At 48.3% G+C, this 495,389-nt stretch overlaps 3 protein-coding genes across 3 annotated transcripts; 1 reads left to right on the top strand and 2 right to left on the bottom strand.

Moving 5' to 3' along the window:
• Positions 1–42,692: 42,692 nt before the first annotated feature.
• FOXI1 (forkhead box I1) lies at positions 42,693–45,486 on the bottom strand (the record flags this gene model as incomplete). The annotated part of the gene is made up of 2 exons (XM_079144699.1): positions 44,632–45,486; positions 42,693–43,249 (listed from the first exon to the last, which is right to left on the bottom strand). Exons 1-2 carry the CDS (start codon positions 45,206–45,208, stop codon positions 42,693–42,695), a joined length of 1,134 nt encoding a protein of 377 aa, XP_079000825.1. The 5' UTR covers positions 45,209–45,486.
• Positions 45,487–75,557: 30,071 nt separating this feature from the next.
• On the bottom strand, positions 75,558–483,017 carry DOCK2 (dedicator of cytokinesis 2). Its single transcript, XM_079145391.1, has 52 exons — positions 482,891–483,017; positions 466,652–466,735; positions 455,695–455,735; positions 454,563–454,618; positions 454,006–454,102; positions 450,923–451,071; positions 446,106–446,241; positions 443,936–444,090; positions 439,984–440,065; positions 434,402–434,537; positions 432,110–432,185; positions 431,163–431,239; positions 430,637–430,762; positions 429,381–429,505; positions 424,967–425,065; positions 422,058–422,130; positions 421,848–421,951; positions 419,228–419,411; positions 419,001–419,098; positions 417,375–417,464; positions 415,828–415,928; positions 414,930–415,064; positions 380,218–380,326; positions 368,642–368,712; positions 366,841–366,947; positions 332,326–332,474; positions 303,032–303,127; positions 178,227–178,325; positions 175,562–175,656; positions 165,864–165,942; positions 157,578–157,678; positions 157,430–157,488; positions 146,657–146,805; positions 138,271–138,356; positions 131,777–131,933; positions 129,813–129,853; positions 125,816–125,906; positions 124,914–125,033; positions 121,508–121,597; positions 119,925–120,029; positions 117,109–117,250; positions 112,726–112,807; positions 111,392–111,476; positions 110,557–110,643; positions 106,454–106,630; positions 105,232–105,315; positions 82,891–83,028; positions 80,626–80,753; positions 79,160–79,331; positions 78,241–78,361; positions 76,847–76,989; positions 75,558–76,095 (listed from the first exon to the last, which is right to left on the bottom strand). Exons 1-52 carry the CDS (start codon positions 482,931–482,933, stop codon positions 76,033–76,035), a joined length of 5,493 nt encoding a protein of 1,830 aa, XP_079001517.1. The 5' UTR covers positions 482,934–483,017; the 3' UTR covers positions 75,558–76,032.
• Positions 265,107–285,231, top strand: INSYN2B (inhibitory synaptic factor family member 2B). The gene is made up of 3 exons (XM_079145411.1): positions 265,107–269,316; positions 270,255–270,329; positions 284,397–285,231. Exons 1-3 carry the CDS (start codon positions 267,971–267,973, stop codon positions 284,581–284,583), a joined length of 1,608 nt encoding a protein of 535 aa, XP_079001537.1. The 5' UTR covers positions 265,107–267,970; the 3' UTR covers positions 284,584–285,231.
• Positions 483,018–495,389: the final 12,372 nt, after the last annotated feature.

A 495,389-nucleotide genomic window follows, 5' to 3' on the forward strand; every position in this document is an offset into this window, starting at 1 on the left:
GGGAGGGGTGGCTGGGCTCTGGCTGACTGCCGTTGGGCCCTGTGACCTTGAGCCCCTGGAGGGTCATGCCTCAGTCTCTCCATCAGAATCTGCCCTTCCGGATTGTAGAGACCAGCAAGCTTGTGGACTCAGAAGATTCTGGTTAAGCCCTACTGGGCCATGGTGGGACACAGACAGTCACATTAACATGTGTGTGTGGTTAAACACACTCCTAGTGAGGCTTCAAACTAAGACTTTGAAAACTGGTCATTGAAGTATAAGTTACTTTCACTGTAGTGTGTAAGTTATAAAGGTTCAGCTCAATGTATTTGCACACCCTGAGCATACCTGGGTCATTAGGAAAATTCTCTCCTTAGACTCTGCACCTTGAGGCAGGTCCAGGATGGACTGTCTCTATGCTCTATCATAGTGACAGGCATAGAATAGATCCCTGTAGATGAAGACTCAGTCAAGCAATTAATGAACAATTGTTTTACCTTATCTAGGTCCCCGAACTCTGAAATTCTAGTAATCAAGCATTAAGTATATTCTTCTTTTTTTTTTTTTTAACTTTTAGGAAAACTGGATTTTAATAATCCCTTGAACCAAAGTGTTTGACTACTTTATTTGCTGCCCTAAAAAAAGTGGCCCACTTTTCAAAGCAGTAAAAGCTGACATGTAAGCATATTCTTCGTAGTAAACAAAATTCAAATGCCCACCATCCCTGTAATTCAGATCCATTTTTTTCCCAAGAACATATTTTGGAGATGACCAGGGAGGTAATATCAGATTATAAAGAATGAGCAGTTGTCTCTAAAAAGTCAAGAAAACCTTGAGTTTTCTCCACCTTTCCCCCTGCTATTCTCCCCATGACTTTATAACCAGAAAACCTGACTTTCTTGCTAATTCAAGATGCTTCTGCTTTGGGAGGAAATTACCCCAGAAGTCGAAAAATCTGGGTCCTTGCTGCGTGACATTGGATGATCTTTTCCCCTCTCTGAGCTTCAGTTTCCCTGCCAGTGAAATAAGGAGGGCCGGGATCAAGATGTTTGCAGGATCATCTGCCCTAACATCCTGACTCTGCTTGTAGCTCATTTGGTTTATGGAGATGGTCCCTCTTCCTTACCTGAAGTTGGCTTTGTGTTTAACGCTTACAATAAAATGAATTTTGTCAGGCGAGTTTTCTGAGACTTTCATGGAAAACGTTCCAGGAACCCTGGAGATCTAACAGTAACAAGAACGCTGATGGAACAAAACAGCTACCATTAACTGAGCATCTGCTTAGTCTAAGAGTTCCCAAGGTTCAGTGCAGTGAATCTGGACGACACCTATGAAATGGGTTCTATGTGTTCCCTTTGACACGTTTGGATACTGAGGCCCAGAAAAGGGCAGTCAATCGGCAGAGCCGGTACTTCAAACCCGGCCTGCTGGATTCCAGGGCAGGGGGTCTTCATAACAAGACAGCCCCCACCTGGCCCTCCCTTGTGGAGGTACATTTCCGCTTTTCCAAGAGATCGTCAAACCCGGCTGCTCACTGACCCTTAGTCAGAAACAAGGAGGCCAGCCGAGGAAGTTACATAAGCTCCTCCCAGAGAAGGAAACTGAGGCCCGGGAGGCCAGCACCCTGTTCAGTATGGTGGTTCCCCACATTTCTCTGTTCATGGACCACACTGGAATATTGAGATTTGAGGGACGTGTGTGAAAGGGTCATGAAAGCAGACACCAAATTTTAAACAAGTAAGTTTGGGGGACGTTGAGGTTTTGGATGAGCATTTTTTTTTTTTTTTTTTTTTTGGGTGCTGGGGATCAAACCCAGGGCCTCATGCTTGCAAGGCAAGCTCTCTACCGACTGAGCTATCTCCCCAGCCCCATGGATGAGCGTTTCTTAAATACAGGAACAGAGATGGACTTTAAGCTCTGCATCCTCATCACCGACTCCAGAGAGGGCCAGTGTGTCGATCCCAGAGCAAGCTTCATCGGTGGGGACATGGAGGTGGGCACTAACGATCATATTGACATTCACTGTAGAGTTAGCTGCACTCCACACTAGGCTTGGAACCAAGGCTTTGAAAACTTGTCTCTGAAGTACAACATACTTTCACAAGGGTGTGCAAGTTATAAATATCCGGCTGGGTTTACTTTCACACACCAAGAAGGAACAACACAGGGAATTCGTCCTGAGTACTCAAAGCTTGCCGAATTCTGTCTGGAGGCCTGGGAGGCTGGGGTATGGTGTGGTCTCAGATTCAGGCCACCTCAGTGACTTAAGGCCTGAGAGTCCCACTCTGGCCAGAGAAGGGCATCAGAGACTCTGGGAGTATCAGACCCACAGAGGTTAAGATGTCTTTCTAGAGTTTAGCAAGGTTGCTGATAAGGTTCAAAAATCTAGAAGTGCCTTAAGCAATGAGGTCATTCCTTCTCTCATGTTAGAATAAGTCTAGAAAGTTCCGGAATGTTCCTCCAAGCTCTCTGATCCCTTACACATCCCTGTGGTTTGGGCTCATTCCCTGTGTTTGCAACATGGCAGCTGCAGTTCCCAGCCTTACAGATGCACAGCTCAACATTCAGCCAAAGAAGGGTGAGTCCTTCCAGGAGCGGATCACATGGCCAGGCAAGGATCCTGGGAAAGATGATCTCTCCACGTTCTCTGAGGGGAAATGGGCTCTGTCTATGAAGAAGTCCTGCAGGTGGCAGGGGAGTGGCTGTGGGTTGGGTCACCAACGTGGGACGTGTAGCCAATTGAAGAGCCTATTTGCTCAGCTCGGCAGCTGTTGTCACATGGCCAGTGTGGTCAAGGGAAGCTCCTGCTGCATCTGCTGCCCCAGCAGAGGCTGTTCTCCAGTGTCCTTATCCAAGATGGCTCGCTTTACGTCCTTTCGCTTCTCCCTGTGAGGGTGAAGGTCTGAAGCCCGGAGCATCTCTTACTACTAAAGCAGGTCACCTGCAAACTCGCCAGATCCCGTGCCACGCCCCCTGTCTGTTCTATCATTTGTTTTCACAATAATCCCAACTATGGGTCAGAAAGCTGAGACTTAGAGAGCGGAAGGGACTTGTGTGGGGTCACACAGTAAGGGAGGAAGAGAGGTTAGAACTTGGTCCTCCAGCTCTCCAGAGCCTGCCCTCTTTGAAGCCATCGTTCAGTTTTTATTCCATTCTGCCAGTTTCTCCGTGGCTCAAGGCCAAGCAGGTTCACTCCTTCTTGCCCACCTGGCCTGCCTCAGCTGGCCCCTAACCCAGGCTGTCTCCTGGCTGGCTCCTATGCTCTGGCCAGTGACTCTCCTGGTATGTGTACGTAGGTGGCGAGGGTGGGGAGTCCCGTCAGTTCACCCCCTTCTGAAGTGCCTCCCCCAGCCACCAGACCCAGCATTCCCCCGAGCCCCTGTTCTGCCCCTGGCAAGTCTCGGAGGTGCATGGGCAATCAGACCTGATCTTGGAATCGACGATGTGGAAAATCTAGGGGAACAAATCCTGTTGGCTCTGGGCAGGTGCAGCTGTCACTGTCCCCTGCCCCAAGTTCCAGCTGGCCCCTCCTTGGGGCTCAGCCCAGGCAGGGGAGGCTTGGTGCTCCGGGAGAGGAAGGGAGCTGGGTTCTGTGTGTGCTCCCACATGGGCACGACACACCGGTCCCAGCAGCCTCTGCTGGCACAAACCTGTTCCCCACCCTGAAAGAAAACCCCTGGACAGAGCGAGATTGCACCTGCCCAATAAACACAGTTACAATTGTTATGCGTTGTCCCCAAACAAAGGCCATCAAACACCCTCAATCTCCAGGGCCAGGAGATTTGGGAAGTAACCCCCTCCCATAACTCGACTCATTAGAAAATTCCGGCTCAGAAGTGAGCAGTCAGACACAGGCCAACGATCTGCTGGGTCTTGCCCACTCCTTACCTGCCTCTAGGAAAGGCGCTTGTCTTCCTCTTCCAGGGGAGAACCACTTGAGAGCAGGAAGCCAGGCAACCCACAAATTTTTCTAGAGCCCCTGCAGTGGCCTCAGACTCCTCCGAGATTAGAGTACTGCATGTGTCTGTACCCTCCCTCTGCCACTCCATCCACCCGCCCAGCCACCCATCCAACGAGGACTTGCCGAGTGCTGGCTGAGTGCATGGCCCTGTGTCCACACTGAGGCTCCATGTCCTCCTGTGGCCACAGGGCAGGGAGCCAGGAACCTGGACAGAGGTCCATCCAGGCCTCACCCAGAACCCTGGGTTCCTGGGCTTTGCTGTCACTTCCTTCAGGAGCAGAAGATGCTCTCAGGAATCACCCAAAGAGGGCAATGACCAGATTTGCATTTGGGGAAGTTCCCCCTGGACTTCAGAGTGGAATTGGAGGCAGAGGCTGTTGAGGAGGCTGATTCAGGAGATATGGGGTCTGAGCCGTGGCTGCTGAGGTGCGTGTGCAGAGGAAGGCCAGAAGGGAGTGGAGGGGTGGGACTACATTTAGGAGGGGTGCCAGAGTGACTGGATGAGGGATAACGTGGGGGGACCAGGAAGACAGAGGGGAAGGGCGGTGCCCACATTTCTGAGCTGGAACCTGAATGGAGGCCGAGGCCCCTCAGTGACGACAAAAGGATGCTGGGAAAGCTGATTGGCTCACCAGGTGGCGCCCAAGTCAGGGACTGTGCGGAGCTCACACTTCTGATCCCAGTCTTAGGAGACAGCGGGCTGGGGTGCTGACGGGAAGAGGGCCGCCGTGGGATTGGAGAAGGCAAGGGCGTCTCCCCTTAGAGCCATGGTTTCGACCGAGGGTGGAAGAATTCCACCTGCAGGAAGCTGACGGTGAAGTTCAAATCTGAGCTCTCCTACCTGGTGCCCTTCTGGTCACGGGCAAGTCACTTAGCAGCCAGTGCCTGCTCTGGTGCACGGGAGGCCAGCATTTAGGAAAGGGCAGCAGTCTCCAAGCTTGTCCCCCATCAGCTCTGAGGGCCACATCTGGGTGTGCGATGGAGCTGACCTTCACCACGCCCAGCTCCTCCAGGCTCGAAGGCCGGATGGGACACATGCTGTGCACTAGTTCTGGTTGCAGTTGTCATCACAGGGCTCTCAGGGTGTGAAGGAGCCACGCCGGGTTTAAATGCATTAGCTCGTGCTACCTTCACGAATCCTGCCTACTGGGTCCTTTAGTCCCATTTTACAGATGGGGAAATTGATGCCCAGAGAGTGCGAGGCACTAGGAACACCTAGAAGGATATGGCTCTTCTGTGCTCTCTAGGACCTTGGTCTAGTGAGGGAGACGGGGAGATAAGCCAACCCTGTAATATGACAGCAGAAAGCGTCCGCTCCACTGGGCCTCATCTCACAGGAACTTGACAAGTCAAAGGTGAGCATCTCCTATGGGTCATGCCCTGTCTGGCTCACTTGAGTTCCTGACCTCGTGTGGCTCAGAGTCTAGAGGGCACGACACCTGATATGGCAGATCCGGGCTTCACATCACTTTGCATTCCCAGGTGCAGGGACTTATAGGCTTTGGATCACTTAACGTCACATTTTGTCACGATGAAATATGACTGCTGTCTTCATTCTACAGTGAGGAGACTGAGGTGTTGAGGGAGTTGGTAAACTGCTTACTCTCTCCTGCCTCCTTCCTGGTGGAGCCAACCTCCGAGGCCTGGTGTCTCCAACTCTAAAACTCAAGGTCTTAACCCCTCAGACGGATCCCTGTTCTGATTCCTCCTGCTCACGGTACCATGGCGCCCAGTGACCCTAGCACCTCTGTCTCTTTACCCTAGACATGACTTTGGACCTCACCCTCTGGACGTTATCCGTGACCAGCTCTGGGCCTGCTCAACACAGGAGAGAGGAGATTTTGAGTGGTTCACCGAGGCGGGATGCTGGGTGGTGACAGTCCGAAGCTTGTTCCTGGGAGCCTGGATACAGGAAAGACGGAGCTGGGGAGCCCTAAGGCATCTTCTTGGACCTCAAAGGGGCTCCTCTGGTACTTCCTACCCATCTGCTGGCACCAGTGTGACCTTCAGTTAGAATGACATAGGTGATCCCGGCAGTGACCCAGGGAGGGACATCAGCCTTCCTTAATTGCCTTTCCAAGTGCCCTTCAGTAAGAACTGGTCAGATGGCTCCCGGGGACTCATTTTAACACAACGCAGGCTAGTGGATCACCTTGCTGGACGAGACGCCAGGGGAACCTGTGGGACATCGCGGGGTGCCAGTGCCGACTGAAGCCAGGTGCGGCCCACACGATGAGCAACCTGCTAATCTTGCACATTCATCTCCAATTGTTTTTTGGTTCCGTTTGTTCCATTAATGTTGATTGAGCATCTTTCAGAGGCCGGGCACTGTACAGTGAACTGCAGACAAGCAGAGGTGGCGCCTGGCCCCGGGCGGCACACCGGACCGGAGCTCCTTTTTGGACTGCTGTTGTGGCCTAACAGTAACAGATAAGGAGCCGAGGGTTGGGCACATCTGACATGACGGGAATGACCTGAGACCAGTGTCAGGCAGGCCTCCACAGTCAGCCAAGGTCCCCAGGAGGCTTCTCAGGTGTGGTAGCCACTGACCAGAAGGTATCTTCACTAGCGGAGTCAGAATCCTAAGGTGGAGAAAACTCATTCAGGCTGAATCACGAAGAAGAGTCGGAAAGGGTTTGCTGGGGTCTCCACGTGGGCTCAGGAGTCACAGGTGGACCACAGGGATTGGAACAGTGCTGGACGGAGTTGCCTCCTAAGCAGAATCTGGCAGGGCTTGCTGCCTCTGCTGTGTGTTAACCTCAGGCCACCCTCCTACCTTCTGGCGGCATCCAAGGCAGTTGAGGGGAAGCAGAAGTGGGAGGGAGGTCCAGTTCCCTGGAGAGTGTTCCTGGGGGTGTCTGCCCTGCACTGCAGTGTAGAAGGGCTGACCTTCCTTCAGTCAAGAGAGGAAGGACTCAGCCACTCCATTTCTCCTCTCTGTGCCTGGGCACTGCTGTGGAAATTAGCAAGGCAATAAATGTCTCAATGTAAGATCATAAAAATTTGGAAAAAAAATTTTTGAAATCCTGCCTAATTGTTAACATCCAAAAGGGACTACTGGTCTTCTTTGGAGCCAGGTTAACTGGTTTTAATGGAAATGCTGTGTCAGCCAAAGACCCAGCTCAACCAGAGAGGGTCCCTACCCACTTCCAACTCCGAGGTCCTCATGTCCCAATGTTAGGAAGGAGAGGACAGCAAGGACTTCCTAAAAATATCTCCCTGGATTCCTCTGAGCTAGAAGACGCAGAAACCAAGTTTCCAGGACAGAAATTATATGAGTAAAACAAAATGGAGACAGGAGGTGAAGGTGGGATTTTTGACCCATGTCACTTGTAGGTGGGGTGCTGGCTATTTTCATCATAAGCACCATCTCAAATCTGTACAGCCCCCTGCAGAGAGGAGAGTGTGACCGCATGTGAAATAAGCCTGGAACTTGCTAGCTCTGGGGCGATGGGGCTGGCCAGAAGATGAGGCCTGGTGGCCACCCAGGGCGAGGTATCTAAGGAGGCTCCATTCTCTGGTGGTCAAAGTGCAGGGTCAGCATCCCAGAGGGAGGGCCTCCTTGAACACTGTCCGGGAAGCCTCACGTCCTGCTCTGCACCTTAAGAGCGTTAGTTTCCCAGGCCTGGCTGTCCTCAGCTGTGAAATCCTGTCCAGTAGTACCCGCTCCTGGGTTCACCGCAAGGATGTATGGGTCATGTGAAGGGGCTCAGATCATTGTGCACATTTGCTAAAAGTGAATGATGTCATTTCCCAGCCATTTTACAGATGAGGAAACTGAGGTTTAGAGAGCTCTCTTGGCTATTAGGCAAAGTCAAATTTGAACCCAGGCTAGGGTGCTGGTTGAGATGAGGTTTGTGAATTGAGAACTGAAGATAAGGTAAAGAGACAGAATTGGTACCAGGGGAGTTGACTTGTCTGAAGCCATTCTCCATAAGGAAGAAGATCTTTGGGGGTTTTATTTGTTTTGTTTTGTTTGGTACCAGCAAGCGAACCCAGGGGCGCTTAACCACCAAGACACATCCCCAGCCCTTTTTATTTTTTATTTGAGACAGGGTCTCCCTAAGTTGCTTAGGCCCTTGCTAAATTGCTTAGGCTGGCCTTGAACTTGAGATCCTCCTGCCTCAGCCTCCCGAGCCGCTGGGATTACAGGGTGCACCTCGGTGCCCAGCTGGAAGATCTTGACTTTAGGACTTTACACTGCATGGGCGCAGCACAGCGAGGCACAAGCCGCCGTCTCTCTGCATCTGTGCTCACAGTGCAGGCCTGCTGCCCTCCCTTCCTGACTGCTCTTCTCTCCCCCTCGGGGACCTCTTGGATGTGCAGGCAGAGCCACTGGGGTTTCCTAGGTTTCACAGTTCCTACGCCGGGTCCCCTGTTTCAGGTGCTGCCTGAGTGGACCTGAGCGGCCCCGTTGGGATTCCCTGAGCCGCACACACCGTGGGGCCAGCTCAGGTTACAGAAGTAGAGGTGGGCGGTGCAGACGCTCTGGACAGACGCTAAGAGCCCGATCACAGTGTGCAGACCCCAGCTGCGTGCCATGGGCCAGAGGATAGAAGGTTCTGGTTATTGGTTTATGCTCTGAAGTTTCTCTATTAGATTGTAAGGTCTTTGAGGACAGAGGATAGCAAGCCTATTAATTTCATGTGAAAATAAAGATGTAAAAAGGAACAGAAGAGAGGAAAGTGCTGTGAACTTGGAAGCTTCTGGTGGCTCAACTGGAGCCTCTTCTTCAACAGGCTAAAGGGACTGAGAGGACCGGTGAGGGCAGTCTGGCCTCAGGGAATGCTTACCATACAGAGCAGCCTTGACCACACACTGGAGCACCTGAGTTCAGCCAGACCGGAAGGTCCTTCCTAGTTTTATGAGCCAATAAGATTCTTTTGTTGTTGTTGTCCTTTTATTGATTTATTTTTCCTAATGCTAGGTTGTCTAGCTTGCACAGAGTACCTGTCACCTGTCACTAAGAGTCCTGAAGAAGACAGAAGTCAAGTGAGCGGGGGGCAGGGAGGGACTGGGACAGGGTGCCTCCAAAGTGTAGGGAGGGCGCCAGGGCCTGTTCCAGTCCAGATACAACAGGCCCACTCTGAGCCTCTGCAGCGTCTTTTGATGCAGATCTGGGACGGAAATGCTGCCTCCTGGGTCAGTCAGAGAAGAGGGCCTTAGGGGCCTGCAGGTTGGGGGAGCTGGCAAGTTGGCCAGCAGAAGCCTCAGGAGGCAGGTGAGTGGGAGCCCGGGCAGCTCCTGGTGTTTACAGTAAACAGAAGGCCACTGGCCCAGCTCCCCCACCTCCAGGAGAGGGGAGGGAATGGTGAGGGAAGGGCCCTCCCTCTTGGCCCTCCTGGTTTACAAGGAGGTTTGGCAGACAGGCAAGAGGCGGTGGCCATAATCCCTAGGTTTCTATCTTTCCTCCTTGAGACTTTGGCCCCCTTCACCCTTCAGCACTTGGGTTCCCCCTGCCTTCCTTTCCTTTCCTGTGTTTCCCTCTCTTGTTATTGAGAGCGTGCTTCCTGGACCAATGGTGCCACCTAGAACTGCAGACTGTCAGGCATCATCCCTGCTAAATCAGAATCCATCTTAACAAGACCCAGTGCAAGCCTTCTGCACATCCAAGTGCACCCTGCACGGTTACCCTGCACCAGGTGGGATTCTCCAGCCTAGTGCGCGTGTTCAGATGAAGTGTGAAATATTGCTGTCAAATACATTTTTGCAAATCAGGTCTGCCTGGAAAGCCACCCAAGGATTTAGCTAGTTAAAGTAAAAACATTAGCACAACAGTGGCACAAAAGGATGTCACCTTTATAGTGCGAAGCGTCATGGCTTCCCTGAAGAAGCTCATGTATCTTTCCATTAAATTTAAACGGAAGCATGACGGAATCTAACATGCACACCTGCTCTGCAGCTTGCATGTGCTGCGTTGCTGGAGGCAGGAGGAGCTGTGCCGAGCTTTAACCAGCTTGGCCTGACAGAATCCCAGTCCGGCCTCAGGAGCTAGGTGTTCTCTGCAAGTGAGCAAAGTAAGGAACGTGCAGGGGATGTCACTCTGATGTGTGCATTTCATCATGCTTTTCATTTTTGTCTTAAAATCCTTTCCTTACCATCCACTCCCCAGTCCTCACCCTCATCACTGTCAGGCTTGATGCTCGACTTTGGGCTTCCGACACTGGTTGACTGCTGGTGGTTGCGCCAGGCTGATTGTCCAGTGCCTAGCATGTGCCTGGTGTCTGCTGGGATGAGGCCAGCATGCTCCCTGCGTTTGATGTGCTCTAAAGACCATGGTTGTCCTGGACTTGTACACAATGTGACATGTCCCTAGTAAATCTGGAGAATTGGGGTGCTAGGAGACAGCTCTCCACAGGTCTCTTGTATTTTTCTGCTTCTTGCAAGCTTGTTGATTTTATTCTAGATTATCTTTTCAAGATGTTTTTATAGAAATTGGCTTGGAAAGATAGGGTTTCTTCCTCCAGAGCAAAGAGCAAGTTTGTTCAGAGTCCAGAATAATAAAGATAACTTCTCTCTGGGGTAAAGGTCAGGTAGGTTTACTGTCCGTTATAACATATTTGTACTTTTAAGCTTGGAGTTCCTCTCTCTAGGCTTGGGAGACCCCTCTGCATGTACAAATGTTGCCTGGCCCTCTACACTTGAGCCTCTGGGATGGGCAGGGAAAGTGATATAAATATGAAGTTCATGCCACTTGCCATGCTGTGAATGATAGGCTGTTGTTTCTGACCCAGGAGTCTCGTGTCTTCTACCAGCATCAGTGAGTCTGCCGCAGGGTAAAATCTTAGATACTTCACAATCTGTTACATTGAGGTCTTTTTGTTCATGGAACTAAATGCACAAGCCCTACTTACCCTGGAAAATCAGACCCAATCCTCTCATTAAGAATGCTGGAGGAGGTGGGGGTTGCGGGGGTCACAATGTTATGAAGAACAGTAAGCCTGGAGTCAGATGACCTTAGCTTGAAGCCTGACTCCTGACCCAGGACAGATTTCAACCTCACTGAGCCCTCAGTATTCTTACCAGTAAAATGAGGCTAAAAAGTTCTTCCTGCTGTATTGAATTGCTGTGAAGATAAAATGAGATAAAGTGAAATGAATAAGTAAACTACAAACGTCAGTTCTTCTTGTTATTGCTATTGTTGCTGTCATTTTTACTCCAAACTTAAAAATGCTTGCATATAAGATATCAATAAATATTGACTTAGAAAGACAATTCAAATCCAGTATAGAGGATTCAAATCTAATATAAAGCAAAAGAGATGCTGTGTGCTTTTGAACTTTTTCAAAGGAAGAATATCAGCCAAATGGATGTAAAAAAGGAATAAGATTAATGGAGATAGTTCTTTGAGCCTTAATTTTTCATCCATAAAATGTGTACGATTTAATCCACTGCTTATCAAGGTTTTCTATCTCAGGATAATAGGAGCAAAGAAAATGTATGGGTATCTCCTGGGGAAGACAGAAGTAAACCGCATCCTACATACAGATTGTTTTTCTGAAAGCTCTCATCTTTTACTTTCCACAATTGGGAACCTTTTAACTCCAGTGCATAAAAAGTCAGTGTTTATCTTAATAGAAAGCAGTGTTTTAAATTACTTAGCAAGGGCAAATTTTGAAAGATCAATGCTTTACTCATCCAGATGCAGTGTAGAGTCGTAAAGGCTACAGTTCATGAATTTAAGTAAGAGTCCCAAGTGTTGACATCATCCTGCCTCTTCCTGTTTGCAAGGCCTTGAGTGAGTCACCTTCTTCTGAGTCTCAGTGGCCTCACTAAAGAAGAATCAGTTTAAACAAAGCACTTAAAAAAAGCTGGTCACAATCACAATTGTAAATTCATAGTTAGTTAAAAACAGTGCCACCAACTCTGTGGTGAGAATTCAAGACAGACACAGAAACAGCAATGTAACTCTGAGTTTATGCAGAAAATCTAAGTGTTATGAAGTTGACTCTGGTTTCCTGCCTGACCCCTTGGATCTTCAGAGCCCAAAACACTTAGGGATTTCCATGCTCTGCCCTGTTGCCCTGGTTTTTGTCAGAGGTAATTCAGAGCCTTGAGGAACTGTGTTAAAGAAAAAAATATTATTCTAGCACATTACTTTGTTCAGGACTATTGTGACAGATATAAGAGTGCCACAATAGGGGAGAGAGGTAAGCTCAACTTAAAGCACAATAGAGACAGCTGGAGATTTATAGCCAAGGATCAGAGTGAGATTATGAATGGATAAGACATTACTAAGGTAAGATACCAAGGGTAGGGAGATGCTTGCTAAATCCATTATATGAGTCCGTTTTTCATTACTATAACAACATACCTGAAGTTGCATACTTAGAAAGAAAGGTTTATTTAGCTCATAGTTTTAAGGCACAAAGTCCAAGATTAATGTGCCATCAGTTTAACCTTTGGTGAGGGCCATCTTGGCTGTACCACAGCATGGCAGATGGGATTATGGCAGGAGTATGTGCCAGAGAGCAGCCCCTAAAGGCTTAGACATCAGAGGTGGGGGATGAGGATTTCACCAGTTACCAAAGGAGGTCAAAGAGAAAAACGTGGAGATATTGTCCAAACTGATTTTGAAGGATGTTTGCTGCAATTGGATGAGGCAGGCCAAGGACAAGGCCTAAGGATGAGGCCTAGTCAAAAAGAAAGGTCAGGGAGCCTGTTGAAATCATGATCAAGGAAAGTCATTATTACCCGGGCTTGGAGTCCACATCTGCCCATGGGCCACCCACGTACACAAGAAAAATTATATCTATTTTAATTTGAATTCATAGTTCTTCAGGCTAAAAAAAAAAGTATTATCTAAATGAAGAGATATTCTGTGTTATGGATAGAAGACTCCATAACGTCAATATGCCTGTTCTTTCTAATTTGATCTACAGATTCAATGTAATCTCAATGAAAATTCCAGCAAGTGATTTTATAGATACCAGCAAACTGATTCTAAAGTTTCTATGGGGAAACAAAAGGCCAAGAATAGCTAACAAAATATTGAAGGAGAAGAACAAAGTTGGAGAACTTTATCTGACTTCAACACTTAAAATAAAATAGTCATGACATTGTAATTTCAGTGTAAGGATAGACAAATACATCATTGGAGAGAAACAGAGAGAAATAGGCCCACGCAAAATAGGTCTTTGACAAATAAGCACAGGCACGCAATAGAGAGAAAATAACCTTATGAACAAATGGTCTTTAAAAAGTGGATACCTATGTGTCAAACAAACTAAAAATGAATCTGGACAGAAACCTTACACCCTTCACAAAAATTAACTCAAAGTTTAACATAGACTCACATATGAAATTCAAAACTATAAAACTTGTAGAAGATCACATAGAAAATCTAGGTGAATTTGGGTGTGCTGGTGACATTTCAGATACAACACCAAAGGCACAACCCACTGAACAGGGTTTCAGAAAGTGCTGACCACTTTCACAGTGACGTTCTTGTGTGCACATGGACAAGGATGAAGGGGACTCTATTTGCAGTTGTGATGGACTTGCAGGCGAGCCTTTCTGGTATTGTTAGAGATCGACATTATATTAATGTTGCAAAAACAGGTGTTTGTAACCAAAATGGTTCTCCGAGCCTGGAGCTCAATCTGGAGGAGAGTGGAACCTGGCAGCTTTTCACCTTAGCTTTTCAAGTGTTCTTGTGAAGGAGGAAGAAGCAGGCCTGCGGCTTGAATCCAGGCCACCCAGGAGAGACAGGTGAAGTGCCTCTCCCTACACCAGAGTCACAGCGTCCCCACGGAAAGCTGTCCTGGATCCCTGGAGTGTTCCTGGTCTCAGGGCACTGCATTCAGGCCAGGGAGAGCAGGATGAGAGGTCCAGGGGGAGCCGCAGGAGGCTCATCATGGAAGTCTAGTGCTGTGCATCTTGGGCGTTCGGGTGGCCTCACGAGAGGAATCTAAGGCTCAGAGCATTTAGGTGACTTGTCCTTTGTCACATGGTGATCTAGACAGCAGACCTGGACAACACTACAGCAGGACCTGGAGGGGACCCTGGCTGTCTTCAGGGAGCAGCTGTTAATTAGCCGTTCAAAACGCAATCTTGTTCTTTCCAGATCTTCTGGCTCTTTCCAGATCTTTTTCAAGTGAAAGCAGAAAATCTGTGTTGTTAGGTGAAATCCCCGGGGTTTTAAATGATGGTGATTCATTCAATGTATTGCAGGGGCCATCTGGGTCACATGCGGTCTGGGGACCCCGTCAAGCCTTTGGGAGCTGCTTTCTGAGGAGAAGGGAAGGTTTTTGAATTATGTTGGAGAGAGATGGAAACTCTTGAAGATCATGACAGTCCCAATAGAAGAAGACTCTTTAGTCCTGGGGAGAAGCTGGCCTTTCCTTCCCCAAACTACTACTCAAAGTCTGGCTGAGACGAATGGAGCAGCTGGATACACTCGAGGGACAGACTCCGATATTTAGGCTACAAACAGGCTTCAGTCTAGGCAGGAACCAGAGCGCGTAGGAAAAGTCAAGGGCACTAAGAGGCCTGGCCCTGGTCAGGGTGGAGTAAAACGAGGCAGCATAGGCTGAGGACCTTCTGCTCAGGCCAAAGCAAGGGGGTGAGAAAGAGCCATCAGAAGCAAGCAAACTTCTGGAAAATGCAGTAATGAAGAGTTTTTAGAAACAAGCCTCCCAAAGAAACTCGGACATTAGAAAGAAAAGCCGGGTCAACATATTCCCTAATTTAGCCAAAGAAGCCAAGCAAAACTGGGGCCTGCCTCCTCTTGGCTCTCAGGGGAGCAGGGTCCAGACCCTGCTCCTCCACTTCCTGGCTGCTCTGACCTGTGGCAATAATCGATTCTCCCTGAGCGTAGGAGCGTTCACAGAGCTCGCTGTCACTGAAGACCCCTGTGTCAGGCAAGGGTCACTCCTTTAACTTCATCGCCTTGACTTTATCCGGGTCGTCACTGTGGTCAGGGTGTGAATGAATGGTGAGTCTGATTGGGCCGCTCGACACCACACTACCATTTTTATTTGGGGACATGTGCCTATTTCACGGTCCGGGATGGAGGGCAGGTCTCTGAATCAGGCTATCACCCACTTTAGGAAGCCTGCACCACAGGAGCCAGCCTCCATATACACAGGCATTCTTGACCTCTCTGTCTAGCCTTTAAAAAAGATTAAGGCGTTTGAAATGAAAATGGACCACCTTTGTAAACAGAGGTGAAGATCTTCTTTCTATCTATTACTTCTCATAGGATGCTCGTCCAAGGACTTACCTGATGTATCAATTGGTAACATTATGTTTCCCCATTACCAAAGCAACTCAAGCCTGTATAATAACTTGAAAGCAGAAGTAAGCTCTCAAGGGCAGAGGACAATGCTGAGTTGTGTGTTTGTCTTTGGAAAGCCGGAAGCAAACCTCTGTCAGGACACGATGGGTCTGAGAGTGGTTTCTCTCTTGAAAAAACCCTAGCAAGCTGTGACAAATGGCTTCCTGGGCTCTCAGAGATGTCTTGCTCCTCCCAGGGTGCCCTGGGCCTTGCACAGTGCCTGGAAGGAAGGAGGTGTCAGAAAAGGTCTGCACACTGTACTACCAATGTCCCTCACCTGGTGCAGGGAGTGCAGAAATGTCAGGGGCAGCACAGCTTTGGTGCCACGAGAGTCTAAATGGGACACTGGCAATTTAAGCAGGAGCCAGGTGGGTGAGGGACCATCCTGCATACCCAAATGCCAGGCACACTCCCCACGAGACCACGGAGGTGAGCCAGGGTGGCAGAGAGTGGAACCGCCTAGAAAGCCACATTCTAGTATCAGAACAGAAGTCTCTGTGCACAGATATGGGTGAGTCTGGGGGAATGTCCACCCGGGAAGTTCACATGGCCACCTTTGGACTGTGCAGATGTGGGTGCTTTAGAGTCCCTTATTCTTTTCTTATGCTTGACATTTGAAAGTTGGTTGTTTTCCCTGCAAAGAACTTATGTGACATATATGTGTGTCATGTGTCAGGCAACTGCATGCGCACATATATAAATAGCAGTATATGGATTTCCTTGCAGCTGTATTTCCTTAATGGCAGGGAAATGATTTGGAACCACAGTTAAATCTGTCCCGTCTTGAGGAACCAATGGATGTCCTTAACGGGTGTCCCATGAGTTAAAGGAATAGCAGAGTAACTGATGGACACTGTTCTCCGGGGTCCTGGTATCCTCAGCTAATTCTCGCTCTTGACTTCAGTGGGACCAGGTGGGACATAAAGAATCCTTTATCTTCCTCCAGGTCTCATGGAGTCTGCCTGGCAGGTGGCTTTTCAGTTACTGAGGGGCAGGTGAAACAGAGAAGGCTGCTTATCAGCAGGGACTGCTGCAGACCTGTCGCTGGGGCCTAGGCCCATACAGGGCTTCAGCCAGGCCGGTGTTTCTCTCCTGTCCCCTCTGAGATTCCCCGCAGCCATCTGATAAGGCGCATTGAGCTGTCTAGTTTGCATGGTCCTGACAATTTTCATTCAAAACATATGCAAATACTGAGGTCAGGTTGCTGGGCACAGAGGTTGTGGTGAAATGCTGGTAAACTTTTAACCAAATGATTCTATTAACCCTGAGAAGAGGTGCTTTTGATTTAGGCCTCTATTTGCATCAAAAGCACAGTTAGGCCCCTGCTTATTCCTCCTCCCATCTGGTGGCTGATCTCATCTCTGGGAAAGTGGAATTAGCCATGCGACCTGGTGATTTTCCCAAAGGTGCTGGGCTCTTGGCTCCCAGCAAGGGGGTCGCTGCAGTCCCTCTTACCCCACTGAACACTGTGCGGGATGGAACTTGGGTGGGTTCTGGGAGGTTCCCGTGCTGCAGGACAGTGCTGAGGGCCGACACTTACCAGAAGCAGGGTGGGGTGTCCCTGGAGGCTGGTGCCTGGGGTGTGTACAGAGTGGCTGGTCATTGGCAGCATGTAAGTGCACAGGAGAACAGTGTGCCCACGTCTTGCTGGTGAATGCGTGCTCTGGAAGCTGTGTACCCCAAGAGGTAAACCTGACACCAGGCAGGGGCTAGTCTCCAGGGAGGCCCAGAGCTTTGCAGTGGTGCAGGTTCCTCACCCTTGCTCTTCTCGGGGGCAGGTTCTCACCTCCTAATCCCAGACAGAACATCTGTTCAGACCAGTGGCCCTGGGCAGCTCCCACTTCACTGGCCTGTAGCCTGGGCAACCCCCAGCCCTGTGCTTGGAAGAATCCTGTCCTGGGCTGAATGCTCTGCTGTTGCTGTCTTCCAATTCTTCATAAGTGTTGAACATGGGGCTCCACATTCTCAGTCTGCACTGGGCCTATCCTATCCCAGCGTCACCCAGCACAGGGCTGACAGAGCCCCCATATCCTGGCTACCCGGCCCAGGCTTTGCTTGGCATTTGAGGCCCTTTTCGATTTAGTTTTCTGACTTCCTTGCCAATTATCCCCACATTCCACACTCCTGGAACCCGTAGGTTTGCCCAGATTCTGTCACACACCTTCCTGCCTTTGCATTTCTTGTTCCCGGTGCCTGGCATGACTTTCCCTCTCCTTAGACTCCCTGTAGCCTCCTATTCATCCTTCAAGACCCCAGAGAAGTTTTTTCCCTGAAGATGTCTTTGCGTCCTGTGGCAGAGTTAGGGACTCCATCCTCAGTGCTGTCAGAACCCTGTCACCTCTGCTGTAGCTCTTAGTGAATTGAGTGTGATGATGCATTTGACTCCAAACAGTCTTGCTAGGAATATTCTACGACTGCTCTGGCAGAGGCACCTCCCCGTTAGAGCTGGAAGGGACACAGCCCTAGAGCAAGGTCCCTGAAGGTACAGCCCTAGATCAGGCTGCTGGGGCATTGGCCCTCCGCTGGCTGAATTTTGGGAATGAGAGGGCCTTTGGGGTGCAGGGCAGTGCCTGTTTATCAATGTGGAGGAGGTATTTTAGCCTCTTCAAAGCAGGAATGGCCATCCTCTACATCCTAGCTGAGTAGCTGCCCCGACAGCTTTCTGTTCACCAGGGGCTGACCGTCATCAGGACCATAAAGGATCCATCTCTCTGTGCTTGGCAAGTCAGCCCTCAGAAAAAGAGGATGGAGGACGCGGGGAAAGGCAGGAGCATCTGCAGTAAGCAGGGTTTCTGGTGGCCTAGGGGACAGGGAACTAAGTGTCCGTCCTGGAGTCTGGACACATCCATTTTTCCAGCTTTCCTTAAGGGCTCCTCTTTAACCGTGTCCACCATTTTGCTAGGTGCTCTGCAGAGGCTGGGAGAAGACGAGAGAAAGGAGGCCATCCCTGCTCACATGCATCCACAGGACACATGGAAGTACCCGCAAGCATGCCCAGTACAGGTGCAAGGCCACACACACGCCACCCAATCATACCACCTGCGTGCACCCACTGTAACGTCCCCATTCCCTATGGCCAGGAAAGACTCAAAGAAGCCACTACATGTCCCAGGTGGGGACACGTCCCAGGAGGAGTCTGTGCTGGGCTAGGAGAATGACCAGAGAGTGGGGCTAGAAAGGATATCTTTTTTTTTTTTTTTTTTGGTGGGGGTGGGGGTACCAGGGATTGAACTCGGGGGCACTCGATCACTGAGTCACCTCCCCAGTCCTATTTTGTTTTTTATTTAGAGACAGGGTCTCACTGAGGTGCTTAGTGCCTCGCTTTTGCTGAGACTGGCTTTGCACTGGTGGTCTTCCTGCCTCAGCCTCCAGAGCCACTGGGATGACAGGTGTGCACCACCGTCCCCGGCCACAGGATATTCCCGAGGGAGAGACCTGGGGGCTGGGGGTTTGGAGAAACAGCCAGGAGGGAGACAGCGCATAGGGAAGAGGCTGGCTGCACGGGTGGGAGCCTCTGCCTGCGGGGTTGAGGATGGGACTCCGGAGGCTGTGGGGAAGGAGGCTGCAAGTGGCTGGTTGTGATGTGGGACACAGGAGAGGGAGGAGGCTCTGGCCAGGTGACTTCAGCTACCTTGCAGAGGGCATGGCTTCCAGTGATCACGCCTCCCCCACTGAGTGGGGAGTCCCTGTCCCACAGATCTGGCTCAGACCATGGGTAACAGGGAACGCGGCCCATGCGTGGATTCCAGACTCTGTGCCGTCTCCACCCTGCTGCCCGCTGGGTTTGGGTGAGAAGGTGTGAGTGGCCCTTAGCCCTCCACGCTGCACGGCTGGCCCCATGGTCCCCTCCCTATGGCAGGCACCTGATGCCAGCAACTCCTCTCCCCACCCCGGGTCCCGCCACAGCCACAGGGAGGGCGACTGCGCGGACCTGGGCTTCTCCGCTCGGCAGCCTTGACATTGGGGCTGACCCTTCCTGCTTGTGAGGGTCCATCCTGCATCTCATGAGATGAGCACCTGCCTTAGTCAGTTTGGCTGTCAGGACAAAATATCATGAGGCGAGTGGTTTATAAATAAGAGAATCTTATTTCTCCGGAGACCAGAGGTCCAAGATCAGGGGACTGCAGGGTGGGGTTCTGATGAGGGCCCTCCTGGGGGTTGCGGGCTGCCAGTATTGTATGCAAACATGGTGGGGAGAGCGCTCTGTGGCCCCTTCTGTGAGAGGCGGATGCCGTTGGTGGGGCGCCCTCCTCATGGTCTGTGCACCTCTCCAAGGCTCCACTTGATTCCTTCACGGTGGGGGTGAGGATTTCAGCTTGAGTATCGGGGGACACAAGCACCAGTCCCCGACAGGAGCATCCGCGGACTCCACTCAACGCCAGGAGAATCGTTCCTCACCCAAGCTCCAGCTGTGGCAGCCAAACAGGTGTCCAGACATTGTCAAATGGCCCCTCGGGGTAAAACTGCCCCCAGTAGAGAACCACCAGTGGAGAGATGGCTAGACGGGAGGACCTGAGGGGACTTTGCAAGTCCGAGTCACCTGCTACAGAGACTTTTCAGTACTTGGGTAGACATCTGTCTCTCTGGCCTGGGTCCTGATGAGGCAGGTGAGAGGCAGGGCTGGGCAGCGTGACCTCAGGGAGCCCTCTGGACGGGCCTACCTATCTGGCAAGGCGCGGGCCCCAACCTCCCCCATGGGCCACTGGGCTCCCATAGAGATTCTTTGTCCGCAGGCAGGGGCCCTCTGGCCACACCCCAGGACGTGCAGGCCTAATGGCCAATTATAAAAATGAAAAACCCAGGTCTTGGTCCCAAATGAGTATTTTCCTTTGGCACTTTGATTCTCTTGTAATAAGTGCCCAGTCACCAAGGAATCCTAGGAATGTGGCCTAATGAAACTAGGTACCTGGCCCGGAGGGCCCACCCACAGGCCTGTAGGCCTAAGAGGTGCCTCCAAATCTCCAGCAGCTCCTCCCGTGCTGGGCAGGGGCACCTGCTGACATTGACCATCCATACTTGGCCATGGTCCCGTTTCCACATCCCCATTTCCAGCTGCCTGGACGCAGCTGCCATTTCCTGAAGAACCCTTAGGAATATTTGGCTTCCTCTCAAGAAAACAAAACATGTGCCCAACTCCAACCTAACATTGCTTGTTTCCTTTCTCATTTAATGCCAAAACAATGATATTATTATTCCCATTTTAAAGATGAGGAAGTTGAGGTTCAGGGAGGTGCTGAACCCAGGCAACGGATGCCGGAGTTGACGCCTTAACAACTGTACTTTTACTGCAAAGGGGCCACGGGGACTCCCACAGCTGACAGCTTAATGTACCTGGATAAAACCAGGACTGTGGAGAAGGCCAGCGGGAGGAAGGGCTACTTGTCTGGGCTGGACAGGGAGGGAAGCCCACCTTCTTCGGGGCTCCTCCTGAGGTCTTGATTCCTTTGTTTTACTCCAAAGAGCGTGCTGCGTTCAGGATGCCCGTCTTTGTGCTCCCCAGGAATCTGTATAGCAGGGTGGCTCAGGGCACAGACTTGGATGCGGGGGCCTTGCTTCGCTGCTGCCTGGTAGGATGCTCTTAGCTCGGGAGGGAACCGCGCTTCCTCGTCTGAGCTGGAGACTGGTATCGACCTCACAGTGAGCTAGGAATTGGGGAACGCAGGGAGAGATGTGGAGTCTCAAAGGAAACAGCCACTGGAATGCAAAAAGTATCCAGAACAATTGCAACTCCTGAGCATACGCCCTTGACCATGACCTTGACCCATGACCTTTAACAGAGGACAGTGCTCAGGTGCAGAGAAAACAGGCTCAAAATCATGCAACTCCACCTGGCCTCCGCCTCTAGTCCAGCCCCCAGCAACTGGCCCTCTATAGACACTAACTCCTGCACCAAGGGGAGCTGTCTCTCCCTCTGTGATGGCCGCCCCATGCTCCCTGGCTTGACCCCAAGCCCCCCTTGCCTGTGTATCTACTTTCTGAACAAAGGCCTCTGACTGGGGTCTGCTGGGATTCTCTTCTCTCACAGGCCAAGAACCCCGCGCTGGTCCTTAGGCCAGTTCCCGCTTCTCTCAGGAACTCCTCCACCCTTCTTGGGAGACAGCTCTTCTCCCGTGACAACAGCTTCGTGGCGTTTGATGGGATGGTACTCAGGGGCTCTTCAGATGAGCAGGGCGTGGGTGTTGCCTAAGGCCCTGGAACAGGGCAGCCGCCGTGCCACCTGGAGCAGGTCCTCAGACCTCTCTGGATTCACCTGGTCCACCGAGGGCCATGGATGGGGGTAAAACCAGGTGGGGAGGCCACACACGTGGAGTTCAGAGGCAGGAAGGCGGTGGGTGGCTGGCGCAGGACCCCAGCGTTCAGGAGGCTGAGGCGGGAGCACCAGGGGCACTGTGGGTGTGGTGGGCAGGCTCCAGTTTTGAGGCTGAAATCCTCCCCTGGCTTGGAGCCCAGGAACTTTGGAGGGACAAACGGTCCAGACACAAACTGAAAGGTGGTTGGCTGTGCCCTTTCGTTCCCAGCACCCCTGGGGCTCAGAGTCTGGTTCCCAGAGGACTGAGGTGACTGGAGGGAAGGAACCAGCTTGGCTGGGCCGGGAAGGAAGAGAATTCCGGCGCTAAGCCCCAGGGCAGGCGCCTCCTCCTCCGCCCTGGTCCCTCCCTGCACACACACTGTCATGTGGCACTCACAGTGGGCCAATTGTGAGCACCAGGGACTGAGGACAGGACAAAATACTACTAATAGGAGCCCCTCTTCATGAAGGCTTGCTGAGTGCCAGGCACTGGGATAAGGACTTCCGAGGCATTATCTCATTTAACCCCGACTGGAGCTGTATGATCCAGCTGCTGCTCCCCCTTTTAAGAAGAAACTAAGGTTCAGAGAGGTTAAGTGCTCAGCTCAAGGTCACAGAGCTGGCAAGCAATGGAGTCAAGATGCAGCCAAAGGTGATCCAATCCCAAGACCTCACGGGCCCGGTCTCTGCAGCACTCCCAAAGGCCTATTTCTTTTTAAAAGGTGAAGCAGTAGGTGGGGGCCCTCCAACCTCCTCTTCCAGCTCCCTTCACAGTTTAAGGCATTGCCTTTAGAACCAAGTCCCTTGAGTGTCAGTGACTCTTATAGACTGTTTTCTACGGTCAAGACATCTCACATTATATCACGCACTTTAAGATGCACTGTTGGTTTAATGACAACTTGCAGAAAGGAAACCAATTGGCGGGCTCTTCATGCCACGGGAATGGGAGCATTTTGGGGTGAAGGAAATATGGAGCCCGGTTCTGCGTTACATGCTGGCAGTGAAGTATGAACCGGGCTCGGGCCGATCAGGTGCCACCTGTGCCTTCACATGTTCAATATATGTGCATTTTTAAAATTTAAGTGCAATTTCCATATAGTAAATGCATCCATATTAACCGAGTTCCCTCACACGCCTCACCCACATGACCTCTGCTCCTTCAGGGAATATTTCATACTACTTGTCAAAGGCCATGAACATCGTTGGCCAGTTCTCCTTTTCCAGAGGGGCAGCATGTCCTGTGGGCAGAAAGGTAATGATCAAGGGAACGGGCATACGTGTCCACACGATGAGTTGGCATTAGCTGAAGCAGAGGGCTGTGACGGAGAAGCCAGGGCCCGGCCTCTGTTTTAAATGGGTCGTGGGAGAACATCTGTGTCCTGCAGGCGACTGGAACTCCAAAATGAAAGTTGACTGTCCCAGGGGAGGACATCACAGGCAGAGAGAGGAGGACGTGTGAAGTCCCTGGGATCCGGGAGCTGGAGTTAGAGAAGACCACGTAACTGGTGATGCGGGTCGTGGCACAGCTAGTGGGGTGGGGGCCGAGCCACCCACATGCTGGAGGGCTTGGATTTGCTTCTCTGTGCGGATATATGGTGTCGCGGGGCTCTGGTGTGGGCTCGGAGGAAGGCTTCACCAGGTGGCGACTCTGCTGCCAGGTAGTACACAGAAGAAGCACAGTCCAGGCAAGGTGATGTGTGTCCAAAGCCACAGTGCTGGGAGGCGAGGGCTCTGTTCAAGGACCTCCCCAGACGCCGCCTGGCTGAAACCAAAGGGGAGCTGAGGGGTTGGGAGGGAACTGTGAGCAATGAAGCAGGAGAGGCACCCAGAGACCTGAGCCCGCTGGCACCAAAGGGGTGAGGACGTTATCCAGGAAATGATGCTTCAGAAAGATCCTGCACAGCTCAGAAAGAGAACAGGAGCCGTGGCCTGGGATCGATCCCCAGAGGCACCTGCGACCTCTGGAATCTGCAGTGGAGGGTCCCCTGGGGGCACCTGCAGGGCCGTCTGTAGAGCCGCTGCTCTCCAGGGCCTGCCCCATTTGAGGAGCGGCGTGTGTTGACTTGAGGTCCGCAGTGCTGGCTGCTGCAGGTGCTCAGGAAGGACCGACTGGACGGCTGGCTTCCCATCTGAGGCACCTCCCGCCATCCCTCCTTCCCATCCATCTCTGGACCAGCTTAGTACGCCGGATGCCATGGGGTTTAGGCAGGCTTCTGGTCAAATCCATCTACTTGCTTGGTGACCTTAGGCCAAGGAGTTAAGCTCTCTGAAACTCAATCTTCCCATTTTCTAAGTCCAGATTTTAATAGTACCAGTGCCCAAGGTTGTAGAGATGCAGTAAGGAAATGTACACTTCCTGGACCACCGGGAGCCCATTGGGAAAGGAAGATGCCAGGGAGCTGCCAACCTCTCCACCCACTCTTCATCCTCCCAAGACAGAGCTGAATTGACCAGAAAGCTAGAAGCATGGGCTCTGGAAACTGGCATGTGACCTCTCTCTCTCTCTCTCTCTCTCTCTCCGGTGTCTGGTACTACAGCCTGGCTCCTTTTCTAGAATAGTGTTGATCTGCAAAGCAATCCAAGAGTAGAATCCACACTCCTGGGACAGATCAAGCATAAACCAAGGTCTGACCTCCAGTGGGTGGTGGCTCATGGAGGGTCCCACCGCTGCCCCCTCCCCCACTCCTGCCAGTCTTAACTTGAGAAGTGTCCTTTGCACCTTCAGCACGGAGAGGGCTGCTTGTGCAATGGAGAGGGGTGTTTAATTTGAAAACACAGAGAGATAGAAAAAGGATGGTATGATCTAGATGGTGCCAGAAGCCAGGACTCCACCAAACACTTCAATTTTTGAAAGATGCCCTCTGAACAGGGGGTGAGCATCATTATGCCTGTTTTACAGATCAGAGCCCCGAGACCCACAGAAAGAAAGCACACTTACAGAGCTACCTAGTAGGAGAAAGAGCGGGAATTTGAGCCCAATTTTCTTCCCAGACTGGGGCCCTAACCACTGAACAGCCTTGCCATTCTTCTGTGAATGGGTGGGAAGCAGCCTTGTTGGGGCAGGGGACTCCAAGGCAAGGCTTTCCTTGGGAGATGAGTCTCAGGCGACAGGGCATCTAGCTAACCCTGTGCTCTGGCAGGATGCTTCCCACGCCCACCCCCCACGTGTGGCCCAGCTATGGGAGTCCCCAGCCAGCATCACCCAGGGAAGCCTGCAGTTTCTGGGCTGCCACAGGAGCTGGGTTACTTGGTGGGTCAGCAGTGTCCTCCAGTCACCAGCCACATGCTCCTGGGCACCCTGGTGCTGTGGTGGGGTTTGCCCGGGTCCTAGCCGGCCTGGTGAGGATCGGCTCTTGGCACTACCTTAGGGTGTGATGTTCCTCCTCAGCGGAGACCACTGGGTCCCTGCAGTGTGAAGGCTGTGGCTGGGGTTCCGGGTTGGCTGAGATACCCAGAAAGAACCGCAACCGCTCAAGGGCCTTCCACCTGGAGAAGCCAAGGAAGCCGAGCCAAGGCACTCTGCCAAGCCTGGTGCCAACTCTGCCCACAGGGATGGACTGGCAAAAACAGGGCTCCCTCCACCTTCTCCTAGACGTCTGGGGGCAGGTGCCACAGGTTCTCAGCCTGACTCCAGAGGTGCAGGCCCAGACTCCTCCAGGCTATGTCCTAGAACATTCTGGAAGGCCTTCAGCACGGTGGGTAGAGGCACTGTGGAGATCTCAAAAGAGCATTGCTTCTGAGAGAGCGGCCTTGGGCTCTTGTCCTGGTAGTGGTGCAGCCTGGCCAGGAAGAGGAGCTGGGGGTGGGATGGAGGCCTGGGGAGCACCAGGGGACTGGGAGCCCTGAGGCTGGAGCATCGGCTACAGTTCCATCCTCAGAAGTCCCCTCAGAGGGTTTGGACTTCTGTCCTAGGAGCACGGGCAACTAAAGGAGGACCTGAGAGAGCATGGGACAAATCCACTAGCATTCTAGACAATTCTCTGGGCTTTATCTGGTGTAAAGATAGACACCAAACTCTGCATCAAAAAGGATTCTTCAGAGAAACGGAACCAGAGAGGAGGGAGAACCAGAGCGAGAGAAATTTTAAGAAAATGGCTTACACGGTTATGTAGCCTGGCAGATCTAAAACCTCCACATCTCCACATCTCGAGAAGGCGGGAGCCTCAGGCCATCTCAGATGCTGTGTCTCGAGCAGGAGACATCCACATGCTAGGATGTGCACCCAGAGGCCCCTGGGGAATCTTGGTCAAGCCCCTGAGCTGTGAGACAACCTGGGTGGGCTTGTGCACTCCTCCTATGGCCCACCAGCTCTGGACATTGCTCTGTCCTAGCTGAACTGCAAACTCAAAGGCAGAGGCCATGTCTATGCGAGTCCACTGTGTTAGCAGTGCCTGAGCATGTTAGGCTCAAGGAGTGCTGAGAAAGCGACTCTCCCTCTGGGACTTACCCCTGTGTCACATCACCCCCACCCCGACTGATGGGACAATCAGCGGTCACCCATCCCTGCAGGACAGAGGGCTGCCTGGCTGTGCAGTTAGCTCCGAAGCAGGCCCAGGTGAAGGGTCTTACAAAGAAGTTAGGCTGGATTCATTCACCTTTGGTTCAGCAGCTAGGGTAGCTGTGCACATGGGTCTCTGCCCTCTGTCTGAGCTCACCAGCTGGAAACGAGAGCAATGCAGGGAGGAGAGAAGGACAGGGTATAAAAGGAGCGGGGCCCGGACACCTACCCCAAATTGGGGAGGGGTACCCTTCCCATAGGAGGTGACCACAGAGCCGAGCCTGGGCCACGTCCACGTACCATCCAGGGCTTCACATCTGGAAAGCAGAGTAGAGCCAGTGGGCAGCGCCAAGGAGACATGGGAAAGGGCTCTCTGGACACTGCCAGGCAGCCTGGAGCACGGATGGCCCACAGAGTGGTTCCCTGGTGCTCCTGCTGGGAACTGTGGCTTTCTGCCCTGGCTCTTCAGTCTCCAGGCCACCTGCCCGTCTGGTTCTTGCTGTGAAGCATCACTGCCTGCCAGGCTGAAGTGAGGCCTCCCTCCCCTCCGCCCAGCCTTCGCCTCACGGGGTTTGGCACCCACCTCCTGCAGAGAGCCAGAGTCCAGTGCAGAGGCACCTTCCGGAGGAGTCTGGGGAAGGCAGGGAGGACAGAGTGGCCGGCCACTGCAAGCCGGAGCATGCCAGCTCTCCTGGTCCACAGCAGCCCATGCCTGTCCCGTGCATGCTCAAGGGTTCTGCCTTGCTGTTCCCACCTGTGAAATGGGAGTGGAGACTCACATTTCAGTGAAATGCTACTTAATTCCTATTTACTGAGCCTTTGTACACACCAGTGGGCTGGCTTCTGGCGATTCACAGGGGAAGACACTGCCCTACTCAATTCATGCTGTCCCTCCCTGGCCCCTCACTCAACTGAACCTGTCACCTTCAGCTTCCTCAGAGGGGCTCCCAACCTCTAATCTGCAGTGGCTCCTTGGTGCTCCTCAGTGTCTCCCCTCTCCTGTCATAAAGTTTGCAGAGATTTCTTTGTTTGACTCTCTGTCCCATCCTGTCCAGTACAGCAGACAATCCCATGAGAGCTCATTGCATTGATGTTTTCCTCTTAAGCCTGACACAGAATTGACCCAGAGTAGCTGCTAAAACATGGTTGTGGATTAAATGAACAGATTGGGGGCGGCAGACGTTAAGCATGTGATTCTGAGTGGGAGGGACACCCCCACTACAGGCATACGTCCCTTGGGCTGTGTCCCTTCAGATTTCCAGGCTATATTCTTGCTGCTTTCTCTGGGGAGGAATCATGTCCTCTGGGTTCCAAGTTTGTGGGAGGCCCATGGGTATCCATGGGCTGCCCACCACGTGCCACGGGCTGCTCGTGGGCCCTTTCAGACCTGTTTTCTTAGCTGTCACGCTGGCGGTGGGGACATTAGGCTCTTCTGTGACTGTTACTCCATAAACATTTATAGTTACATTGAATCACTGGGTTTGATTTAGACGGGAGATGATAAAAGGTCTTTATATCCTGGGCCCTGATCTCTTTGCATGGGTCAGTTCATTTGAGCCTTCTGTTGGGAGAGATTCTGTGGCCACAGTGGACCGAACAGTGGCCCTTCACGAGGTGGGCCTGGTCCTCCCTCAGAGCATGTGGATGTGAGCTTATTTGGAAATTAAGGATCGGAAATTTTGGAAAACTGCATGTGCAGATGTGATGAGATTAAGGGCCTCGGGACGAGCTGGGTTACCTGGACGAGCTGGGCAGAGGTCCTTCTAGGAAGCAGAAGGGAAGCCATGGGAAGATGGAGGCAGAGCCTGGAGCTGCAGAGCCCTGAGTCTAGGCCTGCCTGGGCCACCAGACGCTGGAAGAGGCAGGGGAGGACCGCCCCAGAGCCTCAGAGGGAGCTTTAGTCCACACAGCTGCAAACCCAGGAGAAGAACACGGTGGTCTCCTCAGGCCTCGGTGGGAAGGAGCCCCACCATTGACCGGCTGCCTGCATGGTCGAGGGACACCCGGGGTCAAGGCACATGAGTATTGCTGACCGTGATTTAGACCAAGCCCTCTTCTGGCCGGGGCTTCCTCTGCTGAAGCAGGTCCCGGGCGACTCTGTCTCAAGGGGATTCCACACTAGATGGTGCATAAACCCATCGGGATTCACTTTCTGTGGCTGTGGGGGAGGGGGAGCACGCAGGAGCCACGGCCAGGTCACTGCATTCTGTCACCACTGGCTGAATGAGTGGGGCGGGTGACGATGGTGACTGATCTTCTTTCCTGCGCCTCTCGCTGAACCACAGTGAACCACCCACAGGAATGTCGGCAGGAGAGTCAGGAATTCTGCTTTTCCTGGAGTCACCCCTTCTAGAGTTCCACAGTCTTCCCCGTGGGGCTCCTCCGTCACCTTCGTGCCTTCTCCTAAGCCTGGCTTTCCTTCCCTGTTCCCAGGAAAATAACAGCCAACGCCCTCTTCCTCCGACCAGAGGGAGCCCAGCGTGGAGACAGTCATCAGGGCCCTGGCCCAAACCCAGACCTCCTTTCTTGCTCTGTGATCTTGGAGAACTTCCTGTCATGAACCCTCAGTTTTCTCATCTGCAAGATGGGAAGAAAATAGCGATACTTCTTTCAAGGGGTTTCTTGGAGGATTCAAGTGGATCACAGGCATAAATGTGGCCAGTGCCTACACTTGCCTGTGCAGAAGTGTTTGTCCGTTAACTGGAGACCGTGCAGACTGCACAGAAAACCAGAGACACAAGCACAGGTCAGCTATCACACTGACTCTCAGGCCCTCTTCCCTCTCCGCATGGCTTATCTTTCCTGGACCTTCGGCAACTACAATTTATTGAGCACTGACTGTATGCCAGGCACTGTGTCAAGCACTTTCCCTGTCTCCTCGCTCAGCCCTCACAGTGGCCCACTGCAGTAGAGGCTGTCCTATGCCTCGGTAACTTGGAGGAAGCTGAGGTCCCAGAGGAGTGACTTGCTCACCCAGCCAGGCAGTGAGTGAAGGTCACATGATGCAGCCTTAGCTGTCACGTGACCCAGCCTCTCCATGCAGGACTCTCCTCTGAGTGCTCCTGTGCTCTTTAGGATTGGAAAGTGCCCCCCTAGGTGTCCCCTAAGACCACAGGCTCTTCACAGAGAGGAGATGCTCTTGTGTCCTCCCAGCTCAACATGCCCCAGGGTCTGGCACAGGACAAATATCAGAAAAAGTGAAACAATGGAGAGCTTTTCGAAAGCAATTTCAGGTGAAGATGAAGGCCATCCGCACACTCACCCCATCAGCCACCTCTGCCCTGCTTCCTGCGTGACCCTGTGCCCGTCAGCTATGTCTTTTGTAAAACAGGGATAATAATATGCTGTCCGCCTTGACCCGGAGGCTGCGCAAAGGGATCCTTTAAGAGCCCTTTTGGCTTGAGCAGAGCCAGCTGCTGCTGCCTGCTTAATGCTCGGTCCCTGCCAGTGTCCAGTATAGCCGGCGCTGGTGGTCGGTGGTTATTTGCTGAGTGAGTCAATGGCTGCCCCCTTGGGTGTTCCTGCATCATCAAAGTGGCAAAACAAAGGCAGGCTGGCTGGCCAGGGCTGAATGGCCAGGTTTGGAGCAGCCCCCCACCTCCCGCAGGGAAGGAGGTCAGGGCTGGTCCTGCTGCTGGAAAGGGTCAAAGCCTGGGAGCCGCCTGGGCGTCTCCAGCCTGGCCGTGCCCACTGCCTCGCCTCCAGCTGAGATGGCCACGAGTTTGCTCATAAACAGGTGGCACAGTCCAGCCGAGCAGCTCCAGACAAGGGCCGTTGTCGCTGCAGGGACACGTGCTGCTCTCTGCACCCCGCCACCCCCTCTATCTCAGCCATGGGCGGAGCGGGGGGCTGTCCTTTACAGGAAGCTCTGCTCTGTCTTTGGAAACCCTGTTTTTTTTTTTTTTAAATTTTTTTATTTTTACAGACTGCATTTTCATTCATTGTATACAAATGGGGTACATCTTTTCGTTTCTATGGTTGTGCACGATGTAGATTCACACTATTCGTGTGATCATACGTGTACATAGGGCAATGATGTCTGTCTCATTCCACCCTTTTCATTTCCCCCTCTCATTTCCCTCTATGTAATCTAAAGTTCCTCCATTCTTCTCTCATCCCCCACCCCCTGACTCCCATTATATATCATTATCCACTTATCAGGGTAAACATTTGGCCTTTGGTTTTTTGGGATTGGCTTATTTCACTTAGCATGATATTCTCTAATTCCATCCATTTATCTGCAAATGCCATAATTTTATTCCTCTTTATGGCTGAGTAATATTCCGTTGTGTGTGTATGTATATATATATAGAAGAATTCCATCTTCTCATTAGTAGACCCATATTTCAAAACAAAATTGGCTTTTTTTATTATTATTATTATTACATTTTGACTTTTGTCCTTAAAAAAAATAGTGGATTTTTCTCTCTCCCTCTCTCTCCCTCTCTCCCTCCCTCCCTCTCTCTCCCTCTTTCTCCATCCCTCTCTCTCTCCCTCTCCCCCTCTCTCTCCCTCTCTCTCCCCCTCTCTCCTCTCTCTCTCTCCCCCCCTCTTTCTCTCTCCCTCCCTCTCTCTCTCCCTCTCTCCTCTCTCTCTCTCCCCCCCTTTCTCTCTCTCTCTCTCTCTCTCTCTCTCTCTCTCTCTCTCTCTCTCTCTCTCTCTCTCGTGCTTCCGTAGCATCCTAGATTTTGCTTCTTGGCTCACAAAGCTGAAGATGTTTCTGATCTGGACTTTTTACAGAAACTGCTTGTTGACCTTTGACCCAGAACATTGAACTGGACCAGCAATGTCGTTACCTGGATCTTCCGACATCATGTCCTAGCTTGTCTTACATCCACAGAGAAGCCAGAAATTCTACCTAGACCTCGGTCAAAATCTCAGCTGCCCTGCTGTCCTGGCGCTTAGGTCCCCGAAGTTCCGACAGCCTGTTCGCCGGCATCCTGTGTTCCAGCTCCTCCCCTCCCTCTTCCCTCTGCTGCGTATCCTGTTCTCCCCAGTCACACTGGCTGGGAAGCCTGTTGGCTGGTCAAAGGCTCATTGATCTTTCTTTCTTCTGCTCTGACTTCCTGTAGGAGGAATTGAACTAATCCTGGTTGCTTGATGGATCACCTGGTACCGAACCAATGGAGATTAGTCCCCTTATTCAAATATTGATTAAGCAGCTTGCCGGTGGCCAGATAGGTGGGAGGTCCCCCTTGGCACACACCCCAAGCCCCAGGAACAGCGTGGCTTGGGGCACTGGGTCTAGATTCCAGGCTGCGTGCTCTGTGGCTGCTCCCGGCTCAGACGTGGGCTCCGGTGCAGGGACTTCCTGGCTGGCTCTCGCAGGCGTCGCAAGCCGGGAAAGCTGGCACGGATGCTCGGGGAAGGAACCGTCGCCTGTGCGCTGGCTTCCTCCCTCCCCAGCAGCAAGCCCATCCTCTAGACGTTCCCTCCCCAGACAGGGACAAGGTGTCTTTTTAATTAAGCCCTTGCAGGGCCCTGGGCCCTCCTTCCTGCCCACTCTCTGCCTCAGGCCCCAAGGAATTCTGGAGCAGGACTGGCCTCCCACAGCCCGGGGCTCAGCCAAGCCCAATTTCTTCATCCAGGATCACTTATTATTTTTCCTTCTTACCTTAAAGAATAACAACGGTCACACTGCCAGGCCACAGTCCTCCTGTGACTCCCTGTCTGCCCTTGGATTTCCTCCTGGGTTGTGTAATCTGCCCTTTACAGTATCCTCTCCCTGAAGCCCTCGGGAGGGGACAGAGGGACTCTGGCTGTTAAGCTGGGAGCTGGTGGTGCTCTGGACTCCCCTGTCATGGCTCCGTCCCCAGACCCTGCGCGCTCAAGCCCGCCCCTCCTTCAGTTCCCGCAGCCACTGTTTGGTGGCACCAGCATGTCCCCGACTTTCCCAGGACTCCCGTCTCCTCCCCAACAGCAGCCCTGGCGTCTTTTCCAATGCAAGCTTCGTTGTCTGGCTCTCCTCTCCTGCCCCAAGCCTTCCGTGGCTCCCCATTACCCAAAAGATGAAGCCTAAGTTTCCCTACAGACAGGAGCTCACGGCTGAGTCCAGAAGAGTCAGGTCCAAGATTGAATTTGAACATTTCATGGAACATGTGGTCATCTGGTCCTGAAAGAATCTCAACCTGCGCTCTCACTAGGTTCTTACTCTGCTGACCTTTTGAACTAGACGGACTCACCCACCCTTCCTTCCTTCCTTCCTTCCCTCCCTCCTTCCTTCCTTCCTTCCTTCCTTCCTTCCTTCCCTCCCTCCCTCCCTCCCTCCTTCCTTCCTTCCTTCCTTCCTTCCCTCCCTCCTTCCTTCCTTCCTTCCTTCCTTCCTTCCTTCCTTCCTTCCCTCCCTCCCTCCCTCCCTCCTTCCTTCCTTCCTTCCCTCCTTCCCTCCTTCCTTCCTTCCTTCCTTCCTTCCTTCCTTCCTTCCCTCCCTCCCTCCCTCCCTCCCTCCTTCCCTCTCTCCTTCCTTCCCTCCTTCCCTCCTTCCTTCCTTCCTTCCTTCCTTCCTTCCTTCCTTCCTTCCTTCCTTCCTTCCCCCCTTCCCTCCCTCCCTCCCTCCTTCCCTCCTTCCCTCCTTCCTTCCTCCCTTCCTTCCTTCCCTCCTTCCTCCCTCCCTTCCTTCCTTCCTCCCTTCCTTCCCTCCTTCCTTCCCTCCCTCCTTCCTTCCCTCCTTCCTTCCTTCCCTCCCTCCCTCCCTTCCTTCCTTCCCTCCCTCCCTCCCTCCTTCCTTCCTTCCTTCCCTCCTTCCCTCCTTCCTTCCTTCCTTCCTTTCCTTCCGGAGACAAAAGGAAACGACCAAGGAGATGTCTTCATTTAAACCCCAAAATACTGCGGGGCCTCCTTCACGCTCACTCCCTCCCTTTCTGCCTTCTTTCTCTCCGGGAGGGACTGAGCTTCAGATCACATTTCTCTATGTGGATACTATTGTGAAACTTTTTTACAGAGAGGTAATCCTAGCTAAAGATTCAGAACACCTGAATTCTTGTGTTGACTCTGGCTGGCGACTTGCTGTGTGACTCTGGGGAGTCTCTTTCTCTCTCTGGTCCTCCGTTTTCTCCCCTGCATGGTGAGGGAGTTGGACATTCTTTAGAGCGCCTGTAGAAGACTAGATTCTAGGATTGGTGTTTTGGCCTCTACAGAGACTCTAGATCAGTTAAATCTTTTGAAACAGTGGGACAGGTGACCCTACCACCCTGGCCTTGTCTTTATACCTTCGTCTACAGTTCCACTTGTGCACTTTGCTGGGCTGGATAGAGCATGTGCGGGGAGGGGTGGGAGGGTTGCTGCCAGTCACCACAGGTTGTCCAAGTCCTGATCCTGGGGCGGGACCAGGAGGCCGAGGCCTTCTCTGCAGTGTCTTACTGGGGCAAGGGAAAGACCCTTGAGGGTGACAAGACACCAGGCTGGCCTGAGGACGGGGCCGGAGCAGCCTCAGTCAGCACATGTCCCGCAGCTGCCGGCCAGCCAGAGTGCAGACCTCAGGCTGCTCTGAAAGACAGGCACCCACAGGGCCTCACAGGAGGCAGCCCTGCCCAGCGGGCACAGGTGGCGGCTCCTGGGCAGCATCCAGGCCTGGCACTTACCTACAAACTCAGTCACTCTAGCGTTACTTCTGCTTTCTTATTGTTTTCCATATTCGTGTATTATCTGAGATAGCATTCACTTAACTATTACACCTTTAAATCGACACATTCACTTTCTACAATAGACTTATTTGAAAAGACAATTTTATGTCATTACTTTAAAAAGTCAGCCAGCCTGGTAGGGGGCTGTGGCGCATGTCTGTCATCCCAGTGACTCAGGAGGCTGAGGCGGGAGGATCACAAGTTCAAGGCCAACCTCAGCAACTTAGTGAGGCCCTGAGCAACTTAGCAAGACCCTGTCTCAAAATTAAAAATAAAAGGGGTGAGGACGTGGCTCAGTGGTTAAGCGCTGCTGGGTTCAATCCCTGGTACCAAACGCCACCCCCAAAAAAACACCCAGGCTCATTTGCAATGTAGAGTGTAATTGTAAAATTTAAAACAATGAAACAAATTGTTATTCAATGATCGTCCAGGACCATTTTCTGCAAAGGGCTTTAAGTCAGTACAAAAAAGGGAGAAGAGAATTATTAAGCAGATGCCAAAGACGAGCAAACACCACCAGGGAGCTGGAAGGGACCCCTTGCCCAGTCAGGCCTCGGCGCTGCACCATGCGTCACCTGGAGCCCTCTCGCTGTGAGCGCCCAGGCGCGCTGGGAAGGCTGGCTCAGCACCGGCAGGCTTCCCCATCTCTTGGCGCCTCGGCAGGGGCGTGGTTAGTACTGCCATTGAACAAGAGAGAAACCCGAGGCCTCAGTGACCTGCCCAGAGTGGGTGATGGGAGCCAGAATTTGGACTGGGAAAGTCATTCTCATAAATGGAAGCTCTTTTTATTGTCACCACCACCCAGAAGTGTGGACTCTGGGACCCAGAGTCATGGAGAGCAGGAGTCGGGAGCTGCCTCTGGGTCCTCTTGGCCCTAAATTAACCTGGTGTCTCTGCACCAGTGTGGCCGAAAGCTAGGCCCTTGTCCCCGGTGCCAATCCAATAACAAGGACACAGTTTTGAGCAAAAGGAAAAGAAGTTTTATTGCCTTTGCACAAAGGAGATGCACAGGGGACTCCGTCCCAGAAGCTGTGATTCTGCCCATCAGGGAAATTGGGGCTTTTAAGGAGGTGATTCAGAGGAGATCTGCTTCCTGAGACTAGGAAGGCAAGATCAGGAGGAAGGCCAAGGAGAGGGTCAGGGAGCGGGTGCTCAGGAAGGAGGAGCGGGGGTATGTTTCAGAGTGGCAAGGGATACCATCAGAGCATGAAGTGGCCCCTCTTGCAGGGTGCTTCCCGCCCGTGGCCTCTCCCCTGTTCAGGTGTACCCTCTAACCCTGGGACTGTGCTTGGAGGTGGGGCTTTTAGGAGGTAATTCTGGTTACCTGAGAAAGGTGAGATTCTCATCAATAAGACCCATGGCCTTAAAAGAAGAGGAAGACAGATCTGTCCCCCACCCCTCCCTCTGTCCTGCGAAACACGGAGGAGAAGCTGCCTGCCTACAAATCGGGAGCATCCCTCACCTGAACCCACTGGGCTGGTACTGCCATCTTGAACTTCAGACCCCAGAGCACTGAGAAAACCAATTTCTGTAGCTTAAGCCACCGGGTCTGTTGAGTTTGGTGATGGCTAGCTGAGCAGGCTAGCATGGCGTTTGGGCACCTACGTTATCATGCCCATGACCCTGGAGATGGCTCTGAATGGCGCCTGGCCCCTCATGTCAGCTCTGCCATCCATGAAAGACTTCTGCTCCACCTCTTCTGGGAAAAAGAGAGAGTGTGTGTCCTCACCCACCTCTTGGGGGTCTTTGTGGTCCCCCAAAGTGGGTCCGGGGCCCACTTCCGCTTTGAAAAGAGCCCTTGCTGCTCGGCCACTGCCACTTAAAATGACACGTTTCTTTCTCTTCCTCTCTCCCTGCCCGCCCTCATCTGCCCCACCTAATCTCAGGGACACAGGATGGCCTTTCCTCCCTATCCTAGGCAGTGTTATTGGGTCTTAGCGCATACCCACCACGGGAGGGAAGTCATCCGGACTTTGGGGATGGCACCAGAAGTTCTCAGAAATGACTATCTCCCGAATTAACAAGTGAATCACAACTCGGGCCAGAACACTGGAATGCAGGCTTTGGACCACCTCGCCCTTGATGGGAGACTCAGCCTCTGGGACAGGAGTGCCCTGTGCTCCTCCTTTGCTAGCAAAGCTCTAAACTTCTTTTTCCTAGCTGGGCGCGTGGCTCATGCCTGCAATTCTGTTGCTAAAAGCTCGGTCCTTGTCCCCATGCCAATCCAAGAACACGGTTTTGAGAAGAAGGAAACAGAGGATTTATTGCTTTGCTAGCAAAGGAGAAAAACAGGGGGCTCCTGTCCCAAAGGCTATGATTCTGCCCATCAGCAGGAGCAGGGGACTTTTAAAGAGGTGACTCAAAGGCTACATTCCAATTGTTCTCTGTTGGAGTTGTGATTCACTTGTTAATTTGGGAGATAGTCATTTCTGAGATCTTCTGGTGCCATCCCCAAAGTCTGGATGACTTCGTTTCTGTGGTGGGTGTGGCTCAGGGACAGATAACTCTGCCTAGGATGGGGAGGAAAGGTGACCCTGTTTCCCTGAGATTAGGGAGGGGGAGAGATTAGGGAGGAGCAGGGAGAGAGGAAGAGAAAGAAATGTGCCCATTTTAAAAAATAAATTGCAGTGGCAGAGCTGCAAAGATGTATTCAAAGCATAAAGTGGACCACTGTTACAGAAGGATCACAAGTTCAAAGCTAGCCCCAGCAATTTAGTGAGACCCTGTCTCCTAATACAATTTTAAAGGGCTGGCGATGTGGCTCAGTTGTTAAGTGCTTCTGGGTTCAATTCCTGGTACAAAAAAACATTGGATTGGTACTGGAGAGAAGGACCAAGCTTTCAGGATATCTAAGGAAGGATTCTTTCAGCACCCCATTTCTGTGTCCCCCCTGGTACATTTTGATGTTTATTCCTGTTGTGCCCAGATTGCGAATCCCCAAAGACCACCAGGGAGCCGTCTCCGATGCAAAAGCAAAAGGGTCTTTATTGCAAGCTCGAGCTCGGACTCACAGCGCTCACTGACGCAGCAGGTACTGGCTGAGAGTTCCGACTCTCGATTCAGTGGGATTTTTATGAGCTCCACAGTAGAGCGGGAAATTTGAACAAAGCAAAGTACACAGTCGGCTGATATTCCAACATGTGAGGTTTGGCATGTTTCCATTGGCTTAGGGTACCCAGGTCTTAACATATTGACATATATGGTTTGGAATGCTAGGCATTGGCATGTTAGCTCCTGATTGGTTGTTTGCCAAAGGCCAGTCCTAATCCAGTAGCCTTCCTGGAATTGGCTATCTAGGCCTGAAATCTTTCATGCCCTAAATGCAGCCTGTCATGGCCACGGTCTAGCTCCCTTTTAATTCCCTCACTGTCTTGTTTTAAACTTTAAAAAATTACACTAAAAATGCAGCCTCCATCACAATAGCTAAACTATGGAATCAGCCTAGGTGCCCTTTAACAGACAAATGGATAAAGAAAATGGGGTGCATTTACACAGTGAAATACTACTCAGCCATAAAGAGAAATGGGATGATGGCATTTGCCAGTAAATGGATGGAACTGGAGACTCTCATGCTAAGTGAAATAAACCAATTCCAAAGAACCAAAGGCCCAATGTTTTCTCTGATATGTGGATGCTAAATCACAATGGTGGGGGTTATGGAAGATTAGAAGTACTTTGGATTAGACAAAGAGGAATGAATGGAAGGGAGAAGTAATAGGAATAGGAAAGATAGTAGAATGAATCGGACATTACTTTTCTATGTCATATATAAATACACAACCAATGTAATTCCACATCATGTACAACCAGAAGAGTGGAAAGTTATATTCCTTATATGTATGATATGTGAAAATACATTCTATTGTCATGTATAACTAATAAGAGCAAATTAAAAAAAAAGAAACGAGAGAAAATTAAGTCAATGCAACCTGAAGCGGAATCTGCTAAGATGTATTATAATTGAGGGTGGCAAAAATATTTGTGAGCAGAAAGAAGAATCAATTGGATAAATTTTCAAAAGCCTGTGGAAATGTAAAGTATTTAAAGCTTACAGTTATTCACTGTTATTGTTCATCAGCATGTATTTTATGGAAAATGAATTTATTATACATTTGTCATGACTTTAGATATTAGCTTTTGTTCTTAATTAACTCAATCTCAAACTGTAGGGCAAAACTAGTTATATGCCAACTTCATACTGTGGTAAAGTCATTTCAATGAATACTAACATTGTTTGACTCAAAAGTAATGTCAAGTTATTTTATACATTTCCCATGTCACAAAGAGGAGTCAAGGAATGAGGTCATCATTTGTCCAGGTAATAATATTCTAGTTCTAACTCATCAGCTCATTGGGTTTTTGGAATTAATAAGTGAAATAAATTTTTACTATTTCTTGGGGCAATATTAAAAAAGAAAAAAAGAATGCAGCCTCCATGGAAAAATATCAGGAGACACAAATGCAGAGGACATCTCTTGAGGGGCCTGCCTGCCCACATTGATTCCCAAGGGCAGGTACAGGAGATTTGAAAACAGTGCAGCCTGATGTTAAGCCCATGGTTCTAAGAAGATGAAGACAGGGTGAGAACTTTGTGAGCCATGCAAATCAGCTAGGACCGCTAGGGAATAGGACCACGGAAGGCCTCGGAGGAGAACAGAGGCATGGCCAGCTTTATCCCTTAAAAAGTTCTGCAATGGGGAGGGAGAGGCTGGAGGCAGGGAGGCAAGCCTGGAGGCTGTCCCTGTCAGGAAAGAGGCTGACAGGCTACTGGTTCAAGGCTTTTCTCCTAGCATCTAGGCTAAGAGCATGGCTCTGGATCTGCCTCTGATACATACTAGATATGTGACCTTGGAAAAATGACTTAACTTCTCTGAGTACTGATTCACCTCCATACCAAACAAAAGTAATGATATCCCTGACCTCTGTGGCGGTTACGAAGGGTGTGGAGGGGGGTTTCCCTTCTGCTTGGGATCCCAAGTGGCTTGTGCAAAGCAGGATCGTGTCGGAGGGGCTCTTTGGGGGCCCTCGTGGAAGCAGGTTGCCAGTGGTGCCTGCCAAGCCGGGGTCTTTTTGCCCTACAGAACCTCAAAGGAAGCACTCAGAGCGAAGGGCAGAGACCACGGCCAGTTTCACAGTGCTTTTGGGACCAGCCCCGAAGAGAAACCAGCGGAGGAAGCGCTCAGGGCTCCCTCCTGGGTAGAAGGGAGGCAGGGGCAGAGGCTGAGCGAAGGCTTCCCCAGGGACAGAGCTCGGCCTCCAGTGGGGTGCTGGCCAGCGCGCCCCTCCTGATCTGCGGGCCGTGTTCCCAGGTGGGCTCTGGTGAGAAGATCCTTCCTGGCCTGTGTGACCTCGGGCCTCAGTGCCCATTTCTGGGGCAGTGAGAGAGCCTGAGACCTAGACCACGTGGACCCTGTCCTGAGCTCATAGTCTAACCCTTGGTACTTCCGTTCCTTTGTAAGAACAGAGTGCGAAGAACCCAGGGGTACTGTGTTACGAGACAGCTGCACACTTGCAGCCCCCGGCCCCGTGCACAGCGGGGCTGCGGAAACGCTGGCAAGTCTGTCCCTTTCCAGTCCCGTGCCCGGGTCCCTGGCCTGCACCCTCGGGGAGTATCAAGGAGAGCCTCCACCATCTTGAAACTCCCATCGAACTTTCTCTGCTTGGCTTAGGCTTTTCAGCACGCACAGCAGTTTTTTTTTTTTTGACTGCACACTTAGATAAGCTGTTGGCCTCACCTTGATTCCCTTCTTTTAATGTGGCTATCACGGTGCCATGCTGCGCTGCGCTCAGGGAACCCATTCTCCCAGCAGAAAGAGCTTAGCTAGGGTCAGGTGGGCGGGGCTGAAGATCTGGTCACAGCTCAAGGAGACAAGCACAGTGGCAGAAGAATAAAAGACAAAAAATTTTAAAAAGAAATCACCTCTTATTCCACCATCCACCGAAGAATGATTTTTTATACGTTTTTTAAAAATGTGTTCTAGCTATACGTGACAGTAGGGTGCATCCTGACACATCACATGGAGACAGAGAGAACCTCTCATTCTTCTGGAACGATCGTTAATGCTTTGTGTACAGCATTTTCTGACTTTTCCCTTTGCAAATTTACCATTAAAATAAATGAGATTATCCTCACGCCTGGTATGTTCTATCACAGGTATTGTGTATTCTGATACATAACACATGCTTCCCCAACCTCCTTGCAGCTTGAGAGTCCGGGCACTAATCCAGGGGTTGGGGAAGACTGGTGTGTGCTCAGTGTGCAAGCCAGTGCTTCGCCTGGTTCTCTTCTGCCACCTCCTGCTCCACCCTCGCCTCCTCCACGCAGCTTCCCGGCCTCCCCAGCACACAGCAAAGCCCTCTTCTCAGCTGCTTTACTGATGCTGGGGGCCGTGGCTTCAGTGCAGGGCCAGGGTGGGAGGCTCAAATCTGCACGTGCCTCCTCAGCACTGTGGAGAACTAAGCCCCATAAGTCACCAGTTCCCCTTCTCCCCTCTCCCAGCTGGCAGCCCAGGAAGCGGCCCAGGGAGACCTCCCTCTGGGCCTGGTTTTTACCTTCTGCTCTGCCCACCAGGGGGTTCAAGCACTGCTCTTCCCAGGAATCCTGGGGCTGCTACCAGGGCCTTCCCGTGTGCGCAGTCACGGTGAGAGCCTGCAGGGTCTTTGTGTCCTCTGAGCCCGGAAGATTTCCCCTCGACTGGGCCAAAGAGCGGAGACCTTGGTTCCCTTCCTTGCCGTGTCCCTTCCTGTGGGGTTGTGCTCTCCTGGGCCCCGTGCCCCTCTGCAGCCCTGCTGCTCAGGACACACCAGCCCCAAGAGGAGTTAAAGAGCTGGCAGTGACATTAGCGATGGAGACCCGAGTCTCAGGTCTGTTAGGGCAAATTTGGTGGCAGTGAGACCCAGTGTGACAAAAGTTCCTGGTCTGGGCTTCAGGGCTCTGCACTGTGACTCTGCCTCGGCCCCACCACCCCACGTGTGGAGTCCAGGTCCCTCCCGGCCTCGGGCCTCCTTTCTGTGCAGCGAGGTGTCAGCCTATTCTGAGATTTCTAAGGTTTTGCCTGGTCTGACACAAAGTGTCCCTTCCCTGTTCTCCCTCAGCCATCACCTGCCAGGAGCCTTCTGGCTGAGGAAAGGGATTCCTCAGGGAAGGATGGGGCGGGTTCCCAGGGTGCCCCCCACCCCGTTCTTGGTTTTCAGGATTTTGTTGTCCTGTGCTGGGTGCTGGGCTCTCCCTCTCTGGGGGCTGAGTAGGGTGGCAGCACGCCACGCTTGGATCTGGGTGAGTCCTGACTGCCTAGCTTTGATGAAGCTACCGGACCTCTCCAGGCCTCAGTGTCCCTCCTATAAAACGACTCAGGGCATTGAGTGCGTTGGATTTCGAGGATGAAATGCAGTGAAGCAGGCCAAGCCCAGGAAGCGCCTGGCACCTGGCAGCCCAACGTAGGGGCTTTCATATCATGCTCACTGTTGCTTTTGTTCCGTGCTACCACCCATCACCCCAGGGGAAGAGAGCTGCCCCAGCTGCCCTTGGCTTGTAGGGCTCAGCCTCTGCACGCTGAGGACTCCCATCTTGACCTCCAGCTTGCACTGTGTCAGGGACTCAGGGACTCGTGGGCTGCTAACCCCTGGCCTGGTGCCTGCGCATGGCCTCCTGCTGGCATTAGCCACACCCAAGGTTACAATGGAGCATGATGAAGGGCAAGGGCCAGATGAGAACCTCAGGCAAGTTGCTCAACCCCCCTGACCCTCAGTTTCCCCATCTGTATAACGGGACGAGTACCACCCTCTTCCCGAATGATCATAGCAAAGCTCTGAGGTTTGCGTGAGCTGTAAAAACCGGGATATGCCTGTGCTCAACACAGGAGGGGTCCTTCCGCACACCTACCCCGCCCCTGCAGACTCCTGCCTTTATGCCAGGGACCCTGAACCAGGGGAAAAGGGTCTCGATACCTCTGCCTCCTGCCCCAAACGCCTTCGGCCCCAGCCTCTCCCAGGTCCTGAGTTGAATCAGCCAGGCAGCAGACAGACGGGCAAACTCACAAGGAAGGCCACACGCTTCAGCACCCCATTTGTGTTTGTTTTTTAATTAAAAAGAAAATAAGAAAACCAAACAACACTTCGCAGGTTGTGCTGTGATAAAACATCACAGGCGCGAAATGTAGGAATAAAAGGGAGGCATGTCTTCAAAGACCCTGGTGAGGGAGAGGAAGGAAGAACCCGGCCTGAGGCCACTGGGCTATGAAGAGGAGATGCTTACTCGGCCAAGTTTCTCTGGAAGACTCAGCACCCAGCTCACTGGTCCCAGTGGGGGTGGGAGGTTTAGGGATGTATGTCCTCCTCTTCCTGCTGACCCCTGACTCTGCTCAAGGTCTCTGGGGAGCTGGGAGAGAGACACCCTGCACTGGAAATGCATCGTCCTGCAGGGACACCTGGGCTGGGCTTCCGGAAGCCCACTGGTGGGTCCCCTCAAGTGGTGACCAAAGAGTGTCTTGCAGGCAAATGGGACACAAGAGTAAGGACAGACCAGGATGAGTCATGCCGGGCCCGTGTTATATTTTGATGGCAACCAGAAAGCAGTGGGGAGATTTTGGTATAGTTGCCACAACCAGATTCTCACTGGACTTCCCTTAGCCGTTCAAGCGATTCCTCCGATTCCTCCATCCCTGCCTCCTTGGGCCCAATCTCTGGGGGTCACTCAGGTCCAGATTCCACTTCTTGCCCAGCCATTTTCTAGTTTGTATGACCTTGGATAGTAATTTCCTTGAGCCTCAGTTTCCTTATCTGCTGAATGGGAGAGGTTCATCTGACCCTCACACGGTGGCAGTAAATAGTGACTATGCCCTCCAAGATGCACCCAGCACAGAACCAGTGCCCAAGAAATGGCCACTGTCATTACTGTTACTCAGGCACCGGTAGCTCCATCGCAGAGTTGGTGAGTCTGTGTGATAAACAGAAGCTTTCAACAACGTTCTAGAAAGAACATTGCTTCCAGTTACGCCGGGCAGTTCGAGGTCTTGGGCCGAGGGGTGGCGGCGGCAGCTGGCCTGGAGGACTCTCTCTGCACGTCCCTAGACCTCTGTGCCCTCCCGGGGGTAGAGGGCGCCGCTGGAGTTGACGCTGTTGAAGAAGTGAGGCCCGAACTGGGCGAGGACGGAGCCTCCGTAGCCCAGGGCGCCGGCGGGCGCGGGGCTGGCCCACTCGCCCCCGCCTCCGTGGCCCCCGAGGCTGGTCAGCGGGGTATAGGAGCCGAAGCTCAGCGAGTTCTGCCCCATCTTGTCGGTGGGCTCCGGGCTCAGTGCTGCCGGGGCCCCGGGGCGGCCCGCGGGGCTGGGGCCGCTGGCACAGGCCGTCATGGTGGAGAGGAAGCTGCTGAGGCACGGGGGGCCGGAGGGCGGAGGGGAGGGCCGCGTCGGGGAGCCGGCCGGGCCCGGGGAGGCTCTGTCCAAGAGGTCCTGGGGCTCCGCCGCCCCGGGGCTGCCGGCCAGGAGCCGGGTCTCGGCTTTCTCCGAGGTCAGGGGGCCCGCGCCGGAGGAGACATCCGATTTTCTCTTCCTCTTCCTGCGGAAATTTCCGTTGTCGAACATCTTCTCACAGTTGGGGTCCAGGGTCCAGTAATTTCCTTTGCCTGAAACAGAAGTGAGAGAAAGTAGGCACGCAGACGTGGGCAGACCCCTTCCGGGCGCCGTTGGTCGTAAATAAACCCGGGGGGCGAAGGCAGAAGGAAGAGAAGCCTGGGCCTGGGAAGCAGGAAACCCCCAGGCCACCCATCCCATCTTGGTTCAAACGCCCGCCCCACAAGGAGGCTCTGGTGGCGGCTGGGGGACAGGCTACAGGGAAACAGAGGCACGAGGCACCAAGTTCTTCACAGGTAGGTCCTTTAAGAAGGGGCATGGGGCGCTGGGTGGGGTGAAGAGGGTCAAGAGCTTCTACTGCTGAAGCTGAAGAAAACTCAGGAAAGAATTCAAGACTCCCTGATGGTCTTGGGCATGAGGTCTGAAGACAGACTCGAGTCCTGGCTTTGCTCCTAACTGAAAAGGGACTTTGGGTGAACCTCAGTTTCCCAGTCTAAGAAATGGGCACGTTGGACCTGTCCCTCCTTCCTTAGGCTCACTGTGGGAAGGACAGGCAGTAGTTGTGTCAAAGGACTTTGTAATCGGGAAGTGCCATGGGGGGGGGGCGGAGCTCTTCCTGGCCTGGGTCTTTGCTGAAGGGTGGGGGTGGTGCCTGGATAGGACACTTGCCTCTTCTAGGGGACAAACAGACCTGGCCATTGCTAACTTCAGTGCTAACCTGGGTCCCTCTGAGCCCTACCCTGGCTTCCTGTGGAGGAACAAAATGCACAGTAATCCTGGGAAATGGAGTCATGAAGATTCAGTGCATCGCTCTGCAAGTTTCTGGACTTTGTCTTTAAAAAGCAAACTTCACAGCCTCTGCTGTTGGACCTGCTGTCAAGGTCATTCACCTCATTCGTTCTCTGTGGCTTCAGGAAGCACACTGACTCAGCTCGGAATGTTATTTTCCTTATCTGTAAAATGGGTTCAGTGAGAGCCACCGGCAGGGGTCTGTGGGTGGGGAGGGCAGGCTGCACCTCAGGGCCTCTCAGGTTGCTCAGCACAGGTCAGAGCTTCTGCCTGCAGGCTCGGCTCTCCTTCACCAAAGGTTCCCATGCCCGGGTGCTGGGGACACCATGCATCCTAGGCCTGCAGTTGGTTAAGTATTTGTTGACATCAAAGACTTTGCCTCAGTAACTGCAAGACGAGCCACAGAAGGAGACACAGTCACTATTCCTATTTTTCAGAAGAGGAGATTGAGGGTCAGAGAGTTAAGTTGCCCCAGGTCACTAACTGGTCCCCACTGAAACCTAAAGCTGTCCCCCTGGCCCACTTTCTCCTCCACTGTTAGGCTCCCTCCAGCCCTGTGACACAGCAGTCCTAGTCAGAACTTTCCAGAAAGGGGTTTGGCGACAGGAAGGCAGGAGCCCTCTTGGGGCCCTGGCCGCCCCCTCACCTGGGTCGTCCTCGTCGCGGGGCACCTTCTTGAAGCAGTCGTTGAGCGACAGGTTGTGGCGGATGGAGTTCTGCCAGCCGGCCTTGCTCTTGTTGTAGAAGGGGAAGTTGTCGGCCACGTACTGGTAGATCTGGCTGAGGGTGAGGCGCTTGTCCGGCGCCCCGTGGATGGCCATGGCGATGAGGGCCGAGTAGGAGTAGGGGGGCCGCACCAGCTTCATCAGCTCCTCCTGCGAGGGGATGGGCAGCCAGCCCAGGTCGCTGCCCCCGAGCCCGGGCATGCCGGGCAGCAGCTGCCGCTGCACGCCGTAGGCCTGGGGCAGGAAGGGGCCGGCGTTGGTGCCGGGCAGGTAGGGCGGCGGGGTCATGGCAGGCCCGTTGAGCCACAGGTAGGGGTTGGGGGTGGCCCCGTACTCGCCACCGCCCTCGAAGGAGGGGGGCCGCTGCGGGCTGGGCACGCCCTGCGCGTGGAAGAAGTTGTCATAGTAGAGGCTCATCTCGGGGGGCTCCTGGCCCAGGCTGGGGAACTGGGGGCTGCAGCGGGGCGGGGAGGGCGCCGGCAGGTCGAAGGAGCTCATGCTGGGGCCGGGCTGCGAGCCACCTGCCTGGCACCTGCGCGGAGCGGCCCGTGACAGGTGCGCCCGGCCGGCCTCCCGCTTATACCCCCGGGGCTCGGCCCCACCCAGGGGCGGCCACCTGCTGCGGCCGGAGGCCCGCCTCCCTGCTCTGGGCCTGGCCTCAGTCCGCACTGGGGACACGCCAGGGCGGCTCCTGAGAGTGACAGAGATGGACAGGCGCCCTGGCCTCACTCTTTCTCCTGCCTCCCACCGTCCCCATTTCCGCCTTCCTTCTTTGGGCCTCACTTTTCTTCCCCCCTCCTGAAGGTTTTCTTCCCTTCTCGCTCCCTTCTCTCCCTGCCTCCTGTCCTCTCTGCATCTGATTCTTTGTTTCTCTCTCTCTCTGTCCCCCTGCCCCTCCCCGCCTGGATTTCTTTCCTCTGCTGAAGCTACAGGCCACTCCCCCTCCTCCTCTCTTTCTGGTTTTTCTAGCTCCTTCCACTCCGTCCCACTCCTTGCTGCCTCTCTTCCCCCGCTTCACTGGGCTCTGATCAACAGCCCCTGCCCCTGACTGGGTGACCCTCCATGGGAAGCCCAGGTGTCTTGGTCTTCTGGAGGGAAGGCAGCCTGCTGGAGTTGCTGGGACAGGCTGCCTTGGAAAGTTGGAGGAGAACCTGGCTCCCGGAGGGGTCTCAAAGTTACTGCTCAGCACACACACACCCTGCAGGTGGGCACGGAAGGAGCTGCTCTGGACACGGCCTGGGGATTCACCCAGAGGAGCACAGAGCTCTTAAAAATAACATCAAAAGGGGAGCCTGCGAGCTGCACCAGGGAGAAAGGAGAGAACTTCCAAGCCCAGGCTTCTCTCCAGCTTCAGGGCAAAGCAGGCTCCCCGGCTCCGGTCTGATCCGCAGTCCTTTCAAGATGCTGCAGAGGCCCCTGGCCTGGAAGGAGCCAGGCTGGCCACGCCCTGCCCCGTCTCCCTGGGGCCCCAGAGGCAGGAGCCACAACCATGGGGGCTCGCCTGCTGCTCACCCAGGGCCTGCCCCTCTCCCCCGGGGCTCCATTCTCCATCTGCATCTTGTCCCAGCCTCCCTTTCCCTCCCCCAGCAGGCCCTGGGCGTGAAGGGTTGGTGGTGGGCTTCCTTCTCAGAAGGTAGGCAGCTGGGCCCTGACAGGTTCCGGTAACAGCTGAAACTTGGTTCTGTGATCAGCTGCCTCTCTGACTCCCACCTCCCTCCTGCCTCTGGACCTCTGCTTCCTCCTTCCCACCCACTTCCGTCCACTTCCTCCAGACTTCCTATTTCTTGGAGGTGTGGGGGCTGCTTCCCAGGGACTCTGCCCCTCTCTGCCTGCCCAGTGTGTCAGGACCCATGGCAGATGTGAGGTCCACTGAGTGAGTTTTGTTTGCAGTGCTTTCTACCCTCAGGTGGGTTCCAGGTAACTGGGTAGGGGTGTGTCCCCGCCCCATCGTGAATGGTGGAGGAAGGGCGTCCCTGGAAGGGTCCTAGTGCCCAGCCGAGGTTTAAGGCAAGCAAACTTGGCACTCTTACAGAAGAGTAAAGCAAGAAGCCCACTTTTTCTTTAGAGTCTCTCTGCCAGGAGGCCTGGCTTGCTAAGCATGGGTGCATGAATTGTCAAAGACCACTTCCGTTGGCACCCTCCAGTACACACCCAGAGCCTCTACCCAGCCATCCCGCCTCCCAAAGCTCATCTTAAAGACTTAGAGCAAAGAGTTAACTGAAGGGATGTGCATCGTGGCCTGTTCATCACCATACAAACTGTAAGTGACCTTAACGTCCAACAAGAGCAGATGGGTTACAGAAATGGTGCATTATCCAAGTGGTGTAATAGTATGCAGCTATGAAAAATAGATTGTAGAAGATAATTAGTGATATGGAAAGATGTTTGTGTTCTAATGATATTACTTGGAGGAACAGGCTGTAAAACACCATGAGGGGGTAAAGGTAAAGATATATGACTTCCAGAAATAGATATGGATCAAGCTACCAATGATTATTTCCCGGTGGAGAATTGGGTGCTATTTTCTTATCCTTCTGTGGTTTCTGATTTAAACATCAGAGCAGGCACGCACATGGCTGATCTGTCTCAGGATAAATGCTGACGGTCAGGCTGAGGCCCTCGAGCAGAGGCCGGCACAGCTCTGTGCTGGGGGACCCCGTGCAGATCCCAGTCTCGGTGCTGAGTCACCCCGGGGACCGTGACAAGTGGTTCAGCTTTCCCCGCCTCCAGCTTCTCAGTGGGGGCGGGAAGGAGGCCCGTGCTCACCTCTGGGGTTGCTGTGAGCCCTGAGCGGGAGCCGAGGACAGTCGTGTCCCGTGGTGAAAGGCTCAGGGCGGAGGTTGGTGGCCATGTGTTGTGGGGAGTGTGAATCTGATACGTACCTTCAAGCATACCGGGGTTCGCTACCTGGTAGCTGAGGCCAGGGGAGCTGTGACAGAGACACAGGGGAAGGGAGGCGGGGGAACAGGCAGCGTGGGTGACTCGGCCATGGGCGGCCGAGGCCAGAAGGGCTCGGGGACACCGAAGCCCACGGCTGAGCCCAGTTTCCAGACCCGCTCTTCCCTCTGCTTCTCACTGGGCGCTCTTCCCGGGGCATCTTCAGAGGATGCTCAGATGAGTGTCCCCAGCTGCACGTGGGACCCATCTTAGGAGGCTTGTCCACGTTGAGGCTCCAGAGTGCAGTAGGTGGAATCAGGGCATCTCCTGCGCTCCCTGACGGCACCGTGGAGTGAGGCCTTCCACCAGGTGTCCAAAGCCTCCTCAGAGATCCCCCCTTCCAGATGTTCTTGTTTTAGAATATTTTCTTAGTTGTGGAGGGACGCACTACCTTTGTTTTATGTATTCACCTTTATGTGGTGCGAGGCGGGAACCCAGCGCCTCACACGTGCGACGAGCGCTCACCACTGAGCCGCAGCCCCACCCCTCATTCCTGATTTTCAGGAGCACAGCCCGGGTGCTCATGGGGTGGCCCAGGAGCTGCGGTCACCGATGACACGTGAGGTCTGGGCGTTAGCCCTGAAGGCCCCCTGGCCAGTCCCAGGGCTCCTGGGAAGAGAACCAAGATCTCTGTCAACTAGGGTCACGCTGTGGAGGAAATGATCTTAGACTTCTTGAAGTTTCCCAAGAGTGAAAATCAAACCTGAGGAAAGACACGCTCTCTCCAGCTTCTGGGGAAAAAATAACAAAATAATGAAGGAATGAGGTTGGGGGCGGGGCCTGAGAGGCGGCCGTTTACATACTGTGTTCCAGAGGGAGGTCTTCCTGAAGGAGAAGGACCTTGTGTCCTGAGCCTGGGCTGGGATCCTGCGGTCCAGGCAACAGGACATAGAAAACAGCACTTCAGGCCAAGGGTGGTGGCATGCACCTGTAATCCCAGTGACACAGAGGCTGAGGCAGGAGGATTACAAAATTGAGGCTAGCCTCTGTGACTTAGAAAGGCCTGTCTCAAAATAAAAAATTAAAAGGGCTGGGGATATAGCTGGGTTCAGTCCCCAGCACCAAAACACAAAAACAAAAAACCCAACAACAAAGCCCCCAAAACCATGGGCTTTGGGACTGGGCAGAGCTGGGTTCAGATCCCTCCTTTGCCAGTTTGACTTTTGTGATCTTGGTCAGATTTCTTAATTGTGCAAGAAACTTGGTTGCTTATCTATAACAGGGGTACAAATAGTGTCTGTCCCATGGATTTCAAAGGAAAAGTGATGTACGAGGAGACCAGAGTCCAGGCTGTGGCAGAGTTGTGAGAGAGACTGATCATGATGGCCTGGGAAGGACAGGCCAGCCTTGGTGAGGCCCAGCATCCTGAGCCCTACACTCTCTCACCTTGGGAAATCTTCCATTTGGGAGTGACACCCCAGGACGGGGAGAGACCCGTCACTCTTTCTGACACTTGGCGTGTGTGTCCTGTAGTCACGTACAGGCCCCACCTAGACCAGCCAACCGGGACCATCACCGCTGGCCTTGACCTTGAGGATAGGGAATCCTGCTCTCTTCGAGGCCTGGGAGGCTGAATAGCCAGAGTCCCAGAAGCAGAAGCCACTGACCAGGCCGCTGGCATCTGCAGATCACACAGGAGGCAGCAGAGGCCAGGCCCTGACGCTCCTTATGCACTTTAGGAGGCAACCAGTGGCCTGGGTTTCCTCATCTGCAAAATGGGGGAAACCCAAGTACTCCTGAGCATTACCCGGAAGACTAAATGCCAGGCACGTAGTACGTGCTTAGTAAAAACAAGCTCGTGTGGGGACACAGCAGTCCCTGGGAAAGGGACATGCTGGTCATCCACCACCGGGGGCCACAATAGCCCCAAGCTCCTGGCGCTTGCTCACCTCCCTTCCAACTGACCTTTGATAAGGTCCACGGGCTCTTTCTCTTCTCTATACACAATACACAAATAGCTTCTAAGTTCCCAGGTTCCCGGGAGCCTGGCAGGGTAGAAAGAGGTTGGGATGGGGAATCAGAGGATTAGCGACTAAACCCTGTACCACAGTTTCCTCATCTGTAAAATGGGGACAAGAAATAGCAGTTCTACCCATGCCTACAGAGTTCTCTGCACAGCCAGGGGCTCCTGTCTGGTAGCATTCATAAGAGCCATGTCGTGGGATGCTTTGGTCTTGGCCTTGGGGTGGCATTTCTGTCCGAGGGTGGGCTTTGTGGACGTCTGGCTGACGTGTAGCTGGGTGGAAGGGCATCTGGGTGCTCCAGTTCTGCCTGTTGGCTTCTGGCGAGCTCTACTGAAGAAACATAGGTCAATACCGCCCTCTGGTGGGAGTCTCTTTAATAGCAGGAACCAGAGGGATGGGTGAAATTTCAGGCCCGACCAAAGGTTTGAGGGCAGGAGACAGAGCAAGAGATTTAAGTGTGAGGTGCCCACGGTCAAGGTCAAGAGTGCTTCAAAGAGGAAGCGAGGCCCTAGAGAGAAAGACCTTTTCTCTGCTGCAGCGGACATAGCGGAAGCCATTTGAAATGGGGGATGTCTAAGGCAGCCATGTCGCCGCAGGACGGGATGGAGCTGAACCCTGTTCCTGCAGCTGCATTTTCTGAGTGCCCGGATGTCATTGTTTTTCTCTGTACTAGGGATTGAATCCAGGGTTGCTTTGCCACTGAGCCACATCCCCAGCCCTTTTTATTTTTTGAGTCGTGGCCTCCCTAAGTTGCTGAGTCTGGCCTTGAACTTGATCCTCCCAAGTCACGGGGATGACAGGCGTGCGCCACTGCACCGGCTGAGGTCATCTGCTCTTGGAGCCTCTGCTTATTTGTCTGTGAAAGAGATGTCGTGAGGGCTGAATGAGCTACTATAGGAAATGCTTCTGAAACAGTGCTGGCTACGTCGCTCCTTTTTACTCAGCCAGGGCTAGGTCGTCTTTGCAGTGCCCGTCTGGGCTGGGGTCAGGACGATGCCACGTGGTCACACGGTGTTGAGGCTCACAGCCCTCCTGGTTTTTGCCGCCTTGATGCGGCGCCTGGAGTTTGCTTTACTTGTAACTTATTGGCTATCTCTAGTTTTAATGTAGTAAGCTTAATTTTCATTTTATTACATTTAACACATATTAGTTGTACCAATTAATGGGCTTTGCTATGATGTTTTCAGGCAGCATAGGGTATGGATCATGCCCCTCCACCTTTCCACCCTCACCTTCTCTCCCTCCAGTCAGCACCCTTCCCAGACCCCAGTCCACCCTCTTATACTCTCAGTCTTTAAAACTATTTTCTAGTTTCCACACATGAGTGGGAACATGTTGTACTTGTGTTTGTGAGTCTGGCTCTCCAGTTCCATCCCTTTTGCTGGGAATGAAAAGATCTCTTCCTTCTTCTTAGCTGAGTAATACTCCGGCATGTCTGTATGCCGTATTTATTTGTCTTTTATCGACACTGGGGCTGATTCCGTCTTAGTCATTGTGATTAGTGCTGCAGTAAACATGGCGTGCAGGTCTCTTTTGTATGCTGACTCCATTTCCTCAGGATACACCCTGGGAAGTCGGCTGACTGGATCACGTGACAGTTCTATTTTAATCGTTCGAGGGACCTCCACAATGTTTTCCATAGTGGCTTTGTTGACTTACTTTCCCACAGTTGTCTATGAGAGGCTTTCTCTACACATCTTGCTGGGATTTGTTTTTGTGTTTGTTCTTGTTTTTTTGGGGGGTGGGGAGAATTTTTTTTGTATTTGTTTTTTATTAACTTTTATTTTTTTCATTATATTTTTTGACAGTGATCAATATTTAAAAAATGTTCCATACATGTATATAGGGTAATAAAGTCTGTCTCAATCTACCACCCTTCCCACCCCCACCCACCCCACCTCTCCCCTCACTCTCCTCTGTGCAATCCAAAGTTCCTTCATTCTTCCCTACCCAACCCCCACTATGGATCATCATCCACTTCTCAGGAAAACATTCAGCCTTTGGTTTTTTGGAATTGGCTTATTTCACATAGGATGATACTCTCTGGTTCCATCCATTTACTTGCAAATGTCATAATTTCATTCTTCTTTAAGGCTGAGTAATATTCCATTGTGCATATATACCACATTTTCTTTATTCATCTGTTGAAGAGCATCTAGGTTGGTTCCATAGTTTCACTATTGTGAATTGAGCTGCTATAAACATTGCTGTGGCTGTGTCACTGTAGCATGCTGATTTAAAATCCTTGGGGTGTAAACCGAGGAGTGACATAGCTGGGTCAAATGGTGATTCCATTCCAAGTTTTCTGAGGAATCTTCATACTGCTTTCCATAATGGTTGCACCAGTCTGCAGTCCCAAGAACAATGTGTGAATGTATCTTAATCCCCACATCCTCGCCAACACTTATTATTGCTTGTATTCTTGATGATTGCCATTCTGACTGGAAATCTTGGAGCAGTTTTGATTTGCATTTCTCTAATTGCTAGAGATGATGAACATTTTTTCATATGTTTGTTGATCGATTGTATTTCTTCTGCGAAGTATCTGTTCAGTTTTTAGCCCATTGATTGGGTTATTTGCTTTTTTGAATTCTTTATATATCTTGGAGATTAGTGCTTTATCTGAGTTGCATTTAGTAAAGATTTTTTCCCATTCTGTAGGCTCTCTCTTCACATGATTGTTTCCTTTGCTGGGAAGAAGCTTTTTAGTTTTAATCCATCCCAGTTATGATTCTTAATTTTACTTCTTGTGCTTTAGGAGGCTTGTTAAGGAAGTCAGGTCCTAAGCCCACCCGATGAAGACTTGGGCCTACTTTTTCTTCTATTAAGCACAGGGTCTCTGTTTTAGTGCCCAAGTCTTTGATCCATTTTGAGTTGATTTTTGTGCAGGGTGAGAGATAGGGGTTTAATTTCATTTAGTTATTTATGGATTTCCAGTTTTCCCAGCACCATTTGCTGAATAGGCTATCTTTTATCCAATGTTTATTTTTGGTGCTTTGGTCTAGTATGAGATAACTATATTTTTGAGGGTTTGTCTCTGCATCTTCTATTCTGCACTATTGGTGTACATGTCTGTTTTGGTGCTAATACCATAGTGTTTTTGTTTTGTAATATAGTTTAAGGTCTGGTATTGTGATGCCTCCTGCTTCACTCTTCTTGCTAAGGATTGCTTTGGCTATCATTTTTCAAAATGAATGTCATGATTGCTTTTTCTATTTGTATGAAGAATGTCATTGGAATTTTAATAGGAATTGCATTAAATTTGTATAGCACTTTTGGTAGTATGGTCATTTTGACAATATCAATTCTGCCTATCCGAGAACATGGAAGATTTTTCCATCTTCTAAGGTCTTCTTCAATTTCTTTCTTTAGTGTTCTGTAGTTTTCATCATAGAGGTCTTTTACCTTTTTTGTTAGCTTGATCCCCAAGTATTTTATTTTTGTTGAGGCTATTGTGGATGGGATAGTTTTCCTAATTTCTCTTGCAGTGAATTTGTCACTTATGTATAGAAATGCACTAATAGAAAGAGAAATGCTCTTTCTCTTTGATTTATGGGCATTGATTTTATATCCTGCTGTTTTGCTGAATTCACTTATTAGTTCTAGAAGTTTTCTGGTGGAATTTTTTGGATTTTCTAAATATAGAATCATATCATAGGCAAATAGTGATGGTTTGAGTTCTTCTTTTCCTATTCGTATTCCTTTAATTTCTTTCATCTGTCTGATTGCTCTGGCTAGGGTTTCAAGGACAATGTTGAATAGAAGTAGTGAAAGAGGACATCCCTGTCTTGTTCCAGTTTTTAGAGGGAGTGCTTTCATTTTTTCTCCATTTAGGATGATGTTGGTCATGGGCTTAGCATAGATAGCTTTAACAATGTTGAGGTATGTTCCTGCTATCCCTAGTTTTTCTAGTGTTTTGAACATGAAGGGGTGCTGTATTTTGTCAAATGCTTTCTCTCTGTCTATTGAGATAATCATATGATTCTTGTCTTTAAGTCTATTGATGTGATAAATTGCATTTATTGATTTCTGTATGTTGAACCAACCTTGCATTCCAGGGATGCCATTTCTTAAAACATATTTTTGTATGCAATTTGCCAGAATTTTATTGAGAATTTTTGCATTTATGTTCATCAGGGATATTGGCCTGATGTTTTCTTTCCTTGATGTGTCTTTGTCTGGTTTTGGTATAAGGATGATACTAGTCTCATAGAATGAGTTTGGAAGGGTTCCCTCCTTTTCTATTTCTATTTCTATTTCTGTTCTATGAAATAATTTGAGGAGTATTGGTGTTAATTCTTCTTTGAAGGTCTTGTAGAACTTGGCTGAGAATCCCTTTGGTCCTGGCTTTCCTTGGTTGGTAGTCTTTTGATATCATCTTCTATTTCATTGCTTGAAATTGATCTATTTAAATTGTGTATGTCCTCCTGCATTAGTTTGGGTAGATCACAAGTCTTTAGAAATTTGTTGATATCTTCAAGTTTTTCTATTTTATTTGAGTATAAATTTTCAAAAGGGTTTCTAATTATCTTCTGTGTTTCAGTAGTATCTGTTTTGATATTTCCTTTTACATCATGGATTTTAGTAATTTGAGTTTTTGCTCTCTTTCTCTTTGTTAGTGTGGCTAAGACTTTATCAATTTTATTAATTTTTTCAAAAAACCAACTTTTTTGTCAATTTTTTTAATTGTTTCTTTTGTTTTCATTTAATTGATTTCAGCTCTGATTTTAATTATTTCCTTCTTCTGCTGCTTTTGGTGTTGATTTGTTCTTTTTCTATGGCTTTGAGATGTAATGATAGGTCATTTATTTGTTGACTTCTTATTCTTTTAATGTATGAGCTCAGTGCAACTTTCCTCTTAGCACTGCCTTCATAGAGTCCCAGAGATTTTGTTATGCTGTATCAGTGTTCTCTTTTACCTCTAAGTATTTTTTTATTTCCTCCTTGATTTCTTCTTTTATCCATTCATCATTCAATTGCATGCTATTTAGCCTGCAGGTGTTGGAGTAGCTTCTATTTTTTATTTTATCCTTGGTTTCTCACTTCATTCCACTATGATCTGATAGAATGCAGGGTAGTGTTTCTTTTTTTTTTTTTTTTTTTTTTTTGCTGAGAGTTGCTTTGTGGCATAACATATGGTCTATTTTAGAGAAGGATTCATGTGCTGCTGAGAAGAAAGTATATTTGCTAGATGACGGATGAAATATTCTATATAGGTTCATTAAGTCTAAATCATTGATTATATCATTTAAATCTATAGTTTTTTTTTTTAGTTTTTGTTTGGAAGATCTATCCAGTGGTGGCAGAGGTGTGTTAAAGTCACCCAGTATTATTATGTTGTGGTCTATTTGATTCTTGAAATTGAGAAGGGATTGTTTGATTGTATGTAGATGCTTCATTGTTTGGGGTATACATATTTATGATTGTTATGTCTTCTTGTTGTAGGATTCCCTTAAGTAGTATGAAATGTCTTTCTTTATCCCTTCTAACTTTGAAGTCCACTTTGTCTAATATGAGGATGGAAACCCCTGCTTGTTTATGCAGTCTATGTGAGTGATATGCTTTTTCCCAACCTTTCACCTTCAGTCTGTGGTTGTCTTTGCCTATAAGGTGAGTCTCTTGGAGACAGCATATTGTTGGGTCTTTTTTAAAAATTCCATCTGCCAGTTTGTGTCTTTTGATGAGTTTAGGCCGTGTTATTATTGAGATATAAATTGTATTCCTGGTCATTTTGGTTTATTTTTGGTTTTTAACTTGACTTAGTTTCTCCTTTGATTGACTTTTCCTTTAGTGTAGTTCCTCGCTTTGCTGGTTTCCATTGTTGTTTTTCATTTCCTCTTAATGGAATATTTTGCTGAGAATGTTCTGTAGTGCAGGTTTTCTAGCTGTGAATTCTTTTAACTTTCATTTATCATGGAAGATTTTTATTTCATCTTCAAATCTGAAGCTTAATTCTGCTGGATATAAATTCTTGGTTGGCATATATTTTCTTTCAGAGCTTGACACATGTTATTCTGGGACCTCCTGGCATTGAGGGTCTGGGTTGAGAAATCAGCTGAGATCTGAATTGATTTTCCTCTATATGTAATTTGATTTTTTTCTCTTGCAGCCTTTAAAATTCTATCCTTAGTCTATAGCTAGTTGTTCTCATTATAATGTGCCTTGGTGTGGGTCTGCTGTGATTTTGTACATTTGTGGTCCTGTGAGCCTCTTGTAGTTGGTTTTCCATTTCATTCTGGAAGGCTTGTTGGAGGTTCTAGCAGGGAAGTGCAGCTCTTCCTATGTCCTAGAGTGAAGAATAGTCCTCCTCTGTCGGGGAAGGTCACGCTCTTCAACTGAGCACGCAGCTTTGGGAGGCATGCACTTGGAAAGGTGAGGGAGGAAGGGGACACCTGCCTAGCCAGTTGGATCAGCCAAATCAACCCTGGCGATCAATGGGGTGACCGATGTTGTAGTCAGCTCACCCTTAGATCCCCCATTTCATTCTTTAGTTTGTGAAGTTTTCTGATATTATGTCATTGAAAAGATGATGCGTTCCTTTGGTTTGTATCTCCAAGCCTTTGTCTATTCTGATAAATCTTAAATTGGTCTTTTCATGTTGTCCCATAATTCTTGGAAGTTCTGTACATGGTTTCTTACCATCTTCTCTGTGCGGTCAACTTTATTTTCAAGAGTATATATTTTTGTCTTCATTGTCTGAGGTTCTGTCTTCCACGTGGTCTAGTCGGTTGGTGATACTTTCCATTGAATTTTTAATTTGGCTTGTTGTTTTCTTCATTTTGAGCATTTCTGCTTGATTCCTTTTTATAATCTCTGCCTCTTTATTGAAGTGATCTTTCACTTCCTGCATTTTCTCTCCTTTATTTTGAAGATCAATCCACCTATGTACTTTCTAAACCCCTTCTCTGACATTTCTTCTCCTGTGTTGTTTTTGGACTCTATTGTTGGAACATCTTGGTTTGTTTGAGGCACTTTGTTCCCTTGCTTTTTCATGTTGTTCGTGTGTCTTCTCATCTAGCGGTATGGAGCTGAGGCAGTACAGATTCTACCCTGTAGTCTTCTAGTGTCCCTGAAGGTTTCCAGCACCTCACCTTTAAGGGGGAGACCAATATGAACAGCACCCAATGCAAATGATATGCAGCCTTAAAACCAAATGGCTCCTATTAAGGCATCTACATTTTTGTCACAATAGACATAAATGAAGTGATCAGTTATTGTCTACAATATAAACAGTAAGTTTGCTAAAAGGGTTTACCATTTCAAATGATGGACAAAGAGGTAACAGAAGTATTATAAGATGTGATGTTTGTGAGGGAGAGGGAGAGAAGGTAGAGGTAAAAATTTATAGTAAGAGTGAAGGAGGAATTAATAGAGGTTGGCTGCTAGTATGAGAGAAGTGAGAAAGAGAATCCAGGGAGACAGGGAGGTGAGAGAAAAAATATATACAGATTGGTTTTTAAAGTAAAAATATAGGACTAAAAAAAAAAAAAAAACACAACAAAACTGTCATACACTATTCAGACATCCCATTACTCAATAAATTGATGCATGAAATATTTGGATTCAAGGATGGTAGAGGTGTGAGGCAGAGGGCTAAAAAAGAAAAATAAAAGGAGGAAAGTCTCGATGGAAAATTGAATGATTGCTTCCATTGGCTTTCAAAAATGTTCTCAGCTTCCCTTCTTCATCGATAGGTGAGGTTGTCTGAAATTTGATGTTAGCACCAGTCCAGTGGGTTGGGTGGATGATCCGATAGCAAGATGCCCTCACACCCTCACAGTCTTCCCACCCAATGTAGCTGGCTCCTTCCATCCCTGCACACTTTAGGACCCACGGAGCTGGAGGCAGCCCAGTGTTCTCCAGTTTCTTCAACCTGTGCTCTCCCCAGGGAACTGCCCCTAGTCTCTGGCTTTCCTCAGACCTGCCAGACCTAGACTGGCCCACGCAAACCCAGCTGTAGTCTGATGGTCCTCAGCTTCAGCTTCCTCGGGCCCTGTCTTGCTGCAGTTCCAAGATCTCAGTGCCCTTTCAGCTTGCAGAGAGACCACCAGGCATGCGTTCACACAAAGGAGCGACCCTGCAAGGAGGCAGCCAGATGGCAGCCACTACCACACAGGGCAGAAGGACCTCAGGTGCAACCAGACCTGCAGGTACCCCAATATATCTCCAGACCCTGACATGGGTTCCAAGACTGAGGTGGACATATGCTGAGATGGCAGCTGCCTCAGCAGCAAACTTGCAGGTCCTGGCTATTGTCCCCAAATGGTGGCAGTCATATGTAACCAAACCTTTGGGTGCTGTGACAGTGGACTTCCAGGCAACAGTGGGCAGCAGGTGATCCACTGGTGGTCTGAGGTGGTCTACAGGCTAAGGGTTGGCTGGTGGATGTTGGGCAGTGGGCGATGGGTAGGTGAAAGGTAGGTGATAGGCAGACAAGAGGTGGGAAAATGGGCAAATGACGAATGATAGACGGCACTCAGTGAGTGATCTGCACTCAAAAAGTAGGTGATATGCTGGCAGATGGCAGGTGATCGAGGTGGACGAATGGGGTAAATAGCAGGGGATCAGTGGGCAGCCACAACTACATCACAGAGAAACAGTATTACCTGTGCTTGAATCCTGAGTTACAGAGCAATGAGGAATGCAGCCTCCCTCTAATCCACCATCTTGGATTGAAGTGGGGTTAATTTTAGTGTTCTTGATGTGCACTGAGTGAGATGATATCTTGTAGTTTTGATTTGCAATTCCCTGATTGTTAATGTTGGGAGAAATCCTAGTTCTTGGCTCACAGCAGTTAAGTCTCAAGTGTGTAAACTTGCAGAAAGGAGCATTCTGCTCTGACCACCTAGGAATGTAAATAACTGCCCTAAGTAGACCTAGTGTTACCAAAGGAACCTGTATAGGAGCTGGTGGTCTGATCCCCTGTGGCACATTGTGATTGGGCAAGAAACTTAGAAAATTATACCTGTTCCTGCAATAAACGAGTTTGCAGACTGCTTGCTATAGGCCTGCTTCCACCCAACTCCCGGAGTCTGGGGTCTTGACTCCGTGGCCCTTACCTGTGCCTGAGCTAGCCTGTCACCCCTACAAATGACATCGAGCATTTTGTCATATGTTGGCCTTTTGCCTTTTGTATTTCTTCTTCAAAGAAACATCTATTCAGATCATTTGCCCTTTTGGGGGGTAGGAGTGCTGGGGTTGAACCCCGGGGCACTCTTCCACTGAGCTATATCCCCAGCCCTTTTCACTTTGAGACAGGGTCTGGCTAAGTTGCCAAGGCTGTTCTTGATCTTGTAATCCTCCTGCCTCAGCTTCTCCAGTTGCTGAGATCACAAATGTGCATCACCATGCCCGGACCACCCACTCATTTTTATTTATTTTTCTTTTTTATCCAATAATTTATTTTTTAGCTGTTGATGGACCCTTATTTTATTTCATTACATATGGTGCTGAGAATTGAACCCCGTACCTCACACATGGTAGGCAAGCACTCTACCACTGAGCTATGACCCCAGACCTCATTCACTCATATTTAATTGGATGATTATGGATTTTGTTGGTTGGTTTTTGGTTCTGTATGTGTTCTGGACGTCAGCCCCTGTCAGATGAATAGCTGGTGCACGTTTTCTCCCACTCTGCAGGTGCCTGCTTTACTCTGTTAATTGCTTCTCTTGCTGTGCAGAAGCCTTTGAGCTTTATGCCAACCCACTTGTCAGGTTTTACTTTTGCTTCCTGTGTTTTTGGAGTCTTACCCAGGAAATGGTTGCTGCAGTGTCAATCTGCTGTAGAGGCGTGGGTTTGCATCTGGGTTCTCTATTCTGTCCCGTTGGCCTCTGTGCATTTATGCTAATTCCATGCTGCCTTGGTTACTATGGCTCTGCAGTATGTCTTGAAATCAGGTATTGCGATGCTGCCAGCTTTGCTTTTTGCTCAAGATTGCTTTGGCTATTTGGGGTCTTTTGTGCTTCCATGTGGATTTTAGGATTGTTTTTTCTAGTTGTGTGAAATATGTCATTGGTATTTTGATGGGGACTGCACTGGAACTGTAGATCGCTTTGAGTAGTATGGCCATTCTTAAGAACCTGGGAACATCCATCTCCTAGTGTCCTCTTTGGTTTCTTCAGTATTAATTTTCATTGTAGAGGTCTTTCATCTCCTTAGTTTATTCTGTTTTGTTCAGTTTTGTTTTTTTCTATTCTGAATGCAACCACTTTCATGGTTTTTTTTTCTTAGTAAATTCAATACTACTATAGAGAAAAACTAGGGGTTTTATATTGAGTTCTCATCCTGCTATGTTTCTGAATTCATTTATAAGTTCTAATAGTCTTTTGTAGTCTAATAGTCTTTAGATCTTTCTATGTATAGAATCATGGCATTTGCAAACAGGAATAATTTGACTTCCTGCTTTCCTATTTATATTTCTTTTAATTCTTTCTCTTGCCTGATTGCTCTGGCTAAAATTTGTAGTGCTATATTGAATAACAATGGTAAGAGTGGACACCCTTGTCTTTTTTGTGATTTTCAAAAAATACATTCAGTTTTTCCCTATTCAGTATGATGCTGGCTATGGATTGTCATATATAGTCTTTACATGTTGTGATGTGATCTTCCTATACATCATTTTTTTAGGGTTTTATACTGAAGGGGTATGGAATTTTATCAAATGCTTTTTCTGCATCTATTGAGATGGAAAAGTGAATTTTTTATCCTTCATTCTAATGTGGTGCATTATGTTCATTAATTTATATATGTTGAACCATCCTTGCATCCCTGGAATTAATGCAACTTGATCATGGTCTGTGATCTTTTTGATGTGTTGTTGAATCTGATTTACAAGTATTTGTTGAAAAGCTTTATATTCATGACCATCAAGGATATTGGTCTATGATTTTTCTTCTTTTCTTGTGTATTTGTCGAGTTTTGGTAATGGAATAATTTTGACCTCATAGAGTGAGTTTGGAAGGGTTCCTTCCCTTTCATTGCTAATGAAATAGTTTGAGAAGCATTGGTGTTAGTTCTTCTTTAAACATTTGATAAAAGTCAGCAGTAAAGCTAGTAGTTCCTAGACTTTTTGCTAGGAAGTTTTTTTTTTTAATTACTGACTCAACTTCTTCACTTATTATTGGTCTATTCAGGTTTTTATACCTTTTTGGTTCAATTTTGGTAGATCATATGCATCTAGAAATTTGTCCATTTCTTCAAGATCTTCCAATGTGTTAGCATATAGTTTTTCAAAATAACTCCAAATGATCCTTTAAATTCTGTTAGTATGAGTTGTGATATCTCCTTCCTCATCTCTAATTTTATTTACTTGGATCTTTCTCTCTACCACCTCTTCTCTTTCTGTTCTTTAGTCTAGTTAAATGTTTGTCAGTTTTATTTACCTTTTCAAAGAATCAACTCAGTTTCGTTGATCCTTTCTATTGTGCTTTTACGCTGTTTCATTTATTTCTGCTCTGATCTTTATTATTTATTCCTACTAATTTTGGGTATGATTTGTTTATGCTTTTTTACAACCTAAAGATGTATCTTTAGTTTATTTAAAATCTTTCCTGTTTTTGTTGTATTCAGTTATTGGTATAAACTTCCCTCTTAGTACTGCTTTTTCTGTATCCCTTGGGTTTTTGTATTTGTATCTCTAATTTCATTTATTTTAAGGAATGTTTAAATTTTCCTTCTGACTTTCTCAATGAAGCATTGCTCACAAGTGTATTGCTGAGTCTCCGTGTTTTTGTATAATTTCAGAAATTTATCTTGCTCTTGAGTTTTAGTTTCATTCCATTATGATCAGAAAAAAAAGAGTATATTATTTCAATTTTTTTGAGTATGTTCAAACTTGTGGTCAAATATGTGCTCTGCTTAGAGAAAGTTCCATGTGCTGATGAAAATAATGTGTTTTTTGAAGATGTTGGATGGAGTATCCTATTAATATCTGTTAAAATATTTTATTTCTTTGTTGATTTTTTTGTTTGAATGATATATCTATGAGTGGGAGTAGGATATTAAAATACCCTGCTATTCGTACCAGGACATATCTCTCCCTTTATGTCCAGTAGTGTTTGTTTTATAAAATTGAAGGCTCTAATAATAGGGACATATAGACTTATAATCATAATGTCTTCTTGATCAGTTGATCCCTTGATCATTATGTAGTGAATTTCCTTGTCTCTTCTTAGGTTTTTGTTGTAAAGTCTATTTTGTCAGATGTAAGTATAGCTAATCCTGCTTGTTTTCAGATTCCATTTGCTGGGAATATCATTTTCCATCCTTTATCTTTGTCTCTGTGTGTCCTTACTAGCAAGGTGAGTTTCTTATAGGCAGCATATTGTTGGGTCTTCTTTTTAAGTCCCTTCAGTCAGTTTGTTTCTTTTTTAACTGGAGAATTAATCTTATTTACATTCAGTTATTAATATAATGCGGGGACTTGTACCTGTAATTTTAAATTTTCTTCTAGGCATTTTGAATATTCTGCTGCTTCTTCTCTTATTCGTCTTTATGGTCTGGTCTGATGATTTACTGTATTGATAGTGTTTGATTCTTGTGTGTGTGTGTGTGTGTGTGCATCTGCTCCTCTAGTAAGATTGGTACTTTCACATGATCATCTTTCTTCCATTTCTGGTGTAGGACTCCCTTAAATCCCTATTGTAAGGCTGGTCTGGTTGTCAAGAATCCCCTTAGTTTTTGCCTACCTTGAAAATATTTCATTTCATCTTTGATCACTACACTTACTGGGTGTGGTAATCTTAGGACAGTTATTTTCTTTCAGAACTTCAAATCCATCATGCCAGGCTCTCCTGGCTATATAGCATTTCTGCTGAGAATCATGGTAGTCTATGGGGTTGCCCTTAAATGTGAATTGATGCTTTTCTCTTGTGAATTTTAAAATTCTTTCTTTTCTGTTCCTATCTATTTGGAGTTCTACAGGTCTCTTATAATTGTGTCCATGTCTTTTCGAGATAATGGAAGTTTTCCATCATTATTTCTTTGAATAGGTATTCTGTGTCCTTAAAATATATTTTTCCCTTTTGCATATGCTGATGTTGTGGATATTTAGTCTTTTATTATATCTTAAAAATTTTGCATACCGTACTTTTTAAAAATTTCTGTCTGAATGTGATATTTTAAAAGACATCTTCAATCTCTGGTATTATTTCTTCTACATAATCTAGTCTGTTGTTAAGGCTTTCTGCTGAATTTTTAAACCTGACTTATTGAGCTATTTGTTGCCAAGATTTCTGATTGAGTCGTCTTCAAGATCTCTGGTGAATTTCTCATTCATGTCCTGCATTGTCCTCCTAATTTCATTTATCTGTGTTCTAATGAACCTTAATGAGCTTTTCAAAAACCATTCTTTCGAATTCTTTATTAGATTTCAAGAATCTGTTAACAGAGTTCACTCTTTAGAAGGTGTCATATTCTTTTTTTTTTTTTCTTCTTGTGTCCCTAGGTCGATCTGCACATTGGGTGGGATGAATACCTCTACTTTTATGGGATGACCTTCTTGGCAAACCACTTCATTCTGAAGATGTGTCTTGGCATATTGGTTTGTTATGCAATGTTGAGTTTATTTTCGGCTGGATAGCATAGCGTAATCTTCCTGTATCTTCTCTGTCTATGATTAGTGAGTTTGGCACAATGTGTACCATGTCAGAGTTTGAGAGACCCACTGTTTCTGCAGGTCACATGATGGCGAGAACATTCTAGCAGTTCAGGCAGATGTGGTATCTATCGCAGAGGGTGTGAACTGCATCCTGTGCGGCTACTTCTAGGATGGGAGTAGGGGCCCCTGTTGGATGATGGGGATATTGCTTTATTATTTGAACGTGTCTCTGGTACTAGCTGCTCTGGTACTAGTGGTGTTTCAGTCAGCTTTGCATTGCTGTGACCAAAAGAACTGATGACAACAATGTAGAGGAGGAAAAGTTGATTTGGGCTCATGGTTTTAGGGGTTCAGTCCATGATAAGCCAGCTCCTTAGCTCTGATCTGAGGTAAGGCAAAACATCATGGCACTAGGTGACAGAGAAAAGCAGCTCCTTAAGACATGGCAGCCAGCAAGCAGAGGGAGGGACCCTCTCACCAGGGACAGACAAAATATAAACTCCAAGGCATGCCCCCAGTGACTTGCTTCTTCCAGTCACAGCCCACCTGCCTACAGTGACCACCCAGTTAATCCATAGCAGTGAATGAATCCACCAGTTAGGTTACGACTCTTATAATCTAATCATTTCTTGCATTGTCTAGCACGTGAACTTTTGGGGGACACCTCATCTCTAAACCATAACAAGTGAGGACTTGCCTGGGATTCGACACTGGCACGTGTCCAGGGGCTTCCTGGAGGCAGCGGGGGCAGGAGTCACAGCGCCCCCTCTGTGGCATTCACATCTGGTCTCTTTGTAGTTGTCAGACAAGGTGACCCGTGCAGGGGACCCACATGGGTGCCATGGAATCAAGGGTTGTGCTTTTCCTCTTTGCTGCTGCTGCGGAGGTGCCCGCCCAAAGGGGGGCCTCAGCCTTTCCCCGCCTTGCATGCCTGGGGAAGCCAGGGCTTTCCTCCCTTGATTCTCGTGTCTGTAGTGCCCACCAGGGATCGAGCGAGGGTGAGTCCAGGCTGTCGCTGTGTAAGATTCCTCGCGGCTGAGGTGTTCCCAGGAGCGGGAGGGGAACCCAACTGGACGCACAGAGCTTCTCTCCAGAGCTTCTCAGCTCTGGATCCAGGGCAGGTGACCACGAGAGCCTGGTGCGTTGCTCACGGCTGTCCTCACACGCCTCTGGGGCAGGCGCGGTGGGGCCCTGGAGTCCTTCCTCCCCGATGTCAGCATCAGGCACCCACGTGTGGGGCTGGAGAGGAGTGGTGGGAATTGTGCGGGCAGCTGCCCGTAGACCTGGCCACGTGTGGGACCACCGCATCTCAGAGGCCAGGCCCCCGCCCTGGTTCCCGTGGACAGCCCCCTCTGCCTGCCTCTGGGGGCCGCTCCCCGTCACACGGCACGCTCAGCGGGTCTGTGTCAGTCACTCCACCAAGACAAGTCTGGCTCCCAGACAGCCACCTGCTGAGCCAGTGGAGGACCCAGGAGGTGCAGGGTTCCTGAGCCCTGGAGTGTCCAGATTCAGACAGCAGGTCCTTCCCAAGACGGCGCCCGACCACAGCAGCCTGGGGGTTCTCTGCCAGAGGAGAGGAGTCCCTTTTTCCAAACCTGGACTACTGCACAGATTTCAGGTCTGTTCTCTCTCAGGCTGTGAAGCAAGGGCTGTGCAACTTTCCCGGAGCTAGGCTTGCAGTATCTGCTCCACAGAATTTGCTGGGACTCTCTCACCCCCTGTCCTGCAGAGGGGAGATTCCCTCGCTGGCTGTGGGCCCTGGTGGCAGGCAGAGGGTGTTTTCTTTCTCTTGCTTTGCTCTCGTCCCGACCTCTGAATGTTTCAAGTTTCCCTTTCTCTGCTGTTTGCTACACAGCTGTGATCCTGTTGCTTATTGTAAATTTAAAGATAAATTCCATATAAGTTCTAGAAATGGACCATCACCAGGTGGTCAGTATCACTTGCTATCAATAAAATAATAAGAATCAGGGTTTATTTAGGTCTGACACTGTGGTGGGCTTGGCCTGAACTCCTCACCCAATTTCATAAGTAACTATGACATAACTATTAAGGACTCCAGTGAGAAAAATCCTCAAGTGTGGCATCTAAGAAAAACGATATGGTTTGTTAGTTGTGCTTATCATTATAAGGGTTTGCAATATTAATTCTTATAAGAATTGTGATTGTAAGACTTTAAGGAAATGCACTAATGTTTTATAAATTACTGTTAAAGTCTTCCACAGTGGCACCTCCTCCGTGGGCTAAGTGGACTCCAATGCTTGCCTTTGCTGTACCCTCTCCTGGCTCCAGTGGACTGGAGAAGCCCCTCTAAATCCCCTGCCCAGTCCCCCAGCAGGGACGATCTCCTTCACCACCGATCCCCCTCTTCTGCATCTAAGCCACACTCTTGCTTCTAAAGCCTACTTCTGGTAAGAATCCCCGTGTGGGGAGGAGTTTGGTTTGGAGGTGGTCCCTTCCCTCCCATACCCTGAAACGTCCTCTTCTCATCCTGGGGCTCATCTCCCAAATGTTTGACTTCCCAACCTATAGCTCGTGGCTGTCCAACCGTGAGTGTGTTCCTCATGCTAGGGACACTGCCCTTGGGAGCACAAATTGATTGCTTTGTACTGCATGGGGTCATGCCCCACGTGAGGATGTTTTGGTGACTGATGTGCCATCGGGGTGATGGTGGTCCATGAGATTACAATGGGTCTGAACAATCCTGATGTCGCCTAGTGACATCCTGCAACTGCAGTCACGTAGACAATGATGCCACCCGTGTTTGTAAACAGACCCACTGTGCTGCGGGTCACATGAAAGTATTGTGACTACAATTAGTTCCATACATAATGCTTGAAAATGCCAACGAGTGACTATGTTGCTGGTGTATGCTTACCGTGCTTTGCTTTTATCATTATTTAAGGGTGCTCTTCTACTTATAAAAGAAAAAAGTTCACTGTCAAGCAGTACGCAGTGAGACCCCAGCAGCCTCATGGGCCTGGTGTCCACCACCCCCCTCAGCTGCGGCGAGGGCCGTGTTGAGTGATCGCGAGGTGTCCTGTCCTGGTTGCTAAATGACACGTGTCTGTATCTGACACGTCAGGGTCAGAGCATGAGGCTTTCCATTCTTCAGCCTAAATCTCAGGACAATTCAGGATGGAGGCCAGCAGGGCCTCCGTGGTCTCTCCTGGATCAGCTTCCTGGGAGGAAAGTGGGAGTTATTGTTGCTTTGTTAGTGCTCCACTTTGCACCAACCAGTCAGCACTGTCCACAGGATGTTCTAGTTCTTTCCATTAATAAATGTCATCTCCTTAAGCAAGACGAAACAGCCGAGCCTGGGAAACTTGGGGTCCCTTTCCAGTGGGCGGGTCTCAGGACTGAATCCACAGTGGTCCTTGGGCCCTCATTTGAGATTCAAGTGTGAGAACCTGACTGCTCTGGCCGCTGCTGTAGCTCTAGCTCCTAGTACAGCAGCAGACCGTAGCAGGTGCTCCCCTGGAGTCTGGGTGGGGTGGCTAGCCCTGCCGTGTGCTGTGGGCAGAGGTGGGGCTGAGCTGCGCCGAGTCTGACACTCAGCAGCCTCTGCTTCCTGCTAGCTCAGGGCCAGAGACACGAGACATCTTTGTTCCCTGGTGAACACCTTGGCTGGGAGCCAGCACAGACGGGTCTAGGGCACAGGTCCATGTGTCTATCACTGTCACCAGCTATATGCACGTTGAGAATTCTCCTCAGTACCCGAGCAGGCACGGTCAGCCCTTGGTGTCCACGGTTCCTGGTCTGTGGGTTCAACCTCCCGCAGATCGGAAGAGCTCAGAATGAAATCCAGCATGTGCAGAGGCCTTTCCTTGCCGGGATTCCCTAAACCATATAGCACGAACCTGTTTGTCGGGTGTTTCCGTCGTGTTAGGTACTGTGAGCCACCTCGAGGTGAATGAGTATCCGGGAGGACGTGTGTGGGTTCCACATAGCATTTTTTCATTTTTTGTATTGACTTCTTTTAATTTTTAAATTTTATTTGTTCTAATTAGTTGTACATGACAGTAGAATGCAGTTATACATTTTGATAAATCATACATAAATGGAGTGTAATCTCTCATTTTTCTGATTATACATATTGAGGGATCACATCAGTCCCTATACCCCTTCCCCTCTCTGTACTCCCCTCTACCTAATGTAAAGTAACTGTATTCTTCCCTATCCCTTTGCCCTTATTGTGAATTAGCTTCTGCACATCAGAGAAAACATTTGGCCTTTGGTTGTTTGGGTTTGACTTATTTCATTTAACATGGTATTCTCTAATTCCATCCATTTACCAGCAAATGCCAGAATTTCATTTTTCTTTAAAGCTGAGTAATATTCCACCATAAGTATAGACCACATTTTCTTTATCCATTCATCTGCTGAAGGGCATCTAACTTGGTTCCATAGTTTAGCTATTGGTGTAGCACTTTTAAAAGGGACTTAATATATGAGCATCTGTGGATTTTGGCATCTGCAGGAGTCCTAGGAGCAGTCTTTGTGGGTCCCGAAGGATGACTCCACCTGCTTAGGATGGACGGAAGATCAGGGAGGACAGGCAATGGTGCCGCTCTGCTCTGCCTGTAACCATGAGCGAGTCTCTGCCTCTTGTTGAAAGAGCTCCGTGTGATCAGCCTGTGGGGCAGACTCAGGAGAACCTGGGAACGTCACTGTGCCTGTCCTTACTTCTTGTGGCTGCCTCGACGGCTGTCTAGCATTACCCCTTATCACAGATGAGGAAACGGGGCCTAGCCAGGTCAAGTCCTTTCCTTGAAGTTCCCAAGGTTACATTTTCTGACTCTTTCTCCAGGAACCAGGGATGCTTCTGGAAGGTATTTCTAGGGACTTCTCAGGAGAAGGGAAAGGGCTCCCTTTTTCCCACTTCCCCCTAACCCTGCAGGAAAGATTCTCCCTCACTTTGCAAAATGAACCATCAACCCAGCCAACAAAAATGGGGATGGTCCCCTTAGTCTGCCAGTCCTTGGCAAATGCTCTGAACACAGGCATGAATGAAACAGGAAGGGCAGATGAGGTCTGAATGGGGTCTTGCCTGGCTGGGATGATCCAATGTGTTCCCGTGGGACTGGGCTGAACCTTCTCCACTTGGGTCTGCCCAGCCCTCACTGGGGGCCAGTGAGTCCTTGGGACAGGAAGGCTGAACCCCTCCCCATAACTCCCTGGCGATTCTGCTGCACAGCCTGCTGACCAGCTGCACACCCTGAATCTCAGCTGATCCCAATTTGAGTAAATGCCAGGTGGTGGCCTTCCCAGGTGCTGCCAACTGGCCTGAAGGATTGCAGCTTGCAAGTGCAGGGGGTCACTTAATTCTTACACTGACCCAAGAGAAATACGAGATGGAACATTCTCTGTGTGGCATGTCCAGGGATGTCAAGAATGGATGAGCGGCACATGTGCTGAGCCACCAGCTGTCTCTTTACAGCTTGTCATGAGGTGGCCGGCAGAGTCATGCATCATCCTGAACTGTTCCCGTCTTTCTCCGCCTCTTCTTCCCTCACTGCTGCTGCCTGGTTGCACATTCCCCGCCCCCCAGAATTAGACTCTAGTTCTTGGTTGTGTTTTCCTGGCTGGTGCATCTCAAATCTTAATGCATGTATGAATCACCCAGGACTCCTGTGGACCTGGGGGGCTCAGAGCCCTGCATTGCTAACTAGCTCTCTGGTGATGCCTATCATGTTCTGAAGGCCACTCTTTGAGGCGTGAGATTCCAGGGGACTCGGGGTATACTAATTGCAGCAGAAGTGGGTTTAGATGGGATTTTGGAGTTGCATTTCCCATGTGTCTGATGGCAATAGGGTCCCCACTGTTAGCAGTCAGCAGGGTGGGAATAACTCCCAATATTCCCAGTGATGCCATAAATCTTGCTGTTCCACCTGCAAAATGAGGGGCAGGGGCAGGTGGAGCCCAGGAGTGGGGTATCAAGGTAGCCAGGTGCTTCAATGGCTAGGGATAATAGAATTACAGAGACCATGGCGTAGGGTGGCTACTTGGTCTCTTCAGAGATCTTCCAAATAGAAAATGATAGGGGCCACAAGAGGCAGCTCTCGGGTCACAGTTGACAGTTTTCCATTGCTGTCATGAGCCATCACCCACTGGATGGCCAGGTTACGCCACGCTGACAGTGTTGATTCTGTGGATCAGGATTTTGACTGGGTCTCACTCAGCTTAGGTGAAGGTGCTGGCACGGTTGTGCTGTTTTTCAGGGGCTGTGGAGCAACTGTTTCTTGTTTTTCCCAGCTTCTAGAGGGTTCCCACATCCCTTGACTCATGCCTTTCCTCTGTGGTCAAAGCCAGCAGTGGACAGTGAGACCACATTGCGTGGCATCCTCTGAGTCTCCTCGGCCACCTCTCTTTCTGCTGTCAAAGACCTTTGTGATCACATTGGACCCATCTGGACAATGATTAGCAACCTTAATTCTATTCACAGCCTTTATTTGCCTTTGCTGCATAACCCACATATTCACAGGTTCCAGGATTAGGGAGGGCATCTGGGGGAAGGGCACTATTCCACCGGCCTCAGATAAGTTTGAGCCTCCATCTCGCACAACTGCAGGACATCAGGATCTGGCAAAAAAGGCAGCAGAGTTGCAAGACACTAAGGCAAAGCCTCCACAAGATCCTAAAGTCAGGCCTTGATGGGAAAAAGAGTAGGTGGGAACCCAAGACCTGGGATGGGGACCTTTGGGTGTACGGACCTGAGTCCCTTGAACCTCCTGGCCTTCTCTCCTGCGGAGGCAAACAGCCTGTCCTCTCCTGGAGGTGTCCTTGGAGCACAGGCCTGTGTGTCGATTCTCACCCCCTTGGAGCTCAGACTCCACAATGGCCCTCGCTGCCCCACCTGGTGACCAGAGTCAGGTCTCAGGACAGCCCAAGAGGGCAGTGGAGTGTCCTGCTTTGTGGGTACAGCTGGCCCAGCATAGGAGTTGCAGGATCTGTGGAAAGTGTCGGGAAGGCACAGGATGGCAGAGGAGCTGAGCAGAGAAGGCTGCAGAAATGAGGCCGGATAGAGGAAAATTCACTGGTCCAATGTCAATGTCAACGACACCAGGAGCGGTCTTAATAGCTTTTTGAGATGTCTCCTGCCAGCTGGTGGCACACAAAGTATGGAGTGGAGATGCCAGAACGTGCTTGGTTTGCTTAATACTAGTCCTGAAGAGTCGGAGAGCTCAGGAAAGTGATGTTAGAATGCCTGAGAAGTGACATGTGATTCTGTCCCCTGGGAGGGCCCAGAGGACATTCTTTTCATTTAGGACAAGAGGAATACCTGTCAAAGGGCCCCTGTGTTACAGGAGGAGTTGCTTCTTCCCAGATAAATGCTGAGCTCTCAGCCCCGGTTCCTGCAAATACACTCTTATTTGGAAACAGTCTGCTACCAGCAGCCGGGAGAGGCCGCAAAGATTCTCTGGAGCCTTCAGAGGGAGCTGGTCATGCTGGCACCTCGACATTGGACTTCTGGACTTTAAAACTGCGAGAAGAAATTTCTGTTGTTTTAAACAGTGAGCTTTCTATGAGACACAAAATATGGTGGTCGTTGTCTCCTAGAGGCAGGTCAATGCCAATGGCAGGAGATGCCACCATGAGACCAGGCTTCCTAATGTCAATGGGGATGATGGGCTCCCAGTTTGGGAGGGGACCACACCTAGCTGTCAGATCTAGGTGGAAGTAATCACCACAGTGAGCCAGAAGGCAGAAGGGACAATCGGGGATGCCTTGACCCTGATCTATGACAGGGCCTATGACGTTGACTAATAGGTCATAGTCCTTCTGGGGTTAAATAGATGGGTAGCTACTTAGGTTGTTGCCTGATTTGCAGAATCAGAAAATTAGCTCCAGTAATGGGAAATTGTGACTCCTCATTCAGCTTCCAGATCTAAGTCAAAGCCCGTTGCCTAAAAGGGAGGCACGTTCCTCCAGAGAAAACTGCAAGGCACCCACAAGTGTCCTCAGTAAATAGTCCTCTAGTCTTTTTCCAAAGGGAATTCTGGCCATTTGTCAACCATCTGTGGACCAGGGACAAAGAAATGTTTCGATTTCTCAAAACTGCTAGCTATGGATCTGAGTTGACACCAATACCAGGGGACCAGAAACTCCATTATGGTCCTCAGGACAGAGTCATTCCATGGAGACCAAAAGATAGGGGCTTTGTCCTGTTCCGAGGTGCACGACAGGCACACTTCTGTGTCTGCTCATTGGCCTGAGCTCTGAGACCCGTTACATAAGAAGGTCTGAGAGGAACCTCCTGCCAAAGGAAGCCCAGAAGCTATCTTTTGGTCAAGAGCAGAAGGAATAATTCAGAAATACACACAGCTATCCCAGTAGGAGTGGCAGTTCCTATAGTATTCCTATTCAAGTCACCTATTTGTCTTCTCTGAATATGAACTGGATTTTGACAGACAATAGTGGACTACCATCAGTATTACCAGATGCTACACAGGCTTTGGTATCATCCTGGAACAGACTAACAGCCTCAGCCACTTGGCAGGTGGCTGTTCATTTGGAGAATGCTCTCTCCCCATCAATCCTATAAAAGGAAGATGAATAGCAGGTTGTTTTGATATAGCAGGCAACAGGACATCCGTACTGTGTAGACGAGGGCTGGGTCAGTTCTGCTTTCTCTGCCCTGGCATGGTCTAGAGGGACTTGGCTTAGACAGATTCTCCAGGAAACAAAACAGTATTCCACTATATTGATAACACCCTGTCCATCAACGTGGTGATCAGGGGGTCAGGTACCCTAGATTTTGTAGACCCAACGATTAATTACCAAGAGACTTAGGGAGTGGCCTCAGGGCTATGGAGGTCACTGGCTTCACTATGGATCCTATTGATCTGAAGCCGCCCTCAGGGTGCAAGAGTGGCACAGCATTTTGGAGGTTCAGACACGGCACCAGTGAGGAACAGTACCTTCCAGGGTGAAGGGACTGTCCTCCAGACTGTGGTAAATGCTGACAATGGGTGACATGAAATACTGTGTCTCCAGCAGCCCCCAAATCTGGGAGCCAAGTGGTGAGAGCAGGTGCGACTTTGTCTCTATTGCATTTTGGGACTCACATGTGGAGTCGATGCCTCCAAGCCCCGACATCTTGGATCTTGTGAGATGTGACGTCCTGGTGTGTATCAGTTTGGTAGGGCTGCTGTAACGACTACCGTGAATTGAGCAACAGATGGGTGTTGTCTTGCAGTTCTGGGGCCTGGAAGTCTGGGGTCACCATTTCAGCAGGGCTGGTTCCTTCTGAGGCCTCTGAAGAGAAGTGTGTTCCAGGCCCCTCTCCTCGCCTCTGTGGTTGGCTGGCCATTCGGTGGGCTCCTTGCTTGTAAACATATCACCCTGACCTCCATCATCATTTTCCCATGGCACTCTTGTATGTGTCTGTGCCCAAAGTTCCTCGTTTTTATAGGGACATCAGTCATGTTGGATGACCACCCACCACAAGGACTTCATTTTGAAATTTTTACCTCCAAGAAAGCTCATATCCTGAAGTCCTGGTTGTCGTGATTTTAACACATGAAATTTGAGAGACACATCAGCCTGTGACGTGGTTGCAAGTTGGGCAGAGGAAGCCTCTCTGCAGCCAGACACAGTACAGTCCCTGTTGGAATTACCGCGCCCCCCCCCCCCCCCCCCGGCCACTCTGGCCTCTCATGCTCATGGATCAGCAAAGGCGGGGGAGCCTGGCCCTGGTTATATGGGGGGGGGGGTCCCTCGGTGTTGCAAGACAGTAGGGGCAGGGAGGGCTCGCTGGTCCATTTCTTGGTAATTTCATGCCACCTTATAAGTTAGTAGGCAATTAAAGCAACCCAAACCCAACAGAGGCAGGGGACCTAAGGGCTCAGACCCTTTGGGGATGGGAGGTCTGGGTCACCCACCAGCAGGCAACCCAGACCAGATGAAGCGCCAGCCGGGGTCAGAGAAACTCAGATGGGGACGGGGGAAGGAGATGGCAAGTACCACTACGGTCCTGGTGCAGTCACGGCGGCCACTGGGCTTGTCCACGGGTCCTCTTGCTGTTGCATGGGCAGTCGTAACTGCCACCATCTTAGAAAGGACTCTCGGGCTGATTGGACTTAGGTGCCCAGCTTGGGAAAGGAGAAAGAGCATCTTACACACTCACACACACAGACACACACTCACATACTCACACGCACTCTGGAGGACCCTATGGAGGTGGAGAGACCCAAGCTAACAGACATGCCCACCAGGTGATGCCCTCTGCCATGTTATTTTTTGGTGCTGGGGACACTTAACCACTGAACTACATCCCCAGCTCTTTTTTTCTTTTTGAGACAGGGTCTCGCTAAGTTGCCGAGGCTGGCCTCAAACTTGCAATTCTCCTGCCTCAGCCTCCCAAGTTGCTGGGATCTCAGGTGTGCACCACTGCACCCAGCCTCTGCCACGTTAGGATGCAACAGGATGCCAAGCGGATACCATGCTCTTGGACTTCCTAGTCTCCAGAACTAAGAAGTGAATTTCTTTTCTTTTTAAATTTCCCTGTCTCGGGCATTGTTATAGAAAGAGGAAATGCACTAAGACTTTGGGTTTTGTTACCAATATGATTGGGATCCTAGTATCTGCCTCATAGGATTGGTGTGAGGGTTTAGGACAAGAATGCAGAGCGTCTGTCTGTCTGACAAAGGGTGCCATGCTGTTGATCACTGTCACTATTTGCAGTGTGTCGACAGTTCACGTAGTCAGGGGATCTGGAATTCTCTACCTGATCACAGTCCTAACTGAGATGGGATTCAACTCTCAGTCTGTTCAAGATCCCTGAGTTCACTTTTTTGCTCCGCTTGTATGTTCCAGTGCTACTGGAACCCTCAGTCCTTGTAAGAAAACCCAGATATTGATCATTTTCAGCAAACAACTCGGGAAGGTTATTATCAGGCTGCAGGTTGTTGGGCGAGGAGATTGCTCAGCACAGCACAAGGTTAGAGGATAAAAGCTGGCTGTCCCTGGTGACAGCAGGTCTCTGAATCTGGGCCCTTCATGAGCCTCCTTGGGAGAAAGAACCCCTGCAGGTCCAGGGCATAGGAATCTGTTTTTCTGCAGTTGTGGGAAGAGGAGGAACCATTTTCTTATCGAGGATTTTTCCCACTGTAACCGGGAGGGCTTACGTTTCACGGTTAAACCCTGGGATTTCATTAGTTCGTGCTGAGAGAAAAGACCGACCTGAGAATCTCAAACTTCACACATGGAGCGGGGAGAAGGATGGACAGCCAGGACCAAGGGCACGTGGGCCTCATGTCCACACAGGGAGACTGGGGGGCGCCCCGCTGCCATCTTTCAGCTTCCTGGCTCCTCTGCCCAGGTGCCCTCTCCTAGCACTGTCGCCACGGGGATTCAGTTGGGTTCTGATCGCCAGGAGCACTGACTCACCTCGGGAGCTGAGGTGTTTGCTGCAGTCAGACCCCAACCACCACCACAGGACTAGAATTGTTGGGAGAGGGGTGCTCACACCAGCCAACAGGCCTGGGGCTTGGAATGAGAGGCCACCGGGAAAGAATGGGGTAGATGCAGGCTACCAGGACTCAAGATGTCCTGTGCCCTGAAGGGGCCCAGAGTCAGGACAGGGTGTGAAGGTGCAGGCTTCCTGGGTTGAACCCCAGCCTTTGCATTTAGAGTATAATCTTGGTCACTTCATGCTCCTGTGCCTCAGTTTCTTTGCCTGGCTAATAACTGTCCCTCCTTCTTGAACTATTATGTCTATAACATGGTGCCAGGGACAGGCAGGGCTCAAGAAGTTTGAGCTACTATCATCTCAACACTTACTGGACCTCAGAGCTTCAGCCTCTCTGAAGTGAGCTTCCAGCCAAAGGCCTCTAGAAGGTTCTAGAGCTGAGCCCCTCATTGCATGCACTTGGCATCACCCATAGCAATTCCCTTCCCAGGTGGGGTCCTCAGCTCCTACCAGGCCCCTCCCCTGCATGGCTCCATCCTCACCTCCCTTGGGCCTTATCCAAGGACCCTGGGGATGGATCCCTTTGGTGGGGTGGGGGCCGGGACAAGATCCAAAGATGAGTCTACTGGCCCTCAGATTCTGCCCGACTCTTTTGACCTTGGTTGGGGTCTGTAGCAGAGTGACTAGGCGTGGCTTTGTCATCGTCCCAGAAGTAGAGGAAATTGGTGTCAATGTCTTCTTGGTTCAGAAAACACAAGATCTCGGTGGACTTGCTCAGCACCCCAGGGTTTGCCCCTAAGAACCCAGAGTCATGGCGAGGTCCCTGCGGGTAACAGAATGAGGTGGGGAGAGAGGCGTCAGGTCAGGCAGCCCCCCGCAGCTTCCCACCTGTGCTGGGCCTAACTGGGCAGAATTAGGCAACAAGGCTGATTTGTACCACAGAACATGTTTATTGTCAGTAAGAAAGAGCAACATTTTGGAGATGATCAGCTAAAAAAGAGGTTGGGTTGTTGTAGTAAAAAAATGTAAAGTATAAAACTATTAACTAAAAATAAAAAGGAATGTTTGAAGGCTGTTCTGTTACATGTGGGGATGGAGAAAATGAAGTAAAAACACAGCTCCTTGTATTGAGAAACGGCCTTAGGGACAGAGGCACCGAGAATGCGGAGAGTGTGTGTGGAAACCGCGGGTCCTCGTGGTCCAGGGCTCCAGGGTCTCCTGGTCTGTCCACCCCAGGCAGCTGCCCTGGGGAACACTGGGCTCTTGCCACTCAAGCTCAGTCGGCCCCTCTGAGTCTTCCAGTGGGGACAACTTACAGGGATGGTCTCCCCATTGCTGTGTGGCTTCAGGGTCACAACTGGGCTTCTCCTCTCTGGACATCTCCCTCCCTGGCAGCTCTGGTCAGCAGCATCTACATGTCGGTGGACGAGAAGTCTGGGATCTGCTTGCCTTCTTCACTGGATTTGCTGGTCAGCTTTGGGGAGAAGAGGTATGGAAGGGATTCTTATGCGCTTCGGCCTGCAGCCCCTGGGCCTCTACCCTGAGTGGTCATGACCCTGAGTTTGGCCAGGAAGGTGGTGCTGGGCTGTGGTCGCAGCACAGCTCTGCTGTTCCATGACCCCCCGCTGGCTCTGTGAACTCGGGTGCACAGCTCACCAAACTCTGAGCCTTAGAAAAATCCTCAGATCAAATGGGCGGCCTGGGGGCGCTCAGCGCGGGCCCTGACTCGCTGCGTGCTGGCAGCGGACTTGTGATTTTGACAGCGGCACTGCTCTGATTTAGTATCACCTTTAGGATCATAAGTTTTGTACCTTATTGATCCTGAGCAAAGAACAAGAAGCCACAGGAGCTGGGACTCCAAGGTCAGCTAACTTTAAATTTGAAGAATTTTATGAAACAAAGAGAATAGGAAACTGCTCCCCCACAGAAAATCCAGCTTCCAAAGGCAGCCAGCCGTTGGGGCTCAGCCAGGAAGACCAAAGCAGCAGCTGGGCATTTGTCCTGAGGCCCCTTGCAGGGGTCAGCCCTGTTCCCAGTAGCTATCTGGGGGCCCAGACCTGCACTCGGGCGGGGTTCCAGCCCTCGGCGCGCCCTGATCAGGCCTCCCTGGAAGTGACCCTGACTTCACACACGTGATGCACAAGCACACACACTCGCGTGCACAGTGCGCACATCCTGTTCTCCCCCGGCCGTGTCCTGTTCCTCCCACCCACCTGGGTCCTCACCATGGTCTTGAAGAACTGATTGACCTTCTTCCTCTTCAGCGTCTTCTTGTCGCCATCTGAGAGATGCAGGAAGGTCTGGCTGAGGCGGGGCGACGTGTTGGTGTCTTCCAATCCAGGCACGCCGGCCACTGAGAGCGTGAGGGCTAGAGCAGAGCGGAGACCGGGTGGGTGTGAGTGGGGAGAGGCGGGCAGAGGGCAGGAGGGGCGTCTTGGGGAGGCAGATGGACCACCCTGTGGGCCAGGCAGGAGGCGAGGCCCACTGCCAGCCAGGGACCACTGACACTGTGCTCTGGGTGAGGAACGCCAGCTCCTGCCCTCAGCCAAAGCCTTTCCAAAGCTCCAGGGCTGGGGAGACAGGGGACCGCCCGGCTGCCACAGGGCCTGACCTCAGGGAACTCAGGGCCTCCGCCCTCGGTGAGGGCCAGTGAGCATGTCCCTCCTTCATGCCAACACCAGACACCTGCATTTCTCCTTGCCACCCAAGGAGGGGCCGGCAGAGCATGCCTGCCTGGTGAAGCGACTGGATGGCCTGGTGGTCATAACCCTAGCTTGGAGTCCCAGAGGCCTGGGAAACCGGCCACCACGCTCTTGGCTTTGGTATCGGAAATAAGAGCGCAGGCTGCCAGGTCGTTGCTGGGTCCCTGTGAGGATGGGGTGAAGGGCTTTGTGTCGCCCACACAGCACAGCGGCCACAGTTCCAGGGCAGGGCCTGGGTCTGAGCTCAGTCTCCTCTACTTTCTAGCTGGCGACAGTCGGGCTTGATGCTCTCAGTGCCTCGGTTTCCATGTGCACACAGCGGGGACAGTGCGTTGCCTGCTCCACGGGGGAGGAGTGGCAGGTGGGTGGGGCCTGGCCCCAGGCACTTGGGAGCAGGTATCTCCGCTGCCCTCGCCTCTGCAGGCCACGAGGGCAGCTCTGTCTCGTCCTCTCTGTCCTTGTTCTTAGCAGGGGCCTACATGGCACAGAGACCACGAAGGACTGCTGCATGCCGTGTCCTCTGTTAGGGTCTTGGGTCCCTCCCTGACTGAGTCGCAGCCAGCCATGGGTGGCCACCCTCCTCCCCGGGCGTGCCACCTAGGCATCAAACACTCTGCAGCTGCAACGTGTCAGTGACAGTTTCTGCAAATCCAGAAATAGTTTTCCAGGACTAAAACAAAGCCACTGGTCTCAGGGACACAGGAAGGACAGACTTCTGGCCCTGGAGAGGCCTGGCTCATGAAGGCAGGGACGCGGGGTTCTCAGTGGGTTCTGAAGGACACAGGCTTCCAGGCAGCACCTGATGCACCACCTGCCCCGGAGGACTGGCTGTGAGCAGAGTCTCACCCCGGAAGCCTGGCACCCACTGCTGTGGGCAAGTCCCCACCCACCCGCCAGGCTAGCAGCAGTCTACGTACCTGGGATGGTGGGCATGGACTGGCTGGCAAAGCTCATCTGAGAGAGGATGGACACCCTGTGGGGGATGGTCCCGTGCTCCGACAGGTTGGTGTCGCTCATGAACTCGTGCTTCCTGGAAAGCTGGACAAATGTACCATCGGGGCTTAGAGTGAGGCAAATGTGAGCCGTGAAAGGTGATAGCTGAGGGTGTGCTATGGTTTTCATGGACTGGACTCCATGGAACGTTAACTTATTCTGTTTTATACCATTCCGTGCAGCCTACCATATACAGTTGCACAGTTGCACACTCTAAAATGTCAGGAGTGTTGGAGAGAGGACATTGATTTAGATTATCATGTGAATGTTCCCCTTAGAATGGAAACGGAAGCTGCTTCTGTCTTCTCCCCTCAGCAAGGGCAGACTCCTGTCCCAGGCAGGGTGTGGGAGGGGCTTCCTTCTCCAGAGGCATCTCTGCTATCCCTGCCTTTAATCTGACATTCTCCCCTCTTGCCAGAACAGTTAGCTCCTCTCTCCCTCCCAAGTCCTCACAACGATTAACCAAACCTCTTTTCCAGGGGGACCCTAAGACTGAACTCAGGGCTGTTTGATACCAAGTCTCATTATTAATTAGCTTATAAGACCCAAAGGTCGAAAGCCAGCACAGTGAGATTCTCACCTCCGCCTCCCCACCCAGACCACTGGTACCCAGAAGGTCCTGGTGGGTCAGAGATGCTCCCTAGCCTGGCCCAGGACACACACAAACTCTGGAACCTGAGGGCCTGGGTCCCCGGCCCCTGATGCATCCCAGCCTCCCGGCTGCATGGGCACAGGGCCTCACCTCCCTGCTTCCCAGAGGCACTGAGGAAGTGAGGCCCCGTCTCAAAGCCCTGGCGTTGTGCAGGGCACAGGCCTGGAGGGGGACCTGCCACCACCACTCACCCGCTTCAGCTCTGATTCGGCTGCTGCTTTCTCGTCGGCAAACACCACACTGCTCCGCTTCGACCTCTTCTTGGACCTCCGCAGCTTGACCTCGGGCAGAGTGCTCCCCGGGGAGATGGGCTCCTCCTGCTCCACTCTCGGAGTCTTGGGTGGGGCTAATTCCAGGTCAAAGCTGAAGGGCAAGTGGGACAGGAGTTAGAGCTTCGGTGGAACTGCCCTGCAGGGACCTGGGGGGCCAGGGCAGACCTTCATGTTGCCTGAGCTGTCACTACAGGGTCAGGGATAGATGAGCTAATCTTTCGGAGAATTTAGACACTTCATTTGAAAACATTCAAAATACAGGGTAAAGAGATTGAAGGTAGCAAGACCAATGGGAGAAGATAAAACTGGTTAAAAACATGGATCTGGATTAGAATCTAGACACTGCCACTTCTTGACCTTATGACCCAGGGAGAGTCTCCAAGCCACGTTTGCCTTAGTAAACAGGGGTATTTGCACAACCTTAGAGATGAGGGCTGAGCACCTGGCAGGTGGCAGTCACATTGGGCAGGGAAAAGCAAAGGTCTCCAGGATGGTGAAACGAGACAGCCAGGTCCCCTCTGAGAGGGGCACATGCACCCCTCGAGGCTTGCGGGCTGTGGAGAGCCAGACGGTGCCTTTCCCCTTTCCTACCCTCTCGCTCACTCCATTGTGTCAGCCTGGGAAACCAGGGCCTCGAGGCAGGACGGCCCGCCCGGCTCCCCCAGGACAAGCAACCTCGGGATGGAGCTGCCGAGTCACTGACAGGGGGTCCCCAGGCCCTAACTTGTTGCTGCATGATCTGCGCCCACTTCGTGTTCTCCCAACAGCCGCCGGGACGCATCCTTGTGACAAGGCAGATGTGACGCGGCTCCGCCCTCCCGGAGGTTGAAGTGCTTGCACCGAGCCTGCCAGGAAACCCCTGAGAACTTGGGCCAAAGCCGGTGGGCATTCCCGCCTCTGACCACTGGGCCGTCCTCACGCCCGGGCGTCGCTTGACACTGCTGGAGCCGTGCCTCCCACCTCTGGCTGTCCCCCTCCCCGACAGCAAATGCCGCCTCCTGACTCTCCTGAGAGGCACAGACCCTCCAGCAGGGAAAGCGGGTAGAGGAGGAGGACCCACGCGGGTGTGGACCGTGGGCAGCGGTGGTGGAGGTGACCCGCCTGGGGGGTGCGAGGGGCTTCCTGGGGGGCAGGACCCCATCAAAGGTGAGAGCATTCCGGAGGGATGCAGGCTCGGTGCGGAGCTGGACTGGGGACCTGAGACTGCGGAGAGGCCCTCTGGGGCCTCGGGGAAAGCTGCCTTGCTCCTCCGAGCGGACCTAACAAGGGCCAGAGCCATGGATCTGAGCACCTTGGAACTGAAAGGGGCGAGGCCGGGGAGGTGAGGCTGCTGGGAGCGGGAGGAGGGCGGCTCTCCCGGGGCGGGGCCGGGGGCGGGGACTGACCTCTCGCTGGCGGCCTTGCCGGGGGTGCTGCAGTCCGAGTTCATGGAGGCCAGAGAGATGATGGACATCTGCCTGTAGGAGCGCAGCATGGACCTGGGGCGGCCCACTCTCCGGTCGTCGAAGTCAGGCTGCGGGTAGGACAGAGCGATTAGCACGCAGGACTCGTGCCTCAGCCTTCGGGAGTGGTGGCGGAGGCTAGGGCACTGCTAAGAATGAAGAATTCGGCTGGCCTCCGTCCCTGCCTCCTGGGAGGTAACCTCTAAATCCTTAACATTTTCCATGACAGCAGCGCCTCTGCTATTCATGTGGCCTGGGACCACCCCTGATAAATATTTTTTGAGGAGGTGGGTGCAAGGGATTTGAACTCAGAGGCACTGGACCACTGAGCCACATCCCTAGCCCTTGTTTATATTTTATTTAGACAGGGTCTCACTGGTTGCTTAGCCCCTCACTGTTGCTGAGGCTGGCTTTGAGCTTGTGAGCCTCCTGCCTCAGCCTCTCTTGAGTTGCTGGGATTACAGGCGGGCACCACCCCCACCTCTGATTTTAATGGGAGTGCTCAGGGTGGGGGCTGGCCCTGCCAGAAAGACAACCCTGTTCTCCCGGGCTGAGACTCTGAGCCATGAACATCAGCCCAACCTCTGGGGGCGGGGGACAGGACCTAGAGATGGGTTTCAATCATGTGGCCAGTGCCTCACCCATCAGGACTCAGGAAACCTCAAGAGAAACTTTGGACACAAGCTCAGGAGAACTTCCCCCGTTGGAAATTGTACATCGAGGTGTCTGAAGTGGGGTGTGGCCTTAGGACCTGGAAACTTCCAGACTTCACCCTATGCATGTCTTTATTAATGCATTTGTGTTGATGGGCACTGGACCCAGGGGTGCCCTACCACTGAGCTTCATCCCTAGCTCTTCTTATTTTGAGATGGGGCCTCGTGAAGTTGCCAAGGCTGGTCTGGAACTGGCCATCTTCCCGCTCAGCCTCCTGGGTCGCTGAAGTTACAGGCGTGCATCACCACACCTGACTCGCCTGTCTCTCCATCTCACTCATCCTGATTTGATCCTAACCTGAAACAGTCAGTGCAGGAGCTTCTCACACGTGATGGGGTGACATCCTGATAAATCCATCGCAAGTTGAAAATGTCAGTTTAAAAGCACATCGAATCCACCTGGCCTGCTGAACACCCTGGCTTAGCAACACAGTGTGCCAGAGGAGGTCAGCTGGGAGCCCTTTGCCAAAGTCCAGCAGCTGGAAAGCAAATGTTCTGCATAGCACTAGCTCAGGAAAGATCAGAATGCAAACAGGATTTCCACTGACTGCATATTGCTTTCATATTATCATAAAGTCAAAAAACCACTAAGTGGAATCCTTTTAAACCGGGCACTGTCTGTGTAGTGTTTTCCTGAGTTCCATAGGTTGTTAGCAAATTATCAGACGTGGGGGGTCGTGGGACACCTCCCAGCGTGTAACCAGGTAGGCAACAGTGTGGACGGGCCAGGACCCTGGAGCTTATGGCTGGCCCCTGAAGGGAGAGGACTGCTTTCTTAACCTGGGAAAGTTGACTTGAATCCCAGTACTTAGCAGTGGAATCGCCTTGCAGGAGCTTCCCATGGAGTATTGGAGGCCACCTGTCTTGCAGAGAAGACCAGGTTCACCTGTTCCTCTAACTCACCTCCATTCTCAGGGTCTTTGAAAAGTGAGAGAGACTCTCACTCTCTAAGGACTGCACAACTTGACATTTTATGATTCCACTTTATGGGGAAGAAGATAAAGAAGATGTCCCTGTGAGCAACAGACCAACAGCCTCTTTAGGCCATGGAGCTCAATGGCCAAAGCAGTGGCTTTGGTGCCAACACAGCAGATGCAAATGCTGACCTTCACCCACTTGCAGTGTAGCCTTCGGCAGGTTGACACCTTGCATCTCAGAAAGATAGAGGGGTTGACAGCCACACCCCTGCCTGACTCCTGACAATCGTGGTCCATGGATGCCAAGTGCTTTCTTAGATCAGGCCTGGCACACAGTAGGCATGTCAGCCATGTGGTCATGCAGTCCCTTGAGTAATTGCTGTTGCACAGTATCGATTTGTGACTGGTGTCCATTCTAGGTGACTTAGGAGGGACCGAGTTTATAGGAGGGCCTCCCTGGGTCAGCTCCAGCAATCTGGCCCCTCGAGGGCAGGATGCCCCGCTGGGCCCCTGGGGTTGCAGTTCCCATGGTCCTTCCTGCTGCACCTCACTCCTTCCCAGACCTGGGGCCACCGTACCATCTCTCGCACGCCGTACTCCTTCTCCACCTTGACTTTCAGTTTCTTGAAGCACTCCTCCATCCGGTCATGGAAGGGACGCAGGTTTTCTGACACTCGCTTCTCATGGATCTTGATCCCAGCTCCCAGGAAGGGGATCTGGAAAGGAAGGCGGTAAATGACTATCTAGAGCCTGGGCAGTTGGGCCCCAGCCCACGAGGTCACGTCTGCCTGCTGAGAATTGGTCAAGGGTTCCAGGTCCTCAGACACCTGCAAACAGCCCCTGGCCATGGGAAACCAGGAGAGCTGCAACCTTGGGATTTCCTTTAAAGGGAAAGAGATCTCCATCTGCCTGACCTCACGGCGGATGGATCATCCTAGCCCACAGAGGCCATGTGGTCTGGAAGGCGATCTACGGAGGGAGAGACCAGAGAGGAGGGGTCTCTGTGCTCCGACCTAAAGTCGTTGAAAGTGCAGCAGTGAATGCATGCAGGCCAGCTGGGAGGGGCGAGCTGGGAGAGGGGCGTGGCCACGGCCTCACCTCGCAGCACTGCGCTGTGGTTGGGCCTCCTGTGGTGACTGAGGATGGATACAGGTGTGTTGATATCAAAGTGAACCAACCAACAGGGAATTTCAGAAAGGCGACATTAAAACCTTGGGAATATGACGGAGAACAGATGGGAGGGAGGTAAAGTCTTGTCCACCAAAGGGTTCAATGGATGTTGTCTAAACAGTAGTGATGTCAAAGGAGAGCTACTGGGTTACTGCCAGGAGGAGAGGCTGAGAATGGGTCCCGTAGCCTCAGGGGAACATCACAGGGTGCAAAGGATAAAGTGTCTACAAAGGTTTATTTGTGGGAAAAAATTTCACACTTCGGTGACGGTAAAGACATTTCTGCCTTCTGCTCTTGGAGTTCTTGCCAAAATGGCAAGGTGAAGAAGAAGCAGAAATCTGCGGTGAACTTGGACACATCTGAGAACCTGCCCGCGGTATGTGCAGGTGGGAGGTGGATGGAGGATGGTGACTGACCTTCCAGAGCAGAGGAGGGAGTTGGTGACGAGACCAATCTGCCTCTAGGAAGCAAGCGGGGGCTCAGGGGTTGCAGGCCACAGGTGCCACAGAAGAGCAGGAGTGGGTAGGCCAGAAGCAGGGGTGGGTTGAAACTCTGAACAAGAAGCCATTAGATCACCAGGTGTCCCCTGCTACACCTGTGATCAAGGAGAATAGCTTCTCATTTCTCCAAGAAGCAGCAGCTTATCCTCCGGAATAATTAGAATATGAAGCTTGGGGCTGAGGGATAACAGGCCCAGCAGAGAGCAGGGTGAGGAGCCAGACTGAAATTAAAGGTGCAAAGGGAAGTCTGTGTGTAGATTCTGAGACCTTCACTTCCCAAGTCCCAAACTGCCAGCAGTGTAGCAGCTGGGATTATCTTCCCGCACAGCAGCTTGAAGGATCTGTCTCTGGAGGAAGGAAGGGGTCCCCTGTGGATACAGACATCTGTGGATCACTCAGCCACAGAGTGATAGCTTCCAGTTGGCCAGGCCCTGCACAGGTACACGGATCCCATTCAGCTTCTTAATTATGAAGAGCTGGCCAGGGACCACCAGACACTGGAGGAAATTCTCCTACAGGAAAGACAAAGATCAGGACTAACAGACAAGAAAGAAAGTCAATGAGAAGGAACAAAGAAATGAATGAATAAAATTGGAAGAAATAGTGGAAAGGACCTAAGAAAATATTTTTAGATTTTTGAATTAATATGTAAACATAAAAGATCTTTCATCCACGAAGATAAAGATTTTATGTGAAATAATGATTGATGATGGAAGTACTACATATAAAATGCATTGATATACACTTAACATTGTTAATGGAGGTTGTTTATAGCTTTAGTATTATATATGAGAAAAGACAGAAGACTTGGGACTCGAGACTGCAGGCACAAAAAAACCTTCGCTTAACTCAAGCCTGTCCCTGGTTGTCAAAGAAAGGACCCATCCATATCCTTCATCCCAGGACTATGACTGCCAATACTACAACCTCGTCCATAGCAGAGCTTTCCCCCATGACTCGAGAGCCGTTCCTTTCAGACCCTGCAGTTCCAAAGCCACAAGTTCCAGTACCACCTGTGCTCAAGACCTAGGGAAGGTCTTCCCCAAGTTCTATACCTCCAGAAGGGTGGATACTAGCACCGCAAGCCCAAACATTATTTGCACATATCTTGGAACCCAGACACTTTGGGACCATAGTGCTGGTTGCAAAATCCCTGGAAGCCCTAGGATCTGGAGAAGGTATCATCTGGGTCTCATGGTTAAACAAAAGCATCTAATAGTACTATAGGCTCCAGAATCAACTGCAGTTGCCCCCCGCCCAAGACCTAGGGAAGGTTCTCTTTGTGTTCCAAAACCTTAAGTCCATGGTTATTGGTGCCACAAACCCCAACAAATACACGAAAGAGAGAAGAGAATCAAATTTTATAGCATGACAGAAAACCACAAAATCACAAAAATAATACAAAGATGGAAAGGAAAAAGAAATGATGTAAAATAAGCAGAATACACTTAACAACAGGAGGAAGTTTCTACCTATCAACAATAATTTTCAATGTCAATGGATTAATTTCACCAATCAAAATGCTTATACTGGCTACCTTGGTTTAATAATAATAATAAATAAAAAAGACCTGGGAAAATTCAAGATGGCAAAACAGAGGAAGGCTGCATCCCTAGCTTCTCCATGGCTTGAGATTCAAGGAGCTTAGGAGGAGCCATCAGGAAGCAGCTATGGGGCAAGGACCTACCATGTGGCAGAATGTGAATGTAACCGGAACACAGAAGATTGTGCTGGGGGATTCAAATTGGAAAAGCAAAGAGGAGCCCAACTAAATTCTCCTTTGAGTCTGGTGACTCCTTTGAGTCATGTGACAGACAGAAGCAGATCAGAAATCTGAACAGGCAGGTGTGAATACATCCAGGGACTAAGCCTGGGAAGGTGTGCTTGTGGGCAGAAGAGTGTGTTCAGGATGGGCTCCCCTGCCCTATAAGCAGAATTCTTGGGACACTCCTGAGATCCAGACTCCTGTTAGAGAAGATTCATCTAGTCTGTCCAAAGCACACACACACAACGAAGCCAACAAAGCTTAGGTGGACTGGAGCTCCACCCACCAGAAGGCCACTAGTGCACCTCGGCAGCAGCCCCACCCTGGGGGTGCAGCAGTCTGGTCTGTGCATGCAAAACTGACAGTTTTCCCAAGCCATCCAACCTCAGGCTGATGAAAAGTGAAGCTGGAACTTATTTCAAATAACTTCCATCTTAGGTCATTCCAACCAGAAGCTCAGAGAGCATCACCAAAGGAGGAAGGGGCTAACAACCCCCAGCCCTTGCTTGCTCATCCTCAGTACATAGCTCAAGAAAAAATGGAAAGAAAGAGGCACAGACAGTGATGGTCCACTCTGGTCAACTATTCTGATCACCCCAGGGGAGATGACACCTTCATTACTCATTAATTATTTTTCTTTCACTCTATATGTGTTTATTTGTGAACCCTGGCATTTGTTTTTGATTTGTATGAGAGAGGGAGAGGGGGAGAGAGAGAGAGAGAGAGGGGAATTGTTCTTATTATGATGATGGGTTCAGGGACATATATACATATTTCTTTTTTCTCATTGTCAGCATTTTATATGTAGTTATTTTTCCTTGTCTTTTGAGGGTTAGGATTTTTTGGTTTCTATATTTTGGCTTTGTTTTGTATGGTTTTCATTTGTTTCTTTCTTCTCCTTCCAATAGGCAAAATCTACTGTTCTTTCTTCCTCTCTCCCTTTACTTTGTTTCACCTCTTTCCTATAACCATCTCCAGCTACATCTCTTCTGCATTCTCTCTGCTCACTTTTTGAAATTGCAAACTCTTTTCTACCTTCATGTCACATTTTCTCTTAACTCTGTTTTTACAGTCTTTTAAAACTAATTGGTTTACAAAACTCCTGCCCTCCCTATTAATGCTGATTCAGTTATTACTGCTGTGGATGACGTAGTTGACACCTGCTATTTGCTTTAAAGTCAGATGTAGTTCATTTTATTGGTTTTACTATTCACAATTGCTGACCCCACCATTTTTGGTTTCTGTGTGTGTGTGTGTGTGTGTGTGTGTGTGTGTGTGTGTGTAAGTGTGTGGTAATTAGTGTTGTAGATGTCATAGTGAGAACTGGGTATTTATCTTAATGCTGTATGTTGTTTACATTGGTTGTTCCTATTGTTTGGCTCTATTGTGTGAGGTGCTGGGAACATATGGGGACACTACAAGTTCACAGGGTAGAGACTCTGCTACGACTGAATGAAATGCATCCAAAAGACAGAGCACTTCACTCCATACACAAATTAATGACACAATTTTCAGCTACACTTTAAAACAATTGAGAAAAAAAACCTCCAAATTAATGACCAGGCCCCAAGTAGAAATGGATAGGGGTGGCCCCCCAGGTCCCATCAACTGTTTTTGCTATAGCAAAAACAGAATCAACACAATGGCTGTGGATGCTACATCCACAAGAGGGCCTCAATCTAGATCACTGGGACAGTTTGACAAGTAAAGACTATGCCCTAAAAAGGTTCACCTCCTGATAGATGCATAAAACCCACACAGGAATACAGAAATATGAAGAAACAAGGTAATGTGACACCTTCTGAAGTTCACAATTTACCAGCAACTATCCTAAAGATATTGAAATGAATGGAATATTAGATAAAGAATTCAAAAGAATCATCATAAAAAAGATCAATGAATTCCAAGAGAACACAAAAAAACAACTAAATGAATTAGGGACATCAGTACAGGATATGAATGAGAAATTCAATAAGAAGATAGAAATACTGAAAAAGAACCAAACAGAAATCTCAGAAATGAAAGACATAATAATAATAATAAATCAAATAAATCAAATAATAAATCAAATAAAACATCCAACTGAAAGTCCCTATTATTAGAGTAGACTATGCTGAAAACAATCTCAGAGCTGGAAGGCAAAGTGGCAAGCATGAACATTCAGATAGCATTAAAAAACAAAACAAAACAAAACAAAAAAAACACCATGATCGGAATACACAAGAACTCTGGAACAACATTATAAGACAAGACTTAAGAATCACTGGAATCGATGAGGGTTGTGAGGTGCAGACTAATGGAATGGATAACCTCTTTAGGGAAATAATAACAGAAAATGTTCCAAACCTTCAGAATGAGGTGGACATCCAGATATAGGAGGCATACAGAACTGCAAATAGAAAAGATCTAAAAAGATCTTTTCCCCAACATGTTATAATTAAAATGCCAAACACACAGAAAGTATAGAATTTTAAAAGCCACAAGAGAAAAATGTCAGGTCATATTTAGAGGCAAGCCTATCAAAACCACTTCCAATTTCTTAGCACAAACTCTAAAAGCCAGAAGGCCTTGGAATGATGTGTTCCAAGTCCTGAAAGAAAATAACTGTTAAAAAAGACTGCTATTTCCAGCAAAGCTATCCTTCAAATTTGATGAAGAAATAAAAACTGTCCAAGATGAGCAGAAACTTAAAGAATTCATGACTACATAACTTTCTTAAAGAAATACTGCACATCAAACTAAAAAGCTCTTCACAGCATAGCAAATAATGAAGAACATGAAGAGAGAGCCTATGGAGTGGGAGAAAATCTTTACCATGTGCACCTCAGATAGATTAATCTCCAGGATATTAAAAGAGCTCAAAAAACTTAACACTAAAAAACCGAATAACCTACTCAATAAATGGGCAAATGAACTGAACAGGCACTTCATAGAAGAAATATGTATGGTCAACAAAATATATGAAAAAATGATCAACATCTCTAGCAATCCGATACATGCAAATTCAAACTACATTGAGACTCCATCTCACTCCAGTCAGAATGGCAATTATCAAGAATACAAGTAACAATAAATGTTGGTGAGGATGTGGGGAGAAAGGTTCATTCATATATTGCTAGAGGGACTGTACATTGGTGCAATAACTCTGGAAAGCAATAAGAACATTCCTAATAAAACTTGGAATGGAACTATCATCTGACTCAGTTATCCCACTCGTTGGTATATGTGTAAAGGACATAAAATCAGCACAGTGCAGTGACATATCCACATCAATGTTTATAGCAGCTCAATTCACAATAGCAAAGCTATGGAACCAATCTACGTGCCCTTCAACAGATGAATGGATAAAGAAAATGTGGTATATATACACAATGGAATATTACTCAGCCATAAAGAAGAATGAATATATGGCATTTGCCAATAAATGGATGGAACTGCAGATTACTATGCTAAGTGAAATAAACCAGTTCCCCAAAACTAAAGGCTGAATGTTCTCTCTGTTATGTGGATGCTAACACACAATAAGGGAAGGGGGAGGGAAGAATATAAATTCACTGAATTAAACAAAGAGGACTGAAGTTAAGGGAGGGGGATGGGATTAGGAAATACAGTAGAATAATCTGGACATAACTTTCCTATATTCACATATGAATACATGACCAGTGAAACTCCATATCATGTACAACCACAAGAATGGGATCCTAATTAGAATAAGTTACACTCCATGTATGTTGTCAAAATACACTCTATTGTCATGTATACCTTAAAAGAATATTTAAAAAAAATTCTGCACACAGAAGAAATTTAAAAAATCAACCAGATCCCACAAATAAACAAATCTCATTTGAAGTATAATTAAGTAGATGGGAAACAGAACCAAATTAAACTTTATAAATAAATAAAAATGAAGGTAAATGGTCTCAACTCTCTAATTAAAAGATAAACTGGCAGAATGAATTAAAAAACCAGACCCAAGAATACTGTGTTTGCAAGAGATGCTCCTTACAGACAAAGACAGTGACAGGCTGAGAGTGAAAGGATGGAAACTGATAGACCATGTGAATGGAAACCAAAAACAAGGAGGAGTAGTTACTTTAATATCTGTGAAGGCAGATTTCAAAAGAGATAAAGGTCATGTCATTCCTTTAAAGGGAGCAATCCAGTAAGAAGACATAGCAATAATAAATATTTATGCCCAAACATGGTATAACTAATTACATAAAAGAGACACTACTCAAATTGAAGCCTCAGATAGATCCTAGTACAATAATACTGGGTAATTTAAACACACCCCTTTCATCATTAGATAGTTCATCTAGATATAACTCAGTAGAGACTCTTTGGATCTGAAAAATATTATAAATCAATCAAATTGACTTAACAGACATCTATAGAATATTTCATTCAACAACAGTTGAATATATTTTCTTCTCAATGGCTCATGGAGCCTTCTCCAAAACAGATCATATTTTAGGCTACAAAGCCTAGGCTTAGCAAATGCAAAAAACATTGATATAATTCCTTGCATCTTATATCACAATGGAACGAATTTAGTAATTAACATGAAACAACCCTACAGAAACTATATAACACATGGAGATTGAACAATACACTTTTGAATGTGACGAGTGGGTGATAGAAGAAATCAAGGGAGAAATTAAAAATTCTTAGATTCAAATGAGAATAGTGATACAACACACCAGAACCTCTGAGACACCACAAAGGCAGTTCTAAGAGGCAAGTTTATAGCTATGAGTGCCAACACAAGAAAATCAGGAAGATTCCAAATAAGCAACCTAATGATGCATCTCAAGGCCCTTGGGAAAAAAATTCCAAAACCAGTAGAAGAAAGAAAATAATAAGATCAGAGCTGAAATTGATAATATTTAGAATAAAAATTATAAAGGATCAGTGAAACAGAGTTGTTTCTTTGAAAAAATAAACAAGATAGATAAGTCCTTAGCCAAACTAACCAAAAGAAAAAGAGAAGATCCAAGTTAATAAAATTAGAGATGAAAAAGAAAAAATCACCACAGATATCACAGAAATCTAGTAGATCATTTGGGACTAGTTTGAAAACTTATACTCCAATGAACTGGAAAAACCCAGAAGAAAAGGATACCTTTCTAGACAAATACAATGTGGCAAAACTGAATCAAGAGGAAATAGAAAATCTATACAGACCAATATCTAGCAATGAGATAGAAGCAGTAATAAAAAATCTGCCAACAAAGAAAAGCTCAGAACCAGATGGATTCTCAGCATAATTCTACCAGACCTTTAAAGAAGAACTAATGTAAGTACTCCTCAAATTATTCCATGAAAAGAAAAGGGATATAATTCTTCCAAATTTATTCTATGAAGCCAGTATCACATTCATACCCAAACCAGATGAGGACATGTCAAGGAAAGAAAACTATAGGCCAATATCCCTGATGAACTTAGATGCAGAAGTGCTTCATAAAATATTAGCAAATCATATTCAAAATATTAAGAAGATTGTATACCCCAACCAAATTGGTTTTATTCCAGAGATGCAAGGATGGTTTAACATATGCAAAACAATAACTGTAATTCATCACACAAATAGAATTAAGGACAAAAATCACTTAGTCATCTCAACAGATGCAGAGAAGGCCTTTGACAAAATTCAGCACCCACTCATGATAAAAGCACTGAAGAAATAGGGATATAAGAAACCTACCTCAACATTATTAAGCCTATATATAAAAAACTGAAAGTCAACTTCATACTAAATGGGGTAAAACTGAAAGCATGCCCTTTAAAATCTGGAACAAGAGAAGGATGTCTACTTTCACCACTCCTATTTAATATACTGCTAGAAATTCAAGCCAGAGCAATTAGGCAAGAGAAGGAAATAAGTGGACCAAAAAAAAAAAAAAAAAAAAAAAAAAAGGAAGAAGTCAAATTATCACTTTTTTGCAGAAGACATGATTCCTTACCTAAATGATCCAAAAACTCCACCAAAATACTGCTAGTACTAATAAACAAATTTGTAAAAGTAGCAGGTTACAAAATCAACATATAAATATCAATAGCTTTTCTGTATACTGACAATGAACCTGATGAGAAAGAAATCAAGAAAACAATTCCATTCGCAATAACAAACAAATAACATCAAAAACAGGAATAAATCCAACAAAGGGAGGTCAAAGACCTCTACAATGACAACTACAGAACATTAAAAAAAGAAACTGAAGAAGACCTCAGAAGATGGGAAGACCTCAGAAGATGGGAAGACGTCCCATATTCATGGATAGGCAGAAATAATATTGTTAAAATGACTGTAATAAATCTACATCATGTATAACCATAGAAATGAAAAGTTGTACCCCATTTGTGTAAAATGAATCAAAATGCAGTCTGTAAAAATTAAAAAATTGGCTGTCCTACCAAAATGATATACAGACCAATATAATCTTCAATGCCATTTTTCACAGAACCAGAAAAAATAGTCCCAAAATTCATTTGAAGAATAAAAGGCCCAGAATAGCAAAAGCAATTCTAAGTCAAAAAAGTAATGCTGAAGGTGTCACAATACCTGATTTCAAATTATACTATAGAGCTATATTAACAAAAACTGCATGGTACGCTCACATAAAAACAGACACATAACAAAAGTCACAGAATAGAAGACACGGAGAGAAGCCCACACATCTGTAGTCATCTGATCCTTGACAAAAGTGCCAAAGAAATGGAGAAAAGACAGCCTCCTTAACAAATGGGACTAGAGAAACTGATTATCTATATGTGGAAGAATGAAACTAGACCCTTATCTCTCACCTTGCACAAAAATCAACCCCAAATGGATTAGACCAGAAACTATGCAATTCCTAGAAGAAAACATGGGGTCAACACTGCAGCATATAAGCCCAGGCAATGACTCTCAACAGGATACCTAAAGTTCTGGAAATAATGCTAATAGTAAACAACTGGGATGACATGAAATTAAAAAGCTTCTGTACAGCAAGGAAATGGTTGGGAATGTGAAGAGAGAACCTACAGAATGGGAGAAAATCTTTGCTAATTACTCTTCTAACAGAGGATTAAAATATAAAGAACATAAAAAATTTACACCAAAAAATTAAATATCTTGACTAATAAATGGACAAATGGATTAAAGAAAAAAAGAAGTACTTCTCAAAAGAAGAAATACAAATGGCCAAAAAATATATGAAAAAAATGTTCAACATCTTTAGCAATTAGGGAAATGCAAATCAAAGCTCCAGAGATTTCATCTCACATTAGTCAGGACAGCATTCATCAAGAGTCCTTTATATAAAATGGCACAGCATGTACATATAGCCTAGGTAGCAAGTCCTCCAGTACACTTTAAATCATTGCCAGGTTACATATAATACATAATGCAGTACAAATGTTATGTAAATATTTGTTGTAATATGTATTGTTTAGGGAATAATGACAAGGAGAAAATCTGTACTTGTTTAGTTCAGTCACAGTTTTCTCCCCCCAAATATTTCCAACCCACGATTGGTTGAATCCACAGATGTGAAACCCACAGACCCAGGAGGTCTGACTGTATATTAATGAATTAAATTTGATTGTCATTTAGCTAGCTAAATGAAAAAAAGAATACAAAAAATAAATGCTGGAGAGGACGTGGAGAAAAAGGAATGCTTTTACACTATTGGTGAGATTGCTTAGTACAACCATTATAGAAATCAGTAAGGAGGTTCTTCAAAAGACTAGTCATAGAACATATGACCCAGCTATACCATTCCTTGGCATTTATCCCAAGGAATTAAAGTTATCATACTTCAGTGACACATGTGTACCTATTTATGAAGCAGCACATTCATAATAGCCAAACTATGAAACCAGTCTATGTGTCCATTAGTGGATGAATAAAGAAAGAAAATGTGGTATATATACACATGGAGTTTTATTTAGTCATAAAGAAAAATGAAATTATGGCATTTTAGAGACCATTATATTAAGTGAAATAAGTCAAACTTGGAAGGTCAAGGGACATGTTTTCTCTCCTATGTAGAAACTAGTAAAAGGAAAGGTGGGGCTGAATCTCATGGAAATCAAAGAGCCATCAGTAGAGGAAAAGGACCAAGGGGTGGGAGGTGGGTGGGGGAGTGCTGAGGAGTGATATTAGCCAAATTATATTGTTATGTGTGTACATCTATGAATATGTAACAAGATCCATCATTGTGTACAACTATAATGAACCAATAAAAACTTTTTAAAGAAAAAAAAAGGACCCAACTATATGCTATCTACAAGAAACTCAATTCACTAGTAAAGAAAAGCATTAACTAAAAATGAAGTGTTAGAAAAAGATATCACATAAATGGATATCAAAAGTCAACAGAAGGTATACTCATAAGAAATAAGGCTTTAAATTAAAAAAATTATAAAATGACATGCATAAGGTCATCACACATTAACAAAAGTATCAGTTTATCAGGAAGATATAAGAATTATAAACATGTATGAACCCAACACAGTACCCTGAAATATGTAAAACAAATATTAGATCTAAAGACCAATGGGTAACTTAAATTAAAAGAAAAAATTTAAAAATTTTCTAGAAACATACAAATGATAACATGACATACCCAAATCTGAGATAAAGCCAAGGCAGTCCTGAGGGGGAAGTTTATAGCAATGCATACATACATCGAAAAATAGAACTCAAGCAACCTATTGATGCATCACAAAAACTGAGAAAAACAAGAACAAATAAGACTCAGAAGGGTAGGAATAAAAATCAGAGTATACATAAAATTAAAACTAAAAGAGAGTACAGAAGATCAATGAAACAAAGAATTGTTTTTGAAAGAATAAATAAAATTGACAAATCTTTAGCTAGACTGATCAAGAAAAAAGACCAAAATGAAATCAAAGACGAAAAACAGGACATTACAACTGATAGAACAATAATGCAAATGATAAGAAACTACTGTGACTAATCGCATGCTAAAAAAACGGAAAACCTAGAAGGAATTGGATAACTTCATAAACACTTAAACCTACCAAATTTAAGAAGACATAGATAATTTTAATAGGCTAATATTGAGTAATCAGATTGAAATAGAAATTAAAAATCTCCCATCTAAGCTGACATGATGAAGATTTGGGCCTACTTTGTCTTCTATTAGGCATAAGGTCTCTAGTCTTATTCCTAGGTCCTTGTTCCATGTTGAGTTTTGTGCAGGGTGAGAGAGTGGGGTTTAATTTCCTTCTGCTACATATGGATTTCCAGTTTTCCCAGTACCATTTGTTAAAAAAGCTAACTTTTCTCCACTGTATGTTTTTGGTGCTTTGGTCTACTATGAGACAACTGGATTTATGTGGAATTGGCTCTGTGTCTTTTATTCTGTACCATTGGTCTACATGTCTATTTTGGTGCCAATATCATGCTGTTTTTGTTACTATAGCTCTGTAGTATAGTTTAAAGTCTGGTATTGCAATGCTTCCTGCTTCACTCTTCTTGCTAAGGATTGCTTTGGCTATTCTGGGTCTCTTATTTTTCCAAATGAATTTCATGATTGCTTTTTATATTCTATGTAGAATGACATTGGAATTTTAATAGGAATTTTATAAAATCTGTATAGCACTTTTGGTAGTATGGCCATTTTGACAATATTAATTCTGCCTATCCAAGAACATGGGAGGTCTTTCCATCTTCTAAGGTCTTTTTCAATTTCTTTCTTTAGTTTCTGTAGTTTTTATTGTAGAGGCCTTTCACCTCTTTCATTAGACTGATTCCCAAGTATTTTATTTTATTTTTTAAGGTTATTGTGAATGGGGTAGTTTTCTTAAGTAGGCCCAAATCTTCATCATGTTGGCTTAGGACCTGATTTCCTTAAGACTCCTAAAAAAACAAAAAATAAAATCAAGACTCAATCAATGGAATGAATTCCAACTAAAAAGCTTCTTCTCAGCAAAGGAAACAATAATGTGAAGAGAGAGCCTAGAGAATGGGAGAAATCTTTACCACCTGCACCTCAGAGAGAGCATTAATCCCCAGGATAAATAAAAAACCAAAAAACTTAATACCAAAAGTAATCCAATCAATAAATGAGCTAAGGAACATCACAGACACTTTGCAGAAGAAGATATACAATGGGTCAGAAAATATATGAAAAAACATTCAACATCTTTATTAATTAGAGAAATGCAAATTAAAACTACTCTAAGATTTCATCTCACTCCAGTCAGAATGGCTATTATCAAGAATACAAGCAATAATAAGTGTTGGCAAGGATGTGGGGGAAAAGGTACACTCATATATTATTGGTGGGACTGCAAATTGGTGCAACCATTCTGGAAAGCAGTGTGGAGAGTCCTCAGAAAACTTGGAATGGAACCACCATTTGACTCATCTATCCCACTCCTTGGTTTATACCCAAAGGTCTTAAAATCAGCATACTACAGTGATGTAGTCACATCAATGTTTATAGCAGCTCTATTCATAATAGCTAATACAGAACCAATCTAGGTGCCCTTCAACAGATGAATGAATAAAGAAAATGTGGTATATATACACTTGGAATATTACTCAGCCTTAAAGAATGAAATTATGGCATTTGCAGGTAAATGGATGGAGTTGGAGAATATCATGCTAAGCGAAATAAACCAATCCCCAAAAACCAAAGGCCAAATGTTTTCTCTGATAAATGGATGCCGATCCATAATAGGGGGGTGCTAGGGAAGAAAGGATGAACTTTGGATTGGGCACAGGGGGGTGAGGGGTTTGGATTGGGGTTGAAAGGATGGTGAAATGAGATGGACATTATCACCCTATGTACGTGTATGATTGCAAAAATGGTGTGCCTCTGTATTGTGTACAGCCAAAGAAATGAGAAGTTGTGCTCCATTTGTGTACAATGAGTTGGAATGCATTCTGCTCTCATGTATAACTAACTAGGACAAATAAAAACAAATCTCCCATCTAAAAAAAGTCGAGTATCTGATGGCTTTGCTACTGAAATCTATAAAACATTAAAAGAACTAATTCTAACTCATCATAAAGTCTTCCAAAAAAACTGAAATGGAAGAACCTTTTTCAAACCCTTTTTATGAGACCAACATTACCCTGATACCAAAACCAGACAAGGACACACAGACAAAAAGAAAACTACAGACTTATATCCTTGATAAACACAGATGCAAAAGTTCTTAGTAAAATACCAATCAATCAGCTCAACAGCATATCAAAAAGATCATACCCCACGATTGAGGGGGATCAATCCCAGGGATGCAGGATTTTTCCACAGATGCAAATGAATAAACAGGATGCAGTGTGTCAACAGGATGAGGGCCACAGGATCGTTTCAATAGATGCAGAAAAGGCCCTCAGTGAGCTCAATATAGTCAAGATAAAGTCTCCCGATCAACTGAGTACAGAGGGAACATGACTCAAAACACTAAAGTCTGGGTATTAATAACCCACAGCTAATGTCACACTGACTTGGGAAAAGCTGAAAGCGTTTCCTCTAAAGTCAGAACAAAAGCGCAGACTCTCACCATTCTTATTTACTATAGTGCTGGAAATGTTAGCAGGAGACATCAAGCAGGAGAAAGAAACAGAGGCTATCCAAATTGGAAAGAAGAAGTCAAATGATCCGCATTTGCAGGTGACATGATTTTATGCCCAGAAAAATCCAAATATGCCATCAAAAATTCATTTGAATTTATAAATTCAGTAAAATTCTTGGATACAAAACAGCAACCTACACAAAACAATAGCATTTTAATGCACCAATAATAAACTTGTTAAAAAAGTAATTAAGAAAGCCATCCCATTCATAATACCTACAAAAAATAAAGTGTGTAGGAATAAACTTAACCAAGGACGTGAAAGGTCTCTACAATGAAAATTATAAAACCCAACAAGAGACATTATAAAGGATACAAATAAAGGACAAATATCCTGTGTTCATGGGTCAAAGAATAAATATTGTCAAAATGACCAAAATCATCTATAGATTCAGTGCAATTCCCATGAAGACCAGTAATTTTATTTATGGATATGGAATTCCTAAAATTCAAACTAATGTGGAACCACAAAAGATCCTGAAGAGTTGAAGTGATCCTGAGGTGGGGGCAGGAAAGGATGCAGGAGTGTTAGGGTCTGGATGTGAGGTTTCCCCCAAAAACTCACATGTGAGACAGTGCAAGAAGGTTCAGAGGAGAAATGACTGGGGGTGGGTTCTGAGAGCCTCAACTCAATCAGTGAATTAATCCCCTGAGGGGATTAATTGAATGGTAATGAAGGCAGGTGGGGTGTGGCTGGAGGAGGTGGGGCTTTGGGTGTGGCTTTGGGGTATGTATTGGTATCTGGCGAATTGAGACCTCTCTCTCTGTTTCCTGGTTACCATGTGAGTGACTTCTCTCTACCACACTCTTCTGCCATGAGCCTCACCTTGAGCCCCAAGGAATGGAGCTGCTGTCTGTGGACTGAGACTTCTGAAACCGTGAGCCCCCACATGAACTTTTCCTCCTCTACAGCTGTTCTGGTTGGGTCTTTTAGTGACGGCAGTGAAAAAGCTAACCGAAACAAGGCGGCACTGCCCCGACTTCAAAACTTACTCAGAGCTCTAGTCCTGAAGCAGCATGGTACTGGCATAAGAACAGACAGACCAGAGGGTCACAGGAGAGACCCCAGACAGTGACCCACAGACTTACAACCAACAGGGTTTCTACAAGATTGCCAATTACATACACTGGAGGGAAAAAAACCCTAAAAACAGTATCTTCAGTAAATGGTGCTGGCAAAATTAGATCGTATATGCAGAAGCATGAAACTAGATCCCTTCCTTTCACTGTATACAAAAATAAATTCAAAATGGATCAATGACCTAAACGTTAAACCTGACACTATGGAATTACTAAAAGCAAACAGAGAAAATACTTTAAGTCAGAGAAAATACTTTATGCCAATAGGGAATGAGTTTTTAGATAAAACCCCCAAAGCACAGGAAGTGAAAGTAAAAACAGACAAAAGGATTATGTCAAACTAAATCAGCAGAGTGACAAGTCAGACTATCATCAAAAAGAAAAAAAATACAAGCTGGTAAGGATGTGGGGAAAAGGGAAGAGTGTTGGTGGCAAATTAGTACAGCCACTGTGGAAAACAGTGTGAAGATTCCTCAAAAAGTTAAAAGCAGACTGCCATATGTTCCAATAATTCCACTACTGGGCATCCAAAGGACGTGAAATTGTAACAAAAAGATACTTGAATTTCCACGTTTATAGCAGCACAACTCATAACAGCTAGAACATGGAATCAACCCAGATGCCTCTCAAATGGATGAAGAAGATGCAGTGCACACAGACGCAATGGAATGCTGCTCAGCCATAATGAAGAATAAAATCTGCCATTTGCTGCAACACGGATGGACTTAGAGGTCATTGTGTTAAGTGAAAGAAGCCAGACAGAGAAAGACAAGGACTCCATGTTCTCATGCCTCTGAAGAAACGGAGAAGTCAACCTTGCAGAAGAAGAGAACTAGTCACTAGAGACTGGAAAGGGACCCAGGGAGGGGACGGGAAGTTCAGCATGGGACACCGGAGCACAGACGGCAGGGACCACCTCTGGTTGTTCTTCAGCACAGTAGAATGACCTTAGATCAGAACGACCTGACAGATCTCAAAACGACTAGGGGAGTACAGAAACATCTGGAAATGTTTATTCCTCTGATTTACTGCACATTGTATACACATATTGAACTACCCTGATGTGCCCCATAAAGATGCACAAATATTATGATTTGATTTATAAACCATACTTACATGAAAAAAGACATTAATAACATTAAATCAAAAGAAATTTAAAGTCAGTTAAACATAAAAAGAGCAAAATAAAGGAAATAGATGAGAAGACATAATGCAAAATAAACTTATAACAAAGAATATCAGCCACGAAGGGTTAAAAGGTTGCGGGGAGAAAGAAGAAGCATATTATGGTTTAGGATTAGGGTTTGGACCTACCTAGGAGAAGGGTATAAAAGGAGACCTAATGGGGGACAATGTTTCATCTGGGACATGATTAGGAGGCACCCATAGAAACTAAAAGGAGTGAGAGGAACAAATTTAGACCGTTGTTCTAAAAAGTCAATGCTACTAGAGTTACTTGGCAATAAAATTTCCAAATTCCTCCTTCCTAAAAAAAAAAAAAAAAAAAAAAAAAAAAAAAGAGTCTCAGCCAAGTCAATGGTTGACTCTTTGAAAAGACATAATGATAATACATCCCTAAAAAGATGAGTCACAAAACATAGGGCACCAAAAACCACTATCAGGAGTGAAAAGGCACTATCGCCACAGGTTGAAAAAGCATTATAAATAATCATATTATAAAAAAGGTTGTTGATAGATTTAATAGTTAGATAAAATGAACAAATTGCTAGAAAACTGAAATTTACTAAATAGTACATAAAAAAGTAGAAAAATCTAAAAACTCAGAGATAAATTGAATATATATTTTTAAACATTTCTGGCCCATATGGCATTGCTGGTGAATTCTAGCAAACACTTAAGGGATAAATAAATGCCAACTCTGTACAAACTCTTCCAAAACATTGCATAGGGAAAAATCTTTCACTTTTTTGAGGCTAAGTTAGCTCTGTATAGAAACTGAACAAGGATATTATAAGAAAGGAAAATTATAGGCTAACATTTTTTGAGAATAGGTACAAAAATCCTAACAGCCACATTGAACAGAATGCAGCAAGATATAAAAATGATAATGTATTACGAAATAAGTGGGACTTATTTCATACATGCAGGACTGGCTTAATATTCCCAAATCGACTAATGAAATTCACTGCATTAACAAAATGCAGATAGGTCTCAACAGGTGCAGAAAAGGCATTTGACACACAAATTCAATTGAGATAAACAAGAAAACCAGGCCTAGAGTAGAATGTTTCTAAAATCATGTATACACTCTCTCTTCTATTCATCAGTATGGTAAGGCAAAATAAAAAAGAAAAATAAATAAACAGTAGAAGATTGGAAATGAAGTAAAACTTTTATATTAACAGATGATAATTGTGGTCAGCCCAGGGAAAGGTTAGAGGTGGCCACAGGAAACAGAGGAGGCCTGAGAGGGCCAGTGGCATTCTGCCTTACCCAGGGGTGGTCGCCCAGGCAAATGCTTTGTGTAAAAACAAAAACAAAAACAGAAAAACCCAGAGTTTTATGTTTTTGTGTGCACTTTTCTGTATATTTCACAACAAAAATTTCAACGAATATATTGTAAACATCTTTCCATGCCAATAAATACTCTATCTGAAAGACTCTATTGAGTGAATTAAAGTAAGGTTTCCAGGTACAAGACCAACATAAAAAAAAAAATTCCATTGTGTTCTACTGATAAACAGAAAAGTTTTAAAAAGCAATGTTATTGACAATAGAATCTTAAAACTTCAAATACCTAGAAATAAATCTAATAAAATAAAATATGTGAAAGATCTCTATGCTGGAAACTACAAAACATTGCTGAGAGAAATTAACTGGAGACATACACCACGTCACGTCATGGACTGGAAGACTCCACATTGTTAAGATTATCAATTCGCTCCCAAATTAACATGCAGAATTAACGTACTCCTAATCACATGTTCGATGTGTTCTTGAAGAGCATAGGAAATGAATGACCTTATTGTAAATGTATATTGATATAAAAGGGTCTTAGAAGTCCCAGGACAAACTTGAAGAGAGGCTACGATTTCACTACTGGATCTGGAGACCCTACTTTAAAGCTGCAGTTTTAACACAGTGGTTGATCAGTACAAGTCTGGACAAACAGACCGATAGGACGAAACAAAGTCCAGAAGGAGACCAACATGCACGTGATCATTTTACACCGAAGGCAGGAGGAAACAGTTGTTTCAAGAAGTAGTGTTAGATTGGTTGGAAATCTGTAATCTGTCCATTCATGTTAGTCAAAAATGGATCTTACACATAAATATGTAAGATAAAATAATTCAACTTCAGAAAAAACAGGAAAATGTACTTCATGATCTTGGGGGGTATATTTCTTAAAGCTTATGGACATAAAAGTACTAATCACTTAAAGATGACAAACTGGACCTCATCAGAATCATAAACTTCTCTTCATTGAGGACTTCATTAAGTAAATAGACTAGCCACAGACTTGAAGGTGTGTGCATGAACATAGTTGATAAAGTATTCACATTTGGAATATATATAAATACCTCCAAATCAATATAAAGACAATACATAAAGGATCTGAAAAAGCACTTTACAAAAGGGTTACCTAATCAACCAGTAAGCACATGCAGAGGGCCATTGCTCATGAAGGAAATGCACGTTCAATTCTAAATGAGATGCCACTGCCCAACTACCAGAAGAATTAACCTTAAAGGACTCTGAGTAGGTGTAAGAATGAAGAGCGAGTCAGACTCTGGCTCAGCCAAGGTCCTTACATCCAGTGAAGCTCAACACTCAGGACCCCACAATTCCACTGTTGTGTACGTACCAAGGGGATCAAGTGTCATGTCCGCAAAGGACACGGACAAGAATTCCATAGCAACTTTACCCATAGCATACAAAACCTGCAAGCTACCCCAAGGATGAACAGAGAGGATGAATCAATTGGCATATTGCCTGTGTGCTGTGTATTTATACACAGGATAACAGAAACAAGCCAAACCTCTAATATATGCAGTGACCTAGATAAATCTCATAGGCATTATGTTGCGCAAAAGAAGCCAGATACATAATAGTACATTCTGCACAATACTGTTTATATGAAGTCGAAGAACAGGCAAAATTAACCTATGCTGATAGAGGTCTGGCACAATCTGCTGAAGCAAAACATCCTCATACACTCTGACCACGCAATTCCAGGCTTAGGTGGACCCTCAGAGGAACTGTCAGTAGCTGTGACAGTCCCAAATTGAAATCAACTCAATTCTTCATCAGCAAATACATACATTTGGGATAGTTCTACCAGCCACCCGTGTAGACCAGGATACAGCCAGGAAAATTAACAACAGCTCTGTGCAACACAATGAGCGAATTCCACAAACATCACACTGTGATTCCATTGATACATGTCAGAAATAATCTAAACTACGGTGTTTAAAACTATTTTTAAAAAAAGCAAGGAAATGCTTCTTGTAAGACAGGAAAGCGGTCCATCCCGGGGAGGTCTGGGGGTGGCGACGGGGAGACCTAGGAGTCTTGGAGTGCAGGTGGCCTCTGTGCTCACCCGGGGGAGTCACGAGGGAGCTGCCTTGGTGTGAAATCAATGATCTATATTTTTTATGTGTACTTTTCTCGATGTGATATTTCTCAACAAAAAGTTTCAAAGGAAAAATACCGAGGACATCTTTCCCTGCCAATAAAGTCTTTACAAAGAAGAAACAGCTAAGAAACTGTCGATATCAAAATCTGTGAAACCTTGAACATAAAATGTACTTTGAAAACTTCAGCACTTTGGGTTTGCCAGTGGTGGAAATACATGCCCCTTTGAAATCTAAGGTTCTCACGTTCTGAGAAAATCCAAAGCATGTCTAGCTTTGCAAAATCAATGTGCACTTTAGAATTAGGCTCTAGCGGGTGGGAGCTGGCCCAGTTTTATCCATCACCGTATCTCTCTTGCTCAGCATCGTGCCTGGGACACATTAGGGGATCAATAAATAGGGGCTGTATGAATGCAGTGGCCGAGTAAGCGCTCACTCACTGTGCGTAATAATGGGAAAGGGCCGCCTTTGCCAGGCAGCATCCTGAGTGCAGGTGCTCATAGTTGGGTCGGGACACAGACTGGGACCATCTGCTTTGGGGGTTAAGTGGTGTCTGTCACCTGGTGGCCTGTGCTAGAAGGTGACCACTAGGGGCCACTGTCTGAAGGTGCCTAGATCACAGCTCTGAGGAGCAGTAACATCTAATGAACGTCTTTCGCCTCCCTTGTTGATCCAGAGCCCCTCGAATCAGCTCCAAGACTGGTAGAATTTTCTTGGAAGGCACAGTCTTATGTCAACTGTCCTGTAAGGCTGGTCCATCCTGCGAGTGCGGTGGACACGGCATGGAGAAGACGGACCAGAGGAGAATACAGGCCCATTGGAGAAGGCTAGGCAGTGGTGCAGACTCAACCATAAAGCCAACTTGTCAGTCTTCCTTGGGACACCCCAGAAATATCCGAGCAAGAGAACCACTCGTAGCTTGGTCTTCCCAATTCCCAAGTTGCAGGTGGCAGAGGCAGGGGAGAATGTCATTATTTAATTCTTAAAGGGTATAATGACCTCCAGGAGGATGGAGAGACCTCAGAGACCCTGGGTTTCACAAGTGGGGCAAAATAGAAAATGGAGAGAAAATTCCAGACACACGAATGCATTTAGGAAAAGTGCGTCTGAGCAGTGCTTGGTATTTCACTTGGAAAGTCCCACTTTGCATAAACTGGCAGAGGCAGAAAAAGACCTGAATTAGGAACCCTTATTTTAAGAAAAGAGGCTGCACCCAGTGCTTCTCATTACCTGATTTCCCTAGAGTAACAAAAGCTCTGCTTTCCTGTGCACAGTGTCTGTGAGAAGGGAAGGAGAGGACCCGCAGCTGCAGATGGCTGCTCTCTGCCTCTGGGCTCCTTGCTCCCCTGGTCCCAGCCAAGTTCACCCCTGTGCTCTGCAGTGATGCATGGTCTGCAAAGAACCCAGGCCTGACAGAGGTCTAGGAGCGGGTACCGCAGGCCTGGTCTCTTGAAAGCCCCTATGGGAGGCATCTAGCAGACTGTCTTCTGCAGAGAGAGGGAGAGAAATGAAAGGGGAAAGAGGAAATTGAGAGGAGTAAGCTATGAGTGGTGGGAGGCAGAGAGAGGGAGAGACAGAGGGGACGGGTAGGATCCAGGAGCTTCCAGCCCAGATGGGGAAGACAGAGACAAAGGAGAGGGATGCGAGGAGGGAAGGGACATCGCTGGACACAAGTGGCCACTCTTGAGGCTTGGATCTGCAGGCTGAGCTGCTGCTTGAGCAGGTGCAGAGCCCTTGACCAAGAACCGACCACACAAAGGCCTCCACTATTTGCAAAGCCTGATCTCCGTCTGAGCATCATCTGCAACACACTGGGTCAGCCTTCGAAGGTGAAGGGTGGGGATGGGGGCCCGAGTCTTCTATCATCTGATAGGTACATGGCGGGTGCATGGGGTGGGGGAGGTGGTGGTGGTGTGTGTGGGGGCTGGTTTTCATCTCAGTCCCACTTTCATCTCAGCCACCTCCTGAATTCAGCATCCAAGGAAGCAATCTTAGCAACGTCCAGTACAGCTTTGCTGCCTGGCACCTGTGCAGCAAGGTGTGAACTGCCCCAAATCTCTGGGATTAGCCTGCTCAGGTGTGATGCAGACCCAGAAGAGGGCCAAGGGCAAGGGGCAGGGGGACAGGGGAGATCAGCCATGCCATCAGGAGGCTTGCTGAGGACCAGGGGTCCCGGGAAAAGGCTGGATGCTCCCCCACCCAGCTCTACCCTACCTGCCACGCGATCAGGTCCTTGAGGCGGCTCAGCTTGTCCTGGTCCTCGGGGTGGTCTCTGGTGTATTCTTCAGTGAAGAAGGCCTGGGAGGACAGACAGGGTGTGGGGTTTCCCGTTCACTGGCATGGACCCTAGGACCAGTCTCTGGCCCTGGGAGAGGCTCATCTGAAAGGTGCAGGCGTGAATTCACAGGAACTTGGTGCACTGCTGGGAGGGACCTGTGGGGGCCGGGGTTGTCTTCTCTTCCTGGAGGCTCAGATCAGCACCCCCAGGAATGGGTGCAAACTCCTGGGAGGCTGTTCTCAGAGCGTGGCTCCTGTCCAGCAGCACCTGGGAATGTGTTAGGCACGTTCTCCAGATGCAACCCAGACCAGATGCATTAGGACCTCTGGGAGTGGGGCCCGGAGCCGCGGGGCCTCCGATGCGCCAGCACACTGCTTCGAGAACAGGGAGGCGGTGAGGAACTTCAGCTGGTGGGCATGCACGGCCTCGCTCATCACAGGTGACCCTGGCAGCTCCCTGGCTCTTCCTGGGGCACACACACACGCACGTCACTTGGTTTCCACCTCTGAGGACGGCATGGGGCATCTGAGGGTACCCAGAAGGACAGAAGGCTAGGTGTGGCATTCTCAGCTTTACATCAGTGAACGACCTAGGAACTCACTTCTGACATGCGTTAGAATGAAGAGTTCCTTCTTCCTTCAGCCTCGCTAGGTAAAAGCCAAGTAAGGCCTTTCCTGTTCTACCTCCTTGCCAGTAAAGCTCATCTCCCTATGAGAAATTGGTATTCCCCACATAACTTATATAACTGATGGTATTTCCCTTTTTGCCATGGATATCACGAGGTTCAAAAACGATCTGTCAAGACTGTGCGGCCTTCCGGAGGGACCTTGTAACTGGAATGTCTAGATCGCAACTCTCCCGTGGTCCCCAAGCTGTTTCCACAGCCCTGGGTTCCCTTTCTTCTCACTCGTGCCTGTTATCTCCCATCCTCTGCAGAAGTAAGAGGTTTACACGGTCATCCCAGAGCCTTCCCGGAACACAGCTGCCTGGACCTGCCTAGTGGGACGCGAGGCCCTGATGAGCCCGAGGCTCCTGCCCCAGCCCAGGGAGTGGGAACGAGGGTGGGGAGGAGACGGGAGCTCAGTGGAGCCAGGTGAGGTCCAACCACACCCAGTGTCCGGGGGAGAAGGGCAGGGCCTGGAAAACAGAAGCCCTTACCTTCTCGTACTTGGCAAAGCCGCCCATGACGGCAGGGTCCACGATGCCATTCAGGAGCATGGAGAGCGGGTTGATGGGCAGACTCTCATCACTCTGGTACTGGTTAATCACCATCAGGATCTTCTCGTTAGCCGCGGACATGGTTTCAATGGCATTCTCCAGGGGGCTAATTGTGGTCTGTTGAAAATAAGATCACCAAGCAGAAGGCCGGAGCGGGGTGCGTTAGAAACAGTTATTGGTACTGATTTCACATGGGGTGGAAATCCAAACGAACCCGCCATCCAAACTCCCTGAGGGGCTATGGCAGGATCTGCTGTCCTTAGCAGGCTCTGGGGCCGTCTGCCTTCTGGAAGAAACAGGCTCCCCTGGGGGGCAGAGGCTGCCTGTGTCCTGGAGGGGTTTCTACCTCCCCAGGTTGAACACACGCCAACTCAAGCCCCTGTGTTGGCTGAGAAGTCATGAGGGGGGCATCAGCTAGAAAGACTGAGAGCTCAGGATGGCACAGCTGGTCCTGAGATGCGGGAGTGTGCTGACCCAGGTAAAGCCAGGCTAGTTGGACGGTAATGAGAAACTTCTCCCCCACCTCTTACAGAGCAGTATAAACAGTGCCTTCCAGTGGCAACCGGCAAACAGAGGTTCTCCGGAGCCAGGGATTGCAAGTGGGAAACTAAGCTAGAGGTCCGCAAACATTTTCTGTACAAGGGCCAGATAGTAAATATTTTAGGATTTGCAAACCAGATGGTCTTTGTTGCAACCACTCTGCTATTGTAGGAGGAGAGCAGCTACCAGGAATATGTAAATGAGCGAGCAAGAGGGTTCCAGTACAGCTAGCTAGTCACAGAAGTCAGCGGCAGGTGGAAGGGGGCCCGCTGGCCGCAGTTTGTGGACCACTGAGATGATTAAATTAAAAGTACAAATCTTGGCTCCGTGGCTCTCCAGCTATGTGACCTTGGGCCAGGGTTCTAGACCTTCTAAGCCTCAATCAATTTGTTAGTAAAATGGGAATGAGCAAATCCATTGCAGAGTTCTAACGGAGCTATTGTTAATGCTCACCGGCATCCAAAGAGAGGATTGAGGGATTTGAGAAAATGTCATGGAGAAAGGGACCCTAAATACATAGTGCCGCCTCAGTGGCTTTGTAGTGAAGATGAGGTCATGCAGCACCTGGCAGAGCAGAGCTCCTTAAAAACACACCCAGCTGGCTCCTGAGCCTACTGCATGAGATGGGCAGATTGGCCTCTGTGGCCCTGTTTTTGGTCATCGTCTTAAACCACTGCCTTAAGTCCCTGTGAAAGCACAACCTTCTCACCCTCTTCCCTGCAGCCATGATTTTGAAGTTGGGAGTTCCCGCAGTGAGAGGTTCTGGACAAGAAGCAGGAAAGACACAAGAAAACTGCAGGCCAAACCAAGCCCACAGCTCTGTTCTCTAGCAGGCACACTGAATCTAATTTTTCCAGGTTAAATTGAGTTGGGGGAGTTGCCACTGAAGCTGGCCACAGACTTCACTAGTCCCTGTGGTCTTCATGTGACTCTTTCATTTATTTACCTTATCTTGCTGAACTCTAAAGATATTTGAATTTCTAGCTTTGGGACTTACTGACCCTGGCCTCCCTTTCAGTTCTGAAATTCCATACTTTTGCCATCCCTGTTTTACAGATGATGCAAACTAAGAAGAAAAGAAACAGATCACTCGTCCTATATGAGTCATGTAGCTCATTAATGACCAAGTGGAATTTGAGTGACCCCTAGACTTGGGCTCATTGTACAGACTACAGTTCTCAGGGCCAAGAACAAGTAAAAGCCCTCAATAAATAAGCAGAATGTACAACGTACACTGCAAGGCCAGCAGAACTCATGTCTCTATACAAATCGTACTGGAGTCATGGCAATTTATGAGAGAAAGACCAGGGAACAAGATACAAGTTCATATAATGAAAAATTGTGCTGGGAAATGAAGTCACTTAGCAAGCATTAAACTTCTGTGTCTGAGGCATCCTGAAGTCCTTGGTAACTCATCTCAGGCCCCTAAGAATGAATTTGTTCTAGTCAAGTTTTTGGGCATTTTCCCAACTCCTACCAGAAGATATGGGGATAAAAACAGCAAATAAAAATGGTGACTATTTCTTCCCTAAATTCATAATCCTGAAGTCACAAAGTACAATACAATTCAGATACGATGGGTGTCTGCATATTATTAAATTGACTGATTTGCTTAAATATTCTTGAGCATCTATGATGGGTTTAGGACTAACTACTCTTGGCATTTGGAATATGGCAGAGAATAAAATAGACAAAAATCTCCATCTTCCTGGAATTGATAGACTAAGGGAACTTGTCTAACATATTATATGTAATATTCTATTAATGTTAAAAATCGACACATAGGAAAATTACGTGATCAATCGGGAGGTGATGAATGCCTAGAGGAGAAATACAGTCACAGGAGCAGTCAATGTGCTCCCTGTTTGCCTCCAGAGCAGCGGGGGTCATGGAAGAAGAGGCACCTTGCTGAGCCCCGCCAGGCCACAGGGCTCCATGGAGCTAAGGGGCAGAGGCCACCAATCATTGGAAAGTGTCTGCTTCCTCACCTCACAAAAACAGGATTAATGATAGTGTCCCCTGGCTTCCCTGAAGGATGAATTCCACAACCTTCCAAGGACACTGGAGTTCATGGAGGCCCCAGTCCATTATACAAAAGTGCATAGTATCTGGTATATGCACATCCTCCCTCAAATCTCAGATGGTCTCTGCAAGACTTAGAATTCCTAATACAATGCCAATGCTATGTGAATATTGTTACTCTGCACTGTTTGGAAATTAATGACAAGAGAGAGGAATCCGCATGCATTCCATTCAGATGCCATGTTTACCAAGTAGTTTCCATTTGCGGTTGGTTGGGCGGTAGAGGGAGCCTGGTCCTGCTGAGGGCCGACAGTAGGCACCTCACAGGGTTTTGTGAGGATTACATGGATGAGGCCATCATTCAACCTTCAACTCAGTGCCTGGAACACTTGCTAAACCTTATCCAAAACAAGGGCATGCAGACACCCTTCCTTTCCAGGGTACTGTTTGCTGGGTGGGCCAGAGACACTCTGGAGAGAAGGAGAGAATGAGACCAGTCCAGGTGGCTGATACAGATTCACTTCATTTACTAACCTTGAACAACCCAGGAACTTACTCTGCACCTTAATCCCTCACCTGTACAATGTGGAGAATAACAACATCTGTCACGGGGGTTCAAGTGAGATCATCAATTGAGCAGCTGAGAACATGCTCAAGAAGATTTTGTTACTATCTTCATTTTTATTCAACTTACCCAAGGTCTAGGCCATGCCTATAAAAAGGATGCAGGGCTACCAAGTTGCTGGCTCACTGGAAAGAGGTGGGCATTATGGCCACAGGTGGAATGACCTCAGGCTTCAATACAGTAGCTCAAAAACATCAGTCAGCTGCTCACGATTCTGTTTTGCTTACAGAAAAGCCAAAGTCCTACTAATGGTCTACAATCAGAATACTATTATTCACCCCTCACTCATTCTGATCTGTATAAAAACCTGCTCTGGTCCCAGGGCCTTTACTCTTGCTGTCCCCCTGTTGCAATGTCCCTCTCTTCAATATCTGAATGGATCACTTCCTCACTTCCTCTAGGTCTTTGCTCAAAACCCTTTTGACAGAGAAGTTTATTCTATTTTAAATAGCCACCATTCCTCTGTCACTTTTCTGATTTATTTTTCTCCATCATGGTTATCACCAACCCATATTTATTTTGACTTTTCAGTCTGTCTTCCCCTTTAGAATGTAAGCACCATTGCAGAATCTTCAGGTCTTAGCACAGCACTTGACATGTGTTAGGGACTCATGAAATAGTTTTTGAATGATTCAATAAGTAAGACGTCCTGAATGTGTCCTCATTAATAAGGTGTCCTTACCACCACACTGGACCTTCCTCTGAAACAGCAAAATTCTTAGCGGCCAGAGAACATGGAGACCCTAAGGCTTGTGGAGAAGCAAAGTATATGCTCTCTGCAAAAGAGAGTTCAAGCCTTTGGATTCTGGCCAGAAATGTGGCTTTCTGTGTCTGCCACGATTGTGCCGAGACTCACCTGGGACATGTGAACCACCTCGAACCAGCGCAGAATGCCTGGCAGCTTGTAGGCAGTCACGAAGGAGGTCCTTTCGATCCACATCGACTGTTCGGGGCAGGGAGCAAGGCGGAAGAGCAACACACTTATCAAAACTGGGCACCAGAGCAGCTTGGCAGAGACCCGGTGGCCCCAGGACACCCCATGCATCCAAAAGCAGAGGAAATATTGCAAGACCCAGAAGCACCCTCCCCAACCCCTAACACTTCTTGGCCAGCGTGAAGCAGAAGTTCTCTCTGGACTTAGACCAAGTAGGTTCTAACTGGATTTATTAGCGTCTGAATTTTTAGGCAATATTGAATGTGTCCATGCACATTTTCTGATCGAGTGTCCATAACGTTCACTAGATTCTCAAAGGGAGGGGTGACTCCCCAAATATTAAGAATCACAGTGGCAGAGAGTGGAGAGAGACTCAGAGCCGCCTCTTCACTCCAGCCTTGGCCCTGGGGATGGAAGCCAGGTCCCAGCTGGAAACACACACACACACTAGTTGCACACAGGGCACAGAGGTGACTATGTCGCGGTGGCTTCTCATTGGTGTTTGCTGGAAGGTTTGACTTCATTGACACCCTTCTTTGCCTGGGCTTTACCTCCTGAAGTACCTGAATGCCCTGTGACTGATGAGGTCACCTGATGCGCTCAGGAGACTCGTGGGAAAGGGAAAGAGACGAGGCAGGGGAATGGATGCCATCAAACCCACGGACATTCAGTTCTTTTTCTGATTTTGGGTCAAGTTCCCTCCCATTCTGAGCTGGCAGATCCACACCCTGGTTGCCCATGATAAAGAAATACTCACAGCAAACTCATTCTCAGGGTCTACTGTGCCCTTGCGCACGGGCCGGGAGTAGTGGAATCTTTGCACGTAGTTGGATTTGTAAAAGCTGAAAGACAGGAAGGAAGTGAGACTCCTGGCGGCCAAGCCCAGCCACTAACATCCGGTCTGTGCCTGCACTGTCCACAGAAGTTCATTACAGTATCTTCAGGTCTGGCAGAGTCCTTGTGGCAGCATTTAAAATTGGTTTCTATGTTCTGGGCTCCCTAACAGTGACTCTTGCACAGGCTTTCCTGGTGGGGCGATTTAGGAAGGTAGACTGGTCTTATACCCTCATCAGAACATGGCACCCTGAAAGTAATGGGCAGTTGGACTTGGAATTCTGGCATTGGTGCAGATGGGGCAGGCTGGTCATTTCCTGTGGCCCCACAGAAAGATCTAGAGATGCCTAGGCGCCTCATGCCCCAGGAGTAGCCTCCAAGGATTTCTCCCAGAGTTGTAGTCATTCCCCAAATCATTTCCTGACTCTGGAGCAAGCAGGGCACTGTGCTAGCTGTGAGCTTGTCCCCTGCCCATGGGAGCCTACCAAGAAGGCGAGGGAGGCTGCAGTTCTACTTGGGCCACTGCTGCCCTACAGTGGCACGAGGTGAGGCTGCTCCAGGGACCGCCTCCCCTGCAGCACACAGCCCTGTCTCTCCCAAGGGAGCCCCTGCTGCTCACTGCTCCACCCAGAGGGGAGGTCTTAACCCAAGACACTCAGGTGCTCTTGGGTACCTGGCCTGGGGCACAGGCGGGGGACTGTCTGGGAAGCTATGGGGGTATAGCTTTGTGCCCCACAGACTGCCCCCTCCGTGGCCTCGTCAGTGACCTTGTAATCTGGTAGGGACTGATGGACACCTGCCATGCTGCTTCCTCTGTCCCAGTCTGAACATGTCCATTGTCAATGTCCAAATTTACCCAATGCTAAAAAGATGTCCCTTTGGCAGAACGTGCTCAGCATGCCCAAGCTGCCCTGTCCCTGTCCCCCACTCCCCAACCCTCCTGCCACCTGCCCTGCCCACACTCTGGCTACAGGTTCTTGGGGGCCACTCTGGGATCAGCCTGAAGAAGGCTCTCTATGTCCACTTCAGTGAATTCCATCAATGCCCACTAAGCATTTGCTGTGCTGTAAAGTCAGCCATCTCCAGTCTGGGCCTTGTTGGGGACAGAACCCTGTTAACTGGGGATGATTCTTCTCCCAAGAGGAAAATGGGAACAGATTGGCTGAGGAGAGAAGGGCGCTGGTGTGCCTGCCACGACCCCAGCATGCCACCTTGGGGGTCCCACCCGTTCCCCTCCCCGTGGGCTCTGGGTCTTACTTTATGATCTGGTCAGGCACAGGCTTGTTCTTGAACCGTGGGTGCTCGTCCAAGACAGGCTGGACGGTGAAACACTGAATATCTGGAGTCCCTGAAGTTAAGGACTTGAAACAGGTCTGCTGACCACAGGGACAGCTCCAAATGCAGCAGTTCCAGCTGCGAGCTTGCCGGCCATTCCTTCTAAGACCACTCATTATGGAAGGATCAGCCGCACATTGCTGGCCTCTAACAAGGCCCTGATGACCAGTTAGCCATCACCATGGTCCTCAGCAGAGATGCCTGTCACCTTGCCACCCTACCTCAGGGCTCTGGTCCTGATAACAGAGTGGGTTAGTGGTGGGTAATCATCGTTATCATTGCCATATTCTCACTAACAGTAACACCATCTAATGAATTTATAGCTCTCCATCAACTGCAGAGTACATCTCCCCGTGGTCTTATTTAGTGTCTCCAATTCCACTGGATGTCATTTAACCTAAATCATCCCTGTTGAGGTCCCAGGAATCAGGGAACTTGTTGGAGGTTACACAGCTTTTAAGAACAGAGTAGGGGTTTGTACTTGGGTCTTCTAATCCTGTGCTCAAAATTCTTTATTCTAGACCTGTCACTCAGAGGTGGTCCTCTGGCTGGCCCCAACAGCATCATCTGAGAGCTTGTTAGAAAGAGCAGATCACAGACCCTACCTCAGACATTGAGTCAGAATCTGACGTTAAAATATCCTTGAGCGAGTCGTGTCCATCATAAAGCTGGAGAAGTGTTACAAACATGCACTCCCACATCCGGCGCCAGGATAGTAAGGAGTCCTGTCCAGCCTTAGTGGGAATGAGTCCCAAGCTTGATTAGTGATGCCTGCCATGAGCACAGATACTGGAGAGGCACTGTGTGGGCCACTGTCATGCCTATTCTGGACCTGTCTTCATTCATTTTAAGCTGGTAATGCGGCAAACAAAATGAACAAAGTCAGTGGTCACTGGTCCCATCCTGACCCATTTGTCCTTCCCTACCTTCCATTTCTTCTTTATTCATCTCTTCTTTTAGGTATTCAAGTGCTTTCCTCCTCTTTTCTACCCAAAGACAACTATGACTTCAAAAGTCTTGCCTGGGCCTGATATGTCTGCCAACCAAAGAATTAAGAGCCCTTGCTAGCTCTCAAAGCTACGTCAGTACGGGCATAACCCAGGTTTCCACCATTATCTCTGGATATCCAACAGAGTCTACTATTCCCCTCCACTGCCTTGTGCCCCTGTGAACCCTTCAGGGGGATGTCAAATGCCACAGTCCACGAAGACTAACTTAACCCCAGTCGGGAACTCTTTTCCTTCCTTTGGCTTTGCAGGTGCTTGTCAGTACTTCCCATAGGATCAGTTCTAAGCTACCCTATCCCTCCCTCCCCGGCCACCCCGGCCCCCTGGAGGGCAAGCTTTCTGATGGAACAGGCTATGATTTTTTAGACACACAAGAAATGGCTAAAGCAGAATTCCAAATTCAATTGCTTCTCACTGATAAATTTACTGTATGCTACTTTATTGGGGATTTACTTGTTTTACCTCTAGAGAGTATTTCCACAAGGAAGGAAAGAGGGCAAAACACTGAACCTAAATGGATCGATCTTGATGGAAGCATTTCTGCAAACCTCAGGAAAATCATTTTCTTTCTAAAGCCCTAAGGCCTCCTCCTTAGGGAGGGAGTCACTCTGGATTAGCCAAGGAGAGCAACTAGCCAACTACAGTGATTCAGATCCAGCTCATCTCCTGTTTCTGTCTGGTCCACAAGCTAAGCATGGATTTTACCTTTTCAAATCACTGATGAAAAAAGAGCATTTTGTGACATGATTATAAAGTGTGAAAATGATACCAAGTGTGACATGGCCGTGCCCATAAAGAAGGTGTAATTGGAGCCTCTGACATGAGCACCTGGGGTGCCAGGGGAATGCAGGCTGGACTGTCCTTCACGTGAGATCCAGGCAAGGAATCGTGGCAACAGTTCTATACAGACCTTTGCTTTTGAATATCTCCTGCCACCTGGATGCCACAGCGAGAAGACAGGGAACCCATCCCAAATTGCTTGGCCACTTTTTAACAAGTGAGGGCAAGACAACTGAGTCCAAGATCCTGGTGGAAAGCAGGACTGGACCCTAGCTCCACTGCTTCCTCGCCGTGATGTTGTGCTGCTGAAGATCTTGGAGCCTCGAGTTTTTAGTAGCAAAGTGCAGAGAGCACTGCTGACCACTCACAGGATGGCCCGTGTCAAGGGGCTGGGGCGCGGCAGTCAGAGGTCAGCACATTCTGTTCATCAGCTTTTCCAAAACTGATGGTGCGACAGAACACGGGTTTTGAGACAAAGAGATCTCGTGATTCAAATGCCAACTTCATCTCTGACCAAATTGCTTTCTCTCTCTGCCTCACATATTCCTTCTCTTGGAAAATGAACCCCCGTCTTACAGCATTTTATGGGGTTTAAAGAAATAATGGTTATAAAGCACTCTGTCTCACCGAGAGGATGGTTAGCAAATGTCAGCCCTGGCCTTCCTACCTGGCTCCTGGCACCGAACCAGCCTCAGAGTCCCAGCTATGATGACGTGGCCAGGCACACGGGCCCCTCCCCCGCCCTGGTTCACACCAGCGCAGTTCACACCAGCACATCTGCCTCGCAGGCCTTAGCGCGCTCCCTGTCTTGCTGTCACTGTGCCCTCTTCTGCCACCAGCGGGCCCCACCACCAGTTGCATCTCTTCCTGCAAAAGCCCATGCAGAGCAGGCATGAAGGGCAGGCAAGCATAATAAAAAGGTTACAGATGAATATTTATCACCCCAGGGAAAAATATTTGGATTAAGGTTTGGCAGACTGAGCAGACCAGCCACGCAACCTGTCAACCCTGTTTTAAAGGCTGTAACTTAATCTTTGCTAAAGGGCGCAATGCAGGGAGCCAGGCTGGGTCATTGTGCTCCCTGGCTCAGCAGCCAGCCCTGCACCCTGCCTTCCTGCCCGGCGCAGTGCAGCTCCTGGCCCTGGGAACACCAGGTCTGCATTCTGCTCGCTCTCACTGCACCTCCTCAGCAACTCTGTCACCTCTGCCGTGCTCCAACACACCAGCCAGCCAGCCTCCCTGCTTCCTCTTGCTTCTCTGTCTTTCTCTTTTTCTCTTTCTCTCATTTTCTATTTCTTTCTATTAATCGACACACCTCTCCCGGGGTGGGCTGGGTGCCAGGTAGCATGGGCGAGGGCCACAGCACAGGAAGGAAGGCCTCTTGGTGCTACTTCGCTACCCTCAGCTCATGTGCCTTCAGAAAGCATGTGAGAAACAGATTGAGGTCAATTCTCCAAAGGAAAAAAAAACAGGGTGTGAGAAGACAGGGTCCTGTGGAGGCCAGAAAAGGCCACTTTACAGAAGGTGACTGAGGAAAGCCTCTTCCAGGAGGTGAAGCCAAGTTAGGATCTGACAAGTGAGCAGAAGCCAGTTGCCTAAGGAATGGGGGAAGGGCGTTTCATGCAGAGGGAACAGAGAAGGTGAAGGCCTGGAGGTGGGAGCAATTGGACCTGTTTCAGCAACAGAAAGGAGCTGGTATGGCCAGAGGGAAAAACAGGGGTCAGAGAGTGGACAGCCTTCAGCTCTGCTCAGGAGTCTGGTTTTATTGTAACAGCAATATGGGGTCATTTCAGTCCTTGAAATCAGCTGTGCTCCTTTCTATGGTGTCCTGCATGGATCATATCATATAAATAAATATTTAATAGCCCAATGTGTTGTCCAGTGTGTCTGTTTAACTTGCTGTCTCCTAAGCACCCTGAAGGCAGGACTCCTTTTGTAGATGTAGCTCTGTACGATGCTTGGCAAAGAGTCTGGACTTCGGAATATTCACTACAAGAAGGAATGAGTGAGAAGGGACGAATGACTCAGTGTGCTACCTTAGAGTGGACAGTCATCCTCAATACTCCTGGGGATTGGCTCCAGCTGATACTGAACTCCCAGGATGCTCAAATCCCTCACACAAATGGCTGAGTAGTCTCACATCCTCCTGTACATGTTAAATGACTTAGTAAATGACTTCTAACACTTTTAAGTCGTTATAGTACCTAATGCACTGTAAATCCTAGGTAAAAAGTTGTTACACCGTATAAGGGAATAATGTCAAGAAAAAAGTCTGTACGTGTTTGGCACAGACTCCATTCCCCCCCAGATGTTCGGTCTGTGGTTGGGTGAATCCAGGGGTGCAGCACCCATGGATATGGAGGGCTGACTGTACTGAGATGGGTTCTTTGGATCCCACACCGGACACTGAAACTGGCACACCACAGTGATTTGGGCAGCAGGTCTGAGCTCTGTGGGCTGAGGTCCCCACAGCACTGCTGATGCCCAGCGCTGTGGCTGGGCCCTTCTCCAAGGATACACTGGCCGGGAGCAGTCTTCACGTCGTCTCCAGGGGCGGAAGTGGTGTTCATCTTCTCTGCGTTGGGGAACTGGCTCATCAGCTGCAGCTGGAAGTCCTCTCTTCGCTCATACTCCTTCCCTCGGTAGATGAACACTTTGTTCTGCAAAGCAGTGATGCCCATCAGAGACCCCAGAGACTTCTGACGTGGAGCACGTGCCCGAGCACAGCGGGGCGGCTTATGAAATGAGCAGGGGGCTGTGGGGACCTGACAGCTCCCTCTGCCCTCAGCTTCCCACCAGCGGAGGGAGGAGCTCGGCTCCCTGGCCCAGCTGGGCACGCCGCTTCTTTAAAGAGCTCCTTCCACAGGGAGAGAGGAGTGTGCACGCAGGCGCTTCTTTAAAGCATCCCACATGCAGCTTCCAGAATAAGTTTTTTGCTCATGTTTCACCCCAAGGCACCCACTGTCCTGTTTATGTGGTCACGCCATTTCCCTGCTGCCTTCAATGTGACATGTGGGCTGGGCTCGTGGGGACCACTGTTCAAGGTCCTCTTCTCCTGACTCCAGGCCCTGAGCTCCCCAGGACATTCTCTTCACCCCTTCTCAATCAGGTCAGCCCCGCCTAGACCAGCAGTCCTCAACTGGGTGTGTTTGTTCCCGAGGGACACTGGCCATGTCTGGAAACATTTGTCGGATGTCACGCTGAGGGTGAGGGGTGCTACTGGGAGCTGGGGTAGAGGCCAGAGATGCCACTAAACATCCTGCAACACCTGGAACAGCCCCTACAACCAAGCAGGATGATCCAAGATGTCAACAGGACCAAGGTGGAGAAGCCTTGGTCTAGACAACATCTGGGCCATCTGTGCCGCCTTGAATGGTCCCAAAGTTCTTCTGTCCAACCAAGTCTCTCTGACCTCTGTCGCCTTCCAACCAGCATCATCGGAAGAGCCTAGGAGACCTTTCAAAATTCAGATTCCCAACCAGTGACCATGATGGCTGCAAGGATATGGGGAAAGGTATGTTTGCACATTGTTGGTGGAATTGCAAATTAGCACAACCACTTCAGAAAGCAGAATGGAGATTCCTCAAAAGACTAAGAATGGGACCATCATGTGACCCAGCTATCCAATATCCTATAGTGACGCACACATGCCAGCAGCACCATCCACAGTAGCTAAATTATGGAACCAGCCAGGAGCCCATCAACAGCAAATAAAGAAAATGTGGTCTCCACACACAATGGAGTTCTACTTAGCCATAAAGAAGAGTGAAATTATGCCATTTGCTGGTAAATGAATGGAACTGGAGAAATAAGCCAAACTCAGAAAGTCAAGGGTTGAATGTTTTCTCTCCTATGTGGAAACTAGAGAGAAAAGGGGAATTTAAAAAAGGGGGGATCTTGCCAAAATAGAAGGGAAAGCAGTCAAGTAGAAACAGGGAACCAAGAACGGGGGAGGAGAGGAGGGAAAGGGGAAGAACAGGGGATTGGAGTTGACCAGACTATCTAGGTGCAGGTACAGATATACGATGGTGTGCTCCGATTTTATGTCTAATAATAATGTATTGATTTACAATAAAGAGATATAGAAGGAAGACCAATAGAGCAAAGGAGGGGTCCTGGGGGAGGAAGGAGCGGAGGGAGAGAGGAAGGAAAAGAACGTCCAGATTCCCAGGCCGCTCTCCAGAGTCCTGAAACGGAGTCTGCAGGAGCTGGGCCCAGGAACACACGCTCTGAACAAGTTGCCCAGGGGACCCTGAGGGGCAGTCAGTGGGGAAGCCACCTCCACTCCACCCAGGAGAGCCTCCTTGTCTGCCCTGACGGCTGCTCATGGCCTCACTCCTCGGCCATGGCTTCCACTTCGTTGGTAACCATGGTGATTCACCTCCTTGACTGCGCTGGAGGTCAAGTGAGGTCAGGGGTCAGGTCTGCTCTTTCCTTTGCCTCTCCCTGTCCCCAGAACAGAACCATAAATTCACAGGCTGGAAGGAAGTTGACAGGTGACCTAATCCCTCTACTCCGCGGCTAAACAGGCCTCTAACACAGTGATTCGGAAACAATGCTCCAGGGCCCGGAGGGTCCCCAAGACCTTTCCGGGACCTCACAGAACCAGAACAATTTCACAATAGTTAAAAGCTGTGTTCGCCTTTTCTACCCTGGCTCTCTCACGGGTAGACGGTGGAGCTTTTCAGAGCCTACATGATGTGTGACCACAACGGATGAGAACCTAGCTCTTTTCTGAAGCCAGACATTGAGATTTGCAGAAATATAAAGCAATCTTGCTTTATTCCCTTATCTTTTAAAATTGGAAGATATAGCTACTTTGCCTAAAAAAATTACCATTTATGTTAACAGGTGTTGGGTTTATTATTGTTATTCTAAAATAAATTGCCAAATATTTTAATCTTTTCCTTCGTTTTCATTTTTCATATGGTACATGTACATAAAGAATCTAAAACACTGAGAGTCTCTGGAGTCCTCAGGAGCTTTTAAGAGCAAAGAGATCCTCGGACTAAAACTCGTGAGAGCCACTGCTGTGTGGTGACCCCGGTAGCAGTCATTCTCGGTCTCTCTTTGAATTCCTGGCTCTAGTAATGGGGAGCTCACTGCCTCCCCAGGCTGCTGTACAGAAACACAGCAGGCGACTGATGCTGGTGGCTCTGATGGGAACCGAGGCTGAGGACCCCCGGGGACAGTGGCAGTGCTCACTCCGGCGGGCAGAGGAAAGTTTGGCTTCTGAGCTGTGAGCTTCCGAGCACAACCAGATCCTCAAAGGACAGAGGGACCTCTGAAACACCAAGGCCTGGCCTCCCTCACCGGAGCCAGCTGCACACTCACCCGCAGAAACGAGGGGAATCCCTGGCCGTAGTATCCCACAGCAAAGTAGTCTGGCTTGGGCCTGAGGATTTTCATGATATTTTCATAGAACTTGGCTTGCTGGATCTGAAAGAAGAAAACACAGGTTGTAACAACTCAGATGTGCATCCAAGGTATCTTCAACCCAGAGGCCACCGTTAAGACCGACCTGCCGGGTGCACAGCATAGTGCACCTGTGACTGTCTGTAACGTGTTACCAGCAGCTCTGCTTACAGAGAGCCAGGTGCCATGCCAGTCACTCTACCTGTTCTCCTCTGTTTACCTGCATCCTCTCACAACTATCCCACAAGTGTCTCCAGTTTGCAACTCAAGCAATGGCATCTCAGTGTGGCCAGGAAGTACGGGACTGAGTCCAGGCAACGACTTCTAGGTGCACACTCTGCTCACGCTTGGTGTGTGTTTGTGAGGATACACAAATGGAGGAGTGTCTCTGGGTGCCGATGTCCTCCTGTGTCTGCGCACTTGACGTATTTCATCAATCCCAAGAGGTGTGTGCTTCTTATATATTGACATCTCCAAAAACATCTTACCTTATACTTCATGGCCTCTTACAATTGCTGTTGGCCCTATAGAAACCCTGATGTGGGCTGTGTGCCTGAACGTGCACACACACACACACACACACAAACGCACAGCTCACAGTCAATGGTAACTTCAACTTGATGTGGTCTGGAAGGTATGTGTGGATCTAGACAGGAGCGTGTGTGACACAGAGCCTGTGCTTTGTGCAGGGGTGTGTCTCAGGGGTGTGTGTGTGCTTGTGCATGAAGGCACGTGTGCTCCCATGTCCACAAAGGTCAATGCAGATGAGCCCTTGGGGCAGGTATCAAGTGCCTCCTGGTGCCAGCACCTGTGTGCGGATTTGCATCATACCTTACACATCTTAAAGCAGCTAACAGCTTATTTGTTGTAAGGAGCTCATCATACCTGCACCCTCCCCTCAAAAAAAAGCTAGCGCCCCTCTTCACATTCAGACTCTCATATTGTGCTCTCCTGGAAATGCCTAGATTGGCCTCTCTCAGTGATTGGGAAGGGGCCCCGAGGTCCTGGCATCCAGGCAATGTGTGGGGAGTGGACAGGGTGGGGAGCAGCCGAATGCTCTGCCTTGAGCCCACAGAGGCCAACTCCCCACCAGGTCCTGGGCCTGGAGATGCTCCTGGGAAAAGCCAGATGGGGAGCATTTTAATGTGATTTATCTGAGCATCAAAAAGCACAAATTTGTGTTTTTATTTAATTGGCTTAGTGATTTGTGGAAGTTTTTCCGTAAATGCAGCAGTGTTTAATGGATACGCAGCAGCAGCAGCAGCAGCAGCAGCAGCGAGCGCTGCCCTAGCGCCACGCAGGTACTTAATGCTCCATCCAACCTAGTGGAAGAGACCTCAGCTCAGCCTCACTCCAGCCTCAGGCTACCTCCATTCTTCTTCTATTTTCCTGCCCCACCTGGCCTCCTGCCTCCTTCTATGCAACCTCTGTGGGGAGAGGAGGCTGTGAGCAGCCACAGGCTATCAGCCTCCCCCGGGACCAGGAAGGACCAGAGGCCTTACCAGGTTCTGACTCAGCAGCTCGTAGTCGAAGATCTCCATCTCATACTGTTCCGCCAGCTCCTTGCACAGACTGATGGCCTCTTCCCACATCTACAGAAGGTCACAGGAGCAAAGGTTATGGGACCCCAACTTTCTGGAGCCGTTGCTGAGGAAGCCCCACTGTGTCCCTTAGACTGGGCTGTAAGCCTCACCCAGACCTCGCCCCACACAGAGGGAGCCAGGGGCTTCCTGGCAGAAACGACCTCTCCCTGGCCTCTCATCCTAGTTTCTCCATGAATAATGGAGCGGGCGGGAGACCTTATTTCCATGCTCTCTGCTTCTTCCTAACCACTGTGAGAGGAACTGACTGGATCCTCGCGGGCCGGGCGAGAATGGAGACTCAGGGAGGCACAGAGCCTGCCCAGGCCAAGGGCCTACCCAGGAGCAGGGCCGGCACCCCAGCCTGGGCTGTCGCTCGACTCCATTCCTGTCTCAGAGACGCTTAGGAAATTAAACCTGTGATGACTTCAGCAGGGGGCAGGCTGGGCAGGGGGATGGGGGCCCCACCTTCCAAAGAGAAGGGAGCAAGTGGCCTGAGCCAGAGAGCTTCTGGGGATGAAGTCTGGCCCAGACCCTGGCTGTGCTCATGTCCTGTCCTGGGATCTTTCACCTCTGGTTTCCTTGTGGGGGTCAGTATCGGGCAGAGGCAGAGGTGGAGGTGGAGTATAAAAAAAATTAAGGTTATATTGTAGGAGAGCTTCCCCATCTTTAAAAATACTTTCTCTTCTCTGTTTTAGGAGAAAAGCCAAGATCACCCACCATCTTAGACTGAAGTGGGTCACCAATCTCTGCACACAGAAGGGGAGGTGCAGGGTGGGCTGGAGACCTGGCCACCTCTAGGGATACCCATTCCATTTCACATTCAGTTTAAAATAGAAAATGCCCCTCAACGGAGAAGCTGGAGGAGGCCAGGGAGGAGAGAGGGCAGATCTGGAAACGCAGTATGAGCTTCCTATCAGAAGTGCTCTCTGCAGGAAATAAAATCAAGAGTCGCATGGAGGAGCCTGGCTGTAAACAGTGGACAGCTTAGTGAGCCCCATAAAATGCTTTCTGTGCCAGGAGCAAGCAAGTCTGTGGGCTTCACCTGAACAGGAAGGTTGAAGAAATGCCCCTGGCTGGACCAGGGGATAGTTTGGCTCAGGTGCAGGTCGTCACCAAACTTCCCACCTAATGCAAACCGGGAGGAGAAACTCTGCCCATGTGTTAAGATCACCAAGAGACCATGGCAGGGGTAGGGCAGGAAGTCAGATCCCTGCTATTCCTTCCTAGGTCTCCTGGGGCCTCTGATGGTCACCGATCTCTTTGAGCCTCAGACATTCATTCCTGAGTGCTGCTGGGTTCTGGGCATGGTTCATGGGCACAGCCATTGAGCAGAAGTGCAGATGGACAATACGTGGTCTCTACCCTTACGGGACATCAGTGAATGTAACAGTTGTATTTTGAGGGGTACAGAGTCTGACAGGGGATGGGAAGATGGACATACAGAGTTGAAAGCCATTGTGTGTGTCTGCAGCAATGGGTCTTCCCGAGGAAGTGTGGATGAAGAAAGCTCAATGGGGTGCTCAGGAGTTTGGGCTTCATTCTAGAAGCATCCACAGGAGTGGTCTTCAGGGTGAGCTGTCTCCATTGGCTGCCTCCTCTCTGCTCCCAAATGCTTTGGCACCACCTTGTCCTCTCCCTCATTTTTGCACAACCAAAGGGCACCATGCAAATGCTGTAATGACTGGCATGCCTCTTAGAGCTTGGCACACTCAGCACAGGGCAGACTGCTTTGAATGCTTTGAGGAGGACAAAGTCCTACAGGTCCTTTTGGGTCTTTCCCATTGTGACTGACTTAACCAGCAGTAAGCAAACCGGAAGCTCTGATTTGACACCCAGTGGGGCAGGAGGTTCAAGCGATGGCAGAGTCTCTGCCCTCAAGAGGCTTAGCGTTGTAAATCATGAGATGGTCTTCTCCAACTGCTCAGTCCTGGGGGATTTATAAGCCCTTCTGCAGACATTACCTCATCCTATCTTTCCAGGGATGGTAGGGAGATCAGACCAAGGCAGATGCAATGAACTGCAGCAGCAGGAAGATCAAAATTAAGTGTTACATGGTGTCCTGGTGAACTGGAGGAGGGCTTGCAACTCAGAGGAGAGGCAGGGCTGTGGGTAAGCAGGAGGCTTGAGATAAGCCTGGGAGAGGAAGTGGCAGAGCCAGGTAACAACGATGACATGAAAATGTACTGGGTATACCATGTACAGTTCCTAAACTAGACTCCCTGTGTGGATCTTACCCTACGGCTAGGGAGTTGGTCCTATTAGCATCTTACTATGATGGAAGCAGAACTAGAGTATTGCAGAGGCCAAGAAGACTGTAGGTGGTAGAGAAGCAAAGAATAAAGCTCCAGAGTCTACTCCAGAGCCTGAGTGCTCAGCTGCCAGACCACGTCCCCTGTGGGCTGATGGGAGCTTCTGGGCTGCTGCTGCCTGATGGGTCACTGGAGGTTGGAGCTGGGCAGTTGCTGGTTTGCCCATTTCCTGGCCAAACCCAACCAAGAACGCTTGCTGCTAAATATCAACAATGGTGCCACAAGGCCATTCGCCCATTCGGTCCACCCACTTGCCCTTGGGATAAAATCCTTGGTCCCTGTGTATCAGGTTCTGTTCTGGCCACTGGCCATTCATCAGTGGACATGGAGGGTCTTTGCTGTCATGGCCTTCTGAATTGGGGAGCCAGACAATAAACAAGAGAAACAAAATGAACGCGGTGATGCCTGAGAGCGACCAGTGCTTTGAAGAAGGAGGAATGGTGACCCAAGGCAGGGTGAGGCTGCTTTTCCTGAGGTGTTGGGAGAACCACTTGGAGACATGACACACAAGCAAAGCCCTGAGGAGCCAGTCTTCCAGCGGGGAGTGGGAGGAGGTGTGCTCCCCGCTGGGAAAAGCCAGGGCCAGGGCTCCGAGGCTGGAAGCAGCTTGGCACGGAGCAGGTGCCAAGAGAGCTCCCAGCGGGGAGGCAGTCGGGGCCTGGCTCACAGAGGCCCTGCCAATCCCGGGAAGGACTGTGTCATTCATTCTAAGTGGAACTGGGAAGCGATTGAGACTCCCCAATACGATGGGTGATCTGACCACCCTGTTTTCTGAATGGAGGCTGGCAGGGCAGGAGAGGAGGCAGGGACTCTGCTTAGTGGCCCAGTGAGTGATGTGGTACTTGAAGGGGAAGGTTTCCAATCAAGATGGAGAGAAGATGGAAAGAAGGGGTTGGATTTAGATTTGCAGGGATAGCTGCCATTCCTGAGGATGGTTATGGTGTAGGGTTTGGGAGAGAACTGTCCTTCCCAGTGGCCAGGGTCCCCACAGAGAGAGGGGGGCAGGAGCAGATTACCTTTCCCTTGTCGAAGTAGCCTATGATGGTCTCATAGAGTGTCTCCTTCAGCTGCCGGTGGGTCTGGGGGTGCTGCTGGCCTGTCTGCATGACCTGTGACGCACACTGCTCATCGGACCACTGTGGAGAGGGACACGGGGAGTTACCCAAGACCAAGGGACTGCCATGGCCAGTCGTCTCCCCAGGACTGAAGGACAGAAAACGCCCTCCCCACACTGTGTCCTTTCCTTCTCTCCTCAAAAACTCAGGGTCCCTCTGGGGAGGCTTCCCTCTTGGAACATGAGTACCAGATGCTTGGAGATTGCTCTTCAGCAGCACCCATGTCCCAGAACAGAGACTGACTAGGAGAGAGCTGAGGCCTGCAGACCCTGTCCTAGCTCCCTGTGGCTCTGGGTATCAATGGCCAACCAGGCAGACACTGGTCCCTTTGTAAAGCACTTCCTGATTTTTGCTGATGGTGCTTATTTGATCCCTTGGCTGTCTCTGTGTAGCTTGCAGGGACTCTCTCTAGACCCTGATGAGCCAGGGTCCCAGCTTTTCCAAAGCCAAGGGAGATCGTCTGACTTATCCAGCTATTGCAAAATGTTCAAGAGAAGGAAAGCAGTTCAGTGGGCACACTAATGGTTTATTGCTGGTTGCAGTTTGGATGCTATAACACTGCAAAATATATCTTGGGGGGTTATACTGCTAGATGTAAAGGTCACTAAAACCGTATGTGATCAGGGGAAGTAGGGCAGAAAAGTATCCTGCCAGGTCAATGTTTTGGGACCACTGATCAAACCAAAATTCATTTGACTTTTTTCCTTTTTTTTTTTTTTTTTTTTTTTTTTTAACTCTTTAACATGCTGTGAGGGCCCCACGGGGTTCCCTGCCTGGACCTCCTTCATCCAAAGGGACAGCACCTTGAGAAGCCAGGTGTGAAGAAGCAGTGTGTACGCAGCCTCTGTGTAATTGTCACAGTCCAGGTGAAGGTCACGGAGTTTGTACAGGTACCTGTTTGGGGAACAATATACCAAGTTACCAGGAGTAGTGAGAAGGAGGTGTTGGTAGGGACAGGAAGGAGAACAGAACAGCTGTTCCCCTGTAGGTCACAGGGGAACCTTCATAGTGACAGCAGCTAGCATTTGCTGAGCACCAGCCCCAAATGCCTTGGATCATTTGTTCCTCATGACAAGCCTGTGAGATGGGTTCCCTGGGGACTCCTGTTTTCAGTTGAGAAAGCCACAGTCTAGAGAATCAGGACCACCCCAGCCTGCATTCAGCTTGATATTGAAGGGTCCGGCCAATGCAATATGACAAGTCAGGGAAATAAAGGCAGAGAAATAAAGAGAGAGAACTTGCCAGAAGACCCAGCTGACAAACAGAAAAGGTGGGTGGTCACCTCCACTTAACCAGTGTCTGACCACAGGAGCAGGAACAGACCTCATTAACTAGAAAAGGCAGCTCAAACTACCACTTCCATGTTCTCTGAGTGTAAAGAAAGTGTAGAAGGAAGGAGACCAGGGGCTGGAGAGTGTACAGTAATGTGGAGGCCCTGAGTGTCGATGGGGAAACCCACTGGTTGATTGCATGGCATTCCTATGTCCTGTCCCTTTGCAAAGTAACATTCCAGTTTCTGAACCCTGGGATGACAGTTTATGAAGGGTATTGGAGACGGGAGCAAAGGAAGGGAGGTTTGGTAAATTCTTAGATCACTGATCCACAGTAGGCACCAATGAGCAGTGAATGAACTTCTCTGTGCCTCAGTTTGCCCATCTGCAAGATGGTGACACTCAGCAACTCCATAGAGTTGGTCAGCGTAAAGGGCCAAGCAGGTCGTGAGTAACATGAAAGGCTCCATAAGTGACAGCTAGCATCGCTGCTAATGCAGGCGAGTGCGCACTGAAAGTGATTAGCTTGTTGCTGGCAAAAAGCACTGACAGCTGCTATTATCACTGTGAACCACATTCTTCTAGAGAACATTCCACCTGCCACTGCTAGAAGCAGAAACCAGAGCCCAAGAACCACTGCTTTGGTGACTTGCATGACAGTGGAGCACTGAACAACTCTTAGTAATTAAGTGAAGGGAAAAGGCTCGATTCTCCCCCGAGGAGAGGTATTGGTGCCACGTGGCAGGATGTCACCGAGGCCCACCCCTCACTCTGGGGAAGACGGGCTTCCAGCATCTGCACTCGTGAAAGTCCCTGTGCTCAGGCTTGGGTTCCTAGTAGAAGAAAGGCCTTCTGCTCAGAGCTACTGACATTCAATGTCCCTGGCCACATAAAAGAAGGCTGAATGTCGACTGCCTGACCTCAGGTTAGGGACAGCCAAAGGTCTGGAGGAGAAGACCATCACCCCGTGGCTGTTTGATAGCTGCTGAACCAGGACACCCAGGGCCCTGCTGTCATTCACTTATTCACCCAGTACAGTGTACTGAGCACCCATGCTATACCAGGTGTCTGAAATAAGAGGTAGCAAAATGGAACCTGTTCTTATGTTTGGGATTCAGAGTCTAAAAGAGTTAGATATGAATCAAGTTATCAAATGAATAACTGGAAAAATACAGCTATGATAAATATTGTGAAGGAGAGATCTATGGACTGACAGTGAGATTTATCTAGCTGGGGAGAGAAAGGGGTTCTATAAAGGACTCTGGCCTGCTAGTTGAGCTGGGCTCTGAAGGAGAAGGGCATGAGATGGTGAATATCCCAGGCAGAACAATCTGCTCATCAAGAGAGTGCATTATTACCAAGAAGCCCATCCACCCATCCCAGCAATGCTGTTCAGGTGAGGAAACAGGGCTGTATTAGCACCCCAGAGCCAGAGACAGGCAGAAGCAGGTTCCAACCCAGATATTTCCACCTCATTTGTCCACACTCCTCCCCATAATGCTCTGCTGATCAGAGTCATCAGTGAAGCTGCTTGTGGCTCCAGGTGGAGCTGGGAATTTGGAAACACCTGTGTGCATACACATAATCCTGTCTTATCTCTTCCCATCCATTATGGATCCCTTAGACTCTTAGAAGTCCGTACCCAACACTGGAGGAGAGGGGCCCAAGGGAGAGTCTCCCTGCTATAGTCAACTCCTGCATTGGCCAAGGCACTCTCTCCTCTTGTTTATTAACCTTAGGGATTGGTCTTCTGTTAAGAGCCCAAGGGAGGACCTCAGTGAGCTAGCTCACTTAGAATATCAAAAGTCAAATACCTCCAGATGCTGGCGTGAGGTAGGCAGGGTATGGAACCATGGAGAGACACTCTCATGACCCTGGGGCTGGCTCCTGCCACGTCTAAAATGGCCATCACCACCCATGCAGGTGACAGCTGTCAGATAGGATGAGGGTCCAGTGTGGCCAAACCCTCTGAGTTTTTTTAGGAGAAGGAAATTTTGAATTTTATGTAAAATCTCTAGATTTTACAAATTTGGCAACTGATTAAAAATTGTTTTAAAATACTATGCCTGCCAAATGGAACAGGTTTTCAGACTATACCCTGTTTGCAATGTCTGGTTTGGGCAAATATGGCTTTCCTAGATAGGCTCCAAATCTCCAAAGCTTGCGGAGGTCTGGGATTTGCCATCTGTGCTTCTAAAATGGGAGGCAGAGGAAAGAGGATGGAGGGAGGGACCATATGCCAGCACGTCACCTATAGTATCTGTCTCATCCTCAAAACAGAAGGTGGAATGGAAACGCTGCAGATGGGGAAACCTCAACCAATTCCTGGGTTGATTCGTCCAATGTAACAGAAAAAACAGGGTGAAGACCCCGAGTCTTTCAGACCCCAAGCTTGGTGCTACCACAGTGTCATGTCAATGATGTTATAAATGACCCAAGCTCAGAACAACCTACAGAATTATTGTTTCTCCCAAATGAAAGTTTCTACTTCTGTAATAACATTAAACTAAGAACCTAAAAATATCTTCAGTAAGAGCAGACTTAGTTTAGACTTGAAGTCTCCGCCCTTTGACTGAATATGTCAAAGGTCTTAGAAATACCCGTCTCCTTAACCTTCTGGTTGATTCCACCTCAGGGGCTCCTGCCTTGTAAGCATATACAATCAAGGTATATGTCCAAGAATTCTGTTGTTGTGTTGTTTGTTACAGAAAAAGTCAGAAACAACCTAAATGTTCAACAATATAGAACCAGTTACATAAATTACAGTATGTTCTGGAAAGGAAGTTGAATGGTTTCATTAAAAATGATGCTAAAATACATCTGTTGACATGGAATTCTTGTCAAGTTAAAGAAAGAGCAAATAATAAATCATTAGTAATTCCAGTTTTGCAAAAAGTAATGTATGCCTAGAATTTGATATATGCACAAACACAGAAAGATCTGGAAGTATGTATGGGTTATGGGAACTTATTTCATTTTTTGTTTTGCTTATCTGTATTTTATGAGTTTATTCTGTTTCAGTAAAAAGTCTATATTATTTTTGTAATGAGCAAAAAATAACAATAAAAAACTTTGCAGAAAAATATGAGATTCTGAGAAAAATTGGCAAAGAAGTTCTTTTTGCTCCAGGCTAATGTCCCTAAAGCTCTTTGTGATATATTAAAACAAGTATCTCTTACAGGCCTAAAAGGAAGCAGGCATTGTGCAACTCTGTACTTCTCCCCTTCAGAACCCGGCTGACCTATGGCTATACCATGTTCCTGGACCAACCAGGGCTTCACATGCCAGAGCTCACCCAGGAGAGGGGAAGAGCAGGGCCACGTGGCAGGCGGGAGAGCTCCGGTGGTTTATGGGGCAGAGTGTAGAATGGTCAGGGTTGAGTCTGGGGAACTGATAGGCATCAGAACACGCAGGGTCGGAACGTCAAGAGGAAAAGGTTAAACTCTATCCTGAAGGCAGTGGGGAGCTGTCAATGGATGTCAGCAGGGGGCAGCGCAGCAGGTCTGAATTTAGAAAATAAAAATCTTACCTTATGTACATCTCCTCCCGGTTGTTATCTTTGTAGAAATTCTAGATGGGGAAGAAAAGCAACCATGAGTGTTTTGCTTTACAAGGCTCTGAGGGTAGAGGGTGTCGTGATGGAGATGAGAGAGGTTGCTGTTTGCTGCCGGGTATCCTGAGATGGGAATTTTACTCTGCTGAATGCATTCAACAGCCTCATTGGGAGAATCTGTTTTGAAACTCACTTCTCCGACTATAAAGGGACAAAGGAAATGTCTCAACCATCATATATAAGGGGATGCAGTTGAGCTGTCTTCTGGGCTGAGAGGTGGGTTTCCATGGTGGGGCCAGTCTGCTTTGATAAAGTCCACATTGAAGGGCAGCCCAGCTTAATCTTTCAGTGTCCAGGCCTGTGGTCACAAGGACCTGAGTTGGAAAGAGAGTGACAACATCCCAGCAATAGTAATCGATCATAACCCCTGACAGCACAGAACTCTCCAGAGCTATGATGGGATTCCACTGCCAAAAGCACTTGAACTTGGCAAGACTTGGGAAGCTGAGTCTCTATTCCAGCACAGAAGCCATTTAGACTGGTAGTTGTCCTGGGCTCCAACACCAGAGATCCTAATCCTGTGACATCTTTAAACAAGTCCTTATAGATTCTGAGCCAGGAGGTCCTGATCCAGCCTGAGAGCCCTGCAGGGTGGGGGTGGGGGTGGGGGAACTGACAAACTGCTTTAACCCTCAGCTCTCCCCACACTAGGCACCTCTCCCCCATCCTGCCCTGATTCTTGACACCACATTCAAGTCCCATGTCCAAACCTATCAGGGTCTGACTGCCAAAGAACTGCCTGCCCTAAGCTTTCCCCCAGGCCCTGTTCTGACAGCTAAAGGTCTATTTCTTCCACCAGCTTCTCTCTCCTTAGAAGCTTCTCTGTTCCTGGAAAGCCCCCCGCCACCTTCTGCTCTTTCTGTAAATGGGGCCTCATGGAGATATTAGCACTGACTCCTTTCTGCTGTTTAATTCCTTTAAATTCCCCTCAGCATTCTGGAACATCAATGGCAATATCTAAGCTGCTACAAGAGAGGCCGTGTTGACTAAGGGGAGGCCACACAACAGAACTGGGAGGATTGGACTTGTATTTCAGGAGCATTGGGAGTGACAGGGGGCTGATGTAATGGAGGCCACATAGGCTTCAGCCTACTTTGTTCATTTAAAACATTTTAAAGCTGGCCAATATGGCGGAAGGTAGTGCCTTGGCTGCTGCTACCCTTCCTGAGCCAATCACCCAGCACAGGAGGGAGGCTGTCAGGAGCAGGCCTGTGCCAGCTCCTGAAACAGAGGCAAGAGCTTGAGTTTGGCCTTAGCTGCTCTGCTAGGTTGGCCCTTGGGCCTTCTCTAAGTCCTAGTTATTCATGCTACTCCATCCTGCCGGAAGAAGGAAGCCAGCTCCCCAGCAGCAGGACCGATAAACTTGCTGCTGTTGTTTCCTCCACGTAGGAGATAAGCTAACCAAGACTGGAGAGCATCTCCACAATACCTATTCTTTTAATTATCAGGGTAAATGACAGCCCATGGGCTGTGTCCCTCTGAAACTCACATTGCTGACCAGTCTCCATTGCCATCTACCTTCTGTGGGATGTATGAAGGACTAAAGGGGTATTCGTTATTCCCATTTTCCATATAAGGAAAGCAAGGCATGTCCTTAAGACACAGAGCTGGCAGGCGGCAGAGCAGGGGTGCCAAACCACATTTGTCTGATTTCAGAAGCTGTTAGCACCACTTCCCTGTGAGGAGCAGGAATGAGACCCAAGCTAAGCCCACCCCCTGGACTCTGGTCTGCGTGGGCAGCGGGGAGACCCCCCAGACTCTGGACTGACATGAGCAGCGGGGAGATGCCCGTGGACTCTGGACTGACATGGGCAGCAGGGAGGCCCTCCCCCCTGAACTCTGGACTGCGTGGGCAGCAGGAAGACGCCCAGGCCACGCACCAGCAGGTTGACAGTGCAGCTCATGCGGTTGTCCTTGCTCTCGTCGGTCATCACACCCCGGTAATCCAGCAGCTTCTCCAGGAGCCCTTTGACCAGGTTCACAAAGTTCTCCACCGACCTGGCAATAGTCGGGTGCTCCGCGGCACACTCCATCAGGCTGCGGGCAGAGGCAGGGTGTGAGCTCAGGCCAGGGGAGAGACCGCGCGGGGACCCATGGCGGGTGGAAGGAGCCCCAGCCAAACAGTTCTGCCAATCCCAGCTGCCCTGGTTGTGAATGGTTCTTTCTCATTTGAATGTGTATTTACTCATTCAGTGCAGCAAAAGTCTACTTTTCTATATTAAAATGGGAAAAAAATAAAAGTCAGAAATTTTCCAATGTGTGCTGGCGGGGGTGGGGGTAATGGTCACTGACACATTCACATTGGGAGTACCACAGGACAGCTTGGTGAGTGGCAGTTTGCACACTGTCTCTCAACACTGAATGCATGTGTCCTGTGACCCAGCAACTCAACTTCAGGGAAGCTGCTCTGAGGACCATTCCCAGCATATGCCACGTGTATTTATAGCACTTATAAATTGCCGCTGATACTGAAATAGTTGGAACCGTCTTCAGGGTCCATCAATAGAAAACAGTTAAATAAATTAAGCTATATTCACAGAATGTGATGCTATGAAGCCATTAAAAGGAATTTGAGAGATCAATCTGTTTTGATATTAACAGCTCTATAAAATATATAGTTAAATGAGTCAAGTCGCTGAATGATTTCGTTTTTAACTTAACTGATGGTATAGCACTTACTAAGTCCCAAGTGTTATTCTTAACATCTCACAGATATCAGCTCAGCTGATCTCCCATCACAGTTTAATGAGAGGAGACTTACAGGCATTGAGAGGTCCACTAACTTGTCCAAGGTCACACTATGACTGGTAAATACCAGTCATCAGGTTCCAGGGTTCATGTCTCAACCACCAAACACTACGCATGGGCAAACCACATGGTGGCATGTGGCACATGGCCAGGAAGGACAAACACCAAGTGCTTAATCATAGCAGCTTCTCAGAGGGGGGTGAGGTTGAGGGACATAGGAGGAAAGCCTTTGTTTTCAATTTAAATATGGGTATATTATTCGAAAAAGATAACCTGCATTATAATATTAATATTATAAATTTTTAAAATTAAAATACAAAATGTGATGTCCCTAAACCTCTTCTAGCAGACACTGCTAGGCATTGTGGTGGGAAGAAGGATCAATCTGGGAAGCCTGTGCCTACCCCAGGTGGCCGGCAGGCTAGGGAGAGACGGATGGATTAGAACTCTGATGAATGACTGCTTCTTTTTAATCACTTTCTCTGTGCCAGAGGCTGCAAGAGTCCCTTTTCCATTAGAAATCTCACAGAAATTCTGACAAAGTAAAAATCCCCCCATTCTATAGAAGAGGAAATGGAGGCTCAAAAAGGCAGAAGGCCCTTCCCCCTACCACTCTGGAAGTGCATTTGAGTGGTGACCTTGGGAATCAAGCTGGGATTCAATTGCTGGGAGCGAGTGTCCCCCAGAGGGGCACAGCAGCCTGTCCCTGGGTGTCTCTGCTGGGAGAGCAGCACCTGGTTCTGTGACTGTTCCCAGCCAGGCTCCCCAGGCAGTGCAAGTCCCAAGAGCTCTCAGGAGGCAGAGGTGAGAGAAGCAAGGACTCTGCAGGTGACAGTTTCCCAGGCTGCAAGGAGGCAGCGTCTGAAACTGTGGCTGGACCCAGACAAATCCATCTCTGCCCTGTGAGAAGCACCTGCTCCCTGGCTCTGGATGAGAGGTGCAAATGGCCCTGTGATTTAGACCCGTCTGGCTCAGCCACAGCTGTGCCTGCCTCCTTAAGGAGCAACCACTTCCAGCCCAGTTCCCAACCCTAATGACAACACAACTACAAAGAAATTTCTTCCCAGAGTTTGGTGTGGGATTTCTCATGGACTCCCAGGCCAAAGGCACCTCCAGGCCTCAGCTGGCCAAACCAGGGCCCCAGGCGGCACTGTTTTGACTTTTAGTCTCCAGGGGATTTCAACCCGCAGGCAATGTTGAGAATCACAGGTGCTTTGCAAACTTCAGTGTGATGGGAAAATCACCTGAGCATCGTCCAAGAGCCTCTAATTCACCAGGTCTAGACTGTGACCTGAGAGCCTGCCTTGCTAACCAGCTCCCAGGTGACCCGATGCTGCTCTGCAGGGACCATCCTTTGAGAAGGATGATTTTAGAAGATTAAGGTTTTGGCTTTCTTACTTTCTCTATGTTCTTATGCATGAGACAAGAAGGCTGCTTATATAGTCTAGACCTTGCAATACAAGTCAAGATGGTGGGGAGACGGTTAGGGATCACCCATGTGTCACCCATCCTTATATTTCACATTTGCCATTCTGGGTGCCATGGATGGCTACGTCATTCAGTCAGTCCCTGCCCTTCAGGAGATATCAGTTCAGCGGGAGAAACACACACGGAGCCACGTTCACTGTGATATGTCACACTACCACTTACTGAGTGCTCCTGTGTTCTAGGTATGGTGCTAAGCCTGTTTCACTGATTACCCTGTTTAATGCCCACAAAAACTCCTTAGGGTTACCGTACCCTCCAAGTTATGTTGTTGGTCCTGCCGTGGTCACATAGCTGTGTCTTACTTCAAGTCCCACAGCAGAGTGTGAGAAAACTTCGGAATCCTGGGCCCAGATGGATGGAAGGAGGGGTGCAGGCTCGCCTTCCACCTCTGCTGCTGCCATGGGGGTGAGGCAGGAACCAGGTCAGGCCTCCCTGGAATTGACTTGCATTCAGCAGAGGGGCCATCAGAGAGAGGGGCCTAGGCCCTCACCTTCGGTCAGCGCTGGTGGGACTGGACTTTGATTCAGTCCTTTACAAATACGTGCAGCGCACCTCTTTTGTGGTGGCTGCTCCTCACTCTGGGCGGGATCTGGGCCCAGAACGCACGTCCGTCTCCTTCAGCCCTTACCACTTCCAAGAACATTGCCAGGCTTGCCATACAAGTAGTGGGAGCTGTGGTGTGGGTATGAGGAGCCCCTGAAAAGCTCTGGAATGTTCAGAGGGAAGAGGACCAGATCATGAGAAATGTAGCCTAATCAGTGGGTTCATCCTTTTGGTGGATTAATAAGGTGAATGGTCTACTGGGTGGCGACCAGAGGCAGGCAGGGCAGGGTTGGAGGAAGTAGGTCCCTGGGGGCATGCCTTGGATATCAGATTTTGTCTCTGCCCTGCCTCCTTGGTTTTCTGGCTGCCATGAGCTGAGAGCTTCCCTCTGCCATGACGTTCCCCCGTCATCTCAGGCCTACAGCAATGGAGTCTGTCGGCCATGAATTGAGCCTCTGAAACCATGAGCCCCAAATAAACTTCTCCTCCTCTAAGTTGTTCTTGTAGGTAATTTGATCACAAAGATGAAAAGCTAATACAGCAAGGGTGTGTCTTATTTCTCCATCCAATGTGGGACTCATGATTAAAGACAGCTGTGGATTAATGAGAGCAGGCTCTAGGAAATCTCTGCGGGTAGGAGCACTGTGTGCTGTGTGAGGTTGTACAGCTTGTGTACTGCACAAGGGCACAGGAGGGCTGAAATTCAACCACAGTCCACATCCAAGTCTTGCACCCTGGTGCAAGGCTGCAGCTACCACAGGGAGGGAAGCCCTGTTCTAGTCACAAAGACACCATCTAATTGCCACACGCTGTGCCTGCCCAGAGGGGGCCTTTTGTGCCTATGGAGTCCCTAAACGCGGGACTAGGAGCAAGGGCTGAGGAGCTGAGCGAGATAGACAGGCTGTGACTTCCAGGAGCCACAGTGCTACCCATCCGAACAGTCACAACAGCTAACACACGTGGACCACCTACCAGGAGTCAGGAACTATGCTGATAAACCAAAAGGAGAAGAAAGAAAAATAGCAACCATGCTAAACTCTTCAGACAACTCCTCATAAAACCCCAGCAGAAGCTTCCAGAGGCGGCTAATGTTTCTGACTCCAGTTTACAGTTAGGGAAACTGAGGCTCAGAGAGGTCAAAGGAAGGAGGCAGGACCCGGCCCCACTGGGTGTGCTGACAAGGCTGGGCTCCTGGGTTGGGCTTGATTAGTTTGGTGTAAAAATCATTCACACCTCTATCTCAGGAGGAAAATAATGAACTGTCTTTAATTTCCCCGACCTCTAAGGACTCCTTTTATAAATAAGCACTCAGGAAGGATTTGAGAACCCTGCTGACAGTCTGAAGACGGCCGCCGAGCCCATCCGCTTATAAAAATGGAAATTGCCTGCACATACATGGTTCCGCTCCTGGTCAATATTTAGATCTTCCTTTTTGGAACTTAAAGATAAACACTGACTCAGGCAAAGCACTGTTTCTGTCCCTGGATGATCACTCTCGATATTCGCTCAAGGGGCGGACGGTGGCTCCTCCTTCCAGTGGATGGGGTTTGTATTCTAGGTGTTCAGGAGGGCTGGCACAGTGACAGGAAGGGACAGGGGCCAGCTGAGACTCTGCTGCCTGGGGTTCCCTTCTGTCCACTGGGCTCTGATGGGCTGAGTAGGGTGGGAGGGTCATGGCCGGGCCCAGAGCAAAGCCTTTAGCTCGCTACTGTTTCTAAATCTTCAGAAAGAACTGGAGAAAGAATTCCAAACCAGAGCTTTCTCCGAGAATCCCTCAAACCAGAGAGTTCACAATTGGGGGAAATGGCTGCCTGGCCACATTCCTAAGCCTTGGGAGAAGGCCTTTCCAGGGCAGGGGGCAATTACCAAGCTGCCAAAGACAGAAACTGGGAGTCAGGCCGAGGGATTGAAGTACATTTATTAAGCATGTACCTGCTGGGTGCCAGATGCTTTATAATTACTCAGTCTTCAAAATAACTGCAGGACCTTATTATTCTCATTTTAGAAATGGGGATACTGAGGCCACAGAGGTTGTGTGATTTGCCCAAAGTCATGCAGCTGCAAAGTAGGGAGCCAGGATCCAAATCCAATGTCTTTCCCTAAAGACGTAAAAGTGGCCAATAAGCACATAGCAAGATGCTCCACATCATTAGATGTTAGGAAAAGCAAATCAAGGCCACAATGAAGTACTGCTTCACACTCACTAGCAAGGCCGTGACCAACAAGACAGGCAAGTGTCAACACAGTCGTGGGGAACGGAAGCCCTCCAGCGTTGCTGTTGGGGCTGTATGTGGGGCTGCCATTTTGGAAGTGTTGGTGGTATCTCGAAAAGTTAAATGTCTGTAGTATTATGTTGTCATAATACTGAGCAATTCCTCCCTATCTTACATCTAAAACCAGGAAAAATGGTTAGCATATGTTCACACTAAAACTTGCTCATGGACCAGACATGAAAGCACACACCTGCAATCCCAGCAACTTGGGAGGCTGAGGCAGGAGGATCATAAGTTCAAAGCCAGCCTCAGCAACTTTTTAAGACCCTGCCTCAAAACAGAAAAAAATAAAAGGGCTGGGGATGTGGCTCAGGGGTTAAGCAGCCCTGAGTCCAAAAAAAAAAAAAAAAAAAAAAAAAAAAAACCCAAAACCAAAACCCAAACTTTCACATGAATGCTCACAGCAGAGTCAGCCCTGATTAACAGTCAACAGTGGAAATGGCCTAAATATTCATCAACTGATTAGTGAGCAGACAAAATTAGTAAACAGTGAATTCTTATTTGACAGTAAAAATAAATTTAGCACCAATGCATGCTATGTGGATGAACTTGAAAAGCACTGTGCCACATGAAAGAAGTTGTCATGATGGGCAAAATACTGTCTGATTCTATTTATGTGGAATACACAGAATAGGTGAATCCACAGAGACAGGGAGCAGAGTGCTGGCTGACGGGGCCAAGGGAGATGGGGGAGCGTGTGTGTGTGTTTGTGTGTGTGTGTGTGTGTGTGTGTGTACAGGGTGTGGCTAAGTGTGTGTGCTCCTTTAAGTAATAAAAATTGTGATGGTGCACAGCTCTGTGAAAATATTAGAAATCAATGAGTCATATATTCTGAGTAGATTATATGGCTAATGAATTGTATTTCAATAAAACTGACTCCAAGGCCACTGGTCCTGGGCACGGCCCTGTCCACTGCCTGCCCTAGGCTTGAGCACTGAAGTCGGCAGAGTCAGGTTCAGGTCCCTGCTTGTCCCTTCCACTAACTGGTCCCAGCTTCTGTGGACCCTGCTTTTGCTCCCTGAGCCTCAGGGGCCACCTCGATATCTGTCACATGACTCAGAGGAAAAGAGCAACCATCATTCCACAGTTAAGACCTGGCGTGGACATTCTGGCATTGATGGACCATTTCTTTCTTTTCAACACAGCAAAGTTTCTATCTGGCCCATTACGTCAACGTCAGAGGAATGGCCACTTCAGGGAGAAAGGTGAGGTTCCTTCCCCAAAGGAGTCTCCCGGCCCCCCTGAGCCCCCGGCTGGTCCCCAGGACAGGTGGTCCCGGACCCCGATGCCCGCAGCCTCTGGCACGTGTGGCCAGCACTCACATGGACTCCAGCAGCTGCACGTACTGCTCGTCGCCTCGGCCCCCCTCCACCTCGTGGTCCAGCTTGAGGATGATCTCATTTTCAAACTGGAGGAGGAGAAAGCATCAGCAGTGACATTAGAGGGCTGAGCGCAGAAATGGGTCCATTCATTATCATAACCCAGCCACCGGGAGTGTCTCTTATCTCCAGGGTTAGTGCTGGGATCTGGGAAGCAAAGTCGAACAGGATGCAATGCCTGCCCTGGAGTGTCTGGAGGGTGGGGAACAAGGGCTGATGAGTGCTAGAGAGAGATGGAGTAGGTGTGCATGTGCATGTGTGCACATGCACACAGACCATGTCATTTGGGCTTGTTGGCCAAAGTTAGGTAGAAATTTTGCAGGAAGATGAAAAGCGACAGGAAATTCCAAGCACATGCAAAGGCCCAGAGGTATGTGATGGTTGCTTCATCAAGCACAGCAGCTATCATTTCTGCTGAGCTTCCTTTCTGTAGTTTGTGATCACCGTGGCCCTGATCCCAGTCTATGGACGGGGGATCAGGTGGGCTGATGATCCTTCCCTGGGGCAAGTGTGGATGCCCGACACAGGCCTGCTCCGAATCAGGGTATTCCACCACCCTGACCACAGGGCTGGGAAAGACTTAGGCCAACCCAGTGAGAATTAGTGTGAGGTTTTTTGGGAACTCTTAGCAAGAGACTCTGCTCAATTAGAAGGTGGAGCTGGCAAGCCTGAGGCTGCCAAAGATGACACTAATGAAGAGCCTGCCTGTGAATCACGCTGCTTCAGGGGAAAGCAGAGACGAGAAAGTGCTAAGACACAGGGGCCTGATACCACTTTTGAGCATCTGGATTTAGCCATACCTGAAGTTCCCCCATTTACACGAGCTGATGTATACATGCAGGTGTATAGACATTCTATATGTGTGTGGGAGGGTATTATCAGTCAGTCTAAATTAGAGTTTTGTTACCTGCAACAATAGTAAAAAATTCTGGAAAATGCAAGTAAGACATGGAGCAGATGCCAGGCTTCACTGAGTCGGGACTGGTGACAAGGGTAGTGGCCGGAGATCAGATGTAGGTGAATGAGCAGAAAGCAAGTGTTCTCCAGTTCCACCGAATTCTGCTGCATTGGAGCCAAAGGATGTTTTGTGTCTCTGGAGTCAACTTGAAGAAGCATTTCATCCAGTGGGGCTCATGGATTATTTAACATCATCTTGAAGGCTCAGGCTGTGCCTCTTCCATAGGAGTGTGAATCAAAGTGGTTTGTGCTGTTTCCATATCACATCCTGGAGGGTCCATCTGAATCACACCGTCCCCTCTCCCCGACTCACCATTAAAAAAGAAACCGGCAGCTGGAGAGGGGAAGGAGGCCCTTGGCAAAGTCACTGAGACCAAGGGAGACCCTGGGGACTCCTGGCTCCCAACTCAGCCTCTTTACACTCCGTCTTCATAACACCCCATGAGGCCTGAGGTCAAGGGTCACCTTTAAAGGCGATAATGCATGAAGAGCAGCCAGCCTTGGCTGGCACAGCCTTTGCTAAGTGTCAGTTGCGATTACAGATGCAGTAGAGGCTCTGAGTTTAAGTGACTTGTCTAAAGTCTCAGATGAATGGCAGGGACCTTTGGCAGCTCTTTCCAGTGCATAAAGGATGGAATCCATCAAGCTACAGTCTTTAGGTGATGAACAGGCAGGGACCAGATTCACCATCCCTCAAGTCCACATCTCACCGGGGAAGCTGCCGTTCCTTACTTCTGTGGGCGAAGGGTCCACAGAAGAGACCAGAAGGCTTACAGTGATACAGCACAAGTGTGAGGGCATTTTCTGTGAGCCGCCACATTTGGAGAAGACTTACTGAAACAGATACATCAGGCCTGGAAAGATGGGTGTGTTGTGGTAAGTGCTGAAGGAAGAATGTTCCAGCTGGGGAATGGCCTCGGCAAAGGCGGGGAGGAGACGAGGAGGGCGGCCCAGCTGCAGGAGACGCAGGAAGGTGAAGGGGAGGAGATGAGAACAAGGCCTGGGGCTGGGGGCCCATCTGGGAGGGTCTGGGCTGCTGCCTGCAGAGGAGTCATGCCTCTACAGGACGCCTGCCCAGCTCTGGGCTTGTGTGAGTTACTATCCAATGTCAGGCTTGTGGCTCTTTCCACCAGTTTTTTTCATTACTGACCAAAAGACCTGACAAGAACAATTTCAGAGGAAGGAAAGTTTATTTGGGACTCATGGTTTCAGGTCTCAGTCCATAGACAGCCAGCTCCATTGCCCTGGGCCCCAGGGAGGCAGAACATCATGGCAGAAGAGTGTGGAAGAGGAAAGTAGCTCAGGTCATGGACACCAGGAAGCAGAGAAAGGGACTGCCCCACTCACCAAGGACAAAATGTAAACCCCAAAGGCATCAACTGACCTCTCCAGCTACACCTGCCTTCCTGCCTACAGTTACCACTTGGTTAATCCATTCAAGGGGATTCATGCACTGATCAAGTTTGGGCTCCCATAACCCAGTCATTTCACCTCTAAACTTCCTTACAATGTCTAATGCATGAGCTTTTGGGGGACACATTGTATCTAAACCATAACAGGGGCTTTGGGTTCTGGGATGTCTTCTGTGCCATGCCTAGAGCAGAAACAAATTAGCAGAGGGACTTTAAGAACAGGCTTTGCAGTTAGGCTGAGCATTGAATGGCAGCGAATCCCTCCTCCATTCCCTCTGCCATCTTGGGAAAATTAGCAGATCTTCCCAGCCCTGTTTCCTGATTAATGTAACAAAATATTTTCTGAAAGGGCCAGAGAGTACGTATTTTAGGTTTTGTGTGCAAGATGTGTACTCTGTCACGACTACACTCTGCTACACAACAGCAGCCGCAGAGAAACACTGTGTATGGCTGTGATCCAAAAAAACTTTATTTATCAAACAGGCAGCCAGATGACTTGGGCCTGCAGGCTATTGCTTGTCGACCCCTTGTCAATAAGGTGGGGTAGCATGGAGAAGTTGAAGAATCAGGTGATCTGACATGAGAAGCCCCAGAGTGCCAAGCTCCAGCGTGCACTGTGCTAGCACAACTTGTCCCCACTGCTAATGCAACTGGTATTACTGCACGACACTGTTGGAAAGCAGCTCTGGGGGAGGACACAGAAATTGCTTCTTGTCTTCGAGGTTCACTGGGAAATGCTGGCGCAGTTCCTCCTGGGAGATCAACTTTTCTTTGGAGCAGAGAAGAGGATGTGGTAAATAAGCACTTGTGTCAGGGTCACAAAAGAGTCTGCTGGGAGGGAAATTGCAGGGTGCCAGGGAATGGGCAGAGCCAGATGATGCCAGCCAGGGTTGCACCCTGTGGGTGGGGTGGAGTCAAAGTCTGTCAGCCGCATCCCGGGACCGCTGCTGTGCTAGAGTGGCTATGGCCACAGGCTTTGGTATTAAGTTTTGCTTTGCCAATTTTTTCCCACATGTTAATGAATCTTTCTGAAGGTCAGTTTCCTCATCTATTAAATGAAGATTTAAAACAGCATCCACTTCATAGAGGAGCTCTAGTGAGGAGCAAAAGGGAAATCACGTGTAAAAGGTCCAGCGTGGGGTTTGGGGGCATGGTAGGTGCTCAATAAAAGTGAGCATGGATCATCTTGTCACATCTTGTCCTGATGTCACAGCATCATCACATCATAATCTCAGTTAATATTCACAATAGTCACAAGAGGTGGCATCCCCGTTTTATAAAGGAGGAAACTGAAGCCAAGGACTGGTCTTGGGTCTCAAAGGATGAGGACGGTTGAACTTGAGCTAGGGCAGACCCAGGCCCAACATGGGAAGCCTTTCTCACACACACTAGGCCATGTCACAGTGACAGGCCTTGCCCTGACACTGTCACTCTGCAGAGCCTCGGAGGCAGTTTGGTTCCTCCAAATTAATTCCATTTTCATCCACAGCCTCATGACTGCGTCACGCCACTGACTCCTCACGCCACCACTGACAGGTGATATTTGTTACCCGGAATCCATGGGTTGCTTTGACAGAAGTCGGATTCTACAGAGGCCCGTGGTGAATCTTAAGAAGCCGAATCAAGAACACGGAAGTGAACCCCAGGAGCCCAAGCTCCTGAAGATAAGGGCACATGAGAAGGAGGCCTGGGGCAGTCAGCAGCGTCCTAATTTTCTTTGATCTCTAATTGCTCTGATTCATCTCCCAAAAAGCTTGGGCTTGGGAACCTGTAAAGGTATTATGATTTTACATTTGAGGAAACTGAGGCTCAGAGATATTAAATAACTTATCAGAATTTATTCCATTTAAGCTGGGTGTGGCGCTACATGCCTGTAATCCCAGTAGCTTGGGAGGCTGAGACAAGAGGATCCCAAGTTCGAGGCCAGTCTCAGCAACTTAGCGAGGTCTGAAGCAACTTAGTGAGACCCTGTCTCTAAATAAAAATAAAAAGGGCTGGGAATGTGGCTCAGTGGTTAAGCAGCCCTGGGTTCAGTCCCTAGTGCCGATATAGATATATATATATATATTTTTTCAGTTTGTAAGCAGTAATTTTATTGTCTGACTCCAAAACAGAGTGTCTATACAGAGTATGTGCTGAGTACATATTTATTGAATTGATTTGGTCTTTTCTACATTAGGTTCTAAATCATTTCAATCACTAACCCACTCCACATCAGACTGATATCTCCATCTATTAGTTCCCTCAACAAGCAATTACGAGCTTCTATAGTTCCTGTATTATTCTGTGATGCTCTCTCGGATTCTGATTCTTTCTGGAAAATGTCCTGCTTGCTGAGGGTCCAGACCTGCAAAGTCCTGTTATGCAATCTTACTTTATAATTTGCATCACAACTAAACACACATGACCTCATTTCCCCAGGAACCCCACTCCTTCCCACCAAGGCCACCCAGAGAGCCTACATCCCTGCCTTCCTCAAAGAACTGACTGGAAAGACTGCTGGTCTCACTGGCCCCAGGGGATTACTCAGGTAGTGGCTGGCATCCCCAGGTTCTGATGCCACTTCCCGTGGGCCTCTTGCTCTCCCGCCTTCACATTGGGCTCTGTGCAAAAGGACACTGTATAAAACACACACTGGAACGCTCTTCCCTGTGCTGGAGCTCTTCCCCCGAGGTGTGCTGGGATGGGGGTCCAAGCACTTCATTCGCCCTGGGAACAGTGACACAGTGCCACCACGTGCCTGTCAGGCACTTGACAGGCACTAGAAGCTCAGGGCTGAGGTCCCATCATGGCACTTGTCCTGCATAGCATGATGGCACATCCTGGCCACATCGGCCACAGTGGTCATCCCAAGGCCCTCTTGTCCACACCTCCATCAAGGGACTCATAGAGAGCAGCAGGCACGGGACATCCAGAGACCTTGAGATGGCCTGAGGTGGAGGGCTGTACCATGGCGGATGAAGGTGTCATCGAACCCCTCAGCTGTCTTTGGAATTTAGCTCAGAGGAAGAGACAAGCCATCTGGCATTGGGGTGGCAAAAGAAACAGAGAAGAGAGAGAGATTGCCCCGGCGATTCTTTCTCTCCAGCCCCCAGTCCCCTGAGCCACTCAGCGCCTAGCCCCTTCTTGTCCCAGCTCCAGTCCGTTACGTCCCATTTGAGCAAGTCTTTGTCTTGCTTGCAGATGAAGCTCACATCCCAGGAGACAGGCTAGTTAGTCTTTCCCAAGGACTGAGGTCAGAGCTGGAGGGTGTCTAGTAACTCTTTAGGCAAAGCCACCCAAGGAAGGGACCACCCAAGGGCATGAGAGCCACAGCACTGCAGGAAGTTGGTCTAGGGCCTCGAGAGACTAGTGAGAACTGGGACAGAGGGCCTGCTAAGTTTTCCTCTTGAATCTGTTACTTCCGTTAAAAATCGTTTGAGTTTTCGAAGGAGAACTGTGTCATATTCAGGCACCCAGTTCTTAGATGACGTGCTAAGGCCAGTTTGCACATGAAGCCTGCTGCATTCCAGTTCCCAGATCTGGGGTCCACTCTGGTTCTGGTCATCAGGGCTATTGGGCAATCATCAGGGCCTTGCCCACCCCCTTTCCTGGGGACAGCTTTCAGGATGGCTTACTTTGAGCCTAAAGTCACATGGCAGGGCTCGCTCATCTCACAGCTGAGCACCCACCAGCACCCAGCTGCTTTTTACCTGGGCAACTGCCCCATTAATCAGTCTGACTGCTCTGTCTCTTTTGATAAGAGAGCAGGGAATTGAAGCACCTGGGGAATATGGTTATAATGAAAACATTCTGGAGTGAGGAGCCCAAGGATGACCTCACAAACAGAAGACAGGTGGGCAGTACATCCTGAGAAAGCCATGGCGCCGGAATCCTCCAGAGAAGGGAAGGCAGCCCAGAAGCAAGCCTCTGAAGACCCAAGACTGGCAAGCGTTGGCCAGGCCTCCCTGCAGGCAGGGAACAGGTCTCGTTTCAAACACTCAGTCCAGGCTGTTGCCTCCTACTCTGCAACCCAACTGGTAAATATGGCCTCTTCCTCCCTCTGAACTCCTCAGCCTGATTTCTTCTGGGGCTTCTTGAAGGGGCAGCTGGTCACTGGCCTCTCTGGGTCTAGAGAGCTCCTTCTAATCCCCAAGGGGAAGAGCTTTCTCACAGAGGAAGGGTTGCAGCAAACTAGTCACCTCCCTCTTAGAACAGCAGTCTCTAGAGTGGATTGGAAGAAGGGGGAGACAATAGAATATATCTTGCACATAAATTCGAGAATTAAACAGGTTCCTTTGCTACAGAGTGTCTCAGTTCCTGAGGGTGTGGGCATGCACTGGCAATCTCCAAGAGGGGTTAGGACGCTCAGTGGCACCCAGAGGTGTTTTCCCTGAACTCTCTTCCCTGGAGCACCTTGTTGGACTGAGCTCCATGGAGCACATTTGAGAAAGCACTGCCCCAGAGGATGGCACCTATTCCTTCGGCGACATTGTCTGTGACATACTGGAGGCTGGATGGTGCAGTGGCGGCAGCAGGATCTGGGCATCAGGTGATCTCTCTGTCAGCCTCCGCTCTGCCACTGTCTCAGTGTGTGACTTTCGGCAAATGATCTCACCTCTCCAAGCCTCATTGTGCTTCTCACCTTCAAGATGGAGTTGTAGTAACAAATGCTACAGGAGGTAAGCACAGGTGTGGAAAGCACTCATCGTGCCTGACACCTGCCAGTCAACGTTAGCCCCTGTTCTCACCCTCATCTTCTCAGGAGGTGAGGTCCAGGAAGGTACCAGTGCATGGTCAGGCAGTGTGCAATACGTGATCAACGCCAGATAAATGACTCGAATCCGGAGCAGAGCTCTCTTGAAGGACATGGCACTTGGGATGGGCTCTGCAGCCCTGGAGGTGTGGGCAGGCAGCCTTGCAAACATGTGGAGAAGTAACAGGAAGGAACTTGGGAAGAAGGACACACCCAGGCAGCGCCAAGCAGTCGGGGGAATAGGTGAGAAGCAGCAAGAGCACAGGAAAGAGCTGAAGGCTTCAGCACAGAAGCCAGAGCAAGGGGACCGCAGAAACTCTGGCCAGCGGGTTTGGACTCCCACCAGTAGGGATTAGAGAATCAAAAGAAAGCATCCTGGCGGGGTGGAGGGGGGCAGTGTGGAATCTGCTGCCTTAAAAGAATGTGGTATAAGGAGAATTATGTGGTGGCAGGATGTGGTAGGGAGAGGCAGAAACGCCAGTGGGAGGAGCGAGCTGGGGGTGAACGAGGTCAGAAGGTGGGCAGAGTGGGAGGGGCAGAGCCCCAGGGAAGCGCTGGGGTCTTCTTGCTGCGACCTAGGGGCCACCTTCCTACGTGGAGGGAAATGGACCAGGGCGCAGGCACCCACTGTGGAAACCAGGACTATCTTCCTTGACCAGAGACCCTGGAGTGAGCGGGCCCAGATGTAGTGGCCCCATTTCTTCAGGAGACCTGATTGCCAATGAAAACCACAGGCCTGGCGTTTTACAGAGGCTCTGACTCCTTCCTGTCCCTGTGCATGACAGGTGCCTTCCAAGGGACGTGACTTAACTCCGTTTGCTGTCCACTTTGATGAGGGGCTGAGTGTGACCCCTGGCTGGCAGGGTTGGTTACACTCAAATAATGTAGATCTTCAAAGTCATCTGGAAGATGAAGTGCCAGACAAGGGCGCAGGCGAGGGGGGGTGGGCGGGGCCAGAGGTGGGACAGCAGGGTTCTAATACCCTGGAGAAGGACCGAGAGATCGACAGGGAGAGAGCACATTTTCATCTTGGCCTCAGGCAGAACAGCGTGATGGAGCCCTGACCAAATCTGATATGTCGGCTCATTCCGGGCACATGAATGAGTGTCCCTGTCCTGCCGCGGAGCCTCTGAACGAAGCTTGGGCAGATGGAACCAGGGTATCATTATGAGGAAATGGGCTGGGGATAGGGACGCTGGCGAGAGTTTCCGGACTCATTTTTTACCTTTTTGAAATCCCCGCTCCTTTGATATTCACACAGCATCATGTCGAAGAAGATTGGTATGGTGGCTTTGCGGAGCTCAGGCTCGGGGATAAGTGTCATCTCTAATATCGGTCCTACCATGCCCGGGATGAAGCAGATTTTGTTCTGGCCTGAAAGAGAAGGGGGACATAGGCACATAAAACGTTTGCATGGTGCGCAGGTCCTCTGAAGCCCGGGGGCAGGAAGAAAGGAAGTCAAACATGTAAGCCAGAGTCATCGCCAACGCTGTCGCTTACCGGGAGCCTGGCACCACCTCAAGTGCTTTACATGTGTACGTGCTGAGAGAGGCGTGGGCACCGTCCAAAATGAGCCCATTAGGAAGGCTAACGACGCAGGTGTGTGGCAGGCCTCCCTGTTGGCCAGGCCTCTCGCCTGCATTACCTCCTCCATGAACACGACCCTCCCTGGTTGAAGTTCTAAGTGGCAGTGAGGCACAGGGATAATTGGAATTAGGTCTGTCTGCATCACAAGCCACGTTTCTGAGGTCTGGGAAAAACGTGCTTTTTACCAATGGCCTCGTGAAACAAGAAAATCAAAACTTGCTGCCAAGAACCTACTAGAACGGCCTGGTCAGTGGGGGCTAAAGCATCACCGTAGTCGGATGGACCACACTCCTGTTCCTCCTGCTCCTTTCAAGGTGTCCTTGGTGGCCCCTCACCCTGCTGCCCGCACTCTGCCACACTGGCCCCAGTGTCACAAAGTCACCTGCTTCCTCCCCACAGGCCCCTCTCTTGAGAAGGCTGTGCCCTGCCTGCTCCTGGTTCCCCCTTCTGCACTGCAGCTGCCCCCACGGGCATGTCCATCCTAGCTCAGATGCTCCGGCCTCTCACGCTGCAGCCACGGCTGGACCAGAGTCCTGCTCTGCCTCCTTGTTTTCTGCCTTCTCACCCAGCTCTGAAAGGACGCCTTGACGCTGGGAGTCTTTGGGCTGACCCCTGCCTCCCCGGTGGAGAGCTTCCTGAAGGGAGAAGCCCCGCCTTTCTCAGCACTGTATCAGCACCATGGAGCATGGGACATGACAGCAGCTCCATCGGCGTCTGTCCCGGGAGGAAGCGCATCGTCTAGCTCCTCCGCTCACCAGCTCTGTGGCTTGGATACGCATCTCCTAAAAAATGCAGAAGCAGTGCCCGCCGTCAAGGAGATCGTGTAGAGATACGCACCCAGCACTGAACCTGGGGACGTCAGCACCCAGTGGCAGGGGTGGTGTGGGCCAGTGATTAAGGACACAATTCTGGAGTGAGACTGCCTGAATCTGTAAATTAACCCACCATCAACTAGTTGAATAATGTTGGGCGAGTTTGGCTCACCTTTTGGGGCCTCAATGTCCTCATCTGTAACTTGGGATAATAATAATAATAATAATAATAATAATAATAATAATAGTTATAGGATTGTTTTCAAGAATAAGCAAATTGTTATCTACTGAGCAACCAGGTCAGTGCTTGGCATGTGACATACTGGGTATAGTGTTGGCAATTAGCATTGTGATGTTGGGTCAGAATGAACCACGAGGGGCAGCCTGGTTCAGCAGGACTGAGCAGACGCCCCAGCACACACGCCAGGAGTGGCAGCAATGAGGAAAAAGGAGGACCCGATGGGACCCATGGAGATTCCCCGGGGACAAGGGCAGGCGCATTCCAGCAATCCTGCCCCTGAAGTCGGCTCTGAACATTGCATCTGCAGTTGCCTTTCCTCCAGATTTCCACAGCCCAAGGAACCCACCCTGGTCTTCTCCACTGTCAGGATGAACACCTGCAGTCCTCGCCTCGGGCAGAGGGCTCCTGGGGTGCAGCAGCTCAGGTGGTAGGGTGCATAGCCTGGCATGGTTCCTCTGGATCAAAGCAGAGGAAAGAAGCCAGGAAGAAAGGCAGAAAGAAAGTGAATTTGCATTCAGCCTAAGTGAGGAATCACGCTGGAGTAGTTCCCCAGAATCCTAGTCACAAGGCATCGTTCTGTTGTGAGAACAAAATGGTGACGTCAGGCAGAGTTGAGTGAAATATAAAAGACATCTTTCTGGGATTTCAGCTTCATTATACGATGCGTTTAGATTACACTTGAGCCTTAAGTCTTCATTTTGGCCCAAATAGGAAAAAAAAAAAAAAAATCCTACTTTCTGGCAGGTTTCTAGTAATTGCTAATCTAGGTTTCTGATTCCATCCTTCCAGATTCTTTAAGTCTTTTTCAAACCGCACTGGGGTTTTGAAATTCAAAGTCGAGTGCAATAATAGGTAGAAGGTAAATGGGAAACTGTCAGATAAGTCACCACGGAATGGAGAAATTGCTTATGCAACAAAGGCCTTTAGAATACTGGTGGCGTTAGGTATGATAAGGATAAATTTAAGATGGTTTAAAATAAAGGGCAGACATGCTGTGGACAGGGAATTTCTGAGATCCTTTTGACCTGCATTCTTTATAGTCTATTGAGGCAATATTTGACAGAACAGGGAAAGAGGAGAAAGACAGTTGTGGATCCTTAAAAACAGTGTGATCTCAGTGGTCCTTACAATACCCCCTAAGAAATTTCATTCCTTTATATGTGTATATATATATAAGTTTCAGCACATTGAATTTTGTGTTCAAGTAAACTGAATGTGTGTACATGTGTGTATGCATGTTTTACATACACAGATGCATCCCCCGCACACAGATACACAGAACAATACATGACTAATTAAATACGAATTCATCTGGGGAAAAATTATTCTCATTCAAGAAACATACCTACTTTATATTCAAAAAAGAGCAAGAGGGGGAATTGACTTGAGGATCTTTTCCACATAATGGAAGCTGAATCTCACTTGGAACAGATATGAAATAGGAAATACTTGTAAAGAGTCATTAAGCCAGCAGATAAATCCAAATGCCAAGGCTCATGGGCTTCAGGAAAGATCTGGAGGGATGTGGGTGCAGAAGAGAGCCCCACCGTGTGGTTGGGAAACAGTTCCATCATTCCCTAGCCTTGTTTCTAATCTGTCCAATGACCTCTTGAAGTTAGGCAGGTCACTGACCCAGAGAGGCTGATGTGGGACAGAAGGGGCACTCTGGCTTAGACTACAAGGCCCTCTAAAGGCTGGCATGGACCCTGACATGAGCAAGGACAAGGAATGGGATATCTCCTGGATTTCAGAGTCCAGTAGGCCTCTAGAGGACTTGGAAATAAAGCTGGGCAGGTCAGGGAAAAAAGAATCACTCATTCAGTTCAAAGGGGCAGAGAGAACCTGGGTCTCTGTTCTCGGACTCAGGCCTGGAAAGCCCCCACCTGGAAGTGCTCTGAGGCAGGCGCTTCTTTTTCAGGACAGGCCTGGCCCCTGAAGAATCTCTGAGCTTGACACCTGGGTCAGGCCCACTGTGGTCTCTCGCCTTCCCCAAACCTCTATGATTTCATCTGTAATATGGAGAGAACAATCACATCTGCCTGTAGAATCACTGGGTAGGTTAAAAGAGCAGAAGGCTCCCAAGGGTGGCACATCAGGGGGCTCAGGAAGCCTTGCTGCTGTGGCTGTGGCTAAGGGGCACTTGGGGCTCAGCCCTATGCATCATTCTGGAGAAAATAATATAAAAAGACCCCATCCAACCTCATGAGCTCGTGGGCTTTCCATGGGACTTTGCAAGCAGATCAGTTTATTGGTCACCTTTAGAACAAAGGGTTGACCTGGGGAGAAGGTCAGGACGGATCTGCCTTCTCTACCATTTCTGACATTTATGGTCCTCTCCTGTCTTCTCTATCCCGTTAAAATGCTCTCTAGTCTGTCCTCAAAGCTCTTTTAAAAGGCTCAACTTGACCTTGTTGACCCACAGCTTAAAACCTTTCCTCAGCTCATGAGCTTGAGCCCTGCAGACCTGTGTTGTCCTACGCCCCCTCTCCATACCCTCCTGGCCTGCTTTCCCACCATCTCCTGCCTCCTGTGCCTCCAGTGCACCTGCTCCTGCCCCCGGTTCTTCACATATGCCGCCCCCCCCAAGCTCCAGTCTTCTGCCTTTGCCCCCTCCCACTCTGAACCATGCCCACCCCTGCCCCTGCAAGGGAACCCTATACATTCTCCAAAGTGGTGCTATTCAGTTGGAGGCTACTGGCCCTTGGGCTCTGAGTTCTTCAAATGCGGCTAAGCCAAATGAAATGTGATTCAGTGAAAAGAAAATCCACCGGATTTCAAAGACTGGACTTTTAAAATCTGAAGAATGTTCTGTATTGATGACATGTTGAAATGATAATACTTGGTGATACATGCTTAAGTAAAATACCAAGAGGATGGCTTGACTTAGGATTTTAGACTTCATGACAGTGCAAAAGTGAAACAGGAAACAACTGATGCTCTGCAGTGGGCTCTGTTGCTGAGCCAGGATGCTCAGTGGGTTAGGTGTGTGAAATGCACTTTCCACTTAACATATTTTTCAACTTGCCGTGACTTTACTGGGACATGATCTCATAGTAAGTCAAAGAGCATCAGTATTGTTAGCTAATTTCCACATTCCTTTTCAAAATTCTTTTAATGTGGACACTGAGAATTTAAAATTAGGCACATGGCTCCCATTCTGTTTCTATAGGACACCCCTGCTCAGAGCTCAGGGCCCCTGGCTTGTCTGTATGGATGGTCTGTGACTCACTCACTAGGCAAGAGTCCTTTACAGACTCTCGAGCACCCCAAGTTTCTGCTCTATGGTTATTTCATCTTTGTGACCAAAATTAAATAACTCTGCAAGTAGGATGCAAATTTTTCACTGCAATGGTCCCCAGTCCCCAAGACCAGGACTGGGTCACTAACTCATCTTCATTTCTGACTACAGTCACTGGCACTGAGGCCAGCAATTAGAAGGCACCTGTGCTGGTGTACAGTTGCTGGGGTCATAAGTCACTACGACTTAGTGACTTCAAGCAGAATGAAATAATTGTCTGATATTCCTGGGTAGCAGGTCTGAGTTCCAGATTCTTCTAAGAAAGAATCTGCTTCCCTCCGCTTCCAAGCTAGTAGAGGCTCCCGTCTGCTATGGCTCAGAGCCCCGCCATGCAGAACTGACTGGAGACTTCCTCAAACGTCTCTGATCCTTCCACCTCCTCTTGCAAGTATGAGGACCCCACTTGGATAGTCCTAGACCATCTCTCCATCTTCAAGGTCCTTAGCTCAATTGCACTGAAAAGTCTCCTTTGCCACATAAGGTAACATGGCCCACAGGTCCTTGGGGTAGGATGCAGACGTCTTTGGGGAGTTGTTATTCTATCTATAATACTGCTCAATACTTGCTGTTAAGTGAATAAATAAATGAACGGATGGGGGCTCTCTCTAATCCCATTTCCTATTTCTTCTCACAGCTTCTCCTGCAGCCCTAGGGCCTGCTTGCTGAGACTGGACTATCTGCCTTTCCCCATCGGTTCTAACATGGACCGCCTTTTGGTGCCTAATTCAGGAGCCACTTCCTTCAGTGGTCCCTGATCAGCAGAGTCTCCACTACACAACTCTCTATTAAAAGCATGTTCCCAGCTAGGTTCCCCCTGCAGGTCATGACCCATGTCTGATTCTTCACCCACCTGCACCATCCCCTGGAGCTCAGCACCAAGCTGGGCACTCCACAGATGCCTAAGAAGGAATAGCCCAGCTGCTCCACCAGGACTATCAGGGGTGGCCTCCCCACACAGGTGGCCACATGTGGCTGCTGGGATGTGTTTGTCTTTCCCATGACAACTATTAACACAGCAGACTGGTGTTAAACCAAGTGAATGTGGGAGGGCGAAGTGCAAAGTCATCGTAGCAAAATGTGTATTGCTTCATACTCAGCAGAAATCAAATGTCATGATGCATGATGCCACACTATTGGGAAAAGCACATGGCATTTGGCATTGTCTCAGGATCCAAAAACACAAATGGTGTTAACCCTTTAGTGGCTGAGTCCTGGACAGCATGGTGTCCCCCCACCACGATCTCCCTGCCCACACCCTCTCTCCCCAAATGGCAGTACATGCACCCACGTGCACACACACACACACACAAGTACGTCTAGACTATCCCTGGGAAAACGTTAAATAATCTTCAAGCCTGAGATTAGAGTCTTGCAATTAGCTATCTTACAATCACAGGCTTGCCCAAGTCTTTCCTGATGAGAAGAAGATGATGATGTTGATGATCACGATGCTGTTGCTCTGATTGCTTCTGGCATTAAAACAAAATTTAAAAAACCAACATGCATTATGGTTTACTCATTATCTGGAGTCTTCAGAAAACATAGTTAGTTGTGTATTTCATACCCTTTGAAAATAATTTGCATACTCCTTGGAAAAAAATTATTCTTAAGAACACTGGCCTTGAGCGTCAAGAGACAGGTTCTTTCAGAGTCTATCTAGGCACCGACTTGCTGTTGACCTTGGGTGTGTCCCTGTGCTGCTCTAGTCCTTGCTTGGCAGCTTTACTCATAAAATCAGGGGGCTGCATGGGAGGATGTGTCCACCAGGGGTGGAACAGAGACTGGACCTCCTTGGCTCAACTGAAGCTTCAATCTTCTTCCTCAACAAGAAGTTGGAGGGGGGTCAGTGCAGAGATGCTGCCTGTCCCTGGCAAGTCACGTTTGTCCTCATGCCTTCAAGATGCATGCTGCTTCCCCAGGCACCTTGTCATTTTCAGTAAGAAAGAGGAGGAAGGACTACAGGCGACAGAGGCGTTGGTGTTGTGGTTTGAATCTGGAACAAGGCTCATCCGGTGAAGGCCTGTTCCCAGGGCAGCGACCTCCGAGGTGAAGCTTTGGGAAGTGATTGTATCACGAGGGCTTTGACCTCACCAGCCACCTGATCCACTGATGATTCATGATTTGATGGCATTATTGAGACATGGTTGAAAATGTAGAAGTTGGGCCCAGGTGAAGGGTGTGGATCTTTGGGGGCAGGCCCTTGGGGACTATATTTTGTGCTCAGCCCCTCTCCATTTTCCTTTCTTCCCCCCTTCCCCTCCTCCTCTGCTTCCTGGCCACCATAGAGTAAGTACTTCCTCTGCTATGAATCAAAATGAATCTTTGCTCCATTGTTTTTCTCAGGAATTTTGTCACATCAATGACTTTCACAGCTAATGCAAAGAGAATCACTGAATCTGTCCCCTTCCCATCTCTCTCTTTTTTTAATTGATTAAAAAAAAAATAAAAAGTGCTCTGCTGAATTCTCAAAAAGTGTGTATCTGTTGATTCTCCTGGGACTGATCTGGGTCACATGACCACCCCCTATTACAAGACATTGTTAACTGAGCACATTGGAATCCTGGAAAAGATAATCAGGGTCCAGTTAGCCAGGAAGAAGAGAATAGCAACTGCACAGGCAATTGGCAGAGCCTAGTCACAGCCTGCTTCCCAGTGTCACTCTGTCTTGGACATTCCACGAACTGCATTTTAGAACCTATCATTACCCAACATAGTGGCCTCACCACGTCGGTCCCTAATGCACACAGTGCTCGGTGTTGGTGTGGATCTTCAAGTAAATCTCATTAGCATGAGTTTGTTCGCTCCAGTGTCCCATGGAGCATAGGGTGGGTTTGCAATTGGGGAGGCTGGGCAGCCCTGCCTCTGAGGTGCAGAAGGTTGGGGAGCCAGGGAAACCACCTGGAGCGGCTTCTTCCCCCGGAGCCTGGCCAAGAGCTGAGGGGGTAGCCCTTCCGTATAGCAGCCTTCATTTCTTGTTTTTTGCAGGGACATCTTTGTTTGGCTTCTGCCTGCAAGTCCTTCTTCCTGGGACATCATCCTGGATATTCCTCTGGGAAACTCGGCAAGCCTCCATGGATGTAGGCTTGGTGGGAACATCAAGAGGTCATCCAAGGAATGAAGCAGGAACAGAGCATCCCACAGGTGATGCCAGAGGCCATGCCACCTGCCCTGGCTCTCAGAGTGGCTCTGGCCAGGTCCTTCCAACCTGACTCTCCAGTGACCCCTTACCCTCCCCAAAACACCTCCCTGATTAGCAGCCACAATGAACACCTCTTTCTTGCATGCCCCCAATCCTGGCAGACATGTCTTTTGACTGCATTCATCATCCTGTGGGTATATGTGAGCAGTGGGGAGTTTGTGATGTTCCGGAGCAATCGCTCTGGCCAGTGTGCTTCTGCCTTGAATCCACAAAATGACCTTGGACAAACCCTTTCTCTTCTCTGGGCCTCAGTTTCTTCAGTGATAAAATGGTGGGTTGGACCAGACCATTAGTTTCTAGCCATTCTCTGCAATGCTTCAGGATTTCCCCAGAAAACCTCAGGGGTCCACATCAGGAGCTCAGAACAGCCCATTATAATAGCCTCTGAGCCCCCAGCTCACTTTAATTAGAATAGCTCTACTTCCATCCAATTTACTTATCAAGCATGAATTTTTTTTATTGGCCCTCAGCTAAGAATAAATGTTTGAAGAATGCCAGACAATATGATCTCTACAGAGCCCTGCTAGCTCTGGTGCTCTGTGATTCTAAGCAGGTATAATATTTGGTAACATCTTTTCATTCATCAGCATAATTGGTAGTGCAGGAATGTCTGCCAAAACATAATCTATAGCTAAATAAAATCTTCAATGTGCAAAACAATGCAGCGAAGGACATTCAGAAAAGAGCAGGTGTGCGGGACGACTGGAGACCCTGTGTCACAGTTTGGGCAAAGTCTGCGCGTGGAGCCAGGAAGAGGCCCGACGCAGCCCGAGCTGGCCTCTGTTGTAAGGCAAAGCTCATTGACGAACTGAATCTGGGCCCCCTCCTTTTGTTGGGCACGTGCAATGTTTTGAAAACTTTCAATTAGTCATCATTAATATTCATAAATTGCAAAATGCATGAAAAGATCCAGTTTTCTGGCTCATTTTGAAAAACTGGAAGATGTGACAATGACAGGCTAATGTTCCAGTAGGACAGCCATTGGCTGGAGAGTGAGAGTGACTGTCCCTTTCCACAGGAGCAGGTCTGCTCTCTGCCCCAGCCCCCTGCTCTTTCCCATGTGTAAGTCCACACTTACACTAGGCTTTACCCCCTTACTGCAAAGCAAAAGTAAATGAAGCTTAAGTGAGTTCTTATGCCTCTGTCCTATCTAAAATGGAGAAGCAAAAAAAAGAGTAAGATGCTTTTCTAGAAAAACAGGGCAGAGATGGTAACCCTCTCTGCAGGGGACATTTGTCAACGTCTGGAGATGTCGTTGGCCATCACGACTAGGGAGACTGCTGCTGGCGCCGTGGAGGGCAGAGGCCAGGCAGGCGGCTCACAGAGAATGACCCTGCTGCCAACCTGGACAGCACTTACTGGGCAGAATCCCTGAGGGTTCCACCTGGCCTGCCCCTTCACCACTGGTGGGCCCTGCTGGCCTTCGTGAAAGAGGCCAGCTTCATGATGAAGGAGCCAGAACAGCAAACCCTGCTCCTGTCCTGATGGGGGCAGGGTGAAAATAGGGACACCAACCAACGAGGGTGCGGTTGCCTCCAGGGCTTCGCTTGACCCAGGTTTTGCCTCTGTGTCCCTCATAAGCACCCCATGGGAAGGTGCTATTTCCCCTGGGGACGCTAAGTCCCACTGCTTGAGACCTCATAGCTTGCACACGACAGGGCAAGGCCCCAGGCAGAGATGTGGCAGTCTGTTCTAGGCCTGGGTCCTCAGCTCCACCTCAGACTTTGTGAACCAACCCACAGCCTTCCTGTCATTGCCTGGTCTTTGCTGGAGACTGAGGCTACCAGCAATCACAGGACATAGGTTGATGGTCTAGCTGCTGTGCTGCTCGTCCCTGCCTGCTCCCAGAAGATGTGCCTTGCTAGAAAGGGCAAGCAATGGCTGTCCAGAAGATCCAGTGGGGATTGGCAGTCACTAAGACTTGTGGGGAAGCAGGAAGTAAAGTATAGGGTGGTAATGAAGAAGTGGGCACAGCCCCTATAAATGCTTCCACTGAGAAGGGTCCACAGCCAAGTCCAGGACAGAGCAGTTAAGCATCCAAGAATCAAGGAGGAAGCCCCCAAAATAAGAGGTAGAAACCCTCATTCTCCATGCTGTTCATTCACCCACCCACCATCCAGAACATGTTTATGAAGCAGGATTCCTGCGACGGGCAAGGTTGATGGGGCCTGTCCTCACTGGAGAAAATCCATGCTCTGAGATGTCTGCTGTTGTGTCTCAAGCAAGTTAGCTCCCTCTCTCTGTTTCCTGACTGATGGAAGGAGGGGGAGAGTTTCTGTCTTGCAGGAGGTAATATGAAGATGGAATAAAATCTCCTTAGCATAGGCCTCACTTAGACTTTCAATAAATGTCTCCTTGGTTCCATTCTTCTTCCATGGGCTTTACTCAGGTAATCACACGTGATTTCTGCTCACTTGGGGAGTGGGGCAACTTCTGGGGTCACCCGTCAGCTCAGAAGACCCTCTCACCTTCCTGAGAACCAATTCTTCCCCATGAGGTTAGAGAGTATTTTGTGGACCACATCACAGAACAGGATGCAGGATGCAGACCAGTGCACCAACCAGCAACAAGCATTCTATGATGCACGAGGAGGTGAGTTCCCACAGTAGTCTTGGGCCTTCCTCCCTCTTATAATTTCCAGTTTGACTTCATGTCCCCTCAGGAGCATTGAGCAGAAGCAGATCCACATCTGCTTGGGTGGTGGGGTGGAGGATGGGCCCTCCCTCTTCTGAGTACAATTAGACATTAAGAACCGAGGGTATGCACGGTGTACATTGTGATGCCTGGCTCTTCCTGCTGAAGGCCCTGTGGCCAGCTAACAGATGGTCTCGGGAAGGAGTTGGACGTGTGTGCCTACTCACCAAGCTTATACCACATATCACGGATGGAGAAGCCAATGAGCCGTCTCATGTCCCCGTACCTAGGAGGAACAAAGATGTCTGCTTCAGGCCCCGTCTCAGAGTGTCTCGCAATCCCTCCCCCTCAAGGAGATCCAGTCATGCAACCTACTTATTCAGGATTTTGTTGTACTTGGCGTGTGAGAACTGCTCCAGCTGCAGAGAATCCTGAGTGATAAAAGCTACCGCCAGATGAAAATAGTTGTTCCACAGCTGTAAATGAAAAAGAGAAGAGTCAGGGAGAGGGTGTGAAGTGGGAAGGCATATTAAATGCTGGGTGATGTGAATAATTTATGAAGATGGCAGAAGACACAGGCAGAACCAGTTTAATTGTATGCGCTGCAATTTTCTAACTGGCACTGACTCTGAAATTAACATCCTGGCCAAAGCGAGGACAATGGATGGATTTCTCTAGGCACTGACCACGTCCCCTCTCTGACAACAGGATGTGGGCAAGGAGGAGGATGATAGGGTTGGTGCTTTTTTGTGGTGGTGCTTTTAGTTTAGTTTAGTTTAGTTTTTTTCAAAGACAAATAACTTGCCCCAACGGGGAGCCCTGGCGAGCTGCTTCCTGCCCTGAGGTTGGAGGCTGGTGGAGGACAATGCAGTCCAGGACTCACAGCTTCTCTGGAGGTCCCTGGGTCGCCTGGCAGCTCAGAGGACCAGCCCAAGGCCGTTCTGTCTCAAAACACACTTTACCTTTCCCTTCCCCCTTGCTCAGTGGTTTTAAAGTGTGGTTCACTGACCACCAACAGCACCATGGTGCAGGTTCCACGGGCCAATTCTGTGGCCCTTGCCCAGACCTGCTGAATCTCTTCCTCTGAGGTGGAGCCTAGAAATCTGCATGTCAACAAGCACGTGGGAGAGACTGGGTCATTCAGGTTGGAGCCCCTGAGGGCCCAGGTTATAGGTGGACTTGTCGTGGACCACGTGCACATGATCTACCAGTGAGGAATGAGAGGTGCCAACAGGATGAACTAGCACCTGGCAAGTGCCCAGAAAGCTGAGCTCACCCATAGCAATACTGACACAGGCCACAGACCAGAGAGATGCGGAGCCTACGCAAGATGCTGCTGGACCTCAGTCCACCCGCCTGGGGTGACTCTGATATTCACCCCGGGCTGCAGCACAGGTGGCCTGGGCTGGGTGTGTCTACGGGGCACGGATTCTGAGTACCTGTCGGCCTTATTGTTGGTGTTCTCTTCCTCCTTCCAGTGGATCCCTTGGTACCAAAGTCGACAGCTGAGCCTAACTGCCTGGTGCTCAAGGGAAACTGTCACCCTGCAAGGCGCCGGTGGGGACAGCCCTGCTGAATAAAACTGACCCACTTCCAGGCCCCTGTCAACCCTACATAGAAAGTGAGCAGGAAAGAGCAGCTAGAGAAATCACCCTGCCATGGAGACTTCCGTCTTGAACTCAGAGCAGTTCATTGCAGGTTGCAGATGGCCAGCAGTAGGAAGGTGGCAGGTCCCCCGTGGGAATGGTCACCTCTGCCCCCAGAAGATTATTTTCATGCCGGGATTTCAGCTTCAGAAACACACAAACCACAGGCCCCCTTTATACCATGGGTCACAACTCCCTTATTCCACAGCCATAAACACTAAGGACAAGATAAATTAAATGACCACCCAGTAGATACAATGAGAATTTGGTTATTTTTAATTAACTCTCAAAGAAGTCATGAAGCCATGTACACGGGGCTTAAAAATTAATGATAGAAAAATTTAAGTAAAAAAAAAAGTGATTTTCCAACCTACCCTGAACCCTAATTCCCTAGAAGAAAATATTAACAATATTGGGGGTCGTTTTCAGAAAAATTTTTATGCACGAACATACGTATGGAGATTTTTTTTATAACCTGCTACCCTTTGCTTTTCTCTTCCCAATATATCTTGCAAATGTTTCCCTATTAGCACACATAGATCTGCTTCACTCTCTTTTATTGCTGCATAGTATTCTGCTGTAAGGATGTAATTTAATTTAACAAATTCCCTATTTATAGATATTTAGCTTGGTTCCAACTGTTTTTCCTCTAGTAACACTGCTGTAATCAACACCCTTGTTTGAACATCTTTATTCATGAGAAATTATATTTGTAGTATACATTCCTAGAGGTGGAATTGCCAAGCAACCGGTGGAGGCAGGTTTTGTTGTTCGTTTGTTGTGTTTGTGGCTGATTTTCATAGATGTCAGGATGACTTCCCAGGCTCCACTCCAATTACCAGCACCATTATCACGGGCATCTTAGCCTAGCTCTCCAGTCTCTGTTTCTTCATCTGGAAAATGAGCATAATACTGCCTACAGGGTGCAGTTATGAGGACTTAATGAGGAAATCTTGCTAGTAAACTCCCACTCAGTCTTACAATATCCGTTCAAATGTTACTTCCTGAGAAAACCTCCCCAGTCACCTGGAATGGAGGAGAGCTGCCTGCTGTTCATCATTATAACACCCTGTTCACAGCATTTATGACATATTTTAAGCAAGCAAGTTTTTTTTTCTGTCTCCTCTACTGGACACAAGCACCCTGCAGGCAAGAACCTCATTTTTTAAAATTCACTGTCGTAAATAGAAGGCCTAGCTTCATATCTGACCCAGAATGTGCTCCAGAAATATCCATTGCATGAATTCATTAATGAACTAAGCACTCTGTATATGTGTGTTAAATCCTCAGATATTAAGAAATTTGTGTTTTCCTCACTTTAGATATCAGAGAATTGAGGCTCAGAGAGGTTAAATAATGTGCCCAAAATGGTGAAAGTGGCATTTGAATCCATGTTTATCTGACTCTGGGACTTTTTTGAAAAACTGTCTTAAATTTGATTGACACATAATGATTGCATGAATTCACGGGGTGCAGTGTCCACATGTGTGTATTCCTTGAGTGATGATAAAATCAGGACCATGAGCACACCTGTCATCTTGAACAGCTATCATTTCCAAATCCTCTTTACTAGATATTTTGAAATCTTGTTATTGATTATAGTCTCTGTACAGTGCAAGGTAGCAGAATTGACTCCTCCTACGTAACTATAGCTTTGTACCCATTGACCAGCCTCTTCCCGTCCAGGGCTCCCACCCCGCCCTGCCCAGCCTCCTAACGCTCTCTACTTCTATGAGATTGACGTTTTCAGATTCCACACAAAAGTGAGTTCTCCAAGGATTTGTCTTTCTGCATCTGGCTTATTTCACTTAACATAATGTCTTCTGGGTCTATCCACGTTGTCGCAAAGTTGGGGTTTCATCTTTTCATGGACGAATGTATTTGTGCGTGTGTGTGACATTTTTCTTTATCCACTGATACCACATCTGGGCTGTTGTGAGCAGTGCTGCAGTGAACATGGGCATGAACGTATCTCTTCTACCTACTGATTTTCCTTTTTTTGAATATCTCACCACTAGTGGGATTGCAGGGTCATACAGCAGTTCTACTTTTAAATTTTTATAGAACTTCTATACTGTTTTCTATAATGGCTGAACCAATTCTTATTCCCACCAACAGCACACACGAAAGTTTTCTTTTCTACACATACAGACTCCATTCTAACGGGAGTGAAGTAGTACGTCATTGTCGCTTACATTTGCATTTTCCGTACAATCAGTGTAATACTAGTTTTCTCATACTGTTGGCCATCTGCGTGTCTTCTTTGGGAAATGTCTATTTGTGTCTGTTGCCCATTTTTAAATTGGATCACTTTTTTTCCTTCTTTTTATTCTATTGGGTTGAGTTCCGCGTGTATTCTGGATGTTAACACCTTGTCAGGTGTGTGGTTTGCCAATGGTCCCTCTCCTTCTGTAGGTCGTCTCTGCGCTCTGTTGATTTGTTTCCTTTGCTGTGCAGAAGGTTTTCAGTTTGATGAAATACCATTTATTTTTGTTTTTCTTGCCTGGGCTTTTGGGGTCTTATCCAAAATATCCTTGCCCAGACCAATGTCATAAATCCTTTCCTCTGTTTTCTTCTAGCAGTCCCCAGTTTCAGGTCTTAAATTTCAGTTTTTAATAGGACTTGGATTCTTAAATATCCTGTTCTTCTGCTACAATTATTGTTGTTCTTCCTAGATTTCCCTTAGCTTTGGTTTTTGGGTCAGGTTATGACTGCTTCATTGGATAGTTTAGAGTCTTTACAGCAGACCGATTGAGGATTTTTGATCCTAAGATATTCCTTCTCAATGGACTTGAATTATTACTGACCCCAAGTTCCCATTTAAAGAACCTGGCCCACGGTGTTACAGAAAGGCACTCCATCTGTCCTCCTCTGTGGTAGGTGGGGGGCCCTGCTGCCCTGACCATGATGGGGTAGAAGGTCCAGGTATGGATTCAGCTTAGGAACATCAAACCAGAGTTTACCTGGGTCACAACAGCTGAAGTAGGCAGGGCTGGGGAAAGTGTCCCAGGCATGCACCCATCTTCCTGCCTTGTGGAACCGCCCACCACCAGTCTCCAAGGAGTCCTTGCAATGCAAGGGACTTTTTCAAGGCACAGATGACAGCTCCCTTGTTGTGTTTCTTCCTCGCCGTGTTTTTTACCATTATTGGTTACATTTCCATTATAAAGACCAAGGCAGCCTTCACTAATGACTGGGAATATTCTGGAAGTTTTTCATTTCACGGCATCTCTAATGCAGACTTGAAAAAGATCCCAAGTTAGGTTGGTGCCCAGAAGCGTATCCCAAAATGCTGCCAGGCCCACGCAGGAATGCCCACACCCAGAGCCAAGGACAGAAATGGAACCCAGTACCAATTAGAGAGCTGCCTGTGGCAGAAGCAGTTTTCTCAGATCCTAAGTGTAACCCCTGATTCCAGAGCCAAGAGCTGTCCCCACCACAGACAGCCTGGTCCTGCAGCCCATCAGAGTCTCTACCACGGAGTGCTGGTCCTGCAGTCAATCATTTTAGCACTTCCTGTTCCAGAGCCAGTGAGACCAGCAAGGGCAGAGTGTGCTCGTGAAGCTAAACCGAGCTGTTTTCTAGAATTCAAAGGCAGTCTGACCTAAGCACCTGTGTAAAAGAGTACAGGGAGCTTGGATTTGTAGACAGGCTGGGGCAGAATCCCAATGGGCCCACTTAGCAATTAGTGATACAGGTAGGCATATGCCAACCTGATAGGATCATGATGAGTATCGAAATACTCCAAGTCAATGCCCAATAAGGGTTAATTGCCTTCTCCAATAGCTTGGAGGCTGGAGGATAGATTTATATAGCCTTCTGTCAAGACGCCATTTTGGGTGGCTATAGCAGAATATTTGAGACTGGGTAATATATAAAGAACTGAAATCTACTTCCCACAGCTCTGGAGACTGGAAAGCACCATAGAGGGGCTTCCATCTGGGGAGGTCCTTCTAATTGCAAAACCCTCATGACTTAATCACCTCTTAAAAGTCCCACCTCCTGACCTGGTTGCATTGGGTATTAAGTTTCCAGCTTAAGAACTTTGGGGGCACATTCAAAATCTAGCAACCATGTTGTGTTCTGCTTTGCTTCTAAACTCCTCAAAGTAATAGCCTGGGCCCTCCACGAAAGCCCCCACTGAGATGAATTCTAAATCCTCTCCGTCTTCTCTGAGCATAACCATGCAAATGGATGTGCACACCAAGGCCCAGCGTCCAGAATGGAGCCCAGGAATGCAAAGGATCTTAGCTCCGAGCAGAAAACACCTTTTATTTTTATAATTCCCAGGTCTTGTCACCTACAGAGTGGCACCCACAGAGCTTCTTGCTTTCTGCCCTTTGAATCACAAAACCACAGTTCCGGAAGAGATATTAGGGATAATCTCATTGCACCTGCCCCTCCCCTGGATGGCGGCTGCCAAGGCTGGCTGTGCTGTGTGATGGATGCTGCCCCTGCTGATATTAAATGCATAATTAATGAAACGTAAGGAGGAGACAAGGCGTGTTCCAGGCAGGGTACAAAGAACAAATCCATTCTTCCATGGTGGGAGGAAGATGGAGGAGAACACAGATAAGGCTGAAAAATGACCTTGTTCTTGGGTGCTTCTCTCTGAATATCTATGGAAGCCTCATTAGGAAGGGAGACATCTTTTATTTTATAAGGCTGGTCACTGCCTTGCTTTACAGAATCTGTGGATGTGCCAGACCCAGGCCATGATGATCCCCAAGACACCTCCCTGCTGTCCTCTTTATCAAGGTCTGACATGAGTTCCCAGGCCAGTCCATCTGTAGTCATCATCATCATCATCAAAGTGATAATAATTATTACCGTCGTGAGCTAACATTTATTAGATGGCCACTATGTTCTGGGCACTGTTCTAAGTGTCTTACATGAATTAATTCACCTAAGTCTCAAAAGCATGCAATAAGACAGCCACTCTGAATATCTTGATTTTATGTTGAAGAAACCAAGGCACAAAGAAGTGAAGTAATCTGCCTAAAGTCACACAACTCAGAAGTTCAAACTTCCCTTGTAGGGAACCCCCATTCTCTGGGCATCTGTCATGCAGATTTCTTCTGGGAAAAAAAAAATGGATAAAAAAATTAAAAGAATGCATACAGGACTGAGCTGAGCTTCCCTTGGAACTTTCTAAAACCATGGAGAAGAGCTGCAGCCAGGAAAGCAGGTTCCAAGCTGGAAAGCTGGAGCTGCTCACACCCACAGTGAGGAAGAACAAACCAGCCTGCCTTTCTGTGACCCAAGCCCTGGCTCTCCTGTGCCCCAGGCATCTCGTTCCAAGTTGTCACCCCACAAAACAGTGGCTTTGTTTACTTCTCTGAACACGCACAAAACTAGAGCTCCCCTGACCAGGCACCTGGCATTTGGAAGGGAGTCAGCCATCTCTCCTGATTCCAAATGGCCCAAGTGACAGGTTTTGTTTCCCTGTCAAAGATGTTAATGTTGGCAGGACCTCTCACCTGGACTCTACCAGGCTGCCCCATGGGGTAGTGAGGCCCTGCACCTAACATGTGGCCCCCGCTAGCTGTTTGGGCACCTACAGCCACCATGGAGCTCTAGGCCGGCTAGATGTGCTGTGTGACAAGGCCATGTCCTCCTAACCTCTGAGTCTTATCCCTGCACCCTAAGAGCAAAAGCATCGTCAGTGGTGGCTGACTCGTAGGGTAGCTGTAAGGACTGAGAAAGAGAATGTCCTAAAAGTGTGTCTTCCTGGATCCAGTGTGTAGAAGCCATCAGAAAATGACAGCTCTTACTATCACGAGGATCATTAGTGTCCATGTCCTTGACTGAATGCAGGGTAGAGGGGCAGAGTCCTAAGACTAACATTCCCCCTTCCAGCCGACCAAGAGGACAGCCCTCAGGCTCAGCCTGGAATCATCTCCCCAGGCAGACCTACTCTGTGCTGGACCCAGAGGCTGAGGGTATGGGTCTCGGCTCTCATGAAGCTTCCATTTTACCAAAGAAAAGAGAGAGAACATCCACGTAGACAAATAGATGAGAAGAATTATTCCCAGGGCCAATGAGGGCTATGAAGAGACCCTGCAGGGCTGGTGGTGATGGCATCATGGCCGCGAGGTTGTGGGGATCCTCTGAGAGGAGTCAGGCAGGGGAGGCCTCTTTGAGAACGAAGCATTTGAAAGGAGACTGGTAGGATCTAACCAGTGAATTTTCTCAAGCCCCTTGTCACCTTCCAATGCTGAAAAAGTTTTATGAACAGGAAGCATAGCTGGTGGTTTTATAGCTACATCTCTGGGGCACAGATTAGAGTTCAGGCTTTGCCTGAAGTTGCTTAGCTGTTGAGAGGAGCCCTGAACATCTCAGAGGAGCCTGCGGAAACTACCATGGCCCCCATCCACTGGACGCAGTGGCTTCTGCTTCCTGAGTCCCCACTACGGGAAATCCTGGGGTCAGAGATTCCCCGGAATGGCCTGTCTTTCACATGTCCAGCCATAGGCAGCTTCTGGGCTCCCTGCCAGGCTTTGAAGGAGCAGTTCTTCTTGGGTCTGGACCTGGAGAGGTGCCTCACTCTGTCTGCCCCAGGGACCTACTGTTAGTCCCCCAAATGTCTCAGGGGCCTCAAGTTTTGGCTGATTACTAAAAGAACCAGGAAGCCATAGAGATGTAGTTGTGATCTTTACTGTAACTCATATGTCAGTGTCTGTGGCTAACTGCTTCGAGGCGCCAGGGAATAGAAAAGTGAATAAAATGTGATATATTTCTGAAAGGTGGTGCCTGCCTGCTCTGCTGACGATGAATGCAGATGTCACCCTGAACACCAGGTACGTCATGTGGTTGCATTTGCATATGTGGCCCAGTGGGTGACTAGTCAATCAAGCCTTGGTTGTGAAGCCTGAGAATTTGTCTCCCCACCTGCACCTTTCTGTGGACATCCCCAGAGGCACGGGCACAGTCCATGTGCTTTGGGATGTGTGTGACACAGCAATCATCTCCAAGGTGTCAGAGCTATCAGCCACTTGCAGTGCCTCACACTCACCTGGAACTCAAAGTTCGTGTGTTCCAGAAACTTCTGGTTCATGGTTTCTGCAAACTTGTTGATAGCTCTCAGGAAGACCCTGGAAGAGGAGAGAAGGTTACTAGATCATCTGAGCATGCTCCCTCAGACATCCCTCTCCTTTGCACAAAACCAAAATTCCCTCACCCTCCCTTAGGGAGAGGCTGAAAGACCCAATGCTGATTTGTACATGGTGACCAAGGCAGATGACACTTATCAGAGTCAAGACCTGGGGCCACGTTTGCCTTACTGGAACTGAAGAACTGACTATTTGAATTCCTTTTGAAAATCTGCAGGGCCTTATATCTCAGATATTAGAAATTTATGACAGAAAGTTCATGCCATCCAGAAAAGATGCAAAGTAAAACCAGCCCCTCCCTAAGCAAACCAATAGCATCCCACCATCGCCCACCATCTAGAGAAATCTGTCATCAACAGTTCGATGAACGTAATTTCAAAGGTCTCCTTAGACGTATACATATGCATGATATTTTAAGGATATCATTTTGATAAATGGCATTCCACAATAAATGCTGCTTCACAGTCTGTCTTTTTTATTCAGCTACAAATCGTGCTCTCCTTTCGTGCTAGTGAACGCAGATATACATCATCCTTTTTAATCGCTGAAGAGTGTTCTGCTATGTGATGTGTCACCATTTATTTAATCAGTTTCTTATTGATGGACCTTTGTGTGGTGCCTCAGCTTTTTTTTGCTACAAACAGTGTTCCAACGATCACTCTTGCATGCACTTCTTGAACCCCCGATAAACCCTTCTTTTCCGGTCTTCTCCTCCACGTCCTAAAGCTGGACAAACCCTGCCCACATTTAACACTTTGCTACCTGTTGTCAATTTGCATTAGTCTTGAAGAGTCCTCCTAGCCACCTCTTCCTCTTCTTGCTCCCTGCTGAGCCCAACTGACTAGTCTCACAGCCTCTCAGTCCTCAAGAGCGCTTTGTCCAAAGGGGCCATCACTGACTTCCATGGCCCCCACGCCCCCAGGACAAGTGGGAACTCTTTCTCTGGCTCCATGATTGGGTCCCCAGCGTCCTTCCTGGGCTCAGTCATCGCCATTGCCCAGTGCTTCAGGTTGCTTCCTGAGTACTTGGCTGAGTTCTTTCTGAACAATGCCCGCTCCTTCTCTGCCTGCCCGTCACACTCTAGATCAAAAGCCTCTCATCGGTCTCCTAAGACTAAGTGACCGCACCACCTCCCAAGCTGCGAGGTTACTTCCTACACCCCTCGTCACCACACTTCACAGTCTAGCCGACTCTGCAGCCCGATCTCCTCTCTTAGACTGGGAGCTGCTTCAGGGCAGGGTCTGCTGCGTCTTTGTCACTGGATTTCCTGGGTCATTATGGTGCAGATGGTCTGCTTGTCTGCTCAGTAAGGGGCATCGTCTCCCTCATTAGACTGCACTTTCCTGGGGTCCTGGGACTCCCTCAGGCACATGGACTCCCTAATCACATGCCCATGACTCCCAGGTTCACATCTCCATCCCTGGCCTCTCCCATGGGTGCCAGCTTGAATTCCAGCTCTGTGTCCCCCTTAGATGACTAATAGGCATCACAAATGTGCATGTCCTGAACTAAAGTCCTAACACCTGCCTGCCTCACCCCAAGCACTTCTGTCATCTTCTCATCTAAGGTAAAGACAACTTCTTTCTTCCAGTTGCTCAGAAGGGAAAAGAAAATCCCAGCAACTTGACTTTTGGATTTTTCCCAGATCCTACTCTTGGCCTGTCAGCACATCTTCCTAGCATTGCTTTCAGAATCTATCCAGAATTAGTTGGGTACTGTGGCACATGCCTGTTATCACAGCAACTTGGAGGCTGAAGCAAGAGGATCACAAGTTCAAGGCTGGCCTCAGCGACTTAGCAAGACTGTCTCAAAATAAGAAATAAAAAAGACTGGGGATGTAGCTTAGTGGTAAAACACCACTGGGTTCAGTCCCCATATCAAAAAATAAAATAAAATAAAGTAAAAAGAATATATCTAGAATTCACTATGCCATGTTCCCTCACTGCCACCCAACTGGACCAAGCCACTATTCTTTCTCTCCTGGATTTTTATAGTAGCCTCCCAACTGTTAGGGAACAGACAGGTGAGGATGGTGGGAACATGAGATTAAGAGAGTAATTCCATAAAAGGGGCCTACTGTGCTGACCCTCACATGCTTTCTTTTCCAAGAAGCAGCCCTGCCTGGCCTAAGTGGACAGATATGTCACATTCCTCAGCAAACTACCTGCTATCTGCAGAGGAAATGTAGGCCTGAGATAATGTCCATGGGAGGAACCCAGGAGACTGTGGAGACCAGATCCTGAAACTCAGGGAGATGAGGATAGTTCCTCCTTACCATAAAATCTGTAAGTATGCACGGTTAAAAATCTGATTAGAACTGGTCAGCACGGGCCCCAGTGGCCTAGAGTTGCCATGACAGTGGGGACTTGAAAATCTGAGGTTATCCTGCTGTCAATCAAAAGTCAAGAGGTGGACCTGGGTTTCTCTGGAAACTTCTCTGGGATCACCAATAAAACTGGGGTGTAGGAGAGGCACTCTCCTCTCTCTGAGAGGACCCTCTGTCTCCCTTGAGAGTGTCCCCTTCCTGTTTTCCTATCTCTTCAAGAAACTCATGCCTGTTACTCTGAGTGACATGTGTGTAATTTTTCTGACTTGATCACAAGAATTGGGGCTTGAAGGGAGAGGTCTTCACACTGCCTCGGTTTCCCCGGAGGCTCTGTAACACAGCTGCAGTGTGCCCGACTCTCCTCTGTGTATCTGTGTTTGTGAAATTGAGGGAGTGGGGAGCAATAACAGCAGCCAATGAAAATCGCCTGCTCAGTGAGTGATGGTTCAGAGCAAACACCTGCCTGGCCTACCTGAGACACCACGGGAAGCCAAGCAAGGGCTGCTGAGGAGGCCATCCTTGCTGTGGGCAACCACTGAGACTCCATTCTGCTTGGGAGCCTCTAGGAAATGCTATAGAACACATTTGCACATCAGAAGTTCCCCTCCCAGGGGACAGACATACTGGGCTATTCACACCACTAATACTGCTCCTCAGTGGCTAAAAGTTCTTCCAGGGCGTTGAATTCCTAGCTTGTCCTAAAGATGGGCTGAGCACTCTATAGCCAGAGATTCCTGGAGACAGAAGCAGGACTTTCTCCAGAGGCCAGGAAAATACCCACAGAGCCACTGGTATATTTTGGTAGGTGGGGAGTGTGGACAGGTGCCTCTAGCACACTGCCTGTCTAGGGTGCTGGGCCAGGTGCTCATGGAACACCTAGATGTTTGATGAACAGAAGAAGGTAGGGTGCCCTAGAGTCGGGATCACCGAATTTGGAGCGCGCGCGCGCACACACACACACACACACACACACACACACACACACACATGGATGTTATTTCTGCTTTTGCCACTTTCTGGCTGTGTGGATTTGGGACGTGTGATATCACCTCTAAAGTCCCAGTTTGCTCGCTGTGAAACAGCAGTGCTGTCACCTCTTTCACTGGGTCGCTGCAGGGTGTAGGGAGCGAGAGCATAGAAGCGGTGGCACAGTGCCTGTGACAGTGGCCCTGGTGGCAGCAGAGCCCCTTGGGTGCTTCATTCCGCTTCCAAAGGCAGGGCCAGCAGCACAGTACGGACAGGAGCAGAGAGCAGCCCGGTGGGAGGCAGGCGGGACCAGGCGGGGCAGAAAGAAGAACGCCCAAGTCCAGCCCCCGACCCCCGTAGGCCGTCAAAGTGAAACTTCTTCGGTTTTGCTGTTTTGTCATTTGTTAACATGCCTTTGAAACAACATCTATGTTTTCTCCTTAAAGATTAGTTATCTGATTCCCAGACGGAAACGTACTGAGTGGCTGTCATACCATGTATAAACATTGCAGAATCTGAAATACGATCCCCAAACGAGGGTTTTATACATTCTCAGTAGCAACAAAGCTCAGCGATTCCAGGGACTGTCAATACTCGGTTGTCAGCCCGAACCTGTCGCAGGCTCTCCCAGCCGGTCCAGTGACCAGGAACCCATCAACCCTATGCTGAGGGCGGGCGCTGGTCCTTCTCTCCCTCGGGTTCTTTCACAGTCAGAATGTCACTTAATGTTGGTGTCACGTGTGTGTTTGGAAAAGTAGGACCCTTCTCTCCTCGTTTTTCTTATTTTTAAATAATTTCTCTTAAAGCCTAAGCCCTAATAGGGTGAAGTGGGTTGGAATGAAAACACATCAACTCTGCTGTTCTCAATAATGAACTTGAATCACCGAAAACAAAGCTCCTTACCAGGTCTCAGCCCGGCAAGTCCCGCCCATGGCACTTGGCAGGTCGTGTCTGAGAAATACCACCAGAGCCGTGTTGTGGGCCAGGAGCCCGGCTCTGTGCTCTGCTGGGGCGCTCCCTCCTCTTTCCCCCTCCCCTCTGAGCTCGATATTGCTGCCTCCTTGGATCTGTCATTTGAGGTGAGTTTCCCAGGAACCCAGGCAGTACCTGTGGAGTCACCGCCTTCAGAAGGGAGGCCTTTAGCCACCGTGCAGTTTGGCCCACAAGGAAATCTCTGCACTTCTGTCCGACCCCTGAGCTCGCGGATTCACAGTGACAGTGATGAGGCATCAGTAGTCACCATGCGTCGCCCCCGTGCTAAGTGCTCTGCAGATGCTGCTTCATTTAATTCTACCCAGCCAGGCAGGTGCTATTGCTCCTCCCATTCTACAGCAGCAGAGTGGAGCTTGGAAGCATCGGCTCATCTCCCACGTTCACTGCAGCAGAACCGGCCACGCCCCCCAAGGCCTTGCAGTTCACACAAGGAACCACCGGCTCCCGTGAAGCACAGCCTGCCATGGACCACGTGCTTCTCCCCTTGCCTGCCAGGCCCCGGGGGGTCCTTAGGCTTTCTTACTGTCACTCCACTGTCCTGCCCACAGCCTGTTGGACACCGGGCCCACACCTGGGGTAAGATAGTCTTCCTTGGGCTGCCAGCACCTGAGGGTGGTCTTAGGGGTACTTCTGCCCAGTGGGAGTACCCAAGCCCACAATGGAGTAGATGGAATCCTTTCTAGTGGTCCGAAGCAGGAGAACCAGAGAGCATGCCGTGAACCTGGGCCCTTGGTGGAAGCCATGAATGGAGGATTCCATCCGTGGAAAAGAGCGAGGAGCAGAGAAGGCAGCTGTGAGCAGGCTGAAGCTGGCAGAAAGAGAAGGCAAACCAGTGCTGCTCTCCCCCAGAATGGCCCAGCACAGGGCGTTGACGCAGCTCCTGGGGGTTCCCGGCTTCCTGGTGCCTTCGAATAGAGAGCAAATCCTTGTTACCGAAGCAGCTGAACCCTGCGTCCTGCCCCCCAGGTCAGCCTCTGTGAAGTCTACACATCACTCCTTGGGACACAGGAATGGAAGGGGCACAGGGACTCCTGAAGGGGCTGGAGCAAGCCGCCTCCCAGCTGCCACTCTTCTGAGCTCTGACCTTGACCTCCATGAATCTCAGTTGCTCCTTCCGCCATGGGAGAGGGCCAAATGAGATGCAGTCTACGAAGCCAGTGGCCCAGAGCCTCAGCATGTAGAGGTCCTCGAGGAATGTCAGCTGCTGTTGCTATTCTTAACCTGCCACCGCCTTGTAGCTCTGGAGCAGGAAGATCTGAGGCAGACAACATCCTGATGTGACAACACAGCATCAACACACACAGGTGCATGATGTGATGAGAGAGGGAAGGGAGTAGGCCTGCCCCTTCTGTAGAGAATCGCCTCGCTGGGCGAGGGCCTTTCTGAATCCCGCTCCTTTCCCGCTGTGGGAAGCTCGGGGGATATGGTTGATTCTACAGATTAAGCTTGAAGACGGAAATGAAAGAGCCAGCGAGCAGGCAGGGTTCGTCCCTCTGAAGGAGGCATCGGGACACCCATTTCCCCAGAGCCTTTAAGCCGCTTCCCTCAACACAGAAACTCCGCCACTGAGGTTCCAGTCAATCAGCAGATTTCAGCTGGGTGCCCCGCATGGCTTGCCCCAAGTGCCTCTGACAAGTCCTGCATAATTTAGGGTTCCAGTTAGGGATGCAGAAAGCTCCCAGGCTCTGGAAGCCAGTGGCCATCTGGACCTCTGAATTAGGTGCGCATGCTGTCAGAAGGAACCGTGAAGAGGTCTCGCACCCTCTCTGGGTGATGTGAATCGGAGGAGGCAGGAACTCCAAGAAGGAGGAAGAGGGAAGGTGCTCCTCGCCCTCAGCACACTCAGGGACCACTGGATAACTGCTCTGTGCTGCCCCATGCGACTCCCTAAGTCAACTGCTGTGACCCTACCGTATGCCTGTTACGTGCTCAAGACAATATTAGACCTTAAAACACGCCATGGATAAATGCAGACAAGATCCAGGCCAGATCTGCCTCTTTAGTGAAGCATTTGTGAAATGCTGGCTGTCTGCGAGCGCTGTTCTTACCACTTCCTACATGCTACTTCACCTCAGTCCCCACAATGTTCCTCTGTGACAGGCTCATTGCTAGTCCTACTTTACAGGGAGGAAAACTGACCAGGGTGGTTAAGTATCTTGCCCGATTGAATGATGGAGAGAGGGTTTGAATTCAGGCAGACAGAAGCTTTGACTTCCCTGTGCTGCCTCTGGACACTTTCTGGGGGCCATACAGCCCTGGGCCATATTCCCACTGGTGCGCTTACTGTCTCCCCACTAGACTGGAAGCCCTCTGCCGCCTGGGACCACCGCTTGAACTGATCTGCCTATGCCCCAGAGGCTTGGACGATATTTGTTGGTTGACTGCACTGAGCAGGAGCTTCAGGCAGTGCGTAGATTCCCAGCACCCCCGAAATACTGGAATATCCAGTCACAGATGACAGAGGGGAAAAAAGAGGTTCCTAGGACCAGTTTTGTTAATTTACAGCGTTATAAAGAGCTTGATCATTTAAGAATTAAGCACGTCATGTAAATCAGATCCTACTGAATGCTGCATCTCACCAAAGAGAGAAAAAAGCCCTAACAGGAAGCATCTCTTGCAGTAGCCTGTCATTACGTCTGTACACACGAACGGTACGCAGCTGGGGAGACAGTTGGTGTTGGAAAACCCCGCTCCTTCCTCCAGCCAGCAGAAAAGTAAATAATAGATGACTAATACGTGTACATCCGTCACAAGTGATGAGAGAAAAATTATAGAAACAAGCAAATTATAAAAACACAGATAACAGGGAGAAAAGAGGAGGGGAAGGAGGGAGGAAGACAGGAAAGGAAGTGACAGTGTTCAGACTAACAAGCGAAGCTGGTCTGGCCACAGGAAGGAGCTGGGGTGCTGAAGAAGAGGAGAGGGCAGGGGGCGCCCGCGAGATCCTCCCACCCAGCAGCTCCTTGGCAAGCCCACCTGCTTCCTGGGGCCTCAGGGGCCTGTCTTGCCCTGCACTCGGGCCTGGGGCTCAGTTCCTTATCAGCAACGCTGTACCGAGTAACTACCTCTCTTCTGAGCTGCAGCTCCTCGCCTGTGAAACGCAGATTAGAACAGTTCTACCTCATTGCGAAGACGCTGGGGGGTTAAATGGCAAACGCTTGATAAGTGTCAGCTGTTACAAATGGCGCACAACCTGCGCAACGGTGAGAAGGTTTCAAGAGGCCTATCCCCATTGTATAGATGGGGAAACCGACGCTTCAAAGGAAGTTCAATGACATCCCCGTAGAGGCAAGAAAGGTGAGGTGGGGAAACTCAGGGGGCTGAAGCTCTGTTCCTCAGTCCAACTTAAAAAAATAAAACTCAAAGCAAGGACAGTACTAAGCTAGTCCTTAAGAGATGCAAACGTTTCTATTCGGGAGACACTTCCACTATCTCGGGTCCTTAGCCAGTTCCATTCTTATTTCCTAGGCAGCAAGAATCAAGGATCAGAGAATCATCTCTGGATGACTGACTCAAGTTCCTAGCAAGCAGGGATTCAGGAGGGGCCTTCCTCCGAGGCACTGGCCCACAGATCAGATGACCATGCAGGCTACTCGGATGGAGGCCTGTGGGCAAGACCCCAACACCTTACCAACCAGTGGGCAAAACCGCAAAGGGCCCCCCTGCAGTGCAGGAGCGGCTGCCCCGCAGCTCCAGGTGACTGACAGGTCATTGATGTAGGCCTGGCTACATAATTATGGGGGCTCAGTGCAAAATGAAAATACAAGTGTCCTTGTCCAGAAATTGTTAAGAAGTCCAAGATGACACCAGAGCATTAAACCAAGCACAGAACCCTCCAGAGCGTGAGGCTGTATACACCTGTCTGTCTCATGCCCACAGGGCTGGGGAGTGACCTGCCTCTGACCCAGCATGTGGCCGGGGCCCAGTTCCCACCAGCACATCAATCCTGCAGAACCTGGATTCTCCACATGCGTGGGCCACACTCTGACACCTGCTGCAGGGCTGAGCTTCCTCTTCCCAGGGGAAGCAGAGGGTCAGACAGAGAGCTCCTTCCGGACAAACTCCATCTCCGCTCCAGAAGCCCCGGATGTTGGCCCCAGAGCTCAGTGGGCAGGGATGTGCACAGTCACACGGTGGACCACACGGGCACAGGGAGGGCAAGAAGAGCTTCGTAGAGGGCTGAAAGGGCAGGGAGGGAGGCTGGCTGGACTGGAGTCTGCCGCAGGCATGTGAGAGAGAAGTCCTTGGGCTACACCAGTGGAAAACCATGGCTACATAAATGTTCATAGTCTTCTCTCTTTCCCTTCCACCAAAGAATACTCAGCTTCAGCATGTTCGACTTTCCTCTTCCTCTGCCCTTGGGGAATTTTCTCTGCCAGTCAGCACTTGATTTTTGTGACACAGGCAAAATGTAGAGGGCCATGAAACTGGAAGCCGGTGTGAGAGGCAGGGCCTGAGCAAACACAAGGACCTGAAGCAAACACAAGAGCCGAAGGAAGCGAGAGACAGGCGGGGGGGCCCGGAAGGCCCCGTTGAAAGTAATCACGGGCAGGATTGGAGAAAAGTTTCTGAGAGAGACCAGGGGAAACCGCGCCGTGGGAGAGAGATGGGAGCCAGAGGAACGGAGAAGAGGGATCTTGGAAAAGGCAGCTGTTAGGATCTGCATTCCACTGTGGCGACATGAGGGTCAACAGAGAAATCTTTGACAAGTATTTTTATCTCATGCTGGGGCAGGGCCACATGGGGCATGAGCTCTATTTGGGTTCCATCGATAGTCCATGAGATGTTGATAGCTATGACATGCACGCACAGAGACACGCCAGTCACACAGCCCACGGTTCCAGACACAGATTCACCTGTAAAATGCTGGGTCCTAAATCCTCCTCTTTAGAACATCACATGCGCGTATTAAAAGCGCTGACAAGTCCTGCTGCATGGAAACCTGGACGAAGCTGCTTAATCCAACGAAACTGCCCACACTTCTTTTACCTTATGTCGCAGGATACGTTTTATTATTTCTAATCAATTTTGAAATAATATAGTTAAAAATGCTTTCCTATGCTTGCCTGTCTAGAGAGTTTAGGGAAAGTTCCATAGACACAGTCTGGTGTTTTAACTGGGCTTTCAAGGACGGAGAAGGTGAGGGGGACTTCTGAGTAATTCGGGGTGGGTGCAAAGTTCCTGCCTGGGTTTGAAGGTAGAAAGGATCTGTCAGCACTTTGACTTCTCACCTGGGGGAACCGTCCCCACCTCAGGGCCACCAGTGACCACTACGCTGGGCCGTGGGAGGTGGCCTTCGGGAAGCAGGTCACCCACCTGTTCTGAACCATGCTCATGGCCATCCAATCCACGGGGTACACATTCTTCCCGATGAGGTCCTTGAACATGATGAAGGTCTCCATCAGGAAGTCCTGCCAGAGTGGACAGAGCATAACCGTCATCCCACTTTGCAGAGAGGAACTGGCTGCAAGTGTCCAGATCCTGTGCGCTCTTAAAATTTTCCCCTTATTTTTTACAGAGACAGAAAGGGAAGGGGACCAGTTCTTCATTAAGCTAATTCACTGAAATTCATTGTTGTGCATTGTAAATGGAAGTGTAAAAGTTGGCTTCCAAGAGGCTGTTTCACAAATAAGTGGAACATGAATATGGAATAAGAAGACAATCTCAAAATAAAGCACTATTAATTCTGTCTTTGAGAATAAAGAAGTAAATGTATTCATTGATGTGGCAATTTTATAAACATCTTCCCAAATATGTATTTGAGAAGTAAATAATCGACACCATATGAATACATCTCAGGTCATTTAGCAAATAAACTATTATTTAAATGAGCATCTAATTAGCAGTGCTGTAAATACAGCTAATTCATCTGTCACACACACATGAGCAGATTAGGGGGAACGCAGATACCAGGACTCTTCTCCTCTCCTTAGAAGAGCTTCAAAGCTACTTCACCACACTCTCATATTTGCAATGGGACAAACTGGGTCTCCATCTTTGCAGAAAACAAATTCAGTACAAATCCAGAGAGCAAAACCCAGAACCTGTGACCTTCTTCAGCGGGAAGTAATAAAACCACATCGCTTGAATGCTTTAGGTGAAGCCCCAAATCCAGAGGGAGCCCCTTCAGAATTCTTTCCATAAGCAGTAGTTTTCAAATCCCTCTTAACTGCAGAATTCTTTGTTCAAAGGAAATCTCACCTGGAACCTAATATTTGAAATAGATAAAAGTAGATGGGCTCTGTGTGTGTGCGTTTGTGTGTGCATGTGTGTGTGTCAGAGTGTCAGAGCAGAGTGAGGCTAGGAAGAATATAATTTGAAAATCACTGCTTTAAGATAAATTGCAAAATTCTGGAAATGACACTGGTTCTTTTCCAGTGTCATCTGCTTCTAGGAAAAATGACCTTAGTGCTCTAGTCCCAGCTTCCACATCAGCAGAAAGGGGCCAGGATTCACCTCCACAGGCTAGCACGATGATTAAGTACACCTGTCCATCAGAGGCTTCCCACAGAGCCTGGAGCTCTGAGAGCTCACTGATGCTGGTGATGATGATGGTGGGGATTATTATTCACCCTTGCTGTCACCTGGGCAAGAGTGACTCTTGTCACAGGCACATTCCCTTCCTATGGGACGGAGAAGGCTTCTGGCTCCCAGACATAACGAACGTGGCTTCTAACTGAGAAAATGCATGTGGTGTGAGGCCAGAGCTGAGGTTCCAAGTGGACCTCTGCTGTGTTGGTCCTGTACTGCGTCAAGTCTTCATCAAGCAGACTGTGGAACTGAAGAACGTGACTCCCAACACCTACGTCACACTGCTGGGAGGAGGAGATGAGCAAGTGCGTATGTTCAATACACAGGAATTCCCTTTCCCACTTCCTCTCTGGGAATTGTTCTTTCCATAAAGGATCAAAAATTAGGAATCTGTGTTTCCTATTTCTATGCCCCAAGACATAAAGAACTTGGTAGGGGGCAGTAGAGAAACTTGGGTTATTCCTTTTATTTGTTTTTTGAGTATCCATAAAAGGGTTCCATTTCTTGCCAACCCTACAATGAAGAAGAGAATGCTGGCTCACTTCTCCCCGGGGAAAGGGCAGGGCGGTGACCACCCAGTGATTCCCCGTAGAGGGGCCACTCTCTGAGGGTGGTCCAATCTCAGCACCCTCGGTCTTCCCAGGAGAATTCAGAGCTCCTAGCAGCAGGACTGCTGACCCTGGAAGTGGAGAGTGACCAAGGGCCACACTGTCAGGAAAGTGCTCTGCTCCATCCAGGGACAGGGCAGCGTGGGTGGGACTCTGTCAATGAAGGTATATGCTGCAGAGGCCAAGGCCGCAGGCTGCAGCGATGGTCCTCTAGCAGTGGAGTCCTGAGAGGCTAGAAGAGGCAAGTTCAGGGCTGGGGATGTAGCTTAGTGATAGGGCACTTAAATAGCATCCACCAGCCCCTGGGTTCCATCCTCAGCACAGAAAAATAAATAAATAAATAAGGGGATGCAGCTCAGGGCAGTTTCCTCTGTGCACTGTCATAACCTAATACTAGCTACCTCTTCTGGATACCCACTAAGTGAGCCATACAGTGCTCCCATCCAAGCGACCTAACCAAGTTATCCTCACTTTACAGATGAGGAAACTGAGGCTTATGAGAGGTTCTCTTGCCCCCGGTCACACAGCTAGCTGGTGACAAATCCAGGATTCAAATCCAAGACTGTGTGACTCCAACACTCATGCGCTTAACCTCCAAGTGTCTGAGATTCACCAGCGTGCATTTATGGAACTGTATCTAGATCATGTGGTAGATGTTGAGACTTGACTGAGACATAGACGGAAGACATGTTCCAGAGGTGAGAGATACAAGAGAAGGGGAATCACATACACATTTATAAACTTACACACATTCAAGACCTGCGGGGCCCGAACTCATGAGAACCAAGTGCTCAAGGTGTCACCCCGCCCACCCGCTTCCGTGTCCAGCATGTCAGACTCACCACAAGGTCCGAGCTGGTCTGGAAGGTCTCGATGTAGAAGGAATAGTGTTGGTCCCCCATCTGGTTCAGGATGGCCGTCATACACGCCACAAAGTGACTCTGCAAGAAATAAAGAACACCAGGAACTAGTGAGAAGGGACAATGAGATTCATCTTTTCTATTTCCTTGACTTTAAACTGGAAAACGCCCAACCTTCCCTAGTAAGTATAAAAGGGACGTCCAAGGACAGAGAATCTCTCCTCACCGGGTGAACAGGTGAAACTTCCCCATGGGTAAATGTCTCCCTAGAGCGCGTTCATTGAAACAGCATTCACTGAACACCTATTATGTCCCTGGGACTGCAGTGCTGCAGATATGAAAATAAGACCCTACATGTGACCTCTCCTGCTGCTTGTGCATTTGGGAAAAGAGCAGTACATGGGCGTTGGGAGATCCAGCCTATCTGGAGATCCTGGAGACAGAGTCATTTTCTGTTAAATAATTTTACATGGGAAAATCCCAGCTATCTCATCTGTAAAGTAGGAAATCATCCATCCATCCATCCATATCTCCCACCAGAGGAATTATCAAAAGGATCTGAGATCAAAGCAAGTGATTTATTTGCATTCACCAATATATCACAATGAAACCCATTCTTCTGTATAATTAAAATGCACTAATAAGCAAAAAAGGATCCATTGGGTCCAACAGCACAACAGCACCTTGGTATACATTAAAGCTCCCTGTAGAGGGACCAGTTACTGGATCATTATGAATTAGCCAGAGGGAGAAGCCAGTAGCTCCTGGGGTAGGATAAGAAATGAAGAGATGGGACCTGCTCTCCGTGAGCTAATGGTCTAGTTGGCAAAGCACAATTAAATTCAGGACAGAGGAAGTTCAAGACCTGGATCTGTGGAGCACAGCAAGGGCCAGAAGGATTCAGACATGAGAGAAACCAAGGTGGAGAGCTGGAGGGGTCTGGAAGGATCCCTGGGAGCAGAGGGGCAGGGAACACACCCTTCCACACACCAAAGACAGCAGCTTGGCCGTTCCTGCTTTCTTGCTCCGAACTGGGAGGGTCGGTTTTTGGGTGTGTCTTCTACTCATGTCCATATCTACAGGCAATAGGAGGGAGACCTGGTAAAGGAAGCGCTGGCCACTGATCCAGCAGCCTTGAGAAGCCACTCTCAGCTGCCCCTGCACGATCCCCTAGGGGCTGCCATTTTGACTGGAGGGGGGTCCCTCATGGCCCAGCCCAGTGCAGATAACTAGAGATGGACCAGGCTGTCATGCAGGTGTCTCTAGGGACCCCCACTCTAAGAGTCCCTAGAAGTTTTATGTTTGGAAGAGGTAGGTAGGCTTGGAAGTTTTATGTTTGAACCAAAAATCAGGGTTGGGATCACACACTGCTACCTTTGTGTAAGTTCTTTTGTTAAAAAATATAACAAACATTAATCCCCTGCCAGAGGGTTTACAATTTTGTTCCAGTGCTGGAGCAGCATCCTCGGTGACCCTGGGAGGCCCCTTTGCATTCCTTCTCAGGAACCCTTTTGGGTAACTGAATGTCTCTTAGGCTTCTATTCACCAAAGTAGCTTCCAAAGACACAGATTGCCATTTGCTTCCGGGTTCTTTTCAATTGAGATAGTCTGTTTCCCTGCCAGCAGGACTGGCTATGCAATTTGTGGGACCCAGAACCAAATAAAATATAGGGCTCCTGTTTAAAATGATGGAGAATTTCAAAATGCATGCAGCCTTTTAAAGCAAGGGACTCTGTATGATTAAGCAGGTCACTCACACAGGACGCTAGCCCAGCTGGCCGGTGACCCCCACACTCACCCACCATAAACATTTAGAAAACATGCGGATCTGGCAGAGAGCACGAACCGGGGACTCTCAGGAGTACAGACCAATGGCGCTCGGGGACGGGACTGGCAGCCTCTACATGGGCCACACCCCCTCTATGATCTGCAGTGAGATCCTCTCTCCTGCTCAGGCTCCAGCGAGTGGTGAGTTTTGAAATTATTCACCCCTTTCAAACCAGACCGAACATCCATCCCCATCTCTACTAACTTAACCAGGTCCCACTAAGTCAAGAAATGAACTTACTTCCTGTTTATACCTCTGAGCCAGCTGGAAGTGAGCAAGAAGGAATCCTAGGGCTTAAAGGGTGTAGAAGTGGGCGCGTGTGCGTGTGCATGTGTGTATCCGCACACAAGCCCCTGCTTCCTCTACTCCCTGTCTCCTCTCCCTTCCTGCAACAATTCCGCCTGTGGCCACTAGAGGGCTGTTCCACACAGTAGCTGCTGTGCAGTTTGTTCGGCTTCTTATTTATTCCTACGTGAGCAGACCCACTACACTTCTTGCATATAAACAGTGAAAATTACAACATAAAGGACTTATTTTTCCTTCTTTTGGAGTTATTCTGCTGCTGGTCAAAGCCTGGCTCGTTGGGCAGGGAAGAGGGACATCTCCTGCAGGTAATCCCACTGCTAAGGTAAGAGATGTGGGAAGGTTTTATTTGTGTGTGTGATGGATGATCTTCTTAGAGAAAACGCTGTCGCCTCTTAGTTTACTTCTAAAGCTTTGGTTTAAGCGAGCGCTGGGATTGTGAGCTTGCATGGGTGTGTGGGGGGGGGGCAGTGAAAAGCCCACCGTGTCACAAGTGCTAGCTGCCCAAGGCATAGGTCTGGAATGCTTGTTATTGCCAATGGCTTGATTTGAATTTGAAGGGGGGAAAATGCAAAACCCAGACCTGGGAGCTCACTTTGCTTGGCATTACCTTGAAAAGGCTCCCTTGTCTGAAGCCCTGTTTAAGGAAACTTCTCTGCTTCCTTGAAAAGGAAAAAAAAAAAAAAAAATCAAGGAGCAGGATTGCAGTTCCTATTACAGTGACCATTTCATGAAAGAAACCACTATTGTTTTATTAGGAGTTGGTTAGTATGCTAGAGTTTGTGGATCGATGAAAATTACTTTTACCAGCTTGTTAATTTCTTTGTTCCAACTGCCACGTAGAGAGACCCAGCTGGGTGCCTTTCCTTCCCGTAGGATTTGTAGTGTGATGTGACTGAAGTTTGCACAAGTTACCTGCATTTGGCTGTTAATGAAAACTGACAGTGTTTGACTTCCAGCTGGAAGCACCTCGTTTCCATACTGTAGCGTCTAGCCACTTGGTATCAGACCCCTCAGAAATCACACCAATATGACCGATCGAAACCTGAAATGGAGCAAGACACCGGTAGCAGGTTTCTGTTCAGAAAAGGCTCTTCTCTGCCATTTGAATTTTAAAAAACCACTTTGTCACAATGACAGAGTGATGGAATAACATTATGCTTCTCTGGCATGTGTCCCTTTTCCAGTAATATTTTCACAATGGCAATTCCATCTTGCCCCCTCCCCTTTTACAAGTTTGAGACCATGTTTCCACATCCACCATGACTTAAAATTTTAGAAGGAACTGGATCAGACTGCATCCGCCCTGGCAATTGAGACAGCCCTAACATTGACATTGCTCAAACTTTATAGCAAAGGAGCTCAAACTCCCAGCCCAAGAGCAACCTAGAAGAGCCTGAATAATACTGTGTGGGGACTGTGGGGGCGGGGACCCAGTAGTCCAGGCTAGCAAGAATCCCCACTTCTCATCCCTGGCAGAGATTCTGAGATCGGCATATATTTACTACCAAGGCATGAGGCAGTCACTCACCCATACCCAAGCAGCATGCCAGGTGCCTGGATAGGAAATTGCTTCCTAAAACGGAATACCAGTGGGACTTGCATATTAAATTCCAGAGAGAAATTGAATCCGAGACTCTGGTGCAAACCAAGCAGAGTCACCTCGCTCCGATCGGGGTTGGTTAAAATGTGGCTAATGAATCACAGCATGAAGAGACACGGTTTGAAACTAGGTCAAACGTGTAAAAATAAGTACAGTCATCACAGGCACTTGGCTGATGAGGGCTCCTTAACGCTGAGAGTGGCGGGGCTTATCTGCCATGCAGGACACTCTTCTGCAAGCGCAGGCGATCAATGCTTGTAATTAATTCAGCTCATCAGTCAGTACGTGGGGAGGTCATGCACACCTGGGAGAGCGCTGGAGCTCCGAGGGAAACAGTGGGGGTCTCTTCACTGCATGATGGCAAAAGAGAAGAGAACCCTAACACCGTGTGGCCACAGTTAATTAGCTCAGATGCTGGGCGATTTCGATGTGGATAGTAGCCCTCTCCAAACCCTGGCACTCACTTCTTTGCACTAAAAAATGGTCATTATCATCATATTAATAATGCCAACAGTTTTGGTACACAACATTCAACTTCAACATATCTACTTAACACCCTCTATTGCAAACACACACACACACACACACACCCAGGACTCCTGCAGTACCCAGTGCCGAGCGAAGCAAGGAAGAGTCTACAGGGTTTGCTCTGCCTGGGAGAACAAGCAAAGCGGAGGAGCGGGGCCCTGCGGTTGAGGAGGCACCCAGTCACCTGAGGTTAGTGGGAGTGAGGAGATCGCAGAGGGAGGGAAAGAGCAACTTTGGGAGCTTGCTACCTAAATGCCAACATTACTATGCGATGCCAGCTGGTGACACGTTGCTATAGTAACTTCAAATAATGTGCACGACCAAAATAAAATAAAATATAGGAAGCGCCAAGGAGAGGAGATGAAGGAAAGTTTGCAGGCAAGGGGAGGCTCCTAGGGAGATGGAAAGTTCTTCCCTGGAGTTATCCTTTGGAGACTAGAGGTGGCCAAATGTCACTCTCAGGTTGCTTCTCTGTTCACCCCCATGCCTGCCGTGTGGTTATGTAATGGGTTTTATTCTTGGATAAAGCTCGTGCTGTCTGTGTGGTGATCCGGGACTGGAGGTGGGAGGGACAGTGCCAGGAGAAACAAGGACTTAAAACCCATTCATCTCAGAACTTCGTCAGGCTGCTCGGAGTTGTAATTTGGAGTACTCTTTGGGACAGCCAAGGTGCACATTCTCTTGTGACATCCACCCAGTTCCAGACACCATGCGAGGTGTCAAGGGTACAGAGGTGAGCAGGACAAAGAGCTCACATCTGGTTCTACCAGGACGGAGAGTCTAGAGTGGGCCTGGGAAACAGCCTGAGTGCAGACCTCAGCTCAACCTCTCTCCCGTCTCGTGACCTTGAGCAGGGTCTCATCCATCAAGGAGGATCAAAACATTTCTTACTTCATACGGAATAAAGGATCAAAATTAGTTCTTATAAAGAACTTAGAAGGCAGAAAGCCCTCAATAAATATCAGCTATGATTACCATTGTCTTGTTGCTGACTGTGGTCCAGAGAAACTAGTCAGATTAGCTAATTAAAATTCCTGACCTGGATGGAGGAAATGATGATTCTGTCTCCCCACGTACCTGCGGACACATCAAGTGCTCCCAGGCGGAGCTAAAGGCCGTGCCCTTCGACTGGGAATAAGCTGCCAGTTAGCAATGTGCCTCAAGTCCAGCTGTTTAGTAAATCAAGTGTGTGCCTCTTGGAGCAGAGCATGCTGGGAGAGTTCTTTTATTTGGGGACAGTTGCTGGCAGGTAGGAAAAGTGACAACAGTGCCCAAATTGTTCAAAGGCAGGAAATACAACTGTCTTTATTGATAACTCAGTCCCCCAGCTGCTTGATGGTAGGACATGGCTGTCACTGTGCCATGACATTCTTTGGGGATCCTGCTGTGTGACACAGTAAACCAAGTCACCTTTCTGTTTGGGGAAGTCGGTTGGTGGGCACCGAGTTTGGGGTTTTGTGTGATCTGCTACGTGTCAAGCGGGGAAGATTGCAGCAAAATGGAAAGGTGCCTCCTGGATGCGGTGTCCTCTAGATGTCCCCTGACATGTCCATCTGTGCACACGGTGTCCCAGGAAGGTGGCGGTGAACACCCCTTCCTGACACAGTGGGCATTGGAGATGGGTCAGCTCTCGAGCACTCACCAGGGCCAGCTGCAGGCACGGTGTCTGCTCAGAGAGCCATCCTGGCTGGCCAGGGGCAGGAGGGAGTGTGGCGAGGCGGCTGGAACCAGGGCTAAGAGGAGCTGCGTTCCCACAATGCTTGCTTTGAAGCCCGCCTCTCTGATCCTGGCTGGAGTCCGGGCTGTGGCTCTGCGGTGTGAGATCACATTAGATCTTCCCAGGGACACAGTGGACGTTTAACCACAGGGGGAGGCGGAAGGAAAGCAAATCCCATCCATCCTTCCCACTGCCCAGGTGTCTCCCTGCATCCTCTCCTGCATCTCTTCCTGCTCCTCTTGGCAATCCCACAAGGTCAGCTCTGCACCCATTTTACAGAGGAAAAAAGTGAGATGCAAGGAGGCCAAGCAGACATTCGAATGTCATCCTAGATGGACATTAGGATGTGGTAGTGCAGGAACTGAGACCTGCATTATTGCATGTCCCATGTCAGCACAGTCTGTCCCGTTGGGAGGGACGTGGACATGATTCATTGCTGTCTCTCGAGGCTCTAGTGTGTAACTTGCATATCGCATGGGTTCAACAGACATTAGATGAGAAACTGAATTTACTGTAGTATCCACTATTTCTACAAGAATGTCCAGGGACCCCCTCCACAAACTCTGAAAAGCTGGGGTTATGCCTTGACCACCTTTACTCCAGCAAAGGCTGGAAATGCAAGATTTTGTTCTAATTCCGGACTTCTGGTTCCCTAACTATAGCTGGCTTCTTCAACTGGGTTCCTTCAAGCCAGAACGAGATCTCTCTTTCACACATTACTTAATTCAACGAGTATTCTTGAATACCTACTATGTGCAGGGCATGGTTCTGGTAGTGGATATGCATCAGTGAATGAGGTTCACGGTGGCTCTGCTCTTGAGGACCAAAGTGATTCGTTCTACTAGCGAAGTCTTACAGAAAGATGGAAGGGGACTAATTTCAACAGGGTAGACAGTGGCCTCTTTGCACACTGATGTTTGAGTTGAAAACTTGAATGACTGATGAGAATGGGTGATGCAAACATCTGGAACAGCATCCTGGTCTAGTGGAGAGTAGGTGCAGAGACCCTGGCATGTGGGCCCCCTGCAGAGCCAGGGAAGGCTGAGTGGGTGAAGAAAACGATGATGTCAGAGAGACAGGTAGGAGCTAGGCCCCATGGGTCCCTGAGGGGCAGGTGAGAGTCTGGATTTTGTTCTAAGTGCAAAGTGATGCCCTCCACCTGGGTTTTAGGAAACTCACTCTGGCGCTGCTTGATACCAGATTGACTCTAAAGAAGCGGTTTCCATGCCTTAGCCACAAGTCCATCTCCAAGGTACCACACTGGAGTTGTTCCCAGGGTCATGGGTCCATGAAATGTGCAAATTATATTCTCAGTGTTGACACTTCCTCATTCCTGGTGGTGGCCTCCCTCCTAGCAAGCACTTTTCACAGAATGATTACTTTGAAGGAGAACATGGCCCTCTTCCGGTGGAAGCGGACATGGACTCTCTTGCTTTGTGTAGATTCCATTTGTGTTCAGGTTCAGGGGCTCATTGCTCAGCCTGCTCCTGGCTGCTCCCAGCTAAAGCCATCTGAGTCTGGGGGAGTAATCTGAGAAGCCAGACACCCCTGTTTTTAACTTAACAGAAGATAATTTTTGTTTCTAACTCCATCTATGGAGGTGTGGGTGTAGAGGGTCACAAATTTGATTGCAAAAAGAACAGTCTCAGAAACAAGGATTTATTCTTGGTGCATACACCAGTGTGGGCTTCCAAGCTTCATACTGAGTGTTTTAGGAAAGATTATGCAGGAGAGTCTGTTTTGAGTCCTGGACCATATGGTATAGTCCTCAGCTCACACCTCCCTGGGAAAAATCAAAACCAGGAGCATCACCAGGGTGTGGGCCCAGGCTGCATGTCCTAAGCAGTTCCTCACCTTCTCCTGCAAGTATGTGCATCCAGGTGATGATGACTCCAAGGTTCCCCTTCCACAGGAAAAAGTGCCACAGAAGGGTAGTAAGTCTGGGTGGGAGGAATTGTGGGCTAAACAATAATAGTAACTTAAAGGGTGAACCAGGTGTCAGATACTGTGCTGGGTCCTCTATTTCTCCATCTGTAAGGACATTTATAGGGTGATAGCAAGGGAAGAGAAGAACTTTTCTAACTCCATCGATGGAGGTATGGGTGTGGAGGATCACAAATCTGATTGTAAAAAGAACAGTTTCAGAAAGAGCAGCTCTTATCAGTAAGGAAGTAATGTGCTAAACGCTGCTGAAAAGCACCCTGGCAGTCAGAGCAACTGAAGGTCAGTGTGTGCTTGCTACTGGCCAACTGCTGGACACGCCTGATCCTTTTCCTCTCAACACTTAGTAGATGTTGGTGATACCATCTGCATTTGACAGATGAGGAGACTGAGCATCAGAAAGATGATATGAGTGGCCTAGATCAACTTGATCCCAGACTTCTCTTGTTTTCTGTAGAAAGAAGAAAAAGTCTATTGCTTTGTAAACATGAAATAATCTTCTTGTAATTAAGATTAAGTAACACCTGGAAGCACAATGGAGTACAAGTGTCTAATATGTTCATTTCACCCCCACTCCTGCTGGCAAACAAACTTTGAATGTCAGGAAACATCACTCTGGGCATCTTTTGTGCCTATATAGTGACGGAGGAAGGGAGGGATGGACAGATGGATGGATGGACCAAGGGATGCCTGGATGAATGCATGGCTGGGTGGATCCTGCGTGGTGCCAGTCGATGATGCAGGCAGATAGAACAATTGATAAGGCTGGGCAGGGATAGAAGTGGCCTTCTGGGTGAATGTGCTCTGTGGCTATGAATCTCCCTTGACTTTAGGCTCAGCTAAGGACACCTTTCCAGGTTCTGCATTGCTTAGGGATCTAAATGACAGGAAGGATTCTGTATGGGACACTAATGTCCTATGCCAGGAAATGCATCTGATTTCCCGGGTAAGTAGCTGTGCTGGAAGGCTCTGGACACACCCTGGGTCCTGGGATGGAATCCCAGTTTGGTTTGGCGTTCTCTGGGACGTGGGACAAATTGCTTGACCTCCTTGAGCCTCAGCTCCCTCTTTGTGATCTGGGATAACAATTTCTGCCTCTGTTGGACCACTGGGAGGGAGAAGTCAGAAGATGTGTGCAGAAGGTCCCACGTAGGCCTGGCGCTCAGAGGTCTTCAAAGGGACACCTCACAGTCTCAGCCCCTCCCTCATTCTCCAGGAGCAGTTGTCCGTCATCCGGGACATGTGTGGGTGGACCCGGGGAGGATGCTTTCACCTTCTTCGGACCAGGGGAGTTGTAGGAGGGTACGGATCTGCGTGGTCTCTCCCTGCCTGTCCCCCCGGCCCAGCTGCCATGTTCGAAATGGTGGAGGCACAGCCAGCAAGCAGGTTCAGGCAGCTAGGTGGCCAGGCAAGGTGTTTCCAGGCGGGAAGACCCCTCTGCGGGTGAAAGGCTTTCTCAGGCGCTTCCTTCCTGAGGGATGAGGAAGGGCAGAGGAGGCCCCATTTTAACCTCAAGCCCAGCTTAGCCAGCCTCTCCAGCGCCTCCTTCTACCTCACCAAATAAGTTTAGCTGCCCTACCGCAAGGAATCTGCTGGTCGTAGCACACAGACCAGGTCTGGTGACAGATTGTTGGGTCTGGGTGTGGGCGTAGGGGTGTGCCCTTCCAACACAGCACCGCTCAACTGTGCCTGCAGACCTGAACCGTGGCACACCAGTGGTGGGATTCCCCCTGATGGTGGAAAGTCTGTCCCACTTCCCAGGCAACGCCCCACTCATTCCCAATTCATCAGCTAATTAGCAAATATTTATTTAGCACCTATCATGTCTACAAGGCTAGCCAGGGATGATCATGGTCTATACCCTGAAGGTCTGACTATCAGAGAGTGTCTATCTGTCTGCCTGCCTATAGCTGTCTGTCTATCTGTCTCACAGTGGTTCACAGTTAGGGACAGTTTGGCCTCTAAAGGGCATTTAACTGTCTGGAAACATTCTGGGTTGTCCTAAGGGGGTTGCTGCTGGCACGCATTGGGTAAAGGCCAGGATGCTAGGAAAACATCCTACAAAACAGGACCTTGTCCACAGCAAAGAGTGACTTGCCCAACTTGTCACTAGCACTCAAGTGGAGAAACTCTGGGCCTTGAAGAGAAAGATTCACTTCGATGCTGAGTGACAAGTATAAACTGGGTTTCACGGGTGATGTTTGCTCTAGGCTTTTGAGAAGCGGGGACAGCCTTTGTGGTTAGGAATGATCAGGGAAGATTTCACAGAGCATGAAGATTTGAGGAGTTACAAGGTTGAGAGAGAGATTAAGAATGGGAAAGGACATCTTAGATCTATAATAGAAACTGCATTTCATGTTATAATTTGATTAATTCAATTGATTGGTGGTGGCCGCCTAGAGAGCTGTGTCGGGAATGATTCTAAGGCCAAGTCTTAGCTCAGCAGGAAAGAGTGTGGTGATCGATTAGTGATGTCTGCCAGAGGAGCAGGAGGGAGAGTGATGGCACAGATGCTGAGAAGGCACTGTTCCACTTTCAGATGTTTGAGCAGGATGGGGACAGGGCACCCACAGAGTGCGCGGGAGCTTTGGTAGAGCAGAAGTTCACAGATGGAGATGGAGGGGGCGATATGTGGAGGGGCCAACTGTGGAAGGGCCTTGAACGCCAGGCAGGGGAACTTGATCTGTAGGTAACGGGAAGCCACACAGGCATGCCCAGTGTGCTTTCTTCAGGCCAGCCCTGCCAACAAAGTCTTGGGAACTAAAGAAAGCTACTCAAAGTCCTCACTGCTCATTTCTATAAAGGGAGTACTATTTCATCTGTTAATGGTAAAAACTGGCAGAATCATCACACTCTGGCTTTTATGAAGCTGATCCCAATGATGAAAAAAATCCTATGAAGCTGAACTCAGAGATAACTGTTTGAAAAGCCGACTCCAAGGGTTCACATTAATGAGCTCCCGTAAAGCCCTTTTGGACAGAGCATTCCTTCTGATGTTGCTCGGGTGGGGGGAGAAAAAGGCCCAAGGCAGAGAGGGGCGAAAGGGAGTGGAAGCCCATTCCTGGGCTCGTGTGGCACCTGACCCCCTGGCGAGGACACCGCTCTGCCAGCTGATCCTGTGCTTCCTGCGGCCCCAGCTCCAGGGCAGGGCAGGCTGACTCCTTCTCGGCTGCCTCCTCCCTCTCTGGAATGCTCCTTCATTGATTGATGGGTTTGCAATTTTCCAAATGACATCATGCTTGATTTCCCCCCCTTCCCTCTGCTCACCTCTTGCCTCTTAAATTCCCATTTGTCCCACTTCCCTGTCCTTTGGAATGGTAGCAACACCTTCCGATTATTGTCCTCTGCAGTCCGCAGTAGCTGCCTGCAGACTCCCTCTCCCCGTCATCATTAATAAAGGTGACACTGCAGCTTGGCGTGGATGCAGGTCCTCCCCCACCTGCCCCACCTCCATGTCTGGGAGCGGAAGCCTCCCTGGCCAGAGCCCTGCCTTGGAAGCTCTCCTGATGCACCCCGTTTCCGTCCTGTGCCTGTGCTCCGGTCCACACTCAATTAAAGAAAAATCAAGTGACACAATGAAAAATGCCATCGAGAGAGCTGGCCTGGTGGTGCCTAGATATCAGATCAACTTACTAAAGCCTCATATCTACTAATTCCATCTAGAAAAGAAAAAAGATGTCACAGTTGTCTGGACTGATTTGTTCCCTTAATCCCCCGCTGAGTCTTTCACCCTGGAAGGCCTGGAGAAATCCGGGCAAAAGTCTAATCAAAGTTAAAGCTCACACTTGGAGATCCGATGGGGAAGGTGCTCCCGGAAGCTGTCCTGCTAGCCTCCTGGCAGCACAGGTAGGAAGACCACAGCCCCGAGAGGTTGGGTGGCTTCCAAAGTCACACAGCCTCTACTACCCTCCAAACAGTGGTTCCCAGCCCTCCAAGTTCCCATGAGCAAAGGGACATTTTTCCCCACCTTATATCAGCCAAGCAATTGTTCTGGCACCTGGGATGAATGGAACTCCATTCATAACAAGGGCTGTCCTTCCAGAGACATGTTCTTTTTTTTATCCTCCTCAGCACATGGGCTTCCAGGACTGGGCAGAACCAGAAATTGAGCACTAATTTCATCTTTCAAAAAAAAATGAATAGGTGTCTCTATGACCCCTATTTATCCTGCTTTGATCTATTATATTCTATGCCCAGTATTCAAACCTGGTTGAGAACATCAAATTAAAAACCAAACCATTGATCACCCAAGTCACTCTGTGATGACAGTCATCTGAATACGCATTTAAGAGCCTCGGCAGGGCCCGGTGGGCGGAGAGGCTGTGCTCACTTGGCTTCACCTGGAGAGCTCCCACCCGGCACGCTTGGGCCTCCCCGGCCACGGCAACGCTTTGTTCAGCCGGCCCAGGGCGTGCCAAGCAATTGAATTTATAGTCAACATTTAAAACCCAGAAGAGATTGCCTGAGATCCTGGCTACTTGGCGTCTCCTGGACACTTAGGAGACAGGCAGTCCCGGGCTGCACTCTCACACTGTGCTGCCTCCAAGGGAACTGGGGGGCCATGCACCCTCCAGGTGACCAGGGCCCAACACATTCCATGGTGGCCCATCCATCACGGTTTGCTAGAGACTTTTCTAGCGTTAGTACCAAAAGTACTGTGTCCTGGGACACCCTCAGTCCAGGCAAACCAGGACAGTCAGTCACGTAGTTATCATTCTTGTTACTCACCTGGCCCTAGTGGGCCCTGCGTGGGTGACTTTGCCCCGCTCCCACATGCTCACATGCCTCCCAGGATGACGTTGAGGTGCCCACCCGAGTCCTGCCCTGCCTGACTCCTACAGACCTCTGGTCTCAGCTTCTCGTCACTGTCTCAGCTTTTGCACAGACAATGTGATATCCACCCAAGTGTGATGTCCTCCTCCAGAAGGCTTTCCCGACTCCACCTGATCCTCTTTGTCCCAGGCAGACCAGGGCACCCCTGCCCTGCACCCCAATCATACTCAATTATTTTCTTGCACACCTTGCCATCAACACAGCATCAAGTGAGTGGACCTTTCCGAATGACCTGGAAGAAGTCTGAATTGTGATAATACTGAAAATCCTGAACACTGTGCACTTGAAGTTGAAGATCGTTTCTATGCAGTTGTGAGATCTGCATGTGATTTGTTTTAGTCGGCTTTTTTGCTTGGGTGACTAAAAGACCTGAGCAGAACGATTGTAAAGGAGGAAGAGTTTATTTGGGGGTTCATGACTTCAGAGGTCTCAGTCTACAGACAGCTGGTTCCATTCCTTGGGGCTCGAGGTGAGGTAGAACATCATGGGGGAAGAGTGTGGCGGAGGGAACAGCTCACATGGTGATCAGAAGGCACAGAGAGAGACTCCACTCGCCAGATACCAAATATATACCCCAAAGGCACACCCCCGATGTTCCACCCGCTCCAGCCACACCCTGCTCGCCTCCAGTTACCACTCAGTGAATCCCATCGGGGGTCAATTCGCTGATTGGGTTAAGGCTCTCATAACCCAGTCACTTCCTCGCTAAACCTGCTCGCATTGCCTCACACATGAGCTCTTGGGGGACACCTCACACGCAAACCCTAACATGATTCATCCAAATGAAAAATGGGAGTTATCCGGCAAGTTACCTGCGCCTACTCCATGGCCATATTCAGCATCACAAAGTCTGCAGAGACCCGGGCCTTCTGAACACTGCCATCTATCCTCCTCCTGGCCATATGTGGTGGCATCTTAATCACAAGTCCAAGTGTCTCCCCAGCTCAGACCTGGAGATCCTGCAGGGCAGGGACCCTTTCCAGTCCGGTACCCTCCATGCCTGACTCGCAGCAAGTGCTCTGTGGAGGTTTCCCAGGTGGGTGGCTGAACTCTCATCAAAGAGGCAGAGATCGGCTGTGATTTTAAAGGGAAAGCGTCTTAGTTGTCCCCATGTCCCCAGGGCCTTGGGAGCCTAGCTGATTTCCCAGAGCTGTACTCTGAGCTGGAGCAACCAGTCTACCCTGGGGTCAACTGTCATTCTCCGGGCCAGTTCTCATAAGATCATAAGACTACACAGTATTGACAGTTTCAGGGTCCTTTCTGATAAATAGGGAGAACTCCAGGAAGATTTTCACTCTCTGAAGATCACACGTCTGACTTCCGCTTGGACGTCCCCTTTGGCCCCATAGGCAGCTCTCTGACAGGGAGACCTCTCCCCTCCCTCTCAGACCTCTCTCTCAGACCCGCCCACTCACCCCAGGCAGGAACTGGGCCACAGCTCCTGATTCCACTCTCTCGCTCCTCCCACGCTCCGCGCCTTGCCAAGCCCTGGAGATTTAGAGGTTCGTCTTGATTTGCTCATTCTCTCCCCCACAGGCACTGCAGAGATTGAGTCCACCACCAGCTCCACCCTTATTATTGCCATCACCTCCTCTGCCTCCTCTAATCGTCAGGGTATGATCTTTCTACCACATGAAGCCTCGCTTAAAACCTTCAGTGGATCCCATTTGCTAGAGTGAGAAGCCAACCTCCCGGCCCAGGTGTGATCCCTGGCATGACCTGGTCCCTCTTCCCTTTTCGGTCTGATTTCTTCCAGTCTTCCTGCTCTTTCCTTTAAATGCCACCTCCTGGCCACATTGCCCTAATTCTCCTCTGCCCATGCTTCCAGGTGGCACTCTGAGCACCCCTGTCCCCGTCCATACGCGTTACCTGCCGTCCTGTTCAGCAGCCTGTCCCCAGTCCCTCTCCCCCTCCTCAAGCTTCCAAACAATTTGACAGTTGTTGAAAACAGTCAGATATGAATTTCTGGTCTCATATTTGAAATCACTTCCTGCAGGGATTCCCCCATCCCCAGCGAGGCTGGAGGCCTCCTCTGAGCTCTCCTGTCCTTATGCTTACCCCTCTGGTGGCACTGATGACAATTTTCAGCAATTCTTCCTCCCTGTCTCTTTCTGCCCCAGAACAATGAAGGCAGAGGCTGGATCAGGGTCCTCCTCTCTGTTTACCTCTTCATGCCTGGTATCTAGTACAGTGCCTGGCCCACAGGAAGCTCCTGACAGTTATATGCTCAGTGAATGGCTCAGGGATCTTGCTTGGAAGTCATGGACAAGACTGGGAGCATAGACATTGGCATGTGTCAATCTGGGTCTGACCTGAAGAGACAGGGGGCCTGAAGTCTCTCTTCTAATTAGAAGATTACTCAAGGGAATTTCACCAAAGTCTAGTCTGTCACAGAAAGTGACTTTCTCACTGCATAATGGCTTGAACCCATGTGGGAAGAGGAATAGAGCTTGGATTCTGGTCTTCATTTTCTGTGCATGTGGCAGGATAAAACATCGGAACCAGATGTAGAAGAATTTTAACTCGGCTCCATTCCCAAAACTTGCTGCTGTGTATCCCAGGGCAGGTGGCTTTCCCTCTCTAGTCCTCATCTGTGAAATAAGGGTATGGAACCAGCTCCTTCTACTGAGTGTGGGGACTTGGAGTCACACACAGCTGAATGGGCATCCCCAATCTAGCCGTGTAGGCCTCTGTAAATAATCCCACGCCATGTGGGCGTCATGCAGAGGAAATGTGTTTACGCTTCTTAAATGTGCTGCTCACAGAGGAAGTTCTCAATAAATGCTTACGATTAGAATCCAGCCATGTCTTAGGTCATGAGTCCTATGATAAACCTACAGAGGCAGCTGAAATTTGGGGGTCTCCAATTCTAAGTCATGCCAATGTCCCATCCCTTTTAAAAAGACAAAAGGCCAGTTGTACACCTTTGGAACATACTATGTACCTTTGTAATGAAGCACCCAACCCAATTGACATCATGTATCATTAAGTCAGTAAATGCTTGTTGAGCTACATCAAGCCACCCATTATGGACCTGCCATAGGGGATCACAGGTTTCTTTGGGGGATTGTAAAGGCCTTCCAACTTTAAGGTGCGATCTGTTGCTTGCTGTCATTTCCAGTTTGGTTACACATTGGGAAGGAAGCCCCCTGTCTTTCTGAGGTCAGCTGTGGCATTCCCCGAGGCCTGCCAAGCCTCCTCCAAGGCCACATGCTCTTGGCTGGTGAAGGGCCCAAGGGACGCTCTCTGCTCCTGGAACTCTCTTCCAGCACAGGCACCATGGGGCCACCTTAACAGGTGGTTGTGGCAAGGGGCACACAGGACGTGGGATCCACGATGCCCGATTCTGGTCCTGACATTGTCGTTGACAAGTTGAAGGATCCTGGGCAAGCCTCCCATCTCTGAAGGCCTCAGTTTCCTCACCTATAAAATTATAAAAGGTCCTAGAGCTCCAAATTCTGAAAGCCTGTGATTGGTACCTGAAGTTTCGTAATTTCAAAGACTGACCCCTTTCTCTTCTTGTTCCTTGGTTCACTTTCCTCAGAAGCCATGGTTCCTGAACTTGGCCGCACATTACAATGACCTGACATAGGACTCTGCACACAGGAGGATTAATGCTCCTTGGGTGTTGCTAATGCAGTAAACTTTGACATGCACTATTCTTAAGGGTCAGGAAGCTCAACAGGCAAAAATGAGACAGACCAGCTGTGCAGTCTTCAGCAAACCATTTAGATCCTCCAAACCCACTTTTTCTCAGTGCATAAAGTTCAGGGAGCAGTAAGTGAGATAATGCTCCAGTCTAGTAACTTGCTACCCAAAGTGCGGCCCATAGACTAGCAGCATTAGCCACCTGGAAGCTTGTTAGATGCAGAATCTCAGCACCATCCCAGACCTGAAGAATCAGAATCTGAGTCTAAGATCTGCAGAGGGGCAGTAGGCTCATGAAAGATCAAACAGCACTGCTGCAGCACACAGTAGGTGTTCAAGAAAATGTGCCTTTTGTAAACCTTCTAATTCCCTTGCATCCATTAACTCTTAATCAATACTTGCATACCGTGTGCAGGATTGGGGGATGAGCCCCTAGCACAGTGACTGGCACATCATAGGACTTCAACAAATGTCTGAAGATTAAGTGAAGTGATACAAAAGGCAATGGTTCTTGGCTTTTTCTCTCGAGGAGTTCGTGGTCCCTGGAGAAAACTAAGACATGAGTCCCAATATCCAAAACAGAGTAGGAGAAATGCCTGATGAAGGTTTGTCTTTATTTGCACACTTGCCGGTATTGGGGAAGTAAATCTATTATTATCCACCTTTAATAAACAAGGAAACTTTGGCTCAGAGAGGTGAAGTAGTTGTCCAAAACACTCTTGGCTCATGCATGGTGCTGACAAGATTTGAAGGCCAGGCCACCCCTGCGTAATCACTCTGCAGGGCCGCCGCAGGGGAGAAAGCACGGGGGGCAATTGGGACTTAACTCTGACTATGGCCATTCCAAGAGCAGCCCTTTCTCTAGTTTGGGGGGAGAGGCGGCAGGAGGCCCCACGGGCAGGGATGCTGGGTTTCTATGCCAGCAGAAGAGCCGGCCAGAGGGCTGCCAGTTCCCGTGGGCCACTTGTCTGACACGGTTCACTGCATCGAGCTGCCCCTCCTAGGCCTCTTTCTGGCACTTAGACATTTTACTTGCAAATACGTTCTGCAGATGATGCCAGCCTTCTCAATGACAAGTCCAAGCAACAGAAAGAAACGATATTGTCTGAATTTGGGAACGGAAGCAGAGCAACTTTCTGAAAATTGCGTGATGTGGGCCAAGCCCTCAGCTCCAGGGTAAGGAGCACTTGTGAACCAGGACAGGTCTGAGGTCCCCGGAGATAAAAGATGCAATGTCATTCCCCTGGGTCTTCCTCACCCAGTGGATGTGTTTGCAAAAAGCTGCGTCTGAATCCTGCTTTGGTCAATGTCATTTCATCATTCAAGACGAGGTGGTAGATGGTGGGGTGATTGAAGGAAATACTTAGGATGGAAATGCATCCTTCCCGAAAGTTCCACTGCTCCTTCCACCCCTCCTTCCACCATTTCCATCGGGGCAGGACTCTTGCTCCCTCCCTGAGGAGCAGCGTTCTCAGCGTATCCCCCACAGCAGTGCCAGCACTGCCAGCACCTGGAGACTGATTGGAAGGGGTGTTCTCAGGCCCCGCCTCACACCTGCTGACTCAGAACCCCAGGAGCAGGCTGTGACCCCCACGATGGAAGGAAAAGGGACCGACGTTGCTGGTGGATGGAGGAGCCAGAAACTCGGCAAAGAGAGGGTGAAAAGAGACTCCCAGGACCAGGACGGTGTGTGGGTTGCGATTCTGAATAGCAAAGAGGGTAACTCCTGCCTTTGACATGACTTGGAGAGGAGGGCCCCACCACAGCTGGACCCCTGACCCAGCCCTACCAAGTCAGCAAACATGCAGGGCCACATCAACAAAGACCATGGTGGCTCAAGACGAGAAGATGATCCATGAATGTTCTACTTAACCGAAGTCCCAGGGACTTCTGTGTGACTCTCAGCATGGGGACACATGGAGGAAAGTCTCAGAAAGGCCAAGGCTGAATTCTGGACGATACCAGCTGCATCAGGTCAGGGCTGCTGTGGGTTACACTGAATTTGGTTTAAAAAGAAAATAGGATCTGTCATCTTCTACCTCAACATGGCATGGAAGTAAATTTATACCCTCTACACCTGGACCAGCTCAACAGGTATTTTGGCAAAGAACATTCTCAGGCCATCCAAGCTCTATTTAGGCAAACAGCAAAGGAATCAGGGCTCTGTTTCCTGATGCAGATATCCAGGGGCACCTAGTAGATGTCCCGGGTGGGAGCTGGGACTTGTGTTCCTCAGTACTCAGGGAGTGGAGCACTACTCCCTCCCGGCAGCCTAGACAGTGTTCCTCTGCTCACTCAGCTTCTTCATGGGGGACAGGTTCCCTGCAGACCCTGGTTTGAACCATCAGAAGGTCGGTTCTGGGCTTAGCTGGAGCTGGGAATCAGTAATCCTTTGTCTCCCATCCAAACCTGGCCAGGTGGCACTTTGCAGGACAGTCTGGGCAGGCCCAGGAGCTCCCTCCCCTCATCCTGGGCAGTGGGAATGGGCAACGCCTCATCCTCTTTCTGGCCTCCATGCCTGCCCTCCTTGCTCTGGATTTTACTTCAGCAAGAAGTGCTTTTCTCTTTCAACTCCTCTGGTCCTGTCTCACTCCCTCCACCTCGGCATTCTGGACTTTTAAAAACTCATTTCCTATTTTTGATTGCAATATTTTAAAATATATCATCTCAGCACCTCGAGCAATAGGCAACTGGTCCCTGAGGGTTGGGGATCTTGTCTACCTTGCATCTTTGTATCATACCCACTGCAGAGCCGCCTGACACATATTAGGTTGTCAGTAAATATTTGCAGAAAGCATCACATTCAAAACCATCTACTTGATAACTCCAGGTGGAAATGTCAGAGGCATCTCAAAAGGCAGACGCTCCACTGAAGTGCTTGATCTTCACCTCTTCATGCAACTCAAAGCCGATTCTCTTCCTTAACATACCCAATGGCACCTCCGCCATCCCTGCTTTCAATTGCCAATACGGAAGGCTTCAGGCCTCTTTGACACCTTCTGTATCTGGCCGCATACCCCTAGTGACCATGTTCTTTTCAATTCTGCCTCTAAGATATGACCTGACTCTGTTTCTCTCCATCTCAGGTCAGACTATTGTGTTGTCACGTTTGCTCCCTCTTCTCCAGGAAGCAACCAGAGTTGACCTGAGGAACACCTGGTCCTGCCACTCATGTCCCTGTTCAGCCATGGGAAAGCCCATGTCTAACTGGGTTTCATCTGCCCCAGACACACTATCTCCAAGTGGGACAAGTTAGTCATTGTAATAGGTTCTGCCTTTTGTTCTGGCAAAATCGTATATTCTTCCTTTTCAGCCTTGGCCACAGTCCTCACTTAGATATTTATCTCTGTGTGTGGGCTATTCCCTGCTAGTCTCCTTTCCTAGGCTGACCTCCTCGAGGGCAGGGAAAAACATCTGCTTGGCCCACCACTGGCTTCCCAGCACCAGCATAGTGCCTGAACTTCAAGAAGTTCATGGCAAGTACTTTTGGAATGAACATGTTTAAATTCTAAACATTATGCTCAGAATGCTTTGCTTATCTCGTGCTGTGGTTAGGGGTGATTAGCTAGTAAAGGCGAGACATTCCCCTGATGCAAGGAGAGACTAGGCAATTCAATTTAATTCTGTTCAGCGCAGTTCAAGTCACTTCAATTATATTCAATTCATCTTAATTTAATTCCAAAAACCTTCACAGGCACCAGAACACTGACAGCCTTTTTTCCTAGGTGTACAAAAGTCAGTGATGGACGTGATATGTTTCCCTGCCCTCAGGAGACACCTCATTTATTTCCTGTCATCGTGTGGCCAAAAACAACTGTAGGACATGTGGCTGATTTTAGCTATGTGAGTGAAGCCACAAACAGGCAACTGGTCAACCCATACTGGGTCTCAATGCCATTGCTCACTGGCAGTGTACTTGGGGCCTCCCAGGGCCATTTTAGAGGTTGCCATATAGCATACCACCAGTACAGGTGACTAAGGAGGTGATGACCAAGAATGCTGAGTGGGACAATGGCCCTCTATTACTCGTCATAACAGAAATTATGTGATACAAATCCTCCAGTCCTTCCTGAACCCCAATCTAAGGGTTTCATGTTGCTTTTTTTTTTCTAATTACTAATTTTCATTTTTATTTCATCTTGAGTATATGAGATTTGAGCCTACTCACTTTCCAAAAGATGCAAAATGAATGACAGACTAAAGTACAGGACATGCTATTGATGGCCCAGAGTGACTCCATCTACTTCAAGAAGCAGAAGTAACTTCCAGACACCGCAGACTGAGCAGATATAAATACCAGCTCAGATATAAAACTGAGCTGGGTCTCAGTTCTCTGGCAGCTAAGGCAACAATAGGAGAAAGAAAGAAAGAAAACATACCCATTTGCCCAGTTCTCATTTTCTGACATGGAAGTCCTGCAGTTTTCTATGGGGACCACATTATTTTCTCCTCTGTACCTATCCACTGGCAAGAATTTATCACAAGTCCTCAGAAAAGGATTTAGAGAGGCAGAGGAGACTTTGATTAGTTTCACAAAAGCAGCAAATGCTGCTCTACTTATCCATTCCCGTGGCTTTTGGGATTGATAGCTTGGGATCTGACCACAACCTATCTTCTGATGAGTTGACTCTACATAGGCTTCAATTAATTTAGCTGTATTGACTCTTCTTTGGACCTTAGTAGTAACTCAACAGATGTTTGTCCTCTTTCCACAATAATAGCAGGCTCAGCTCTTTTTTTACTTGTTTATTTTTTCCCGGAACTGAGATTGAACCCAGGAATGCTTTACCACTGAGCTTCATCCCCAGCCCTTTGAATTTTTTTAAAACTTTGAGACATGGCCTCACTAAGTTGTCCAGGCTGGACTTGAACTTGCAATCCTCCTGCCTTGCCCTCCTAAATCACTGGGATTATTAGGTGGGGTCACCACGCCCAGCATAGACTTGAGAATATTTGTTTCCTCTTTTCTTGGCTGAATCTCCTTTCCATCCTCTTGACATATTTTCTGTTTTAGCCTTTGAGTGTTCTACCTGGTCTCCACAGCACTCCTTCTAGATCTTTCTGGATCTATGATGACTCTTTTAGATGTGGGAGGATAACCAGAAGGGTTCTGTTAATCAAGTATCTGCCAGGAGAAATATCCAGTCAGAGAACCTCAGAACTGGGGGAACTTTCTTAGTCCAATACTTGCCTGTTGGCAGGATGCCCCGGGAGTATTCCCAGTGACAGGCCCAGAGGCCTCTGCTCAAATGATTCCCAGAAAAGAGACATCGTCACTAAACCAGGAATTCCTTCCTGCTGCAGACCATTAGATCTATTGGAAAGTTCTTCTTTACATTGAACCATAAACTTCTTTCTTATATTGAACCAGCTGAGTTTCTGAGGGGAGCTCTAGTTCCCCCACAGCCCTTTGGAAGTTTAGTTCAATTTATGCTTTTCATACATAATTTCTGCTCACTGAAAATATCGTGGTGCCACCTAAATTTTCCCTTGGGGTTGCCACCCAGTCCTAGGCTTCAACACTTTACAGCTCAGTGTTCTGTGTGGCACCTGTTTGATCTAGACTCTAGGGTCTCACATCGTCCTTTCCAAGCCGTGAACTGCTAATGACAGTAAAACACAATTGTCTGAGAGACACAAAGCATACTAGATCTTTTTCCCCACTGCCTCAAGTATTTTTCCCAGGGAAAATGCAGGGAAGCATGAAAAGGTGAGGGCCCTTTCCCCCAGGCAATTACGAGGGTGACTGGGCTGCTGACAGATGACAGCCCCTTCTGCCAGCGTGGCCTCTCTACCGCCAGTCACGGCTGCCACCCGAGCTTTCCCCTGGCCTTTGCACTTCTTCAGCAACCTTTAAGAGAGCTCCATGCCGAACACTGAATCTTAAAATGTGACAATTGTTCTTATAAAATCAATATTTAAACCACACGCTGCTCATTCATGCCAAGAAAAAAAAAAAAAAGCCGCAAATACCCACTTTGTCCTCTATTTTAGTCCTAAGGGTTCTGGGATGAAGTCAGCAGTCCTGTGCATATAGGGAAAGCTGTGATTTAAATATGCACACTGGGTTTTAAGGAAAAACGATCTAAGCCACCAACCCTGTTTCTCCAACAATGGGTGTTCTGGCTTCCGGCTTGCCCGCTGGCTTTGCCCATCTCTGGGGTTTTCACTGACAGAAGAACCCAACGCTTGCATGGCAAGGAAGCGAGCCATCTCCAAAGTGCCCCCCTGGGGTGAATGGGCAGGTCACTTTTCCTGTAGAGCAGTTTCAGGTTCTCTGCACTCTCTGCTTCCCAGGTCCCCTACCCAGCACAAAGACGGATGAGCAGTGGACTGAGACCACCTGGTCTATGTGCGTGTGGCCAGCGAGTTCCACGCGTGTGCATCTGTCGCTTTTCCACCCGGGAGAACCTCCTGGTGCATTTCTACAGGGTTGCGCTGCTTTCCTTCACAAGCATAGCACAGCGGTGTCGAGGCTGAGGCGGGCTGGGAACCTCTCCCCGCACAGTGCTCCCTCAAGATGGCCTTCCACAGGGCGCTTCCCGTGCTTCTCTGCAAAGTGCCACACTGAAGGAAACCACACATGCCTACGGGAGGCAGCGGGGAGCAGAGAGATCAGGGGGTCAGGAGGACGGCAGCATGAACTGGAACCCACCTGCCTTGGCTCTTATTCACAGGGCATGAACAGAGCAGCAGCCTAAGAAAGTCTAAGCACTTCATGCTGCAAAGCCAGGGCACTTCCAGGGCTGGAAAGCCCAGGACTGCCATCTATCCCTGGGCCCCCCAGCGCCTGGCCTTTGACTCTCCATTAGTAAACTGCATGAGCAGGAACATGGTTCTCTCCAGTGCCAGCAGCTTGAAGGGACAACCTCGCAGTTCCAGTGCCAGCTGGCATCTGGGGCAGCCACCTGACCCCTCTGAACCTCGCTTTTCTCACCTGTTCAGTGGGCATAGTTATGCTTACTCTCCTGGGGCTGTGAAAAGGGTCAAATAAGGGCCTGATGCAGAGGTAGTAATAACAAGAGCTAACACTGGCTGAGTGCTTATTATAGTCCAGGCAATGTGCTGAATGCTCTGCATATTTTGCTTTGTTTAATCCTCTAAGAGACTCTAACTCTCTCTGTGTTATGGGACCCAGAGCACACAACTAATATGCTGGTGCCTGTTTTCTCTCGTTTGTTCGCTCAGTGTATTTTCTTGGGTCCCTGCTCCAGGTCAGGCCCTGAGAAGCAGACCAGGCGTAGTCCCCATCCTTGCATGGTCTTGTTACAGAAACGTACAAGGTACAGGGTAAATGGAAGCAGAATCAGATTACAAATTCTACTGCACCCCATTTGGCTCCTGACGGAATCTTCCGGAACAATGATGCTATCCCTGTGGCCTTGCCTGGCACTGATGACAGTCACACTGCTGACTGTGTAGATTCTCCAGGGATGTTGGCCAGGGCGGAAACATGGTTAGCAATTTCTTCATATTTGATGCATTTCTAGACTTCCAGGTCTGAAGGAACCTTGAGCATGAATTGAATCTATTTTTCTGCCTCTGAGAAAGACTGTATTTGAACTCTTCTTTGCAGGAGAGACTCAGCCAGGAAAACTCGCTTTCAGAATTTTGTTAAACAAAGCCTATATTTACAAACAGGTGAATTTAAGGGCATCCCTTGCCTTTAAATAGCGAGCAGTCCAGTGCATCTTAAGTAGGATTGATTCAATGCACTTTCTTAGCACACAGCTTTTCAGGAATGCAAAATACACCTGCGCCCAGCATCTTAAGGCTTCTGAAAGGCAGATGATGTCTTTGCCTCTGTTCAGCTACATGCTTATACCTCTAAAAGCACCTATATGGAAGCCCTGACTTAAATCTAGCCTGAATCCTACCTGTGGCGCTTAAGGTCACTGCAAAGGTTGTTCTAGAGCAACCCAAGAAAGAGGGACTGGAAGGAAGAGTTAGAAACTCCCAAAGGGTTGGTAGCAGCCTGCTGGGTTAATGACATCACTGTGGCTGCATTTTAGCATCATTTTCTTGATTTTTTTCTAGCTTCCAGACACTCAGACTGTCTCTGAAAATCCTATTCTTAGCGATGCTTAAAGCAGGATCTGTAACTTGCAGTACACAGTGGGACGCTTGTTCAACTGGGATAAACTGGGACATCATCAGGTCCTGCCCTTGCAGGATGGAGGGAGCAGAGGGTCAGAGAGCTGAAGTGACTTGATCAATGGCATGCAGCAAATTCGTGGGAGAATTGGAACGACAATCCAGGCGCCACATCTGGTGCTTTTCTTTGACAAATCTGTCTCTCCTCCACATCAGGCATCTTGGTCTCTTGGGGGCTCGGAGCACACTTGGGTTGCTCTGACTTGAGAGCTACTGAGCTATGTCTCTGAGACCAGCCGGACCACTGTAGCAGTGAGAGGTGAAGGGGACTGAACCTGTGGAGCTTCTGGTGTGCACCAGGGACCTCACTCACTCTGCACTAGAGCTCCAGGAGGTGGGCTTTCTCAGCACCCGTTCCGCAGGTGAACACCCTGAATTTCAGAAGGTTAGGGCTGTCCCTGTCCCAGCCAGGTGGTGGCTAAGCTAGTACTGGAAACAGGTCTGCCCGCCTCCTTTTCCTGTGTGACTGCTTCAGGCTCAGTCCCAGAAATTTAATGACTAGAAGGAAAGAAAGGACAAGACAGGCCTGAATTGTGCTCTGGTGACAATGACCAAGGAAAAACCATTTCTTATGATTCTAAGGTGTAAAGACAGAAGACAGAGGCCACAACTGGGAGGTGAGAGGTGCTAATGGCTGACAGGACTGCTATTATGTCCCCACCTCCTCCATTCCTTTCTTCCCTCCTTTCTTGAGATAATTTTGAATATTTCCTGTACAAAGTAGGTGTTGAGTAAGTATTTGAGCCCAGAACCTTCCAACTGGAAAGAAAGGCTCTGAACATGCCTGGGCACTGTCCAGGTGACCTTCTGCCCCAGGGGTCCTGGGCAGCGGCAGTAGTCTTCTGAGACTACGCTGAACTCTAATTTGACCTCAGAAGCCGGGCATTGTCCTCACCCTCCAGGGGCACAGCTTCCTGTCATCCCCAAATCTCTCGAAGGTTACAGCAGGCTTCCTTGTCTGCTCAGCTCTGCCAGGGGTGCTCGCCACAGCTGCGGGCCCAGGACTGCTCCTGCCCTCCCCGGCCATGTCACAGGGGGCCAGGTCAGCAGCTGGTTCCTGAGGCCCCTGCTCAGTTTTAAGAGTTGGTGAAATACCTGCCCATGTTTCTCAGACACTGCCGACTGCTGGTTCTAGTCACTATTGATTTTGGCATCATGCACACAAGCCTGCAGTTCAGGTGGACCTGCCCGAAACTTCTGGCATGAGCTACCTCCAGATTGCTCCCCTAACCTGAGGGAGCCACTCCTTGAAGGTCATTTGGAAAGGAAGGAAGGAAAGAGGGAAGGAAGGAGGGAGGAAGGAAGGAAGGAAGGAAGGAAGGAAGGAAGGGAGGGAGGGAGGGAGGGAGGGAGGGAGGGAGGGAGGGAGGGGGAGGGAGGGAGGGAGGGAGGGAGGGAGAGGTAGTCTTGGAGAGCACAGGACTCTCATTTGGGGAATCAAACTATCCAGGCACATCCCCCTCCGGAACTCATTCAAAAATGAACCTCTGGGTTCCTTCTACATCCACCTCCTCTGGCTCTGCTAAGCCATGACTTTGGGAAGGGCAGCCTGAGGGGTCTTTCTGGTCCCTGGCTGCCTGCCTACATCTATCGCCTAAGGTCTTAATTTTTTTTCCTTCAAAATATAAAAAGAGAAAACTGCAAAATCAAAATGAATAAATGTTTAATTAAATCTCTACATAATGGAGTGTTATATAAACATCATTAATTGTTAAATTTGATAGCCATAAAAATTTCATTACATTTGAAAACAATTTGTTCCTTAGAATTGCTCACTTTGAAAGGATTTTCAAATATGTCCAATGATGACTGAGGGCTTGTAGCCATGCGTTACTCAGAGCCAAATGCTTTCAAAAGCCAAATTGTAAAAATCTCTTTTAAAAGTATCAGAGCGAAACAGGTTAGTGTGGAGTGTGTAACTTCCAATACACTCCATCACATACAAGATAAAGCCTCTAGGGTCTTTGACAGCCTTAAAATTACCCTGGAACCAGAATACGTCATAGTAAGAACTAAGCAGTTATTCTGTGCTGAGCTCTCTTCTAAGCCTTCTGCACTCATTACTTGGCTTAATCGCTGAGACAATCTTTGGGGTATGTACAATTCCATTTGACCTTCTGTACCTATGGGTTTCATAGCTGAAGGTTCAACCCATTGCAGATCAGAAAGGAAACATACTGGGTGTGCACTGAACATGGACAGCCTCCCCAACAATGCAGTACAACTGTTCATACAGCATTGACATTGCATTAGATATTACAAATAATCTGGAGATGATTTAAAGTATACAGGAGGATATGAATAGTTATATGCAAATACCATCCCGTTTTATATAAGGGACTTAAGCTTCCTTGGATTTGGGTGTCTACCAGGGGTCCTGGGGTCAGTCACCCAGGATACCAAGGGGCCATTGACAATTCCCATCTTACAGGCAAAAAGTTTTCCAAGGATGCATATCAGGGAGCCACAGTGGGGACAGGCAGCCAATGGCCCCAGGCTCTTACTTGTGGCCACTTCAGTCTGGCATCCCTGAATGATTCCAGAGGAGAAACCAGTGCCCGCGGGCTAAAAGGAAGAAACACGCATCTCCACAACACAGGAGTGCAATTTACAGCGCATGAAATACAGTCCAGCCCCTACTGGGTCTGCCACTTGCTGCCTCCTCTGTGTTCTCTCCAGCCAGGGAGGTCTCCTCTGCTGCTGGCTCTCAGCCCCACCTACACGCTATTAATAATGCAAAGAGTAATAAGAAGAAGCCGAGAGCAGCTGATCTCACTCCATCCCCCATCAGCACTTCCTTTAGTCCTGAATCTCACTTGATCCTCAAACTCCCACTTTATAAACAAGGGAGCAGAGGACTTAGAGGTTCGAATGAACTTGGCTGTGGTCACATAGTTCTAAGGAGCAGTGAAAGCTCAGACATGCACTTTCGTCTCAGTCTAAAGCCCCATCTGCCTTTTAATTAGAAAAATGTAAATATTATTTAAACATTTCAGTAAATAAGAAGTTTACAGAATGAAGAAGTGAAGGCCCTCGCTTTCCCATGAGTGATCTTCTGTTCCCCTAGGATCCACCGAGTGCTTTGGAGGGCACCCTCCCAGACTTTGGCCAGCACCTACATATCTGTCCACCTATCTATCTAGCCACTCCTTCCTCATTTATTCTGGTGGCTTCCCTCTACATCCAGGATGGAAAGGCATCCAGGAAAACTTGGAGAAATGCCAAGCTCCTACCTGAAATGTCAAGATTCCAAAGGCAAGGCTGACCACAGCCCAGTGGCCACAGGATCAGGACAAGCTGGTGGGGGGCTTCTGCCTCCCCTCCCCACACCCTGTGGCAGGGTCTCTGTGGCTAATGGGCAGTTTTGTCCGCTCTAGCGATGGAATGCATCAGCACACCACATGCTCAGCCTGGGGGACCTCGTGGTTCTGCTGGTTCTGATCCCACACCGGAAGTGTCGGTGAGACCCGTGGCAGAAAGTCTGACTCGGTGCTGTCTCTGTTTCTCCTTTGCTTAAAGGTAGAAGCACAATTAAAATCATCCAGGCGAGAGAAGCAGGCAGTAGACTGGGTTGCTTGGGGACAGGACCATGCTGCATTGATTTTTGCATATCAAGCGCCAGCAGGACACTGCACAGTAGGTACTCAATAAACTGTTGGTAGGAAAAGAACAGAGTCTCCTCCAGAACTGCACGCAGAAAAGCTCTGTTACAGCGAATTGTTATTAAGATGAGAGGGTTTGCGTCCTCTGATGGCTTCGCTCCTGCCAACCCCCTTCTGCTTTCAGTTACAGTTCAGGGGCAAAGAAAAGCTTCCATCTCTCTGAAATAGTAAGAGGAGCCTCGGGGCTTGATCACTTAAGCTACAATGCTCTCTTTCCCAGGCTACGGGGATGGGGACACTGAACAACTGGCACCTACAAGGTCCTCTGAATAAAAGAAGTGACTCCCCAGCTGAGAGGTGGTCAGGTGAGCGCACTGCCTAAGAGCGGAGGCGTGAAGCCCGTGAGCTCTGGGCTCGGGTGCTGGTGGCTGCTTCTTTCCTGTGTGCTCTTGAGCTAGTGCCTGACTTCCTCTGTTTCCCAGTTCATCACCTATAAAATGGGGAGGACGATTGTACCTACCCTCATGTTAGTACTCAGAGTGGTCGCATTTCTAGCACTGGTAGAGTATGCAGAAGATTGTACAGGATGGTATATGTAAATATGGAGAACGATGCTTGCTGTAGATGTACAAATATGTATGTATATAAAATAGGAGCTCAAGATCACATTGAAATTCTTTTTTAAAATTTTGATTCATTGTAAACAAATGGGGTACAACTGTTGTTTCTCAGGTTGTACATGAAGTAGAGTCACACCATTTGCTGAATCATACATGTATGTAGGGTAATGATGTTTGTCTCATTCTGTTATTTTTCCTTTCCCCCCACCCCCTCCCCACCCCTCATTTTCCTCTATACAATCCATCAAACCTCCATTCTTGCCTCCCTCCCACCCCCATTATATATCATCATCCACTTATCAGAGAAATCTACTGTGAAGTCTAGCCTCTCTTCACCCTGCTGTTTGAAGCATTTGGTTTCTATTGACGGCCTTGGTCGCGTGGATGGATGTGCTGGGTGATCAGGGAGAGTTGTGGAATCAGGGTCCCAAGCATCCATCTCTGAATCCCCTGATTTGGGCCCGGGGAGGCACAGTGGGCTCTAGGTGACTGAGCCCAAAGTTCCTCATTCCGAAGACTGGCTGGGCAAGGCCAAGAACTCTGGCTTCATACTGGACAACCTGAGTCCATGTCCTGACTCTGCCCTCTGTCATGTGGAAGATTCATCGTCCCTCTATCTGGGGCCACATCTGCAGCTTCAGAAGGAATGACCACAGAAAGATTAAGAAAACCAAAGGAAGTGGGCGCAGAGATTGTCCGCGTGAGCCCGGCTGGGGAGGAAGGAGATGGTGGGGCTGAGCCCTGAAGGCAGGCTGCCCTCATCAGCCTGCGCCCTGAGGTGGGGAAGGCAGGCCAGAGGTGTCAGCTGTGCTGACTTTGAGCAGCGGGAAATCTGGACATTTAGGTGAATCCTTCTGAATTTTATATACTCCTATCTAATTCAAAATTAATTTTATTATTTTGAGCGGGCCAACCGCATGAAGGACAAACAGAACACCGTGGGCTGTATTTGCTCTGTGGGCCACCAGCGGGTGACTCTAGTCCAGCCCAACAGGCTCAATCCATAAAGCAGGACCTGGCAGCCCAGATCACGGGAGCAGCAAGCCACCTGCCTGAGCGGGGGGCTGGTTGGAGGGCTGGGGAGGAGAGGAATCCAGTCCTGATACTGCAGCCAATCTTAAGAGATCCAACAATGCTGCCATGAAATGTGGCTATTATAAGGAATAATGACCAAATCCCTAGAAAAACACAACACTAGACAAAATACTTCATAGGTGAAGACAGCACACCTGAGGCCTCCTGTCACATAGAAAATCCATGGCAGGGGCCAGACGTGTCAGCCACGACCAAAATAGGAAGGGACCCAACCCACAGCAAATGCTCTTTGCTATAAGACAGGGCTTTGCTGTGGGCCCAAGCCCTGCCATCCTGCCGCAGGACGGGCTCCGTCCACTCTGTTTACCCAGATTTGCCTTCTAAAAAGCCACCGTTAACGCCCAGAATACTGATATTTATTGAGCTCTTGGTACGTGCCAGACACCGTCTAAGCCCTTTGCATTCATCAGTGCACTTAATCCTCAAACAATCCTTGGAGGAAGCTCTGCTAATTCCCTTATGAGAAAAATGGGGCCCAGAAAGGTTAATAAGTTCCCCAAGGGCACAGAGCCATAAAGGGCAGAGCTGAGGTTTGAACCCAGACAGTCTGGCTCCAGCCTTGAACTTCTTAAGCAGTGCCCACTGTGACCTTAGTCTCATCTCTTGATAGAAGACCAGAGGGCGATGGGAAGGGCCATCACCATGTCCTGAGCACAGCACAAGGTGGCTTGCGCACCACCCGTCAGTGTGAAGATGTGGGCCTGTCCTGTTCCACGGTGACTCTTTTTTCTCCTTGTAAAAGTGAATTCTGCCCAAGGATGCTCTAAACCAGTGTGCACCATAAAGAAAAAGAAATCAAGAGCCACTAACTGACAGAAGCATGTGCGCACGTTGAAGAGTCTATTTGCATCCCCCCACTTCAAAAATGAGAACTCCAGCTCTTCCATCAACAAGTCTCCAATGACAGGGCAGGAGCCTGCTCTGTTGGCTCCTTTAATTAAATGAACTCTGAAACATTATACCTCTATGTACACTCAGGCTCTCTGGCTTAGTTCCCTTTTGATCTCTGTAATTTATTTTAAAGATCACATTGAACATGTTATTTGCTCTATGAGCCATGGCCTGAAGAAATCAAATTCTAACCTGATCACAGCACTCTGTTCATGTCACCCCCACCATTAAGAAGCATGCATCTACCTCTGGTCCCCAGTGCCTGCAAATTGGATCTGAATTCAGACTGGAGTGCCAGGCTCCAGCTGACTCTTCATGTTATTTCTAACTTCTCATGGACGCATGCTTCCCTGCAAACAAGGGCTTGCTCTCTTCTTTAAGAAATCTTCCAACCCCCTCCCCCCAGGAGCTCGGGAGGCTGAGGCAGGAGGATTGCAAGTTCAAAGTCAGCCTCAGCAACTTAGGGAGGCCCTAAGCAGCTTAGCACGATGCTATCTCAAAAAAAAGAGAATAAAAAAGGTTCCATCCCCAGTACCAAAATAAATAAATAATAAATAAATAAGTAAACAAAGAAAGAAAAGAAAAGAAAGAAAAGAAATCTTCCAACCACTCTCCCTTCCAATTACCCCGAGGCACGTGGAATGGACTCCTCCTCCATAAGTCTACCCAGCACCTCTCCCAATAATTCTGCCCACCTCCTGGGAAGTATCAAACAGGAGGACAGCAGTCACCTCTCTAATGACGCACATCACATTTCGCACACAGAGGTATTTCTAAGTTTGAGATAATCATCGAGGAACCTATTGACAAGGGTGCTCACTTTCAAAACGATGCCGAGGAGACTTGAGCACAGAGGTGTGCGGTGGACCTCTCTGTCCACAGGTTCTGCCTCCCAGATTCAACCAACTGCAGCTTGATTGAAAGTATTTGAAAAAAAAATTGCATTATTACTGAACATCTGTAGACCCTTTTCCTTATCATTATTCCCTAAACATTTCAGTATAACAGTTATTTACATAGCATTTGCATTGTATCATAAATAACTTGGAAATGCCTAAGAGCACGCAGGAGGGCACACAGAGGTAATATGTCAATATGTCATCCTGTACCAGGGCCCCAGCAGCCTTGGATTCCGGTATCCATGGGGCATCGGAAACCATCTCCCTGGATACTGAGAGACAGCCACACTGCACGCTCTGCTCCTCACTTAATAACAATCCTGCATGATTGCAGACATGGTGGTTCTGACGTAGGGGGCACGAGGTGGCTTCTGTTATACCTTGGTAACTGGATGCCAGAGGAATAGTACGCAGCACTCTTAATTTGGTCACTTGATAATGCTTTTGGTAGCGCCTTGTGCTGAGCCGTTGGTTTAGTACCTCTCTATTTCAAATATCTCCCTGGGTCATTACCCTTTTTACTTTTTTCCTAGCATTTATCACTATTTAGAGTTGATTTATTTGCATTTGTTTACCCTTGTGAAAACTTCTGAATCCACCCCACCCCCGACTTAAAGAGCAAGCTCCACGAGAGCGGGCACTTCATCTGTGCCGCTCCCCACAGCACCCCCAGAGTCTAGGCCGTGGACAAAGGACCATTTGGTAAGCGAATGCATGAAAGCAGTGGCAGGTGGGATTTTTGTACCTAGAGTAAAATAAGAAGTAAGGAGGGCGTGTACTGCATGGTGGCCCGAATCCTGTTCCTCTCTTGGGAACTTGAATAAGGCTGGGTGTCTCCTGGTCGGGGGAAGCCCCACTGTGGCATGGAGTAGAGTGGGGGCTCCAGACCTTCTTGTGGTGGTTGCAAGAAACCCTGGGTGACGCTCTGCAGAACACAGGTCACCCCTGCGGCGCTTAGGTGTATCTGGGGACCGCCTCTGTGCTCCTGCTCACCCAGCAGGACGACCCAGGCCCCTCCACCCTGGGCGTAACAGGCAGTCTGCAGAGGATGCGTGACCCCGACAGCCGGCCTGTCCCTCCCCCAGCACCAGTGCACCCCTGGGTCAGGTTTTCCTCATCGCCGGGAGTTCTGCCTTCGTTTTCAGAGGGGAAGAATAAAAGACGGTGAAACAGCAGAGAAGCAGGACAGAGGCTGGGAAGCCTGGGTCCCGGGAAGGACAGATCTGAACCCAGGGCCTGGTCTGGCATTAGCTGAGAGGCCTGAGGCAGGGCATGCCACCTCTCTGAGCCTGTGTTTTGCCACCGGTAAGAAGGAGGTCTACCTGAGAGTGGGTTGGGGCGAGGAGAACGGACAGGATTGCTGAAAGCCAGGGCCTGGCACTGCCTTAGCCCCGTCAGTCAGCCAAGGCAGCTCCCTCCTCATTCCCCTTGGAAAATGTCGCCCCCCCCACCACCACCTGACTCCAAGATTCATCTCCTCTTCTCAGTTTGGGTTCAATTCATTAGCATGCTCAAGTGAGTTCACGGTGACCCTATCAAGTGCTGGTTAGGAATGGGTTCCGTGTTCGCAGGGTGCCACTGTGTGTGTGGCCTTGGAAGCGGGGTAGGGGATCTCTCTGAACTCTTCTGGTAACTGGAACTCTCAGCTTTGAAAGGGGACAAATGCATGCGGCTGGCAAGACACCTGGACTGGCGCCAGGCCCCTGAGATCCTGCTGCAGCAGAGAGCGCTCATGCTCTTCTGCACCAACCGCCCCCCTTTCTTCTTCCCCGCAACGTGGCGAGACTCCTTCGAGATCCCAGAGCCTTTGCCCAGACTGTGCCCTCTGCACCAACGCCAGGCCCTCACGTCCGTCCCCCGTACCTGGCTCCACCTCTGTTCGGGCCCAGGGTGAGGTTTCCCTGCCCAATCCCAACCAGCCCATCTGCAAGCCCTCCCCAGGACAAGCTCCTACTGTGTGATCTTCAGATTGCACATCGCTGTGGGGCGTTCTTTTTCCCGTGAGGCTTGTGGCGGTCTGTCTCCCTACCCACTAGAAAGCCACTCCAGACGGGCACCAGCCTGTCTTGCTGCCTGCAACAGGGTGGATGGGCAGTGAGTCCTCAGTGGGGGTCCGCTTCCTGTGACCTGCCATGGCTGGTGTGCTTGGCTCCTTGCAGCTTTTTGCTGGAAAGTTGCCCTCGGAGGCCCAACACAGGAGCTGTGAAAGGCCAGCGTCAAGCCCCTCCTGCTCCTCCCTCCCCATAGGAAGGCCAGCTAACGCTGCACTTGACAGACCAAACACAGGTCCTGGGAGAGCCCGAGGGACTTCCAGTGACGAACCCCCACAGTCCCCGGGAAGAGGAGCTCGAACTTCACAGCCTGCAGACTCCCGCCTCCCAATCACACAGGTGGTCACCTCCCCACCCCGCTTTTCCCACGGTGACCTTCCAGGATGATCCTGTGGGGCTGGGGCCTCGCCTTCCCTCCAAGTGACCAGAAGCTTGGGCGCCTCCTCCCTCGGGGCGGAGGCTGCTACCTTTTCCCTTTCTCACTTTTGCTGCTGCTGTTTGCCTGCGGGAATCAGAGGGGTCCTCTTGGGGATCAGCTTTGGCTCTTAGGAGCATCACTCAGCTGACAGTTTGCCAGGAGTTTGGGGCAGCAGGGATGAGGGATGGCTCCAGGGCCCCAGCCGGCCCTGCGACACTCTCGTGGTGTCCTGGGGTCTGCAGGGCCAGGGATGCTCACTTTTCTGGAACAGAACCACACAGGCATGCTGGGGGACTCACATGCACATAAGCACATGCTCGGGGCTCAAAGACAGGGGAAAATCAGCCTGCATAAACGACTAAGGCCAGGGGCGAATCAAAACGATAAGCAAAACCAAAGGTGCTGGGGGCAGAGAGACCCAGAGGGAAGCATTCTGGGTTGGCCAGAGGAATGGCTTCTGGGTGAGAGGAGCACCCCACGCCCCCTCCTGCATGTGCAGAGGGACTCCTGCTACCTGCAGACACCAATTGCCCAGCCAATTACCAGCTGCTGACCTGGGCATATCTATTTCATTTCCCTGAGCCTCGATTTTCTCACCTTTGAAATGGGATAACAGTATTTCCTTAATAAAAACACCTGGGAAGATTGAATGAGATATTAATGCAAAGTGTTTAAGGTCATGCTGGGCCCAGAGTAACGGCTCAGTTAATGGTATTTATTCTCATTTAGGTCAAGATAATTCCTATTTTCACTCTAAGACCCAAAGAGTTCATATTTTGTTCTACTCTGTGCTCCTGATTTTTCTGCACAAAATGATGTGTCATCCCCACTTGGAGGAGGGAAGGTAACTCCCAGTCATTATGCACTGGTTAAGGCATTAGGAAGATACCACCGATTCATTGTATGGGTGATCACAGTTCCAGAGGTTAAGTGACTTTCTTAAAGTCACACAGCAAGTAAAGGGCAGAGCCAGGGCTGTGTCCTTTTAAATCTGCACTCTTTAACCATGCCAAAGGATTCCTCCTGGACCAGAGGGAAAACAGGGGAGACACACTGGGTTCCCTGACCTGGGGCCTGGGGTTCCGTGAATGTGAGCGCTGTCTAATATAGTCCAGGCCAAGAAGACGACTCTGAGGCTGTGATCACGATCTAAATTTTCTGGAGTCATCTTCCAGCCATTCTCTGGGAGGATGGACCCAGAGAGAGTTTCTAAAAAGACAAAAGATGAGGATGCATGCAGCAAAGCCTGGGCAATGAGCGAGACGTCTGGGAAAGGAAGCAGTTGGGGCCAGTGGCTCCCAGGAGCTCACGGAGGAGAAAGGCTACCTCCTAAGCCAGAGACCTCCCAGCCTCTCCACCATCCCAGTCACCAGCAAGGGGCTTCTAGAGCAACCTGGAAAGGGAGAGGATCCAGTGCTGAGCACAGTGGCCACCGGTGGCAGATGCTCTTTATAAACCTGTTTGCTTTCTTGGTCTCAAGGCCGCCCTGGAGGGGGCGTTGTTCCCATTTTACAGATGTGAAAACTAAGTTGTGGTGGCAAAATTCTCCCAAGGTTACAGTGTAGGGGATGGAGGGAGCTGGACTCTGCAGAGAGCTGGGAGCCCAAAGCCTGGCTGGTGACCACCGTGCCATGCCGGATGCCCTCCTGCTCACCATTGGCCCACATGTCCTCCAGGCCTTAGGGCCCTGCCAAAGGGTCCCTACCTGCTTCTTGCGGAGGCAAGGAGAGGCCACTTCCGCCACATACTGTTTGGGCAGCGCTCCTTGCTTGGCAGAATCCACCTTGGCCTGCCTTGAGGGACCTGCTGGCCTTATTCTAAGGTGCCGGCCACACCCTATCACCCACTCTCAGACCCGACCACCGCGGGCAGGTCATAGGAAGCAGAATATCAGGCAGTAGAGACTCGCTGCTGTTGGGTTACACGAACCCAGGGCTCCCCTAGAAAGGAGCTTTGGGGGCCAACTCACTGCCCTGTGCCTTCTTGTCTCCCTGTGTATATGACGAGTCCTCAGAGGAAGCCACACCAGGGTCACAGTGAAATGACCGTGTCCAGGTAAAATGCTTACTGGATCCGGATCCGGATCCAGGCACAGGGTGAGTGCGGAGGTGCTAATGATGAGCCCACAGGCCTGAAGAACTGCAGAATCACACCTGCTGAGGACAGAGGGCCCTGGGAAACCAATTAGCCTGACTTTCTCACTTTACAGAGAAGGTAAACAAGGCCCCCCAATGTAAAATGACTTCTACGTTTTCACAGTGAGTTAAGTGGCAGACGTGACATGGGGACCCATTCTCCTCCTTGTTTCCCAGCACCTGTCTGTAACCCCAGGCAGACTTCTCAAACTGAAGGAGTTTGGTGTCACCTGGAGTAGAGGAAGGGGGTGACAGATGACTGGGCTCTACCTTGGATCTGGCCCCTGCTGCTGGTCACCCCAGGGCCACACCTGGAGAACCAGGGCCATAGGGTCAGCAAACCATAGGGCCTATGGGGACCAGGCAGGTAGATCCACACAAGAAGGCAGTAGAGCCAGGGCTGAGCCAGGGTAACCAAAGACCTTGTGGGTACAGAGATGTGGGTCCTTCCATTTACTCGAGAGAGGCCATGGATCTGTCTTTTGTATGGAAACTTCTAGACTTCAAACATGAGCAACTAATTCACAGGTTTTAGAAGTCTAGACCACTAAATCACATGCACACGCTCAAGTGGCCTCTGAGTCCACGTGTTTGGGACCTCACCGCAGTCCTGTTCTGTCCAGAGGGGCTGATCTCAGGGTGGGACAACATGAAAGACAGCTGTTGTTCGATCCACAAGAGAGATCAGAAACCGTACCAGCAAATACATCAGAACCTATTCATCCGTTTCTTGGTCTCGAGGCCTTCTGCAAACTGGAAATCCAACCTCACGCAGGTGCCTTGGGAAGCAGGACCTTTCTGGTCAGGGTGTGGGGAAAGCAACACTGCCATTCATTTCAGGGACTGGAGCTTCCTGCCAGCTTGTTCCACCCATCCTGACCTAGGCCTGGCCTTTTTGCTTTTTCTTTGCTACAGAATTCGACAGCCACGTTGGTTGTGTGCCTGTGACTTGCCAGACATATTTTATGTTCACTCTCCCACGCACACTAACGGCACCGTGAGGGATGCCACCATTCCTACACTTGGCCGAGCAAGGAAGCCTTGCTCAGGGTGGGGTGCTGTGGTTGGGGATGGCTAGGGAAGGATTCAGGTCAGGGCTGGGAAGCACCGGCTCCTGTCTGTGACCCTAGCAGGCTAGTTGGTGGCCTCCCTGCTGCCTGGCCCACGTGGGCTCCTTCATGCGGAGGGGAGCCCCTCTGCCCATATCCCTGGCAGGCCAAGCCCTGCCTGCCTGTGTCTTCAACCTGCCTAAGCTGCAGCCAGGGTTGCCGCCATCTTGGCGTAAAATTCCTTCTCCTCTCCAGAGGAGAAACTTGGGAGGGAAAATTACAGTTTTCTGTAAAATATGGAAATAGATGCTTGCCAACAAGTTCAAATTTATGATAATTTCCCAATACCTCAAGACTTCCCACTCGAACATCTGTGTGGTTCACGGGCGAGTGCGTGAACTGCTAATCAGAAATGAACGAGCCAGCTCCACAGACCAGGGTTTCTGGGCATTTTTAGATATTCCCCCCACCCCACCCAACCTCCCCCGAAGTTAATTAGACCAGGGGAGAGGCATGGACACAATTCATGATTCAGAGTAGCCAGAAGTCACTGGGGAGAGAGAACAGACTGAGGAAAATCATATTTTTCCTGCCTTGACAGTTGATTTTTAACTTCCTTCTTCATCACCGATAGACACACTGCCATAAATAAGATATACTACCGACTTTCTCGGGTGTCAACATCTTAATGAGAGAATCTGCTTTCTGACACCTTGGAAAAGGTCAAGGAAGGAAGTAGAAATCAGAGATGGGATGGGCAAGCTCCTCAGGTGGAGCTGCTTCTGCGCATGCTATTGGTGGCAGTGGAATTGATATTTTGCCACTGCCGACCAGATGTGAAGTGCAAATGATATGGTAGAGTTTTATTTTTGAACGGCGCATATTTTTAAATGGGGGGAAGGATGCATCTTGACATTCACGGGCAACAGAGTTCCTGTTGCAGAAAGCCCCTACCGCGAGGCACAGGCTGACGCGGCAGCCCCGGAGGAGTAGGGCTGGGTTTGGAGGAGCCCATGCCCATCCAGTCCCTCCACCCCGAGAAGCTCTGAGAGTCACCGTCTGCTGGTTTCCTGCGGCCACTTTTGCCATGCCCAGTCTCTTCCACACAAGGTATCTTTTCCGACCATCTGGATCGTGTGCCCTGCTGAAGACTCCTCAATGGCCCCATCATTCTTAGAAGAAAGTCTAGAATCCTTAGGTGGCCCAGGTCTGCTGGACGTGCTCCTTCCTTCCCTCATCCTGCACCTGGCAGCTGGTGCTGTTCTCCTGGCTTGCAGGTCTTCAAAGAACCACTTGCTCTTGCCCCAGAGGCCTTAACGCCTCTGGTAACCTGCCACTCTCCCTGGACCTACGCTCTGCAGCCTGCAGACCTCCACTGGCTAGACCTCCCCCATGACGACTTCTTGGCCCCTCTTCTCCTCCCGCTTCTGAGCTGCCTCCAGTTTCTAAGATTAAAGACGCGATGGCGGGCGGTTTGGTGAATACAGGCCTACCAATGAGCCCTTCTTCAGGAGGATGGCCTCTCTGCCCGTCACCTCTTGCTTCTGAGGGCCTACGACATGGAGTGAAGCAGGTCTCAATCCCAGCATTACTGGCATTTGGGGTGGATGAGTCTTGGTGGCCAGGGAGAGGCTGTCTTGTGTATTCTGGGACCCACACCCCTGGCCTCTACCCACTGGATGCCACTAGCAACAATGGAGTTGTAAAAACCAGAAATGTTCCCAGACTGTGCTAAATGTCCCCTGGCAAGCAAAACCAGCCCTGGTTGAGAACTACTGGACTAGAATCTGGCAGAGTTGGCATTCCACAGGGTGCCGATCACTTCCCAGCATCCTTCTCACTTCTGTTTCTTTGCAGAAACCAGGGAAATGCTAATACTGAAGACGGCGGACGGAGGCGCGGCTCCCCTGGAGGGGTGGCAATCCTGGGTCCCACAGGAAACTTCCAGGAGAACAGGAGGCACGGGGGTTTAGATACAAAATAGAAAGCTCTGCCATTCAGTAGCTAGGTAACCTTAAATGCGGAGTCTCCACTTTTCCATCTGCAAATTGGGAAATTTCTGCCTCAACCTTACAGGTTTATCGTGAGGAATGAATGAGCTTCCACAAGCAGAGGCCAGACAGAAGGGGAGCTAAGTCAAGGCTGACTCCATTTTGCCCTTCCTTACTGTCTCCAGTGACCTTAATAGAGAGAGGAGCTCTGGACAAGAGCCTTAAGTATCTTACTAACTAATATTTGGACGTGCAGATCCCGGGAAGAACACGTGTATTTCTATGCATAAAGGGGAAAGCGAAGGGACCAGCTGGAGGTGGTGGCTGTCTGGATGCTCTGTTTCTTGCATAGACGAAGAGCCCTGGAAGGCCCTGAGCGTTCTGTCTGCAGGAACAGTCTCTGTGGTCCACACTCAGGGTTGGCTGAGTGGATGAGTATCTGGCTGTGGACAACTCCGTGGTTCCCGGGATCCTGGAAGCCCCACACAACCGAGCCTCCGCTCTTTGCCTCGCAGAACCCAAAGGTGTTGTCCATCCCTGCTTTCCACTCACTGCAAAGGAGAGGAGAAGAGCCAACAGGCCCGGCAAGATGGGCAAAGGCCCCAGCACCCGCCCAGAGCATAAACAAACACTTGACTTCAACAGTGTTAACAACCCAGCGGAGAGCAGCTGGGCCCTGCTAGCACAGAGCCCTGTGTCTTGGGGTGATGAGGCACATAAGAATCTCGCCCTTGAGCAGTTTACGATTCAGCAAAACAGCCAAATTAGATAACAGTGTCCACAAAGTAGATAAACACAGGGAAGTTCCAAAGAAAAGACAAAAGAATAAAAAACACTTTCTCTAGTTACCAAATTAAAACAATTATAATATTTACCTCCTAAGATTGTTGTGGGTGGTAAATGAATTGACACGTGTAAAAACCTTAGAACAGAATCTGGCACATAGTAGGTGCTCAATGAATGTGTTACCATGGCTGCTACCACCGTTAGCCTTTATTGAACACTTACCATATGCTAAGCACAGATCAGCCCGTGTCATCTCAACCAATTCTGACATTTTTGGGACAGAGACCTTTGACCTGTAGAAAATCATGGATCAGGGATTGATCCAAGGTGGCACACCAGGGAATCAGGTCCAGGGTGCAGCCTGAGTTGAGGGTTTAGTGAACTTTCTTAAAGGGCTAGGTTTTCCTTAAAGGGCCAGGTAATACATGTTCAGACCTTGGGAGCCACAGTGTCCCTGACACCACTCCTTAACTCTTCCTTCCAGCGTGACCTGAGAGCAGTCCCGGGCATTATGTAAATAAATGGCTGTGTTCCAATAGAACTTTGTAGAAACGGGCAGCTGGCTCAAGCCATCTAACCAATTTCTCTGCCTAGAACCTGGGTAGCCCCCACCACCAAACACCAAGCTTATTTTCCAGAGTGCCCAAATTGCTGTGCAAGCAAGGCAGTGGCGGGCAGGCTGCTGAATCCCCCGTTTGTGATGGAGAAGCTTTGTTTGATTTTTCTAAGTATGTTTGAATTATTAAGTGTCTGGCTCATTAAGTGAAGGGTGCTGTTATAATTCTGTTGCTGGAGACAAAATAGCTATTTAAATTGAGTTTTGCCAATTTAGCTAATTTACTAAGTGGGCATTGCCACGTCTTAATTATTATCCTCTGATCAGAGATTATTCATGGGGACAATGCAGTGTCGATGCACCAAATGTATGTAGACTGCAGTGACCCCCGAGGAGGGACGGGCCCTCAGGACCTCTCCATCCTGAAATGGACCCATGGTTGGCTGGGCTCTCTAATGCCATCTAATATCTGCTAATTTATAAACCAAGAAGTCTGATGATCACTGCTGTAAAGATCTACTGAGCCTTCCCTGCCTTCCCCACCAAAGCACACACAGGCTGGTGGAGCTGTTGCTTGTGGCTCCAGCCCTCTTAGAACTGTCTCCTCCCTCCCTACTGGATCTGCTGTGAGCCCTCTGACCTCTCAGACGTCACTCTGCCTCCTGCAGCCTCAGTTTCTGGTGCACAACAGGAATAGGGTGAGGCCAGTGAAGCGCCCTGAGCTTGAAGGACTCTGCTCATGGGTCCCACCTGCTGCCCCCCAACCCTGCTGTCACAGAGTCCCCACGGTCCCTGTTCCCTTCTCCGTGAAATGATGCACGCAGCCCCAGCAGCTGCAGTCTCAGGTCTCAGATTCCGTTTTCTATCTCTTGAAGGGCAGACAGGGAGTTCTGTGGCAATTTCCCCTATTTTCTTCCTATTTGCAAAAATACTTAGGAAACAGAAAAATACTTAAGTTGTTTATCCCCCACCTTGAACCAAGAAAAAACTTATGCTACACTCCTAAAGGCTGTGGGCCTGGCCTTTTGTTAGTCCTGCTTAGAGGTGTGAAGCGGCAGCCATTTAGGGACTTTGCTGATGGAGAATGTGGTTTTCTGCCTGCTCTTCTGAGTCAATGTCGTTCCCAATTATTATTTATCTGCAGGACTTTGGAGTTATAATGTCTCGTTCTACCAGAAATGTCTGATTTTTGATATTTCCAGAGAATTCGTTTTTCTCCTACGAAGTCAGTGTACTGTGCACGACTTGACAAGTTTTAAGACATACTGTAGCGGTTGCAGCGCTAGGCAAAACAACCCCGCGATGAAAGACGGCTTGGCCGTGCCCGCGGTGTTCACCACTGCCTGCCCGTGAAGACCTTACCTCCCCTGCAGAGAGGCAGGGCATGACAGAGGGCTGGCTTCCCACCAGTCTGTCCCTGGGTTCAGTCCATGCAGACTCCAAAGTTGACCTGATATTCAAATGGCTGCTGTCCAAAGGTGGTAGTGGTTTTGGACCCTGGTTCTTATTCTAAAATTCCTCCATTTAGTTGCCTATTGGGACTGTCCTTTGGTGACTTGGCACAAAGGAAGGGAAAGGAAGCCAGAGCCACCTGGTCTCTGTGATGGCAGGGAGGGAACAGAAGGGCACCTGGGGTCCAGTTTCCCTGCACTGCATGGGAGACAGGAGCTTCCCCTTTGCTGATTTGAAACTTTGACCTGGTAACATATAAGAGAGGTGACGTTGGCCAGGACTACAGATCTTGGCTCCGTGCAAAGACCCTGCAAAGAGCGTACAAATTCACGCAGAAATGCCAGTGTCATGGTGACCTGCTGATAGGTCCACTTCCGAGGGCTGTTTGCAGACCCTCCCTTCTGCAGAAGTCCTGCCTGGTGGCCTTGACACTGCTTAGCTGCCCACCCGGATGGCGCCCTTTCCAGTGCCCTTTGTAGTAACGGTCCCTCTTTGCCTCCATGACGCTCCCCTGGGAAGGCCACGACCCGCGCGTTGCCGCCATCCACACTCTAGCTGACAGTGCAGCCTGCGTGGCTCGGGCTCTTCACGCGCTGGTTTCTCAGGCTGCTGCTGTTGTCTTAATCAGAATCAGCAGCAAATCTAAGATGGTTCAAGTTGTTTTGGCAACAATCAGACTTCGTTTGCCTGTTTGCTTGTGATGCTACCACACAGATAACAATAAAACTAACGATAATGGCATGAAAACTGGATTTCCCAAGTACTGGCCCCATGAGCCACCATGCTAACATTTGGCCTACAGGAACACATTTAATAATTATTAGCCACTAGGATCCTACCACTATCTCCATTATAGAAACAATGAGACAGGGCTTAGCAAGGGGAACTGTCTTGCCCAAGGTCACTCAGCCCGGAAGCAAAGAGCAGGATTTGGAGCCAGGTCTGTGAGCTGAGTACACGCAGTTGCCCTGGGAGACGGGGACTCTGACAAACTCTGGGTTCCTGACCCACGTGTGCACATTCCCTTACCCATGACCAGTGCTAGGCTGGGCACTGGGGCTCCCCTGCCCTCAGGGGTTTGTGTTTCATAGACATGACAACAGGTCATTTAGCGAGAGCAATGCAGGTGGTCTTGGCTGTGATCCATTCCAGGGATCATCCTGCAGTCCCTCTGGGGGGAAATCAGGAGCCTTCCCATGGAGAGCTGGCACAGAACACTGGTTTGGTCCAAGGAATTCACACTTCAATCCCATTTTTACTAAATAAAAAATAGAGCCAGTGACATAAGCTCTGCCCCAGTTCTTGGACACTGCCAACCCCCACCTGGGATGCACATGACCACCTGCTTCTCAGTTCTCAACTCCAGGCTCCCAGACCTAAGCACAAGGTGGATGCCCACCATATCCACCGATCCATGTGCTATGCCAGTAAAGGGAAGGGTGACCTTTTCTGGCCCAAGTGCTAAACCCATCATTAGCCATAACGGGTCCAGCTTGGGGAAGAAAGGGAAAAAGCACACGTGGTCCCCAAGTCAGCACCACTGACCGCCACACCAGTGCTGTGTTGAGAAGTGCTGGGCACTCCCCTGGGCATACTTTGCCCGTTCTTCTCTGTGATTACAGCAAGCCTGGACTCCAGCCACCCCCCATCCATTCCCCTTAAATCGAAATGTTGAAGGAAATCCAAGAAGGGAAGGCGAAGGTCAGCCACTGCCTGGAAGTTGGAGAAGAGGGTGTCTGACCCACAGCGCTTGTGGGCTCAGGCACACACATGCCCCGTTAGCACGGCAGTCCTTCCCCAACAGTGTGGGAAGGTCTCTGGCTCCCAGACGCATCGCTCCTTCCCACAGAGGGAAGAGAAGTGAGTTAGACCAGAGATTCGCTATTTCTGAAAGGCGAACCAGTGAGCAGACTCCTTCCCCAGCTGAGTGAGACATCAGTATGAAAATAAAACAAAGTCCTGCATTCATTTACGCTGACTCTCGACACTCAGGATAATGACTAATTTAGCAGGATGGAAGGCTTGTCCTGCAGTGGCGGCTCTCAGTCTTTGTCTGCACATTAGAGCTACCTAGAGATGCCGGCTGCCTCGCACACCGATGAAATCCTAAGGACCAGGGGTGGGGCTCAGGTGTCAGTGTCTGTAGAGCCCCCATGGAGTTCCATGTGCAGCTGGGGCTGGGAGCCACGGCCCTGCAGACTAACCCACTGTGCTGCAAGTAGAGGAAGCTACTAGTAAACAGAACCTGGTCTCCATGGCAACACAGCTCTCAGCTCCTCTCCCGTTTTTGAGCATACTAAAGGTGAATTATTTGTTTCTGTGCTCCTATTCCCCTCCTGCTTCAGGTGATGGGGGCAAGAGTAAGGGACTCTCTCTTAATGACAGGATGGGGCAGGAGTGAGGTGATCTTGTCACTCAATAACCTGCGGGAGAAACCATTTCTTCGCAGAGAATGGCAGGCAGATGCGGCATATGGGGAGACGCTCAGGACATGGCAGTGGGCAGCTGAACAGTGGGAGGCTTTTTTTTTTTTTAAATCAGAATTACAATAGTTTGATGATGCAGTATTGGTACAAGAATATAACAGTAGTGATTTATGGGGGTTTGGTCCCTGAGGAATTGTGAGATCACATCTGTCCTTTAAAACGACGAGGAAACCACTGTTGGTTTGTAGACACTATGCTGGGTGAGCGCTTGCATATTTATTGGTATAAAAAGATAAAAAAAAATATACATTTTACTTTTCTTATGAATCACTTTTGGAGGCTGGAATTTGGAGAATCAAGAAAGGGGACCTGGTCTTCACAAGGAGCATATAAATATCAGCTTCCTGGTTCAGCCTGACTCTCCACAGTGGTTGTTCACGTTCCCCAGACCTACCCCTGCTCTCCGCCCCTCAAAAAATCCTAACTGCAAGGGCTCAGTGAGTCAGGAACATTGCTCCTGTGCTTCCTGAGGGGTCTCAGGAGCGCGTGTGCGCCGCTGGGAAATCTCCAAAGACTTCTCTCCCCGCAACTGCTCTCCCAACGCCCTCACCTACCTGCTGCTTCTCCTCTTCCTCGACTCCTCTTCAACGAGTCTCATCCCAGCCATTTCTGACACATCAAATCCACCCCCACCCCAGTGTCTTTGTCCCCTTCACTGAGTCCCTCTCACTCATATTGTGGCTCCATAAAATAAGGGTCACCCTCCTTACTGTGTGTGTGTGTGTGTGTGTGTGTGTGTGTGTGTGTGTGTGCGTGTGCAGGTGATGCTGAGATTCAAATACTAACCATGAAACCTAATTAGACTTCTGTCACCTCGCCCAACCTCCTCCCCTACTTTCACTTTCCCTTAGCACTTACTGCCATCGGGTGCATCTTCCCATGTTATTGTGTCTGTCTGACTCTCCACTGAAATACAAGCATCGTGAGGTCAGGACTCCGTTTTGCCCATGGCTATTCCCCTAGTACCTAGAACCGTTCCTGGTGTGCAGTGTCTCTAGTGATGAACGAATGAGTGAATCCATAGTATTTTCCCTGACCTACAACAAAGAGGAGCAAAGAGAAGAACATGCAGCAGTCCAGAAGGACGGGCTCCCTGGAGGAAGTTTTCGCCTGGCCCCCAGGGCTCGCTAGAAATTGGCATCTGGATCTCCAGGCTGCATCTCCGTCTCCTCCAGCACAAGTCTAGCCACATGACCACATGTGCTCTTTCAATGTGGGAAGGTCATATGCATGGCTCACAGTTGTCTCCACCATCCCACAAGGACCATTATCCGAGCTTCACAGATGAGGAAAATGGCCAGATGTGTCTCTGCCAAGTCAGCCAACAAGTCACTGACATGGACCCAAAGCACTGTCCACTACAACACAGCCCCTCATCAAATACCTGCATCTGATCTTAGCAAGAAAGTTAGTGTGCATGGCAGGTGGGAAGAGTCTTTTCAGGGAAGGCAGAGACCAGGGTTGGAGCAACCAAGCTGATAACCGATCAACTTCTGAAAGACAGAATGTGGAGCGGGGTTGGCCTCATTATGCATGACAGTGCTGAGCGATGGCAACAGCACGTCAAGCCCCATGGAGTGACTCCAGTGTCTGTGTCCCTCCCAACCCTGCACTGTCAATGTCAAACCATGTGCTCTGATGGCCCTTGCTAGCCATTTCCCTGCTCACGCTCCTGAACCTCGCTGGGATGTTTGTGCATTTGGAAGATGGTCTCCTACAGCTGAGCTCTGCACAGAGGCCCTTCATGACTGAAAGCATCCTATGTGAGGCTTAACCTGAGATGAAGCTGTTCACAGCATCGCTCGGAATTCACCCCATGAGTCCCCCAGGCGAGGTCACTGTATCTTTAAGGCGAGGGAAGAAAATGACCTCATGGATGGCTTTCCCCAGCCGCGGCATGGCTGTGTGCCTTGCTGTGCAGGGAGCCCTCACAGAGGAGTCTGACCCAGGAGACGTGATGAGGATGCTTTCCTGTTGGGACAGGTCCCCTGTGTTTTGCTAATGCTTCTGGGTATGGCTGATGTATCACAAACATGGGAAGGAAAAGAAATGCAAACCCCAATGAAGAGCTGAGAACGTGAGCAAAGAAACCAAGGGAGATGTATGCTCATCACCCTGGAAAGAGCGCTCACTTGCCAGTGCCCGACCCTTAAAGGGTCATTGTGGTTTGCATGCGAGGTGTCCCCCAAAGCTGCTGTGGTAATGCAGGAGGGTTCAGAGGTGAGGTGATTGCCCTATGAGAGCTGTGACCTCACCGTCCCTTCCTAGATGGGATGGACTGACTGGGTGGCAACTGAGGCAGGAGGAGGTGGTCACTGGAGACATCTTCCCAGCATCTTCCCTTCCCCTTTCTTCTCTACTTCCTGACTGTTATGAGCTGGGCATCCTTCCTCCACCACGCCTTTCCGCCATGATGTTCTGCCTCAACTTTGGTCCCAGGGAAAGGGAGTCAGCCTACCATGGATTAACCCTCTGAAACCACGAGTTGTTCTCGTTGGGTGTTTGGTCACGGTGAAAGGAAGCTGACCAATACAAGTGTGAAGATGCAGATATAAGAGAGGCTCCCTTCCCGGAATTAATAATTCAAGGCAAAAAATCACAAAACTAATTGCTCTCTGCCAGCCACAGCTCATCCTTGTCTTCTGTTATTTTGCACAAATTGCTTTGGCAGCAATTCATAGCCACCACATTCATTTTTAAAGGACTTTCTTGTTATCTATAGCTGGTTAATATGTTCATCCTTCACCTCCCTAAGTAATTCAGGGCAGATTTTTACTCATTCGGAGTGAATGAAGCTCACGCTGGATAAGAAGAGGGAAACTGTCCAAGATGAAATATCACACATCACCCTGAGAAGCTCTCAGGCCCCTTGGGCTTAGACAGGCAAGCTCCGTCATAAGAACAAAAGCCAGGGTGCCATCCACATGCAGTTATCTATATTTAAATTAGTTGATATTCAAATGAAATTCTGTTTGTTATATTTGCCCCATTTCAACATCCATGGACGCACATACCATATTGGTAGCACGAACAAGGCCCCCATCATTGCAGCAGGTTCTGCTGGATAGTTCTGGGGGAGAGCCTTCAGACCCAGCAGGATGTCTCCTTTCTCCCTCTCCTCCCAGGATGAGGGGAGCCAGGGGCACCACGTACAATTGTCAGGGTCTGCTTTGTAGAAAATCTGGAGTAAAAAGCCCCAGGCTCTGTCAGTTTCTGCTCTTCCACATGTGGGATGAGCTTGCTGGTGCCAGTGGTTCAAGGAATGGAAATGTTTATCATGTGCTCAAGGAGGATGAGGCAGGAGAACAGAAAGCTGGTCCCTGGGGCCTGGTTTGTAGATGCGTCACCATCAGACTCAAGAACTCCTTGCACGACCACAGTGCCCAAGGACCACTGCATAAGAGGAGCAAGACAGAGCCCCAGTCCCCTGGGCTTGGTGGGCTCAGGCTGACCTCAGGCGTGCCACCTGCTCTGCCCCAAAGATAAAAGGAGCACATAGCTAGACCTCATCATCCTACATGTTTGGCCTTTTACCCTGTCTCTAGGCAAGCCTTGGCATAATTAATAGTGCAGTTATCTGCTAATTATTCCACTATTCAAGCAGGACTCGAAGCACCCAGGGCACTGAGCGAGCTTCGTGTGCACAATGAATAATTCTCATCACCAAGTGATTACTTGTGCAGTATTTAACCTGGTAGCATTAGATGTGCATTATGGGGCTCTGATTGCTGTTTTCTTCCAGCCACCCACTCTTGTATGGCTGTTCTCTGTGAAGTTGTCATTATTTGTTGACAAATCATGTTTGCTTCTTTCCTCTGGTTTCATACACTTTTCAACAGTTTGGATGCAGATGGACTTTTGCACCTCTTTTGCAATTTGTTCTGTCCTTAGGCCTCCTTAGGCTGTCCTCTCTTGGTTACTCCTGGATGGATGTGTTTCACGTCACTCGTTGGTTTGGTCCTCCCACCCAGCAAGGCTGCCCTCATGACTTGGAGGCACTTTCAATGGCAAGATTGATGGGGCAGGGAGGACATGCGACTTTGGGGCCAGGAAGCCGGACTGAATGCCTGAGAAGAGCCGAGTGTCTGGGTCTGGGGGTGGGACAGGCTAACTCAGACTGTCCCTTCAGGAGAGATGGAGCATCCTTGGTCAGGGAGCAAAGCCACTGGACAGCACCATTGGTCAGGGGTTTGGTTTTTTTGCCTTAGGATGTGTGAAGCAAAGTCCAGGCTCCCGTGAGATTGCAGAGGGGGCGATGGTGGAACACCTGGCCCACCTGCCATGAGGTATAGTGTCTGTGGCAGCAAGACTCCCAGGCTTTCTAATGCCTTAGAACGAAGGCCTAGTCTCTGGGCCAGCAGCATCGGCACCACCTGGAACTTGCTGGAGATGCATGTCCTCAGGCCCCACCTACAGAAATGGAAGCTCTAGGGAGGGGACCCAGACTCACCAAGAGGTGATTCTAATTCATGGTCTAGTTGAAGAACCAGTACCCTGCATTGCAATTCAAATCCTTGACCATGACCAACAAGACTCCACAGGTTCTGGCTCCTTCCCACCTCTCCAGATTCAGCTAAAGCAACTATTCCTTCTTTCCAGACTCTCCAGATACTGGCCTGCATCAACACCTGGAAAAGACCATAACCCTCCCATCTTGAACTTGCAAATTCCAGTTTCTCACCTGGAATGGTGTTATGTGCATGGGGTTGTCCTCCCACTTTTCGCCTGAAAGCTCTTTCTCTCCTTTAATTCTTCATAGAAATGTCACAGAGGTCATGCTCGGGCATGCCACCTAACAGCCCGCCTCACTGCTACCCCAACTTAGGTCTTCCATATTTCTGCTTCCTGTTGATTTTGTACCTGCGATTGTCCATTATTTTTATGTTTATTGATCTTTTTAGAATAAGATCTGGAAGCAGGGACAGCATCTGTCTTGCTCACCTTGTGTTCACCGTGTGACACCTGAAATACAGTAAAAGCTCAAGGAAGAACTTGCTCTGGAGGGCAGACATCCATCCCACCTTCACCTCTACGTACATAGCCATAAGCTGCTGAGGAGCTGGTTTATTTTCAAATAGTCTTTGAGGGTCTCTCAAGCTCGACGCCAAGGCCCGGCTGGTGATACCCACCAGGATTCAGAGTGCATTTTTTGCTATGACGAAGCCCTAGTCCATCCTGTCTTGACCATCCTGTCTTGACCATCTGCTCTCATCTTTCTGTCCTTTTGTCCTTCTCAGTCCTTTTTTTTTTTTAATCAATGCTGTCTTTGGACTTGGCCACCAGAACTCCAGAAGGTTCCTGCAAACCACTGTTGTTCCAAGGATCATGTGTCAAGGGCCTGCTTATTAACATAAGGCCACGGCTTACATAGTAGTTCAAAGAGGCAGAGGACAAGAGGTCCATTCTTCAGACGTTTATCAAAAGTGAGGAAAGTGCCTCTGGGGGTAAAGTGACAATGTTTCTTTAACAGCAAGGGAGGGGCAGAGTGTGGGCACTGTCCTACAGGAGGCTGGTGAAAGTCAATGAAGAGTGGTCTCCCTCGGGGTCTGGGTCTGTGGCCCTGGGGACTCCACTCCTGGATTCCTTTCCTTCACTGGCTTTCTGGATCATGAGTCCTCCGACATCCTGCTCAACTCTGAGGGGAGGACGCCTGTCCAAGCTCAGCTCTCAGTGGTGGGCTCCCAGGTCAGAGCTGATGACACGCAGCCGGGGAAGGGGCCCGTTGGAAGCTCCTGGCCACACTGTGCTCAGAAGCAAGGTTCAGAAGTGATGTTCACCAAGTGCCTTTGGGGAATTGCATACATGTCTCTGCAGATACACGAAACCTAAAAAAGCCCTGCTGGCAAGGAGCTCCTTCTCTTCAGGGAACCAGAAACTTCTAAATTCCAGAACAATGACACCAGCAGCGGTAGATGATGCAGGCTGAGCATCGCTCATCTGAAATACTGGATCCAAAGTGTTTGGGATTTTGGAATGTTTGCGTGTACATAATGAGACCTCTTGGGGACAGGACCCAAGTCTAAGTACAAAAGTCAATCAAGTTTGAGTATACTTTATACACTTATTCTGAAGGTAAATTTTCGGACCATTTTAAAATACTTTATGCATGGAACAGTTCCAAGGTGTGGAGTTTCCCACTGTGGCATCACGTCGGTGCTCAAAATGCTTCCGATTTTGTGGCATTTGGATTTCGGATTTTCAGATTGGGGATGCTCAACCTAGGCAGGACTTGCCACCTGCAAAGCACTTTACAAGAATGATCCCCTTTAGCCCTCCCAACAATGCCCTGCACGGGGGTCCTGCTGTGACCCTGCTCTCCAGGAGCAGAAACTGAAAGACGGGTGCTTCAGTGTCACACAGCCCGTCAGGGCTGAGTCTTAGCGTGGGCTGCTGGGCTGAGCCAGGTCCTCAACTCCCACTCCAGGGTCCATTTCTCCCTCTTTACTCTACATTAAACCTTGTAACCTTCCATAAAAAAGGACTGATGAGGGGAGGAGAGGAAGGTAGTAGAAATAAAGCATAATGGAGACAGAAGTCTAAGCGGGATGGAGGGGAGTCAGATGTCAAAGATGGTGAAGTGATCCGGGTCAAGTCAGCAGAACTGAGAGCGCTTGACAGGCCTGCAGTGACCCCAGCAGTGGACAGGAACACTGGACTTGGACCTGGATTGTCCACTTTCAGCTCCAGGGGCTTCCAGAAGAAGTCCTCCTAGTGGAGTCCCGCATTGAGGAGCTACAGTTTGGCTTTTGACGACATGTCTGGCTTCTTACGTGCCAGGCCCAAGGGATGCCAGAATCCTCCAAACTGCTGAAAGGAAGCGGGAGAAGGCCAGAAGAGATGATTTTGTCAGTCATTCAGTTTTCAGCCCTCCTTCAAGAGAAGGCTTGCGCATCCATGCCAGGGAGAGGAGACTCCATTTTTCCAGCAGGACAGAGCTGCCGACAGGAAGCCTCAGTCACTTCAAATGAACTTCAGTGTGATTGAAGGGAGCCCAAGAGATGAAATGGGTGTTCAAGGAGAGCCAACATTGCTCTCCAAGAGGCAGCGAGAGCTCATCAAGAGTCTCCGTTTGCTAAATCTTAGCAACAAACGAATGAGAAAAATCTGTCCGACGTGAGAGAGCACATGGAGAGCGCAACCCCCAACAGGACGTTGGAGGAGGCAAAGTGAGTCATTGGAAAGGAGGAAATGCGGCAGGTTTGGGGAGAGAAGGTGGGAGGGAAAGAAGCCGGGCAGAGACTACCTTCCCATGTTAAATGAGGCCCCCCAGGCTTCACCTCATTCCCTCCCAGCTCAGCCAGAGCACACAGGTAGGCCTGGTATAGCTCCCCCCAGTGGCCACTCATCAGATGGCTAGGGACCGGGGTTCCCCAGGCGCTACGTAGGGAGCAATAGCAAAAAGGTGCAGGTGCCTCCCTCCACCTCTGGATTCATGGGGCACAGCCAGGAGGTGGGAGGGGCAGGAGGCAGCAAGGGGTCAGCTAGTTGCAATGACCAAGGCCTTTGCAAACACCAGGCTCCCCCAAATGATCAATGTTATTACCCCTGCTGCATTCTGCAGTGCTTCCACTTGCAAATTTAGAGAATTCTCCCAGGGAGCAGTGGATTGCTTATCCCACAAAACTTCCACCCTAGCTCACATCCCGATGCTCAGGGCAGCAGTAGAAAATCCTTCCTGGCAAACTTTCCAAAACACAAGTTGCATAACATTGATGGAAATAATAGCAGAATGGAAACTTTTAAAAACGTGTCACATATATATTTTTACTTAAACATTGTCAATCTCATTTTTAGAGTGCATTTCAGCTCGCAGAATGTGTGCACATCTGGGGCCTCACTTAGTGCTATTAATTTCCATTAATCATGTGAGAAAACAGCTGCTCAAAGAAGTGCAGAGGAACGACCAAGGTCACAAGAGAAGCATGCCAGAGGCATGAATATGGGCATACAGACACGTTTCTGGCCATGCATTCTCCTTTGTATGAGTGTGTGTGTGTGTGTGTGTGTGTGTGTGTGTGTGTGTGTGTACACACACATGCACACATGCTTCTATGTGTTACAAACATGTTGATGATATCAACACCTAAGACATATTTGCAACCCAACATTGGAACTTTTAACAAAAGTTACACATAAATACTGAAGGAAAATTAGAAAATAAATGAAAGTATATGAACCAAGGAAAAAGTAGAATCCATCAAAGAGGCTTACCACCCAGACACTTCATGTTTAGCACAAGGAAACCTTTCAATCTGAATCACTCTCTACCCAACTTGCTAACCAGCCCCCAGCTGTGCAAACAGGAGTCAGAAAGCCTGGGCACATAGCTCGTTTCTGTTAGGTGGCTGTGTGTCCTTGTGAAAGTGATTTTGCCTCTCTGGTCATAGGTTCCACATCCATGAAATGGAATTAAATTATATTTACCTGTGGGACTGATGAGAGAAATTCATGGCCAGATATTTACAAAGGGCTTGGAAGCCTGCCTGTAATGATGAGGAACATCGTCTAGGTGTTTGCTAAATAAAAGGGTTACCCAACCTCATCAAACAAGTTCAAGCTCCCTTCCAAATGATTCCATTTGGAAAACCCCCCGAATGTATCTGATACTCAAAAGTGGTAGGTTATGTCCCTCCTCTCAGACAGCGTGGTCTGAGGAGCTCTGCAGGATGAGGCAGCATGATTTAAGGGACACCCAGTAGGCAAGGATCAGACTGCAGCTCTGCCAAGTAGTAGGACAAGCCCAGACACGTTTCTGGCCACCTATTCTCCCTTGCATGAGTGTGTGTGTGTGTGTGTGTGTGTGTGTGTGTGTGTGTGTGTGTGTGTTTGTGTGTGTGTGTGAGAGAGAGAGAGAGAGAGAGAGAGAGAGAGAGAGAGAGAGAGAGAGAGAGAGAGAGAGAGAGAGAGACCCTATCCACATTGCTTAATTTCTCTGATTACTAGAAATCTGTAAAACAAGGAAGGGACAAGGAAGGGCCAGTCTGGGAAGCTAAGGAAGATGAGACTCTATAAACCACAAAATCCTTGGTCATTAAGGGGTGTTTTCCCCATTGCTGTTATTATTACAAAATCTGCTTACTGAGATAATTAAATAGCTATAACACCAATGTGCTACAAAAGCTCTAAATTGACCAGGTAAAGCAGTTCCAGATCTTCCAGCTAACTCCTTCAGTTTATTAACAGTATTAACATGATTTGTATTTATCAACTCCAGTTCTTGGTATTCCAGGTAAAGGCTACTATGGTTTTACCTGTGGAAATTTAGGGCTGTGTCCTCCCCCTCTCTGTCCATACAACAGGAGGACTGGAAGATGAGGCTTTCTGGAAGGCTTCCTCCAAAGCTGCCCCCAGCCCACCAACACTGAGGAGTAAATGTGCTGCAGTTCATGCTAACACGCCCTCTCCAGTGTGCAACGGCATCAAAGCTCAAGAGAAAATGAATGAACTGAATAGGAAGAGGGTATCTGGGTTACATACGGTCAAGTTCTTAAATATTTACCCAGGACCAGGACATGCATGGCATTCTGACAGGCACGGATGAAAGCAGTTTCCATTCCCAACCCCATTCTCTTTGAAAGACTGTCCTTCCACACGCCAGGGTCTCACGGTACGAGTGTGCTCCTTCTGGCAGAGGGGCAGGACACCGTGGCTGCACGCTGTTCCATCCAGAAACTGGAAAGTGCAGTTAGGAGCTCTGGGAGAAGACTGTCCCCCGTGCTGTGGACATCCTGTCTGAGCAGTGGGTCCTCCTCCTCAAGAAAGCACCTGTTTCCCGGAATAGGCCCTTGCCTGGCATCGGCTGCTCCGGAGACCCTGCTCACCAACCCCTGTGACAAGGGGCTATTGGAGAGCTCAGGGTTAGACAGAGTTAGATACAGGGATTCTCAGAGCTTTCAAGACAAATTCAAGAGCAAATTCCTAGGGATGGACCCATTGACTTTTCTGGAAACCCTCTCTAAACTTTATGCAAAGACATCTGAATGAAGAAACATAAAGATTATGCAGGGTTTCCCATAAGGAAATGTTCCTGAAGGTTCTAATCCAAAATCTTCCACTGGGAGCAACACGGACTCTGTTCCAATCATGTCACAGTGTCTGTGCATTTCCCTGTCCTGCATGCTTCGTGAGGTCTGCATTCACCCCCGGTGGCTGCCACCCTACAGGACTTCCCTCGTTGAATTAAGACACTGGGACTCTTCTTCAAAACCTTTCTTTTAAAACAAGGAACAGGAAAATAAATAACTGAGAGGAAGCAAAAGTATTCTTGTAAAATTGGGCAGAGTCTCCACAGACAGAGGGAAGACCTAAAGACATGAGTCTTAACTTATTCAATGAACTCATCAACCATATATTTTGATGATCAGAGCGGCCAGTCTCTGGAAAAGCTTCCTGCTCCTGAGCTTGAGGTGCTCCAGGTTGTCCTTGGGTGGAGGTCAGAAGCATGAGAAAAGCTGCCACACATACCATGACAAGCTCAGCCACTCAGCTCATGGGGCTTCCGGTAAGCCCAAAGGAAGGGCCAAGTCCCAGCCACACATTTAGTCTGTGGAGGTGGCACTGAGCACAGAACTGATGCCCTCTCTGGGGTCAGGCTGTCCATCACCTGCCACTGGGCTGAGCCATCACTTTTATGACATTGGTAGAATTCTTCAGCCAAGTGACAGGCATGCCCTCTTACCAAAGCCACCAGTTATTCAGTAAGTGATGTGAGACCCCTGTGAGAGCTATATGTAGTGGGACCTGGGGTTGCCTTGATCTCCCACGTAGGAGTGCCGGCCAGCAAACTGTTGAGTCAGAAAAGAAAGCAGGAGGGGAAGCACCTTACAAACTTCACCAGGCCTACCCTGTTTCTGGAATTCTATTAACAATACTCCAAGATGGTGCTTTTTCTCCCCCTTGGAATTTCTGAGATCAAAGTATGCAAATGAGTACCCACACAGCTAATGGCATATAATTATGTCTTACATAATATTATATTTTATTGTGCTATATTATATTTTGCACAATCATCATAATTGCATAATCATTACTATGGTGCAGGCAATCCTGCATGGCAGTGAGGAGTTGAGGCTTTGAAGTCAGACTGCCCGGGTTCAAACCCAGCTCCATTTCCTACTGCATCACCCTCCCTGAGATGCTAAATCTCAGGAAATCAACCTCTCAGTGCTTTTTAATCTATTCAATGGAGATAAAAACAGTCCCTATCTCAGGAAGTCATGTTGTGGATTCAAAGACATCATTCAAGTGCTGGGTTCTAAATTCAACAACACTGATGATAATTATCACTAGGATGTGTGTTCATAATCATCGGAAAGTGTAGCTGTTTGGTAGAATTTCAAGAAAATCAGGAAGCCAAAAAAAAGTGCAATAAAATTCCACTAATACTAATCTGCTAGTTAGTGCCAAAGCTTCTACCCTTAAAACATCGTGAAGTTTAACTTCAGGTTCTGATCTCGGTGAACGTGCAAATACTCCAGGGAAGGATAATGCTCCAGCTGCTTCCAGTTGCCCACACATGAGCAGATTTTGCTGGGGCACAAAGAATTGCTGGGGTAGGGGAAGCCAGGAGCCCACTGCTTACCTGAGGAAGGACAGTGACAGAAACCAAGTCAAGTGACTCTGTGAAAACTGTCATAAGAACATGCTGGGAGAATCATACTGACCACACAACACCTCTTTAAACCATTAATGACCACTTTCATCTCCATAACCAATGAACACATGCTGGAGAATTACAGCCCACATGGAACCGGACAGTAAACTCAGAAAGTAAGTCAGATGACTGCCAGCCTGGGGTACCCTGATGGGCTCTGTGCCTCTGACCGTTATTTTTTAGTTTGGGATTCAGAGGAAGTAAAATTTGATAAACATGGTTCAGTTTGTGTCTAGCCATTCACTTCCGTGCAGTTAAGTCAACCTAATAAATCTGTGTGTCCCTTTCAGGAGAGTATCGTCCAGGCCATGAATAAGAACAGGGTGTCAAAATGGTCCTTTTGGCTCCATCTGTGCCCCCAGATGATGGTGTAACCCACAAAAGTGTATTTGACTTCTCAGATCCCAGTTACCCCAACACAAATAAAGAGTTGAACAGCATCACCTCTGGAATCTTAAGTTTTAAGTTATTTTTAAAATAAGTGATCACCTCCACACACCATTTGAGGTTAAGCATTCTTGGGAGAAAGCTGAGCTATTAAAGTCACTTTGACCACCATACTAAGTACCAGCCCATCCCCCCATCCAACTTAACTCTTGTTACTAGTTTGCTGGATATGTTTCATCTTTCATATGTGGCCCCTTAAAGATGTTTAAAATTAGTTTGCATTTCTAAAATAACCTAAACGGTGTCACATGGGACAATACTATGAAAACGGTCTCTTTTCCCTTCAAGTATCTAGGGACTTATCCATTTTCGTCCATACAGTTCCCTCACAGTCCTTAACTGTGATAACTGCTGGACAAAGATGGCGCTCCTCGGCAGAATTCTTGGCAGTTCATCGGGCAGTTCTTCTCAAGGGCATTCCTGAAGTTGTCTGTGTTGTGAGGTATTCATGGTGCTGCGGTTACTTCCTGTGCACACATGTGGCCACCTTTCTGGGTCAGATACTTTGCCTGTCACTGGGTTGTAGGTAGAGCAATTTAGCATTCAAACCAGAACACCTATGAGAGACATTGGTAATTACACCAGTACAACAGGAAGGAACAGGGACTATTCCGGACAAACCAGGACATACAGTCTCCCTGGATGAATGGAATGTATGGTTTCTGAAGTTTTTTAAAGTAATAGATACTGATAAATGCTGTCCAAAGCAAATTGAATGGGATATTTTTAAGCCTTTAAATGTCAGTATCCAAGGTTTGAATTCCCTCCCCCAAAAAAGAAGGTGGAAATATCAGAAGTTAGTGTTAATCCTCAGATGCCAGCTAAATCCCTTTCCCTGCTGAAAGGCAGAATTCTTTCACAGAGAGCACACGCTCACCCAGAGCTCCTCTCAATCCTAGTTTTGATAGCCTTTAAGTCCCTTTCCTTTGAAACATGCTGCCACTCTTTGTTTAATGCCCCATTTCAGTTTCCAGAATGAAATATGGGTGGAAGGGAAAGATCAGCTTTAGCACAGTAACCCCTCCCTAATTTCCAGCCTTATCTCTCAACTGCAAGGTCATCGTTCTTTATGTGGTGTGGTCAGGAAAACTGTGGCATTACAGCTTCTGCCAGTTTCAATTATTTTCTCCATGGACCTTCCCTATAGGCACTTTCTTCCTTTCACTTCTCCTTTAATGCATATCTGATTCTTTTGGACTTTACCATGGTTTGCAATCACTAAAAAACAGCAAAGGCATCAAATGGGTAATCTTCTACGACCAACACCCTATCTTCATTTTATCCTACCAGTCTCTGGATTGGAAATCAAAGGTGGTGAGAGGAACCTCCCTGAGTGAAAAACTTTAAAGAGGTAGTCTGACAATTGCATTATTTACATTAATATTCTGCTCCACTGAGGGTTGCAGGAATTAGGAAGCACTAGAACAGGTAAAGGAAACTCCAGACCACAGGAAGAGTCACTAAGCAACGAAGACTGTTGGTCTCAAGGTGCAAAGCAGGCAGACTCGGTTCATTCATTGGTACTTATGGAACCAGAGGGTTCGACACTCAAGGGTGCTGTGGGGGCTGAGCAGTTGTGTGAACAGGGCAGCATCTATGCAGAGCTCACAACTAGATATAGTTGTGGGGCCAGCAATGACGAGAGCAATTGGAAACAAGGTAGTAAGAAGCACCGGGAACCCCTAGCCAGATTAGCTGCTACAAATTCTTCTTCACTCATTAAAAATGTGCAAGAAAATGCTGCATTGATGGTTTGATTTTGTGTCCATGTCACCAGCTTCCAGCTATGGAAGATAAGGGGCAATGCATGTGCCAATCTCTGCCTCAGCATCGTAAAGATCTGATATATTGCCAGTGAATGAATTCAATCTTGAATTTAAAGAGTAAATAGGAAGGTCACTTGCATCTCATTACAGCCTCGTGGTTAAACACATGATTCCAGGGGCTGCTGTCTGTTTTCTGGACTCCCATTCCCCACTACCTGTGTGACCTGGGTGACTGATATTCCTAGGTCTCAGTTTCCTCAATTGAAAATAGAGGTGATAATTACTTTGCAGATTCTGCACGTGTACCTTGAATATTCTGAAGATCACATGACTTACTCTCTGCTAAATTCTTAAATTGGGGTCTGGACATCAAATTTGTTATTTAACAACCCCTAACCTAACACCCACTCTGTGCCAGTTACTATTCTAAATGTTTTAAACATATTAATTTGTTTGATGTACTAACAATCTTACAAGAGAGGGTTATCCCCATTTTACAGATGAGGGAGCTGAGATTCGGGCAGGTTGCCCAACATCTAGCCAGTGAACTGGCTCAAACCAAAGCTCTAGAGGTCATATGACTGACTACTCCACTCTGTTACTCTCACCCTCTAAGCTTCTTTGTCCCCAGAGCAGGATTCTTGAGTTCAGCACAGAAATATAAGGGGAACCAGGAACATAATGTTATCAAAAAGACATTGACAAAAGGCCCCTGCCAGGGAGACTGATTCCTTGGGTTTAAGCATGTGCAGAGACAAATGGTAAATAGCAAGCTCCTGTATGAAAGGCATACCTAAGCCTTACTCTGCCAACACCAGCAGGCAGAGAGCTTGTTTGGATGGGTTCTTTGTGACTCCCACACTCTTAAGTAGCTTCTGCCTCAGCTGGTAGAGTAAAACATGGGAGCCAGGAACACCTCAAATCCAGTTTGAATTCTCACTTATCACCTAGGCAATCCTCTGCCCTGACCTATGAGCTATGAGCGGCTGTATTATATTTGAGTATAAACATGACAAAATGAGAAATGGAAAATCAGAGAGCTTTTCCAATATATCTGGTCTAGTGCGACCAGTATAATCTTACAGAATTGAGCATAAAAATTTTTAAGAGATAGGATTTGCTCTGATAGTTTTCTAATCCAAATTGTGTTCTTTAATCAGATTTACTACGGGGATCGAGTCCTGAATGGCCAGTCTCACACCTGCATTTCCTGTATTTATTTTCCATCTTGCTTTCAGGATATCCTCTGGTTCCATATGTGAACTCTTCAGTAAAACACTTTGCTCACTGACCCTTGATGGCTTAACATAGCTGAAATAAGCCATAAGCTTGGTGATCATTTCCCTCTATATTGAATGACCATGGGAGAACTATTTTGTACTACCCCTGACTCTATTTGTGTGTGAGAGATCTCTGTCAGTCCCTCACACAACTTCTCAATATATTCAGACAAATTTAGAAATGAGCCCAAATTGCTGAAATATTTGAGTGATTGATGCATTAGTGACATGACCTTGGACAGGTGACTTAATCTCCTTGAGTCTTGGTTTGCCATCTGTAAAATAGGAACAGTGGGCTAAAATAAAGGTCACAGGCATCACTAAGAGGCCTATAATGAATATTAGCTGTTATTGTTTTTGTTTCCACTGCTGATTTTGAGTAAAACCAACTTTAATGCTAATAATAAACATCAGTTCTCCCCACTATTATATATCCTTAACAATTTTCTTATTTACTTCAGCTTCATTTGGACCCTACCAGAGGTAGTGTCTAATTTTCTAGGTTTGTTGGTTTTCATTAACTTGCACTAAATCCCTTGAGAATGCCAAGTAGTGAGGTCTCAACATCAAGGCCTGGAATGGATAATAAATGGGCCTGGGAGGAAGACAGCTGGGAGCTGTCCAAGTGCTGAATCGCCTATCACTGCCCAGTCTTCTGGGGGCTTTGCAGATTCTCTTTGATTTGTTGCAGTCTCTGGTCCTGCTGCTGCCTGTGGGGAGAGGCCGCAGTGGGGCCATGGGAAGTCACCATGCTGTGGTGTGAAGAGACTTTGTAGATCATTTACACCAGGGGCTGCAAAACTTCCCAGGATCAGTCGATCATGTAAGTGGGTGTAGCTGCCTAGGCAGAAGGAAGCATGGTTGAGATGCACATGGCCTTGAGAATCTGAGAAGCACATTTCATGTGGATGGATGGCTCATGGAGAAGTGGGTCCTGGTCTCCATTGAGATGCCAGGAGTCCAGATTGTATGTGCAACCTCTTGATTTTAAAATGTGAACAATTACCTTCATTTTTAAGATGCTCTTCCAAATTAAATATTCACATTTACCAGTTTTCAAATTTTAGCCTTTTGAGTCTGAGTTCAGTGCTTTTCAATGATCCCTCTGCTCCAAGAGTATGCACTATATGAAAACCTATCAGTGTGGTTCACTGGAGTGCCTCAGGAGCAGTTCCTGGCTCAGAGTGGTCACCCAATATTGTTATCTTTTCTGAATGAAGAAGTCAATGAGATTTGCCTAAGAAAAGTTTAGGAAGAGAAAGTTCTTGGCATGAGTCAAAAAGGGTGGGGTGAGGTTATCTGAGGTTTAAGGTGGATCATGGGGAAACATCAAGGTGAAAATCAGAAATCACACTTTAGGGCCTCTGAGGAAGAGGGGCAAGCATTTAGCTCCCTCATTCAGAACTTAAACTTGAGGGATCACCCTTGGTAAACCCAGGATGTAGGTCCAAGTTCACCACAAACCTGTGGCCTGGTACTGGTGAAGGCACTTGAGTTTTCTGGGTCTGTTTCCTCATCTGTAGAAATGGCCATTATCCCACCTACTTTATCAGCTTGGCAGCCAGAAAGGAGAATTAAGAGATAATGTTCTCAAAGCTTCTTTCTCAGTCACAAAAAGATCTTACATGGGATCTACATCGTGTTTGTCATTATTAATAATACCTAAGCATCTAATCCCTCATTGATAAAAAATGAGAGGGTTAGATCAGTGACATCATTTTTTAGACCTAATTCGACTAGAAAAAATGTCTCTGCAGAGTCCATGATAAGACCACGCTGTCCCCAGTGAACATGAGAGCAAACACGGGCAGTCCTCCTCACAAGCTCCCTGCTCTCCAAAAGTTAAGGGCATACGAACGGCCGCAAACATCATAGGGAATTTCAGTATGTTTGTTTATTTTTACTTTTGTTATATTCCAAAGTTTCTAGAGTTCTTTTGAGTCAGACTTTCAACTACCATCATCTAAGGAATCAAAGAAACCAGTTGAAAATAGATCCAACTGGTACTGGACCATCAGCGAGTTTCCTTGGCAATGAGCTTGCTCTATTCCCGGGACGCCCCTGGGAAAGAGGAGGGCGAACAAATTGTAAGCAGGTTTTGGCGAGTCTCCCTATGGTCCCAGCCATACATCAGGCTGATAAATAAGACCCGGGCAGAGCAGAATTTCAACCAAACAACTCTGTGTACAAAGAGAAAGGTTATCTCTTCTCTTGGGATGGGTAGAGCCAAACAGTTTCCGTCAGGAACTGCAGAGTTCTCTAAACTGCCATAGCGCATTCCACTCTCCTCGCACACTAATGAAATTGTAAGAGTACAGTTGTCCTTTAAATGTTTGTGCCTGGAGTTATGACCTGTTTCAAATGACAGGGAACTGGAGACAACATTTTAGTGGTTATGAATGCATTTAGCAAGAAGCCTTGGTATCTAATGAGAGTGGAGAAGGTTCTACAATTGAGGAACAATTTACTACCGAGAAATCAATTTGGAAATTCTATACAAGATTATCACCCATTAAATTGTCTTTCTTCAAAACTGCAGGCCCTAAAATGGTGCTTCTGGACAAGGAATTTTACAAACAATAAATGCTAATTAAGTAATCTATTCAAATGGGTTGATTGAAAGAATTAAAAAAAAAAAAAAGGAAGTACCTCCTGGGAAAGAAAATCTCAATGCTCTGTTACATTGTGCTGCTTCTGCTACGAAATTTGGTCCTCCTTTCTTTACTGAAAACTGATGGGCCCTGGGCAATGAACTGGACGATTTCAGTTTTCCATCATCTTCATACCTCATGTGTACAAGGCAGTGCGACCAAATGTACACACACACACACACACACACACACACACACTCTACTGCACATAGTGACATGCAAAGAATTGTTTATGACATAATAAGTTGTAATGGCTAGAGTTACTTACTGCAGTAGTTATTAGAGGAGAATGTCACAGACTCAATAAGACCCTGGGAAAACACACACATGTATACTTGACACACACACTCTCTTATGCATACATCACAGGTGAATGTGACTGACAGGTGACTATATATTTGAGACTCTTTCCAAGTGGAGCAAAAGATAACAAGATATATATGTGTGTGTGTGTGTACATATATATGATAACAAGATATATATATGTATATATATACGTACATATATATATATATATATATAAATAAATATATATATATCCACCTTTCATCCAAGGGAGTCAGTATATTTCCTAATCAAAAACAAATAATGGCCTGGCCTACAAGTGAAAGACAAAATGAAAGGCATTGGAGCAGAAGAAAAAATAATCCCTCTCTTCCACTCATATCCCCAATGGTCTGACACATCTCCAGGAGACTTTCAGCAGACGCCATGTTCGAAAAGAGCAAGGTACCTTGGCTGCTATCCAGCCTGAGAGGCCCCGTAGCTTTTGACCCCCACTGTCAGAGTTCTTATATGGTAACTTCATCTAGAGAAGACAGTTTCAATCCAGAAAATATCATGGAAATGAAAGCAGAAAGGCATTTACTAGCCCAAGGGACTTCAGGAATGAAGATGGTAGGAACTTTTATCTTCTTCAAGAGTTGATGGGAAACACTTCCCTCCCTTGATTTTCTTTCCTGGCCTTAGGCCTCCCATGGAACCTGTTGGATATGAATCAGTGACCGCTCACAATGGTTTCCCATCGCCAGACAAAGGGATTGAAGTCAATTTTTATCATTTGTGTGGCGCCAACTTCCAGGCTAATTATAGGAAACTTTAATATTGTGCCCTTTAACTTGAACACAGACAGAAGAGAATTGAATATGAGCATTGATTTAACATCGTGTGAAATTAAGCCTGAAGGGCATTATGTCCTCATAAAGCATAATTACTCCTAAAGTTTTATCTCAAATTGTCTCAGAGGAACTCACCAGTATGTAATAAACACACTTGGAAAAATGTCACTGGCCACATTAAACGCCCCCTGGTCTGGACACAGAAGGCATGGCTATGCATAGTGGGGATGTTCTTGGTCGAAAGCTGTATTGGATGCGTGTCTTTGGTGGAAGTGCAGATGAGGGTCCCCGATAGGCAGTGGTTATACAGGATCCGATGTGTGCAGAATGCCTCACAGCTTTAATGAGGAGCTGAGAAAGCATGCAACTCTTGAATTAATAATAATCTTTTTTTCTAATCCCCTGTTTTCAAGCATAGCACATACCTGACCTGTTAAATAAATTAATGGATCAGGGGCCATTTTGTCAGTAAAAAATAAAGTGAAATGAAAACACTAATGAAGAAATAAGCTCAGAAAAGAAATTAGATCACTGCAATTTAGCAGGCAAAACCTGAGCTGCCTGTTAGTCAATGAGCATCAATGAACATAGAAATACTTTTCCTGGGTACTTTGGAGGAACCCCAGGGTTCTGCTTGCCATTCTCACCTCTGGTGACTAACACCCCATGACTACGAAGGGCTCAGGTGGATAGGATAGCTCCCAGGGGGCAGCTGGTTAAGCCAGCCTGGGTGCTAAACCAACTGGGCGAGCTGGAGGGAGCCTGCTAGTGGAGAGGGACTGGAACCAGTAGCCTTTCCAGAAACAGAAGAGACTCCTGCCATTTCTCTGGAATGCAGCGGCCTAAGGGCATCATGGCCGCCAGTCCAGAATTCCCCAGAGCTCACTGGAAATTGCCTCCCTGCTTTCCTCTGACTTGGTTTTGAAGGTATAGGGGGTCATTTTGGGGACCTCAGTGCCACACCTTCTTCTGTGCCATCTGCTGTGAACGTGGTATACTATTTTCACTCAGTGCTAAACACTTGGTGCTGAACCTCAGAGGACCTCCTAGGCACAGGGGGAGTGACCCAGAAAACAGGTCAGCGATGCTTTAAGAATCAGGCTGAGGAAGGTGAGCGCATCTTCAGCCACAGGCAGGACAATCAATCTGCTGATCTTTTTAAAAAAAGTTAAAGGGGTAAGCAATAAATCAGCAGTGAGGGTAGGTCCTTTGCCATTGAACTGTCTTGAGGTGTAATTTTAAATGACTTTGCATGACCTTGCCTACGTGGAATTTCAAGGCTCAGAAGAAATTTTCCTTGCAGACACCATGCTTGGAAAAATGTCCTGCTTCTTTCAGATGCCGCGTCTAACAATTCAATGCCTGACTGGTGACTCCCTCTCTCTTGTAAATGGCTTGAGATGTGGATGTGGGATTTCAGTTTTCTAGAACTGAGAAAGCCATCTGGGCCAGGAATGTGTGTGTCAGGAACATATGGTTCAGCCACCTGCAGGCCACAGACAGGGGAAGGAGCCTGGCTTTAGTGCCATTACGCATAAGTCTTAAGTGCCATCAGGGCTATTCCATGGCAATCCTGTTCCAAGAGCCAAGAGAAAGGCACCCTGGTGACCTGCAGAGTCCTTAAAAAGACAATGCTGGTGTGCAGGTGAGTGGTATTTTGAGGCTACAGCTGAAGAGTGCTCAGTGTGACTGAGAAGCAGAGACTGTGAGGATCAGGCCCCAAGGGAGGACTCAGGATATTCAGCATGAAGTTGGTTTTGGGCTTCCACTACTGCATGTGCCCTCAGATCATTCCTAAAGTTCCAGATCCATAAGATAACCACCTTTGTAAGTGATGACTTGAAGTGTCCTCATTTCATAGTGACATTGACTTTGGAGTAAAATCAAAGTTCTTATTTTCATTGAGGACTCACGGTACACAGCCAAGTACACATAGATGGTGAGAGAACAGATTCCAGTTTGAATCTTTGCTCTGCAACTAAGAAGATGCATGTGTTGGTCAGGTAGCTATACCTCAGTTGTTTCACCCATAAAATGGGGATAACCGTACTTACCTTGCAGGGCTGTCACATGAATGAGTGTAAAGAATGTCTCCAGTCTGACACCTGACTGAGAGTGGGTTCATAACAACTATTTAGACATTCTTCCTTAAAAAGCAAAATGTTCAGTGGATCTTTGCTTTTTGTTCTTGTTTTGTTATTACGAATTGAATAGTACCTTCCTGGACTTTCTGGTATTACATAGCCCTCTGGTTTTATTCCCTTACTTTAGTCACTTTGAATCAGGGCTGGTGAATAACAGAAAATGCTCTGCACCATCCAATATGGTGGCCACTAGCAACACTTGGTTACTAGCCCCTAAAAGGTGGTGAGCATGACCCAGGAACTGAATTTTAATTGTATTGAATTTTCATGAATTTAAATTTAACTAGTTTCCTGTGGTTCATGGCCTTATGTACTGGACAGAACGTCAAGTCTGAGCCCTGATAACAAGTGAGGGATGTGGATATGCAGATTCAGCAAAGGCAAGGAAATTATCCACAGACTCCCCTAACGTCGGCAGCAGCTTTCAAAGCAGATGGACTGGTTCCCATTCACCCAGGGACAGCAACTGTGACAGAAACAGCACTAGACAGTGGCGCGCTCAGCCAGAGTCAAGTTTTGGGACCTTGAACAGGTTGCCAAATTGTCCTAAACTTGTTTTCTTATCTATAGAGTGGGATAACGCCTTACGGTGCTTTCCAAGGTGAAATGCAGTAACAGATGGCAACATGCATTGGAACCTATAAAGTGAGGGAAACTGCAAACACAGCTCATGGCAACCTCAGTTTTGCAATGCTGGTCATGATGCCATCTTGTTGATTGTCTTTATAGAGAGTCAAGGATCCTCTCTGTGCCTTAAGAGTTTTCCCCCAGCAGGTAGAAGGGTAGAAGTCTATTTGTGTCCATTTCTCTACTTGTCCAAACCCGAGCCCATCTTGAAACTGGGATATTCTATTCAGAAGACCAAATATCTAATTTGGGATCTGTTTCAAACCATCAAGCACAAGGAAGCATATGCTTAAGAGTACACATGAGCACACCTGTATGCACATGAGGATTCAAAGTGGTATTTGCAAATAGCATGAGAATCACGAGTTCATGTACTGTATTGATTTGTCTCAGCTGTTAAAAACGCCCTGATAAATCTAAGTTGCTAGCAAAGACCTAGCTATAAAAATACAGTCCAGCTTAAATTAAAGGTAAAGCTATTAACATTTGTCCTGCAGCCTGCAAGACTCTAATGAGTTCCCTTCTGGTGTCAGTGAACTTGAACCCAGCTGAAACGGGACTGTAAACTCCACTGGGGTTTCCCTTGCTCTGTGTTCATTGGATGCTCTTCCTGGGATTGGCTTGATCTAAATTGCTCTATCACAGCTTCAAGATGAAGACAGAGCAAGAGAGAAGGTAAATACAACACTTCAATGGAGATCAGGACTATTTCATAAAGTGCAAAATGCTTCAGCAGGGAGAACTTGCTAAGAGATTTAACAGATGGGGACTTATTTGGCTCTCCAGCAGGGTCTCTCCGCCTGGGCTCCATGGATACTCTGGGCTGGGCAATGCCTTGCTGTAGGGGGCTGTCCTGTGTATGGGGAGTTTAGAGCATCCTTTTTTCTCCCCAGCAGATGCCAGGAGAACCCCCTCCCCCAGCTGTGATAACCAAAGATGTCTTCAGATTTCCCAAGGTGTCCCCCTGGTGGAGGTGGGGGAATTGCCCCCCAGTGAAAATGACTGCTCTAGTGAAAATCAGACCTGATTCATGTCCCCCCTTTTCAGCTGTGTTATCATGAGCAAGGATTTGACTTCTCTGAACCTCAATTTCCTTGTATATAAAATAGAAATAACTGTACTTTCAGAGGTACTGGGTTTTTTTCTGGGGATTAAGTTAGATAATGACTGTAAAATATTTACCATGATGTCTGGCAACTAGTCTTCACTAAGTGGTAGTTACCATTATCATTAACTATTGTGACTTTCTCAAATGTTCCAAGCAAACAAGCTACAAACTCTAGATGCTTCTCTGTATGAGCCTAATTATCAGGTACTTAATCTAAATAGAGTAGAACTGGCCTGAGAATCTTCCCCAGAGCTCCTGGAGACGCAGGGTTCCTGCCTTTAGATAAAGCTGGGCTCTTCTCCTGGGACAAGGCATTGATGCAACCCAAGCACTTGGCTGTATCTTCAGCGGCACCAAGAAGAGGTACCACCATGCAGAATGGAGGTGCCTGTCCAGAGGCAAAATTCCATTTCTCTGGTGACCACAGCACTTGGCATTCATCAGATGCATCTCAGACCCCATATTTTGCTTCACAAAACCTCACATTTCCATTGGCCATCTTTCCATCTGCAGGACTGTGACAGATAGTAAGTGCAGAGAGGGAAGGGACTCTGCTCTCCATTGTATCCCTAGTCATGAAGACAGTGCTGGACTCAGAAAAGGACTCAATAAACATTTATTGAATGATGGTATTTTCAGAGGGAAACAGCATTTGCTTTCTCAGCATCTGAGCATTGGGTTTGTGCACATGTCCAAGAGGGAGCCAGCTGGCAGTCCTTCCTCTGGGACCCAACTCCACTGTAGTCTTTACAGACCTTACATTTGGGAATGCTTCGCAGTTCCTTCTGACAGCAAGCCAAGGAGGCCAGGAATGGTTCATTCTTGTCAGTGCGATTCAGGTTTTGGTGACGGGCTGGTCCCAATTCCAACACTTCCTTAGGTGCATTTCTTTGAACACATCGATTCTTTACTATAAATTTGTTTTCTCCTCTGTCAGAAGTGGGGCTGAGAATACCACCCCAAAGACTGAGTTATAATTGACTTGATGGTTATGTGGGGGTAATACTCATATGAATGTGCACACACTGCCTTGAGTCACCCTTTGAATGGTTCTACTGAATGAGTAGTTTACAGAGGAGGAAACTGAGGGTTTCTTAGCAAGCATCAAAGCCTATGCTGGACATCAGAATTTCTGACTCAGCAGGCCCTAGGCACACTCCCTGGCACGTGGTAGTCACTGAGGATTTACTAAAGAAGTGAATGAGTGGATGAAGAGAAGGTCAAACTCAGGACTGCTTGGTAATTCTTAGTGTGAGAAAAATGTCTCCATACTCTTACAGTTAGCAACCTACTACTTCCAACCCTCCAACACCAGCTGAAATCATTTCAGATCTTGCACAAGAGAACACGTTTATGGGTAATGTGGGATGGAGGCTTTCTGAAATCAGTTTAGATACACAGTCATCTCTGGCATCCACAGGGGATCACTTCCAGGTCACCCTTGGGTTCTAAATCCTTGGGATTACCAAGTCCCTTATGTAATAGGACACAGTACTTACATGGAACCTATCACACCCTGTTTACCTTAATCACCTCTAGATGACTCACGGTACCTAATACAGTATAAATGCTTCATAGTTGCTATACTGTATAGTTCAGGGGATAATGAAAATGAAAATGAAGTCTGGGCATGCTCAGTACAGACATGATCTTTTTTTCTGAATATTTTTGATTCACTGCATGTCATATTTGCAGGCATGGGATCTTGGATCTGGACAGCAATTATAGTCAGGTTAAGAAAGATGCCATTAGGGAATCAGTTTGACCCTTTGAATGAAGATTAGGCATCCTCTTGTCTGAAAGTAAAAACCTCCTGTTGCTGAAGTTGCCCCAAACTGTTCTCACTTTGTTCAGGTCCAAAAAGAATGGAGGAGCAGGTGCAGCCAGGTAAGCAGAGCATGTGGATGGTGGGAATTCCCAGATGTAGATGTGGTCATTCTCTGCTCCCCACCCCCATGGATGCACAGAACAGGGCGCACCCACGTGACCCCTGCCCACCCCACTGTCCCTCTCTATTTCCATTGGATGCCAGACATCATAGAAGCCTGTGTGCAGGGCTGGACGGGTGGGTTCTATTTCCCCGGGAGGACTGGGGGCATTTCATTACCTCCACCTACACAGTCTGCCATTTCCCAACGTGCTTGGTGACTGGCAGCCTTGAGCTATTCATGTTTAGGACCCAGTTTTAAACCACTTCTTTGCAGAAAGGAAAACCCAGACGTTGCAAAGGGGAAGCTTTCAGGTGTGTTTTGTTCGCCCCTGATTTAAAAACTTAAATCAGTTACCGACCATTGAAAGTTGGGATATTTAACACTAAATTCTAATTTCTTCCTCCCAAATCACTGCCTCTGATAATACTGAGTCTGTATTTTAGTTGACAATGGGGCCTGCTGTTGAATGGCAACCATCTGCTTTATGGCATTTTTCTCTGCCAATCTTGACCCCGGTCTGCTTTACCCACCGATGTTACCCTGAAGGTCTTTGACTTCACAACCCCTACTGTGTCCACTATGGGAAAAAGTTTCTCAGCACCTGTATTTACTGAGCACGCTGCCTGAACCTCATTTAATTCTGACCCACAGCCCAACGAGAGGATAATGGCTAGTATCTTCCTTTTGCAAATGAGCAACTGAAGCTCCCAGAGGTTCCGAGACTTGTTTGAGATCGCACAGCTGGAGGGTGGTGGAGCTGAGGTTCCACTTGGGTCTGCCTGGCTCCAGAGGCCGGTTCCTTCCCTCACACTGCACTGATTCTCCTGGGGCACCACTGCAAAGGTCCGTGGTGCTCTGTGCAGGCTCTCCCACGGAGTGGTGGCTCTTATTAGGAATGACTTTGGGGTTAAGAAACCCATAATGGCTCCATCCAGCATTGCTGATGGAAACCCTGGAGCAGCCAATACAGTTCACACCCAGTGAGTCACAGCAACCTACGGCGCCCAGCTAACCGTCACTGTCCTGCTAAATGAGGAGTCTGCTTAATTGGCTGAGGGGCCTTAGAGGGAGAATTGAACGGGGGACCCTCCTCTACATGGGGCCCCAAAGTTCCCAGTAGCCTAAAGGCCCACCATTGACCTCACTCTCTGCCAGCCCCCTCCCACCTCGCTTCTACAGGCTTTGGGGGACACCCTCCTGCACACTCCCAGACTCCCCTGAACGGGAAGCTGCCCAGAAATGAGCCCTTGGAGAGATGGCAGACATCCCATAGGACGGCAGGCAGAGGGACACAGAAAGACGGAGCAAGTCGTCCTGAAAATGAAGTGCATTAAGAGAGCTTGGCTCAGCTCTTTGGGAAGCCCAACGGGGCGCGGAGGAGGGAAAGTCCATAAGACTCAGGTGGGAAGACTTCTCAGAGCCAAGCTAAACCACTTTTGGAGACCAGATCATCAGACCTCTTGCCAAGAACCAGCCAGCCAATTACTTCAACCCACGGAAGTACAGAGCACCAGAGTGCTCCAGAGAGGCACTCCCCACCCCAGGGTGAGGTCCCAACCTCTTGCCAAGGACCCAGAGGTGCTCTGTTCAGACCTGCTTCTTTCCACCTGTGCTCTCCTCCAGCAAGGCCAGAAGAACCTCGAAGAGCCTTGTCTTCTCTGATCTCCACTCCTGGAGGACGGGCACCCACTGCGCTGGGTGGTTTCCCTTCCTGCACCTCCTCACTCAGCCGGTCAGCAGGCCAGTCCTGCTCGCCTCCCCTGTGCTAGATGCCCTTCTGCTGCCCACACTCACATCACCACAGAAGGTACCGGCAGCCTCGGGAGCACCCTGACTTCCCTGGGATGGGGACTTACCACGCTATCTTTAAGTGAAACCTTTCTTTAGGTCCTCCCTCCCCCACTCTGGGCTCTGGAGGAATGTCCCAGATCATTGCTGCCTCCCCAGTGACCATCCAGGTTCCCGCAGATCAAGGATTCTCAGCAAGATTTAAGGAAGGACTGCATGAGCAAGAAAAGAGGTCTCCACTATAAAACCTCCCTTATCTCACTGGAAACCTGGGCTCCTGGGTGACCTCATGCAGGTGGCCTTGTGCAACCTCAGCAGCATCCATCCCACAGAGAAGTTGAGACTCAGGTATTCCACTTGTCTCAACCCAGGTCAAGACCCTCCCCTCCAGGGCTTTCGTGCTCTTGCTACAGAATCACACAGTGGCTAAGGACAGGGAGCCCGGAGCACAAGTCCCTGGCTCAGACCTCCACTGCCCTAGCTACTGTAGGGTGAGCCTGGCCAGATGCTCAACTTCTCCATCCCTGGCTTCCTAAAGGGGCTCCGTTGTAAGTGCTCGGTGATATTGATTATTATTCTGCCTCTTTGCTCCTGACAGAACCCTTCCTGGTAGTTCGTCAACACTGGGCTGAGTGGTTATTACTCTCCTGCACTTCCGTTGGTGTTTTTAGCGTTTTTTGGTGTTTGTGACAGTGGCTCAATTCCCATAAGTTAAGATTGACCTCACTGAGTCTGTGTTTCCTGTGGTTCCTCTGGCACAGAGAGATGGAGAACCAAGTGGTCAGACTCACTGGGCATCCTGGTGGTCTCTTTCTTTGGAAGGGCAGTATCTTAGATGGCAGGATGCCTATCACTCCTGTTCTAAACTTGAGGGTAGGAGATGACTTCACTGTCCCCTGATCTACACACTCTTGCAAGTTGGCCACACACAGAGAGAAAAGGGAGTTCCTTTTACTCCAAAAGACATAAACATGGTGGTCACATCATAGCATGTAACTGAGGGTCCAGAAAATTTTTCCTTGTGTTTCCAGTAAAACCTTTTTGAAGCCATTGGTTTAAGTAACTCTAAGTGTTGCTTTCCAAGTCAGTTCAAACCAAATTAATTTTCTCCCTCTGCATCTTTTCCACCCTGAATAATTAATTTTTTGCAAGTTTACCCAAAGCATTTTTAATTTGTTCAATTCTTATCACCTTTGGTGCTAATGCCTGGTCCTCCTGCCGCCATTTCTCAACTATAAGGCACCTCACTCGTCATGCTCCACTTTCACCCCTGTCCAGTTCATTTTTCTCAAACAGAAAAAATCATTTTAAAGCACAAATGTACTCCTCTCTCTCTCTCTCTCTCTCTCTCTCTCTCTCTCTCTTTCTCTCTCTCACACACACACACCACATTGCTTAAAACTCTTGAAGTCATCCTGTTTTCAGAATCAATCAAAAGACTAACATGGCCTTTGGGACCGCTATTGCTGCTCCCACCAGCCTCTTCAGGGCCAGCTCTGGCCTTTTCTCTGGGTTCCAGCCATGCTGGCCTCTCATTAGCTGTCACAAAGGCCAAGTGCCTTTCCTGCCCGGGGCCAGTGTCCATAGTGTTCTCTGGCTTGGAACATCATCTTCTCATGTTCTCCCTGCACCCAGCTGAGGCTGCAGCTCTGCTGAGACAAACATCACCTCTCCTATGTCCCCAATATAAATTAGTTTTCCCCATCATTTTCTCATAGTATTCCATTTCTTTAGTCACGATACTTAGCACATTGTATAATTACATGTTTGTGTGTTTATTTGCTCACTATTGACTTCTACCAGGAACTAAGTTCAAATGGGTAGCACCATGGCAGGTTGGTATACCAGTTATACCCAAGGTGAACCACAGTGCTAGACATGGTGGACTCCTAATCAATATTGCCTTGATTTTTGTTTGCCACTTTGCTTAAATTCAATTCCAGATCAAGTTTTATCTGGATCTTGATGATAATAGGAAATGTTTTCTTTCTTTCACCACTAATAATCTCTGGTGATTCTCTTCTCCCTGACGACTTTGCATACCAAAAGAGAGGAGGATCAAATTCTACATATGAAGCCATAATGAGCTTACTCCATCACCCCACTCATCAAAGGCATGTGGTACTGCTAATCAAAGTTTCCATTTAGCAGCAGCAGACCAAGGAGACAATACTCTTAACATAATTACAGTCAAATGCTAAGAGACGTGATATTTAAGTTTGCTTCACAAATGTACTGCTTACCTAAGCTTTAAGATGTTGAAAGTAACTCCAGAGGATCTGTTCAGCCTACAGAGTCCTTCATCCCTGTCTCCTGCCAGTCAGTCTTTTCCTGGCCTTTGCCACTTCCCCTGAATCCACCACAATAACCAAGTTCATTTGGAAGGAAGAACTTTCATTTCTCTGTCTAGAATAAAGACATACCTCCCCTGTTATTGAGCAATTTGAATTTCTACTCATCCTAGAAACCAGGCTCAGACATTCCCTGCAGCAGGACGGGCCAGGGCCCCAGTGGAGGATTTACGCAGGACCCTGACCTTGCTAAGAGTGGGTCAGTTGCTGAACTGTCCCTTGCTGGCCCACCTCATTCCCTCATTCCTGAGATCTGTGAGTTTGGACTTGACACGTAGTGGGTGCCTAACAGAAGTATGTGGGAAGGAAAGAAAATAAAGGAGGATTGCAAGAATGGAAAGAAGGAAGCAGGGAAGGAGGGAAAAGACAGTTTGTGCTTTTCGCATTAGGAAGAGAAATAGGAAATTTTGTGAGAATCTCATGATCTTAGTGGAGAGAGATGACATAAGCGAAAATCAATAGCAATTAGTATATGATCAGGGCAGATCCTGAAAGCTTTAAATAGGCCTATAAGAATCCACAAAGAAAGTAAAATAAAAACTTTTGGAGTAAAAAACTCAGGACCTGAGCACCGGGAAAAGCCATTTGTTAGCCAGTCTTTTTGCATCAACAAGGAGCAGAAAGGAACACTGTGTACCTCACCTTTGACAGCAATATCTTCCTCCAACAAAATGTGGTATGTGAAGAGGTTCGTCTCCAGGATGCTAATGCCAAACTAAAGCAATCCAATGCCAAGGAGCTTCCTAGAGCTTCTGCAAACCCAAGTCTCCTGGCAGCTCTGCACAGCTCACAAGAAAAATTCATATTCTCCAAGATTGATCTTTCGGCCTTGCTATGCTCAGATCCACCCGAGGAAGGCAAGACTGAAATGCCAAGGCTCATTTCTGGCCTGTGATGTCAATTTGGTGCTGACTTGGTGTCTGAGTTCTGAGTTGGTGGTGGTGGACTGGCTCCCTCCACAGTCTCATCGTAGCTAACTCTGCGAGGACAGCTGGGGAAGCTGGCCCCATTTCACAGAGTGAACTAGAAGATTCAGGCAGGATGGGAGGCACTCGCAGGATCTAAGACCCTTGCTGTGCCTAATGGGTCATGCTGTGTGGGTGTGCTCAAGGTCGGGGAAGCTTTGGTCTAGCTTACTTGAGGTCAACAGTCCTCCTCACTACTAACTTTTTCTTAGCTCTTACTAAAAGCCTAGAACCATGTCTCACATCTTTTAATCACACATCAGCCATTTGTGACAGGTTTCTTTTACTTACCATCTTGCTTCTTACACAGTAGGAAATTAAGGCTCAGAGAGTTTGCAACATTCACCCAAACCAGATTTGAACCCAGACCTGTTCCACTCCATGATGTGAGCTCATAACCTCTGGCTGCTACCGTTGAAACCACCACTCTGCCACTTTTGGCTCCTTCCCTTTCATCCCTCTGGTTGCTTAAGTTTCTATCTGGCCTCCTGTTTCATGTAAGGGTCAGCACACTACAACCCATAGGCTGAACCTTGACTGCTGTCTGTTTGGGTAAATAAAGTTTTATTGGAACATCACCAGGCTCGTTCATTTACAGGTTGTCCACAGCTGTTTTGAAGCCTGTTCAAGATTGCTCAGCCACATTATTCCTCAGTGTTTCTCATCATAAATCATCATTTTAAAAAGTGGCTTGGTTGCTCTAGGCAGCCTGCTCCTTGACTCTGTAGTACGTGTCTGCTGTTAGTTGTTCATCCACATCCGAGCAAGGAGGGTGCTTCTCTTCCCACGAGGGTCCTCTCCTCTATTACCCACTGCGGGAGGGGAGTGGGAGCATGGCCTTGGGGAAAGGAGCCCTCTCTGCTCCCTGACATGCAGTGAGCTTCCTGCATGGCCTGAGCTTGGCCTTCTAGACAGACACGTGCTCACATGGACAGTGAGCTCCCTACCATGGGGCAGTTTCGCCTTTAGCTGGAACTCCATTTGCATCTTTGAGGCACTTGGCCTTGGGGCTATGGTTCTCTCTTTGGAAATGCCACAGGACAACCTGACTTCCCACTTGATATTGTAGTGAAGTCCTGGGTGGACCCCCAGGCCTTCCCCGCATTGCTCTTCTCTAGGTTAAAAAACTAATATTCCATCAATGACTTTTATTGTGATTCCTTCTAAATCTCTTCAGAATCCTCAAAGTTGAGGCCTAAAATTTCAGATCTGTCAAAAATTTCATTGTGAACACTCTTTTGATAAAATGTCTCTTAGAGCTATGAAATACCTTGTGACTCACGATGAAATAATACATATCCCAGAACTAAGTACTGATAAGGATATGTTTTATTAAGTTTCCCTTTTCACCTTGGTTTACTAGGAAGCTCATACCAAAGCTTATGTTCAGTTTTTGTCCACTCTTCTAACTTCATTTTTTGCCTCCTATCTTCAATCATATACTAATCACTTTTGATTTTATAGTTCCTGTGTTTTCTGGTGAACTATCTTATATACCTGCTTACATGGGATCAATGAGTCCCCATGCCCACTGTGTGTGGAAGGCAGGAGAGGTACCTTCACAGATGAGTGTTTGTGGGGACTAGTGAGGAGCAGGCACCTCTGTTTTTTCTCATGCTTTAATCCTGAGAATGATGGTGCTGCCAATAGAAATGAGAACAGGAGCCAACGCTTATTAAGTGGTTCCTGCCTGACAGGTCCCCTTCTGAATGCTTTACAAGGATGTCACCTCATTTCAACCTTACGGCCAGCTTCCAAAGTAACGTTATCAGCGACATATTAGGATGGAGAAATCAAAGCACAGGGAAGTGAGTAATTTTGCCTCCATCAAAGATGCAGAAAACGGCAGAGCCAGCACTGAAACCAGCTCCTGCCCTCAGAAGGTGTGCTTCCTGTCACTGCGCTACGCCACCTCCATCACCAGACCTCCCCAAACCACTCTGCAAGGGGCTCAGGGGGTCTTTCTCCCCACATTCTATTGGTGCATTAAAGTTGTTCCTATTGATGGGATGTGTTGCTACACAATCACACCTGCACACAATACGACAATGTACCCTCCCCAGTGTCCCCCTCCCTCCCAGCTTCCACCCCGTGGGCCCTTTCCTTTACTCCTCTCCCTTTGATTTTTAGGAGACTACCCCCACCTTTGTTTTCTTTTTCCCTCTCTAGCTTCTGCATATGAGAGAAAGCAGGATCCTTCACCTTCTGAGTCTGAGTTACTTCACTTAACAAGATGGTCTCTAGTTCCATCCGTTTTCCTGCAAATGCCATAATTTCCTTTTTCTTTACCACTGAATAAAACTCCCTTGTGTACATGTACTGCATTTTCTCTATGCATTCCTCTGTTGATGGGCACCTAGGCTGGTTCCAGAGTTTGGCTACCGTGAATTGTGCTGCTATAGCCATGGGTATGCGTCACTGTAGTATGCCAACTTTGATTCTGCAGGATAAGTACCGAGGAGTGGGAGAGCTGGTCCCATGGGGGTTCCATTCCCATCTTTTGAGGACCCTCCAGACTGATTTCCAAGGTGGTTGTGCTAATTCACCCACAGCGTGAATGAAGTGTTCCTTTTCCCCACATCCTCTCCAGCCCTTGTTATTATTTGTGTTCTTGGTGGCTGCCATTCTGACGGGTGCGAGATGAAATCTCAGTGTGGTTGATTTGCATTTCCTTAGATGCTAATGATGTTGAAGATTTTTCCGTGTATTTGTTAGCCATTGTATTTCTTCTTTTGAGAAATGTCTGTTTCATTCATCTATCCATTTATTAATTGGGTTGTTAGATTTTTTTGGTATAAAGTTTTTTGAGCTCTTTACATATTCTAGATATTAATCCTCTGTCAGAAGTGTAGCTGGCAGATTTTCTCCCATTCTGTGAGTTCTCTTTTCAGATTCCTGACTGTTTCCTTTGCTGTGCAGAAGCTTTTTAATACGATGCTGTCCCATTTTTTAACTCTTGAGGGGTCTTGCTGTTTCAGATGATGTGAGGCATCCACAGCCACTGGGGACCTCACTCTCAGGAATATCAATATGAGCTTCGGGTGTTGCTCTCCACTGAGCACCCAGCAGCGATGGCTTCTGACTTCCTTGAGATCTGTCCAAGAGCTCATACCGAGGACCTGGTATGGTTTAGATCTGGATTGGTAAACCAGGTTCTGGTATGGTAAACCATACCGAGGACCTGGTATGGTTTAGATCTGGATTGTCTCCTAAATGCTCATGTGTTGACGACTTAATCCCCAATACAGCGCTGTGCAGAGGGCAACTTTGGGGCAGTGACTGGATTGTGAGGGTTCTGACCTTGTCAATGGACGAATCCACTGAGAGATTCATAGCTGAATGGACCATTGAGAAGTAATGGAAACTGTAGGCAGTGGAACCTGTTTGGAAGGAGTGGGTTCTTTGGGACTACAACTTGTCCCTGACCCCTTTTTCTCTCCCTGCTTCTCAGCTGCCAGGAGTTCCACCATGATATTCTTACTCACCCCAGGCCCCGAGCAATGGAGCCAGCTGACCATGGGCCAAAGCCTCTGAAACCATGAGCCCAAACAAACCTTTCCTCCTTTTTGCCTATCTACATCAGGTCTTTTGTCACTGCAATAAAAAGCTAACTGACACAGACCCTTTGCAATCAGAGAGGCCATCCCAGTCATCGGCCCAGTAAGGATCACGGAGAGCAGACAAATCCTGGCTTGAGATGGTGCCATTCATACAAAGGTCCTTGTTCAGGCAGGACAAGGGCAGGGGAATCAGGGGACAACCTCTAAGCAAGAAAATAGGAAAGAAGGAAGGAGGGGAGGAAGCCAGCAGACCTGCCGGGAGACCTCAGTATACCTGTTATATACCAGACACCGCGTTATATAAGCCAAATATTATTTTCGTTTTCAAATGCGGAAATGGCTCAGATACGAGATGACTTATCTGAAGTCATCCAGCAAGTTTCAGGGTAAACACATGAATAACTCTTTGTAAGAAAGAGCCTTGGCCAAGTAGGTATGAGTAGTTCACTTCAGGAGATGAAATGTCACCTCTGCTCGTGGGAGTTGTGGTCACAACTGGGATATGGAGGGAGGGCAGACCCCACGGCTGGAGTGTGGGCATGACGGGGCCCTGGGGTATCCTCAGGGAGTGCAATCCCACTCCCAGAACAGAGGACAAATGGGTGCTGGGGCAGAGGGGAAGACCCAGTGAGTGCAGTGGCCAGGAGTGAGGACACCCTGGGCCCCAGTGAGGTGTCCCAGCTCAGGGCTTTACTCCATCTCCTGTCCTGGAGGGTGAGGAGAGGGGCTGGGTGCAGGATGGGCTGCTGCCCCAAATCCACACCTGGCTCTCTGGATTCACTTTCCTTCTCTTTGTAAAAGGGAAGGGAAGGGAGGGAGGAGGAGGAGGGTGGAAGGAGGACCTTTACACCTGAGCGCCTACACGTGTGTAACCTGACCCACACGGGACATCCTCATTATTAGGCAAACACCATGGGCCCATCTGGTGAGAGGCCATTAGAAGTATCCTGGTCACCCTGTGATGTGCACGGGAGGCAGATGGGCTTCTCAACCAGCATGTCCCAGAATGGCACATGGATTCCAGAAAGGGTCTGAGATTCCAGCAAGAGACCAGAAAGGAGGAAAGAGTCAGCAAAGGCCAGGAGATGCCCATGGTCCCTTGGGAAACACCAGGCCTGTGGGAGTGCCACAGCACTGAGATCAGGGGACACCCTCGCAGCACTCTCTCCTGAAGCTTCCTGTTTAAACTCTCATTCTTTCTGTGGAGATGTGCCCTGGTTCCCAACAAGGACTCTCACATCTAGGGTTTGTCCTATCTCTGTGACCCGACACCAAATATGTACTTATAGTCCTGAAGAGAGTGGCCACTGTTCCCTGAGTGCCTGGCCCACACGCAAACATCCTGGGCACAGCCCTGGGTGCCTTGGCATGTAGGGTGGGCTCTTTAACAGCCTGCACACTGCTGGTTGCCAGAGTTGTCCTTCATCTGCGATTAGATCAGGCCATAAACTCCCCCTTCCCTTCCCCTTGTGGAAACTCTGCAGTGCAGGCAGGGATCCAGGCGCGGGAAACCTTCACTGTGGCCGCTTGCCAAGGCTTTGCAGCACCGGGGCGGGTGGCACGCTGCAGAGTTCAGGGCCTGACACTGTCCCTGCCGGGTGTGCACTGTGTCTCTGTCAGGGCTGGGGGCCTGCCAAGCCCACGCGGGGGGCTGGTTCTGCTGGCCCATAACCCAGGATGGGTCCTTGGCTTCCTCCAGCCTCCAGAGAAGGTCCTTGACTTAGTAAAGTTTGCCGATCTTTCCGTCCTGCCAACCACACTCATCTGAGCCCAGTCTTTCCCCTCCTCCTCAGTTTCCTCACCTGCAAAATGGTGGGAGACAGGAAGGAGTAGCAAATGGGGAAAAGCAAGGGGTCCCTGGAGTCACTCTCTGTGCTAATATAAGTACTAATATTCTCCAGCCAAATCTGGCCACCTCCCAGGGTAGGAGCTTAGGACCCTTCAGAACGGGAAGACCTTTCCAACCCTCTTCGTAACAGCTTTAGACAACCTGCATTAGGATGCGATTGCCAAGCACAAACTTGGCTACTAACGAGTAAAGAGCTCTGAGGGGCTGCAACACCCAGCGGGGGGCATGAGATGGAGAAGGAGCTTCCTGCCTTCTTCCACTTAAGAGGATCCCTCCCCGACTGGAAACAGGAAGCGTTCACACCTCAAGGCAGGAGTGGCCTGGGGCGATGGCAGACCCCCTGGATGAATCTGTTCACAGCAATTTCAGTCCCTGGCTGTCCAGCTTCTTGTCATGCCCGGGCTTGAGCTTTATGAAGAAGGGGGAGGCACAGTCGCTTAGCTCAGCCCTCCCCTTCTTGCCTGACAGTTGTTCCTCCAGTAATAAGTCCAAGTGGCTCCAGATTCTTCTATCTGTCTGAGCAAGAAGCTCCCCCAGTGTGTGGTCCCAGGAAGCATCTATCAAATGTTTTAAAGTCATAGTAGTACAACCTAAAAAAAAATGGTAAGAAAATGTTCCCAGTGATACAGTGAAATAGAAATGCTTTCAGCAATATCAGGAAAGTCTCAGAGAAGAATTAAGAATGCTGAGAACTCTCAAGATAACATTAAACCAGTGCTCGTTGCATCTACAGAAGAAGCCGGACCTAGTGACTGGCAGGTGCGTCCAGAGGAAGCCAGGCTTTTCTTCCCTGGAGAAAGCAAGCTGAAGGTGACCTCTGCAAGTCCAGCATGAGCAGCAGGGCCTCCCACAGGGACGTGTGTGCACCCGGGCATGATCCCTGGGGGCAGGTGCACAGGGTGGGAAATTTGAAGAGATGCTGAGACTCCAGCCTTGACAAGGAACAGTCAGAGGGTTGAATCACTGGTGCAAAAACACTAAAGAAGAAGAGGAGAAGGCGCAGGAGGGGCTAGGGAGGGAGAAGGAAGAGTGGAAGAGGAGAAGGAGGCAGGGGAACAAAACGTGGAGGCAGTAGAGGGGCAGAGAGCAGGGGAGGGGACGATGGAGAAGGAAATGGGAGAGAGAAGGAAGGGGAGGAGGAGCAGGAGGGAAGGCAGCCGAGGAAACAGGAGACAGGACAGGGACGGGGGAATGGCTGGATTTGTAGCATTCAAGGTCTTGAGCCAGCTGTGGCTTCGCCCTGCTCCTTGCATTGGCTGGCGTGTCCTCTGCTGCTCTGTGTGCCTGGAGCATTTATTTATTTATGTTTAAAAATGGAAGAGGAAGGAGGAAAAAAGGAAAGGGAAAGAAAGAGGAGGAAGAGGGAGAAGGGAACCCTATCCCTCCTGGGTTCTCTGACGAAGGTAATCAGCAGGCCAGGGACAGGAGAGACAGTCCTGCAGACGTGACCTGCCGGCCACGGGAGGCCCCCAGGAGCCGGAAGTCTGTCTCCTCCCCCAGGTCTGGTTCAGTGAGTCCCTTGCACCTGGGCCAGGTGGAGACCGTAGCTCCTCCCCTGTCCTCCTTGCTGCGCGGGGGACCCAAGGCCCCAGACCTGGCATCAGGCTGCACTTCTGCTGCTCAGCATGCCATCCAGATGGCCCCACAAACGCTCTGGAAGCGCCTGCTCTGAGCCAGGACCACCCGGGCCCAAAACCCTGATCCTCCTGAGGCATTTAAAGGTTGGGGCGGGTCATTCAGAGCCTGTGTTGCCCCCTCTGTAAAATGAAGGGGTTGTCTGGGTGGGCTTTGGGCTGAGTGTAATGCAGACTGCAGGCTCATGGCTGGGGGCGCTAAACTTCACCACTTGGCGAGAACTTCTTAGCTCCTCTTGATTCTGTTGCAAGGATTGGAATTCTGCTTACACTTGGATTTGGAAAGATGATTCCAATTTCAAAAGGAAATTCGAAAATTACTGAATGAGATGCTCCCCAAGGCCTAAAGTTTTTAGAGTTCTCGGGTGTATTTCTAAGGTTCGGTGAGTCCTCGAAGCCTCTAACTAAGAATCCATTCACTCATTCATTCAACAAATACCTAAAGAGGCTCCTCAATGACCAAATGAGGCAAAGACAGATGACAAGTAGATAAACAAGCCATCAGACACAGTGCTCCTGCAGACGGACACGCAAGGTGGAGAGGGCCGCACAGGGCTTCCTGGAACTGAGGCTTCACAGTGACAGAGCCAGCCTGGGAAGGGCATAAGGAGGAGTGGACAGGGCAAGAGGAACAAAGCTCGAAGGTCAGATGGTGCAGGTGAACCTGGGTGACCTGGGCCAGAGGAGCCAGGTCAGAGATCACAAGGGAACAGGAGGAGCAGTGTCAGGAGGGTGGCAGGCGCCAGAGGACAGGAGGACTCCAAGCCCACGCAGGGAGTTTGGATGTGAATTTAATGTAGCCGGACACCTCTGCAGCTTGCAAAAAGGGGCCCGATGTGCTCTGATGACACTTTACAAGGGCTACTCTGGCTGTGTGGAGGGGGACAGTAAAGGAGCAAGAATAGCAAGCGCTCTCACAGGGGCAGGAATGAGATGATGGAGACAGAAACACAGAAATCGTCTGGAAAGGTCAAACGTGCACATAGAAAAATGAGAAAAAGGTCTCAGGATCAGCTTATATCCAACATCTTCCCAGACTCCTGACCAACAGATACGGATCTTAACTTGGCTTTTAGTGCCTAATTCTGCCCTAGCCTTCACCCATGCTTAGTGATCCCAGAAAGCCAATTCCCTCTGTCTTCTCGACCATTTAAAGGAAAATATGGATTCGGATGCACCCCTTATCTAAACAGCCCCCTCTTCCTTATTGCAAAAGCTGCTGGAACAATTTTTGAATGGGAAAGACAAATGAAAACTTGGGCCACAGCATTAACTCTTTGATTTTAGGTGGGTATGCAGTGATGCTTGCCAACAGATTGGACCGAGCAATTAACTGGGCACAATTGGAAAGGAATGGAAACTTTGAATTGCAAGACCCAGGGCCAGTGAGCGGTCGTTATTCTGAAGTGCGGCCACATCTTCAGCACACACAGCACTTCAAAGGATGAAAAGGAGCCACAGTCATGTCTCTCGCCTCTAAGGATGTGTGCTCCTGTCGGAGACCCGTGACCATCAGAGCCCGAGGCTGGTGGCAAGGGTGCTGGGTTTGGGATCCACCCCGGGAGTTAGGACACCTCTTCTAGCCCTTCTGGGTCTGATTTCTTTTCTGTAAAACATGGACAATGCTTTCCAACCTTCCTCACGTGAGTTACACAGGATTTGAACACACCTCGTAAGTTGTGCAGGGTGGTAGAAATCGGAAGGGCTATTGTTTCGGACTCCAAGTCAGAAGGAGGAGGGTGGCAACGTGCCAGTTTAGAGAGCCGCCTCTGGACGGAGAGTCCCTAATGAGGAGCCTTAGTGCCAACACCACCCGGGACCTGCTGATGCTCAGGCAGGGTTGATGCAGGGCTCCAGCTCCACTCAGCTGCCTGTTCTGTAAGTCCATCTGTATCAGACACAACCACAACCACTTGTTTATTTGATGACTTCTTTCTTGCCACAATGGCAGAGATGAATGGCTGCAACCGAGAATGTGTGGCTAGCCAAGTTGAAAATACTTACTACCGGTCCTTCACAGAAAAAGGTACTGGCATTTACTGGCTCTTGGCTTAGAGAAGACTCTAAACCCCTGTTGACACGAAAAGCACCATGATATTCAAGGCAAGATTTGGATACATGAACTGAATCAGAAAGTTTCCTCCGTCCAGTGCTGTAATCCCAGTGACTTGGGAGGCTGAGGCAGGAGGATCATAAGTTGAAGACCAGCCTCAACAAATTAGTAAGAACCTGTCTCAAAATGAAAAATAATAAGGGCTGAGGATGCAGCTCAGTGGTAGAGCACCCCTGGGTTCAATCCTCAACCCTGAAAACAAAACAAACAAAACAAAACAAGAAAAAGAAGAAGAAGAAAGAAATCATCCTGTAGTCCCCAACCCTGTGCCACAATCTCCAACACTTCCCAGGCGTCCACTGCACAGGAGGGCGGCATCACGAGGCCCTTTCTTAATGCTCCAGTACAGATCCAGTTTTATTTCTCTTCTGAATGTTTATTGCAGTGCCTGCATCCTAACAGTCTCTCGATTAAGTTTAACCAAATTAAATCTGAGCCATAAATCGAGGAAGCATAGCACACCAAAGGATAGACAGAGCTCATTTGTCCCAGACCCACTGGCAATATATCATGGAAAGGGAAAGAAAGTTGGAAGTGAATTAATTCACTCTTAATTAATCAGTTATGCAAATATTTATTCCATGCCACCTATAAAAATACTTTCTGCAGTCGAGTGCAATGCTGCACACCTGCAATTCCAGCTTTTGGGAGGCTGAGGCAGGAGGACACCTTGAACTCAGGAGTTCAAGGTCAACCTGGGCAGCATAGAGAAACCCTGCCTCTTAAAATAAATCAATTTAAATAAATAAAGCTACGTCAGACAGAAAAGTTAAGACAGATTAGATAAAGGGATTGTATTCATTTATTCTCCAAGAATTCACTCACAATTTGCTCTGCCATGCTGGGAGCAAAGACTGGGGGTTCAGAGCCAACTGTCACCATGTCCTGTTTCGGGGGTGACAGTGGAAGAGGTGGGGAGTTGGCAGATGATCACAGTACAGGGAGACAAGGGCAATGTGGAGGTGGCAGGGAGATGGGCAGGATTCCTGGGCACACCCTCCTAGTACATCCTCTGCCACAAACGGACCCGCAGTTCCCTCTCCAAGGGAACGTGCGAGGACCAAGGAGACCCAGGTGGAAGCTCCGCATGGCCCTCAGGTAGATCCCGTCTGGCGGGCCAACTGGGCCATGCTGAGCACGACAACGCGCCTCATGCAATCCTCAGAGCAGCTCCGCGTGGTTTACAGCGGCCATGTCACTTGTCCAACAGTCGAAAGTGGGAGAGACCAGTGTGGGCCCATCAGCTCAGCCTACGCCCTGAACCCCGCCCTGCTGAGCCTAAATACTGAGGAGAGAAGAGGGTGCGCCCGCTGGAGAGGCCTGGCGTTCCACCCTCGGAGAGCGTTCTGTGTTTTGGTACCTGCCACATGGACCCTGATTGCACCAGGACCCCCTGATGTGGGTGAAGGGCACAGGGGGAGCATAACACTTGGTTTGTGCTCTGTAAGTCAGTAAGGGAGGGAGGACAGCCCCGGGCGTTGCAGAGAGGAGCACCCCCTGAGCCACGAGGTGCCGCCGTCTGCCGTGACTGCTCTGGGGAGCCATTCTGGACTCTGGCCAGGATACCATTTGAGCCCAGGGAGCTCCCTATCAATTAGTTGACAGCTGCGGGCACGGGAGACCCAGGGTCTCCACGGGGTTACTCCTTTCGGCCAGATCCACTCCTCAGGACACGTCTATGCAAAGGTCATGGTGGGCCTTGTGGGAGAAGAGTTGGAACATAAATATAGGATTGATTAAAGTGAAAATTAAGTGTTTCCTAATTCCAGGCCCTGTCCAGGAGACAAGAGCTTCCACGTCAGTGTGGTTTTCATATTTTCATTTTCAGTTTTTCACTCAGTATCTCTACCAAATGTGGTGTGAAACCAACAAATAACCAAGAAATGTGACAAAAAGCCGCAATCTTAAATAAATTTCATAATGAAAATAATGACATACAATATCACTTCCACTTTATGGTCTATGATGAAAAAATCATCTTAAACTAACCAAACACAGTGACAGACACCGGTGGAAGGCCTTCCTTAGTAGAACTTTCTGGAGATAACAGTGGTAAAGTGGTGATATCAACAAAATGTAAAAGGTGTGGCCACGCTGACTCACTAATTCTTCTTCCAAGAATTTATTCCAAAGAGGTTATTAGACAAGTGCTCCAAGTTTCATGTACACCACATGTTATTGACAGCATCATTGATAATGCTAAATATTGAGAACAACCTAAAATCCACAGAAGGACATTATTTATACAGACCATGGTAGGCAGCAGACCCTTTGAAAGGAGGGAAGGAATCTGTGGGCCACCCTGTGGACTTCCTCAGGTTTGTTCCATGGAGATGGGGCTTTCTGTCCACAGACCTAGCCATGTACATCATGCCCATGTGCAATCTGAGCAGGGAGAGGCCAAGAATGAGCTGTACCACATTATTGGTGCCTGGTGGCTCTTTCTTGGTGATGAGGTTCCAGATAATTTTTCTTTCTTTTTTCTTTCTTTTGTTTATCTATATTGTTTGAATTTTGCAATGACCATATAGCATCTATAAACAGAAAGCTGACTGTTTTTAAAGATCAAAGGAAAACATCTAAAGGTGACACAAATTTGCTGGGGAAAAGGCCAGGCTGAAACACAATTAGGGCTGGCTTCCAGAATGGGACTGTGGAGCAGGCTGATTCTGCTGCTGGCCTTGCACAAAATGATGAGCCCTTCCAGGCCTGGAGAAGGCAGGAAGGCCCAGGAGTCGGTCCTGGGGTTCAAATGTCAGCTCTGTCATTTGCCAACTGAGCAAATTGGGACAAATTGCTTAGCCTTCTAACCTCAGTTTCCTTGTTTGTCAAATGGGGGCCTGAGAGTACCTGCCTCTAAGACTGTCACAAAGGCCAGGGAGGCGAGGAGATGGAAAAGTACCTCTCACGATGCCTGGCATGTCCTCAATGTTCACCAGACGCTGTGACAACCAGCTTCGGACCACAGTAGCTTATGCGAGTTGACATTCCCAATAAAACACTAATGAACAGGGCGGAGCAGGAGAAGGTGAGGGACAACTAGGTCCAAACCCCACAAAAGTGGACACACAGAGGTCTAGGTTCTGCCATGCGAGGGTGAAGGGCTTGCGCTGGAGGGTTTTAGGCATGTGACACTTTCCCAAACCTGTCGCTCACTCACTCGGCAAAATGGGGATCACAGTCATTTTGAGGATCAAAGGCCAATGCCAACACCACGCATGGCAACAGTACATTTTCCATGGTACTATTTGCTACTATTAATTTTTAAGACAACCATTTGGCTATGGGACAAGTTCCAGAACTAGTCATGGAACGAGCAGGTGGCATCTGTATTCTTCTAGACCTAAAATTCCTATGCAAAGCTGCCAAACCACAGAACTCAGATGTGCAGTAGGGTTGCCGGGACTGCTGTGCAGAGGGACTGGGCAGCCTGGCACCAACACGCTCGTCTCCCGAGAGAGTTATGTGGAAAGTTCTTGAGGTCAGTCTGCTTTGCAGACTGGCGAGGCAGGTGGTCTGGTTCCCAGCACTCACTAATTTCCTGTCTCAAGAGGGGCTCTGTGGGGGTCATCCACAGTCTGGCTTCCGGAGCTTGGGAAGCTTGTGGAGAGCTGTGGGCCCCTCTCCCCAGAAACACACCCACACACGCACTGGCACTCGCCAGTGGGAGACCTGGCTGCCGGACAGTAACGTCAGGAAGGACAAGAAAGATGCTGATGGCCACGTGGACCGAGCTTCGCATACACTGTCTCATTGACCGGGCCTCATTCTACCTACGGCTGGGTCCATGCTATGACTCCTCTGTCAGAGAGATCCAAATTCCAAAAGGCCATCTTATCACTCATTTTCCCTCCAAAGACTTTGGTCAACCAGGATGGTGTGGCACTTGGGCAGATCCCTCTGACTTATAGCAAACCTTCTGGTTGGCTTTGCTATGGCAAGATCAGGGGACAGTCCCCGCATCTCTCAGGTCTGCAGGGGGCCTTAAATCCCATTCTCAAATCCTGTCCATCTGTCCATGCACCAGGCAAACAGAAGGGAACAGAATCCAGCTTCCTGGTTAGGAACACAGATGGGAATTGTAGGCACCTGGGTTCCAATCCCAACTCCTCCACTGCATAGTTACCCCTCTGAAGCTGTTTCCTCATCAGTCCAAGGAGGATAATGACACATTATAGGGTTTTTTGTGGGGTTTTTTGGTGAGGATTAAATGAAATGAAAGGCAGTGGGGGGGGGTAGGGGTTAAGAGCTCAGGCTCTGGAGCCAGACTGTGGGGGTTTGGATCCTGACTCCGTCACCAGTTGTGTATCTTTAGACTTGTCACTTAACCTTTCTGGGCTGCAGCATCTTCAGCTGTAAGATGATTTCAATGACAGTATCCATCTCTCCTGGGGAGCTAGGTGATAAATGAGGGGCTTCAAGCTTGGAAAGTGCTTAGAACAGCACCTGTCACAACAGTGAGTGCTCAGGAAACATGAGCTGTTAGGATTAATGGGTGGAAAGCCCTCAGCATGGTAAAAATAAATGCTCAATAAACGATGGCTGTTATTGTTACAAGGTACAAATTCCTCAGAGAATTTCATGCATAGTTATCTCCTGGAAAGCAGTAAAAGTGAAGCTGTTAGGGGTAAATCTTGTCCTTAGGTAAAGACTGCTGTCACAGCAGAGAGACGCCCAGTCCTCTCACCCCTGCAGGATGCCCCAGCTCCTCCACCCTCCCCACACCCAGGCTCTTCTTGGCTTCCAGAGTTCACTCAGCCTTTGGATCCTTTAAACCATGCTCAGTGAGCAGCCACAGTGAGCAGAAAGCAGGCTGGGCATACCTGAGCCGTGGATGGGGTGGCTCCCATCCCTGTCCTCCTAGGGTGTACAGGGTAGCGGGTCAACATGCACAGACTGAATAAATATGTACACAAATGATTATTCAATGACAACTGCAATTTCTGTCCTTAAAGGATGTGATAAGAACATCAAATGGGAGTCCTGACGTGGTCGAGTGCTGGGTGTGGACGAGGAGAGAGTTACTGTAAAGCCTCCTCAGGAAGTGACATCTAAGGTGGGTCTTTGCAGATGAAGAGCAGCAGGCTGCGTGATAACTGGGGATGGAGGAAGGACAGGATCTAGGCAGATGGAAACTGTCCCAAGGCCCTGCACTCACAAGGTGGCCGGCTGTCTAGGAGCACAGAGCAGGGTGGTGCAGAGGGACCTACTCCTACACCCTCCCACTCAACACTACCCAGCCAGGGGTCAGAACTGGGTGACGATGCTCTTTTCCCTTTCAGGTGCTCACTGGCTGCTTGCAAAGACCGCTAGCCCACACGCCCAGTGAATGACGCCCCTGCACTGTCCCCGAGGTGCAGACGTGGCTCACTTGGCCCACGTGTGAAGATCAGTTAAGACACACGACGGGGGACCCCCTCTCCCTGAAGCCCCTCTGATGACTCCATCCTGTCCTGGCCACACCCTCCTTGGTTCTGTGAGGCTTCCCTGAAGAATGTGGAAACAGCAAGGAGGGAAATAATGGCCCCCAAGAAGGACTCTGGGATTGACGTAAGTGGGGATGCCTCCTCAGGAGCATCATGAGTCATCAAAGCAGCAAACTCCCCGGTCACTTTTTTCTCCACCTATTTACATGCTATGGCAAGAAGATGTGTTTAAGCTTTCCCTAGCTTTAGATTGAAACTTGATGCTCTGGAAAGGAGCCGTGTGTTCTAGATGTAGCAGGGGTTTTGGGAATTCTCTCCCTGGGAGAGTGCTGCGACCCCCCGAAGGGTATTCTGTTGTCTTTTTCTCCAAGACAGCCAGCTTCTTCCAGGATCAGAACTGCACTCCTGACCTCCCCTGGTAAACAGCGTCGGAGCTCTCTTGGTAGATCGGATGTTTAATAGTTAGTCTGATCACTATTTATCTAAGCAGCAGCCATGACTGCAATGGAATAATATCTTAACTGCAGAGGAAGCTTTCAGATAGCTCCTAAGTGGACCGGATGGGCTGGGAATGGCCGAGGGGGCTTCCTATACTAAGAGGGGAGGACCGCTCCATCCTGGCTGGCCGTTCTCCATGCCTGAGACATCATCATTAGATGCTGCTCCGGAGACCTAAGGGAGATGTGTCCAGGAGAAGTGTCTGGTTCTGCTCCTTTCCACTGAGGCTCAATGGCCCAGCCAAGTATGAAAGTGAGACCTGTGCTGCTCAAGCGTAACAGCCTAGAGTCGGTGGAGCTGGTGAAGCCACCTCACCACCGCCGGAGCAAATCCCAGCAGGTGCGATTCAAGGAAGATGGGGCCGCTAAGAATCCAGCTGGCCTAGCTGCGGCTGACGCCCAGGCTCCTGAGGACCCGGCTGTGATGGGGAAGACGCAGGCGTCCAGGCATCATCATCCCCCCGCCTACTCTCTGTCCTTCCCCAGGTCCCAGAAGGCAGGGGGCTTTCGGAACATCGCCATCCAGACCTCCCCCAGTCTCAGGAAGCATTTCCCGGTTTTCAAAAGGAAGAAACTCACAGCCAGCAAGTCCCTGGTGGAAATGCCAACAGCCTCCCCAAGTGCCATCCAGGTCAACGGCAACCTCTCAGAACAGGACATCGTGTCTTCTGAACTTGCCTACCTAAAGCTGGCTCATCACCTTGAGGATGGGCCTCGAAGGGTCAAAGTGTCCCATCCATTTCTCCCAAGGGTGTCCAGGGTGCAGAGCAATGGGCCTGTTAGCATATGCTTGGAAGCTGGGTCTTGGAGGGCCGCAGAGAAAGCAACGGCTGCCATTCAGGTCCCAGATGATTTTTATCACAGTCCTTCCTGGGAAGCGAGAGCATCCACCCTTAGCCCAGCTGAATCGACTGAAAGGAGCAACTCTATACCCCCTTTGATTGACAGGTGTCCAGGGGAGGGGAGAAGGGTGCTGACATCAGATTCAGAAAGATCTTCCTCTGGCTTGATTACCACCAGTGGTGCCAACTACACACCAGGCACAGAAAAACTCAAGCACGAATTGCTTTTGCCCAAAGACAACTCTGAGGACAGAGATCTTGGCCCGCTGTCATCTCAGTCAAAGGAAACGTGTGCTCCTTCATCTCCACGAACTCACAGCTCCCCCGTGCCAGGCTCCCAGAGCCAGCCCACCCATCCAGAAAGAGACTCAGATGGTCCTGCATCTGGTGACAGTCACCAGGACCCGGTGGCATGCAAAACTAGCAGTGCATCAAAGTCTGCCCCTATGTGTCAGGAGCAGCCAGCAAAGAACCCCACCCAGTCAGACACCCTGGAGTTTCAGAATTGTCCAGGAAGCAATCCTCTCCCCGCCTCCCTTCCAAGGAGTGAGAGCAAACCTCAGAGCAACAGGGAGATTAGTGACATTAATCAAATTCACCTGGCACGGGGTGAACTCTGTGACCTCCAAGGTCGGTTGCAATCTGTGGAGGAATCTCTGCACTCGAACCAAGAGAAAATTAAGGTCCTTTTGAATGTAATTCAAGACTTGGAGAAAGCGCGAGCTCTCACTGAAGGGTAAGGTGAATTTTTCTTACGTTAAAATTAGTGGGTAAAGTCATTTGATGGGCTGGGACAGACCGAGAGCACCGGCTTCCATTGGTAAAATGTCTCCAAGATGCTTGAGGTTGGATGTCTCCCCAGAGCATAGCTAATGGTCTCCCTTCACTCTGATTGGGCTTCATTCAACTCTAGGGTTTGGTGGATCAGGGTGAATTTCCATTGTTATTTGCTTTTGTGTCTGGGGTGGGGGTGGGGGAGAAAACAGCAAAGTCACAGACTGAACATGATTTTCATAAAGATGCAGGTCCAGCTGATAGATGAAGGGGACATAACAGCAGGCGGACACTTCCCCACCCTCTTAGTGAGTTACTGAATTTGCATTTGTGTTTGTCAAAAGGACTTGAGGTGGCCACTGACCATGGTTGACCATCACCATCAAGGACTGACTCTATAAGAATTGAAATGAGATTACAATTCTGAAAAAAAAAAAAAAAAGTCACCAAATACATTTCAGGGTGACTCAGCACCAGTGTAGGAGGGGCGGGCAGTGATCTGCCTGAGTGCGAACTGCTCTTGTCCTTCCAGAAAGCACCATATAAAAACCAAGAGGAAACACTGCCAAAGCTCATCAAAAAGGGGCCGAGAGAGAAGTAGTTAGTTGGCGTTTGCTGGTACGAGTCAGAATCCACATTGCCTGAGAAGAGCAAACGCTGTGGGATATAGAAAGAATGCACCAGATCAAGGGGTCTGGAGTTTGCTAATCACCCTACCCACTGGCCACATCCCTCATCTTGCTGCATTGCCCCGAGCAGGAAAATCCTTCAGATTTGAAAGTGGTTAAAGATGCATAAAGCTCACTAGAAATGTGAGGTCCCATTCTTCAACAAGCTGGTAGCTGTGTGTCCCTGTGGCTTCTGCCCATAGATTTACCCAGCACATGCTCTGTCTTACAGGCGCAACTTTTATCGAACCGGCCAAGACCTCAACAACTGCAGTACCTGCCAGAACACAGCGTGCATCATCTACAGGTACCTGGTCATAACGGAGGCCCGCTCTGTAGAGCACAGCAGTGGCGGGGTTCAAGGAACACTCTAGTAAACTATCTAAATGCACAAAGTCAAGAGGGGAAAAGACAAATGCGTGAGACTTGAAGCGCGAGGTGCTTAACTAGGACACAGTTTCAAGGCAGGGTCACCGTGTTGGGTAAGGACCTCTGTGAGCAAGCCCTTTTGAGGATATCATCCCTACGCTTCTCAGACAGTAGTTCAGGGGTGGTGGTCAGCTCCGCCTACACATTTGCATCTCATTTCACTACCACACATTGTGAAGTGGGCTTTATGGTCGTCAGGAAGTTTAGCCATTTGGGTCAGCTCATGTACATTGCTTGAGAGCAGAAGGGGCCAGACTCAGGAATGACATCAGATCTCTCTGATTCCAAACCTATGATATATATGTTTCCACCACTGTGACTCTCTCCCCGCCACTGCCGGCCCACACCAAGCATTTACTATGGGTCAAGGACTGTGCTAAGCACTTTGTGTTTGTTTCAAAATCACCATTTCTTTCCAGCATGGATGAGGTCTGCCATGAAGTGGTTTTTATAAGAGATAAATGGGGAACACGATCTAATGGGAAGAGCATGCGAGTCAAAAGATCTGTGTTTTAATCCCAAGTCAGATCAGCTACCCCACTGTGGCCTTGGTTTCTTGACCTGTGGCGTGGGAACAGTGATCCCTACCGAGAGTCCCCCGGGGACCTAACGAGGTAGCAGGTGCGAGTGCCTTTAGTACCTCACCTGTGGATCCAAAGGCTCATTACTGCTGTCACCAGGAAGACCGACGGCTCCTCAGCTGGAGCCCCACTTTTAGTGGCACAGTGGAAAAGTGGTCAAAAGCGGTCATTTCAGTTGATGGCATCTAATTTTGTTGACAAAAATGTCTGGTTTTGCTTTCTGCACTATTTTCTCTTTCTGTGGAGAACAGCATCTTGGTCTGATACACTGCAGCCCGGGGCGGGGGGTGGGGGGGCGGTTACTGTGTCTTCTGGTAGAAGCTTCTTGTTCATTCTGGCAGCATCCTGAGATTTCATCCCCATGAGGTGCTTGCTCTGGGGCAGGGCCTCGGGCATGTTCTCCATGAGCCTGTGACTCCTTACACAGAGGAGCCAGGACCACCTTTCCACCCAATAGCAGAAGGTTCAGCGCAACTCACACAAAACGAGGTCTTTTAACTCCGTGGAAGTGCACCCTCAGAGGAGGGGAACTTGGGAATGATTTGCAGCACTGGTGAACAGAAGTAGGCAGTCTTAGCAATTGCTACCCTTTTTCTTCTATTTAAAAAAAAAAAAAAAAATCTCCTAAATTAAGCAAGGGAGGACAAAAAAAAAAAAAAAAACATCATAAGCAGAAACGATTCATTTGAACTAACTTCCATTTAAATTCCCGGCTACTCTCTCTTCAGGTAGCCACATGATGCATTTTCTATGACCTTAAAACAATGTTTTATTTGGCTTATGTCAGTGAAAAGGGCAAGTGTTTTTTCACTAGTCTGTTATGGGTTTTGTGACCTGGACTTGGGTGAGTCATTCCTGATCCCTGAGTTTCCTCATTTGAAAGATGAGAGTTTTTAATTAGCCAGTCCCAATGGTCCCTTTGAGTTCTGACAGTCTGTTTCCAAGCTGAATTAAAAGTGACAATATTTGGTTGAACTGTGACCTCCCAGCAAGTCTAAGAATGTTTGCAGTTTTCCAGCGCTTACTTCAAACATCCCAGGCAAACGTTCTAATTAAGTCACACCCCTTGGTGGGCTGGCAAGCCTTCCCTCCCATCTAGAAGAACATGTGGGTTTGCATAAGTCCCTCATCGTCATTCACAGCCAGACTCTTCTCCCAGACAGGATATGCACCCTTGTATCCAAACCACTGTGAAGAAATGGGCAATTAATTTGATGAAAGCAGAGAGATCAGAACAAGAACCCCGTCACAGCAACAGAAGCAAGATGAGAGTTGTCATTTTTTTTAAAAAAAAACATTTCAAATGACTTCAAACTTGTGTTGAGTCTTGAGAAGTCACATCTTAGAAGCTAATGAATAAGTGATGTGAAACGCTCCTTTGCGGGCCTCATTTCACTGTGCTCTCTCCCCGTGATGATGGATAGGCCCCGGGCCCGTCACTACATAAGGCACACGGGCACATGATGAATTGCCCACCGGGTGCTCTTCTTTGGAGACGTTGTTGCTACGTTAGTGACACATAAGGTTTTCTAAGTGGGATTTCCCAAAGGCCCCAGGAGCCAAAGGCTATGACTCTGCTGCTTGCTCCTGTTAAGACATGCGAGGCCATCGGTCCTGTTTCTCGGCCCCCTCAGCCTCCTTGATTTCTCCTCTAACCGGGGATCACTCGGGTGGATCCTCTGTCACAAAGGAGCCAGCATCAACACTGGCACCTGAAGATTCCATGATCCCAGACACTGGGGAGGGACTCCCGTGTGTTTCTCTTTGTTCACTGAGCTCCAAGGGAAGTGGGTAGGAATTGACTCCAAACTTTAAGCTGATTCCAGGCAGTGTAATCTCTATTTTTCTCACCTCTCTTTAGCTCGAGTCCTAGGACATTTTAGCCAGAGGCTTGTGCAAACACGGCTGCCTGAGGTACCCAAGACTAAATAACACTGAATTACTTAGTCAGAAAGTTGTTCGCTTTTCAAATTTATTTCAATCCCTCTGACCACCTAGAGGGGAAATCTGGTTGATGCTAGAATGTCTTTCGGTCTCTTTCTTTCTTGCTTATCACATTTCTTTGTAAAGAGAGAGTGGGTCTGAAATCCCCAGCCCTGGGCAATCAGCAGTATCCAGCCAGAATATAATTTTTAATTTGTTTTAATCAAAGCTTTTAAAACTAATCCTCTTAAATATTTATGGTAAGTGATGCAGGTCTCCATCTCAAAAGTGGTATTTCCTATGTTGTATAATTGTTTTTTAAGTTTAAAAGTGAATTGATTAAGTAAAAAGGCTAAGTAAATGATTGTGCAGATGTTGTGGGGAATCTGACAAAATCCACGAAGGTGAATAACCTCTGGCTGGAGTTTGGGAAGCGGCGCACGCCCTCAGGAACTGACTCCCTTTCTTCTTTTCAAGGGTACAAGGTCTCTCCCAGCCAGCCTCCTCCTTCCTCAAGTGATCTCGGCTCCTCCAGACACATCTCCCCTGGATTCATGTCCACATCACTCTAAAAATAGCCAGCAGTGCCTCTTTGGAGGTCTTTGACTATGTGGTTCATGCATTTCTTTTCTGGATGTAGCTCCCAGGAAAATCCATTTGATTTAAGTCATAAAACGCTGCTAATGTTAGCAGAAAATAATGGAAGGTCTTTCCCAGAAAAAAAAAAAAAAAAATTCATGTGCCATTCGGGCATATTGCTTAGGGAATAGAAATAAAGTGCAAGCCACAAATGCATTATTTTCAGTTGGTGAAGGGAGAGGTTGATCGGGTCAAATTTGAAAGGGGCCAGAGAGAAGAGAGATAGAGAACTTGTTTGTCAGAGGTCTACCTGGGCAGGCTGCTCCACTTCTCACACTTAGCCTCCTTCTATGGCTTCATCTGAACTCATGGACTTGAGTTTATTTCTCGGGAACCACTTCTTACTCTTGCCTAAAACGTGTGGGTATATATCTGTGTCATGTACATGCATGACTTTCAACTAACCACAGACACTTCCACTTAATGTCTGTATTGATCAGCTTCATGTTCCTCTAACAAAATCCTTGAGGAAACTGACTTATAAAGAGGAAAGTTTTAGTTAGCTCATGGTTCTGGAGTCCCATAGCTTCTGTCTTCTGGTGAGAGTGGCACATTATGACAGGGATAGAATGAATCACTTACATCATGAGCCAGGAAGCAAAGAAAAACTGAGAGTCTAGGGTCCCATAACTCCATTCAAGAGCACACCCCAGTAACATATGGGCCTCCATAAGCCTCCACCTACTGAAAGTCCATGGCACCTCCTAACACCACCACCCTGGGGACCAAGTCTTTCACATAACATTTTGAGGACACTCACCCATATAGTAATATCCCAAGACACCCCTAATTCACCTTACCTCAAAACGCACTCCTCATTTCCTCCCACAAAGTGAATTCACTACTCATCTTTTTCAACACCATTCACCATGCACAGCTCCATAAAGATACTTCGTCTCCGCCCTACTCTTCTTCACGACGCATGTCATCTGACCACCCATCCCACTGCCCTATCCAGCCCCTTCACTCCAACTCCCCTGCTCTGCTCTGCAAAGGCCCTTGTCATTCGTCACTTATGCTGGCAGGTCTTTTTGCCACAGGTCCCTTGTGCCCCATCCCTAGTAATCCTCCATGCAGATTGCAAAGTTATACCTCAAAAAGCAGAATCTGGCCATGTCACCCCCTGCTAAACCATCTGCTCTGGTTCCTTGGGTGGATTCCTCAGGGCCTTGAATGTCATGCTGAAGCCTTCTTACCTGCTTCATCTCTGAATCCTCTCTACCACAGGGGACACTGGGCTGGCAGTTCCATCAGGCCACAGTGCCTCTGCATGACTTCCCCACTTCTCTGGAAGGCCTTTCCCAGTCCTGCTGATAAGCTAGCTCCATGGACAAACGTGCTCCCTTCCCAAGAAGGATGCCAGGGCACTTGCATCCCTCTGCTCTACCACTGATCCTGACTCAGCGCTTGTGAGATTCTCTCTGCCAGCAAATATCTAGTATCCCAAAGTCCTAGGAGTTGGTCCTCAAAAGATTCTCGTCAAGGAAGGAAAGATTATATTAACTTGAGGATGAATTAAAGCAGTAGAGGGCTTGAGACAGCTGTTTGGGTCACCTGAAAGTAAAGCCGTGGTTATCATTTGTGCACATCTCCACTGTCAGATATCGACGTGAAGGATCGGCATTAATCAAATGTCCTCATGAGGGACAGAAGGCATCTGTGTAGCAAGTTCTTTAAAACTGCATCGAACAGTGACTGAATATACTACATGGATTGTCAATTTTAAAATACCTGGAATACTACATACTTCCAATGAGGTGGAACCTAGTCAAATCTCCCTCTGATGACGCTGAGAGTCTGCTGTGCTTTCACAGGACATTGAGACCCTTACTCTTCACGGCCCACTAGCACTACTGCCTAGTACTTCCGTGCTGGCTGGGGTGGGTAGGACACAGCTTAGCTTGGAGTGCCACAGAACTCCTCTGGGTAAAATGTCAAAGTCCAGGGGGTGGGCAACATAATGCCTGAGATGATCACATCCCAACTCCTGCCCCCGTGAATATGTGACCTTATCTGGCAAAGGGGACTTTTGCAGATATGGTTAAATGAAGGCTTTGGGATAGGGAGGGTATCCAGTTCTGGGTGGGTGGCTGATGTCATGACAAGGGTCCTCATGAGGACAAGAGGGAGGCTGGAGAGTCAGAGCAGAGGTCAAAGCGATGTAATCACAAGCCAAGGAAAGGCAAGGGATGTGTTCCCTTACCGCCTCCAGCAAGGCCCAGCTCGGCCAATGCTGTGGTGGCCAGTTGGGTCTCCAGACAGTAAAAATAAAGTCTATGGTCCAATGTGTGGTCGCTGATTCAGCACAATAGAAAACCAATTCACTCATCTGAAATCCTCAGGATGTGTGAACTATGTGTGTCCCATAGGAGGTCAGTTTACTGGACTTTATTTGATGATTTTTGCAACTAGAGAAGCTAAGTGCAGGTGCCTGTTGGGTTAAACTGAAAGGAAGGAACAATGAACACCACCACCACTGAGCATCTACCACTGGCTATTTTCAGCACCTTGTATTCACAACTATATGAGATGTGGTCTCATAGACGAGGAACCGAGGCTCAGGGAGGGTCAGGAACTATATACTATTCAAATTAGGTAACCGAGGTTGAGAAGGACAAGGTACTCACACAGTCTGAACCTCATAAATGCAACAGCAAGATCAGAACTCAATCTGTCTTCCCACAAGCCAGATTCCAGAGCCGGCTGCCTTCGGAAGCCAGACCACTGGGTGGCAATCAGGGTGCCATGGACTATGAGCTCTTCTCAGCAAAAGGCACCATGAAGCTTAAGAGCAATGAAAAGCCCCATTCTGAGACCCCAAATGCTGGGTGCTGCCCTCCAGTAAGCCCTGGAGGAACCACTGCAGACACAGGATGGGGAGGGTGTGGGGAGGCTGGACCATTGCCAATGTGCCCACCCTTCAGGAGAGGGGTGTGCTCACCACATGCTGGTGAACCAAGGAATATGCATAAAGCTAAATGCCACGCTAGAATCCTCCACCCCATCCCCATTTCCTCAAACTCCACGGACCACAAGTTGCTTTACTATTATTATTATTGTTGACACCTCCACTGTTACCATTCTTCTGAACCAGCCTGAGAAGCACCGAAAGGTCCCTGCAAGGAGATCTGCTGCAGACGCCCCCCTCTGCCCATCAGCCAGTATTTTTGCTCTTGATGCTTCCCCTTCAGTTTTGATAGTGACAGCATAGGACAAGGGCCTCCCTGGAACCTGAGCTGCAGCTTCACCGTTGTGCACCCTGTGGGAGAAAAGCCAGGACTTCCCCTTAGCAAGGAGAGAGGCTCAGGAGAGCCGAGGAGCCTCCTGGAGTCTTGTGGCTGGTGTCCCTGAGAGCCCTTCCTTCTAGGGTTGAGCTGTTGGCCACTGGGCTTTGGTCCTGCCAGCCACCTACAGCTATTGCCTAACAGAGAGATGGTATTTCTCTAGAAACTGCAATGTACACTCAGTCCTATGTGTTTAGCAACCAACTTTCCACTTAAATTATTTAGTATTTTTCCTTTTGTCTGCTTACCATGCTCTCGCAGCATGGAGCCAGGTGAACTGTGAGAGACACAGTCTTCCAGCCAAAGTCCTCTCTCTGGCCAGCAAAGAAGTCCACAGTAAAAAAAATAATTCCAAAGCATACGGTAGATCCATTCTTTCTAGAAATCACAGGCGCCATTTACAGCTGTCATCAAATTCCAACATGGACTGAGTAACACCATTTCAAATGGCGGGACGTGAAGCTCATGTCAATATCATCCAGCGTCCTCAAAATGACCCGCCACAAGCATGGCTTAAACTGTTTCTCTGGGAAAGAACCATAAAGTTTGCTGGTGGAAATTTCTGAGGGCCCGGACAGGTTGATGCCCGGGACATTCATTGTGCCTATGCCCTGATTCTCTCAGTGGCTTTGTCCCTTCTTCTCCCCGGAGCATAAGGGAAAAGAAGTAGGATTTACAGCATCAGCAATTTATCTGCAATAAAAAATGAAAGCTACTTTAATGTGCTAATAGCTAAAGAGGCTGAAACATGCCATAAATATGAAATCAAGCGAGTTGAGTTCTTCCCAGGAATAATAAACAGGTGCTGGGGGCGGCGAGGCCACAGATGACCACACGGTGATCCAGTGTTTATTTCTTTGTCAAATTCATGTAACACTCATTACCCTTTGTTGAACCTGCGGCTGCGTCAGGCGCTCTGCTAACACTGCGTGCATCCTCTCATTTTAGGCTCCCCGTAACCCTCCAGTGTGGGTAGGACCATGATTCTCCTGTTACAGATGGGGACACTGCGGCTTGGAGTGGTCCAGGGGCTTGTCCCTACTCCCAGGGAGCCAGGCTCAAACCCAGGATCTGCTTTCAGGAGTTTCCCATCCCTACCCCTTTCCTCTTGACCTTGCCTCCTCAGTGCTCTGGTGTGGCATGTATCTGGGATGCCCAAGCCTTCCTGAGGGCTGACAGCATGCTCCTTGTCACTGAGCCACAGGCTTCTTTCAGAGACAGCTATCAGCAGTGAAGATTTCTACTGCTTGGTCCTGCTTATTGATGTGCCTGAAAGAGAACCTGGGATTCTCTAGAACTCATCAGCAGGTAGATGCCCTAGGAGAAGGGATGTACTTGCCAATTTGAAATGGCAGCAAGTTCTTACAGCCTCTAATCTGGTCAGGAGGAGCAAGTTTTCAGAACAGTATTCCTTCTAGGTTGTGGTGGGCTGAGGTCGGGGGGGGACAAAACTAAAGTTCCCTTTCCCCTAGACTTTGATTCTTCCCCAAAGACACTTTCCTAAGTAGTGTGATTTACCCTAGTGGACAGGGACCAAACTACCCTCACTGCACCCAGCGATTCTTACAGCTAATCCTTTAAAAAAGAAAGCTGCAGAAGGCCAATCACTCTGTGGTGCGCTTGGGCTCTGTGGTGCGCTTGGGCTCTGTGGTAAGAGGGACCACAGAAACACTCCGTGGGAGATGGGAATGAGGCAGAGAGGAGTCGGGAGATGTTTTGTCTTCAGGGAGAAGCCACAGATCACTCATTTCTCAGCCAACTGGCTTGCTGAGCTTTATGGCATTGGCTTGTCAACGTTTCACTTTATAAACAAGCAAGACCCACCTGCACAGGAGAGAGTGCCAAGGGCCCACTGGGGACATCAGCAGCCTAACCTCAGCCCAGGTGACCTTGAATGAGCTGCCTTCTAAGGAGTGAGCATCTTGAGGGTATGCAACCTCAATGCCAAGGCTGTCCTGAAATCTAAAAAGAATATTGCACACTGGTCAGCGGGGACACGACTGTGGCTATAAAGAGCACTCTGAGGTCATTCAGGAGTGCCAGGCCTTGGTGGCCACCCCATGCCCACACAGACCTTTTGCAATCCCCATCTCACACAGGTGCAGGTAACTGTTTCTTTGGAGCAGTGTGTCTCAGTTCATGAGCTTTGGGAGTGACACAGCTGGGGCTCAAATCTTAGCTCTGTCACTTACCAGTATGTGTCCTGGGCAGGATATTAACCTCCCTTTGCTTCAGTTTCCACATTTGGGAAAAGAAGACAAGATTATCTATGCCATGGCACAATGAGAATTACATGAAAGAAGGAATGTCAACTTGCATATAGTGTCTATGTGGATCTCACTCCATGCACGAGACTGTTCTTGTCATAATTATTATTATTGCCCATGTGCCCTAATCAGGTGGGGTTCAAGTCCTCTTACTGTTCCTTCTCTTTAGAATATGACCCTGAAAGAGCCAGGCCTTTAGTGGAAGCATTTGATCCCTCTTTAGAAAGAAAGAGCAAAAGACCAGGAGTCAGGAAGCCAGGTGTTTGTGCCCTGCTGAAATTTTTTGTTAAATTTGAATGCCTAATGCCACAGCAGTTAGGAGCTGAGGCGTCTGGAAGGTGATTAGGTCATGCAAGTGGAGCGCTTATGAATGAGACTGGTGCCCAGAGAGTCTGTGTGCCCCTTCCACCAGGTGACAGGGTGGAGACAGCTATCTGTGAACCAGGAAGTGGGCCCTCACCAGACACAGAATCTGCAGGCACCGTCACCTTGCACTCTAGGATTGTGAGGGATAAATGTCTCTTGCTTAAGCCACGCAGTCTATGGTATGTTGTCACTGCAGTCAGGGCTGACTTGGACTCCAGGCTGAGATCTGATCCTAATTCACACTGTGACTTGCCTGTGCCAACTTTTTTGTCTGTTAAATGCGCATATCAATCTTCCCTTTCGTCCTGAGATATCCAGAGGATAAGTGAAACACAGACCTGAAGTATTCTGCACATTTGAAGGTGTTATATAAAATATGAGGTTTCTTTTATTTTTTTGTTGTTTCTATATAAGCTTGTATCTCCTTGTGGCTCAATCAACTTCCGTTCGCCCAGCTAAGATCCTGTGTCTAGCACCTAGCTCAGTTGCTTGCTCATGCGTTTAAATATTTACCTATTTTTCTACCTGCTTCTTACTGTTTCTTCGTTCAGGCAAGCCATGACATAGAGCTCTTGCTGCTTCCAATTACCTAGAAAAACATTCTTCTGCTTCCCACCTGGCATGATGGCTGGAGTATTGATCTGTCAGTTAGATTAGCGAGGTGCCCTCAAGAGGGAACCCTGAGAGTTCTCATTCACTCTGGTTTACCTACTACTCACTTTCTAAATGCAATATGGCACCGCACTTAGATGTATGCTTGAATGTGAGGGCTCAAGGGCTCCCCAGTGACCCGGGCATCCCTGAGCCTCAGGGCCTGTATCCTGTGCATCCTCAGGGGATCATCCTCACATACTTTGCCTGGTCCAGACTTCCTCAATGCTCCAAGTCCCAAATCCTGCATTGCAACAATTTCTTGACTAATTTTGGTCCTCTGGGTTCTAAATGAACTAAGTGTTCAACGCTCATCTTCCTTCTTAAGATCCTGCACAGAATACAGAATGAAATGCAAGGTGGGCAGAAGAGGGCACAGGCGGGAGGGAGGAGGGAGAGGTACGGCTAGAGGGCTGTTGTATTCACCACAGCGAGAGTTCACCCCCAGAATCGACAAACAATCCCCCGCTGAGGATCCTCACCAAGCTGGCAACTGACTCCTCTTTTCAAGGGGCTGCTGAACATGGTGTGGGTTGGCATCTCCTCTTCTCTACCCAGTCTTAGGATGCAAAGCAGATGAGGGTGAGGGCACAGGCTCCTCCCCATTTATAAGGCAGCTGCCACCAAAGCAAAACATATTCCCTCGCTTCCCCTCCAAACTAAACAGAGTTTGTCAAATGGATGAATAAGAAGAAAAGGGACAATTTTCCTTTATGTTAATAAATTGCTTTGGCCTAAAAAACATTAATCAATTTCTTTGCAAAGCACACACACTTTTCTATACTCTGCTATTTGCCTGGCCTTGAAAAGAAAGTCCCTTTCAATCCCCTTTAAACTGTCAGGACCAATGGGGGCAGTCAAGGCGGGGTGGGGGGAGCTCCCCAACCCCAGTGATTATAATGGAGCCCTGCTGCGTTTCCATAGCAACACAGTGTATTCTTCCCTGAGTGAGACTGGAGGGTGGGTGGAGAGTGCCTCAGGCCAGGTGTGCAGTCCCTGCAGAAACAAAGGTGCAGGTAAGAGGTGAGGCATGTCCCCAAGACATGAAGACACTCTGTGAAGGAGTGTGGAGCAGGCAGACTGTGTCCGGTGCAGGGTGATGGCACCTGACATCATTGCCATTTGTACAACTACCCCATTGCAGGAAGCTATTAAGTCCCACATTCAGCTGCTTCCCGGGGTGGGGAAGAACCTGCCCAAGGTCACTGAGCCAGTGGGCAATGCCACTTGGGTTCAAAACCATGAGTGTTCGACTCCATCCTCTGCCCTGGGCTACACTTCAACTTGTGTCCCTGAGACGGGGTTTGTGTTCTATCTCCTGGCTCCTTCTCCCAGGTCAGCCAATTCTGCATACACTCTGGATTCACCCAGAGCTACTTTTCCTATAGGTACTGGGACACCTATAAATCTTGACAAACTCAGGTGGTGGGTAGCTGGATTTCATTGCTTGATTTCCAAAGTCAGAAATCTCACATGTGAGAGGAAATCTGCTGTCACATGTGTTCACATCATCAGGAGGAACAGATGGGCAAGGAGCTGGAAAGCAGGGGCAGTGGAGAGAAGGAAGAAGAAGGTTCTGAAAGAAACCGTCAGTGTAATGGCTTATCTAGTACCCTAGGAGGTAAGATCCACGGGGACAGTGTCGGGGTGTGTCTAGCTTCCTGCTGCCAATGGAACCTAGCACAGTGTTGGGCTCAGAGCAGAAGGACAGATGGAAGCAAGGAAGGAAGGATGAATGGGTGGGTGGGATGTTCTGTACCACATGGCATGGAAAATTCTAGAACAAGCAGGTACCCATTCTCTTTGGCTCTGCTTGGTGCTCTGTAATAAAGATGGTTTTTCTGATGCAGTAGGTAGGTTGGGGCTCTTTCAGGGGCTGGGGGATCTATGACTATGAATGCTCCCTACCTGTGAACCTTGTAGGCACCCAGAGCTGCAGAGGTAAGAATCAAAGCTTGAGGCTCACTGTTTTATATTCCTGCCTTGGGGCAATGCAGAGGTTGCTGGGGACATGTCTTCCCCCAGACCCTGAATCCACTGCATTAACTTTCTGCTGGGAAGAATGAGGTCCAGGTGGTACACTCACCTCCCCAAATTAATTAGGGTATGGAATCCATGTGCATCCAGAAGTGTGAGAATCAGTGTGAGTCTGTGGATGTCTCTGCCCACTGATCTGGCATATCCTGGGCTTTGGCTAGAAGGTCCCCAATGGGCACCAATGTTGACCATTGGTTACTAAGGTTACAGACACTGGATTAGCAGTGCCAGGAGGCCCACGATAGTGTTGGTTGTCTACCATTCCTTCCCCACACTTGGAACAGGGCCTGACACCTGGCAGATGCTCAATCAATGCTCGTTGAGTGACAGGCTGAATACTCAATGCCCACTGTGTGGCACACTGCATGGGCACTTTCTCTTCATCCTCTGAGCGGGTGCCCTGCTCACTTGGCAGATGAGGAGTCTGCTGCTTGAAAACGGGTAAAGACTTCCCCAAGATCTCACAGCTGAGAAGCTGTGGAGCTTCGCTTTGAAAAATGCTTCCCGTTTCCTTCCATCATGCAGGTCCCCCAGCCGGGATTATGTCCCTACCCTGGGGATCAGGGGGAACAGAAAGAAAGAATGCAAGCAGAAGAGAGAAAAGTCTGGGGAAAGCTCATCAACACCCAGAAGTGGGGCAGCTAGACACCCTTCCCAGGGCTCCATGGCACCCTTCCTTCTGGCTGCAAACCTCTTCACTCCCCGTGTCCCTTAGCCCTGACTCTTCCATCTGAGAAGGCTCGGTGACGAGGCATCTGTGAGGCTTCACAGTTACACGTGGCAATCGTGATTCACCTTCTCAGCAGTGCTAACTCTGAGCTCTGGGAGGTGACATGAGTGTAGGAGGTGGGGGCAGGTGACCCTGTAATGAGGGCTGCTTTTCAGTGCTTGCTGGGGATGAAGGCTCTAAGCAGTCATGCCACTTCCCACAGCAGGATGGGGTCTTTTGTCTTCTGTGCACATCATGTTCCTCCTGGCTGGACAGGAGCCTTCTGCCTTCATCTGACCCCACATTCCCTCCCCCTCCATGCCCCCAGGCTGGCTCCTCACACTTGGGTCTCCTGAGAGCCCCGGTAAGAAAGCAGGTAACGAACACATCTGCAAGCTTGAGGCCTTCCTCCAAGCACTGAACCCTCCTGCATAGGTGGACCCGGTGGGGAAGAGAACTGTGAAGGAGAGGGAGCTCCCGCCCACCCGCAGCCATGCCTAACAGGATCCTTTCTTTCTGGCCAGATTCACTGGGTTCTGGGAGGATGAGCAGAGCCATAAGGTAGGCTGAGGCTCGCTACCCTGCTTCTCGGGCACACAGAGCTCAGAGAGAGTGCCAGCACCCATCCTCAGAGGCTGCAGCTCCCTGCTCACTCAGCCCCCAGGAGTCTGGTCCCCGCAGCTTCACATCTACCTCACAGACCTTTGTGACCATCAACGCGGAATGACCAAGTCTGTGCATTAATGATTCGGAAATGCACAAATAAAACAGAAAAAAACGGAGATTAGGAAAGGTCCACCACTAAAGGAATTTAAACCTCTCGGGACAGAGGAATACCACAAAGTGGTCTCATATGTAAAGTTCTCAAAGCACCTTGCAAAGTCGAGAAGGAATTTAGAGAGCAAGGCACAGCAGCCAGCAGTGCTGGTGATAATGACAACGGCAGCCACAACGGCTTCCTGCCTCTGCCCCACGCCGGGCATTGCTCTGGGCACATCATCTCCCTCATCTCACCTTACACATAATTAATTCCCAAGAAGGTGCCAATACTACCTCCATTTCACAGATGAGGAAACTGAGCTCAGTTTTATCAAACATTCCTTTTATTACTAAAATCTTTTATAATGAGGCAGTTTTTGTGCATAATGTACAACAGCCTAACATTAACCATAAGAACCCTGGTTCCATCTAGATGGCTTCCAGCATTGGCCAGACACCCAGCATGGGCTGCGAACTACATGTCTCATCTGCACTTGGTAACATCCCCGTGAAGGGTGCATGACAGGTATCAGTCGATGAACAAACAGGGTTCAGAAAGGTGGCATAACCTGTCCAAGGCCACACAGGCAGCCACTGGGTCCCTAAGGACAGTGACTTGATCCCAAAGCCTACGTTCTTCTTGCCACCTTCTTGGGCACCTTTTGATGCAAAATCAGTGTGTTTTGATTTGAATTTACTTTCTTTCCTTCCTTCCTCTCTGTTTTTCAGTGTAGAGTATGATTTTCGGCAGCAGGAAGGAAGGTTCCACGAAGTTCTGCAGAGTCTAGAGGAAGTGGAACCAGTTGAAGAGGCATCTTCCCCCCTAAAGTCCCCAGCAGAACCCCCGGTCCCTGAGAAACAGGATCTGAGGCAGAAAACCAAGAAGGTGAAGCGGAGGTGCTTCTGGTGGATCTGAGCTCTTGAGATCACCCTCTGAGCTCCCACCTCCTGCCTGAGCCTCTTGGGTTTCTCTGACAGGCCTCAGCGGGGAGCCCTTGACCTGTGAAACCGGGAGCTTGGGGCTGGTGTGGCCCCCGCTGGACAGTTGATCGCCCACCTGACCTGAGTGCAAGCCGCTGCTTCCCGAGGACTTCACGGACTCTGGCGTGACCACTTGCTGAGTTCCCTGTTGCACAGCCAGGCCTCATCCCTGTCTGCTATGTCCAGGTTCCCACCACGAGCAAAACCCCCACCATGCTTTCCACACCTCCAGGATGCTGAGCACATCATCCCATCCTGGGCTCATGAACTCAAAAGGAAAAGAAAGAAAGGAAGGCTGTGCAGAGCAGGAAGACAGAGGAGGGCTATCAGCAGATGTCCTGGAAAAAATCAGATGAAAACACTTGGAGTTTCCTAGCTATCAGCCACACGGGCACAAGAGAAGTGCAAGGTCACCCTGGTGCATTGGGTCCTTTTCATTTTCAATTAGCCACCCCATCCCAAACCAAGGAGCACTGTCACGTCGTGTGGGCCTTCAGTCCGTGCAGAGTAAGGCCACCCCAGGGTATCTGAGACTGGTTAGTGTGGCTGTCCTGGGTGAACAGAATTCAAACAGGGTTCCTGACGCTCTCTCTGCCCAGCCTTAGGCTCCCTGGAAAATGGTTGGGATCCAATTGGTGTTTGACCATTGAGCTTGCAGTTAGTTCTCCTGCAGCACTGGAGGGCCGGAGCCTAGCAGCCTCTCAGTTACATCTTATCAGTGGCATAGAGAGGGAGGACCTGAGACACAAACTTTCCCATCCATTCATCCCTGTGCCAGCCTCATAGATAGGAAAATGTACCAATCCACTTGGTCTCCCTTCCCGGCGACCCAGCAACGATCACCTGATTGAAGAGGCAGCAGGGCTGGGGGTGAGGATATTCATTTCTTCAGTCTAGCATTAAAGACCTTTCCTTCCCAAAGTCTGAGTTCTTTGGGTCTGGCTCTTTCTTTTGACAGAACCCCTCTACCTGGGGGTCCAGTCAAACTTGCGTGGCTGTGCGAAGCCCTAAAGTCAAATAATTAAGTAAGTGCTTCATAATCTTGAGGGTGAGGGGTAGGATAGCAAGGCTCCTTCGTGCACATTAAATTCCTTGCCAGTTTGTGGTTGGATGGAAGCTGCCAGAAATGAGTCCTAAAGCTAACTCGGCCTTAAATGAGGAAGGCCCTTCAGGGACTCTTGGCCCAGGACCCAGTGTCTCAGTGAGAGCCTTGGTGGAGCACGGTATCCAGTGTGTGCGTGGGATGTGTGTGGACCCCACTGCAAATTGAGGCTAACTGAGCAAAGCACCCCACGGCTTCACCTTCCCCTCTCACAGCCCTGCAGTGCACAAAGCTATTTCAGGGAGAGCGAGAGGGAAATTTGGCAAGGAATCTCGGCTTGCACTATTTAAGTCTTTGAATGTCATTCAAGATGCTCTCGTTCTGCTTCTAGTGTAATGTTTAAACCCACAAAATGAGACCGGAATTCATAACGTCAAGTTAGAATTAAGATAAATGCACTTGTCATACTTAAGAAACCACATTTCAATAAGACATGCTACCACTGGCTAAGAGCCACAGATCTCTCTCTCTGTATCCATACAGTCTGCTCTCAGTGGGCCCCAGCAATGGAAAAGAACAGCACAGAGGATAATCCAATAGAGCAAAATCATTTGGGATCTCTTATGTAATTTTCTCTTGTAGTAGAGTTTCCATCTTAATTTGGTTTGCTTACGCTAATTTCAAATGAATTTATATTCTCGGGCATCATGCTGGAATGAAAATAAGCGTGTTTTCAGAATGAAGAGACCCAGGCAACGTAGCATTCTGTTCCACTAACCTGGGGCAAGTTGTTAACTTTTCAGGGCCTGACTGTCCATCCTTGGATGGTGGGAACGCCTGTTCTCCCTACTCTGCAAGATCTGTGCACCTTCCAACTTCAAATGAACAGCCACTCAGCTGAGTGGGAGCATTTGCCCCCGTAAGCATGGAAGGACACAGCTCACAGAAAATGAAGAAGTTTGCCAAGTCACAAACACACCAGGCTGGGGCCTTGCATAAACCCTCAACTGAATTAAATGAAATCAGAACTGGAAAACGTTAATGTTTCCAGAAATAAAACTCATGGAGGCTCTAATGATTCTATACCAAAGCACAACACTGAATTGCTTGGGCCACCGACCTAAAAAAGAGACAGAGGTCCCTTCTGAAAATTGAACATTCAAAATCATTATGAGGAGAAAGGATTTGATAAACACCTTCCTGCTGAACAAAAAGGATTGACTCTGTGCTTAAACAACCACACACACACACCAAAACTGTGTTCACCTACTCATTGTAGACCGCTGCTCCTTTGTAAAGTGACATCTACCATGACATTCTACAGAAATGCTCCACTTGAGGTGATGTGGTTTTGTGGAGAAAGATTAATTTAGCAAAAATTACTTTTATAAAATTGAAGGGGGAAAGACTGATATATCAACTGAAATCGCAGGAGTTTATGTAGCCGCTTTCTCTGTAGTTGAACAGTGTGTACCCGCCGCTCTGGATCTCAGTATCTGCTCCTGTATAGAGCACCTTCTTAAAGACGATGTACTAATGTAAGGTTTTGTAAATTTCTAAACCGTTTTAAATGGGATATTATCTTTTGCAATAAACTTACATATTTTTTCTAGGCCTGATGTCTCCATTTTTAGGTTGGGCTGATTTGGGTTATAAGCAAACCTCAATGGTCTTGAGGCAAGGATGGCATTTGTTATAATGGCTTTAATACATTTAATACATCTAAATGGATTTAGAAGTTAATGTCACGATGGTCACAAGGAGCCCCACCTGCCCGGAAGTGAGGGAGAGAACAGGAACCAAGGCAGCCACCCCAACCACGTTTAGACAGACGTGCATCTGGGATTTTTATCATTATGCCCGTACACCTGACTGATGTACTCTGTTTTCCTTTATCTCCTGCTTTATTTGTTTGCTTAACAGATTCCTTTGTGTCACCAATACAAGGTAAAGCAGAATCATCTTCCAAAATTAGAAGATGAAATAACAGTAACTCTATCATATTCAAAAGTGTTTGTGCTTTTGAAAGTTGGGGGTGCTGGCTCCTAGACCAGCTCTTTGCAAAAATGGGTATGCGCACCATCCAGGGCATACGAAAGCCCCCTCAACACCAAACCCTGTGCCATCCACTCATCAGGAGGTGCGAGAGAGAATCGAAAGAAAACAACTTCCTCATCAGGTGAGCTGAAGTTCTCCTGCCTCGTCCATGACCACCTGCCTCCCAAGTCAATGTGTGGGAGCTGGGAGGCCCACCCCCCACTTCAGGAAATACCAATTTAGGGGGAACCTTGAATGTGGAATCGGAAACCTTGGGTTTGGTAGCTTTCCGCTACCTTCTCTGTGCTGGGTGACCTTGGGCAATCACTTAACCTCTGTGAGCCTCTGACTCCTCTTTTTATAAAACAGAACCCCTGCCCGATAAGCATGTCCCCACCATCACACGAGGGAAAGTTCCGAGCCTAATGCAGGGCACACAGCAGGTGCTCAGTAAACACACACTCGTTCCTTTGCTGGTGATTGAAGTAAATTGGGGGAGAGGAGGTAAGGTGCCTCTGGGAAGCAGCAGCTGGTGCCAGACATAGGCTCCACATTTTCTCAGGGTGAGGGACAAATTGTTCCTGGCCTTGTTAGAACCACCAGAAACCATGGCAATGCCTGGTGAGGAACCAAGTGTCACGACTCAGAAGAACACTGGGCACATAGGACCCCACACAGCAGTCGGGTCGGAAGGGTTCTTGGGGCCTGGAATCACACCTCCCAGAAATGAAAGAGACTCAAAGAGCCAGATCCCCTCCACCTGGAGCAGGGACAATTAGATTAAGGCAGTAGATGAGCTGCCTGGGGCCTTGCCATGGTCACACAGGGCGGGAGGTGTTGGGAGCATCGTGGCGGGGGTGGCGGGGCCAATGTGCGAGGTGCCAGGCCTCGCCGGGACCCACCGAGGCTCGGGTGAAGCCCTTCCTCTTTCACAAGCTGAGCTTCAGTTGTGCACTGCTCAAGGCAACTAGCTATCTGTGAAAAAGGTATTTCATTTTTAAGTTCCAAGAAACAAAGATGTTTGGTGATCATCATGCCCAGCCACCAGGAAAAGGGCTGGGCACACTGCAAACCCAGCAGGATCGCGTGCGGGACAGAACATTCCACCAGCTTCACAGTCAAGACCCTTGTGGGTCCTTTGGCTCCAGCTTCCCCTCCAGCTGCTCTCCACCATCCTGCGGCCTGGATTCTTGTGACGCGAACTGGCGTCCCTTCACTTGCCTTTCGGAACACCTCCTGTGGAAGGACAGCCTGTTCCAGCCCCTTGGTGTCCCCACCGGCCCTCACAGCGACCTTCCACTGGGCTCCCGACTCCCACCCTCTTTACCCTCTACTTTTCCTCACGGTAGCTAAAGCAATCACTGTAACATGTAGCTCTGGACCATGTCACACGCTGGCATGGAACCATTCAGTGGCTACCTGATAAACTCAGAGCGTTAAGAGCATGAGCCAGAGGCCAAGCAGGACCTGCCCCTGCCTCTCCTGTGAGCCCCAGGGGGCCCTTTCCCTGCGTGCCCTCCAGTGCTGTCGAGCCTCCTTGGGATCCGTGAACCCACATGCTCACAGCCACTAAAGGTTCAGGAGACATACTTGCTCCTGCATGGAGCGTCGCCCACCAACTCCCGCCCTGCCCAGTTTCCAGCTCCCCTGGGGCAGGCCGGGTAGTGCACTGGTGACTACCCCACCACTGCCAGCCCAGGGACGCTTCTTAGTCTCACTGGCAACAGGGACCTTGCCTTTTAAGTCCTTGGCACAATTGTCCCTGTCATTAAACTGTGCTCCTCTTTGTTGCGCATCTCTCTCCGCCCGCCCAGGAGCTCCTAAGGTAGAAGCTGCATGCGTTGGTCTCCCTTGTGCTCCCAGAACTCACCACACGGGGATTCTGATATTGGCTACAGGAATAAATTTATAAAGGAATTGGACGCAGTGGGAGGAGACTTCCTGGCAGTAAGAAGTCCCTGTCAGTCTCCCTCGTCCATCAGACCTCCCACAGGGATGGTGCAGTCTAGACCTGGTCTCCCAGGGTCAGGGTCTTCAGTAGGTCCAGGGCTCAGGGCTTCTACCTCCACAGTGGCCCACTTGGCTTCCGGGACTCAGGAACGTGCAGACGCTCTGGTCTTCTCCCTGAACCTTTATTCTGTACAGTCCAGCTTAACCTTGTTTCAGAGGAAATTGCCATCATAATTAAATCCCCATGCAATCTGAACATTTTACCAAGATATGGCCTTACTGTACGAGAGAGAAAATGAGTTTTGAAATTAAAGCAGATTGTTAACTATTTTTGCTCTAATGTTTCTATTAAAACACCAGCATTTATTTCATGTGACCCAGTGCATTTGAGACCAAATGCCATTTAAAAGAGATGGGTCTGTCTATCTCTATCTGAAGGAGCATTTTGGGCAAAGCACGTTGGCTTGGCTTCAACCACAACTAAAGTGAAAAGACAATACAATCAAACCAAAAGGTTATTTGCTGCAAAGCGAATCAAAGCTTTATTATCATGAGTGGCTTTCACAAATTCTCAGGATCCATAAGCATATTACACCAAATTTCACTCAAAAGAAACTCATAATTTTTCTGCTGACAAAAACCTCAATGTGCGTTTTTTTGGATCACCAGCTAGACATGGGGACCTCTACCCCGTGCTTCATCTGGTTTCCCAGGTAGCGCACACAATGTTGTGACACCTGGTTATGCTTTCCCATGAACCAGGCGGGCTGTCATTTTAATTGCTGAACTCAAGAGCAGGTCACACGGCTCATCGGCTGAGCGCCAAGCAACCAAGCCCATGCTGCAGGTGGAAACCAGACGGGTGATGGAAGGGACCAGAGTGACTTCTTGTTGTCATTATTTTCTGTTTTCTTGGTTTTGTCTTTCAAATATAAAACAATATATCTTTAGTAGCTGAGAATCTGGGATCAAAGACAGCAAAGGCAAAGCTGGGCTCAACCCGACACGGGCAAACACGAAACCTCGCAGGGAGGGGACACCTGCCTCATCTCCACCGAGAGGCACCTGCCAGCTCAAGAATGCTCAGGCGCACCTCAGGCCAGTCACTATGGTCAGGCACAGTCACCGAGCCCCTTCTCTGTGCCAGCCCAGGTGCCAAGGACACTGGGAGAAGACCGCAGAGTTTACCCTGGGGCGATGCCCACGGTGAGCAGGGGTCTTCTCCTGACTCGCCACCTGCACATCACACAGCCTCCTTTTGACCCACTGAAGGCTGACCTGGTGTTCTCCTGGGGTGTTGCTCACCATCTCCTCCTGCCTCGCTATAGGTTAGCTCCCTGAGAGGAGGGGCTACTCCACTCACTTCACCGTGGGCCTTTGGAAGTCCAGAAAATCTTTGCAAGACTTGGCCACTGTGAGTCCTTGCCTCCTCCATGTGGACCCTGCTGGGCCTTCAAAGTCTTCTTCCTCTCCCTGCTTTCCTGCCCTCTCCATCCAGCCTTCTGGATCTCTCTGAGACACATACTGGACCATTCTTTGGCTTTTATGTCTCCAATTGCACCCACCAGTGTCCTAGCGCTCAAAACGCCTTCCCAGCCACCAAGACTCCTCAGAAAACTCACTCCAGCCTCGTACCTGTGGCCTGACCTCCTCTCGTTTACTTTGCCTGTCTCCATCTTATTGCCACTTTCCAAAGTGTTGGAGGCTATCAGAGACTGTTCCCTGTACGGGACACTGTTCCGTCACCTGTCTTTCACAGAAAGCAATTTTCATTAGGGGGAATAGAAGAAAGGCATATTGCTATTACTATTAATATATGGTACTATCAATAGTAATTACTATTGAGAGTCATTAATAGTAATAGAAAGACAATAAGACATGATATAATAATGAAGGTATATTACTATTGAGAGTGATGGTAAAAACTCAGTTCCTTGAAGTTACAATGGGCTTCACGTCCATTTTCTCATTTAGTCAGGAAATCTCTCACAAGGGAGCTAATGATGACCCCATTTCCCAGCAGAATAAATGGAAGCTTGGGGAGAGAAGAAATCTGTCATGGTCCGCAGTACGAGGGGGTGAAGTCTAGGGTTCTTTCGAGGTCTGCCAAACGTGGGGGCCTGGACGCGCATGCCAGACAGCAAGTTGTGATTAAATGTCACCTCCTCTCTGTAACTTTTTCTGCTCATCTCCCGCCCCTGCCGTGGAATTAGTCACTCCACCCGCTGAGTACCCACGGCGCTCAGTGCAGGCTGCCACTTCTCATGTCATGCTGGGATTTCTTGGTCAATCTCTCATGCTCATCTCACCAGGAGTGAAGTCCTACGAGACGGGAGCTGTCCCTGCCGTCCCTGGGACCCTCCCAGCACTTCCCACATTACCCGAGATGCCAGGAAAGCTGCACATGGTTTGTGGAATGCACTGGGAGTGAACGGGCTCGGAACCATCAGAGGAGGCCGCCCGGGGAGAGTGGGACCAGACAAGGCTGCCCTGACTCCTGCCGGGACCTGCAGGATCTGAACAAGTGCCTTCGCTCCATCCCCCTCCATCTGTAAAACGAAGCCATCTGTCTTCCCGGCTTTCCAGGCTGTTTAGGAGAGTAAAATTATATACATGAAAATGCCTCGGGAAGTTTGGCTATCTCATTAATTCCTATTTTTAAAGAAACAGTGTTTGAGGTTTTCTCTTCTGATCGTAAAAGGAAAGCAGAATTATTTTAGAAAAAGCCAACTCCAGAAATGGGCAGGTCACGTGTCCTCGAAGCAGACGCCGCTAACACAATTTCAGACTCAGAACAGGGTCCCTGGGTTTGGCCTGGGAGAGTGAGACTCCTGGTGGGACAACAGGGCTTCCCCTTCTTGACCTTCAGCTTCCTCAATGACCTTGGTGGGACATTCCTGTAACCCTTCCTCCATACCAAAGCCATAGAATGTCCTTGTTATAAAAATCTCTAAATATCACTTAATGATAAATGCACAACTGTGTCACTGTATGAATGAGGCATAAATCTACACAAGTGATTTCTGATTGAAGGGCCACTTCACAGAAGCAGTCCTTTCGAGTCACTTAAGGTCAGCGCCCTAGGCGGGGAAGTCCTGCACCTGAGACTCGTGGGGGAGCCGGTTTCACTAGCCACTGTTCCAAAGGGGTTTCTCCTTTGGCAGTGTTTGTCCCTCAACAAAAGTCCCAGAGGGAGACCCCCCTGGTGGGGTTGCTTCAGCTCATCCTGGCTTTCTTCACAGCAGGGCTATGGTGTGAATGTCCCCCAGGGCTCCGGTGACCCAGTGGCACTACTGGAAGGAGGTGGGACCTTTGGGAGGCAAGGCTGGGTGGGAGGTCCTGAGGTCACTGGGGTGTGCCCTTGGGATGTGTCCTCCTGGGACTGCCTGGTGGCTTTCCCTCGAGTCGTTATGAAGACCTGAGTCCTGCCCTGCTCAGCCTCTCTGCTTCCGGGCTCAGGCTGACCCCAACACACGCTCCTGCCCTTGCTGTCACCATTTTCCATGGGACTCACCAGAACCAAGCCCACGTGTGTGCCACCGCCTTGAGCCTCCAGGCCCGTCACTGCATAAACCTCCCCATACAACACACATAATTGTCTTGGGCACTTTGTTATGGTAACGTAAAACTGACAGGCACGCTGGCTGTAGCAACAGCTGAATATGGCTTCCCAAATCCAGGAAAGACCAGGGTAGGGCCAGGAAACAGTCAGCAATACTACTCCTAACACTGCCCAACGAGGAAGAAGACTCCAGAGCAAAGGGGACCACCACATGGGAAGCCCTGTGCTGCCAGCCTCTGTATATTCTTTTATTCAACCTCATCATGGGGTGGCGGGTCCTAACCATCACGAGGCTTGGTGTACAGATAAAGGAGCTGCAAATCTGAGCTGTGAAATAAGCCCCTTCACTCCCTGAGGAAGGGGACACAGCTCTGTGCCAGTCAATCCTTCCGAACTCCTAGCTTACTCCCAATTCTATGGCCCTGGGGACACAATGCTGGGCATGAAGGTGCTCAGCCCATGCCCCCTGGCAGACCTCCTGTTTCTAAAGTATTGCAGAGGTGAGCAAAGGCAGGCCAGTCTTCCAGTGCCAGCAACAGGACAGGAGATTAAGAACACACATAAAATCACTTGTCCAAACTTGGATTTGTCCAGCTTCACTAGAAGCTAAAAGGCACCGAGCTGTTCAGGAGTAACTTCATTAGGCTTGATAATGCACTGGTCATTCTGTGACTGCAGGTCCCAGCACCTGCTGAACAGTTCCCAAGGTCTCTGTGTGTGTCACTCTCCCTGTCTGGGTGAAGTGGTAGCCCTGGCATGGCCAAAGAAAGCCCCAACCTGGACACCAGCTTCCCAGGGCCTGAGCTCACCTGCTTTGCAGAACTGCAAGGCATGTGTCACAGAGTCAAGTGTGACATGTCCACAGCAGCAGCCACATGAGTCTCGCTGTAGAGGAGTACTCAACTCAACTGGCAGCAGAGATCTGCTCCACTAGGCAGAGCAGGGAGGAGGCAGGAGTCATCTGAACACATTCAGGACCTCATATTTCCTCTTAATCCCCTTCCCTGCAGCCAATCAGGTATCAGAAGGAAGGCTTAGAGGCTGGAACAGGCTCTTTCCAGTGTCTTAAAAATAATACTCTATCATGGGGACAGTACAGTTGATGGGAATTTGGTATACAAAAAAAAAAAAAAAAAAAAAAAAATCCTTTTAGGTGAACCTGGCATGAAATGAACCTTTTCTTATGTTATTTTTAAAAGTCAGAACTATTTAAAGCTCATCATTCATTTGTCTTTAGAATGAGTTTGTCCTTTCCATTAATTTACTCCCCAAAGTTTGGCGTATCTGCTGCCTGCCTCGTCATGGACAGCAGGATAGGACCCCCCAAAAATACTAGGACACATACAGCCCTTCCCTTGTGGCTCTATTGGCTGTGGAGCACAGATGGGTAAAGGGAAAATCCCAATATGGTATTAAAATATAACCAAAATATGAACGAAGAACAAAGGGACACAGGAAAGATGGCCTAAGGGACTGTGCGGGTTTCTCATGTGAGATCATGAGATGAAAAGAGGCGAGAACTGTTGCTCCCCTAAAAATTCCCCAACCTATTCTGTCCACCTAACCAAATTTTTCATGTCATTTAAGACCCAGACCCAGTTCTATATTATCAACGTCAGTAGATGACTTCTGCCTTCACATGCAATAGGTCCTGTGAAAGTTGAGATAGTGGTGCATTTCTTTGCATTTATATTCTAAGCCAAATATTTCCTGATAAGCTATTACCAAAATCCTTATTAAAGCCCTGCTTCCCACTTACAGGACTTGGGCACCATGCACATTACCATAGGAGGCAGCCACCAAGCTGCCCCTGGCTGATGATGCCACCTTGTGGCTACCCAGCAGCATTTCAGGTCTCATATAATTTTTACTATTTCCTGTCTTAACCTGAATCGCTCCCTTATCTCCCACTACCATAAACAAACACACACACACTCAGGGATTGTCTCAGTTCAACTGATATTTTGTCAGGGAAATAATTTCCTAGACATGGATCATGAAGTGCTTCAGAATGTCGTTTGAGCGCTGGCAGAACCGGATATGAGGTGGATTCCAGCTTCCTCCTTGCCAGGCTTGAAATGCTGGGCAAGGGGTTCAAGTCCTCTAATGGCCATTTCCTTGTCAAAAGGGGATAATCATTTTTGGCAATCTCACAGATTAAATTTGATAATGCTCTTAAAGCGCTTGGTGGCATCTCTGCCACATGAGTATGCCGTAAATGTTGACGGTCACTGTCACCCTCACAGGTGTCCTGCAAAGAGGATGCGCCCTCCTCCCCATCCCCTTCCCGCGTTGTCCAGTCCTGCTGCAACTGCCCTCACTCCTCCCAATCATGGCACCAGGGTGACCACGGTGACGTTTGCAGGAATGGCGGTTTACATGTGAATGAAAATAGACATAAAAGCATCCACTCACGCAGAGGGTGTTCACTGCAGCACCCTGGACACACAGAAGTGAGCTGCAGAGGTGCTCTGCGGGGTCAGGAGAACCTGCCGGCACCATGAGGGGGCAAGAGGGTCCCTGCGGAGGAGCGCAGGGTGTGAAAGGGAGAACCTGCACCGGCAGAGCAGAGTCCGCCAGGTTGGCACTGAGAAGGTGGAGAACGCTGGGCAGAGGGACAGGGACAGGAGGGACCCAGAGGGCTTGTGCTTGGACACCAAGCTTTCTCGCCTCCACAGTCTGCCCTAGAGGACCTCCTGGCTGAAATCACCGAGCCGCCCAGCACCCTCTTAGGAGACCCAGCGCAGCAGTGATGGCGGCCCCGCCCTGGCTGGTGCTGGGATTTGGGAGATTTCTAAGGACTGGGCCGAGCAGCTGATGTGGAAGGCAAGGAGACTCCCCTGCCTCCGAGACTCTCCAGCTTGGTCTTCCCATTAGTCCACTACTTCAAAAATACCAAGTAGACAGTAGGTTCTTTATCTAACTTTACGGCTCCTTATGGTCCATTCACCAGAATTGAGGGGATTGATGCCAAACATATTGTTCAAAATACAAACTGCTCCAAAGTCTGAGCTGCTCCACAAGCTTCTCAACAGAGCCATGTGGTCATCTCATCTGACCCCATGGTCTAGGCAGGGCAGCAGTAGTGCTTTCAAATAGTTGATTCCTCCAGAACAACTTTGGTTATCCATAGCGGAAGAGTATATAACATGCTATTTAAGAGCAAGGACTCTAGAAATAGTATTCCCTGGGTTCCGATCCTAATTCTCCCACTAACAAGCTGTGTGATTACAGGCAAGTTACATAACCTCTCTGTGCCTCAGGTACCTCCTGAGTACCTGATGCAGATTAAGTGATGCAAAAGACGAGGTGCTTAGCAAGAATACTTGCTCAATAAGTGATAATTATATCATAAATATCTATTTTGGTGAGGGGTTGCCAAGTGAAGATCAAGTTAGCCCCTTCTGGCTGGAACTGTCCTCTCATGCCCCAGCCTGTCCCCCACTGGCTCTCCATGGATGCTGGATAGTTGGGAGGATTTGGTACTAAAGATGATGTGGGCCCCTGCTAGGCCAATAGAGTCCTCAGGCTCACAGCTGGTGGCCAGTTCCCACTTAGTGTCCTAGGAGAGGAAACCCAAGCCAGAGTTCCAAAGCCCCAGCTCCCGGGGGCCACTCCATGGAGCTGTTAGGTAAAGCAGAGGAGAAGGGGTGATTTCCACGTTTCCACCCCCGTCCCTTAACAAAGCACTCTGAATTTCTGGAGTGGGCATGATGCCAACTGCATTTACCTTTACTTAATCACTCCTTAGACTCCTCTGTGAAAAGTGGGGTAATTAGGCCCAAAATATATCACCTAGAAACTTATTTTAACAACCCAAAATAAAAGCTGGATCCCCGTTTCAACAGAATTACCAGGTCATTTTCCTTCTAGGAACTCCTGACCGTGGTTAAGCTCCTGGTTAGTTCTCCCTGTGGGATGGCTGTCCCCAACGCAGGGAGGCGAGGCAGGAAGCAGGGTTCTCTGGGGTCAGCGTGACAAGCCTGGGAACTTCCGCTCACATACTCCTGCAACCCGCAAGACAGGACAAGGTATCCCAGCAGGGAGCTCTGCGGGCCGGGCAGATCCACAGGCTCCCACGTCCCTGGTCCATGTCCTGCCTCAGTGCAACCAGCTGTGTGACTATAGGCTTCATCCCCTGGCACCAACCAGTCTACTGTACTAAATTTGGGAAGACTGACAACCTCCTGTGCATTAGGACTCAAGATGAGAGCCAGACTCAGGAAGGAGTCTGCATCGAACTTTGATTTTATATTTTAACTTTTCTGAAGACTGCAATCTGTGCTGCAGTATGCTTGGTAACATGATCTCTTTGCTATGGGTGCATAAAGTCTCGGGGCCTCACATCTGGTAACATCCAATGTGCATCACATAGAAACCTTCCCTAGCAAAATAAAAGCTCTCTCAGGTCATTTGTTGTTTTCCGTTTTTCTTCTGCTCTTACATCACGAACCCCCTAAAGAAACCAAGACTCTGTAGAAGAAAATATCAATTATATAAGAGCTTTTGGACTGGGCCAGGAAGAAAAGAAACACCAATGTATAATATTTGCAAGTGTCTCTCATACATCACTGCCTGTCCATTGCATACCATGACAGACATCACTAATCAACTCAGCACTTCCTCCCGCTGAGGCCAGAAGTAGCCTCTAAATCCTTCTCAACAACAAATCTATTGTAGGTCCCTGACCCGCAAGGTCCCTGACCTACAATAGATTTGGAAGATAGAGAATGAGAATGGAAATGGACTGAATCAGGAAACTTAAATATATGAAAAAGATTATTGAAATGATGCAGTTCATTGCAGAAAATAAACCTAGGTCTAGAGAGCCAGTTCTTTGCAGAAAGAATGTGGAAACGTTCTCCTGTCCTTCCCTATCCAAAATGCCCTTTCTATCAACGTAGCTGTCTTTCTCAGCATCAAAGTCAAGTTCCTTGGGCACTTAGGTAAAATGCAGTTATCTGATATATTAGACTCTGGCGAAGAGAGGAAGAGAGGGCACCAGTCACGTAAGAGGGGTTTTGCTTCTGGTTTTTTTATAATTCATGTATCGCCTTCAGTGACTTATTGTTCAGGCAGGTGATCTACAGGACAATCAGGAGTGGTCATTACCAGCAAATGATGGTTACAAGCACTGAGCACAAGAAGCCATTGACTGGCCAGATGGCTCCGGTGATTTTTAATAGCTAACACCTCTCCTCACGTCGTTCGACTCCTGCCGATAACAAAGGAGTCACTATTGGATCCCACATATTGAGGAGAGTGGCAGCCTGCTGCCCTGCCCCCACCGGAGGCCTTGTTAGGATTTTGAAAGTACTAGACATGTCTCAGGCATTTGCCATAAATGTAGATTGTTTAATATTTCAAGCATTGGAAACTAACTAGTAAAAATCACATCTGGGAAATTAAGAGTGGCAGGTGGAATAGGGACCTGCCCTCCCTGACAAATTTCAATTTGAAATTAAATTGGGGCCTTCGGCGCTAAGATAGAGACACTTGACCCCTGAGTAATTACTTTCCAACATCATTTCTGTTAATTCGGAGGAGAGTTCCATTCTGGGAAGGCCTCTTTCCTGAGGATGAAGCAATGTCTGAAGGAACACCTGCGTGGCGTTTCCCTCTGGGACAGGCCCAGGGCTGACCTCGCGTGGCGGGCTTGCGGCCACCAACAGCCCCAGTCAGTTCTCTCCTCCTCGGAATCACACCAGCAGGCTCCAGGTCATTGAGGCCGATGCCACAGCTTGCAACTTTAGAAGTTCTGCAGGGCTCCTGGGGTGGCCCGGGACGTCTGCATGGGCAATTCCTTCCCCAGTATAGGTTCTCCACGTTGCAAAAACACTTTCATTAAAGAAGGAAAAGTAGCCGAGGAGGAGTGTGGGCAGGAACATGGAGGTAGGAAACGGCAGCGTTTCCAGGGACCACGTCACTCACTCACTCATTCCTCAGTTCATCTGCTCAATGAGTGTTTATGGAGGACCCCCATTATGCCAGGCACCCTGCTTGGTGTCGGGTACAAGAGAGGGAAACGTGGCTCCTGGTGCCCAAGGATGTGGCGAAGAACAAAAACAGAAAATCATCTTACAGAGTGCTCAGCACAAGGACCTGACTGTGCACTTGGGCTCTGAGAGCCAAGGGCAAGGGAGTGAGCATGGGGCCGCCTCCAGAACCCCCAGGAGGGGTAAGAGCAGGTGCACCAGACACGACGGGGCCTGGGGTGACTACAGTGCCAGGCGGGTGAGTGGGAGGAAGGGGTCAAGGCAGCTCTGTCCACTCCTGGGTTAGAGGGCGCGTGCAGAGGTCTCAGGAGCTGGGGATGAGTTAGTTTTAGGGACAATGAGTTTGAATACGTCCCGTCCCATCCGAGGAACTCTGGTTTCCTTGAGGGCCTAACTCATTTCTGAGGCTTTGTGCTGAGGATGTAAGGGGTTCTCATAAAATGCTGAATTCAGAAATAAATGTGTATATGTACAAGAATCACGTGCAAATGCTTCTGCTGTGGGCCATCGTTACCTCTCAGTGCCACTGAGGAGGGTCTAGGTCAGCCCGTATCAGAGATCCGCACAACCCTTCGGAAGGTTTGCGGGGTAAGACAGGAGCGAGGACAAGATTGCAGATAAGAACTACTAAAAATAAAAGAGGCAGGCGACATGAAAGATGGCAGCGTCAATCATCGGGAAGTGCAGATGAAAGCCACATCGAGACACCATTGGAGCTATCGGGAATTCAATAGGATCGCTGGAACCCAAAAGACAGCAGCACTAAGTACTGGACAGGATGAGGGTGGAGAATGCCCACAGGCCCCTGGTGGGGACCTCTAGCGGCGTAGCCCCTCTGGAAAACCGGCCACACCTTATAAACAGGCACTGCTGGTGTGCCTCAGCAACTCCACTCCTAGATTTCTACCCAATAAATGAAAATACGTGCCTTAAAAAATCCACTAATGTTCACAGCGGCATAGCCAAAAAGGAGGGCAGCCCAAGGGTCCATCAGTGAGCGGACGGGTGAGCACACGGTGGCCCGGACCTGCCAGGTGGCATCAATTATGATACAACGGGAGACGAGGGATGCCTCCGAAAACAGGAGGCACCTCCAAGACACCACGCAAAGGAAGGAAGCCAGACACAGAAGTCCTCAACCTGTAGGATCCTCTCATACGAACTTTCCAGAAAAGGCAGATGGGGAGCAGAGGATGCGGAAGGACGCTGGGGGCAGGAACTGTCCTTGGCTGTGTCACCGCAGTGGTCGCACAGCTACGTACACTTCCTAAAACTCATCAAAAGGAAAATGTTCCACGGTTAAATTTTAATACGAATCTCACCTCAGTGAAACTGTTACTTAAAACACAAAGACAGAGAGAAGGGTGTGGCTCAGACCAGCACCCTGAGGGCTGACCTCGGTGCGGGACCCTGAAGACTGGGATGTCGGCAGGTAGAGAAGGCACAGCCAGGAGTTACGGGAAAAGAGGAAAATCCGGGCTGCACACGGAGGTGGGAGAGGGCCGGGTACACCGCGGTGATGTCCAGGCCTCCACTTTGGCTGGATGTTTGAATGCAGAAAAGTAGAGGAAAGGCTGAAAAACTGGTCAGGGCCAGAGCAGATCCCAGAAGCTAAGGCTGGTCAAGCGGACGCCTTTCTGACTTCACTTGTCAGGCAGTGGGGAGCCAGTGAACATTCCAGAGGAGGGGAAAGGCTCATAGATGGCACTGAGCAGGGTGTGCTAGAAGGGCCAGTGGCCAGGGCAGCACCTCTGCTAAAAGGCTGGCAGACCTGGAGGCGGCGAATAAGCCACACGGGCGTTGCTCGCCTGTGCGGTGATGCGAAGGAACAGAGGGGCTCGCTGTGCCAGACAGAAGAGGAGAGAGCAGGAGGCCTCGCTTATCGCGCGCTTTCCACGAGCCAGGCCCCAGTTTACAGAATGGCAGCTCTGAGGGGAGGAGCCTGCTGTGTGCAGAGCGAGCCCAGGGGATTGGTGGCCCTCTTTAGGTCAGGTTTGCGGCAGAGAAAAGGAATGGAGATGGGAGGGAGGTCATCAAACGCCCGTCTGAGGCGTGTCATGAGAAGCCAGGGAGAGACACGTGTCCTAAGTAAGAAGTGGCAGGGCTTCCAGGGTGGTGGGACAGTGAGTGAGCAAATGACAGAGACCAGCATCTCAGGCTCTCTGGCCCAGGGAGGCAGGAGTGCCTGGCATTGCTGCTAGTCTAGGCAGACGCCACCACTCCTTTCTCTTTTCTTTCTTTTTTGCTTTTTGTAGTACTGGGGATCAAGCCTCATGCCTACTGGCAAGGGCTCCACCCTGAGCTGCACCCCAGCCCAGCGCTGCTTCCTTAAATGTACGTACTGCATGCTAGGAATAAAGACGGGACCAAAGAGGTAGAAGATGGTGGCACTTGGTCCCCTTCTTGGGAGCAAATCCTCCCCTAGCTGTGGCTAAAATAATATTCGGAGGCTTATGCGCTCTGTGCAGGAGGCAGGACTGTGGGGTATTGTCATTTAATGTCCCCAAGGTTGGCTTACCCCAGACCCGTGAAAAGCAGAGATGCCACTCTGCTTCGTGAAAGCTAAAGGCAGGCGTTTGGGGGACATACAGTGTTTATGGACACTTTTAAGAATTAATAGTCAACACTTAAAGATCAGGAAATTTCACATAAAGGGTGCAGGCTTCTGCTTCTCTTGAGCAGAGTTGGGTATTCCACTAACACTGTGGCCCTACCCCACGTGGTGCCCGACAGTCTGAACTGGAAAACACTTGTCCTCCTGAAACACGAGTGGCCCCGGGTTTGTTCTTCACTCGCTCATTTGCTCCTTTAGTGAGCGCCTGCGATATGCCCAGTGCCGCCATGGGACATGGAGACTCAGAGAGGAGCCTGATGAGACACTCACATCCCTGGAGCTCATTTTCTCACAAGGAGAACCAGACGATAAACAAAGCGATCTGCGGTTCAGGAGACACGCACTGAGGAAGACAAAGGAGGTGGAAGGGGGCCGAGGAGAGCCCGTGTTCAGACAGAAGCCCGAGCCCCAGGAGCCTCTCTGGTCAGCTGATTCCTGAGCCAAACCTGATTCAAACGGAAGAACAAGCCCTCGGACCAGGAACAGCAAGTGAACAGGACTTCCTGTGAGGGACGAACACTCAGAGAAATGAGCATAGGGTGGGGGACATCTCAAGTCACAACGGTTGGGATTTTGTCTGAGTGGGTTGAGGAGTGTGGCTGGGTTACTCATTCGTGTGGGTGACTGGCCCCTGTAAGCATCCAGCCGTTTAAAGCAAGCTGAACAGAGGTTAGAGGTTAAAGGTGGGTTGTGTGTCTGGGGAGGGATCATAGCCAGACTGTGAAGCCGGAATCTCCTGATCTGCAGAATATGGTGTTTGTGCAGAAGAATGACCCCAAACTCAGCAGCGACCTCCAATTAACTGATCCCTGTGGACAGTCAATGCAGAGTGAAGCCACTCAGAAAAGCAGAACCCTGGGACCAGGCTCACTGCATCCTGCCACATGAAAGGTTCCCAGTGGCCATGCATCTGGAACATTCCACCTGGTTCCCTTACGGAAAGCTCCTCTCACCTCTGTCTTCACCAGTAGTGCCGCACCCGCTGGTGCACTCAACACCGTAGGCAAGTCCTGGGCGCATTTTATTTCAGCAACGTGAGATAGTGCTCATGTTCTCCCAACTCAGGAGAAATCCAGTCCTCCTCTCCAAAGCAAAGCGACGATCGGCACCGAGGTTCCGTGTGAAACCCCCGCCCCGGCCCTGAGCGTGGAGCACGTTTGATAACGGAAGGGATCTACTCACGATCAGAACGTGATCCCGGCCCATGGCGATGACCGTCCGGTTCACGGTGCGAAGCAGCTGGACCATGATCTCTTGGATGTGGTAGTGGGTGAAGGCCTGCAACAGAGACAGCGGCGTGACTCCCAGACACCATGCCAACCCAGCCCTCCAAACGCCAGGCGATTGCCAACGGCACTGCCACCACGACACCAGCCCGGCACCCTCATGGTCATTGTTTGTCATCATCAGATCTCTACCCCACTGACAGGGGCCTTGTCCAGCAGCACCACTAGTCACCATGAGCAGTTAGTGACGAGGAGCCCACTAAGGCTTGAGAACCAGCAACTTTGCAAGAACTAGCTGGCCGTTGCTGGCCGAGTTACACGACTCCTCCAAACCTCAGCTTCACCTAGCCTGGAATAGGGCGGAAATCAGCGCAGGGCGTTGGTTACACAGTGTTGGAGAAGCTGAGCTACCAACAGAAGGAAGCCACTGTCACCCGAGGCTGTAGGGACTACTAGGAGGCTATGTTCCTGGAGCCCAGGATCGGGTGGCGAGGCGGCCCTGGCACCACAGGGGAGCTCATGCAGTTGAAGGTGCACTGTCCACGTTGGGGTGGAAATCCATGGTGTAGGGGTGTAGCATACTTGGGGTTCCACCCATTTCAACTGCAGGCCCCTGAGCTTCCTGCAGGACGTGCGGACTCTCAAGCTTTAGCTGTAGGGGACCAAGGGTTGCGTGCACATTCACTAGCACCACCTCCAGGCTGCCTCACCCCTGCATTCTTGTGAGGGTGGCCATGACCACACGGGAAGGCCTGGAATTTTAGGCTCAGAAGCACCAGGTCTGACTTTCAATGCTGTGCAGCCTCGCTTAGCACTTAACCCTCCTGAGCCTTGACTTCCTCTTTAACAAAACGTGGAAGGTGGTCTTGAGGCTCATGGGAACATCCAAGTGATAAGTGCAATTCTGAAAAAATATGTGTGCCCACTTCCCCTGCAGGAGATTCTGTAGGTCTAAAATGGAGACTAGGCATTAGAAATTTCTGGATTTTAGGCCCTTCATTCTGATGGCTAAGAACACAGGCGCTGGGAAGCTCTGGAGACGGAGGCTTGAGTTTGGCAAGGGCTCTGTCTCCAGGAACCAGCCAGAGCCTGATCTAGAAGCTGGTTGACCACCCATTCCTTCATGAGCAGCCTCTGCTGCATGCAACTCAGCTGCACTTTCGTCTCCTTTGAACCAATGGAAGGAAACAGATTCACAGCTGGAAGAAGATGAGAAGACGAAAGATGTACTAATTATTTAAAATGTCCTTGCCTCCCAACATCTAGAGATGAATCACCTGAGCTGGCTTTCTCTTTCTGCGTCAAATTCATTTCTTTGGCTCTTTGGCTAATCCTCCATTTTGCAGCCCATGGAGCCACCAGCAGAACCGCTGCCAAAAGCGTCTGCCAGAGCACGTATTTTACAGCCGGAATTCTTGTGCGCCATCAACACCACGAGACCTCAGTCTTCCCTCACCTTGATCCCCACCATCCAGCTCTTTCCCTTCCTGAGGCTTGGGGTGGGAAGGCTAGTGCATCTCTGTACTTCTTGCCTGAAGGCAAACCCCTCTCTGGTCTTCCTTCTTTATTCGTTGAAGCCTTTCGATGAGTTAAAGTATTCTCTTTCTTGTATTATATAAATATGATGCTCATGGTTATAACAGGAAAAGGGGCAGTGCTCTGCTAAGCACTTCACCTGTTTTCATATCAAAATAAACAATATTATGATTTCTGTTACTTAAACGAGGAAACGGAAGCCCAGAAGGGTTAAGGAACTTACCCAGGGTCACCCAGAAAGGAGGTTAAGGAAGAAGGATTCGAATCCAGCAGTCTAGCTCCAGAGTTTGTTCCTTTCCCAAACTCACCCAGGCAGACTGGAACATGATCACACATCTCTGGTTTCTACTTTGGGGCTTCATTAGCCTCCTTCCATCTGTCAAGATGGATAGACCCTGTCTTCAACTGGGCCAACTTTTCTAATTCCTTCTGTGACTTTTGATCTTTTCCCCCTTTTTCAGAAAGTCTTTGGGGCCATGTATCCATTGCTCCTTTTTCATTCCCATATTCCTTTGCAATTTCATCAAATTATATAATGGCTTCCATTTGATGCAATTTTTTTCCCCAGGATTACATCTCTTCCCTTACCAAAAGGGATATTAAACCCCCCCTTTCCTCTTGAACTCCTGCTCCTTGCTTCTTTTAAATCACCACTTCTTCTTAGTCCAAAGAGGAGCAATTAAACTGCTCAGGAAATTTGGTACTTAGAAGTGGGAAAGCATCCATGTCAATTCATCTCACTCTGAAAGCTCCCGATATAGGAGAGTGTTAGCAAAGTGTTTTAAGAGCAGACAGATGTGAATTCGAATCCCAGCTCCTTTAATTTGAGCTGGGTGACCTTGAGCAAATTGCTTTTCTCCTCTGAGTTTCAGTTTCTGCATTTATAAAACGTAGGCAACACTAGAAAGCTCAAGGTTATTGGTTTAAAGAAAAGAGGGCAATGCGCGAGAGCCCCCAGTATCACAGGAAGCCTCAGGAAGGGCCAGCATCAGCTTTCTGGCTGGGCCTGCAGATCCCCAGCACGCAGCAGAAAGCGCAGCACAGGGCCCCGCATACAGTCAGCTGTGGGTGATATGGAGACGTCACCCAAAGAACGAATAGCATATACGCAAATGGAAAACCTTCAAGATGATAAACCTGTGCCCAGCAGGAAAAGTGCAGTCACAAATCACCCACTGTTAATTGCTCCAGCGTGAGGCAAGGGGAAGAAACTCCTGAGAAGTGTCTTCAGGGCCCCAACTAAATGGTGGCTTGTAATTGAAATGACAAAATCAGTCTTCCCGTTATGGCCGCGGCAAAGGAATTAATCCACCCAACCTAAACACACTGCAAATTGCGGCAATTTTTTTCTTTTAATAATTATAGGCTATGGTATCTGGAAGGGACTCGCGGGCTCATGCCTGAGCCTCGTCCACAGGTACCACAGCAGGAGAGCTGGCAGCGGGCAGGTGGGAGGCTGGGGTGGAATGGAGCCAGCCCCAGTGTCTTCTTGGCACCCCAAATCCTGGAATTTTATAGAACACAATTCAAAACCCCTGATTAAAATATTTTCAGAATAATAACCAATGCTGCCATGTATGGGATGATTTTAAGCAATAATACACAAGATTTCAAAACATTGAATCAAATTATATGAACGGTGGGCCCTTTGCTCTTGTTCTTGCCACCCTTCTGATGACATGGGTAGAAAAATCTCCCTTTGGGGCGGACACAGTTCTCAGCCTCTTTAGTTCATGCAAAATCCCCTTTGCGGGGGGGATGAGATACTGGGATGGAACCCAGGGCCTCACACAAAACCCCTCTTTTTTTTTTTCTTTTTATTATTATTATTATTTGTTTAATTTAGCTTTTAACTTTTTACAGACTGCATTTTGATTCATTTTACACAAATGGGGTACATCATTTTGTTTCCATGGTTGTGCACAATGTAGATTCACACCATTTGTGTGATCATACATGTACATAGGATAATGATGTCTGTCTCATTCCACCATTTTTCATACCCCCCTCCCTCTCATTTCCCTCTGTGCAATCTGAAGTTCTTCCATTCTTCTCTCACCCCCACCTCCCCACCCCCATTATATATCATTAGCCCCTTATCAGGGAAAACATTTGGCCTTTGGTTTTTTAAGCTTGGCTTATTTCACTTAGCATGATATTCTCCAATTCCATCCATTTATATGCAAATGCCATAATATTATTCTTCTTTATGGCTGAATAGTATTCCATTGTGTATATATACCAGAGTTTCTTTATCCATTCATCCGTTGAAGGGCATCTAGGTTGGTTCCACAATCTAGCTATTGTGAACTGAGCTGCTGTAAACATTGATGTGACTGTGTTACTGTAGTTTGCTGATTTTAGGTCCTTTGGGTATAAACTGAGGAGGGGGATAACTGGGTCAAAAGGTGGGTCCATTCCAAATTTTCTGAGGATTCTCAAAACCCCTCTTTTAACAGAGCAGGAAGCTCTCAGATGGGAGCAGGCAGTAGGCAAACAGCATCTAGCTAGAACCAAGTAATACTGACTTGTTTTCAATGTGTTAATTTTTTAAAGTTATTTATATTTTTGACAAGTGTGCAGGAAAAAGATCCAAAACTTGGAAATAAAGCAAAATGAGAACTGCATGACATTTTAATGGAACATTTCTGACAGACCCCACCAAGGGACCTCTTGCTAACTATCTACGACTGGTTAGAAACCAGAAATTTTATAAATGGTTAGCTTGTAGCAAACTATTGAGTTTGTTCGCTGGTTTGCCAAAGACTGTCATTTCATTGCTTTGTATCCACTTTATCTTGGACCTAGTGACAATTACACACAAGCATCTCTACTCCCATGAAAAGTGAAGATACTCAAACACCTTTAACCAGCTCATTTGCTGTTCAGCCAGTTCCCTAGCTTGTTAAATCAAACTTGGACTTGGGTCAGTATCTAACGGTATGAGATGATGTTTTGAACAACTTGGGGATTCAACTTTTGTACAAGTAATTCTGACTATATACAAGCAATGATATAACATTTTATTTAACTTTATGAAAGTGGTAAATACATATGGCTTTTAAGATATATTCTCTGAGGTTCATTTAAAACAAGCAAACAACAACAAATAAAACCCAGCAGTCTCAGATGCCCCCTCCCCAGAGGAACCTATTTATGTATTTCATTGTATGGCAGGTATTTTGATTTTTAGGACCATGTCACCAATGCTTGTATTAGTCCATTTCAAAACTCTTGTTTAAGTTAGGGCTGCTATCTATTAACCGTCCACCATAAAAGACAAGCATTTCAGCCGGGGGCAATGGCACAGGCCTGTAATCCCAGCGTTCGGGAGGCTGAGACAGGATTGTGAGTTCAAACCCAGCCTCAGCAACTTAGCAAGACCCCCTGAGCAACCCAGTGAGACCCTGTCTCTAAGTAAAATACAAAAAAGGGCTGTGGATGTGGCTCAGTGGTTGAGTGCCCCTAAGTTCAATCCCTAGTAACATACATACATACATACATACATACATACATACATACATAAATACAATGAAGACGCATTTCACGCCTTCCTTCCGACCCTCATCAGGCATACACATCCATCCCAAAGTTATAGTATAACCCTGGTTTGATTGACACCTGGTATTTGTAAGACTTTGAAAATGTAGTTGCCATGCTCAGCCAAGTGATAAAGTGTGATGAATTTCCATCTCTTGCACAATCTTACACACACACACACATACACACACACACACAAGGAATTTGAAAAACTGAAACCCTTGTATTTCTCCAAGTTGCTCTGTGCTGTTTTCCCATGATTCAGGATTCTCTCTCCTAAGTTTCACAGTTTTCTCCACCTGTGTTTAAGTCTGCTTGTCCCCAGGAACCTGGTTCCGCCCAGCGGCTTTCTTTGTTTGCTTGCCTTCCCTCTCCTCTGCCTGGTGAGAGCTCACCCCTGGCTCTTCCCCCGGGAGGGGGTGTTCTCACTGCAGTGTGGTGACATGAAAGCTGACTGCCCACTCTGAGCCTGGCTGTCTGTGACCTTCAGTGCAGGGTGATCCAGTTAGGCCATTTAGCTAGAGAGACTCGAATACTAATATATGGCAAGCCTCTCCTCTTGGGCTTGTTGAATTCCACAGACAGGAATCCTCCTATCCCAGCCTGAAGGGCCAAATCCTGGCTGCCGGCATTCTGGGGGTGGAGTGGGAGGACAGGGCTGGAGGTTTCTGTCTCCAGGATCTTCCTAGGGATGGAAACTGGCTCTGATCTACGGAATCCCTGCTCTTGGTGGTGTCTGGTGTCTCCAAGTCCAGATGCCCTCTTTTTATCTGATATATAGAATAAATCTCCCATGACTCAGCTGCATGCAGTCAAACTGCTTCTAAGTCCCAAGTTTTCAATTCTGCAAACATAAGAATTATTTCCGTTACCATAAGTGATGTATTTGCTACTTCTTTTTTTTTTTTTTTTTTTTTTTTTTTGGTGCTGGGGATTGAACCCAGGGCCTTATGCTTGCAAAGCAAGCACTCTACCTACTGTGCTATATCCCCAGCCCCACTACTTGATTTTTGTATAGGGATTCTACATTGGGGACGACGGAACAAAACAGGTTGACTGACTGACTTCACCTGCTCCTCCATATTGAGCTCCGCTTCTTCACCCCAACCTGCATGGGCACTGGGTCCTACTCCTTCCAGAATCTGCTGGGGAATCTGCATTAGGTTGAATGGGTCCTCAGCCATTTCCACTGATTTGGCTCACAAATCACTTTTCTTAGGTCCACTAAGTAATTTAGCAATTTTCACATGATTTCTAAAAGTCTTTTAAAAACTAACCCTTTACTTCTTTTTCCAGTAGGTTTTCAAGAAGAAGCAAAATATGTGCCCATCCATACTATCTTTATAGGAAATTCTATTCCAAGTTTTCATGTTTAAATCTCTATGAGTTGACTTTTTGATTTAAATATCAAAAGCACACAGGACAATGATAAATAATAAAAGCAAAGTGATTGCTTTATGCAAATGTCTATGGTTTTGGAAAGAGGGTTGGGGCAACTCCTACATATGGAAAGAAAAGCTAGTTTGGTGAAAGGGTTTACATAAGGTCAGGTGATGAGTGAAATGTGACAGGCAATGTCAGAGCTAGAGTAAAATCCCAGTTCAGCTGAGTGGCCTGGGGCTGGCTGTGTCCTCGCCCCAGCACACAGGCCGCCTAGACCCTGGGCTCATGCCCAGGAGAAGCCACCTCCTCCAACTGCTTCTGCACTGGGCCTTTTCCACCCTAAGATGAAGGTCACAAGGTCACATCTACAGCACTAACCCTGAAGGCCTGTTTTATTTGATGAAAAGAGAAATCACGCATATTCTGACCATGAACATGGCTGCAATCCACGGCCGCTGCTCTTCCCTCTGCTTTGTGTTCCACACAAGAGGTGTTTTCAATTTCTTTCTTATCTCGAAGGCACTGCAGACACTCACCTAGAGAGGAAATATCTAACTGTGCACAGATAGCAGCAGCTCTCAAGGAAAGCAGTCGCACTCTCTAAGATGATGTGAGTTTTCCTGAGTTCTGGGTTTAGTGTCCCACTCCTTCCCTCCTGTTTGAACTAGTTTCTGTCCTGAAAGACTTCACTGGACTAGCACGTGATCCTGTCAAGCAGGTTGAAGAGGCGACCAAAGACAGAGGTCACTCTGTGTTGCAGGGGTCAGGGATGGCAGAGGTCAGACGGGGTGGCCACGTCCCACCTCCCCAGATCTCCTCCTCACCATTCCCCACACAGGATGTGGGCAGTGCCTGCACTTGACCCTGTGCAGCCTGACTCTGTGCCAACCTTCTCTGGGAGGAGAGAGCTGGAGTGGTTGGCAAAAGACGGGACCAAAGGAAAAGAAGATGTGGGTTCTGATCCTGCCCCTGCTGCCCCTGGCAAGGCTCGAGGTCCTGTATGCTGAGCTCTGTGCAGGAAGACTTGCCATCTTGTAATCTTATTTAACTTTTGCTAAAACCCCTCTGAGGCCCCGGGTATGGAATAAAAGGACTGGAGAGGTTTAGGGTAGTATCTTGCCCAGGAGTGATCACTCACCGGGGCCAAGCCTGAACCCAGGTGCTGTTCTGCCTAACTCGGGGCTCTTTCCACATGGGAAGCACGGTGCTGCTGGAGGACTGGTATCTTAGGATCTCCACCTTCCCTCTGGCAACTGTTTTCAGTGCTATGAAAAATGAAAAGAGAGAAAGAGAGAAAGAGGAGGATGAGGAGGAGGGGGGGAGGAAGAAAAGAAAAAGAAAGAAGAAGCCTCTCCTTGCACGGAGACTATGCAGTTGCCACTCACGACATTCTCTCCTTGTCTGCCATTGACCTAGATCAGTCTTAGCTGTCTGAGCCTCATTTTTTCCAGCTGTACATTGCACATAACGCTACCTGTATATGAAAACTGCTTTTGAGCACTGGTAATTCCCACACTAGTAGCTACATTTTTGTAAGTTTTCACTCCAACCTCTAAGTGCTTTACATACCTTAATAAGCAACCCAGCACCCTGCATGCAGGGCTGCCCATGGGATACACAGCCCTGGGGTTGTGTGAGCCCCTCTGAAAGGAGGGAAATATTTCTATTATTCCAAATTCCAGATGAGGAAGCAGCCTCTGGCTATGGTCATAGGTCATAGAAATGTCAATGCAGGTTGCATCCCAGGCTTCCTGGCTGCAGCCCAGGCTTGCCACGACCACTACTTCCAGTTCTAGAAACCCAGGTATGAAAGGATGTGGCAGTACTTTGTAAATAGCAAATCTTTCTTGAAATCTGCCCCAAGAACATTGTAAGCGAAACATTTATTTTCAGAGCTGTTTATAAAAGTGTTGTACTGTTTATAATGTCCATATGTAACAAACAAAATAAATGCACCCAAATCAGAAATCCTATCTTATACCTGATGGCTAATCCACAAAATGGAATAGAAGAAGGGAGACAGAGCTTGACTTGGAAAGAGAGCCTTAATGTAATCAGTAGGAGACCTCAGTGCACTGTTTATAATATAATCCCATTTTTTTTGATAGATATTTTTCTATATCCAAAAAGTCTGGGGAAATTTCTGGCCAACCATTAAGAATGATATCACTGAGCCAGTGGGAAAGGGGAGGGAGAGATTGGTGTTAGAGGGATAATTTCACTCCCCATGGTTTGTTGGAAATTCTCACAATAACTGTGCCTAATAATAAAGGCACTAGAACTATTTCCTCATTGGAAAGTAATGAAAGTCTGTCTACAAGGTGAAGGAATCGTGTTCACCAGAGACTGTGTGGATACATCCCAGAGCCGACAGCCCTGTGTCTGGGGTGGTGGATTTCCAGGGATGTGGCTCTCCACCCTCCCACATTCCTGTGGCCCCGCTCCATGCTGGGGCTGCAGACATAAGCTGGGTGCTCACAAGCAGGATGGCTGTTGTCAACAGTATTAAACTACACAAGAGAACTACAGAGTAAACGAGTTACCATTTTTTTAAAAGGCACAACTATGTAATTTTTATTCCATTTATCAAATGCTTTTAACTCGCATTTCCTGGCAGATGAAAAACAAATGTTCTTGAATCAACCATACAAAAATGAAAAAGAAACTTAACAAAACCCATCACGCCCAATGAAAACATGAATCTCATTGTGCTTAGAGCAAAACATTGTTTTTATTCAGATCCTGTATGTTGCTTTGTGAGGACTTCTATTAAAATACACTGGACCCTCCAACCTGCAGCCTACAGCAAAAAGAACCACAGCTCCCAAAGTCTGTACATCCAGCATCCTAATGCTGATGGATGAAGACTGGCTGGGGCCACTCAGGGAGGGGGACCTGAGAGATGTGTCATTTGGGGATTTTTCCTTTGAAACAAACCATTTATGAGAATTGCATAAACAGATATGAATAAAGAACACAACCAACATTTGCTAGATTCTGACCATGAATTTTGACCATGAATTTGCAACATGTGGTGAATTTTGTATTTTTCATCCCAATGCATCAGACAAAAACTCAAGTATGACCCTAATTTAAGGTGTTAAATAAGATCCACTCTAATTATTGTAATCGTTTGATATTTACTGAGCACATAAAAGATGCCAGGCACTCTCAGTGCTTTACCTGCACCATCTCATTAAAGTCTTGAAACAGTTTTACAGATGTGTAGCACTGGGGCTTCCCATGTTTCAAAGGAGGGAATTCAGAAGCATATGTGGCTTGGCCAGAGTCATAGGTAACATGGTAGGTGACAGAGCTGGATGTGACTCCATGTCATCTCACTGGCAAGGTTCTTGCATCGGATGATAACATTCTATAGTGATAATTTATTGTTTAAAATATCCAAATATAAGAAGGGAGGTAAGAGTCCCTGAATCAGGAGTCCTATCATAACAGGACAGTTTAGTCACACGCTGGAATAGAAGGGGGTGGAAATGTTTGACCAGGAACCTGCAACTCCAGGCTGCTTCTCAGGAAGAACAGGTTCATCTGCTTTAAAATCTTAAGCTGTTCCCCTCATGCTCCTTTCTTAGAGCTCTCTGGACAATGAGGCAGGCCCTAGACATTCTTACTTTTGGAGGTCTCATCTCACATCGGACGTCAATGTTACAGAAAAGAAAAATCGCTCTCCCAATAAATACAACTAACTGCCTAGGAGGTGAGCTGTTGCCAACTAGCTGACATACTTTTCATTTTGCAAATACTTAAGCAACTCTTAATTTCAGTTCTGCATTTTTCATTTCCTATTTTGGTGTCAACTAAGCATTTGAAGCTAAAATACCCATAAGGCTTTTGGTTCTGTATCTACTCTGTACTAAATGTAACTATCAAACCATGAGTGCAAAGGTACCAAATGAGAAAGTGGCCCTGCAGCACCAGGCTCCTTTAAGATTTCCATTGCAGAATGGGAGTCCATGAGCTTTCTGCAGCATTAAAAAGAAAGTCACAGAAATTGTACACTCACTCATCATCGGTATTATTGCATGAGCTGGTTAAAATGCCAAGATTCCTTGTTTGCATGAGAACAAAGTAAATGTTAGGTAGAAAACCTGTTTAACTTCACTGGTCTGGAAATTCTGAAAATTTTCAGAAAATTCTGGTGCTTACATAGAATTAATCTTTGTTAATGAGCAAGCAGATTACTTAATGTTTAATACTTGCTGCTTGTTTGGGAGACAGCATATTTTAAAACATGCATTCATGGGCAGAGGATGATAAAAGGACGCCCTGGTAGTAGAGAGATTGGCTACTATTTTTCAGGAAGCCATCCAAGATGTGGCTTCCATGCTGTCCGGGTCCCAACTTCCTCCTGAACTCCTTCCTCCATCTCTCTCTCCTGCCACTGACAACCTAGGGTCTCTGCTTCCTGTATTTCCTTTTGCTCTGTGTCTGTTTTATTATCAGCTTTCATCTCTAATCCCAGGATGATTTCAGACATAGGTAGGGTAGGTACCTTGGGGACCAGCATGATTTTTCCCACCCCAAACATACCTGTACCTCTTTACCAATACTTGGATTTCCATTGATGGGACTTCATTCTTTGACTTAGGCTACCTTCCTCCCCTTAAAATGGAGCCTTATGCGAGGATGATCCAGGATTAGACTACAAGATCCTCGGAGGCAGGAGGTTACAATGCACACTGTCCCCCCTTGTCCCTCTCACACTCCTGAGCAAGTAGGCTGTGAACACCAGTGAGCCCCCAGAGGACAGGGATTAGTTCAGTCTTGCTATTTTGGTTTCATCGCCTCACATGAGAAGCTGGCACAGAATAAAGCATCACCACCATCTTATCAAGTGAATGTAGATTCTATAAGCTAGTGAGCTGGGAAAGTTAACATAAGGCAAACAGAGAGTGACTTGGAGATGTGAGGAAACAGGAAGGAGACTCTGGAAACTTTTTGGCATGGATTTCCTCATCTGCTTGGGGACATAGCTTGACCTCATGACAGGACTAGGGTTCTCAGGGAAAAAGAGGAGCCAAAAATGTCTCCGATCTCTTACTCTCCTTCCTACAGGGATATAGCCCTAATCATCCCTCTACCCTCCAGGGGACATGGACAGCAGATGGGTCACTCAATGACTGATTGGGTTTCCTCAGCAGGATCTGCCCAAATCAAAACTCTACTGTCCTCATGCCTTAAAACAGACTCTTCCTACAAATCCTTTCCCAGTTGGGCAGACATAAAACCAAGCGTGGACATGAAACATCCAGTGTCTGTAGCTTAGCCAGGATTCATCTGCTCCCACTAACTAATCCACCTAGGGGCTGGTTATGCCAGGAACTTTAGAAAAATTACCAGCAACAAGAGGCTTCAGAATCCCACCCTTGGCTTCTTTTCCTTTGACAGGAAGGGATGGGAGAGGTATGTCAATCTCAGGTTCAAGAGACTTGGCCAGAAAAAGCCTCTGTCTGAGGAATAAATGTGCATCCTCTGATCCATGTGTGCAGTTGCCCACACATGCTGTTCTTTCACTTTGGACTGGATATAATCAAAGCCCTCCCCAGAAAGCAGTCTCTATTAAGAACCAGCAAAAGAGAAGCTGTGTCCTTGTCCATGGTCCTGAAAAATTGCTGCCTCCTAGAACAGTCACTTCTCTTCATTTTGAAATGTTCTCTCCTTTTCTCTTCTTGTTCTCTCCCTCTCCCTCTATTTATTTCTTTCTTTGAAGGGAGAGTGATTAAACCCAGGGGTGCTCTACTACTAAGCTATATTCCAAGTCCTTAATTTTTAAATTTTGAGACAGGGTTTCACTAAGTATCCAATCTGGCCTTGAACCTGCCATCCTCCTGCCTTAGCCTCACACTGGGATCACAGGTGTGTGCCACCAACATCTGGTACGTGTTTCCATTTTAATACTCAAATACCACATTTGATTTCATCACTGTTTCCTAATTGTAACTGTGATTTCAACATTTTTTTTAAAGTTCTGTTACATTCTCAATACCCCTGTCTTCACCCAGCTCTTCCTGGAAAGTTTAGGCTGTGAGCTCCCACTTCCTCTTCTCTCTCTGACCAACCTATACATTTCCACTAAGTTTGGGAGTGGTAAAAATAGTTTATGTTCCTTTTGTTATGGTTTGGATGAGGTGTCCCCCAAAAACTCATGTGTGAGACAGTGCAAGAAGGTTCAGAGGAGAAATAATTGGGTGGTAAGAATCTTAACCCAATCAGTGATTTAATCCCCTGATAGGATTAACTGAGTGGTAACTGAAGTGGTAGGGTGTGGCTGGAGAAGGTGGGAATTGGGGTGTGGTTTGGGGGTATACATTTGGTATCTGGAGAGTGCAGACATTCTCTCTCTCCACTTCCTGATGATGTGAGCTGCTTCCTTCTGCCACATTCTTCCACCATGATGTTCAGCCTCATCTGGAGCCCTGAGGAATGGAGACAGCTGTCTATGGATCGAGACCTCTGAAACCCTGAGCCCTCAAATAAACTTTTCCTCTTTTAAAATTGTTCTGGTCAGATCCTCTTAGTCATAGCAGTGAAAAAGCTGACTAAACTACCTTTATTTACTCTAAAATGTCCCCATTTGATCCATGGCTTCTGGGGTATATCTGGATGAATAGAAGATAACCACCTCAGTTCCCAGCCTCCGTACTGTCTTCATGCACCCACTTTTAATCCACGGCTCTCATCCTTCCTGACCAGCTGTTGAGCTGGGTAGGTAGCCTATGATGCCCAGCCTGTGGTCCAGATGTTCAGCCACTTTGCATTCTCCACCGGTGCAGCCCAGTCCAACTGGTTGGTGCAATCAGTTCAAAGTGAACCAAACCCACGTGCTTGTTCCTGGGCACACATTAAGGGTTTCTTTGAGATGAGTCTGGAAATCACCATCCACAACCAGTTCTGAGATCCAGGGTGAATTTGAATCCTTGGTAGGCTGCTTAAACTGCAGGCTTCTGCTCCTTTCCAATCCCCTCCCTGCCTACAACGAGATGCCCAGAAAATATTTAGTATAATTCAATACCTTGAGAAATATTCTCTGAGCACTTACTTTAACCATCTACGTGGCTGCATTTTTTAGAATAAACTGGGAGTTTTCTAAATACATTCATGCCCAGGGTCCAGTGCAGACCAATTCTAAATATCCAGGTGTGATGCCTAAGTATTGCTCTCTTTTAATGCTCACTTGCCACATAAATTCTGACCTGCTGCTAGAGTGGACTCACTGTGTTCCATGCTCTGTCCGGGCACTCAGGAATCAGGGGCAGAAACCCAGTCCCTGTTTGTAAGAGGCCACCATGTGTCAGCAATGCATGCCTAGGGAAGAACCACACATGGAGGAAAGGGCCACAGCAGTGTCAGCCCAGGGTCTGCAGAAGCCAGAGAAGGGCATGGACAATCCAATCCAGGGGAAACTGGTAAGAGGTCCTGCAAGAGCTGTCAGAGCAGCTGGGAGAAAAGTGCACCCACGAGGTCTTGGCAATGGGAACTGAGGCTTAAGGATATCAGTGCCTTCTACATTGAGGGTGCAGCCCTAGAGCATATGGCCAACCTTTACGTCTTCCCTTTCCCTCAGCCCGTTGATCCAGGATCAAGCGATCCTGGATTCTGACCTGCTCTGACCTGTTCACCCAGAACTCTGGTTGTCATCTTCCCACAGTCATGGCTGTGTGTAAGGCAGGACTCAGGGCAATGTCACTGGGCACTGAGGGAAGCTCCTGGAGGGAGCTTCGTCCTCTGGGTCTGGTGATATTTTGCTTCTCCTGACTCTAGCCCAACAGTCTTGGGCAGTTCAACCTCCCCAGAGAGCAACCAGAAATGAGATGATGGCAGTACGCTTTGCCAGTGTCTAATGTCCTTCTCCCCTGGTTGCCTGACAGTCTCCTACTCACCAGTGAAAACCACAACCTCACGACCCCCTCCCTGTAGGCAGCCTCTCCTGATTCGCCCACTCCGGGTTCCACCTCGCCCAGGCAGAGTTGTTGCTTTTCTCTTTGATTCTCACAAAACCTTGTTCATATTTCTTGTAAAGAGGGGACCACATCTTTCAATTTTCAGGCTTCAAGCTGTATCATTGTGCTCGACACTAAGCAAGCATTAGGCACATACGTGCATACGAGAGGCGCATGCACCAGAGGCTGGGTGGTAGCTGGCAGGACCGGTGAAGGGATGGCTGGAGAAGCAGGTGACCGTGCTTTGATATCTTAACAAATCAGAGTGTGATGCAAAATAAGAACTATGCTAAGTCACCTAGTCTCGAACACCAAAGACGCCAGCGACCTCTGCTTTCTTCTCATGTGCCCCACCTCCCTCTGTCACCTGTGCCACGTAGCCACGAGGGCGCCGCTCTGCAACTTATCCTCCAGGACAGATTTCAAGCAGATCAATAACTCGACTTTGGGGGTACTTGGGAAGATGATAACTCCTCCTCCCCAACCTTCACTGAATTGTGCCACTCTGTGCCTGGTTGTGACAGTACCCTCCTGTTGCCCAGGCCTGGCTCTTCACAGGGAACACTCGGGCTCCACAGAGGATGGCGTCAGACTCAGCTCCTAGGGCATCGAGTGCCTCCCCCTGATTCCCATTGGTACCTCCTCACAGTCACAGTGACCCTGTGAAGGGTCACAGAGAAGGATATAAATAATAGCAGCCTTGCTGGCATTTGTACAGTTCTGAACCCTCACAAAAATGGGTAGGATAAATTAGAGCATCAAACAAAATCAACTACTTCTTTATCCATTTGGATTACACCTCTAAATTATGCAGGGCATTCTTTAAAAACATCCATTATTCATTGTACAAGCATTACCAGAAACACAAATGAAATAATATAGCCATAAGCTCAGCATTTACAGCATATCTAACTTCTCATTCCTCCATGACACGCTCAAGTCCTTACGCACACAGAATCTCTAGGCGGGGTGCAGATGTTGTGTTCTGCTTTCTCTAGTTAATGTGCCAGAAGCATTTTATTAACACACTAATGGCCAAGGGATGGCTCCTTTCCACTTACCCCTTGATGAGGAGTCGGGGAAGGTTCAGATTTAGGCAGAATAAACTCTGCCACTAGCTTGCTCTCTGACTAGAGAATGCTTACTCCCAAAGGCTTGGTTTGCTCATCAGCGACATGGGATAACACCTACTCTCACGGTCATGGTAAAAATCAGTTGACCTCTGTACAGAAAGGATGGGCACAGTATTTGACTTACAGCAGGCATTCACAAGCAAGTGACTCAAGTTAACGTTACATTAATATTTTTAAAACATGGACCTATCATGCATTCAAATGCAAAGCTGGCATGGACGATTAAGATCAACAGAACTCCTCCTTCTGAGTTCACTTCAGAACACTGAGTGGTTCCACTTGCCATCCACTGTCAGTGGCACCTGAATGGAAGAACTTGAAAATAACTGTCAACCCTCCTCACTCTTTGATCCACATGCTTGAATGCCCTGCCCAGCACCCAGAGACTGTCAGAACTAGACCTGGAAATAAAACCCACTCTTCCCCAAAGCTGCTATGAGGCCCTGACACCAAGGACCATCTTCCTCATCACCACCTGGACCAAGACAGCAGACCTTGTCCATTAGCCAATCAATCAAATATATTCTGAGGGCAAGAGGGAAGGAAAAAAGAAACACGCTCAGTACCCTGCTTAGCAACTTCATAGTTATGATTAACAAAATATTATGGAGATATCAACTGAGGTTCAGAGATCCTCAGCGGTTTCCCCAAGATCACACAGCTAGTTTGTGGTGACACTGGAATCCAAACACATGCCTGTGTATCCCCAAAGTCCACAATGTTCAACCAGAATTTAACTCAATGCAAACCAACCAGGAGCTCTGTTAGCAGGGGCAGTGCCAAAGGCAGACGCAGGCCCTGCAGTCCCAGGCTTAGTGTCTAGCAAAGGTGACTCAAGTGTGGTGAGAGCCAGATAGGGTGAAGTGCATACTATGTCCACAAACTATGCAGGGACCATGAGAAAATAGGGGCCTCTGAGCTCAGCTTCAAAGTTCAACCACATTCTAGGTGAGGCCTATTCACATCAGCTGGCCTGATGGATTACTTCCTTGGGAAAGTTCCTGCTGAAGTCTAACCTGATGTCTCAACAGCTTTGGGAGCCCACAGCCCTCGAGGTCAGCACCTGCTTTTATTGAGCATCTTAATGCCAGGGCGGCAGATTTACCTTTCTCATTATGTTCTGCTGAGTATAAAAAGATAAAATTAGTGTCAGCATGTCTTTCTAGAAAGCAGACTAATTGAAGATGGGAGGATCAATCAAACCACGGAGATCAATTATTGAGTGTCTGCTTGGAATTCGGCCCTGCACCCAGGCAGGTAGGAATATAGCGGAAACACAAAATCAGGTAAGCCCTATGGGAATCTGCAGAGCAGATGCAGGACAGCCATAGGAAAGCGCTTTCAGTACAGGAAAGCCTGGGCCAAATTTCCAAGACAAGGGTGGACCATACATCTACAGAATGAGGCGGATGGTCAGGGACAAGAGAAATTGTCAAGACTTCAAAAGACAGCTGTGTTGCCAGGCGTGGTGGTGCAAACCTGTAATCCCAGAAGCTCAGGAGACCAAGGCAGGAGAATTGTGAGTTCAAAGCCAGCCTCAACTACAGCGAGGCACTGAGCAACTCAGTGAGACCCTGTCTCTAAATAAAATACAAAATAGGGCTGAGGAAGCGGCTCAGTTCTTGAGTGCCCATGAGTTCAATCCCTGGTAGCAAAAAGAGACAGTTGTGTTAAAATATTCAGAGAAAAATGCACCACAGCAGTGGCCTGAGTGTAGACCATGTCAGAAGCACATGATAAAGTGAGCCTGGAAATAATGAATAGGCCACTGAGGTCAGGGACTAGAGCTGCAGGTGCTGGGAAGTAAGGTCTCTGAATAAGAGATTGGCTCCCCTTAATTGCCCTTGTATGCTTATTGCCTTGAATGCTGCCTGGCAAATACTAGGTGCTTCCTTAGCATTGAGTGAGCTGTTGGATAGAAAGACACTGCCTTAGATGAAAAGGGAAATAACCACAACCAGCTTGGTCTCATCTCAGCGTGTGCCAGAAAAGCCTAAAAAACATGACAAGAGCAAATGTAAAAATGCACATAATTAAGTGCTAAATTCCATGATGAAGCTCAAAGTTGTCAGAATGCAGCAGAGAAGGACAGGCAGAACTAGAAGAGCCTGGGGCGATCATCTAGGGAAAGAGGAAGTGGGGTTGGGCCTGTTAGGAAAGCTTGCTCCCCGGGGGGCCCCAAATTCAATGTCTACACAGGCCAGGCAGATAATACAAAAGGGTGAATACAAACTCCTAGAAAATACTAGGAAGTAGTGGGACTGTGACTTTTTGTCAAGTAATTCTGTAAACGAAACCCAATATATCAGTGGGCCAGATTCAGGTTGTGAACCACCAGCTGGAGGCCTTTAGGACAAGCAGGAACAAAAACAAGAATGTCTTGCAGGGATGCCCAGGACACAGGTAAATGACAAAGAAAGGGGAGGGAGCAGGGTGGTGTGAGAGTGAGAATCTCCCTCACAGGATGCAAAATGCCACCTGAAAACAGTAGGGAAAGTGGCTGGAGAGAAAGGCTGTGCCAAGCTGGAATTCTCGGTAGAAGAAATGGTAACAGAGAGTCAAAGAACTCAGTGTGCCAGGTTGCTCTGAGAAACCGTGCTGAAATTCAACTTTTTATTTTTCAATCTGGGCTGCTAAATCAAAGGTGTTTATCTCTAAGACTGAACCTATCCAATACAATAACTCCCTGAGAAAATGCCCATTCTAGAACTCTTGGACTCTCAGCTGGAAGCTTCCCTGGTCCAATCCTCGGCTGCTGCCCCCAGATTGCATATGGCGGCTGTAGCCCTACCCTCAGCACTGCAGCTCAAAAGCACTTTTACAAACAGAGCGCCTCCTTCCTCATTTAACACGTTGCACTTAAGGATTTACATCTACACCAGTTGAGCAAATCAAAGTTATAGTTCCCTCAGTAACTATAACCTGAACCAAACATAGCTATATTTTTCTGCTGCTGAGTGGGCTTTTAACTCGTGCCTCCTGACTGTGTAGGAGATTTAATTCAAACATTATGCAAAGAAGCAAGCAGCTGCCCAGTGAAGCTTCAGAGTAACTGGCCCTTCAACTAGTGCTTTTGTGCAAGGCTTCTCTGCAGACAGGACACTTCCACACCATGGGGGGAAGCAAGGTGTGACACCTATTCCTGGGTCACAATCTAGCTTGGTTATTGCAGATGATGGGCATTAATGACAGGTATTTTGCAAAGCCAGCACTGGCATGAGGGAGTGAGTGAAACACAAGCCTGGGGTGCAAAATTGAAGGGGAGTCCTCAGAATTCTGTAATCAAGACAAATAAAATGCAATGCAAAATATTTTTTTAATTTAAATAAAAATCAATGCAAAAATCCCACAAGGGGCAAAATATCAAAATATCGATTACTTTTAAAATGTTGCATTCATTTTTTTTTTTTTTTTTTTTTGATTACTGAATTTTTGAGGCCTGCTGACACTTTGCCCTCATCCGCAGGCAAGTGCCTTGCTTGTGCCAACCCTGTCCTATCCCTGCTAGATAAACAAGAGGGGTGTGGGACTGAGGACAGAGGGGCAGCTGTGGAGAGGCCACCAGAGGATGACTGTAGGCAAATCCTTTGAACTTTGGTTGTGGCAGATGAAGGAACCTCAAAGAACACTCTAGAAGTGTTTCAAGATGGTGAGATGGAACAAAACATGGTGGGTTGTTCACTGTATTTTGGGGGGAATTCTGGTCAGCTGTCACAAAAGCTGTCTTTTAATTTTCCAAGTGGATCACCTGAGAATAAATGACCCAAAGACTATGTGGTAAGCAAAATTAAAAAAAAAAAAAATCACCCACTCTCCAAGGCCAACAAACCAAAGATCAGGTCACCCTTGAGTCCTACACCCTGGCCCAGGAACTGCTGTAAGGACCGAATCATGGAATAGCTCATGTGAAATGCAGCCTGCCAGGTCTTTGAGAATGGACCAGGACAGGGCCATGTGCTCCTTAACATAGCCAGTCCCCAGCTTCATCCTGGGTCAGAGCACAGTGAGAGTTGACTTAGTCCATTAATTACCTGCCTGTTCACTTGGTAGGAAGCCCACTGACCTCCTGGTGGCGGGGGCAGAGCATAGGAAGTCTGCAAGTGGAATCCTATGGTAAGGCTCTTCATAGTCTGTAGATTTTAACTGATAAACCAGAGAAAACCCTTTCTCCACCATCATGGGGACAGGTAAACTTGGAGGTACTAGTCACCGTCAAAACGCACACTTTGTGAGTAATCGTCATTTTAAAATGCTTTAAAAGTAAACTTTCAAAAAAGTTTTTATTTTGAAAATAATGTTAGACTTTCAGAAGAGTTGTGAAAATAGTACAGAGTGTTCCTCCGTCCCCTTCACCCACTGTCCTCTAATATAAAGGACAATGATCAAGTCAGACAATTCACACAGGTACAAAGCCACTAACTAAACTACAGGCTTCACTCATTTTGTGGGTTATGTATCCAACGTCCATTTTCTGGTCCGTGAGCCAATTCAAGACCCCACACTGTTTCCTGAGTCCTCTCCGGTCTGTGCAGCGCTTCAATCTTTCATCTTTTATGACATTTTAGAAATACCGGTCTGGTCTGTTATTTTGTATTCCACAACTGGGGCTTGTTGACTACCTTATTATAAGATTGAGGTTGTACCTTGGGGGCAAGAATCCCTGTCACAGTGACGCTCTGCCCTCCTCAGAGCAGCCTGTGGGAGGCGCGTGATGCTGGTGGATTTCCCTTCTGTGATCTTTTCTTTGCTTGGGTGATGCCACGTATATCATGGTACATAGGTTTTTGGGGTTTTATCCACAGTTGATGGCTCCAAACTCCCTGCCCAAGGCAGGTCACGGAAACTAGAATCTCTTCTTCAAGACAGTCATCCAGACTCTAATCTCCCCCCCCTTGGAACTGGTCGAAAGGAAATTCCCTGACCTACCCAGGCTGAGAGTAGATATCAGACCCTGACTTCAGGAGAGGTCCTGCCTTCTGCACTCAGAGAAGGACAGGCCTTGCTGGGCTCCCCACCTAGGCTATGAGCAATATGCCCTGCGATGAAGTCTCCATAAAATCCCCAAACACAGAAGGGTTCAGGAGTTTCCAGGTAGCTGTACCCGTGGAGGTTCCTGGAGGGGGCATGCCCAGGTAGCACCATTGCTCTGCTCCCGTACCCTGCCCTGTGCATCTCCCATCTGCAGCTCTGGAATACCTCTTACAACGCACCAGTAAGCAGGCGTTTCTCTGAATCCTGGTAGTGGCTAGAATCAGAGCAGGGGAGCAAGAATCCTGGTTGTACACCAGCTGGTCAGAAGCACAGGGAAAGCCACCGGGGGCTTGTGACTGGCATCTGAAGTAGGGGTACATGAGACTGAGCCCTTGCCCCGTGGGATCTGATTTTGTCTCCAGGTAGAGAGTGTCATAAGTGCCTGAGAGGACACCCAGCTGCTGTCCCCTGCAGAATTGACTGTTTGCCTGGCCGTGAAGTGATCTGGGTGTGAGAGCAGAGTGGGGGAAGTGAGTCAGAGATTGCTTTGTACTAACCATGCCCGTCAGGCATCTCCACCGTAAGGCCACTATCTCTCCCTGTGCCATGGAAAAGCAGGCACTCGGCAAGCAACTTTGAGACTATGCTAACCACCACCCTCTTTCTCATTGTGTTTTCCCATTGGTTAAATATGCATTGATGGTCCTTCCTGGTAACAAAATATACCCTGGTGTTCACCTAGTCCAAGTCAACCTTTAAATCCCCTTTAAGGACAAAACTGCTACAGTGAAAGATAACCTCCCCGGCAAGCCTGCTTTTCCCACATCTGTGGGATCAGACAGCTGGACTGGCCCAGCAAATCCGTGGACCCAGCTCCATCCCCACCCATGGCCTGCCACAGGGATCAGGGCTCTTTCTCACACTGGCCTGAAGACGCCATTTCCAGTCAATGAGAAGAGCCATGAGAAATGAATCTCCTCCCCTCCCCGGCTCAGGTGGGCGTTCAGTTTGTCTTAAAATTGACATCCTGGCAGCTCAGTCTCTTTGATCTGTCCCAGGAGTCCCAGGAGACCCCATAGAGGACAGCACATTCAGTCGCTGGACAGAAGAAAAGCACCCAGGCAGGTCCTCTGGGCTTCTGGATTTTTCTTGTTCTGGGCAATTCCTTAGAGTCCTGGCAGTGGTGTGCCAGGACACTCTTATCAACTGGCTCTCCAGGAAGAAAAAATAATAAACGCCTGGATAGATGATGTTTCCCCATGTTTGAGCTATAAATACTTCCCTCGTGGTTGATTCCAGGCACCGAGGCTGAGCACTCAATGGTATTTCTGCCATTAAGACACAACAGGTATAAATAACCTCACTCACCGGATAAGATGCAGCAAGGTAATTAGAAAGTTTCTAAGTATCTATTACCTTGATTTTAAGATGGTTTGCTTAACTATAGATTCAAATAAATTTTTTAATTTTAATTAAATTTAAATCCACAAAATTCCTTAACATTTAACACTTGATTTTCAGGAGTTGGTATGAGCGCTATGAGCCTGAGTTCTGGAACACACACCCCTGAGACGGCAGGATGATGCTTCTCTCCAGTCTCTCCAGGATTCCCGCACCCTAGGGCCAGATGCCCGGCAGGGGAAGCCTGTGCTTCAGCTGGCCACAGGCTCTGGTGATTCTTGGCAGACCTGCCATGCATGGAGCCCAAGGCCCCAAAGCATCTGGCTGTTGCCAGGGCTGGCTGAGGGTCGCCTTCAGCACTGACGGGGCCGCAGAGCCCTTGCTAGGCTCTGTACCCATCTACCACACTCCTGGGAAGCCACTGACCCTTTGCTGATCTTGCAAGAATTGCAGCCATGTTTAGAAGCAGCACAGGAGGGAGGGGAACAGAGGAGGAAGAAGAAAATCACATGTTTAGGACGACAGGCCAGGCACGGGCTGATGTCTTCACAGGTGTTCTTGTTCACTACATTCCCACGCCCTGGAGAAACTGTACCCCACTCTACAGAGAGCGGGATGATTTCCCAGGATTCCGCGGTTGATAAACAGCAGAGCTGGAATTTCTCCCCAGGTCTGTTCACTGCTCCAGCCCCAGAATTCAGAACAAATGCGCATGATAGGTGCTCTCTAAACACATTTGGGATGACCCATGTATGTGTTCTGACTCCAAAACTTGTGCATGTACCTGTACCAGGTGAGACAGTGGAGTGGAAGGGGAAGTGGAAGACCCAGCATGTGTGAGAGGTTGGTGGCCTCCAGGAATTTCTCTGTCATGGACTCCTGAACTTCAGTGCCACGCCACCCAGCCTCTCTGAGGCTCAGCCTCCTATTGGTAAATGGGGATAATAAAACCTATCTCACCACATGGTAGCCAAGAACAAACTACTGTGATGTCACCATCCCTGGGAAGCCATTCCTTTGGCCTGGGAAGGGCCCATCTAACACCAGGGAAGCCAAGAAAGAGGGGGGAAAAGAAAACGGACCACTAGCTCAAGGTGATGTTTGGGACATTTTTAGCTGCTCTTTGGAATACACCACAGACAAAAGAATCTCAGGGAGCCTTGTCTCCTGCCTTTATTTGAAATGTGAGGGTGTTGGTGGGTTAGAAGAAATCCCAGCTGCTTTGCAGGTGGTATTGATCCCTGGGATTTCAATGGTAATGCAAAGAGACCCAGCAGCTTCCCTTCCACCCTGCATTGGGCAGGCTGCTGGGATCCTTAGAGACCCACAACTCAGGGTGGTCCTGGGGGATGTGCTTCAGAAAGCACTACAGGTGGCTTCTTCCCACAGGGTAGGGCAGGGGCAAAGATACCCTCCAGCCCTGTGAATCCTGCTCATATAGAGCCATGGCCCTCCACTGGGACCTAACAGAGCCCAAGATGCTGCCTTTTACTGTCAATGTCTGATACTCTTTGAAGGAGAGAGAGAGAGAGGGAGGGGGAGAGGGAGAGAGGGGGAGAGAGGGGGGGAGAGAGGGAGAGGGAGAGGGAGAGAGGGAGAGGGAGAGAGAGAGAGAGAGAGAGAGAGAGAGAGAGAGAGAGAGAGAGAGAGAGAGAGAGAGAGAGAGAGAGAGAGCTCCCAAGCACATACAGCTCCCAGAACCATACTTGCTTATTCATGTCAGACAAACCACCTATGGGGTAGCCATGGGAGTGGCACATGGGAGTAAAAGGTAAGAAATTGTTAAATAAAAGTACAAGAGGCAATTATTGTCACTGAGCTCCTGTACTGGAGAACCATTAAGTGCCCTGTAATCAGAAAATCCCCCAACAGACCAGTTTTTCCTAAAAACAGGAGATTCATGGAAAGTCATTGGAAAGGACCCAGCATTATTAAGAAAAAAAAAAAAAAAAAAAAAATCCCTCTGCTTTGACCCTCACAGGGATGGTGGCAGGATGAGATGTGACATCAACCAAGCCACTCTCCTGCCTCTTCTGTTTCCTGGTCCTACTCCAGCTGCCTCCCACAGCCAACCATTCCACCACGCCCACTGTAGGAGCTCTCCTGGGTTTCAGAACAGACGCTGCTCTAGTCAAAAGCCAGTCCAATCACCAAAATTGATTTGATAAAATTTTGGTTTTTTGACAAAATTCACAAACAATAGAAGGCCTTGCATGGGCCATGAGGAAGGTGCGTCAGGAGCTGAGGAGGGGGATTAATTCAACCCTCAGCCCCTGACATCTAAAGAGTGCCCCAAAGAGGAAGCATTCCCTCATAGCACCCGAGCAGAAGCCCGTGTGAAAGCAGACGCTGCTGTTCATTTTTTGAGGGGGGTTCATTCATTTATTCTTTCCCTTAACAGATAGCTTTACAAGCCAGGCACCATCTGGGAAGGGCAAGGGGTAGTGCCAAAAAGACAGAGGATGACCACATCAGGCTATGAAGGAGCCGCTGCTGCTCCCAGGACCACACAGAGTCAGGGAGGGCTAGAGAAGGCTTCCCAGGGAGACTGGATCCCAGACACTGGGCTGGGTGGGTGCAGAGGCAGTGTGTCCTGGGGACAGAAGCCCGAACTCAGCTGGTGGCAGTGAGCTGCACCCCGGAGGATTCAAGTCGGTGGAGAGGAAGATGGGGAGCGCAGGTGGAGCAGCCGGGGGGAGACTTAAGGGGTCAACTCGTGAAGTCTGCTGTCTGAGCGTCCATGCTCAAAGCCTGGCAGAACTACAGAACTACACACAGAACTGTGTAGCACAAAAGGATGGGGCGGGAATGTCAGGGTGAACACAGGCAGGAAAAGACAGAGGAGAAAGTCTTAGATTCTGCCCTGGGGGTGGGAGGAGGAGATGCAATGGAGAAAACCTCAGATGCCCTCCCTACTAGGGGGATGAATAATGGTATGGGAACCTCAAACCGACTTGACTAATAGAAGAGTATCACCCCTGCCCCGCTGTGTGGTCACTACAGACTCAAGTGATCTTTTCAAAGGCCATTCTGGGTATCCCTAGCTCCAGGATGCAGAGACAAACACCACCACTTCCTCTTCAGAATTAGGAGTCATCTTAACTCACTTATGATTGCTGAGCGGGGTTCAAAATGATGACTCTCTTAGAGAAATGAAACATAAAAAATGAAAACGCTCTTTTTAGAGGAGAAAAAATTAACTCCCTCTGGGCCTGATGGGAAATTAAATTTTATGATTTACTCAGCAGCCAGTCAGCCACAGAATAGAGTCCACGTGAAAGGATCTTTCAAAGAAACGCAGTTGATAACTGCACTGGCTCAGGAGGGGGTGGGGGTGAAGAAAAGAGTTAATAGAGGTCCGCATTGGGTCTTTTATCCTTCACCTGAGCTGGGCCCTTTCATATGCTAAGTGGACTCCCTCAAGCTGGGCTGGGAAGTTGAACACTATCATTAAAAAAAAAAAAAAAAAATCAACACGCAGGCTAAGGCATCCTGTCCCCCACCCCCAATCACACTGCCACCCAGGGTTACACAAAATAAGGCAAGCCTACTGAGCTGGGCTGTAATTACCCCAACAATGACCACTGAAGACAAGCATCCTGGCCCACCACCCAAGTGGAAACTGGCATCCTGCACCATAATTGCTAACTTCCGCATGTGGTCCACCCCATCAGGTTCCGGTAGGTGGACAGTCTACCCTGGGGGTGGGACAAGGAATTGTTCCATGGTGCCAACTAAGAGCTAGTAATAAATGGCTATTCTATTATTAACATAGAGGGTCTGAATAACCAAAGAAAAACTCAGGGACATTTGCCCTTGGAGTCTTTTTATATTTTTCTCCAAATTTCCAATATGTTACAGGTTGGTGCCTCTCAAAACCACATCCAATGCACACCCAATGGTCTGGATTTTCAAAGTCAGATCTTTGCATGTGCTAGGTCCCTGCTACCCTGCGGAAATGAATGAGTTGAAAGTCTTTGCTATCTTGTGGTTTTTTAAATGCACACTGGAAAGTGTTAGATTTTATGGACTGAAGAGGGCTCTTAAATTAAGAAGGTAAAGAACTGAATATAAATCCAACCGTTCTTCCATTTTCAGTGAAGGAATACTGAAGGGAGAAAAAAAGAGATAATTTTCAAGTAGCAACTCTTAAAGTGTGGTCTCTGGGCCAGCAGCAGTGAAGGCACCTGAGAACTCATTAGAAAAATAAATGGTCAGGTTCCCTCCTCCAGACCCAAGATCAGACCCCTGCCATAGCCAATCAGGTCAGTGGGGGTGTGTGCTTCAGTTTAAGATCTTCTGCACTGGATCTGTGGTCCTTCACCCTGGCTGCCTGTTAGCACCACCTGGCAAACTTTTCATTGTGATGCCCCTGCAGACCCAGAGCTATGAAATCAGAATGCCTAGCACTGGGTCCTGGGCATGCTGCTTTTGAAGGACTCCCCAGATGATGTGAATACGCAGTCAGCATTGAGAATCACAATAAACTAGAATAAGAGAAATTTAGATTGGATGCTTTGGGATTTTCAGTTCAGCTCAAAGTAACTGTGACCACAGAATGAGTCCTAAGCATCACAGAAGCAGCTTCGAGAGGAGAGAGTTCCACCTTCCTGAGCTGGAGGGGGATGCGAGGCTCACCAGTCTTGGACCTGACTCAGTGGTGACAGGAGAATTTAGGAGCTCATCCAGCAAACACAGTTCCTCCGCTGAGAGGGGAGGGCTAGTCCCCACTGTCTGGTCTCAAAATAAAAGCCATGCCCTCGGAGACAGTGAAGAGTGACACCATAGTGCCCACGCACCTGACTCCAGATGCCACAGCCCCTCGGGGACCTCAGGACTCCTGGCTGCTGCGTGGCCTTGGAGCCCTGAGTGCCAGGGTGCGTGGGACAGCAGGCCCTTCTCACTGGTGGCTGGTATAATGACAGCCTGTTGGGGCAGAGCTTGAGGGGGCCACTCTCCTGGGTTGGGCAGAACCTCAGCGCCCTGCTTTACAAATGAACTGTGGACCAGGACCTTGGCAATTAGCCCACGGTAACCGTGTTCCTCAAACTGGGGTACACTGGCATAGTTTCAAGGACCTATGACTTTTTTCCCACAGTGAAAGGGATTTGAGCATTACTGAAGGATAAGAAACGTTGCAAATTGGCTTTTCAACAGAAAGAGGCAACACTTTCCGATGTTACTGCAGAGATGATGGACCAATCTCCACATCCCTGCATGGCAAGAGTCAGACCAAACTCTTCCTCCAAAGGACGCCAGGGACCCAATGGCACAGTCTGGAACCAGCTGAAGAGCTGGCTAGGTGAGGTGCTTACAGAAACTGCCTCACATCATCACCCAAAGGGCTCTTGGGTATCCAGCCCCTTGGGTATTACCTTTCCAGGAAACAGGGTTGGGAAGAGAAAAGGAAGGGGAAGACCCCGCCTCTGTACCCTAATGCCAATGGTGACAGAGACTTTGCAGTGTGACCAGCCTTGAATTTTGACCCTGGCCTCTATTTGTTGTCTGATCTTAAATGTTAATCAAGTCTATGAATGTCAGTTTTTTCAACTGTAAATGGGAATATTAAGCCTCAGTGTTTAAGATCAGGGTGAACATGTGGACGGCATTTTGCACCATGCTGAGAAAACTGCAAATGAAGTAGCAGCTATGATCCTTAATTATTCACCCTTGAGCACCAGCTGAAGATTCACCTCCTTTGTGAAGGCTTCCTTGAAAAAAATATTTATTAAAACACACACGCAGCGTGCTTTGTAGCTCTAGTACCCTTAGTATGCACGTAGACTCTAGTTATTATATTGCAGGTTCAGTGGCCCTTATCTGAAATGCTTATGATCAGAAGTGCTTCAGACTTTGGATTGTATTTGGATTTGGGGATATTTGCATATATAGATATAATGATATATCTTGGGGATGAGTCCCAAGTCTAAACAGAAAATTCATCTGTATTTCGTATGTAGCTATACACACAGCCTGAAAGTAATTTTATTCAGTATTTTTAGTAATTATGTGCAAGAAACAAGGTTTCAAGGACTGGAATTTTCCACTTGTGGCTTGCTCAAAAAGTTGCTTATTTACATGTCTGTCAAGGTTTGCTTAAGGAAACAGACCATGCCTTATGTCCCCAATGCCTAACACACACCTGGCACATCATATATATTTTTGAGTGAATGGATGTAGCAAGATACTACATTCACCAAGTAATAAAGAGACTCTTTTTAAAAAATGGTGCTGTGCGGCATAGTTATACATAAGAGTGGGGTTCATTTTGACATTTTCATAAATATGGATAACACAGTTTTCTCCATTTCAATCCCCAGTACTTCCTCTTCCTCCCCGCTGCGCCCTCCCCAGGCCCCTCCCTCTACTCTACTGGTCTTAATTGGGATGGAGAGAACAGGAGGAAGAGACAGGAGAGAGGCCACACAGGAAGAAGTTGATAATAATGGTTGACTATAGCAGGGGGGATATAAGCAGTCAAGAAATCATAGAGTTCATCCAGAAAGCTCTTCTCTGAGGATGTTCTAGCTGGGGGAGGGGCAGGGCTTACCCACAAAGACTGACAGGTTGGTGGGTCCACATGGTCTTCTGAAACCAGACCCATCTAAGGGCAGGCTCCCTGTGGACGCTTTCACACACAAGGTAGAGCTGCCAGAGGAACCACCCTCTTCCAGTTCTTAAGTATTCCAGTCGCAGCCTCCCAGCTGATTGTGGTTCTCTACAGATTCTGCCTTGGGAAGCCTTCCACCTGCTCCTCCAAGACCCAGACCTTCCTTTCGGTTCCCCCTGCCTGATCTGTGTGATGACTACCAAATACAACCTGGGTTCACTGCCTCGGCCACCTCCCAGCCACCATCCCATCCCTCGCCACCCTCTCTCTGGAGTATGGGCCTGGGCGATCCGCCCATTCAGGAAGAGCCTGACCATTTTCACTACTGCAGGGGTGACTGGAGAGACAAAACCCAAATCAATCAGTCCAGGAAGCAGGTAAGGGTGCTTTCTGGAGGGCAGAGGCATAAGAACTACCGCTAGCCTGCAAAGCAGGACTTGAGCACATGGACAGCCATCTAGGCCTGCCTACCCGCACACCTTCTCTCAGAAAGCCCACTCACCCGGAGACAAGGACAGTGTGCCCCATGCCTAACGCCTGCTGTCCCAAGGCATGGCTCACAGCAGTGGGGGTAATCTCATGGAACGGCAGGCCCTGAGCAAGCCTGGGCTTTTCTCTTTAGACTTCAGCTGCTCTTCATCAGCATCAATATTAGAACTTAACCATCTCAGCCCTTGTCTGAGTTCAGGACCACGGCGCCATCGTGAGGACTCACCTCGTCCTGACAGCTGAGGACCTCCAAGATGCTGTTGAGCAGTTCCACACAGAACTTCTTCTCCTGGGTCTGGTGCTGCATCTCCTCCTTTGGCTCCAGCAGCTCCTTCAGCTCCTTGGTGATGACAGGAAGCAGAATGTCCCGGCACTCTAGGAGGAAGGGCATCCACAGGTATGTGCTTTCCTCATCCGTAGGATCCTGTTCTTTCCTCATGTATGTGTGTGTGTTTATAAGTATACATATACATATACACACACACATATGTATGTATGTATATATGCACACACACATATAATTACATATTAGCTTTTCATTAAATTTTCATAATTATAATCATATATAAACTATATTATATTTATGTGTAATTGTACTTTTTCATTAAATAAATTATTCATAAATATATTCTTATTAAAAATTTAATATTGAAGTTAGGTTAAGATTTCTTTGGAATATCAGTCACAATTCTGGTTCCTCCTCTATCCCCAATTCCCTGGAGGCAATCAGTTATTTTATTCCATATATATATATGTTTATATGATATAAACGCTCTCATTTTTATTGCACTTTTCTACTGTGACTGTGAACCTTCAAGTTCTTTTCTTATGACCTTGCAGAGACACGAGGTCATTAGAAAACATATGGAGTCATCTTGTTTTGCTTTCTTTCTACACAAAAGGGGCCTTGGCTGCATGTTAGCACTCAGCACCCTGACTTGTCACTCACTTGCCAGTGTGTCCTGGAGCACTGTTGATGTTATCGCCTATCAGGGCTAGCTTACTTACTAAACCGTATTATGGCATCCCAAAGTGTGGATGTTTGCTATTGCCCAGCCCCCACTCGTGGGTCTTTTCACTGTTAGAAACCATACAAAATGTGAATGACCTTCCCCTTGCAGTCTCGTGAATGCTGCTTTCATTTTAAGTAAATTGAGACTTTTTCAGAGAAGGGTATCTCTCTTGACGTTGCTGTCTTGAGAAATTTTTCAAAGGTTCTGAAGCCCTACACAGTTTCATCGCTTTATTTCCTTTGAAAATAGAAAGGCTTAAGATGTCGCAAGCCATTCACACCCAGGTCTGCGTGAGCCGAGCTGTGAATCATACACACCATGATTTCCTTTAAAGTCAGTCCAACAAATAGACGTTTTGACCTTTTGAAGCACCGTATATCTAGAGGTTCACGGATGAGACATGGTTCCTGCCCACTGGGCACTTAAAATCCAACAAAAGTGATTAGCCATAAAATCAATGAGCAGTGGCAGAAATTAGAATAAGGTATAGGTGGAAAGAGCTAGATGCCATCTTTTGTTCTGTACACTCCCTGCCTTTCTCAGGACATACTGGCACCTGACCCCAAACACGGTGGCCCCTGCTGTCTGACACTTAAGGGAACATTTATAATACTAACTGCCAAAGTTACCAATATATCTCCAGTGCTTACAATGTGCTGGGCCACTAGACACCATTTCAAATGTCTTGCACGAATCACATTGGTTAGCCCTCCAGGTGACCCTAAGCGGTAGCCGATGGGGACACGAAGGGGCCAAGACATTGCAATTGGCAGTCTCACAATATGCCCTGAAGACATCCGAAGGCGAAATAGCTCTGGCTGGAGAGGTCAGGGAGATTACAGGCTCGAACAGAACCTGGTCCCTGCTCTGAGGGCCCCAATCTCAGCCTGAAATCAAGTCCTAATCTATTTGTTTAATGTCCATTCAGTCCACCAAAGTGTAAGCTCCATAGAGTTGGACTGAATTCAAGTGCCTAATACCAACCAGGATCACAGTGTCAAGCCGTGGTTGAACGAGCAGAAGAGATGGCTTTTGAGCTGGTTTTAACACTGCCAGAGGCAGGGCAGGGAATTAGAACAGTGGATGATTTATAGTACCACACCGAGAGGGCGTGGGACATTCTCTTGCAAGTAAAATAATGGGAGATAACATTGCAAAGGAAAGTTCTGAAAGGCAAAGGGAGATGTCAGTTCTATGGAAACAGATTTGTAGAAAGCAAAATATTTGATCCAGTTACACTTAAAATTATAGATGAAATCACAGGCCATGGGTTTAATGGCACTTTATATGTTTACCTATTCTAGTAAATTTAAGAATAATCAGACCTGAGAAGTTTGCACTTAAGAGGTCATTGGCCTGAGGGCTTTTGAGAGTACAAGACACTGAAATAGACAATACCCTTTGCTTAGAGAGATAAGGGGAAGGTTGGAGAATGTGTGCATCCCAATTACCATATGATTTAAGTTAAATCTATACTTAGCTCTTATCTTGTCATAAGGAAGTTGAGTTTCTGTCCAGATATATTTATTAAAAAGGTCAAGGGAACTTTTCCACAATGTTTGTTCAGAAGTTTGCTTTTAAATGTATCTTTAAGAGAATATTAAGGTATCGTTCCCTGTGTTCAGATACCTGTCCCAGGAAACCAGGGATAAGTCTGGAGTGGTAGGCTCTCTGCTAGAAGATGCACAACCTCACCAGCTTGGATACTTAACTGCCTGATCATGCCTCCACTCTTGCTCCCACAATTAAACCCAACAGAAGGTAAGAATTGTAAATTCTCTCATTACATTAGACAAGGGTTATAAAGTCTTCCTCTTCAAAAAGTTTATTTTGCAAGAAAATAAATAAGAGATTCTAACAAAGGAGGTTTACAACACAATAAAACCACTTGTTCTTCCACAGTCCCCTGAGCAAAAGGGAGCCACCAGAAAATGTCCTTGAAGAAGAGTCATGTCCCTGCAGTGCAAACAATGGCCGAAGGACAAACCCAGAGGCTGGTGAAGACACCCTCGTGATAACCCAGGTGGTGACACAGAGAAGAGAGTCTGGGACCCCCGCCCCAGGTCCTGCTTCTGACACAACACACTGATGTTCTGCTGAAGCTAACGATTTGATAAGATCTTGAAGGATGGTGGAGGAAACAGATCGAGAGGGGTCAGTTGTCTTGAGTTTACAACCTAAGGAGCTAGAAAGGCAGCTTAGTATGGAGCGTGCTCAGCATGCAAGAGATCCCAGGTTCAATCCCAGCACCAGAACAAACAAACAAAAAGTATTAAAAAAAGACAGCATCTTAAGAACAAAACAGCCTTTTGCTTCTCAACAAATTACTTAAAACTCTTCTAAAGTAACACTGTGAGCTCACTAGGGCCTTGAGGAAGGAGAGGCTGGAAGGCAGATAAAGGGCTAACTCATTTATGCGATTAGCTACCTCATTCACTCATTCAGTCAGCCTGACCTTCACTCAGTCTCTCCACGACCTTTATTGAGGGGTTGCTATGTATGAGGACTATTTCAGGGTGAAAGGGAAGATGGTAGGTTAATCACCTGTCACAGCAACCAAGCCAGCTGACATCAGAAGCAGATGGGTATAAGTGACAAAATAAACCTAGGGCCTTTATGTCTCTAGAGGGCAATGTGTTAGAAGTGGCCATAAAATAGAGCTGTGTAATAACAGAGGCCACGTGTTGTACCCTAGTTAGGTGATCTCAGTTAGATCCCATTACAAACACTTAATCCAAGAGGAAACGGCTGGTGATAGATTTTAGACATTAATGACCCCCCCCCCCCTCCGGGGAAGCCAGGGAACTTTAAATACTACTTTAAAAATGAGCTAAATTAGTAGATTCTCATGGAAAGCTCTCACATTGAGCTCCCTATCCCTAGAAATATCCAAGCAATAAGGTTGCTGCTTAAGGGCTGAGATGATGGAAAATAACTTATTAGGCAAAGGGTTGAATCAAGTTATGATTAAGCCCCATCCAAAATTCTAGTATTCCATAAAGTACAGGTTCCAAGCAAGTGGAAGGAGGAAGGGTATATTTATTAAATAGAAAGGCAGTGGAGCTGTTTGCATTTCTTTTAAGTCACTGAGGTTAGGGAGCTGTGGACTAGGCCCCAGCAGCAGAGGTAGTTCATCAGTCTGGAAGGTGTCGGCTTTACAAATTAGCAGAACCTGCATCCCTATAAGAGGGAAGCTCGTGGTGCTGAGAATCAGCAAGATTTTCATGGAGGAAGCCATTAATAACACGGCCTGTTTTTCAGAAAGTACTTTGTCTTCTCTTTAACCATGATTTCTCAGAAATGTCTGGCTCCTCTGTTTTCCAGATGAAATAATTTTTCTCATTTGTAATTGGAGCTGTGAAATTATATTAGTCTGTAAAGCTTCAGGAAGCAGCGTTTCTAAATTGTCCCTTGATTGTCAAGCAAACAAACATAAATGGTTTAAAAGATAAATATTGCAAAGCCTTAAATCAATCTTCGTAGGCAGAGGTAATGAGTTCCAGAGACCTGAGCACCCTCGCAGGATTCCTGCCTCGGGTGCCTGAGGACTGACGGAAGCTGGGAGATCTGCCACCAGGTGACAAGTCCAAATTGTAATTCAAACCAGCCACCGAGGAATCTGCAGAGCCTCTCGACTCTTTGTATTTTAATCAAAAGGAATTCTCTTTTTGCCCAGTGACTGCAAAAAGGAAATGCAGTGATTCTGGGCTCTGGTTTCTCTGTTCTTCAAGGAAGTTTTGTTTCCCTCCCTGAATTCATAGACCTCATCAAGTGTGATGTGTTGCTACAGTCACTTCAGGACTCAGGGACACTTCAACAAGGTGATGCCTTTCCTCACCTGCTCCTGCATCACATCAGACCCATAGAAAGAACAAAAGGCAGAGTCTTTGTCCTCTTTGGAAAACCACCCTGAGGTGCTTCAAGCCAAAAATAACATCTGTGACCGAAGTCACAATCCCAGCAACAGAGGGAAGCACGCCTAAGAACCTCGCCTGGACCCAAACATCTTCCCCAGGCATCTGTTCTTTCTCCTACACTCTCTCCTGGGTTCACACAGCGAACCTCACAAACTTGGGTACCATCTTGATTCTATCTTCTCTCCATAACCAGTATGCAGTCCATCATGGAGATGAAATATCCATCCTTCCTCCCAGCCACCTTCTCCCACATTCTGGGACTCCTTACTATCTATGCACACAGGAGTCCCCTGTGATCAGGAAAGCTTCCTACTGTCCTCAGGGCGGGTTGGATAACTCTTGGCAGCTGCAGGCCTCTGAGAGACTCCTTTACCTCTCCCCACCTTGTTCCCACCACTCCTCCGCCTCCCTCTCTGACCCAAGGGTGCTCTCCTCCTCCTTGCTGGCTTTTCCTCTCCAGTACTGGGGATCAAACCCAGGGATGGATGCTCTGCCACTGAGCTACATCTTCAGCCCTTTTTATTATTTTTTGTTTAGAGACAGAGTCTCCCTACATTGCCCAGACTAGTCTCAGAACTGCAATCCTCCAGCCTCAGCCTCCCAAGTAGCTGGGATTTCAGGATGCGTCACCACACCCGGCTCCACTTCTGGATTTCTGCATGTTCCTTTCTTTGCCCAGAATGCCCTTCGCCTGACTCCTTTTTGCCTTCTAGATCTTAGCTTGGATATCGTCTGCTCTAGGATGACTTTCCCAGCACACCAACTCTGACTTGGTCAGTTCTCCTCTGCGTTCCTGTAGCTCCCCGCCTACATTTCTATCTTGCCATTTATCACACTAGTCAGCTTTTTATAGCAGTGACCAAATATCTGACAAAACAACTTAGAGGAGGAAAGATGAATCTTGGCTCATGGTCTCAGAGGTCTCCATCCGTGGGCAGCTGACTCCTCTGCAGAAGCATGATGGCAGAAGGGCCTGGTGGAGGGAAGCTGCTCCGTTCAGGCAGCCAGGAAGCAGCAGGAGACGGGGTGGGAAGGTAAATGCCTCTGGTCACCCCCAGGGACCACCTCCCAGAACCCACCCCACGCTTCAGCCATTGCCTCAAAGCTCTACCTCTGACTCTTGCTATATCGAGAACCATGCTTCCAATATGAGCTTTTGGGGACACTTCAGATCCACACCACGACGGTGGTCATTGTCTATGGAATAGGAGAGCAGTGAGATTCCTGTTTATTGTCCAAGAAATGAAATTGAGACCCAAGGTAAGGGAAAAGAGCTGCTAATCACCCCACATTCAAAATCCAAATTCTCTCAGGAGCTGGGGCTCCCCATCACCCCTGCAGGCCCTTGAGAGGCTCAGGACCAGTCCCATGCCAGTTTGCATGTACTCATCCCAGAACTGGGAAAGGGTGGAGGGGAGCCTCAACAAACAGGCACCCTGCTCGCCCCTCCCCAAAGCTGAGCCCAAGCGAGGGGAACCAAAGATGTCACTCACGAAGTACGTGAGACAAGACTGGCACCTGATATCCCTTCCAGGGAAATGTCTGCTGTCTCTGATCTGGGTACGGCCTGGAGTGGACAGACTGTGGAACATTCAGGAGTGTGGTACCCTCTGCTTTTCCAGCGCCTGCCTTACTGTGGAGAAGGTTAACACAAGCAGTGGGTTTGTGTTGGGGGCTCAGTCACATCCCATGTGGGCACCTACATTTATAAGCAGCTGCCACTTGGAGTTTCATTCCACGCCCGGCCAGCCTCTCACTTCGTCACCAGCACGGGTTAATCGACTCTCCAATCCTGGTCGATTTTTCAGACTTTAAGGTGAGACTCATTCGGCTTTGGCCAAGTCCCTGTTGACTGGGAGGCAAACTGGGCTGAGCTCAAGCCCCCTGGGGACTTGACAGCTCATGGCTGTCAAGCTGCTCGGCCTCCCCCAGGCCTTTGGGCATGTGGGAAACCGTTTGATTGAGACCCAGCTTCTCCCGGGCAAGGCTGAGCGTGGCGTAAGCCCCGTTAGGCTCTGACCAGCTGCTTTCCCTCCACGGGTTCAGGAATGTTTCAGATGTCAGAGGCCACCTGGCTGGACCAGGGAGACACGGAGGAGGGCCTCTGCAGACGCTACTTTGCCCTGACAGTCAGCAAGCTGTCCTGACAGCCTCCCTCCCCCAGCCAGTGTGCCGCAAGGAAAACTAATTCCACCCACCGGGAAATCAATAGCTACCCACGAACTTCAAATTCCAGCTCAGGTTGCAAGACTTTTACAACTCTACTATCGTGTCCCCAAAGCACTTCTGTGGTTCCACATGATTCACTTTCTTTACCCCACTAAAAACACAATAATTACAACATCAAGCAAGATCCACAGCTCTCCTCTCCAGCCTGCCTCCACCTGGTGTACGGCTCCCATCATGAACCCTCAGGCTAAAAAAATAGAGCCCACTCTGAGACAGTAGGCTCAGTGGCTCTTGGAATCTCTCCAGGTATCTTAGAAGGGAGACGGAGTAGTTAGGCCGAGAATCCTTCAGAAGAAATGTACTTCCAGGACTTGATGCTAGCACCCATCTCAAGTCCAAACCAAGCTCTGGTTTCTACCATATCTCCTTTATGGTTAACACAATAGGTGACTTTTTTCACTAAACCTATAAGCAAATGCCCTATAATCACTTGGTATGTAGCAGGCATAAACCTAGTGAGCTCAGGAAGGGTAGATTGATACTAAATAGCTGGAATTTTTTTTAGAGGATGTGAATATGGTTATGTCCAAAAAGAAAATCCATGCTATTTATTAATATTATTGGAAATCTCTGATAGCCTCTGAATATTTTAATCTTAAATATATAAGCTTGATTGATTTTTATTCATGCACACACACCTGCACACATACTTAGTCAATGAATACTATGGCAGACGCTATTCTGGGGTTATTATATTCTAGCGGGTTGTTGTCAACAATTAAGAAGATAAAAGTTCTCTTCTCCAGGTTGAATTCTCTGAGATGAAGTTTGGGTAAAGGTGACTTAGGAAGTGTTCCTAAAATAAAAAAATAAAATCCTGGAAGGATAGTGGGGAAGGGAGGCTATGGAGGGATTTGGAGGATGCATAAGTTTCAGAGAAGGCAGCCTCCAGGCTTCACCCCACAGGGAGGAAGGACATGGAGCATCCAGACCAGGGGATGGGGCAGGGCCTGGGGTATTTCCTGAGCATGGACAAAACAGCTCCTGCAGGCTGAAGGCAGCCCTGGGAGGCAGGTGCTGTGGAGAGGAGAGGCCCCTGGGCAGAGCCCTGAGGCCCAGGCTACAATAAGGGACCTCAAGAACTGCCAGCAAGAAGCCAGGGAATAGGTAGAAGACAGCCTGCAGACTGACAAGCTCATTTGCCATCTGGGGGGCAGTCAAGGAAGGCCAATCTGAGATGCATACACTTGAGCCCGGGGAACAGCATGCAAAGATCTCAGGGAAGAGCATTCCAGGCAGAGGAAATGGTAGTCAAGGTCCCAGGGCACAGACATGCTTAACTTGTTGGGGAATCACATGGAGACAGTGTGGCTGGGCTACAGGAAAGGGAGAGAGTAATGTGGACAACAAACTTGGAAGAGTTGGCCAGCACCACGTCTCGAAAGACCCCGGGCCCAGGGTTTTGGTTGCTGGGTCTGTTTTTAATGGAGAGTGGGAGGTGTTCATAGAAAGGAAGGTGGGACAGGAGCAGGCTTTATGTAGCCGGGGTGGGGTGGGGGGCGAGAATCTAGTATATATTGGGTCCTCATTATCAGGAATTCTCTCTATGGTATAGTATATCATTATAACTACTTTATGGATGAGGGAACTGAAGTTCAGAGAGGTTTAGAAACTTGCCTAAAAATGAACAGCTAGTAAGTGGCAGAGCTCATTTAAACCCAGGAAATGTGATCCTAGAGCCCAAGTTCACAGCTAAGTCACCCTGGCTCCTTAGTGTAGGGGAGCAAAGGCAAAAGCTTGATTATTTTGCTGCAGTAGAGAAAGGCAGAAATGGAAACCCTGGGTTATGTTTTAGAAGCAGAATCAATGCGACTTGGCAGGGCATTCAGTATGCTATGTCCATGGGTAAGCACACGCATTTTGGAATATTTCAGTACAAGAGGAAAATATTTCTTTTAGGGCTTATCAAATGAGGCTCTAACCATGGAGAGCGTTTCCTTGTTTCAACTAGCAAGTAATGAAAGACTCCCATCAACGTTTCCCTGAAGGAAGCCATTAGGACAGACTGGCATGTTCTGACAGGTCCTTCGCCCTTCAGTGGCCCCAGCGCACTTCTCTGCGACTGCTGACCAGCCTGCTCACAGCTGGCTCACTCATTAAACCACAACCAGGCTCCACAGCAAGTGCTTTTAAGAAGATAAAGACGCAGATGGGGCCAGTGGAGCGGTGGTTCCCAGTCTGCTCTGCTCCCTAATGCTTAGAGGGGCCGCATTTGTGATGCAGCGCCGGAGGACTGGGCTTGGCCTGTTAGAAGACTGGGTCTCGCCCCGCCGTGGAAGGAGAAGCTAACCCAAAGCCCTGGGGCTGCACCGTGGTGCCTCTGTGCTGGCCACCTTGGTGATCCTCAAGGGGACTCCTGGGAAAGCAACGTGCTCCATTTCACGTGCACACAAGGGGAGAAGTGCATCAGATGGCTTCCTGATTGCCAGGAGCATGCCGCACATCCCTTGTCCCCATTTGCCCCAATCCAGTGACATGTGGCCCCCATTTGCTCCAATTCAGTGACATGTGGCGTTCACATCAATTTCTAAGCATTCAGGACACCGATCAGAACAGTCAGCCCCACCCGGACTCTCCAGGGCTGATCAACCGGACCCACAGCCTCTCTCTGACACTAGACTACAGGTGTCCCTAAGGCCCTGCCCCTTCTGGAGACTCACCCAGTTCCCTGCTCCCAAGGATTCCTCTTTCCTTAACAAGGGACACGTACAGAGGTGACTTTTTCTGAGTCAGTTTGAAGTTGTACGCTCAAACGGCACTTTCCCAGTAGTCACGATGACAGATATATTTTAATCAGGGACAGACACTGTTGGGAATGAGAGTGAGGGCAGAGTGGAATGCTGATCCTGGGGGTGTTCAGGGTGTACCAGCTCCTACTGGGCTCCAGGGGGTGTCCTGGAATTCCTCTGACCCTTTCCAAAACCTCCTGTACAGCCTGCATCATCCCCATCTCACAGATGAGCAAAGAGGAGCTCCGAACAGCTTGCCCAGGGTCACCTCGCCGGTGTGATGGCCGCAGAGAGCAGACTCCAACACACTCGGCTCACGAGTGCTAGGTGTCACTCCCAACCGCCGGATGCACAAACCAGAGGCAGCTCCTCTCGGCTGCCGTAGGTAGGCTCCACCACTCTGGAAGAGGGGTTTGTTTAGTGCTTCGCTGATGTGTGCTGTTGTTTCAGGAGGTTGGCTCTCCCATTCTAGAACTCAGCATCCATGAGCATTAGTCACCTTGGGTTTAATCGCTCACTGTTTTATTCAGCTACAGCGGTTGGGGCTCCTTCCTGCACGTGGCTAGCGAGCAGCTGTGGTGACCTGCCTGGTTTAGCACCTCTTCCTCAGTAGACCGTGAGAGCTTGGAGGAGGACCTCGCCCGTAGCGTCGTGCCCCCCACTGCTCCTAGCACCATGTCCCCTGTCACCCAGAGGATCGTTGTAAGCGTGAGACGAATGAAGGAGTTTTGCTGGTGTCAGGGGGACCCTGCTCTGCCTGCACCTGGCCACCCTGGGAATCCCAACACCACTAGTGCTGGGTTACTTCAATATTCTTTCTCTGGAATGAGGTGTGACTGCCAGAGTGGGGGACAGAGGACCCACATGCTCCATACCCTCCCCACCTAACTCATGGCCTTCCAGGCATTGACTTTATTGGGTCAGGAAGGAGGACAAAGGGACGTGGGGATCTGAGTTAGGGGTTGGGAGACCCGGTAGGAGCCCCAGGCTTATTACTGCAAAACTGTGTGACCTTGGAGAGGTCACTTCTCTTTCTCCAAAAATGGAGATTTGATTGACTCATTTATAAGATCAAAATAAAACATGGTACAAATCCAGCTGCATTTATGACGTGGAATGTATGCCAAAGAAGTCTAAGTCCGAGCAGAGTGTGTGAAACTCTGAGCTTCCTTCTGCTGCAGCTAACTGACATACTTCACAAACACCTGTTCAGATGTCCCAATGAAATGGACTCAACGCTATTATCTGCATTGTTTGAAGTGCATTTATTTTTGTCTGAAATTACCAAACTCAGAGAACTGAGTTCCAAGAGGTGGGTGTAAATTAAAATGATTGGGACATATGCCCTAGAATTTCACCTTCTCCTTTTGTGTGTGGACAGAGTAGGGAGGGCTTGGCATGCTCTCTGAATATCCTTTTACATCTGTTTGCAACTTAGGATAATAATGCCACTTACAGACAATACCCCAGCCACACGTGGACAATCCTCTATCACTGCTGTCACAAAACTCACAAATACCAAAAAGAACAAAAAGTGACAACAGTGTTTTGGATCAATACAAGCAGCCAGAATTCCATTTCTGGGAAATGCGCACATTAAAAGCCTCTTGTTTACATTTTAAGGCTAACAGAGGGGCCTTTCATTCGGAGAATTAAATGAGAAAATTCTCCTGGATTCAAGCATTAGCAAAATGGAATGGTTGTGTAATTGTTTCCAATCACCATCTGATCCTCTCCTTCCCTCACCTTCTCCTCTTCAGCTCCCAAGGAAGGGAGGCTGGGGCCCTCATTTGCCAGTCTACACGTTTAAAACCTAGTGTTGCTCAGTACAAAGCGAAAACTAAAAAGTGTATCCTTCAAACAAGCTGAAGAACTAGAAGCAAACTTCAAAGAGGAAGAGGAAAAAACCTACTGCCATTTTCCTTGCTATAAGCAAAAATGGAAATGGGGAGAATTTATCCGCTGGTCGGCTTTCTTTGGGCTAAGAAGGTGAAGAGCCAAGATGGCCCTGAGGGGCAGGAGCTGGCTTGTCCCTGCTTGCTATTACCACGGTGCAACAGAGTCAGCAAGAGCCTTCCCTGGAAGGCCCAAAGCCAAGAGTGATTTGAGAAATGGATCACACACTAAGGCCAGATATTTAGACGAGAGAATCAAAGAGACTCTGCTTGGACCCTAAACCAGTAGAACAAGACCAGGATAAAATGTGAGGTGGAAGGAAGTCGAGAGAATAAATGTCCCTCAGCAACCGTAATGAGCTTTCTGTACAAAGGAAGAACAATACACAGCCTTCACCCTGGGGGTAGTCCCAGGGTAATAAAGAAAAGAACCAGTCAATGAAGAAACCATGTAACAATCACAACTAAACGTACTGCAGTTTGCAATTATGTCCAGTCCCTGTGGATGAGTCTCAAATTGGATTTCTATGAAAGTGATATTAATATTTTATTGGTGGCATTACTTGTTCATCTATTTATTATTAGTTACATGTTCCTCTTTCTATGCTACGTTAGTCCAACAGGAATGAAAGCAGAACGTGACAGACATGGCCAAAGTTAACGTGCCCTTGGGTGATAAGGGAAGTCACCCAAATTCTAGGCTTGTTTGGGTCATTAAGGCAGAAGAGAACAAATTTCTGGCAGGAAACACAGCTTTTTCTGACACTAAATTCTTAAATGGAAAAATTTTTTCATATTCAGTTTTAATATTAAGGTTCTACATTGTTTAGTAATGATTAGATGCTTTTGACATCAAATTGCAGTTTTAGCTCTGAAAAGAGCTGGAGAAATGCAGATAGTTTCAACTTGTCTGACTGTGTTGTGTGCTCACATGAAAAATGGAAATAAAATATTATATATATATATGGAGGTGGCCTGTGAGCTGCCCCTCCAGAGCACCTCTGTTGATCTGCTGCTGAGAACAGCCATGCATCAAGATCCTACCAAATGTCAAGTGTCACATACAGCCCAGGGTGTGCAGGCCAGGAGTAGGTGATAAAGAGACAGAGGTGATCAGGTCAGGCACCCATGAACAGACCCAAGGGCTTCTCCCATGGGCTGAAAGTGGCAAATGAGACAAGATTTGAAAGCCAGCTTGAAGTGTCCCCAGAACAAGAGCAGGAAGTAGGACAGGATGAACAGAGTTTTGGAAGAGGTGAGTTTGAGTAGCTGTAGGATATCCCCATGGAGATGTCAGAGGGAGAGTCCAAAAACAACCGAGCACAAATGGGTTGGCACTACTTACCCATAGAGTGAACGTGGCTGCTTCTCACCAAGAAGAATTTATAGGGACAGCTGCAGGGCCACCAGCAGTGAGTGGCTTGTCGATTCTATTTGGTGGTGATCCTGAAGACCATGATGGGATGGGGAGGAGGAGGAAGAGGTGGAGGAAGAGGTAGAGGAGAAGGAAAGGAGAGGAGACGCAGGAGAAGACAAGCAAGAGGAGAAGGAGCAAGTCAAGGGAGAGGAGGAGGAGCAGCAGCCACTGGGCGGGACCTGGAGGCAGGTACGTGAACAGGGATGTCTGTCCAAGGGCTAAAAGGTGCTCAGAAATGCTTTCCTTGGACGTTTTGGATTGTCATAAGAAGAAGGTTTAGACAGAGTCCAAAGAGGTTAAGCATCCTGAACTACCAGCTGTGCACATGTCCCAGCTGGAAAGTAAGTGTCTGTCACTTCACCAAGGACTGCCAGCTGGGAAGGAGCTGGGGGCAGGATGCCCTGGGAGGGTCAGTTGATGTGTTGCAGATCACCTGCAAGCCCCTGGTGGCTGGAGGGAGGGAAGGGAGGGTCCTGCCTTGCTCACCTCCCTGTGACCCCATGAGTCCACCAAAGATGAGGCCCAGGAGGGACTCGCTGGCCCCTGAAGAAGAGGAACAGACAGAAGTCCCGGCCCTCAGGTCCGCTCCGTTCTCATTCCTCTGATGCACCTGATGAGACTTATAGTCAGCAGCTGGGTGGAGTTGCGGGGCAAGAGCGGGGATCTCAGCTACCAGGTGTGTGACCTTGGGCAAGTCCCTGAGCCCCTGTGTAAGGTGAAGCTGTAACACACCTCCCCCAGGGAGGTGGCGAGAGGAAAGAAGGTGTGTAGTAAAGCACCTGAGCAGCAGCATGCACAGCATCGATGGTAGGCACCATCGATGTTAATCCGCTGTTCTTTAACAGTTAAGATACACGTCTAACTCTCCAGGTAACGGAAGCATGCTGTATCCAGTGGTGGTTACCTGCATCTATACATCTGCAAAATGTTCACTGAACTGTATACTTAAGATCTGTACATTTTCCTATAAACTACATTTATATAAATCTATGCATTTAATTCTATTTAAAATATATGTATATGTATACAGCAGTATAGTAGTATGCAGTTATATTACTGTTGTACATGCATCCATGACTTTACCACTACAGACACATTAGAGTTATTGCAATATTTACATTTGTAAGTCCACTTATTAGCACATGGAACATACCATCATTTCTGCCGTTGAACCCCTGTACCTGGTGAGAAGTCAGGAAGTCAGGTAAGTTGCCCCAGGTGTTACCCCAGGACTGATGCCAGTCAGACTCCAGAGATTGTGCTCTTTTTTTAATTGTTATTTTTTTAGGAAAGGTAAAGTCACCTTTATTTTATTCTTTGTACCAGTAAATCACTTATGCAGATTTTGTTCCCATTTCAAAAACTGTGTCCTGTTAATATGTTTTCTAAATTTAGCCTCTTAGTTTTCTTATTCACTGTGAAAGACATTCATCAAAAGGCCTTCAAGTATTTTTACAATCAAAAAAATGTTGCCCCGGTAGAGGAGGAAAAAAGATTAGACCTTTTTTCCTTTTTAAAACCGTTAAGAAAAAAAAAAAAAAAATGCTAAAGAAGGGAGAAAGCAAAAACAGTGGAAAGAAGTAAAACGGTAACTTGATCAACTTGTCATCAAAGACTAGACAGAGAGTGGACTGTGACCACACCTGGGACAGTCCCATCTTCCCTACTCTGTTGTCCTCAGGATGCATTTCATCCTGACTGGAGGCTGTGCTCTTGAAGGTTGGGCTGAGGACGTACCCACCTCACTGGGCCTTGGTCCTCAGCACACAAATGGCCCTTGGAGCATCTCTTGCCACTGAGGGAAGAGCTGTCCCTAGTCTTTCCCATTCTTTCTCCCACCTTCCACCTTCTTCTTAGCTTAGCTCAACTCCACTGTCTCATTCACGGTTGACGCCAGGATTCCCACCCGGCAGAGGCTGGCAGGTGACAAAGCACCCAGCAGAGTCTGGCAGTGATCCAGGACCATAGGGCACATCCCCCCCCCCCTCCCCAGGTTCCTCCAGGGCAATGGTGCCTCTGGAGGCGCTCAGTTGTGCCCACTGGGAGCACACAGGCTGCTTTTGCCAAGACAGCACCAGACAAAGGACTCCTAATTTACGAGGTGCTGTAGAAATTAATTTTGAATGCCTCCTCCATTAGCAGTGTGTCTGAATTAACTTTAATATGCAAGTTATCATGTTAATCTTTGATACTAAAAAAGAATGTATCATCATTAACCTTCCTAGCCCTGAATTTAGCAATGCAGCCTTTTTATTAGTGGTAATAGAAGCAGCATTATTTCTTGGCATCTCCAAACTCTCACCTATAGGTATGCAGTTCCACCAGTCACTCTGTAAAACCTCTGCTGATTCAGAAGCCCGTTTTTCAAACATTTGACTCTAACTGCCCATAAGTCACCAGAAGTTGAATCCACCTTCGTGTTTTTTCTTTTTCTAGTTTCATCTAAATGAGAATAAACTTTCTGCTGAAGATGCAGTCTACAGAAAACTGTAACGGCCAGTGGAAGGAGGGCCCACGGAGAGAGGGGGCATGGAAAGGTCTTGTGGGATGTTGGTGAAGGGCAATAACTGCAGGCCAGCAGTTCCCGGGACTCCAGAGGTCTGGGGAGACCCCAACAGTAAAGTTACAGCCAGGAAAAAACAGCCTGCTTCAGGGCGCAGGAGAATAAATCAAGCAATACGGAGGTTCACAGACAATGAGGAACTGCCCAGAGCCACCCAGGACAGCTTTCTGTCCTGATATTCACTTGCTGTAGAGAAACCATAGGTGAAAGATTGTGACTGTTCTAGAACCCATTTTGATGAATAACTTGAATATTCATTCCCATTTCATTTATTGTAGACATGCTACTCTTTTAAACAGAATAAGAACTGGAAATTGTTTGATAAATTATGTTTGCTATCTTTTTCTTCCATGCATATCCTCTAGGTGAATAGCAAGATAATCAGAAGTTAGAGAACTTCTTCAAAGGGGATAAAAAAAGTGAGAATAAGGTCTAAACTATAAACTTAAAATAGAGCATCCATCCCTGGAAAATGGAACCAGTTTCTGTTCTCAGTAAATATAATAGCATGTGGTTAATAATTCAAAACATAAGCAAAAATATCTATATCCTGAAACTAAATTGGCTGCTAATCAACCTTTTTGGCCTCTAGGAAAGCTACCAATAATGAGATTGCCGACTGATCTGGGTTCACCTCTGGTATATGGGTTGTTTTAATGCTTCCCTCTCAGATCTAAGAATTGTTTCTCTGGCTACTACCTTTCTGATGTGAATGAGAAGCAGTGGGGACCAGCCACGTCTGTCCTCACAGGATGGGGAACATATAACAGGAAGAATCAAGAATAGTATTTTTTAAGCTTTAGTTAGCCATTACTTTTACCACTGGGAGACCCACCAAGGACATGTCATAATTCACAACCTGTGCTATGATTTTCTTAATAATTTCCATAATGTGCATTCATTTTAATCAGCTTCCATCCATAGTAGAAGGAAACTGCAATCTCGGTGGAAACCAGCACCCCTGCCATCAGCAGGAGGAGTAATGATCAACACAATGGAAACAAACCCTTCTAGTAAATTCTAAGAGGAGGGTGAGCTTGAGGTCCATACCCTCTTTGCTATCAAAGAAGACTGGTAGAGAAAGATTAGGAGCAAATTAGCTAACTTATAAGACCCCCGACTTATTAGGAAGACTGCAGGTTAGAAGAGAACGATCCACTCCCCTTCTGCGCTGTGACAGAAGATCACTGAGCATGTGGGTTGCAGAGAGACACTGAGAAACCTGACTGGAAATTGCTGGCTGCAGGTCCCAATTCTGCCACTAACTCCTGGTGTCACCCTGGGTAGGTCATGCTCCTTGGGACCACAGTGTCCTTGGATGTAAAATGAGGGGTGAGATTAGATGCTCTCTCCAAGGAACCACTCAACTCTGTCTGTGTTTTGTGAAATCTTTAATCATGTTCAGAAGTCTCTTGATCATCTGAAGTGTGTGGTTGCTCTTTGCATTTACCCTGTTATCTGAAAGTCTTGCCAGGAAGAAAGAGTGAAGCTTTGAAAAGGCCAGCTATTTTGGAGGGGGGAAAAAAAAAAAAAAAAAAGAACTTTTAAAGCCGCATTGCTGAGTAAAATCAATGAACTTGACTGCAATCCACACACAACGGAAGCCGGCTGCCCAGGACAGACGCCTGTGCTGCAGCTCTGCGCCTTGGGCGCCCGTGGGCAGGGCGCTGCTCCGGGGGCAGGGGAGGCCTCAGGGCCCACTGCCTCAACACCCACCTGGCTAGAGTGCAGTTCAAGCCCGTTGAGCAAAAGAGGGTACTGATTTCAAATGATGGGTTTTATCTCCCAATTTCTGAGAAAAAAACAAACAAACAAACAAACAAACAGATCAGTAGTTAACAATCATCTAAGTATCTGCGGCTGGCTTGTTTGCAAGCTCTGGCACAGCTAAGCAGGAGTCTCTCTCCATGAAAGAATGACAACTGCTTTAGAAGGCTTCTGTCGGAAAGGGTAAGAAGTAGCCCTGTTGCAGAACACCCTTTCACACATCATTTGTTTTCCTGTCTTGACATGTTGAAAAAGTCAATTTGAGCAACATTTTATTTTGAACACCCTTCACCTCTGAACTGACAATAAAAATGAACAGAGTAATTATGAATGAATAATTAAAATGGAAATAATAATCATACTAATTTGAAGCTATCATTTTGGCGCATTTATTACCACCGGGGACTGTGGTCAGCCTTTGTTTCATTTAATATCCACACGAACGCCTTTCATAACCCCATTTTACAGATTGAAAAAAGCAGAACCAAAGCAGAGGTGTGATTTTTTTCCCAAGTCTCTGATGGAGACAACTCAGAGATTATGAAACAAATGGATCAACCCCACAGGGCTTCTCTAGAACTCAACAAGCTAAGTAAAGGAGATCGCTCCAGAAATCTTTACTGCATCTGGGGCCAAAGTCAAGATCATGGAACGGCCAGAGGCTGCCCAACTCTGATGCAGGCTGGAGTGTCACAATCGGCAGCCTGTTGGTGCTTCTTTATGTTTCTCTTTAATAATTTTTTTGGGGAGGGCACTGGGTTTTGAACTCTGGGCATTTAACCACTAAGCCACATCCCCAGTCCTATTTTGTATTTTGAAACAGGGTCTCACTGAGTCACTTAGCACCTTACTTTTGCTGAGGCTGGCTTTGAACTTGCCATCCTCCTGTTATCAGCCTCCCAAGCCGCTGGGATTACAGGGGTGTGCCACCACGCCCAGCTTTTTAATCATTTTTTAGACACTGTAAACAATAAGAATGACTCGAATCCTCTAGCGCTCTACTCTGGAGCCCACTGCACCATGCTCTCCTCTAAGGAATATCTGTGTGACATTTGAATAGAGTGTTCCATGGCAATATGGGTCATCTCCTGAGGACAGCAGCAGATCTGGTCATCTTGGTCTTTTCCACATGGTTATTGAATGCAGAGGCTCCATACGCACACATTCAGCTGGAAACCCTGTTTTAAAAGTGACCTTTCTTCTTAAAAAGGTGATTACCTCTATACTGGGGGGACCTGGAGGTGTCAGAGACATGGGTATTCATAAGGGTCTAGAGGGAGAAGCAAAGGCTTAAAGGTCTGGTGTGGGGCTATGCACACCTGGGCACTGAGCCAGAAGAGGGGCTGGCACTCTCCTGAGCCAGAACGGCAGAGCGGAGCTGGAACACAGCTGACCACTGGGCCGGTGTGGCTGTGGAACAAGCCGAATTTCCCCAAGGCACTAAGTATTCCTCCTTTTCTGCTCCCCACAGTTCAGGCCCTCAGCGTAGAGATAAAGATCCAGAGGTCTGCAATCACACAGCAGCCATAAAGAGGATGTCCCCATGTCCCAGGGTCAACTGAGGTGGGAGACACTACAGTGGGCTGCGTGTCCTCCTCTAGGTTGGCCAGATGGAGAAAGGAACAGTTTGTCAGACTTGGGCCTGGGGCACAGAGCTTCGGGTCTCCAAGGAGCAAGAGCAGGAAATAGCTGTCTGTCCTACTTTCTGCCCCCCTGGCCATCTCTTGACATTTGTGGCTAATGCCTCCTGACAAACAAAGATAAGCTCCGGGAGTGATTGTCTCCTTGTCCCATGAACTACACTAGAGCCACTGTCTGCTTCCCCCTGGGTCCCATCCACCTACCAAGATTTGCCACCCATGCAGACCCCTAAGAGGTAACCGGGATCTGCTGGGCTCTGCACAAGCCTTGAACAGACAGCATTCATCTGAAAACCTGCCCCTGCAACCAGAGACCAGGCCTGTGACCCAGTAAGCCAACCCGAACAGCACAAAGCCTCCTGCTGCATAACAGGTCCCAGCACACCTGTGACACAGGCAGGTGAGCCCGAGGAAAAGCAGATTTTCAAGATGCACACAAGCATTTGCAAGGGGAGAAAGGCCCCCGAGTGTAGTGTGGTCCTGACTGCTGCCTCCTCTCTAGAAGGGCTGAGAGACTGGGCAGCCTCAGACTTCACTCTTATTTGCTATCCTGGCAACGCAGACCTGCTGACTCTCAGAGATGGTCATGATCTTAGAGAATCAACTCTCTGATCATACTCATGAGGAATGCAGCCCAGAGAGGTTAAGTGGTTCATCTAAGGTCATACAGTTTGTTAGACATTTTCCTGGAATAGAGCTTAAATTTTCCAACCCATAGTACAGTGTTTTCTCCAAAAGGCAATATTGTCCTCCTTCAACTAAGATGATTGCCTCTGTCCTTAAAACACTTATTGAGAACCTACTCAGTGCCAGTTATTGGAAATACAGAGAAAAAGCACACTCCGAAGTCATGAAGCCAGTGCTGTTTAAGTACAATGAAAATCTCAGAGAAGCTTGAAAAGGAGAGGCCCTTGAATCCAGAATATCTGGATGCTTACTGAATCTGTTTAGCTTATGATGAAATATGAACAGGGCAGAACCCCCACCCGGCCAGAAACTGCCAAGGTCAAGCAGAACTATATGTTTAACTCACCATAGGGAGAAAAATTGATAAACCTTTCAACCAATTTGGGGAACCCACAAAGATTTCAGTAGAAGAAAGTGTGTTGGAATGACTAACACATTAAACACATACATGCACACATTTTTATGGGGGTTAAAATGTGAAAATTTCATCCAAGCTGACCCTGCCCCTCCCAGGTCACTGGCCATTCACAGCTGGAGCAGGGGTGACTCAGGCCAACTGGACTCAAGCTGAGTGGGATAAGACACACTTGTGACACAGGACAGCAAGATCGCAGATTCTAAAGGATCAAGGTCAGAGCCTCCTGGTGGAAAGGCTGTGCTTCCCTCAAGTGAGATAAGAGTGTGTTTGAGGGAAAAGCGCCCACCGTGGATGGCCCAGGAAGAAAACTGGCTGGGCTCTCTGGGAGGGAGGGTGACACCAGATGCATTCCCACGGCTCAGCCTTTCTCCACAGAGCCCACAGTCACCACCAGTCTGCCCCACGTCCCGAGGGCCAGGAGGGCCTTCCCACGCCCTGGCGGCCCTAAGCAGATGCCGAAGAAGCAGGGCCAGGTGGAGCCCCTTCCTCAAGGGATGGGGCAACAGGTGTAAAGAGGGGCTGCATGGTGGATGGGGGACGGCAGGAGACAGAGAAAATGAGGGACAGAGGGGTTGCGCAGGGGTGAGCCCGAGCCCACCAGGACCTGACCCCACCCAGTCTTCTCGAGTCCCTCCAAAGGCAGCCCTAGGACATCAGCCCACCCCACCAAGGGTGCACACTGGTTCATGGCAGGGACAGGGCCACCCAAGAGCCAGCGACCGTGGAGACACCCTCCGAGCACTGGCACCACAGGCTCAGGCAGTGAAAAGGAGTCCCCACCACCTCCCAAAGGCACGGGCTGCATCCTCTGAGCCAGGGAGGGCGAGGGCCACACAGCCAGTGATAAGAATTGGTGCAGGGGCAAAAAAAAAAAAAACACAACTGAGCAGGGACAATGTCACCTTTCAGGGCCTTTTAAAATGGACTAAGGCGACAGGGGAAGCCAGACCACGCGCATGTTGTTCACTGAATTTATTTTTTAAATCTGTAACACATTTTCTAGAGGAGTTTTAGGTTTACAGCAAGCTGAGCAGGATGTGGGAGCCCCGTGGCCGTCGGGCTGCTCAGCCATCCCATGCCCCATGGAAGCCAGTGCCGTTTTTCACATCGTGCTAAGTGAGAGGAGCCAGGTGCAGAAAGACAGATGCCACTTATTTCTTTTGAATCAGAAATTTTCGTGTAAATTTTCGAGGATGGGTGGAGCGAGGGATGGAGACGGCGTGAGCGGGCCTCCTGGATGGGACCCAGGACAGGCCTGCAGGCTGGGCGTGCCAGGCGGGAGCCTCCCCAGCTTCGATCAAGCGCTGACTCGGACTCTCTCCACGGCTGTCGCCAGCACCCTTCCCAGACGTCTCACAGGCTGGTGGGCTGAATTCTTAGGCGCAAGGCGGTTCTGCAGCTCAAATTCCCTCCACCAGCCACGGAGAGCCGTGTCCGGCAGGCTCACTTTAAGCAGGGCTGAGGTCTCAGGAGGTGTCCCCAAACTCTGAGGGGCGTCTCCTTCTTATCTTCTGTGCTTGTAATTTTGGGAAGAGGGAGTAAAAGAGAGAGGAGCGCAAGGTGAGCAGCTGGCCAAGCTTCCTCGCCTGCCGGGCCTTCGCAGGCCCTGGACAAACACAAAGGCACTGCCAGTCACTGCGCTGCCTGCTGGGCACAGTGAGTCCAGCCTGGTCGTCGGGCGCTGAGGCTGACTCCCTGCTCCGAGTTTCACCTCCAGCTTGGAGAAGGCGGTACCAGCAGTGCCCAGGGCGAGGTGGCCACCAGGACTCGTGAGGAGAGCCACCCACAGGTCTGCTTCCTTGCCAGCAGGCTCTGCACGGATGCTCAGAGGAGCGGGGTCCCAGCCGAGGGCGACTCACTGTGACGGAAGGGAGGAAGCTGCTGCGGAGGTGACTCCATCCCGAGCCCTCTGGGCAGTTTGCTCAGGACCACAAGTCTCAGGGTGAAAGGGACCTGACACCACAGAGCCGAGAACACAGGTCTCCTGCCCGCCAGTTCCACACTGGCTTCCACCATCAGATGACTGCAGATAGCTGTTGACAGCAAGGTGACAGCGATGGTGACATGCCGTTGACGCGTGCTTACCAAGTCCTTTCACCCATGTCCTATTCACAATAAGCCCAGGAGGTACCCATTGCGTGCTGCTCCCTCTGACTGATGAAGAAAGGGCCACTTCTGCACCGGAAGTGTCCAGGTGTGGTAACAACTCAGGCTCCATCGGGCCTTCTCCACAGCTGTCCTAGGATGTGCCTACATCAGGAGGTCTCTCCCAGAATCCCTTCTCTTCTTCACCTGAAGCCAAAATTAGAGTGTCACGAGCCTCGGGGTAATTAGCTTTCCCCTTCGCTCTGGCGTCTGGTCCACTTGGGCAGTGTCCCCAGGCTGGACAGTCTCACACGCTGCGAATCCACTCCAGCTGCCCAGGGCTGCTGAGGGCTCTCCATGTGGCTGCAGCTAAGCACTTGGTGCCATAGACAACATTCACACCGGGACACAGCCTGCCATCAAGGCAGCAGAGCTGTGAGAATGTGTCCCTCCAAAACTGGATTGTGTCTCTCCAGCTCCTTGCGCAGGGACAACGTGGTCAGTTTTATGCCAATTCTGTCGCCTAAGGAGGAAGCAGGATCCCGGGTTGAAGTGTGTGTGTAAATGAAGGAGGAAGAAGGGGGACAGAAAACCCTGGGGACCACTGGAGAAGCCGGGGGAGCTTCATGCCCAGCAGTAAGGAAATAATGAGCAAAGAGGAGAAAGATTTGTCTATTGAAGTTATGAATCTCACTAAGTTTTTCTAGCACACAATGAAATGAAACCACATGTCCATAAATAAGAAAATATTGAAATTGGTTAGACCAGCTACACTATAGAGCTTAGTTTTAAAAATAGAATGAGAAAGCGCTCCCAATGATTCTCATCAGAAAAAGCAGATTGCAAACCTGCAAAAGAGTCTTCTAATTATTTAAAATATATGATACAAGAGATAAATAATAAACAATGGTTAGCAGTAAATCATGCCATAATAGGTACTTTAATGGGCACCAAATATTCGTCAGTGAACTCAGGGTTTTGATAAAACTAACTTCTGTGATAAATGCCGTTTTTCCTGACTGGCAGCATCCCCTGGAGCGTGCCTGCTGGAGCTGTGGTGTGGCCTGTGCCCCGTTAGCAAGGGAACATGTAGGCCAGAGCTGACCCTGCATTTTCCTGAGGTTGAGAAACAGGTGTCTGCTGCCTGATGGTCCAAGGTCCCCACAGACTGTTCAGAGAGAACCAATGTCGTGCTCACTGTCCATTTAAACCAGGTGACATTCTGCCTCTTCCATGAACTTGTCCCTAAAGTTCCAAAGGCACTGTTCTCACTGAATCCTGGTGACAGTCATACTTACAGAGTTGTACATACACATAATATAATTTATAAAATTGTATCATAAAATAAATTTGTGATAAATTTATCAAAATCTTGGATGTTTATTAAAGCCCTACAAACTCAGTAAGTTATTAATTTACACCAGAGGTTATTATCCTGGTTTATATGTAGATTATGCTTCATCTATATGTCATTTACAAAGTAGATCAGCAGGTTTCACATAAGAACTTGGGAACTTTTCAGAAACCAAAGGAAAGATCAGGTAGTGCTGAGCCACATACAGACACAGTAGTTCCTGACTCCCTGGTGCTCACCACTCCCTATGGCCTGTCTCCCTGAGCTTTCCTATTTCCTTAGGTAAAGAAACATTTCTCTGTATACTTATCTTTGTCAAAGACCAGGAAATGAATGACTGGCCAAATGTTCTGTGTTTAAGGGAAAAATGAAAGTGATCGCACTTCTCTGTGAAGTGAAGAAAGTTCCCACATGTTTAACAGGCTGTGGAATATCTGTGTCATCCACATGACCTGGAGACTGCATTAGGACGATGATTTGATAACTAGTACCCTGCCTGTCACTCCTTTCTACGGCCTTCCTGGCATGTGTGTGTGGCTGAACAGATTCACACCTTGATTCTTCCCTGGGGGCAGAAACCCCTGTTCCAGATGCCACATGGCCCAGAGGACAGGGAATCAGACAGACCCGGCTGGATTCTGACCCTGCCAGGTTCCTGGCCATGTGACTGTTGGCCAGTGTCTCAGTTTGTCTGGCCTTCAGTTTCCTCACCTGTAAAACAGGGAGAGGAAGGGCTATACTTCATCTGGACTTTGCAGTGATTAAATGAGACAGGTGTGAAAAACTTAGCACTTAGCCCGGCACAAAACAGCAGTCACATCAGTGGTGGCCAAAAAATTCTGCATGACTGCCTTACTTTCATATTTTCATATTTCTCATACCGTGCTGCTACAGTTTGAGCTTTCCAATAAATATTGCCTCGACTGAATGAATCAGCAGCTGGTGTTCAATTCAACAGTATTGTAGTTTTACAGAGGCTTCCTTCTATTGTAGAAAGACTTTGGGGGAAAAAAAAATCAGCAAAATCAAACAAACAGATCAACATAAAAATCTCATTCTAAGACCTGCCTCACCAGAATTCAAAAAAGCCATGCTCATAATTTCACAGTGAAAACAATACAAAAAATGGAGTAAGCATATAACCTTATAAGGATTTACAGTCTAAATGTAAAATCCCTAATTTATACGTGCTGCTGCTAATACAAAGAATGGTGTGGGACATTGATTGAAAGAGGCACAAACAGCCCTGTGTCTATAGAAGAGGTGGCTCAGACGGCTGTTAAAGAAGTGGGCTGGATTAAATTACCCAATTAAATTACCCTTTATAATGTCATTAAAAACAATAATTCTAGATATTTTTGGAAGTTCAAGAAGGATTTTTTCCTCTGATTTTATGCCAATATGTATTTTTTTAAGTTCAGGGGGAAAAAAGAACACGTTAATAAATCTCTTGGATTTGTTCTGCAGCCTGTTAAATCTCCGTCTTCTCTGATTCTGGATCTGAAGATTTCATTCTCAGAACACTGTGATCAGTCGCAAGAAGAGGGAAGAGACACGAGGCTGGGCCTCTGATCTCCAGACTGGCGCCCGGACAGCGTGGAGCTGAATGTGGCCATGGGGCACAGCAGTACAGATGGCACAGTGGCCTCCCCATTTGAAGGCCTTTGCAGCTCTAAATGCCCTGGCGAGCAGAAGCTGAAGTCCTTGAGTCTCAGTGGCACTTTCCTGAAGGAACGGAGTTGGCGCCAGCACTTAAATGCCTTGAACTGATCCAGGGTGGAGCCTGGCAGTGATACTAACTGGTCATGGTACCTATTCCCTTTATTCCAACAATCCTCTATAAAATGGCCCCATTTCTTGCCACTAAGTGGTGAAAAATATTCAGAAATAGTATCACTTTGGATATTTTTGATGGTAGACTTCTGTTGGCAGAGGAGCTGTGGGGAAGCGTGTTTACCCTCCTCACTTGCAGCGTTCTGTGGAGGACAGTGGCTCGCTCAGGTCACACAGTCTGCACCCATGACGCGACGTGCCTGCGTGTGTGGCTGGAGCTGGCACTGAAGTGCAGTCTGTGGACACCAGGGCTGCCGCCGAGGCCTATGGGACTTGGTGCCACTGCTGTGCTGGCTGTCCTGCACCCGCTCGGTGCTCCTCCTCAACACGGGAGGACGCTGAAAGAAGCTGCCCCGGGGTTCCAGCAAGGTCTCGTCATAAGAATTATTTTTTTCATGATGAGCAAGCCTGACCCCAGAGAGGGCCACCTATTCTGTCTGAGCATGTAGTTCCCAGGACGCTCACATCACACTGGAGTCCAATTTGGAGATGGTTTGGAGGAAAGGCCAGCCTTTTCCCTGACCTTGCTGACCCCTGGTCCTCAGCCCGGCATGGCACCAAAGACTCGCACACCATGGATCAGGGACTAAACTGGGCTATGCCCTCAGCCTCCTGGAAGAGGGATGTTCCGGAAATGCAGAAGGACGGCTGCATGGACAGAAGGAGGAACTGCCCAAGGGACAAAGCTGGGGACACGATGGCCAAAGGAAAGACACTGGCAAAACCAGAGGCCCACCTCGTTCCAGGTCAGAAGCATGAACTCTGGGGATGGATCAAGAATTTGTGTATCATAAATAAAATTGTAAAACTCAGCAAACATATAAGTGAATATACTTTTGACTTCGGGATTGGGAAAGAGTTCTTAAACAAGATGCAGAAAGACTTGGCCATTAAAATGATCAATAAATTTAATATTATCCAAAGAATTTCTATTCATAAAAACTCACCTTAAAATGAAAGCCAAGCTGTAACGGGAAGATATTTGCAATACATGAAATCAGCAAAATATGAGTATGAAAAATATGTAAAATATTCTACAACTCAGGAAGAGAAATACAAATAACCCAAGAGGAAAACGGGCAAACTAGGTGGATAAATGTGCCACAGACGTGTCAGCATGCACAGATGTGCTTCAGAAGTGATATACATATAGACACGCCACATGCACCACATGCACATACAGATGTGCTACAGAAGTGACACACACACAGGCATGCCACGTGTGTCACGTGCACAGACAGATGTACTGTAGAAGGGACACACACAGAGACATGCCACGTGTGTCACATGCACAGATGTGTTGCATAAGGGACACACACAGATGTGCCACGCGCATCACATGCACAGTCAGATGTGCTGCAGAAGGGACACACACAGATGTGCCACATGTGTCACATGCACACATGTGTTGCAGAAGTGACACACACAAACTTGCCATGTGCATCACATGCACAGACAGATATGCTGAAGGGACACACACATAGACGTCCCACGTGCATTACATGCACAGACAGATATGCTGAAGGGACACACACAGACATGCCACATGCATCATATGCAGACAGATGTGCTACGGAAGTGACGGGTATGTGTAGACGTGCCACAGGCATGACATGCTTGTACAGATGTGCTACAGAAGTGACATTCACACATAAAATGGTACAGATGTGACGCACTAGGATAGACATGCCACAGAAGGGACATACTTGTGGCAAAGAAGCGTGAGAAAGTGGTCTCGGCATCACTGATGGTGAAGGATATGTCCGAGAGTGACGACACGTTTTAAACCCATCTTACCGGCAAGAACTAAGCCGCGGGTGACGCCAGAGTTGGAGAGAATGTGCACCCGCAGGACGTCCCCTGGATTGCCCGTGGGAACGCAGAATTGGCACAGCCGCCTTCAGGAAATAGTTTGTCACCATTTCCTCAAGCCAAGTATTCAGATCCCCTTTGCCAAGCAAAGCTGAGCAATTACATCCCCGGAAGAAACTCCTGAGCATTTGTAAGAGACAAGTATGAGAATGTTCTTATCAGCAACATTTACAACAGAAAAGAATGAACCAAATGCCTAAAATTGGAAGCACAGAGGAACAAACTAGGATCTGTTCAAACAATGGAATGTTCCACCGGCATCCACACAACAAATGTCAGCAACCTGTGAAACAAATCCCAGGAGAATAATAAACGAAAACATTCCCCCAAATACCAATAGCTCAAACCCCTTTTTATAAAGTCAGAATAGCTAAAAGCCCTGGGCTTACATAAGGGAGAGACACCACAAAATCACAGGAACAGAGAGCATCAGAATGATGGAAAAAGGATTCCAGAACATGGTTACACAGAGGTGACTGGTGACATGGTAGTTTCTGCTTTGGGTGGTGAGTGCACGGGTGCTGAATGTATTAATAAAAACAGTGAATAAAACCGTATGCAATATAATCAGCCTGTGCACACCACCGATGAGGTGCGCTGGGAGCCAAGGCTGTGGGGCACTCTAGTCTGTCACAACGGTCCTGTCTTTCCTTTTCCTAAGGACACTGGTCATTTGATAATGGTGTGTTTTACTGTCAAGGTCCACAGACCAGTGTTTGAGAGCGGTGTCGACTCCTAAGCATACTGAGCACAAAGGGAAATCAGGCATATCCTGGCTCCAGGGAGCTGGCCCGTCAGCCCGAGGCGGGCGTGAACAGAAGGCTGCTAGGAAAGGCAGGTCCAGTGCAGGCCACCCGCTCCGTGTACTGAGGAAGCCCTTCTCTCTACCCCCACTGTCCTCCTTCCCCCTGCCTGGCTCTGGAGCTGGGCTTGGGCCTGGAAAGGGGTCAGGGCCACCTGCCTCTGCATCCTGGGGGAGGGCTGCACCATGCCTGTCCCTCCCCATTCTGGAGCTGGAATCTCCGGAGTAGGCTCCAGGATTCCAAGGTTTGAACCCACTCTGCAGCTGCATCAAGGCTCGGAGGCGAAACACCTTGCTCTGTCCCCTTTGTGATCCTGGGAACCATTTTAAACATATTTAACTCTCTACTTTCATGCTGTCCCCCAATACCATTCTATTTTTATGGCCCCAGGGAAGGATGGCAGAAGGAGGCTTCCTCGGAAAGAAAACAGGATGGAGGGGGTGGGCCAGACCCAAAGCCACAAGACAGGAGTGTCCCCAAATCCTCTCTTAGGATTTGAAGGAGAAGGCAAAAGCAGCACCTTCCTTCCCTTGGCTATTTGAAAACCTAGGACACAGTCCCAGATGCCATTTGTGAAAGAGGGAGGGAACGCTTTTGACTCAAATACTTGTGCCACCTCGAACTCAAAGACATCACTCAAGGACATTTTTAAGTTGCCACAGTACAAAGTGAAACGAGCACTCAAGAAGAAAGGCTGGGAAGTCAAAGCTTCCTTGGCTTTGGGCAAGGAGTGTGGGGCAGAATCTGCGACTTGCAACGCCTCTCCCCCACCTTCCCAGGGCCTGACCCACAGCAGGGACGGAGTTAAGTGTTGAATGAGACTGAGCAGAAATGCCTGGACCGCCAGGGGGACTGCGGAGATGGGACTCCAGTCTGTCCCCAGGGATGAGCAGGAGATCCCTGTAGGAGGGAATTCAGGAAGTGGGAAGTGTGTAAAGTGAGGGGAGAGGAGAGTGGCCACCACGAGGCTAGCGCATGGCCTGGGGGTGGAGGCTCCATTCTCCTGCAGCCTTCCCTGCAGAATAGCCTGTGGCCAAGCCTGGTCAGCAGCCCACCTCAGCAGCCTGTTGACACCTGCCTACCCAGGCAAACTGCTGGGAGAAGCCAAAAGCGAGGCCTCTTCCTGCTCCCAGACAGGGCCCCTGCCACACCTGTCAGACAGCTGCCGGGCACTGTGGGAGGGGTGGGCAGTGGGGAATGGGAGAAAACCAGGCCCCTCGGGAAGAACCGTGACTCGGGTTCCAAGTGTGGACGAGGATCATTTCCAACAAGGAATGCCTTTCTACTCCTAGTAAGAATAAAGCCCGGGGTAGTGGGGAAAGATGGATTTTGTTATTCAAACCACTCATACTCAGAATCTAGCTCTAACACTTGCTACCAGAGGCAGGAAGAGTCAGCACACTTCCTGTTTGCCCCTTGCAGCTGGGCTGGAGACGGGTGACATGGTCTTGCCAAGGGACCGTGGTGGAATCAACACGCTTCCAGGCCCAGGTAGTTTAATGCCTCTCTCTGCCTTCTCCCCTCCCCGGCTACAGGGAGGCCATGGGGACCAGCTGGCAGAACTTTAAGGAAGGACAAAATGCATGTGACCTTCACCAGACTTTGCATAAGAGCAAAAACCTTTATGCTATTAAGCCCACTGAGAATCTGCTGTTAAAACCCACTGATTTGTCACCGCAGTGTCATTATGATAATAACATAACACATTTTATAGCCATTGGTCTCATTGGGATACAAATTATTAAACTTCCTAGACCTCAGTTTCCCCAATTATGAGATAGGGGTTGGGGCTGGGGTTGTGGCTCAGTGGTAGAGCACTTGCCTGGCATGTGCAAGGCCCTGGGTTTGACAGTCAGCACCATGTATAAATAAATAAAATTTTAAAAGATCCATTGATAACTAAAAAAAAAATTTTAAAAATTAAAAAGATAGGGATGGTTGTTAGTCTGTAACGTATATTTATACTCTATACAGTATCTGATACAAAGTTGCCACTTAATAAACACGTCTCTCCTTTTACGATGCTGTTGATGTCATTATTTTGCTGTGGTTGCTACTGTTACAGAAGCCATTCCATAGGCAGCTATTACATCTCAGGCATCCTACTGGTTGTTGTAAGTTAATCACATTTGTGTAGCTAAAGAAACTGATGCTTAGAGAGGTTACTTGTGTAAAGGAACACATCTAATAAGTGACCGAGCCAGGATCAGAAAGAAGGATGTTCTGAATCAAAAGTCCTTTAATCTCATGGCGATATTTCTGTTCATATTTCAGACACAGAACCCGAGGTTCAGTGACATTGTAAAAGCTCACCAAGCAAAGCCATCGTGCTAGAGTCAGGGGACTTTTCTTTCTTCCCAGCCTGATGCTGCAATGATACTAGAAGAGATGAACTTCTTAGGGTGCTGGGTACCATCAGCACCCCTCCCCCACAGCCGCCTGGCCACAGTGAGCTGACTTGAGGCACAGCTGCTGCAGATACTGTGGGCCATGGTCACTGAGTGGGCGAGAGGAGGCAGCTGCAGCTCGTGAAGGACCCTTCGGGAGCGTGCACTGCCCACACAGCCTCTCAGCAACAGCCCCAGTGGGGAGTCCTGGTGGCTGGGAATCAACATGGGAAGCATTTCCAGATCCTCATCAGCTGGCTCCCTGCGAGAGTGCTGTCCCCCTCTCCCTCTGTTCGGAGGTTGGGGAAAGAAGTGAGCAGCGTGGATCCTAAGCAGTTTATACTGAACCAGATGGCGCATCTGATTAGCATCAGACGAAACAGACAACATTACTTAGAGATGAGGTTCTCGTGGGGACAAATCCATTCCAACAGCGCGGAAGGCTTGCTTTCCTCGCAGGCTCCCCTCTGAGCCTGCTCAGGGCATATCTAGTCCTCCCTGTGCCACTCAGAGCCACTGGGCATGTCTGAGCTTGTGTTGGAGAGGACAGCAGATTAGTCCCTGTAGATTGTCAGTTCTCTCCCGCTGAACTCTGAGGTCATTCACATAAGGAAGCCGCCCCGTGTGGGGCCACAACCACTGGCCACTCCCACTCCCTTACGCAACATGCTAACAAGCCACATCACATCATCAGATCTGCATAGCAGCCCACCAACCCAGCCTGTGGCTATGCCTGTGTTACAGGTGAGGACATGGAGATGCTCTAGGATTGGGTAGCTGACACAAGGTCACAGGGCAAGGAACAGTGGACACCAGTGGAGGCTGATGCTGCCATGCTTTAAAAGCATCCCAAGGGCCAAACCACCAGAGAGGATGATTGTGAAGCGCCCAGGACCACACAAGTATGGTAAGGCCAAAGCAATGTAAACAGTGAAGTGTTCCCTACTGAACACTGCCCTTTGCAAAAATGTCCCAGGGACGTGGAACAAGAATGGGAGGAACTTATAGACCCAGGCCCTTTCCTTCATTAAGTCCTGTGTTTTCCAGACCCTGAGGAAAAACATGTGGCTTCCAGGGCCACAGGAATCTGGGTTTAGTGTTAAGTGCGACTATGGAACAGAAAGAGGTCAGAATAGGGTCTGGAGACTGCAGGCGGGAAAATGAGCACCACACTGACAGTGACAGTCACCACTTTCTATGGGACATTGTGCTGAAACTGGAGTTGCACTAAGTGCTTTTGATGCCTCATGTCTCACTAGCCCACAGAACAACCTTCTAAGGCAGACACTATTATTATTATTCCCACTTTACAGATAGCTTATTGAGGATCAGAGAGGTTAAAAAATTATCCATGGTCACACAACTGATAAGGGGCCGATCCAGGAATTAAACTCAGGTCTAGTGTGACTCAAGCGCCAGTACCCTTAACCAGTAAACCCTGGCCCCCTCTGCCCAGGATCCTCCCTAAGAAAGATCAACAAGGTAGCCTGCCCAAATCTCAGAGAGTGCTTAGAAGCCTCCTGGCCTCTCTGCTTGCTGTCAATACAAATGTTCAAGGTTGTGTGTCCCAGCTAATGCCTCCGACAAGACTCTGGGAACTGACACATCTGGCACTTAAATGAGAGTCGCTCAGAGCAGATCTGACCCCGAGGCACAGGGTGCTTCACAGGAGAATAACAGGAGGCATTCATGACAACTCCAACTTGGCCAGAGGGACCAAGCTCACCTTGGTGAAGGGTATGAGGGTAGACACTGGCCCAAGAGCAGTGCACACCAGCAGGTGTCCGTGAACTCTGCCTGTCCATCTGGAACTGAGCCCTTCAGAAAGGGGAGGAGCTGAAGCTTCCCTCTGGGGCGTTTTGCTAAAGGGTTCACTTAGCAAATAAAGAGGAGGACAGCTGAGCCCCAGAGCTGCTGCCTGACAGCGCCCGCTGGGGAAGGGTAGGCTCCTCTTGAAAGCAGGGCCCCAAGGGTACTTTGTTTGCCTACTCCCAGTCTCTGGATCTATTTGAAGGTAAGAATTTTACATTCCTTTTGTCAGTGTGAACAACACTAGGGCTGGCCTGCTGTCGGTTAATATTAATCAGAGGGTTTTTACCGAATCCAAAGCTTGGCCGCACAGCAGGACGGGTATGCAGCAGCTGGCCAGCCTGCCCTGTGACTCTGCTGACCCCAGGACAGGGGCCCCCGGGAAAGGAATTACTCGTACTTCCACAAGGCTGGAATTGACACACGTGCCCAGTCTGGGACCGTGCTAGCTGTCCATCTGGCCACTGTGCTAAGCGGGGCCCCGACAGTAATGGCAGCTTGGAACAATGAAGGAGAGCCAACTAGGCAGCTCCCTGCTGCCTGTGCCATGCCATATGTAGTTGGAGGTGTCCTTGTCACGTCCCTAGGACTGGACTCGATTTGTCTCAATGGTGAGACCACCCAAATCCCAGCAGGGGCTGCCAGAGCAGGAAAAGACAGGCATGTTTCAAATGAGAGTAGCTCAGAGCAGATCTGACCCTTTGGGGTGAGGGCAAGTTCCTTGGGAGGTGGAAGTCAGAACCTCACAAACACAAGTGTCACTTCAAAAAGCTGCAGGGATGGAGGAAGGGTCAGCAAACCACCCTGCACAAACCAGCCATATCCACGTTTGGTTAAAACGCTCTCACGCATCTGCCTAAATGGTCAGGAGGTCAGACACAAGAATGTGAAAACCATAAGAATACCTGCCTTCTCCGTGTCTCTCTCCTACCCCAGCTCTGAGGACAGGGTCCAGACAGCAATTTTGCTAACCAGGCATTAGGAAGGAAAAACACACACACACACACACACACATCTTTACAGTGAAGTGGTCTCTGAATATTTCTATGATTACCAGGCAATTTGCATAGATATTCAGGCTTCATTCCCTGAATAAATTCCAGTTGGGCCATGAAGGATTCTCTGAATTCTAGGACCTCAGTTTCTTACCGTTTGTGTCTCATTTTATTATTGACATCAGTGTGGATAGAGGAATTTAAAATTGGAAAGGGTTGGTCCAGAAAACAGTGCTGACCCTCAAAGTCATGTTTTCACCCTTCTGGAGAGGCGAGGTTCTGAACAGGAAAGGCAAAGAGGGGCAAAGAATACTCTCTGTCCTGCATGATCCAGGAACAGACTGCTGCTGGAAAGGAGACAGAGGGAGAAAGTAACTTCTGAGCCCCCCACCCCTGGTCACCTCTGGAGGAGCTTCCAACATCTAGTTCACCAGCCTCAGAAAGAAGAACCCCTAGTCTCTTGAAAGTGGGATGCTTGTCAGAGGACTTGGGGGTTACCAGTTTAGGGGGATGGCAACTTTGTACAAATTCTGTCATTTCCTGATCTCCAAAAAATGCCATCAAGTGAAACAGGCAAAGTTCAGAAGACTTATCTGATATGCTACCTTTGAGTAATAATAATAAAAAGCCAAGGGAGAACACATAGCATATCTACTTGATTGTACATCCAAGGAAGGATTTTATTGTATATGAAAGGAAGGATCTGGAAGCAAACACAGAGGCTGGGAAGACTGGCCTCCTCTGGAGAAGGCACTGGAGTGGCCACGCACGGGTCCAAAGGGATACTTTCCAGGCCACACCCTTTCATACCTTTGCATTTTGATCCAAATAAATGTATCACATATTCAAGAATAATTTACATTTTTATAAAAGCTAAAAAAAACCCTACTAATTTCTACTCAATCATAATCTCTGAGATGGGCCTCAGAAATCCATATTTTAATAATCTTTCCAGTTTATTCTTACATCCTTGAAATTTTGAGAACTTCTCTGAAGATTGGATCTATTAAAAGGAACTTCGCCTACCTCCCTTCAAGTTAAAGACAGCAATAATAAACCATGCAGGGAAAAAAAATCTTCTGGCACCACGATGACCTAAGGCATATACGTGTCTCCAAACTTACGGCCCTGTTACACTTTCTCCAGAAAAATAAACGGTGCAGCCTAAGAACCCCCCAAATCAGTTTGACTTCTGACAGCCAGTTTCCATTTTGCACCCTCATGCGGACCCAGGGAGTAGTTAGGAAAGAGATGTTTTAGAGCCCAGATGGTCGCCCTGGTGCCAGGTTCCAAAAGAGGACTCGTTCAGCCTGACGCCTTGCACTCACCTTGCTTTTTAAAGAGATTGCTCTGGACGATCTCGTTCATGGACTGGACTTTCTGCTTCTGCAGTTTCACAGGGGGGATGCAGGTGTAAAACTCATAGAGGAGCTGGCTGGAAATGAGAGTCAGCGAGAGCAAATTAGACCCAGTCTCCTGCCCCCGGCACTTATAGAACATCTGGGACTCTCAGACCCCCGATTCTGGCAGAGCCCAGGTGCACAGCAAGCCTTCAGCGAAGACAAGACAGCTGTGGTTGGTACTAAGTGTTTAGAGCATTCAAAGAGATGCAAAAAATCTGAAAACAACACCAACAACCCTGGGTCCTTACTGTGAACCAGGCATGCACTTTCCATTGACATGCGTGGCCCCTTGAACTTTGGAACTCTATGGGTGGATAGAAAGTGTATCTCAATGTTATAAGTGAGAAAAATAAGGTTTAGAAAGGTCAACTAACTTTCCCAAGGTTAGGTAGTGAGGGAGACAAAGCAACAAGAATTGAAAACCAGGTTCTGACTTCATTAGCATATCACTTTATTTACAAATATTTTATGCTTTGTAATGCATTATGATATGTCTTAGGACCAAAAAAAAAAACAAAAAAGGTCCTTAATTTCAAGAACATCTGTGAAAAATTGGTGGGTTGCAGAGAGTTCAGGGCATCAAATAGGAGATAGCTCTTTCCAGATAAAGATAAAAATATCTCAAAACAGAAGAATAGCTTTCCAGAATAAACTCATTGTATTCACTCTTTTTTTCAATTATTTATTAAACATCTACTTAGTTTGTGACAGGCAACTTGCAGAGAAATGAGTTTCATGAGGACAGCCTCGGTCCCCGTTGGCACAGAGCTCCAATGGAGACCCACCCACAATGCAGACACAGACAAAACAACCTATGGTCCATGCTATAAAGGAAATAAATAGGAAGCTATGTCAGAGAACAAGGGGCCAGGGGTCAGGGATGAATTTAATTGATTTACAATATTCAGAGGTAGCTTTTCTGAGAAGATAACATTGAGCCCAAACCCTGAAAGACAAGAGCAAGCCAGCAAAGATCTTACATGAACAGAAAAGGACATCTGCGAAAAAAGTAGAGATCCCTGATAGTGAGTGAGCCTTGGAGTGTGGTTCTAAAGCTGCACCAAGGACAGTTTCTCAGTCTCAATCCACGGGTGGTAGTGATGCAAACATGAGCCTTGGAGACAGGAAGGAAGAGTGCAGGGAACTCTGTGTACCACCTTCAAATCAGAAAGTGTTTAAATATGAAAAAGTTTTTAAAAATCTCCTATTATGTTATCTAGGAACTCAAGCGAAAAAGGATGAGAGGGTCTATCCGACCCAAAGACCCCTATTCTAACAGTGTAATCGTGCTAAAATTGTGTGCTCATCCACAGATGAATGAAGTCAAAGACAGAAAGCAGAAGGCAGCCCAATTCCGTGTCTCTCCTGTGTCCTTAGGGAGTCCTCCACTTGCCACCATAGGGCTTAGGAGGCAAAGACAGAACCTGAGCCACCTTCAAGCCCAGGTTGAATAGAAACATTTTCCCCAAACAAACATTGATTACGCTATATGTTTACCTTCTGTGTCTTCAAAGAGGGGTGCTTATAATTTTCATTGACGTCTGACACAACAAAACCAAAAGGTAAAATTCCCACCCTGGAGTCCCTGGGTTAGGGTCCTGCCACGTGCTCACCCTGTCCCTGAACGGAGAAGAGCGCCCGTCTGGAACTCCCCACAAGAGCCCTCCTTTCCCTTTGAGTCCCTGGCTGACAGCAGAGCCGGGGGAAGTACATCATATGCTCTCACCTGAGTAACTTTGCATCGAAGACCGTTTCCACATCGTGGAGGACAGATGGGATGTATTTCAAAGCCGCCACCTGGGTGGAACATGAAATAAACATGAGTGATGCCCACATCCAGCAACTCCAGGCTGGTGAGGAGGACGCTTTGCTACACAACACAGATCAGAGTTGAGAGACTCTGCATCTTGGACCCTGCATAAGATGCGAGACTGTGGGTGGATTGAAACCCAGGCATGCTCTTCTCTGCATATAAAAGAGGGATCATGGCTTCTGGGATGGCGGTATGTATCTTAGAGCAGAACTATCACAGACTTGGAAGTGATGCAGATCTGTGGTCAAACTGTTTACACACTGTCCTCACCATGTGGCTTTGGACAAAACACATAACCTCTCTGATTGTCAGCTTCCAAATCTGTAAAAGAGGGAAAGTGATATTTATTTTGCAGGATTGTAAAGAATAAAAAAGGATGTGCATGAGGCATCCAGCTTGAGCCCTATGCATATTTTGGGTACCCCCAAAATGGTTATTTCTATTATTCTTAGAAGATGGTGTGCGTGAATTGTTTTGCTGGTGGCAAGAATGGCTTAGACCAAGTTATTTTTATTTTCTCTCCATGGTCTGTTTAATGAGCAAAAAAATAGTGGGCATGTATATGATACTGGGCACGCTTTGTTCCCCTAGCTCCGGTAAGAAAGCTGTGACTTTGCTGGGTTGTTTCTTTCCTTTAACAAATGCATCCAGACATGTGAGCCACCCCCACCCCCAGCACAGCATCACCATTTGCCAGGCAACCAGACAGACTCCAAGTTCAGCAGAGGGACTTCCAGGTCACATGAATGGAAAATAATGTCTAAAAATCTAATGGAAGTAGGCATTTTTAAATTTTTTTCTATGCCGTAGGTCTTCTATTATCAGTATATATCATCCTTTGGCAATCAGACCCAAATAAAAATAGTGAAAATTACTTTTTAAAGAAAATCTTACTCCTAGCCATACTCAAATAAGCGTCTTATTTAAATAATGATGATGACTCTTCTCTGAGAATTTACAATGGGGCAGACGCTGTGCTGAACACTGTGAATATATTAGCTTCTTAATTACAACCCTGCAAGGGAAATATTATTTCCATAGATAAGAAACTTCAATCGCATTAAGATTCAGTAACTAACCCAAGGTCAAAAAGTTGTCAAGTGTCAGCCGGGATTCAAATTCAGGCAGGCTGCTCTGAGATCCACTCCTTGGAACCCTGAAGCTGCATGACCCTCTTCCTCAAAGGCCAGCTCTTTCTACACCTTCATCCTTTTTTCTTTGTTGATTATGATTCATAATATCAGTACCATAGGTTTGATGAACAAAAAGTAAATTACACAAAATAAGGTTTCAGCGTGAAAATTGTTCCCAAAACCCCAGATCTTCAACTCACCCCCAATCTGTCCTTCTCAGAAGGGACCACTGTTAACAGGTCCTTCCAGATTGTGATCATGCGTGAGTACGTGTGTGTGTGTGTGTGTCTGTGCACGGATGCATGCATGCAAATATTCAGCTCTTCAACTAGATTGCTGCAGTCAGTCACACACCCCTGGGTCCTTAGCCTGCCATATCTGGTGTGTGCTCTCTTGTTTCTAGCCAGCACTTGCAGGGCTGAGTGGTAGGCTACACCTCCTTCAACCCTTTCCCTGCTGATGGGCTCCATGCTATTTTCAGTTTTTCTTAATTATAAAACATGTGGTGAGATGACATTTAATACACGGTTATCCATGTATCGGTGAGAATCCCTGCAGGCTGGATTGCTCAAAAGGAACCAGTTCCTCAAAACATATATGTGTGAACTGCAGTCGATCTCATCAAGTCACCTTGAAAGAAGCAGTAGCTGATTTCTTTTTACTGACCTTTGCCCCACAACCTTGCTAACATTGAATATATAATCTTTTTAATTTTTGTCAATCTGATGAACAGTTTGTAGCTCTTTGGTTGGTAGTGCAGCTGGGCATCTTTTCCGTACTTATTGAATATGTGTAGTTGTTAAGTTGCTTGTTCATATCCTTTTTTCATTCTTCTTTTGGAGGACTCTTCTCTTACTGGTTTGCAGAATTCTCCAGGCATCATTAATATTAATTCTTAGGCAGTAACACTTTTGCAAGAATTTTCTCCTGCTTTTCTATTGTTTGTTGCTTATCTTTTAGCTTTATCATATCTTTCCTTGCACAGATTTTAATTTGCATGTTGTCAAATTTGTCAGACTTTTTCTTTATAGTTATTGGATTTTGTGTCTAGAGATCTATTCCTTATGCCTTCAAATCTAGATGACAAGAGAAGTCAGGCCAGTGTTTCTTAAACAGTATTCTATTGGCTACTCTGGTCCTGTAAGATGGGCTTAGGTATTCTTTAGGGAAAAGGGGGTTGCAATCAAATAATTTTGGGAAATATTGACTTAAATCAAGATAAAACAGTGAGTTTTTAAAATAAACTGCATAACTTTTCAGGAATTTAATATACTGGGATGCATTATGACATTTCTTCAGGCTGTTGTTATACATATATTCTAACCAACCTACTTGGTCAAGGTCATCAGGAAACACAAAGCTGATGTAACAAAATCCGCTGCCTTCAGGACTACTCCTGAAGGAAAACATGACATGGAATGTGCCTGGGCCAATTGAAGTGATGAGGTATCTGGAGCCCACATTCTTTCTAAGAATGAGTTATCCAATCGTTCCAAAGCTGTGTTGGTGAAATCAAACCCAGCTGCGGGATGCATATCTCCCAACCTCTGAAGTCTACAGAGACCTCTGTGATCTGAGAAGTGTCGCTGGCTCTTTGCGGTTCCAAAATCCGTGGATATTTGTCACCGCCTGCAGCAACAACTTGCACGGGTCTTATGGGTGGTGGAGTGGAAACTGAGCTACTTCTATCTTTCTCTTTAGTGCACTGCTTTCTTGCTTGTTCATAGAGGATAGAGGAAATGAGGTTTACTTGCTTTGAGAGGAGAGAGAGAGAGAGAGACCCCGCTTATCAGAGAGAAAGAGACTTTGCTTAAGAGAGAAACTTTGAGAGAAAGACAGGCTTTGCTTAGAGCTTAGAGGAAGAGACTTGCTACACCTTAAAGTCCTGCATCCTGTGAACTAAGGGTACGTCCACCCAAGGTGCCCTAGTGATGCGTCTCAGTTCTCCGCTCTGCGATCTGCCTTCCGCCGCTGCCCCTACTCGCTGCTGTGCCGCTTTTCCCTACTAGCTGCTGTCGCGCGTTTCCTAGCTGCTTTTCCCTGCGTGTGTCTTCTTCTACTGCTTTTCTGCTAATGGCTGCTGTCCGTCCCTACTAGCTGCTGTGTTCTTTCTTCTGGCTGCTGCCGCGTGTTTTTCCCTCTGGCTGCTGCCGCGCATGTCTTTCTTCTGCTTTTCTGCTAATGGCTGCTGTGTGTCCCTACTAGCTGCTTCCGCGCGTGTCTTCTGCTGCTGTTTTTCTGCTAATGGCTGCTGTGTCTCTGTCTCGCTCCGCCTACGCTTATATCACCTCCAGGAGGTGGAGAGCAGGGCCACGCCTCTTACACAAAGATTAGGCGAGTCGCTCCGAGCAGGCAATTAGTGCTCAGAACACATGCGCATCATTGTGTGCGTGGACGATAAAATCACCTGAGTGTGCTTATGTCAATTAACCTCCTCGCTGCCGATGTGATCAACACGGCACAGCCCCCAACAGAGAAGGACTGGTCCAGGCCTTTCTAACAAACCATTTCTTCATCTGTTCTTAGCCCACAGGATCTGGGTGTGGAGTCAGCTCCCACCATGTGCACATAGTTCCTTTTCCCCACCCCTGGCTCTGCACTGTAATGTAGGGTAACAAGAATGATACAGAACAGAGTGCTGTGTACCTAACATAATGCCTGGCCCTCACCAGGTCCCCAAGGCAAGTGCACACATCCCTAAATGTCACATCTCCCTAGTCCTTGCTCTTGGTCCATGGTGCCTCGACAAAGGACAATGTGACTTATCATAATTGAGACAAAGTGAAGGAACAAAGGAACAAACCCCTGAGCAAGCTGGGGGAGTCCAGACTTCAGTGTCTGCAGCAGGTTGCTGGAGTTCAAGAGCTGCCTTTCATTCTGGGGCTGTGGAGTGACATCACAGTGTCACAGTCCCCAAGGGCCCACTCTTGCACCTACACACAGCAGTTGTTAGTGAGGTGAGCTGGGCAGGGAGAAGGGCTAATTCCCAAGGAGCCCGTCTTCCCGGCTTCCTGCTCAAGGCTGGTAATAAAGTTGAACAACTGAGTAGCTGCCACCAGAGACTCAGGGTGTTATCAACACAACAGGAGAAGAGTTAATGTTCATCTGGCCCAGGAGGCCCCACAGAGAAATGGCAGGCCTGTGGCTTTCTCTTCAGGTGGGGACGACCTATCTCTGACTCAGGAAATTTGCCAAGACTGTTGTCACAGCCAGCACTGGCCACAGGGCTCTGGCCATAATCTTCCCCTGACACACCTGGGCAGGTGACAGCAGGTACTACCACCCAGCACTCTCAGAGGGGACAGCTCAGTTTATGGCTCACTGGAGACCTCTATCTGCTGTATGTTCCTGAGGCCTGGGAACTAGGAAAGGTCAGTTTTCAAGATCTGTCGGCCTCCTGGGAACTGCTCAGCTTCAGTGTTGAACGACTGTTACAGTCATTATTATTACTGCTATGCATAGAACAATACTGTATGATTATTTTCATTCCATAATATACATTCCTATAGTGTATATAATATTTAAAGCAAATCCATGCATATATACATAAATGTAATACATATGTGCATATACAGATAACATAGGGACTATTACTGGAAACATTATATGTGCCCAACACTTTACATGCATGATCTATCTCATTTAATGCTATAACTTCCACAACTAGATATTGCCATTCCATTTCACCAAAGAGGAAACACTGGCACAGAGAGGTCAAATCACTTGCCAGCAGCTATGCAGCCAGTAAGCAGCATGGACGTGCCCCCCCAAAACAGCCCCACTGGCTCTTAACCCTGCATGCTCTGCTCTGCAGCTAGCCATGGTGTTTTGAGAAAGGTGTTTCTTCTGGGCAAGTGGGAGGTTTCAATTGGAGAAAGAAGGCTGATTTGGGAAAAGAAGAGAATGAAGAGCACCTCTTTTTGAAAAGAAAATACAGTTTCCTGACATCCCTTAAGCCAAGGACTCTCCTCACCACATATATAGGAGGTTGCAAAAATGGCCACAGGGAAACATTTTCTAGCTCAGAAATTAGGCAGTCATACAGGACCAAGTAAATTGTCTAGATGAATCACCAACTCTGGAAACTTCTATCAAAGGCTAGCTCTAGTCCTTAAGAAGACAGCAAGACCCAAACCCAGTGACAGGGGTTTAACTGGCCCAGAAAGAAGTCAAGGGAGCTGTTGTACTTGGGATCTGGAACAGCCCCGCAGGTCCCTGTGTTGAAGGCTTGGACTCCAGCTGGGGGCACTGGTGGGGTCCTAGAGACTTTAGGAGGTAGCCTAGTTACAGAGGAGGTTGTGAGGCATGACTTGAAGGGTTTGTTTTGTTCCTGGTGTCTCTCCCTCCCTCTTCCCCTGCCCCTGTCCATCATGAAGTAAGCAGCTTTTCTCCACCACACCCTGCTGCCATGATGTTCTGCCTCACACTGGCCCAGAAACAATGGAGCCAGCTGACCATGGACTGAGACCTCTGAAACTGTGGGCTCAAACATTTCTTACAGGTTGTTGTTCTCTGGTGTTTTGTCCCAGCAATGGAACTCACTGCTGCCCAGGTGGACGTTACCCAGAACTGAGCACCCTGGGCTGCTAGCAACAGCCTCTGTTTACAAATAGCAAAACCCAAACCAGCGAACTCCCCAAACCTGAGTGCAAATGGCCCCATCTGTTCAATGTTTTCAGATTCTCAGTGTCTCAGTGCCTCTCTCTCTCTCTCCCTCCCTTTCTGCCACACACGCATAGCAAGCAAATATGACCATGGTGGGTGCCAGTGGACAGCCTTCTTGCCCAAAAGAACATGTCTTACAATGGTACAAAGCCATAGGAGAAGGCTGGACATCTTTGTCATTCAAGAGCCACGGGCATTCAAAACAGTTCCCACCACTCTGATGGTCAATACTCTGACTTTAGTGAAAGGGAGAGGGCCAAGGCCCATGGGAATGGGGCCCATGATGACACAGGTGTTCCCCAGAACAGGAACAAAGAGGGCCTTTCCTCAGAGAGGCTGTTTCTCCAAGGAAACAACTTTTGCCTCAGAAATTTCACCCACCACCTACATTCCTGGGACCTAAATCCAGGCTGTGCAAGACCAGAGTTTTGTTCCTAATCGCCACCAAATAGTGTAGTTTCATTAAACAATATGGAGTTTCCTTTTCTTTCAGGAAGTGAGAAGGGAAGAGGGCCAGCAGGTTCTGAACACAGGTTTCTCCATGTTTTCTGTAGCCACATTGTGTTGGCACCTGGGACCCAGCAGGAGGAAGCAGAATTCAGTATTCAAAACATCCATCTGAAGAGGCGGACCGTTTGACCCAAGTCCAGGGGAAGGCCACTTCACCTTATGGCCTTAGAAAAGCTAAGTTTCTGTGTTCCAGTTTCCTGGTGAGGAAAAGGGAGAGAAGAGTGACTTGACCTTGGGGCTGATGAGAAGATTGCAGGAGAAGCATGAGCTCTCAGGGTCAGTACATTGTCCCTCATTGGGACAAAAAGTCACCCTACCTGCCACCTGTCATCATTCCCAAATGTTGCCTCCAAGTGTGGGCAAGTTTAGAAGAGGGCAGAATTGAAGGATGACTGAAAGGTTGGGAGGAGAAGCCCCAGGAGCTACATTTGCCTATGCCTGGGCTTCAACACACATCCTGGGGACCGCTTCTCAAAAATGGGCCATTAAAGGTGGTATAGACACACAATGGAATATCACTCAGCCATAAAATAGAATGACTTTGCATTTTGCCAGTAAACAGATGGATCTGGAGACTACAATGCTACGTGAAAGAAGCCAATCCCAAAAGACTGAGGTTGAATGTTCCTCTGATATGTGGATGCTAACACACAGCAAGGGCGAGGAGAAAGGAAGAACAGAAGCTCAGTGGATAGGACAAAGGGGAAGGGAGTGGATAGGACAGAGGGGAAGGGAGGGAGAAAGGAACGGGAATGACTCAGACACAGCTCTCCTGTGTTCACCCAAGAACGCGTCACGGGCATGTTTGTTTTCAACTGCAAGAATGGATCCTCATTGGAATAAGTTATGCTCTGTGTATATTTAATATGTCAAAATGCACTCCGCTGGCATGTATATCTAAAAAACAAAAACAGCAACAAAGAACAGGCCACTTTTCTCCCTTAGTCCGAACATTTGGACACTTACATCAATTTCCAGAGAAAAGGAGGTCAGGCGGGGTGGTCTGAGTCGGGGTGCCTTCGGGACTGCAGCCCGACCTCTGCCCGTCTTTGCCCTTGCTTAGCTTTCCCCCTCCTCCGGCCTTTTGCCCAAAGACTCGGCCTTTACTACAACCACACGATTCCTCCGTGGTGACTAAGAAAACAGACTGCTAACTCGCACGGCCTCGATTCCCATCCAAGACCTGCCATGTTTCAGCTGCGGTTAAGTCACTCAACCACTAAGCCTCCTCGCCTCATCTGAAAAGCAGAGATAAGAGACTTTGCTTTATAAGGTGCTTGTTATAAAAATCAAATGAGCTAACAATCTATGTAAAGCCTTTAGCTCAGTAGCTTGACATGTCACAAACGATAAAACACAAAACAGAACAAAACCCAACAAAAACGGTCCACGCTGTTGCTCATCCTCTCATTCATTCAGCTGACAGATAATCGAGCACTAACTGTGTGCCAACCGCTGCTCTGGCCCCAGGGGTTCCAACGGACAGGGCCCCTGCCCTCTCCAATACTCTGGCAGCTCTGTCAGCCTGAGTGGCACATAAGTGGCCAAGAGGGCATGCCATCCAGACCATCACTCCTGTCACCGCACTGGTACGGTCACACTGGGGCACTGAGAAACGGCAAGCTGGCATGTGCCAGCACCCAGCCCCTCTGCTCACGGCTGAACTGTGCCCTGTTCACAAGGGTCTCCTGGTGGCCCTCTCAGCCTGCCATCAGTTTTGTCAATGATGCTCATGGGGCTGGCACACACAGGGACAGGAGTTTGGGACCTGGTCAAAGACACATGGATGTCCCTAGCCATTCCTGTGGTATAGAGAAGGACAATGAGTTATTTAGTCTTGTGAGTCTCTTAGGGATGTGGAGGACCGATTTCCTGCAGATCTCTGGCAGAATTCAAGCCATGAAGAGCCTGGCTAAGGTGGTCCTCAGTGGGTAGAAGGCCTTTCTGCCCTTTCTGAACCCCTGGCTTTAAACTTAAACCAGTGGTTTTAAGTGAGCTGCTTCCATGCCAACTCAGAACAATAAGGAAGACCACAGAAAGCCCTTCCCAAAAGCTGGATGAACCTTGAAACTGGGAAATAACTTTCTTAAGTCCCAGAACTCACAACTGTCAAAGCACAGAGTTGAGCTAGAGCTGCTCTACTCGGAGCTAATGCAGACATGGCGAAGGGTGTTCTCCAAAGCTGCTGCCCTGCTGGAAATACTCGGTTGGCACCAGGAACGTGGAACCTGGGCATTCCTACTCTATGCTCACACCCAATGCCTATGGCAGACAGGACTAGCACATCACGGTACGTCGCCCACTGTCCCCACAAAGGCTCAGAATCCACCCTCCAGGCACTTGATGCTGTGTCTCCAGGTGAAAATTCACCATCATTTTTTCATGTGAGTCTATTCTCCTCGAAATGTGTATTTGGCTTTATTTATTCTTTAAATGAATAACTGAATGTACTAACACTATTTGGCTTCATGTGACAAGGTTAAGAACACAAATAGCTTCCATTCTAGTAAAATATCTCCCAAGCCTTCTCTTCTCTGAAGAAGTAGGAGGGATAGGGATACATTACTGAAAATAATTTAAACTAAATTATGTACCAACCCTATCCTCCAAGCTGTACCTACATCACTTTTTAATCCCCTCATTGTCCTCTAAATTTGACTTTGGACTTCCCATCTTACAGTAAACAAAATCCCAGAAAATAGAAATGACTTTCCAAGGTTACCAGCCCACTTGTGGAGGCTACTCCCCATCCCACAGGAGCTGACTCCTGAAGCAAGCATCCACGTCTGCAGAAGATTCCTCCTGGGGTTTCTGCTGACATCACGTGGTCCTGACCTCTCTCCACCTTCAGCCCATTCCTCACACCCCAAAACAGCATTACAGTATCCTCCGAATTTGAATTTGCTCTCCAAATTTGAATATGACTTTAAATCCCTCTTTGATGACTTTTCAACAACCATGTAAATAGGTGGAAAGCATCATTGGCTTTATGTAAATCCCTGAAGCTAAATTTGGCCCTTAGAGCAAGTTTAAAAGAGATAAAATGCCTTTCCACAGCTCTTGGGTAGAATCCATAAGAGAAAACCAGCATAATGTGGCCCAGATCGTGGAGAAAGTGGGGCTCCTGACACAGTTGCCCAGACAATGAGGATCCGGGTAAGCAGACTTGTGCCCAAACTGGAACAATCACATTAGTCCTCTGCGTTGCTAGAATCCATAATTTGCTCCTTTGCAGAGTGTTCCTGGATCCTCACCCAGGAAGGTCTCACAGGCGAGGGGACAGAGACCCTGGGAAGTTACATGACCTGCATAAGGCCATTCTGCCAACAGAGAAGCCTGTTCCTGTCACCCGGCTCCTCACAGGGCGCTGCCCACCCGCTGCCCATGCTTCCTTGCCCCCTTTCTTCTTCCTCCTCCTTTCTCTCTCCATCCATCTTTCCCTTTTCCAGGATATGCGAGGTTCATGGTGGGGAAAGGGATGCTGAGCCCCAAGAGCAGCTCCCTCATCTCGGTGGGCTCTCCTCTTTGGGCCTCGCTCCTTCCTCCCGCTATGTTGGCTGCCATTTCTGCTGCTTTTCGCTGCACCTGCCTTGCAGCCTGACTCAACCCTCAGCTCTGTCAATATCCTAGTGCCCTGTGGCGCCTCCCCAGATGCCCAGCTGCCTCCAGTGATGCATGGTGTAGAAGGAATGGACAGGTGTGGACTCCTGCTACACTGCTACTGCTGCCCCTGCCCCTGCCCCTGTTGTCTCCTTAATCAAAGGATGGTGAGGGCTTTAGGGATAGGAGGAAGATGTTTCTAAAAGCCAGAGAGGGAAAGGAAAGTGGAAGTGTAAGATTACAGCCCCTAGTAATCACAGGGCGGCGTCCAGGTCCACAGTAGGTACAAAACGATCAGCAGAAAGTATTGGCTGCAGCATGGTCCTCGGAGCCAGGCAGGAAAAGATCTATATCCGGGCCTGCCACTCCCCAGCCGTGGAGACCTGCAGAAGCTTTATCAATGGGCTGGGCTTCAGCCTCCATCTACAGAAAGGACACCTACCACTGTCCCTGGGTGTGCATCCATTCACCTGACAGCTGTTTATTCAGCATTGACTATGTAGTAGGACTGTTCTAGATGCTAAGGTTGGGCGATAAGCAAGAGAGAGCCCACCTCCCTCACACACACACGTTCCTGCTATTCGTTGAACCAAAATAAGCCCTTAGCAAAGCAATTCCCAAACTTTGCTTCACATTAGAACACCTTGGGGAGCTTTTGAAAGTCCCCATGCCCTGGTTGCACTCCATACCAATTATACTAGCAAGGCTGCTGGTGGTAACCAGGCATCGGTATTTATTAAACATCCCCAGGTGATTCTAATGTGCAAAGTTTGACGCCCTTGGCATCCGCAGCACAGGCCCTCCGCAGACTCTGTCTCTTTTCCTCGCCACTCTGGCTGAACACTTGTCTCTCTTCAATTCTAGATAGAGGCTGTGGGCAATCCCCCACATAATGGATATTTAAATTAGCAACTAAAAGGATAATGTGGATTTTTAAAACCAGCAGCAGCAGCAATCTGCATTAGCTCATTGATTTAGATAAATGTGTCTGGGTTCCTTCAGTAGGGAGGCATTGGGCAGCCCTCCACGCCCTCCACAATGCTCGGGAGCGGATTCTTGGAAGTCCCCCTGCAACAGCCTCTGCATTCTGATTCTGCTGCTCAACTGCTTCCCAAACACAGGGTGAACCTCCAAGGTTTCCCAGAGACACACCATCTGCAGACGAGCAACATGAACTACCACATTCAAGATCCTGTTTCTCCGAAGAACCTCTTGTCTGTAAAGCGGACTCTTCAGTCCTGAAGGGGACCTGAGTTCACGGTGTTGACAATGAAGTTGGAGCTCCGACTTAATAGCAGACTGTTACCTTCCTGTTTTGACCACTGGGGCAGATCAAGTTCGACTCATTCCGTCCTGATAACACCAGCTTGGGAGCGATTTTAAAAGGAGGCCCTGCCACAGTTATGGGAAACAGAGTGCAGATGCTTCCTCCTGCCCTGAGGAGCCGCAGCCCAGCCTGCAGTCAACACCAGGCTGCATAGTTAAGCAGAAGTGGTCATTTTCCGGGCATGTGGTAATTTACTGGACAGCCAAGGGAAAAGACAGGGATTTCTCTTTTTCGTTTTCGGAGTGTGAACCGACCTGCAGAAGGATGGTGGTTTTGTGCTGACTTTTCATCAGGTTGTTGATGGATTCAAAGAGCCGTCTCATGGATTCTTCAAACTCCATCTGTTCTTTGCCTTCGTAAAGTCTGAAAGGAGACACAGGCAGGTCAATTCTCAAGCCAACAGGCCACACGTTTGAAAGGGTGTGCCAGTTACAACCTGCATTTAAAAGAAAGGGGGTCAGGAGATGAGGACATCAAGGGAAAGGAGGTGTTCTGTGCTGCTGTGTGCATGATCCACTCCAGAGGACCTGCAACCGGCAGGGCACAGGAGCCGCCAAGGAAGGAGTGCTATCTGAGCTAAGAGGACATGGATAATGTCACCCTTCTGCAAGAACCAGAGCTTGTGGTCATTGGATTTTCAAGTACCCTGGAAACATCACAGGGAAATATTTTCAAATCCACGGCCCCTCCCACAGTCTGTTCAGGGGCCTCCTGTCCTCCTGTTTCAGGAGGACGCTTAGTAGCCTCTTTCCCCTCTCATGACAAAGATCCAACATAATTATCATAAAAAAAAACAGAAATGCATAATTTAGAAACTGAGACTCTTCATTAGTCCAAGTAAAGAGGTCAGCCATGTCAACATTTTGATGTGCATCCTTCCAGAAATTTCCAGAGCCTCCTAACATACACATGGATGCTACCTGGAAGCCATCCTCTCCTAGAAAATCAGGTCCCTGAGTCCCAGTGCCTGTCCCCTGCCTCAGGAGTGGTGCTCAGCCACAGGCTTCTACAAGCACGCTTTATCCCCGGCCGTGAGATACCCGCAGCCTAATCTGCGGCATCCAGTGTGAAATGCACAGAAGAGGACTCCTGTCACCGGCTCAGATAAAGAGTCTCTCCTGTCACAGCCGACATGTCAAAAACTCGCCGGCGCCTGGGCTTCTGTAAAGGTGCTTTGCTCAGATAAAGCACTGACACACTTAACAGGTGTGTTTGCTCCTTCAGACTCAGGGCGGGCCCCACAGGCCACCTCCTGCACTCTCTGCGTGTTGTCCCACCGCCCCGCTTCCCTGTCCCCCCTCTGGGCTCTAATTGCGTCTCCTGTTTATCACCTTCGGCAGGGATCACTCTCCGTGGGTCTCCACGACCTCTCACCAGCAACTTCCCTCTTTCTCTCTTTCTTCCCTAACTAGCCATCTTGAAAATCCTCCTGGAGTAGGAAGCTAAGGGGAAGCCAGCGCTGGGTGTCACATGGGTTACAGGGAGCTGGCAATGGCCGCTGACCTCCTAGGAATCTTGGTCAAGGTCACAGAGGGGCCTGTGCCTCAGGCGCTGCCTTTTCTTCTCTAAGGCTCGCCCTTCTCTCTCCTTGGTCCTGGTTCTCACCACTCATCCCTGAACCTTCTGTCCCGCCGCCACAGATACCTGCTGTCCAGTGTGGACTGGAGGGAAGGTTGGCTCTGGGTGAAAATCGCCGCTGCCTGCAGGAACGGGGCACCTTGCTAATAACCGCGAATGACACGGAGCTCGACTGTGTCCCGCACCTGGGATTCCATGAGGCCGCCCGCTCCTCTCACCCCTGCCACTGGGCAGAGGGCAGGGCTTCGCAGCCTGACCTGGCCCCCAGCCAGTGCCACAGCCAGAACGCAAGCGCGGGTGTCCTGCTCTGGAACCCAGCACTTCACATCCGCTGCCTCTGTTTCCCATGCCTCGGTTTCCCACCTGCCGTGTCGGGTGCCACAGGACAGGCAGAGAACTGCAGGGTGGCTGGCTGAGCCCAGAGCTTGGCCCCAGGGAGCACGAGCTGCTGTCCTGCTGCCAACTGTGGGAGGAGTGTCCCTGCTGTCATCCCCGCTCCACGGGTAAGAACACAGGCAACTCTCACAAGCCCAACTCCTGCTCTGGTTTGGATGGAATTCATCCCCCAAGGATTCACATGAACTCTCCCTGTGCTCCAGCCATGATGTCATCAGCCATGAGGTCCTCACCAGAGCCAAGTCAATGCTAGTACCATGGTCCTGACCCTTCAGAATTGTGAGCTCAATACATCTATTTTCTTTATAAAGTTTCCTGGTCTCAGGTATTTCATTATAGTAACAGAAAACAGAATGATGCATCATCTCAGTGGAAAAATGGGACCAGAGTACCATTCTATCCTTGATCAGGCACAGAGGAGGACAGGATCTTAATTCAACATGGTGGTGGTTGTAATCCCCATGACAGAGTGTTGTTTGTCTTTGTACCAATGGCCAATTTCTCTAGCCAATGGATAGTCCATACCTCCAGCATTTTGCTTTGAAATCTGTTACTTTTTCCCCTACTGCAGCTATCTGAACACATTTAATAGACTATATCACAATGGATGTCACTGGTCTTAGTATTGAGCCTGCCCACTGCTGCCCCACCAGTATTGAACACCCAGACTTGGCTGTCTGGATATCAAGATGCCAATGGGCTCTTTGGTCAGGCATCCTCCTTGGTATATTGATGAGTGTGGTGGAGGCCATTCTGACCAGGTCATGTTCATGGGAACCACCTGTCCCACCAACAGGGATGGTTGTTAACAACACTGTTCTGCTGAATGACAGCTTTATCCACCCCATTAGCGAATGGTAGTTCTATTTCTTTATGGAACTTGTCATCTTTCACCAGAAACATAATAATGAACTTTGTAGGGAGTCATCTCAATGGCAGATCTCCAGGGTAAATGTTCAGGGACTGGTCTGGTTCCCAATCAATATCTGATGACCACTTTTTGGCTTTTATGAGCTGCACAGATTCCTTACAATAAACTCCACTCTGCTTAGACTAGTGCTGGTCTTGTCAAAACTTCACAGAGTGGAACAAATTTTTTCCTGCAGCTCCCTGGGATGGGGTTTGAACCCAAGAGTTCTTGAGAAGTCTATTGAGTACTTAGTCCACACTCTCATCGGACAGATGAAGAGTCAGAGGGCCAGAGTGGGGAAGTGACTTGGCATTGCCATCTTGAAAATATTTGAGGTAGGAAGGAAGAGAGGACCTCAGACTCTATAAAAGAGCAGGTCAAGGCTCTCCACTTGACTTCAAACTAAACCGAATTTAGTGTACACCCTCAAGAGAGATGGGATTAGCTCTACGTCGCAGACTATACCTGTGGGATAGCTTGGCCCAGAACCCTGCATTCTTCTGTGCTTCTATTAGATCCTTAGGGCTCCAACCTCACCATGGATGTTTGAATGGCTATTAGAGGTGGTGGAGACGGTAGGAGGGGGACCTGGCTACATGTTTCAGGTCACAGGGGGCATGCCAGGGAAGGGGACTACTTGTCCCTGGCTTCTTTTTCTCTGCTTCCTGCTGTGCTTCTTTCCTCCACTATGCCCTTTCGCCATGAGGCTCTGTTTCACCTGATCCCACAGCAATGGAGCCAGCTAATCATGGACACAGACCTCAGATACCATGAGCCAAAATAAATCTTTCCTTTTTTAAGTTGTTCATTTGGGTATTTTGGTCACAGCACTGAAAAGTGAACCAACACAATTGCTGAGCCTAGAAGTGGTCATTGTGGCAAACTCTCTGATCTGAGTGTAAATAGAGGGGAGCTTTCGAGCAACAAGGAGCTAAGGGAGGAAACCCACTGGGGCTTGAGATTACATGGAAGAAGCAGCCCGCTGGGTGTGGGCCAGGGGGCATTACAGGGCCTCCCTGAGACGCCTGCAGAGACAAATACGGCCTCATCCACCCACAGCGCTTCACACTGGCCTTGATGTCGAGGGCAGAGATGCTGCTTCCGGGTCCTGTTTTAGCGCTTGGTCTCTGTTACAGCTTCAGGAGAGGAACATTTTTTCTGGCCTAGAACATTTAGAAAGATACTCCAACAAGCCAGCTGATTCTGCCCGGGAGCCGATCACTGAAGGGCCCTAAGGCCCTGGAACAAGGAAAACTGGAGCAAGCTGCGAGGTGCCATTCTGGGGCGCGCCAGCCAACCACGGCCGGCCCCCAGGGCTTGGATAAATACAGCAGGCTGGCCGCCTGTGATTCATTAAGGGGACACTGCACAGCTGAGCACTCTCCATGCACAAGGAGCCCCGGAGGGCGAGCACAGCCTCTCTACCACCTCCTCACGTGTGCGTGGAGCCTCGGCCCAAGCCTGCCATGCCAACCTGAGGCCCAGGGGGCAGAATCCAACCAATGCTACCGCGGGCTGTGAGGCAGGTTGGCAGGGTCACGTGAGGAGCCAGAGGCGAGGGTGCCAGCTGCCTCGGCCCCATTCTGTTTTCCGAATCCCAGACACTGCCGGCTCTTCTAAGCCACCCTCACAGGCATCCGTCCCTGACTGCCGTCCTGCCTCTCGGAGACAAAAGGGGTGGACTCTCTGGGTCCCAAATCCTGCTCTGCCACATACTGTGGGCACACCTTGGCTGAGACACACGAGCTCCTTAAGAGTCGGTTTTCCCATTTAGTAAGATGATGCCTTCCCTATACAGTTTTTCTAAAAATCAAATACAGGTGGAGTGCCCCTAATTCAAAAGTGGGACCAGAGATGTTTTAGCTTGGGATTTTTTTCTGGATTTGGCGATTTTTTTCATATAATGAGGTATCTTGGTGATGGGACTGGAGTCCAAATAGGAAATTCATTTATGGCTCATATATACACCATACAAATAGGCCGAAGGTCATTCTATCTGACATTTTTGATAATTTTGTTCAGAAGACAAAGTGTCATGTGTGGAATTTTCCACATGTGGAGCCAGGCTGTCACTCAAAATGTTTCCGACACTGGCCCCGTAAATGCACGTTAAGCGATTGGCACAAGGTCTAGCACGCGCAGACCGCAGTCAACACATGCGGGCCCTGGTTACATCACCTCCAGTTTCTCTCCTGGATACATCCCAGTTTTGCTTCCTGAGTCATAGACAGCCACCAGGAGAGAGATGGGCATCTTCACAAAGACCACCACTTAGCAGGAATATAGCCAGAGCTGGAGACAGACACGGGAAGGGAAGCCGAGGGGCCGGCCCCCGGGTTGATCATTTATGACTGCATGGGGCAGAACAGCGGGCACCACGGCCAAGCACTGCCTGAGTTCTAAGTGCTAGTTCTCCATCCACGGACTGGCTCTTTCCACGGGGACTAGCACTTCTACTTTGCATACGTAAAAGAGAAAACAAAGTTTAAAGAGGCAGTCTGAAGAGCAGTGAAGCCCTGAAGCCAGGCCTCTGCGGACATCGACCACAGCACTGTCACCTGCATGGTGGCACCACTCTGACTCATGCCCACCCCTCCCGTGCTACCCCACTACAGCCTGTCCTCCCTGCCTTTGTTCTCCCTCCACAGCAGCCCCAGAGGTGCACTGCAGCCTCAGCCCTCCACCCAGCACCCTGGGTCTCCCTCGCCAGGTCACATCTTTGCCTAAATGTGCTCTTGGTGAGATGCACACTTGACTCAGTTCACAGGAGCCTGGGAACTAGCCCAAATTAATTGAAAGCTTTTTAAAATGAAAAATCTGCTTTAAATGATTCCATGATCTTTTCTAGAACAGAGCAAAGTACTCAGTTACCCAGCAGTCCACTTTGTTACCTTGCAGACAAGTTGAGATTCCTTCATGCCCCAAAGTATGACACCAAGTATTCAATGGAAGCACTCACAGAAGGGAGGCCACCTACCCAGTGAAGTCCCTCAGGTGACTGGCACACAGTGCAAGCAAACTTCAGTGCAGACTATGATAGAGGCCAAGCCGTCCCTGTCATAAAACCTCATCTTCAGCATCAACTTTGTCCTGGTTTAGATGTGTCCCCCAGAAGCTCATGTGTGAGACAATGCAAGAAGGTTTAGGACAAATGGCTGGGATACGAAAGCCTTAACCAGATCAGTGATTAATCTCCTATAGGGACTGACTGGTGACTGTCGGCAGGCAGGGTGTGGCTGGAGGAGGTGGGCACTGGGGATGTGCCTTCATTGACCAGAGCTCTCTCTCTGTTTCCTGGTGTGATGTCTTGAGCCGCGTCCTCTGCCACACACACACCCTTCCACCATGATGTTCTGCCTCACCTTGAGCCCCAAGAAAAGGAGCTTTCTGTCTATGGACTTAGACCTCTGAAACCATGAGCCCCCAAATAAACTTTTCCTCCTCTAATTGTTCTCATTGGGTCTTTTGGTCACAACAGCGAAAAAGCTAGAACAAACCTCCTGACCCCTTTCTCCATCAGAGTATGAACTCCAAGCCCATAGAGAATGAGGCCATGTCTGTCATAATGTCCCTAGGTCAGACAGCAGGTCTGGCACACTGAAAGTGATTTATAAACACACGCGTCAACACATGAAAAACCACTGAATAAGTGACTCCCAGCAGCCTCCATGTGGCTCCACAGAAAAGTCCTAGGAATCCAGAACTCATTGTAGTTGGTTCAGGTTAAGGACATCCATAGATCTCAAGGATGATATCAGTAATTATCTTTGACTATGCAACCTTTATTATTATTATTACCTTTTCCACTGAGACAACTGCTACCAACAGTTGCTATTTATTAAGCATCTACTATTCTGAGTGCTGCGTCCATATTTATTTCTTTGACCCGCACTGCAACCCCATCAAGTCGGTCTTATTACCATGAATGAATAAGGAAATGCAGGCACAGTTAGACTGTGTAATTTGTCCAAGGTCACTTGACTCATGGATGGCAGAACCAGAGTTCAGACCATAAGGGTCCCTGCCTCCCACTTTCTCCTTTTAACCACTAAGCAGCATCCCCTCCAGGGGACAGGGCTAAGTGGCAGCCAGCCAGGAGCTGGAGCAGGTTGGGGGTGGGCAGCATCAGGTGCCCTGGAGGGGGGAGGGGGACAGGGGAAGCTGGCTGTAAATTTTCCCTACTCACACTCTAAATCCAAGGTGACTGGGCTGGTGTTCCCCCCCAAGAGCCAAGCATTTGCTTTATTAGAGAAGGTATAAATTACTGACTTCCAAAAGAACCATTGAGCTGTTCCTAGTTTGATTTTACCCTGGGAAAATCAAAATACTTCCAGACCAGAGCCAAGAAGTCAAGTGCACTTTATCTCTCTCCCATTGCTCCTCTCTCTCTCCCTCTCTCCCTCTCTCCCTCTCTCTCCCTCTCTCTCCCTCTCTCTCTCTCTCTCTCTCTCTCTCTCTCTGGCCCCACCCAGCACTGAGCATAATCTGTGGCTGAACAAGTGGCCAAGTCTGTCTGAAAGTCATTCTTGCGCTTACTGATCCTGCTTATAGAAAGAAACCCTGCAGTGCAGTCGGCAGGCACATCTCCGTCATCACAATAGGGCTGGAAAGGACTTATGAAGAAGAGCCTTGTCTGATCTTCCTCTTCCCTGTATGGTCACTGTCCCCGTCCCCACTCTTTCCACACCACCAAGGTTTATGAACCTGGAATGAATAAGAAATTGCAGATGGAGACATGAAACTGGTGCAATGAGGTTGTGGTTAACTTTTGCTCAACAAGGGCCAGAGAAGGTTTCTTTGAAAGGGTAATGAAGTTGAAATGTGAAGAGTTATTTTGTCAGAAGACAGAGTGACGCTCTCTCAGGAAGGGAGCAAGTAAGGAGGCTTAGGATGACTGTAAGTTGCCAGAGTCCACTGTCAAGCCATCCCTGTGGCCAGAGAGCCTCCGTGGGGGTTGGTAGTTCATTGAATAGCCCCAGTGGCCAGCAGGCAGGGCTCAGACAGGAGCCTGTCCTTCTATCAAGGACAAAAGTGTTTTTAATGAGTTGTTACTTTTCTAGAGGGCGACATTTAAGGAAGGACCAGCCCTTAGGGCAAACTGCAAAGAAGTTTCACTAGACAGTCCTTCTTCCTGCTGTAAATAACCCCAGGGAAGAAGGATTTGTGGCTGAGAGGAAAGAAGACAAACTCTGCATGTGGGGAATCCTGCTTTGAAAAGTGTCTAAAATAAACGCATAAAAATTAACATAATCATGGAAGAAAAACTGCCTCAGGTGGATGCCTAAACTGCTTGAATTTAAAAAAAAAAAAAGAAGGAAGTTAGCAATATGGAAGAAATGGAAGAAAATCCATCTAAAACATCTGCTTTACTTTTAAATTATGGTGACCCTGGGTAATAAATTCACCGTAAGTAGGTAATAAGACGTAGGCAAAACCTCGGAGAGAACTCTCTGTCATGAATCGAGTGTGACGCCCGCCTGGTGCCATCCTTCATTCCACAGAGAGCAGCAGACTTTCTGTCATTTGGCTAGAGGACCCAAGTTGCATAATTCTGTGCTAAGTAAATTTCTCCATTAGCATGAAAAATGGTATTTCGGGCTTTCTTTCTCTGATATAATTAGAAATTGAATGTTCCCAAAACAATGTTCCTAAGGATAGAAACATACGCACACTCTTCCATGCTTTAGTTTAGAGAAAAACAAATTGTATCGACCACTTAAGAGGGAAGCAAATATCCATCCGTGTCCTTCTAGATCTTTCTCTATGGACCAATCGGTCTAAAAGTTTGGGTGTCAAAAGAAATTGGATTTTCATTGCATCTCTTGCATTTCATCCTCTAGTTTTTTAATAACTCAGGAGGTTTCCATGATAAATGATAGCAAAAAATGAAGTTGCAGAATGACTACACATACACACAAATAGTAAAATCTGGCAATCTATATATTAAGTGGATAATAGAAAAATCCCTTAGAAAAGGGATATGTGTGAGAGTTCCATTAGACAATTTTATAGTCTATGCTGACTTTTAAACAAGTGAATGTTACATTTAATTTTTAAAAGCAAGGTCTGCCCTTGGGGGTGAGCGCTCCTCTCCCTCCGGCCCGTGCTAGGGAAATCCTCCCCAAAGCCTGTCCTGTGTCCTCTCATTCCCACTGGGGAGCCAGCGCTGGAAAGGGACCTAACACAAGGTCATGTCCTGGGAGGCAGTTTCCCCCTCCAGCAGGAGCAGAGATGCTGATGTCTCACCTCCCTCCTGGTTTCCAGTATAGACTGCAGCTAGAGAGACAGTTGCCTGAGAAATGTCAAGTTTTTATTACTCTCAACTGTGGTCAGGCCAAGAGCACCTGAACTTTGTTCTTAGAGTCCAGGCTTTCTGCGAAGGATAATTAACCCCACGCTGCCTGCTCTGTTCCTGAGAGCCCTGACATTTAGAAATGTGTAAATAGAATTTTTAACATTTTCTTTACTAATGATGCCAGGTTTAAAAAACACCTGTGCCATAACACTCTTCGTTTTGAAATCTGGAAATACCCGAGGAGGCACTGAATTCAAATGCCCTGGAGGCCTCTGTCAAGAAAGCTGGAGGGAAAAGGGCCAGACCAGCCACCGGCAGAGGGCAGTGTAGCAGAAGATCATAGTCCAGACCAGAGTTCTAGACCAGAGCCAGCAAAGTCAAAACTGTAACCTTTAGTAGGTCATTCAGCTCTAATCGCTAGTTCTCCCATCTCCACTTAACCACTTAACATTGAGATAAACCTTCAGGATGCTGTGCGAGTGTGTATGTATGTGTGTGTGTGGCCGTATCCACAGGTGTATACGTGTGTGCATGGTATGTGCACATGGTACTAGGGATCTAACCCGGGGCCTCGTGTGTGCGAGGCTGGGGCTCTACCGCTAAGCCACACTGCAACCCAAATTCTCCAGGATTCTCCACTGTCAAAGAGCCAAGAAGGGACCCAGCCGCTAAGACCAAGCCTGCTTACCCTCCAGAATTTCCAAGCATAGCATGTGGGCCCAGAGGTGCCCAATTCAGAGCCTGGAGTAAGAAGGAATGGATCTTGAGGAGTCCACATGTCATTCAGTTATAGAGCCCATTAATTTTATCTCTCAAAGCCACTTTCTCCTCCCCTGTTCAGGACCCCCACCACCGTCCACGTCTCCATCACCTGTCGCCTGTAGGGCTCTGAACCAATCTCCCCTCCCTCGTGGCCCTGTCAATCCATTTCCCAAGCAGAAACACAAGCATGAACATCACATTTTCCGTTTAAAATCCTGTAATGGCTCCCCATTGCCCTGAGGACCATGACCATGTGCCATGGCCCGACGTTCAAGGTTCTTCAAGGTCTGCCCCTTCCCACCCTCTAGGTGATCTCCAGCCACTCTGTCCCTGGGACGCTGCATTCCAGCCATCCAGCCTTTCTGCAGTTCAGCTGGGTCAGGGAGCTCTCTGTGGCTTTATTTTCACCTACTACCCTGCCTCCTCACCTGCCAACGCCTACTCATGGTTCACTGCTTAGATGGCATTTTCTCAGAAAAGCCCCTTGGCTCCATAGGACCTGATCTAGTTACCAGCTCTTGGGCACCTCCCTCCTCTGGTGCTATGTGCACCCACAGGATCATCTGCTTAATGACTCTCTTCCTAACCACACTAACCAGTCCAGGAAGACTAGGCCTGAGCTTATGCAATTTATTGCTATATTTATAGCGCCTAGCACAGTCGGCCACTCTAAATGTGCGTTGGATAAACATTTGATTGCTAATGCTAGCCAAACCCCCACCACTAGGCAAATATGTCAATTCATTTTGAAATAGAAACTTGAATTATCGACTCAAGTGCTTAAAAAGAGGAACCATGTCTTAAAGGGCAGTTTGCATAGGATAGGTACGGAGTGTTATTGCTGAATATAACGAAGAATAAATGCTGTCAGTTGTAAGAGTGATTCTTTAAAAATGGAGAAACATCGGTATATGACAAGCTGCTTACCATCTTTAGGTTTGCAGGCCCTGAGACTATCTCTGAGCTAGTCACATGACACATTCTACCTGCCCTGCAGATGCCTTCCCAAGTGGATGAGGACTGGAGGTGGCAAAAGTCCAGGCTCAGAAAAGCTGAGCCTGCCCTGTAGGCAGCAGACACATGCCACAGGACAAGCAGGACCAGGTCCTTGAACACCTTTGTGTTGACATCTAGGATTTAGAAGAGGCCACATTCTAACTTTGCTGCATTGGGGGAAGTACTAGGTTTCATATTAAATCACATCAGAGGAGGAAACACTGGAAAAGAAGAGCAATTCTGACTCAAGCAGGTGAGCTTTACAATCTAGGACTGCAGTTCAGTCATCAGACCCTGCTGACCCAGCTGTGCATAGCTGGCCTGAAACCAAATGAGGTGAGCAATCGAGTTACCTCAGCCATAAGGGAGGAGGGAAAGAAAAGCCAAACAATAATGGACTCTAAATTCCAGGACAAGGTAGCTTCAACTTGGATAAGTAGTTGTTCATAGGGCTTCCTTAAGATTATTTATTCAAATAACAAAAATCTGTTGCACATGGACTATGTACCAATCACTGTGCTATCAAGGAATTTATAAAGAGAAGTAAAAATAGAACACCCAAACATGTAAAACAGCAACTGTGACATGGACAAAATTTGTAGGCAATGAAAACATAAAACAGATTTGATCTAGGCTGAAATTAAAAGGGTAGGTTCCCTGAAGTAGTGATGCTTGAGGTGACACAGGAAAGGTGAGTACGAGAAAATTTGATAAAAGGAAGAGGGAAGGGTGGTCCAGGCCACAGGAAGCGCAGGTGCATGGCCCAGTAGCATCAGGGAACTGAGTGACTCAGAGGGACCGAATGAAGGCCATGGGATGGGGGTGGGGGCAGGGGCATCAGGTAAAGAGAGACTGGAGAGGCTGCCTGGGCCAGACCAGTGACCAGCCTGGGCCATGTTAGGCTTCTTCCTCATCCGCAGAATAATGAGTGGGAAGGCTGTAAGGGTACTGCAGTAGCCCGTGTACCGCAGTAGCCCGTGTACCAAGGTTTCACTCTGCAGTTTCAGCTCCCTTGCTGGTCCACTGAAATATTTATGCTGGTCTTGATCCTTGAGAGACACACAGTAACATAACACTTTGTCATCAGCAATTGTCATTGCTTTCCTATGGTACCTAATTTATAAATTAAACTTTATCACAGGTATGTATATGTGCATAGGGGGAAAACAATCTATACAAGGGTCCATACTATATTTAGTTTCAGGCATCCACTGGGGTCTTGGAAAGTGTCCCTCCATAGAGCAGGGACACTATAAACCCTGATCTGATCTCAACTGTGAAAAGAGCCCTCTGACTGCAGGACAGGATACAGTTTGAAGACCTCCATTTTTAACAGCATGGTAGATAAGACCCCCGGAAAATCTCTCAATAGAAACAACTCCAAAGATGGATTTAAAAATTAATCACTGAATTGTTGAGATTGAAAGGAATTCCACATGGGACATAAAACAGCAAGTCGGATTGTGGTACTGCTGAACAATAAAACCAACTTTATCACAAAGGTATCTGCAAAGCCTAGCATTCTGAGACTTCCATCTTGATGTCTACTGAAGGATCAAAGGAGTGAGGCAGACCCTTGGCTTGCTTCCTGGAGACCCTAGCATTAAGCTGACTTCTGGGGTTGTCACCGTTTCTTTGTAAGGGACGCTGAAGAATCTGAAAAGTAGATTATTACACAATAAGGACCGCCAAGGAATCTGCCAGTCCTTAGTGCTGGGTGGGAATGTGAACACATCTACACTGGGAATGCTTAGGCACAAGCCAATCTTTTCCTGCACTTTGTTTTGTGGTTTTTGTGTGTTCTTTGCCGCATCCACAAGCAGAGACACTAACTTAAAGAGCTCTCTGCTTGATTCTACCTTCAAGTGAAAGATAGAAACTGATTTTCTTCGGAGGTAAATAAATGTTTAATTCAAAACACACACACACATACACATGCACACACAAACACACATATACCATCTGATAAAGAAAAATTAGCTTTAAAAAAACATGGGTTGGGTATGTGGCTGAGTGGTAGAGCACTAACCTAGCATGAGGTCCTGGGTTGGACTCCCAGCACTGAAATAATAAAAAAACAAGAACAAGAAAAGCAAAGGAAGCAAAGTTCTACAACAGATACATTTGCAGATAAATGAGTAGAATTGGAGAATATCATGCTAAGTGAAATAAGCCCAGCCCAAGAAACTAAAGACTGAAATGTTTCCTCTGATAAGTGGATGATGATACTTAATGGGGGTGGGGGGTGAGAGAAGAATGGAGAAACTTTAGATTACATAGAGGGAAAAGAGAGGGAGTAAGGAAAGGAGTATGAAAGATGGTGGAATGAGACAGACATCATTACATGTATAATTAAATGAATGGTATGAATCTATATCATGCACAACCACAGAAACAAAAAGTTGTACCCCATTTGTGTACAATGAATCTCAATGCAGTCTGTAAAAATAAAAAATTAATTAAAAAAACAGATACAGCAGATTCAAATTAAAAAATGCTCCCATTACAATTATACACCAAAGAACATAAGATCAACATAATTAACATACTTCAAAATACAAAACTGATACTTGAAAATATGATCAAGAAACAAAAAATTATAAAAATGACAAAGTAGTTTTAAAAAGGAACTAAATGAATTTCTGAAAATTTATAATATCAAAATAAAAAGCTTATTTTAAATTAAAATCATTTAAACAGCATATTAGACATAGCTAAAGAGAGAAATGGATGAAATGGAAAATAGATTCAAAGAAATTAGCCAGAATGAACCTCCCCAAAATCACAAAGATAACTAAGATGAAATGTTTGAAACCTAGAGAATATAATGAAGCCTTACATGCATTAGTTGATATTTCAGACAGATAATAGGATATAAGCAGAAAATAAAAATATTTTAAAAGAGTGGAAATTTATTTGGAATTGGTATTAAGCACACAAAACTCCAAATCTAGGAAAACTAACATCTACCAGAGATACCATCCCTAAATACATCATGGGGGAACCATGAAACCTTAAAGACAAAGAAATGATGCTTCCAGACCAGAAGAAATAGAACACTTGGAAAGAAACACCGTTGGGATTGACAGCTAGGCCCAGCAACAGACAGCAGTGATCAGTGAGCCAACAAACAAACCAATGAGAAGCAGACTTATGATTCTGTATCTATGAAAATATCCCTTCCTAGTTTAGGATAAAATCAGAGTAACTGAGAGACTTTGGCAACAGAATTTACTAAACTTAATTCTAAAATATTTACTTTAGGAAGAAGGAAAACAAAATGAAAGGTCTAAGGTAACAAGAGGAGAGGTGAAGCTTGAATTTTTTTATTGTGGTTATAAACCATATAACAGCAAATTAACCATCTTAACTATTTTTAAGTGTACTACACAGTAGCATTGAGGAACTTTTGTTTGCAAAGATATGTAAACAAATATTATTTAAAACAGTATCTAATTTGTGGAGTTTTTTTTTTTTTTTTTTTAAGTTAAACTAAAATACTTCATATTATTGGCACAGTATTTAAGAGGCAAGTGACAGAGTCTTCCAAAGATCCTTTTATTGTTCAGGGGGAATGTAAAAAATATTAAATTTAAATTTTATTACATTAAATATGTATATGAAACAGACATTATTACCACATTACATATATGACTGCATGAATGATATGATCCTAAAATATGTACAATCAGAAAAATGAGAAATGATACTCCATTTATGTATGATTTATGTATCAAAATGAATAAATGCATAATACTTGTCATGTATAACAAGTTAGAACAAATAAAATAATAAAAAATGTGGGTTCCTTGTCGCTCCCTAACTCCGGTTTCAAGCAGAGGATATCTGTTTCTCGGTGAGGCAGTTTTTGCTGCTTATCAATCCCCTGGCGTTTACCCCATTTCTCTGCTGTGATGACCTGCAGTCTGCCAGCATATTGATGCCTGACCGCCAGTGGAGCACCAGCTGCCTGCTGTTGCCTGGAAGTTCACTGTTACAGTACCTGCAGGTTTGATTACACACGGCTACCGCCATTTTGAGACAACAGCCAGGCCCCCTAGGACCACTGGCCAGACTGACTGAGCCTCGTCTCCAGGATCCCTCAGCCCAACCAATCACTCCCTACCTCTGGGGCCTTCACATCAACTGACTGCTCCCTGCTGCCAGGACCCTCAGACCAACTGACTGCGCCCTATCACTGGGACCCCAGACTGACTGATTGCACCCGGCCTCCAGGATCCCACAGCCACACCAAACACACCATGCCTCCAGGACCACTGCTGGACCAACTGCATCCCGTCTACAGGACATCCAGCTGACCATGTCCACCGCTGAGCTGCAGCTCTTCATTTGCCAACACATTTGGAAGCCAGAACAGCCATCTTGGATAATCCTGGAAGCCTTAGCTCTGATCTTTGGGGGGGCAAATCCCATCCTGAGACGCCTGCTGGAGGCTTGAAGCTCATTGTCAGGTACCTCTCATGCATCAGGCTACTGAATACTAGGAGGTTTCATTAGTATATGACTGTTATACAGTAGATTTTCTTTTTTCTCCTTTTTAAAAAATTTGTTTTTATTTCTCTACTTTTCTTCCTCTCTTTTCCTTTTGTTTACCTGTTCCCTCAGAGTCTCTTTCTCCCTTTTTTGCATGCTAACATCTGATTTCTTTTGATTACACTCTCACCCTTTATATTTTCTAGAACTTCTGTATATTCTTTTCTTATCCCATTAACAGCCACATTCTACATCCCTCTGCATCCTCCTTGTCCTCCATTAGAAACTGCAGACCTTATTGCAAACCGAAGATAATATTTGAACTCATTTTGTATACTATGACAACTTTGTTATTGTCCCCATAGGGGCTATTTGGTCTAGAATTGCATAGTGTCTGATTTGGGCACTGCTAATATTGATCTCCCCTTAAAGAAAGGGTTTTGGGAACCTATAGGGCCACTATAAGCCTATAGGGGGAAATCTGCAATACCCCAGATCTGCACTGCTAATGGGGAAGATACATGAACAACATGAAAAAACAAGGGAAGAAACAAATCTAGATTCTATATTAATAGAATCCAATGACAGTATGTTAGAAGAAATGTCAGAAAAGGACTTCAGATTATACATGATTGTAAGATGATTCACGAAGCAAATGATGAGATAAGAGAGCAAATGCAGGCAATGAATGATAATACCAATAAGCTGAAAGAGCACCCACAGGAAGCAAAAGATCATTTCAACAAAGAGATAGAGATTCTCAAATAAAAACCAAATGGAAATCCTTGAAATGAAGGAGACAATAAACCAAATAAAAAACTCAATGGAAAGCATCACCAAAAGACTAGACCACTTGGAAGACAGAACTTCAGACAATGAAAACAAAATATTTAATCTTGAAAATAAAGTTTCCCAAACAGAGAAGATGGTAAGAAATCATGAACAGAATCTCCAAGAACTATGGGACATCATGAAAAGACCAAATTTAAGAATTATTGGGATTGAGGAAGGCACAGAGACACAAACCAAAGGAATGAACAACCTATTCAATGAAATAATATCAGAAAATTTCCCAAACCTGAAGAATGAAATGGAAAATCAAATACAAGAGGCTTACAGTACACAAAATGCACAGAATCACAACAGATCTACACCAACGCACATTATAATGAAATGCCTAACATTCAAAATAAAGATAGAATTTTGAAGGCTGCGAAAGAAAAGCATCAGATTACATATAGGGGGAGACCAATACGGACAGCAGCCGACTTCTCAACCCAGACTCTAAAAGCCAGAAGGGCCTGGACCAACATATTTCAAGCTCTGAAAGAACATGGTTGCCAACCAAAAATCCTATACCCAGCAAAACTAACCTTCAGATTTGAAGATGAAATAAAATCCTTCCATGATAAACAAAGGTTAAAAGAATTTACAAATAGAAAGCCTGCACTACAGAATGTTCTCAACAAATTATTCCATGAGGAGGAAATAAAAAACAACAATGTAGGTCAGCAAAGGGAGGAACTACCTTAGAGAAAAACCACTCAAAGGAGAAACCAAGCTAACTTAAAAACCAAAAATAAGCCAAATGACTGGGAATACAAATCATATCTCAATAATAACCCTAATGTTAATGGCCTAAACTCCTCAATCAAAAGACATACACTGGCAGAATGGATTAAAAAGAAAGACCCAACAATATGCTGCCTGCAAGAGACTCATCTCATACAAAAAGACATCCACAGACTAAAGGTGAAAGGATGGGAAAAAAACCTACCATGCACATGGACTCAGTAAAAAAGTGGGGGTTTCCATCCTTATATCAGATAAAGTGGACTTCAAGCCAAAGTTAGTCAGAAGGGATAAAGAAGGACATTTCATACTTCTTAAGGGAACTATAAATCAGGAAGACATAATGATAGTAAATATTTATGCCCCAAACTATGGTGCGTCCCTGTACATCAATTTCAGGAATCACATAGACCACAACACAATAATTATGGGTGACTTTAATGCACTGCTGTCACCACAAGATAGATCTTCCAAACAAAATCCAACCAAAGAAACCATAGAACTCAATAACACAATCAATAACCTAGACTTAATAGACATGTATAGAATATTCCATCCATCAACGAGCGGATTCACTTTCTTCTCAGCAGCACATGGAACCTTCTCGAAAACAGACCATATGTTATACCACAAAGCAGCCCTTAGGAAATGCAAAATAATAGAGATACTGCCTTGTGTTCTATCAGATCATAATGGACTGAGAGTAGAAATCAATGACAAATTAAAAAAGAGAAATGACTCCAACACCTGGAGACTAAATAATATACTATTAAATGAAACATGGATAACAAAAAACATCAGGAAGGAGATTAAAAAATTCTTAGAGGTCAATGAGAACAATGATACAACATATCAAAATCTCTGGGACACTATGAAAGCGGTATTAAGAGGAAAATCCATTGCATGGAGAGCATTCCAGAAAATAAATGAAAAGTCAACAACTAAATGATCTAACATTACAGCTCAAAGCCCTAGAAAAAGAAGAACAGAATAACAGCAAAAGTAGTAGAAGACAGGAAATAATTAAAATCAGAGCTGAAATCAATGAAATTGAAACAAAAGAAACTATTAAAAAAATTGACAAAACAAAAAGTTGGTTCTTTGAGAAAGTAAACAAAATAGACAAACCCTTAGCCACACTAACAAAGAGAAGGAGAGAGAAAACTCAAATTACTAAAACATATGATGCAAAAGGAAATATCATGACAGACACCACTGAGATACAGAACATAATGAGAAGCTACTTGAAAAATCTGTATTCCAACAAAATAGAAACTACCGAACACATTGACAAATTTCTAGAGACATATGCTCCTCCCAAACTGAACCAGGAGGACATACACAATTTAAACAGATCAATATCAAGCAATGAAATAGAAGAAGCCATTAAAAATCTACCATTCAAGAAAAGCCCAGGACCAGACGGATTCTCAGCCGAGTTCTACAAGACCTTCAAAGAAGAACTCATTCCAGTACTTCTCAAAGTATTCCAGGAAATAGAAAGGAGGGTACCCTACCAAACTCATTCTATGAAGCTAATATCACCCTCATACCCAAACCAGGAAAAGACACATCAAGGGAAGAAAATTTTAGACCAATATCCTTGATGAATATAGATGCAAAGATCCTTAACAAAATATTGGCAAACCGTATCCAAAAACATATTAAGAAAATTGTGCACTATGATCAAGTGGGGTTCATCCCTGGAATGCAAGGATGGTTCAACATTCATAAATCAATAAACGTAATCCATCATGTCAATAGATTTAAAGATAAGAATCATATGGTTATTTCAATTGACGCAGAAAAAGTGTTCGACAAAATACAACACCACTTCATGCTCAAAACACTAGAAAAAATAGGGATAGTAGGAACATACCTGAACATTGTAAAGGCTATTTATGCTAAGCCCATGGCCAACATCATTCTTAATGGAGAAAAACTGAAACCATTCCCTTTAAAAATGGGAACAAGACAGGGATGTCCTCTTTCACCACTTCTATTCAACATTGTCCTCGAATCTCTAGCCAGAGCAATTAGGTAAACCAAAGAAATTAAAGGGATATGAATAGGAAAAAAGGAACTCAAGCTGTCACTATTTGTGGATGACATGATTCTATATTTAGAGGATCCAAAAACCTCCTCCAGAAAACTTCTAAACCTCATCAATGAATTCAGCAAAATAGCAGCCTATAAAATCAACACACATAAATCTAAAGCATTTTTATATGCAAGTGACGAAACAGCTGAAAGGGAAATGAGGAAAACAACCCCATTTGCAATAGCCTCAAAAAAAATAAAATACTTGGGCATCCATCTAACCAAAGAGGTAAAAGATCTCTACAATGAAAACTACGAAACATTGAAGAAAGAAATGAAGGAAGACCTTAGAAGATGGAAAGATCTCCCATGTTCTTGGATAGGCAGAATTAATATTGTCAAAATGGCCATACTACCAAAAGTGCTATACAGATTCAATGCAATTCCAATTAAAATCCCAATGACATACCTTACAGAAATAGAGCAAGCAATCATGAAATTCATCTGGAAGAATAAGAAACCCAGAATAACTAAAGCAATCCTTAGCAGGAAGAATGAAACAGGGGGTATCACAATACCAGAACTTCAACTATACTACAAAGCAATAGTAACAAAAACAGCATGGTATTGGCACCAAAATAGACAGGTAGATCAATGGTACAGAATAGAGGACACGGACACAATCCCAAATAAATACAATTTTCTAATACTAGAAAAAGGTGCCAAAAATATGCAAAGGAGAAAAGATAGCCTCTTCAACAAATGGTGCTGGGAAAACTGGAAATCCATATGCAACAGAATGAAACTAAACCCCTATCTGGGCGCAGCACAAAAATCAACTCACAATGGATCAAGGACCTTGAAATCAGACCAGAGACCCTGCATCTTATAGAAGAAAAAGTAGGTCCAAATCTTCACCTTGTTGGCTTAGGATCAGACTTCCTTAACAGGACTCCCATAGCACAAGAAATAAAAGCAAGAATCAATAACTGGGATAGAGTCAAACTAAATAGCTTTCTCTCAGCAAAGGAAACTATCAGCAATGCAAAATGAGAGCCTATGGAGTGGGAGAATATCTTTGCCACTTATACTTCAGATAGAGCACTAATTTCCAGAATATATAAAGAACTCAAAAAACTCTACACCAAGAATACAAATAACCCAATCAACAAATGGGCTAAGGATATGAACAGACACTTCACAGAAGAAGATCTACAAGCAATCAACAAACATATGAAAAAATGTTCACCATCTTTAGTAATAAGAGAAATGCAAATCAAAACTACACTAAGATTCCATCTCACCCCAATTAGAATGGCGATTATCAAGAATACAAGCAACAATAGGTGTTGGAGAGGATGTGGGGAAAAAGGTACACTCATACATTGCTGGTGGGGCTGCAGCCACTCTGGAAAGCAGTGTGGAGATTCCTTAGAAAACTTGGAATGGACCTACCATTTGACCCAGTTATCCCACTCCTTGGCCTAAACCCAAAGGACTTAAAATCAGCATACTACAGGGATACAGCCACATCAATGTTCATAGTTGCTCAATTCACAATAGCCAGACTGTGGAACCAACCTAGATGTCCTTTGATTGATGAATGGATAAAGAAACTGTGGTATATATACAATGGAATATTACTCAGCTATAAAGAATAATAAAATTAATAAAAAAAAAGAGAAATGCAAATCAAAACTACCCTAAGATTCCATCTCACCCCAATTAGAATGGCGATTATCAAGAATACAAGTAACCATAGGTGTTGTCGAGGATGTGGGGAAAAAGGTACACTCATACATTGCTGGTGGGGCTGCAAATTAGTGCAGCCACTCTGGAAAGCAGTGTGGAGATTCCTTAGAAAACTTGGAATGGACCTACCATTTGATCCAGCTATCCCACTCCTCGTCCTATACCCAAAGGACTACATACTATAGGGATACAGCCACATCAATGTTCATAGCTGCTCAATTCACAATAGCCAGACTGTGGAACCAACCTAGATGCCCTTTGACTGATGAATGGATAAAGAAGCTGTGGTATATATATACAATGGAATATTACTGAGCTATAAAGAATAATAAAATTATGGCATTTGCAGGCAAATGGATGAAATTGGAGAATATCATGCTAAGTGAGATAAGCCAATCTCAAAAATCCAAAAGATGAATGATCTCACTGATAAGTGGATGATGACACATAATGGGGGGTGGGATGGGGGCAAGAATGGAGGAAGGAGGGACTTTATAGAGGGAAAAGAGAGATGGGAAGGGTGGGGGGGAAGGAAAAAAATAACGGAATGAATCAAACCTCATTACTCTATGTAAATGTATGAATATGCAAATGGTACGCCTTTACTCCATGTACAAACTGAAACAACATGTATCCCATATGTTTACAATAAAAATAAATTTAAAAAATGTGCATATTTACAAAATGAAACTATACTAAATAAACCATAAAAAATATGTATGACAAAATATCTAGGTAGCCACTGATTGAATTAAATATAAATTGTAACTTTCAAACTAGTAAAGAAAAAAAGCAAAGGAGAAAATTAAAAACCATCCAAAAGAAGTAGGGGTTGGGGGCAAAAATTCAGAGAGGAGGAATAGCCAGGTAGAAGAAATAAACTCAGAACATTGATTATCACAATGAAATCTACCATCTCCTCATAATGAACATCAGCATCAGGTTACTAAGGGACTTCCTTGGACTGATAGGAAGCATCTACAATAAAAATCAAGTGTACAATGTGTTTTGCCATTTTTTTTCTTTTTTTGTACCAGGGATTGAACCCAAGGATGCTTGACCAGTGAGCTATACCCCCAGGCCTTTTTATTTTTTATTTTGAGGCAGGTTGCTGAGGCTAGCCTTAAACTTGTGATCCTCCTGCCTCAGCCTCCCAAGTCTCTGGGATTACAGGTGTGTGCCACTGTGCCTGCCTTATTTTGGCATTTCTATTCAACACTGATTTAGAATCCTAGCCAGTGCAGTAGGTAGGAGAGAGAAAGAATTCAGATTGGAAAGGGAGATACAGAACTTTCCATATTTATGGATGCTAAGCTCATCCGTTTAGGAACTCCAAGCATCTTTGTGGAGAATGGGCCGGGAGAGGAATAAGAACTGATGCAGCAAGACCACTGGAGAAAGCTGACACCGCTGTGGTCCAGATCTGAGAGCATCGGAGAGGAGGGGTTTGGTGGGTGACTTTGTGGGACATTCTGTAGGGGAGAGGGTTGGACCATATGGGGAATACTGAAAACAGGGTGTCAAGGACCAGTCCCTCTTTCTGCCTCACCCTGCAGTGCAGTGTGGTCCCTGAGAGGGCCGTGGTGAGTTTGGTTCTGATATACTGCCTTCAAGATACTGAAGACAGAGAAGGAGCTGATGGACACCCGGGCCTGGAACCTGGTGACAAAACCTGCTGGCTCTGTTCCCCACCCACAAGTGACAACTGGGGAAGCGATTTGGAGTGAGTTGAGTGACAGGAGAAGGCCAGGCTGAGACTGAGGCCCTCCGAAGAGGGCAGAGCAGGGGATCTGGGAAGAATGGAGCCTGAGAAGAGGGCTGGGCATTGCGGAAGCCAAGACAGGAACGGGTTTCAGGGGGCACGGGGGACAGCAGTGTGAAATGCTGCAGCTCCTGCTGTTCAGGGTGCTCCTAACTGCAGGCATGATAATATTACTCACGTGAGGCTTATCACAAAGTCTAAGCACGAGCAACCTCTGCATGGTTTTCACCCCTCTAGTACTCAAGACATGAAGATTCACACCCCCCAAGAATGCTCATTGAATAGGAAATCAGAAAATAATAATTAATACATTTAGTCCAGAAAATTGGATCTTAGAAGACCATTCTTTGGAGGAGATGTATACCCACGCTCACAACGCAGTCCGCACGGTGCATGCTAATGATCACATCTAATGGCTCTGACAGCATCTGCCACTGTGGGTAATACGGATCCTTAGATCCATATGTAAGCGGATAATTGAAAATAATAATCATAAACATTTTAAGAAAAAAATGTCCAAAACCATGATCAAAATCTAGGAGACCAAAGCATTGACTTTTTTTAAGTAGTAAATGTGACTGTTAAACAAGTATGTCCAGTACAGCAAGAGATGCAAGAAGAGCTTCCGGGATCTCCCGTGATTCAAGGAGGCACAGGCTGCGCCTATCCCGACCAACTGAAGAACGCAGACTGTGTCGTGTATCTCACGCTGGGGAGCCTCAGAGGCTCAGGGGTTTTGAGACTCATGTGGTACATGACACAACCTCTTTCTCCTCCTCTCGCATTTGCCCACTCTCTGCTAGTATTCCGATTTTCTAAAAGAACTGCCTACTTGTTCTTCATGGAGAATTCTTGCTCCCTCTTTTCTTCCCTGAAGCTCCTCCTTCCCTCCCTCCCTTGGCTGCATCCTCTACCTTCAGTCTAAATGGTGCTTCCTCGGGACACTCACAATAATACCCACAGGCAATCCCCACTTGGGACAAGGACGCTAAGGTGCAGAATTTAAGTTACTTGCCCAGGTTCAGAGACACAGGGATCCAAACCCAGGTATTCTGCTCCAGAGCCCCCTCTCTGCCATTGTGCTGACCACCCATCTCAACTACTGTGGGCCCTCCAAACCCACCAGTTCTGCATCTGCAGACTCAACAATCTCCAAGAGAAAAAAAATACATACATACATATATATATTTTAAAAGAAATTGGATCAGACTTGAACAAGTATGGACTTTTTCTGGTCATTGTGCCCTAAGCAATAAAGTGAAACACCTATGTAGATAGCATTTAGGTTGTATTAGATATAAGGTGACTTCAAGCTCACAGGGTGTGTCTAGATTATGCTCAGTTATGCCACTTTGTGTAGGGACTCAAGCATCTGTGGGTTTGGGTACTGGCAGGGGGTCCTGGAAGCGGTCCCCCTCTAGGACAGCTGAATTTGCTTATTTCCCTCACTGGTGTTTATCACGGAGTGCCACGGCGTGCTTTACTTGTTTATTTCTTTTCTGTCTGTCCCAGCACAAGGCAGGGACTACGCCACTCTTACACTACAGTATCCCATCCTGAGTTTGGCCAAATAGCAAGACGCAAGAATGACTGCTGACGAAGAATGAGCGAGTGAGTGGGGTAGTGCGTCTGCAGCCGCCATCAGGAGAGCCGATGTGGAGATGAGGACAAGTTTAGAGAGTTGAGGGACAGTTGCCAGATGTGCCTTTGCACCTCTTAACTAAGCTCTTCTCCATTTTTTTCCCACCCAAAAGACACGACACGGGGCAAGCCAGCGACTGAGCAGTCTCTTATTTCCTTCTCTCACTAAGGAAACAAATTCTCCTTCAGGGCGACACCAGCCGGAACTTGGAAGTGGATCTCAGAGTGCGTGTAGCCATCCTCATCCTGTCGTTCAACCCTACATCTGCAGCTTGGTGACTCTCACTCTCTGACCCAGCATCTGCCTGCTTCATTACAAGGGATATGCAAGCACATTTCCTAAATCTACCTACTTATTGGGTAGATGACTCTCACACCCAAGTCATTTTCTAAGGAGCTGTGATCCTCAGCATTGGATAGGAAAAATCCATTTTGCACTCAGGCCAGGATTTGGCCAGCAAGCCAGCTCCCAGCCTTCTAACGAGGAGCTAAGGAGAAAGGGAAGAGATCCCAGTTCCCGCCTGTAAGAACAAGTCCCTATGTCCTGTCTTCTTCCTTAACTGTCCACAGCACAGAGTCTTGTTCTGGGAAATTAAACCATGTAAGGATAACTGTAGCAGGCAGGACCTGTGTCTCACACTCTGCTCTGAGCAGGGAATGAAAGTTTGCCCAGCATGAGAAGGACAGGTAAGCAGGGCAGCCTGGGATTGCACACAGGAAAGGACAAGCCAGACGCAGGCAATTCACACATGCTCCAGGGAAGACCAGCTGCACTTCAGTGCCTGGCCCTTCTGCACACTCCAACGGCCTTCATGCTGGGGATGAGAAAGACGCTGCTATGGCCTGGAAGTGGTTTGAGAGTGTCCCCAAAAGGCCATGTGTGGCGTGTTGGGAGGTGCTGTACAACCTTTAGGAGATGGGCCTCATGGGAGGGGTAGGTCATTGAGGACACCACCTAGGATGGCAGGAAGATGGTTCTCCTGGGACTCCTGGGGTGGCTCTCATGAGAGGTTGCTACATAAGAACAAGGTCGGCCACTCGGGCTTCCTTCCTGGTGATGTGATTGCTCTCCTGCCATTGTGCTGCCATCCACCAGGAGGCCTTTGCCAGAGCCGAGCCCATGTGGGTGCCATCCATGGGCGTTCCAGATTGTGAGATAAGTAAGCCTCTTATTTAATAAGGGCATCCAGCCTCAGGTATTTTAGTACAGTAACAGAAAACAGACTAATGCAGATGCTAAACTCTAGGAAAGAGTTGGCTATTCACTAGTGATCTCCTCATTACAAAATGTCATGCCTCAATCAGCGCTCAGCCCTGACTTCCCACAGCCAACATTGCCAACGTCCCTTTGGAATGCTTCCTCGGCTGCTCTGGATGCCAGTCAGCCCTACTCCTGTCCTGAGTCCCTGACCTGCCTGCACTGGGACTCTTCCCCCGCCATCCCTTCAATGGGCTGATCCCCTGGACTTCACCCTGAGTTTCACAGCATTGCTCAGCTTGAAAGACAGCTTCAAAGACCCTTTGGATCAATGCTACGAAAACTCAATTTCCATTCTTCACTCTCCTGAACTCCAAATCTGAACGTCACTGCATGTTGTACATTTCTATTAGGCTCTGCCAATAAACATCTCAAACTTTTCATGCTGCAAACCAGATAAACCAAGAAAACCTGCTTCTCCTTTATACTCACCAGGCTGCTCTGCAATACTAGGTCAGAGGGGCCAGAAAGCGCAGCAGCAGATGGGCTCAGTGGGCCTGCCTCCCTTCCGTTCACAACCACGGTCAGTTAGTCCTGGCAATCCCACCATCTATAAACCCTTCTGAGATATTGTCAGGTGGGGTGTGGTCTTCATCCTTGCTTCCTCCCGTATCACTCCTTAAGTTCTTGGACTCTCTGAAGTGAGAAGAGATTTGGGATACTAATGAGATGACTGGCAGACTGTATGGGGGCTGGGCACTGGAAAGACCAGGTAGGATTCCAGGGTTGGGATTTTGAGCCCCACCTGCAACCTCCAGGGTGGTGAGAGCCGTGGAAGATTGAACCACTCACCCACAGTCAATGGTGTAATCGATGATGTCTAGGAAAGAAGTGTCCATAAACCCTGAAGGACAGGGTCAGAGAGCCTCTGGATGACTGAACACAGAGGCTCCCGGAGGGTGGCCTCAGGACAGGGCAGGGAGCTCTGCCTATTGCACATGCCTCACCCTGTCCATCTCTTCATCTGGTGTCCCTGGTACCCTTTGTGAAATCCTAGGTGACTGGCAGACACCAGGACATCCCCAGGGCCACTTCACAAGCCATTTGAACCCGAGGACCCTGATTTACACCTGCTCAGTCAGAAGCACTGCTAAAACAACCCAGGGCTTGTGTGACTGTTGTCTGAGGTTGGGGACAATCTTTGGGACTGAGCTCTCAGCCTGTGGGATCTGATTCTATATCCAGGTAGGCAGTGTTGGAGCCAAATCAAATCCAAGGACACCCGAAGGGCTTGCGTGGTGTGGGGGACCCACACATGTTGGGTGGCCACCGCCTACAGTGTTGACGGTCGTGGTGTGAGGGCAGAGGAAAGCAGTTTACTTTTCTCACACCTCCCCCTCTTCTTCCCCTTCCCCAGCCCCACTGTGACCACCTCCGCTCACGTCCTCCTGCCTGGATGACTGCAGCAGCCCTGCTACTGAGCCCCACTGAGGCCACCTTCTCCTCCCTCCTCCCTGCCTTTCCCTGTGCACTGACTCCTACTCATCGCTCCACAGCAAGAACCTGATCATGCCAATTCCCTGCCTTAGAACTCAGGGCCTCCCCCTGCCAAGAGCAGCGGTTTCCAGACCGCTCCTGCGAGAAATGAAACTCAATCAATACTCGCAACAGATATTATTTACCTATAAATTATATCCATGCGCTATTACCAGCGCTTATAAAGTTTAATTCATCCACCTGGGATTTAATAAATTGTGATATTTGTACCTGATCTCAGTGAATTCATTTGCACACCCCCTTGGGCACCCACCGAATGTGCTCAGGAGGAGAGCTGCATCCAGGCCTGAATCCCCTGCGGGCAGGAGGCCAAGCTCCCTGCTGTGCACGAGCTTGACCGTCCAGCTTCGTCCAGACACATCATGCCCCTCCTGCAGCGTGGCCACCCTGCAGCCTCTCCTACCAGCCACTAGTGTCAGTCAGCTGTCCGCCACCGTAACCAACTCCTGAGATAGCCAACTTATTTTTAAAAAGGGTTTATTTTGGTCCATGACTGGTTGGTCCCATTGATTTTGGGTAAAGATACACATCATGGCAGTCTCAAAACTGCTCACCTCATGGCCAAGGAACAAAAGAAAGGAAGGAAAGGCAATAGGGTCCCACAGTCCCCTCTGAGGGTGTGTCCTCAATGACCTAAAGACCTCACAGTAGGCACCACCTCTTCAAAGTGCCACACGTGGGCTGGGGTTGTGGCTCAGTGGTAGAGAGCTTGCCTAGCGTGCATGAGGCACTGGGCTCGATTCTCAGCACTAAGTATAAATAAAGGTCCATCAACAACTAAAAATAATTAAAAAAAAAAAAAAAAAAAAAAAAAAACAGGTTCCACACCTCCCACAGTGGCAGAGGCTGGGTACCAAGCTGTTAGCAATGGACCTGTGGGGGACACTTCTCCAAACCATTGTTCCACTCCTCTTTATGAACATGCTGTTCATATGTGGGCTCAGCAGGGTACAAAGCACTTAGGGTGTCAGATCCCTTGTGCCAGGCCTAACTCTGCCACCTGGAGTCCTGTTGGGCACTTTCCTAGGCTTCCATTTCCTCTCCTGTAGACTAGACATATAACACCTGTCCTGTGCAAGATTGCTGTGTGTGTGAAGTGAGGTGGAGTGAAGAGTGATCAGAGGCCACAAGAGGAGGAGGGGCCTAACAGCATCTAGGGAAGTGGACAGAATTCCCTATTCCGCTAGGTGTGATGTACTTGGAACATGGGATTCTCTTTTCCCCCAATGGCTGCCTTCTTAAATACCTTTCAATGTTTGAAATATCACCTCCTTTGAGAAGAATTACTGGTTGTAATAGTTAATTTGAATTGTCAACTTGATTGGATTAAGAGATGCCAATGATTAAGAGGCTTCTGGGTGTGTCCATAGGGTGTGTTTGGAAATGATTGGCATGTGGGATAGTGAACTGAAGTGGAGCCCCTCCCTAGGCATGGGCAGCAACATCCAATAGGAGGGTGGGTTGGATGGAATAAAAGTTGGAAGAACAAGGAAGCAGCAGCAAATGCAAGCTCAGCTCTTCTTGAACAGGTTCTTAATTGCTGCTGCGATTGCTTGAGAATATCAGACTCTCAGCCCTTCACTCATCCAAAGTGGACTCTGCCAGTGATTCTCCAGGGAGTTTCCAGAAGCCTTCAGTCTCAGACTAGGGTAGCACCGTTGATGCCTCTTCTTCTGAGACTTCAGCCTTACACTGCACCTACAGACGGCCGTTGCAGACTACTCAGCTTCTGGTCATGTAAGCCAATCTAATAAATCCCCCTTTATAATCATACTTCCTGTTGATCTGTTCCTCTAGAGAACCCTGACTAATACACTGACCCTCCCCAGGTGGATTTTGTCATTCAAATCTGCACGCCCCCAAGAGCCCCTTGCAAGCATCTGTTGCTGGATCCTGCTCATTGATGGATCCAGCTTGATGGCTGGAGGCCTGTCACTCTTGTCCACCATATTGCCACTACTTAAGGTACCTGACTTACTAATCTCATAGTCTCCACCACTGAACAATGTGCAAAACACATAATAGGTGCTCAGTAAATGTTTGCCAATATTTCGACTGGCAAAGGGGAAAGAGAACAACTTAACGGTTCATGCCTATTCACAATTTCATGTTAAGATAACAGCAACTTACTTAACAGCTGACAAAGTGCTTTCACATATGTTCGTGAGAAGCAGGCTGTTAGCTCTCCTCAGCAGTGCAGCAGTTCAGAAAATAGATAATAAATTACAGAGAAGTCACGGTTTGACAATAGCCCTTTGCTGACGGTTTTGTCTTCCATTTTGATGTGATGCCAAGTTAATGTTATCATAAAATAATTCCATTAACTGCAATTGTGCAGTTTACAGAGCCATTACTGTCATCAAAAAGTGAAATTATATACAAACCCGAAAACAGAGGCTTACACAGGAATAAATGGCATTAACATGCAAATAAATTATATGCAGGAGAAACCGGAATAGCAATGTGACAGGCATTTGAGCCCAGGCTTGGCATAAACAGATGATTGTATTTTAATATTTATTCATATATGAACCAGGAAAACAAATCACACTGGCAACTACCTTGGACTTAAATTCATACTTGTTTCAAAAGGCAACAACTCCTCTACTCCCTCTGGCACGCCTGAGCTTCATTCGGACAATCTTGCTGCCTGACCTATGCAGGACCTGGAGGTGAGCGAGTGTCTACTATGCACATAGGAAGGAACAGCTGGGGAAGGGGTGAGTGGAGCTGGGGGAAGTGGGGGTGGGCAGAACAAAGCTAGAAGCGAGGCGGAAAGGCAGAGAGCCAGTGTCTGGTTTCACATCCATGATGCTACAGGCAGCAACTCGAGGCCAGGGGAGGGGAGCCAGAGCCGGTGTTCCCTGGAGCTGTGAACCGTGCCCCGGAAAGCCTGCAGGAATGGAGTGGCAGCACGGGTGCAGGCCAAGGGCACTGGGCACCCCACAACAGCCCTAGACCCCCAGGGAGTAGTGGGGGGAGGAGGACCTTTCAGAGTCCCCAGCAGAAGGCAGAGAGCGTTTCTCTTTCCAAGGAGGCTGCGCAGACCTGCACCTCCCCGCTGGCGGCTTTCTTTCTGTGTTCACTCCTGTGCCCGGGCATGGAGTCGGGATTCCTGCAGAGCTTCCTCGTAGTCCTGGGCATATCATCCTAAGCTCTCCTGCTGCAAGTCCCATCTTCTCTACTGAATTCCTGCTGTGCTTAGATGTGGGACCGAGCAACCTAGCACCTAACCCCACACAGTGTCAGGCCCACGAAGCTGGCCTTCTGGGCTGAGCTGCCTTCTCTCAGGACAGCCCTCCTCTTGGCCAACCAGACTTCCCACTGCGTGGCCCAGCAGAGTTCCCGTCCTCAATCTGCTCCATCAGGCCAGGTGGAATACCACGCCTCGCTCTGCTAATTCTTTGCTGAATGATCCCTGAGACTGAATCTAAATCTCAGTTTTCTTACTGGGAAATGGTGTCCGATTCCATATTGAATAAGTGCCCACTATGTTCCACGGGCTGTTTGCCGTGCTCACGCAAAGAACAGCGGAAGGTGTGGGTCCTCCTCCGGCTGACCTTCCAGCGGGGAGGGAGCAGAGAACAAAGCATAGCGAGTCAGTAGAATGTGACACAGAGTAATTCTACAGGAAGGAAAATGACCAAAGGCAGAGTGAGAAGGGGTGCATCGGGTGGGCCGAGGGTGGGCACTGTCCTTTTTGACAGCACAGTGAAAGGGCAACGACATGGCAGAGGAGGGAGTTGGTGGGCAGACACTGGAGAAGGTAGCAAAAGCTCAAGTCCCAGCAAATCGTCACGCAGTGAGGCTGCACAGAGCAAATGAGGCTTAGCAGGAGATGATGACGGAAGAGGAGGCCCTGTTGGATTTTTGTGAAGATTATTGTCCCTGACGTGTGAATTGTGCTCCGCAGGTAAGAATCACCACAACGGGTGGCCCTTGCTCTGTGACAGGCACTGTGTACGAGCCTTATGCCCTGGACCCACTCAGGCTCCCCTGCAACTAGATGTGTCGTAGGGACTCATGTGATGCCTGGGTCACCTAAGATGAAACTGAGCTTCAGGCAGAGGAAGAATTTCCCAGGGTCGTAAACATGAGTCAGTGGTGGTGGTAGGATTCCAGCTCAGCCAGCCCTGAGACTGTGCCTTAACCACTGAGCTCCCAGACCCTTCCGTGAAGTGGGTGAGGAGCGGGGAGATGAAGGAGGTGGAAGGCAGATGGCCAGGATGGGGACCGCACAGAGCAGGATAAACAGCAAGAGCTGAGGAAGAGGGACAGTGAGGAGAGCAGAAGGCAGGATGCAGAGGAAAGAGGCTGAGCCAGCAGCACAGCAAACAGGCAGGGGGCTGCTGAGGCCCAGCACCCGACCACACTCCCAGGGGAAAGGAGAGCAACAGTGTGAGGGCCCCCCAGGGGCTCACGGCAGAGCAAGGTGGATTTACAGGGCAGCAGAGTCCCCACGTTTCAGTCCTTAAAAAAGCCCAGATAACAGGCCAAAGCTATCCAACCTCCCAAAACCAACAGCAAGAAGTACTTTGGATAGGTGAACAGGAGTCAGTTGAGCAAGGATCAAGATTCTGGAGCTTTCTCTTAGTAATTTAAACCTGAGTTTTTGAAATCGGCCTCCTTGCTGTCTCCTAGGCAGAAACATGACATCAGCAAACATGTGTCACACATATGGAGCAAGTGTCAGACGCCACATGGAGTGCTCTGCACATAATCTCAGTTCATCAGCAACACACCATGAGCTGCATATCCCCACTTACAGATGAGGAAACCGAGGCTCAGAGAGGCTGGGTCACTTACCTAACCAGGCACTTTCAGGGACAGAAACATCCCTCAATCCAAGGTCGGTGCAGCACAGTGCGCTAGTGACCATCATGCAACACTGCCCCCTCTACTCCAGCCCGTGGCAGGCCTGGGCTTTGTAAGGAGCAAGGAAGTGGGGGAGACTCCTGCTGCAGCTCCAGGCTCTGCCCGTCACTCTGCAGAATGCTGGCCAGATGGAAAGAGCTGCTCAGCGTCCACCACAGAGCAGGGAGCACAGGCCACTCCAGCCGCCTGTCATCTCAGAACCTCAGAAGCCTTGGGATCAGCACAGCTGGTGGAGCTTCAGGATTAAAGACCCAGCGATGGGCTTTGTAAAGAGTTCAACGGCTGGAAGAGAATCACTTCAGTTCTTTCAAATGTTTCTCACTAGCCTCTGCACCTCCCAGGGGATCATTCTGCAGAAGCCTTGGTGGACAGTGGCCACAGGCATAGCCACCCAGGTTCTGCTAGACAGACTCCCCACAATTTAGGAATTTCCCATATTTTCACCACAGCCTCCCTGTGGTAGAAACTAGAACCTGTTCTGCCCACTTCCTTTACAGTTATGAGCAGGCTGTGCTCAGGCAGACACCTGGCCCAGACGCTGGAGCTCATGAAACTAGAAGGGGGAACAAGAAACTCACTTTTTTTTTCCCTTTGGTGTGTGTGGGGGTGCTATAGAGTAAAGTGAATCCTCTCCCACTGCAAAATAAATAAAATAAAAATTCCACTTTATCTCTACCACTTCTCTTCCTCCCATGGCCCCCGGTTTCTGCCCACTGACACAGCAGAATCTTTCCTCTTGCAAACGTTCATGCACAATATACATGCAAAGACAAATGGCAGGGAACAAATAATGGGAGCCACATTCACTGCAATTATGCACGTGGGGGAAAAAAAGGAATAACAGGAAACAGAAACACAATAGCAGATGCAATAAGCCTAAAAGCACTAATTATGTTCTTATTTCCTACCAGCTGGCTTAGGAATCTCAGCGCACTGAGCCTTCTATTTTCAAGTTTTCCAAATACATTTTCCCCAATATGGGGAAATACCCCAATCACTTCCACAGCCCTGAGGCCCCACTGGAGAACAGACTTTTACTAAAAGGATTCTACAATGAACAAGACACAAAATCGGCCTTCTCCTAGCATGAGGTTGTAGGGTCTCTTTGCAGGTCAGCCTACATTTTTGTTCATGAGAAAGGATTCCAAGATGAGGCCTGTGTTGTCTTAGAGACATCTTTGGACCAAATGTCAGTGATGTTTCATATGCTGGGGATTCAGCAAGAAATAAAGTTCGCCCTGCTCCTCAGGAAGCCAAATGCTATTGAGCACTGAATTTATACTCAAGAGTTAGGATTTCTGCAAGATGACATTCCTTGAGGCAGAGAAAAGAAAGCAAATGAACAAGAGTACTTTGTTCCAGTAGATAGGAAAGAAAGAAGACAGGGAAAGGATTAGAAGGAAGGAAAGGAAGAGAGAAGGAAGGCACAGAGGAAGGAAGGAAGGAAGGAAGGAAGGAAGGAAGGAAGGAAGGAAGGAAGGAAGGAAGGAAGGAAGGAAGGAAGGAAGGAAGGAAGGAAGGAAGGAAGGAAGGAAGGAAGGAAGGAAGGAAGGAAGGAAGGAAGGAAGGAAGGAAGGAAGGAGAAAGAGAAACAATAAAATACATAAGACAAATGGAGGAACTGGAGAAGAAGATAACGATGAATGAAAGGTTAAGTTTTTATAGATCAAACATGCTCACTGGAAGACAGATACCCTGTCTTAATCTGTAACTACAAAGTCTGAATCCTTGAACTTCAAGAAACTTAATTCTTAGAAAGCCTGGACTCTACTGGTCTACAAATAATTATCAAGTATCCCCTGAATGTGGAAGAACACCCCTGAGATTTGACTGATAAGCCGGAGAAATTGAAATGTACACTCTGCTGTCAGAATAAGTGATGGAGGATCTGCAGTGTCTTTCTTCTGCTTACCTGAAATTTCAAAGAGTGTTTAAGGAAGATTCAAAATGATTACCCATTTCAGGTGCTTTCCTGAGTGTGAAGCTTTAGTGCTCCATCCATTGCCATGATCCAAATGAGGGTTACAGACACTCCTGAGGGAAGCTGTCTCTCCAACTCAGGAAGTCTGTGTCACAAGGGGCTGACCTGATCCTGGCACATGTGACCACAACTACATGAGATGCCTGTCCTTTCCGTTAGCCACCTGATTAAGATCTTAACACATAACCTGAGGCACTTGTTGCCAAAGAATTTTTCTGGAATAGCAAGGGACCTAGGGTTGCTTCAGCTAGTGGAATTCTAGAAGCTACACATTGGAAAACTTGCCTCAGAAGGCAAGCAACAAAAGGAAAGCAGTCAAGATCAAGAGCTAGAGATGATCCCAGTGGCACTGAGTATCTGCCTGTAGCCATGCCTAAGGTCAACCCTCCCTCTGGATTTTTCAAAAATGCAAATTTAAATAAGGTCCTATTTATCTCTAAGTGCCAATGAGCATTCTTCATATGCACTGATCAAAATACAGACAATACATTCCTTGTACATTTTTTATTTCCCATCACACAATTCAATAACACACATAACCAATCTTATACCTAACTTTGCCTTAGAACTAAGATGTGCATGAATTTTTCTTCATAGATCACAGTTGAATACCTCAATCTCCAAAGCCCTTCAAAAAGACAGCTGATCTCCGTGAAGCTCACCTTCAAAGTCTCCAAAGGTGCTCTGACACATCGGCACCCTTGCTGGCTATGGCGATCTCAAGGGCAGACAGATCAGCTGCCAATACCAGGTCATCTGCCACACACAGCCACTAGAGTCACATAAATGTCAACCTCCCTGAGTGAGTCCTGTTCTTTCCACTTACAGCTCCTCTAGTACTGAATAGAGAGATTTCTGGAAAGTTTCCTTAAAATTATCTTAAATCAAGTGAAGAACATCAAATAAAACAGAAGAGCCCAAACCACATTGGTCTACGAAACCCACTGCAACAGTTTACAATCCTTCTCTTCCCAAATGAATCTAGAACTCTCAGAACTCTCTGGGCTGGATTGGGATTTTTAAGTTTTTTTTTTTTTTTTCTTTTTTTATTGAAAGATGGTCATAATTTTTAAAGAGCTTCTCCTACAGTGTGAACACTGTTGGCTCCCATAGGGATTTCAGAGTTAATCAATCACTCTTACATAACAGGTACTCACTGGGAAAACAATGTCCTCGACCGAACAATGAACTTGAACACATATTCCAAAGCTTTCAGAGTTCTCAGGATCGGCTCACATTGCTCCCCTCGGCTGGAGGTGTCCAAGTAAGTCTTCAGCACCGTCATCAGTTTCCTGAACAAGGGATAATATTTTCAAAATACATCTCTTTCTAGTCCACAGCATGGTAATTAGTTTGCTCAGAAAATTATAAGGCATTCAATCAAAGGTTAAAGGTGGAGTGTAGCCAAGTTCACTACTCATTTGCAAGCATAAAAATAACTGCTGAAAATATATATTCATTACAGGGAATGAATAAGTTATTTCCTGCCCATAAAAATTCAGCAAAGGAAAAAAATAGAAAAAAAAAATGTCTTAAGTGGGAAAACGAGGCCTACTCAGGCAGCAGTGGGGTAGCAGTACTAATGTCTTCTTCAGCTTTTCTCTCTTCAAAAAATGTTCCTGTCACTACCGTGAAACTCCCTTGCTCAGAAAATGTCTGTTTTTCCATCACCGGGAGGGCAGACTCTATTTGAGTTGACCTGCCTGCCATGGCTTCTTCCTAAACTGCTGCTACGTCACACTCCAGAATCACTCCCATCTCTGCCTCAGTCCCCTCCCCCAGCAATCCTGAGCCAAAGGGCTCCTGAGTTGCCTCCTCTCTGACCCTGAGCTCTGCTTTTTTCCACAAAGAACTGTCAGTAAAGGAGAGCTAACTAGCTCAGTGACTGCATGAACACTTCACCCCCATCTCTAAATTTTGCGTGTTTTAGGATACCCAAGGTGAACTCACACAGACTAGTGTCAAAAGGAAATTGCTCAAGTTCCTTGTGCCCCATGAATCCTGGCAGGGCAAGCAGCAGGTGCGCATGAAATTCCTGCAGGCACAGGGACTTACTTGTAAGCCAGGGTAGCACTGAAGTGCTGCTGAATGTAGGCCTCCAGAACGGTGTTGAAATGCTGGAATTTCCGGTCTGCAATGAGTCCTATTATGTAGATCTGAGGAAGATGTCAGGAGTTATTTGAGGCGGGGGTGGGGGCAAACTCAAAGCAGGAATCAGTATTTACCTTGTACGATGCACTCCTTAATCAAAATGTTTGCTCACTAATAAACAGCTAATTCTTTTTTTTAAAGATGAATTGACATTTAAAAATTTTTTTTTAGTTTTTACAGACTGCATTTGGAGTCATTGTACACAAATGAGGTACATCATTTTGTTTCTATGGTTGTGCACAATGTAGATTCACACCATTCATGTAATCATACATGTACATAGGATGATGATGTCTGTCTCATTCCACCATTTTTCATACCCCTTTCCTCTCATTTCCCTCTATGTAATCTAAAGTTCCTCCATTCTTCTCTCACCCCCACCATGTCCCCCATTATATATCATCATTCACTTATCAGGGGAAACATTTGGTCTTTGGTTTTTTGGGATTGGCTTATTTCAATCTTTATTTTATTCATTTATTTTTATGTGGTACTAAAGATAGAACCCAGTGCTTCACATGTGCTAGACAAGCGCTCTACCACTGAGCTACAACCCCAGATCCTAGTTACTATTTTTCATCAGTATTGTCTCTCCAAAGAGTGCTCACGAAATGTGCTTCAGGCTGTTATGAGACAAAGGCATTTCACAGTCAGATAGGTTAGAGGAACCTCACATCATCATCATTAGATGTCTTCTTTATTGCAGGACTTGGCAGAGTCCTGGAGATATATAAAATGTGCCATGCAGCACTTAGCACTTCTCTGAGTTATGTGGAAGGAGCCTTTAGTCAGGGAGTGTCTGTCCTGCAAAGTAGCATTCTAGGGGACCTTTGCGAAAAGCATTTGATTAAGCCACCTTCATCTCCAAGTAGCATCTTTTAAATTGCAAATGTCTGAGACATGGGTCAACACATGGACCCTTTACTGACCGCCAAACCCCAATGAAATATTGCTCATGTTTATTTGGATGTGTCACTGAGGAAACATGAGCTGTGACAGGGAGACAAGAGGGAGCATGCTGGAAGACAGAAGAAAGATCTGGGTGGCGTTCCACCGCCAGAGGTTCTGGGTTGGTGGGAGCAGGGTGGCGACTCTGGTGAGTCAGGGGACACCGGGAAAAGGAGGGAAAGGAGGGTGAGGAAGTGTCGGGCGCTCCACAGCCTGGCCAGGGAGCAGCTTCACACTCCTGGGAAGCGGAGGTGACAAGTCACAGCAACTGGCCTGGTGTACTCATCACCAATGCAGGGCTGACTCACTGAGAACTCCCCTCCCCACCATGCCCCTGGCTTTCAGACCAACAGGAAACCAGTGAAGGGAAGCAGCAGCTCATTCAGGAGTCTGGCTGCCAAAGGTCACCATGGCTCCGAGGAACCCGGGGAAAGGGCCGCGGATGCTGTGGGTTCTCTCTGCTCTCACAGTGGGACACGTGAAAGCCTGTCCTGCTCTCTTACCAGGGCATCGAAGACAAGGATGTCATACTCATTACTCTGAGAATGCTCCATCATGATGTTGAAGAGGGCGTCTAGTGTGTCCTGGAGAAACTGGGTGAAAGAACAAAGGTCACGTTCAGAGAGCGGGCAGACGGCCTGGGACCCCACCCCACCTGTCTACCCAAGAGAACAAGTGCACAGCCACCCAGGCCATGTTTGCGAGGCCGTACGGGCGCCAGGACTTGGAGCAGCCTGGCTGTCCATCGACGGCAGCAACATCGCACTGCAGAACACTACACAGTACTTCCACATGCGACGGTCAGGATGTGAGTAACACAAGCCAGACGCAAAAATGAAGGCTCTTCATCACTTCAGCGACATAAAATTCAAGAGGAGGTAAAACCCACCCATGCCCACAGCATCCAGCCTGGCCATGGCCCCAATGCGGGTTCATGATGGCAGAGGGGGCAACAGGGTCTGCAGCAACACTGTGAGGGCTCTGCCCCTCCCCTGGGGGCTGCGGGGTGCCAGGTGTGAACGAAAGCTCGCCCAGCTGCACCGATAAGTGCTCTGCGCCTACTGTATTATGTGTATAGTTTGCTTCAATAACAAACATTTTTAAAAAAAAAAAGAATCAAAAGAAAGGATGAAGAGGCACCCTCCCCATCCCGCCCAGGTGACTTCTCCAAGCTGCCAGCAGCCACAGCCTTCTTCAGGGACGTCTGATCGTCCGTGCTGAACTAGGTGGGCAGGTGGGTCAATAGCATCCACTGAAACATCGATCTGGAAGTTCTACCACAGTTTCTCCAGGGTTGGGCAATTAAATAAAACTTGATTTCCTTCCTTCCTGAGGGACAAGTCAATATTCCCTATAATCCCTTAAATCTGGAGCTACCACATAAAGACATCACACCTCAGGGTTTCGAGCTGAACTAAACTCCTGGTGGAAACAGAATGCCCAGGACCATGGGAAACACTTGTCCCAATTCATAGGGCTGGACAGGAGGGCTGTGTTAGCTAGACCTGCCCATTAGACACTGTCCACTCGCTTCCACCGTGCAGACACCTGGCATCGCCCTGTTTCCTGCACGCTTCACTTACAGTGCAACCCTGACCTCTTCCTCTTCTCATCTTCAAGGCATTGGTGCTCTCCAAGGCAACAAATGACAAATAACTTTTTATTTCTAACAATGTTCACATAGTACTGAGATCACACTACTAAACATATAACAAAATAATTAACATAACTATTTAGTGAGTTTCATGAGTTTCATGTTCTTTAGTTCGTTTAGTGTGTATCAACATGCAAGAGACTGTGCTGAGTCATTTTTAAATAATGTCACTCTGAATGCACATGATGACCTTGAGAAGCATGTCATATTCATAGTATTATTTCATGAAGTCGGCAAACGGGAGAGCTGGGCTCGACATCCTGGTTCATCTATTCCAGAGACTAAGTACAACCAGAGTTTCCTGACATTCAACATTCAGAGCCCCACGAATTCCAAATAAAGACGCATCATGTTGAGCTGGGAGGGTGTGTCTCATCGTCAGAGGAAAAGCCATCCCCTCCTCCTCCCCTGGAGTAGCCCTTGACTTAAATTTCTGTCAGTGGTGGATGAACACAGGAAGTGAAGCCCCACTGACCTTCACCACCTCCTCTCCATCCACGATCTTCAACTTTTCTAAATTCTCTTGCAGCAGTTGAGGCTTCATGCGCCACTTCAGCAAACCCAGCAAGCCCACTGAAACAGACAAGGAGGATCACTGCTACTGATCAAACCACCCACACCACCACCTGCCTGGGCCTGTCCCTCCGTGCACACATGTGCACACACACGCACACATACAGAACCCCCAGTGCGCTCCATTACCATTCTGGGTGAGCTTTGTGGAGCACACCAGGGTGGAAATGGAGAACACATCCCGAGAGCTGATGGACAGCCCCCCAACACTGCTGGAGCTCCGGTTCAGGGTGGCCCCCTTGTTTTCCGAATGGTGTCGATAAGAAGGAAGAGTCAGGTAAGCGCTGGCATCCTCCATCTTCTTGCTGTCCCCCTGAAAATGACACTTTGGTTACTGTCCCAAGCCAAGACTACTCATATAATCTACACAGAGCTTGAAGTGGCCAAATTACATGCCGTGAGCTGGGGAAGATTGGAGGAACCAGGAGAATCACCAGAGAAGCAGTGAACACCAGGTGACAAGGCAGGCCTGTATCTCCCAACATGTGCGAATCCTGTTACCTTCATGCAGAAGGGACCGATCAACCAGCTGAAGCCTCTGTGAGCATCTTCAGAGCAGAAAAGGGGATTGAAGATTCCCAGATAGCAGTTTTAATCCATCCTAAATTTTTTTTGAGATCATTTAAAAAAAAAAAAAAGGAAGTCCCAGGATAACAGGGAATCCAGCCTGAACTGGAAGTTAATGGCAAAGGCACTATGTCAGAAAACCCTGGGGTCTGGAGCTTGCTCTGTCATTCACAAGACTCTTTCAACTCCAACTCATTCCTTGACTTCTCTGTGCCCATTTTTCTCTGAGTAAACTGAGGACAATCATATTCCCTACTTTCTAGAAATTTCCAGCAAACGAAATGGGATGACACAGAGTAAAAGAAACACAGGTGCCTCTTCATGCTGAGGTGAATGACCAGAGGAAGTGCTCAGGAGACCACCCTTACCGGCCCTTCCTCTCCCCCAGAGCTATTCCAAGAGCTTGACATGCCGGGGTTCACTTCATTCAAGTGGATTAAGCAGACTTTGTTACCATTCTCTGTTCACAGTTGAGGAAATGGAGGTTTAATGCAGTTAAGTAAAAAGAAAACTGACTACAACTGGGCCTCTGCCCCCAGGGGTTCCCAGTCTGTTGGAGAAGAACGGCTTTCAATCCAAGAACTGCTTCCAGGTGCGAGGAGTGAGAGAACCCAGGCTGCGCAGACGAGAGGGGGTCTTCTGGAAAAGTCAGCGATTCAGAGGAAAGGGCCAGGTGAGGAGCGGGGAGGCCGTGTTGGCCACAGGCGACGGTGATGGCAGCCCCAGGTGGAGGGCCAAGGCAAAGGTCTGCCTGTGACTCAGCCACGAGCTTTGCCTCCAGCAAGCAGCTTCCCGAGGCCTCCTGCTGGCTCAAGTGGGGGAACCGAGGCCAGTTCCTCCCACTTCCTGAAAACAGTGCAGGTCTCGTGCTGAGAAAGCAGGACAGTGCACGTCTGTATGCCCACCACTGTTTAGGTGGCCCTGTCGTGTCCGACATCTGACTGACTCGTGGTCATTATTGCTGTCACTATGGTTGATGTGGTTTGTCCCCAAGATTCACATGTTGGAGGCCCAGTTCTCAGGGTGGAAATGTTGAGGGGATGTAAATGGAGCTTGTGTGAATACTCAGGGGCCAAGGTCACTGGGACCCTCTTAGAGGCTGCCTATCCCAGAAATCATTTGATCTATTTCTAGACACTGCTTTTGATCACACCTATGAATTCAAAGTGAAGATTTATAGACCATGCTGGGGAAGGAGGAGGCCAAAATGAATTTTCTCAAAATTAGCTGCCTCAATTGATCAAATCCCGGAACTTGTATTTATGTGATTTTTGTTCTATTTTGTTTAGCTCAAGATGACTTGTTTTTAAGAATAGAGGTATAAGAGATGGTTATTTTCACTTTGTATTATGCTATTCCATTCTTCAAAAGAAATAAACATTGAAATATTATAAAAAAACAACAACAACAAAAAAAAAGAGGTGGAGCCTATGGGAGGTCCTTGGGTCACCAGGGCACTGTCTTCAGAGGATGAAGGTAGTTCTCAGGGGATGCTGCTTAGTTCTAGAGAAAGGGTGATTTCAGCCACGCCTGGTCTTTCTGGCTTCCATGTGGCATGTGATCTCTTCCTCACACATGTTCTGCCACATAACAACCAGGAGGGCCTCACCAGAGCCAACGGGTATCAGCGTTATGTTCTTCAACTTCTGAAACTGTGAGCTAAATAAACCTCTTTTCTTTATAGAGTAGCCTTCTTCAGTTATTTTGTTAATAGTAACACCAAACAGACTAATCCCCTGCTTAAAAAAAGGAAACTGAGACTCAGGAAGACATGGGAGATGATTCCAGATTTATATAGCAGCATGATCAGGACCCAGATTCTAACATTTCTCCATTAGCTGCAGTGCCGCATCTCTCACATGTTCCCTTAGGTCTTCTGCAAGCCCCACAGAGGTCCATGCACAGTCAAGAGCCCATTTCTTTACGTACAATAACGTTCTCCATTTATGGAACTCTCTTGTGCACGCAGCTTGCAAGCACCATCTCCTATATTCCTCAGGATTCATGGGAGGTTCACCGGTAAGGACACAGAGGCCCAGATAAGTTGTTTGTACTAGGCCACACAACCGGTAGGCCTGGGCTGTATGATCTGGGGTTCCTGCTGTCAATCACCAGCCCATCCTGCCATCACCCCTTTGCTTCCTGCACCCCTTTCCCTGCCATTAGTTCTGACTCACTGTACCTTGAGGACAACCAAGTCATGGCATCCATCTTGCAGAGTGGTCCCATCATCTTTCATCAGCTTCACATAGGACATGGCAAAGTTCTTTTCTCCTTTATCCTTAGCTGGAAACGGCATTGTGAGGTCAGGAAAGAAAATGACAGGTGGACCGCCCGCTGTCCTGATGATCTCTCAGAGGGCCACAGGGACGCCATTTGTTTGGGTACTCACATTCCAGGGATGACCGATGTCGAAACATGAATCGCAGGTGGATCCTTTGCATGTCTTCGATAGGGACGGCCACCTCAGGAGGCAGAAACCAGAGCTCAGGGGACAATGCGTTAAATACCCCATCCCACCCACAGGCAGCCTGACCGCTTGACTCAGAGCCCGGCGCGCTGCTTTGCCACCCATCCATCAAGCCTGATGAACTGTAAATAAATTACATAAGAACTAGCTATGAAGAGAAAATAAAGTACCAAATGTAATCCATTTGGCAAATTGCATTCCCAGCCAATGAAAAGAGGTCTGTAAATTATAGTGAGGAAAAATGAATCTCCCCAAATTGATATAAAAGTCACATAACTTTAGCACAGGATTTGATGCACTGCAGAGTGCACAATGCACATTTCCTTACACACTCCAAGAGCGCTGGCAATTGCAGCAGGGCTTAGTAAATTAACAATGATCATTAAGGGGTTTGCTTGAGGACTCTAATTGATGCAAATTAACAAAAGTCCTTTAATCCAATAATATTTGGAAAAATCCTAGGGCTCATCCCCTCTTTGGTTGGACACATGTCTGATGTTTTTGCTTCCAAAGATACAAAGGTAGGACAATCATCCACATCACCCAGCACCACTGTCTGGTGAGGGTCTGCTGGCACCACTGACAGGTGCTTCAGCTGGCCCTGCACTCCCCACTTCCCAGAGCCCCGCAGTTTCCTGCAGGGTGCAATTCAGGCCAACGCACAGAAGCTGAGCTACCTGCAAGAACAACACTGATTTTTTTTTTAAAGGGATAAGTCTGCACTGTACAGATGACTATTAAAACCAAAAAAAAAAAAAAAAAAGCCCAGAACCAAAAAGTATACATTGCAGCAATTTCTCTTCCAGAAAAGAAAATCTGAGCCAGAGGAGGTTCACAGTTCTGTTTGTGTTTCACACCCAGCAAGAGAACTGAGGGCCTCCTGGGTCTAACTCATGCTCTCGCTGCATGCGGAATGGTTCCTAGAAGCTGAAGCTTCAAGGCCCCGGCCACACTGATGAAGGTAGCATCCCGGGACCCAGAGAACTCATGGTCCACATGGGTGACCTATAACCACGGCATGGCAAGAACAGCAAGGAGATGTACCTAGGGTACAGGAGAGGGAGCACACAGAACGGAGGGCCTACCCAGTCCACAACTTTCTGACCCCAAGGTTGGGCAGGTCATTGTTTTGGCAAGAGCGAATATAAGAAGACCCACAGGAAAATAGGAATAGATGTGACATGGCCAGACCCACTGGGATTTGCATAGCTATCACCAGAGGAGGTCAGGGGTCTCTCTTGAGTATTCAAAGCTGGAATCAAGTATCACTGTTCAATGAATTAATTCCTAATTCATATTCCAGTGGAGAATATTCTTTTCTGTGCAGCATGGTGATGTGGTCATTTGTGTCCACAGACACTTCTACCAAAGGGGCACTTCTTTTAGGTATCCCATGGCCCGTTATAGCCTCACATCTTTGAAAGTTCTGGCATTCCTCCTCACTGAGCAGAACAGGACAGCCTGATGGGCTGGGCACTGTCCAAGAAAGGGTTAGTGGACAATTCCACATGGTTTAGGTACTGGGCCAAAAGCGGGTGATCAGGAAAACCAGGGCACTTGTTCACTGGACACTTCTACTGCCTCACATGCCACCAGACACCTGCTAGGTACTGTTCAGATCCTCTGGAGGTGCCTCAGAGGACCCCATCCCCCTGGTGGCGACTTGTGCTGCACCCCAGGTCTCAAGGCAGCTCTGTCCCTTTGTGTCCTTCCAGTAAGTAGACTCAAAATTGGGCCCAGAATTGAGCAGGATGTTTCATGAAGAAAATCGAGATCTATTACTACGTGCTCTTCACCATCACACGGGTCTGTCCAGCCTCCCACCCACGTAGAGCAGAACAGGGAGTCTTTGAAGCGTGACCAGCAGAGTGCTAGTCCAGGTGGGAGGTGGCGGAGGCCTGGAAGAGGCACTCTCCACTGCAGCTCTGCAGAGCATGTTTCCGTCCAAAAGGTTCTGAGAACCCGAACCAGGACGTCCGTGACAGCCCTATGTTCTGTCCCACTTCTCAGTATTTCTCATATTTATTTGACCAAGGAGTTTATTTTAATGAAACACCACAGAGTACTGGGGGGGCCTTATGCGAGAAGGACCTGGAGGAGGACCACATCAGGCATCGGCAATTCCCACATCCTCCGGCGCCTCCACTCCCTCCCACCCAGAGCAGGCGCCAAGCTGTCCTGCAGAGGGGAGCGGGAACATGGGCAAGGGGCCAGGGTTTCAAGAGCAGCTCAAAGGAGCTTCAGATCTCTTCTGGTTTCCACACCAGGAAAACTGGCACGTATCTGCAGGAGAGCTGAGGGTGAGTTGCGCTTGCAGTATTTATCAAACGCGCACTCCTCCAAGACTCTCTGAGCGCTGCGTGGACTAAATCACTCCATCCTCACGCTCATCCTGTTGCTCCCATTTTACAGATGAGGAAACCAGAGTAGGCGGCATGAATGACTTGCTCAAGGTCAAACAGCTGGGGAATTAATAGGAGAGCAGGAACATGAACCCTGGGCCCTCTGAGAGTCTTGTCCGGCTGGCTGGAGTGCTCTCATGACGAGAAGCGAGGATGCTAATGGCTCCAGTTCACTTCCTGTTCCTTCAGCAGCACTGAAGAGCTCAGACCAGAGCCAGACTGCCTGGGTTCCAGCCCTGACATGCCTGGCAGTGACACTCACTGGTTCTGGGCCACAGTCTCCTCACTTGTAGAGTGAGGAAAATGTAAAGCAGACCTCACTGCACTGTGGTAAGCAGGAAGTGAACTTTTTAACTAAAACACTTAACACAGTGCCTGGTTCACTGTAAGACCTAGATACCTGTTCACCGCGGCCACCATTATAATTACCTTGACTGTTTCCATCCAGCGTGGCTGCTTGACTTGGTAGTACACGACAGAGCGATACTCATTCATGGGCTTGTCCCCAGCTCCCACACAAATTGCATTCTGACCCAAGAAAAACAGAGAGAGAGAAAACACTATAGAATTGCCATTTCCTGTATTTGGCAACATTGGTTCCAAGGCCAAAGCCAATCGTAGGGCCTGGGATAACTCTGCCTTCCTTGACCCTTCTCCAGGTCCCTATCATGACCCTTCTGCATTACAGATTTATACATGAGCATCCCCGGCCCAGGAGAGACAGCTGCTTAACTACAGAAATTCTATTACTTTCATTCTGGAAACCACTGGAGCGTGCCAGGCGCTGACGTGGCAGCCTTATTGTAAATGGTAACCAGGCTTGGAGTCGCTGCTAGTCTTATTAATCCTATTTGTTTCCTAAATGTGAATGGGCACAAGGTTTACAAACAGGCTCAGATCAGCCAAGCAGAAACCCCTTCTGATGGATTTCTAATGCTGACGCACCAAAGTGGGTGGGCGTTGCTGGGCAGGCGGGGAGAGAGTGGCACAAGCTTCAGAGAGACACCCAGGTGCCCACCATGAAGAATGAGTCTGGGGTGCAGAGACTGGGGAGGGTGATTCCATTCTGCCTGCAGTGGCAGATCATCTTCTGCATGCTGGGCCCATGCTAAGCTCTGGAGGAACCAGTGTGAGCCAGGAACTGAACCAGCTGTGAGCTCACAGTTTGGTGGAGAGAATGTCAGATAGATGAACTCCCCAGTCATGACTAGTGTCATGTGGTGACAGATATGTCTGTGGGCACACAGGAGCACACTAAGGGGATGACAGTTAAGTAACTTTGTTACAGGTAGGCCTTCTGTGGGCACCCTGGAGAACCAAGCTACACTGGGAAGGACAATCCATCACTCTCAAAGTTCTCTGTGTCCAAGGCATAGGAAAAGAATGAGCTGAGTTTCAGAACTTCTTGAGTCAATGAGCTGAAACATGCTTCCAAAGATTTGCTCACCACTTGGTGTCTAGCATCATGCTAAGTCCTTACTTAATGCAAACCCATTGCATGGATAGGTAAACTGAGACCCTTAGAGTTTGATCCACTTGACCAAAAAAAATGGCAGGTCCTCTAGCTCCTTATCCAGTGTTCCTTCTATAACAGCCTACACTCCTTCCACCTACAAATATTCATATCTGGTGATATTTATGGGCTTATAGTCTCCATAGCTTCAGTGAATCCCACATAGCTTATAAAATCTGAAAACACACATATATCTCAGGTGAAAATAAAACTGCTCTATGGCAGGCAACTGAATGTCACAAAACTATCCTGATGATAAAATTTTTTTTTATTTCCTAAGGCAAAAAAAAAAAAAAAAAAAAAAAAATTCTCAGCCTTATACAGAGAAAAGCCAAAGATAATGGCCTCTCCCTTGGCACTTTGGAGCTCAAACTGGGGGCTGGTGTGGAGAGAGCCTGGCATTCAGGACGAAGCCTCACTCTGGGAGGGATGCAGATTCATATAAATCTTAAGGAAGACTTAGGTCATAGTCCACACTGCCCACCCCCTGCCCCTGAATCTGGGCGAGAGCCCTCGTTGGTGCGGGAACTCCAGGCAGTGGAAAATCTGAAGCAGAATCCTGAAGCCCAGAGACTGTGATGCTGATGTGACCTTGGAAGAGTCACCACAGAGGAGGGAACCGAGACTCCTCCTCACTCTGCAGGAATCACAAGGGACAGATGCACCAGGGCTGTGAACACACTGTGACCAGGGATGGGCCACATCATGGGCGATGTCGACTAGTACTTGTAGGTGGGAATCAGGTCTGCAGCACATGACGCCTTTCTAATAATAATGAGTGGCTTTAGCAAATACCCACGATGTGGATCACCTCATCCGATATTCACAAAGGAAGGTGTCATGGCTGGTTCCATTTTGGGGTAGATTCTCAGGTTCTGAGAGGTCATGGAACTGACTCAGGGTTGTTTTGCTAATCCAGGCTGTATTGGGCTTTGCACCTGGTGGCCTGGCCCCAGAGGTGATGATCTTGAGCACCAGGTCAAACTGTCCCTAGTCCCTACCTCCAACACCTTAAGCTGGATGGCCTCAGAAAAACAGAGACTTCTGGGCCCAGGAGCAGCTGGGCTTCTGGGCTCCTCCAGAAACCTGCTTCAGGTTGGTTTGCCTCTCTGGCTCCCTCAGTTTCCTCCTGGCCCTGCCTGGCACTGGCTCACCTTCTCTCAATGTTACCCTCCTTCCTGTTACCCGTGTTGACTTAGAGCAGGCCGCATACATCGACTGTTGGTTTCGTTTAACCTGCAACCTCATGAGAAGAGACTATAGTTCTTTATAGTGAAAACACATGTCTAAGCTCTCACAGCTAGAAGAGGAGGCGGGGATTTGAACCTTGTCTGTCTTGGCCCAGAGCTCAGTTCATGAGCTTCTCTGCTATGGCCCCAGCTGAGCAAGGACCTGGGAACCCAAAGTGAGTCAAGGGCAGCCTAAGCCATTCCGCCAGCTGGCCCTAATCTGCCAAAGACAGCGTGCACCTGGAGCAAGAGAAGAAATCAATACTCCCCTTCAGGGCCTGTTCCCACAGGAACCTACCAAATAAAGCAGGAGCATTTGAGTGTGCTGTGTGACACTTAATTAGACAGTAATATTTATTTCTGCAAACAGGGAAAGAAAAGCCTCCCACGGGCTTACTTAGCAATTTTCAATAGTCAGTCAACTGCACTCGCCCATAACTTCCCCAACAGGTGAAAACACAGATTATCTCCGTGCCCCACGGTTACCTTTGCATTTCAGCCCCCGGAAGACCTGCTTGTGTATTCATCTCTGATAAGTGCATCTAAGCAGCCTGGGTGTGACTTGAAAGAGTCGCCAGGGTGGAGGTAAAAATGGTTTGGACATGAGATAAGAAGCCCGTCTGCCTGCCAGTGGGTCCCTCTAATTTGTCCTCCGGCGTCATGCAAGGCCAGGGTATCCATGTTTTAAAAATGAGGCTGAGGTTAAAAAGTTCTCCAGATAGCTGGATAAAAATAACTTCAAAGCTACTGTCTATACATTCCTGAAATGCAATTTTTCCTTTCAATAAAAACCCTCTGCTTTTCCTTTATGTTCCTTTGAGCCAAGCGTTTCTCACTTATTCTGTTTTTCAGAAAAGTTTCAGCATCTGGCAATAAGAGGACGAGAGATAAACGCTGGGATTTTGCTCAAGTAGATATTAATTAATGAGGAACAAAAAGGCACCGGCAGGGATTTCTTTACAATTAAAAAATAAGTCTGAACCTTCACAGAGTTGGTAGAAGAGTTATCAGCCCCACTTTTCAAATGAGAAGCAACTGGGAGGATTTTTTTAAACATGTACAGGCATTCTAGTGATGTGTTGAAGAGGGCCTGCCACCTGCTAACTTCATGACCTTGGATGACTTGTTGTACTTGAGGAAGGTTTCGGTTCCATCTGTCCAAGGCAGGATAATGATGGAAAGGCATCACAGTATTGCAGAGCCTGGTAGACAGCAATTCCCCCAGGGACACCAGGTATTCTGAGGGAGAGGGTGACACACCAGGCCCTGAGCTCAGGCCTCAAGGCGAGGTCCGATGGCTATTGATCCTCACGCCCCTCTCTGATCAGCACCCCACTCACCTGTGCTGTGGGATCCCCTGCAGTGGCCTAGGAGGAGCATTTTTCTGCACTGAAACTCCTGCTGAGAATTGATCTTACTTTCCGCTAAGTATTCCAAAAGGAGGAATTGAGAAGCAAAACCCTCCCACACGCTGGACGCAACTGCTGACAGCCTTAAAGGAAGTATAAGTAAATAAATGTAAACGCACACGACAAATATTGTCCGGGACACATGCTGGGTAGACACAGCCATGTGCTTTGCATCCTTGAGTAGGCTCTGCGAGCTCTCTGGAGACCAATTTGTGAATAAGGCTTTCCACCCGAGAATTTCTGGCTGAGCGCTGGGAAGTTGGATTAAGTGTCAGGAATGTCTGCTCTGAGGACATCTGAGCCTCATACTAGCCCAGCCCAAGGCTCTGTATTGATCCTCTTTCTTACTATGGATTTTGCCTGAATAAACCAGCTCAGGTTGCAGCAAGAACAACGTTTTAGCTGCAAAAGGCTAACCTATAAGCAGAGGCCAAGCGGAAAAAAAGAAAAAGAAGTAGGGGTCACGAAGGATAAGAAATAGACAGCGAAAAACTGCCTAGGCACCAAGGAGTGACAACGCAAGGTCTCACTGAGACACCGAGCTAGCCAGCCTCAGAAGGTGTGGCCCACATCACTCAGTGCCATCCCCAGGCACCCGGCACTGAGGAGCCCAGTCTGGGAGAGGAGAAGCAAATCCTGATCAGACCCAGGCCCGCCCCTGACCCGTCACCCAGAGCTGGCTGAGCCCTTACGGGCAGCGTCTTTCCGTCCTGTGTGCACACACACATGATCACTTCCACATTCCTCTGCGTGGTCTTGTTGTACTTGTCGAAGTCACCTTGTAAGAGAGTGATGTAGATGTCGTTCCTGACGTCCCCTGAGGCAAAAGGAGAGGAGAGTCAGAGAGGCTCCTGAGAGAGGCTAGGGGAGAATCGCCATGAAAGACGTGAAAATCAGAATTGCTTGGGGAAAGCGTTTTACCTGCCAGGGAGGCTGGAGAAGTGGGGAACGTGGGGATGAAGGAACGCTAGGAAATCCATTGAAAAAAGGGAGAGGATCGCCAAAAAGGGGCCATGTTTTTCTCTACCTGAAAAATCACTTAATTTCCATCCTCTAGTGACACCTTCTGGGAAGGCAAAGCAAAGCTCCAACTGAGTGGACCTAAGAAACCAAGGAAGAGGCACATCCAGAGAGCCTTTACAAAAGCAGACCAGAGTGGCTTTCCTGTACCCTAGGCCGTGGACACGCAGGATCTTCAGGAAGGAGGGGCAATCAGAACAAAACGTTCTACAGGGAGTGCACGAGGAGCTGAGCTCTCACACAGCGCAGTTGCCAATAAATCACATCCAGGCCCAGGGGACCACCACCCAACTGGGGAAGAAGGCGAATCAGCAAGGGTGTGGTGGAAGAAGACCGAGACTCAGGCTCAAGACAAAAAGCGATGTTTTAAAAGAGCATTATTACAAAATCTCACTTTTTTAAATTATAGGCACATTTGGGAAAAAATTAATAGTAGTGGTTACATCTAAAGACAAAGACGTGAGGGAGCTTTTAACATTTCACTCTATACCTTTACCGACCACTTGAATATTTTATGATGAGCATGGATTCCTTTGGCAATAAAAAGGTTTAAAAATTTAAGAGAATGACAATATTCCCCCCAGAAAGAGTGTTCTACATGTAGTGAAATAGAAGTGATGTCCATGATAAATTATTGAGTGATAAAGCAAGTTGCAGAACACCATAAAAAGCGTATTAAGTAGGGGTACATCGTGTATATAAAGTGAGATCCCACTTGCAGGAGAAAAAGGCATGTATGTGTATATTTAAGTGATCGTGTTCATTTTGTGGGAGCGTCAAAGTTTCTAGAAATACAGAAGTTGTTTTCAGTGGTTTACCTTCAGGGAGAGAAAAAGAAAAAGAGTAAAAATGGAAAGAGTAGACGCTTTAAAAAGGAAATGGACTAGAGAGCTGGGCTCCAGGGGAAGTTCAGGGGAGCAGGTCCCACCTGGCATGATGATCTCTGGGAAGCCCAGCTTCCTGGCCACCACAGTGGTCCTGTCCACCAGATGTGGGTAATCCTTGCGGATCTGAATGATGTCACCCACCAGCATCTTCATGGTTACCCAGAGACCTAGAAGGGAAGAGTCAGCGTCTCAAGGCGTTCTCTGTCTGCCCTCCCCCCCCCCCAGTCCTTTCTGGAAAACCACTGGAAGCAGATGTACAACCGCAGATGCAGTGACCCAGCCTGGGGCTCTGGGCCTACCTCTCAGGACTCTGGTAAGGTGAGGAAAAACAAGGTCAGCACAAAGTGCCTGACACACTGGACCAACCAGTTCCTCTCCCTGGCTGGGCACTAGGACATGCCTCTTGCCTGCTTCAGGGGATGTTCCCCTCCCTACAGACCCAGCACTCCCAGCGGCCCATCTGGAAGGAAGGCCGAGCTCCCCAGGGTCAGTGTTTTGCTCTGTCTCCTTAGGAACTGGGCTTCTGGGGTGTGGGGAGGCTTAGCTGCTCAGCATCTTGGCGTTTACCTTGCCCTCCGCTGTCTCCTTTGGAGGCCGTGACCTTGCCCAGCAGGCTGTGAAGGAAGTCGTTTTCGGCTGTGACCCTGAGGAGGAAGAGAGCACACGGCACCCTCAGGGCATCTGCAACCTGTGTCCAAGGTGCCCAGGGAGCTGCCCAGCCCTCCCTCTGCCCTGGCTGGAAAGCCAGCCTGGGGAGGTCACCCATGGTGCACATGAGCCATCAGGAAGCACGGGGCTCCTTTCAAACACTCTGGAATTTGGGAATTTCAATGCTTTAAGTAGAGGTCACTTTTCTTCCTAGGAAGACTCATGAAAAGGAAGGATTCCCAAGCCCTCAACCCAAACGCCTGCTCCCCAGGAGGCTAAGGCTTCAGTAGTCCCACAAAGTCCCAATCACACTCCTTCGCCAGAGCCACTGGCCTTGTTACGTGGACAGCCCGGGTGATTAAGTCCTGACAATCCTCTCCTGCTCTCAGTCTCCTCTTAGGGCACAGAAAGGACATCTGCCTTCCTCACTGCCTTCCCCTCAAGTCAAGCATGTGTCACCCCTGAGAAACAGGTTATAGGACTTCCCGTTAGAGGTTCCCAGAATGTAGGTTCGTCACAGCTCCAGGGGCCTGCTATGCTTAGAATGAATGCATGAATCTATTTTTGATTATCTGTTTAATTGCCCACCTATAGGACAAGCCCCACGAAGACAGGGCCATGTCGACCTGGCCCACCACTCCATCCCCATGCCCAGCAGAGTGCCAGCTCTCTGCCAGGTTCGAGGAAGGGTGTGTCGAGTAACAGCAGGTGGGTTTGGGGTGCCTTGGCATTGAGCACTCTGCCCCCCCAAGAAAGGCCCAGCCTGCCTGCCCTTTTGCTAACGAGAGGTCCACCCTGCACTGCAGTGGCCCTCCAGGAGGAAGGGTGTGGTGTAAGGATCTCAGAAGGCACGGGCGTTCTCTTACGGGTGGAAGGGGATGAAGTGCTGCTTTTCTTCATCACTCTCTGATTTCCCCTTGATGATGTCCGTAATGTCCATAACTAGAAAGAGAAGAACATGCACTGAGAGTTAAACTCCCCCCTTCATCCCAAGAAGTGACTGCAGTGGGACATCTGGGGTCAGGAAAGCCTAAAGGGGCGAGCAGACCAGCAAGGCACAGTGCATGGACAGCAAACTCTGGGCACGCAGGACCTGGGTAGAGGCCTCTGGACAAAGCAGGTTGAGAGGCCAGCAGGCCAGGTAAGCATCCAGGAACCCCAAGTTTAGCAGAGGCCACTGGAACAGTCAGAGCCACGGTTATGGGGTTGAGCAATTATCTTTCATTTGACACACACATTTAATAGCTACTGTGCCTACCAAACCCAAGTGCAGACATTTCCTGCAGGATTTGAGCATCCAGTGAAATATGCACCTGCTTCACAAACATTTTCATCACACAGAAACCTGCCTGCAGAATCCTTGGACCCCGCAATTCCAGAGGCATCCTGGGCCTCTGAAACTTAACACATGAAGGTCATAACCCTAAGGTACAGGACTCTAGCAGGAAGTAAACAAATGGGGCCTGGGAGCAGGACCGAGAAAAGTGAGTCAGACAGAGCCCAACCCTAGTCACAGACTGGCCAGGGAGCCACTGAAAGTGCCTGGTAATCCATCAACCACTGACTGTAGCTGCTAGGAAGGTCAGTCTAGCAGCCGGGCAGGGCAGTGCTTCATCCTGACTGGCACCCCTTCCCTTTGATTCTAGACCCTGCTGGCCCATTCTCTACTGTGTGCAGTAGGCAGGTGGGGCAATCCCCCTCTGGCTGCAGGTTGATCATATGACTTGACCTGGCTGATCAAAAAACCCTGCCCCTTGCCCAGAGTAAATGCTTCCTTAATGAGAGTATGACCTATGTCTAAGCTTCTGGGGCTTCTGCTGAAAGTAATGGGCAAGAGGAACTTCTTTCACTGTTTGCTTAGCTGGTGGGTTGCAGGCTTGAACAGTTGACTAATAACTACCAACTGATTGGATAGCAGTCTTCATAGTAAAAGAGAATAAGGACAAGGAGCCAAGACAAAGAGAACTATAAATTCATTAGCATTCCTGGATCCAGCTATATATGAGGCAACCTATCCCTATACCTTTCCAGTATACCTGTAAATAAAGGGTTCTTTTTTTTATTATTCTTCCTTATACCCATTTAGATCAGATTTCTACATCACATGACATGAAAAGGACAGGCAGAGGACCAAGCCCAGGACAAAGGCACACACTGAAGTGGGCTGGGGACCCTCCTTGCCTTTGCAGGAACATGGCACTGCGAGTAGTGTCCGCCTACAGAACCAGAGCACTGTAAAGCAGGAGGGGCTTCTGTGGAGCCTCCAGGTCCAAGACCCTCATTTTACATACAGTGAAACTAAGGTCCTGGGGAAAACCCTTGCCCCACCACCTGGCTGGCTAACTGGTGTCAACGCCAGCTAAAAAACCAGTTAGCTCAATATCCCATTCCCCTCCTCCGCTACACAAGCAGGGCCAGGAATGAGCTGGAGGGCCGGTGGCTTTGTGAGTGCAGGTCGGGGCCTCCCGAGTGAGTTCAGAGAGGGTACACAGGGATTATTAATGGTATGCGATTAAAAATTTATATTTCAATAAAAAGAATAAAACTGGCATATCAAATTGCCATGTCCCAGGTGTTTAAACTGTCTTTTAAGAAAAATATATTTTAGTTTGAATACAGTGGGTTAATTAAAAGGAAATATATTATGTAAATAATATTGCCAGTAATAGCCAAATAGTGGGACAGGAATATTGGTGCCCTGAACCCCCAGGGAGAGCTGCCTTGAAGAGGCTACGGCAGCCTGTGCAGGACACGGGGTCCCACCCACTCACCATGTCCCTCTGGAATTCAGACTTGTGGTGGGTGACTCATTCTGTGTAACTGCATTTCCTGTCCTGGATATGTTTTCAAAGGCTTTGCTCCTTGTAATTAGATCTTGCCTGTATCATGCTTCCTTTTCCACAGCACCGGGACGCCAAGGCGACTGCTCTCACAGCACCTGACCCCCAACACTCCACTCCAGACCCACGGATCCATTACTCATGCACTCGCTGTGAAGCCGGGCTTAGTCACCAAAAGCATCGTTCTTAAGAACTGCCCGGCAAATGTCGTGTAGTGGGTGGGGTGCAGCAGGGGAAGGACGCAAAGAAATAGTCTCTAAAATCCAGCCCTATAAGACGGGCATGCCAGTGAGAGTCAATGGCGCAGAGTGTCGTTACCTGCCACTCCGAAGGGCCTCCTCAGTCCCTGCGTGCACTTCTTTGCGTTAGTGTCCTTGAGATCCATCTTCCCGATGCGAACTATTTGGCAAATCAAGTAAATCTTATCCCTGTTGAGGTCTTTGTTCCCGAGGTCCTAGAGGGAAGGGAAAGGAGAACTACGCATGTCAACCACTGACTGGAGCCAAGAAGACAAGAAAACCTACTGTGTGTGACATTTGGTGTACCTGGGCCAACCCCACCAACCGTCCTGGTAGAGGTCGAAAACAAGACCATCGCCCACTGCACACAAGTTGGCGAGGCTCAGAAAGGAGGCCGAGGGACAGGACTCTAGTGTGCGAATCAACTCTCCCACCACAAACTGGTGGAAGGAGAGAAAGGCAGAGGAGTGACAGCAGTTGTGTAGGCAGGATTCCCCACAGCAAGGTGACCCCTGCAGAAGTGGCATTTGCTACCAAGGACTCCATCAGTCTCATCCTTGGCCAGCATCTCTGGGAGGGAAGGCAAAAGAAAGGGGTAATAAAAGCAGAGCCACCATTGACTGGACACCTCAGGTTCACACGCAAGTCGGGCTGTGGTGTCACTGAACAACCAACCCCCTGTCTCAGAGCCTGCAGCACAGTCCAGTCACATGGCCAGAGCTCTGCTCATGTCCTCACTCGGGGCCCTGGCTGACGGGGCTATCCTGGCACAGGTGCTTCTAATGTTCGCATAGTAGGGAAAGGGTCATGACTTGCATCTAGAATGTTCCCCAAAGACTCATGTGTTAAAGGCTTGGTTCTCAATGCAGCAATGCTCAGAGGTGGGACTTGCGAGAACTGACATCATCAATGGACTGATCCGCTAACACACTCACAATCTGAGTGGACTACTGCGAGGCGGGGGAACCGGTAGGAGGCGAGGCCTCATTGAAGGAGTGGGTCCTTGGGGTGTGCTCTCAGGGACTGACTCTCTCTCTCTCTCTATCTGCTTCTCAGCTGCCAGAAGGTGAGGAGCTTTGCTCTGCCATGCCCTTCTACCATGATATTCTGCCTCATCACAGAAACAACTGAGCCATTCAGCTGACCATGAACTGAAACCTCTGAAACCATGAGCCAAACAAACCTTTACTCCTCTAAGTTCATTTCCTCGCCTATTTTGTCACAGCAATGAAAAACCAATACAGTAGCAAATCACTCACTGGTTATTAAAATTTCCACTCAGAGGAAATGCACATCACTTCTGCTCACATTTCATTGGCCAAAGCAAGGTATGTGGCCACACCTGCCTTCAAGGAGACAGGGAACTGAACTCAGCTGTGTGTTTTGAAGGAGGAAGCTGGACTGATGAGCTCCACTAATGTGCTCTGCATTGTGACAAGTGTCCGCTGTGTCATAATCTTATTTGGTCCCTAAGAGGTCTCTGGAGTACATACGATTTTGCATCCAATTTCATAGATGGGGACACTGAGACACGAAGAAAAATAGGGCTTCCCGAAGGTCATGACCTTAGTCCTTGAAGACACTGGGCTTTGAGCTCAGTCACGGCTTCTCCAGAGACCCGACACACCGAGTACCACATAGCTCCCTCACCAGCACAGAGGCACGCCAGAGGGACCCCCTGAGCATCTGCATCCAACTGCCCCACTGAAATCTGAAGGCTTCGGTTTTCTTTGGGATCCCTGCCAGCTAGGATCCACTCGGGAAGGAACAAGGCCCACTGCTGGCCTCAGAGCAGAGGACACTCAGCCCTCACCAGGGAACAAGTTTCTTCCACGTTGAGTTAATTCTCGTGTGGGCATGTGCACTGGGGACGAGACCTCTGCTTCCATCCAAGCCAGAGCCCAGGAAGAGCAGCTTTCCAGCCTCTCGTGTGGCTGGTGTGAGAGGCAGAGTCTCTGGGAATGATGTAAGACCTGGATGTGGACCACATTTTCTTTTGTGGGGCTGTGATAGTTACATTTTATGTGCCAACCTGGCAAAGCCATGGTGTGCAGCTAGACTGGCCAAACACTGGTCTAGATGTTGCTGTGAAGGTTTCCCAGAGGAGGACGGATTCTGCCTGAAGACTGCAGTATAGAAATAGTGCTGGGTTTTCTGATCTACGACCCTGGTCTACAGAGTTCCCACAGCAAGCCCATTGGTTCCATTTCTCAAGAGAACCCCAACTCCTGCAAGGGCTGTCCTTCACCAGCTCGAGGGTGGACACCTGCTTCTCCTTCTGCAAGGTCACCCTGCCCAGCAAAGAGGGAGGGAAGGTGGAAGACGAGCAGAATGGGATGAGAGTTCCCTCATTGGTTTGCACCCGCCTGGCCCTGTGACATCTGGGTTAAAGATTCTAATTATGTCACATCTGAATGACTGAAGGGCCTCTTCTCTGGTCTGCCTGACTCCTTCCTCCCAGCAGTCCTGAGATCTAACTTAGAAACCACATTTATTCTTCCACTCCTCTTGTCCCATCGTTAACAACTCGCTATTTCCTACCCTATTAGTGGTGCTAATCTTTCCTAGTTGACATGAAAGGTCCTAGACATAATATATCCAGCTGTCCTCACCAACTGGTCCTCACCATTTTCTGAAAATCAGACTCTATTTTTGTCTCAAAGATTTCTTTATTGCTCCGCATATACACGAGGCTCACTTTCAACCCCGGGTCTTTCTTTCTTCCTGACCCACCCCTCCTACCTCTACCTCAAACGCGTGCCTCTCATTTCTCTGCACATCCACAGCCTTTCCATCCTTAAAAACCCAAACCTGCTTCCTTCCTAATGTCATCCATCCTTAATTACTTCTCTCCTCCCCTGGGATGATTCATATTTCTGCAGAATCTAGGTTGGTCTTTCAGAGCCATTCCTCAACCACCAAGGTCCTGGAATCTGAAGGGGTCCAGATTTTGTGGACTGAATTGTGTCCCTTTCCCAGCCCAACACCAAAATCCATATGTTGATATCCTGTCCTCCAGTACCTCCAAATATGAAGTTTGGAGACAGGTCTTGAAAGAGGTAACTAAGTTAAAATGAGGTCATGAGGGTGGGTCCCAATCAAACATGAAAGGTGTCCTTAGAAGAGATCAGGACACAGACACACAGAGGAGGAGCATGGGAAGACACAGGGGGAGGAGACATCCATCAGGCGAGGCCAGAGACCAGAGAAAAGCCAACCCCACAGACATCTCGACCTCAGACATCAGCCTCCAGAACTACAAGGAAATGAATCTCTGTTCCTTGAGCCAAGCAATCCATGGTACTTTGTTGCGGCATCCCTAGCTGACCAATACCTGAGATGAAACTTTAAGGTCCCTAGAGACGCCCCACCTGCCCTAGTCTCTGTAAAGATTGTGTCTTGCTCAAAGGAAGATGCAGATTTCTAAGAACGGCTTCATCAGAGACCCCCAGGCCCTGGAGAGTCTTAGCTACAGCAGAGTGCTTGAACACAGATCCTTCTCTGGAGGGTGTGCACGTGAGCAATCCTCACTGAGAACTGGCCTCCAATCTGCAGTGTCTCTCAATCACTTCTACTTGGAAGAACTTTGGTTGAACCCATCAAGTGAAGTTCTCAAGTTCAGCTCCAATGTTTGGGGGAGGCGGGATAATGGAACCTCAGTGCCACCTGGTGTAGTGGTGTTAGCATTCCTTCTACTGTTCACTCTTGTTTCCTGTGTGTCAGCAGCAACCCCAGATGAGCTGAGTCTCAGGGAAGGAGCCCTGCAGTACATACTGCTTTCCTCTTGCCCAGCCTAAGAGGGGGAAGAATTGCCCAGCCTATTTCTGGGCAGAGGGGATGTCAACTGTCAGCCAGATCCTCATGCCAGCTCTGTGAGCCTGCTGAACTGAAAACCTGCCCCCAAAGAGAAGACTAGAAAGAACTAACATCCAGAGAGGAGAGACAGAGGCCAGCCAGGGCAGGGGCTGCCAGTCCTTAGCTCCTGTTTAACTTGAGCACCGCGGTGACACCCAGTTGAAAGGATAAAACACAGTCACGTCACTCACTTCTGATTATCCGTGTTGCCTGCAGTGCTTTCTGCCACTGTTCCTGCTTCATTATTCACTGATTTATTATCTAACACCCCCACATTGCACCATGGCACGAGGGACCCCACCCACTTATTTGCTGCCATATCTCAGCACCCAGCACAGAGCTCACACACAGCAGGTGCTCGTGGGATCGCTCCTGAGTCAGTGCAAGCTGTGAGATCTCCATGATCTTCCTCCCCAAATGGGCACTCCCATCATCTCAACGGAGGGAACCAGCAGCCCGTGGAACCAGAGTCCTCGAGTTCCCTGGTTCTGAGAAGCAGAGCCCTAGCCCAGGTAGAACTCCACAGAGACAACCCGCATTGTCATTAATGCCATGTGACACAGGTCACCAATGCCCTTCCTTCCTGTGGACACCAAGGATGCCTTCTCTGCAAACAGAAGCACTGATTGATTCCCCATCCTCCTCCCTCATGAAGCATCTGTCTCATGGTTTAATCAGGAAGCCCTGTGGGGCACTCCTATCTATCAAGAAAACAAATAGGCTCCTCCTTCTAACTGATAATAAACCGGACCGAGGCACATTTGTATATGCCAGGAAAACTCTGTCTAACCAATTAGGACCTATGATCCTATCCCATGCCTCTGGCCTATTTTTCAGGAAATAACAAACAAAATAAATCAGCTACACCACAATCTATCTCGAGGTGACGAAAGACATTGCACTTAATGGGCTGTAACTGGAAAATCATGGTAGAGCACAGTAGGTTAATCTAGCATGTCGGTCACTCCTGGACCCAGCTCATCCATTTGGTCAATGCCCAAACCCCTCCCGGGCTCCACCTGTGCCACTTCTTGTGCTAATGCAGACAACACAGTGAAAAATCTCATGGGTGGTCTTGTCCCCAAAGGAAATGATATCCTCAGGGTCCTGAGGTCACACTCTAAACATGGCCTGTGAAGAAGGGAAGAGAGAGTGGTCTCTGCTGGAAATTATAACCTTTATTTACCTCCTTTCTTCCATCGCTTCCCCTGCTCAGAGCTAAAAAGCCCAGTTCACGCTCAGAAATAAATCATCCAAATGACAAATTTTAACATTTCTACAGGTAAGCCTTCCCAGTGGGGACCAGTGTTCAGAAGGACACTCCTAAGACCCCGCCAGACCTTCAGTCGTCCAGGATTAATTATGTTCATGATGTCCAATTTGCCAAGGCAGCCAGTGTTGTAGAAAAGTGCGGTGTTTTCAGATACATTTTAGAAGGTTTCCAGAAAAGTCTGAACCAAAAGAGGGAACGCGAGTTAGCTATGAATTAACTAGAGAGTCAGGATGGTGGCTGTACCACCCGCACCAAGGTGTCGCTACTCAGAGAGGTGTGTGCTCTTCTCTGTGTGTGCAGGAGGGAGAAGGAGACAGGGCGGGAGGAAGAGAAAGAAGGTGAAGGAGAAGACCTGCCTTGCCCAACGCTTCCTCAGGCGCAAGATGCCTCTGCCAGCTCTGACTCTCTCCATCAAGCCAGGAACACAGCCCTGCACTGAGGCCACACCCCCTCTGGACCAAATGGACCAGCCTCACTTCCAAGATCAGATCCTCCTGAGGTAGACATGGTGACAAGAAGAAGGGAACACTCACCGTGAAGACCACCTTCAGGTTGTTGAGCATCTCGATCTCCTTGGGGAAGCCCCTGCTGCCCCACCGCACCAAATAGTTCTCACTGTGGGAAGATGAGCGGTAGCCTGTTACTGCAGGGACTCCTCAGTCATCAGTCAGAACCCTTCACTGAGCACCTACTATGTGCCTGCACCAGGCTGGCAGCTGGCGAGGTGCTAGTGTTTGAGATGGACATGGTCCTGGCCTCTGAGAGATGACGGCTGTGTTGGCAGACGGACTTAGAGGAGCAAGGAAAGAATGATGGACATACATGTAGCCACACCCTCTTCCCCTCCCCCATCCCCCAAGCACTTTCTGGCACAAGTGCTTAATATGAAAAGCAGCTGAAAGGTTACTGAGAAAAGGATGGAAAAGAAAACTATTTCAGAGTGCTTTTTTGGGACCTTATGAATATATTTGCTCTTTCCAGTCTCCCACTCCCCCTTTTCTGGAGGGGTACCATGGATTGAAGTCCGGGGCACTCAACCACTGAGCCACATCTCCAATCCTATTCTGTATTTTATTTAGAGACAGGGTCTCACTGGGTTGCTTAGCACCTTGCTTTTGCTGAGGCTGACTTTGAACTTGCGATCCTCCTGTCTCAGCCTCTCAAGCCTCTGGGATTACAGGTGTGCGCCACCACGCCTGGCTTCCAGTCTCCCTCCTTCTTGATGCTGAGTGAAGATTTGAATCATTTTTAATTATCCTTCGAGTGCAGGAGTGTTTCCTTGAATGGAATGTCACTCTGTGATGCTGATACAGGAGCTTAACCACTATCCAAGATACTCTGAAACAACTATTTAAATGCAGTTGTCATGCTATTTATGTGAAATTTTGCTTGATACAGCTAAGAAACAGATTCGAGGGTTAAATGGTAAGAGAAAAGTTAGAAGCCAGACCATGTAGGCCTTGTAGGCCATGAAAGGATTCATGCTGGACCCTAAGAAGAGTGGAGCCCCTGAGGATTTTCCTGAGGGGGCAGGGACTGAGCAAGTGCCGTTACCATCTCTCCTCCTCTAGTCATCAGGCCCCCAGAGTGACCACAGTGCCAGTGCAGCCCTGCCAAGGAGCCAGGAAGTCTGCACTGGTCTAACTTAGAACAGGAAGGGCACAGTTTGCTGAGTCGAGTCACTAGGTTTTCCAGGCCACCCAGAACCATATAGTTTGTACCAAATAAATGCCCATTATTTTGAACTAGAAAAAGTAAATAACACTTCAAACCCAAGTTATCCCCTGAGGCGTGATAAGTGGCGTCAGCAAAGCTGAAGGGATCGCCTCCCTTCTCAGAGCTTCACGCCCGCTCACATCTTGCTTTTCTCTCTACTCATCCTTGGAAGATTAGTGAAGGCAGTTTGAGCAAAGTTCACGAAGAAAATGGAACCAATAGAAAAAATGAGCAGAGTCCAGAATTAGCCAATGGTTAAAAAGTCAAATTACAAGTACATTTTCATCCTTTTCTGAACCCCCTCAGTAATCTAAAAAAATTCTGTGGAACTCACAACAAACTAGGGGGAATCTGTCCAAAAAAAAAAAGTGAACCTATATATATCATTCCTTTCCTACTGTTTATTTAGGGACTGTTCTTATTGAAATGCATAGGCATTTTCCAGTACCTTCCATCACATGTAGCCAACCCCTTAGTGACCCAACCTGCTACATCCAAACAGCAGGAGCCAGCAATTTTCTTCTAGGAGAAATGCAATCATAAATAAGAAAAGCAATTTAGAGGTCTGAGTTGACTCCATCCATCCTTGCCTGGGACACCTGGGTAATAAAACCTGAATGCTCAAGCCTTCAGGACAGGTGGGACAGCCTTCAATAATGCCCTTCTCAGAGAAAGAGGAGGCCCAATTCAATTCCCTCTTGGGCTCTTTTGGACATAAGATTACCAGGGCCTGATGCCAGAACTCCTATTTCTTTGCCCTACAAAACTTTACTTTCAATTTCCCAAACCAGATTTCTGCAGGAATCCTCTGGGAATCTGACCATGATTCAACACAACATGAAAAGATCAGTCCCAGAAAAATTCTCTCCAGTCCACATCTGGGCCATGCTAAGGAGGCCACAATTCTGTTGTCTGCAGCAGGCAACCCTGGCTAGAGCAGGCAGGAGTAGAGATTTGTTTCCTCAGAGAATGAGCAGCTCTGCAGAGTCAGATTGATGGAAGTGTTTCCAAATCCCCCTATCCCTCTCTTAAAGCAGTCCTCTTCCTGTCTTTCTCTGATTTCTCCTCTTTTAGTTTTATTGGTCTTCAACCTCCAGGTCCTCCTGTTCACCTCGCACCTCCCCACTCCCAAAGGCTGCTCCATGTCTCTGGCACTCTCTGAGGCATCTCTCACGCATGCCCCATCAAGCACATCATCCAGGGTGGTACATCAGGGAACAGAGCTGCCATCTTCCTGATCCATCACTTCCCTCCACAAAGCTGGCTCAGGCCATCCATCACTGAGATGGGTCAGTGGACCAGACACCCTCATCAATGTGGCAGTAAGGAGTCCTCATGCTTTCTGACAGATAGGGAAGATCCCAACAATGTTTTCAGGATCTTTCTCATGGAGCCTTGGAAGTGGCTGTCAAGGAACCACAAGGGGCCTATGACATACAGGTCACTTTAAAGTGGGTTCTAAGGAAACAGAAAAACTTGTTCTTAGTGTTGTATGCACTGAAGCCAAACCAGGTATACTGGGCTGACTGTAATTTGAGGATCTTGAGTGTGCCACGCAGCATAGCTTTCTACTCCAATGGTGCTGAAAGTCTGGTGAAAACCAGTTTTGATTTTTGATGCAAACTCATTTCTTGGTGACAGGCAATGGTTTGTCTTTGAAATCAGATGGACCTGAGTATAAATCTCAGCTCTGCCATTTATGAGTATGTGTGACTCTAGGCAAGTTGCTTCACTTCCTTGGTCTTCCTTTTCTCACCCAAATGGCAGGGATTAATGAGGATCAAATGCAATCATTTGTAGAACTTAGCACAGTCTTCTTAGATGGACCGCCCCTCCACGTTTCACCAATGTCTTCAGGAGAGCCACGATTGATTAAAGCACTACCATTTACAATGTGCTGTGTGTTATTCCATCCAATCATCCTGACGCCCAAGCTAGGAAGATATCCATGAAGGCAGAGAGACAATGCTTCAGCTCCATTTTAATGTGTCAACCAGTGACCACTGGCCCCAAGCCCCAGGGCAGGGGACAGGCAGTGGTCCCCTGGGAGGAAGGTTGTCTGAGATGTCACAGGAGATGCCTGATAGGCAGGGCTACAGATGCTCCAAAGTCTCCTCCTGGGAATTTCCAGAGGTGTTTTCCCTTCCTTGAGTTAAGGCCCCCAGAAGTTCCCTCACTTCCTCCATTCCCAAGAGCTTTTTAATGCAAGTAGCAATAGTAATAGCCACTGCTCTTGGAGCACATGTTCCAGGCCCATGCTCCACATGTTTCTCACGAAAACCTGAAAGAAATGACCCTGTAAAATTCGAAACTCATGCTTAAGAATGATCAATAGCCAAGAAAAATGAAAACACAGAGGTGAGGATGTGCACATAGACAGACTTTAAGGAGGATGTGGACATTCCATCATTCGCTTCTCAAATTCCATAAAACTAGGTATTGTTCTATCCAATGTGACCAGTGAATCTTGTGATTTCTGGTTGTTTTCTAGTCATCAAAACCTACTGACAAAACCCTATAACCATGATTCCACTGTAGAAAAAGCCTGGTGGCAAGTCACACTTGCAAAGAATCATCTCCACATTCTCAGGCTGCTTTTCCTCCATCTGGGAATCGGTTCCACAAGTGATGGTGAAAGAGAAGATGCTCGGCGCTCTGTGACTTCAACCCCCACATACACAGAGGTCAGGCAATAAGAAAAGATGCTCGGCGCTCTGTCAACCTCAACCCCCACATACACAGAGGTCAGGCAATGCTGAGCACACCCACCTTATGACCATTTGCTTGTTGGGGTCATAGAGAGACATAAAGAGTTCAGCATCTTCCCCAATTCTGCACACAAAGTTCCTCACGAAGACATAGAGGCTGTGGGTGGGGGATGAGGAGATCCTGGAGTACATTCCATAATCAGGCTGGTCTTTTGACTAGGCCATGGAAGGAAGAAGAGAGAAAGATGGGACATATTAGCCCAGCACCATTAAAGACAATGGAAATAGTCCCAGATATTAGAAGTCACTCAGGTTTAAGCTTAAATATTTCAGCACTATACCCACTCTACTCTCAAGTTTCTGCAATCTGAAAGAAGTCACTTTGACTCTGTTGACCTTGATCTTCCTATCCTTAGAAACACCACCACAGACCCCACATTCTTCATGAAATTATTTCTTCATGAAGGAAAAAAATGCTTAAATGATCTTTATTAGAACTATAAACTTCTGCTGTTTAAAAAGTACATTTAAAAAGAAAAGATTAGGCACATACTAGAAGAAATCTGGAAAACATATCTCATAAAGAATCTGTATCTAGAATATACAAATAAGTTGACAATTGATTAATGAGAAAAACACCCATTTTAAATAGGTAAAACATTTGAACAGTCACTTCATGAAAGAAGAATCAAATGGAAAAAGCTGGCAAACACATTTAGAGATGCTTGACCTCAGGGGCCAGCAGGGAAATGAGAATTAAAACCATGATGAGTTATTACACATTAACTAATATGGCGGCTATGGTTAAAGACTGACAATGTTGCATGTTGGAAGGACTGGAACGCTGATATGCTGCTGGGTTGGGGGTGCCAAGCTGTATAGTCATTTTGGGAAATAGGATATAGTGTCTTGAAAAGTTGCACACACACTTATCACATGAACCATCAATTCCACTGCAGAGTATTACCCAAAAGGAATGAAAACACGTTCATGCAAAGATTTGTTTACAAATGTTCTTAGCAGCATTAGTTAATAAAGCCCTAAAGTGGAAACTATCCATGTATCTATGTGCCCAAATCAATTGGTCAATTTTGTATATATACACACACATACATATATCATCAAATGTATACCATTAACAACTGGCCAGTGGTATATCAACTGGCAATGAAAAGGACCAACCCATTAATATGCACAACAGCCTGAGCCTCCAAAACATCGTGCTGAGTTAGAGGAAGTCTAACACAGGACACTAATGCCAAACCTTCCTGTTCACACGCAACCCCAGAAAAGGCTGAACAAGGGGAATGTGGAAGGACAACAAAGAAACATGGAGGGCGATGGAACCGTTCTGTGTTGATTGTGCGGAATTGATTCAACATTATATATTACTAAGATCCTTTAGAGTTTAAAATGAGTAAATTTCACTATGTGCAAATTATACCTTTAAAAACCTAAAAGTAAACTTGCTTTCAAATAATACACAGCAGCCAAAGTATTCTTTTTTAAATGTAAATTATATTAATTAACTCCTCCTTGAAGTGTCCTGTTGGCTTGTCATTATACTAGGATCAAGACTAAGTGACTCCTAATATCAGGGACTATGTTTCTTTCTTCTTTTCCACAACTCCTCAGTTCCTTGGAGAGCTAGATCCTGCCACCCACTCTCCAAATTACTGCCCCACCCACTGGGCTTTCTATTCCTCAAACATGCAGAACTCAGTCTTGCCTCAAGGCCTTTGCACTTGCTGTTCCCTCTGCCCTGACCACAGGCCTTCCCAGGCAGTGCCTGCCTATCCCTCAGGCTCCTGCTCAGAGTTCACTCCAAACAGAGGCCTTTCCTGGCCAGGTCTTCTAAAGTAGCTTCTCATTCACTCTAAATCACAAAACCCCAGTTGATTGCCTTTTAGAAATGTATCACCATCTGGAATTAATTTTTCATTTATTTATTTACTCTTTAACTATCTTTCTGGTCTTCATCTCTGGAATCCAAAAGCTCCAAGAGACCAGGAAACTTGCCTGGCATTTAACTACCTTTGGGATGCATGCTGAATGAATTACAGATCTGAGTACAAAAACACAATAAAGTGTGTGTGATTACTGATCATTTCAGGTCACAGGACAGATGGCCCCTTGAATAACACACAGTCTGGTTAATTAGCCTATTATTTTAAGTTTATGATGTGTTAAATGCCTGCCTCACTGGCCAAAGCCCGTTTAGCAAAGCTCACCATTTCCTCCTTGATGCGCTCTGTGATTTTATCAGTAGCTTCTTCATGCGCGTGGAACAGGCTGATGACACTGGTGTTATCAGGGTCCAGGATGTTTCCATCCTCGTCTCTGACGATCAGATCGAGCTCGAGGATTCTGAAAAGCAAAACCTGGAGGTGAACAGAGATCGGGGAGGCCTGCGGGTGAGAAGTTTTTAGTGGGAAGTTCGACCAGTCTGAGGACCCCATGGTCACAGAGACATGTGTCACACAGACAGACGGCCTCAGACACAGCCAGGGAGGTAAGTCAGTGGAGAGCCGCCTCCCAGGAAAGCACTGTGGCTGGACGCACCACACAGCCCTGGTCTCAAACATGGCATCTCCTGTGACGTTACATGGAGAGGAACATGCAGAGTGCAGCAAGGTGTCTCGCGGTCCAGTGTGCATCAGCCAAGCATTAAGATCTGGTGTGTGTGTGTGTGTGTGTGTGTGTGTGTGTGTGTGTGTGTGTGTGTGTGTGTGTCAGAGGAGGAATGGCTGAACTGTGATCCAGGGTGGAAGACCAAGGGCTTAAAAGGATTATGCAATTTTGATATATTTAATGACATAAATATATCAGTGAAAAAAAGCACAGAAGGATGCACTGTGTTTTGTGTGGAAAAAAAATCAAACAAAACAAAAAGCAAACAAAAAAACAGGCTGGATGTGTCACATGGGTATATGTACAAAAGTAACAGGGAAAAGGAGAAGATCCGGGCCAAAAAGGAGCACACTACCAATAGGGGTCACCTGTGAGGAAGAGGGGCATCTGAGCGGGGAAGGCAGCAGGGACAAAGGAGGCAGGTGCGTATCTCCACGCACTTTCTGTTTTCACACACACAGACACACGCACACGTGCACGCGTTCTCAAATATTATTCAGTAAAAATTTGAAAATAGCCACGGGGGGATGCAATCTCAGAAATATCGATCGTTAGCCATGGCTGCTGTTCAGCCGCCAGACTCCCAAGCCACAAGCTTGTTAGGTATTGATTGGTTTCAGCAGCGTCTCTCAGCCTGATTGGCATCAACAATCCTAACAGCAAATACAAGGCAGTTAGGATAAGTTCCATATGTTAAGTAATACACATGTGACAATGCTTTTCATCCTCCTAGCAATGCTGTGATACTCAGATTGGGGACAGGGGGGCTAATTTGCTGAAGATCACAGAGCTAGTAAATACTAGCATGCTCTGCTCTCCTAACCTCCCTAGACAAGAGGAACCTGGGCACCATCATGGGTTGGGTTGGGAGGGCAGGTGGGTTACAGAGGCCTTAACTTGAAGCTGCTCGTGCACTTGGCGCTCAGTGACAGAACCCTGGCTGTCCTCAGATGGGTGAGGGAGATGGATCACTCAGGTGCTGGAAAGGTCAACAGAGGTCCTCCTTGGGCACTCTACCTGGTACCAGAATCCAGAAGGGCAGCAAGGACAAATGAAGGAGCCCAGGTCTTCATCTCTTATTTGAGAATCAAATTGAGAGGCACATCTCTCGCCTCATCAAAATGCAAGTGGAAGGGAGCCAAGGATCGCCCACTTGTCCACACTCGTTAGGAAATTAATTCCCAACGAGATGTGACTCAGAATGCTGCTGGACCACGCTCCCTCCCAGCACGCTCAGGGGGGACAAACACATGCAGCTAATGCTGAGCAGAGGTGCCTGTGACCTCGGAAAAGAGGGAGCAGAGTCGATACATAATTTAATGTCCAGATCTCTCTGGCTCTCTCTTCAAAATTTATCAAAGTGGATTCAGTTCTAAAATGCATGAATAAAACATCCTCCCAGGTCCAGCTATCTTGGGATTTGAAGTCATTTGAGGATTCCTCACTCCTTGGATACCAAAGAGCTTGTCCATTACCAGCCTCCCCTGGAACTTGGGAAGCTTTAACGGTCGTGGCAAGATTGACAGGATTGCCAGGGCCGAGGTCAGGAGAGGCTGTCCGTCCATAACTGCCACTATCCTGAGCTCACAGCTGGTGGTTTGGGGAGGGAGCAATTTGACGTGTTCTCTTCAGGAAGTAGCCCCGTGGCTCTTTTCTGTTCTAGAAAGTGATCAAATGAATCCAAGATGAGGGTGGGAAAGAAGTTCCCACTTGAAGCCTTTTGAAAAAGAAAAACGGTAAAGAAAACAGGAATGTTTCCTGCTTTGGCTCCTATTGCACTTGGAGCGAGTCCAAATCTCCACACTTGGCCCTCGGGTTCTCAAGTGTCCAGCCCTGTTTGCCTTCCTCTCCACCCTCCTGTTTGCCTCTTGTCTCCCCCACCATCTCTCTGGCCACCCTGGACCAGTCTCTGACTTTCAGCCACGTTCCTGCCCTCTGGATGCTGCCTCTCCTTCCCTGACCGCAGAGCTGCACACTTGAACTCGGCAGCTGGACTCCCTCGTTCAAATTCCACTGCCTCTTGGGCCAAAGCACCCAATCATTCTGTGAGCTTCTTTCTCTTTATCTGAGAAATAGGGAGAATGCTAATGACGGCCTCATAAAGTCACTGTGCTGTGGAACTGAGTTCAGACACGGAAAGTACCTAAAAGAGCACCTGGCGTGTGAAGAACACTCAGCAAGTTATCACCAGCACTTCCTCCTTGCTCTTCTGATAGTTGTCCTTAAAAACAGGCCATATTCTGTATACCTCTGTGCCCTCAGGCCCTCCCAGGTGCACCAGAAGTGTGGTGTCTGAATGAAGGAATGCAGAAGGAAGGAACAGGTCCCCACACTCCTTCAAGACTCCGTTCGCCCTGCTTCGGGGCTCCTCCTGGTGCCCTGCAGCGCTGCCCAGACCCTGGGCTTCCTGGCTTTCACATGCCATATGGCACCCTGAGTCCCCCAGACGCCAGGCCAAAGCTAAAGTGCCCACTTGTATCTCCCTTGCAGCTGAAGTAGACAGGGACGGGAAGCAGAAGCAAGGGGCGCCTCAGTGGGGCCCCCAAACTCTGCGACAGGGCATCTCTCACTTCCCCAGAGGAAGCTGACTGGAACTGAAAGCTCGGGGCTGGGCAGGGAGGTGGCGCGGAGGAGGGCCTGGGTTAGGGCAGCCCCTCCGCTCCTCCCTCTCACCACCCTCTTCCACCCATTTGGGTGTTGCTCCTTACACACCTACGGTGGCAGACCCTGACCCAGGCACAGGCCATGGTGACAAACTAGACAGCTGAGGTCTCAGAGGAGCTCCCCCAGTAGCACAAGAGGCAGCACAGGAGGGAGGTGACAGCTGCTTCAGGCCCTGGGGGCTGGGAGCCCCTGGCTCAGCTGCACCTGAGTGCAGGACCTAGAGGGCTTCCCGTGAGCACCGCCATGCCCTTCCTCCCTGGTCCTGCTTGTCAGGAGTCCTGATTGAGGAAGTAGCATCTGAAGGTCACAGATGTGACCCCAACTCCTGGCTGCCACTCTAAAGAGCCATCACACCACTGGCAGCAGCTGCTGCAGGGCGAACCCTTCCCGTCACTTGGGGACATCGAGCCTTATAAGCAGATCTGCACACACTTTCCAGATACTGATAGGGAACCCGTGCAGGGACCGTGTCCTGGTGTGGGAAACAGCTCTATGTTAGACTCACTGACTCTCTTCATTGGCTTCTCTTCCTAGGGCACTTGGCAGGGCAAGAAAGCCAGGCTGTGGAAAATCCCCTGTCATTCCCCTCAGTCCAGAGTGCCAGGCTCTTGGCCTCTCTGCAGCCTCCTGACATGCCACGCACTCCCCTTCTTAGCCTACCACCCCTTAGGGGCCCTCTCCTCCAGGAAGCCTCCCTTAACTTCCATCTCCAGGTCAAAGTAAGAGCACCCTTGCTTCCTAAGTCCTCAAACTTGGCACAGTTCACATCAACTCATGACTTACTCCTAAGTGGCTAGAGATCTCTTAGTGGGTAGGGACTTTAGTTTCTGCAGCCCCAACACCTGCTGGGAAACCAGCCCGACTACATGTGTTCCGCGCATGCTTGCTGTTTGAATGAATGAACACACGAGAGGAGGCTGGGGGGCAATCCGGACACAGGAGGAGAAGGCCCTTCTTCTCAAATGCTGTCCACCTCGCAGAGTGGTGAGGCCCGGTGACTCTGGCCACTGTCTGAATTCTGGTTCTGCCATTTACTAGCTGTGGGACTCTGCACAAGTTCCACTTCCTCACCCCAAACCTTGGGATAATCAAACCACACACCCCCAAGAGTCTTTGGAAGAATTAAATGAGACAGTCACATGTAAAATAGGTAGCACAAAATCCTGTGCAAAATAAACTCAGATCGGGGTGACAATAATGCCACAGCTATTATTAGCAGTGATCACCCTGCCTCAAAGGATTACTTTGTTTTCTCTATTCTGCTTTCTCTGTAACTTCATTCAAAGGCCCACCAATTCCTGCTTGCCTTCCCCTTTCTGGAAATACTTCTGTCGCTGTGCCTGTGAGTTAGTTGGTGGCATGTGGCTTGGATAATTTAGGATGGGAGAAGAGGCTTCAAGTCTCACACTGGGATTTAAAGGAGAGTTTTGTAAATGCAGGGATAAAATGACAACGAAGCTGAAAGGATCAGCGTGACTGCGCTCCCCAATCCCTCAGAACCAGGTTAAACGAGTGTCCTAAATCTCTCCTCCCGCTAATAAGCACTGCATAAGCAAGGAGGCTCTGCCTGCTTGTCCCTGGGTCCCCGGGCGGGGGGGGGGATAACAAAGGCACACAGGCAGGGCCCTTGGTAACTGCCTTCTCCCAAATAGAAAGTGGCAAACACACATCTAAAAATGAAACCAAGCTTCTTGGGAGGGAAAGAGAAGAAGAAGGTCTTGGGGAAGACAGCGTTTCAGAGGTGCAAGGTTACTTGTTGCCGTAGTCGATCTTGGACGTGACTTTCTGCTTCAGCTCCTTCAGCTCGTCCTTGGGCAATGTCCCCGAGAGGAGCTGGGATCTCCACTCCATCAGGTCATACATCATGGACTGCACCTGCAGGAAGCGCTCCTTCTTGCTGGTCTAGGAGAAGAAACAAGGGAACAATCGATAATGACCTGGGCTGAAGGCTCTGGGTCAGCAGGGCCAAGGCAGGCAGCTGTTCAAGGCCCGGCTCAGACTGCTGCACCCCAGCCAGCACTCGGGGGTTGGATGGTGTGCTCAGCCATGGATGTAATTCCTCCCCGGGCCTGTGGGCTCTCAACAGCAGAAGTCACAATCCCAATCACTTCCTACTTAAAGGAAAGGTGACTTCTGACTCATTGACGCAGGTGCATGTTGAACAGAAACGCTGAGGAGATCTGCCACGAGGGAGGTCCCAGAGCTTAGGTCCTTCCGCGTGTTTCGACGGCAGCACTCCCCAAAGCGTGGCCTGTGCGCAGCGTGCATGACGCGCTGGGTGGTGCAAAATACGGCCCCAGGCGACACCAGCCCATCCGTGACTCTCCTCACTCTCCCTCCGTCCTTCTGCTTAAGGGGGTAAGAAGGTGCAGATCCACGGTGAGGGCTCCAAGACCCTGTGCAGCTTGTGATTTCTTTTTTAAGGGGGCGGGGCTGGCACCTGGTGGGCACAGCAGCAGCATCTAGCAGCACTGGATGTATTTGAGTGATGTTCGTCCAATTGTGCCAGACCCTTTGGGTTTTCTACTAGAGAAAGAGCAGGTGGCATAATAAAATCCACACACATTTGGTCTTTGTCCCTGGTTCCTGGTGCTGTGCTCCAAAAACCCTTGAAGGATGCAGAGTGATGGGAACATCTTGTTATTGCAAAAGGCTACCTGAGTTCATTCAAAGGAGACAACTTTTTGTGGCCCCCTAGATAGCATCAAGATACACAGTGGATCAGGGGGTTGTACTTTCAGCCCTCCTCCTCTCCCTCCCTGTGACCCCACATTTGGCTGGGGTGGTTGGGGATGGAGTTCAATCACCAGGGGCCAATGATCTGATCAATCCTGCCGATGTACTGCAACTTTGGCTCACACTCTTGAGCAATAAAGTTCCAGGAGCTTCCCAGAAGGTGTGAAGGTGGTACACCCAGAGAGGACGTGGGAGCCCTGTGACCCAGGTACCTTGCCCTACATATCTCTTCCATTGGCACTTCCTGCATTATGTCTTTTATTATGAAACTGCCTCAAGTGCGCAGCACTTTCCTGAGATTTGGGAGATGTTCTAAGGAATGTGGAGCCCAGGTGGGGCAGGGAAGGCACCCAGGCAGGGAAAAGTAGCAGGAATCCTGAGTTTGTAGCCAAGTATGACAGAAATGTGGCAGCTTTGGGGCTGGCATCTAAAGTGAGGGCAAACTCATGGGCCTTTAAACCCATGGAGTCTCTGCCAACTCCAGGTGGGCAGCACCCACTGCCTAGTATTGCAGGCCCCCAGCTGGGGTTGGGATGGTACAGCACGCAATTAAATTCTTTATGCAAATTTTCTAAGTCATCTAATTATCCAAGTCAGTTATCTAAATTATCTACCTAAAGGGATCCAATCTAGGTAGGAAGTAAATATGACACAGTGGCTTGCAGAGATGGCAAATGCCATGGAGGTGGTCCTGAAATAACAGGTTAAAGGATTTCTGTCCTGGAGCAAAAGGCGTGATGGACGTGCCATTCAAATATTTCTTAGCAGAACGTGTTGAGCCTCCATGGTACACGGGCATGGATGTTTTCAAAGAGGAAGTGGCGAGGAACAGGAAATCACTTTAGCTGCAAGCACACTCTCCACCCCTGATATGACTAGCATATGATCAGTGTCCCTCAGAGGTTTCATGAATGAAATCTAATCCCCATTGTAAAGTCCCAAGAGGTAGAACCTTCAACTGACTGTAGTGCTGAGAGGTGGGGCCTTTGGGAAGTGATTAGAGAAGGTCTTAGGATGGAGTCCCCATGACTGAAGCCTGGTGGCTTTAAAAGAAGAGGGAGAGAGATCAGACAGAAACCTACACACGCACATATCTCTTGTCATGTGATACTCTGTGCCCACCTGGGACCCTGGCAGCAAGAAGGTTGCCACAAAGGGCAGACACCAAGAGCCATGATAGACCTACTCCCTTTAAAAAGTATCCTGCCTCTGGTATTTCATGATGGTTCTGCAAAATGGATTATACACACTACACTGTCCTGACAACTTTTGAGGAGTCTGTAGTATTGGTGTGCCAGCCAATCACTACATTATAAAATGTCCACATGGGTGTCAGCATTAAAGACCATAACGGGTAGCCTAGAAATGGCCACACACACCAGCAGGTGTGCCCAGTGCAGCAAGGAACATGCAGCAGCCTGAGCTGACGTTTTCACTCAGCTTGATGGCCTGCTCAACTAATTGCTTTCATTAGGAGCTGTGGAGCATCAAAGGAGGATTTTAAATTAGATTTGCTTCAAAACAGGGAAAACACAGGCATGATGTACTCTTTGTTTTTTCAGGGTCGAAGCTTCTTCATAGATCTTTGGACAATAGCCAACAGTTAATTAATATGTGAGTGCACTGTTTCCCAGTGACTGCTAGGAGAAAACCAAATCAGATGCTCTGAGTTGATTAAACACGTGGATCACTAAGCCCCCTCAGAAGTAGCTATATCTTTTACGGATATCAAGATGATTTATATGCAAACCCAAATTCAACAACTTTTGCACGAGGTTAAAATGTGAGGGACTGCGTATCTCATTGGTGGAGCACTCACCAACACACCGGAGGCCCTGGGTCCCATCCCTAGCACCACAAAACAAAAACCATGAGGATCACACCAGGACCATTTAGCAAGGCTCTGTCACTAGCTAGCTGTGGGGCCTGCGGCTTTGAGAAAGCTGCTTAACCCTTCAGGGCCGTGTTGTCCTCATACATGGGAATGTGTGCTCTCCATGTCACAAAACCTCCTTGGCCAGCCCGCTCAAGGCTAAATGCTAAGCCTAAAATAAAACAAAGGTCACAGGAAGCTCCCGTCCCAGGCACATAGAGTCTCACCACATAGAGCTGTCTCCAGATGCTCCCCCATTCCCAAAGTGTCGTTGTCACTTCTTGTGCCAGAGGAATTTCTGCGGGAATGATGTTCTCAGTATTTCTATTTAGGGTGGGAGAGAGAATGGCATGAAATTGGGACCCAGGTGTTAATAAGATGTGGGCAGATGTGCATTTAGCTACAGCTGCTGACAGCCTTCCTGACATCAGATGCAACAGCCACACCAATTACATTATGCAAATATAAGGGACTTCCTTTTAATGTGCCCCTTCAGCAGGGTGGGCTCTGTGCTCTCATTATTCAGGATTAGTCCATTTCCATAAGGTTCTGAGGCAGCTGCCAGTGAGAGGTAGATCCCCCAGGCTGACTAATCCCCTTTGGAGTCAGAGCTGAACTCCAATCAGTTTGGATTAGCTGTCCCATGGAGCCAGGGAAAGAAGCACAGACAGAGGCACCAAAAGAGCTGAGCTGTGTGCCCCGTACATCTGCCAAGTCAGTCGCAAAGGCAACAGGACAGCGACAACCACGGCCAAGGTCAAGTGAGGCAAAGAGCAGCAGGTACCTTCTTTTCTCGACAGTTACTTCCTTGATGTGGATGAAGGACTTAGGGAAGATGCCCTATTGGAGACAAAATAAAATGAAATCAAAGGACATATCCCCCACGACTCACCAAGGTCTTCATGGCTTTTGCCAAAAGCCAGTGACTGACCTTTAAAACCATCAAACTTTAAAGGAATCTTCTCAGCATCAGAGCAGGGGTGGATTCTAGATCCATAAGTGTAGGTCTAGTTGTTTTAAGATTCCAAAATACCACTAGGTCCCAAAGGATGCTCCAACCCCATCATGGCCGCTCATGCCCTCAGCGGGACAGGAAGGCAGCCTTTCTGAAAAAGCCATCGAAGTCATGCCTTCAGTGAGACAAAGTGCTCTGTTTCTTCCCGACTGGCCCAATTTCAGGAAAGCGGTGTCAGGAACAGCTGGCCTCGAGCTAACATCCCGTGGGCCAGTTGGATCTGAGACCTCTTCACGGTTTTGCTTCCTTGTTCTTTGGGAGAGAAGAGTAGGACGGTGCTTCACAGCATAGCACGTCAGAAAGAAGGAAGAAGCCTCTATTGTGTTCTTGCTGCATAGTCTCAGTTAACAAGAGACACTTAACATTTGCTCAGAAAGTCCTCAGTGAATCCAAGCAGGATGCACCCTGGGGACACCTGGTCACTGTGCTAGACTCCAGGAGAGAAAACAAACAGGCAAGGCAGGTACCCACTCTTGATGCGAGGATGGAGTCAGGTGAGGCAGGAGTAAGAGAAGTCCTCAAACAGTAGACCCAGCCTGCCCTTTCTACATCAGGCAGAGAAGGAGAAAAAAGAATGTCCCAGACTCTAAAGGACGGCAGTAGAAATCAGACGTCAAATAAAAATGGCACCACCCCATAGGGACTCCGGGGGGCAGAAATCAGAGGTAAGTAGCATCAGAGAAGGCTGCAGGGAGAGGCTGTGCTAGGGACCAGGAGAGGTGGCTGCAGCAGAGCAGGTGCCAAGGTACAGGGGCCAGAGGGAGGTCAGAGAGCACAGGGCACAGCAAGGAAGGACAGAGCTCAACTTGCTGAGGAGCAATGCTGGGAGAGAGCTGCCCAGGTGGTGGGTGGCAGTTGAAGACATGCAGGACTGTCCCAAACAGAAACGAAGTGACCTTACCTGTAACATTTTATGCTTTACGAGGTATCCCCTATACCAGTCTGCAAAGAGAAAACAAAGAAACAGGTCTCTCATTACTCTCCCCAGTTTGTGGCTGGCATTTTTGTTTTGTTTTGGTTTGGTTTGGTTTGCTTTGTTTATCACTACAAATTGCTTGAGGCATTTGTTACAGATTCAAGTCTGGAAGCCCTTATCTTTGAAATCTGTCAGATTGGTTGCCAACAACTCAAAGCAATATCTAAAGATGCAGGGGGAGAAAGATACAGGGATTTTACTTAAAGATGTAAATACTTTCCTTTTGACAAATCAGGAGCCCCAGTGATGCTGGTCAGTATCCTCAGCCCCCTGGCCACCATGGGCAGGTGGTGAGGGGTAACAGGGCCCATCAGAGAGAGCAGATGCCACCCACCCCCAGCCTCTGCTCCTTCCCTCATCTGTTACCTGCCAGCCTGTGCATGTTTTCAACTCCTGCTGTAGGGGCATAGGAAGTCTCAGGGACTTTGGCAAACATCCCCAAATAATATCAACAATGCTAACCGCAGCAAATGGTATCTAAAATGTGATTTTGCTCAAGTCAGTCATTAGAAAACAGCTAAGTTCAGGATTGGTAAAGAGACAGGATTGTAAAGGATTTTTCCCTTTGTAGGAATATCAACTGCAATTCAATCAGCAGAAATCCAAATGGCATGCAGTCCTCCCACAAAACAGGCAGACTGATGGCTGTAGTGAGTCTGCTGGGCTCACAGGTGACTGGGCACAGCTGGGCAGTGGTGTTGGGCATCTTAGTCAGTGAAAGGCACCTGCCAGGTGACCCATCAGCAGACCCTCACTGCTGGGCTGACAGACCGTTGCCAGAAAATGTTCTCAACAGACCCAGGCGAAGCCCCCAGAGAGACCCCTCCTGAGCCAGCTTTAGGCAGGGGCCTAAAGGAAGGTCTGAAGCAAAAGAGGCTCATCGTGGCTTTTCTTTTGAGTGATAGAAAGTGAGAGGAAAGAGGGAAAAAGAAAATGACAGAGAGAGGGAAAACAGGAAGGAAGGCAGGAGGCCAGAGAGGAAGAACATAAGGTCTAGAATGAACTTTCCACCCTAGACTCACCCTAGACACTTCGTATAAGCCTTCAACATAACAACCACATGCTATAGTCCCATTTTACAGGTAAGCAGCCTACCTGAGGCACAGAGAAGTTAAACAACTTGCACAGGGTCACACAGCTAGGGACTGAGAGTGTCAGGACTTTAACATAAGCTGCCATGTCACTGTGGCTCTCATCTCAGTGGGGAGGGAGTTTGGTGAGCATCCAATGTTCCCATCATCTTAACATCCAAAGCCCCCTGGGACCCCACCAAGCTGCTTTCCAGCTGGTTGCTTCAGTGATGGAAACTCCTCTTCACGAAGCACCACATTCTATTTTCAGTTGACGCTACTTGTCAATTACTGTTGAAAATAATTAGCAACTGCAGTTATCCTAAGTGCTTGCTATGTGCTAGCAGTTCTGGTAAAGGTTTTTGTTTTGTTTTTTCAAGTTATAAATTCATCTTCACAACAATCCTATTGAAGTGCTATTGTCATTTCAGTTTTGCAAATGAAAATAGAGAGACACAGAGATTAAGCAACTTGCCAATGGTCACACAGCTTGAAATTTAAACTCAAGGATTTGATTCCAGAGGTGACATTCTCCTGTATTCACTGCACAGCCGCCTCCTTTGGTGGCAATTCTGCCCCTACCACCGGCTAGATACAGATGCATCTTTGAAACACTATTACTTGCTACCCTTCACTGATGGCTTGAAGCCGGCTAAGTGTCGTACATGCATCATGTCAATTAATCCACATGACAACTCCGTGAGCTAAGAACATCATTCCCATTCTATAGATGACGTTGAAGTCCAAGTCAGTTGATGTAGCAGGTCAAGATCATGTGACCAGCGCCCAAGTTCAAGTCTCTGTGAATTCAAAGCCAGCCCTTGAAACTGTTCAGGCACATTGATGGAGGCAGAGCACAAATCCAAATGAAGTTACCTTAGTGGCACTAACCTGAACTGACTTGAAGGCCAAGGCCACCAAGGCCACCAGAAAGCAGGAATACCTCAGGGAAGTGCCAGTCCATACCCAAAGCTCATGCCCACATCTGTCTCTGTGGCAGGGGCTCCGTTCAGGGTCCCTTGACTTCCCAGGTACAAAGACTTTGCCTGCTGTGACCCTGGAGACCCGAGTACAAGTGCACCTTAAGGGTTTCCAGGCTCTCGACAGCTGAGAGTGGTCAGCCACTCCTGACCACGGAATCCACTGGCTCTTCCCCCGGCATCCACGTTCTGGTTCCCAGACTCACGTTCGACCAGCACCAATGGTGCCCCTGCTGCTACATGGCACTGGCATGATTCTGGTGCTTCCAGAAACAGATCCCCAGTGATCTTTAAAGGGAAGTGCTGACCACCGTCTCCACATGTTCTCCTGACTTTCCCTGACATCCCCATCCTGCTGGGTCATTAACTTCTGACCTTGGCACCAATCCCCTGACCTGGTCACCAATCAGCTGTGTCCCCAGACCTGACAGGGCCGATAACAGTGACACACAGGAAAAAAAAAAAAAAACCCAAAGAGAAGACACCCTGCTCATAAGTGTCAGACAGCATCGATCAGATCCCGTGACTGGCCAGAACGTAACACTCCTTCTGGTCAGTAACAACGAGGGATATTTTGACGAACCCTTTCCTTGAGACTACCACTTTCATTTTTTAACATAAGACTTACAAAGTGCATTGCTGTGGTCTGAATGTTTGTATCACTCCCAAATTCAGATGAAGTCCCAACCTCCAACTTGACTATTGTGGGAGGTGGGGTTTGGGGAGGCAGTTCATGAGGATGGGGCCTCCCAAATGGGATTAGTGTCCTGCTTACAGAAGAGCTCACTCTCTCCCTCTCTGCTCTCGCTATCCGAGGCACAAGAAGGTAGCCGTGGGCAAATCAGGAAGCAAGCTCTCACCAGACTCCAGACCTGCTGGTGCTAATCTCCCAGCTCCAGAATAGTGAGAGATATCTGTTATTTAAGTCACCCAGTCTCTGGTATGCTATTACTGCAGCCTAAAGGGACTGAGACACATGTCCTGGAGGAACACAAAGAAAAGGAAATTTTTTAAGAATACTTTTGGACATTAATAAATTACTTTTTGTACATTAATAAATTATCAGCTATTCAAACTTTCCTCCCTATCTGCATCCCAAATTCTAATATGAAAAATACCTAAATTCTCAAGTAATCTAGCAGTCAGGGGAGGGAGAAGATTCAAAATAGCTCAGAACATCAAAGAAGAATCCAAAACCTCAAGATCCAGTTCTCCCTCTGCCAATCCAGGTCTGTCACTGGAGCTGTACGGTTCTGGACAATAAAATGAGAAAGAAAACACCTCCCCTCACAGGATTGTTGCAAAAACTATTTTTTTAAATGTGGATGTGAAAGTCTACACATCTAGTAGAGACACAAAAACCTGGACAGAGCCCAGCACGGTGGTAGAATTCCAGCAACTTGGGAGGCTGAGTCAGGAGGGTTTCAAGTTTGAGGCCAGCCTCAGCAACTCAGGGAGACCATCTCAAAACAAAAATATAAACATAGATAAAAGGTTGGGAATGTGATTCACTAGTAGAGCACCCCTGAGTTCCATCCCCAGTACAGAAAAAAATGGAATAGGGGAGAGGTCAAGGGGGATTTCAATTGCATGTGAGAATTTTATTTTAATGAATGTCTAAAGCAGGAATGGCAAAATATTAGTATTTATCTGAACCATGGGTCCTGAGAGTATCTTAATTTTCCTCTATGTTGAAATATATAATATTAGGATCAGATGAAAGTTAGTTAGTCCCTATCAGTAGTTAGGAGTGTGAGCTGTGACTAAAAATATTTGGCAAAGCAAAAATAAATAAATAAATTTTAAAAAATTTTTAAAAATTAAATAACTCATGGAGTGGGAAAAAAATATTGACAAACCTATATCTGATAAGGGGTTAATATCCAGAATTTATAAAGGACTCACACGACTCAATAGTAGAAAAGCAAATAATCTGATTGAAAAATAAGCAAAGGATCTGAACAGGCATTTCTCCAGAGAATACCTAAAAACAGCCAACAGATATTTGAAAAGTTACTCATCATCATTAATCACCACTGAAATGCAAACCAAAACCACAAAGCATGCCTACTGTTGTCAAAGGGTGAGGGATACCCCACGTTGGGAGGATGTGGGAAAGGGAGCCCCAGGGCACCGTTGGTGGGGACAGGGTGGTGCTGCTCTTATGAAAAGCAGTATGGTGGTTCCTAAAGAAATCAAAATTGGAACTGCCATGCCACCAATCAGTCTCACCTCTGGGCAGATTCACAAAGGAGAGGGAAGCACCACCCCTGAAGATGGCCGCCCGCCTGAGTCCATTGAGTGCTGTTCACAATAGCGAAGTTATGAATCAACCCCTGTGTCCACCAGCGGGTGGATGGGAAGACCCTGAGGCACACGTGTGCAATGGAGTGTTGCCCAGCCTTGAAGGAGATCTTGCCATTTGCCTCGACATAAACGAGGCTGGGTGACATTATTCTAAGTAAAACCAGCCAGGCAACCAAAAAAAAAAAAAAAAAAAAAAAAAAAAAAAAAAAAAAAAAAAAACACACACACACACACACGTATATATTATCTCACTTCTGGGGAGAAATTTTACAAAGAGTCAGATATGCAGAGATAGAGAATAAAACATTGGTTACCAGGGGCAGCAGGAGTGGGGGCGGAGAGGAAACCTGGCGATGTAGGTCAGAGCTTACACAGTAGCAGATAAGTAGGACAAATGAGTCCCGAATCTAATGTACAACTTGAGGACAACACGTAATAATATTGCACTGTTTTTAGATTCCTACTAAATGATTAAATTCTAGCTACTCATGCCTCCAAAACAGCAATAACAAAAATAATGGGTAACGGTGATGGTAGACGGGTTAATTTGTCTCACCGGAGGGACCCTTCCACTGTTTACATCTAGCCCATAGCATCACGTGGAATACCTTAAATAGTCACAATAAAATTTATTGGAAAAAAAAAAAAAAAACGGAGTAAGCTCTGGAAGCAATGGAGATCTGCAATGCACAGTCTGCATGACAAGCGACTGCATTTCTCTGGATCTCATTTCTCTCATCTCTAAGATGGAAATAATAATGGTACCTGTCTCATCAGGCTCAAATTAAGCAAAAATATAGAGTTTTCCCAGTGCCTGACATGAGGTAAGAATCCAAAAAGTTAGTAGATACCAGCCCCTCTTCTTTAAAAAATTAAAAGAATAATTAAAATCCAGAATATAGTGGCATATTTTCTGTTCCCAGACCCTATATATTTGGAGAAAATTGCTCTTTTATTGAAGTCATTTCAACCTTCTACTATACCAACAAAGCAAAGGAGACGTAATGGAAGTTTGCTGCCAGTTAGCCTCAGCCTCCTTCAGAGAGGAGGACAGCTCACTGGGTACTCCCAGCCATGGAGCAGCGTCACACAAGAGATGGAGTCCTTTCCACACCAACCTGCCTCTACCGCAGAGCCAAGAAAGAACCATCTCCTGCAAAGTGGCCTTTAAAAATACCCCTTGTCAGGAGCTCATAATGCCCCCCACTTGTCCTAAGAACAAAGACCCTGCGTGGGTCCAGATCTCCCTTGACGTAGTTGTTATGCTGAAGCGGCTTGACGGCTCTGCGTGCACCAGCCAGCAGGCAGTGCATTAAAAGCTCAGGGTGTGGAGGAGCTCTTCACAGCCAGAGCCCCGATGCGGTCACATCATGTGCCGACTTGACGGAGCTCCAAACCCTTTCAGGTGAGAAACCTCAGAATGGGAGGCAGCGAGGTCCCGATTCCAGAAATGAGCAGCAACCACAACTCTGTGTCACTTTACAGAAGTGGCAGGTCCTCAGTCCACGTCCTCCCTCCCCTCTCTCCTGGTTTTATATTATTCCTTTGTGAACCCCAAAGCTCCTTGGAAGCCATTGTCTAGAAATTTCATTTCCTTCACCACTAAGATCGACCCCCATGGCCCTGACACCTGTGGGTATCAGTAGGTAGAATGTGACGTTTCTGGAGTCGGGTAGCAACTAATCAAGCATGGAGCACACATCCCTCCTGAAGGACTTACACAGAGGAACCCAAGCAAGCTGTGCTACCCCAGAGAATATTGCCCACCATGGCCTGCCTGTGTGATCAGAAGACAAGATAGACAGGGGTCTTTGGAGGTGGGAGGTGTTGTTTTAGGAGGTGTGATATAACTCCTGCACCCCAAAACCACGTCTGGGCATAGCATGCATGCGACCCAGCAGCTTCCTACGAAAACATCAGAAGCACCTGGCATCTCATTCCCCAGCTGCTTTGCTATTTTTACAGAAGCCGGATGTCCACTGCTGGGCTTGACTGAGTAGATCAGTTGACAGATCAATTAATAAGAGGACACCCTATCCCTCTTGTCCTCACCAGGCCTTGTTTAAACGGAGGCAAGGGAAGAAGGAAGTGAGCATCCCACTGGATATGAGATTGAAGTCTTTAGATGTCATTAAATATGGGAAAAGGTGCCAACCAAGTAGGACTGAAAGACGTGATTGGGAAAAAATAAGCATTTTTTTTCACGTTGGTACCTCCCAAAAGGAATTCCTACTGCTCAGTAAACACTAGCATGAGCTTCCCACTTCCACGGTCAGGACATGGAACAGCTGTCATCCCCGGGGTAGAAGAGGCAGCCTGAGAGATGCAATATGAACAAACAAATAAGCATTTGGATGTCTAAAGTCCAAGAGAAGGTGCTATTCTGAATTGCAAGTGTTTATATCATTACCATATATTATCTTTTTATAAATAGAATTTATTCATGTTTAAGGTTCAGGTCAAATTTTTGTTTTCCCTATTCATCCATCCAAGCAAATTTAGTACATGGCTGTATTAGTCAACTTTTCACTACTACAGCAAAATATTTGAGATAGGCTACTTTATAAAGAAAAGAGGTTTATTTTGGTTCATGATTCTGTAGCTCCAAAGTTCAAACAGAATGATGTCGGCTCTGGTGAAGGTGGCCCTTGGTCACATCACATTATGGCAGGGGCATATGTGTATTTTTATGTCTACATGGTCTCTCTCCCTTTCTTCATAAAGCCACCAGGATTCAGTCATGAGGCCTCCACCATAACAACTTTATAATCCCTTTCCAAAGACCCCACCTCTAAATACCACGATCAGGTTGTTCCCACTCTCTTAATATCATTAACCTAAGACTTTGCGGATTGAACTCCCACACTGATTGGAAAGAGTCACATATTCAAACCACAGATTAGGCAAGAAAGGCTAGACCCACTTGTTCCAGGCAATCTATCAATCATTTTCCAGATTACCTGGGACATTTTTAAATATGTGTCTTCCAGCCTTGAAGTAGTGCTACCGAATCAATCAAAAAACAACACTTTCTCTGGGCCTGCCACAGGGCTAGACAGCTTCTTCACTCTCTTATTTAACCCTGAGAACAAGCCCAGGACCCAGGTGATCCCAGCCCATCTGACAGATGAGAAAACTGATGCTCCTGAGCCAGGATTCACAGCGAATGGGAAGTAGAGCGGAGAATGCCCTCTGATTCAAACACTCAGGCATCTCCTCTTCGGGGGAAAGAATAGGGTGTGGCGATTTCAAAAGTTTTTAAAAATATAAAGAATAAAATAGCAATCGCTTACATTCCAACCACCCAGAATTAAGCATTGCTAATGTCTGGGGATATTTGTTTGCCATTTTCAAGACTCCGTTTTTTTGCCTAAAATTTATATGTGCTATTACACATAATTTAAACAAAGCAAGAAAGAATAAACATAACACTTAAGAATCAACCTGAATTGTACTACACGGAGGATTCCACTCTTCATCCATATTAGTGTGCAGAGAGAGAGATAAAACACATAGTATGTAGATAAAAACCTCAAATTAAATCTTATATTTAACAGAAAAAGAAGATATCAAGGGGAATTGAAGGAAGTGTACTTCAATTAAATGCTTTTTCATCACCGAAATGATTTCCTAAAAACTTCTCTAAAATGAAAATAGTTAAAGCAACGTTGGAATAGCTACTTTTTTGGAATATTACTTGTTTTGCTTCTAATTACTGTGGATCAAATGTGTTGTGAACGTGGTGTCACAGAGTTATCTATTCTCTCTCTTCTCCTCCAAATTCTCAACTTCATAGGTTATTATTTACATTCTTCAGGTTCCTGGCAACAATATTCTTTTTGGTAGCCATAAATATCATGACTTTTAAGGACAGTTTCTGTCAGTTGACCCAATCCTCATCACCAGTTCCTTCTATTGCAGCTTTTCAATCTTGTATTCTCCTTTCTTGGTTTCTCTCTCCCTTGGCTAGTCTTTGTTTCTCAAGTAGTTTTCTGCAAAAGGGTTTCATGATCACACGCAGGTTCTCCCAACTACGCCATTTCAACTGTTTTGTCTTGCTTTGTTGACCAACACTCAGATTTTACATGTTAACACTATTTTTGAAGGGAGTTTTTTTTTTTTTCTTTTTTCCAATCAGATCATAAGCAGAGTCTCCATCTGCAGAGCAGACAGCACAAGCCCACCCTTTGACCCTTCCACAGCTGTGTCCTTTAGCCACCCAGGGCCCCAGGGAAACCTGCTTCCCACAAACACCAGCTTGAAAACTATACAGGCGTAAATGAGCGTGTGCATGAGAAGTCCTGATAACCTCAGACCAGTTCTTCAGAGAGCTGGAATCATTCCAGTTTACTTTTAAATGTCGTATTTTCAAAGTAATCACAAATTAGCCACTTAACAAATTAATACATCACCTGCAAGGTGTGCTTGTTAGGGGAGATGTTAAAATAAAATTAAAATCCAATCAAAATTGGAAAACCTGGACTAAAAAAAGGACAAGGACATCCCAAAGACGACAAGGTGACCCAAGTCAGCAATGTGGCCTTCCTGGAGGTTGGACCTCAGGCCTCTGGGGAGGCTCTGACTTAAGCCACACAGTGGGTGTTCATCCCCTTGAGCCCCTGGGCCAGGGAAAGGGATGAAACTTCAAATGTGAGATGCAAAGTAATGATCAAGACTTTTCACTGGTTTTGTAAGTGCCGGGCGAGGAGAGTGTTGGTCCACGCACCAGAAAATAGCCATTCCTCGCCCCCTGCCTCCTCACCTGCAGATGGAGGTCTCCTGCCTGTCCCTCAGCATCAGCCCCCACAGCATGCCAGAGACACTGAGCGAGCGCTTGTGCCTGGGTTTATTTTCACTCTTTGCCTTTGGTAGACACCTACATTCACCCAGCTGAGCAAGTTTAATACATCATCAAGGAGCTCTGGCTTCACCTGTTCCAGGCAACTGCTCAGCTTCCTCACCTGGATCATGTTGTAAGGGTACACACCGGCCTGTCTTGATGGAGCGCCACATAATGGGGAAGGATGGAGTTAGCCAACCCTGAAACCCTTCTGCGAGCCAAGCAGTGTGTGCATGTGTGCACTGAGTGCGTTGTTCACGTCCCTAAGCACCTCTGCACCATCTGCAGAGAGCTGGGGGCTCTGGTGCTGCAGCCTCATGTCAACCCACGGGACAAGTAGTATCACCTCCAGGGCTGCAAGCAACTGAGCTGGGTCTGGTTTGTGGAGTGGAATGAAGATGGGTGTTCCAGTAGGAACCTCCTGTCCCTCGGCCCCCGGCCTCCCACGAGAGGCCTACCCCGCAGTATACCTCCTGCCACCCCTCTCCCACTCCAGGGCCTCGTCCCATGGATCCACTGGGGGAAGGAACACTTCCACCTCCCTGGAGGTTCAGACCACTCCTCTTCCCCTCCTCCCTCACTCTGCCCAGCACAGGAAGCACATGCTCAGCACCCTCTGTGCAGTAGACACCATGGCAGGCCTGGCAGGGGAGAACCGCAGCCGTTCAGCTGGACTGGTCACAGGGGAGAGCCTGCCTGGCCACGGGTGACACATTGGCAAGCTCATTTGCTTCCTTTACCCAGGACAGGCTCACAAGACGAGTCGATCAGTGACACAGGTGACGAGCTGGGTTTCAACTGCCTGACTCATGAATCCACAGCCATCAGCCTTGTGCAAACTGTAAGAAGCACCCCTACTGCCACCATCACCACGGGTGACAAAGAGACACTTGGTTCCACCAAGGGGTGGTGCCTTTGTGGGAAGAAAGAGGTGCCATGTCATCCAGCACGGGGTGTGGTGAGAGGCGTGGACCCTGCTCCCTGGCTGGGCACATCTGTGCAGTGCAGGAATCACACAGCTATGAACAGCAGACCTGCTGGGACCAGGGGTATATTTATGGCTCCCTTCCAAATCCTAATAATGCTGATTTTCCTTCACAATAACATTACAACTGATAAAGAAGTACATTTAGAAGGAGCCCCAGGCCCAAATGATCCCGTGGTTATGGCAAACAGGAAGCGTAATACCAAGCCACCCAGTTAGGACTTCATTATGGAACAAAAATTCCTTAAATAATACAGCATTTTTGTTCAGAAAACTCTAATTACAGTTATCCCTCAGTATCCTGCAGGGTGGACTTAAGGGCCTCCTGCCGATGCCCAAACCCATGGCTGCTCAAGTCCCATATAAAATTGCATAGTATTTGCAGACAACCTAGGCTTATTCTCCTGCCTGCTTTAAGTCACCTTTCGATGACTTCTAACGCTGAGTCCAAGGCAAATGCTCCGGAAGATGCTGCATGATGTACGGAACAGCAAGGAATGGCTGTACGTGTCCAGGACGGATGCAGATTTTGCCAGTATTTCTTCCATCTGCAGTTGGTGGCACCTCATGTAGAGGCCACTGTGCTAACACTCACAGATCACAGGGGCAGCTCTGGAGCTTGGCGGAGGTGCCTGGTGTGCACTCGGGCTCCACAGCCCAGGCCAGCACCTGCGGGAGCAGGAAGCTGGGCGGGACTCACCTCCACAGGTCTCTTGTATTCGCACCACATCGCCGATCTGCAGGGACAGCTGGGGGGCTCCGTTGCCTTGGAAGTTGTAGATGGCTGTGAAACAGAAGAGGGAGGCAGTCAGGTGAGGCCGGTGGTACCTGGACTCTGCTCCCTCCTGCCCTCCCTGCCCTGAGGTTCTCCTGCCCCCACTACTCCCTGAACCTGCCCCCGCTGAGTGACAGGAGGGGCTGGTGCTCTGACTCTGGATTGGCCTCTGGCTGCACCCCGGGCAGCACTCCTGTGTCTGGTTCCAACCTCACAGCCACCCTGCTACCCTGACAAGGGAAACACAGATGGCCAGGTTAAGCAATTTGGACAAGGCCGTTGGGCCAGGGAGTGCCAGGAAGACAAGCATCCAACTTCCAGCCACTGAGATGGTCTGCTTTCTGCTCCCAATTGTTCCATTCCAGTGACACACCAAGCGCCAGTCTCCCCACTACCCCGAGGCTGAAACCTTCACTAAGTAAGCAGGATCTGTTTCGTCCCCAACCCCGGCGACCTTGGCTGCTCAGCCTTCATCAAAGCCAACCCTTCAGGCAGGAGGCTGTCTCCTCGCCTCTCCAGGCCACTCTGGGCCTTTCCTAATGGCTGGTGTTACCGAGATGAGCACTTTTAATATTCAGGTATGTGGTCTGCATTCCCATTTTCACTAGGAGTGGGTTCTGCACCATTGGAGCCTCCAAGGAGGATGTGCAGCCCAAGGACACGCATGCCACTGCAGTGCCCGAGTCCCCCGGCGTCACGTGCACCCAGCCTGTACCCAGTCTGCACCCGCTGCAGCTGCAACCTTGAAGAAGGGAGCCCACATCTCTGCTATGGGCTCCAGAGCCAGAGGCAGCAGAGTGGACTTCGCCTCCAGGGACCGTAGGTACCCGTTTTGACCTGCCCCTGGGCTCCCTGCAGGACTGACCCCTAGAGCTCGCCTGTGTTTCTCTATCTCAGAACTCGCCAGGGTAGAGAAGCACCCACGCAGAGGACACGGGTCAAACACACTGAAAGGCCAAAGAGGTACCTCCTCCCACTCGGGGCAGAGAATAGAAGAAACAAGAGAACCACAACTGGCCGAAAATCCTGGGAGGAGTGGAACGCTCTGGAGATAAGGGCTGGGAAGGACATCTAGGGGATCTGGAAGGCCATAGGAGGCTTGGGCACACGCTGAGAAAAGAGAGAGGAAGCGAAACTCAACTCGCTGACCTTCAAGCACCACACAAGAAGAAGTGGGGTTTGCAGAGGGAGAGGCCATCCAGCAAACCCCAGAAGCACGGCCAGCCACATGCAGGACAGCCTGAGCCTGCCCTTGGTCCAGCCCAGGCCAGCTTCCAGCTTGGACACCACAAGTCACTGTGACAAAAGTTCTTATGGGAAAGACAGAGACGTGCAGTGTACGTAGAGCCTGTTGCACAGCGATTCTCCGTCAGCAGCAGCCGGAGGGACAGGAGAGGGGGACTGGGCTCTGCAGCCATAGGAGGCCTAAGAAGTGCACCTGTGGGGACTGATGAATGGCCTGAGGCTTTGGGAGCACACTAGGTGATTGCTGGACCCACACGTGGCCACACAGCCCCCTGCCTGGGCTGCTGTGTCCAGGGAGAGGCCTGAGCCAGAGGCCCCTTCTGCACAGCTTCCCAGGAGCAAGGAATGTCCCCCAGTGTGAACTCCAGTCCACAACCTGGGCCCTCGACCCTGCAGCTGCCCACGCCCAGGTAGCAGCCAACAAATGCCCCAAACCTATCTCAGCATGGTCTCCCTTTCAGGGGCAACCTGGTTCCCCATTTTTAAAAGAGGTTTTGTTATGCATCTCTGACCCACTCCACCAGGTGGGGAGGTGGCCAATGGGCTGAGAAAACTGCACCTTCAACAGGCTGTTGTTCTTCCCAAAGAGGAACTAAACGGAGCCCAGCCTCACTCATGTGCTAGTGAGTTATAATCCTAACGAGAATTACAGTCTGTCAAAACTTTACACCACCAGACGTGGTTTGAAGTTCTCCACATGCATTTGCTCATTAAATCCTTGCAGCACTCTTTCCAAATTTCCAATGAGGAAACTTAGGCCCAAAGAAGTTAGTTAAGTAACCCAAGGTCACACAGCACTGGAATTGGGGTACAGGCCTGTGCTGTTTACTAATATTTTACTCTGCAATTTTGTCTTCCTGTGGTGTCTCCCTTTAACTTTGAGGACAAGAACAGTGGTTTGAGTGACAAAGTGACCAAGGTCCAAATGGACAGTGTGAACTCTACATGCTGTGGGAAGCGTCCCTGGACTATGTACGGATTATTTTGCTTCGACACCACTTCTAGCATCCAGCTCTGCTTTCATCCCTCCCTCCCCACTCATCTCCTTCCCCCTCTCTTCCTTCCTTCCTCCCCACTAACAGACGCCTGGGTAAACCACATCAAAGAGAGCAGAGTGGTGTGGAAGGAACCCCAGCTCTGCCATGCACTGCTGTGTGATCTTGGGCAAGTGACTACCCCTCTCTGGTTCTCACTTTCTTACAAGGAGGGTGTTGACAGTAACTACCTCACAGTGTTATTAAGGTATTTCAGTGGCGGCAAGCACAGGGTGTTCACCCCCAGGGTCCCACATCCCTCCCCTCCCCTTGTGGGCCTCCTCAGTGATGGAAAGTCTATATCCTGAGACACCATAAAGCCTGTGAGTTATGAGCCAGGGTCTCTGGAGTTAGACAGATGTGGCTCATTAGGCCAGATCTGTCCACTATGGGACCACAGTGTGCAGTTGTTCAGGCTGTGTCCTGCACAAGGCCACCCACCAGGACAGCTATGGAGGCCAGCACCCCACCTGGATCTGCTGGCCAATGCCTACGCCCTGCCTGAGTGCTGGGTCCACCAGAGGAGAGAGGAGCGGTGTCCTGCAATCCACATGAAAGCCCGGTGGTGTCCAAGGGACAGCCTGCTTGGAATGGGTGACTTCTCCTCCCTGGGCCTTCAAGTGTCCGGTTGTCCTGTCCCTTAGGTGTGAGCAGCTTTGGTTCAGGCCCCTGGAGTGGGGCTGGGAGGCCTTGCTCGGGGGCCTCAGACATCCCTAGCTGAGCCCTGAAGGCCTGGCTCCTGCACTCCACCCCAGGGCTGCTGGCCTTCACCCTGGGCCAAGCTGCAGCTCACTTGCTTTTGGTAACTGTGAAACCTCCTTGCTCCCTCTAAGAGGGTGCTAATTTGTATACAGTGGCTTGACTCTTGTTAGTACCCATCATGATTCCTGATACTCCAGTGATGCCACGCTGCCCATGGATCAAAGCTGTAGACACAGGCCCCATTTTGGAAAACCTAGGGGCGCATTTGAGAGGGCTGGAATCTGTTTCCCTAGATTGCCGTCCTAATTAGCCTCCAAATAAATGTAATTATCTTTGTTCTTGATTAGGTCGATTCTCTTCTCCGTCAACACAGGGTTCCTACCAGGCTTGCCTGGGATTTAATGCACACAAAAGCCTTGAGCCCATGTCTGGCCACAGTAAGTGCTCAATAAATGGCAGTCACTTTCCTTGTGAGTGGCATCTTAAGCCCTCCTGAGCATTCACTTGGAACAACACTAATTCCTTCCCCGCTTTATGTCACCCTTAAAACTACTTCCCTGCAGCTTCCAGCCAACGGGCGCTGTCAGTCAATGTTGAATAAAATCAGTCCTTTGTTTGGAGCAAATCTTGAGAGAAGCCCTCGGGGGCTCTGAGGCTGATCTTTGCATAAACACGACCTTCACTATCAGCCTGATTGCAGGCCCTCTGGAGCACAGGCTGGGGTCGCCTGGACACACTCTAGTCTGCAGGTGTCCTCCCCGGTGCACTCCATTCCCTGTTCCACCAGCCCTAAGGGTCTGCCTGGGGACTTGGCCAGGAGCTGGCAGAGCCGGGAGGTAACTGAGGTTTGCAGCAGCAGAAAACCACATGCCACTCGGGCTTCCCCCAGAGTGCCAGCAAAGGAAGGGCGTTGCATACTGTGATTTGTTCCCTGACTGTCCCTACGTGCTCCTCAGGGATCCCTCACACTCTGCCCATCCATGTCAGGTTCCAACGGATGGACTTAAGATGTCCTGGACAGATCTCGAAACTGAGTATTCACCGTGAGGTCTGCATCCATTCCAGGACTCACGAGTGTGAAAATGGAAGCTACTGACTACCATTAATTTATAAATGTGTATCTGCCTTCGCATAAGGGCCTCTGTTCTCAAGGCTTCATTTGGAGAAAAGCAGACATTGCTGACAAAGGAAGTGGCTTTGCTCATGAATACCCAATTCTGCTAACTTTTCTAAGTGACTAACAGGAAACGGAGCCAGAACACCACTCTTATGCTAGAGTGTGATTGCTTATCTCTGGTCCTCTCTTCTGATCAGAGTGAGAGCAGGTCGCCCTGTTCCCTGCTCACTGAGGACAAAGCCACTCTCGACTCTTGGGTGAGGGATGGAAAAGGCGAGAAAACGTCACATGCATGTTAGGAAATAAGCACAACGTCTCCCTTTCCTTGTAAGTGAGGCCACTGAGCTGCAGGGAGGTACTCTTCTGTAAGACATGCACATAGGTAGGTGGATAGGTAGGTAGATACACAAAGAGGGAAATGGAAAGTCTAACCACTGCTTTCCAAGAAAATGCTAAACATTAAGTGCCTATTGTGTACAAAGCACATATGCCATGATGTCTTGAGATATGGATGGGAACATCTACCGGGTGCTAGCTCCTGTTGGAGCTAGCTCCTGTGGGCACTGGAGTCATGCCGACAGGTAAGCCGACAAAAGCTTTATCATTTACTTGTATCCACACATTTATCTTCATGATAATGCTCCAAAGTATTCCCCTCCATGTAACACACAAAAATCTCCAAGAGGGGATCTGGAGCTTGCCAGTGGCCACACAGCCAGGGTGGAGAGTGGATTCAGACTCAAACAGACTCCAAAGTCCTTGCTTCCCTGACCAGCCCATTGCTGATGTCACCCTTTTTCATTTGTTTTTCTCAGTACTGGGGACTGAACCCAGAGGCACTCTGTCTCTGAGCTACATCCCAGTCCTTCCTCTTTTTTATTTTGAGACAGGGTATCGCTGACCTTGAACTTGCCATCCTCCTGCCTCAGCCTTCTAAGTAGCTGGGATTACAGGCGTGAGCCACTGTGCAGGGTGATGTCACACTTGTCTATATATCCATGACTTGTTGAAGCCCTGTGTTCCCCCTTGGCCTCAGGGAGGGTGCAGACTGAGTCCATCTTCAGTACTGAGCCCCTGGTGCCAAGACTGTAGACCCACTGTAGAAGCATGATCATAAATACTTGTTGGACTGAGGGATGTGATTGAACTTGAAGGACAGGTATGTCCCTTCTTTTGGCTCTACTGCTTGAATTTCTTGGATTGCTTCAAGAGATGCTGACCCAACGTGGCTGCTAATTTGTATTGCAGCCGTCAAGCTGTGACCCTTTGGGATGCGCTGGGACCTCATGTGGAGCCCTGCCATTTGCTGACATGTTTGAAAAAGAGAGCTTCAACCAACACCAGGTGTTAATAGAGTTTGGACAAGTAGCTGTGTAAGGGGAACAGAAACAATAACAGAAAGAAAATGTAATTGCCTGGAGCTCACTTCTTCAGACCCAGCGGGATCTGAAGAGTCTCAACTCCAGGGGAAACAGCCAGCGCAGGTGACCTGCGGGTCCAAGTGCACTGTGCGCATTGAAAAGCCCAGGCAGTGTGAAACGGGGGGTGGGCGGCTCCACACCAGAGCCACATCCTGATGCTCATCACGGAGGGCCACGGTGGAGACCCAGCAGCAACCCTGAGCTCAAACCCAGGCATAAGCTAGCCAACCAGGAGGCAGCAAAGCCTCAGCCTGCGCGATGGTGATGGAGGAGGGTCAGGGGGACAAGGGACGGGGACCACAATGAGGAATGACAAGAGCCAGCCTCTGAGAACATGGTCTGCACACCACACACCTTTGCAAGGCCTTTAGACGCAGCACTCTAGTAAATCTCGGCACGATTCTATGGTGGGTACAGCTGCTGCCGTCTCCATTTTACAGAAAAGGAAACTGAGGCAGCATAAGATGCAGAGAGAGCCGGGCTGGCAGAGGGAAGAAGGAGCAGATCAGATTCCTCTGCAGGCACCGGTGAGAGCACAGCCTCACTGTGGCACCTCCTGTCCCTAGTGGAGAGGTACTTGGCACCTGCGCGCAGCTAGCAGCTGTGGGTCCCTTCTCAGGTGGTGACAGCCATCTTCTGGGCTGAATATTGTTGTGCTGTCTTTAGTGAGCCAAAGTGACATCCCAGCCAACAAGAGGAGAGTCAGGATTCCAGTGAGTCATAACAAAGGGTTGTTCTGGGTCCTGGAGAAAATGTGCCTTTGTCTCCACTTGGTATGAGAAGAGGGCAGAGGGGCTCCCAGCGCCTGGTGGGTAGAGGCCATGGGTGCTGTTCAACCCCTGCTGTGGTTCCGCAGTGCCTGAGTGTGTCTCCGGAGGAGGGGTGCTGCAGGCTCTGTGCCCAGGGTGGGGTATTAAGAGTGCTGGAAAGAGCTGGAGTCGACTGGGAGGTGGCTGGGTCACTGGGGACACTATCCTTGGAAAGGATTAATGCAGTTTGTTCCTGGGAGAGTGGGTGTTATAAACACAGTGCGCTGGCCCCTGCCTGGTCTCTGGCTTCCAGTCTTCTCTCTCCCCGCTGTGGCACCATGCTCCACGAGGCCCTCGCAGAAGCTGAAGTCACCCCATCTTAGATCTTAGACTTTCAGCCTCCGAAACTACATGCTAAAAAACAAAACAAAACACAAAAAACCTCCCCCTTTCTCTACAAGTATCCAGCTTCAGGTCTTTTGTTATAGCAACAGAGAGCAGAGTAACATTCCATCCCACACTGCACAGGACAGCCCCATATCAAAGAATCCTCTGACCCCAAACATCAGTCCTGCTCTAAAGCCTCTTGCTGGGATTCCACGCTCCTTTCCAGTACTTCTGGAGGCACAGGCATGCACACATACACTCACACACTTACATTCTTACACACTCCCGCATTCACATGTGCACCACAGAGTTGGAAGAGGGGCTTTGGAATGAAATCCAGCAAATCAGCTGCCTACCCCGAATGCAGAGTCTCCAGCAGTCTGGTGACTCCCGCGCCTTAGGAAAGTGGGGAGAGAAGAGGGGACTGGGGATCTCCTGCAGCTTCCATGAAATTGAGCGGAAGACACAAAACAAGCATGCAGGGAGCAGGAGCTGTCTTGATAATGACGTGCCAAGCTGCCAGCCCTGCAGCCTGGGTTCTGGGAGGAAAGGAGGTCTACGAAGGAAGTGAGACTGGAGGGCGGAAGGGGCAGCAGAAGGGCGAGGGGAAGGGCTGGAGCAACCCGGAGGCGGGAGGGCTGACAGAGCAGAGAGCGGAAGGGAGCTCGGCTGGGTGTGAGGGACTCTAGATGGAGGCCCTGGGGTGTCACCTGCAGGGGTCCAGCGTCTGGAGAAGAGCACTCTGTTTATGGCTGTTGTGTGCCCATAGGACCCAGCAACCCGGCAGGGAAGAAGATAAAGCAGCAAGATGAAGACAAGGTGGGGCCACGCAGTCCACCTGAACCTCATGAGGCACCCAAACTGAATGAGCTCCAGCCCCTTCCCCTGCGCACGCGTCCATCGCCACTCATCCATCCAGCCAGTCAAGCACTGCTGACGCAACCCCAGTCGGTGTGGACTCCGTGCGGAAGGAGACACGGTCTTGCAGCCCTAGGGCTCACATCTACCGAGGATCCCAACCCTGCCACCAAAGACTGCAATGAGGTGCGACGGGTGACGACAGGGATCACCTAACATCACAAGAGGAGTACCTGCCCCAGCCTGGGAAAGGGGGACCCGAGTGCTAGCGATACTCTCCGCCGCCTCCTGCGGGAGCGGTCACCCCTGGAGCCTGGCTTCTTAAAGGCAGGCACTCTAGACCCAAAACCAATTCAGGACCATCACAGAGCAGAAGAATCATTGCATGTAACTGACTGAGTGGGTTCTAAGACTTGTTTTCTGATTTCTTGGCAGCTCCTGGCTTCAGGAATTCATACCCTGGGCAGAATGTCACAGCTACCAAACTGACATATCTCATCTCACGTTACAAGACAGTGAGCCCACTCGACCAGGCCTGCAGCTGGCTGCATGAATGCGGCTTAGTGAAATCATAATGCAGAACTCACATGTGCACACAGAAGACGGGTTGATAGCTTCCATTGGCCCCTCCAGGGGACTGACTGTGAGGACGATAATTAGTTTCTCTGACCTGCCACATCCCTGCCATTGCGTTGGAGCTGGATGGATGCACAGTTCATCCCCAGCAGAGCTCTGACCTCACACAATGAGTCACCCAGAGCAGGAGACAGCATGTATTCACAGAGCAGAAAGGACCAGGGGCTATGGTTGGAATGGGACCCCCAAATTCATGTGTTAGAAACTTACTCCTCAATTTCTTATGTTGATGGTATTTGGAAGTGGGACCTCTGAGAAATAATCAGGATTAGATAAGGCCCCGGGGCGGGTCCTGTGGTGGTATTAGGGCCTGCTCTCTCTCCCGGTGCTGCATCCGCCATGTTACCATGCAGCAGGAGGGCCCCACCAGAAGCAGAGCGGGTGCTGGCGCCCTGCTCTTGGGCTTTCCAGTCTGCAGAACCACAAAAGCTAAATAAACCTCTATTCTTTGTAAATTTCTTACTGGGTGGCATTTAGTTATGACATCAGAAAATAGACCATGACCAAAGGTGAAGAGAGACAACTTCAATAAAATACTAGGGGTGAGGCATGATTTTAAAGTGCTGCAACAGGCTGCATCCCCGTCAGACTGTCAGAGGCCTCTACACCTCGGGTTCCTCTTCTCAGATGAGATCGAAGTCCCCACCTCCCAGGGCCGTTGAGGGTCAAGCCATGCACCATGGTGCAAAATGGTGAGGCAGTGCTGCTGTCTGGGAACATCAGTGACAACTCACAGTAAGGGTTGAACTAGAGAGACCCTCTGTGTGATTCCCGTCCTTCCAGCTGCCCCTATCAAAACCGTTGGGTCACCTTTGCCCCTGATACCCACATCCTGTCCACAAGGGACACACCCCGAATGGAAGCCCATCCCGCGCCTCCCCCGCCCCTTCCCAGCGTGGGGCCTGCCATCTCTGATCTGGGTTATTACAGCAGCTGCCTAATTGCTCTCCCTGCCTCCATGCTAATTCCCTTCATTATTCACCAGGAAACTGCAAGAACAGTCCTCCTAAAACCTAAGGCAGGACACTCTACAATTCTGCCCCAAACCAGTGAGAGCCCTACAGCACCTACCAGGCCCTGCTCCACGTGACCTCCCCTCACGGAACCCATTCCTCCTATTGTGCCCCTTGGTCCCCTAATGCAGCCACTCTGGCCTCCCACACAGCCCACAGACCCTCCTTAGGATCTTCACATAAGCTGTTGCTTCTACCTAGGGCCAGTCCTCCTGACACTCCCGGTGAGGCAAGGACAACATCCCACTTCCCAGGCAAACGCTCAGGCTCAGCTGGCATGGGGACGCCTCTCTGCTGCAGCCAAACATGCCAGGCAGCATGTATCTAGGCCTGGCACTGCCACCACTTAACCCGACCCCACAACACCTGCTGAGCATCTGCTCTGTTCAGCCCCGGTGCTGTGTCCTGGGGATTCCATGCAAGTCACACTGTCCACCTGTCACACTGTCCACTGTGTCTTCTTCCACCAGCCTGGTCCAGGCTTTGTCCCAAGGGACAGTGTGCTATCAGGGGAACACTGAGCACTCAGAAGAATGACTGGGGAGCGGTCTGGGAAAGGGTCCCTGTTATCAGTCATGTGCCCCCCACCCCCACTTTATGTCCCTGAGACTCTCGACCAGTGCAGAAGCTGCTAGTGCCCTGGATGGGTCAGGGGACAAGGCTGACTTTCTCCAAGGAAAACAAAAAGCAGAGTAAGACTTCCGCGGCTCACTAACTCAGCCTGACAGCCTTTTAATTCCCACCAATTATGGGAAGTGAGAAGCTTGGAGAAAGTGCCTATAAAGGGAACATTTGTGCTGTCTCTGCCCAGATTCCTCTGGAGGTGGGTGGCGGTAAGCACCGGCATCCCTGTTTGCTCGACACATGCTGCAGAACACAGATTGTGGCACCCGTGTGTAATTGGCTGTGAAAGTAAAGGCCTGTAAGCTTTAAAAACAACAAAGGTCCAGAAGTTAGCAGAGCGTGATGGTGACTACATTTCCTGTCTTGAAACACAGCGGCCGCATGAGGATGCTGATCTCAGGAGGAAGCAGAGCTTAGAAAACACAATTTGTCATTGGAACTCACTGAAACCCTGACATTAAAGTTGGACACCTTCCTCAGCTTCTGTGACCTGGGCTTTAGGATGAGCTCCTCGCGTGGGTCCTCCCAAACAGCCCCAAGTTGCTGAAGCATCAGAAAGTAGGAGGCCCAGGCACCCAAGAGTTCTAGCGCGAAGGAATTAGATTTCCAATCCGTGTGTTTTGCTACACGGCACTAATCTTGGGGAACCAGTCCAAAGATACAGTCCTGGTGGCAAAGATAGGTGGATTAAGAGTCTCCAAGCCTTCCTTTAGCACTGTTTCCTCAGGGTTCCTCTGAGGCCTCTGGGGTCCCCCATTTAAGACTGCTCCCTACAATGTTCTCATTCATGGAAAGTATTCCTTTCTCTCAACTTGTAATTATGTTTATTGATGGGCCCACAAAGTTCTTTTGTCTTCCTGACTAGTATAGGCTCCAAAAGGGCAGGGCCCACGTTAGCCTGAGTCTAGTATTCTCCGTGACTAGCAGAGCGCCTGGCACCTAGGAAATGCCCCAAGAATACACGGAATAAATGAGGATGGAATGAATGAAGGATGGAGTGATTAGTGTGTGGAAGACGCCCTCCATCCCTCCCTCCCTGCTCCTCTGTTGCCTTAGGCACAGAGCAAACACAGTCCCTCTGGCGTGGAGTTATGCCCTGGGTATTTGCCAGCATGTGGAACGTGACACAGTGGAGGGACTGACACAAGGCAAACACCAGGCAAGGACAGAAGCAGAAAGTGAGGTGATGTACAAGCCAAGACTCACCAGGATACCACCAGGAGGTAGGCGAGAACCGAAGAACAGACTCCTCCTCCCAGCCCTCCAAGGAACCCACCAGACCTCACAGAGCCTCAACTGGAAACAAGTTACATAGAGAACAAGTTTCTGATCCGCCGGGGATCAGAATGTGCCACCCCAAATAGGCCGTGTTAGCATAATGGCTGTTTTGTGCTAGCGGCAAATGAGAATCAACAGTGCAAAAAGCAGCATCCTGGGTCTTCCTGTAAAAGTGGAGACTCTTAAGAAATCAGGAAATGGGGACAGTCATAATGCCCTTTCCCAGGACAGTTCAATGGCCATGAATACGTCAGAAAGTTGGCTGCAAGACGGTCCTGCCCCATGACCCTCATTTCCCATTTGTTTCCCTGGCATATATGCCTTCCACAGTTTGCTGCCCTTGTAAGTCTAGAAACCTTTTTCCTTTGTCCTATCACTTCCCTAAAATGTCACTGTTCCTTTGCTTAGATGGAATCATAAGCCGAGTCCAAACCAGCTCGTGGCACCTCGGGGAGCCTCATCTCTGGCCGCACCCCGGTGTGAGTGGGACGTGCTTGCTAACGTGTTGCTCCTGACCCTTGTGTCCAGCTGGCTTTTATTAGTCTAGTTCACGGGGCTCCAGCCACAGAACCTAAGGTGGATGGAGGAAAGAGGATTTCCTTCTCACTGCGAACATAGCCGAGGACCCACACAAGCTCACCTGGCAGGCCCACTCTGGGGCAAGCAAACCTGGTTTTGTGTCCTGCCCATCTATCTCAAGACCCCTGCTCTCCTTCATAGTCCCCAGATGCCATGCCTGAGACCACAGGTGATCTGCTATGGGCTTACATCTCCCTAAATGCATACGTTGAAGTCCCAATCCCAAGTACCTTATGTGTAACCATATTCACAAATAAGTGCTTTAAACAACTGAATAAATTAAAACGTAGCCTTTAGGATGGGGTCTTCATCCAACGAGACTTTCTCCAATAAGAAATCAGTAGACAAGAAGCCCACGTGAAGAGACGGCAAGACCACCACCTGCAAGCCACGAAGAGGCCACAGGAGAAACCGACCTCCCTGGCTCTTGACCTTGGACTTCAGGCCTCTAGAACTCTGAGAATGTGACATTCTGTTTTGGCTGTCCTAGAAGACAGCCACTTCATCTTCAATATCCTTCTTCCCCTCCTCTTTGGGAATGAAACTCCTACAGACTTGCAGATGTGCTTGGTCATGTGATTAAGTTTTAGCCGACAGGGTTGAAGAGAAATGCCAAGTGTATCTTCAGTAAGTGTCCTTAAAGGGGAAAACCAGACCTTCCTTGTTCTTTTCATCTTTCTTGCTGATTGGAAAGTGGATCTGAGGGCTAGGACTTCTGCAGCCAATGTGGTTCAAGAGGCAGAAGCCACATGGCAAGAAAGCAATGCAAGGGGTAGAATCAGCTGCCCACCACCTCTTCACAGATATTCTAGGCTTCCCATGTGAGAGAAAAATGACCTTGTAGCTCAGCCAATGCACTCTTTCAGCGGTTTCTTTCACCCACAGTCATACAGCTCTAACTGATACTGTTACTTTCTCTTTCTACCTCCTCCTCTTCTGCCCTCCCTCTGTCCTTTGAGGACAAAGCTCTCATCACTGACCAGAGTCTCAGGCAGGGAGGATTAAGATAGTGAAGACCAAAAGGCATTTTTTCGGTGATGTGGGGGACTGGGAATTGAACCCAGGGGCTCTCTACCACTGAGGCACATCCCCCTTTTTATTTTTTATTCTGAAACAGGGCCCCGCTGAGCCTGTCCTCAAACTTGTGATCCTCCTGCCTCAGCCTCCTGGGTCACTGGGACTGCAGGCCTGTGCCACAAGGTCAATACTAATTATGGGTGGACTCTGCTAGTCACCTGCCCAGGCAGTCAGTAGACAGGTGAAAATGTCTGCTCTTCCCTTTTAGTTGGTGTCCAGTCCTTGTCCCTGTCCCAATTAGCTGTGGTAACTTCTTACCAGTGACGCTCTTGCTTACACCCCAGTGCTCACAGGAAGTCCAGCCTCAGCTTGGCTCTCATAGCCCTCGCAGTCTGGCCGTATCTGCCTCTGCCACATCCTCTCCAAACACCCGCGGAAGCCAGGTTAGACCACTTCTTGCTTGACCCGCATCTTGTGTGCATTACAGCTTTCTGCTTTGTCCATCCTGTTCCCTCCGAGGTGCCCTCCTGACATCACCCGAGGGCCTGGGGTCTGAAGGTCATGGCATTTAAAGGTCAGCTCGTCCTTCCCAGTTGTGTGAACTTGGGACCCAGCTTCTTCATGCATAACAATGCTGCATCAGAACGGGTTTTGCAAGCCTTAACATGTGACATTCTTACAAGGAATGACGTCCTGAAGTCGGCGCTGGTACATCACTGACTCACCTGGTTTGGTCACTTACTCTCCGGGGGCTGGACACACTCCTCAGTGCTCTAGGCTGTACCTTGTTCCATCCTCACGACAGCCTCATGGGACCTGAATTATTACCATCACCCCCGATTCACAGAGCAACAGGCCTCCCATCGGATCTCAGTTCTGACATCACAGCCCAAGCTTGTGAGCCCCCCGAAACTCTGAAGGCAGGACTGAGCCTTCCTTACTCTGAAAGCACCCTGCCCCGTCAAGTCTATCACACTCGCACCCAAGGTCTCCTTGAGGGCTCTCTGGACCCCATGTCAAGGCTGCAGCAAGAAGAAGCCCTGGCCAAGGAGTGACCTCATGATGCCCCTGGCTGCCCTCCAGACAGGAAGATAACAGAGAAGCACCCTCCTGTAAAGCCCCTGTGGAGCAGGCATGGGGCCGCTCACACCAGCAGCCCCAGTCCATGAGACCACAGGAGGGAAGGTGAAATGCCACCCGTTCCCAAGCGATGGCAGAGAGAGGTGGCCCAAGCTCCCGCCACACAGAGAGAGCTCTAGCTCTTTATCTTCTTCCAAACCCCTGCTAGCACAGAATCTCAAGTGGCCTTCATAAGAGAAAGCTTTGAAATAGGAAAGTATCAGGGCCTTGACCTGAAGGGACAAGCTAGAACAGAGATGGAGATGCAGAGAGCAAGGGGTCAGACCCAGAATCTGGCCTCCTTCCTCTCAGGCCGCTTGCTGGTTTTCTCACTGATGACCTGTCCCCATATCATCACAGCCCGAGCCTCCCTGTCCTCCCCTTCTATTCCCCCAGGGCCTCAGGGTCAGTGTTCACAGCCGTGCCATTGATGCTGATGTTCACCTGCCCAGAGAAGAGGTAGCTTTGATGTGCAGCACCCGCCAGGTGCTTCCTGACCCCCTGTTTTCATAAGCAGGCATGGAGGACATCAGCCCTACCACCAGGTCCAGAAGTGTCAGGGGTCGAGGCCTGACAGTCCTTATTCTCCCAGGTCACACTGGTGGGACAGCTTCTCTCAGGGAGGGTGAGACCCCTACTCCATCATGGCGCCCTGTCCCATTCTGTGACATCATGTCTTCCACTGGGCCCAAAGGGGACACAGTCTAAAATAATGACTGATGACATTTAGGAGGTACTCTGTACAGTCTTCGCCCTGGGCGCGTGAGGCAGATACCCCTGGGAAGCAGGTGCCCTATGGATGAGGAAGCTGAGCCCAGGAGAGGGTAAGGAGAGGCTTAGGTCTTGGGTCACAGGGCTGGGGAAGGCTGGAAACTGGAACCAGGAACAGGCCAGCTGGCACCATAACCAGGACTTATGCCATAGCAGCAGGTGTTCTGCAGCCCCAGAGGCCCTGGAGGGACACAGTTTTGCCATGCTCAGTCTCCCACATGAACTGCCCTAATTACCCAGGATGACCAATACTGCCCCTGGCCTTTGGCCCTGGCTCTCTTCTCTTCTGTCCACCCAGACTCCCTCCACACTGGCTTATAAAGTTGCCCAAGGCCCTGCCTGCCCAGAAGCCCTCCGTGGCCTGCCGGGGGAACCCCAACTCCTCAGCCTGGCCTGTGTGGACTCGTCATTCCCTTCACTGGGCTCTGCTGGAAGTCGGTGTGCTTTCTTTCTCCTGGACCAGCCTCACGGATCCCTCCTAGACCACAGTGATCCCTCCATCCACATGGCCTGCCTCAGTTAACAGTCTCTGTGGCTCCCAGTGTAGATTATTAGCCTGATACCCCAGTTGGCAAGGCCAGAGAAGCTCTGCAGTTAAAAAGGTCCTTGACTGAATCTAGTTCAAATTTCCCACTTTACAGACAGAGACCCCTGGAGGCTGAGGATCCTAAGCATTCTCTGCTCGGGAACTATTTACCTATGCCCCGCAGTGCCTAGTCCCCAGTATGTGAATGGCATATTTGAGCTCTCAGAGAGTTTCTCAAACAGTGGCCTGGGGAACCCCTGCCTCTCCCTGCCCTGGGTTGGGCTGTCCAGCGCCTCACCCGCTGAAGCTTCAAACGCGCCGCAGTGTCGCTGCTGGCTGTGAAGCAATCTCCAAGGCACTTTTTAAATTCACGCTCAAGCGTGTGAGGATTGCATCACCCGTGCCACTTAGGAGTCGCGCTACCTGCTGCCTCCCTTCCCCCAGCGCCACTTCCGCCCGGGCTCGAGGGTGAGGCCTCGGGGAGCTTAGACAGTTGAAATCCGTGGGGCTGCCGTCCGGGTTATCTCCAGGTCCCCTGGAAGGAGCCTCCCTCCTCAGAGGCCCCGGGCTGAGTGAAGGCTCCGCTCTCCAGCCCCACTCCCCAAAAGTGCACTACCCTCTGGAAGCTCTGCCAAATCAGGGGTCATCTGACCCAGGAGGAACAGGCCCAGGAAAGGGCAGAGGGGTGGCGCTTTGGAGCGGGAGTGGCGGGGCATGCTGGCCGGGCCACAGCAGACCCGGGGAGACCGCGGGGCTCCCTGCGCCCAGCAAGTCTGCAGAGGGAGAGGGCTGAGGGAGCAAGCGGCCCGCTGACACGCCTCTGAAGCTCACGAGCTCTGAGCAGAAAGGGCACCCCGGGCAGCAGGGTCCTGGGTACCCCCATGCCCACGTTTCCTTGGTCCGGGCTGCCCCTTCTCGCCAGTGGCCTCCCCTTCCAGCAGACGAAGGGAGCCCCTGCGCCCTGGGACGTCCAGTGGCGCCCTTGCCCTCACCCAGCCTGCCGCGTCCCATAGCATCTTCTCACGCGTGGCTCTCCAGCCCCCTGCCCTTGTCCCCCACCCCCGCTGCTACTCAGCGTGCCCACCTACCCACGCCCTGCCGCTCCTTGTCAGTTTTCCGCCAGGGGGTCATGGCTGGGCCAGGGGCCTGCGGGCCTTGAATCCTTCGCGGGGAAGCCAGCAGGGGTGGCTAGGCCCTCTGCCGGGCCCCACTTCCTTCCTCCTTTCAAACTCTCAGGGCCCGCCCTCGCTCCCTCCTCCCACTGTCCTTGGGCAGGGGCACCCTAGGCAAGGCTAGAAGGCACCCCCAATTTATCTCTTCCGCAGGGCAGTGGGCAGAGTCCAGGCGGGCACCTGGGGCCATGGCGACCACCTGGGTTGAGAGGGCCCTGATTTCTGAATCAAGTGACTGAACAGACCCTTAGCATGAACTTTGCTGTCAGAACTGGGTTCACATCCAAACCAGAACAAATTACTTCGTTGATCTAAGGTTCAGTTTTCTCATCTGTAAAATGGGACAGCAGTACCTCCTTCATATGATCATTGTGAGGATTAGAAAAGACAGTGCAGACAGCGGGTGACTCAGAGTGATGTGTCTACCTGGAGGGCAGTCCTGTGTAGTTTTTATCCTTTTGTTGCCAGGGCCCCCCAGAAAATCCCATTAAGCTCAGGAATTGCCTCTGAAAGTTCACAGCAGTAATTCCCCAACAGTGCAGCAGGTGAAGGGGCCCAGCAAGGCCCAGAGCAGCCCCAGAGTCAGGCTGGGGGAGACCTTCCCCACAGCCCAGCTCTTGGAGTCACAGTTGGGGGAGCAAATTTAGTCAGCCTGAATTTTTTTTCTTTCTTCTTGATTCTTACTACTCTTTTCTGTCCTGGAGTCATTAGGGGAGATCAGACGATATCACGGTCCTGTCCAAAAAGATGAATTTTGCTTTATTTAAAGTGATTAACTTTTCAGTTTTTGCAACAAAACTTAGGGAGTGCCTTTACGAAGAGCAGCTGTAGTAGTCAGGGTCCAACCAGAACCAGTGTGCTAAGGATATCAATCAAGAGATTTATACAAGGAATTGGCTGAAGCGATTGTGGAGCTGGCTAGGCAAGTCTGAAATCTGGAGAATTCAGGTTTCAAAGCCCTTTTTCTCCAGGGCATAACTACCAATATCCCTGGTTTTGCCCTTTGACTGGCAAAAACTAAAAAATATTGCCTATCTGGGCCTGCAGGACAGGCTGGAAACTCTCAGACAGGAGCAGAAGCTGCTGCCACAGATGAATTTCTTCTTTTCCGAGGAAACAGTCCTCTTAAAGTCTGTCAACTGATTGAATTAGGCCAACCTAGATTATTGAGGATAATAATGACCTTTATTTAAGGTCAAGTGATGGTAGATTTTAATAACATCTACAGAATACTTTGCAGCAAGCATCACCTTAGTTAGTGTTTGACTGAATGACTGGAGACTACTGCCTGCCAGGTTGACTCAGAACTAACCATCCAAAGGGCACTGCAAATCACTGCTACACAGCAGGTTGACAGACATTTTCTGCAGAGGCCCAGATCCTAAATAGTTTAATCTTTGTAGGTCAAGGGGCTGAATTAAGGATATGTAAACACATAATGAGAAAAGTTTCTATGACTTTTTTATTGATAAGATTCAAAATATACTAGTAATTGAATTTTTTCTTTTGAAAAACAAGTCTAGTTAAGGAAGTCAGATTCTAGGTCTACACGGTGAAGATTTGGGCCTGCTCTTTCTTCTAGTAGCCTCAGGGTCTCTGTTCTAGTGCCTAAGTCTTTGATCTACTTTGAGTTGATTTCCATGCAGGGTGATAGATAAAAGTTTAACTTCATCTTGTTATATGTGGCTTTCCATTTTTCCCAGTGAATGTTTTTGGCACCTTTGTCTAGTATGAGATAGTTGCATTTATGTAAGTTTGTCTCTGTGTCTTCTATTCTGTACCATTGGTCTACCTGCCTATTTTGATGCCAATACCATGCTGTTTTTATTACTATAGCTCTGTGGTATTGTGATGCCTCCCTCTTCACTTTCCTTGCTAAGGATTGCTTTGGCTATTCTGGGCCTCTTATTTTTCCAAATGAATTTCAGGATCGCTTTTTCTAAAAGTTCTATGAAGAATGTTATTGGGATTTTAATATGAATTGCATTAAATTTGTACAATGCTTTTGGTAGTATGGCCATTATGACAGTATTAATTCTGCCTATCCAGGAGCATGGGAGGTCTTTCCATCTTCTAAGGTCTTCTTCGATTACTTTCATTTGTGTTCTGTAGTGACACTGCCACATCAATGTTTATAGAAACTTCGCTCACAATAGCTAAACCATGAAACAAACCTTGATGCCCTTCAACAGCTGAACAGATAAAAAAAAATGTGAGATATATATATATATGATGGACTACTACTTGGATTTAAAGAAGAATGAAATTATGGCATTCCCTGTTAAATGAATGGAGTTGGAGAATATCATACTAAGTGAAATGAACCAAACCCAAAAAAACCAAAGGCCAGGTGTTTTCTCTGATATGCGGATGCTAATTCACAATAAGGGGGGTGGGGCTAGGGAAGAATAGAATTACTTTATATTAGGCAGAGGGGAGTGAAGGGAGGGGAAGGGGTATGGAGTTAGGAAGGATCGTAGAGTGAAACAGACATTATTACCTCCTGTACATAGATGTACACAGATGACTGCAAGACTGATGTGATCCTACAATATGTACAATCAGAAAAATGAGAAATTATACTCCACTTATGTATGGTTTATCAAAATGTATAAATGTATTCTACTGTCATGTACAACTAATTAGAACAAATTTTAAAAATTGAAAAAAATACAAGTCTAATGATAAGAATAGATTTGGGTGTGGGAGAAAATAACTTTACTTCATTGGAGTTGGCAGCCAGTGTTCTGTAGTATTAAAATTGATTGAAAATGTTCATCTGCTAATGCTGGTCTCTAATAACATAATATGTTCATTTTAGAATATCTTCTCACACAGGTAGTATGGAGTAAAGTCTTTTGATTTCTTTTCAAACATTTAAATAAGCAGAAAGAATTCTTAGCTCATGGGCCACACAAAAAAATCTGGCCAACCCTAATGTGCCAGCCCTGCAATATGCAATTACCTTGTCTTCTTAAACTGGGTCCAGGTGATCTGGAATACCAGTGAGTTTCACCTGAGACTTCTGATATAGTCAGCTTCACAGGGACAGTGCAGTGAAGTGGCCGGCAGGGAACAAGAGCTGGTGGGGAGGCCACAAGGCAGTAAGGTGAGACCTGAGGAATACGGAGGGTTTTTTCACCAAAGACTGGTAACATAACCCAAAATAACCATCTGTTCCTTAAATAATGTTAAGCAAACTATCCAACATATTAAAATAATTGAAAACTTGCTTGAATTAGAAGGAGATGAAGTTTTGTAAGTTATTTTAACTGGAAGTTAGTTAACCTCTTAATGGGGCAGATTTTAATATAGAAATCTTTAAACTTCATACCAACTAGGGGATGGCTTTTATGTTTCTGAGATACTTTTTTATTACAATCATAGAATATTATAGTTCTATGCACCATGAAAAAAAAAATTTGGCAAGAGAGCTAAATTAAAAAGTCCAGCAAAAGCCACGTAAAATGTAGAATTGTGGTCTCATGGTTTTATTAAACACCAACTGCCAGAAACCTGGTTATTAGGTAGTGTGCTCCTGAGGAATAGAATGTCACGTGCGCTCTGAGGGATGGTTGTGGAGTGGACAGCGCTGACCAAGACTTCCTTCCAGTCCAGTCCATGAATTGGCCCCTCCTTTCCCCACATCGTGGTCCCTATGTTCAAAGCCATTCGGTCAGCACTGCCACAACCTGCCCTCTTTGGATGTTTCCATCCTCTGCAAAGGTGGAACCCCCAGACTCTGCTCCAGAAGTGGTGCTGGCATCCCCAGCCCCAGCCCTTCCCTAGCTGTGTGGCTGCGGCAGAGCTTCCCCTTTCTAAACCCCGTTCATCGAGCACTCTCTCCGCCAGCCCTGATTAGACACTTTGCACGCGTTGTCTGGGTTCCTCCTCACAGTAGCCCCGTGAGAGAGTTCCACTGTTACCCCTGCATTTAGCTAACAGGAAAACTGAGGCCAGAGGACGAGAGCCCTCATTATAGCTCTCAAGCCCTGCGCCTGCCTGTGCGTGGCACCGCCGTGCTCCGCTTCACTCAGAGACTTCACCTACCTCCATCTCCCTCTCACTCCAAGCGAAGATTCCAAGACTTGTCTCCTCTACCCCGCCCACCTTGTGAAGATGCCCCCTACTTTGAAACTTGGATTTGAACTCCCAACCTCCAGGCTTGCTTTTCTCTGATCGCTTCTCCAGGCCGTGTCTACCACTCTTTCCCCAAGCAACTGTGGTCTCCTCAAGCTGCCAGAATGAACTAGAAAAGATAGATGGAGCAGATTCACGACAACAGAGAATTTCCTACCTTTGCAAAATCGGGACATTCCACAGAAAGATTCACACAAAGTTTCAAGTGCAGGCCAGAGCAATGGCTTTGGACCCACGTTCGGGTCAGCTGCAGAAACCTGTTCCCAGGGCACAGCAGAAGGGGAGGCCGTGGATACCCATCTTTCTCAGAATTGAACATTCAAGTCTGAGCTTTAGCTGGAATTCACTAGCATGGCTGTGAAAATTATAAAATATGTACCAGGCACAGTAGTGCACATCCGTAATCCCAGCCACTTGGAGATTGAGGCAGGAGGCTCCCAAGTGTTAGGCCAGCCTGGATGACTTAGCAAAATAAAAAAATGACTGGGGAGATAGGTCAGTGTAGAATACACACACACACACGTAAATTCACATATTCATATGTGAAATATGTCTATAGAGTTGAAAGAGCCAGTGTCCCAACCTTCCGTAGGACATTTCCACCCTGGGAGGCCCTTCCTGGGCACCCCTGGTCTCACTGCAGTGCTGCCAACCCATTCCTTCTAATTCATAGGAGTGGCCCCTTCCGTCCCTGTGTGGCCCCTAGTTTCAGATAGAGTGCCCCTGGAACAGGGTGGGGAGAGGTCTCCTGGAAGTGGCGCGGGTACCTCAGTATTGAATGTTAGGGTCCCTGGCCCCCCTGCCTGGTGTCCCTCAGGGGCTGCCTTTGGGACCTGCAGCCCCCACACTGCCTTTTGCTTGTGATTGTTGTGGCAAGCTGCTTCTGTGAGTGAGTTTGGGTGTTCTAAGTTGATTACAACTTGTCGTCACCTAACTTTGACTTTCCAGAACAGATTCTAAGTCCCTAACAGGGCCATAACAGGGCCAGAAAAGGCTCTACCCTGAGGACCTGAGGACCCCCCCCCCCCCCACTCCCCAGAGGAACGACACCAAGGATAAACAGATAACCATTCAAATAATCCTGCCTGAAGGTAACTGTCAAATACCTGGGAGTGAACGTGAGGAGGGGTCGAGGGGGGTGGGATCAAAAAGCTCCAGCCTCTCTAAGGCTTCCTTTATCCCCTTAAATTTCAGCCTCAGACTCACTGGTGATTAACCCGCCAGGGGGCTGCCAGTGGAACCCTCGACAACTGAAAGACAGGTGCATCCCCCACGGCCATCAGCACACCTTGAAGTCCCAACCTGCCGCGTGAGCCCCTCACGTGAGACCCAGCTTCCTCCACAGCTTCACTCCCGCCTCCTCTGCCCCTTTTCATGCCCCCGCCTTCCTTTGCCACCCTGAGGCAGGCGGCCCTCTGTGAAGCCTGACAGTGCCGCAATCTCATCTCTGTGCTCTAGAGTCCTTCCTCCTGTAAGCTCCCTGCTCTGGGAGGACTTCCCTAGGCCTCCCTCCAGGTAGACAGCCCTCTGGGTCCCCACAGCAACCAGGCTCCTGAGCTCTGCCTCCCTGTTCTGTCTGGTGGCTCTTTCTGCACAGCTGCCTAAGCTCGTATTGTGGGCATGGTGACATCAGCCTTGCTCCTGACCCTGTCTCATCGGCACTGCCTGATTTCTCATCTAGAGACACGTATATTGGACAGAGGCCTGGCAGAGCCATCTGAAGGCCAAATCTGGAGCATGACCTATTTGTTTAATGGGCACATTTAGTTCTCATGGTGTTCAATTGAAAAAAAAAAAAATTGCCAAGAGTTAACAATCAGGGGATTTCACCTGAACGCCTAGATTCCTGATCCTTAAATCAGTGCAGACTGCTTTACCACGAGGCAGAATGGGGCGGGTGGGGGTGGGCGCGAAAGGCCATTCGCCAAGCTTAGCAGGAGCATGCTCCCTAGGGGTCACAGTCCCTCTTCTCCAGATTGAGGCAAGTCTCCACTGCCAGTTACCATTAGGTCACAATTGCTTTCTTAAGAGAAAGACAAAAATGAAATCTGCTTGAGCTTGCGTACCACCTGAAGAGGGAACACAAGAGATGAGAGAGTGTCTGCCTCAGGAAACCCGGGAGAGGGGTTGTCTGCACCCAGATGGGAAAAGCAGTCCTAGCTATCCGGCTATGGAAGCGCTTTCTTAGGGAAGCCATGGTAGAAACAAACCCAGTTCGCCTCATCGTTTAAGTTGCTTGAAGATTCCCTATTTGAGGCCACTGAGCTGTGACCCCTGGTGGTGCTTTGGAAACGAGGGAGACCACCATTTTCTGGTCTGATCCTCCTAAACCTCCAGCAATGCAGGCACATCTGTCTCTTCCCCAGGAAGTCCAATGCACATCTGCACTCCATGCTGTAATTGTTGACTTACTGGACTTCCACCTGTCCCTAGAGACTGAGGGCTCCTTTGCTTCACAGTTATTGAGAGCCCATCCTGTGAAGAGCCATTTAGGTCCTGAGGATATAACTTGGGGAACAGCAAGATTCCTGCTTCTGTGGATCTTATCGATTAGCAGGGAGGCCAGAAAATCAACAAGTACACAATAAAGTTTAGTAAGAAAAACAACAAAGAAATGATAGGACGTCTTGGGGGAGCAGGGAAGGGGAGAGCAGGGGAGGCCTGAGGAAGTAGTATTTAACAAGCTCCAGGAGATGTGACCACAAATGTGCAGGCCCTCATGGGAAATGAGTGGGTGCATTCAAAAACCAGCAAAGAACCAGGTCTGTGGGAATGTCAGCACGGTGTGGTCGGAGGTCAGGCTGGGAGGTTTGCAGGAACCACGGGGCAGGCCCTTGAGGCCCCGCTGGGGCGCTGGAATTCACTCTAAGTGGCCTGGGACATGGGAAAGAGGTGAGAAGCTCCTGTGCCACAGCATGCAGTCGGGGACAGATCTTGGAACATCGACATCAGAGAAGGCCACAATGGTGGTGGTGGACAAAGACAAAAACAAGGCCCCCTGTAATCACAGGCGGACAGGCACAACACCAACAGGAACAAACACAGAAATGACCCACATCCCCCTGTCATGGCAGATACAAGAGGCTGCTGGGCTTTTCTTTCAATCAAGTTCTTTAGCCTCCGTATGCTCTTCCATCCTTCTAGATGAGATTCACTAAGATACCTGATCATAGAGCTACCCCTCCTTTCCTACAAATTATCCCGAATCACCTAACACAAGACCAAACCTACAGTAAAGTTCCTTCTAACACACCCTTGCTGAACAGCCTAGGGTTCCCCAGAGGTACAGTCACCAGCAAGAAATCCAACTTTTTCCATCAGCTTGTTGCTAGTGGTCTTTAGATGGAAGTCACTGACAGCCATCAAAGGATTTTAAACAAGGGGCAATATATATACACATACGTTTAATTGCAGTCATTTCCCCTTTGGGTCTGTTGTAAGACCTCAGTGGATGCCTGAAACCAAACCCTACAGACGCTGCTATTTTCTGTATGTTCTGCAACATTGCCACACTGCAGAGTTTCAGAGTTAATTTGTCCTTCTGGGTTTTACACTCTGGTACCTCATTTGCATCACTACTGTTGCACTTTGGGGCCATTAATGATACCGCCATTTACTGGTGACGAGTTCTGCTCCTTCTAATGTTGAAGATTGAACACTAGAGAAGCAGCCAAGGCAAGCATATTAAGCAGGTTTTATTTAAAGGTAATACAGATTTCTCCCAACAGGAAGAAGGGGGCCATGGCTGATGTTCTAAAGTCCCAAGAAGTGAGCGCACCCTCCATCTTTTATAGGTTAAGGTCTCTTTTGTTCTCCAGTTCTCTCCCCCTTATCTCTCCTTCCTGCCTACGTGACTAGGCCTGGTTTTGCATAAAGTGAGAAGCCATGGGCAGGGGGAGGGCCAAGGTGATTCAGGCAGGTAAGGGCCCAGGGGGCATTAATTAGCAGTTCCTTGCTTGCAGTCCTTGATAAAGGCAGGTAAATTTGGTAATCAATGGGCCCCGGAGATCCTTGACATTCCATTCTTCCAGGGGCAGTCTCCAACTTCCAGAGGCAGATGGCTTCATGGCTTCATTTCCTCGATTTGACCCGATCCCCTATTTCTACGCTAACTGCCTGTCTCCAATTCTGGCTTCATTAAGTCAAATAAGGGTTACCTGAACACATGCCCTGTGATATCACAACACTGGATTTGATAACCAAGATGGCTCAGTGACAGACAGGAAGGTCGTGTATGCACTACAAATATGCTGGACAAAGGGATGATTTATGTCCCAAGAAGGACAGAGTAAGATGGTATGAAATTTCATCACACTACTCAGAACAGCATGCAATTTGAAAGTTATGAATTGGTTTTTTTTCTAGAATCTTCCATTTAATGTTTTGGATCATGGGTAACTGACACTGCAGAAAGTAAAATGGTGGATAAGAAGGGTTTACTGTATTCTGATTGGAAAATAAACTGCGGGGCACCATCCATGGCCTGCAAATAAAACCAGGCTTGGTTGAGCTATTAGGGAAATCTGGCTCTCAGGAACTGACAGTTATGAGAAATTGTTCCAGATTGCCTGGAGTATGTGGTTTCTGTGCAGTGGTTTACTGCCAGAATTTGCAGGTCCTGCTGGGATGACCTGCTAGAGCAAATGGCTTAACTCCACCCCATCCTGTTTCTCATGGAAGAAACACTGGCCCCCCCTTTGATCTATACGGCTATACATAAAGAAAACATGGGCTCCTCCATTTCGTTAGAGCCAGTCCCTTATGGATGGCTCAATTGGTCATGCCCTTGATTCAAAAGGTAATTGTCTCCTGCCTTTCTTTATGATAAATTTCTTAGAGATTATTTCACAGCCAGCCCATCCCTCCAACAGGAACCCTTTTCCTCACCCATGTGGGATGTGCAGCAAGAATAAACTATAGTTCAAGAATAGAAGCAGAAAGACTAGATAGAGGTTGTTTCAGTATGTAGGGAAAGAGTGGATTAGACCAAAGTGAGAGGAGCCAAGCATCAATGTGTAATAGAATTGTCCACGACATGGAGATATATAGAGAGAGACATGTTTCAAGTTAAAACCAGAGACTCAAGTCAGCTAAAACAAGAGAGGATATTTTTTTCACAAGAAGTCCTAGTTGGTATTGCAGTTCTTTGAAATTGTCGGGGACACAGGCCTTTCTTGCTATTCTACCATCCCTCAGATGTTATCCCTGGATGTATGATTCAGACTGGCTCACTACCACGTTCCCATTCCAGTCAGCAGGGAGAGAGACAAAGAATACCACCTAGCGTAGCACTCACCATGTGTGCTCACGTTTCATTGACCAAGGCAAAGTCCCATATCCATATCCACCCAAGGAAGATTGGAAAACACAGCCCTTATTATGTGTGGCCATACGTCCAGTCAAATATGACCATTACTCTGGAGTAACAGAAAAGCTATTGAGAGAGTGGGCAGGGAAGGACAAAGCCTGGTTGGAGTTGGTTAGGAGAGAATGTAAGGAAATAGAAGCAGTGAGCACAGGCAATGCTTCTTAAAAGTTTAACTGGAGAGGAAAGCTGATAAATAGGGAAACAGTTGGAGGAGCCCACAGTGTGAAGAAACAGAGAGATGCTGAACCACGGACATATGCCTTTCGACTCATCGAATCACGTTGTTTTATTGTGTGCATGGACCAATGCGTAGCAATGAATCCCACCATTATGTATATTTACAATGCACCAAAAAATTTTAAAACCCTCCAACTGTGAGGAATACAATTGGCTTATGGTCCCAACTCAAAGATCCTTTTTGCCCTCTTTCACATCTAGGGTACATATCCCAAGGGCAGTTCACAGGAGATGATGGAGGGCACCAGAGATGCCAAGGTGGGTCTGTCGCTGCAGGACACAGGACTCTTCTGACTGGCAACTTTGGTTAGAGTTGTCCCCTGGGCATTGCCAAAACACTTAGAATTCCAAGGCATCCTTCCCTCCCTCCTTCTCTCCTTCCTTCCTTCCTCCCTTCATTGCTCCTTCCTACCCTTCTTCTCTTCCTCCCTTCCTCCCTTCCTCCCTCATCCCTCCCTTCCTCCCTCTGTTCCTCCTTCCCCTATCTTCTCTCCATCCCTCCCTTCCTCTCTCCCTTCTTCTCTCCTCTTCCTTCTCTCTCCCTCCAGTCCTCCCTCCCTCCATTCTCCCTCTGTTCCTCCCTCCATTCCACCCAACCTTCTTCCCTTGCATACTCCCTCCTCCCTGGATCACATCCTACCTCCATCCTTCCCTACCTTCCTCCCTCTCATCCTCCCTCCCTTTCCTGCCCCTCCCTCCCTTCCTCCCTTCCATCCTCCCTCCTCCCTCCCTGGCATCCTCCCTTCACCCTTCTTCACCCCCACCCTCCCTTCCCTAACCCTTCCTCCCTTCCTCCCTTCCTTCATCCTGCATCCTCCCTCATCCCTTCCTCCCTTCTCCCTCTCTCAATCCTCCCTTCCACCCTCTCCTCCTACCTACTTTCTCTCTCCCTCCCTTCCTCCCTCAAATATTCCCTCCTCCCTCCTTCACATCCTCCCTTCTTCCCTCACATTCTCACCCCCTCCTCCCTCCCTCCTTTCCTCTCTTCCTCCCTCGCATCATCCATACATCGCTTCCTCCAGCTCTCCCTCAGGCCACCTCTCCATCCCTCCTCCGTCCTCCCTCCTTGACGTCCTCTCTTCTACCTTCCTCCCACGCCTCCTCCAGCCCTGGTGTCCTCCGTTCCCCCTTCGCATCCTCGCTCCCTCTCATGTCACCCCTCCCTTCTCTCCTGCCTTCCCCCCTTCCTCCCCGCACTCCTTCCTTTCTCCTCCCTCACTTCCTCCTGCCTTCTCTCCCTCCCTCCCTCTCTTCCTTCCACCTGTCCTCCCTCCCTTCCTCCCATCCTTGCCTGTTCCCTTCCCACTTCCATCCTCCCTCTTACACCTCCCTCCCTTACTCCCAACCTTCCAACCCACCTCCCTGACAGTCTCCCTCCAACCTCCTATGCACCCTCCATCTTCCCTCCCTCCCTTCCCACCTCCTCCTCCCATATGTCCTCCCTCCTCCCTCGATGCAACCATCCCACCTGCCTGATATCCTCCCTCATTCCTGGCATGCACCCTCTATCCTTCGCTCCCTCCCTTCTTACCTCCTCCTCCCATATGTCCTCTCTCACCCTCCCATGCACCCTCCATCCTTCCCTGCCTCCCTTCCCAGCTCCTCCCGTATGTCCTCCCTCCACGCTCGAGCTCCCATGCACCCTCAATACTTTCCTCCCTCCCTTCCCACCTCCTCCTCCCATGCGCCCCTCCTCCACTTCCACATCCACCCTCCACCATTCCCTCCCTCCTACTCCCTGCCCCCTACCTGCACCCCAGCCTCCACCTTCCACCTACACTCCCTCCATATACCTCCTCTCCATTGCCTTCTCCCACTACCCTTACATAAACCCTCCACCCTCCCCTCACTTCTCTCCCACCTCCTCCAACCATGCATCCTCCCTCACCCCTGCATGCACACTCCAACATCCCCTGCCACCTCCCCACATCCAGCTCCCATGCGACCCACCTCCACATCCATCCTTGCTCCCTCCATCCCAGGCTGCAACCTCAACCCTCACCTCACTCCCATCCCAACCTCCTCCCATCCGTCCTCCCTCCACCCTCCCATGCACCCTCCACCCTCACCTCGCTTCCCTCCTCTCCTCCCACATGACCCATCCACCCCTGCATGCACCCTCCACCCTCCCCTCCACCCCTTCCCGCCTGTCCTCCCACACATCCCCCTACAACCCTGCAAGCAACCTTCAACCTCCACTCACTCCCTCCCTCCCATCCTCCCGTGAGTCCTCCCTCAACCCCACATGCACCCTACAACCTCCCCTCCCTCCCTTCCCACACCGCCTAACACATGTCCCCTCCACCCACATGCACACTACACTCTCCCTCCCTCCCTTCCCACCCCTCCTCCCATGAGTCCCCCTCCACCCTAGAATGCACCATCGACTCAACCCTCCCTCCCTTCCCACCTCACCTCCCATGAGTCCTCCCTCTAACCTGCATGCACCCTCAACCCTCCCCTCCATGCCTTACCCCCTCTCCTCCCACACATCCCCCTCCACTCCACATGGACCCACCACCCTCCCCTCCCTCCCTTCGCACCACTCCTTCCATGAGTCCTCCCTCTAACCTGCATGCACCCACCACCCTCCTCCCCTCCCCTTCGCACCACTCCTTCCATGAGTCCTCCCTCCACCCCTGCATGCACCCACCACCCTCCCCTCCCTCC

Source organism: Sciurus vulgaris, assembly GCF_902686455.1.
Source record: "Sciurus vulgaris genome assembly, chromosome: 6".
Lineage (NCBI taxonomy): Eukaryota > Metazoa > Chordata > Mammalia > Rodentia > Sciuridae > Sciurus > Sciurus vulgaris.

Excerpts from the sequence above, each read along its gene's own strand:
- INSYN2B (XM_079145411.1), top strand. The coding sequence starts at position 267,971 with ATGGCCCAGCCAAGTATGAAAGTGAGACCTGTGCTGCTCAAGCGTAAC. Across the intron at positions 269,317-270,254 it reads GCGCGAGCTCTCACTGAAGG|GCGCAACTTTTATCGAACCG; the intron begins GTAAGGTGAATT and ends TCTGTCTTACAG. Across the intron at positions 270,330-284,396 it reads ACAGCGTGCATCATCTACAG|TGTAGAGTATGATTTTCGGC; the intron begins GTACCTGGTCAT and ends TCTGTTTTTCAG.
- DOCK2 (XM_079145391.1), bottom strand. The coding sequence starts at position 482,933 with ATGACCCCCTGGCGGAAAACTGACAAGGAGCGGCAGGGCGTGG. Across the intron at positions 178,326-303,031 it reads GCCGGGATCACGTTCTGATC|AGTCACTTTGTGGCGTGTAT; the intron begins GTGAGTAGATCC and ends TATTTCTTGCAG. Across the intron at positions 111,477-112,725 it reads GTGCCTGACCAGATCATAAA|CTTTTACAAATCCAACTACG; the intron begins GTAAGACCCAGA and ends CCTGTCTTTCAG.